The sequence below is a fragment of the Phyllostomus hastatus genome, unplaced genomic scaffold (assembly GCF_019186645.2).
Source record: "Phyllostomus hastatus isolate PE091 unplaced genomic scaffold, TTU_PhHast_1.1 phas_contig_64, whole genome shotgun sequence".
In the NCBI taxonomy this organism is placed as follows: Eukaryota; Metazoa; Chordata; class Mammalia; order Chiroptera; family Phyllostomidae; genus Phyllostomus; species Phyllostomus hastatus.
This window is the reverse complement of record NW_025333928.1, coordinates 4,788,500-5,365,215: the sequence shown is the minus strand read 5'-3', so window position 1 is coordinate 5,365,215 and position 576,716 is coordinate 4,788,500. Positions and strand designations below refer to the sequence as shown.

At 41.9% G+C, this 576,716-nt stretch overlaps 3 protein-coding genes and 1 pseudogene across 5 annotated transcripts; 2 read left to right on the top strand and 2 right to left on the bottom strand.

Annotated features, from left to right (window-relative positions):
* Nucleotides 1-36,913: 36,913 nt before the first annotated feature.
* Nucleotides 36,914-117,799, bottom strand: CACNG3 (calcium voltage-gated channel auxiliary subunit gamma 3). The gene is made up of 4 exons (XM_045849130.1): nt 117,143-117,799; nt 45,483-45,566; nt 42,299-42,439; nt 36,914-37,938 (listed from the first exon to the last, which is right to left on the bottom strand). Exons 1-4 carry the CDS (start codon nt 117,351-117,353, stop codon nt 37,427-37,429), a joined length of 948 nt encoding a protein of 315 aa, XP_045705086.1. The 5' UTR covers nt 117,354-117,799; the 3' UTR covers nt 36,914-37,426.
* A 42,755-nt stretch (nt 117,800-160,554) lies between these two features.
* PRKCB (protein kinase C beta) lies at nt 160,555-500,668 on the bottom strand. Of its 3 annotated transcripts, none has more exons than XM_045848918.1 (17): nt 500,250-500,668; nt 499,276-499,307; nt 344,124-344,206; nt 313,607-313,718; nt 311,193-311,321; nt 254,208-254,364; nt 252,895-253,029; nt 247,118-247,214; nt 237,873-238,019; nt 216,629-216,802; nt 202,083-202,174; nt 199,959-200,021; nt 198,016-198,154; nt 192,434-192,514; nt 192,041-192,148; nt 187,375-187,515; nt 160,555-161,200 (listed from the first exon to the last, which is right to left on the bottom strand). In XM_045848918.1, the coding sequence occupies exons 1-17, from the start codon at nt 500,417-500,419 to the stop codon at nt 161,048-161,050; spliced, it is 2,013 nt and encodes a 670-aa protein (XP_045704874.1). In that variant the 5' UTR covers nt 500,420-500,668; the 3' UTR covers nt 160,555-161,047. The 3 variants fall into 3 exon arrangements, with proteins under 3 accessions (XP_045704874.1, XP_045704873.1, XP_045704875.1); XM_045848917.1 differs by lacking the exon at nt 160,555-161,200 and adding an exon at nt 165,611-166,691 and having other exon boundaries at nt 500,250-500,666; XM_045848919.1 differs by lacking the exons at nt 160,555-161,200; nt 344,124-344,206; nt 499,276-499,307; nt 500,250-500,668 and adding exons at nt 165,611-166,691; nt 313,842-313,969.
* Nucleotides 500,669-565,559: 64,891 nt separating this feature from the next.
* On the top strand, nt 565,560-566,333 carry LOC123825433 (annotated as a pseudogene).
* Nucleotides 566,334-571,339: 5,006 nt separating this feature from the next.
* Nucleotides 571,340-574,608, top strand: CHP2 (calcineurin like EF-hand protein 2). Its single transcript, XM_045849110.1, has 7 exons — nt 571,340-571,519; nt 571,902-571,974; nt 572,084-572,164; nt 572,296-572,423; nt 572,599-572,660; nt 573,385-573,507; nt 573,699-574,608. Exons 1-7 carry the CDS (start codon nt 571,453-571,455, stop codon nt 573,750-573,752), a joined length of 588 nt encoding a protein of 195 aa, XP_045705066.1. The 5' UTR covers nt 571,340-571,452; the 3' UTR covers nt 573,753-574,608.
* The last annotated feature ends 2,108 nt before the right edge of the window (nt 574,609-576,716 follow it).

Below are 576,716 nucleotides of genomic sequence, written 5' to 3'. Positions count from 1 at the left end.
ATTCAAAAGAAGCTAAATATACATTTTTTTCAAATGTACATGGAACATTTTCAAAGATTGACCGCATGATAGGACACAAAACAAGCCTCAAGAATTTCAAGAAAACTGAAATCATACCAAGCGTTTTCTCAGATCACAAGGGACTGAAGCTAGAAACCAACCCCAAGGAAAAAAACCCAAAACACTCAAACTCATGGAGATTAAGTAGCATGCTATTAAATAATGAATGGGTCAAGAATGATATTAGGGAAGAAATCAAAAGGTTTCTGGAAACAAATGAAAACGAACTCACAACAACCCAAAACTTATGGGACACAGCCAAGGCAGTCCTCAGAGGAAAGTTCATAGTGATACAGGCCCACCTAAAAAGGTTAGAAACATTCCAAACAAACAACCTAACCCTACGTCTATAAGAACTCGAGGAACAACAACAAAGACAGGCCAGACCAAGCAGAAGGAAGGAAATAACCAAGATCAGAGCAAAATTAAATGACATCGAGACAAAAGCACAATTCTAAGGATCAATGAATCCAAGAGCTGGTTCTTTGAAAAGATAAACAAAATTGACAAGCCTTTAAGCAGACTCACCAAGAAAAAAAGAGAGAAGACCCAAATAAACACAATCAGAAATGAAAGAGGAGAGATTACAACAGATACCAGAGAAATACAAAGGATTGTAAGAAATTACTACAAAGAACTGTATGCCAAGAAATTTGAAAACCTAGGTGAAATGGACAAATTTCAAGAAAAATATAATCTTCCAAAACTCAATGAAAAAAGAAGCAGAAAGCCTGAACAGACCAATAACAACAAAAGAAATTGAAGCAGTAATGAAAAAACTCCCAACACACAAAAGCCCTGGACCAGATGGTTTCACAGAAGAATTCTACCAAGCATTTAAGGAGAGCTAACCCCTATCCTTCACAGACTATTCCAAAAAATCCAAAAAGATGGGAGACTCCCAAACTCTTTTTATGAGGCCAACATCATCCTAGTTCCAAAACCAGATAAAGACACAACAAAGAAAGAAAACTTCAGGCCAATATCACTGATGAACATTGACGCTAAAATCCTCAACAAAATGATGGCAAACCATCCTTTTGGATGTCAAACCTCATCCAACAATACATTAAAAAGATCATGCACCATGACCAAGTGGGATTCATTCCAGGGATGCAAGGATGGTACAATATTCACAAATCAGTAAATGGAATACATTACATAAACAAAACAAAGACAAAAACCACATGATTATATCAATAGATGCAGAAAAAGCATTTGATAAGGTACAGTACCCATTCATGATAAAAGCACTCAGCAACGTGGGAATAGAGGGAGCATTCCTCAACATAATAAAGGCCACATATGAGAGACCTACAGCCAACATCATACTCAATGGGCAAAAATTAAAATCTTTTCCACTAAGATCAGGAACAAGACAAGGCTGTCCACTTTCACCACTTCTATTCAATATAGTACTGGAAGTTTTAGCCACAGCAATCAGACAAGAAAAAGAAATAAAAGGCATCCAAATCAGAAAGGAGGAAACAAAACTGTCACTGTTTGCAGATGACATGATAGTGTACATAGAAAATCCTATAGACTCCACCAAAGAACTGCTTGACTTAATCAATGAATCTGACAAAAGAGCAGGATACAGAGTCAATATCCAGAAATCAAAGGCATTTCTGTACACCAACAATGAAACAGCAGAAGCAGAGATCAAGGAAAAAATCCCATTTGAAATAGCAAAAAGAAAAATAAAATATCTAGGAATAAACCTAACCAAAGAGGTAAAAGACCTGTATTTAGAAAACTACATAACACTCAGGAAAGAAATCAAGGAAGACACAAACAAATGGAAACATATTCCGTGTTCATGGATTGGAAGAATTAATATCATCAAAATGTCCATACTACCCAAAGCAATGTACACATTCAATGCAATTCCTATTAAAGTACCAATGGCATATTTCACAGACATAGAACAAACACTTCAGAAATGTATATGGAAGCATAAATGACCCCGAATAGCTGCTGCAATTTTGAGAAAGAAGAGTAAAGTAGGAGGGATCACAATACCTGACACTAAACTATACTACAAGGCCACTGTAATCAAAACAGCCTGGTACTGGCATAAAAACAGGCACATGGACCAATGGAACAGAACAGAGAGCCCAGAAATAAACCCAAGTCTCTATGGTCAATTAATATTTGACAAAGGAGGCAGCAACATAAAATGGAGTAAAAATAGCCTCTTCAACAAATGGTGTTGGGAGAACTGGACAGCCACATGCAAAAAAAAAAAATGAAACTTGAGCACCAACTTACACCTTATACAAAAATAAATTCAAGGTGGATAAAAGACTTAAATATAAACCGTGACAGCATTAAAGTCCTAGAGGAGAACGTAGGTAGGAAAATCTCAGATATTTCATGCAGAAACTTTTTTACTGACTTGTCCCCTAGAGCAAGGGACATAAAGGAATGAATAAACAAATGGGACCTCATCAAAATTAAAAGCTTCTGCACAGCTAAAGAAAACAGTATCAAAATTAAAAGAGAACCAACTGTATGGGAAAACATATTTGCCAATGATACCTCAGACAAGGGTTTAATCTCCAAAATATATAAAGAACTTACATGACTGCACTCTAAGAAGACAAGGAACCCAATTAAAAAAATGGGCAAAGGACTTGAACAGACACTTTCCAAGGAGGACATACAGAAAATCCAAAGACACATGCAACGATGTTCAATATTGCTAGCTATCAGAGAGATGCAAATTAAAACCACAATGAGATACCACTTCACACCAGTCAGAATGGCCATCATAAACAAAGCAACAAACAACGAGTGCTGGAGAGGTTGTGGAGAATAGGGGACCCTAGTGCACTGTTGGTGGGACTGCAGACTGGTACAAGCACTATGGAAAGCAGTATGGAACTTCATCAGAAAACTGAAAATGGATCTGCCTTTTGACCCTGCGATTCCACTGCTGGGACTCTATCCTAAGAATACTAAAACACCAATCTAAAAGAACCTGTGCATCCCAATGTTCATAGCAGCACAATTTACAATAGCTACATGCTGAAAGCAACCAAGATGCCCATCAGTAAATGGATGGATCAAAAAACTATGGTACATTTACACAATGGAATACCAAGCAACAGAAAGAAAGGAGCTCCTACCCTTCGCAACAGCTTGGATGGAGATGGAAAGCATTATGCTAAGCGAAACAAGCCAGGCAGTGAAAGACAAATACCATATGATCTCACCTTTAACAGGAACCTAAACAACAAAACAAAGAAACAAGCAAAATATAGCCAAAGACACTGAAATAGAGGACAGGCTGACAGTGACCACAGGGGAAAGAAGAGGGAATTTCAGGGGACATTGGGACGGGTTCACGGGAACAAACTTAAAGGACACATGGACCAAAACTAGGGGGAGGGTGGTAATGGGAGGGAAGTGGGGAGGGTTTGGGGGGCTGGATTGGGAGTAAAAGAGAGAAAACTGTACTTGAACAATGATTAAAATAAAAAAAGAAAATAAAAAAAGAAGACATAAATATTGTAAATATATATGCATGCAACATAGGAGCACCCAAATATATAAGGATAATCATGGAAGACTTCAAGAAAGATATAGACAGCAACACAATTATAGTAGGGGATTTGAATACTCCATTGTAAAACCTTGATAGATCTTCAATCAAAATATCAACAAATATATTGCAGCATTGAACAATGTCCTAGATCAAATGGACTTAACTGATATATAGAACCTTTCATCCCATAGAAGCAAACTACACATTCTTTGGAAATGCACATGAAATATTTTTTAAAAATAGACCACATGATAGGATACAAAACAATCCACAACAAATTCAAGAGTATTGAATTCATATCAAGCATTTTTTTGAATCACAATGGCTTGAAACTAGACACCAACCTCAAGGAAAAATTTCAAAAATATTCAAACTCATCGAGAGTGAATAGCATGCTATTAAACAGCGAATAGGTTAACAATAAGATCAAGGAAGAAATAAAAAAACTTTCTGGAAGCAAATGAGAATGAACTCACAGCAATCTTAAACCTATGGGACACAGAGAAGGCAGCCTTAAGAGGGAAGTCATAGCAATACAGGCCTACCTAAAAAAGACAGAAGCATTTCAAATAAACAACCTAATCCTACATCTACAAGAACTAGAGGAACAAGAACAAACAAAGCCCAGAGCCAGCAGAATTAAGGAAATAATCAAGATCAGAGCAGAATTAAACAACATAGTGACTAAAAGAACAATTCAAGGGATTAATAAACCCAGGACCTGGTTCTTAGAAAAGAGAAACAAAATTGACAAGACTTTAACCAGATTCATAAAGAAAAAAGGGAGAGGACCCATATAAATAAAATCAGAAATGAAAGAGGAGAAATTACAGATGATACCACAGGAATATAAAGGATTGTAAGAAATTAGTGCAAACATCTATATGCCAAGAAATTTGAAAACTTGGGTGAAATGGACAAATTTTTAGAAAAATATAAGCTTGCAAAACTGAATCAAGAAGCAGCAGGAAGCCTGAAGAGACCAGACCAATAAACCTGGTGAAATTGAAGCAGTAATAAAAAAATTCCCATCACTCAAAAGCTCTGGACCAGACAGTTTCACAAGAGAATTTTACAAAAACTTTTAAGCAACAACTAACCCCTGTCCTTCTCAGACTATTCCAAAATATCCAAGAAGATGGAGGACTTCCAAACTCTTTTGATGAGCCCAGCATCATCCTAATCCCAAACCCACACAAAGACACAACAAAGAAAGAAAACCACAGGCCAATATTGCTGATGAACATAGATGCTAAAACCCTCAACAAAATATTGGCAAACCACATCAAGCAAATACATTAAAAAGATCTTATACCATGATCAAGTGGAATTCATCCCAGGGATTCAAGGATGGTACAATGTTCACAAATCAACAAAGGTAATACATCACATAAATAAAAGGAAAGATAAAAATCACATGATCATATGAACAGATGCAGAAAAAGCATTTGATAAGGTACAGCACCCATTTATGATAAAAACACTCAGCAAAGTGGGAATAGAGGGAGCATGCCTCAACATAATGAAGCTTATATATGAAAAATGTACAGCCAACATCATACTCAATGGGCAAAAACTAAAAGCTTTCCCACTAAGATCAGGAACAAGACAAGGATGTTCACTTTCACCACTTCTATTCAACATAGTATTGGAAGTCCTAGCCACAGTGATCAGACAAGAAAAAGAAATAAAAGGCATCCAAGTTGGAAAAAAGGAAGTAAATTTGTTGCTATTTGCAGATGACTTGATAGTGTACATAGAAAACTCTATAGACTGCACCAAAAAACTACTCAATGTAATAAGTTAATTTGGCAAAGCAGTGGGATACAAAATCAATATTCAGAAATTGAAGGCATTTCTGTACACCAACAACATAATATCAGAAACAGAAATCAAGAAAAAAATCTCTTGCTATAGTAACAAGAAAAATAAAGTACCTAGGAATAAACCTAACCAAGGAGGTAAAATATGTATACCCAGAAAACTACACAATTCTGAAGAAAGAAACTAAGGAAGACACAAATAAATGGAAGTATATACCATGTTCATGAACTGGAAGAATTAACATCATCAAAATGTCCATACTACCCAAAGCAATTTAGAGACTCACTCAATCTCTACTAAAATATCAATGGCATGTTTTACAGACATAGAACAAACATTTAAAAAATTTATATGGAACCATAAATGATCCCAAATAGCTGCAGCAATCTTGAGAAAGAAGAACAAAGTAGGAGGGATCACCATACCTGGCATCAAACTATAGTACAAGTCCGTGGTAATCAAAAGAGTTTGGTACTGGCATAAGAACAGATACATAGATTAATGGAACAGAATAGAGTCCAGTAATAAGCCCAAGTCTCTATAGTCTATTAATATTTGACAACAGGGGCAGAAGCATAAAATCAACTAAAAATAGCCTCTTCAGCAAATGCTGTTGGGAGATCTGGACAGCTACATGCAAAAAAATGAAACTCGACCATGAACTTACACAAAAATAAACTCAAAATGGATACAACTTAAATGTAAGTTGTGATATCATAAACGTCCTAGAGGAGAACATAGGAAGGAAAATCTCAGATATTCTACACAGCAATATTTTCACCAATATGTCCCCTAGAGCAAGGAACATAAAGGAAAGAATAAACAATTGGGACTTCATCAAAATAAGATGTTTCTGCATGGCTATAGAAAACATCAGCAAAATGAAAAGGGAACCAACTGTATGGGAAAATACTTTAGTCAATGATATTTCAGACAAGGTTTTAATCCTCAAAATTTATAAAGAACTCACACAACTCCACTCCAGGAGGACAAACAATCCAATTAAAAAATGGGCAAATCACCTGAACAGACACTTCTCCAAGTAGGACATATAGAGGGCCCAGACACATGTGAAAAGATGCTCAGCATCACTACCCTTCAGAGAGATGCAAATTAAAACCACAATGAGATACCACTTCACACCAGTCAGAATGGCCATCATAAACACATCAACAAACAATAAGTGCTGGCGAGGTTGTGGAGAAAAGGGAACCCTAGTACATTGTTGGTGGGAATGCAGACCGGTGCAGCCACTGTGGAAAACAGTATGGAATTTCCTCAAAAAATTAAAGATGGCAGTGCCTTTTGATCCAGTGATCCCACCTCTGGGACTACCTTAAGAACCCTGAAACACTAATTCAAAAGAGCCTATGCACCTCAATGTTCATAGTAGCACAATTTATAGTAGCCAAGTGCTGGAATCAAGCTAGGTGCCCATCAGTGGTTGAGCAGATCCAAAAACTGTGGTACATTTACACATGGAAAACTATGCAGCAAAATGAAAGAAGGAGCTCCCACTCTTCATGACAGCATGGATAGAACTGGACAGCATTATGTTAAGTAAAGTAAGCCAGATGGTGAAAGACAAATACCATATGATCTCATCTATGAGTGGAACCCAATCAAAACAAACAAACAAGCAAAATATAACCAGAAACATTGAAATAAAGAACAAACTGGCAGTAACCAGAAGGGAGGTGGGAGGAGGATAACAGAGGAAAGAAGGGAAAGGTTGGTCAAGAAAACTGTGTAAAGTCCCCATGGAGAAAGACAAAATGGGGAAGGATTGAGGGTGGGGGAAAATGGTGCTGGGAAAATGGAGACAACTGTCTTTGAACAATAATAAGAAATAGAAATTAAAAAATTAAAATAAGGAAAAGAAAAGAAAAAACTGAAAAATACACAAAGGCATGGAACCTAAATAACATGTTACTAACCAATAAATGAGTTTTCAATGAGATCACGGAAGAAGTTAAAAGATACCTTGAAAACAAATGAAAAAGAACACACAACAACCCCAAATATATAAGAACAGCAAAAGTAGTCCTAAGAGGGAAATATGTAGCATTACAGGCCTATCTCAAGAAACAAGAAAAATGTCAAATAAGCAATCTAACTTTGAACTAGAGAAAGAACAACAAAGTCCAAAGTAAGCAGAAGAAAGGAAATAATAAAGATTACAGCAAAAACAAACAAAATAGAGTCTAGGAAAACAATACAATGAAACCAAGAGCTGCTTCTTTGAAAAGATAAACAAGATTGACAAACCTTTACCCAGACTCATAAAAAAAAGAGAGAGGACCCAAACAAACAAAATGAGATATGAAAAAGGAGAAGGAACAACTGACATCAAAGAAATTCAAATGATTTTAAGAAAATATTAGCAACTGGAAAGCATTATGCTAAGTGAAATATAAGCCAGGCGGTGAAAGACAAATATCATATTATCTCACTTTTAACAGCAACCTAAACAACAAAACAAACAACCAAGCAAAATATAAACAAAGACACTGAAATAGAGAACAGGCTGACAGTGACCAAAGGGGAGAGGGGAGGGAATTTCAGGGGAAAATGGTAAGGGTTTACAGGAACAAGTATAAAGGACACATGGACAAAAACTAGGGGGGATGGAAATGGGAGGGAGGTGGGGAGGACTGGGGGGGAGGGCTGGAATGGGAGTAAAAGACAGAAAACTGTACTTGAACAACAAGTTAAACAAACAAACAAATAAAATTATGAACAAATATATGCCAATAAATTAGACAATCAGGATGAAATGGATAAATTCCTAGAAACGTACAATCTTCCAAAACTGACTCAGTAAGAATTAGAATATCTAACACCTATCCTTCTCAAATTATTCCGAAAATTTCAAGAGGAGGGAAGACTCCCAAGCTCATTTTACAAGGCCAGCATTATCCTAATTCCAAAACCAGATAAAGACCCTACAAAGAAAAATAATATATAGGCCAATATCCCTGATAAACATAGATGTTAAAATCCTCAACAAAATACTAGCAAATTAGATTGAGCAATACATTAAAAAGATTACATACCATAATTAAGTGGGATTTATTTAGGGGATGCAAGTTTGGTACAATATTCACAAATCAATAAACATGATACATCACATAAACAAAATAAAAATAAACCACATGAATATATCAATAGATGCAGAAAAAGCATCTGATAAAATCCAGTACTCATTTATGATAAAAACTCTCAGCAAAGTGGGAATACAGGTAATATAACTCAATGTAATAAAGGCCATATATGACAAAGCTACAGCCAACATCACTCAATGGCAAAAATTAAAAGTGTTTCCCTTAAGATCAGAAACCAGATAGGGGTGTCTGCTTTCATCTCTCTTATTTAACATAGTACTGAACATCTTACACAGAGCAATTAGACAAGAAATAAAAAAAAATCAAAATTGGAAAGGAAGGAGTAAAACTGTCATTATTTGCAGACAACATAATACTGTATATGGAGAATGCAAAAGATTACAACAAAAACCCTACTAGAACTGATAAATGAATTTAGTAAAGTGGCAGAAAACAAAATAAATACCCAGAAATCAGTTGCATTTTTATTTTCTAATAATTAAAGGGAAACTAAGAAAACAATCCCAATTACAGTTGCATCCAAAAATACCTGGGAGTAAATTTAACCAAGGATGTAAAAGACCTGTAGTCAGAAAATTTATGACACTGAAGAAGGAAATTGAAGAGGATACAATTAAGTGGGAGCATATACCATGTTCATGGATGGGAAGAATTAACATCATTAAAATATCTATACTGGCAAATGCAATCTATAGATTCAATGCAAGTTCTATCAAGACACCAATGGCACATTTCATAGAACCAGAATAATCCAAAAATTTATATGGAACCACAAAAGACCCTGAATACCCACAACAATCTTGAGAAAGAAGAACAAAGTTGGAGGAATCATGCTACCAGATATCAAAACTATACTACAAGCCCATAGTAATCAAAACAGCATGCTATTGATGTAAAAACAGACATACGGCTCAATGTAACAGAATAGAGAGACCAGAATGAACCCACACTTTTATGATCAATTAAGATTTGATAAAAGAGGCAAGAACATACAATGGGGTAAAGATAGTCTATTCAATAAATGGCGTTAGGAAAATTGGACAGATAAGTGCAAAAAAAATGAACTGAGACTATCTTCTTATACAATACACAAGAATAAACTCAAAATGGATTAAAGACTTAATTTTTAAACTTGAAAACATAAAAATCCTAGAAGAAAACATAGGCAGTTAAATCTTGGACATGTCTTGTAGAAATATTTTTTCTGATATCTCCTTGAGCAAGAGAAAAATGAACAAATGAAACTACCTCAAACAAAAAGCCTTTGCACAGCAAAGGAAACCATAAACAAAATTAAAAGGCAACCCACAAAATAGAAGAACATGTTCACTAGTAATACACCTGATAAGAAGTTAATATCCAAAATTTACAAAATACTTATACAAGTCAACACCAAAAAAGCAATCCAATTAAAAAATGGGCAAAGGGACTTCCTGTCAAGATGGAGGTGTAGGTAAATATGTTTCACCTCCTTGCACAACTATAGCAAAATTTAAAACTAGACTACAAAATAAATATCACCCAGATTTGTCAGAAATTGAGCTGTATGGAAGTCCAACAAGCAAGGATTTAAAAAAGCTACATTCATGGAGGCAGGTTGGAGGAGTAGAGATGCAGAACTGCACAGAGAGGCATGGATAGGTGGAGAGGCTCAGAGAGGTGTGGAGAGGGGCCCCACATTGACATGTGGTGGATAAAAATTGAGAGGGAATACCCCAGGAGCAAGGGATCCCAGCCCCAGACCAGACCACCCAGTCCAGGTTTCCAGCACCAGGATGATAAGTCCCCATAATTTCTGGCTATAAAAACTAGTGGGTGTTGGGGCAGCAGAAGAAACTGCAGAATTCTCTCAAGACTCCTCTTAAAGGGCCCACACTTTGAGGACTTACCCAGACCCACTTCCTCTGGAATTCAGCACCAAGACAACAGCTGGAAGGGCACCAGTGGCATATGGGGAGAAAGTGAAGTGACTGGAAACAGGGCAAGTGCTGGGAGACAGCCTTCTCCAGAGGCCAGGAAGTGATACTGTGCCCTCTCTGAGCCCTCTCCCATACAGCCGTAGAATGGGTGACACAGGCTGCCCTGCCCTAGTGATTACCTAAGGTTCTTCCTCATACAAATTACAAGCGCGCTTTTCTACAATAGACCATGCTATGCAGAGTTCAAAACACTTATTATCAGGATGCTCAAGGAACTCATTGGGTACTGCAACAGCATTAGAAAAAATAAGCAAGAGCAGAAATGAAGGTCACATTAAGTTAAACAAAGAAAAATCAACAGGAAACTAGCAGTGAAGGGGATGAAGCCAAGAATTAAATCAACAATTTGGATCATAAGGAAGAAAAAAGCATTCAATCAGAACAGCAAAAAGAAAAAATAATTAAAAAAATGAAGATAAACTAAGGAGCCTCTTGGACATTTCCAAATGCACCAACATCCAAATCATAGAGGTGCCAGAGTGAGAAGAGGAAGAGCAAGAAATTGAAAACTTATTTGAAAAAAATAATGAAAGAAAATTTCTCTAATTTGGTGAAGGAAACAGACATACAAGTCCAGGAAGTACCCAGTCCCAAACAAGTTAGACCCAAAGAGGACCACACCAAGACATATAATTAAAATGCCAAAGTTAAAGATAAAGAGAGAATCTTAAAAGCAGCAAGAGAAAGCAAAGAGTTACCTACAAAGGAGTTCCCATAAGACTGTCAGCTGATTTCTTAAACGATACCTCACAGGCTTTAAGGGACTAGCACTAAGAAATATTCAAAACAATGAAAAACAAGGACCTACCACCAAGATTACTTTATACAGCAAAGCTATCATTTAGAATTGAAGGGCAGATAAAGTGTCTCCCAGACAAGGTAAAACTAAAGGAGTTCATCATCACCAAGCCATTATTTTATAAAATTTTGAAGAGAACTATATAACAAAAAGATCAAAACTATGAACATTCAAATGGCAACAAATGCACAATTAACAACCAAATCTAAAAAACAACCTAAGCAAACAAGTAAAACAGGAACAGAATCATAGATATGAAGATCACTTGGAGGGTTATCAGCTGGGAATGGGGAGAGGGAGAATGGGGAAAAGGTGCAGCAATTAAAAAGTACAAATCGGTAGGTACAAAATAGATAGGGGGATGTTAAGAACAGTATAGGAAATGGAGTAGCCAAAGAACTCATACGCATGACCCTTGGACATGAACTAAGTGGAGGGATTGCTGGAGGTAACAGGGGTACAGGGCAAAAAGGGGGAAAAATTGGGACAACTGTAATAGCATAATCAATAAAATATATTTTTAAAATGGGCAAAGGAATTGAATAGACACTTCTCCAAATAGGACATACCGATGGCCAATAGACATATGAAAAGATGCTCAACATCACTAATTATCAGAAAATGCAAAGTAAAACCACAATGAGATATCACCTGATACCTGTCAGAATGGCTATCACCAGTAAGTCAACAAACAACAAGTACTGGTGATGATGTGGAGAAAAGGGAACTCTCACACATGTTAGTGGAAATGCAGACTGGTGCAGCCACTGTGGAAAACAGTATGGAGTTTTTCATAGTGGCTGCATATCTCACAGAATTAAAAATGAAACTGCCTTGTGACACAATGATTCCACTTCTGGGAATTTATCCAAGGAAACCTGAAACATTTTTTTGAAAGAATATATGTACCTCTATGTTCATTGCAGTGTTATTTATAGTAGCAAAGATTTGGAAGCAGCCCAAGTACCCATCAGTAGATGAGTAGATAAAAAAGCTGTGGTACATTTACACAGTGGAATACTACATGGGAGAGAAAAAAAGAAGGGAATCTTACCCTTTGTGACAGCGTGGATGGAACTGTAGAGTATTATGCTAAGAGGGATAAGCCAGTCAGAGAAAGACAAGTATCATATGATTTCACTTACATGTGGAATGTAATGAACAAGATAAACTTAACAAAAAAGTAGAAACAGATTCTTAGATATAGAGAATAGGCTGACAGTTGTCAGTGAGGAAAAAGTTTGGAGGCTAGTTTAAAAAGATGAAGGAATTAATAAAAAAACTCATAGACAAAGACAACAGTATAGTGCTTACCAGAGGGAAAGAGGGAAGCGGGGAGGTAGAAGAGGTTAAAGGGAGGATATATGATGATAGGAGACTTGACATGAGGTGGTGAACACACAATACAATATAAAAATGATGCATTATAGAATTGTATACCTGATATCTATATAATTTTATTAACCAATGTCACCCAATAAATTCACTAAATAAATTTTTAAAAATAAAGTGATTACTGATGAGGCGGAAAAAATCAAATGACAGTAAGCATTGGCAAGGATGTGGAGAAACTGCAACCCTTGTACCCTGTTGGTGGGAATATAAATCATTCTGCTTCTATGGAAAACAGTATGGCCTTTCTTCCATAAATTAAAAAATAGAGTTACCACATGATTCAGCAATCCTATTTCTGGTATTTATCCCAAAGAATTGAAATCAGGATCTTGAAGATATATCTACATTCTCATGTTCACTGAAGTACTAGTCACAAAAGCCAAGGTGTGGAAACAACCTAAGTGCCCATCAGTGGATGATTGGATAAAGAACAGGTGGTATGTAACACAATGGAATATTATTCAACCATAAAGGGAAATAAGTTTGGATATACAAGACAACATGGATGAAGCTGGAGGGCATTATGATAAGCAAATTAAGCCAGTCACAGGACAAATACTGCATGATTCCACTTACATGAAATATTCAAAATGGTTAAAATCATGGGGACAAAGAATAGAACTGCGGTTGCCAGGGACTAGGGGAAGGGGATATGGGGAGTTCTTAATCAATAGACATCAAGTTTCAGTTATGCAAGGTAAGTTCTAGAGATCTGCTGTGGAACATTGTGCTCCTAGATAGCAGTGCTGTATTGCATACTTTAAAAAATCTGTTAAGAGAATACATCTCATAATGTTTTTAACCACAATAAAAATTTTAAAAAGAATTAATTGACTATGTTTAATTTATAATGAAGAGTATTTTATATTTTATTATTATTTGCACATAGTGTAAGACACATTTTTATATCAGTAAAATCTATAATAAACTTAGGTTTATATATACATACATGCATTTTTCCTCTTAGAGCAGATTATTAAACATTTTCCGGCACTCCTGACCCTGGCCTTCTGAGCAGCACTTTGGTGAAAATGAGTGTTGTGCAGTATCAGCTCAGTCCCTGCCAAGCTCAGGTTCCCACTTCTTGAAGGCCCTGTCCCATGTAGGAACTGGGCTTCTTCCACCTGGGACTTTGCCCAGAAGTGCAGTTGGGCTCTCACAGGGATGTATCTTCCAAGGAGCTGGCCACCCACATCCCTGCCTGCTGCATACTCTCTCTTCTCTCTGCCAAATCACCAGATGTGAGATGTGTCTCAGCACAGGAAAGAAACAAGTGAAGATGGCCAGGATCCTGAGTCCTCAGCTGCCTGCTATCTACCCAGATGTCAAGACAGTTGTATCCAGTCAAAACCAACATTTTTTTCTATAGGAAATGTTTCTTCATGTGTGGCTTCTAATGATTTCCTTTAGAACCACCTGGTATACATGTACATTCCTCGCTCCTACCCAGGCCTGCTGGGTTATAATCTGGGGATAGAGTGCAATTTTAACCTCTTCTTTCATTCATTCATCTATTGGGTTCCTGCTGCTTGCCAGGCACTGTTCTAGGTTCTGGAAATGCCAGAGAACAAAATAGCCCAAATCCCTGTGTAGGGTGGTTATAGCTAATGGAGAAATACCGAATAATTAGATAATTAAGTAAAATATATAGTACACTAGCTACTTATAAATGCTAAAGAAAAATAATGCCAGAAAGGGGAGTAGGCAGTATGAAGGTGGCATTTGAGTAAAGACCCGAAGAAGGCTAGTAGCCATGTGAATATCTGAGGGTGAGGAGGGGTAGTCCAGGCAAAGGGAATAGCAAATACAATAGCCCCAAGAGTGACTTAGGAATAGGAGGAGGTCCATATGGAAGAAGAATCCCCTGAAGATTTTTCTGCATGTTAAAATGGACAACTCCTTGCGTTAGCAAATGCCATTAACCTTTTTATGTAAAATCTGTCATCATTTGCATGCTGATGCTTCCAGACTCTTCCTCCAGTTGATTCATCTTTTTCAACAAGTGTTTATGGAGCATTTACTATGTGCCAATGATGTGACCAGGCTGAAAGTCCTTCTACTAGTACCCATTTTCCTGCTTCTTTGCCAGTCAACCCAACAATTTCTGACCCTAACTGGATTTCATTCTTCAGTTCCTTGAACCTCGAGTGATGAGCCTGCACCATCCCCAAACTCTTGTCAGTTATGTTTTATACTTTGTATATGGTCACACGATAACATTCAGTCCCCAAACCTGGGTCCAGCTCCCAGCAAAATGCCAGCTTCCTCACTGACCTGCAAAGATTGTTTGGAGATTGAGTTTAGTCTTGAACATACTGAGTTTGACACACCTGCAACATGCATAGGAGGCCATGTGCATCAGATTAATTCTGGGTCTATGGCCCAGAATAGAGGGCAGGGATAGAAATACTAATTGAAGCCATAAGCACTTGTTGAGATGCTTTCTATGTGCTAGGCTGGTGATTCTCAACCCTAGCTACCCATTAAAAGTATCTGGAGAGCTTTTGGAAAAGATAAGATACAAGGGTCCTTCTCCAGATCAATTAACAGAGAATCTCTGCAGGCCAGGCCCAGGCAGCTATGCATTTTTAAAGCTCCTCAGGTTATTCTAATATGCAGCCAGGGTTGTGAACCAATGTGGATAGTCCTGAGCTATTTCAGTGATTCTCAACTTTGGCGGCACACTGAAATAATCTAGGAAGCTTTAAAAATTATTGCTGCCTGGGTCCCATCCACAGAGATACTGTGCGTATTGGTCAGGGTACAGCTGGGCATGGGATTTCAAAAAGCCTCATAGGTGGTGTAGTCAAAGTTGAGAACCATTGAACTAGGTACTGAACACCTAGGAAGAGAGGATTGCAAAGATGAGCCAAAAATCTCTCCTACCTTTAAGAATCTTACTATGTCAATCTTACTTATCACCTGCATATTAGAATTACCTGGGGATCTTTAAAAATATACAGATGCCTGGGTCTTACCACCAGAGATTCTTTGTTAATTGATCTGGAGAAGGACACTTGTATCTTATCTTTTTAAAAAGCTCTCCATATACTTTTAATGGGTAGCTAGGATTGAAAATCACCAGCCTAGTCAAAGAAGGCACCATGAACCAAAGTTCACCACAGTATTGGGAAAACTCCAGTCACCCTTCTCTCTTGCCTCCTCTCTTTCTCTCTTTCAGATCTTTATTCTAGATCTGAAAACTCAAACTCCAATGACATATTTAGATGCCATCCCCCATCCTGTCAACTCTTCTACTCAGTCAATCCCAATACACTTGCTGTTTGACCTGTTTGCCCTTCTCATCATTTAGTCCTTTTCAAGGGACTTCCCTTCTTACCTGGGTCCCATAGTCAATCACCCAGTGATACTCACCTATCCTCAAATCTTCTGTTTCCTGGGCTTTCTGTCACTGTAATCCAAACTCTCCTCATTCATTCATGAGGTTCTACTGAATTCCTCTCCTAAATATTGCTCAGATAGGTCTGCCTCTCTTCATTCCCATTGCCACTATCCAATCTTGGGCCACCATCATGAGCTTGGATGCCTGCTGCAGTCTCCCAGATGGCTTCGAGTCTAGCCATGTCCCTCTCCAGTCCATTCCCTGAAGCTGGAGTGACCAGTCCAATATGCAATCACTACTATTTTACTTTAAAAAATTACATACAGCAGCATTTTCTCTAAGGTCTAAGAGTTTTGACAAGTGCATGTATTCATGAAACCATCCCCAAAATTAGAATATAGAACAGTTCCATTGTCCCTGAAATTCCATCATGCTGCCACATTTAACCCCTAGAAATTATTGATATGTTTTCTATCCCCATTGGTTTGTCTTTTCCAGATTGCCATATAAATGGAACCATACAGTATGCAGACTTTTGAGTCTAGCTTATTGCATTGAGCATACTGCATTTGACATTTATTGTGTGTATCAGTATTTTATTAATTTTTATTGCTGATTAGTATTCTATAGTGTGGATGGATTTATCACAGTTGGTTTAGCCATTCACCAGTTGAAGGACATTTGGATTATTGCCAGTTTGGGTTATCACAAACAGATCTGCTATAAACACTAATGTACAGGTTTGTAAGTAAATGTATGTTTTCATTCTCTTGGGTAAATATATAGGAGCAGGATTTCTGGGTCTGTGGTAAGTGTACACTTAACTTTATAAGAACCTGCCACATTTATTTTCCAAAGTGGCTCTACCATTTTGCATTTCTACCAGCAATGTATGAGAATTCCAGTTGCTCCATATCCTTGCCAACATGTACAATTATCTGTGATTTTAATTTTAAGTGTTACAATAGATATGCAGTGGTATCTCATTTGCATAAATTATAACTTTGAGCATGCTCCTTCCCTGTTCAAAACTGCCTGCACCTTCCCATTGCTTTGGATAAAGCCCTAACTCTTTAGCATGGCTTGGAAGAGTGGTTTCCAGGGTCCCAGCTTTTCTCTGAGTCCAGCTGTTGTCATCCTGGCTCTCTTTGAATTTCATGCTGTAACCACATTGAACTACTTTTAGCAGTCTTGATACACTGCATTTTCCCCACTTTTTATTTCTTTGCATGTAATTATCTCTGCTTAGAATGCCCCCCCGCACCCCTTCACTAACCTGGTCAATCCCGATTCACTTTCCTATCCTTAGCTTAAGGGTAATTACTCCAGATGTTGCTGACCATCTTGTTCCACTCCTAGTCTTAGTCTTAACTCCCATGGGTATTCTGTTTTCCTCTTCCTACGCAGTTTCCCTACCTCCAACCTGACACATTCTAGCTATTTGTAACTGTGGCAGATTCCAAAATCAGCCACCATAATTTGCAGCTCTTCACATCAAGTGAGTTTTTCTCAGCTTCTTTGGATACCTACCTATGTAAGGTAAGTATTATGTCTATATAACAGACAAGAAAACTGAGCCCAAGATTATATGGTTTGTATGTGATATACCTGCATTCAAACTCAGGAGTTCTGGTGCCAGGTCCTAAGTTCTTCCCACCAACCTGTGGGAATCTGGCTACTGTGACATGCCCATCTGTAGCTTTGCTTGCCCTGAACTCCTCTCTCACTGGGAAGATTACCTTCCTTCTTTAGGGGGCCTCCTCCTGCTCCCTTCCAACATGGTTTAGTGGGGGTTGGTAATCACAACATGCCCTCCTCCTTTGGCTATAGGGCATCAAGACCTGGCCAAGAAAACCAGAACTCTCCTTACAATTTTCTAAATTAAAATATCTTGACTTCCGGTCAAGTTGGTGTCATAGGTAAATGCAGCATATGATTCCTCTCACAACCACATCAAAATTGCAACTAAGTTACAAATCAACCATCATTCAGAAATTCCTGAAATTGAACTGAATGGAATTCAGGGGTTTAAAAAATAGGGATTTAAAAAAGCCATATTGAGACAGGTAGGAGGGGTGGAGATGTGGAAGAGACTGGTCCCACACCCATATGTGGCCATTTAAAATTGAGAGGGATCTCAACTGTGGAGATCTTCCCTGAGGAGTGAGGGGTCCCAGCCCCACTCCAGGCATCCTAACCCAGGTTTCCAGAGCCAGGAAGAGAAGCCCCATAACTTCTGGCTGTAGAAACCAGGTTGTGGCTGAGTGAGACGGAGGGTCTCTTCATGACACAGGTGAGGGTGAGCATGCATCAGTGAATGCTCTCAACCAAAAGTTCAACTCTACTGCACTGGTATTTAAGACTGAGGGGAGAAATGAAAATGTATTCTTCTACATCAGAAGGAATAAAAAGTGTCTAACAGGTTGTGAATAATTCGGATTTAACTACTGGGAAAATGCCTTCCTTTTCTTTTTTCTATTTATTTCTTCCCCTGCCTGACACTTAGACAGCAGGTTTAGTAGATATTTTTGTTCCAGAAATTCTACTTGTGAAATAGGGAGTCAAGTCCTCAGCTTTCTTCTTGTTGGGTGTGAAAGCTGGGTGTTTTAGATGTGGGCAGGAAGGAGCAGCAGGTGTTCCCCAGACCTTTCTGTTGAATGCTGCTAGGCATGGTGCCCACTGTGGAGGTCTTCTGCTAGTGCCTGGGGCCTCTGAGCTTATGGCTTATAAACTAGAAATTACAGGTGTGAAATGCTGCCAACCATGCAGGTGGGTTCCACAGTAATTTTGTGGTACTGCATCTCAAACAGGACCTCATCTCTGCTCAGCAATCCTACAACATACCTACAGACAACAATTTCTTTTTTAAGATTTTATTTATTTATTTTTAGGGAGGGAAGGGAGGGAGATAGAGAGAGAGAGAAAAACATCAATGTGCGGTTGCTGGGGGTTATGGCCTGCAACCCAGGCATGTACCCTGGCTGGGAATCAAATCTGGGACACTTTGGTTCCCAGCCCGCACTCAATCCACTGAGCTACGCCAGCCAGGGCTACTGACAACAATTTCAAACCCCATTACTCCCTTTGAGCTCTCAGTGCTCACTTTCCCATCCACATTCTCTCATCTTCTGTCAAAGATGAATTTTTACATAACAGCTTTATTCATATACCATAAAATTCACCATTTTAAAATATAAAATTCAACAATTTTTAGTATATTCAGAGTTGTACAACCATCACTAGTATCTAATTTTAGAAGATTTTCATCACTCCCAAAAGAACCCCCTTTGCATTAACAATTGTTCCCCATTTCCCTCCTCCTCACTATTCCTGGCAACCCACTAATCTACCTTCTCTACTGTCTCAATAGGACTTGCCTATTCTGGACATTTCATATAAATGGAATCATACAATGTGTTCTCTGAGTCTGGCTTCTTTCACTAACATGATGCTCTCAAGGTTCATTTATATTGTAGCATATGTCAGTCCTGCATTCCCTTTTTATGGCTGAATACTATTCCCTTGTATGGTTATGAATTTGGTTTTTCCATTCATCAGCTGGTAAACATTTGTGTTGTTTCCAATTTGGGGCTATTATGAATAATGGTACTATGCACATTTGTGTACAAGTTTTTGTGTGAACATATTTCCAATTCTTTTGGGTAAATCTCTAAGAGTGGAACTGTAAATCATACGGTAACTCAAATGGTAACTTTTTGAGCTAACGTTGAGAAACTGCTAGACCATTTTCCAGAGTGGCTGCACCATTTTATGACCCCACCAGCAATGGACAAGTGTTCCAGTTTCTACACATCCTTGTTCACATCTAGGGTTGCCAGTCTTTTTTATTTTGACCTATTAGAATTAATTTTAAAATGATATGTCATTGTGGTCTTATTTGCCATTGACGTGATGACTAATGGTGATGAAAACATTCCATGTGTTTATTGGTCATCTCTATATCTTCCTTTGTAAACTTTGTTCATGACCTTCACTCATTTAAAAATTGAGTTGTTTGATTTTTCTTGACAGTGTATAGGGTTCTTTACACATTTTGGATACTATGTGCTATGTTTTTCCCCAGTCTGTGTGAGTATGGTTGTGTTGAGATTATAAGCCAGGGACAGAGGCTTCCAGGACATGCTCTCCTCCATTCTCTGCCCATCCACCCTGAAACTGAGCTGTAGCTCCACTCATTCTTAAGGTTTTCTCCCCTGGTGTGGAGGAAGGGAAGAGTCCTCAATCTAATCCCTCCGTGGAGATCTTGCCATGTCAATGAGTCCCTCCTAGATTTTTGAGTTACCATATGAATTATAATTGTACTCTTTGTCCTCTACTCACATATATTCAAAATCTAAAGTTTCTTTCAGTAAAAATAAAAACAGGAGGGAGGAAAATAAGGGGCAGTGGTATTAAGTAGCTTTTTTCTTCTATTTTAAAATTTTTCTCTTTCTTCTTGATGTTAACAATTTTTACCATATAGCTGAGTGTGAGACTTCTTTTTTTAATTTTTAAAACATTTTCATTGTTATTCAAGTACAGTTTTCTGCCTTTTACCCCCATCCCAGCCCACCCCCCAGCACTCCCCACCTCCCTCCCGTTTCCACCCTACACACCCTATTATTGTCCATGTGTCCTTTATACTTGTTCCTGCAAACCCTAACCCCTTTTCCCCTGAAATTCCCTCCCTTCTCCCCTCTGGTCACTTCTTAAATTCATCTCCCTTCTCAGTGTTCTCACCCAGTCAGCTTCTCATTGTTTACCACAAGGCTGGCACAGTTGTTCTATACCCCCAGTTAATCACCTTGACAAGTACTCCTATGCCCCACCCTCTTCCTTCCTGTATCTGTTGACTTTGAGCTTTGAGCCCCTTTCCCCACATTCTTTCCTTCTCTGGAGATTCTCCTGAAGGCTTTGAGGTGATGGCTCTTCATTTGTTTGTTTTTAATCTGTAGTTCATATGCTGTTTGCTTTTGCACTGTCAGCTCTAACTTAAAATTTTTGAACAGCTGATGACACTTTCTTGTTTTTCCCATGCTGCTATGGATTTGTCTCCTGGGTTTGGGGTAATATAATATGAGCACTTACACCCAGTTTGTAATGTGGGCCCATCTCCAAGGGAACTTTCTAACATGTTACTTATATATTGAGTACAGAACATGGTGTTGGTTCATTGTTGGCACCCAGGAAGCTATTTTCAGAATAAATCAAGGGACTGCTGAGTGGTAGAGAAACTTCTAGACACTCTGAAGCTCCTAAACTCCCACTCCTGACTGCCATACTCTAGCATTCAGGAGTATGAGCTGTAGAAGTAGACTAGATAGGGGATACTGTATAAGTTACTCTACCTCTTTGGGCTTCACTTTGCTTATTCATAAAATGGTTATGATAATAATTCTCACCTTGTGGTTTGCCATGAGGATAAGTGCAATGAGGCACATAAAGTTCTTAGTATGGGACTTGGTTCATATTGATCAATAAAGGTTGCATTTGTTTTAAATCAACAAAATATGTCAGATCCTAAAACATTTCTTAGCAATGTGATTTATGCTACATGTACATCAGCAGCTGCCCTCTCTCCCCTGGGTCTGTTTCCTCATTTACCTGGAGCTTCCTCCACTTTGCACCTCATCCTACGCCCTCAGCACTTATGTGCATAGTCTCTCTTTTCCAAGCAATCCACAAACTTGCCACAGAGTCTTTCCTTTAATGTGTATTAATAAAAACTCTTAATCATGCCTGTCCTCACTGTCACTAGGAGATGTCTAAGCCATTAGCGTTCTGTACTTAATGTACTAGTATTTCTTTTGGGGTTCCAGTACCAATTAGGAGGTGGAAATGAAGTTTTGATCTTGTTTCCTAACGGATGTAGTATACTGTGCAGTGAAAATGCCTTCTCTTTGAAGGACCATGCAGGTGAATTTAAGAACACCTTTATCTAGAGTGACACTGGACCAGTGACATAGAGGTCATCTTAGAAGTCTGGCTTTAGAACTCCAAATGTGTCTTGTATTGTAAGAGTGGCCATATGGACCTGTCTGGGTCAGATTGGAAGGCATGAAGATATAATTCTACAGAAAGTGATTAATAAAAAAAAACATGGAGAATGCATTTCTGATAAGTAAGAAAGCATCATGTACCAAGAGATACCTAGGAATGTAGAGGATGTATTTCTGGTTGGAAAACAGAAAGCTTATTTTCATTTGGAAATAAATTATTACCACATTATTTATGATTTATTTATTGACCACATACTATGTGCTAGTCACTCTTGTAAGTGCAAGGTGACGGTAGGAACTAAAACAGTCCCAAAGCTCCTCCCTCATGTTGTTTACATTCCACTTTAGGGGTAGTGGGGGCCAATGGGCCACAGGAAAGGGTAAGTTCGGTTGGCAGTTGAGGACATTTGGAGATGAACAATGAATCTGACTAGGATTCTTCAACGTAGAATTGCAGGGATGTATGGACCCTGGACCCCCTGATCTCAGCTGGGAAGGAAAGTGGAGAAATTCAAAGAGGTCATTCTCAGGGAGCTTGCAGGGAGGGGCTGAGAGATTCTTCCCAGGTCCTGAGCCAGGGCTGGGGAGGCCTGAGAGTGAGCAAGAGGCCTGATTATCTAGTTCAGCAACTGGAAGTAGGCTCTCAAAGGAGGGGATAGTGTGGACCCATAAGCAAGCTTGGCCTTGCTGGGATGCCTGTGACTAGAGGAATCCTGAGCTTTGGGGCTAAAGAATACAAAAATAATGCATTGTTTATAGCCATGCACTTTGAATTCAGGCAGACCTGGTTTTAAGCTGTGGTCTGCCACCTGCTATGTGTGTGAGACCTTGAGGAAGACCTCATCTCTTTCATCTTTAAAAGGCAACAGTGCTATAGTTGTCATATGAATTTAGCAGGCCAGTGTGTATATGTGTGTATATATGTAATATCACTTTATACTCAAAACTTGTATACTTTACCATTCATATGTTGTATATCAATAGCAATAACATTTTTATTCACATGCAGTATCTATCTATCTATCTATCTATATATATAGATAGATAGATAGATACCACTATTATGTGCTTGCCATTATTATTACCTTTTCACAGAATTATCTCTCCATGAGCTGTTTCACAACCATAGCTTGAGGGGGACAGGGAGGAAACTTGCCTCTTCTTTTTTAGACCATCATGGCCACTGTCCTTGGGGATGAGCAGCTCAGACATCCAGGGTTGCTCAGGGTCCACTCCGGCTAGGCAGGGGTTCCTGGCTGCCTTTTTGTGTCCTTGCACTTTGAGGCCTCTTTTCACTTTGTTTTTAAATATTTCCCAAGGCTCTAATTGCTATTCTTCCTCCAATGTTTTTAATACAGGCAATCAGTGAGTACTGCAATTAGGAGGGCCTAATTACCACCGGCATTCTCTTCCTTCTCTCGGAAACCACCACTGGAACAGTCACAAATAAACCTTAATGAAGACCAAAGATATTTCTCCCATGTAAAGCTGTTTGTAATCATGATTGGTTATTGTCAGAGCTGGCAGGCACAGGAGTCCTTGGAAAGACTGTTACTTATTCAGCAGCCATAGCAGCTGAAGGAGTGAGCAGGTGGGTGTGGAGCTGAGGGTCTGTGGTCCATGCAGGTGCCTGAGAAGGTCTGTACTCAATCTATTGTTGTGTTTTAATTAATCAATTTGGCTGATAAAGTCTCTCAAGTCACTTCTTGAAAAATGTTATTGACATGCAGCATATGAAGGGTAAAGTGTGTAAGTCTTGAGTATCAGACCTGATGAATTTTAAAGATATATACAGACCCCATATAACTACAACCCTTATCTGCAGAGGATACATTCCAAGACCCTCAGTGGATGCCTGAAACTGTGGCTAGTATGGAACCCTATATGCACTGTGATTTTCCTATACATACATACCTGTGATAAAGTTTAATATATAAATTAGGCACAGTAAGAGATTAAGAACAACTAATAATAAAATAGAACAATTATAATAATATACTATAGTAAAAGTGAAATGAATGTAGCATTATTATGTAAAATGATAACCTAGGTCTTATTTTATGTAATAATGATAACCTAGAAGGCTAGAATGGGAAGCATCTTTAGCTTGGAAACACTGGACAGAGGGATGATTCACATCCAGGGCAGGAGGGAATGAGATGAGGCTAGTTTTCATCCCACTGCTCAGGAAGATGTGCAGTTTAAAACTTACTTCTGGAAATTTCCATTTAATATTTTCAGACCACAGTTGACTGCAAGTAACTAAAACCACAGAAAGGAAATCCACAGATAAGGGGGGACTACTGTATAGGGCATTTCAAACATGTTGGAAGGCTCCTTTTGCCCCTCTGTGATGTGGAGTATTTAAGAGCACAAAGGAGATGAACAAATTTTGGGTGTATCTCTGGGGTGGATAAAAGAGACAAACCTTCTTGGATTCCTGATATCTGGGGAGGACAGTGGTGGTCCTGAATGGGAGACTGAGTAGTTGCTCCACTCAGGTGAGGCAGGAGCTCCCTTAGAACTGTTGTCCCTTGAAGGGCTGCTCCAACCTCTGTACTGGGACAACTGAGGTCACTTGAAGGCTATTCTACACCAGACAAATAGCAATGTGTCATCAAGGAGGGTTGTTGACAATGGGTGGATAGAACACCAGGGCACAGAAGCTGCCCCCTAATCCTTTCCTTGTTTTCCTCCCCACTCTGAAGCCTGCCAGCATTCCCAAACATTGTTTCCTCAAAAATCTGTCACTCTCCCACAAATAATAAAGCCCCAGGCACCCAAGCTACCAAAACTCTGCCATCTCAGGTGTTTACTCCTTTATGATGGGGGAAGGGATAAATTCTGATCTCCATTTCTCCTGGTTTCTCAAGGAGGGAGTCCTGGTCCCATAAATAGGTGTACAAATATAAAAGGGACATTTCTCCATTTAGCCATGGCTTGTGTCCTAAAGTAACTGAAATCAGACATTACTTGCTTCCCCGAAGATTGACTTTCTGTCCAAGACCACTCATACCTCCCCATCCCCCTCATTCAGTAGACTTCAAAATGCTTTTATAAAGAGGAAACTTGCAAAAATAAAGTAGATAGGTGTAAGTGGGCTCAAATCAGTTTTGAGTTATTTTGGAGAAAGATAAGATTTATTGTTGTACAGACTCCTGCCCATATTGTGAAATATTTAAAATTGAATATGGTTAATGCTAACATAATCATTAAGGAATATGAAAGCATGAATGTTTCAGAGGCCTGATGCTATGCAGGCCTAATATTAATCATGAGGAAATTCAATATTCACATAGGATTAGAGTAAACCAGCTTGCTTTAAATGCCTTCCTTGGTGTTCAGAGAGGACACTATCTTCTCAAGGGTGGAATGGCTTCCATTTGCATTATGTCTTTCCTTTCATTCCTTCTGTTGTCTCAACTAATTACTTTAGAATACTGGACCTCTGCTATTTTCCCTATGTTTCTTGCCGATAATGATTTGTGGCCTTTTTCCCTCTTAAACTATAAAATTGTAGGTAAACTGAGAGACTTCAAAGCACAAGACTGCTTATGAATCCCCTCAGATGGTATGGTGATATTGGTATATTGACCCCAGGTGCCAGAGAGTGGGTTAGGGTAGGGAGAGGGAAGCCAGCTCCCTCTGGCTCCCTGATAAATGGAAGTGGCTCATTAGCTGATAGAAAGTGGGCTTGAAGAAAAGATTGCAAGATTTGGGTTTTAGAACTTCCCCTTCCTGAGATGGACCTAGAGTGGGGATTGACTCAGGTGTTTTGCTATCTCTAAATTGTCCTGGGACCTTAAAGAGATTGTGCTGGTGCTGAGGGTGGGGGTGGATAGGACTAGTATTGGTAACTATCTGACAAATTTTCATTTATTAAACACTGGCTAAGAACTGGTCATGTGCTAAGTGTGTTGACATAAGAACATCCAATCCTGAAGAGAATTTTTATGAATTTATTTGAGCCAAACTCACCACAGTCCTAGGAAGCAGCTCTCAAATGCTCCGTAGAGTGATGGTTTGCAGTTTCTTTTATACCGTTGGAATTAAGGAGAGAACAGTAAGGATGACCACACAAAGGTAGGAGAAAGTAAGGTACAGGACAGTTAACATGGTTACGTGCCCCCTTGAAGGGGGTTAACCTCTGAGGGGTCTGAAAAGGAGGATGACCCTGGCCTTTCACAGGTGCACCTGATGCACAAGAACAATGGACAGGGCTTGCTTAAGGCAAAGATAAACCTTTCACAGAAGAAGTTATAGGCCTGGGGAGTGACCACTCACCATGATCTTCCCAGCTAAGAATTTATGATCGGATTACCCTGTGAGGTTACTTTTGGTTGCTGACTTGTACATACCTGCTTTTTGTCCATAAGTGCCACACAAGCATTGTCTTGTTTGATTCTCACTGCATTCAGAGAGGTGGGTTCTATTGTCATCCCCATTTTGCAGTATAGGAGAAGAATGACTTTTTCCTCTGTTCTCTGAAGTTCAGTTACCCATACACATTTTATTTGATGTTAATATTTTAATTTCTTACACATATACATTATTGCTCAGAAAAGGAAGTGGAAACGCAAAGAAGTGTTCGGCCTGACAGCTTATGTAACATTTTAACAAACAGCAATAAATTTGTGGCAAAATGATAAGACAAAGGAAAATGTTTGGGCTTCTAGGACAGTAAACTAGGGGGAAGTAAAAGTGTGGAGAAAACTAATGAAAGACAAGGGTTATTTCAATGGTGCTTGTTTATGTAGATTCAAGTTGGTGCCATCTGCAGGGATAAGAATCATTTTATTTTACTAGTGCATGAATGGACAGGGGATACCTTCACTGAGGGAAATTTAAGCCATGCCTGTTGGGAACTGCCCTTCCTGGTTTCAGAAGCTATAACTCCCCATGTCAAAGGCTGAGTAAACGACCTTGGGACCATAAGCCACTAAGGAGACAAATCTTATCATTCTGGCAGGGGCACTGCCTCTGCCCGCTTTACTTCACCCTGCTTGGCCCTGGGTGGATGACTGGTTAGCCAATGATGGGTAAAGTTCCTCAAGGGAAGGATGACCTAAGACAGGCACAGTCATGATGGGGCCCTCAGGGAAGGACTTGGGGGACTATAGAAAGAGGGGATGATGGACCCTCAGCCCTAGGCTTTGACATAGCCTGAGTCTTCATTCTGTTTATAAGAGTCTCCTAATCTCTTGGCTATCTTACTTCTCCCGCCCAATTTAAGGCTGAGACAATGCTGCAGGGAGCAGTGCAGCCCTGGGCAGGAATGGGCAGTTCCCCAGGCAATCAGGCCTAAGAAAGAATGCATAGAATCCCGAGAAACCTGCTTTGCTGAGGGTACCCTTAGTTTTCTGATGGGGGGTCCAGGCACAGAGTGAGTTTGTTTCCCAGGGTTTTGTGACCCGTTAGCTATCTGACCCTGGCTTGGAGTGGGGCCTTGTAGTTCTTTGAATGTTGTTTATTGTTTGATCATTGCTGCCTGACAGTGATTGATGAGCTTTGCCTGTGTTCCTGTGCAGATTGGACCCAGTGGAAACCCATTGAGAAATGGTCTTGGGACCCTTCTAATCTGAGAGATTGGCCACCTTTTCTCCTCAAGCACATCATGTCTTGGTAGATTCATTCTTATCTAGGGGGCTCTGCCGGACAAAGTTCCCCCATGCCTGCGTTTAGGCAGAAAGAGGGAGGGTAGAGAGCTTTTCCTTGACCTGCTGTTTCTTGATTGCCTTGAACTCAAAATAATCCTTAGGTACAAAGTGGCAGATTTTGAGGTGGCATATCCTGATCTCCTCCAACAGGTGAGTAAATGGAAACATAGAAAGGAACTTACATAAAGTAAGTTCAGAACAGGCACTTGAACTGGGTTCGTTTTAAAGACAGGAAAGGTGGGCCAGGACAGCAGGATCAGAGCTTCATGTGGCAAGGAGGTCAAGTTAATGTAGCTCAAGATTTCTGCTCTCCCAAGCACTTTAGCTCTTCAAGCACCCCAAACAGGGGAAGAAACTACGCTACCTCTAAGAAGGTGAGGAGTAGCATGTGAGAGGAAGAACCAGGAGGATGAGGACCAAACTAGGAAACTTCCACCTGGGAGGCTGGGAGTTAGAATAAAAAGGTCAGAAACCAGAGATGAGCCAACACAGATGGGGAATAAAATGTAGGATTTATGCCTTTTAGAAAGGTAGCAGGGAGAAGGCAGGGGATAGGGAGGAAAGGATATTAAAGGTTAAAGCTGTAAAGATATTTATCGTAAGGAATTGACTTACGTGATTGTGGGGCTGGCTGAATCCACAGGGCAGGTTTTGAGGAAGGGTAAGCTGGCAGCTCTTGGGCAGGAGCTGATGCTGCTATCCATGGGCAGAACTTCTGCATCTTTAAGGGAAACTTCCATTCTGCTCTTAAGCACTTCAACTCATTATACCAGGCTGACCCAGGTTATTGAGAATAATGTCCTTTACTTAAAGTTACTTGGTTGTAGATGTTAATCACAGCCATCAAACTCCTTCACAACAATACTTGGATCAGTGTTTAATGGAATAACTAAACCCTAGCTGGTGTGGCTCAATGGATTAATGGAATAATTGGGTTATTCACATAAAACTAGCTATCTGAGTGCTTAATAAACACTTGCTGAATTAATAATAAGCTAGTATTTATTGAACAATTAATAGATGCTACACACTGTTCTAAAAAGTTTGTATATATTAATTAATTATTTACCATTTCCAACCAGTTTATAAAGTCAGTATTATTATTACTTGTATCCAATTCAGTGCTCTTTTTCAACAAGTATTTTCTTTTTTCTCTAGACATGTAGCAGGTTTCACTTTGCTGTCCTCTTCAAGTCCACTATAGCCACATGATTATTATTTTTTAATTCTCACTCAATAATGTGATTTTATTGATTCCAGAGAGAGAGGAAGAGAGAGAGAAAGTATGAGGAGCAGAGAGGGAGAGAAACACTGATGTGAAAGAGAAACATCGATTGATTGCCTCCTATATATGCCCTGATTGGGATCAAACCCACAACCTAGGTATGTGCCCTGACTGGGAATTGAATCCACAACCTTTTGGTATACAAGATGATGCCCAAACTGAGCCATGCAGATGAGCAGGGATGACGTAGGTCACTTCCAGATAGAAATGTTTAAGAGTCAGTTTATCACCTTTCTTTCTTTTTTCCTTGTCATTTTGACCAGCAGTGTCCAGACAGTGGCATCTCTACTGGCTTAGGTCTCCTGTGTTGAGCAATGTGAGCAGAGCCCCAGCTGACCACATTGGACATATAGCATGATTTTTAAGCTTGGAAGTTGTTTGTTCCACTGTATAACCCAACTTATCTTGATTATCCAATTTTGTAGATGAGGACAGTGCCATACAAAGAGGTTAAGTAACTTGTCCAAAGTCACACAACTGCTAAATGGTGAGCCATCTACTAATCCTTGCTGTTTAGAACCTTAGAAAGACTTTGGTTGCCATCTTTTCTAAGTCTCAGTTCTTCAGCTTCCCTATCCTTATACTAGTTCTCAATGGGGAGTGACTCCTCCCATCCAAGACATTTGACAATGTCTGGAGACATTTCTGGTTGTCTCAACAAGGTGGTAAAGGAGGGGGAGTTGTGCTACTGGCATCTGGTGGGCAGAGGCCAGAGATGATGCTAAACATGCACAGTACTCCCACCCCAAAAGAGTTATCCAGCTCCAAATGTCAGAAGTACCGCTGTTGAGAAGTCCTGACTTCCATGAAATTCCTCTGCTGCTGTGGTTAGCCATAGTTGGCTTCCTTTGTTTGCACAGGGAGACTTGATTGGGTTGTTATGAGTTAGTTAATTAATTAATTAAAAACAGTGGGGCATCAGTGCTGGGACCGGTCTTGTATTTGACATTTGCCTAACTAATTTGGAGGAGCATGTGGTGAGAGTTCCACTGTCACTGATGACACTTAGCTGTGCCAGGGAGTGAAATGCCAAGCCTCTAGTGACAAGCTGCAGGAAGAGCTCACCAGGCTGTGCGAGTGGGCAGGGCAGTTGCCAAGGATGAGATTTAGTGTGGGCAAATGCAAGGTGCTGTGTATGGCAAAAAATAATCTGAGCTATACTTAGAGGTTGGAAGAGGATGGATCAGGAGAGAAGCAAATGAATAAAAATTGAAAGAACTTCAGTGAGTGATTTGCAAGCTTGATTTTGAGACTCACCTGAGCTCTAGCTAACAATACCAGGCCCTTCTTGGATGATGCCCTTGATCACAGGTCTGGGTGCTGTTACTCAAGCCAGATTTTTATTTTCTGCAGAAATATAAACCTAGTCTGCCAAGATTTTATGATTTCCCAGAGAAGTCAAAGATCCTGGCTCTTATGTGTAAGTTCCCATTTTTCTTTTTTTTTTCTTGGAGTTGGGGGGGGGGCTTTTTATTTTGACATGCAATCAAGCCTATAGAAAAAATTGCAAGAACAGTATAAAGAGCTCCTATACACTTTACTCAGATTCACTGGTTGCTAACATTTTGCCCCATTTGCTTTATTATTGTAAGTTCTCGATTTTTATAAATATCTTATGGATCGAGTTAAACAAGAATGTGAATAGACTTTGGTCCTTGAACTATCAGTTGTTGACTTTTGAAGCTCAGGCTCACTTTGTAAGTGAGAATCTCTGCATTGGAGCCTGGACATTAGCATTTTTAAAGTTTCTTCAAAATGATGCCAACATGCAGCTAGGGCTGAGAACCAATAGTCTTGGTCCCTTATGGTCATTTCATTCCCCTTATTGGTGACTATAGGATGGGTGCACACATTACCCAACCCTGGCCACAGAGAATATGGAGAGAGTCTAGTGGAGTGCTTCTAAGAAAGGTTTCTTCTCTCTGAAGACACACAGGAAAGAGGGAACTCATTTACTGGTTGTTGTTTCTGGATGTGACAGATACTGGCCTAAAGGTGGAAAAGCAGAAAGATTAAAAGACTTTGGGTCTTTAAATGTATCTCTGAGCTACTGAATTAATTAATCTTTAAGACCGTCTATCTTGATATTTTTTTATGGAGGATACATTTTTCTTAAGCAGTGTGACAGAGATGACTAGTCACTTACCAAAGATTTGTGCATGTCTTAGTTTACATAGAATTATTACTTGGAATCAATTGTCCAGCCATGGATGGCATTTTTGGTATTTCTCCTCCTGGAATCTAGGTGGTACCATGTGACTCATTCTCATTAATGAAATGTGACTTGAAGTGGGTTATTTGTGGGTCAAGGTGATTAAGTTTTGGTGCATGATCCTTTACCTTCTCATCACCAGCTCCCTCTTTTTCCTCCAATCCAGGTAGATGAAATGATGAAAAGGCCCTGAAGCCACATGATGGCAGGACTATAAGACAGAAATAGCTTGGTTTCCTGAGTTACTTCCTGGGGCAGAGCAATCTGGAAGTGCTGCTTAGCCATTGGTCTTTGTGTGAGTGGGAAATAAATGTTTTTATTGGGTTAAGCCCCTGAGATTTGGGGGTTTGTTTGTTATGACAGCCTGATAAATACAAGCTAGTTAAGTTAGATTTGGGTGTTACTTGAGGCCAAAAGATTCTCACTTAAAGCATCAGAGAAGGACCCATGAAGTTCAGACCACCATCTCAAAATTGGCTTTTGTTTGGTTTTGTTTTTATTTACAAAGAGACAATCAGCATTCCACAACTTTAAGCTAACATCCAGGAGTTGCTTGCTTTCAGCCTGGTGGCTTGCCTTTGCCATTGCCTTCTGGTGGCTTTGATTTTAGGCTATGATTTACTAGCCCTCAGACACCACCTTCCTCCCTTCCTTCCTCCCTCCCTTCCTTCCTTCTTCCTTCCTTCCAATATTGGAGCACCAGATGAGTAGCTCTGTACTTGGCACAGAAGACAATAGTGGAGAACAAGACAGTCAGGTACGCCGTTTCCACAGAATGTATGGTTTACTGCACTTGATCTTAAAAAAAGGGCTGAGAAGCAATAGAATGTATATTTTAGTAAGTAAAAGAAGACATAAAAATAAAATATTACAGACTTTGAGCTATTAAGGAAATAATTATGAATTATATTAAAGAATAATAGGAGATCTACTTTTGAGCATTGGTGAAGGAAAACCTTTCTGTAGAGGTGACGTGTTAGCTCAGATCTAAAAGATGAGAAGGGGCCAGCCATACAAAGAGATGGAAGAGATTTCAAGCAGCAGGAACAGTGGGTGCAAAGGCCCTGAGGAAGAAATGTGTTTGGCTGGATCAAGGAATTGAGAAGGGAGGACACAAGACTAGAGTGTAGGCAGCATGATGCAAGGTGGCACGGAAAAAGTTTGGATAGGTTAGCATGGTCTTGATAATGCAAGATCTTGAAGACCATGTCAAAATTTTGGATTTTGTTTAAGTACAATAGGAAACCTTTACAAGGGTGTCCTCTCTTCACCAAACAGTTTTATAAAAAATAGCTTCAGCTTGAATTTGGCCTATTGTTGCTGCCCTAGCCCCAGTGTCCTTATATCTTTTCTGTTCTGCTTCCCCCAGCCAACTAGTAACTGCTTTCTGTATCTTAGTTATAATATTCAGTGGAGATTACCTGATTTACTCAGTTTACCTTTTTATGTCCAGTCACAAATCCTAGGCCTCTGGCCATCCTATAAATGAATTGTCTGGCCTTATATCAGGTACAATATGTGATTCAATCAACTGTGGCTGGGTACAAGGCTGTGTCCAATCCATGGTCACGTCCACCTACTAGGGACTATAGGGTCTCAGAGCCTTTGCACACGTTGTATCCCCCCCCTCCCCATTCTCCTCTTTTTACTTGGATAACATTAACTCTTCCTTTATGTCTGCTTGTGAATGCCATCTCCTCTTCTCTGACCCTCCATCAAAATCAGAGACCCCTGTTTATATTCCTTTGTACTTTGTGAACTATATTTTTCCCTGAGGACCCAGATCACAATTTCAAATGATGATGATTTGTGTATTCACTTATTTAGTGCTTGATTCCCCCACTAGACTGAGAGGTCCATGAGGGAAATGGTCATATCTATTGAGATTATTGCTATTTCTGGCACATAGTAGGCACTGGATAATAAGTGCTAGTTGAATGGATGAGTGAGTGAGTAAATGAATGAATGAATGAATGAATGAATTATTCCCACAAGCAAGAGATTATGTAGCCTAGGAGTCACTTAAGACTTTATGGAAGGGACAAGGCTTGATCTTGGCCTTAAAGAATGGACAGGATTTAGAAAGAACAAGGGAAGACATTTCAGGCAGAAATAACATTCATAAACAAAGTCAAGGAGTTGGGAATAATATGGTATAGCCAGGGAACACTGTGGATACTTGCCTAATTGGAGCAAAGTTGTGTGTTGACATGATGTGGAAAGTAAGATTGACAAGGTAGAAAAAGGCCTATGCAGGAAAAATATAAATGCGAGAACAGTATAAATGTATTATGTTAAGTACTGTTTTGTGTCCATTTTACAGATGGAAAAGTTGAGATATGGGGAAATTATCTTGTTGAAGTTCTCGTGGCTGATAAATGCAGAGCTGGGATTAAACTCTGAACAGACATAGCTGCAGAGTTTGTGAGTATGAATGCTATGTCAAGCTACCTTTCCCCTCCAGAAAGGTAGAGACATAACTTGGCAAAAGGTCAGCTCTGGATGCAGCAGAGCAGAGAAGCAGGAAAGGGAACCACAAGGGTTCTGGTCTTGAGGTTGGTAGTAGAATGCTGCTGGTCCAGAAATTACTGGGCTAGGGGAGGGAGCAGCATCGCATCTAGCCAATGGGGTCAACAGTAGCTCCCGCCTCTAAGGCTGGGATTAAATGAGACAAAAGAAGAGGGGTTCATGACACATCGCTTGGCACACACATGGGGACCTTGGAGGACCAAAATTGCCAGGATCCTGGATGTGAACCAGGAACAGTAGTACTAATATTTATCTGATGCCACCAGCTGGGTCCAGAGTGCTCTTCAAGCAAAGGCACTCTGAGGCCCATGTGCCAAAGCCTTGCAAAGATGAGAGCCAGAGGCTGTGCTTGAGGTCCTTTCAGGGTTCAGAGTCTACATCTCTCCTCCAGCTCTATGGCCTTTGTACCTTGGTCTCCAGAGCAGGCATTCAGCTAGTTTAGCCCCTGAGACCTTTCTCTCCATCTCTGATCAACTTCCCAGACGCCTTGGTTTTGACAAACTCCTAGTTCCCAGGGCTGCAAGTCACTGCCTTTCCTACCTCACAGTATTTATCAGCTACTCCATCCATCTCTAAGATCCTTCCCTCTTCACAGTGCCAAGAACCACTTTTCCCAATGCTCAGAATGCAATTGTAGGATATGACCCATGGCTAGGTATGAGAGAGCATCCAACCCCGTAGACAGAAAGTGATCCCCTTTCCAGGTCTCTCTGATTAAGAGAAGTATCTTCTCTGGTGTGAGAACACCTTTAACATCTTTCTAACATTTGGGTTATATCCTTTCCATAAAGAGCAGGCAATTGGTCCTTAGCTCAGAATAGGCAGCAGCTAGAATATGGAGTGATTGTGTTGTTTTTATTGTGTTTCTTTTCCCAGTTACCATTTACATATGTCAAGTCATTCCAGTATCCTTTTGATAGTAGTGCTATAAACTTCAGTTTCAAGATATATTTATTGAAGTAGAAACTGAGTCAATTGACAGAGAAGCATTAGGTAAAGGATCATTGATGTGGTATGCAGATATGAAACTTCACAAGGGTTATCCTCCAATAACAGGTTCGGAGGAAATCAGTCCAGTTAGAAAGCAGAGGCTTGGCTTTAAATGCTGGCCCTGATCATTAGCTCCTAAGACACTTACTCTCCTCAAACCTCTATTTCCTCACCTGCCAAAATGCAGATGATAATTCCTACCATGCATTGGAGTGTTTTCAGAATCCAATGAGATAATCTGATTTATGTGAGTGGAGTTTGAATGCAATGACACAAGTGTTAAAATAAATTGTTATTGGTTTGTGCTCAATAATCAAGTTCACCATGTGAGTGTGGACAAGTGATTAGTTTCCTAGGCAAGTCATGTCACCTGTCTTGCTTCAGGTTCCTCCTCGGTAAGTGAGGATATTACTGGGAGGATGAAATGATGCAATATGTGTGCAGTGCTAGAACACAGCTGGGTACACAGCAGTGTTAGGTAAATGTGAGCTCTTGTGACCATAACTCTTCTCCTTAGGGTCAGGAGAGCTTAAAATGGGAAACCTCTTTGAAGCTCGAAGTGCTTGGGGGTGTGTCTCACAGCTCTAGAAAGTCAGTGTTGGTAGAGGTAACATCAATCTCTTGTGCTGATACCAAATATTCAAAATATTCAAAAATCCTTCCACTTTTGTCCCCAACAACCTCTGAGCTTGTGCAAAGCACACCCCTCCCCCTCAATATAGAACAGCTCCATTGGCTTTTATATTCCTACAATACTGCTTGCTATGGACTGATTTGTTTCTCCCAAATTTATACATTTAGCCCTAACTCCCCATGTGATGACATTTGGAGATGTTTTTTGGGGGAGGTAATTAGGGTCAGATGAGTTATGAGAATATGGCCCTTTTGATGGGATTACTGGCTTTGTAAGAAGAGGGAGAGAGAGAGACAGAGAGAGAACATATTCACTTTCTCTTTGCCATCTCTGGGCAAAGAGAGAAGGTGGCCATCTACAAGCCAGGAGAAGGGCTCTCATCTTATTCAGAGCCCAGCTGGCCTGCACCCTAATCTTGGACTTATAGCCTCCAGAGCTGTGAGAAAGAATTATCTGTTGTTAAAGCCACACAGTCTATGGGACTCAGTTATAGCAGCCTGAGAAAACTAATGCTATGCTCATTCTATCTAGAATCCACCCCATATGAGTATGTGGAGGAATATATATGAGTATACATAAATTTGGGGGAGGTCCAAAAATCCCTGAATTATCTTCTGGAGGGTGGGTTCCTTTTAGTACAGGCTTTCCACACTAAGTGAGTGTTCTAGGAACCCATCTGTATCAGTGTAGCAGCTGGCATTGTTGTGAGAGTCTGGCTTTGGCTTCTTTGAATTTTTTTAAGGCTTTTTCAACACATTCGCCCATTTCATGATGGGTGATTTACGAGTGCACCTACTCACACCACTGAGTGTTCAGGTTTTTACCAAAAACGGCATAACCCTTGTGCCCACCCACACTGTAGATGAAAAAAAGTCCTCAAAGGGAAAGGTTTTGCCAGTGTGGAAGAGGTGAAACAAAATGGTAGAAGCACAAAAAGGCATCAAAACTGATGAGTTAAAAAACTGTTTTGAGCAGTGAAAAAATGTCTCCATAGATGCATTGTGTCAAATGGAAAGCACTTTGAAGGTGACTGAAGTTTAAATGTGTAAGAACAAATACATAATTTTTTATAAATAAATTCCAGATTTTGGGGGTGCCTCTTGTATATTTACACATAGATATAATTTACAATGTGGTAATTGTTCTACATGTGTTGTTTTCTTTACACCTCACAAGTCTATGGAGGACAGCACTATACCATGTTCTATTTTTAAGATGAGAAGACTGAGCCTTGAAGGTTAGGTGGATGTAGCCAAGATCCTAGAGCTAATAGGTGCAAGAACCAGGTTTTTGAACATGTGCTGGCCTCCAACTATCCCAGGGATTCAGGTGAGGGACATCCCAACTCTGACACTGGTGGGAGCACCTTTCTGTCCTCAAGAGGTGAAGGGGTATCCTATCTATTGGCCAGAGTATGGATGAATAAAGCTCAGCTTCCAGTTCAACCACAGGGCAGTGAGTTTGTGCAGGAAATAACCAGAAGCAACAAAACACTTTGGCTCAGTTGGTTACAAGGCAAAACGTTTAATTACACGAGTGCTTAATACATTAGCTGCTTCAGGGCTCTGACAGCTTTGATTTCTGGTCCTGTTTTTCTAACACGGAAAGGTGAATGCCTCCCTCAGGGCCAGCTGGGCAGTTGGTGTCCTGAGGATTTGTGAGTGGACAATAGAGACAACTGTGCAGATGCCTGGGTATTTGGGGATCCTCACCCCAAGCCACCACCTGTGACTTTGAGTGAAATCCTCTTCCATGGAGGGAAGAATATGGAGGTCCTTCCAGTAAAGAAGGAAGAAGGGAAAACATCTGGCACAGATACACAGAGAAGAATGGTGTCATAGGATTGGCTTGAAGGCGGGGAGGAACTGAGGACTTAGTTAGGACCTGAAGGGTGAGGGACAGAATGTGGGAGAGGGCTGAATCCATTTGGTTTCATTCTTTGTAAAAAATAATACCATCACGAGGACCGTGTCATGCAACCTCAGAGACACCTCTGTGCATCTCCCAGGGCTGTGCTGGGAGGAGGGCAGATAGCAGAGGGCAGTTCAAACAGGTGTGGTGCGCCTGTTGGCCAGATCATTATGCAGCGACTCCTTGAACTCTTTGGGTGTGGAGTTGTGGAATTGTAGAAAAGTGTGATCCCGGTCGGAGTTGAGTAGGGTCCCCATGGTGATCTTTGAGGGGTCCCGGGAGAGGGTGAACATTGAGATGTCGGTGGAAGGGATGGTGTGGAAGCCTTTGCTTATGGGGGACAGGTCTCGGGACCTAGGCTCTGTGGAGCGAGAACTTGACCGCCGCCGGAATCTGTACCTGTAGGGTGGCAGGCGGGCAAAAGTTGATTTCTTCAGGAGCTCTGAGTGGGATTTGGCACGTAACTGCTGATGTTTCTCTATGTAGATATGCACGGCAACAACCCCCACAATTTCTGCGATGATGAAAGAGAAGGCTCCGAAGTAGAAGGACCAGCCATACGAGTAGCTCTTTTTAGAGTCACGCTGCCCAGGGTCCCCAGCATTGGCCGATATATAAACTATGATGCCGATGATGTTGCTTAACCCTAAGAGAAGGTAAAAGAAAAATTCATTTTTAAATAAACCTCAGAGGTAATTGTCACTTGCAGTCTTGAAATATTTATAGAGAATGTGGAGGTAACAGGGAGAGAGGAGAATGGATTTGTGGCTAAGAAATCCAATCCTGCTGAGCTCTTCTGCATGGCCTGTCTCTTGGGAAATGAAGAATTCAGTCCCAGATGGTGAGCCTTCAGCTAAAGAAGATACCTGACTCCCACAGCAAGTGCAGTAGAACTTGGAACACATGTCTTTTCCCTTAGAAACAATTCACTCTATCAAAACATAATCTTCAGCAGGAAGTCATGAGGATGGTGTAGTGAATGAGATACAAGTCCCTGCCCTGAGTTCCTCACCATTACTAGGAGAGATTGACATGTAAATGCAATTAGAGCAACAGACAAGAAGGGTGCTATCAGAGACATAGACAAAATGATTTAGGAGCCAAGGGAGAGAGATGACTAAGGCTCTTCCCTGTGAAGAAAAGGTGATATTTGAGCCAGATCCTGAACATTGAAGAGGGGTGAGCCAGGAAATGAAAGGCTTTTGACTATGGAGTGTAAGAGGAAGAATGACTTACTAAGGTTCTAGCTTGGGTCATGAGGACATTGGTGGCTTCTTGAGCTAAAATAAGTAATGGCAGAGAGAATAGATTTAGAGAAGGGAAGAGATTTGGAAACACTGAGTTGGAAGTGCTTATCAGAAATCCAGCTGCAGCTGTCCAATAGACGTGTGTGGGGCCCAAACTGCAGTCTGGAGAACTAATCAGCCTGTGGGGAAAGTGCAGCAGCTCCTAAGTCTCCTTATCTGCACAGGATAAGATACTGCTTTAGATTAGCTGTTGTTAGAGCATCAGGATTTAGAAAACACAAATGTGATGTTCCTAGCAGACAAGGTCTGCCAACTTAGTGTTCCCAAGTGCCAACAGGATAGCACAAGAATAGCTGCCGAGGCAACCAGAGAGGAATTTATTCTCTAGGGAGTAGTAAAAAACAACAGAATCTGGGGTTTGAGGGCTCTGCTCATGTCTTACCACCTTTCTCACATTATTGCTCTGAGGTGGAATGTCTTTTTTTTTGTCCCTTTGTTCCAAGGGCCACATCCAGGCCTTGATACCAACAATGACTCAGAGAGGTTGGTTCATCAGCTGGCATCTTTTTGCCTTCAAATTCAGACCACCTGCAGGGTTCTGCTGAATGGAGGCTGTCCCTCATTACAGTTCCTAGTACCAATTGGTAAATAATAATTTTCAGTGGCCTCCTGAGTCTTTCCTCCATTCCATGAGCACCCCATACTCTTCCTAGAGATCCCCAAGATCTCCCCATGGTCCAGAAACCAAAAGGTTAAAGCTTGGCAGGGCAGGAGCCACTGGACTGTGCTCTACTTCTACAATTCTGACTGGGTGGAAAACATGCATTAAGGGGAATTCATATTTTAAACATGATCTTTAGCCACACTCCATCTAGGATTTATCCCTTGAGGGCAGGGCCAGGGTCTCCCTCTAGCCAGGGTCCTCCTGGCATTACTCTGCACAGGCATTCAGCAGGTAGACATCGAGTTCTAGTCACTGAGCTGTTCTTAATCTGGGGTGACACAGACAGCCCTATGTCAGGCTGCAGCAAACCACAGGATGAAAAGCAGCTTCTCTTCCTGCAGTGTCAGTTTCACTTGAAGATTAGTAGGGCAGGCACATTCTTTTATATTAAAATGAACATAAATATAGTGAGAAGGAGAGAGCAGAATTCACATGAATTTTTAAGTGTTGATCGGAGACAGACTTTAAAGACATTTCAGCTCACTGAAGGCGGCTTCTTGCAATGTCTCCTGACTCCCTCTGCCAGCAGGAAAATTTAGGTTAAGTTTGGGAAGCTCCAAATGGAAGTCTTGTTGAGAAATAAAAAAGTTCCAAGAGAAGCTCAGATGTCAGATCAGGTTAAAGAAGGCAGGAAACTGAGTGAGTTGTCATTTATTTACAGGGCACTTACTATTTGTTAGGCACTGTGCAAAGTCTTTGCATGCACTATCTCAATTAAGCATTACAACAAGCCCACTTTAAAAAAAATTACTACTCTTTTACAGATGAGGAAACTGAGAGACAGAGAACATAAGTAACTTCCCAAGTCAACACAGCTAGGAAATGGTGGAAGTGGGATTTGAACTGAGGATGGTCCCTTAGCCATGGGTAGATTCAATTTTCAGCAACACAATATAGGAAGAGCTGATGGTATGTGGGCAGCCACTTGCTCCTTGCTCCCAGGCTGTAGTAGGGTCATTTTGTTTGGTGCCAAGGAGGCATCTCCCAGCTCAGAGCCTGACCCACGGCAAGAGTGCTGCATATTTGTGGAACAAGTGCATGAGTTGAGATGGCATCAAAATTAAATGGAACAATGTACAGAATAGCAGCTACTGTGTATTGAGAAGTTACAGTGTGCTAGGCAGTTCTAGGCACTTTATACCAAGGCATCTAATCCTCTTAAAAGCTTTTAGAGGTAGAACCATTATTATCACTGCTTTTCAGATGAGGAAACTGAGGCACAGAAAGGTTAGAGGACTTGCCTGAAGTTACACAGCTGGGAAGTAGTAGAGTCAATATTTGCACAGGGGAGCCTGGTTCAGAGCCCATGCTCTTCAGCATTTTGCACAGTGCCTGGTACATAGTAGATGCTTAATAAAGAGTTGTTGATTGCTTGCCTGAGACCATAGATCTTTAGAACAGCTAAGCAAAAAAGAGCCTTAGAGATTGCTGAATCCTTCCAAACTTTCCTTCTACAGCTGGAGAAAACAAGGTTCTTTGGGTTCCTTGGGGAGGTCAGTGGAGGAGGGAGGTCCAGGACTTGATCCCACACTTCTGGCTGCTTCTCAGGGCTTTCGCCACTGCCCTCAGATTTCCCAGTTTCCTGGTGTCTAATCAGCTTGACATCTCTCACAGTACCTCTTGTGAGAAGAAAGTTGCTGGTGACACAATCTTCCCTAACAATCCCCTCAGGGGACGAAATAATGATCTTCTCCTGTCAAGGAAATCCTCATGTCCACACAATACATCATCCTCTTGGTCAGTTGGGGCTCAGGAGCTCTTGTTGGTAACACAAGTCTCTGACTTTGCCAGTTTGACCATCTGTCTGCACAGAATGTGGCCAGGGCAACAGCCACCTTTGTGTGACCACATCTCTGGGGCAAGATGGCAGCCTTCTTTAAGTTCTATTGCTGCAGCCAGTACCTAAAGATTTAGAGCAGGACTCAGTCTAACTTCCTCACTTCACAGGAGGTGAAACAGTGGGGAAGGAATTAGAGAAGGGTTTAGAGGGACTAAGACTATGTCATTGCTGCTTTTCCAATACTAGAAAGTAATATTGTTCTTTTTATGTTCAGCCCATTTCCAACAATCCTATGAAGTAAACAGTATTATTATCATTTTACAGTGGAGGAAACCAAGTTACAGGGAGTTGGTAACATGCCTAAGGCCCCACAGGTAGAGCCAGAATTCAAATGCAGGAGGGTAGGCGTCTCTTACCCCCCCACTTTATGCAATTCTCCAATATTCCCATTTCAATAAATATTCTGCCATTATTGGGCAAAGCTTGAAGGTCATCACCAAAGAGGGAAGCCCCCTTCTACCAGCCCTCTACTTTGTTCTTTGCTTTCCCGAAGCATTTCATTCAGATGGCATTGATTGAAGGGTGGGGTGGGAGAAGATGGTGAGGAGATGGAAGGAAACCCAGAGGAAAGAGAGGTAGATGAGGAGCATGGAGGAGGATGGAGATGAAGGGCAGAGAGAGAAAGCAGAGAGTAGGACCCCTTCCCTAAGGTTATCTCTCATCCTCCTAGACACTCTGGGCTGTCTTCTGGTCAGGGCTGCCATTGACTACAACATCTGCCCTGGCATTTCTGGGGTTTCCCTTGTTCCTAGAGCTGAGTTATAAAGATTCAAGCACTTGAAGAGCTGTGAACAATAGTAAACAGACAAACACATACCTGAAAAGGCCAAAGATAGTGTATGAAGAGGCCCCAGTGAACAAAACATTGGACCCCTTTCAAGCACACTGGCTCAGTCTTTCAGGTCACAAACTATACACACCACACATGCCCCCTGCCCACTGTGTGCAAGCATAGACATACACTCTCTTATTAGTCAGTCTTGCCTTCTCTGGGTTGACCTTGCCACCTGTCTTCTGTCCTTCCTTCATGCCACCCTTAGCTAGAGTGTCAGCATCTCTGGTTCTGATTAAAGCTCATGGGCCCTCATTCTTAACATAACAAGTTGAGCATTTTCTTGCTTTTCCTTGTCCCCATGGCCATGGCAGCAAAGGTTCCATGTCTGTGCAGATCTCAGGGTTGGGGCCAAGTGCTCACCTGCAGAGACGAAAAAGATGCCTGCGCTAAGGATGACATTGTGTCTGCTGCGGTGGAACTCGCTGGCTGCCACACAGAGCCCGCCGAAGAAGAGCAATGTGACGCTGAGGATGGGGAAGATGCTGGAGGCCCTCACAGCCCCTGCAAAGAGAAGGAGAGAGGGCTCTGCCTGGTCCCTAGCCAGCCCCAGGCCCGGGCATGGGATGCCTATAGGGACAGTGTGAGAGCTGGGGACAGAGCCTATGTCTAACACGAGCATGAGGGTTGTGCAGCCACCAGGCCCTGTGCTTGGGCACCTTTGCAGTCAATATTCTGAATTTATTAATCATTTTAATTTTGAATCTGTGTTTTGTAAGGAAGTCTGATGGACCATCACAGCATACACTGGGGGCTTGGAACCTTGACTCACGTAGAATCCCACCACCCACCACATCACCAACTCCCCTTCTCCTTGGGATGGGTCCTCAGCTGCCACTTCTCTATCCAAAGAATGACCACTGCTACTCTCCACTCCTGGTGGGGGTTGGACATGGACATAAAGAGAATCAGGGTTGGGTGCAAGCCCCAGGCACCTTTGAGTGTCCCCATGCAGAAAGGTATGTGATATTAAATAGCAAATATAAGACATTCTGCTGGGCTAAAAGAGAGAGATTGCAAAAGAAAGGAAAATTTTGTTTTTGCCTACATATTATACCAGGAGCCCAGGATTTTCATTTTGCACTGGGCCCTATAAATATATAGCCAACCCAGGTCCTGGGAATCCCATGAGATTAATCTATAGTTACCAAAATGCAGGCTTTTCCCCAGCACATACCTACATTTGCACAGCATTGGGTTGGTGTGTATACTTGAAATGTGTGGTTATGAGATGTATAAGCATGGCTGTGTTCCATGTGGTACAGGAACCATTTGGTGATTCGTTGGTGGCCAACCCCATTGTACCCGGCAAATGTGGTATGGCAAAGCCTGAGAACCCTGGATACACTTGTCTGCCTCCAACCAGATGGCTGCCACTGCTATTTCTTCCTAAGCTGGTTGGTTCCTATTCAGGATTTGCTTTAGCCCAGTGGACATGTGGTGGCTTCAGAACAAATAGATTTTACTGTCTTCCTTCCTTGTTTCTTCTTTCTAAACTACCTGCAGTTGTTGGGGTCTTTGGGGCAGGGAAGGGAAGCTTATTCCAGTGTAGTTCCACCATCAGTGTCTGAGCAGGGGTTGGCCAAGTCCAGTGTTCTATTATGGGGCATCTCTGGTCCCCAGGACCTGTGGGCAAATAAACCTTCTGCTGTAAATTTAAGCTGCCTCTTACTAAACAGTATGCAGGAAGGAGGAAACAGCAGAAAAATCAGGGTGCAGAATCCCATCCCACTACAGTGTAGTCACACCAGGAACTGGCATCACAAACACTGGGGACCAGGGGCCACTGCAGGAACATGCCCTGGCCCTATGTAGTTGGGTCAATGGTTCCCATATTCTCAGCAGGAAATTTGTGTGCTGGTTAAGGTCCCTCCTTAATCTCAGTCTGGTTCTGTGGCTAATGGTGGAGCATAAGTGGACCATGGTGTGGTTCCCCATCTTTCCAGAGGAAGAAACATATTTTGTCAGAAAAAAAAATGGACTGCTCTGGAGGACTTAAAATCAGTTTTGCAAATTGTGAAATAGAAGTCACAGTTCTGTTTAGTCTTCAGCAGGGCAAACATCACAATGTTTCATCAATTAGGAAAGAAAAACAAAGAAGAACTATGAGCACTCTGGTGAAACCCCACTGGGTATGACTTTAAAGTCCTCTTTTGAGGGGCCCAAGTAATCTCTGTCATCCCCAAACTTTGGTTAAGCCATGTCTCTAAATATGGCCTTTATTCCTCACAGCAAATCTGTTTGGGCTGTTGGTATAAAGACATCCTAGTAAGCATTTGGGTAAGTCCTCATAAATGGGTAAGGACTGAAAGGAGATAAATGGTATGTTCATGTTGTAAAAATTACAACATAATTTTCAAATTGACCCCATACCACTTACACTGTTAAGTGATTAAAGGCTCATACACAGGCCCACAGCCCATCTGCAGACTAGCAGCCATGAATAGAGCTAAAAATGATTTTAATTGTAAAAACACTTCTTGAGTGATGAGTTACATGCATAATCTGAATGGGCCAACTTCTTGGAGTTTTTATTTTAAAAGCAGTTTAAAAAGAAACAAAAACACTCCCTAATAAAATTCATCAATGTCTTAGAATTCTCCTTTCAAGTGAACTGTATACACATGCTCATTAAAGAAGTTACAAATAAATAACATTAAATCCCAAGTTCTCCCTGCACCTTGGTCAATGTGAGGCCTATGTCTGCAGCTGGACTTCTCCATCACTCATCTCATGTAACAAAAAGAGCTAATGCATATAGCTCCATGATGACATGTTGATCCTGGAGCTAAGTGTAACGTACATTACTTTATTTAATTTTTATGACTCCATCAGATGGATGACATTATAATCTCATTCCTGACTAGATAGAGAAAGCTAAGAGATGGAGAGATAAAGCAGCTTGGCTTTAAAGTGCAGCTTGGAGATAAAGTCCAACCCAGCTGGTAGGGAATCAAACCAAGTAAAAGTCCATGTTGACCAGCCTCCAGAGTCCTTGCTCTAAGCCACCACACTCTTTGGCCAACCCATGTGCAGTATTTGACAGCCCCGTGTAATTTCTGGGGTATGACCTTGGGACAATCCTACAAAGACACTAGCCCTGTCCTAGTAGGATTGAAATGGAAGGGAAGTCAAAGAGGTGAATTTTGCTTGCACTTATTCCCCCAGGTCTTGCCCCTTAAGATCTCACCCATTAGCACCTCACCCATTAGCACTTTTCCCATTAGCACCTCAAATCAGCCCTCTGGGGAAGGTGAAACCTTGGATTCCAGTTAAAGAAAATTCTTTAAATTTCCTCCCATGCAGACTACAAAGAATCTTCAGTTTTGACTTGCCTACATTTTTCCCCTTCTATTTCTATTAATTGAAATTAGAGATATCAGATCCACTTGAAAGTCTCTGTCTAGTAGCAAAGGTCCCCTGAAGGGTCCTATGCATGTATTCATTCCTAGGAATGGCTATGAGCAGCCTCAAACTCCAGGGCAGCTGAGTGACCACAGGGCACCCTTCCCTCCCCCCAGGGAGATCCAAGAAGTGGAGAACTTACGAAGGAGATACTCCGCTGTGTCCTGTTCATAGTCAGCATCCTCCGGAAAGTGATCTATTTTCTTGCACACCCCTCGGAAAGCCCCTGTGGAAACAAACATGGTCCTGAGCTGGGGGGAAAGACAGAACCCCTGGGCCCAGCTGGGTCCTTGCCCAGCATTGTGAAGACCTGTTCCTGGTCTTTGCAGGATGTGCATATGTTGGCCCATCAGCATCTTTCTTAGGGCACAGAAAGAAGGCTAGTAGAGGGGGAAAAAAGTCTGAAATTTTCTGTTTCCTAGGTTTGGCATGATCTTGGGATCCATTTAGAAGTGCAAAGAACTATGAAGCCTAAGCATTCATTATGAGGACTGTCTTCTCTTTTCCCTTTTTTCCCAAGTTGTGAGGGAAAACGGGAAAAGGAAGTAGAATTTCCATATACAATTTACCTTCCCATTTTACAGACAATGAAATTGTGCATAGAAATTTTGCTTGTGCTCACACGAGGAAAGAGAAGCATTAGGATTCCAGTTGAGATCTGCTGGCTCCTGAGTGGAGATTCCAGGCATCTCGGGAGTAGTCTGCTGTCTCTGGTAATGCTCATACCTGGCACAGGTCCTTCCCAGCCCCCTGCCCTGGCCCGGACCAGAGTTTGCTGAGCTCTGCTGTGTGGCTCACCACTTTGGGAGGCACAGAACTGCACAGCTGCATCTTGGGAAAACTGACTGTCAGCATTTCACTTCCTTTTCTTTCTTAAGCATCAGCTTGACTTAACTTGTTGTGGGTGTTTGATAATCATTGTGGGTGTTTGTTAACTATCCAATTAACCAATCTCTGGGGGCAGCTTAATGGTTCTTCCATTTCTTATGCATGACAAACAATTTCAGAACTTCTTACCACAAACAGCATGGGGTTATGCATTATTGTTCTGGTCCCTACCAGCAGAGGTAGCGGGAGAAGTGGTGTCATGGACAGTGGACAAGGTTTAGAATCACATGGGCTGGGCTTTTACTGTGAGAATGAAATAAGGTGATATATGAAGATGAGTTAATTGTTTTCGCAAAGATCTAGGTGTGTCAGAATAATGGCCACCACTTAAAGTGCTTCCAATGGGCCAGGAGAAGAGCAGAAACCTTACATTTTTTCTTCCATTCACATGTGTCCACCACCCCAGGAGGCAGGGGCTATTCATATTGACATTTGACAATGAGGCTACTCAGGTAGTAGGGGTACAGAGGGACTCCAGGTGTCACAGTTAAAAGTGGGTAATTGGTGTTTGAATCCAGCCTTCAGAGCCTGTGGTTTTCCCCATTACACTATGAATGGTAGCCATGATTATTATTTGTATTATTATCTTATAATAATAATAGTGTATATTTAACCCCAACTATAAGGAGACTTCAAGCCAGAGGCATTTTACAATAAGTATGATGAAATATGAATTCATCCTCTTGGTTCTGCTTCTTTGCTCACCAGGTAAATGATGGACTCAGAAACAAGAAGGGGTGTCCTGGAGAGGAGCCTGAAAGACTCAAGGAATTTCTTGGGAGAAAGAGAAATTCATAACTTCTTTCCTGATATTGAAAAAGGCCTTTTGTTGTTTTTCCTTTTTTTTGTTTAGATGTTTGAGGTTTATCCACATGTCCCTGTTTATTTTTAAGCTCCCTTTTCCTTTCCAACTGGCTGAATATAAGTTAGAATAAGTTACTCACACTGAGCACACACCATATACCACATACCATTCTGTGCACTTGACCTGTTTTATCTTCTTTAGCTCTCAAAACAGTCATACGAGGCACCTAGTATTATGATCCTTAATGGTTCTGCCATTTCAGAAGGAAACTGAGGCTTAGTGAAGTAAGCGATTTCCTCCAGGACACAGCTCTAAGCATCTCCCTCTAAGGGCAAGTCTGCCTGATTCCAAAGTTCCTAACCATCTTCTCTCTTCAACACGTATTAGAGTTGGAAACAAAGTCCTTTGCTAGGTGGCTTTATGATAATTTTGTAGGCCTTCCACTGTTATCGAACTAGACCAGTGGCTTTTTCATCGACCATGTTTTCCCCATGGTATATGTCAGGATCCACTGAGCAGGGCACGGGCAGTGATTGTGGGACCACCCATTGTTAGCTGTCTTACATCCTCCAACAAAGATTTCATGGGAAGAGAAGGTTCAGCTTAAGATGAAATGCAAACTCTACTGAAACAGATCAGTCAGAACCATGTGGTAATAAGGACCTACCCAAATGCATCTGCGTGTGACATGGGCCTTACCCAAGGTGGCCTAAGGCAGCTTGAAATGAGTGAGGACTTAGATCTGGCTAAGACTTAGTTTCCAGAGAAATATCTCCGATTTTTGATGATCTTTAGCAGCCCACCACCTGTTTTGTTTTGTTTTGTTTCCACAGCCTATGAGCTAAAAGTGGTTTCTGCATATTTAGATGGTTGAAAAAAATCAAAAGAAGAATTTTTTTATGACATAAAACATATACATGAAATTCAAATTTTAGTTTTGATAAATAAAATTGTATGGAAATACAACCATTCCCATTTGTTTATAGCTTCCACTCTATAATGGAAATGCTGAGTATTTATTTGTGGCAGAGATGGCAGAGTTGAAAATAGTTGCTATCTGACTATGAAAAATTTTACTGACCCCTAGTCTAAAGATTTCTGTGCTGTGAGGTAGCACAAAGTCTGTGAGAGCAAAAGAGAGCAAAGAAGAGTCTGAGTCTCCTTGAGAGCAGAGGACATAATCCAGGTGACACTTCTAAAGCAGATAGTGGCAGGTGTCAAGAATTGCAAAGTGGCTTGTGTTTTATTGTTTTGTTTTATGTGCAGTATTTTAGTGTATAGGACATGCTTATTGATTTTAAAGAGAGGCAGAGAGGGAGGGAGAAAAACATCAATAGACTTCCTCTCATACTTGCCCTGACCAGGAATCGAACCCACAACCTTTCAGTTTACAGGTGACACTCCAGCCAACTGAGCCACAACAATCAGGGCTTGTTGCATTTTTTAGAAAATTACATGTGTTTCTGCAATTTAAAATTTAGGATTTGGCACATGAAAGCCTGATTTACAGCTTCTCTTTAAAAACAAGGATCTCTGTTCTATGTGTCCATGTGGCAGCAATCCCTTGCAGATAGACATCCACAGCCCCCTTCCAATGGGGCATGAGAGTTCCAGTTAGCTAGAGTTTCCACCTGGGTCTTCAGCACTTGAGGTACCTATGGCAAATTACCTCCCTAAACTCAGATTCTCCTTCTACAGAGTGAAGACAATAATAGTAACTTCAGAGAATTCTCGTGAGAATTAACTGAGGCAGTGATAGAAGTTTCAGTGCCAGTTCCTGTTCTCAGCACTTGACTCATAACTCTTAACCAGGCAATAATGCAATGCTCTTACTACAGTTCCTGGCACATGGTAAGAGCTCAATGAATTATAACTATTACTACCATTGACTTCGGTAGGTATTTTAGGACTAGAAGAGATACACTAGTGCTGCCGTGAGATTTTAAATAGCATTATAAAAAGAAGGAGAAGCAGGAATTTCCCTGAGGATGACTCCACACTGAGAATGAACCTGCTGGCACCTCAAGTCATACACTCATCAAAAAGTGAGCTTGGCCATTTATATAAGTAGCATGTTGCTGGCTCCCAGAAATAATCTCCAATTAGCATTCCCATGTATTTTCTTTCAGGCTTTTTCTCCCCCTGTGCTTTCACATACAAATGGTTTTATAAAATTGGGATCATGCTGTTCTTTTCAATTACATATTCTCATGAGTATTTCCCTATATCAGTAGATTTAAGAAAATAGGATGGGGGTGCACTTGCTCATGAACTGCAGAGGATGAAACCAAGAGAGATGTTGACAACACACGCACTACAAAGATGGAGTTGGATGCAGAGATAAGCACTGTCCTCACAATTTCAGCTAAAGCACTGGGGCAGAGAGAAGCAGAAGCCAGGAATGTGAAATCAGGAAGAGGTGCAGTGGTGGCTGGTCTGGGAGAGAGATGCAATAGTTATAGGTGATAGGTGATGGGAACCCAGGGTAGGTCAAGGTCAAGAGTGAGGCTGTGAGAACCCACTGACCCCAGGTCCCTGGGGAAGATGTTTGGCATGGAAGATAAAGCCAGAAGGATTTCCTGAAGTGTTGAAGTACAAATGCAAAGATTGGTTTTGTTATGACAACAACCTCATCCTGGGTAGAGATGATTGTGCTGATGGTTCATCTCTGGCTCAGACAATGGAAGAATACTTTTTTCATATGAGGAAGGGCATCTCCTTCTTAAAGGTTAATCTTAGAAATATTCCATTAGAATCAAGAATGAGATATGAATGCCCACTACCGCCTCTATTATACTATGATTCTGTAAGGTCTAGGGCAAGAAGAAATAAAACAGAACGAATAGTTATAAGCAATAGACAAAACAGGATGAAATTATCATTTTTCCAGATGATAGAATAGTCTACTTGGGAAGCTGAAGGCTATTTGCTAGAAAAAAATTTAGAGTGAATGAAAGAGCTCAGTGTGGGGACTTCTTATAAGATACTAAACTACACAATAAAGCTGTAATAAGTAAATCACTATGGTCCTGACATTTAAAAGTAACATTTATTAGGATATTTTTTCCAATGCAGAGGAATATTATAAAAAATAGGAGAAGCAGTCCATTATTCTATATTATGATAATCCATTTAAAATTAAATGTATATATGTGTATAGAAAATTCAAACAGTATACATAGAAAGGCTTAAGATTAAAACTAAAAGCATTTTCCTCATCACCAAGAATTCTTTCACTTAATAACTTAGTAGAGTGATTTTTGTTAACTGAATGTTGAGTGAAATCATGTCTAAGCTGGGATCCACAGGTTAATTAAAAGTTAATTAAAAGTAAGAGACAGGGCATGTTGCTTCAGGCAACATGTGTGATGAAGAGAGAGAGAGAAAAACTCTTTTGGGAACTAGAGCAGTTAAGGTGTTCAGAAACTCAAAGGTGGTTGGTCAGAGGAACAGATCCAATGGTGACAGGTGATGAGGTGATGTGAACCTGGGAGGGCAGGTCTGAGAACTGGGTTGTGACCATTGGTTGATTCAATCTTTGTCCTCTCTCCTTCCTTCCTTCTTTCTTTCCCTCCTTTCTTCCAAATTTAATGGGCATCCATGGTGTACTAGAGCTATTTTAAGTCCTAAGAATTTGCTAGTGGCCAAGACAGAAGATTCTGGTCCTCAGAACTTACATTCTTATTGGGTAGAGTGTCTATAGACTACTGAGTAAACGAACAGGACAACTGTGCTTTGAAGGAAACACCATAGGGTGTTGTGGTGTCCACTACTCATTGGGTGAGGGCAAGTGGTGGGCCATTTTGGGTAGGCAGGCCTGGAAGGACACTTGAGCTCAGACCTGAATAAAGGGATATGCAGACCCAGGGAAAGGACTTTCCAGGCCGAGGAGCTGCCAGTACAGAGGCTCTCCAAGGTGGGAGTGGCTTGGCTAATTTGAGGAACAAAAGGAAGGTCCACAGGGCAAAAGTGGGCCTATGGCAGTGGTTCACCAGGCCCAACAGTGGCCCTCCTAGTGGTCCCTTCAGCACTGGGGTCTCTGGAATATCTGGTAGGAGGTTGGGTTCCACAAGGACCAAGTTCAATGTCATCTCTTCCTTGGGGTTGGGGTGACCGAAAGGACTGACATGGTCCTGAGTAGCTTCCAAACAACAGAGGTGGCAAGGGTGGGGAAAGAGTCTGGAGAACAGGACATTCATGTTTTTAACTCTTAGAGCTGTTGTCACAAATGTCCAGGAAAAAGTAGTGCTTTCAAGTTCCATGGTTCAGCCCCCAATCTAAGTATTTTCCTTTTTATCCCAGTAGTGTGGGACCTAGCCTCATCCTAGAACACAGCCAGCAAAAGTCATGAAGAGGGATAAGGCTGCTCGGCTGTGAATTTTTACAAGTCAGAGTCTCTTCAGCAGGTATGTATTTGACCTCTAGAGGGGTCATGTCATGCAGTGGTCACAGCATAAACTTTGGGGCCCTCAGGCTTGAGTTTGAATCTTTGTTTCACTACTTACTAATTTACTCGGGTGATTTTGACTGAGTTAATTATTTCCCTGAGCCTTGATCTTCTTATTTCTAAAATATCGATAATCTGCAGAATGTTAGAAGTTTTTGAAGAAATAATTATTTGGTCAGTTGTTTGTTCAGGGCTTCCTGGGTCTTCCTTACAACCCAGTGAAGCAGGCACCACCATTGAGCATAAGGTGGCATGAGGAGCATGGGTTCTGGGGCCAGACTACCCAGGTTTGAATGCTGACTGTGCCACATATTAGCTACATGTTATTTAACTCACATGTGTCTCATTTCCACATTTGTAAACTGAGAGTAACAACAGTATCTAGCTCATGAGGTTTTTATGATGATAAGAAGAAGTAATATTTGTCCGGTGCTTTAGAGTGATGCTTACTTAGCACATGGTAAGTATTGTGTAAGTGTATGTTAATTTAATAAATACACTTATAGATGGGGAAACTGAATCATAAACCAAGGTCTTTCTAACCCCAGGGCCTGAGTGCTTATAAAAACCCTCTGAATAGTACTAACACATCAGTGGGTAGCAAGAAAAGGGTTAACAAGAAACAACTATTAATGCTATTTGCATTTCTTTTTGGGCATAGGGGTAGGAGGACACCAGTCCTTTCTTCACCCTCACGTAGACACATATATACATAGGTGCAGATCTATGTGTGTGGGTGCTTGTGTGTGGGTGTACACACGTAGGATAATGCAGGCAAGGAGCCTGAGGAGGCATCACACTCCAGCAGGAGTAGGCTTAGCCCACCTGCTATGCCAAGTTTGGGTGAGGGCCAGACAGAGCTTTTCTGGATCATGTAAAGACAGCTTTGCATTTAGAGTTTTCATCTTTAACTCAGGAAATACTGGACTCAGGGCAGAGAGGTCTGGAGAAGTGCAAATGTCATCCAAGGCTCCACTTTCACAAGTTTGCAGTCCTGAAGGAAGACCTTGAATGGGGGTGTGGCACAGCTGTGTCCTGGACATCCTTTCTCCAGTGGGAGGAAAGAACATTAGCAGAGCCTCTCAATGGTCTTCCAAGAGGGACCCTCCTGTGAGCAGCTCACATGGATGGTCCTGAGGAAGGATTTGGTGGCTGTGGCACCAGCCAACCCAGCAAAGGGACACTACTTCTGAGCAGTCTCTGGATAGTTACCATGTGCTCAGAGTGAGGTAGACTCCCTCTAACCAGCCTACCCAGCCTAGCAACAGTGCCAGAACCTGGTTCGGCCCAGAACTACAGCCAACACAGGGCCCAGAGCTTGATGCCCATCTCAGCGACAAGTCCCACTCAAATTTTAGGCTTGAAAGTCCAGCTCAGAGCCCCAAACCAAAGCTTATCAGAGACTAGGGCCCTGGGCCCAGCAATATAGGCCTTTGTTAGGTTCCCATTGTGATGAATTTGCCTTGAGAAACCAGGAAAGAGGAAAAAAGATCAAGTTTGCCCATGCCCCTGGGTACTTGGGTTAAGAAAGCAAAAATAACTCCCTGACTATACAAATGTTCAGTTTCCTGGTGTTAGAACAGATTTTTATTATCTTTGGATAAAGATACCTTAAAACATATTTCCAATGAAAGCTGCACATGGGGAGGTGAGTCAGAAAATACTGATGGGCAGTTCTACCCCCAGAGATTCTTACTCAGTCAGGCCATCTGGGTTTTTCAGAGCTCCCCAGGAAGGCTGAACTGTCCAGCTAATATTGAAAAACACAGCCCTCAGGTAAATTCACTTAAAATTAGGGGTCATTATTTCACAATAAATAATGAACTTCAAAGATGTGCTTCCAAGTTTCTCTTGAAAATAAAATGATTGTTTATGAAAACATGTTTATTTTGTCTTATCTTTTCTAACCATGCACCAGGGTGAACAAAGAAGGAAGCCATGTTGCTTTTTGGTGGAAGGGCTAATAATTTTTTTTAATAAAATTGCATGATGGTCCAATATGAAATCCTTCACTTTCTGAGATGAATTGTAAAGCTTGACTTTCACAGCAGGATCATAAAGTGGGTCATTTTTGCAAAACATATTTGAGCATGTCACCAGGTTTCTCAAGGGCTTCTCTTAATCCTTTGGTATTCAAGGCATCATATATGCCTATCATATCATTCTTATTGACTATCTCTTCTTCCACTGTTACCCGGTGTCCCTCTGCCAGGCTCTCACTGTCCGTGTTTGGCATGTCACATCACTCCAGGAGACCTCTAATGTCCCTCACGTTCATTTCATGATGTCCTGTGTGTTTTGCTAGATATGCAGCCTCCCTTTTTAATTGCTTGCCTCCTGTTTGCATTGTACTGTCATATGGTGACAAGAATTGTCAATCAGAATAGTTTCAAACACAGACTGTGAAGTGCAGAACAGTAAGTGGGGCAGGGTGTGGGGTGGGGGTGCATCTGAGTAGAGACTGGTTTCTTAAGTGGTCAGGCCATTAACGCACATGTTCATATTAAGATTTAGTTTGCTTACTTGTCCATTCAGCCTCACATGTGCAAGGGTTTGGATAATGAACTCACCATAGTGAGGACCCTGAACTAAACTTGGTTTCTGAGCAAAATGAAGGACTTAGGTGTAGCAGTTATGGCTACAGCTTCTAATAAGAGAACTATAGGAGTGAGTGAGTTAGGGAGAAATAACCCCCCTCTTCTGATGTTACTGAACTGCTGTCAGTGCACAATGCTGATTAATTCTTTTGTTTGACAGATGTCTACTGAGGTAACTACTTCACATTAAGCAGCATTTCGGGCACATGGAGTTTGTTAGTGAACTAAACAGTCTAAGTTCCAGATATCAAGGCTGTTATATTCTAGTAGGGAGAGACCTACAGCGAGTGAGTAAATTTATTCATTATCATTTTATTTTTTATATTATTAAATATATCACATTCAATTATAAATATATTAATTATTATTTATTACAAATCTATTTAAATCTAATTATTCATTATAAATACATTTAAGTATAACTATATTTATTATAAATATACTTAAATACAATCAACATTTACTGTAAATATACTGAAATATAATTATAAATATATTCATTATTATTTATTCATTAAACAAATGTTTCTGTAAAATGAAAAAGGTAATTTCAGATAGCGGTAAGTGCCAGAAAAATAATAAACCTTATTTTTTATTTGCATATTTTACTTTATTTATTTATTTTGGGGGTTATATTAGTTTTTATTTCTTTTTTAAAAAATTATTTTATTGTTGTTCAGTTAGAGTTATCTGCATTTTCCTCTAACCACTCCCCCTGACCCCAGCCAAACCCACCTCCCTCCCTTGCTTCCACCCTCCCCCTTGGTTTTGTCCATGTGTCCTTTATAGGAAAATGGGGGGGAAATGGGGGTTCCTGAAAGCCCTTCCCCCATTGTCCCCTCCCCCCTGGCTATTGTTAGATTGTTCTTAATTTCAATGTCTCAGTTTATATTTTGTTTGCTTTTTTCTTTTGTTGATTATGTTCTAGTTAAAGGTGAGATCATATGGTATTTGTCTCACCACCTGGCTTATTTCTCTTAGAATAATGCTCTCCAGTTCCATTTATGCTGTCACAAAGGGTAGGAGCTCCTTCTTTCTCTCTGCTGTGTAGTATTCCATTGTGTAATTGTACAATAATTTTTTTATCCACTCATTTACTCATGGGCACTTAGGTTGCTTCCAGCACTTGGCTATTGTAAATTGTGCTGCTATGGATATTGGGGTGCATAGGTTCTTTTGGACTGGTGCTTCAGGGCTATTAGGATATAATCCCAGCAGTGGACTTGCTGGGTCAAAAGGGCAGATCCATTTTTAATTTTCTAAGAAAATTCCATACTGTTTTCCACAGTGGCTGCACCAGTCTGCATTCTCACTAACAGTGCACTAGGGTTCCCTTTTCTCCACATCTTCTCCAACACTTGTTTGTTGATTTGTTTAAGATGGCCATTGTGACCGGTGTGAAGTGGTATCTCATTGTGGTTTTAATTTGCATCTCTCTGATAGCTAGTGATTCTGAGCATCTTTTCATATGTCACTAGGCCCTTTGTATGTCCTCCTTGGAGAAGTGTCTGTTCAAGCCTTTTGCCCATTTTTTAATTGAGTTTTTTGTCTTTCTGGAGTGGAGTCATGTGAGTTCTTTATATATTTTGGAGATCAAACCCTTGTCTGAGGTATCATTGGCAAATATGTTTTCCCATATAGTTGGTTCTCTTTTTGTTTTAATGTTGTTTTCTTTAGTCATGCAGAAGCTTTTTAATTTGATGAGATCCCATTTATTTATTCTTTCCTTTATGTCCCTTGCTTTAGGGGACATATCAGTGAAGATGTTGTTGTTTGCACTGTCTGAGACTTTCCTGCCTATGTTCTCCTCTAGGACTTTTACAGTGTCACGACTTATATTTAAGTCCTTTATCCACCGTGAATTTATTTTTATGTATGGTGTAAGCTGGTGATCAAGTTTCATTTTTTTTTTTTTTTGCATGTAGCTGTCCAGATCTCCCAACACCATTTGTTGAAGAGGCTAATTTTACTCCATTTTATGCTTCTTCCCCCTTTGTCAAATATTAATTGACCATAGAGACTTGGGTTTATTTCTGGCCTCTCTGTTCTGTTCCATTGGTCTATGTGTTTGTTCTTATGCCAGCACCAGGCTGTTTTGATTACAGTAATATAGTTTGATATCAGGTATTGTGACCCCTCCTACTTTGTTCTTCTTTTTCCAAATTGCTGCAGCTATTTGGGGTCATTTGTAGTTCCATATAAATGTCTGAAATTAAACCTTATTCTACTAAGGAGAGAGAGTGACTCAGGGAGGACAGGAGGAACAATCATGAGTTTGGGTGGATAGAGAAAACCTCTTGGAGAAGGGAGCTTGAATGGCAAGATGAAGCCACCCATGGGAAGATCTGAGAGATGAACTGTCTAGGAAAAGGGCACAGCAAGTGCAAAGGCCTAGGGAAGGGTAGGCCTTAGTGTGTTTCTGGAATCAAGACAATCACAGGCAGAGTGAGTGAGGAGAAGTGAAATGAGACTAGATCCATGAACAAGCCAGATGATGGAGCGCCTTACAGGTCAGGTCAGAGGTTGGGAAGGTTTACACATTTGGAGGGCATTAAACATGTGACAAGCATAATCTGATTTTTAGTTTTAAAATGTCTCTTGGATGCCAGGGGCTTGCAGGGGAGCAGGGATGGAAGTGTATTTTTGGAGGCATCACTGAAAGCCATCATGACCCTCTGAAGATGTGATTGGTGATGAGGACAGAACAGCAGTCCAGCCAGTGTCCTGCCCCATCCACTCAGAGAGAGATGCTCAGTAGAGAAAGTGTCCTGCCTTGGGACCAAGTACAGGAAATCTAATAGAAAGAAAGGACTGTAGGTATTTACTGTCCCATTCTGTACCCAGGTTAACAGGTCTGCTTTATTTCCAAAAAGCCTGATGTTGGGAGACTTGCTTGATCAGCCCACTGGGTGGGTTTGGGGTAAAATGACTTCTCTGGTCCTAATTATTTAGTTAATTCAGGTCCAACTGGAACACTGACCTAGCCTCAAAGCTAGGTCTCAGCCAGTCTTGGAGCATGGAGCCCAGGGCCCAGCACAGAACCCTGCCCATACTGGCTAAGACCGCAGTTCTAGTCTAGTTGTCTCTTCTAGATCTCCTTGCCACCTGTCACCCAATACAGCCCCTGGGGTAGGATTAGCCAGTCAGGCAGCTTTGTGTTTTGGAGTACCAGCTAAGCAGGAGTGCAGGGAGAGAGAGAGAAAATGAGAATTGGAAATCATTTGGTATTTGACTTTTACAAAAGATCATTTAAATATCATGGAAAAAAATAGAAGTATGTTGACTTTATTTATTTAATGGCTTACTATTATTATTTTAATGTTGAATTATCTCTGGCGGGGGTGGTCACCATAATCATTTTAGTGCTTCTAAAATCCTTCTTAATCCTGCTTTGGGAGGCAGTAACAGTGAAGAACTCATCCATTTTCCGGACCACCTTGATGGCTGTGGCTATGCCAGGGATTCAGGGGAGAGGGCTGTGGCCTCTTCATCTCTGCTGCTTTTAGGTGGGCTCTTGTTAGGAAGAAAAGCACAATCCTGGGGCCATTATATGATGCACTGACTCAGATGGAGTTTGAAAACCTGTACTTTTTAGAGCAGGCACCTGTAGGATTCTAATGCCATGTTCTGTAGCCAGGTGGACACTGGGCCAATCACATACACAAAGGACTTGGCCTCTGTGGGTATTTGAGACCTTGGCTGAAACACAGGCCAGCTAGGTTTGGGGGTTTGGAAGGTTTGTAGAGAGTGATTCTCTCTTATGAAATCTGAGGTTGAGACCATATGTTAGAGTTTCCTCAACAAAAGAGCATTACATAGCCCTTGTACTTGGCCTTTGATTTCACAGGTGCCAGCAGACTTCGGTGTCACTCCAAAATGCATCTCTGCTGTGGGTGTTCACAGGAACACACTGATATTCACTGGGCAACTCTGATCCTATTCCTTATCACCAAATCCTCCATTTGTGCTCTAACTCCTGTAAGTAGCATGTAAATGGCACAATTACAGTATCATGTGCGGATGCGTGGGGTTCAAAAGATTATCCTTTCTTTAAAAAACTTTTTAGAGGATTTTTCTTTATTTCACTTAGTGTAATCTTCATTTCTTCCTGGATCTTTTTTTCTAAAGCTTTTATTTATTCACTTTTAGAGAGAGGGGAAGCGGGGGAGAAAGAGAGGGAGGGAAACATCAATGTGTGGTTACCTCTCCTACACCATCAACTGGGGACCTGGCTGGCAACCCAGGCATGTACTCTGACTGGGAATCAAACCAGCGACCCTTTGGTTCACAAGCTGGCCAGTCTACAGAGTCACATCAGCCAAGGCAAATATTATTCTTTCTTAATAGATTTTTAAATTATATTTTATTGATTATGCTATTACAGTTGTCCCATTTTCCCCTCTTAACTCCCCTCCACTCTGCACACCCTCTCCCACCAACATTTCCTACCTTTAGTTCATGTCCATGTGTCATACTTATAAGTTCTTGGCTTCTACATTTCCCACACGGTTCTTACCCTCCCCCTGTCTATTTTCTACCTACCATTTTTGCTACTTATTCTCTGTATCTTTTCCCCCTCTCTCCTCCCACTCCTCTGTTGATAACCCTCCATGTGATCTTCATTTCTGTGGTTCTGTTCCAGTTCTAGTTGTTCACTTAGTTTGTTTTTGTTTTCAGTGTGGTTGTTAATTATTGTGAGTTCACTGTCATTTAACTGGAGATGTTTTCTATCTTTTTTTTCTTAGATAAGTCCCTTTAACATTTCATATAATAAGGGCTTGGTGATGATGAACTCCTTTAACTTGACCTTATCTGAGAAGCACTTTATCTGCCCTTCCATTCTAAATGAAAGCTTTGCTGGATAGAGCAATCTTGGATGTAGGTCCTTGCCTTTCATGACTTGGAATACTTCTTTCCAGCCCCTTCTTGCCTGTAAGGTTTCTTTTGAGAAATCAGCTGGCAGTCTGATAGGAACTCCTTTGTAGGTAACTCTCTCCTTTTGTCTTGCTGTTTTTAAGATTTTCTCCTTATCTTTAATCCTGGCTAATGTACTGATGATGTGCTTTGGTGTGTTCCTCCTTGGGTCCAACTTCTTTGGGACACTCTGAGCTTCCTGGACTTCCTGGAAGTCTATTTCCTTAGACCAAATGGGGAAGTTCTCCTTTATTATTTGTTCAAATAACTTTTAAACTTGTTGCTCTTCCTCTTCTCCTTCTGGTACCCCTATAATTCAGATGTTGGAACATTTAAAGATGTCCTGGAGGTTCCTAAGCCTCTCCTCATTTTTCTGAATTCTTGTTTCTTCATTCTTTTCTGGTTGGATGTTTCTTTCTTCCTTCTGGTCCACACCATTGATTTGAGTCCCAGTTTCCTTCCCATCACTGTTGGTTCCCTGTACATTTCCCTTCATTTCACTTAGTGTAGCCTTCATTTTTTTCATCTAATTTGCAACCAAATTCAACCAGTTCTGTGAGCATCCTGATTACCAGTGTTTTGAACTGTGCTAGGCTGGCTATCTCTTGGTCACTTAGTTGTATTTTTTCTGGAGCTTTGATCTGTTCTTTCATTGGGGCCATTTTCTTTGTCTTGGCATGCCTGTTACGTATGAGGGGCGGAGACTTAGGTGTTCACCCGGGTGAAGCAACCCAGTTGCTGGGTTGTGATGCTGTATGTGGGGGAGGGGTCCGAGAGGGAACAATGGTGCTTGCTCTGCTCTCTGCCAGATTTCAGTCACTTCCCCCACTTCCCACAAGCAAATTGGGCCCTTCTGGTGCTGATTCCCATGTGGGTGGGTTTGTGTACCTTCTAGGACCCTGTGGGTCTCTCCAACCAACTCTCCTGTGAGGCTGGGAGTTTCTCCTGGCACCTCAGCCCCCACAGGTGTTTTCAATTGGTGTTTGGAGGCTTTATTTCCCCATGCTGGGGCCCTGGGTTGCGTGGTCTGTCTAGCTCCCCAGTTTCCCCTGGTTTATCTGCACATGAATGTGGGACTGGATGTGCTGCCTCCCTCTAGAATCCACCGCTTCACTGGGTCCACAAGCTGTTGCTTTGCATGCCCAGGGTCTGCCTGCTGCCACCTTGTGCACCTGAGTCTGCCACCTGCCCTGCCTCAGCCCTCTCTGTCACAGCTCCCCAACTCCGCCCCTCCTACCGGTCTGGATGAATGTGTCTACTTTAACTCCTTGGTTGTCGGACTTCCATACAGTTCAATTTTTTATCAGTACTTGTTGTTTTTTGTTTTTAAATTGTTGTCGTCCTTATTTTGGTTGTGTGAGGAAGCACAGTGTGTCTAACTACACCTCCATCTTGGCCAAAAGTCTCTAGATTTTCTTTTTTAAAGCAGTTTTAGGTTCACTGTAAACTGAGAAGAAGGTGTAGAGATTTCCCATACACCCCTGGCCCCCACACAGGCACAACCTCCCCCATTATAAACATCCCCCACCTGATGGTGCATTTGTGACAATAGGCAAACTTACATTGACACATCCTTATAATGGAAAATCAACAGTTGACATTAGGGTTCACTCTTGATGTTATTCATTCTATGGATTTAGATAAATGTATAATGACATGTATCCACCATTTAAGTATCATACAGACTAGTTTCATAGCCCTAAACATTCTCTGTGCTCTGTCTCTCCACTCCTCTGTCTTTTCTAATACCTGTCAAAATTAATGTTTTTATTGTCTCTATAGTTGCCTTTTTTTCCCAGAGTATCATATAATTGGAATTATACAGTATGTAGCCTTTTCAGAATTCCTTCTTTTTACTTAGTCAGATGCATTTCATGTTCGTCTATGTCTTTTCACAGCTTGATAACTCATTTACTTTATCACTAAATAATATTCCATTGTCTGGATGGACCACAGTTTATTTATCCATCACCCACTGAAGGACATCTTGGTTGCCTCCAGGTTTTTGTAATTATGAGTAAAGCTGCTATAAACATCTGTGTGCAGGTTGTTGTGTGAACATAAATACCTAGGAGTATTTGGCTAATTTCCAGGGTGTGTGATTGCTGGATTATATGGTAAGAGTGTGTTTAATTTTGTAATTTTGAAATTGTCAAACTGTCTTCCTGCCCCATTTTGCATTCTCACCAACAGTGAATGAAAGTTCCTGTTGCTTCAAATCTTTGTCAGCATTTGGTGTCAGTGTTATGGATTTTGGCCATTCTAACAGGTATGTAGTGGTATCTTGATGTTTTAGTTTGCATTTTCCTGATGATGTGTGATGTGGAACATCTTTATGTGCTTTCTTGCCATATCAGTATCTTCTCTGGCCCATTTATTAGTCAGGTTGTTTTCTTATTGTTGAATTTTAAAGAGTTCTTTGTTTATTTTGGATAACAGTCCTTTATTAGATATATCTTCTGCAAATATTTTTCTCCCAGTTGGCTTATCTTCTCATTTTCTTGACATTGTCTTTCCAATAGTTATTTTTAAACTCTAATTTGGCACTTACTTTATTAAAAATTAACCCAAAGGAGTTTTTTTAAAAGTAGCATCTCAGTTTATGAGTGATCTGGACTCAGATTTCTGCCCCCTGTAAACATGTTGCAGAATCAAACCTACAAAACTGGAACATATGTTTAAACTGTTTCTACAGAAGGCCACACTTTTTGACCTTTTGTGCCATTCTGACTCTGCTTACCTGAGAAAGGAGAGAGAGAGTCCTCTGGACCCATTCCAGCTACCTTGGGCTCCTCACTTCAGCCTTGGCCAGTCAGCTCTGCTGGGTGCTAACAGATTTGCTTCTGAGCAAATTCATCCTAGGCCCTGACATTTATCCAGCATCTTTTACTCTTATGTTCATTAAGCATGGGTGGCTGCCATGGCAACCATTAACTGCACCTGACATTCAGGAATAGTTCTGACGTTTGGACTAACTACCACACTGGGACTCAGTTCTGCAAGGTAAAGAGCTTGGTTGCCTTCTTCTAGCCTCTGTGTCATGGTTTCTCCCTTGCCTCTGATAATTTGGGACTTTATGTGAATGACAGGCCCAGGAGTAAAGCAGTATGCCACCTGCACAACTGTACATAGGCTATTTTGCAGATCTCAGACTAAATAGGTAGGTGTTGATTTAGATATAGAATAGTCATGTATATAGATCTGGACATAAATATGTCTCAATAAGTATAGGAAAAGATTGAGAAAGTTACTTTCAACAGTGATTGCCTCTGTATGTTGGAGAGAGGATGGACTTTGAGTGACAGAATAGGGGATAACTTTTGCCTTTTATTCTTTGTTTTTAAAGTAGATTTTGAACCAGTTTTACCATTTTGGCTCTATTTCCCTATATTTTTCATATTTAAAAACATAGATAATATATAAGAAAATATTTAACTGATCACTGCCTGGCATGGGTTTGTGTTTTCAATAAAAACAGCCACTAAAGGAGAAAACAAGGCAATCAAGAGTATGTCTGACGGGGAGGGACAGGTTACAAAGCTAAAAGAAACTAGCCATGGAGTTCATAGCTTGTCTTGGCAGTTTCTGGTGTGTACCAAGGGTGACCCAGGGTGAGGTGCTAATGAGACCTTAGAGCTGTCACAGGTGCTGTCTGGGCTGTGTTTCTCTGGGGCATCTGGAGATAGAGTTTCCTGCTTCTCACCTAACTGAGGAGTGGTGCTGATGTGAGAATTTCAATCCTAGTAGGAGAGTAGGAGTCATCAGCAGGGAATGGAGTTGTGATGGGAGTGACTATATCTGAGATCCCAGACATTCTTCTCGCATTCGTTCACGAAAGGGTCTGTGGAGTACCTGCTGCATGCTAATCACCTGCCTGGCTCCAGGGATGCAGAGAACCAGAAGATGAACAAAATCTCACCATTGGGGTGGGAGAGAGAAGGAGCAAGCTTATTACTGTGTGGGGAGGGGAGGATGCTATGAAGGAAATCAACAAAGTACCATGATGGCCAGTCAGTCACGGGGGAGCTGAGCTAAGCCTCTAGAAGAGGTGTCTAAGCTGACGCCAGACACTGAACCCTAAGGACAAGGGGGAGACGTCCTGGTGGGGTAACTGAAAAGCACAGGGGCCCAGAGGTTGGAATTCCTGAGTCCCATGAGCCCTCCATCTAGGCAGTGCTTCTCAAACTTCAGGGGATGCAGAATCTCTTGGGGTGGGGCTACTTAAAATACAAATTGTGCAGAGATTCTGATTTAGTAGGTCTGGGGTGGGGCCCAAGGATCTGCCTTCTAACCAGCTCCCAGTAGACACTGATGCTGCTAGCTTAGGGCACCCACCCCACTTATAATGCTCCCTGAGGGAAGCTTCCCACCTTTTTCCAGCCATTGGTGCCATCTACAAATACAGACATCCCCACCCGGGGTGGTGGGGGTGTGCCTTCTCCCTGAGCTTCCAAACCTGCAAACACTGTAGATGCCAAAATCAGACTGCAGTCTCTCCAGGCCTCAGTCTCCTGTAGCCACCTCACAGCCTGAGTAGAAACAAGGAGACCCATTATGTCCTGTGCTGTGGCTCTGGGTTCCAAGGTAGCCCTGCCTGAGCCTAGTCATACCTGTTCCTTGTGGACTGTGGCTCCTCCATGTTCTGCCTGTGGTGGCTGGAGCAGGCTAAGGAGCAAACTCCACCTCCCATCATCTGATTCATGTAGTCTAAGAGCCTCAGGGAGAGCCAGCCTGGGGGGATCACACTCAGGTTCAGAGCTCAGGCCCAAGAATCAGTCAACCCCAAGTTCAAACCTGCCTCTGCCTCTTCTTGCCTCTGCAAACTTGTTCAAATTTCTCAGCATCTCTAAACTTCAGTTTCCTCAACCAGAAAGCTGGAATGGCCAATTAATGAAATCATATAAATAAAGCACTTAGCATGTCCCCAGGACATAGGCAATGTGGGCAAAATTATGCAGCCTGGTGGGTCACTTGTGGGACCTCTTCATTCACATTCATTCATTTATTCACTCATTTAATCCCTAGTTCCAGTCTGGGATGCTGGCGCTACTTGTCAAGATGTCTTTTTCACAGTACCATATGAGGCATTTCCCGTTACGTTATCCACATATGTCATATGTGCATTTTTATCCATATCTCATTGGTGAGGACACTACAGATCAGGGAAGTGGAAGAACTGATTTAAGGGTGACCCAGTTAAGTAGCTGAGCTGAAATTTGAACCCAGGTCTGTTTGTTCTCACTCTCCATGGCACCACCATATCAGGACCATGGAGGATGCCACACAAGTGGGCAGAACTAGAGCTCACTTCTAGGATACAACAAAGCACAGCCTGGATCAGGTTGGGGGGATGCTAAGGGTGCAGCAAAGTCTAAGGGTAACTCAGCTGGGTTGCTGGGAGAAAGCCTGGGAAGGTATCCAGAGCAGAATGAAGCCATAGATGTATCAGTCAGTTGTTGCCCAGGGAGCAAGCACCATGGCTGCCTGAGCCATGCTGGCTGTGTGGGAGACACAGGGAAGCAGGCCAGGACTTTACATGGGAGCTTTGTCTCACTGGGGAGAGAGCACAGACTCACAACAGTCAATCCATTCAGAACAGACAGGGAGTGCTTAGTGTTCAGAGGGGCTCCCAGAGTGCTAGGTGTTTGGGCTTGGGGCTGGGAGGGGCCAAGCCTGGGCCTTGGCCAGGACACTGATGGGGGAAGGCATAGGACAGGTTTTAGGGGCTGGCATAGCCCAGACCAATGGGGAAGGCTCTTGACAGGGATTGGGAAGGAAGGTTGTGCCAACTCTAGATGCCCTGTAGGATGGATAAGGACCAAAGGGCTCCTGAGATCCTCCAAGTGGAGAAGACCTCAGTTTTTATCCAGCCTGGCTCCCAGACTGTGTGGCCTTGGACCAGTTACTTACTCTCTCTGAATCTCAGTTTCCTCCTCTGTGAAATGGAAAAAATAAAAGTATAACACCCCAGGTATGTTGTAGGATTTGAGGAGACAATATCTGTGGAGCACAGTTTGCTGTCTGGTACATAGTACATGCTCAATAATGTTACTAAATAAATGATGTGGATAGTGAGGGTAGCTATCAGAATAGGAAGAAGTGAAGGGACAGGTGTGTTCTGACAGCTGAGGAAGTACACTGAGAAGCCCAAGCTTCCCTTCCTTGTCTTTGCAGATGACCTTTCTCCCAGAATGTGAGATGGAGGTGGATAAACTTTGGCCAAAGACACAAAACAAGTCAGCAGCATGTCAATGTGTCCTGGTCCTGGGGAAACACTCAGTGAGTACTTGTTGAATTAATAGCATTCCAAAAATAGTTCTTTAGGGGTTAAGGAGTGGTTGGGATGCTTACTCAGGAAACTGCTAGTGCGAACCAGAGAGGTAAGTTCCCTGCTGGAACCATTGCCTTTGGACCTAAAGGGGCATGAGGTCACTCCTGTTCTAGGCACCTGGGTGAATTTGCAGCCTCCTTGTGGGGCTGAGGGGCTCTCAGCCTTGGCTGCTCCATCACCATAGTGCTCAGAGCTTGGAGCTGCTTTTTTTTTTTTTTTAATCCTCATCTGAAGACATATTTACAGGAGAAGGGAGGGAGAGAGAGAGGAAGAGAAACATTGATGTGAGAGAGAAACATCCATTGGTTGCTTCTGGTATGAACCCTGACTGGGGACCAAACATGCAACCTAGGCATGTGCCCTGCCTGGGAATCAAATTCTCGACCTCTTTCCAGGCAACTGAGGCTAAGTCCCCATTGCTCCATTTTCTGCTCTCTATCACCTATCTGGATTTCCTAATGGTGGAGGTGCTCCTGAATGGCATGCAAATAAAGGAGGGTGGGAGGATGTGGAGGAGGATGAGGAAGAAGAGGTGGCAGCAGCAGTGAGTTCCTGATGAACTTTCTCAGTTTCAGAATGAAGCTGCCACATGGCTGCTGGGGAGTAGTGGGAATACAGGGACATATATATCTATACTGTGAGGGCTGTGGCAGCCCACACATGCAGAATACCGTGATAGCTAATAAATCCTGGGGAGGAAAACTGGGCTTTGGCTTCAACTGAGAAAGAGCCCGTTAGATTCATCCATGAGGGTGGGGCTTTCTATCTTCTAAACGTCAAGGTGCACTGGTGCAAAGGTCGAGGCCATTCAGGCAACAGGTCTGGGGTCAGCCACCTCTGCTTGGCTGCCCTGAGGGTCCAGAGGATCCACACCTCTATGACAGGGCCAACTTTATGGCATAAGACTGGCACAGTTCTATAGGGTCCCATGCTTAGAAGAGTCCTGTGCCTGGATTAACATACTGAGCTCTTCACTGCCCCAGTCCTCTGCCTGGAATATATGTCCTCCATATTCTTTTATGAGGGGCTTTATCTTCCAGTTCAGGTCTCAGCTCAAATGTTACCTCCTCAGAGAAGCCCTGCCTGCCATCCCATGGTGGGACATTACCTACTTTGCTTTCTAAGATCATTATTACTGCTTTGTGGAGAAAGCATGTTACACAGTGTGTCCTTACACTGCTTTTACTAAGCCCAACCAGGAACCAGGCACCCCTTTGTGAAACGATGGGAATAGTAATTCACCAGCTCACTCAACAGGCATTGTATTAGGAAACGTGTGCAAATCCAAGACAAACAAGTAATATGCAGGCCCACCAGGTGGTCATAGCCCAAGCTAGAAGCTTACCTGGTGGTTCTCATGCTGAAAATATTTCATGGCCCAAAGCCTTCTATAGAGACCAAAGTTTGAATTCTGGCTCTGCCACTTGCTGTGATGACTTTGGGCAGGTAGTTAACCTCTCTGAGCCTTCCCTATCTCATAGTACTAATGTTTGTAGAAAAAGACATCAAGTGTGGGAAAGTACCTAGCACTAAATATCATTTTTTCACTGCCTTCTTTTTCTACCCTACCTATGCTTTAGTAGTTTTTGCTTTGTTCAAATGTCGTATCTTTGTGCACATTGGAGAGCTATAGAGTGGTGGTTAAGCACTTACACTCAGGACATGACTTCACTGCTTTATTAGCTGTGTGACTTCAAGCAGGTTGTTTGACATCTCTGTGCCTTAGTTTCCAAGAATAACAACTCATAGAGCTGTTGTGAGTGAATTCAGGAAACATAGTTAAGCCAGTGGCATTTAATAAATGCTTAAAAGCTGTCAACTTTTACCACTGATGATATTAATCAATTAAGTGCTTATGTAGGACTACAGACAGCCCAGGTGAAAGGCTTGCAGAGATGATGGGTGTCAATGAAGCCACAGTCAGCACAGCTATATCACCTGTGTAGATCCTCAAGTGCAGAGAGGAGTGTGGATATGCTGGCCCTGCCTTGGCAGCTGCAGGCACCAGACAAGCAGATAGCTTTAGAAATAGTCACACCCAGGCATGAAGCAATGAGGAGTGGGTCTCCACCTTCCCCCAAGGGCATGGACTACTATCATCAATGCTATGCCAAGTGCACTGGGGGTCATTCACCATCTAACCCAGCACGTGCGGTCATTTCACATTTACTAGCTTTCCTCTTGAGTCCCTGGCTCATTTGTTCATTCAAGCAATGTTTCCTGAGTGTCCACAAGATGAAAGGCCATGTCTTCTGCCCAGGAGTTTCAGATGCAAATAAGTGTGGTCCCTCATATGAAGAGTTCAGAGAGGAAGGAGGAGGCAGATGCAGTAGCAAGCCCATTGCTCTCAGATGTAGGTGAGTGAACACAGGTCTTGCACCACTCAACCAACAAAGGGAAGTCATTCTATCACAGACCCGGGACTGCTGGAGAGATCATGGTCTCCCCAACCTACCATCTGTGTTGGGAGGTGCCACAGACCCAAAGAAGTAGAGCCATGAGTCCAAAATGCAGAGAATGCAATGAAGTTTTAGGGAAATGAGAGCTCTTGCCCTTCCCATAGCAGGCAGGATGTCTTTCCTGGCCACATGTTCCCTACAAGTGTTTTGTTATATGTGTCAACCTCTTGTTCTTCTAAGAGGTACATGGAGAGATGGAGGGGCTGGGGGTCTCTGCTTCTTCTCTGTTTGCTGGGGACTGTGATGGAGAAGACTGAGTGTACAGTTCACAGCAGAACCCAGGAGTTTGGAGTGTGACTTGGGTGTTGTCTTAGTTTGTGTTTCCCAGGACACAGACTCCCAGAGATTTGCATGCCAGAGGTTTGTTGGGGTGGGTTCTTGAAAACAATCCCCATGTGATGGCAAGAGTGAGGGAAGCAGGACTAAATAAAGGGACAATAGAACTGTGGTGTGGTTGTTATGTGAACTCAGCCTGTTCCAAGGGACTTTGGAGCTGAGATGGCACTCCGGAGATGTTCTGAATGAACCTCAACTTGACCAGCCAATGGATGCAGATGCCTCTGGGAAGGGCATGTGATGTTGGCTAGGGAAGCTTCCCTGTTCTGAGGGCAGTTCCCAATAGGGAGCTCAGCTGTGAATAGGCTGCATCAGCTGGGAGGAGGAGGGTTGAAGAGGAGGTTTTGCTGGTATACATCAGTATCTGCTGCCCATGTTAAACAGACTGGGCTGCCAGTCTTGGTTCTGCTACTTACTTGCTGAGAGATCTTGGGTACATCAACATCTGGGACCCTCACTTTCCTCAGGAGGGGCTTCATAGGGTTGGGAGAGGGCTGAATGAAGGGCGAGTTCTACCACAGGCTTGGCTGTGTTATGAAGGTCGTTATTAGGGTTATGCCAGTGATAGTACTGAGTATCACACCTAGTGCAAACTGTGCAATATAGGGGGGTGTTTCTTTGGGGAGGGCTGGGCAGGAGTTAGAGTTGGAGAGGAAAGTATCCAGAAAAGCTCCTCATATATGGGGAAAGTTGAATTCTGAAGGAACTGTCAGAATTCAACTGTCCCCATCTATACCAAGTGCACTGGGGGTCACTCACCATCTAACCCAGCACATGTAGTCATTTCACCTTTACTGGCCTTCCTGTAATTAGACAATTTAGGCAAATGTGAGGGGTGAGGGAGGTATAAGAAAGAGTTAATAGCCCAGTGATGAGGGAGCCCACAGACTATCAGATGGTCCATGCCTTTTGGGGTCAATGCCAGCACCACTGGTATTCCTCACTTTGTTCCCCACTCCTGCTGCACAGAAAACTGTGATTGATAACTTTCTGCTTCTGCAACTGCCTTTCAGCTCTTTTTACTTTGCTCATCACAGCTGCTTCATCAACCAGAAGGGAAGAAATGCAAAGGCCAGAAGGAAGAATAGGAATCTGAGCTTCCATGGGGCTAAATCTAAGCCCAAATCAAATGCAAAGAAGCCCAAGGCAGTGACCAGAGTGAAACTAAGAAAAGTCCAGTGGCATAATAAGTCCCACCATTGTTGCAAAGTGGTGACACAGCAGGATGAATGACATCAGAGGCAGGCACCAGACAAATTCCCCTTGGTGCCATCAAAAGGCTCCTACCCACGGGACCTGGTAAATGCTCCATTGATTGCCTGATATCTGATAGCCAACTGAGGCCAGTTCTGAGCCTGTCACTTTTTTTATTCTTCAAATTAGACAGTTTGTCCTCTGAGAGCCGTACTGTCAGGATTTTCCAGAAAGGGTGTGCATGGAGATGATGGGAGGAAAGGAATTAATCAATTAACCAATGAGTTCATTGAACAAACACTGATGAATCATCCTGTGTTTGTCAGGCACTGCTCTAGTTGCAAGGCCACAGAGGTGACAATGTTGGCTTAAAACATTTCAAAACCCAGTCTATGCTGTTAGAAGTCATGGTTGGATGTGACCAGAGGATCATGAGACAGGCTGACCAGTAGCCATTTCATGATTTGAGTGCTGCTTAAACAGTGTGTTCAGTTTGTGAAATTTCATTGAAATGTATGCTTAGGATGCATTTCTCTGTAAGCATGCCAGTTTAATTTTTTAAAAGTTAAAAAAATTTAAAAACTCCAAGTATTAAAAAGATGATGGTACACTTTCTCCTGTGTAATTTTTTAAAAAATCTATCCTTAAAATGTGCATAAGGAAATACAACAAATTCCATTTTTTCTATGTCAGCAGGGCTGACAACAGCTTTGGTCAGTTTTTAAAGTATCAAATTTCATTTTTAAAAGGCCTTACTCTCTCTCCATTACCCCCACCTCTTCTTGCCCAAAGCACGTACTTAGTTTGCTATGAACCCATCTCTGGTGGTAAGTAAAAGCCACAAGGCCCCTGTCTTCCTGAAACTTAAAATATAATGAAAGAAATAGCCATTCCACAGGCAAACAAATGCAGAAACAAGGTACGTGTAGATAGCAATCAACACTAAAAGAAAACTAAACAGGGCAATGGGATCCAGGTAGGGTTGCAGGGAAGTCAGAAAGGTGCCCTGAGAAGATGCCATTTAAGGGGAGTCCCAAATGATAAGAGCTTTCTAGGCAGTGAGAATACAAGGGTTAAGAGGTGAAGAATGCCATAGAATGAAAAGAAGTTTGGTGTGGTTGGAATAGAGGAAAAAGGCAGAAGTGATGCAGAAGAGGAAGCAAGGGACAGAACAGGTAAAGTGGGTTTTTAAGCCCTACTTTCATCTTACATCCACCTGGGAGCTTTTAAAAGAAATAACAGTACCTGGAACCACCTGTGGCAGGATGGAGGCCCAGGGCTGCCTGTGTTTAAACTCCACAGGTAATTTGGTGTGCAGCCAGGGTGAGAACCACTGATGTGGAGCCCAGATGCCTAGTGTTTCTTAAAGTTTTATATGCATCTCATGGCAGATCATCTTGTTGAAATGCAGATTTTGATGAGTAGGTTGGGTTCAGTAGATGCTGTGATAAGGACATTTATTTTGAAAGATGGACACAGTTGGAGGTCATTAAGCAAGATAGCATGACCTTATGGGTGTCTTCAAATGATTACTCAGGCTACAGTACAGAAAATGAACTGGAGGGAACAGAAGATATGTGATAAAGAATAAAAAGGGGAGGCTGAGTGACTTCTCTTGCTTTCTTTGTTGTCTGAGGTCCTAGGGACCCAGCATTGGGATAGCCAGAGAAAGATCAGAAACTTAGTCTTGAATCCCTATCTATGTCATCTCACTAGATACTCAGATACTCTCACAAGGAATGACTCTCCTCAGTAATAACTTTTTAACCCAGATCTGTGCCCCAACCACAGGGACCTCAGAGAGCAGAAAGGAGGAATAGATATAGGGAAGTAAAGAAGACCAGAAGAATATATGGTTGTTTCAATCTATCTGAAAATGATCATTAATGTCTCAACTCATTTGTTGTCAACTAATCCTGTTCTCTTGAGGGAAGGCACACAGGCTACATATCAAACTGAATGAAGTATGTTTTCCATTTGTAGGCCAAATCCTGCTGGGTGGGTAATAATTCCCCAGCCCCTGTCCCTGCCTAGGGTGAAGCCTTTGAACCAATCCCCACAGCCCTAAAGTAAGGAGCCACAAGCCAGAAAAACAAAGGGCACAGTGAAGACCTCAGAGGATAGGGTTACACCTTCACAAGCTGGGCAGAAGTTCTTCCAGGCCCACATGTTCTCTGTGATTGTGCTGGGCTGGGGACACCACACTTCTCCCAACACTGTGCAGAGAGGTTGACTGACTTGGGTTGTTCTGCATCAAATGGTCTGCTACATCCTAGTGACAATCCCTTCACCTTCAGAGAATCCCAATTACAGCTTCTCTGGAAACTCATCAGCTCAGGGAAGAATGAAAAGTGAATGTTTTTTGTGAGACAAAAAACCACAAAATTCCACAAAATTTTTAGTATATGGGACCCCTTTAATATAAAAAGATAGTCATGGATCCTTACATCATTGAATTGTTATGCTTTTTCTATCAACAAGACAGTACAAATGCTGAGGTCCCAAACTGGGATTCTAAAGGTCATATTCTGCCAGAGGACATATTTTGGTAGGTTCTTATAGAAGTCTGGAAAGATCGACAATCATATCCAAGATTAAAAAACTGCAGGGGTCACCCCAAAATCTACATCTCTGACTTCTTACAAAATAAATCAGAAGACCTGCCAGCAATGGACTCATCTTTCTATAACAGACCATGTTATTTCCAGTTTGCCATCACCTTGCCGCCATCCCTTCCCTTGTGCATAACTCACCTGGCTCTGTAGGCACCTAAGTTTGTGACCTTTGTCCTACAGATTCAAGAGCCCATTGTTTGCCCCATGAAGTCCTAGATCCACAAGCTGGAAAAATAATAACAAAAAAAAAACTCTTTATCTGGGACTTAAAAGGACTTTGGAAGCCATTCAGATCAAAAGCTCTTAGTCATTGCTCAAAAGAGAATTCTACAAAGTGAGAAAAAAATGTAGAAACAACCACAGCTTTCCACCTGGAGCTCTTCTTTGATGTAAATGGTCCCTGGTTCTCTGAGTGGGTGAATTGCACACACAGTACTTTCAGATTTTTATCTTTTCAAGCAAAAAGAATTCAGAGTCCCTTGGAAAGCCGAGAAATGGTGTCCTAGGATGTGCCATTCTACCCTGTGTATGAGCAACCAACTTCACTGAAGCCTGATAGGCAGCAAATCGGTTGAGGGCATACTTCTCCTTTTCTTGTTCTACCCTCTCCCCCACACAAAAAGTTCGTGGAAAGCACTATAGCAATATAAATCAAAAGTCTCTAAAATATAGCTCTCTTCAAGGACAGAGGCTAGAACAAACCATGTCAAAGTAGATTAGAGTTAGAGACATAAGTATGAACTAGTGTTTAGCTTAATATAAATACAAATAAATACTATAGAAAGAATTATAGACATGTCTAATACACATGGGTTAGTAGACATATATCCATCTCCAAGCTTTGTCTGCTGAGAAGGCCAAGAAGCAACAGCACCCTGGTAGCAATGAGCATAACCAGCACCCAGACTTTGGTTTCTAATCACATTCTCCAGTAAAAGAAACCAGGAATACTTGGCAAAATGATTTCTTCTAGGGTGGGGTGATAAATGTAGAAGATGAGCCCAGAGTATATTTAGGCCAGAAAATAAGGAAGTGTTCAATATAAAAACCAGTGGGGATGTGTCAAAAGGAAACAGGAGCCAACTGAAAGAGCTCCTAATGGCCAAAGCTGGAACAACTTGAGCAACAAAATAAGTAATGGAATAATGGATTATAATCCAAAGTATAAAATAAATATCTATGAGACTATACTGATATAAATAAATGAATAAATAAGTAAATGGAGAAGAACAGACAAATTTCTATACACAAGAATTCCTAACAATTTATGTATATACTGCCTCCTCAAGGAGGGAAGCATAACTCCCTGCTCCTTAGGTGTGGGCTGTGCTGAATAACTTCTTTCCAGCTAGCACAGTTTGGAAGGGTTAGGGGGAGTGACTCTACAGTGGAGAAGAATGACAAACATGACCTCAGCCAGGTGATCAAGGTCAGCATTGACAGTGATGGCATATGGCTAGCATGTGTCCCTTGAGATGATGTGATGAGAATGGTACTTTTGTGGTCTTCTCCTCAAATTCCATAACCTCTGATGTAATCATGAGAAGAATATCTGACAAAGCCAAATTGAGGCACTTTTGGGGCTAACAGTGTGGGAGGGTAATGCGGACTCCTAGCTGGAAGTCACTCAGGGTGGGAGGAGACAGAACTGGTAGTGAGGTCATTGAGAGGGAAAGACAGCCATGGATTGATGGACACGGGGAGCACTCCATACCTTGCCACCCTGAGGGCAGACTTAAACCTGAATTAGATATCTGTGCATTTTATCATGGTTTATTGAACCTTATGCAAAACCCTCCTCCTCAACAACTCTTCCAATAGAGCTCAGTAATGTGAGGCCATGGCTCTGGTTCCAATCCTGACTCTATCCATTATTGCTCTGACCAGGAGGGTTACTTAACCTCTGTAAGCTTCTATTTTCTCCCCTGTAAAGTGGGGACAATTTTAACATTTACCTCTTAGAGTTGTCAGGATTTAATGAGTTATTGCCTGAAATGGGCTCAGAACACCACCCAATCCATAAATTGCTAAATCATGCAATGAATGTCAGCTGTTTTTATTACTCACACTTTACAGGACTTCAGCTGCTTGGATAGAAATTGCATGATCTCTGGAGACTGAGCTTTAGCTGCCATCAGTACCTGGAGGAGCAGGTTGAAGATCTATGAGGGACTTTCCCAACACAGGAGGCAGGTCAGGTGGTTTGGCTAAGTTGGAGGTATACTATGAAGATAACATCTCAGAGGGCAGTTGTGACACACCATAGTCTCCAGGGAGCACAACTGGACTCCGGTTTAGGCTGTAAGACTGGAGAAGGCTGGACTGACCATTCAGATCCCAAGAAGCAACCTGGAGACTTAGGAAGAGACTCAGGGAAAGAAACTGGACTTCCAGCTGAACTGTCAGGTGGAGGTCTAAGACTTGGCCTCTGGAGGGCACTCCTGAGGAAGCATTCCTGGGTGCAGGCTGCATTGACACACCTGTCTTCCCCTACATGCACCTGAGGGCAGTTAACCACCTTGTATGACTGTGCCCAGTGCCTGGCATCTAGGGAACACAGTATCTATAAGTTGAATAAATGAGTGCATGCATGCATAAATGAGGAAGTGCTATATATTTCTTAAAATCCTTTTATACCTGGTATCTCATTTAATGCTCATCATAGCCCTATGAAGTATGCAGGGCAAGAATCATTCCCCCCCCCCAACTTTACAGATAAACTCACAGAGGACTCATACCTGAGAAGATTCCAGCTCTCATATCCCTTGTTGTTCCTTTTACCCTAGCACAGTGCTTCTATAGCGTCTTTCATTTGTTTGTTTTGCCAGGAGTTAAAGACAATATGGTTTTGTCACCATCCACCTAGACATTTTTGGAGTACATAAAGTCATTTGACCTCCTTGCCAAGCATCCTCTGGCTATGAAGGCAATTATCTCCTCCAGTGCCCTGGAACCTGGACCTTGTGCCCATCAGGGCAGACAGACTTCTCCCAGCCTGCAGGCAGCTTTAATGAACAGTGCTGGAAACCCACAGCTTTAGCACAGGTGGCTCTGCTGCCTGCAGGGGTGGTGTTGTGTCCCCTCATGCTGGCAATTCAGGGGGTTTCTCATTACTAAGCCCAGGGACTATGGGCGCACCCACCAGGAGGGGGACATTCTAGTATCTTCTTCTAACATCCTCTCCAAGCTAAGAGTATGCAAATGAGTTAAAGGAAGCAATTTTACTACCAAGATTTGCCTTCCTGCTCCTGTACCTATGATCTGGTGCACAGCACTAGGTTTGTAAGAAAAATACATCTTTTCAGAAGCAGTAAATTTTCTCAGAAGTGAGATAAGCCAAGAGCAATTTTCTATGAAAACACATTTCTGCAGCTGAGGAAGAGGCTGGCAATCAGATGGATTAGATAAGAGTCAAGAAGATTAGAGATATCTTGGTTCAAGGGGGGTTTTGTTTTTTTTTCCCACCCATAATGGTTCCTGTATGAGCCCCAGAGCTAGAGGCAGGGTCTAGGAATGAGCGAGAACTCCCCTTTCTAGAGATCCCTTTCAACAGGAACTCAGAAACATCTGTTTTCAGTCAAGGGTTATCACAATAATCTTATTACCAATAATAGTGTAAGTTCTGAAATGTTCATGGGATGTACTTTTTATTTTCATGATAAAATTAGGGCAGGTTCTATTATCTTTTTTTCTTTCCTTTTAAAAAATTTGTATTGTATTTTTTCCACTACCATTTAACCACTTTATACCTTTATACCTTTATACCTCTGCAATTACCACACTGTTGTCCATGTCCATGAGTCCTTTTTCCTTTTTGCTCAATCCCTCCACCCCCTAACCTCCCTCCCTCATATACTAGCTGTCATCCTGCTCTCTATCTATGAGTCTGTCTCTATTTTGCTTGTTAGTTCAGTTTGTTCATTAGATTCCACATATTCTATTCTCACTCAGTTGCATTCTGATATACTTTCTTGAGTGGGGTAGGTAAAATGGTGGTGGGGGGTGAAGAACTCTATTATTATCCACTCTACAGATGAGAAAACTGAGGACCCTGAGAGGTCAAAGCAACTTGTTGAGAATTCACAGCTTTCTGTATAGAGGCAAGATTCAAATGGTGGCAGTGCAGCTCCAAAGTCTATGCTCTTAACTGGTTGTCAGGTGGTATGACAAGGATAAAGGGAACCAGAGACTGAAGTTTAGAGCTGGAGGAGCCTGGAGGTCATCTAGTCTAATTCTTTCATGTTTACAGAAGGAAACAGGGGACTCCCAAAAAGTGTGGTTTATTCCAGGTCACAGGGTAAGTAAGGGGCTGAGCTGACACTAGAACTAAGATTCTGGTGTTTCCAACAGAGAAGACCTCAATAATTTGACAGACCCAAAACCTTGAAATCCAAGGGACAAGGACTTCTTGACTTGGGAGGGAACCCAGATTTAGAATGGCCAGGGTATGAAAGGCCAGGTCTGCACAGCAATCATCCAAACCTTTCTAAGAGCCAGATGTTCAGTACAGAATAGACTTGACTTCCAAATGGTTGGATAAATGTTTCACTTTCTTGCTGCTGGCTTTCAGATCTAACGAAACCAAACCTTGGCTTGGTTTCCTTTCCAAACCACAGTCTTCACATCCCCTCTGTTCTTCCCAGTTCCTCATTCTATCTGGGGAGTTTAGGCTCTTTACCCTAATCCATTTTATTTTTCAGGGTTTTTATTTGGTTCATTCTGGCTTAGATTGTACCGAAATTTTTTAAGACTGACTCAAAGTAAAGAGCATTTTGTTAAAATAGCTGCATTGCTTTTAAACAATTTGTCCTCCTACTCACTTTTTTCTTTTTGGGAGACAAACCAAATACAGATTTGTGGGAGAGAGATACAGAGGGAACCAGAGAAGGGGGATAGACAGGTAGAAGGGGAGAGGAGAGAGAGGCTTGGAGAGAGGAGGAGGACAGGAAGAACCGAGCTCCAAGGAGCTACCAGGAAATCAGCCAGGATGTGTCCCCATTGCTGATTGTGTACAAGCTATGACCCAAGACCAGGCCTTGCTTTCATCAAAAAGGAACTGGTGCTAGCTCCCTGTCCCCAAACTCACAGGTCCCTAAACACATAGTTTCATTTAACAAAGAGAACGAAGGCCCCTCTCTGGCCCCCTAAATGCATTCAGCTGGTGTCCTGAACCCAGGAGAATCAGGCACAGACTGCATTCAAGGTGGGGATTCCTGCTGACTCTGTTTACCCATTCATGACTCCCCACGAAGAACAGATGGGAGGACAGTCCATGCTTATTCAAATCCTTCCCTTCCAGTGCTAAACCTACTTAGCTGCCATCTTGCTCATCCTGCATGCCTTCTACCTCTGCACCTGTGTTATCCGCTCCACCCATGTCTAGGAATCTGTCTAGTCTGTTGCCCCCTGCCTCCACCCCCATGTCCTTTACTTCCACAATAATTGCCCCTCATTTACCTGAGTCTTTCTCTCCCCACTGGCTCATCTAAATCTCCAACCTGCATCCCTTCAAAAGAACATCCCTCTTAACCCTTCCCTCCAGCCCCATGCTACCTGTCTCTCCCCCTCCATTTACTCCAGGTAACAATAGCTAACACTTAGGTTGGCTTTGCTGGATGCCTATGTTTGGTGCATCTTACATACACCAATTCACTTAATCCTTATCACAACCATGTGAGGTTGGCACTATTATTGTCTCTCCTCTTTTGTTTAACAGACAAAGAAACTGAGGCACAGAGAGGTTAAGTAGGTTATCCTGGGTCACACATCCAGTAAATGGTGGAAACAGGCTTTGAACTCAGAAAAGGCTGACTCCCTATGCTGTGTTCTTAACCATTAAGCCAAATAATAACTCAGCCCTACACACCTGACATTTACCTACATAATTTTTTCTATGGGTGAAACTGAAATGGCCTTTCAGCCAGGTCCCCATCCTTATAAGGTCCTTTGTCTCTTCTCCTAAGTACAATGTGCCATGGCTCTTGAGATTTGCCATCAGCCCATGTTGAGGGTACCATATTTTATGTGAAACATCATCCTTTTAGGAAGAGAGACATTCCTATCTGATCTTGGTACCAAGGACAGCAGTATATATAATAAATTCTAAAATTTATTTATTTGAGCTATTTATTGAACACACTAAGTGGCTGATACTATGATAAACACTTAACATATATTATTTTATATAACCCCAAAACAACCCCATGGCTACAACTATTATCCCTATTACAGGTGAAGAAAACGAAACTCGGAGAGATCGTCATTTGTGCAGTGATAAGCCAGGGAACCTGTTGGTGAGCCAAGGTCAGCTGACTGCAGGTCTGCTCAGCCACAGGATTTTCCTGCATGTGAGTATCAGTTGCACAATCAGCCAGGTGTCTCTAGTCAAAGGGCATTGAGGAAGCTTGGTTTATAGGCATCCTTACGAACCCCCTTTAACACTCAGGTAGTTTATCATAAAATGCATGTTTAGACTCATTCTTGGCTTTATTCTGTCCCATCTTTTCTTTCTTAGTCCTATTAAAAAATGGACCTATTTTGTCTTATTTTTAGTACCTACAAACCACATTAAACCCTTTCTGGAACAAAGGTGGGTTGCATCAACATATTAAATATTAATTTTGAATTGCAGTAAGGCTTCTGACACACAGTAGGTCTTCATTATATCTGTGATGACATTTGTTCTAACTTCACCCCTGACTTGCTATATTCTAAGCTTCTCCAATCCCCCAGGACTGGGCTTCCCACTGCTTTTAGCTATTGCCCCAAATCTTTCTCTGCTAACAAATAATGGCCAATGTTACTATTTCCTATGTTCTTGGTACTGTCCTAAGGCACTTTCAAGACTTAACTCAGCCCCACAGCAATCCCCTTAAATAGGATCCCCATTTTAAAGATGAGGGAACTGAGGCAGAGAGAAATCAAGGAACTTGAGTAAGGTCCTACAGTTATAGGTAGTAGAATTAGGACTGCAAACCCAGGTGGTCTGGCTCCACAGCCTAATACCTGCAGTACTATGCTATGAAGAGCAATGGGACAGACTTTGTGGACCAAGCTGACAGTGAGTTCTGCAGGTGGTGGAATGGAGACAAGGACCCAGACACAATGGGGATGTGGGTGGCCACACTATGCTGATAGCTTAGGCTCACAGGCTCATCAAAACCCTCTGAAATGCAAGGCTCCCACTCTTGTCAAACTGAACCTACTTTGCAGATTTCAGTTTTGATCCTGCCAACTTGAAAGTTTTAGCATTTCAGCTGCTTCAGAATTATAAAAGCCTATAAATGCTAAGGTGCTTTTTTTAGAGTTAAAAAAAATGTCTTTCCCCCACCATTCCATAGCATTCTGAAGGGATTTTTTTTTACAGATTGTTGCCAAATGTATATTTTTAAAGATTGCATTTGGCCAAAGACCAGAAATGGGAAATTGGAGAGGAACATGGAGGAAGTTCCAAGGCACATCCATAGAGGGGAGAGGGAAAGCTCTGTCATCTCTGCAGAGCCAAGGGTCTGCTGGGGAGCATGCTGTTTATTTCAGCTTTCTTTCTACCTTGAATGACTGAGTGTTTCCTTAGGACAGAGTGTTTCCTTAGGACACTGGCACTTTAGCTGGATGGGTGGCCCAGAGGACATCTGGACTGAAGCCTGGCCAGGGAAGACCACCATCACTGCATGGAATGCTCCTGGCTCCACAACTGTCACCGAGAGCCAGATGGCCCCTCAGTGGACAAAGTTACTGCACCCACTGGATCAGGTGCCAGCTCAATTCTTACTAATTAAGTGTCTGTTATGTGTCTGTGTGTATGTGTCACAGGCACTCCCCTAGTGTGAATCAGCTCAATCATCATTTTGCAGTATTTCAATTTCAGATTGCAAACATCTACCAACAAATAGGAGCCTTGCTTTCTAACGAGCTGGAGATGTGTGGAAAATAGAACCACTCACAGTAGTAGTGAGCCACAGATGTTCCATGGAGATGGTGGGCTGTGCCAAGTGCAAATGGTACATGTGGCCAAGAGAGAGGATATAGAATCTTGCCATAAAAGTGTCACCCATGGTCCAGAGGACAAAAGCATGAAGACAGGCAGATGGAATTCGGTTTCTTCTTCTAAAGGCCTGGCCTTCTGGACACAATTTGGGAGTGGTCCAAGAAGCTGAATATTTAAATTTGAACAACTGCTACTAAGGCCTTCACTCCCAAAGCAAGGGGGGAAAGATGCCTCTGAAGAATCAAAGATCTGGATTCAAATTCTGACCCCAAACCTTGCTAATCAAATGCCCTTGACAAGTCACTTAACTTTTGGGGATCTTGGTTTTCTCATCTGTACAAGGGGATAATAATAGGACTTACCTATTGTGTTGTTGTGAGAATTAAATGAGATAATGCAAACAGAACTCTTAGCATAGTGTTTACCCAATAAACAATAGCTATCATCCTCCTCTTCCTCATCATTGTTGTCATCACCATCACCATCATTTCTAGCTCTAGCCAAGTGATCCTGACTTTGCTAAATTTCATTTTTCTTCTCTGTACAATGGGAATAATGATGCCTACTTTACAGAGTTCAGTTCATGTTTATTAATTTCTAGAATAGTGTCCAACACATGGGCCCTTAGCAAATGTGAATTCATTTTCTTTCTCCCTCAATTACCCCCTCAACTTACTGGAAAACATTATTGAATGTTGTTATTGAGAATCAACATTTTCCCATAGGACCTGCAAGCCAACAGGCATGGGCACTGGCCTGTCCCCAAGGTGAATCTCGCATAGGTAAGAGAAGACACTAAGCAGGATGGAGATGCTGTCTGGGAGACCAGAGGCTTAGAGAATCTCAGGAAATTTGCTCAGGGATCAGAAAATGACTTCCAACCCAGGTCATTCTGACTCTAGAGTCTATACTTTTAACCATGACTGTCTGCTGCCCATCAAAAAAATGAGGAGAAGGCAAATCAAGGATTCAGCTTTCTCTTATTGGCTTCATTTCTATGTCTGAAGAAGGAAAGAGAAAGTGAGCAGTAGAGAATAGAGAGCCAAGAGTGAGAGCAAGAGAGAGAGAAAGGAGAAAGCTGCCTTCTGAGTTGTGTGGAAACACATCAACCTAGTGTCCTGGAGAGCCCACAAGGTTACTCAATTCCCTCTGAATACATAGGGGTGGTTCTACCTAGAGGTCAGGTTCACCTCAAGCACCTTACAGAGGAGCATCCCCTCCTTCACTGCAAGAGGCAGGGTTTGAACCATTCAGGGTGAATATCAGAGTTCACGTCACCTTGGAGTTCTGATAGCATAGTCTCAACCATGCCATCCTTGGAAGAAATCCCACACAGTGGTTAAGAGCATAGGTCTTGGAGCCAGGCAGAGCTGGAATCAAACCCCAGCAACACCACTGCCTACATGTGGAATCTTGAGCAAGTGACTTAAACTTCCTAGGCCTCAGTTTCCATTTCTGGTAGTGAATAGTATCTATCTCTTACATGGAAGTCAGAATAAAAGGAAGACAGGTCTAGCTTATTACATGGGAAGTGCTCAATAAATGGCTTTTGTTTTTATTGTTTCAGAGCAGTGCCTTCTGGGGGCCAGCTTGGAGGTGGCAATAAAGGGTGTGACTAAAAGTTAGGGGTCATATTTGTGCTTACAACTCATTCTAGGAAGTGTCCTTTTATGGCAAAAGTCTTTGAATTTGTGTGTTTGTAGTGTGTGAGGACTTTTATTTTAATAATTAAGACATTTTCCAGATAACCATCTCCCCCCTTGCTATGAACTTTCAGGATAACACTCTGTCAACATCTGTTGAGATAACCCCATAACCCTATTCATCCCACAGTCTCACTTTTGGTAATCTAGCCTGTAAGTGTAAAAGCACCAGTACTTAGGGACACATATAGGAATGGTCAAAACCAAAACAAGACAGAACTGGAAACAGGAATGACACCCACTGATGGGGAAATGGTCGACTACACAGAAGTGATTCCATTCTGTGGAATATTATGTAGCTATTAAAATGATAGAGTCAGATCTGTGTCTATAAGCTGGGAAAGACATCTGCGATATTCAGGGAGGAAAGCCAGGCAGACTACTATTGCCAGGGTGACTGAATTTTTAAAATTGAACACACCCCTGCCCAGTCCATGTGTATGTATGCATGTGTTCTGAGAGTGGAGAGGGCTATGCGGGAAACACACTTAACTGTTAACACCAGTTACTTTTGTAAGATAGGGTAGGGTGGGGCAGGATAGGACTTGAGTAGGGTATATAATTACTTCTTTTTCTATTTTTGGATGATTTCACTGGTTATAGCAAACCCACGTTACTCTTACAATTTTTGAAGAGAAAACTTAATCTTTATTTAAAGATGTTAGAAAAAATGATGGTGTGAAGTAACCCTATGATACAGGAGATCACATCACTAAGAAAGAATTTTCTTCCTACTTCAAGCCCCTGAGGGCAGGGCCACAGCTTTTACTGTTGTGTATCTAAGGCCAGCACAGGGTCTTCTGCACCAAGAGAAAGTACTGAGTGAGTGTGGAATAAATACATGAGTGAACAATGCTGACTCAGCCAGTGTATGGGATCTGGCTTTCCAAGGAACTCATTGAACTTGAAGTGAGCGTACATTCAGATGAGTCTTCTGACAGTAATTGTGCTTAGCTAATTATTTACCACAGAGCTACATTCTTGGACTTTTCCTTTCCAGTGATTTTTATCAACAACTTGGTGAGAATTGAAGTGCCAAGCTAGTCAGTCACATTGATAGATGAAACTTAGCTGGGAGCCCTAGTGGCTGCTGGAAGGCAGTTGGGATCACCAAAAAGGACCTCTCCACATGAAAACATGCCAACCTGAACAAGAGGAAAGGTTAAATCTGGGTTAAAAAAAATCAGGAACAAAAACTTGTTGCTCAAAATGGCATTAGGTAAGCGGCTTTCAAACAGCTTTTCCCAGCTTCTTAAGAAATACATTAATCCAGGAAGCACAGAGAGTCCCAAACAAGATGGATGCAAAGAAGCCCACTCCAAGACACATAATGAAAATGTCAAAAGTTAAAGATAAATAGAGAATCTTAAAACCAGCAAGAGAAAAGCAGTTAGTTAACTACAGGGGCATCCCCATAAGACTTTCAGCTGATTTCTCAAAACAAACTTTGCAGGCCAGAAGGGATTGTCAAGAAATATTCAAAGTCATGAAAAGCAGGGACCTACAGCCAAGAATGCTCTACCCAGAAAAGATATCATTTAGAATCATGGGGCAGATAAAGAGCTTCCCCAAAAAGAAAAAACTAAAGGAGTTCATCATCACCAAATCATTGGTATATGAAATATTAAAGGGACTTATTTAAGAAAAATAAGATCAAAATTGTGAACAATAAAATGGCAATAAGTATGTATTTATCAACAATTGAATCTAAAAAATAAACTAAGCAAACAAAAAGAACAGATACAGTGATTTTTGGAAGCATGGATATGGAGAGGGTTTTGATGGTTGCCAGATGGGAAGGGCATGTGGAGGAATGGGTGAAGAGGTGAGAGGATTAAGACATACAAATAGTTAGGTACAGAATAGCCATGGGGATGTAAAGTACAGCTTAGGAAATGGAGTAGCCAAAGAACTTATACACATGACCCATGGACATGAACAATGGTAGGGGGATTGCCTGTGGGAGTGAGGGGTACTGGGTGGAGGGAGCAAAGGGGGAAAAATTGGAATGACTGTAATAGTATAATCAATAACATATAATTAGGAAAACAGAAACACATTAAAAACAGAAAGCTGAAAATGCCAAACTTAAAAACTGAAGACTGAAAGATAACTGAAGGGCATAATTTTCAAAGAAAAAAACAATAAATGTATTTGGAGACAAAATGAGAAAATAGAGAAAAAAGATAGGCTAAAAAAAAACCTATAAATAATCACACTGTTTAACTCTGTCCTAAAACATTTATATATTTCTATGAAGTGATTGACTTACTACGAAACAAAAATGACTCCAGAAAAAGGCCTAATGTAAACAAATATAACATGAGAGAAGTTGTCAAAGAACCACTTTCATTAAGGTCCCAGGCCTACTGGTTTTTTTTGGTGAAAGTGTCTGTGTTGTGTAATCTATTGCAGAGCATAGAAAACCATTTTATCAAGCTACCTCAACTCTGGTATCAAAACTGGACAAAAATAACATACAAAAGGCAAACTACAGACAACTGGCATTCAAAAACATAGAGAAAATCCTAAATTACATATAGCATTTCTCTTTCAGCATTCTATTATCGAAAATAAAATATGCCCCCAAAAGGACTTACTACAAGGATGAATGATAGTTTGCTAATGTGAAAGGCATTAACATAACTTATCCTATTAAGAAACCAAAGGAGAAAAAGTTTGCAATCTCAATAGATATCCAAAATACTAAATTTCCATACTCAATTAAAATTGTTGGTTAACTAGACATTGATAGAAATCATAGTATAAAAATAAACCCCTTTGAAACCCATAGTAAACACCATGCTTTTTGGTGAAACTCTGGAGCAGCAGTTCACTTTAGGGGAAGCAGAAGTCACCCCAGGACTTTTGCTAAAACACAGATGACTAGTTTTGCATAAATCCTGGGCTTTATTCCTGTATCTGTATCCATACTCTGAGAAACATGGTCTGCCAGCATTACAATTCTGGTTAGGAGCAAGACAAGGTGGTCTTTAAACAAGTCCATCATTCAACACTATTCTCTAAGTTTCAAACAAAAGAGAGTAGAAAAAAATGTAAGTGCTATCTGTTATTTGCAGGTGACATGATTGTTTATCTATAAAACCAAATAAAATTAATTACAGTACAATTGGCAACAATAAGAAAGTTCGAGCAGGCTGCAGATAATTACAGCTTGAGAACTTTCTCACAATACCAGTAATACTAACCACTTAGAAAATGTCCTGAAAAAACCACCCACTAATATTAGCGATTGAAAATATAAAAGTTATGCACAGGCTTGAATGAAGAAAATGGTGCAACTTCTGTAAAAAACACAGAAGAAAGTATCAATAAATTAGAGATATATTATGTTTTAAATAAGGAGGACTTCATGTTCTAAAGATGTCAATTGTGCTCAAATAATGCTATTAAATTTTATTACTATTCTTGTTTTTCTGGCAACTTGACAGAATGGTCAGAAAATTCACTGGGAAAAATCAAAATGTAAAAACTAAGAAGATGTATTAAGAGTCTTACAAAACTGTCTTAATTCAAGCAGTATTATAAAAGAACCTCAGATGTAGAATTATAGATGAAAAGAATATGAAGTCCAGAAAACATATACAGATCTATTATATGCATACATCGATTTAATAAAAGATAAACAATGTAGATGAATAATTTCATAGTTCACAAATAGCTTACTTTGCACTGTAAACATTTAACACAATGTAGTGTGCAAGTTCTTGGGATGTGCCTATCCACCCACAGCAAATACAGGAGGGAAATAGCATGGAGGCAACAGACAGGCAGAGCACTCAGGATTAGTCTTCTGTGAGTCCAGTATGAGTCTCCAGGCCTGTGTGACTTCCTTATCATTTAGTAGACTCTAGGCTACATCACAGAAAAGACAGGCATGGGATCCTAGTCTCCATTCCACTCTTTACTTGATGCTTGACCAAGAGTAAGTTACTCAATAGATCTGAACCTCAACTCCCTCAACAGATTATGGGGAAATTGCTCCCAGGTCCTGCCTCACTCATAAAGTTGTGAGGAAAAATGAAGTCACACATGAAAGCCCTCTATAATAATAAAGTGCTGAGTAACAGTAGATATCTGGTAACCATACCCCAATTTAGGGCTTAGAGCCCAGGCTGTGGCAAAAGACTAATCTGACTTTGTACTATGGCTCCATCATTTACCATCTGTGGGTCTTGAGAAAGGTTACTTACCCTCTCTGTACCTTGGTTTTGTCATTTACCAATTGTAGGTCCTTGGGCAAGCTACTTAACCACACTTCATTCTGGTTTCCCTTACTATTAAAAGGGAGATGACACCTCAAATGTTGTTACAAGGAGCAAATGAAGAAAAATACACACATACTGCTTTGAATAGTGCCTGACATATAAATACAGTAACTGGTAGGCAATGCTTGTTGTTTATCATCATCATTAACCCTGGGGATCTATGCCTCTCCCACTCTAAGACTGGAGCACAGAACTCAGGCCTAATCAATCAGCCCTTTGGGGCCCCTAGTCTGTAGTGATGGGTTCAATAATGGACATGTGATCTATTCAGAGCCAATGAACTACAGTGAGACTTTTGCTTGCTGGGAAAGAACCTCATAATCTTAGGCTGGATTCAAACAAAGAATATGTCCTGAGAACTGGTGTTACCATCTTGTATCCCTAGTTCTCTCATTGTTGAAGGAGCCCACTGAGGGTCAGCTGTTGGTCACATCTTCTCAATGATCTCCTACAACAATGAGAGATTCAGAGTTAACCCTTGAGCTGGACCTGGCAATTGGAGAGTTCTTACCCCCTCCTCCCGAATGTGTGTTCTGCCCATTGGTCCTACCGTAGGATCATTTTCAAGGCTGCTGAGAAAGTAAGGCAATGTTGAGACCATCTGGACTGAATACTTTACTGAACTCAGTTAAGGCCTCTGTATAAACTTTTAAAGTTCTAGTAGGCAGGTAGAGAGATCTATTTGGCTTGCAACTAACCATGACAAACCTTGTATATAAACTCCCTTGTTTAAAAAACCTGCCACCTACCAGTCTGGGATAGTCTGTCTCTTTCTTCAGTCTCTGTTTGCTCTCCATATATAGGGGCCAGTTTATAAGCCAACAATTAACTATTATTTTGATGTGGAGTCAAGAGAGAGGAAGCAGAGAAAAGAATGGTATAGGAAATAGTGTACTTGTGAATTTGATTCCTATATCAAGCCACATCTTTACTGCCTGGGTATGTGCCAATAGAGTTTCTCTCCACTCACCCCCTCTACTTCTCCCTTAAGTTGATTAAATTTGGATTATCTGTCACTTGCAACTGAATGAATTCTAGATGACACAACAATATTATTATATTATTATGACATCAGACAAAAGGCTCCTAAAGTCTGCACAATAGTTTGGGTCTTGCTATTAAAAGAAACTCTGCACTTAGTACATTTTTCGTTCTCAGTGTGTAATTGCACAATTATAAATGGCGATCTTTCTTCTGGATGATGGGCATTTTAAGGATGAAAACAACACTGCCCTTTCACAAATTCTGGTTGAGAGCACAGGGCTAAAGAGAAGTCAAGAGCTTCAAGTTCATGACCTTCAAGAAAGTCACAGCCCCAGGGCTGAAATGAAAATTAGTCAAAACCATCATTGCAAATTTCAAAGGGTCACCATTTATGAAAAAATTATTTAATTTTCACCCCAAACCAGATAAGCCAGAAGTGAAAGAAAAAAATGGAAGAAGGGGCTGAAACAATGGTTATGAACAACTTGCTTTCAATGACCCAGTAAACTCTGTCTGTGCCCAATTAGATTGGCCATGACCTTCTGATGTTGCATTGAGACTTTCAACATCAGTTAATCAGTCACATGGAACTTCAGCTAATGACCATTCACTGGTTGTCTCTAATAGAATTAGCAGAGATAAGAATATACATGTTTGATTGTTTCCTGATCACAAATTATAGATATGTATATGTGAATAATTAGCAAAACATCCCTTAGGAGTTCTGGATCAGTGTATCCAGTGGTCTTCTTAATGCCCCCATGGAAGCTGCAAGTTAACATGTACCCCACTACAAACTTTCCATAAATAGAAGGCACCACTGTTCATCCCAAGGTTAAAGCCAGAAATTTGAGAGTTACCTGACCTCACCATTGACATACAATGAACAGAAAATTCTGTTGATTCGAACTTTTTTTTTCATCCTCACCCAAAGACATGCTTATTGACTTTAGAGAGAAGGAAGGGGAGGGAAAAACATTGATATGAGAAACATTGATTGGCTGTCTCTCATATTCACTCCAACCAGGGACCGAACCCACAACCTAGGCATGTGCCCTGACCAGGTATTGAACCTGTGACCAGTTTACAGGATGATGCTCCAACCAACCAAGCCACACTGGCCAGAGCTTATTTTAACTTGTAAACATCTCCTAAAGTGATGGCTAAGTTGACCATCACTATGGCCACCTCCTTAATGGGGAAATCTATCATTGCTCCTGCATTTTTTCATTGAGGCCTTTTAATTGGCATTCAAATAGAGTGCTCTTGCATCCCCCATTCCACCATCCACACTCCAGATAGAATGAACCTCAGAAATGAAAATATTATCATTTCAGACTTTTAAACTCCCATTTTAAATTTTCAAAAGGATCCCTGTTGTTCCCAGCATTAAGTCTAACTTAACACTCTTTCTATGGGTCTGTATGACATGGCACCTGCCATTTTCTGCATTCACCCCACCTGCAGATTCACACATTTCCCAAGCTGTGATTGGATTTCCTATTATCATTTTGGTTTCTGTATTAAGTCATGCTCTCTATAGCTTCCAAACCTCTGTACATGCTATTCCCTCTTTATGGAACACCACTCATCCCTTCACCCCTCTAGCCTTTTTTCATCTTTCAGCTCTTTTAAAAGTAACTTTTTTGTGTGTAAGATTCTTCTCAGTCCAGAGAAGTAGCTTGGTGGTTAAGGGAAAAGGCCATGGAGTCATATCAATTGAATGAAAATTCTGTCTCAGGTAACAGCTAGGTGTGTGATCTTGAGCCAATGACTTAACCTCTCTGTTTTTTTATCTGTAAAAAAGAATGACAAGCAGTGCTAAACAGGTCAAATGTGATCACATAAATGACTTGGTATCATAGCTGACACATCAGCTCTCAAACAATGTTAGATATTATTATCATTATTTAACTGGTTATGCATGGATTCTCCTAAAGTCTATGTTCTTGGTTATATTCTCTTATTTTTAATAACCTATTGGAGGCTCTTATTCATACCCAAGGCTCCACCTTTACCACCTGTGATCTCCAAATATATATTTCCAGATCAGGCCTCACTCCGAATTCCTAGTCTCTTACTGGGGTTATTGTAATAGCCCCTTGGTTTACCTCCCTGATTCTTACATGTCTAAAATCTGTTTTCACCTCGCACCTAACTAGGTTTTTTAAAAATATCAACTCATTTGGGGAGGGGGGACATTTGTCCCACTTTCCTGCAAACGTGACTGGTGCCTCCCTTTCATGGGAGGTTTGCTAGCCCCATTCTACAGGCTCCTGCCAACCCCACATTCCTAACTCCTAGTGGCTCCACCCTGCCATGGTCTGGGCAAAATCTATGACAGACTGAGTTGTGTGTCTCTGGGACGGGGCCACTCCCTCCACCTTCCCCCATGCCTGACCAGTACCTCCCCTTCACAGGAGATCTACTAGCCCCCTCCTCCTGAATCCCGGTGGCCCTACTCTGCTGAGATCAGGCTCTGGACAAAATCTGGGACAGACTGAATAGTGTAGCTCTAGGAGAGGGGCAATTTTCCCATTGTATACCCAACTGGTGCAGAGGCCTCCCTTCATATGGCCAAATCTTTGTATTTGGGCCTGATGAACTCTGTTGGCCTCACCCTGACAACTCCCTGAGGCCCTGGCCCACCACAAAGGTGTGCAAGTACCCACTGTATGTGGGTACTTGCTAGATGTGGTATACCCTGGGACATTTGCTGAGTGGCCTCAAATTGAGCACTGAGTTTGAACTTATGTCAATCTGGTGAATACCACTTTTCCTTATCTGGTGACTCACTGAGAACCTACCTCATGTGACTTGAGGCTCTTTCAGTGACTGAGCCAAACAGGCAGCTGGCAGGTGGAGGCAGGCAGAGACCAATTTGGGGGTGACCTTGGACTTTTGCTGACCTGCCCCCAGGCCCAGCACTGGTAAAAAGCAAGCCTTATTATGTGGCTTGGTCCTTCCTGCACACACCCAAGCCCAACAAAGGCAGCCACAAACTGTGAATCATTTTGTAGCTCTAAACAGGTTACCCATGGCCAGTCACAGGCAGCATCTGACATTGGTCTGCATCAGAGTCCCTCCTAAGAAGCCCGGAATAAACACACCCAGTGGCCAGCTTCAGACATCAGAATAGAATTCAATTAGCATTACAAGTGGTATATCCAAAGGGAGATCTTGGCAGGCCCCAGACCCTGCTGAAGCAAATTCAGCTTCATGTGGTCAGCATCTGCACAAGAGCTCATACATTGTGATCAAGGTTGATCCTCACAGCCAACAAGCCTGAGTGTCACTCCTATGCACAAATGGGCCAATAACATGCAAGGCTCAAAAATAACAAGAGAGCCAGGAATGTTCTTGGAGCACCCAGCTCAGGTGATCAAGGAGACTGCATCACTGGGTTCCACAGGACACGTACTACATAAGACCACCCTACCAAGACTAGGAGTCATAGCAGATCTACCTAATACACAGAAACAGACACAAAGAGGTAACCAAAATGGGTGACAAAGAAACATGCCTCAAATGAAAGAACAGAAGAAATCTCCAGAAAAAGAGCTAAATGAAATGGAGGCAAGAAATTTATCAGACATATAGTTCAAAAAAATGGTTATAAAGATGTTTAAGTAACTTAGTGAGAACTACAAAAGCATGAAAAAGGACAGAAACCATAAAAAAGAACCAGTCACAAATGAAAAATACACTAGAAGAAATAAACAGTAGGTTGAATAAGCAGAGGGTCAAATAAGCAATTCAGAAGACAAGGTAGCAGAAAACACCCAATTAAAGCAACACAAAGAAAAAAAATTTAAATGAGGATAGTTTAAGGGACATTTGGGACAACATGAAATGAAACAACATCCACATGATAAGGGTACCAGAAAGAAAAAAGAGAGAGCAAGGGATTGAGAACATATTTCAAGAACTAATGACTGAAAACTTCCCTGACCTAGTAGAACAAAAAGACACACATGTCCAGGAAGCACAGTCCCAAATAAGATGAACCCAAAGAGGCCCACACCAAGACACATAATTAAAATAGTTTAAAGATAAAGAGAGACTCTTAAGAGCAGCAAGAGAAAGACACTTAATTAACTACAAGGAAGCTCTCCAAAGACTGGCAGCTGATTTCTTAACAGAACCATTTCAGGCCAGAAAGCATTGAAATGAAATACTAAAAGACTAGCATTTAAAACAGAAGGAGAAATAAAGAGCTTCCCAGATAAGAAAATACTAAAGGAGTTTGTTAACAACAAACCAGTATTACAGGCAATGTTAAAGACCCTTCTTTAAGAAGAAAAAGAAACAGAAAAACATAGTCAAAAGGATAAAATGGCAATAAATACACACCTATCAATAACCATTTTAAATATAAATGGCTTAAATGCTCCAGTCAAAACAGAGGGTAACTGAATGAATAAGAAGACCAATATATAAGTGGTCTTCAAGAGACCCACCTGAGTATAAAAGATACACACAGACTAAAAGTAAAAGGATGAAAAAATATATTTCATGTAAATGGAAAAAAAAAGCTGCAATAGCAATATTCACATCTCACAATATAGACTTTAAAACCAAGGCTATAGAAAGAGACAAAGAAGGACACTACATAATAATAAAGGGAACAACCCAACAAGAAGATATAACCCTTGTAAACATTTATGCACCTAACACAGGACCACCTAAATATGTAAACCAAATCTTGATGTCCATTAAAGGAGAGGTTGATATTAATACAGTCATTGTAGGGGATTTTAACATTCCATTGAAATAAATGGATAGATCTTCTAGACAAAAAATTAACAAGGAAATAGCAGCCTTAAATGACACACTAGATCAAATGGATTTAATCAATATCTGCAGAGCATTTCACCCCAAAGCAGTAGTATATACGTTCTTTTCAAGTGCACTTGGAATATTTTCTAGGACAGACTACATGTTAGGACATAAAACAAGTCTCAATAAATTTAAGGAGATTGAAATCATATCAAGCATCTTTTCTGACCATAATACTATAAACTAGAAATCAATCACAAGAAGAAAAGTGAAAAACACATAAACACATGGAGGCTAAATAACATATTGTTAAACAATAAATGGGTTAATAATGAGATCAAGGAAGAAATCAAAATGTACCTTGACACCAATGAAAAAGAACAAAACAACCCAAAATCTATGGGACATAGGAAAAATGATCCTAGAAAGGAAATTCATAGCATTACAGGCCTACCTCAGGAAACAAGAAAAACTCAAATAAACAATCTAACTTTACACTTAAAGGAACTTGAATTTAAAAAAAGCATCAATGAACAAAGCCCAAAGTAAATAGAAAAAAGGCTATAATAAAGATCAGAGCAGAAATAAATGAAATAGTCTTAAAAAATACAAAAGATCGATGAAACCAAGAGCTCATTCTTTGAAAAGATAAAAACAATTGACAAATCTTTATTATTTTTTAATATATTTTATTGATTATACTATTACAGTTGTCCCATTTTCCCCCTTCACTCAAAAAAAACCAGACCCCAAATGAAAGAACAAGTGAATTCTCCAGAAGATCTAGAAGAAATGCAGACAAGCAATTTATCAGATAGAAAGTTTAGAGTAATGATTATAAGGATACTCAACAGCATAAAAAATAACATAGAAACCATAAGAAAGGACCAGCCAGAAATACAGAATGCAATATCTGAAATAAATAACACATTGGAGGTAATAAACAGTAGGTTAGATTAAGCGGAACATACAATCAGTGTTTTGGAAGACAAGGTAGAAAAAAACACCCAAGTAGAACAACAAAAGGAAAAACAAATTTTAAAAAATGAGGAGAGCTTAAGAAACATTTTGGACAACATGAAACTAACCCATATCTGCATCATGGAAATACCAGAAAAAGAAGAGAACAAGCAAGGAATCAAGAATCTATTTGAAGGAATAACGACTGAAAACTTCCCTAATCTGGTGAATGAAAAAGTCACACAAGTCCAGGAAGCTCAGAGAGTCCCAAACAAGTTGGACTCAAAGAGGCTAACACTGAGACACATCATAATTAAAATGACAAGGCTTAAAGACAAGGAGAGAATCCTAAAAGCTGCAAGAGGAAAGCAGGTAGTTACCTACAAGGGAGCACCAATGAGACTGGCATCAGATTACTCAACAGAAATATTTCAGGCCAAGAGGCAGTAGAGCAAAGTATTCAAGGTGATGAAAAACAAGGACCTATCACTTAGGCTACTTTACCCAGCAAGGCTATCACTTAAAATTGTAGGAGAAATAAGGAGCTCCCCAGACAAGAAAAAGCTAAAGACGTTTGTTTACATGAAACCTGTACTGCAACAAAGGATAAAGGGCTTGCCTGAAGAAGGAAGAGGAGGAGAAGAAAAAGGGAAAGAAAAAAAAACAGAGGAAATCAGTCTAATAATAAAATGTCACTACAAACATATTTATCAATAATCACCTTAAATGTAAATGGCTTCAATGCTCCAATCAAAAGACAGAGGGTAGCTAAATGGATAAGAAAACAAAACCCATATATATGTTGCCTCCAGGAGACCCACCTCAAGTCAAAAGATACACACAAAGTAAAAGTAAAGGGTTGGAAAAAGATATTTCATGCAAATGGAAAAGAAAAGCTGGGGTAGCAGTACTTCTATCAAACAAAATAGATTTTAAAACTAAAGCTATAGTAAGAGACAAAGAAGGACACTAAATAATGATAAAGGCAACAATCCAACAACAGGATATAACCCCAGTAAATATTTACTCAACCAACATAGGACCACCTAAATATGTAAAGGAAATCATGATGGACATAAAGGGAGAGATCAACAGAAATACAGTCGTAGTTGGGGATTTTAACACCCCACTGACTTCAATGGATAGATCTACCAGGCAGAAAATCAACACAGAGATAGGGGCCTCAAACAACACACTAGATCAAATGGACTTAATTGATATCTTTAGAGCCTTTCACTCCCAGGCAACAGAATATATATACTTTTCAAGTGCACATGAAACATTTTTTAGGATAGACCACATGTTAGGACATAAAACAAATCTCAATAAATTTAAGAAGATTGAAATTATATCAAGCATCTTCTCTGACAACAATGCTATGAAACTAGAAAGGAATCACAAAAACACTGAAAAACACACAAAGACATGGAAGCTAAGTAACATATTATTAAACAACAAATGAGTCAACCAAGAGATCAAGGAAGAAATCAAAAGATACCTTGAAACAAATGAAAATGAGGACACAACAATCTAAAATCTGTGGGACCCTGGGAAAGCAATCCTAAGAGGGAAATTCATAACAACAAGGCCTGTCTCAAAAAAAGAAACAAACAAACAAACAAAAACCAGGAAAAGTTCAAATAAGCTATCTAACTTCACACTTAAAGGAATTTGAAAAAGAACAACAAACAAAGTCCAAAGTGAGTAGAAGGAAGGAAATAACTAAGATTAGAGAAAAAATAAATGAAATAGAGTCTTAAAAATGATACAAAAAACCCTGGCTCGCATAGCTCAGTGGATTGAGCATGGGCTGCGAACCAAAGTGTCACAGGTTCGATTCCCAGTCAGGGCACATGCCTGGGTTGTAGGCCATGACCCCCAGCAACTGCACATTGATGTTTCTCTCTCTCTCCCCCTCCCTTCCCTTTCTAAAAAAAATAAATAAAAATAAAATCTTTTAAAAAATGATACAAAAGATCAATGAATCCACAAACTATTTCTTTGAAAAGATAAACAAGGTTGAAAAAACTTTAATGAGGTTCACCAAGAAAAAAAAGAGAAATGACCCAAATAAATAAAATCATAAATGAAAGAGGAGAAAGAACTTACAGCAAAGAACTAAAAAAGGATTGTAAGAAAATATTATGAACAATTACATGCCAACAAACAGGACAACCTGGGTGAAATGGATAAATTCTAAGAAAAATACAGTCTTCAAAAAATAAATCAGGATGAATCAGAGAATCTGAATAGATAGATTATAACTAATGAAATTGAAACAGTTATCAAAAAAACTCCCAACAAACAAAACCCCTGCACCAGATGGCTTCACAGATGAATTTTACCAAACATTCAGAGAAGACTTAACAACTCTCTTTCTCAACCTATTTTATAAAATTCAAAGGGAAATAAGGCCCCCAAACTCATTCTGTGAGACCAGCATTATCTTAATTCCAAAACCAGATAAAGACATTACAAAGAAAGAAAATTATAGCCCAGTATCCTTAATGAACATATATGCTAAAATCTTCAATGGAATATTGGCAAACCAAATACAGCAATGCAAATCAAAAAGATCATACACCACGATCAAGTGGGATTTATTCCAGAAGTACAAGATTGGTACAACATTCACAAATCAGTAAATGTAATTGATCACATAATCAAAATAAAGGAACAAAACCACATGATCATATCAATTGATGCAGGGAAAGCTTTTGTTATAACCTAGCACCTTTTTATAATCAAAACTCTCAGCAAATTGGGAATAGAAGAAACACATCTAAATATAATAAAAGGCATATATGACAGACCCACTGCCAGCACCATACTCAATGTGCAAGAACTATAAGCCTTCCCCTTAAGATCAGGAACAAGACAGGATGTCCATTTTCACCTCTCTTATTCAACATAGTACTAGAAGTTGAGGCAACAGCAATCAGACAAGAAGAAGACATTAAAGGCATCCAAATTGGGAAGGAAGAAGTAAAACTGTCTTTATTTTCAGATGGCATGATACTGTACATAAAGAACCAGAAAGATTCCACCAAGAAACTACTAAAACTGATAAATGAATTCACCAAAGTAGCAGGATACAAAATTAATATCTAGAAATCAGTTGCATTTTATATGCCAATGATGAACTAACAGAAAGGGAAATTAAACAAAAATCCCATTCACAATTGCTTCAAAAAGAATAAAATATCTAGGAATAAACCTAATCAAGGATGCAAAGGATCTGTACTTGGAAAATTATAAGACACTGAAAAGAAATAGAAGATACAAATAAGTGGAAACACATGCTGTGTTCAATAGGAATAATTAACATCATTAAAATGCCCATACTATCCAAAGCAATCTATAGATTCAATGCAATTCCTATCAATATTCCAATGACATATTTCCCAGAACTAGAACAAATATTTCAAAATTGTATATGGAACCACAAAAGGCCCCACATAGCAACAACAATTCTGAGAAACAAGAGAGCGAAGTTGGAGGAATCATGCTACCTAATATCAAACTATAGTACAAGGGCATAGTACTCAAAACAGCATTGTACTAGCATAAAAAAATACACATAGATTAATGGAACAGAATAGAGAACCCAGAAATAAACCCACTTTTATAGTCAATTAATATTTGACAGAAGAAGCAAGCACATAAATGGGCTAAGGATAGTTTATTCGATAAATGGTGTTGGGAAAATTGGACAGATCCATGCAGAAAAATGGAACTAGACCACCTTCTTACACCATACACAACAAATAAGTTCAAAATGGATCAAAGAATTAAATGTTAGACCCCATACCATAAAAATCCTAAAAGTAGACACAGGCAGCAAAATATCAGACAGTGCCTGTAGAATTTTTATCAGATATATCTCCCCAGGTAAGGGAAACAAAAGAAAAAATAAATAAATGAGACTATATCAAACTAAAAAGTTTTTGCGCAACAAAGGGAATCGTCAACAAAATAAAAAGACAACTCACAGAATTAGAGAACATATTTGCCAACACATCTGATAAAGGGTTAATACCTAAAATTTATAAACAACTTAACAAAATTCAACACCAAAAAAAACAAACAACCCAATTAAAAAATGGGCAAAGGACCTCAATAGACACTTTTCCAAAAAGGGCATACAAATGACCGATAGACATATAAAAAGATGCTCAACATCACTAATCATCACAGAAATGCAAATTAAAACCGCAATGTGATACTATCTCGCACCTGTCAGAATGGCTATCATCAACACATCAACAAACAACAAATGCTGGAGAGGATGTGGAGAAAGTGGAACCCTTTTGCACTGGTGGGGGGAATGCAGACTGGGGTAGCCACTGTGAAAGCAGTGTGGTCAGGGGAGGTGGGAGGAGATAGTGGGGGGAAAAGGGAGAAGGGATTTCAGGAACATCTACAAGGGACACATGGACAAAACCAAGGATGGGTGGGGTCAAGGGTGGGAGGTGGGGATCACTGGGGTGGAGGGAGTGGTGGGGGGAAATGAAGACAACTGTACTTGAACAACAACAAAAAATAAAAATAAATAAGACATCTATATGAATAAAAATACAATAAATAAATAAATAAAAATGGATCTGCTTTTTGAACCAGTGATCCCACTTCTAGGAATACATCTGAAGGAATCCAAAACACTAATTCAAAAGAACATAAGTACCCTGTGTTCATTGCAGCATTATCTACAATTGCCAAGATATGGAAGCAACTCGTGTGTCCATCAATAGATGAATGGATAAAACAACTATCGCACATTTATGTGGAACCACAAAAAACACCGAATAGCCACAACAATCTTGAAAAAGAAGAACAAAGTTGGAGTAATTGTGCTACCTGATATCAAACTATACTACACCATAGTAATCATAACAGAATGGCACTGGCATAAAAACAGACATATAGATCTATGGAACAGAATAGAGAGCCCAGAATAAACATATTCAAATATGGCCAATTAATATTTAACAAAGGTGGCAAGAACATACAATGGGGTAAAGATAGTCTATTCAATAAATGGCATTTAGACAATGGACAGTTATATGCAAAAAAGTAAAACTAGACCACCTTCTTACACTGTACATATACAAAAAATAAACTCAAAATATATTAAAGACTTAAATGTTAGTCTTGAAACCATAAATCTCCTAGAAGAAAACATAGGCAGTAAAACCTTAGACATTTTTTGTAGCAATATTTTTCAGAAATATTTTATCTCTTTGGGCCAAGGCAACAAAAGAAAAAATAAACAAATGGGGCTATATCAAATGAAAAGGTTTTGCACAGCAAGGAAACCATCAACAAAGTGAAAAGACAACCCACTAAATGGGAGAACGTATTTGCCATCTGATAAGGGGTTAATATCCAAAGTTTACTGAGAACTTACACAACTCAACACACAAAAAAACAGAGTTCAGTTTTTTAAAAAATGAGCAAAGGCCCTTGTCTAGTGGCTCACTTGGTTGGAGCATCATCTTATACACCAAAACATTGTACATGGGTTCAATCGCTAATCAGGCGCACACCTAGGTTGTGGGTCCAGTCCCTAGTCAGGACACATATGGGAGGCAACCAGTCTATATTTCTCTCTCTCTCTCTCTCTCTCTCTCTCTCTCTCTCTCTCTCTCTCTCTCTCTCTCTATCTATCTATCTATCTCTATCTCCATCTCTATCTCTATCTCTATCTCTGTCTCTGTCATCTCTCTCCCCTCCCTCCTTCCCTCCCCCTCTCTCTCTAATATCAATAAACATATCCTTGGGTGAGGATTTTTTAAAAATGGGCAAAAGACCTGAATGGACGCTTCTCCAAACAGGGCATTCAGATGGCCAAAAGACATATGAAAAGATGCTAGATGTCACTAATTATCAGAGAAATGCAAATTAAAACCCCAATGAAGGATCACCTCATACCTGGCAGAATGGCTATCATCAACAAACAAGTACTGGTGAGGATGTGGAGTAAAAAGAACATTTTTATACTGTTGGTGGAAATACAGATTGGTGCAGCTACAATGGAAAACAGTATGGAGGGTCCTCAAAAAAATAAAAATTGAACTGCATTATGACCCAGTGATTCTGAAGAAACCAGAAACACTAATTCAAAAGAGTATATTAGGGAAGACCCACCAAAACTCAGAAATATAATTATAAAAACTGTGAATTTATTCTTACATGTTTAAAATTCAGTCACCTTCAAAGTGCTCTCCATTTGATGCAATGCACCTATTGAGACTTTTTTCCACTGCTCAAAACAGTTTTTGAACTTGTCAGTTTTGATGCTGCTTAGTGCTTCTATCATTTTTTGTTTCACCTCTTGCACATCAGCAAAATGTTTCCCTTTGAGGACTTTTTTCATCTGGATTAATAGGAATAGTGGGACATAGGGATCATGTTGTTTTTGATCAAAAACTGCTGAACACTTAGTGCAGTGTGAGCAGGCACACTCATAAATCACCCATCGTGAAATGGGCAAACGCACCGAGTCTTCAAAAGAAATTCACTGAAGTTGAATGCAGCCTCTTACAACAATGCCAGGTGGTACACTGATAGAGATGGGTTCCTAGAACACTTACCTAGCAGGGGAAGCCTATACTACAAGGGGCCCACCATCCAGAACATAATTCTGGCTTTTTTTGGGTCCTGTGTCACATGCACTCCTTTGTTCATTGCAGCATTATTTACATAGCCAAGATTGAGAAGCAGCCTTAGTACCCATCAGTAGATGAGTGAATAAAAAAGCTTTGGTACATTTATACAGTGGAATACTACTACACAGTAGGAATAAAGAAGAAATTAATAATATTTGCCAAAGCATGGATGAATCTGGAGAGTATCATGCTAAGTGAAGTAAGCCAGTCAGAGAAAGAAAAGTGCCATATGATTTCACTTATAGGTGGAATCTAATGAACAAAATAAACTAACAAACAAAATAGAAACAGACTCATAGAGACAGAATACAGACTTGCAGCTGTCAGAGGTGGGAGTTTGGGGGGCTGGGTGAAAAAGGTGAAGGGATTAAGCAAAAAAAAAAGTCATAAACACAGGCAACAGTGTGGTGATTACCAGAAGGAAAGGAGGGCATGGCGGGAGGTAGCAGAGGGTAAAGGGGGATAAATGGTGATGGAAGGAGACTTGACTTGAGGTGGTAAACACAATTCAATATATAGATGATATATTCTAGAGCTGTACACCTGAAGCCTATATAATTTTATAAATCAATGTCACCCCAATAAATTCAATAAAAATAATAAAAAATAAAATGTCAGTTCAGATCACATCACTCCTCTGTTTTAAACCTTTGGTGGTTTCCCATTATCTTTTGATCAGGGCTCTCAATTCTGGCCCTATTGACATTTGGGGCTGGATAAATCCTTGTCCTAGGACTTATTCTGTGCATGGCAGAATGTTTAACGACCTCCCTAGTCTCACCTACTAGATATCAGTACACTCCCCCATACCCTGACCCAAATCATGACTACCAATAATGTCACCAAACATTGCCTAATGTACCCTGGCGGGGCGGGGTGGGGGTGTGTGCAAAAACATCCACCTTAGTGTGTGGAACTTTGGTGAGTTACAGTAATCTTCAAGATCATTCCTGGGTCACATGCTCATCCAGAGAGCCAGGCTGGAGTGAGTTCCACCTAGAATGGAGCAAGATTCTTGAGATTTCATTTCATCACACTACTCAGAAAGGCACACTTGAAAACGTAAGAATTGTTTATGTCTGGAATTTTTCATTTAATATTTTTGATCTGTGGTTGATGACAGGTAAATGAAGACATGTAAAGTGAAATCCCAGATAACAGAGAACTACTGTACTGTCACCAAAAGAAGAGAAATGGATGTGGAACTAACAAAACAATAAACAGACAGGAAAGGAAATTCTTGATAGCATCCCCAAACCTCCCATCTATTTCCCATTTCTCTGCTTCCCAGTGCCTAGCACTGGGACTGGCCAGGAGAAGCCTTTATTCTGTGACTCTCCAATAGTCTCTTCCATTCCCCAAACTCTCCATCAGCACAGTCTGTTATGATACAGGTAGAAGACAGACAATTTACAAATTTAAAACTCCACCCACCAAAATTATAGCTCAGTTTTCATACACTCTGCTTTGTCTCACATGTAAGGAATCCTGCCACAGACACCTTTTTATGGAGTCATGGTAAAGCTTTGTTGGTGTTTGTGAACAAAGACACAAGACACCATGAATTGGTCCTCCAGGCTCAGTCAAACTTTACAGCAGCAGGGTTGCATTTTAATCAAAGGCACATCTTTCAGTGCCCACTAAAATCTCCCCTTACCTCTTGCATCCCAGTGATCAGGGAACAATGACTTAGCTCAGCTGCAACTAAACAGAACTCAAAAAGTGACTGACCAGGACCCACCATTCATCTCTTAATGGAGAAAAAAGGGCAGAATTAGAAGTAAATCTGACAAAAGTATAAAAATGTGTCCTTCAGTTTCCTCTCCTCAAATGTAAGGTTTGTGGACAGAATTAGAATAGAGCTGAAGCACCAATTCTCAAAGGTTTTGGTCTCAGAATGCCTTTACATGTATGCAAATTATTGAGGTGTTATTCATGTTGGTTATGTCTATCAATATTTCCTATATCAGAAAATAAAACTGAAAAGTTTTTAAAATGTTCATATTAAATTTATTTGAAAATAATGATAGGACTGATGGCATATTAACATAAATAACATATTTATATTAAAATAACTACTAAAACCAGAAAAGTGAGAGAATAGCATTTCTTTTTACATTTTTGCAAAGCTCTTTAGTATCTGGCTTCACAGAAGGTGGATAGATTCTCATGTCTGCTTCTGCATTTGATCTGCTGACAAATGCTTTGGTTGAAGTATCAGAGGAAATTATAGCTCAGAAATACATGTGGGTAGCAGAGAAAAGTGTTTGAATAGCCTCTGAAAATAACTGTGGCTAGTCTTTTTTGATAGTACACCAAAACTCAACAAGCAGTAGTGTCCTAAAGACTAGTTGCCATGTGGAATCTGAAACCAATGTAACTAACTTTTCATGCTCTAGTGCATTAAAATCAATTGTTCTCATCTGCCTAAAATGACTCTTTACCCATGGATAATTTTGTAGTATCATGCAATAGTCATGGAAAATATTGGTTCACTGAGTTATACAGGTCTTTCAAATTTAGCATATTTCATTACCCAATATTTTTTAAAAATCACACTTGCTCACAGGAGCAGATAAAGGAAAATTTGTAATTTTCACTTGAAACTTTGAATTGTATCTTTGGCAACAAATACTGCCAGTTGCTTTCTTGAAGAGACAGGCTCACTTAGCTCATTTTTTGAGAAAATGTCTGCCAGATCCCCAACCCTGAAGGACCATAATTTGCCTGTCAATTGTTTGTTTAAGTAAATATGGTGTTCCATGGGAGAAAAGCAGCTAGTTCAATGCACAGCTCAGTCACACAAGTGCCTTTCCTGGAGACCAACATTGCACTTTGACATAAAGCCCAAGCACTTTACACGTACTTACCACTTTGTTATATACAATGTTTGAGATTTATTAAAATATAATAATAAAATTTATGCTTTTTTACTGCTTCATCAAGGACTTTTCCAAATAAAACTAACATTTTCTTGAACAGGAGTAAGTGGTGGTGATGAATACTTTGGTGCTATTACCTTGGTCCATGCTCAGCCTCCAGTAGTCACTCAGAGTTGTTTTTGTCTTAGTGCAAAATGTCAAAGCAGTAAAAAAGGGCAAATACATCTTATTGTTGCTATGAAATACTTTTGATGTTTCAGACCCCCATGACATGGTCTTGGGTGGGGGCTCCTCTTACCCACCCCCAGAGGTTAACAACACACTTTGAGAATGCTGGGCTATGATATTAGCATTAAGGACATTAGCTTTTATATTTAAAAGGCCTGGGCTTGAATCCTACCTCTACCCCTCACTAGCTTTGAAAATTTGGGACAGTTGCTTCTCTGAGTTCCATTTGCTCATCAGTAAAATGGGTATAATATCCACCCCACTGGCCTCTTGAAAAGACTAATGCATGTAAGCACTCAGTATACACTCACTATTGTTGTTTAGTAAGTGCTAGTGTTTCCAAATGTGACTCACACAGATTTCCTAAGCAGGGCTGTCCAAATTTTTGGCATCTCTGGGCCACACTGGAAGAAGAAGAGTTGTCTTGTCTGGGTCACACATTAAATACACAAGCACTAATGAAAACTGATGAGCAAAAAAGGGTTTTAAGTGAATTTATGATTTTGTGTTGGGCCACATTCCTAGATGTCCTGGGCCACATATGGCCCGTGGGCCACAGGTATGACACTCCTGCAAGGTTTTCACCACCTCATCAACTTTTAGCTTCACTTAGCTAAATCCTCACCTATTATGGCAGAAAGTCAATAGATCATAAATTAAGAAATAGAGGGTGAACCTATTATGTAAAGGTTTGGATGGAACCATGAGAAAAACCAAGTCAGAAATGGTGAAAAAAAAGGAAAAGCTTACTATGAAGAGCAGGACTCAGGGTGAGGAGGCACAAGCACTCCTGAGGTAAATGCTTGTCATTAAAAACACTTCTAAGTGATTTGATATTTTAAATTGTGTGCATTGTTGGGAACTGCCCTGCCTGGTTTCAGAAGCTGTAACCCTCTCATGGCTAAGGCTGAGTGAGAGACCTTGGGACCATAAGCCACTAAGAAGACAATGCTTATCTCCCTGGCAGGGGCATTGCCTCTGCTTCTTTTACTTCACCCTGCCTGGACCCCATGCTTGATCAACTGAATAGCTAATGATGGGTAAGATTCCTCAAGGGAGGGACGATCTAAGACAGGCATGATCATGGGGGACCCCAGGGAAAGACTTGGGCACTATAGAAAAAGGGGATGATGGACCCTTGCCCTTCAGCTTTGACATAGCCTGAGTCTTCATTCTATCTGCAAGAAGTCTTCTAATCTCTTGGATGTCCTACTTCCCCTGCCTGACTTAAGCCTGAAACAATGCTGGAGGTGGGTGCTGCCCTGTGCCGGAAAGGGTGGGTTTCCCTAGGGCAATCAGGCCTGAGAAAGAATGCATAAAATCCTATGAAACCTATTTGCTAATACCCTCAATTTAAATAATAAGGGACCAAGCAAGAGGTGAGTTTGTTCCCCAAAATTTTATGGTGCTTTAAGTATCTGACCCTGACTCAAAATAGGCCCTCAGAGTTCTTTGAATGTTATCTATTGTTTAATCATTTCTGCTTGACAATGATTGATGAGCTTTATTCCTGTGCAAAGTGAACCCAATAAAAGCTTGTCAAGGCAAGGGTCAGGGTGCTCTCCCCTTGAGAGAATTGCCGTGCCACCCCTTTTCCTCCACAGAACTCGGAATTCTGGGTGAATTTGTCTTGTTATCTCATCCATAATGCCACAGACACTGCAGGCTGGTGTCCGCATCAGTGCATAACTAAATGTCTTAATAAATTGTAAGATAATGTTTAAAAGCTTTTGAGTAAAGTATGAAGAGTTTGAATGTGAAGAGAAAAATATAACATTTCTAATCTCTTCGACTTACTGAGCAGAAAAATAGGAAAATGATATTCATTAGATATTTACTAAATGGGAAGTAGCAATCATTTAGGGGTGAGGGAATGAGATTGTAGTAAAAGTAGAGGGGAAACTTTGTCTTGTCTATTTCTGTTTTAAAAATTTATATTGAAAATATGTTTTTGTGTTACTTTTATGTTAAAAGTATTTTAATTAAGAAATATAGTAGAAAAATATACTACTCAAAGAATAGGACAAAAGTTAAATATCCAGGATTTTTTGTTAAACAAGAGAAATGTTTAGTCATTCAATTTGTCTCCATGGATTTCTAGGGGTAATCATCCTGTTCTCTTCCCCCTCTCCTAAGAATTAGAAACCAGGAGGCTGAATTCATTTCCACTCCAGCCCCTAGCAGTTAGAAGTCAGTTCTCTGTGGACCCTACACAAGCTTTTACTGCATTTGGCAGGTGGGTGTTGAGCATGTATGGTAGGCCAGGCACAAGCCCTAAGACAACATTTCTGTGACAAGGCCCTTCCCATGACTAATCCAAGACCCCTACTCCAAGCTCCATGAGCATCCTGCACTGTTCATCTGGGTGCATTTCTCACCCACTTTCCTACACATTTATGAACTTACCAAAGACAGGAACTTATCTACTTTATTTTCTGCTGAATCTTCAGCACTTAATGCAGTGTCTAGCACATAGTAGGTGCTCAATAAGGACTTATAGGGCAGGTGACACAGGCTGGAAGTACCCCCAAATGCAAACCACTCATGTCACACCTCCTAAGGATCTCCAAGTTAGGAAGGGGGACCTGAATGGGAGAAGATACCAGCTGGAGTGGAGAAGGGTGGGGATTCTGTAAGTTAGGGAGGGTCTGTCTGCCTGATAGGAAAATGACTCTAAGATTCAGTAATCATTTGAAACCTCCATATTCTTGTCATTTTTTTACCCCAGTACCTCACAATGAGAAATATAATACTGAAAATGATATGACCTTATCTTCAGGAGAAGAACAACAATGATGAAGAGATGCTATTCCATTGTGTCCAGTCTTAGAGAAGAGCAAGGCAGAGATGAGGCAAAAGCTTTAAACACTAGAGCTGACAGTCTTGCTGTAGGGAGCAAGGGAGATCACAAGACAAATTGTTCCTTCTGTCAAGCAGCAAATTATGCAGTTAAGGAGAAGACTCAGATATGGCAAACTCAAGAACATGTTATTCCTGCACTCAAAGTCAAAGTCCTTACAACTTCCTTTAAGATCCTGAACTACCTGGCCTCCAATACCCCTGGCTGATCTTCTATGCTTCTCCTCCTCATTCCTCCTCTTCAACCACACTGGTTTCCTTGCTCCTGAACAGCCTAGGAACATCCACACCTCTGGGCCTTTGCATTCACTGTTCCTTCTGTCTGGAGTACTTTCCTCCTAAGAGCCACCTGGCTTGGCTCCCCATCTCCTTCATATTTTAGATTAAATGTCACCTTCTCAGGAACCCTACCTTGACCACACTATTTAGCATTTCATCCTTCTTCCCACCCAGCCCATCCTCCTGCTTTAGAATAGTTTGGAGGAAGTCCAGGGTTCAGGGCCAAGACTCTCCATTTTCTCAGCCAGTGGGAAGCCACTGCAGCTAGGCCCCAGGGACTCTAACTAGGTAATTGTTTTGGGGAGAGGCCCAAACTGAATTTTCCTGGGTTCAGACCTTAATATTGCTTGGAACCCAACCCCTGCCATCTCCTCACTGCTTGGAAGCTAAGCCATCACTCACCAGACTGAAAGAGCAGAAAGGAACAATTGCTATGCTGTGCTGCAGAGCTTGGACTCAGATTCACACTGTTGCCTCTTGATTTGGTCTTTTTATTTTTCTCTATACACTTAAAAGGTCCTTTGATTGTGAGCCAGATTCAAATTTTCTGAGAAGTAATATTTTGAAAAACCAGGACTTATTTGATAGTATATATTTTAAGACATTTTAAGCTGATAAAAAATTAACTGGTTCTGCTGTCCTGGAATCAGTGAAGGGTGAAAATGATTTGCTGTAAACATGCATCTATATTAACTGCTCTATGCCAAAAACAATTTCTACAGGTGACAGTAGAATTTTATAATAGATGAGAAGGTGGAAGACACCCATGAGTTTTTTAATCACTTTAATTTTACAGGTAGGTGTTATTGCATTTCAAGGCAGCTATATGTGATGCTGAACAGCATATGTTGCAGAATACAAAATGGTAAAAATTCCTTTTCTTAAGCATGCAGGTAACTAAGTATATATAGAATCTTTTGCCCAAAGAATAGAAACCATGTCTGCTGGATGTGTGCACAATATGTTCACAGAACATGTGCTTTCTTTTTTCTTCCCCAAGTTTGCCCCAGAGTATTGAGGGAATTGTTTAATGAGACTATGGAACTACTCTAGATAATATTCAAGGAAAATATGAAAAATAAGGGATGGAGAAATAATGTTGTCTAGTCAGACTGCCTCAAACTATAGGAGTCTGCCTTACTAACACTTGTTGCAGGGATTATAGGATATTATTTAAAAGGTAATTTGTAAGCACATAAGAGCAGAAGAGTGATTACTAGAGATTAGTATGGTTTTCTAGGAGAAGCTCAAGGTGACTGAATTACCTCAAGCAACGAATTAAATGTATATCCATTGAGCATCTAGTATAAGCCAGGCTCTGGTTCTAGGCTGGCATTTCAGGGAAATATAGTAGATAAAGAATATTTTGACAATAATAAAGTACTTGATAATGCTTCTCTACAACATGCAGATTAAAAGGTGGACAGATGATGTTAGGTCTTGCCTGCCCCAAGCTCATCTTTGTTGCCCAATTTTAGATTATGCAGGCACAAGGTCACTGAGGACCAATATACATTGGTCTATTGCAGATCTGGTGAGTATTCAGTGGTCTTCAGAAATGGCTTTGGCCCTCTGAGTGCACTGCATGAGAATCGGGTGGGCTGCAGATCCCTAAGTCACAGTTATCCAGCCAGAAATCTTGACTCTTGCCTGACACAGAGTCTAAAACTCAAAGAAATCAAATAAATGATGTGGCCAAGTTTAGTCCTCAGGAAGTGGGACAGCTGCAAACTTAACAGCAGCCCTGAGTTTGCAAACTCCAAATCTTCAGTGTAGAAGTTGTCAGAATCTGCTGGTGGTTTGTTCACCTGCCCCAGTCAGACTCATGAAGAGTCTGAAGATCCATATTGGAATCTTACCTGCTTACTGATCCCAGGAGGAAGGGCACACCTACCCTGGAAGTGAGTTCCTCATGCAAACTCAGGAAGCAGCCCTGAGGTGAGTTTCTTGACTTGCTGAGAGCTCTCTTAGACAGAAGAGCTCCTAGTCTAGACTTTACTATTTATCGGCATCACTTGGGAGCAAGCCTTGAGAGATCTTCAAAATGCTAGCTAAATCTTGAATTCTCCTTCTCCTACTTCATTTCTGCTTTTTCTCAGTTTTAATCAGCTCCCCTGCTCCTTGTCCCATAAGTGTCAATACTTCTTCGGGTTCTGTCATTTTCCCTCCTTATGTTCACTGGGTTTTCTCTGGCACTTCTTCTGTACTTTTGTGTCTTCACTTACCACCTATGTTTAGATAATTCTAAGTATCATTTTAGGTTTCACCTTCATCCTAAGCAATATATTAGTTATTCTTAAAATTTTTGGAGTATGAGACTCTCCATAGAAGTGCATATTCACACATTTTACTTGAAGCTTCATGATCATACCAAATCTTATCCATGGAGCTACATGGAAGGGGGTACCTCTATAAAAAGTCCCAATACCAACTGCCTTTTGTGGTCCTCAAACACTTCACCCCCACCCACCCAAAATCTCTGTCTGATTGGGACTACCACTAGTGTCACTTCTTTTTATGGCCATCAGAATATTGATTCACAAAGCTTTCTTCTCTTGCCAGCCCCCAAAATATTTACTGTGCACTTGGTCAGGGGCTGCCTTTTCCTGGACAGCATTAGAGAAAAGAGGATCTCATTGACTTTCTGTCAGCCTCTCCATGTCTCAGAAAGAAGCCAAGGCATATGTGAGCAAAGGACTAAGTGAGAATTGTCCAGGAAATAAGAGATGACCCAACAGAATATCTGATCAGATGAACAGTCTATGATAAAGGCAAATAGTGAAAGAAAAAGAAAAGCAATTCAATACTCCTGGAAAAACAAAGGATACTTACTTCCAGAAATAAAATGTTATCATAGATTTCTATACATTCATTCAGTGAGATATAGCAGAGGTCAGCAACATTTGCTTTTTCTGTAAAGGGCAACACAGTAAATATTTTAGGTTTTGCAGGCTGGGCAGCAAAATTGAGGATACTATGTAGGTGTATATGTAACAAGAGAGAAAAAAACTTTCCACAAATTTTTATCAGCAACATTAAAAATTATAGATGTGTAAATATGAATTTCTTATTTTTATGTGTTGTGAAATATTATTGGATATTATTTATTTTTCAAACATTTAGAAATGTACAAAATATTATCAATTTATGAGTTATACAAAAATAGGCAATGAGATGATTTGGGCCCATGGGTTGTAGTTTGCCAACTCCTGAGATATATGTCTCACATTCTATACAATGTTGAGTCTTAAACTTTTAGAATTTTAGAGACAAAGCATAATGATGTTTACCATGTTTATTTTATGAGTCTCAAATCAGTGGAGTATAACTGTGTAACTGTTTTATTTTTCAACTGTGTTATATCCAATCCTTCATTTCCTTAATGATATTTTGGGCAGATCTCATAACTTTTCAGTAACTTTTGGTTGTTGAAATTTCCAATTGTATATCTGATTGTAAAGTTATATCCCTGATCCTAGCACCTTCAGTATGTTGTGGCAGGGAGCAGAAAGAAAAAAAAAAGGCCCAAATACCACTTGGTTGGGTGAAGGTGCAAACCTCTATTGTTCTTCATTACTGCTTCTCCAGTGCTGTGCTAGCTAGCACTGGAGAAGGAGTAATGAAGGCCTCTGCATGTCAGGGTGCTTTCTGTTGACTGTCTTGTAGAAACACATGTATTGGTTTTCAGAGGGCCCTGGGTGGCTTTCCACTGCCACTTCCTTCTCTGATGTGGGCTATCTGAGTCTGGTCCAGCCTGAAAAGGCTTCCACCCTGCATTAGCTTTCAGCACTGACAACTCATGGCCCCATGCTGCTGAGCTTGAGGTACTTTGTGAACATTTTTAAAAGGCCCTCCTCCCTTTAGTTCTGAACTAAACTCAGTTCTGAACCAAGATGCATGGTTTGGGAAGTGAAGCATGGGATGACTTCTTGACCCCTGCTTGACTCCTAAGCCACGCCCTGCTGGTCAGGGTAACATCTTCTTAAATGTCATGCAACACTGGCTATGACTTCTTGCTTAACAGGCTGCTCTGTTGGGTGGGATGCTGACAAAATGGCTCAATCACAGGTATCCACTATTGGATCTACTAAACTCACAGGATCTCCCCATTCCTAACAGGCTTCCTCGTTGCCAGTCTCTCTCTCAGCCCTGGAGTTTAACTCAACTTTCTTGCTGAAGTAGACGCAAGAGCAGATGAGCAGTTGGGCTAACTAACAAGTATCCAACCCAGGAATGATACGTCAGTCTCTTTTTTCCAGACACTCTCAATTTTGATGAACAATGCTTCTTGAAACCATTGAGGAACTAAAAGTATTGGGAGGAAAGATAGTGGTATAAGGAAGTTAGTATCATTTTTCTTAGCAAAGAAATATTGTCTAAAATGGATGAATCAAGGACTACTGGTCAACATATTACTTAGAGGTATGAAGGAATGAAGGAACCACAAGAAGAACTGAGGCAGAAACAGTGGAAAGAAATTGCTACTTTTGTTTTCTTATCTTAACAGGTGAAGAAACTTTTGCTCAGAGGTTAACCAACTTCCAAGATAAAAATGCATGTCTACCTGACCTCAAAACCCCTGTTGTCTGATATTCTCTTTTGTCTCTCATAAATTATTAAAGGCCCATTTACTCCTACACTGAAAAAGTGGGCTCTGGCAGGGTTGTGGGAATGGGGAAAAAGAACAACAGCACTGGAGATTTATATAGGCTTCTCTTTAACCTCAGAAACATTGGTTCATTTGTGGTACTTCTACATGTAAGAGTATAATTTTCAAATTGTTAGTAACACAGTTTCATTCTTTTAAAATACACAGGGAATTCATGTCAAGTTATTCACCAGTGAGGGAACCAGCTGAATGACAAAGCTGGTTCAAAAGAGGGTGTTATATTTTTTTCAGTGAAAGTATTTTGAAATAAGATTGTTAAGTTAGATATAAAACTGATTAATGTCCTACAGGGTAGGCAATAAATCCACAATATTTGTGTTGATCTCCTCTAATGAACAGAAATCACTTGCATCTCTACCGAACAAAAACTTTACATACATCTTCTGAAGCTTTCTACAAGCCCAGCTATGCAGCTGGGCTTGAATTCATAATGAAAGCTAAGTCAGACAAAATTACATTCCCCAACAGAATCAGAGGGCCCCTTAGGTAAGCTAATTAGACACCGCTCTATGAGATCATTAAAAGGACAGAGTCTTCTTTTTGCCCAATTCCTTGTTTTATTTTTTCCTGACGCTGGTAACCCACACTGGCCACTCAACTATGGAATGCAAATCACTTGCCTTTATTTTAATCCAGAAGATAAAATTTCAAATATGAACCAAGCAGAAGTATTTTCAAGGCATATCTGAAGTATTTTCTACTTCCTCAGATGGGTAGAATCTTAGAGTCAGAAGGTAGAGGGGCTGGATTTGAGGTAGAAAGAAGAGTATAGCCTTTCCACCCATGATGACACATCTAGGAGTAGGATTCAAAATACTTAAACACTAGTAGGACCCAAGACCTGCCAATCAGAATAGATGCTTTCTTAGGGCTGGAGTAGGATCATGATGGTCTTGCTGGGTCAGGTCTTAATCCTTTATCTGACAGATCTAACAGATGTCTGGGAGGTTCTAGGAAGGGCTAGGGTGGCTGTATTGATGGTGGGGGTTTGGTGGGGGGTGGGTTCTGGGGACTTGGGCCAGGAGCTGTTTACCAACAGGTAAGGAAATATTTTAACATTTTAATAACTTGTGTGGCTATACAGACAAGTTCTGGCTGAATGTTAGTCAGGCTCACATCCTTATTAATACTGCCACTACCCCAGTCCTGACCCACCTCCCAAACACAGTTATGGTCACTCTTCCTCACCCTGCCTGAACACTCCAGCCCATGTCTTTCTTGGGCTTTAGGGACAAGGAGGAACAGTGCAGGAAAAGGAATAGGGAGACATTCAGGAGTAAGAAAGAGAGTAAGACAGTTCTGATATATTTCACACTCATATCTAAAGGAAGGCACAACATTAGATCTAGAATAGGAGGCACAGAAATGGCTACTTGATACTGTTTGTAAGCTCTAGGGATATGGCAGTGCCACCAACAGGCAAGAATCTCTGTCTTTATCAAGTTTCTATTCTACTGGGAGATAGGAAAAGTATGAGTTCATGTGTGTGAAGGCACCTGGAACTGGGCTTGGTACACAGGAAATACTTAACCACTGTTGCATCCTTGTCTCAACCCATCCTCAACCACGTCTTTCCTGCTTCCCTGAAGGCTTCTGAACACATAAATAAAGCTGGAACCCCATCTGGCTGAAAAGTCAACCATCTGGAGATTTGGAAATATGGGAGAACTTCTAATGACTGGCTAATTTTTAAAAAAAAAATTCAGCCACATGTTTGATGTCATCCAGGCCCATCTGTAGCAGAAATAGCAGTTTATTGAAACTCTTCTCCATAATTTTAATTTCCATGCCCTAAAGTCCTAAATGGGCTTCCTTTTCTTAGTAGGCATTTTAAAAATGAATTTAAAGAGTGATTATTGACTAATGAAGAGCAATTCAGGATTCAAATTTGAAAATATAATAAATTTGAATTAAAAAGGCCTTTTAGGTAACTTCTAGGGCTCAAAACTGGCAGCCCATAGGTCAAATTCAGCTATAAAGCAAGTTTGCTTTAGCTGACAACATATTTTTATTTTTTAAGAACATTTTTATTTTTAAAAAGATTGTATTAATTTATTTGTAGAGAGAGAGGAAAGGAGGGAGAAAGAGAGGGAGAAAAACATTAACGTGTGGTTGTCTCTCTTATGCCCCTGACTGGGGACCCGGCCCACAATCCAGGCATGTGCCCTGACCAGGAATTGAACCTGTGACCCTTTGGTTCGCAGGCTGACACTCAATCCACTGAGCCACACCAGCCAGGGCTGACAATATCTTTCTAAAAAGTTGAATTAGTTGCCTGTATTTTAAAGATCAAGACATTTTATGTCTGGAATTTTAAAACTTGAAATATTGGGCCAAATTGGTACATATTTCCCCAAGGTAAAAATCAACTTAAGCTAAGTAGTAATTGTCCCTTAGAATGGGCTTGAGCTCTCTAATTTGCCACAGCCCCCACCACTCTCTATTGCCCTCACATTAAGACAAAGTTTCAGTTACATCTTCCTAAATGCACTCTTACCCCTTCCTGATCCCCATAGAATTGAGTGAAGAATACTGTGAAATGCTTTTTTCACACTTTATATTACCTGCCTAGTCCACATGAAAATTTGGATTGGCACTCCCTAATATTACCTGAAGCTCTCATTTTAAAGATGTATTTATTTGTTTGTTCATTTATTTTAGAGATAGGGTAAGGGAGGGAGAAAGAGAGGAAAGAAACATCGATGTGAAAGAGAAACATCAATTGGTTGCCTCCCGTAAGTGCCCCACCTGGGGACGAAACCTGCAACTCAGTCATGTGCCCTGACTGGAATGGAACTGGCAACCTTTTGTTTTGCAGAACAATGCCCATCAAACTGAGCCACACCAGTCAAGGCTGAGGCTCTCATTTTAGATTTGGATAAATGGAGATCCAAATGAGGAAAATAACATGCACAATTCATGTAAATATTAGTGACAGAAATGTGAATAGCTGCCAGGGTTCCTTGCTCTTAGGCCAGTGCAGTGGTCTTTCCACTGTCTAAATACATCATTTTGATTGTATCTAGGACTTCAAGAAAGAGGTTTTCCCAATGAAAGCATCATATGTCAAGCATGTTTTCATTCAAATTCACACGTTGCTATTGAAAACCTACAGCAGGTTGGGGCACTACTCCATGAATGCTTTGCATACTTTCTAGATAATGAGTCAGGCATTTGTTCTGGTTTCTCAGTGTGGGTATCTCTACATAGGTCGATTGTTTTTATATTCCAAGCATGTCCTTGCTGCCTCTGAGTCTGCACCTGTCTGGTGGCTCCTGTGCCCCCGCAGACACTGCACAGGCATGCTGAGTGTTCTGGGAGGTGGGGCATCCGAATGGAAAGAGCCATGTGTCTGGGCATTTTCACAAGCTAATGTCTGTACATTATAGTAGCAATCTATATCCACCTGTGCATTAGTTAATGTTCTCTAGCAAGTGCTCTGAGAAACAACATGGCTTAGGTGAAGTAAGTGACTGCTGACTTGAAGTATGTGACCTTGGCAAAGTTATATAACTTATCCAGCCTCGGTTTCCCCATCTATAAAGTGAAGGCAGTAACACCTGTATCACTGAGCTCCTTTGAAGGAGAAAATTAATTTTTCAAAATTCTTAGAACAGTCCTAGCTCCTACTAAATGCTAATATAAATGACATTATGGTGAGTTATAGAAATGAAAACTGGAAACATTCCTTCTCTTGCTTCAGCAATGTGATCCTTCCTAACACATGTAGTCATCCCTAGGCCCATTGTAAATATTCAGTACACATTGGCTTTAACATCATAATAGCTTGTAGGACTTTTAGAAAATTTAGACTCCAGTGATCCACTGCAGACCTATGGAAATAAAGAATCTAGTTGTGGGATCTGATAATCTACTTTTTAAGCTCCTTATGTGATTCTGATAACTAGCCAAGTTTGAAAGCATTTGATGTACTTGAATACCTTTCTTATACTTGAATATCTCCAGTGGTAGGGAACTCATCACCTCTTAAAGCTTCCTATTCTACACTGAATACATTTTTATACTGAGGCAAAACCTGTTTACCTCTAGCTCCCACTTCTACCCCCTTGAAGCCACATGAAGCATTTCAAATCTCTTTTTCCTGACAGCTCTTCAGATATTTGCAGACAGTTGTCATGTTCCTGCTGAGCATTCTCTTCTTCTGGGCAAAATGGCTTCATTATCTCATGGTTCTTAAAAAAGTGTGGATGAACTGGCTCTTCTAATTTGATATCTTAAAAAAATGAGCTACAAAACCCCTACTTCTACCCTGTAATTATCCTTTGACACTTAAAGGGTCAGAAAAAATGAAGATGTTGAGGCTCTGGGAGATACCAAACAGGAAATGGTTGTGCTCTTTCATCCCATCAGAGCATAGGCTCCTCTACTGCATGTGTCTGCCCATGCAGAAAGCAGAGGCTCCCGTAAATTCCTTGAACACTTAGTGTAGTCACTACATGAAGAAAAATCTTTTTTAATAGCAGTTGTAGCATTTGTTTGTTTGTTTATTCTTTTTCTTTATTGAATTTATCAGGGTGGCACTAGTTAACAAAATTACACAGGTTTCAGGTGCCCAATTCCACAGCACATCATCTGTACACTGTATTGTGTGTTCACTACTCCAAGTCAACTCTCTTTCTATCACCATTTATCCTTCCTATACCCTCTTCCATCTCTCCTCACCCTCCAAGAAAAATCTTGGCTTCAGTTTCAGCTGGGCCCTTCTAGGCATTTGTTATATGGGTGTACATATAGCTAAAATTTTATTGTGATTCATTAAAGTTTATGCCTCTTACTGTATCTAGTACTTCAAAAATGTAAACAAAAATGTAGCTGAATCAAATTGCATGGAGACTGCAACAAATTTTCTCAAAAGAATTCATCTGACCAAGAACATATCTTAGATCCAACCAATTCCTATTTAATTCAAATTCTCACTTTCCACAGAATGCCTGGGTGGGGCTCAAATTCCTTGTGCAGATTGTGGGTATAAAACAGGATGTTGGAGAAAAGAGAAAACTTCAGTCAGGAAATGCTAAAGGTTCAGGAATCATAGGTCCTATAGGGGGAAGCTAGAACTGGTGTTGAATTGTGCATTCTGAGGTTTAGTTCCAAGAGGCAAAAGAATCAGAAATAACTAAAACATGGTCTACATGTGTAGATATTGGTAGGAGTCTCAGATCATTTCTTATGCCACCCCTAGAACCATGCAGGCATCAAAACATCCACAAAATTACAGCTTTACAAAAGATCATTCAATTCCTTATAGTCAATATAAGAAAGTAAATTATAGAATTTCCTAAGGTAAATGACTTCACCATCCCCAACAACAAATGATCACAAATATTAGCTTTTTATTTCCTAAACAATTATTCTTTAATTTCTATCAGTACACCGGATAAAATAAGAGGTTTGGATAGGGCTAATTTAAGACCACCTATTCCAAATCAATCATTTTCCAGATTAATAAACTGAATAGCACAAATGTTTTAGCCAAGGCTGTGCAGATAGTTTGCAGCATTACCCAAGTATTCTGACTTCATGTACAGTGATTCTTTTTTGCATTTAAAATAGTCTTTTCCCACCTGGACTTCCCACCAGCTACAAATTTGCATTGGAAGCAGATTCAATTGTAGTAAGTCTTACAGTCAGAGAGCAGTTGTTCAGAGTGTCAGAACATGGGAAGAAGGCCAGGGAATGAAGCAATATTACACTAGCAAGTGATGTCATAGCATGATTTCCTAAATGATTGACATAAATGCAAGTTCTCAAGAAGCCCTGATGAGTGCCAGCCAGTGAGAATGCAGGCATGGAGAACCAATGATGAACAGGGGAAGAGAGCGTATAGAAAACCCAGCTTTTCTTACCCATGATTGTGACAACCTTCACAGATTCTTTAGAAGCCCATGTAAACTCCCTTCTAACCCTTTAAACCAGGGCCTTCCCTCAGGCACATAGGCTCCAAAAGCTTTGATTTTCTTCTCTTTCTGTTTTCTATCACTGACATCCAGCCATTGTCTAGTGATGCTTAGAGTGACTCCTGGTGTAGTGAAGGCAAGTTTAAACCCAAGAGCTTGACATTCTAACATTGATCTGTCCTCTTCATTATAATTGAGAGCTAATTTTCAATTTTTAAAATTAGAAACAATAAGCTACCATTCTTGGAGAATCAGTCTTATGCAAATATAATGGAAACGTATTTTTGGGGTGTTGGGATGATTTAGGAAAGAAGACATGTGGATACCAAATACCAAGATTTCAGTTTTGTTTTTATCCCAAAATAATAAAATGTGTATTAAAAAGGAAATATGCTTAAAATGTGTGTACGTGTGTGTGTGCAGGAGTTCACATATGTTAGTGTGGAACTGGTTGGCAATGGAAGTTCATGAAAATATCTAGTTAGACCAAACTCAGAAGAAATTGATAAGACTATGTTGATAAATAAGGAATAGCTTAGAGTGTATCAGACTAGGTCAAGGAGTTGTGCTGTGTGTGTGTGTGTGTGTGTGTGTGTGTGTGTGTGTGTGTCTTCCCCTCTCCCTCTTCCTACCTCCCCTCTCCCACTGAAATATAATTTAAACAGAAACAAAGACCCCATGTCAAGCCAGAGATCAAAGCAGTTCACTATATGTTTAAGGATTTTTGTATTTGAGAACGTTTCTCAATTGCAGAAGCTACCTAGAGTGCTATAAAACCTCATATCATGAAGCTTATACTAAAAACAATCAGTAAGATCCAACCCCTTCATCCTACACAACACAGCATTGGTCTTGCTGGGAACAGTCTGGATGTCTGCACCTTCTCAGCAATAATTTGAACCATTATTTTTTCCTTCCATTCACTGCTTTGACCTCCCCCAACCCTCCAGTGGAGTATCAGAATATCAGAAACTGGATTATTAGGGGCCACTGAAAGGAATTTGTAAATACCTTCCAGGCAGCAGGTCCTCCAGAGCCCCGAGTGGGTCATTACTTCTTCATTCTTCCTGCTGGTTTCATTATCACTTGTAGATTTAGTCCTGCACACACCTCTGGAATATAACCAGTAGTCCGTGCCCACTGCAATGGTCATTAAACTAAAAGCTGCGAAAGCTCCCACAGTGGTGATCAGCATCTGGATACCTCTGTCACACATCCTCATAATTCTTCATGGTATTCTGAATGGCTGGGGGTTGAAGGGGAAGTTCAATGCCAGAGAAAAAAATCACTCTGCAGCTGGGTAACCTAGGACAAGCTCTTCCAAAAATTCCTATCTCCTTTTGTCAGCATCCACAGGGACTTTGGGAAAGCTGGAATTTCCTGTCTGGAGCTCTCTCCAGTTCCCTGGTCTTCCTATGGCCCTCGGAAGGGTGCAGGCTCCAGGGGGTTGGTCCACATCACTGCTGTCTTCTGAGGGTCCCTGGGTTCCTTTCATTCCTCAGGAGCTTGGTAAAGATGAGAGTCCGTGCAGCGCATGGCTCCGGAACCTGGAGCTGTCAGCTCGGTTTGAGATGCGCCTGGCTCCTCACAGCCCCGGGAGACTCAAAGCAAAGAAATCTAGAGAGGTCTCTGTGTGTATGTGTGTGCGCGCGCGCGCTCGCGCGCGCGTGCGTGTATGCGTGTGTGTGTGAGTGTGTGTGTGTGTGTGTGTGTGTGCGCGCTTGTGGGTGCGCGAACGCGTGTGCTGGGGGTGAGGGCGGATGGCAAAAAATAGCACTGCTGGGAGGCGGGTCGCTGAGAAGAGTGTTCACTGCTTCCCAGCCTCCGAAGAAAGCTTTCCTCCTGCTCCCGACACCCCCGCTCAAACTGGAGAAAAGACAGTCTTGGGTCTGGGGCTGGCAGTTTCAGTGGAGGAAAAAGGGGTCCGTGGTGCTGAACGGACAGCTCCCTTTCCGTTGCCCCGCCTCCGCTTTCCAAACGCCGGGCCTTCCATTCAGGTCCGTGGAGCTGAACCTGCAGCTATCAGTCTGTCACTACCATTGCTCCATCCTAGCCTTTCTAGTGACTGGGCTAAAGACCTCGGCTGCACAAGGGTCCTCCTTCCCAACGCCCTGTAGTCATGGGCTGTCCAGTCAAGCCTACGCTCCGCTCAAAGTTTGGGGAGCTCAGGACAGTCCGAGTCCCGGCTCCTTGCACTGCACCACAACCCTGTTCCTCCGCTCCGCAAGGGTTAAGGAAAGAGGAAGGGGAGAGAAGACCGCAGCGCACAGTGGTGCTCTCACAGCTTTCACCCAACGTGGCGTCCACCTCCTCCCCCCCGCCCCTCACACTCCCCATCCCAGTTCCCATCACCCATGAGCCAGGCAAGTTTGCCTTTGCTGCGGGCGCTGCTGGAGCCCATTGGGAAAGATCGTGTCTTCTTAAAGGGGCTGCCACTCTGGACGTCGGTTCTATGGCTCACTTGGGAGGGCAAAAAGTGTTGTCACAGGCACATCTGTGTATAGTTTGTTTCACTCTTGTTTGTTTCACTCCCCACAAAACAAGCCAGTATGTCTACTCTCTTTTCTGTGGTTTACACCAGAGACAAGGTGCTCAGATCAGACCTGGAACTGGTTATTACATACAATCATGTACTTCTAAAAGACAGAAGGAGCTAATTCTATACAGACTATGTTGTACACATATCATGGACTTGGGGAAAGGAGTGTGAAATATTGGTCTATGAATATACATCCTATATTTTAACATTCCTACATTGGGTGTGTGTGTGATGGATTCAAGAGGGGAAAGTCACTGAAAATGTCAGATTCTTTCCAAAGGTCCCTGGGATATTAATTTGTTAACATCCTTTCTAATTCAGAACAGGAGACAGGTAAAGTTAAGTCTTATGTTCTTGTTAGTCCAAAGTGCAGATGCCACCACACACCCAAAAGTAAGTGAGACTCTCCCTAAGTAATAGCCAGTGTCGCAAAAGACCAGCATTTAACCATCTTTTTATTACTATGTATTCTAGCATGTACTTGAGCACTAACTGAGTTAACTTAAAACAGTCCACGGAATGCCTTAATTTTTTTCCCCTGTGGCCCGATAGGATGGATACCCAGAGGCCAGTGTTTGGAATTGAGGTGCTTGGGATATTTCTGCCATTCTTGAGTTGTATCCATAAGCAACTGACATGTTTGAATGTTACTTGTCTGGACAAAAATATAATGGGAGGTAATCATAGACACATATTTTCTCCTGGTACTACCTCTGGCTGTCTGAGAGATTCCATATAGATGACTGAGTAGCAGCAATGTATTGAAGAGTTCTAAATGCAGCACACAACTTATTGGTGACTTTGCTACTTTTTCTTTTGTGCTAAGGTTACTTAAAAGACTTGGTTCTTGATGTTAGATATACATGCATGTGCATGCATAGGTCCAGATATATAATCAAGCACATTTGTGTTTGAATGCTTACCTGTGCTGTGTTTAATTTAATTATGAGTTCTGAGTTTGTTGTAGAGTAAAGCAGGCATGTAAATATGAGTCTGTGCCTGCATGCAATGTTATGGGCCATGTGAATGTGTTTGCTGTAAGTGCATAGCTATTTGCAAGTGTGGGTATACTTTGTAAGTGTGGGTGACTTTGCAAGCCTGGGTATAGGTATACGGTGGGTTTGTGCATATGCATGTATTGTGGTTTACAAACATGATTTGTGAAGAGAAAATAGTACTGAAAATTTGCCACACAACCAAAATGAATGACAGGAGATGGGGAGATGCACAGGGCCTTCTCTAGAGGTTTCTTTTCCCAGAAAGAAAACGTGCCTCTCAACTTAAAAAGGCCACATGTAACATGGAGGTGAAACAAACAACATGAAATAATTAATAATGACCAAAAGCAGCCATTCCAGGAGCTGTCTGTTTCTTTCCTCACTTCAACAGGGATGAGAAAGATCTTTTCTCAAAGCAGGACCATGTAGATGAAAGGTCAGTGGACTTTGAGCTTAAGGAGAGTGTGAACCAATCACTCCACTCACCAGAACCACAGTAAAACAAGAGCATCTCTGTCTCCACCTCCTCAGCTCTGTCAAACTCAGACAAAGTGTGCCCAGAAAGTTCAGCAGAAGGAATCAGGTATCCAGGTAGGACAGTGTTGGGTTGGGGGGAAAGGGTCAGGAGCTCAGGTATATGAAGATAACAATCATGGGTGAGGATGTGAACAATTCTTCTGGAGAGAAAGGGACACGTAAAAAGAATGGAGTTTTGTACTGAGCCTTTGATCACAGAGTGTGGGAAGTCCTGAACCTGCATTTGCAGCAAGTCAGAACACCTGACTGGAGTGGGAGTGAGGAGGCAGGGATGCCGTCAGTTAGTTCCCGATGATGCCTCCCCACTTACTAGGGGATGACCTCATCCTTTCATTCAGTTGACATGTAGGTGTGTGTACAAGGGTGCTTACAGTCTGCTTCTAAGCCTAGATATAATTGCTATTTCACCACTAGAGGGCTTTTTCACCAGAACAATCAGCCACCCAGGAGATTCAAAGCACTATCTCTCCTTATAGTGATGGAGTCAGGCTCTTTCTCTGTGTTTGTGATGACCTTCTTTGATCCTACTTACGTGGCAGGAGACTTGGAGGTGTTTAGACAGCTCGCAGCTGACATTTGATTTTCTTATTAAGGCTTCTTCCCCCACCCCCTTCCATTGGACTCTTAGCTAGGAGAGCAGCTGGCACAGGATCTCTGTCTTTTTTTCCACTTGTCCTCTCAGAGTTACCCTCATCTCAAGAGGGGTCAGTGCCCCCTGAAAGTGGTTTAGGGAGGAGTACTGACAGCTGATTCAATTCAGTAAATGTTTCTTCTATGCCTACTCTGTACAGGGCATTCTGCTTAACACTTTGTAGAATACAAAGACAAGTTTCCTACCTCCCAAGGAGCCCAGTCTATAGCAGGGGTATTTTGTTAGTTCATTTTGGCTGTAAATAGCAGAAACTCATTGCAGCTTTTTTAAGTAACTGGTGTGGGGTGGGGTGGGGGGCATTGTAAGGATGTGGCAGTGTTTTAAGAATCATTGGGGCAAAGCCACAATCAGGCCTTAGCAAGGAGCTGAAGCCAGGAAGTCAAAGCCAATGGGAATCTTGACAGTCACTCCCTTTTTCATCTCTGCCTGTTTTTAGTTGACAAAAATTATTTTGCTTTCTCTACTCTTCAGTGCTCAAGATGTAAGCTTGGTTTTGAGATTTTATGATATCTCTATTTGGAAACCCACACAGACTAAACTGGGCAGCTTTAGTCCCAATTAAAAATTTGCAGGACAGAAGAACTGACTGACCTAGCTCGTGTCATGTGCCACTTCCTGGCCCAACCAGCTGCGTTCCCAGAGCTATCAGGAACAGCTATCAGAACCAGCCCTGTGAGTGGGGGAAGGAAAGACGTTCTCAAATTAGGAGAAGTTTCCATGAGACCTCCACTTGGATGGTGCCCATGGGCTTAACAGTACAACATGATCGTACATGAGAAGACAATGTGGAAGGATTTAGGAGCACAGAAGTCTTTGGAAACCTCTGCTAGAAGAGGAACTGGGCTGGGTGTTGGTGGTACCAAACCAGCCTTGACTTTGTCTGTGCCCTTCTTCCAGGGGGCATGGGTTAAAAGAGAAAAACTCTTCTAAGGCATCCACATGGGTGTAAATTAAGGAGATGGTAGAAATCACCCAAGTATCTGCAAGTTTTGTTTCTGCTGCCTAGAGCAGACAGAAGCTGGACAGTGGGAAGAGGGGAGGAATGGGAAGGATGCAACATCCTGATATTACAAAGAGAACAGCCAAGATATACTGTGTACAGTTGATGAAAGAGTGAAAGATTGAAGTATGTTCTTTAAAGTTCTAGGATAACCAATAGATGAACTAAAAATTACTCCAACTATATTTGGGGTGAAGTGAGCTAAATGAAGACAGAAATGGGTAACTGTGGTTACCTTTGGGAAGAGGGACTGGAGTGGGACCAGGGTGGCTGCTTTTCCTTATAGTCTATTTGATCCTACTTGATTTTTTTTAAAGCTTGTGCATGTACACTCTGATAAATGTTTAAAGTTCTTTAAAAATAAGTGAAAACAGTAGGCAGCATGCCCCTGTCCATCTCTCCCAGCCACCTCCTTCTTTATCAGTGAAGAAATGCCAGGTGATTCTTGAGATTTATCCATCTATCCTTGTGCCTGGAATGCTCTTTTCTGAGATACTCTTCTCCAAAAAAAGCACACTTATTTTGAAACAATTGTGAATTTACATAAAAGTTGCTGCCATGGTTGTCACAATTCAATCCCTCACTTCATTCACACCTCAGCTCAAATGTCATTTTCTTAGAGAATCCTTCTTTAACTGCCCTATCTAGAATAAAACCCTCCACATCTCTGTCCTCTCACTTATAGAAGTTATCAATATCTGACATTATCCTAGGTACATGTGCAAATATGTACATAGGTTTACACACATATTTGTGTGTTTATTCTCATCTTTCCAACAAGAGCAAAAAAGTTTCATGAGGATAGGTGGTTCGTGTTATTCACATCTAAATTACAAGACTACAAGACCCTGGAACAGTGCCCAGGATATAGAAGGCACTCAATCAGCATATGTTTAACCAATTAATTGCATAAATAATTATTATTTCACATACTGTGATAGGCACTGGCAAATCAATAAGCAAGAAATACCTTGTTTTTAATCACCCAGAACTCAGTCTATTGGTAGAGGACAGAGATAATTAGCAAATAAGAACAATTGTGGTGGATGATGCTGGTACACCACAGATGCCCAGGTCTCCTTTACTGTGTTGGTACATTGCAGCCCTAACCCTGACCTTCCCACTCACTTTGCCTGCCCTCAATTGTCTCCTTCTTGGGAGAATTGTTCTTGACTGAAAGAAACTGCCTCACCAGTCTGCAGTCAATGAGTGGCTGATACAGGGGTGCTGCCCTCTCACCAGAGGCAGGGACAACTCTGTGCCATAATTTATGCTCTAGAGTCCTCCATGGATCAGGCCAAGGCTAGACTTTACCTGGGAGCACATTGTTGCTTGACTTTATCCCCATTTCCTGTGGTTCTTATACATTAGTGTATATTTGGATCACTTAAAAATCTGCTTAAACAACAGATCATTGGTTCCATCCACAGAGTCTCTAGGATGGTTCTTAACATTTTTGTTTCTAGCAAATTCCCAGGTGATACTAATGCTGCTCCTCTGAGAAATCACACTACTCTTCCTTGTGTTGTTTCCCATACTCCCTTATGGGTTTTTCCTGAAGATATGCATTACGTGCATCTGAATCCCTGCCTCAAGCCCTGCTTTGAGGGAACTCTACCTAAGACCACAGGGTGGGCTGGTAAGCGCTCTGCTCAAGAAGTACAGGTCAAGGACAACCACCATCATTGAGGGTCATGAAAGAAGGCTTCACAGAGGAAGTTCCACTTTAAACGGAATATTTAAAGATGAATAGCCAGTGAAGAGTAGGGAACTGTGTTCCAGCTAGTTGGACCAGCATATCAAAAGCCCTGGTTCATGATGAGTTCAAGAAAATGAAAGAAGCTTAGTCTGGCAGACTCTTCATGCTTGAATATTATGTGCAGATAAGATGTTTTGCCATGAATACCCTTCTAGAAAATATTGGGAGCCTTTTAGCTTCCGAAGAACTATATTGCCAAATAATTCCCAACCTTAATATGTAGCAACCTGTGACTATTAAACCCCTAATAGAAACTTGAGCCCAACAGGAAGCTTTCTATATCTGTGTCTATGTTTTCTATATCTACCTCAGATGAGTCCAGGGAGAGAGTTGGACAAAGGAGAGCCTTCCAGAGGCCAGATGAAAGAGTGATGGTTAGCAATAGGTAAGGGAGTTCATCCTTGCTAGCAGGAAACTACTTCCATTCTCAGGAAAGAGAAATTTCATTATTCCTGCTCAGATTGATTTGACAGTTTATGTGAACCCATAAATGCTGTGTGTGCCTCAGTCTGTGTTTTTTAAAGGGCCTCTGGTTATCTGGTTTCATCTGTGCTATTGAATGATGGGTGTGCTGGCAGCAGGTAAGTTGTCTTTTTGTTTAGAACAAAAGAAGACACACCCAGGTCTGTTGAAGAGGCCTGCACATTGAAGGTGGTTGTCTCCTTTAAGAAAAGGCAAATGTGTTCTATGTATGGGAAGACATTTGCTGGCAAAAGGTTGGACTGCTACCAAGACTTCTAGCTGCTTACCTAATTGCCTTCATTTCTTTATAGCTAATAAAGTGGTTGGGAGTCCACTTTGTCTACTTGAAAGAAAATCACATTTTTCAGTGTTCCTTGAAGATAAGTGTGCCCTGTGATAAAATCCTGACCAATAAAGTATAATTAAAAGTTGTTTTGTGAACAATAATAACCAAAAGGTGGAAACAACTCAGCAGGTGAGGAATGGATAAACATACATGTTATATAAATACAGAGGAATATTATTCAGCCACAATTTAAAAAGTGAAATTTGGGCACATGCTACAACATAGATGAAGATACTGTGTTAACTGAAGTACAGTAACTGTGTTAACTGAAGCTAAGTACAAAAGGAGAAATATTGTATGATTCCATTCATAGATACCTAGAATGAGCAAATTCATAGAGACAGAAGGTAGATTAAAGATTTCCAGGGGCTAACAGGAGGTAGGAATGGAGAGTTATTGCTTAATAGTTAAGGAATTATTCCATGTGATGAAAAGTTTTAAAAATAGATAGAGGTATTTGTTGCATAACATTCTGAATGTAATTAATACCACCAAATCACACACTTAAAATCACTAAAATGGCAAAATTTGTGTCCCATATAGTGTTATAGTGAAAATAGGGGAGAAAATGTTATTCTGTGGTCTGTAAAATCTCCTTCAAGGGGGCTGGTGGTCAGACTTTGCTAGCACACGTGTGCTGCCTTGTCCTCCCTCTATTTGTCTGAACTGGAACCCAGAGCTGGAGGTCCATTAATCACCTTGTTACCATAAGGTGATGAGTACATGTTTAGGTGGCTGAAAATAAAATGAAATTAAAGAAACCTGAGTCCCTAACACTATTATAGAGCCACCATCTCAGGTCAGGATGGCTTATCTCCAAAATGATTACATGACAAAAGGACCCCTTAATTTACTTCACCCCTTTTCAAGTTTAGCAACTGAACATAATCACCAATTTATATAGATGAAGAGAGGTGAAATTAGAGCTTCATAAATAACTCTTGGTCATGAAGCTTCTAGTCACAGTTGCCAGAAACCCAAGTCAAAGTGTCTAAAATAAACAAAAGCAATCCAGTGCATGTGACTTTCCTGAGTGACTGGGCCTGGAATTTGCCCCTCATCTCAGGCTTGTCTCCCTCTGCCCTGGATGCATGCTCAGCCTGGCTCGCAAGCACTGGGAACTCCTGGCTTGTGTCCTACCAACTCTAGGAGAAAGAAGACAATTGTTCATCAATAGGCACAGTAAATGTCTTGGGGCTGGTTTCTCATTGACCCATTTGGTTCATACCCACCTGAATCAATTGTGGTGGCCAGGAAGTTAGATTCACTGATTTTTCAGGTGTGGGCTATATTTCTGTCCCCAGACACACAAGGAGGAAGATCAGTCTCACATTAATCCGTGTGAAAAGAAAGTGGGTAAAGGGCTAATTTTTTTACAAGCATTCAAGGGTGCTCTTACCAGAAAGATGAATCGATGGTAGGAAGTAAAAATAACAGTTGTTCACAGTGCACTACAAATATGTAGCTGTCAGAGCATGCAGGGCCTTTAGCCATTAGATCATTCCACAAATACTTATCAGACTGATGTGTTTACTGGACTCTGCTGTATGTACTGAAGACACAGTGGAGAGTAACACATATCTCTGCCTCTCAGGAACTTACATTCCAGATGAGGGAGACAGGCAGTGAACATGCAACCAAATGAAAAATGCTGGTAGTGATAAACATTGTGAAGAAAATAAAATCAGGTAAGGTAATAGGATATGATGAGCAGTGTTGTGGCACAAAAGCTGATGATGTAGGTAGCATGTGACAAAGGTCATTCTGAGGAGACGACTTTGAGCTGAAAAAAGTCAGTGGTGGAGGACTTAGCCCTAAAGGACCCAAAGAAGTGTTCTCAGCAGAAGGGCCATCGGGCACAGAAGCCCTGCCATGAGAATGAACATGTCTTTCTGAAGGACAGAAAAACTAATGCAGTGGGAATCTTATGAACAAGAGGAACAATCAGTCAGTGAGGTTGTGGGGTGAGCTGGGGTCAGGTTATGTGGACTTCTTGGGCCAGGGAAAACAAAGTTTGTTTATTTTATTCTTTAACATTGTAAAGCCATTGCACAATTTTAAGCAGGGAATAATGTGATTTGATCTATACTTTGGAAATTTCACTGTAGCCACTAAGTGAATAATGGACTCTACAGGGGCAAGAGTGAAGACCAAGAGGCAGATTAGGAGGCTGTCGTGTTAACTGGGTGAGACATACTGGACTCTTGGACCAGGGTTGTTAAGGAATGTGACCTTTTCCTGAGGGTAGCAGGAACATTGAGAAGTTTCATCTGGGAGAGATGTGATCATGTTTGTATTCTTTTTTTCTTTATTTTTAGTGGTACTTCAGAGCCTCAGTTATACTCCATGGAATAGAAATTGTAGCAGAGACCAAGAAGGTGGCAAGGACATCAAAGTTTTTTGGCCCGAGCTTTGCCGGAGCACCTGCTCTCCTTCCCAACTTCTAAGTGGAAGGATGTGGGTGGGGGCACTGGCCTTTCTCCAATACCTGACTAAGGAGATCAGGATCAGGGTAGAGACCCCCAAACAATGGACAGACTTCCCCAGAAGGACCAGGAGAAAGAGTCTTCAATCTTCTTGAATCTAGAACAGGTTTGGGGACAGAAGCTTATATCTATGGAAGCACCAAACACTGCACTTGGTGCATGGCAGAAAGTATTGGTAGAGAGGATGGGTTTAGAGTGAGCGAAACCTGGAAACCAGTTCTAATTGCATCACTTACTGTGTAACCTTGAAAGAATTACTTAACACTTCTTTGCCACTCTTTTCTCATAAATAAAATAAGGATATCATAACACGACCTACATCTTTGGTCAGTGGGGTCTTCTTATTGACTAATGAAGAATACATATGATAATACACATAACTGCTTAACACAGTGCCTGGCACATATACAGAGCTCAATAAATGTAAACTTCAGCTATAAATAAAACATTGATAGCAAAGATGCTGGCTATCTTAGTGAGATTTGTTTTAATCTTCCACCTTTAGAATAACAAATGGCTGACTATAATGTGGTTAATCATTTTTATGAGACTTGTCCACTAGGAAAACAGAATGACCCAACAGGCAGTTAGAAATTCAAAGGGTGCCTTTATTGAGAGATGAGATAAACACCTCAATAAACAACTAAGAGGCTTAAAACCACTTTGGAAACCTTCCTAAAATCAGCAAAACAGGATGTAGTTTAGGACTTTTCCTGTTGTCTTAAAATGTTGGCTGCAGTTCCAAGAATGATTACAATAAGCATGAAATATTTCCACATCCAGAGCCAAAATGCTGCCAGGTGACTCCCTGGGGGCCACGAAGAGATAGCTAGACAAGTCCTGCAGTGCCCTCCCCTCCCCGCCCGTTGAGGTCCATCTGGGTTATATGGAATGAAGACTGGAATTCAGTGAGGTGTGGGACACACCAAGTCTTGAGCTTGGGGTGGAAAAGTGCTTTGGCTCTTTTTGTCCCATCCCCATGGTGAAGGAGGGGGCGACTCTTCCCCACCAAGCCAAGTGAGAAGAGGTCCAATGAACTCAGTGGAGGTACTAGGGACCTGCAAGAGAGGGGATGTCCCTCGCTGGCTGGTGCTCATTGAGCTGTGGCACCTGGAACAGGGAAGAGGCCAGAGCAGAGCACCAGCACGGAGCACTTGAGGGAAACTGACAAGTGCCATCTGGGGTTTGGCACACAGATGGATACCTGGATGTAGAGAAGAGTGCCCAATTTCTCCTGGAGAACAATGAAGGGAAGAAGTTGGCTGGCTCTGCTCTCCATCACAAAGCAAGGACAAAGGGCATCAAGAAGCCAACCCTGACTTCGAGGACCATGTGGATACTGAGGAAATAACTAAGCTCCAACTCTCTTCATGGGACCATGCTCACAAGGGAATGGCATTTGAATTCCAGCAATGCAGAGAGAGAGGGCATTGTAGCCCAAGAGAACCACCAGTGGTACCATCTAAGCAAGAAGATTTTCACCACTTACCCTCTCCCATCACCCCCAACCTCCTCCATCAGCCCCAGAGGAGCCAGCAGAGGTCATCCCAGCTTTCTCATGTCCCACTTGGAGGCCCTCCACTGGTGTTCAGGCTGGGGCTGGAGGGAGGGAAAGACTGAATTGAATATGAGGTTGAATTTCGATTTCAATTGAAGTGTACTTAAACTTTTTATTATGAAGAAATTTGAAACATCAAAGTGGGGAGGAAATTTTAGTGAATGAATGCCCCATAACACCCATTGCTGGCTACCACAGTTATTGACACATGACCTATCTCGTTTCATCTCTATGTTCCATAATTGTCCATCCCTACTGGATTATTCTAAAACAAGTCCCAGATATTACATTGTTTGGGGTTTGGGCGTTAATAGCTACAAGTGAGTCTTAATTACAGAATTAAAGTGTTTAATGTTGAAGTTGACCAGAGGATCCTGGGTTCTGCTCATTGTTTATTTTTACAATCTCTAGAACATAAAGTTCCATTAAAACAGTAATTTTTCTATTGTATTCACTGCTCTACCCCCATATTTAAAATAGCACACAACACATAGTTGGTGCTTGATAAATATTTGTTGAGTAAGTAATTTTCAAAAATAGTTCAGTTTTCCTTTACCATAACCTCTCAGGTGCTCCAATTGAAGTAGAAAATGAAATCTTATGTTATCTTCATCAATGACTTGACTCAGTGCTGCAAGTTTTTCAGCAAGATATCCCATCTGGGAAGACTGTCTAGGACAACTGTCTCTTCCGAGAAATAGTTTTCAAAGTAATTCCAAGCAATAGCATGAAGGTGTATTACTTTAAATCCTGTATATTTTTAGCATCTCCAGGAGAACATGCAAAATGGTTGGTCATGTGTTCTTTCCAGTCTGCTAGTGTTTTGCTGTGCCCACTGGTTTTAAAATTTGCACTGCAGTCACTTGAGTGTTGCCCCCCCTACCTGCCAGCAACTTGTTGGTGGAGAGTAGCATTTGCCCCCTTCAATGATGTGTGCCTGATTCATTTTACCATAGTCCCCAGCCTGCCTGCCTCACTTCTAAGTCTTCTGAATGGTTCCAGGGGGACCCTAGTTCAGACCAAAACAGAGACATGAAAGTATAGATCCTACCAATTCCCATCAGTTTGTCCAAACCTGTGATCTCATCCATGAAACCAGCTGGGCCCACAGCCATTCTTTGACTAATTTTTTTAGTTTTTCCCATGATTTTGTATCTTACTCAGATCTTTTCATTATTCTTTAGAAATCAACTTTTTGCCCATATATGTTTTCCTATAATATAGCCCATTACACCAACATTTTCATTTATCAGTATGAAGTCATGCACAATATTTTCTGCACTTTAAATGTATTTTCCTTAACTAGAATTCTTTTTTAAATTATATTTTATTATTTATGCTATGACAGTTGTCCCAATTTTCCCCCTTCCCCCAGCCTCCCCACTCCCTGAGACAATCTCTACATCATTGTCTATATCCATGGGTCATGCATATATGTTCTTTTGATACTCTACTCCATATATTGTACTTTACATCCCCATGACTATTCTGCAACTACTGATTAGTATTTCTTAGTTCCTTCACTGTTTTCACTCTTCCCCACAACTGCCCTCTCATTTGGTAATCATCAAAATTTTCTTTGTATCTGTGATTCTGTTTCTGTTATGTCTCTTTGTTTATTCTGTTCTGTTAGATTCAAATGTTGATAGATACCTATTTATTGCCATTTTATTGTTCCTATTTTTATTTTCTTCTCCCTCTTCTTAAAGAAGGCCCTTTAACATTTCATATAATACTGATTTGTTGGCCATGAACTCCTTTAGTTTTTTCTTGCCTGAGAAGCTGTTTATCTGTTCTTTATTTCTAAATGACAGCTTTTTGGGGTAGAGTAAACTTGGTTGTAGGTCCTTGCTTATGATGACTTTGAATATTTCTTGCCAATCCCTTCTAGACTGCAATGTTTCCTTTGAAAAATCAGCTGACAGTCTTATGGGAGCTCCCGGTAGGTAGCTAACTGCTTTTCTCGTGTGGCTTTTAAGATTCTTTCTTTGTATTTAATTTAAATTTTGTCATTTTAATTATGATGTGTCTTGGTTGGGGCTCTTTTGGTTCCCCTTGTTTGACACTTTCTGCACTTCCTGGTCTTGTATGTCTATTTCCTTCACCAAGTTAGGGAAATTTTCTGTCATTATTTTTTTTTCAAATAAATTTTCAATTTCTTGCTCTTTACCTTCTTCTGGAACCCCCATGATATGAATGTTAGTATGCTTGAAGTTGTCCCAGAGTCTACTTACACTATCCTTGGGTTTTTGTTTTTTTTGGTGTGTTTTTTTTTGGAGGGGGGTGGGGGGCAGGGATTCTTTTTTTTCTTCCTGCTAGTCTGATTGGGTATTTTTTGCTTCCTTATCACTGTTCCAAATTGCTGGTTTTATTCTTGGCCTCACCTGTTCTTTGTTGATTCCCTGTAAATTGTTTTTTATTCAATTAGTGTACCTTTCATTTCTCACTGGATCTTTTTTATGCTGTTGAGGTCCTCACCAAGTTTCTTGAGCATCCTTATAACCAGTGTTGTGAACTCTGCGTCTAGTGGATTGCTTGCTTCCATTTTGCTTAGTACTTTTTCTGGAACTTTCTTCTGTTCTTTCATTTGAGCCATGTTTCTTTTTGTTTCCTCATTTTGGCAGCCTCCCTGTGTTTGTTTCTATGTATTAGGTAGAGGTGCTACATCTATCAGGCTTGATAGAGTAACCTAATATAGTAGGTGTCCTGCAAGGTCCAGTTGCACAGCCTCCCCTTATTACCCAAGCTGGATACTCAAGGTGCACCCACTATGTGGGCTGTGTATACCCTCCCGTTGTAGTTGAGCCTTGATTGCAGTTGGCATGTCCAAGGTCAGCCACCAACTGTGTTCTGCCTGGGGTCACACAGTATAACATACAAAGTGATCTGCAGATGGCTGCTATGTGCATTGGGCTTACAGGTTCCTAGGAGAGGCCAAGCTGTGCAGCAAGATTGGGTGCTACTAGTGCTGGGCTTGGGGCAACTTAATGAGATGTATGGAGCTTGCTGAAGCCAGGTGCTGCTTGTTTGAGAAAATTTAAGAAAATCTGAAGCATGGGCCAAGAAAAGCTATTTGCATGGAAAAACCACTGGGAACAGCACTGATCGGCCTAAAAATTGGATAGAGCAGTGTGACATGAATCCTGGCTCCTGGGGTCTGCAGCGTTATGGACAAGACGAGACAAATTCACACAGACTACTGAGTCCTGTGGAGGAAAGGACAATGCGGCTTCTCCCTCAAGGGGAGAGCACCTCGGAGTGCCTCCACTACTCTCTCAAGAGGAGAGCACTTCAACCTTGCCTTGACAATCTTTTATTGGGTTCAATTTGCACAGGAATACAGGGTGTATACATAAAGCTCATCAATCATTGTCAGGCAGAAATGACTAAACAATAGATAACATTCAAAGAACTCTGAAGGCTTATTCTGAGTCAGGGTCAGATAGTTAAAGGGCCATAAAACTTTGGAGAACAAACTCACTTCCTGCTTGGACCCTTACCATTTAAATTGAGGGTATTAGCAAAGTAGGTTTCATAGGATTTTATGCATTCTTTCTCAGGCCTGATTGCCCTAGGGAAACCCACCCTTTCCAGCACAGGGCAGCACCTACCTCCAGCATTGTTTCAGGCTTAAGGCATTGTTTCAGGCTTAAGTCAGGCAGGGGAAGTAAGACATCCAAGAGATTAGGAGACTTCTTGCAGACAGAATGAGGACTCAAGCTATGTCAAAGCCAAGGGTTGAGAGTCCATCACCCCCTTTTTCTATAGCCCCCCAAGTCTTTCCTTGGGGGTCCCCCCCCATGATCATGCTTGTCTTAGGTCATCCCTCTTTTGTGGAATCTTACCAGTCATTGGATAACCAGTCATCTGCCTGGAACCAAGAAGGGTGAAGAGAAAGTGGGTGAGGTGGTGACCTTACAAGGAAGATAAGCTTTGTCTCCTAAGTGGCTTATGGTCCCAAGGTCCTTTACTCAGCCTTAGCCACAGGGGATTACAGCTTCTGAAACCAGGCAGGGCAGTTCCCAACATCAGTGTCTCAGGGAATCATCAGGGTGGGGAAAATAGTGTGGGTTAAGTTGATGGAGTCTCAGATATGGCACCTATCCACTGTCTCTATAGTGGGAGGAGGCTCAGAAAGGAACAATGGACTCTGCCAGCACTTTTGGGGGAGATTTTCTTTTCTTTCCTTTTTTCTAATTAAGTAACTATTTTTTTATTGTTGTTCAAGTATAGTTGTCTCCATTTTCCCTCCACCACTCTCCCTTCCCTGACTCACCACCACCACCAACCCTCAATCCTTCACCCCTTTGGCTTTGTCCATGAGTCCTTCATACATGTTCCTTGATGAACCTTCCCCTTCTTTCCCCAGTTTTCTTCATCCACCCTCCCTTCTGGTTACAGTCAGATTGTTCTTTATTTCAATATGTCTGGTTATATTTTGCTTGCTTGCTTGTTTTGTTGATTAGGTTCCACTTATAGGTGAGATTATATGGTATTTGTCTTTCACCACCTGGCTTACTTCACTTAGCATAATGCTATACAGCTCTATCCATGCTGTCATGAAAAGTGGGAGCTCCTTCTTTCTTTTTGCTGCATAGTATTCCATTATGTAAATGTAACACAATTTTTTGATCTGCTCATTTACTGATGGGCACCTAGGTTTATTCCAGCACTTGGCTATAATAAATTGTGCTACTATGAACATTGGGGTTCATAGGTTCTTTTGGATTGGTGTTTCTGGATTCTTAGGGTATAATCCCAGCAGTGGGATTGCTGGGACAAAAGGCAGTTCCATTTTTAGTTTTTTGAGGATATTTCATACTGTTTTCCACAGTGGCTGCACCAGTCTGCATTCCCACTAACAATGTACTACTGTTCCCTTTTCTCCATAACCTCACCAGCACTCTTTTTTTTGTTGTTGATTTGGTTGTGAAGGCCATTCTGACTTGAGTGAAGTCACATCTCACTGTGGTTTTAATTTGTATGTTTTTGATGCTAGTGATGCTGAGCATCCTTTCATATGTCTCTGGGCCCTCTATATGTCCTCCTTGCAGAATTGTCTGTTGTGGTCCTTGGCCCATTTTTTAATTGGATTTTTAAAAATATATTTTATTGATTATGATATTACAGTTGTTCCATTATCCTCCGTTTATTCCCCTCTACCTTGCATACCCCCTCCCACCCACCTTACTCCCCCTTTAGTTCATGTCCATGGGTCATACATATAAGTTCTTTGGCTTCTATATTTCCTATACTATTCTTAACCTCCCCTGTCTATTTTCTACCTACCATTTATGCTACTTATTCTCTGCACCTTTTCCGCCTCTTTTCCCCTCTGACTCCCCTGTTGATAACCCTCCATGTGATCTCCATTTCTGTGGTTCTGTTCCTGTTCTAGTTGTTCACTTACTTTGTTTTTATTTTAGGTGTGGTTGTTAATTATTGTGAGTTCACTGTCATTTAATTGTACCTGTTTTTTATCTTCTTTTTCTTAGATAAGTCCCTTTAACATTTCATATAATAAGGGCTTGGTGATGAGGAACTCCTTTAACAAGACCTTATCTGGAAAGCACTTTATCTGCCCTTCCATTCTAAATGAAAGCTTTGCTGGATAGAGAAATCTTGGATGTGGGTCCTTGCCTTTCATGACTTGGAATACTTCTTTCCAGCCCCTTCTTGCCTGTAAGGTTTCTTTTGAGAAATCAGCTGGAAGTCTTATGGGAAGTTCTTTGTAGGTAACTGTCTCCTTTTCTCTTGCTGCTTCTAAAATTCTCTCCTTATTTTTAATCTTGGGTATTGTAATTATGATGTGCCTTGGTGTGTTCCTCCTTGGGTCCAACTTCTTTGGGACTCTCTGAGCTTTCTGGACTTCCTGGAAGTCTATTTTTTTTTTTTTGCCAGATTGGGGAAGTTCTTCTTCATTATCTTTTCAAAAAAGTTTCCAATTTGTTGCTCTTTCTCTTCTCTTTCTGGTGCCCCTATAATTCGGATGTTGGAATGTTTAAAGATGTCCTGGAGGTTTCTAAGCCTTTCCTCATTTTTTTTTTGAATTCTTGTTCTTCATTCTTTTCTGGTTGAATGTTTCTTTCTTCCTTCTGGTACACACCATTGATTTGAGTCCCAGTTTCCTTCCCATCACTACTGGTTCCCTATACACTTTCCTGTATTTTGCTTAGCATAGCCTTCATTTTTTCCTCTAATTTGCAACCAAATTTAACCAATTCTATGAGCATCCTGATTACCAGTGTTTTGAACTGTGCATCTAATAGATTGGCTATGTCTTACCCATATTGCAAATATATTTTCCCATACAATTGGCTTAGTTGCTTTTTCTGGAACTTTGATCTGTTCTTTCATTTGGGCCATTTTTTTTTGTCTCGGCACCCCTGTTATGTAGTAAGGGGTGAGGGCTTAGGTGTCACCAGGGCGGGGTAACCCACATTGCTGCGTTGTGGCACTGTATGGGAGAAAGGGGTCTGAAAGGAAGCAGTGGTGCTTTCTCCACTCTCTGCCACATTTCAGTCGCTTCCCCCATTACCCACAAGAAAAGTGGGCCCTTCTGGTGCTGATTCCCATGTGGGTGGGCTTGTGTACATTCTCACACCCTGTGGGTTTCTCCAACAAACTCTGCTGTGAGGCTGGGAGTTTCTCCCACTGCCACCTCAACCCCCACAGGTGCTTTCAATCGGTGGTTTGAGGTTTTATTTCCCAGTGCTGGAGCCCTGAGTTGTGCAGTCTGTTTCACTCCCCAGTTGTTCCTCCTGGTTAATCTGCACGCTAACTTGGGACCACCCACTCCACCATCCACTGACTTGCCGGGTCTGGCAGCTGCTGCCTTGTCGTCCAGCTGCTGCCTTGACAGCCAGCTTCTGCCTTGCCAAGAGTCTTCTCCGCCTGGCTGCCCATCTCTGCCCCTCCTATCAGTCTGGATGAATGTGTCTTCTTTAACTCCTTGGTTGTCAGACTTCCATACAGTTCAATTTTCTGTCAGTTCTGTTGTTTTTTGTTTTTAAATTATTGTTGTCCTTCTTTTGGTTGTGCAAGGAGGCACAGTGTATCTACCTACACCTCCATTCTGGCAGGAAGTCTCTAATTGGACTTTTTGTCTTCCTGGAGTGGAGTCATGTGAGTTCTTTCTATATTTTGGAAATCAAACCCTTGTCTGAGGTGTCATTTGCAAATATATTTTCCCATACAATTGGTTCCCTTTTCGTTTTGCTGTTTTCTTTAGCTGTGCAGAAGGTTTTTATCTTGATGAAGTCCCATTTGTTTATTCTTTTCTTTATGTTCCTTGCTCTAGGGAACATATTGCTGTGTGGAATATCTGAAATTTTCCTGCCTACATTCTTCTCCAGGACTTTTATGGTATAATGACTTATATTTAAGTCTTTTATCCATCTTGAGTTTATTTTTGTGTATGGTGTAAGTTGGTGGTCCAATTTCATTTTTTTGCATGTAACTGTCCGGGTCTCCCAATACCATTTGTTGAAGTGGCTATTTTTACTCCATTTTATGCTTCTGCCCCCTTTGTTGGATATTAATGGACTATAGACTTATGGGTTTATTTCTGGGCTCTAAATTCTGTTCCATTGATCTATGTGTCTGTTCTTATGCCAGTACCAGACTGTTTTGATTACTATGACCTTAAGTTTGATGTCAGGTGTGGTGATCCCTCTTTATTCCTCTTTCTCAAGATAGCTGTAGCTATCTGGGGTCACTTAAGATTCTATGTAAATTTTTGAAATGTTGGTTCTATATCTGTGAAATATGTCATTAATATTTTAATAGGGTTTGAGTTGGATCTCTAAATTGCTTAGGGTATTATGTCCATATTACCCATATTTTGATGATACTGATTTTCCAATCCATGAGCACAGTATATGCATCCATTTATTTGTGTCTTCCTTAATTTCTTTCTTCAGTGTTGTGTAGTTTTCTGAGTACAAGTTTTTTACTTCCTTGGTTAGGTTTATTCCTAGGTACTTTATTTTTCTTATTGCTATAGCAAATGGAATTTTTTCCTGATTTTGGATTCTGATCTTTCATTGTTGGTGTGCAAAAATGCCTTTGATTTCCAAAATAGACTTTAAACCCTACTGTTTTGCCAAATTTGCTTATTAAGGTCAAGTAATTTTTTGGTGGAGCCTATAGGGTTTTCTATGTACACTATCATATCATCTGCAAACAGTGACAGTTTTACTTTCTCCTTTCCAACTTGGATGCCTTTTATTTCTCTTTCTTGTCTGATTACTGTGGCTAGGACTTCTAATTCTATATTGAATAGAAGTGGTGAAAGTGGACATCCTTGTCTTGTTCCTGATCTTAGTGAGAAAGCTTTTAGTTTTTGCCTATTGAGTATGATGTTGGCTGTATGTCTCTCATATATGGCCTTTATTATGTTGAAGTATGCTGCATCTACTACAACTTTGTGGGGTGCTTTTATCATAAATGGGTGATGTATCTTATCAAATGCTTTTTCCACATCTATTGTTATGATCATGTGATTTTTGTCTTTCTTTTTGTTTATGCTATGTATTATGTTTATCGATTTGTGAATGTTGTACCATCCTTGCATCCCTGGGATTAATCCCACTTGAGCATGGAGTGTGATCTTTTTAATGTATTGCTGGATGCAGTTTGCCAGTATGTTGTTAAGGATTTTAGCATCTATGTTTATCAGTGATATTGGCTTGTAGTTTTCTTTCTTTGTTGCGTCTTTGTGTGGGTTTGGGATTAGGATGGTGCTGGCCTCATAAAAAGAGTTTGGGAGTCTTCCTTCTTCTTGGATTTTTTTTTTAATAGTCTGAGAAGGATAGGGGTTAGCTCTTCCTTAAATGTTTTGTAAAATTCTCCTGTGAAACCATTGGGTCCAGAGCTTTTTTGAGTTGGGAGATTTTGGATTACTGCTTCAATTTCACCACCTGTTATTGATCCATTCAGTCTTTCTGCTTCTTCTTCATTGAGTTTTGGAAGATTATATGTTTTTAGAAATTTGTCCATTTCACCCAGCTTTTCAAATTTCTTGGCATATAGTTATTTGTAGTAATTTCTTGCAATCCTTTATATTTTTGTGATATCAGCTATAATTTCTCCTCTTTCATTTCTGATTTTATTTATATGGGTCCTCTTCCTTTTTTTCTTCATAAATTTGGTTAAAAGCTTATTGATTGTGTTTATCTTTATAAGGACCCAGCTCCTGAATTGATTGATTTTTTTTGAATTCTTCTTTCAATCTATATGTCAATCTATATGTCTTCTTTCAATCTATATTGTCGTTTAATTCTGCTCTGATCTTGATTATTTCCTTCTTTCTCCTCACTCTGTGTTTTGTTTGCTGTTGTTCCTCCAGTTCTTGTAGATGCAGGGTGAGCTTGTTTATTTGAAATATTTCTATCTTTTTTAGTTATCACTATGTATCACCAGTATCACTATGAGCTTCCCTCTCAAGATGGCCTTCACTGTGTCCCATAGGTTTTGGACTGTTGTATGCTCATTTTCATTTATTTTGAGAAACTTTTTGATGATCTCATTATTAACCCATTCATTGTTTAATGGCATGCTAGTCAGTACCCATGAGTTTGAATATTTTTAAAAATTTTTCTTGAGCTTGGATTCTAGTTTCATTCCTTTGTGGTCCAAGAAAATGCTGGATATGATTTCAATTTTCTTGAATTTGTTGAGGCTTGTTTTGTGTCCTATCATTGAGGTCTATCTTTGAAAATGTTCTATGTGCATTTGAAAAGAATGTGTATTTTGTGTCTATGGGAACAAATGTTCTACATATATCAGTTAAGTCCATATGATCTAGGACATTGTTCAATGCTGCAATATCTTTGTTGATATTTTGTTTGAAAATCTATCAGTGTTTGACAATGGGTCTTAAAATCACCTACTATAATTGTGTTGCTGTCTATATCTTTCTTGAAGTCTTCCAAGATTTTCCTTATATATTTGGGTGCATATATATTTACACTATTTATGTCTTCTTGATGGATCCTTCCCTTAAGTATTGTGAAGTGTCCTTCTATGTCTGTTTATATGGCCTTTGTTTTGAAGTCTATTCTGTCTGGTATAAGTATTGCTACTCTGGTGTTTTTTCCTGTCCATTTGCTTGGGATATTTTTTCCAACCTTTCACTTTCAGTCTGTATAGGTCTTTTGTTCTGAGGTGGGTCTCTTGTAGGTACCATACGTGCAGGTCAGGTTTTCTTATCAATTCAGCTACCCTATGTCTTTTGATTGGAGCATAAAATGTATTTACATGTAAGGTTATTATTGATAGGTACTTATTCATTGCCATTTTACTTCCTTTGTACCTGTGTTCCTCTCTCTCTCACTCTTTTTCTTCCTCTTCTTAAAGCAGTACTTTTAGCATATCTTTCAGTGCTGTATTCTTTCAGCTTTCTTTTTGTCCAGGAAACTCCTTATTTCACCTTCCATTTTAATTGAGAGCATCGGTGGGTAAAGTAGTCTTGGTTGCAGTCCTTTGCTTTTCATTACTTGGAATATTTCTTGCCTTTCCCTTCTGGCTTGCAATATTTCTTCTAAGAAATCAGTTGCTACCCTTATTGGGAATCCCTTTTATGTTATTTCCTGTTTCTCACTTGTTGCCTTTAAGATTCTCTCTTTGAATTTTGCCACTTTAATTTTGATGTGTCTTACAGTGAACCTCTTTGGGTTCCTCTTGATTGGGACCCTCAGTGTTTCCTGGGCTTGTGTGATTTTTGTCTCATCAGATTACAGAAGTTTTCAGTCATTACTTTTCCAAACAGGTTTTCTATACTTTGATCCTCTTCTTCTCCCTCTGGTATCCCTATTATACTCTTATCATTACCTTTCATATTGTCCTACAGTTCCCTTAGCCCATCTTCATTCTTTTTAAATCTTTTTTCCTTTTCTTGCTCTTTCTGGTAGTATTTTTCTACCTTGTCCTCCAGCTCACTGATTTGATCCTCTGCTTCATGGACACTGTTTTTTATTCTTTCTAATGTGTTCTTCAATTCATAAATTGTATTCTTCATTTTGTTTTGGCCCTTGTTGATTATTTCTATGTCCTTTTTTATGCTGATATAGATTGCAGTAAGTTCCTTGTAGTTTCCCTGTAGTTTTTGGTAATTTGCATTGAGCTCATTGAGCTTCCTCATAACCATTGTTTTGAACTCAGTATCTGATCATTTACTTTCCTCTATTCATTGAGGACTCTTTTTGAGGATTCCTCCTTTCCTTTTCACTGGGTGTTTTTTTTCTTTTTCTTCCCATTATTTCTGAGACTGTTCTTGTTTGCTTCTGCTTATTAAAGTGATCTGTTTTGACTTCCTGACTTTGTTGTGTGAACTTCTATGGTAGGAGACCTATGAGATTCAGTGGTGCAGTCTCCTTGGTCCTGAACTTGATACTCTTGGGATGCTCTTTGTGCCATTTATGTTGGTCCTCTGGATGTGATTGGTTTTTGGTTGTTGTTGGGTTTTTCTTTGGGGTGTCCTTCCCTCCAGCTGGTTGACTGAAGGTCACTCTGCCCACCACATCTTGTGTGCTGTCATGCAGGCGCTGCCAGAAGAAAACCACAAAGCCCAGGGAACAAACACAAACCCACAAGAATAACTCAACCCCACCCACAATCCCACTATTGCCAGCAAATGAACCAGTATTAATAAAGGTATAATGAGATTAAGACTAATATAAGAAATGAGAGAGAATATGAGATGACCTACTGAAAGGAATAAGATTTTGAGAAGAGCACTAATAAGAGTTAGGAGTCATAGAAATGCAAAGAAAGCAATATTTACATCATGAATAAAAAAAAGGAATGAAGAATGTGGAATGGAGCATGAGAAGGGAAGCATACAGTGTCTGGTTTAATCAGAAGTTAATATAAAATAAAATAAAGTGAGAGAGAGAAAGAAAAAGGAAGGAAAAGGTAAATAAATAATAAAAAATATAGGAGCCAAATTGGTAAGCAAGGTCCACCACAGCACTGTCAACAGCAAATGAGCTAAAATTAATTCAGGTAGTATGAGAATAAGAGGGAAAAAAGAAACAAAGAAAAGCTTAAGAGATGTTTAGAGGAAGGGCAAGTGATTTTGCTACAATAAAGGGAGAGGGTATAATAAGGGTGAGGAACAAAAACCAGGCTGAGACAGGGAAAACTTAAAATTTGAGATGAAAAGAAAAAGAGAAAAGAAAAAAGAAGTGAAAAGAAAAATAAAAGGGGAGGATAAAAGAAAAATAAAAAGAAGAAAAAAGGATAAAACAGGCTAAGAAGGCAAAATTAACAGTCTGAGATAAAGAAAAGATTAGGAGAAGAAACCAGTGAAGTTTGATATTTGAAATGCAAAATTAGTGAAGGTCTAGCAATAAAATTGAAAAAAAAATGCAACAACATCTACCCTATTCACAACCACCCAGCAAAGATTGCTGAAGTTGGAGAGAGAACACAGGTATTGTAAGAGCAGGGAAAAAGGATGTGAGATGATCATTGAGAAGAAAATTGGTTTTAAGTGTATGGTATGGGAAGAAATAGTAAGAGTACAGAATGGAAACAAATTGTAGCAAGAGAGAAAACAAAATTTGAAATGAAAATAATGCAAGTAAAGAGGAAGGTAAAATGGGATAAGAGAAGGCAAGGGCAAAACATGTGAATTTAAATAAACTATAGTATAAAATCTAGTGACTTAATATGTTCAAACTTCCTGGACAAGAAATGAATGTTAAAGAGCTATGCAGGAAAGAAAATATCACTAATCATGGAGAAGACCACAGTGGATTTCATCTGGGTAGCATATAGTATTTACTACTGTTTTTTTCTTTCTGGATCTGCCTCTGGTGATATCAAATGTTGACCTCGTCTAGCCTTAGGCAGCCAGTCTGAGACTTCTGACAGTAGACAGGGATCTACTGTCTGTGGCTGTCTCCTTCAGTTGGTAATCTAGTCACTCTCCACTTAAGAGTCAGGTTTAAGCACCACAGCACAGGGCTGAATCCCTCCTGGTGCCATGGCTATTGTTTCCCCTCAGGCTTTTGCTGCTTAGAGAGGAGTTGTCTGCTTGAGCAGAATGTCTGCTGCCATCTGGGGGATGACTCAACACCAGGATACCAGTGTCTACTCTTTCAGTTCTCTCCCCAAAGCCTCCATCCCCAGTCTCTCCTCAAGCATCTGGAGTCCACTCTGCCCCTGCACTTTGCCAGGGACTTATAGTCTGTGGCTATCTTCTTTGGTTGTGAATCTAGTCAATCTGCACTCAGCAGTCAAACTTAAGTACCACAGGGTCTAGGCAGAGACGCTCCTGGGGTTGGTGCTATTGTTTCCCCTCAAGCTGCTGCCACTCAGGGGAGTGGTCTGCCTGAGCACATTGGCTGTTACTGTATGGGGGATGATTCAGCACCAGGATCCCAGCATCTACTCTCTCAGTTCTCTCCCCAAAGCTTCCACCCCCAGTCTCTCCTCAGGTGTCTCCAGCCCACTCTGCACCTCGCCTTTGCCAGAGCCCAGGGTAAGTGGCTGCAAAAGAAAATTTGTATGTTGGTCCCTTAAATGGCTCTTTGCATCTCCTACCATCTCTCTGGCAGAGAGCAAACCTGCTGTTTTTCATTGTTGTTGTTATCTGTGTACTTTTGGGGCTCTGGTGCTCTAGGCTGGGAATCCTAGCTTAGGGTTTATACTCCACACTTCTCAGGGTGATCCAACTGACTCCTTAATTATCCCTCCAGCGCTGCCACCTGTGGGTGCCCAGCCAGTCCTCTCAAGTCTCTCCTGCACTCCTTACCAGATAGGTTGTGCTGAAGCTGATTCTTCTGTCTGTCCAAGGTTATAAGGCTTCTCCCTCACTACTGTTCAGTTGTTTGTTCTGGGTGATTTATCCACAATTTAGCTCTAATTCCAGGTTTGTCCTGGAAGGAGATTAGTGTGACTTCCATTCACTTCTCTACCATCTTCCTAAAATACCTCTACCAGCACTTCTGTCTGGGAGAAGCTGCCCTCCAGCTCTCGCCCTGATGCCAGACACTTCAGTTTCTCCCTTTATGTCTATTACACATTTCAATCTGCTGGCCCCATGATAGAGCTCAGAGGGAGTCAGTCCAAGGAAGTCTGTGTGTGGGCCCTGTGAGAGGAACTGCCTGGGATTCCAGCAGTTTCTGTTTTCCACAGCCTCAATTCCTGCTGATTTTCACAGCCAGAAGTTATGGAGACTTATTTATCTTCCTGGCACTGGAACCTTGGTTTGGGGGGCCTATTATGAGGAGAGAACTCCTCATTCCTGAGATATCCCTTCTGATTTTTAGCTGCCACATGTGGGTGTGGGATCAGGCTTTTCCACCCCTTCTACCAGTCACAATGTGGTTTCTTCTTTAATTGCATGGTTGTAGTACTTCCATTCAGTTCAATTTATGATGGTTCTGAGTGATGGTTGTTCTATAATTTAGTTGTAAATTTGATGTGGTTGTGGAAGGAAGGCGGCCATGTTTATCTAGAGCACCATCTTGGCTGGAAGTCTTAACTATAATTTTAATTTCTTTTGTTCTTAATGGTGCCTTGTCTCTCTCCCTTTACTTGATAAGATTAACTAAAGATTTATTTCTTTTTACCCGCCCCCAATGCTACCAAAGACCCACTTTTAAATTTTGTCCCATCCATATCATATTGAGTATGAACATTTTAAAACTTCAAATTACACAAGTGGCAATGCTCTATTGTTGCCAGTACAAATACCACTTTACTTCTAGTTTTTAAAATATTTATGCAAGTATATATATGTGTGTGTGTGTATACATTGTGTATGTGTGCATATATATGTGCATACATATACAGGGATGGGCAAAAATAGGTTTACATTTGTTTGTATGAAAAAAAAACATGCAGGTATGGTTATTACTATAGCATTATTAACTCAAAAGAATGTCACAATGCAACTGTAAACCTACTTTTTCCCATCCCTGTGTATATTTTTACAGTGAAACAAGGGAGAAAGGAGGACCAGACATATTAGATGCCTATGACCAAGTGATCAAGTTGCCTTCTTCCCCAGAACTTTGTTTAGATTATTTATTAGTTTTAATTAACTTTTAAATTACTTTACAATATTTAATCAATCTGGAATTTACATTGATGTACAGAGTAAGATGAGGATCTAATTTTGCTTTATTTATCCCCCCAAAAGTTAATCAATTGTCCCAGTGTCACTTATTGAATATTTCTTTGCCACTTTTATTATCTAATAAAGTCAGGCCACATGAAAAACTGTCTCAGACCTGTCTTCTCTATTGATCTATGTTTCAATACTTATGTACTGTGCTATTTTAATCTTTGAAACTTTATTGCCCATTTCAAAATCTGTATTCAGCATGTCCTATAATTATTCTTCACTTTCAAGCTGTTCTTGGCTATTTTGCCTATTCACACTTCCCATAGAATTTTAGAGTCACTGTCAAATTCTTCCCCTTTCCACCAAAAGAAAGCAAATAAAACAAATTAAAGAAAGTAAATAAATTAATTAATTGTAAGGAGATATTCACTAGAATTGTATCAAACACATATTTTTTAGGAAGAAATGACATTATTAAATAATCATTCTTTAATTCTACCCATCTGATTTTGTCTTAAAACTCCATTAATGAAATTTTTTCATTTCTTCATATATATTCTGTACTATCCGTGGTTTGAAAGTGAAGAAATTGAGTGTTGCCCATAGCTAGTAAGCAGTGGAGAGACTGCATTTGAATCCATACCAACGTGACAGTGAAGTTGACTTTTGATCATTATGGTACTTTATTTAAGATTATGTTATACTTTGAAAGAATTTTAGTAATTATTTTCCAGAAGAGCATAAATTTCATCAAGATTAGTCTGTTTGCAAGCATAGAACTGTACTTTGGACTTTCATTTCCTTTTCTAATTTCTTAAATCGATGCTTACTTCATTTCATTCCTTCTTCCTTTTTTTAAACTAATGGAAACCATTATGGCAGCCTCTCCTTTCCATGCCCCCTGCCCATTCTCTTTTCCTGAATTCAAAACCTTGTCACCTGGGATCCTTTGTGCACTGTCTTGTCATCTTCCTGCTGCTAGAATAGAGAGATTGTCACTCTGGATAGATGCGCTCAGGCTAGGTCAAGTGGTTCAAATTCTGGATCCCAGCAGTCTGAGGTTCAACTCAGTCCAGGGTTCTATAGTTCAGCTCACATGCCCCAGTCAACACTGTGGAGCCACCCAGTTCACTGCCTCCTTGTGGTTGGGTCTGTGGAACAGCCAGAAATCACACATTTTAAAAGCTGACCAGATCATATCACTACCCTATATTTTAAAAAACTTTCAAATTTTCCATTTTTCTTAAAATAGACCCATACTCTCTCTACTTTGGCCAGTAAGGCCTGTGTGGTCTGGCCTCATCTCCCTCTTTGCCCTCATTTCATACCTTGTTTTTTCTTGTTCACTTCAGGGTTGGTCTCCTTTTTTCCTTATTTCTTGAACATGCCAAGTTTTTCCTCTAATAACCCTGACCTTCCTCTCAGTGTTTCCACAGCCTGATGCTTTCTCTCCAAGGGTCACACATCATATATGCCACATCATATTCCTCAAAGACTACTTACTGCCTTGGAGGGGATTGAAGTCAGCTCCCTAATTACTACCAGCTTCATTACTATTTTCCTCACAGCAATTATCACAATCAGCAAGGCTGTTATTTATTTACCTGTGGGCTTGTTTTCCTATCACCTGGTGGCCATACTGGAGTCTGGTGCAAGAACCTCAACTGTCTTTTTCTCCAGGGCCTCACACAGTATGTGCTACACCATGGGAACTCAATAAACAGATGTGGAATCAGCCCTGGTCAGGAACCTCAGTTTGATTAGAGAGTCATCCCGATATGCCAAGGCTTTGGGTTCAGTCCCTGGTCAGGGTACATACAAGAAGCAACCAATGATTGCATAAATAAGTAGAACAAATTGATGTTTCTCTCTATCTCAAATCAATAAATTAAAAATTTTTAAAGTAGTGACTCAGTGAAAACCCAGCCATGCTGCAGGTTAGCTGTGTGCCTCTGTACAATTGAACTCCTTGAGTTCAATTCCAAACCTGAAAAAAAATGACAATACCATGGGGGTATTTTCAGCAAAACAAAGGTAGGTAAACTCCTTATCTCTACATGGTAACTATACAGCTGTCAGGAAGCACTACCATGAATTTAAAAGTACTCTTACAGAGGCAGGTGTCGAGTTGCCAAGATAAAATTTTGTAGGGTTGAAGTCTATTCAATTTGGAGTCAAATCAGACAAATCAAGCAGCTGATTTTAATTTTTTAATTTTATTTATTTTTTTGCCAGTATCCAGGACTGTTTTTTTGGTTTGTTTGTTTGTTTGTTTGTCGTTTGTTTTTAACAGGACTTAATTCACCCTAACTATTCCTAGGAGCATCATTTGTTACTGTCTCTCATTGTTCTGGGGATTGACTGGAATTTGTTATGTGGTTTTTGTCCAGGGTGCATCCTGGTTGCAGTTGGATAGTGGCTGGGGTGGGAGTCATCTCAAAGGCTTCTTCACTTACACATCATTTGTGTTTCATACTGGCTGTGGGCTGGGACCTCCACAGAGCCATTCAGAGGGGGCACCTACATATGACCTCTATGTGACCTGGGATTGCTCACAGCATGGCAGCTGGCCCCACAAGTGACCAAGTATCAGGACATGGGGCCAGGAGAAAGCCCTCTGGATTTTTCTAACTTAGCATGGGAATCACAAGGCCTTACTTCCACCACAGTCTGTTCATTAGAAGCTAGCCCATATTCAAGTGGAGGTGAATTCATTTCTGCCTCTTGATGGTGTAACTGAGCAAAGCAGGACTTGTGTATGTGGAGCCTTGATGCATGACACAACAATTAGTGTTGGAAGAAACAGGTTTTTATTACAAGGGTGAAACCTTAGGGGCACTGAGAGCACTTCTGCTCATACCCCTGTTCTCCCATGAGACCCAGCACTTCCATTGCTCCCCACCAGGCTATAAGACCAAACCAAGCCCAATAGTTCCTCACATCCTTATCTGTTCTTGATCCAGCTGCAAAAACAGTTCTCCATCACCTCTGGAAAGTACATTTGTGGGTTTCAAAGTCACCATCTTCTTACAGCAGCTCTCTCCTTCAGGGTCTGGGGTACGTCATCCTCAGCTTCCATGTTGTAGTCCAGGACAACCTGTGCTGTATTGCACTGGATCACAGTGAAGTCTGGGAAAGCACAAGTCCCAGGAGAGTGGCCTCTCCATATGTCCCTTACAGAAGTAGAAGTCTACAGTCTCTGGTCACAGCTCAGCATTCCGGGAACCTCCCGGCAAGCCATGCTTGGTTAGGCAGATTCCTGGACAGCTTCATCAGCTTTGCTGGACCCCCACACAGTTCCATCCTCTCTCCTTACACCCTTTTTCTCCTGCAAGGCTGCTATTCCATTACAGATTGCATGACTGCTTCCTTCCTACACCAAGCCACATTGTCCAATCCTCAGAGAAGCAAATGTAGCTCCTCCCTCACTACAGGCAGCATGGCAGAATCTCTCCTGGCTCACAGCTCCTTCCTCATGGCTACATCCCCCTTCTCTCTCCTCACAGCCGAACTCTGTGTTTGTCTCCTGCTACTGCCCACATGGTTCCTATCTCACTACAGACCTCATGGCTGGCCAAATCCCCTTCTTTTTCAGACCACCCTAATTTTAAATGCTGGCCCAGAACTTTCTATGTGACCTCATATCTGGCCCCTCTTACAATGGGCTACTATTGCCAGTTGCTTCGTATCCTTGCCTTCATTCATCTGCCATCTTTAGTCAGGACAAGAGTGACTAAGTGATGCAGGATCCTCCACCTCCCCTGCCTATGTCATGAGTCAGGACACATTCTGAAAGTCACACGTACACCTTTTGCCCAGGGTGGTAGCACAGCTTATTATCTCTCCTTTTGTTATGCAAAATATATTAAACGCTGTATCATCTCCTTTCTCCATCCTTCAACCATGGGCTGAGAAGAATTTGGGGACTCCTTGCTCTGTATCATGTTTGTTTTAATGGGATAGACGTTAAAACATTTGTGGACATATTTAAGACCACCAAACTAATCACATTGAGAGAAGATTAATGATTCTTTAATAATTAGCAAAAATGATACAGTTGTCCAATGGTTCAGAACATTCATGTCAGCTCATTAATGCTTTCTTTTTCTCTCTTGCTAGGCACTACAGTATGGTGATTAAATTAAAGTCCTGGGCTTATAGACATCAGGCTCAAATTCACGCTCTTGTCTCCTATTAGCATTGTGACTCTAGGCAAATTTGCTAACCTTTCTTGGTCCCTTCTCTGTAAAGTGGGTGTGGTGAAAGTATAATCCTTGGCGAGTGGGACATGGGAGGAGTCACTATATGGTAATGACTACTGTAAGCCTCAGGTGCTCCTCACAAATCCTTTACTGTTACAGACACTCCAACAAGACATGAGAAATGCTCCTTTCCTAAGAGAGCAAGTGTGGGGGACACCTTGCCCTCACCTGAGTCACCTTCAGAACTTGAGTTCCACTCTCCTCATAGTTCATACAGCTCTGAAGCGAGTCCCTCTAAAGGCTGAATTTCAGGCTGTTGGGGTGGGTGGGTATGGCAACAACTCCATTGCAGCTGGCAAGTGACCAGGGAGTAGGATCTGTCAGTGTGGGTGCAAACATTCTCCCCAGAAAAGCTGCTTGAAGGCATAAACTCGGGAAGGGGAAGGTTAAAAATAAAGAGTGGTCATGTGTGGCTTAAAAATGATGGAAGGCCTGGATTCAAAGGCCTTTTGATTCTCTTGCTTTGGAAGGGGCAATGTGTTGAGGCTGGGGTATCAGGGAGCTTGCTGGCCCTGGAACCCTAATTCATGGGAGCACCCAGAATTGGGCAACTGCATCTCCTGCCTCACAGCTGTAATCTCATCATCTGAAGCATTTATGTTTCAATTGTTTGCCAGAGTTTGTGAACCAGCAGGCCTTGTCCTTGTTTTCTTTGCACCCCCCACCCCACAGAGATTTTAAATTTTAAACTTTGAATGTTTTTGAATTGGGCACTTGCTTTTCAGTTATCCCCAAGGTGCCCTATTATGTGTGACCAGCCAGCTCATTTACATAAAATATTTTCTTACTGCTCCAACAGACATTCTAGGTTGGTTTTTATCCACTGACTTTGGCTTTTCCTGCTCTCCCAATGTCAGTAAAACCTACATGTATGATGCACCACATGGTGTTCCTAGAACTGTGCTCAGTGTTAATCAACTACAACCTCAATTACTATCCTGGAAAGGTGGCAAAGGAGATAACTCCACTCCATAGAGAAAGCAACTAAGGATCAGAGAGGTTAGCCAATTTACCCAAAATGACATGGTTTGTTAAAATGACAGAGCTGATATTTGAATTCAGGCAGTAGCAGTTAGGTGGTTTTTAGTTGCAAGTGATAGGAAATCCACTTTAAATTGTTTTAACCCAAGAAAACAAAAAGATAGTGATTGAATGGCTCCAATAGGGTATGTCTGGGTCCAGGAGCTCAAACTCTATCTCTCAGCCTCTGGTTTCCTCTGTATTTTCAGACCAGCTCTATCCTTGTGGTGACAAGATGGCTTCTAGCACCTCCTAGCTAACAACATACCCTCTCACCAATCCCAGTGAAAAAGAGTGAGCTTTTATTTTCCAATAGATTTTTTAATGCCCAGGACATGATGACTTTGGTGAGAATGAAATCACATGACTGTCTCAGAACCAATCATATGACTAGAGGTATTAGCTGATGGCTCATGCTGGGGCAGTTCCACTAGAAGGGGAAATGTCCACTGTACATGCTAGCAGAGAAATTTACTGCCTTTCTCATTGGTTTTAGCAGTCTTGAGCTCCTTCATTAAGAGTGAATAGAGAAACAGATTAAGGTCTAGATGAATCTGTCCTTGTAATATTAGCATCCAGAAGAAAGTGACTCTACAGTCTGACCTTTTAGAAAACATTGGTTGTTATTGTCCCAGAATCCATTCCTTTTTCATCTTTTTAAAATCACACCTTTGTTTTCCTTTCACCCATCACAATGTTGTTCAAGGGGACTGTCTCTTATCTCCACACTACTCCAGGGGTGACCATATAACCCAGGCTTGGTAAATCTGATATTGATTTTCATGGCTAAGTTAATTTAGAGATAGATATTTAGGCCAAACCAGTAAACTTTAGTTCCATAACTTTTATTGGAACTACTGGAAAAAGTACATTCTCCTTTCACTGGTATTACTGAGCTCTGGGGATAGTGGTTTGTGCTTCTGAGGCCACCAAGACAATGAAGCCATAGAGAAAATTAGATGGAGGTAGAGAGGGACAGCTTTCTGATATTGTACCAATTTCTGGATATACTTATACCTGAAGCCAGATAACCCAAGACCCTTTTAGTTACTGAAACAACTAGATAATTCTTCTTTTTCTCTTAATTACTCCAGTTTTAGGTGGGTTTTGCCACTTGTAAACTTGAGAGGGTCCAACATCCACCTTTAGTACCCAAGCAGGTGTTGAGTTTCAGAAGGGAACACAGCAGAAGGCTACTCTTCACACTTATCCAAAGGGAAGAGGAGGGCACATGTTCTCATGTTTCAGGGAGCAGGGTGCCTGAGGTGGGGCCTGTGGAGTGTCAGAGGGACAGCACTAGCGAGGCTTCATCCTAAACCTTGACCTTTCAGGCACTGCCTGGGCATGTAGACTTCTCTTTGAAGCTCCCTGACAGTTATTCCACAGCCAATTAGCAATTAGTCCCTGTTCCCATTTATTCCACCTCCCTAGCAGAAGCCATTGTGTAAGAAACAAGCTCCTAAACCTTTTAATATGGGTCTTAAACATGCAGGCTATAGGGTCCAATTAGATCTTCATTCAAGCCCTTACTTGACTGCTTACCAGCTGTGTGACCTTATTCAAGTTACTTGACATCTCTGAAACTCAGTTTTCTCATCTGTAAAATGGGTTTAATAATAATACCCAGCTCCTACAGCTTATATGAGACTAGCATGAACTTAAAACTGATGGGAACCTATTCTTAACTCAGTAAAAACTACCTATTGTCATTATAAAGCAGACTGCATTTTCTCCAAACTGTTCAGTTTTGTCTGCAATTGAATGTGCAGTCTCTCCCTTTGCCATATTCTTTCTTGCTCATGAGCATTTTACAATGCTATTTGACATTATCAGTCAGTTTATAAGTGAAGTGTAGTAGTTAGGAGCATAGACTTGGAAACTGGACTGTCTGGGTTAAAATCCTTTCTCAGTTCATGCCTACGTAGACTTGAACCAATGGCTCCATCTTCCTATGACTCAGTGTCCACATAAAAATGGAGACAAAAAAATAGTATCCATGTCATTAAGATTAAGTAAGTTAATATTTATAGAGTGTTTAGAATAGTGATTGGCACACAGTAAGTGCTCTGTAAGGGTTTGCTATCATCTATGTGTTTAAGGCATGTCAATTACAAATATGTACCAGTGGCCAAGGACTGACCTCTGTTGGATACAAGCAACTCTGTGTATGTGACAAGGCTTTGCTAAGTTCTTAGTGCTTGGATCTTCTCGTGGTCCTGCTAATCCCCACATCACTCAGCAATGCACACTCTTATAAATATGCATTTTGGTGACAGCTCTGACCATGCCAACATTTTATGTGGGTTTTTAAAAATTTTTATATGACTCATAAAAAATTTGTAAAGGCAGTCTACATTAAAACCTGGCTCCAACACCTGCTGTTTTGTCTTGGGCAAGTTATTTAACCTCTAAGCTTCACTTTCCTCCACTATAAAAAGGCATAAGTAATAGTGCCTATCTTATAGGGTTGTTGTGAGGATTGAGTTATTGTTGTAAAGCCCTAGGATAGGGCTTAATGAATTGTAAGTACTAATTTAATATATTAGAAATAGTAATGTCCAGTTAATAAGTTCTAAAAATGGAAAGCTTCCTAAATACCCTTAGAATTCTCTTGAAAGAGCTGAAAATGTGTGCACATTGATCATGTACATTAGTGTTTTCAGCTTGTGGCCTGCCTAACATACATATCAAATGGATATATTTTATTTGCATGCCTAGAGTTTCAAAAAAATTAGAATTAGTGGCCCGTATTTTTAAATCAGGACATTTCATATAAAAGTTTAGATTTCCAGCCTTTCTTGGGTAATGGAAAATATGGCATTGCTGGGCTGCATTCTTGCAGGTTGTCTCTTGGAGAGGATGTCACAGTGACTACTCCACTTTAGCAAGGTACTCTCTGGGTCAAGAACTCTTGACTTATAACACTTTGTTTTTTCACTCCTAGAATGCTTTATGCATTTGCCTTACCTGCCTGGCTCTGCTAATAATGAAAATAGCATCCAATACATATACAAAACATACTATATTCCAGATACTGTCTCATTCAATATCCATAACACTCCTAAGGGAGAAGTGTTATTATTGCCCCCTCCTATCTTAAAGATGAGAAGACATAGCTAAGTAACTTTCCAAAGTTGTGCAGCTGGTATGAGGGAGAGCTGGGATGTGAAAATTCTGGATCCAGAATCTGTGTTCTCACTACTCTGCCATACTCTTAAGTAACCCCTTTATTCTAACATAGGTAAAGTTTCCTGCAACTGTATCAATGAAATGGGAACATGTTCCAGGGTGTCAGTACTCAGTTCTATTGGTCATGTTGGCCAAGAGATCTTAGTTATACATACCTATGCTCATGATTTAAGTAATTAGGTGCCTTATTTCCCCATCGTCCTCAGCATCACTAGACTAATCTCTGATACTCAAGGACAGTCCTACTTAGAATATAAGCTCCTGTTGGGAGGCATTGAACTTGGAGTAAGAAGTTCCTCCTACCCTCATGCCTCCCAACTCAGCCCCCTGAGTTGCAGGGCATGGAGGGTAAAACCTATCCCCAGAAGTTGGTACATTCTGCTTACCCTGTGCAACCACAAACACAGCCCTCCCTAAATAGCTGTATTCACTTTCCAAACATGCTGAGAATGAAATCAAGATGTCATATCCCTATACTGGTGTGGTGCACCTTTTTTACTTTTTTAATTTGTGTCTCTTTTTGATAAACACAAAAATCTCGAGATGCCCAGGAAGTTTCTTTTTTTCTTCTTTTTTTTAAGATTTTATTTATTTATTTTTAGAGAGGGAAGGGAGGGAGGGAGGGAAGAGAGAGAAAGAGAGAGAGAGAGAGAGAGAGGGAGAGAAACATCAGTGTGCGTGTGCGGTTGCTGGGGGTTATGGCCTGCAACCCAGGAATGTACCCTGGCTGGGAATCGAACCTGGGACACTTTGGTTCCCAGCCCGCACTCAATCCACTGAGCTACGCCAGCCAGGGCAGGAAGTTTCAATAAGCCTCCATCTCAGAGCCTGTGATTAATGATTTGAAATTCCTCTGTTTTCTACACAGCCCTTCTAGCAAGATTTGGTCCAGCTTTCCTTCTTGAAGTCTGTCATAAAAACAAAACATTATATTTCCCTTTTTAAATAAAGTTTTCTGATAATATTTAAGATGTTGTTTCAAAATACAAGTTGCCTTTTACTCCAAATCTGAAAGAATCACTAATCTGTGAATGATGCTTATGGAATTTTATAGGAATGTCTGTACCCAAATGGTGGCTTTTGAGATAATGCCTGACAACTGTTACCAAATGATTAACAATTTGAAAATAAATTCACAAAACACAGATGAACAGATGTCTCTGGATTTTGTCCATTCTCTGTAGATTTCCACCACTCTGCAGCATCAGACAGGCATTCAAGCCAACCCTAGGTGGATGTATTGTGAGGCGGAGACTATCTGTCCCCAAGCTTGAACCACACAAAGCAACAGCTGTCCTCAGGGACCCCACAGGAAGGCTGTACCCACAAAGGAGGTCTTTTCTCCTAATTCCAACTGGGGGGAACAACACCACTAGATGAAGGGCTTAAAGGCTCCAGAATTCCTAGCTGTCAGAGTGGCCTTAATTTCTTCTTATCTTGTTTTCTGGGATGATTGGGAAACAGATTCCATCCCTGACTACACTTGCTTGATGGCACCCCCTCAACAAGAGTTTTGCTTCCAGAATTAAACTTTGGTCAACTTATGCATAGTTGGGTCAGGCTCTAAGCTATGATCTGGTCCATACCAGGTTTGTCAGTTTCTTGGTGATGCTATAACAAATGACCACAAACTATATGGCTTAAATGACAGAAGTTTATTCCCTCAGTTCTCAAGGCCAGATGGCAAAAATCAAGGTGTCAGCAGGGCCAGGATCCCTTTGGAAGCCCTAGTGGAGAGTTCATTATTTACCTCTTCTAGTTCCTGGCAGCTGTCAGTATTCCTTGGCTTGTGGCCACATCCCCCAGTGCTTACCATTCTCTTCACACCACCTTCTCCTCTGTGTGTGTGTTACTTCTCTCTGTCTCTCTTATAAGGATACTTGTGATGGCATTTAGGCCCCACCCTGGTACTCCAGGGTCATTTCTTTATCTCAAGATCCTTAATTTAATTACATATGCAAAGATACTTTCCCCAAATGAGGTGACTTTTACAAATTCCAGGGTTAAGACTTGATGTCTGGGGTGGCCATTCTTCCACTCACCAAGTTTTCCTTACCACTGCTGAAGCCCTCATCCTATCCTACCTCTACTCACTTTTAGTCCAGGTCTCTTCCCTTCAGAAAAGGCACACAGACACAGGTCTCTAAAAAAACTGATGGTGGGACAGTTTTTCAAACCAGTCACCTTCCTTTTCTACAACTCTCCTCTCATCTCTATGAAGATGAAGGTGGTCAAGGCAAATTGCACCCATTTTCCTTTTGCACTGTTGCAATGGCCTCCATTAATCTTTGTGTTCTTTCCCTTCCTCTTACAAACTGTATTGTCTAAGGTTAACCAGAGCATATCAACCCTTAATGTCTAAAGTCTCTATAGAGAGACACACTAAAGGCTCTCCAAAGATGTCCACATCCTAATCACTGAAACCCATGGATATGAGTTACCTTTCATGGCAAAGTGGGACTCTGCAATATGTTAAGGATAATGAGCTAGGGAGACTTTCCTGGATTATCTAGGTGGACCCAGTATAATCACAAGGGAGGCAGGAGAGTCATAGATAGAAAAGATGTTACTACATAAGCAGAGGTCAGAGTGATATGCTTTGAAGATGATGTGGTAAGCAGGCTATAAGCCAAGGAATGTAGCCCCTGTAGAAGCTGGAAAAGGCAAGGAGGCTCCCCTAGAGCCTCCAGAAGCAACTGGTTCTGCAGACTCTAGTCTGATGAAACTGATTTTGGATTTCTGGCCACCAGAACTATAAGAGAATAAATTTGTGTGTGTGTGTGTGTTTTTTAAGCCATACAGCGTGTGGTCATTTGTTACAGCAGCAATAGGAAACTAATAGTATCCAATGGATTTTTATTGAATTTAAGACAGAGTCAAACTTTGTACCAAGGTCTAGAAGTGCTTTCAAGATTTGGCTTTGACTTACTCCCTGGTCTCTCATTCACCACTTTGCCCAGTGCTTAACATTCTCTGGTGACATGGGCTCTCTTTTGACCTGCAGGCCAGGCCTCATGCTCTGGCCATTGATGTCCCATCTGGAACACTTTACTCTGGCTCCTTGTCACTGAGTTCAAACTATCACCTTCTCAAAGAGGCCTTCCTTGAACATTTGGGATAGATATCAGACAACCAAACCATCTTTATGCCTGCCAGTTTCTATCCCACTACCTGCTTTGTTTTCTTCATGGCACAATTGCCATTTATTATACAATCATGTTATTTACTATATTTAATATGGTTCCCTCTAGAATATCAGCTGCATGAGAACAGTGACCAGGTTTTATTCCCCACCTGGAACCATTATTGGTCCTAAAGAGAGATCTGTTGAATGAACTAATGAAATATATTCATGTCTAATGATTTCCTTCTGCAGTCATGAGCTGCCAGACATAGTTTCTGCCTTTGTAATGCAATAACAAGAAAATTACCCTCAAGTCCAGGTTTGAGCTAGGAAATGATAGAGGATGGGTTCTGCTTGCAGCTTTCTCTTTCTCCCTGGACTCTGTCCACTTACAACTACTAGAATTTCGTGAGGATGATCTTGGAGCCAAGTACTCTCAGGGGCTCCTCAGCTAAAGTTGCTGCAGGTCCTTTGGGCTTTTTTTCTATTTCACTAGGGAAGAGATGGGAATCTGATGCTGCTCACATTTTAGGAGCTCAGGGAAACTCCTCTGTTTTGAGACTATGGACTCTTAAATCTTATGGGCTTAATAAGTGATGATTTTTGTTCTGTTCATGAAGCACCTGAGTCTTTTGATCCAAGAAAAAAGTCACCTTTCATTTGAATAAATGGCATCAGTCTGACCACCCACACCAGCTCAGAAAGTCTGGGTCATAGAAGAAGTGATAGTAGTGTCTCCTCCCCACCCCACTTCACTTGATCTGGTAGGTCAACATTGGCCACATTCATTGAACACAGTGGTAAGACCCACTTTCCTCTCCCATCCCCCATCCCATATCATGTCTTGGAGAATGCCCTCCACACCCGTGTAGTAGACAGCTTCCAACAGGGCTCCCAATAGTCTCTGACTTGCTCACTTATGTTCTTGTGTAATTCCTTCTCTTTAAGTGTGGGATAGATCTAGTGACTTGTTTGTAGTAGACAGAATACAGTGAAAATGATATAATGTCACTTCTGTGTTTTGTTTACAAAAGAATGGAACTTCTACCTTACTGGTATTCTCACTGTTTTGCTGTCCTAGCATGTGCACTTTGATGAAGTGAGCCACCATTTTGGAAAGGTCCACATGGCAAGAAGCTGAGGGCAGCCTCCAGCCATTGCTGGTGAGGAACTGAGTGAAGCTCTGAGTGGCATGGTTCACAAGGGATGGAGTCCTGCCAACAACCACATGAGTGAACTTAGAAGTGACGTATTCCCTAGGTGCACCTTCCGATGGGATCACAACCCTAGCCAACACATCAACTGCAGCTTATGAGGGACCCTGGAGCAGAGGACCCAGCTAAACTACACCTGGATTCCCAACCTAAAGAAACTGTGAGTTAATAAATGTGTCTTCTTTGGGGGTAATCTGTTAAGAAATCAATAACCAATACAACTCACACAATATCTAAGAATTCTGCGTGCAATCCAACCCACTTTAGGGAGATGCAGTCAAATATTCAAATAGTAACCAACTCTTCATTTGCTAGGCATTGTCCTCTATGCATTTATTTCTCTCTTGGATCTTGTGAGAAAGGGTGACTGGTTGAAAACAGAATTGAATGTTCTTGCATCTCTTGTCCAAATATCATTTTAATCTCACCCTGAATCTGGCCTAATTTGGGCAGGCCACACATCAGGGAGAAGGGCATTTACGGGACAAAATCCATAGCAGAGAGTGTGGTTCAGTCACTGAGCCAGGACTCTAGTGTTCAAACTTCTAATGTTTTGGGAAATTAGAATTCACTTTGGTAGCTAGCATCACTTATCTAGGAAGTGACGAGCACTAGAATCCCACGTGGGTCAAAGCAATTTAACCTCAAAACCAGTAAAGGATCTGAGATATTTGACTTTAAGCTTTTAGATTTGGTTCCCATTTATCTTGCTTTACAATCCTCCTTGATTTCTCCAGCATCTCAATTATGTGAGATTAGAAAAAGAATCAGGGCAGGAACAACACCTGAAGATTCAAGAATCTTGTTTTCATTGGTTTGAAAATGTTTCAAGTTGACTCTGGTTATCCAACTGACAAGCCTGAACTCAGGCACTGAGTCTTTGTGTGTTGCAATTGAAGAGACAAGGAAGAAGCTTAACTTCTGGTGATTCATGTGGCCTGACCATGGGGAAGCTCAGGAAGTTCCTGGCAATTTCTTTACCACCTGTCTCATTTCTTTGATGTCCCCTAAGTTCATGAACAGTTCCATTGATGGACTGTGCTGTAGACACAAAATTGGCCACACATTTTTTTGTGGCCAATTTTGTGGCCTGTGCCCTTTCGCCTTTGCAATGTGTATCTACAGTGCTTCCCATCCCAAAGTGAAATCTATCCACCCCCTGAATTTGGCTTATGGGAAAGCAGCAAACATGGCATAAGCAGAAGCTTGAAAAGTGCTTGTGCACTGGGGTTTTGCTTCCCATTACTACTCTTTGGACTCCTTAAAACCACCATATAGAGAAGTCTATGTTCTAGCTGGAACACACAAGAGTATTCTGGGGAAAAACAAGTCCTCCTAACTGAACTTTCCCTAGACCACTCAGTATGTCAAATACCACACATGTGAACAAGGCCATCATAGACCATTGAGTCACCAGCTGACCTTCTAGCTAACAGAGAATACATAGCAAGTCCATCAGAGAGAAGCTGGGATGTCCAGACCAGCAAAACCACCATGGTGACTTAAATAAATGATTATTTTTTTAAATAAATCATTATTTTTAAAAGATGCTAAGTGTTGGGGTGTTTTGTCACTCAGTATTAGATAATTTGATGTAGACTTGTATCATGTGTATGTTTCTACCAACTCATCTTGGTGAATTTTAGGTCCCTGAAGGCAGGGGACTATAACTCATCAGTTCAAATTTAGGCCCTTGCTATTTGGTGGTGAGCTTGGCAATGAAACAATGGGGACCTCTGTGGACCAAGTGCAATGCCAAGTGAGTCAGTCATTTAAGTGATTCTCAGCATTGGTCTGTCTCTCTACATCACTAAGGAATCTTTGGGGCAGCCCAAAATTCCCATATGCACAGTCCACCATTGTGTTTTGCTTCCTAAGCATATGTCCCCCTTGTTCCAAGAACAGTTTCCAATTTTTATTCGGAGAGCTCTCTGTTGCCCATTCTCCACTCATGTGGTTTAGGTGGCACTCTATCCAGTTGTCCAGAGGTGCAGCTCAAGCTATCTGTGGAAGACAGTCTCTAAACTGATAACCAGAGCTCTGTTCTTCTCTCCCACTGGAATTCTCACCTTGTGGAATACCCTCCCCTTCAGTATCAGCTGGATTGCTTAACTTGCTTCTAAAGAACAGAAAACAGCAACAGGATGGGGTATCACTTCTAAGGTTGGGTTACTTCTGAGATTATTGGCCTCTGGATTAGGTCCTCTCTCTTGAACTGTTCACACCCAGGGGAGCCAGTGGCCATGGCCAGAAGCATCCTATGGAGATGCCTATTTATCAAGGAACTGAGGCTATCAAAGTCTGTGGAAGCAAACTTTGATGTAAATCCTAACTCCCCTGCATTGACCATTCATTTGTGACTGCAACCCTGGCCAACAGCTTGACTGCACCCTCATAACAGGCTTTAAACCAGCTAAACCACATCCAGTTTCCTGCCCATACACTGAGAGGTATTAAATATGTTTCAAAACGTTGGAGCAATTTGTAACACTGCACTAGATATCTAACACAACTTAGGTCTCGCCAGTCAAGGCCCCTCCCCAACCAGGCTGAGCCAATCAGAGTAAAGTGCAGAACTTTTATAGGATGTAATCCCAGGAAGATGAGAGGCTGGGAATCCTGTAGTCTTTTGTCCCAGTGAATGTAAAGCCTGGTACTGTCTTGTTGTCTCTATCTCCCCAGCATCCACAGCTATGTCTGGCTCAGAGCAGGTGCTCAATATTTATGAAATGAAACACAGGTTTATACTCAGAGAGGAAGAAAATATGAGGGACTGGCATGAAATGGGGAGCAACCAGAAGCAGCTCAGCAACCTCTTCTGTAATATTATCTCAAATGGAACATGTCAGCAAACATCGATAGAAATCCATGTATTTTTCTTTTCTAAATGTGATGCATACAACACAGTTTCTTCTTTAAGTTGCTTTATTCAATTTTAATTGGCAGAGTTTCTAAAATTCTGCAAAGCACACAAGGATCAATAGATCAATTGTCTCACCAATGCCCATTTACAGGGCGTCTTCCAAGGAGATAAATAAACTATGTGGAGTCATAACATACTTGGCATGTCAGGTTTGTTCTTTTCTGCTACCCACCAGCATTGGCAGCTCCAAAAGCATGTGCCATAAGTTGGATTGCTATAAGCATGATTTCATTCAGAGAAGAAGATACCAGGCTGATACCCAGTGATGCAGTAACATGCCACTCTGATCTCAGGGATCCTTATCATGTCAATAGCATTTAGAAGAGACCTCCCTTATTTTTTGCCCTTCTCTTCTAGCCTTCTTGGACAAAAAGAAGAGGACATATGCCCCCCCTTTTTGCAGATACTGAATTAGGAGAAAATAGTAAATGGTAAGTAGTTTTACAAACAATGACATCCTAATAGACCACAGAAAAGTGATGTTTCTGTACTGACATCAGCCTCCTTGCTGAGTTTTGTCATGGCAGCAATGAAATTTTTGTTATCTACTTCGTGTTTGAGGGTTTAATACCCACAAACCATACTGACTGGATGACTGAGCAGATATTCTGATTATGGGCACAGGAAAAGGTCGTGAAGCTTGTTACTTGGAAATGTCTCAACCTCAGATGGCTACAGCATCCAAATAAGTGGAATAAAAGTGCGTACAATAAGGCATGGTGGAGACTGTGGTAAAATGAGAGCACGCATTGCTCTTTTTTTTTAATTCTCGCTGGAGGATATGTTTATTGATTTTAGAGCGAAAGGGTTGGTGTGTGTGTGTGTGTGTGGAGAGAGAGAGAGAGAGAGAGAGAGAGAGAGAGAGAGAGAGAGAAACATCGATGTGAAAGAGAAACATTGATTGGTTTCCTCTCGTATGAGCCCCAACCAGGGGTCCACTTGGGATCGATCAGGGATTGAACCACAACCTAGGTATGTTCCCTGACCTGGGATTGAACCTGCAACCTTTTTGTTATATGTTCCAACCAACAGTGCCACCCAGCCAGGGCAAGCACACGTGCCCTGAAAGGAGATAGCCATGACTCAATTCTGTCAAGTCACCTTCTGATTTTTTTCAAGTAAATCTAAGAGCCCAGAATGTTGACAATGACTTCAATTAAATAAAATTTTGTGCATGTGAAACCAAGCTCATCTTCTGACCACATCTGCCTATGGCTCTCCAGTTTGTAACTTCTGTAGCAGAGTATATTAAAAGCAGACATGTTAACAAAAGAGTGCATATATTTACTCAGTTTAATCATATCAATTCTTAAGCAAAAAATTTCTTCTGAGAGACAACAGGTCACAGTAACTGCAAAGCTTACTCACAATGTTTAAAAATACCAGTCATGCTTAGCATTCAAAGATACTGTAGAATAACTGTAAAAACTTTTACTAGGAACATCAGCTTCTGACTTTAAAAATTACAAATACTGAAGCATTTTGGGATCAGACAGTAGTTTTGATAGCATCTGTTCATTCAATGAGTTTCTGGAAGTTCAGGAAATTGTTCGTCTATACTTGGATAAAGCGCTTACTCTAAACTAAACATTTTTCAAATGTAGAAAACAAACTAGCAAGCTACACATACAAAGAAAAGCCCTCTAGGACAAGCTCTTTACATGTGGAATGCCAGCATGTGCACCATGAATCCTGGAAGACTAGAATCGATACATACACTTGGCCTGAAGTCTTACCCTCCAGGCTCAGCAAAGGAGTGTGCATTTACCTACACGTTAATGACAAACTCTGGGTTAGTATAGGAGAAGCCAGCAAATTCATTTTGGTCCAAGTTCATGATGAAGAGTTTGTCAGTAGGCGTGAGTTCCACAGGCTGTCTGGTGAACTCTTTGTCGAAGTTGGAGGTGTCTCGCTTGTCTCTCTGCCAAATGGAAAGCAAACATTAATACAGCGTAAGAAGAAGGAAGCAGGACTGAGACATACCAGTCATCGGAAAGCTGACGAACTCTCACAGGCAGAGTCAGCAGTAGCCTCACGCTGACAGTTAGAGCAGCTGCATTGCACATGCTACCCACCCCCGCAGCTTTCACTTCATATCCTATGTTGGCTTCAGGAGAGAAAACTTGGTGGAAATTTCCTAAGAAAGGAAATCGGACATTGAACTTCTCTAAGGACTATCATAAAGAGGGGTGTGTGTTTTGTTTTGTTTAGCTTTGAGATGAAATGAGTTGGACACTACTTTTCACAATGTGTAATGTCATAGAGTTAGTCACTGGGTAGAGTATCCCAGAGAAAAACCACCCAAAAGTGATGCCTGTGGCTAGGACAATTCTTTCTTTAACAAGGGGAATAGGGTAAGCTACTCAACTCCCCCCAAACCAGAGTGGCATGTGGGAATATAGGATTACTGCTTACTGAAAGGAGCTGACCACTGTCCCCCTACATTCCCTGGTGCAATCTAGGCTTTCATGGGGTGCTCAGAAATGCACCCACAGACTAGATGGTGGGTCTTCATCAGCCCAAGGGTCTCTCCAAAGGATGTCTATAGCACATATCTAATCAACAAACTATAAGGAATAAAACCCAAAGCTTAAAGTCAGATCTGTAAGGGCAGCCTTACAAACAGACAAAAATTCTATTCTCCTAGTTATTCTGGCATTCTCCCAGGTCTCCTCTGGTAACATGGACCCCATGTGCTCTTCCCTGCCTTTGGACTTGCAGCAGAGGCTCCTTTCCCACCAGCACCAGTTTGGAAAGCCCTTTCCATTTGTCATGCTGCTGATGACTCAGGTTTCAAAGAGCCACATGGTCTAAATAGGACTTGTCATTGTGAACTTTGTTCTGTGGGTAGATCCTCATAGAAAATACCCCTGAATTTCACCCTAGAAATTGGGGAAGAATGGGCCTCTCTGTGGGGACAATTCCTTTCTGAGTTGATAGTATCTGGAGCCACACGAGAACAACAGCACTCATCCAAAGAGAGTTATTAGTTCTACTGACCTCCTATTAATTTTCCAAGGAGGTCATTGTGATCAGGGTGCTATTGTTAGAAGAGGAGCAGGTTGATAACAAGTCTAAGAAATGAAAAGAGGTCTTGCATTCTAGTAGACAATTAGCCATGGCTAACATGAACTATGTTTAGGGATTTTTACTTTTCTTACTTAAGTTTTTTATTCTCCCCTAGTTTTAATTCTTTTGGAAAAATCACAGGCTGTCTCATCTAGAAGCACCAGATGGTGTCGAGCCAGGGGCAGTGTGCTGGAAGGAAAGTATTTCCCTGAGGGCCAGAAAGGGATCTGAGTGATACCTCCAAGAGATGAGACTCAGGACTTGGAACTAAACTGTAAAACCAGGCCCCTCTCTTCATACCCGTATCTGTTTCTGCTCAAGCCTTGGTGATTCTGTGTTTTGTTTGGGCATGGGGACAGTGCCTTTGGTCTTCTGGAAGGAAACCCACCCCAGCAACCGTCCTGCCTCTCCTTCCCAGAAATCAGTGTCAACGGGACACTGCTATGCCTTCTCCTTCAGCTCACACTGTGACGTACAGAGAAAGTGGAACCCTGAACATCTTGGAGGACTTTTTCTTTCTTACAAGAAGCCTTCCCTGACTAACCCAGAGACTAACTAGGTCTAAATCACACCAGACTCTCAATGACTTATTTAATACCTGCCCTCCTGGATTGTATCTTTATGGCTCCTCATATGCCCCTGGCTCCCAGCATAGGTCTGGCACATAGTTGGTATTCAATAAGTGATGGCTGGGTGAATGAATGGAGGGTAGAATACATGCATAATGGCAAAAATAAATTAAAATCTTTCTTCCTGAACAAATTTGCAAAGTATTCCACCCTGCCTGGTGTGACTCAGTGGATTGAGTGCCAGACTGCAAACCAAAGGGTTGTGGGTTCTATTCCAAGTCAGGGCACATGCCTGGGTTGCAGGCCAGGTCCCTAGTAGGGGGTGTGTGAGAGGCAACCACAAATTGATATTACTCTTCCTCTGCTTCTCCTTCCCTTCCCGTCTCTCTAAAACTAAATAAATAAAATCTTTTAAAAAGCCCACAAATTTGCAAAGTATTCTGCAGAAATTACTTATGTTGAAAGCTCTATTTCTCCATTTCCTCTGCACTTGAAACATTGATAGAAAAAGAAACTGCAGGAATTCTGACTAATGACCCCTTACTGGAAGGCTTCCCTGCCCAACCTCAGTAAGGTGTGTTAGGGCAACAGCAACTTTGGCTTCAGTTCTCTTTCTGAAAAGTATCAAACTTTTGGAAAATAATGGCAACAATTTGGAAAATGCAGAGCACAGTGTGAGGTCTGTCCAGAAAAAGTCCAGCCATTATTACTATAACAAGAACGGTTTGTGCGACATTGATGTAACCTGGCAGCTGTGAGTGGACTGGACTGCACATGTGTAAACAATGACAACTTCACTATACTAGTCAGTGGGGGTGGTAGATACTGTTGAGTGACAATGTGTACTATGTGGTCATCCCATTCAAAATGACTGAGCAAGTGAGCAATGAATCTACACCAAATTTTGCATTAAGCTTGCACATTCCTCTGCGAAAACAATTTAGATAATCAGAAGGCTGCAGCTACAGGCAACTGGTGATTGGCAGCTTCATCACAACAACACACCCACTCATGCATCACACCTTGTGCAAAGTTTTTTGGCAAAACAACAAATCACTCAGGTGACTCAGCCTGCTACAGCCTTGTTTGGCGCCCTGAAACTTCTGGCCTTTCCCAAAACTGAAATCACCTTTGAAAGGGAAGAGATTTCAGAGCATAAGTGAGATTCAGGAAAATATGATGGAGCAGCTGATGGTGATTGGGAGAACTGTGTGAGGTCCCAAGGTGTCTATTCTGAAGGGGACTGAGGCATCATTGTCCTATGTACAATGTTTCTTGTCTCTTGTATGTTCTTCAATAAATGTCTCTATTTTTCATAGTACATGGCTCAATACCTTCTGGACAGACCTCATATAAACAGTATAGTCTTCCTATCTATCATCTATCTATCTACCTACCTACCTACCTACCTACCTACCTACCTACCTACCTAACTACATTGGCCTCTAAAGTCATCTCAGGTCATTTGTCAATTACCCAATATTTCTTCATAGTGTTTACCTTCCTGAGAGAATATCTGAGGAAAGGCCTGGTAACCTAACAGCCAGTTGAAGGACCTCAACTAACATGCCTGTTGGTGGGCATGGCCCAGAGATGCCAGTGATAGAGCAGAGAGAGTCTTGCACTAAGTGTCAGGAAACTGGGGTTTGCATCCCAGTTGCTAACCTTGGGCAGGTCATTTCCTCTCTCCAGGTGCCAGTTTCTCCAGCAGTTAAGTGAGGAGGTTCTGCCCCAATGCCCCTCCTTCTCTAACTGCCTAAGCTTGTCATCTGGGAATTCAAGTTTGCTTTACCTAAGATCTGGATGGCTACCACAAGGGCTATTCTAGGTGGTCCCAAAGCCTGCAGTAGGAAGAAGCAAGAGGGCAGAAAGGATTGAATGACAAGAAACCCAAATTGTGGTTTTCTTAAAGATGAGAAGTTTTACTTCAAGGACACTTGTCAAGTTCTTAAAGTTCCCTTAATAATCCCTTAGAAACCTTGGAGCTTATAGAAATCACTCAACTTGTGATAAGAATTCTCTTTAGGCCTGTGAATAGCAGGAGGCTACAGACAAGGATGGGGAACCACTTGCTGTCTTTATCTGTTTAGATAGCTCATAAAGATGCTTGCTAGAAAGAATATTTAGTCCAAGCTGGAGGAGTAGTGATTTTGATAAGAAAATCAAGAGCCCTGGCCATGCTCCCACCTGGATATGGGCTGTGGGCTCTGATATCATTGGCAGCTCCTGGTTAGCCCCCCCACCCCCCATTACAGGCCACTAGGAGTCCTTGAATGGTCCACAGCCTCTGCCCCTCTGACTGGCTGAACACTGGGGCTAAGATTAAGCTCTGGGTATAGTCCTTTCTGTCTCAAAGCCTGAAGAGGCCCCATTTTGTAGTCTGGGTTGACATTTTTCAAAGAGAGCCATTTTCCTTGAAGTAGCATTTCTTCTTCTTCTGTTTTTAATATGGTATCTTGATGCTAAAAGAAAAATGGCACATAACACATATCCAGATACAAATGAACATTTCCACAAACATCTTGCAAAACCACATCAAAGAGTATAACTGTCTGTTTCCAGAAATGGTGTCTTTCTCATAGCACTTAATTAGCTTTCCAAAGCCAACAACAAACTTAGACTAGCCCCATCCACTCAGGCATGGGACCGCTAGACTCCAGAGCACTCTTCTTTGTAAATCAGTTGGTCAATTGTGATTAGTAACATTTGGACATTTATTTCAGAGCATGTGTTAACAAAGTGAATATTTTCTTTTGCATATGAACAACAGAAATAAAACCCCAAAGCAAATAAAGTTTGAAATGTAATGTAAAATTATAGTCCTTTGGGACCTTGCTAGAGTGACCATGTCCTTTCAGGAAGTGGTGCCAAATGCCTTCCCAAGTAGTTTGGGGATGAAGGTGATCAGGGACATACAGGATCAGAAATGAAAGCATTGAGGCAGCACCCAAGCTGGTTGCCTTCTGACCTTTTGAGGTGCTTTAATTTGAAACTATCTAAAAGCATAGTTTTGGAATTTTAAAAGGGCTTAGATAATCTTTTGAACTTTGAGTTAAAAAGATAACAAACAAAATTTTATTTTTAGCACATTCTTTTCAAAGCTTATGGTGCCTCCAAACCAGGCAGAATGGAGGAATTCCCTCTAAGTCAAAGCAACCATATGCTTGGAGAGCAGCCAAGCTCCAGGTCCAGAAGTGGAAGAACACTGCTAGCATCTGATGATCCACTCATTGGGTGGGAAGAATCTAGATTGGATGGTTGGAGTTGGAGAATGTATAAAAATGGCAATGCAGAAACAAAGGAAAAGAAAGCAGGCATTTTCCATCCCTGCTGGCTCTACTTAGCTGACATGCCAGAGAAACTAATTGTAAGAGGACTTGGATAACGTGTTAATTATGCAGCAGCATTTTCAGCATGACATCTGCATAATTCCATCTCATAGAGATGCTCCAAACTACCTGAGGACATTTGGGTTCTGGAAGTTCTGGAACATGGTCACTCTAGTCTCATCAGCAAATAAACATGGATGCAATTTCGCAACGAAAAAAAAAATGTCACCACAGTAACCGTTGAGCTTGAATGACAGAAATGAAGGACGGAGATCTACACATCTACTTAGCTCTTGACTTCAGGTTTTAAAAATTCAGAGTTAACAAAGGAAAATCCTTCGAATTCTGATTGGTCAATATTCCTGATGACTTCCTGGTCAGGAGGTGTTAGGACTGGTGGATGACGGGTGAAAAATCGGTCGAAGTTTTCAGCATTTCGCCCACACTATGAGAGGGGAAGAAAAGAACTTGTGGTGGGTGGAAACAAAACACAACAGAACCAAACAAAATTGGGTGTGGCTTTCTCCATCCCTTCCCTTTCACTACCTCAGAGAGGTTGTTTCAATCACCAGACATGAGAGCAACATAAAATGCAAAATTTTCGTGACCTTTGGTACATGACCTTGGGCTCCCGACCTTCAGTTTCTGTAGCTCCTGAGCTGCCCTGGTGTCCACTGGGCAGTCAGGAGCTGTATGGCAAAAGCATGAAATGGTGGGGCTGGTGGTGTGTGCCAGGTTTCCCTCCTAGCCCCACCCCCAGGAGTCAGCCAAGCTTGTCTGTTGAAAGAGATGGAATTAAGGTGCCTTAAGATGTTTTATGTGGCAAAGATGCAAAGTAATGACCTTTATACATAACCTGGGAGATCTCAATATATAGGAGGAGGCCTTGCAAAGTGCTGTCTGCTGGCTCTCAATCAGGAACAACTGACATTTTCTAGCTCAGCAGATACAGGAGTTCACAAACTCCAGTCAACAAAGAAAGATCCCTGGACCTGGATTTGGTACCTGTGATGCCTGTGCACCAATGGGGCCCTGGGCAGCTAGATAAGTTACTGGTCTTTAATTATAAGGTGCCAGAAGGTGAGTGGCCATTCTCTCTGCAAGCAGGAAGGAGGGGAATGTGATGAAATACAAAGCAGAGCTTGTTCAGCCAGTCAGGCTCCAGAAGGAAAACCACTGCCATTTCTCATCCATCCTGTGGTCCTGCTATAGGAAAGGTCCCGCTCTAAGGCAGAGTTATAACATATGTGTGTGCATGTGTACACACATGCACTTGCTAGTTCCCACCTAATTAGAAGGGACAAATCACAAATTTGATGTTCTTTGTTCTTCAGCAAAAAAGCCCATTTGCTTTCTAAGTGTTTCAAACAGTGCCTACAGGAAGCAACCACAACCTAGTAATACAGTAGTAGGAGTGTAATTATAACAGCTAACATTTATTATGCATTTGCTAAATGCTAGGGACCCTAGAATTCTCTTTACATGAAGTATCTTTTTTAATCTTCCCAATGACCCTAAGAAGTGGGTTTTACTATCATCCTATGGGATAGATGAAGAAACTGAGGCCAGGAAGATTGCATCATCTGTTCAAGGTCACACAGCTAATGAGCAGCAGAGCTGCACTGTGGGCCGGGTCAGATTACCATCAAAGCCCAAATGTCTGGCTCCACTGTACAAGAATGATTGACAGGTTGGTAAGTTATTGAATAATGGGGTGGGCACACCTGGGAGGGGAGGGAGGAGAAATCAGAGATGAGGATGATGAGGTCTCTGGTTTGAGTGAGACAAAGAAAGTGGGAGAATTCAGAAAGATGACTATTTCCGTTTGGACATGATGACTCTGAGGGGCCACTGAGATTCTAGGAGATAACTTGAAGGAGTTAGAAGTACAGGTTCTGGACCTCAGGAGAGAGGTCTTAAAATTTTTTTTTGAAAGACAGAATATGAAAGGTGCAAAAGAGATAATAATAATAGGGTATTGTTACTGCCAAAAAATCTCCAAGAGTTCAAGCAGGGAAGTCACTGAAAATTCATCATTGCATTTGGCAACTGGGAGGAGATGGATGAGGAAATGCCAGGCTGTGCCCACTTCATGGGGAATGGGAAGGTAAGTTCAGAAAGTCAAGGAATACAAGCTCCTCTTTTAAGTCCTCCAGTCACAGGGAGCAGAGAGGTATTGGGTATATGTGCGCAGGGGACTTAGCTCTCAGATAGCCTCAGCCTCTGGCTCCATCTGGGTTTGGAAAGAAGGAAGCTCTGCAGACATGGGTTCAAATCCAGACATCAGTGCCCACTAGCTGTGCAACTCTAGGCACTTTCTTTAAAGTCTCTTTTGTGAACCAGGAGAGTTCTCATTGTTCTCACTGAGAGTTGTGATGACAAAACACAAGACAATGCATGTGACTAGTACAGTGCCCAATCCCTAGTAAGTAAGTGCTCAACACACCCACGCCATAAGCGTCACCTAGTTCTTGTTTCCTTGTATCCACTAAAAATCTCTCCAGACAGCATATGCGTCCTACAATGGTTCTTCAGAGTGTTTTAAGTTGTAAATACTGAGGAAACAGCCTTGCATCTTTTCTATTCTTTTTGTTTTCAGTTTAATTTTTTCCCTTTCTGTTGAATTTATTGGGGTGACACTGGTTAACAAAATTTTACAGGTTTCAGGGGCCCAATTCTATAATACATTATCTGTATTGTGTGTTCAACATCCCAAGTCAAGTCTCCATCCATTGGTTTTCAGGATATTTAAGTTGTAAATACTGAGGAAACAGTCTTGCATTTTTAAAAGGGTTGTGTCAGACTTAGAGATATACATTTGTTATTCCAAAAGAAATTGTTTCTGCTTTTTGATATCTTGGCTTTCAGGTCTCAGAAAATGAGAAGTGACCCCTGCCCCCAGCCATACAATCTAAGACTTGGAGTCTAACAGATGGTCTGCTGGCCCGTGGAGGAAAACATGCACAAAACAATGGACCCTTGGTGTCAATGCAATATAGTTGGGACTACTGTCCAGGTTCTTTCTTTATTTATTCATTTTCTCAGCAAAGACATATTTATTGAGTATGTACTGTGTGCTGATCATAAATTATAAAAATCCATGCCTTGTGGATCTTATACTGGGGAAAAAGGGAACAAACAATGAATAAAAATATAACTATAAATGTAAAGACATATTTTAATGCTGGAGATAGGTAAACGATATTAAGAAAAATAAAATCAGGTCAGAGATAAAGAGTGAAGAGAATGCCATTTCTGACAAGGCGGTAAGCTCTGTGGAAATGACCTGTGCACATGGTGTAGTCAGCAGGCAGCCATGAGGCCAGTGTGGCCTGAGCAGTGACCCAGGGAGGGAGGGTCAGAGAGGGCACCAGGAGCCAGGTCATGGGCCTCACCAGTCATGTGAGGAGGGAGGCTTTTCATGCCACTGGGGAATTCTTTTTTTCTTTTTTTAAGATTAAAAGAAATAAATATATGTATGTGTGTATGTATGTATGTAGGCATGTATTTATATTGATGACACTATTAATAGATGTCTCCACTGAGCTCCACATGGTCCGCACTGAGTTGTGTTTCAGCATGATCATGGGTGCTGCTCACAGGATAGACAGATGGGCCAGGGGCAATGGTGGAAACAGTGAAGCCAGTTAGGAGGCTGCTGCAAGATGCAGGCAAGAGATGAGGGTGGCTGGGAGGAAGGTAACATTGAGGGACATGGGAAGATGCACTTGGTTTGGGGATGTACTTTAAATTTGAAGTTCATGAGACATGCTGATGGGTAGGATGTGGGTTATGTGAGAGAGGACTGGCCGATGACTCCAAGACTTCTGGCCTGAGCTACATGGTGAGTGGAGCACATGAGGGGTAGAGCATGTTTGTGGGGGAAACTGAGCATCAGTTTCATTTATGGTAAGTTTGAGTGTCCAGTGGAGATGTGACAGATCAAGTAGGAGCTTCCCGGCTGCTGTGTGGGGACTGCAGAGGAGCAGCAGCTGACTGATGGCAGAGACACTGGGGTGGGCAGAAGACAGCTGCAATCACCCCCAGGAGAGAGATGGTGGGGAGAGTGGTGGAGAAGAGGGTGAGCAGAGGAGACAGAGATGCTCATGGCAGGGATGCAGGGGCCAGGTGGCAAGTTACAAGGCAGACCTGCAGGCATTTTTCTTTGGTCTGGGTGTTGGGACCCAAACCAGCCAGTCTAGAAAGCATGTAAACTGAGATACAGAGAGACTTCAGGGGCCATTTTTCTTTAAAACCCATCAATTTCCCATCCATGGCAAAAGGCTGTTGCTTTACTGAGGCCCCCCCAGAGGCTGTTATGGGAAGCAGAAAAAGAGTTTCTTTGAGCTGGGCAGCCTCCTCTCCATCATGCCCCTCACTGTCTTGGTGAACAGTCAAATCTTTTAAGTGAGATGGCAAGGAAGAGATGCAAGGACAAGGGTTAAGCAAAGGGGCACAATACAGGGGCAGTTTGATGTTCCTGCTAATATGCAACTTACGGGGCTGGCAGATCACAGCCTCCCTAAGTATTGCCGTATTTTTCAAATGGAGCTGTCACCACCTGTTAGCTTCAGGAGAGCTCACCCAATGGAGACGTCAGCCCTCGGGAGGCGCAGCCCATCAGTTCTGTACCTGCTGCATCCTTGGAGAATGGGCAGCTCAGTGGCTGGTATCTAATGGCAAGTGCAGTGCAGACCACACCTGCTTCTCTGGCAGTCTTGGGCAGACACTCCATCCTCACTTAGCTTGGGATCCCTTAGCTACTCAAAGAAAACCAAGCCTCCTTGTCATCCAGATACACCACTGGGGCTCCTGGAACAGGGACAGGGGGCCAAGCCAACTAGGTTATTTAAAGAGGATGGTACCTCCTCCAGGGCTGGAGAGGGAAGTAAGGATTGTGACTTGTCATTCCACGGTACCCCTGAATTTAAAAACCTGGAGAATTTGAAACATTTGTGAGCTGTTGTTATGTGTAAGCTATTTTTTCCTTCTTCTTCTCTTCTTTCTAATTTCTGTTTCATTGTCAATAACAGCTCTGAGTCTAGTTGTCAAATGTAGAGTTGGCCCAGACACAGCAGCCACAGGAATCTTTCAGAGACTCCAATTTAGATATGCCACTTCTCTGCTCTTATCAGCAATGGTTCCCCACTGCCCCAAGCCTATGCTCTTTAGTGTGGCTGACAGGACTGTTTAGGACTTAGCCCTGGACATCTGCTAACTAGCCCTCCCCATGCCTACAACTCCCAGCCCAACTTTCCCCACCCCAGCACACCCTTCAGATATAATGGCCTCCCAGGTCCTAGGACACTGTCTGTCCTCCAAGCTTTTCTTTGCATAGGCTCTCCTCTGCCAGAAACACTTGCCTCCCACCCCTTCTCCTCCACCTGGGTATCTGCTATGAAGCTTCCCAGTCTCCAACAGAAGTCATTTCCTCCAGGAGGCTTTTCCTGGACCCCTCTTCTCTACCCCTGGGTTTATCCCATCAGGACACAGAATGTTCAAAGAATTGTTAGAAGAGAAAAAAAATGAAATTAACTATCAACCAATAGGGAAACATTAAATAAATAATATGTCTATTTGATGTATTCCTATGCAAAACACTTTTAAACATTAAAAGAAGATGAGGAAGAATATTAAATTATATCATTCCATATAATTACTAACAGTGTATATAATATGTTCTAATTCTATAAATTATGTACACAAATTTGTGATACATGTATACATGTATGTGATATCTGTACATATATTATATACAAGCTCAGAGACTGGGAGACTTCAGATTGTTTCATTTTCTCCTTTATCTTTTATGCTAGATTGTGTTTTTATAATTTAAGTAACAATCAGTTGGGAGTTTTTTGTGATAAGAAAATAGCTATTTTAAATGAAGGAGCTACTGCCCTGGAAGACAGAGGAAAAATAGAAATTAAAAAGAATGGGGATATTTAGCCAAATTGTGAAGGTCTGCCTGATGCTGTTTAATGGGTTTTGTCTTAGTTAAAAACACTAAGAACTCCCAAGTGGCTGTCCTGTTGTGTATTTTGGGGCCAAGGGGATGATGTTGAAGGCTAATATTGGGGTCCTGGACATATTATGCCCAGCAGTGTGCCAGACACCAGAAATGCAATGATGCATAAGAGGGTCCCTGTTCTTGTCATCCTGGAGCTTACAGGCTAGCAGCCAAGGCAAATGCACACTGAGGCCACTGCACGGTACCATGTGACAGTGTTGCCATTAAGCAATGAGGAAGGGACATAAGGAGGGCCTGGGAGTCTTGCTGGAGGTGACATCTAAGCTGAGTGGGACCAGAAGGACACTGCTTCTTTGAAGGAGAGAAGGAAAGAGCCCAGGGAAGAAATGGAGGTGAAAACAGGGCAAGATCGGGCCAAGACGCTGAGGAGGAGAATAAAGGCCCATCCCATGCTGTTCACTGCTCACCTGGAGTTGGTAACATGGCTATGGCCTAGGAGAGCTTCCTGCCTGGCCTCCCTCAAGACTGAACTGAACTAGTTTCAGGAACTGAAACTAGAAGGTTTCATGAAAAGACAACCATGCCATAGGGCCTGGGTAAAAATACAAGCCACTCTTTTTCAAATGTGCACATTCAGTGAAATCCAGGGTCCTCCACATGCTATGAAACAGTTCTCCACAGCAGGAAAATGAAGGAGGAGCTCACCCAGGGAGGAGCAGCCAGCAGAGCACAGTGCCGCACTCACACTTTATTATTATCAAGTCATTTATGGGCCAAGGTTTTTCAACTGAGCACAGTCAGACAACATTCAGCATGGTCTGGCCTTTGGCAAAGAAAAGAAAGATGAAAGCTCCCTTGTCTGTAAATAATGAAGGTCCCGTACAATTGCGGGTATTTGACCTCTTGTGTCTAGAGGAAGTGGTGAGACAGGGGTCTTTTGTGCTTGATAGCACATTTCATTTATTTTTTAAAATTTTCATTTAAAAACAACATACAATGTTTTGTTTGCCTCCAGCCCTCAGTTTAAATGCCACCTTCTCAGAGAGGCTGTTCTAATCACCTCCAAGTGTAGTAGGTCCCTCTGTCTCTCCTTCTGTTATTCTCCATCAGAGCATCCTGTCCATTTCTTTTACATGAAATTAAATATTCAAATATGCCAACCTATAATTACATGTTGATTTATTTGCTTATCTGTTTCTTGTCTATAATCCCATATAAACTGTAAACTCCATGAGAGCTGCTTTGCCCACCACTGCATTCCTGGGACCTAGGACAGGCTTTGGCACTCAGTAGGCACTCAGTATTGTCAAATGGATGAAGAGCAGTGTACATTAAGTGCTGATTATTAGCCAGACACTGTGTAACTGCTTTACAAGCTTATCTCACTCAACCACCCAGGAGTCTTAGGATGACTCTGCTACATGAGGACTAACAGGATTTATAAAGCTTAAGTACCTGACTACGATTCGACCCCAGATCTGACGACTGATCCAGGCGCTTCCATCAGTCTTCTGCATTTATTGCCAGAACTTAAAGCACCAAGAAAAATAAACAGCGCACCCCTTTGTAATTCCATTAGCCCCATATCTTCATCACATTAACATTTTGGTCTGTGTCCAGGATGGCTAGATGGATAGGTGGATGGATGTTGTTCACTCTTAGAACCCATGTAGACTCATCAGTTTATTATTTAGCCTGCTTTTAAAAATCCAGATGAAACACATTCTAACCATTTCTCATGTCAACCAAGTATCATATTTTTCTTATCTATTCTTCACCATTCACCTGAAACCCAAAATGCTGGCTTCAAATAAACTAGCTCACAAATAGTAATTATCCTTTTATTTGCCTATGTTTTTATAGCTTTGATTCTCACAGGTCTGTGAGATAGGAAGTACAAAAATTATCTGCACCTAACAGACAATCTGAAAACTTAATAATTTAGTCAGGGTCATACAGGGGAAGAACCATGAATCAGAGTCTCAGCTGTTTGATTCCAAAGGCCACATCTTGCTGCCTTATAAATTACACCACTCATGTGGCATGGACTTACAGTTATGTTAACCTGGGCACCAATCTTGGTGCCATCACTCCCCAACTATACCACCTTTAATCAAGTTAGCCAAGTTTTTTGTTATGGCAAATGTAGCTACTTTGTAGTGTGTGGTGAGGATAACTCGATAACATACGCATAAAATATTTCACAAGACAGCTGTTAGCTACTGTTGAGTACTGACTGACTGATGAGCTGTTGAGTACTGAGTACCCAGTCCTGCCCAGTGAGCTGGCTATGGTCTGGTAATAGAGGGGCCCTGCCATACCCTAACCTATCCTAGGATATGACTGCTATAGTTACAGGCACTTAAGACACAAAACAAAATCTTTCTTACCAAGGCTGGTGGGACATGTAAGGGACCTGCAAGGTGAAGCCAGGGCCTGAAGCTACCCATTAGAGGAAGTGAGGGAAAGATGTGTGTCCAGGGACAAAAGGGACACATTGCCACTCCTATCCAAGCCTCACTCTTAGAAATGACATTTCAAGCAGACTCACATACCACTTGTGAATTGCCATTTTTCATACCCTAGTTGGGATGTTTTATGATTGTTTTAAAAAAACTGCACTTGTAAATAAACAAGAACTAAGCTCATTTTCTCTCCTTATCTAGGTCATGGGCATATTTCTCCCTCCTGACAATTAGAATTAAATTCTCCTGACATTAGAAGTCTCCATGGAGTACTATTTCTACTGGGAGTGGTTGTGGAGGCAGAAGGAAACTCAGTGAGCCCAGTGCCATAAAAACAAAGGAGAAGAATGAAGGAGCCTGAATTTATGTCCTACAGATACACTTACACATACAAGAAACGAGGAAACTATTAAAAGGATGAAGAACATTTTAATGTGCTAATAAAAGCAATCTCCAAGGCATAGGTAGATACACTGTGCATCCTTGCACAACCAAAAGAAGGACAATAACAAATTTAAAAACAAAAAGCAACCAGAACTGCCAGAAAATTGAACTGTATGGAAGTCCAACAACCAAGGAGTTAAAGAAGAAACATTCATCCAGACCAGTAGGAGGGGTAGAGATGGGAAGCTGGGGTGGAGAGGACTGGCAGAAGGCAGCAGCTGGAGGACTGGGGCAGGCAACATGGTAGTTTGTGGACCAGCCAAGGTGGTGGCTGGTGGACTTGGCAGTCTCACATTTGCATGCAGATAAACTGGGAGGAACAACTGGGGAGTGAGACAGACCACGCAACCCAGGTTTCCAGTGCAGGGAAATAAAGCCTCAAAACCTCTCACTGAAAAAACCCGTGGGGGTTGCAGCAGCAGAAGAAACTCCCAGCCTCACAGGAGAGTTTGTTGGAGAGGCCCACAGGGTCCCAGATTGTATGCATAGCCACCCACCTGGGAATCAGCACCAGAAGGGCCCAATTTGCTTGTGGGTACCAGGGGAAGTGACTGGAAGCACCCTGAGAGCTGAGCAAACAGCATTGTTCCCTCTGTGACCCCTCCCCAACATACAGTGCTACAACAGCAGCAATGGAGGTTGCTCTGCCCTGGTGAATGTAACAGGCCCTGCCCCTTACAATGTAACAGCTGTGAGGAGACAAAGAAATATGGCCCAAATGAAAGAACAGATCAAAGCTCCAGAAAAAAAAACAACTAAGCAACAAAGAGATAGCTGACCTATCAGATGCACTGTTCAACACACTGGTAATCAGGATGCTCACAGCAATGATTGAATATGGTCACAAAAGAGGAAAAAGTGAAGGCTATGAAAAGTGAATTAAAGGAAAATGCACAGGGACAACAGTGATGGGAAGGAAACTGGGACTCAAATCAACGGTTTGGAGCAGAAGGAAGAAATAAACATCCAACCGAAACAGAATGAAGAAACAAGAATTCAAAAAAGTGAGGAGAGGCTTAGTAACCTCTGGGACAACTTTAAACGTTCCAACATCCAAATCATAGGAGTGTTGGAAGGACAAGAGGAAGAGCAAGAAATTAAAAATTTATTTGAGAAAATAGTGAAGAAGAACTTCCCCAATCTGGCAAAGGAAATAGACTTCCAGGAAGTTCAGGAAGCTCAGAGAGTCCCAAAGAAGTTGGACCCAAGGAAGCACACACCAAGTCACATCATAATTACATTAGCCAAGACTAAACTGAAGGAAAGAATCCTAGAAGCAGAAAGAGAAAAGGAGACAATTACCTACAAAGGAGTACCCATAAGACTGTCAGCTGATTTCTCAAAAGAATCCTTACAGGCAAGAAAGGGCTGGAAAGAAGTATTCCAAGTATGAAAGGCAAGGATCCACATCCAAGGTTACTCTATGCAGCAAAGCTATAATTTAGAATGGAAGGGCAGATAAAGTGCTTCCCAGATAAGGTCAAGTTAAAGGAGTTCATCATCACCAAGCCCTTATTGTATGAAATATTAAAGGGACTTATCTAAGGAAAAGAAGAAGATAAAAAACTATGAACAGTAAAATGACAACAAAGTCACAACCATCAACAACCAAACCTAAAAAAACAAAAACCAAGCTAAGCAAACAACTAGAACAGGAACAGAATCACAGAAATTGAGATCACATGGAGAGTTATCAGTGGGAAGGTGGAGTGGGGAGAATGGGGGAAAAGATACAGGAAATAAGAAGCATAAATGGCAGGTACAAAATAGACACAGGGAGGTTAAGAATAGTATAGGAAATGTAGAAGCCAAAGAATTTATATGTACAACCCATGCACATGAACTAAGGGCAGGGGAAGGCAGGTGGGAGGGGGGTGATGGATGGAGGGGAATAAAGGGGGAAAAATGGAACAATTGTAAGAGCATAATCAATAAAATATATTTAAAAAAACAATCTTTAAGATGGATGGGAGTGGAGCAAAGCATGGAATCAAACATGGCATTCTAACAGTAAGGTGTGTGATGTGGAGTCTCTGTGCTGAACCTGTGCTGAACCTTGACCTCCAGAAGTCACACCAGAGCCTGGCCACAGTGGGCAGCTCTGGGAAAGTGAACCAAGGTGCCTAGCTAGGGGTTGGGTGGGAGGTACTTAATTATACTGCATAGCTTTTGATGCTGCTTGAATATTTTACTTTTTTTCAGAGTTTTTAATGGGAGGAAGATCAAAGTATCAAATAAAATAGTGAGATCAAGAAACATAAGACAAGCCTATGAGAGAAGGACACTTTGAGGTCATTGCTGACTGAGTATGAGAAATTTCAATAGAGTAGTGGGGAAAGAAGCCAGATTGCACCAAATTGAGGAAAGAATGGATTATAATTAAGTGGAGAGAGAAAGAACTGGCAACTCTTTCAAAAGTGTATATGACAAGATAGGGCAGTAGCCCTAATAGTAGAAAGGAGGAACCCCACACCTGAGGGAAGGGGTGTTTAAGATGAGAATGATGTAGCATGTGTGTGTGTGATGAGGAGGAAGAGCCTGGAAAAAATCAGAGTGGACATCTGCTGGTTTGGCCCACTCAGCAGGCATTCCTTCCTTTTCCAGCAAGAGGACCCACTCTTTCTCCTCTCTCAACATGTCTGGTCTAGATAGGGGTAGAGTCAGTCCCTTGGCAGGTGACCCAGGCCTAACCAATCAGTCCATTCTACACCCTACCCCCCAGCTCAGTGAGTGCTTTCGAGATGGCCAACTGTCCCAATATCTTCCAGGAACATTGAGTTCCAGGATGCTGGGAATTTTAGGAAAAGAAAGCTTTCCCCCCCCCCCCAGAAGTTGCTCAGATAATGGGATGTAAGTTTGGAGCAGCTACATATCCTAGAAAGCCTTCTGAGAATGAAGAATAAAGTCCACACAGAGGAAAGCAACCCAAGGGATATGAGAAATGGATTCCTTTTGACATTATTGAATCTGGCCATAACTGAATACTTAAAAAAATTATTGTTTAAATGTCAGTTTGAACCAGGTTCCTATTTGCAACCACAGGAGCTTTGAGTATTATAGAGAGAAGCTGTAGGCACAGGCTAGACAGAGGATATGTGCAAAGCAGATGGAAGGAGCGGGGTTGAGAGCAGGAAAGGCAGGAAAGTCTTACATGAGTGTGTTCACCAGAGGGAAGGAGGTCAAAGAGGGCAAGATGACTATGCAGGTGCAGGAAACTGGGAGCCACCACCCACAGGTACACACTGGCCTTAATTTCTCCCCTGACTTAGAAGGTGCGGCTACCAGCTGAGGCCAAGGGGACTGAACCTGTGTCTGGAGAGCCTGCATTTGTGGAGGCTCAGAGGGGTTGAGTTACCTGCCCATCTTTTTACTCAGCTGCTGAACGGCAAAGCTGATATTTGAATCCTGGGTTCATTTGACTCTCAATCCATATTCTGCTTGACCTAGTCTCTCTGGATCCATCTGCTTATTTCCTCAAGTTCTCTCACCATTTGGCCAATAGCTTTCTTGGACATTGTGATAAGAATTGCAACCAGGGCAGGGCAGAGGACAGAATCCAAGAAGCTGACTCCATGAATATTCACTGAACAGAGCCCATCACCCAATATAAAGTACTTAAACTTAGAGTTGGACCAAGAACAGTTCGAATCCCATGTCTGTGCAGGTGAGTTTGGCAGATGTGAGAAGAAACATTGTAAAGGCCAATAAGGGCTTTGGAAGTAAAGAAACAGGAGTTTAAATTACATTGGCACTCAGTCTTAACTAGCTGTGTAACCATGGTCGGGTTACTTCACCTCTCCAAGCCTGTTTCCTTAAGAGTACAGAGGAGATAATAATAACATCTATTTTATGGGGTTGTAATGAGATTTGTAAAATAGAGTGCTCTGCTCTCTAGTAAAATTTAATAGAACATGCATGATCCACTTTATTATTACTATAAATGGTGTTACTAATAAAGCCCTGTATCTATTAAATAGAATGTCAGTTTACTTGCTCTGATTCTGCTTTATTCCCTGTGCAGGCAGGTAGGCAAATCTCTGGGATTCCACTTCTCATCCATAGAATGGAGGAGTTGAATTCCAGTTAGCAGGCATCTTTTAATTTTTGACTTCTACTATACTCCAGTAGTTATTGCCAGACATATCCTAAGATATGTTTCATGCTCCCCCTAGCAATGTGACCTTCCTGTCTACCCGTTCAATTCAAACTGTTGGCTTCTTTGCCAGGGGACAGCTTAAAGTCATGCCCCTGGCAAGTGATTTAGGAACTTCAGTGGCCCAGAATCTGCCATTTCCAACCATCCCAAGGGATTCTAGTTTGATCTGAAGTTTCTATAGGGGCTCCATGGTTGAGTGGGTGGGTGGGTGGGTGGGGAGGAGAGATAAGCAGGTAGATGCCAGGCTTTGTGTCCTAAATGACTATTGGCTATTTGTTAGTGTGCTAATGTAGCCTAATGCTTTAATTAAGGTCTCTGCCAACCCCACACTCTGGATCACCAAAGGAACAAATAGCACCGAGTGCCGAAATCCCCCCCTTGATGAGCCTGTCTTGAGTGCCTCATTTTGGATGCTGCCATGCCCTGCTTCCAGAGGTTAGTCAAAGTCTGCTATCTTTTGTCAGCCTCAAAATCAAAGCCTTAAGGAACTAGTGAGATCTGCATCTTTTAAAAGCCTGCCAGTGAATTATAAAAGGTGTGAATATGCTACTTATTTGTGGCAATACTTTAAAACAAATTTAAAATCATTTGAATTGTACAAATACTTAGTCCTTTTTCTATTATGTAACAGAAACCATTAGATAGTGTTATTCTAACTTTCTTGCATTAGTGCAATCAAAACCTTAAGAGGAGCTCCTAGTGCCCCATAATAATCTTCCCAGGGATGTTCGGCAGAGTGGAGTCCATGGTGCAAGTCCTGGCTCTGCCACCTGCTGCCCCTGAACCTTGAGCAAAAGACGTAGCCTTTCTAAGCTGTATGCCCTTACACCCACACCCACAGTGTGGTGAGAACGACACCTATCTCATAGAGTTGTTTGAGAATTGGATGAGGTAATGACTGGAAGGCACTTAAAGAGAGTGCCTGGCACAGACAAGAACTCAGCATTGCTTCTAATGTATTTGAATAGCACAAATTTTATGAGAATTATTTTAAATTCCTGTTTCCCAAAGGTATTGTACTTTTGAGCACTTGGTACTTTGAGGGAGCTTTAACTCTTTTCTTATATCAATCAGATGAAGTAAAAGTGATATTCCTTTCTGAGGTCTTGAATTTGGAGTATTAGTAGCAAACATACAAAGGTGTACATGCTGTAGTTTCAATTCAGAAATGTCAGTGCCTCAAACACACATTCAGACACACACACACACAGAAACACTCATACAGTGAGAAGGGCAATTGGGTTTAGAGGAGAATGTCAATGGACAGAAGTGCAGCTCAGAAAAGCAGTACTCGATGCTTTTGACCTCAGCAGCATAAACAATGTTTTTGGATGACAGAATAACCCAGAAGTCAAGTCTGGTGAGCATGCTTTAGTTTCTGAAGCAGCGCAGCATTTACACTCCCAGAGTGTGGGGGTGCTGAGCAACCAGAGAGCATATGCAGTGTGTTGGAAAGATATTAGGTGAAAGGCTGGAATACAGTAAGGTGGGGACAGAGGCTCTGCTTTCTTGCTTTGTAAGATTCTGAGGCTTTTCTGATGTGCAGATGCCTCAAAATTCTCCAGGGCTTTACGTGAAGTAAAGATGAGAATGACCTACAAGAGCAGGGATGATGGAATCAGTCTGTAGTACTGCAGTTTGCAGGGTGAGGCCCGACAGCTAGGCTGGAATGGAAGGAAAGTGGGAGGGAGTGTGCTGATCATGTTAACATGGTACTGACGCTGCCCATGGTGACAAGGTAGAGGGACAAGGAATCTCCTTAATGCCTGCTTCTCCTCTGGCTGTACTCCTCAGGCCCTGCTCAGAGTTAAAGGATGATCACACTGATCATTCTTCAGAACAATATTGAGCCATGTTTCCATGGGGGGAGGTGGCTAACACACTCTAGTGTCTAAGGCTCCATGGACTGTAATGGTGCAGGGTGTTCTTGTCGCCTACTTACTTCTCTCTCATTTTTAAACTTGCTGAATCTCTGCCACCCACTGGGAGTCAGCTAGAACCTTGAGCCCAAGGTATGTGGTCCTATCTCATTTTCACAGTGAGCCCTGCAATAGGTGTTATGGACACTACTGGACTTCACTAAGGCAAATAATAACAGTATATGAATGCCATCAAAATCGCAGTCAGGTTTCAATTTAAACATACTATGTATGATAACATACATTGTACTGTGAGATCATACAATGCCACGTACTGCACATTCTCCAATAAAACATGCTCACCCAGTGTGGCCTCAATGCATCCTGGATTATGGCACAGCCAAAGTCCAGGAATGCCTCGGTTACAGCCCTCAGCACCCAGAGCCTTCCATACTGCCATGTCATTTACACTGACAGGAGGAAGTATTACCCATCGCCCAGCCATGCCCTGCCCTACACCCTCCCTGCAAGCCAGCACTCCCATTCCAAAGCTTTCCCAATAACTTATTTCATTAGTTCATTCTGCTTTCCACCAGTGCCCAGACTTAGAGAGACCACACATTACGCTCGAAGCGCATTTATACAGACATCCTTTGTGCCCCATGGAGGAGGTACTGGGCACCTAAAAGGTGTCAGGGACAGGAACTGGGCGGGGCTGCAGATGCCAAGATGAACATACCCAGAGGCTCTAAAATAGCTCTGGGTCATTGCAAGAGCCTCATAGCCCATCTCCTGTTTCACCCTTGCATCTGCAGAAGTCAGAGTGATCCTTTAAAACCCAAAGTTAGATCAAGCTCTTTCTCTGCTCATAGACCCCAAAGGCCACTCATCTCATCTGGTGTAGAAGTCAAAGATCCTACAGTGGCCACTCTGATCTCATCTCCTTTGTCTCTTTGTCAGCCACTCAGCTCTGCCACCTTGCCTTTGCTGTTCCTGAATGCACCAGGTAAGCTTCTGCCTCCAGGTCTTTGCATTTGTTGCTACCACCTGAGCCACGCCCCCACCCCCAGATATATATTTGATCCACCCATCCTCTCCCCTTCTCCCCATTTTTGATGAAATGTCCCTTTCTCACTGACGCCTTCCATCACCCTGTTTAAAACTGACGTCTCCCTGATCCAGCTCTCCCAGGCCCCATCCCTCCACAATGCTTAGTGACTTCTAACATACTCACTGATTTCTGTGTCATTTGCCTGCTCCCTCTAAAATATAAGTTCCATGAGGGCAGAGATTTTTACTGTCTTTATTGCTATGAATAGTAAAAGTCCCTGCCTTTACCTAAAACAGTACCTATCCTCAATAAACACCTTCTGAATGAATGACTCAGAGCACATGACAATGTCACCACAGAGGACAGAACCAGGACATACACCTCTCAGCCCATCACTTCAGAATGTACTCGGCCACATACTCTGCCCTTCAGCACACAGACTAGCACCTCGTACCTACCACACTGACCCAAGACAGCCTGCTACACATTTGATCCACATTCACCAGCACTAATGTCTGTACTAAAGCTTATTACCCCTTCAGTACAGCCCTCACCATGCAACATGGTGTGCCAGTGGCAACAGGATCTGCCAACCAACTCACCAGCTGGCACCACCTCATAGAACCATGTTCCAGCCCCTGTCACACAAAACATAGCCCATGGCCAGCAGCATTTTGTCACCTGGGAGTATGTGGGCAATTCTCAATCTCAGGCTGGACCCCAGACCCACTGAATCAGAATCCACATTTTAATCAGATACCCAGGTGACATGTGTGTGTACATTATGTTTAAGAGGCTCTGCTAGGCTACATCAGATGGTACCTGTGGCACTTGCATGGGCAATGACAGATGGCAGGAGTCATAGCCCTCTCCACGCAGAGTGCAAGCAGCCATACATCAGACCCTTCACCAGCACCCAATGGGTGCACACTGCACAGTGATGTGGCGCCATGGCAGATATAAGTCAGCAGCCATGTGACAGCCCTGCATGAAAAGGTCCCCACAGAATCCCTTACATTCCTTAGCAGAATACATTGTAGTATCTTATTATAGAGCCATGTGTTTATTCATTTGTTTACTCAATAAAAATTATTAAGTATCTGTTATATGCTAAGCCTTTTTGATGAGACTAAAGGGCAACTGTCATGATCATTTAGTCTCGTCAGAAAGACATACAAGATATTGAACAAGAAATTACAACAGAGTGTGTGATGAGTTTGTTGATAGGACACTAGCACAGGATTACCACTCAGGACCAACAAGAGCCTCCCTGAGAGGGTGACATTCTGCTCTTTAATGAGGGAAAGGAGCAAGATGCCAGGAGGGAAGGGTGGTGGGAAGGGCTGGGTGGCAGGAAAGGCTTGGGGCATCCAGGAGAAGGTTCCACATGGACAAAGCCAGAAAGGGAAGATGGGTGCTGCAAGAAGTTCAGAAATGCTGGTTCTCACCGTCAGCTCAGGCTGGGGAGGAGCAGAGGATGGACCTGGGAAGTTGCCAAAAGCCATATATGTTAAGGAACAAAAGACAGTATTTGGGGACCAGCAGAGAGCCATTGGTGGGGGTAGGGCTTGAAGCAAGAGAGTGATACAATTGGATGCACATTTAAAAGATTACTCCATGTCCTGAAACAATACACCAAAGCTAGTATGTTCTAGTAGTTTTGAACAACACTCTGTGAACAACCCCTTGCCACTATAAAAGATGGCAATGAGAACAACTTTAAAAACCCATTTAAAATTATTTTAATGACCTACAATAATAAAGACCTCTACTGATGTTTGGATATACTCCTTTGTTATTGGCCATGTTTTTTTTCTTGCCTCATTCTATTTAATGGCATGTGTCAATCAGTAACACCAACATATTCATGCATGCATTTTAATATCTCACAAGGCACATGGGACTCCACAAGCACTGGCCCTCAGCCCTTCAGAAGGTGTGGGGGAGGGGAAGTGTGAAATCCTTAGATGGGGGTGTGTGTGACATGAAAGGTATATGCTCAATTTGCCTCAAATGAGTGGGTGGTATATTCATTATCATTATTTCTAATTCAGTCTGAGGACATCAAGGGCAGTGCCTGCTTCCCCTTCGAGTCAGGGTAGACCATCTTGAACTATATAAGCCCCATCCAGTCACTGCTTTGAAAGTCATTGTTTAAACATATGCCACAGAATTCATGACACTGACCAGTTGAAAGCCATATCAAAAGCACAACAGCTGAAGGATCCTGTTGACCATTACTAATTACTGTAATCTTTTTTATTCTTCATAAGAACAGCTACCTTTCCCAAGGACCTTTGGTGAGCCAGACACTGGGCTGGACCTTTTATAGCCATTACTGCTTATCAGGAATAGTCAAAATATTTGACCAGTCAGAACAGACTCTGGTTGTAAATAGCCAGAACTAATGGGAACTGGCTGAACATCAACCTGAAGTTGAATAATCACCACCCCAGAAGTTACAAACTGATAGCCCACGGCCACACACGGCTCATGTATGTGTTTTATTTGCCCTGAATTGTGTCTAATTTTTAAAGATTTGTCGCCAATATATCAAAAAGTAGATTTCACATAAAAGTCTTGATAAGAATGGAGTGCGGAATGCCTGCCTCCCTGCCCAGCAAAGCCGGCCAGCCCAGGTGCTGGCTTCCAGAGGGTGCTCAGGAAAAAACAGCCATTATTCTCCTGGATGATGTAGAAAGATTACAATGGTCATAATGGGCAAGAGAGTCTTCCAGCTGTCCAGCTGGAAATAAAGACCCTCTGTCAGCCTGTCAGTTCTCCAGGTGGCCTCTGTCCTCACCACTCCCTCCTCCCTCATTTTCATTACCTGCCTTGCCTTTTAGACACCTGAGTCTGTGACCTATTCTTGGAAGCCACAACCCCTCACCCAGACTGGTGAGAAACAGGGTCTTCCTCTTAAAGAGATTTTCCTCAGGTCCACACTCCTCTGGCCTCTGCTCACCTCTCCTGCCTCAGATTTCACAGTGAACTCCACAGTTGTGACAGCCTGGAGCGTGTGTCAGACTCCATGGAGGGCCTCACCCTCAGAGCTTCTGGTGTCTCCAGGGATGCTGACATTGCTGGGCAGGAGACCAAACTATGAAAACCACTGCCTATCACTAAAGCTGGACCCCAGTATCACAAGGTTCAAAGCTGGTAGCGATGAGAGCATTTGCATCTTTCCTCTGGCCAAATGAAGGGCCCACCTCTGAGTTTCCTGAATGGACAACCCATTCTTCTCTCCAGATTGCCTTTTGCTCTTTTTCCAAATGGGTTAATAAAAGTGATAATATTGCCCTTGACTTGCAGGCCCTCTCCAACCCCCAGTGCACACAGAAACATTCTCTTAAGGAAAAGCATCAGCAGGACCGACACTGTGACCTTGAAGACACTGCACATGAGACCTTGATAAATGTGTGACACCACTAACAAATCATTGCCAATTCTCCTGTACTAGGCACATGCTGAGTGTTTTATGTGTAGATGGTCCTCTCATGGAGAAACTATTACTATCACCATATTACAGATGATGAAATAGGAGCAGAGAGGGAAACTGACTCATCCAAGTTCACCATCTCTAGAATAACCAACAGACTGTTGGACCCACTGTATTCACTGAAAGTCAGACACTATTGGGGATATTGAGCTCAATCCTATTCCTGTATTTTACATGGGTGTTGATTAGCTGGAGGGCAATAGAGACATGGAGGTGAAGTCATATGGGACATGCTTGCAGGTATGTGCGTGTGGGAGGTGGGGAGGTATTGAGTCTGGAAATCACAAGAATCAGGAGCATAAGACCAGCATTTGCAAGCTCCCATTCTACAGAGAAAGAGGCTCTGGGTGACCAAACAGGACCCAAAGATGTCAGTTCTGGGAGGCTGATATGATATCAGTGTACAAGTATGCAACAATTGGAAGGACCACACATTGGAACTGGCTGCCTAAGAGACCTGTTTCCTAACACCAGGAAGTGTCCAGAGAGAAACAGGACTCACAGAGCTGCTGTCTCCTAATCATTTGAGATGTGCAGGACTGGGAAGATAAGAGAATCACCTGGGAGGCTTTCTTAAACTACCTGTCCTTTTCCCCAGGCATTCCTGCATGCCTCTGATGGGGTCCAACTGTCTGAATCCTGGCTCCTTTACACACTGGCTGAGTGAATTGGGACTGAACACTCAAGTTCTCCAAGCCTCCCTTTCCTCTTCCATTATAAACAGGTTGTGGTGAGGACTTAATTAGATGCTACATGCGAATTGCTTAATACAATGTGTGGCCCATAGAAAGTGGCCAAGGAATTAATAATAGTAATAACTAATAATAAAAATTTGTACGGTTATCATGATCATTTTCTTCACATCCGAGACTCTTACAACTTCAGGTTTCTACGACAATATTTATGTTTACTTTTCAGCCTCGGTGGGCAGTTTTACAACCCATAATAAAGTCACCAGGTTTCTGTTCTGCTTATCTAACAAAGAAATATTCTCCCAGCAGATTCACTGATCTGATGAATTCAAATGCCGACAAGTACTCTCTCCCGAGTTTTGGGGAACAGAACACCTTCATGTGTGGGCAGCGGTGGGAATATGAGATATCCCTTCTTATGTTATAACAGTTACCTCAGCATCATAGCTACATGCAGAGCCTCCAGCAGGCCCGTGAGCAGTTTGGCTTCTGTTTCATCTTCTTTCCCTTTAGTAGGGAGCCGCTTATTTACTGACTAAGATATAGTGTGTATTTCAGAATTAAATTTAAATACTGTTGAAATAAAAAAATGACTTTTTCAATGTTAGTATGAAGAGAAAATGACACCATTGAACCAAGGAAAAACTAACACAAAATTAGATTCTTTACCATACATAGTCTGAATGTGGATCTGAGTGCTGCTCACCAAAGAACCACTCCTGGAAAGCCACCAGCAAAGACAGTTACAGTAACTGAATTGATGAGATAAACTCAATATTCATCATCTTTCCCACATGAGTAGAGGCTAGACTGCATAAATGGAAATCTCCATTTTTACCAGTGACTTTGCACAGATATGTGGGCAATGCAAGTGGCCACGTCCACACCTGCCCCTCCGAGAGCAGGGTGTGCACTCACTGGGACAGGGAACCAGCGTGTGTGTGTTGGGGGGGGCGGGGTGTGCCCAGCAGTCAGGGCACGGCCTACTTACAGATTTTGGCTTATACGGAGGCTGGATCTCTTTGCGTTCAAGTTTCTCCCAATCAATGTACCTGAAGAATGCATGCTCTTTGATGTCACGTTCACCTTCGGGTCCACAACCCAGACGTTTGCCTGGGTGTTTGGTCATCAGCTTTGAGAGAAAGAGAAACATTCAATTTCAGAAGGGGACACTTGAGAGACTGAAGTGATTCCTCTAATGAATTAGGGAAGAAAGCATATTAAAAAGTCCCCAGTAAAACTAACACAGAATAATATTAAATGTAAGCTACAATTGAAAAAAAACTCTGAGAAAAAAAAGAACCCCAACTAATTTTATTTTTTGCTTTTCATCCCAGCCATAATTTCCCGGCCAGGGCTTTCTAATAGGCATACCCGACAATAGCACCAATAGCTACTCATCCCAGAGCAAGATCCCTGCGGTTAATCAAGCTCTGAACTTCAAGTTAGAAATGTCACATGATGAATTTTGGTTTAAGAATTTGTTTCATGCAATTACTGCTACACTTCATGAGAACAGTTTCAATATCTTCAAATTCCCCTCCCACCACAAGAAAACTGGAGTTGAACCAAGGCAAAAGACACATTCATTCAGATAATATTTGTACTTCTCAGTAAAGCCCTTGTGAAAATGACAAAACAGAAAAAAACTATTAGTCAAATGGACTGACCCAAGTTTCAAGTAATTACAAAATGGAAACTCATTAAGTTGTCAAAACCTAGTCCAGCTCATTCCCCTTGCATCACACATTATACTAGATTCTTTGAGGTTTCTTTGGTGTTTCATTTAAATTACTTAATTATCAAAACCTTCCATCTTTGGGTCTCAGAGCCAATGTAAATAACAAAATGAATAGATGCTCCAAGATGAAACCAGACAGGCTTCCTATTGTAAATGAATCCAAAGCAGCTTACAACTTCAGCCAATGTACAACGTGAAAATGGAAGAGGGATGATTTGAAAAAAGTACCAACGAAAGGGCATCAAAAGTCAAAACAAAAATGATTAGAACATATAAGTCCAAAAAGTTTCCCAGAATTGAGCAGACGCCCAGCAGCACGTGATGTCAGAACCCGCAGATTTTGCCCAGGATTTGCTGGTTACAGGGAAGGGAGGAACCCAGCAAGTCACACCTGCTCTGTTGGACAATCAGCTTCACTGAGTCCTGCTTACAAAACAATTTTCCATCAGAAACTACTTCCTCCTGACCCCCATATGCACATACTTGCCATATGTGCTTTATCTTTCAAAGGAAAAATAACTGGGCACTTAACATTTTAAGCTAACTGTTTATTTTCACGCATGATCTTACCTGATTCTGACAATAACCCTGTGAGTTGTATATATCCTTTTTCCATTTAAATGACAAGACAGTTGACACAGAGGTTGAGCAACTAGCAAGGACTCAGAGATAATAAGTTTGAGTTCCAAACTCAAGTGCAGATAGTAAATGGCAGGGATTGGATCCCACCATTGCCTAACTCCAAAACTTGAGCTTTTAAAGAAAAATGGAAGAATTCTTCATGTGTGGTTTCCCCTGAGATATTTGTGGCTTGGCTTGGTCAGGAAGGAAGGGCCTATGGAGGGTGAGCAAATTGAGCCAAGCTTTGATATTTGTTAGGATTAGGATGGAGGAAAGAAAGGGCTTTGAAATTGTGGCTACTAGTACTAGTACTAACAATAGTATCAGTAAGGGTTCCATGCACTGAGAAGGCTCCGTGCCAAAGGCTTCCCAGCCCCACCCATTATACTTTTGCCTTTGTAACAACACTTTGAGCTCTTAGCAGCTATTATCCTCATCTTCCAGACAAAAAAAAATGGGTCCAGTTAAGTAGTAATTTGTCTACATCACACAGATAAGTCACACAGCTGTGACCTGAACAGATCTGCCTGATCCAATGCTTTGCAGCTCTGTCCTACATGGTCTCTGCTTGTTTTCGTGTAGATGTGTAGCCAATTTGGGCTTCTGTCTTCTCAAAGTTTGTTCAAAGTGGGAGTGGCAATCTGAGCAAATATATACTGATTTTTTTTATAGAAAATAGAGTGGGTACAGAAAGAGCGTATTCATTTGAATTGAGACTGCATCCAAAAGCCTTGCTTAATTTTCATCTAAGTAGGAGGATGTCAAGCACAGAAAAGCCACTGCAGAAATGACCCACGCTAACAGGAGGCTCTGTCCAGTTCCTGCACTCTGGCCATGTGCCTGAAGCTATGCAGACGGCTGGATTTAATCAGTGGGTCCCATCTCTGATAGCCTCCCAGACGAATACCCTGGGACCTACTGATCAGCAGGAAGCATTTGGCTGTTCACTTGAGCATCACCTCTTCTTTGGCAGCTCAGCCTTGAAGGAAGAACTCACACTGGACTCAGCCCATTCAACTCAGAAAGGTCCCCAAACCCAGTAGTTGGAAAGTCACCCCAGTTAACCCTGAAGGTTATGGGTCCTGAGTTAATAGAAATCTGCTCTACTAGGGAAACTGCTAATTGGAGCTGAAGCTGAATGCAGCTGACCTGGAAAAGTCTCTCTCCTTCCATGACCCACTTAGAATTCTCAGCTGTCCAGGCCAGGCAGAGTTGTGATGGGGAAAGGTCCTGAGTGTGTATTGAGCACCTACTATATGCCAACACCACTCAAGAAGCTTTCTCTTATGTTACATCATTTAACACTCTCAAAAACTCTGTTCAATGAATACCAAGAAATAAAATCCCAGCAATACAAAGTTAACTTGATCAAGACCATGTACCTAGAAAGCTGAAGGTTGAGATTTGTAAAGGGGCTCTTGATCTCCAAAATCCCCCACTTAAAAAATTCCTATCATCGGAGAACAAACTCAAGCGCCAAGAGGAGTCTGGCATGTAACACAGTAGTGCCAGAATTAGTAACAGTAACAATAAAGCTCAAGGTTTTGGAGGCAGAGCACCTGGCTCTATTCTAAGTGATTCACACACACTAACTCCTTTAATCACTGAGAACCCTATGTGTAGTCCTATCATTGGCCTTGATCTACAGATGAGGTCAAACCATTTCCTTGTGTCAAAGGGCTTATAATGCTGGGATCAGGATTTGAAGCCAGATGAAATTGGGTCACCTGGGGATTTTTACAAATTGGAGAGAACACGTTCCATCTAAAGGGGGTACTGGCTCCCAATCCAGCTGATGTGCTTTGCAGGAATGCCAGGCTCACCATGGCAACATTGCATTTTTTAAGACACTGGAAAGCTGAATGTTTACAGGACATCCCTGATTTTTAAATGTTGGCAATCACTAAACAAACTAAAATTTCAGTGGGTGGCGTCCTCCCTGTCCCTCCCTACCATAAAATCTATAGGGGTCTGCACTGGCCTCATTCTGTGCCCTCTTTTTTCTACAAGCCTCACTTTAGCTTCTAACGAACCTATAGGTCTCAATTCTCTGTCCCTGTCTCATAACTTCACAGAAAATATTTTTAACCAATTCACTCTAAGATGTTAGAAATTGAGACTGATCCCCAGGGATAACCTAGGCAGCTTAAACACCAAGCTTAGGTGATTCACTAAGAGTGGGAATTGCGCAGGTGTGACAAGGTGCACCTAGACTTATCAAGGTGGTGAGAGGCTGGCCCAAACCACCGAAGTGTTCCAGCATTCCGTCACCCAGGGCAGCTCACATGGCACCTGACCACTCAGGAAGAGCAGGGCTGGAGCGGGCAATGGAGAATCTGCAAACACTCCAGGATCTAGGACTGGCAGGTCTGCTTTATTCAGACACACAAGTGGGAACCCACTAGAAGGCACAGCCACGCTCTAACCTTGAGATCATGCCTTGAAAACAGCAGCATTTCTGGGCTTTATTCTCCAAGGCCTCATCGTGTTGCTTTCACACTTGTCACAGGTGGAAAGTTACCACATTTGGATAATGTGTCTAAAGGCATATAGTTTTCAAGCCACACAGAGCCCTTTGCAAAATACAAAAGCATGTCAGGTCAGTCCAATGGCACTGAAGGTGGGGCCCATTCATGTCCAGGGACTCACCTGGGTCACTGTGAGCACGTGCTGGCCTAGCACCAGATGCACAACAAGCAATCTCTTCCTGAAAACAGGTGTCCTGCCTCCTTCACAAGTGTGATTTATACAAGCTGAATGTGTACAAGTGCACATGCTCTCTGCTGTTTGGGTGTTGAGTAGGGGGCAGGTGGAGAGTTAGGGTGACTGAATTTGGGTCAGCTTATTTAGAGAATCCTTCAAAAGTATATTTTCTTCAAACAAAACCCACATGCTCTTAGAATTAACCACACACACGCAGCAGTCCCAGGCATGGCTGTGGATTCATGCTGCAGACCACTCTCATCTTCCCACGTGATCCAACTCTTCTGCTGGATCTCTGCTTCCTGGCTCATTCATTCCAGTCAGGGTTCCTTGTGCTGGGCCAGAGGCTGGAGCCCAGCCAGCATCAAGATGAGGTTACAGGTGGGCCTCTACAGCACTGTTATGCAAATGAAAAAAAGTGCTGTTTCCTCTGGGAGGCAGCAGGTCTGAGACTGGACTTGGGGTTGCCAAGTGGGATGGGAGGTGGAGCTCGGTCTCAGTCCCTCCTCCCAGGTGGGGCATCCTAGTGCAGGGAACAACCTGCACCCTGGATGTGGAGGTCCTGGCCCAAAGCTCTCAGGAGCTCACTCACCCCTTTGCAGATGGCCACTGCTTCCTTGGACATGGACTTAGGATAAGCCACATTGTGTTCCATGATGGACTGGAAGAGTTCATCCTCATCCTCCCCTTCAAAGGGTGCCTGTGGGACAGAAGACGGGGTATGAAGAGGATTCCTACCTGAACCTCCCCAACTGTCTCAAACCAGCAGACTCTCCTCCCTGGGGCCCCCAGGGAGGCTGCACTCCAGGGCTGTCAGCAAGAAGATAAGGAAAAACAGCCAACAGGCTAGGGTCGATGCAAGGCTGTGGAAGTCAGAGAGGTTCAGATTTATGGGTGGGTATCAAGTTGACACTTTCTTCTAAAGAAAACACACAGATGGGGTGGAGGGAGGACTTTTCCTACAAATCAGTTAAAATTCAATTACCTGACCAGCCAGCATTTCATACAGCAGGACTCCAAATGCCCACCAGTCCACTGACTTCCCGTATGGCTGATAAGCAATTATCTGGAAGACAGAAGGCAGTCCATCAGGGAAGCGTGCAGGTTTCCTTCACAGCTGGAGACTGAACATGCCCCTCCACAGTGAGAGTGATCATTGCTGGGGGCGGGGTGGAGGGAGAGGTCTTCCTCTGCCTGTCACCTGCCTATTGTGAAAAATTAAATTCACTGTCACTGTCCCAGATGCAGGCCACTGTCTAAAACAGAGGACAAGGAACCTGGCATCCACCCAAGCTGTTTCTTCACCCTTGGAAAGATGGATATTCCTTTCAGAGGCACCTGCAGGTAGGGAAAACATCTGTGTCTTTTGGAGTCACTTAGTATGGTGTGTTATTTTAAATTTTAATACAGTGAGTGTGACATTTTAAGAAGAAAAACTGTCTTTGTTTTTCATTATAAAAGTAATAACATTTATAAAACAATGTGAATATACTTATTACTACATAACTGTATATTTAGAAATGGTTAAGATGGTAAGTTGTATGTTTTTATTCACCCAAATTTTAAAAATTAAGTTAAAAATGGAATAGCATTTATTAATATTTTACTATTTATTTAAAAATATAGATAAGAGAATACAATTAAAATCACCCATAATCCTTAATCAAGAGAAAAGTTATGATTGATATTTAATCTATTTTCTTCCAGGTTCTTTACTATTAACACATATTAAGCTCTGTGTGTATGTATATGTTTTACATAAACATAAACACTTTAATGTGTAGAATAAATTTATTTACTTAAAATTTCCATGTTAATATTTGTATGTCAACACAATCAGGTTTACCTTAATATAGCATTCCACTGAATGACTACCCAAAATCTATCTTATCAAATCCCAATTGATTAGGTTTCTCTGATGCTACATATAGATGCTTGTATAGACGTTTCGACATTTGACTAATTATTTTCTGAAGATCAATTCCTAAGCTGGAAGACAGTGTGGAAGGCAACACCCTTCCTTTTCCCTGACAGTCCTTCCTGTTTCACAGTACTGTATTATAAGTTTCTATGTGCAACTTTTTAAGTGTACAAATAAAGTGACATATTTTTTTTCCTAAAAAAAATAAACAAATAAATAAATACCTAGAAGTAGAATTGGGGAATCAACTGATATACACAGTTTTCAGGTTTTCTTTATTTTTTCCCAGTATATTTTATCGATTATGCAATTACATTTGTCCCATTTCCCCCCCTTTAGTCCCCTCTGCCCTTCCCACCCCCTCCCAACCAGCATTCCCCATCCTTCGTTCATGTCCATGGGTCATACATATAAGTTCTTTGGCTTCTCCATTTCCTATACTATTCTTAACCTTCCTTTGTCTATTTTGTACCTACCATTTATGCTACTTATTCCCTGTACCTTTTCCTCCATTCTCCCCCTCCCCTTCCCCAATGACAACCTTCCACGAGATTTCCATTGCTGTGATTCTGTTCCTGTTCTAGTTGTTTGCTTAGCTTGGTTTTTGTTTTTGTTTTTTAGGTTCAGTTGTTGATAGTCGTGAATTTGTTGTCATTTCACTATTCATACATAATGTTGATCATCTTATTTTTCTTAGATAAGTCCCTTTAACATTTCATATAATAAGGGCTTGGTGATGATGAACTCCTTTAACTTGACCTTATCTGGGAAGCACTTTATCTGCCCTTCCATTCTAAATTATAACTTTGCTGGATACAGCAATCTTGGATGTGGGTCCTTGCCTTTCATACTTGGAATACTTCTTTCCAGCCCCTTCTTGCCTGCAAGGTTTCTTTTGAGAAATCAGCTGACAGTCTTGTGGGCACCCCTTTGTAGGTAATTGTCTCCTTTTCTCTTGCTGCTTTTAAGATTCTCTCCTTATCTTTAATCTTGGCTAATGTAATTATGATGTGTCTTGGTGTACACTTCCTTGGGTCCAACTTCTTTGGGACTCTCTGAACTTCCTGGACTTCCTGGGAGTCTATTTCCTTTGTCAGGTTAGGGAAGTCCTCTTTCATTATTTTCTCAAATAAGTTCCCAATTTTTTGCTCTTCCTCTTCTTCTTCTTCTGGCACCTCTATGATTTGGATATCAGAATGTTTAATGTTATCCTGGAGGTTTCTAAGCCTCTCCTTATTTTTTTGAATTCTTGTTTCTTCATTCTGTTTCGGTTGAATGTTCATGTCTTCCTTGTGTTACAAATCGTTGATTTGAGTCCTGGTTTCCTTTCTATCACTGTTGTTCCCTGTATTTTCCTTTTTTTCACTTGCACAGCCTTCACTTTTTCCTCTCTTTTGTGACCATATTCAACCATTTCTGTGAGCATCCTGATTACCAGTGTGTTGAACAGTGCATCTGATAGGTCAGCTATCTCTTTGTTGCTTAGTTGTTTTTTTTTTCTGGAGCTTTGATCTGTTCTTTCATTTGGGCCATATTTCTTTGTCTCCTCACAGCTGTTACATTGTAAGGGGCAGGGCCTGTTACATTCACCAGGGCAGAGCAACCTCCATTGCTGCTGTTGTAGCACTGTATGTTGGGGAGGGGTCACAGAGGGAACAATGCTGTTTGCTCAGCTCTCAGGGTGCTTCCAGTCACTTCCCCTGGTACCCACAAGCAAATTGGGCCCTTCTGGTGCTGATTCCCAGGTGGGTGGCTATGCATACAATCTGGGACCCTGTGGGCCTCTCCAACAAACTCTCCTGTGAGGCTGGGAGTTTTTTCTGCTGCTGCCACGCCCACAGGTTTTTTCAGTGAGAGGTTTTGAGGCCTTATTTCCCTGCACTGGAAACCTGGGTTGCGTGGTCTGTCTCACTCCCCAGTTGTTCTTCCCAGTTAATGTGGGACTGACTGGTCTGCCAGCCACAGCTTTGTCCACCCTAGTCTGTCAGCTGCCAATTCACCCACCAGGTGCTCCAGCTGCTGCCTTGCTGAGCACCCTGGCTGACCATCTCTACCCCTCCTACTAGTATGAATGAATGTTTCTTCTTCAACTCCTTGGTTATTGGTCCATACAGTTCGATTTTCTGGCAGTTATGGTTGTTTTTTGTTTTTAAATTTGGTGTTTTCCTTCTTTTGGTTGTGGGAGGAGGCAAAATGTATCTACCTACACCTCCATCTTGGCTGGAAGTCAATTTTCAGATTTTTGATACTTATTACCAAATTGCTAGGGCATGTCAAAATCTAGAATAGTTGTGACCATCCATATGTCAGTATGTAGGGTATAAAACTATGTATCAAAGGGGTTCAGAGGTGATAGAGCAAAGGTGAAAGATCAAGGTCTGAGGTAACTATGTATCAAAGGGGTTCAGAGGTGATAGAGCAAAGGTGAAAGGTCAAAGTCCCAACTTGGGATCCTGACTGCTACTGCACAGCTGTGCAACCTTGGAAGAAGAAACATAACTTCTTTAAATTTCAGTTTCTTCATCTACCAAAGTTCACAATGATATCTATGATGTCATAGGGTTTGTGAGGATGGAAGAAAAATATATGCCTCATATATTACATCCTCAAAATGTTTGCTATTACTGGAACGTTCTCTAATTCAGTGATTGCTTATTTTATTAAGTAAATGTGTCTCCACAAATTTGGTCCATTTATAAAATGGCACGTCCCACCTGAGGTTCTGCTCAGATCAGAAACGTTCTCCAAGGAGAATGAACCACCAGGGGGAAGGCTTTCTGTGAGGACACTTCTCACTGTATCAGTATCTTCACTTCACTTCATATTGATCTTCCTGAGAACCTAACAACTTAATCTTGTTACAAAGGAGAAGAGAGACTGGGGATGTGAAAGAAGGTGCAAGAGGTGATGGTTAGCTGATGGTGAAGTTGGGGGAAGCTGAACCTGCCCCTTACTCCATCAGTGGGCTGGAGAGGGGGCCCCTTGGGCATATTGGCATCACAACCCCCAGGCAACTGTTGAAAACCACGGACATTGGGCCCCACCCTGCAGAGAGTCTGATTCCATCCATCCAGGAGGATGCCTACATTTTAAAAGCTCCTCGGGTGACTGTCAAATGCAGCAAGAGAGCCAGAGATTATGGAACTCAAGGCAGTTCAGGAAGAACTGCCTGACAAGAACATGTCTGACAGTAAACCATGGTAGGCCACATAAGGAAAACTCCATGGGGTCCTAAAAAGGATTAATTCTTTTAAAGGGTGTTTTTTAAATGATTCCAGTATTACAATAAAAAAATACATTTGCATTGTGAAAATTTTAAACTATACAGATTGAGCTAGATTTCTCTTTACCATGCCTTTAACCCCAAAGGTAGCCAATGTTATAAAACCTGTAATCTTCTATATTTTCCATGCTCTTACACACTCACATACATACTCAGAAGAAACATATAGCAGTGTTCTGTGTATTGTTTAATTTTCCACAATGGGTATCATGTTGCATTCATCAGTCTGACCTTGATTTTTTTTCTCTTAACAATAGTCTTAAAGATCTTTCCATATCTACATATATATCTAACTCACACTTTTGAATCAATGTCAGCAGTATTTTATACTATAAATAGTTCAGTCTACTGCCCATTCCCTGACTGATAGCTATTGTTCAAGTTAGTATATACGGATGTACTCTGCACTTCATAAAGGCTGCATATTATTTCCTAGTAGAAATGTTGAATATTGGAGCTTACCATTCCTTTACTGATAGTCATTGAGGTTGTCTGCCAAAAATAGTGCTTTGGTGAAGAAAGGGTTTTGAATACATATCCTTCTACCTGTGTGTGTTTCCAGGAACTAGATTCCTGGAAGAGGACCTGCTTTGGTACAAGAGAATGCAGGTTTTAAATTTTGTGCTGAGTTATTTAATTGCATGGGGTTTCCTGTCACCATTGTTACATATCAAGTGATAGACAATCAAGGAAAGAGGAATTCCAGAATGTCCATTTCTGAGAGTCTGTGCCACACCCTTGGTTCCATTTCTTAAAAAAGCCTAGTAACAGACTGCACAGAAAGAAACCTATCTGGGCATCAATTCAGAGAAAAAGGAAAACTATCCTCTGGCACAAATTTTTGACCCATGATGTGCTAGGGAAACTCATTCGGCAACTGATCATCTCCTTTAGGAAGGGAGGGGGTACTAGAATTAAATCTTCACTCTTTCATTTGTATCTTCATGACCAGAAGAAAAATTCTGAGTCCACCAGGGTTCAGTACAACTACTGCATACCTGTTAAGACACACCCTGTATCATATGTCAGCCCAGGGGACCTCTCTCTCTCATTTCCCTCCTCTTAACAAACACTGCAATGTCACAATTAGGAGGTATCATCTGGCTATGAGCCACAGCAGCTTGATGAAAAATTTTATTGATATGTGATGGATGGTTCTTTTGAGTTTCATTTAAATTTCTCCCAAACCTTGATGTATTTTGGTCCTGAGCTTTTGGATGTGTGCTGAGTTAATCTGCATGCACAATCTCAAAGGGATGACCTGGAGTATGGGAGGAGGACAGTCTGAGGTTTGCTCTACTGCAGCCACGTAGGGAACAGGGGTCATCGGTGCAATGGGCACTGGGGTCCCATTGGCTCTCACCTCAGGGGCGATGTAGTCTGGAGTGCCGCAGAACGTCTTGGTGGTCACCCCATCCCAGATGTTCTCCTTACACATGCCAAAATCAGCGATCTTGATATGGCCCTCAGAATCCAGCATCACGTTGTCAAGTTTTAGGTCACTGTTGCAAACACAAGAATTTAGGGACTTAATAAATGTTATATATTTTAGATTAACCACTCATTTTGTGCAAAACATTGTGCTGGTGTTGTGGGGGAACAGAAGTGAAAATAAGGCAGCCCTTCCCCTCCAATAGCTTACAACTTGGCAGGAAGATCAAGAAGGGTGCACGAACCTTTGTGTTTTTCTTTTTCTACAAAGCAATTGTGCCAAATTTCTCACGAGGACATAGTGAGACATCAGATCTGAGAGGAGAGGCCCATAGAATACTAAATGAAGGGCAGAGTGTCTGCAGAGCACTGTATCCAGTAGCACTTCACAAACTGATGTGTGTAAGCCCCCTTATCTTTTGTAAGAAGAGATATTTTTCACAGAATTATTTTTTTTTATATTAAGGAGAATAATGGAGGAGAAAAACTAGTTGAGAGAACCCAAGTGCTCCAAGCTCTCCCAGGCCAGTTTCTAGGACATGTGCCAGGTAAAACCACTCCTCCTTCTGACATTTACGCTTCATTATCAGAAGTAAAGGGTGAGTGGGGCCTCTGCGTTCAGGATGAGAGATCATCCCACCCCAACCAGACTTCCTATCACCACTCCAAGGAGTAAAAAAAGCCCCAGGACTCTGCAGGCTTCTGGCAAGGACCCCATCTTCCAACCCTCTATCCCACCAACACCCACAGACTTACTATTTTACCTGCCTTGAGACCATCAGGGCTGGTCCCTTTATGCCTTGTAGTCCCACATCCTTTAGTTGCTTTAAAAGGTCCAGGACTCTGAGGCCACCCTAACTCTTCAGACCCTAATCCCATGTTGCCTGCAGAATGATGGGCAACCCAGCACCACCCAGCACACATCGGCCCTCCCCACTGCTTGATGTTTCTCTATAGCTCTTATCACTACTTGACAGATTACATCTTAATTTATGTGTCTGTCTCCCACCACTACAAGTTCTACAAAGGCAGGCAGCTTTGCCTATTTTTCTCACAGGTACCCCCACCACCTGAAACAGTGCTTACTTAGTACATAGTAGGCTTTTGATAAATGTTTGTCAAATGAATGAATGAAATGAACTTCTGTGGTTCATCAGGGTCTCTTAAACAAATCCTCGCCTGTGCCAAGTGCCCTTTGGAAGCCCCATGCCCTTGCCAGTTTCTCTCATACAGCAAAGCAGCCCAGGCTGGCACTGTCTATGCTATTTGCATCCATGTGGTATAAGGAGAATTGCACACCCTGGACTTGCTGACAAATAGCAGCCTCAGGCTCAATAGTCTGCTTTGCATGAAACATAAAATGGTATGAGTCATACAGCTATGATCATATACTTGCTCCTCCAAAAACGGGCAAATGCCAAGTCCCAAACTTAATCCTGTCTTTCAGGGCAAGCTACTAGGAAATCCATTTCTAATTGTGGTTACACAGTAAAACAACACAATTTGTTTCATAATACTATGATCTATCATATTCTGACAGCCAAGATTCTTTGCTTGCTCCCAAAACAGGGGGTCCATGGGCAAGAGAAAGAAGTACTGGGCCCTACTGGTGAGGCTCTTCCTATTACAGCAAATGGTCTCCAGTTTGAGGCTCCAAACCATCCCTGATGGCAGAGTCCATGGGGATCATTATCACCACACACAGCCGCTGAACTCTGCCAGGGCAGTGGGCGATGCTGCCTGGTAGAACACATGCCCAAGTTAGCACTGGAGGATTCCTCCCCCACCACAGAGTCTAATTTTAAAAGCAGTTGAAGAAAGAGGCAGGGAAGGGAGGAGCAAAGGCAGATGAGGAGATAGAAAGTGCTCACGTACCGGTAAATGATGCCCTTGCTCTGTAAGAAGAACAAACCGATGGCAATTTCTGCAGCATAAAATCTGAAATTAAAAAAAAAAGCCATGGAGAAATGCAAGGACATCATATGCTTGGCAACCCTTGGAATTCAATATAATATTGAACTGGCATAGGGCATCAATATCCCACCATGGATGGTCAGCCACCCACCTCATAAAACAAACTATGGGAGTGCGGATAGATAAGCAGAATTTAGAGAGCTATGAGGCTGCCTTAAGAACAAATTGGGGTCATCAGACGTTCAGCAATTACTTAGTGGAAAGGAGGCCATGGGATATGATGGACTAGACAGAGAATGATTGTTTCAGATTATACAAGGTTAAAATATCTTAATAAAAACAGCTACCATCTGTTGAAGGCTGGCCACATATCTAACATCTTTTTAAGTTATTATCTGATTTAATTCTAATAACAATCCTATGAGGTGGGTTCTACTATTACTTCTCTGCTCCTTAAATGAGGAAACTGAGGCTTAGTGACATGAAATAACTTGGCCAAGTTATACAACTAATAAATGACCCAGCCAGGATGTGAAATCTCTTACTGAAGGCCCAGGAGGCAAGAGGCTTGGAGAGAACCAGAAAGCCACAAGGGCTGGGCAGGGCTTTAGGCACTGTGTTATGTGCCCTGATAATATACGTCATGTGTGCATGTGTGTGCACGTGTGAGCATACATGCATGTGTATGCCTGTGTGTGCATGTAGGAAAATGCAAACCCTATCAGAATTCAGGGACAGGTGGGAGGATGGGGCAAGGCTGCACTGAATGGAAACTTCTGGAATGACAGGATAGGGCTCTAGGTGAGTCCTAGGGACTTGCTGACAGATAATAAGATCTTAGCAAATGCCCTAAGTGAGGCTATCATCACTCACCCTAGGACTTGCAATATTGCTGTTCACCAACAGTGGGGGAGAAACATGATGACATTGTGTTCTGCTGCTGGGAGTATACCCTAAGAATCCTGAATCATCAATTCAAAAGAACCTATGCACACCTTTGTTCATAGCAGCGCTATTTACAATAGCCAAGTGCTAGAAACAGCCTAAATGCCCATCAGTAAAAGAGTGGATCAAAAAACTGGAACATTTACACAAAGGAATACTACTCAGCAGAAAGAAAGAAGGAACTCCTATCTTTTGTGACAGCGTGGATGGAACTGGAGAATATTATGCTCAGTGAAATAAGCCAGTCAGTGAAAGGCAAATACCATATGATCTCACCTATAATAGGAATCTAATGAACCAATAAACTAATAAACAAAATAGAACCACAGTCATGGAAACATGGAACAGACTGAAAGTGACCAGCAGGGAGGGAGGAGCGGGATAATGGTGGCAAGAAGAGTAAGGAAGAGTGAGGGACTAGACAAAGAACATGTACGAATGGCCCACAGACATGGACGAGAGTATGGAATTGACTAGGGGAGTGGCGGGGGATGGGGAGAGGAAGGTAAAGAGAGGAAAAATGGGACAACTGTAACAGAATAACAATGAAAATGATTTACTTAAAAAAAGAAGAGATGGGTCTTTGTAGACTGAAGGGGACAGAATGGACTCCCATCAGTCTCCCCACTCAGAAGCAACAGAGCACAGCCACAATGCAACTTGGTCCTCATCCCCTAATGTGGGGGCATGTAAAGGGACCATGGTGTAGGACAGAGAACATGAGCAAAGATTTGGGTCAGAATTCTGGATCTGCCTCACACTAGCTCTGTGATCTTGATCAAGTTTCAGAAAAACTGCTTGGGCTGGGCACATAGTGATCTCTCAATAAATACTGACAAATGAGTGAACAAAACTTACAATGACATTCTCCAAGGAAGCTAAAGGCCTTTCCTTGGGAGTCAGGAGCAAGAATTAGAGATGAAGAAACAGCTATGGTTTTCAAATGTCAAGTTCTTAGCTGATGTCAGGAAGAAAGAAGCATGCTACATCAAGCAAAGTGCCTTTCTTCCTAGCCACACCTTTCTTATGAAGAAGAATCTTCAAATATTTCAACTCCCTATTCAGCTACAAATCCAAAGAAACTAACAACCTGCCCACATATCCCAAGGGAAATAAATGCACAGCAAAGTTCTCACTTACACAGCGTGAGGCTCCTTAAACCGGCCAACCTGCTGGATGTGGTACATGAGGTCACCACCATTCACGTATTCCATCACAAAGTACAGGCGGTCCTGGAGTAACACAACATAACAACATCAACACCTGTCGTTTCTCAGGTTCCAAACGGAGAGCAGGGAATAGCTGGGACTTATGGCCTAAAACTACCAGGACTCTACAACAGGCCTCTAGCTACTGGGCCCATTGTTACCCCATATGCCGCCTTTGTGCCACTGGAAGTATGCAGGTGAGCACCAGTGGTACATGAATCTTCTTCTTAATTAATAACTCTAAGTTTATATTCATTTGTACTGAAAAATATAATTAGCATATGAGTCTTGGGACTTATTTAGTGTAAAGCTAATTTTAGCAAAAAGTGAAAAATATTAAGTAAATCCTATTATGGTTTATAGGTGGGCCTACTGATACCCTCATGATGCCCCCTCATGTTTTTCACCTCTTGGTATTCACATCCTTGTGCAGTCCCTTCCCACAAGGAACAGAAGTGACTTAGTAACCAATAGGATACAGTAAAAATGACAATACATGACTTCCAAGATGGGGTCATAAAAGACATGGCAGTTTCCATCTTGCTGTCTTAAATAACTTGCTCTGGAGGAAGGCGGGGCCATGCTGTGGGGACACTTGGGCAGCACTGTGGAATGGTACATGTGGCAGAGAACAAAGGCCTCCTGCCAAACAGCCAGCACTAACACCCAGCCACGTGAGTGACCCAACTTGGAAACATCCACCAGCCCCAGCCACACCTTCAGATGACTGACACCCCAGCTGGCAACTGGACTACAATGTTTTAATTAAATTTACTGAAGTGACATTGGTTAACAACATTACATAAGTTGCAGTGTACAACTCTATAATATGTCATCTGTACATCGCATTGCGTGCTCACCACCCACAGTCTAGTCTCCTTCCATCATCATGTATTTGACCCCCTTTACATTCTTTATTCTCCCTCCACCCTCTTCCCCTCTGGTAACCACCATACTGTGTCTGTGAGTTTGTTTTGTTTTTGCATTTGTTGCTTCCTTTTTTATAACCTATATGACTGAAATCATTCAGTTTTTGTCTGTTCTTGTCTACTTACCATATTTTTGGGGTTATAAGATGTGCCCTGCCCCCACCCCCGCCCCAAATTTAGGAGGAATAATGGTTGTTAATGCTGCTGCTGAGATCTGCTTACATTTACATTGGTGAAATATTATGTTATTTATGTTATTAAATATTTTACCACATTTTTTGCTTCAAAACTTTTTTCTTATTTTCCTCCTCTAAAACCTAGGTGGGTCTTATGGTCCAAAAATATGGTATTTCACTTAGTACAATAAAGACCTAACTATAAGACTTAAAAATAAAATATATGGAAAAACACATAGGTAATAAATTTACAGACCTTGGTCTCAGAGAGGATTTTTTTAATTTGACTTAAAAGCAAAAAATAAGTGAATGGGACTACATTAAACTACAAAGCTTCTGCACATCAAAAGATATCATCAACACAACAAAAAGACAACCAACCAAATGGGAGAAGATATTTGCAAACAATACCTCATATAAGGAGCTAATATCCAAAATATATGAAAAACCCATACAATTCAACAACAACAAAAACAAACAGTTCACTTTAAAAATGGTCAGAGGACCTGAAAAGACACTGCTCTCACGAAGACATACAACTTTCATTTGAGACCCCAAAGCCAGGACCACACAGGAAAGCCACTCCTGGGCTCCTAGCCCACAGAAGCTGACAATAAATGGTTAAGGCACTTTTTCAGATGCTCAGTAATAAATAACACAGTGACTATGGGGAAAAAAGAATGATTAACATTTGAAAAATAGTGGCTTTAGGAGGGCATATCCAGAAGTATAAGAATTGGGGCCAGGAAAAGAAATCTATACCCTATACAGGGAAAATTTTCAACACATCTTTCAAAGGAGATGTGAAGTCCTTCAAGCCCCTCTGTCCGGCTCAGCTGTGTAAGCCCTGTTCCTGGGCCATGGGCAGCACATAGTAGTAGTAGCAGCAAATAGAGAGTAATGCAAGAAAGACTTCATTTGGAACCCAGCTCTGCTCCCTGGGAGCTGAGTGTATCTGCAGAAGTTATCAAACACCTGGGTCTACTTATCTGGGAAACAGATAATAACTGAGCCCCAGTGTTGTTGCTGGATCCAATGAGACAGAGGTGTGTGAGGGTCCTTGGGCAGCACCTGTGAGATCTGCCTTCTCATCTTCCATCTCAGGGTGTTTGCTAAGTGAAGGAATGGCTCCACCTCTTCTTAGAGACTTCCACATGGGTCAAATCACTGCTTTTTTCCCCACTAGATGATCGACTTAATAAAAAGTGAAAGAAATGAGTGTAAATGATCAGAGTGTCATACAGAGTACACTAGGTGTTATTTTGTGAAATGTATGTTTAGGTTATATTTATATGTCAGTATGGCTGGGTTGCAATGTAAAAGGTTTGCTGTCAAAAGTTGCAAAGCTATTGTGGGGGCTATAAGACCAGGAGCGGGGATGGTGGAGAAGTAAAGCACAGCACAGTTTCTGCTTTTGAAATCAATGTAGGATTTGAAGTCTTCTTCCTATATACTTGACTGGCTGTATAACACAGAGCAGTCACTTAATCTCTCAAATCCCCAGCTGCCTCTTCACCTGCAAGTGAACATTATTTACCTGCCCCATAGAGTACTAAGATGACATATGGAAAGTGTCTAGCATGATACTGGCCATATTCAAATGCTTAACCCACCATTTTAAGAAGTCCCCTTACAATGCATCATCATATATATGTCATATGAGCATTTGTCAAATGAGTATTGAGTGTCTAATAATTAGAATGACAGTAATCATGAAATAAACCTACCATCATGTTAGCACTTACTATATGACTTAGCTAAGTGCTTTATATATTTGGTCTCACTTATCTTTCTAAACAACTCAACAGAAACAGGATTGCCATTCTCCCCCTTTTAAAGACATGAATGTTGAAACTCAGAAGGGATAAGTAACCTGTAAATGGTCACTCAGTAGTTAAGTTGCAGATTCAGAATTTGAACCCAGGCAGATTGGATCCAGAGTCTATACTTGCAACCTCTTAGTAGCTGCCTCCTGTGTGAGCTTCTGGCTAGAAACGGTATGGATGTGTAGTATGTCCTTCCCTCGGAGGGTGACCAGTCCAGTGGGGAGAGAAGGCACATGGAGAAGCTGGCAAGTTAATCAATTATTTTTGAAATGTTGTAGGACTTTCTCAGACGAATACTACTTCACCCTCTCAACATCTTTAATGAGAGGCAGAGAGGGAGGCAGAATTATCATTTCTGTTCCCAGCATCGAATGCATATGACATCTGCAAAATGGTCACATACAACTTAGTGGCAGAGTGGAGACATCAGCCAGAACTGCTGACACCTAGATCCTCATTCTTTGGGGGAGGGGGTTGATAGAAAATAAGCCTCAAAATAGCATCTGTCTTTGCTGCATGTTGAAAAGAACTAAAACACTTGCTTTTAAAAATTATTTTTAAAACTAGCAGATGGCATCGGCCACAGAGAAACAAGTGAGGGAGAGATTTCACTTGCTTGCTTTCTGCTTGGAAGAGCTCAACTTGCCCCCTAAACTCATTAGTCAGAATCCCAGTGTTGGGGGCAGAGCTCCACTGTGGGGAATGCCATGTTCTGTGGTCTTTTCCCACCACTGAGTGTCTGCAGGGAAAGCCTGAAACCCATCATCTTTGAACTTCACTGAGTCTGGCTCTAGCACACCAGGGCTCCAGCTATTACAGCTGGCATCTCTGTCTTTTCATTTTCTGAACAAATGCTTAATGATGCCCACTCTATGCCAGGCGGTATTCCACTGCCAGGATGCTGCTGTGAATAACTGGGTACCCAATGGGAGGGATTCCCCAGACAAGTGCGGAGACCAGACACATTTCCCAGCAGCAACGTTTCCCCATATGGGATAGGAAATGACTTTAGTTAAACTACAGATGTACATGCCATTATCTTGATAGTTTTGTATTTATTTTAATGTATATTGTGAAAAATAAAACAAGCACTTGAAGTCCCTAGTTTTGTGGTTATTGATACGGAGAGGGAGAGTAAGATGCATGGGGTTACAAAAGAGGAGAAGGGCAGGGTGAGACCAGATGACAATACTGGGTAAGGCCATCCACCCAAACTTCCCTGGGCCCCATACTGGATTCAAGGTCTTTATCATGTTTATCTGCCTCATCCACAAACATTTACTTAATATAGAAATATTTTTATTAACTTGATTTTTTAAACATAAGCACAATTATTTAAAAGCTTTAAAACTTCATATGAAATTCATAAATGGAAATTTGTTGTTTCTGTACAAAATAAACACATGTGTGGAGCCTCTCAACTCTTTGTGCCATCCAGTCTGGCTTTGTTTGGTCCATCAATACCCAAAATGACTTATTTTTACAACAAATGCAATTTGTCTGTGTCCTTCCAAGTTTACCTCCCACTCAAAAGTAAGGAACACACTACAGAGGCCACCTACAGCTGGTATGGACCAGAGAAGGGAGTTTTAGAACTTCTATTGAGCAGTTGTTTTTTCAAGTCATGCATTAGCTGTCCAAAGGGCAAAAATGATGCATAAAATAAAAGTTTGCCCTCAAAATTTTGGTTAAAACAAATATACAGCGAACTCAAGCCACCATCTAAAATAAAATGTGATAAAAGGCCCTATGTGAGAGGCACAAAGAGAGAGCTCTGGTGGCTCTGGCCACTGTAACTGCCTCCTACTCCTTATGAACTTTACAGTGCCCTCCACAGTGCCCTGAAATGTGACTCATCCCCTATTCTTTCTACCAAGTTACTCTAAGGTCTCAAAAGATCTTTCTCATAGTCACATGCAGTAGTTTTTGATTAGGACTTATTTTTTTTGTACCACATAAAATCAAAAAGTATTTCTTGAATATCAACTGAAGGCTCAGCTTGGCTCTCTTCTACTTGCTCAATTTTCCAAAGAGGACTTGTCACAGTCCAAAACTTCAACTTTCATCCTCTGGGCTGATGAATCTTGACTTATGTGTCTATCCTTTCCCTTTCTTCTGAGCTCCAGTCTGCTCCAGCTAACTATAAGACATGGGTGTTCCACTGTCAACTACAGTTAAGCACTTGACTTCAGAAAGTCAAGCTCGCCGTCTTTCTTTTCAAACTAGCCAGTCTGCTAAGCTGTGTTTCTTTCAAACTGTTGTTGTTATTCTTGTTTTTCTTCAGTACACATTACCCTAGTCTCCTAAGCATGAAATAACTTTGGTTAAATTTAAATTTCCTTTCTCCTTCATTTCTCTCATTCAATCAGTAAGTAAATAATATTAAATGTCTGTCACTGCATTATGCAAAAGTGTTAGATAGAATTTCCCAAATTTAGAATGTGGGTATAAGGACAGTCTGATTTAAAACAATGACTGAATGGCAGCATTCACCTGGGAGGCCCAGGACAGGGCAGAGAATTCAGAGATCATTGTTCTTCTTCTAAGATAGCTGCAAGTGGGATGTTATATCATGCCCATGTGATTGCCAGGGGAACACCTGCCATTTTTAATAAGATACCACAGACAGATAAAATCAATAATGTGGGCACGTCTAAAGAGCAGGTCCCATGCTCTCAGGTGGGTTGCAGTAAGTATTTACCTATTTAACAATCTTGAATCATTTCCCATGCTGGTCAGTGAATTATTCCTGTATAAAAGCTGTTCCTCTTATCACTCAGATCCATCTGTTTCTCTTGAAAACCTGTGCAGTGCCGTGGTTAATGAAAGCTAGTCCTGGGTTCAAGTCCAGTTATACTGCTTATTCACTCTGGGAACTTGCATCAGATACTTCCCCTGCCTTCCTGAAGGGAGGTAGTACTATCTTTTCCTTTATAGGGGTGTTGCAAAGATATATCATCTGATGCACATCAAATCCATACAAACTCAGAGCCTCACTAGGATGTGGGTTGCACACAACTTTTCTTTCCTCTGTATTCTACAGCCCTAAGATCACTGCCAGAATCAAGTAGCTGACGCTCCTCTAACTTTTTTCAACTTTCAAAGCCTTGCCCTTCCACATAGGGAGCAAAGTTCTCAAGGGCTATGACCATCTCTCTTCTTTGGAATTCTATGGACCTTTGATTATTGAATGCAGATGCAAAGCCACCAATAAGAAGGCAGAGAGAACCAGGTTGTGTTTATTCCTACTCACCCCAGATTTATATGCCTTGGTTGCATTCTTGGGTCCTTTCTTGAACCCAAGGTCCGCAAATGGCTGTAGCTGCCCTACAGCCCTGACACAGTAAAGCCCTCAGCTTCCTCTCTCCCCTGCCATTGCTCACTGCATGCCGTGTTGGCACTGCCACAGTGTGTTATGCCCTGCTCCAGCTCAGTTAGTTTCCTTGGACTCAACATGATGTCTCCCACCTGATATGAGAACCAATTATTCCTTCTTAAACTTTCCTACCAAGTTAGTAGTAGCCAATTACCAGCTGATTGTGCTAGGAATAAGACATCTGGCCTGCCCTAAACCAATCAGGCTCTCTTTCCTGTGAGGATGGACTGGAACCCAGGGAATCTGATCGATAAGCAAATTGCAAGGGGCCAGGAAAGCCATGTTACCATATCCAGGGAGAAACACAGACAAGGAGAAAGAAACAGATCTCTTCCAGGAAGCTCTGAAGTTACAATTTCTTATTCTTTGTGAGGGTCAGGTATAAATTTTCCTTTGGTTAGTTCTTTCCGATAAAATCCTTTTAAAAAAACCTTGAGAAAGTTTTGAGGAGGGGTTGTTTTGTTTCTTGCAACCCAACCATCACTGACTGAGTTTACTGCCAGACCTTCCTACAGCAACACCCTTACGTCAGACCATATCCTTGGAAACTGCTGCCAGGGCACAGCTGACTCTGACTTACCAGGACTTCCTGGGCACTCTTGGTGCTTAACAGACATGCTATCAGGGCCACCTCAACAAGTCCAATCATCCTCACTCCCCTCCCTGTCCCCTGCTGCATTCCGGTTGATGTTCCTCCCAGCATGCCTTGCAGCTGAGTTCTTGCTGGGCCCCCACAGCAAATTTGGGAAGTAACTTCTGTCCTTCAATGACTCATAAGTCTAATTCAATTTTTTTTAAAAAAAGAAGTGCATATGTTCAATTGAAAAGAAAACATTTAAAATAGATGTTTTGCTAAGGAGACTTAACTGTCTGTACCCACTGGCAATTGGGAAATTGCATGAATGTGCCAGGCTGACAACTGCCCCTTGGAAAAACACAATCCTTCTGTGCCTATGCAGCAAAGTGCCCTTTTGCCCAGCTCTGATCATTCAGATAGGCAGCGCCTCCCTTTAGTGTTTCCCATGCACTTTGTACATCAACTCTTTTAACCTATCCACTTTAAAGATGATGAAACTGATATTCAGAGCTATTAGGTGACTTCCTGGAGGTCACACAGCTGGTAATCACAGGCCCAGTTATTGAACTGAGGTGCTCAGGCATATCCCTCTGTGCTTCTGGAGCAATTCCCCTAAGCCCCATTCACCTACAGCCAGCTCATTTACTGAGCAATTCTCTAAAAATTCAAACGTCTTCCAATGGCTGTTGCATCTGTTTGGGTACGAACATTTGCTGTCTTGTGGCACACTGACCACTCTGTAAACTGTTTTGCTATAGACACTTTTCAAAACCAAGACATTTACCCATGGTCCCCTCCCTAAATCGAATCAATATTTTGATTGGTCTATGTCTGTCTCTTTCTGACTTTTTTTCATGTGCACAGTCAATTTTAACACATTTAAAATAATATCTTAGATAGAATTTAATATCCTACATTTTCTGTCAAAATCGTGCCGTGCATACTTTTCAAAGTTTTTTAAAATCCAATTGTTAAGAATACATCTGATGTAATTATGCTTTTCTAACAAGTTTTTAGAAATTAAACTTGCATCATTTTAAGAATGATAAAAGTTGTTTTGTATATTAGTAGGTTCTTTTTTCCCTTTTATCTATTTTGACCACCTGATTTTTTTTATCCTGTTAAGGATCTTTCAACTTTAAAATTCTAAATCTCTGGCAAGACAAATATAACAAATTTGCAGCATGCTATACCAGATTTGTCATTTTTAAAGGTACCTAATTCATAAAGAAATTCTGGGTCACAAAATACAAAATGACAATCCACTCAGGCTATGCAGTGGCATCCTCACTGCTCCTCACACACGACTGAGTATGTTCCCACTGGGGCTCCTGCACTCCATCTCCCTGATGTCGAGAACACTTTCCCCCAGATACTCATATGCTTCACTCCCTCACTTGCTCTGGTCTCTGCTCAAATGCATCTTTATCAGAAAGACCTTCCCTGGTCATCCTATGAAAGATAGCATCTCTTTATCCCGATCCATCCACCTCTATCTGTTTTATTTTTTGTTGCCATTGTTATTATCTGTCTCCCCTGTTAGAACAGGGACTTTCTCTCTTTTGTTCACTGAGGGACCCCTCACAATGATGCAGCTGGGTCCTGATACATTTATGTGAACAAATAAATATTTGTTGACAGAATCAATAAGCATTAGTAACCTCTGTATACTCGCAGTAATGATCTGACTTTTAGGGACACTGGCGTATAGACACTGCCTACTTTTAGCCCAGGCTCCCTCCTCCTGGGCCTCAATCTGGGGCTCAGAGAATATGCAATTCTAGAAGGTGAGTGTGAGCCAGATGACCAGCTTTGCAGGCCTTCCCTGAAAAGGGGTGTCACCTTCTTGTTTGTGTGAGCCACACTAACAATGGTTCGCTCATATATATGCAGTACTCCCCACATTTTAAAATCACTCCCACATGATCTTTCCAACATTGCAATGTCCTTGTGGGGTCAGTAGGTGGGTGACTCCTTCATAGTGGAAGGAATACCTGAAGGGGCATCAGGACACCTGCCACTTAGCAACTGTGGAACCTAACCCCTTCCGTCTCTCTGAGGGCCCATGTCCTTGGTGCAAAAATGTGAACAGCAGTAGTTGCTTATAGTCTTCTTGTAAAAATTAGATGTGATCATGAAAGTAAAAGTAATTTATAAACTAGAAAAAGGAATCTGGAGTGAAGGCAGAGGCAGGGTGGCAAGGTATTTGGGTTTGGGGTCCCAGAGTCTTGCAGAACCAATCCCAGTGCCAACTGTGTGACGTTGCAGGAGTTACTGAACTTCTCTGAATACCAGTGTCCTCACCCATAAACTGGGGATAGTAACAGTGTCCCCCCAAAAGAGGTGTCAGGAAGATAACATGAGAGACGACCTATAAAGAGCTGAGCACATGCCTGATGCGTGCTGAAGCATTTGCAGTACTAACTCATGCTTTTGTCTTTTTTTTTATCATCACTGTTAAGGCTATGTTGGTGCAACTCAACAAAATGTACTGGCAAAAGTCTGGGCTCTGAGTTCAGTCATGTGTTATTTTAGGGAAAACTACCCGACATCCCAGATCTCCATTCCTTCTACCTGCAAAGTGGGATGACAGACAGGTAGCCTCCTCTGTTGCAGTATTTTGGGGAGCCTAGAAAGAAACAAAGGTTTTGAAGGCACACAGGATGGCAGACACTCAGATGGAAAGTGAGTTCCACTCAAAGTTGGGAAAGCTGAGGGACAGAGCAGCACATGCCTGCACTGAGCAGGTGGAAGATGAGCAAGACTCTTAGAGCCAAGGCCCTGCTGAGCCTGGAGTTAGGCTGGCACCAGGGATCCCACCCCAGTGGTGTCAGGGAGTGGAAACCAGGAGATCCATACTCAACATACTTAAAAGGCCTCATAGTAGAGGTTAATGTAAAGCCCTTTGGAGCCTGGCTGCCTGAGTTCAAATCCTAGCCATAAAATACTAACTGTGTGGCCTCAGTCCCCTCGTCTGTAAAATGGGAATGATGGCAAGATCCATCCAAGGGTTGTCATGTGGCTTATGATCATTAGCCCTGAGCCTCACAAACTGTAGGCATTATGATGTCTTTGAAGTCAATTTAATTTATGTAAAACTAAAATATATGTGCTTAGCTGAAAAAAACCCCAAATAAATGAAAAAATTTTAATGGGTGCTTTTCACTCAAAGAACCTGTGCCACTGAGTGAAGGCAACATGGGTGGAGGACTGGCCCCTCCCCCAGTGGCCTTGCCCTCACGGGAAGTGCATCTCCTGAGTCAAGTGCAACTCTAATATTTAAAGTCACATCTCTCCCCTCACACAATATAGTTTCTAGAGACGTGGTGACTGTTTAATCTGATCCTCCCAATGGGAACGCAATCTGTTCACTCCTGGACTCGCTGCACCTGGAGACTGTGTCAGCCTCCAGCAAGTGTGGCAACTCCATGGAGGATGAGCACCACACACACACATGCTCTGGGCTCTCTCTGGACCTTTCACCTTTTCCCTGGTGTGTGGCAGCTCCTTGGGGGGGGGGGGGACCCAGCACACTGCAACTTTCATGAGCACCCAGGCCCTCCTCCCTCCTTCCAAAAAGCATACTGAAACATGAGTGAGTGAGGCAGCTCAGTAGTTAAGGAATAATTTCAAACTTAATTTATCATGTTTAAAACAGTAAATTACAAATAAAAATATTAACTTCAACAAATCACAGATGACTAATTTCTTCCAATCTCAACACATCCAACTGAAATGGAAAACCCTGCTCCTCTGACCCTGGCCTCTACCTCGAGTACAAGATCTCCTTCCCAGTCTATTTACTAGACTGAGACTGTCCTTCATCTGCTGAATTCAGTGAGCCAATTTGGGAACCAACATTGGAAACAAGAGAAGACAGAGAAAGAGGAAACCTAGAGGTTTGAGAGTCTAGTGTAGCCCCATCTCAGCCCCCACTTGAATACCTTGAGGCCTTAACTCCCCAGACTTGAACTGGAAAGAAGCACTCCCTCTTTATCTTTGCCAAGTCCCCAGATGACACGAATTATTGCTAATATCACATTTTTCTTTGCATTGGCTCTCTTCCTCAAAAATCTTATTTTAAAAGCAAACTTTAGCTTTTGTTAGCTGAATAACCCCTCCTCATGTTTCATTGTTTCTGAGTCACTGAGGGAGATTTTTCTGCCATGTTTGTTCTGCTCTCCATCAATTTCCTGTAAATCACCCATTCTCACTTCTGAAATCTAATAGTCCTCTTCCTACTTTCTCCTTTGCTCAAAAATGTCTTGTATACCCAATGTAGTCTCATTGTCTTTGGAATTTTCACAGAATGTTCATGCTTATGTGACCTCCTCATGGACATGTATTAAACTTTGATTTTCTCCTGTTAAAAAAAAGCAAACTTTAGCCACCTTTGGAGCATAATAACCAATTCATGGAAATTGACAAATAATGGGAATCAAGCATTTAAGCCTGCCTTTCCTGTATGAACTGTACCCCTGGGGCACCAGGCACTAGATGAGGGAATCTTGTGCTCTTTTATTAAATGAGAAGGGAATGTTAGAATTAAGGTATTGAATTCTTACAATCCTTAATGAATTATTGGACCTAGGCTGCAAAGCATAAGTGGTTGCCAACATCACAAAAAGAGAGGAAGCTGGATATTATTTGCCTTCAGAAAAAAGAACATCCACCACCTATGATTTTGCTGAGGGGATCAAACCTGAGTCTGACCAAGCCCAGGTCCAGTCAACAGTCTTCAGGAAACATGGAGGACAAAGGAAACATGTGGAGATGCCCCACTACTGTGCAATTGGCAAAATCCAGACTGTGAACCCTCTATGGGGCCAACAGAGATCATCAGCAGATAAAAGGACAGAGCAAAGGAAAGAATGGAGCAGAAAATCACTGTATTAAAAGACCTACAAAACATATCCAATTTCTAAAATTGGGAATATTAAGCCACAGAGATAAAATGATAAAGACATGCAAGGAAACCCTGACTGGTATGGCTCAGTGGGTTGGGAGTCATCCCATGAACTGAAAGGTTGCCTATTTAATTCTCGGTCTGGGCCCATCCCTGGGTTGCAGCCCAGTCCCTGGTTGTGGGCCTACAAGAGGCAACTGAGATGTTTCTTTTGCACACTGGTGTGTCTCTCCCTCTGTCTTTCCCTTCCCCTCTCTCTAAAAAATAAATCAAATCTTCAAAAAAAATAAATAAAAGACATGCAAGGAAGTCATGCTACCACTGGGGGACATTAAATTAGAATGCAGAGAAACTTCTAGAGTGCCTGCAAAGTTCTCTTTCTTGACCTGGGTAGTGGCAGAGAACTTAACCTGGTAATAACTAATTACTAAATGTCTGTTTTGTGTGTTTTTCTGTATTTTTTCCAATATTTCAAAATTAAAAGACTTTATAGTGCTGTCATAAATAGAAGAAATCTGTGAAAAAAAATATAACAAAAACAAAACAATGACCTAGAAACTGCTGTTTGCCAAAGCTAGAACCTAAGGCCTGGTAACCTCTCTGTTAAAAAGCCAAGTATCAGGAAGATGCTGTGGGCAGAGTAACACCAAACAGAAACTTTCTTCTTGAGGTTCTTGGAAAAACTTCAAGTGAACTGAAAAGGGGAGTATAGTTGAAAGTCTACCCAAATCCCCTTCATACTGTCCAAGGCCATTTTGCATACAAGTGGCTGCTCTATAATGTGCCAAATACAATTCCACCTCTTAGTCCTGCTTGTGGCAGAGCAAAGGGTGTTCTTGTAGCCTCTTGTCACCCAGCAGACCTCAATGAGAGGCTGGTGGACTAAAGCCCCCACAGGGAATACTATACACATTTGCATAAAATGTGTCCTCCCATGACCCCTGTGGTAGGGAGGCTTTCCAAGATTTGGAGGACCTGGCACCAGAAGAAAATCATCTCATCACCTAAAAAGCAAACACTACATGGCAATCGGGCAACAATCTGCAGACCCATCCACCTTTCTAGGTCTTGTTATCACAGCCCCTATTGCATTATCTTTAACTATTGCTCTAAGACCATAAACTTCTCAAAAACAGGACCTAGCTTACTCAGCTCTATACAACAGGATTTAGTCAAGGTCAAGGCCAACATTTATGAAATAAATAATATCTACTGAGCATTTTCCAGGTACCAAGTGCTATGTTACGTGTTGTGCATGTGTAATCTCATTTCCTTCTCACAATAACCTTGGATATATACCTACTATTATCTCATCCTTTTTACAGATTAAAAAAAATTATAGCCCAAAGAGGTTATATAATTTGCCCGAGGTCACTCAGTCAGTAAGCAACAGAGCCAGGTTTGAACTCAGGTCTCTCTGACTTCAAAATGTATTAAAAGACCATTTAGAACATAAAAGGAGCTAGGCCCTTTTACACAGGGCAGTCCTGTGCCTGGTGTGTGGTCTGCACTGAGAAAACCCCCCCAAATCCAGTTCTGGGTCTTTAGAGGCTGGATGTGTTCAACCTAATTTAGCAGCACATAGGAGTTGGTGATGTTGGAGAAGAGAGGAAGTCCCAATATTTATATTATATGTAATATCTCACATAGGGGTAGGGCTCTAAAATTAGCATGTAGGGTAAGAGCTGGATGGAGTCAAAATCATCTTGAAAATGTCCTGAAAGCACCTTTAAGGCACAAGACCACTGGCCCTTAGAAGCCCCAAAGGCAAGAATTAACTTTGTCCCTATTTGCAATAGGGGCTCAGGTCTCCCCCTCCTTAGGTATGGAAACCATAGTCTAATTTAAAAAGGGACAAGGCAAAGATGTTTTTAAAGGGATGTCTCTTGCTTTCACAGAGTTGGAGTCACACCTGATCAGTAGCAGATAGTACACAAATGTCCCCTCCTCGGGAGCCCCAGCTCTGAGCTCACTAGCCCCTGCCTAGGGTACTGTGCCCCACAACCTAGGAGCCCTCCAAGGACTGTGTTCTCAGGCAGCCACTCCTCCAAGGAGGTCCATACAACTTGCAGAAGGGACTGGAGCACTTAGCCAAAGGGTCTGGAGGGCTGCCTATAACCATCTAGAGCATAGGTGGCAAACACAAGGCTTTTGGGCCGAATCCGGCTGTCCATCTTGTTTTATCTGGCCTGGTACCTTGTTTCTACCTGACAGCACTGCTGAGCTCCTTGCCCCTAGTTAAAGAGTAGTTACATTTATACAGTCCTAAAATTACATTTGGCCCTTTCAAGGCAACCGAGAGGCTGATGTGGCCCCCAGTAAAAATGAGTTTGACACCCCTGAAATGTGTGGACCTTTGCCATCATTCCCACCTGCTATTACATCTCATATTGTGAAACCTAAAGTCCTGAGTTCCTGTCCCCAAGTCACCTCTTGCTGTCAGAGAAAAGCCCTGCTCTGTTGGTTATAAAACCAATTGCCTATGTTCCTTTATCTCTGTTGAAACAGCACCTGCCTCAAGGGGTGAGCACTTCTCAGCAGCCACCTCGGAAATTCTCAGCAGCCTCCTCTGGGCCCCACATTTTCCTGTGTTATAATGAGGAGGACACAGGTATCTCTTTGGGACATCTTTGGCCAAAGCCCAGTGAAACCCTGGAGGGGAAGCACTAGGGCCCCCAGACACATTACCATAGTCTGGAAGCAGGAGTGCAGCTGGGTCAGGAACGGCGGCTTCCCAGGCAGGGCCAGCACACGCTTCTCCACCATGGTACATTCCACATCATCGTCTTGGATGACAACATCTTTTTTCAGGATCTTCACGGCATAGAGCTCATCTGTGCCTTTGCGCTCTGAGAGCATGACCTGGGAAAGAGAACAAGTAGGTCAGGGTGGTTGGAAGTGGTCCCAGGGGAAAGCCAAGGTAGCTAATGTTCATTCAAATCTTCGTCCACATGCTTTCCATTGACACTAAAACAACAGATGAAGTTTTCCACAGACCTCACACTTGCAATAGCTGAACCCAATCATTAAGGACAGTTCCAAGAGCAATGACCAAGTATTGATCCCTTTGGGATACAGATCAATGCCCAGCAAAATGGCTAGAATATAAACCCCATGAGGGCAAGTATCTTTGCCTGTTTTGTTCACTGGTGTAAACCAAGGCCACAGAATTGTACCTGGCACATAGTAGATATTCAATAAATATTTGTTGAAGGAGGAAATTCCTGATAAAACTGAATATGGATCTCTTGTTCCCTTATTCATTCAACCATTTAATATTCATTAAGAGCCTGGTAAGCACTGGGGATACAGCAATAAACAAGCAGGAACATTCTCTGACTTTATACTCCAGAGAGGAAGAAAGACTTCTGACATAATTATAAGGATGATTAATATAATATTTGAACATACTCCCCTATTGTCCTGGGGCCTCCTTCCATATAGCTGTGGTCACAATCAGGGCATGTTAATTGATGTGGTTCACAACACATCACTTTTTTCACTGGTCATGACTGTGCCAGAGGGAACAGTGACCAGCAGGTACCATTTCCAAGGAGCCACTTAGGAAGAACCTCCTGATTGGGCAGTAGACCCACTTGGCCACAGCTGACTGGTAGATAACTGACCTAAGCTGAGCCAGTCAGATTCTCTTCCTAAGAATTTGCTATTAGTATACTCCAAATAGTCAGTCCTGGGGCCCTGCACTGGGAAAACACACGGATCTGTCTATAAAGGTTTGTTTTTACCACATGCAGGCCAAGAAGAATTAAATGGATGTGTGAGGAGAAAAACATCATAGAATGAGCAGAGAGCTTGCTTTCCAGCTCCAGGTTCCAGTCTCTCTCAAGGCTTGGTTGTTTCCCATTAAAACCCCCCATATCCCTCCAATAAAATTATCACTGTGATTTAAATTAAATTAGTTTGAGTAGATTTATGCCTCTTAGAGATCCTATGAGACAAAATTATTGCTTGAGTAGCTCAAATCTTAATGAAAATAAAAATTTCAGGAAGCCAAATATCATCGGGTGACTTAAAACAAGGCAAATTCATTCTTTATAAAAGCACAGTGCCTATTGCCTGTATCAAAATCCCTGGGAAAACTTGTTTACAGTACAGATTCCAAGCACCACCTCTCACTTAGAAGCAGCTCTGGGCTGTGGCCAGGAAGTCTGTATTTTAACAATTGCCTCCCTTCCTCTTGAATCTAATCACTCAATGTGTTTTGAGGAACATTTGAGGTGCTATCAAAACTGATTCATTTAATATGGTGGTTAGGAGGTGTCCATAAGCAAAACAATCCTTTCATCTTGATTTTCCTCACAATTTCTCAGCAGTAACTCATGGGGGTAAGAAGGGAACTTTTCTTTGCTCCTTAATATTCTAATGAAGTTTTCCTTTTCTTTTTTTAAAATTAAATTACAGCTAACATACAGTACTATTTTAGTTTCAGGTATACAATTTAGTGATTCAATATTTATATGCCTTATGATACAATGCCCAGTAAGTCTAGTACCTACTGGTCAGCATACAAAGTCATTAAGATATTATTGAGATATCCCCTACACTGTACTTAATGTTCCTGTGATTTATTTATTTTTTAACTGGAAGTTAGTACTTCTTATTCCCCTTCAATTTTTCAAAGAAGTCCACACACACACACACACACACACACACACACACACACACACAAACACATGGGAGTATTACTCAGCAATAAAAAGAGTGGAATTTTGTCATTTGTGGCAACATGGATAGACCTAGAGAGTGTTGTGCTGAATGAAAGAAGTCATAGAGAAAGCTTTCCTTTTCAATAGATATCTCCCTGCCTCTTCTCAGAGAGCTTTCTGAGAGCTTTCCCCAATGTTATAAAGGAACTGATATTCTGTGGTAATTTTAAAACTTGTCTGTAAATATTTGACACTTCTCTATCAAGAAGCAGAGTCTATGACTTTGACCTCTCCCCTTGAACCTGGGTAGGACTTTGTAGTGGCCTCAATGAACAGAATACTGTGCAAGTGATCCTACATGACTTCTAAGTCAATAGCTTCTGTCAGTTTCTCTTGGGACACCAGCCTTTGCAGCCTGAGGCCACCATGCTAGTGAGGCCACAGAATAAGGCTGCATGGACAGACCCTGAGACTGCATGAAGAGCCTAGTGCTCAGATGGCTCTAGGTGCTCCAGGTGCTCCAGAACCAGCTCCTGCTACTGCAAGGACCCCAAATCACAATCCCTGAGTAAGCATCCCAATTTCCTCATTCCCAGGGACGGTGAGAAATGATAAACTGTTATTGGTTTAAACCTCTGAGTTTGGGGGGTGATTTGTTAATGCAGCAATAAACATCTAATTTCATACCTGCACTAATGCCACCCAGCATTGTCAGATGTGGCTCCCGTCACCTGAGTTTGTTAATTCTTGGGTTTGGGTTTGCACACTATTTTCAATCAATTTTTTTTGAAAAGCTTCAATTGAGTGAAGGCACCAGAGATGGAATTCACTTGGCCCTCTAAACATGTCACTTTTCCTGGTCTTTTCAGGATCTGGAAGGTTGGCCAGTTAGCCCCTTCATTCAGTCAGCATGAACAAGTGTCTAGGATGTGCCAGGCACTGAGAGGCAGTGGGGATCTGGAATGATAAGGTCCCTGTCCTCACGAGGTTCACACTCAGGCCCAAATAATGGCCTACTTCAATTGTGATTAAACCCCTGAAGAACTGTGTGGCGTTCTGTGAGTGTTTAAATGGAGGACTTACCCTGACTCAATAAAAGATGCTTTGGGGATGTAGTGGTTAAGTAGAGACCCAGGACCAGCAAGGCAGAGATGGGGAAGGCACATTCTAGACAAAGGGAAGAGAACCATGCTATCTTAGGATTCAGCTACCTGGATCTGTAAATCTTGGCCTGGATGCACTGTAGGAAGAGAGCACTCAAGCTCTAGAACTCAGATTCCTGATTGCTACCCCCAGCTCTCTGAGATCCAGCAAGTCTCCAGCAGAATCCAAGACATCCAGCAGACAGAGTAGCACTGGCACCAAGTGGGGAGACTGGACAAGGAACAGGTGCTGTGCAAAGGGAACGACTGCATTTGTGCCAGGAACAGCAAATGCCATGTTGGGAGGACTGGCATGTGAGGGAAGGGGACTAGTCTGGGACTGAAAAAGATAATCACACCCATGTCTTACTCACCCTGTGTATTATCTCATTTAATTTCCACACAAATGTGTAGTGTAGGTACCACTCTTATCCCACTTTTACAGATGAGAATTTGGTTACTTGTCCAAAGTCACTCCACTAGGAAGTGGTACTTCCTACGTCACCTGTCTTTTAAATTCATGCTCTTATCCACACCTCATCTGATTCTCCAAAGCCTAAGTACCAAGTGTTGTATTGTGAAACTGCTGTCTTCAAGTTATTGTTGGGATGTTTCAGATTTGGCTCCAGATCCTGGCCCTTTTCCTTCTTTTCCTACTCACCCTCCTACTAAGACTTGGGACACTGTGAACTAATTCATGGCCACAGACAGAATAAGTCACTGACTTTCTCCATTTCTTATACAACCACTAACATACCATTTACTTCTTCCAACAAGCGTGGTCTGAGCTTGTGCTGCAGTCACTACTATTTCATCCATCTGGTCCACACATTCACTGAGAATTTTGTGTCCAGCATTATGTTAGGCTCTGGTGACATGCCCATGAACAGGACAGATATGTCTCTGACTCCAAGCATTAAATGGCTTGCAAAGATCTTCACTCCTCCTCCTGGGCCCTGAAGAGTTAGTATGGGAAAGGATGGCAGAAAAATAGCTGTAGCACTGACAACAGTGATGGCCGTGCTCTAAAATGTTCCTTTAAGTGGAAATGACCTTTTATAATTGTCTCACACAGTTTCAGGAGTCTCCACTTCAGTCAATACCAACCTAGAGGGGGTGGGCTGTTTGTTCAGCTGTCCCTCCAGTGGGAGGATTCAAAGCAGATGGAAAGGATGTGTTGAAGTTCTTATCAAATTCCAAGCCACATCTGCTACCCACACATCTTCTGGGAGAGACGTGATAGACAGCAGAGCTCCAGTGACAGCAGATAGAATGGAGGGAGGAAGCACAGAGATTTCCATCTGGGAAGTTTGTTGGTGAATGCAGATGGCAAAGTGTGCCTGGAATCTTGGCTTCTGACCATAGGTCAGTGTTTGTGATGATTAGGGCAAACTCTATGCTGAGAAGACCTGGTACATATCCAAGTTCTACCGCATCCTAGTGCTTGACCTTAGGAAGTTCATTTAACTTTCCCAAACCTTAATTTCCTCATCCGTAAAAAAGGGATACCCACAATACTTAGCTTTTGGTGATACTGAGGGGATTTTGTGGTACAAGGTGTGTACCATGCTGGGAAAGGTGATGAGTGCTTAATACCCGTTGGTTGTACTAGTTTCCCACTGGAACAAAGAACCAGAAACTGAGTAGCCTGAAGCAAAGGTAATTTATTCTCTCTCAGTTCTGGAGACCAGAAGTCTGAAATCAAGGTGCTGGCTGAGATTTTAGGGGCTCTGAGGGAGAGTCTGCTCCATGCCTCCCCCCAAGCTCTGGTGGGGGCCAGCAAGCAATCCTTGGTGTTCCTTGCCTAGTAGATGTATCACTCCAATCCCTGCCCCTGTCTTTACAGAGTGCCCTTCCCTGTGTCTTTGTGTCCGTGTCCAAATGGCCTCTCTATAAAAACACTAGTCACTGAATTAGGGCCCACCCTAATCCACTATGACCTCATCTTAACTTGATTATACTTGCCAAGACCCTATGTCCAAATAAGGTCACATGCACAGGTACTGGCAGTTAGGGCCTGAGCATATCTCTTGTGGGGGAGACCATTCTACCCACTACAGTAGTTATCATGAACTTCATCCTTTCAGAGAGCAACCAAGGGGGCTGCTTGTGATCCTTGCTTACCAGCACCATTTTTCAGTTCTCAGCTGGCTAAGGAGAGTCTCCCTGAGGGAACTGTATGTCCATTTGCATACTAATGTAAGAGGGTAGAGATAGTTAGGGATCAAAAACCCTGCCACCAACTCCCCCAATGTCAACAGACACCTGCCAAATGTCCAAAGCCCAATTCAGCCTCCCTCAGTTCTTCTCTTACATATTTTATATAATCTATCAGCAAGTATTGTCAGCTCTCCATTCAAAATACATGCCACATCCAACCTCCTTCCTGATCTAAGCCTCCACAATCTCTAAACTGCTCTCCTGCAGTTGCTTCTGACTCGTTCTCTGCTCCCACTCTGCTTGCCCCCAACCTCCGCACACACTCTGCTTTCCTGCCTACAGGATTCCACCCCCAGATATATTCAGGAGTTTGCTCCCTCACCTTGTTCAGAGTGACCTCCTTGAAGACATCCTCCCTGACCACCTTCTCTAGTTGCAGCCCCCTCTGTTGCTCCCCATCCCCTTCCTCTAATTTGTTTTTTACAGCACTCACCACACCTGGAACTATATTAATCTCTATTTATTTTCTTCCCTCCCTAGAATGTAAGCTCCATGAAGGCAGCTATTTTGTTTGACTTGTTTACTGTTGTACCCCAATATCTAGCACATAGTAGACAATAAATATTTGTTGAATGAACAAATAAATGAATGAATGAATGAAAATATTTGAGTGGGAGAAGTAGTTTTTAAAAAATCCCAGATGTAGGTCACTCAAGATCTTTAGTTACTTAGGATTCAACATTGTTTAATATATATGGCTGTATCCAAAACATATTTCACAAAGAATTAAAGGTAGCTCAATGTTATATAACATAAACAAATGGATTTTATGGTATATAAGTTAAACCCTGATAAAGCTGGTTAAAATGATTGCATAGCATATACTGTGCATATGTTTGTATATGCATGTATGCAGCCTCACCCTGTATATACAGGGGTAGGCAAAGCAGGCTTACAGTTGTGAGTACACAAAAGTTTATTCTTGTGTTCTTAATTATTGTATTATTTATTATCATTATTTACCTACTTCTGCCTACCCCTGCATAAATAATGTGTGTGTGTGTGTGTGTGTGTGTACTCTCGGCCTCCTAGAAGTCAGAGCAACCAGAGATACATGAAACATAACAAAAATTCGTATTTTCTATAAGGAAATCACTTTTTGAGGAGAAAATAAGCTTTCCCTAGAACTTAGGTCCTCATGAAATATCTTCATGATTTCGAATCTGTGGTTCTACAGTGGATGATGTTCTCAATCACATTCCTATAACAGGTTGGAAAAGGAGGAGGAGGAGAGGAGACCAGCAGACTAAATTACCCAGCATTGCAGGGCCAGCAAACTCTACTAACACAGGGCTTGAGAAAGGATTCTAACTTGATAAACTCAGATAATGCATCTAAGAGAGAGAGAAACAGACAGACAGACAGACATTTGGGGATCATTAGGTCCCCAAACACGAATTTTGGAGAAGAGGATAAGTGAGGGGCCATGAGCTGAGGGTGGCATGGGAGAGAGATAGAGAAGCAAGCTAAAGTCAGGCATGTCCACTGTGGGCCTGTAGGACTACCCTCCTCTTCCACACCCACCACACTAGGGAGCAGCTTGTGGACAAGACCAGGCACAGGACTTGGTGCTGATCCACTGGCAAGAGTGTATCCCCCTCTATTTCTGGCTTCCAGCTCTTTGAGGGTCCACTGTTCTCAGAGGCTGTCTCCTGCATTTGTTCCATCTAGTCCCTCCAAAGACCTGACCAGGGTAATATAGGTCAGCTCAATACTATATTTCAGGGAAAATGTGGTGTCCTCCCCTCCCCATCATCTCCCAGGGGCTGGCCATGCCTGCTCACATTGAGCACCTGTTCCTCCAGGCTGCACAGTAGAATCCCTGAGAAGGTTTGAGGAGCTGGTGCTTGGCCCACACTCCAGACCAATCAAATCAGAATCTTCTAAATGCATGGGGCCTCCTGTGCCAGGCCTGGCTGCCCAGGGAAAGGCTGGCAGGGAGGTGGCAAGAGGCCATGAGAATGGCATTGTAATCAGGGAGAAGGGTACTGGGCACACACCATCCACCTGTTCTTCCCAGGACATTCACCCACGCAGGGATGGGGTTTTGAGAGAACTTTGGGTACAGCTACATTACAAAAGGAAGAGTAGCTTCAGTAACTTCATCTTCACAACATGACAGGTATCCTGACAAGCTCTTCAATAAAAGAATAAGATTATGACATGGACTGAGTCTAACAAGCTGGAAGTTTATATCTAATCAGAATCGTAAAATTATAGTAGATATAAGTTCAGGTCTGGAATCCTGAGTTCGAATCCTAAATCTAGCATGTGCTTGCTGTGTGACCTTGGGCAAGTTACTCAACCTCTCTGAGTTCCCTAGTCTTTACAAGGGGTATGACAATAGTTCATCTCTAGTATGAAAACAAGTGGCATAAGGCAGGTACAGCTCCATGCCTGGCACACAGCAAGCCCTGCTGTTAAAGGGAAAGCATAATTATGGAGATTAAGAGGGATGTCCAACTCCTGTGGGTGTGATAGTTCTCTCTCACATTCTACAGATGAGAAAGAGAGAAAGAGGATGAGAAAAAGAGGAAGAGAGCACAGACCAAAATCTCTGGGAAATCTGTCTTAGGAGATTCCTATGCAGAGGCCAGAATGAAAGGCAAGGCCATACTTCCTGTGCTCAGAGGCAGGGCTGGGCAGGAGAGCTCCTAGAGAGGTGAAGATGACTTCCACAGAGAACTGCATGCCCAGTAGAGACCAGACTTCCCTGTGGAATCAGCAAACCATCTGTCAACTTCTAAAATTCCAAATGAGGAAGGGACTATATGGTTTCCAGGCCTTCCAGACTCGTCTTTTCTGGCATGGAGATTTGCCAAAGCCCTCCTTCCGACTGGGCCAGCGATGAAGAGTTGACTTACACCACCCAACCCTTGAGAAACAGAAAACTGGAATGAGGAGCAGGAGACCTTGTAGCATGTTGGATGTAGCAATAATATGTAGACAGGAGTCCATTAGCTCATAGGGCCATAATGATGATTCAATGATATAAGGCATATTGAGAGATTAACACAGAGAAAGAATTCGGTACACTGTGTTCATCACAGTTGATGAACTCTTCACCTTTTGAGGTTCTCCAACTTTTAACTTTCACCCATCACGAAGATGCCCTGACATGTTCTAGGTCATCTTTTATTTTTTCCAACTTTGTGAAGTAATTTTTTATTTAAGTTATCTTGAAGACCCTAATTTTGATTCTCCAAAGTGTGCTGTTATCACTCAAACTCTGGGTCACATTTTCTAAGCTTATATATCCACACATATATGCATTTTATTTTACATTTTATTTTTTTCATGGCAGTCACACTAATTGAATGTAGTCATATGGTTTGGGGGACCAAATGCACTTGCCTCTATGACCCAACAAATTAACAGCCTAGAAATGATTTCTGGCTTCTAATCACTCGTTTTGGAGAAGGAACTGGGTAGACTGGCTAACTGAAGAAGTACTTCAGGAAAAACTGAAAAGTGGTAGAGTGGGGAAAAGATGCTAATTGGGAATTAATAGTGTGGATCTGGGGAGGATTGAATCATTGTGTGGATACAACCTTCAAGTTGGCCAGACAAAAATAAGAGCACCATGCAGTGATACTCAGGGCATACAACTTGATTAGTTCATGATTTGTTATATAAGGTTTCCATACTTAAAGTAAAAACCCTTCACATGCTTACATACTGTATAATCTCAACTATATGGCATTCTGGAAAAGGCAAAACCATGGACACAGTAAAAAGACCAGTGGTTGCCAGAGGGGAGGGGACATGGAAGAATGCAGAGGATTTTTGGGGTAGTGAAAATACACTGTGTGACACTATAATGATGGATACAAGTCACTACATATTTGTCCAAACCCACAGAACGTACATCAACAGTGAACCTGAATGTAAACTGTGGACTTTGGGTGATAATGACATGTCAGTGTAGGCTCATGGATCATAGTGGATGTATCACTCTGGTGGGGGATGTTGATAGTGGGGCGGCATGGATCTATGTGATAGATAAACTGAGTTTTCAGATCAGAGGTCAGGTTGACAGGTATTACTAAGATTTAGATCTTTTTAAATAATGCCATGTCACACCTTAATCAAGTTGAATTTTCGCCCAGTAGCAGAGAAAGCCCATGGAAGTGTGAAATGGTTTCCAATGGAGGTACTTTCAGCCTAGTGAACCCTAGCTCTTGCAGACTTGCTATTGTTAAGCAAATGTCACTACACCCTGGCAAGGAATGACTCACAGTAACTGTTGGGATGGGGCAAGAGGAAGGGAAAGGAGTTTTGAGCCAGGAATGCCTAGCCCCTGTGTTTCAAATGAAGATATTCAGTAGAATTTAATAATGTTTCATTGTTTGTTTGGGAAATGCAAAAGGACTACTATTTAAAAACTCTGGGCTGTATCACTTCTAACTTTTGATATCATGGAATTAATATGATAGAATTGGTAGCTATCAATTCCAGTATTGAAGTGTTCTTTTGAGCTAAATTCAATATTGTTGAAATTTGTGCTTAGTGAATTTCCTTTTAAACATGTGTCATAGTACACAAAACTGGATAGTAGAAATAAAAGCAGATTTAATTTGACTGATTTTTAGACAGTTCCCAGGAAAACAGACTGATAATTGATGCCTTTTACCAAAAGAAAATATGATGAAACACTTAAGGGTCCGTCATTCATTTCAACAATTAGGCTGCACAAAGCAAGCCTGTTTCTCTTTGATCTGATCATCCTGGAGCACACAAGCCTCCCCTTGTGGTTGGTGCTGTTACAAACTTTGAGAGGAGTGGAGGCTTTGTGGATTAGTGGTTATACATTCAGGAGCCAGACTGCCGGGGTTTGAACCTGCATCCACTGCTGTAGGACTCTGCCTCTCACCTATCTGATCTTTCAACTCCTCATCTGTAAAGTGGAGACAATAACAGCACCCACTTCGTAAGATCATTGTGAAGATTAAATGAACAATGCATATAAAACACTTAAGAAAAGCCCTCAGTGCTCAAAATGTATTGCCATCCCTGCAGTGGTTTCCAATTCATGATGAGAAACTGGACAGGGTGAGGGAGAACTGAAATAAAAACTAAGGCACATTTAATCATACTAACCACCTATATTTGTACATCCAAAATATCTACCCTGGGTGTTGGATAATTATAACCTACAGGTTTCTGCTATCAAGTTTGTATTTGATTATGGGTTATGCTGTTGGTAACCAGGAATTCATCTTAACAGAGCTGTGACTTTCTGAAATAACACAGAAAGATGTAGTTGAGTTGGATACGGAAGGTGGCAGGAACCATGACAGCCCAGTCATTGGACCAGTGGCCATGAATTATCACCTGAGACAGTCTCCATGTTAATAAGCACTAGATGGCCCTTCAATAAGAAGACTGGATTTACCTTTGTATTATTTTTCCCAAAGAGTCAGGCAACATTTTAAAGAATATACAGACTTAAATTCCCACTTTGGCCCATGTATCAAAACAGACCAGTGTTTTCTTCCTTTTCTCAAGGAAACTGTGTATTCCACATTAGCTTTTCAGAGTCTGTCCTGTCATGCTATCAGATGGCTGAATGGGAAAGTGGCCCCGCCCCCTGGCCACAGCCAACTAAGTCACATGGGTGGCTGAGCCATACTGACCCATCAACTTCTCTTTCTTGGGATTAAAAAATTCTAGGATGTTTTTGATCTGTGAATTAGACATTGAGAATTGGAGAGTGACATGCAGCTGAGGAAGGTGGTGTGATGCACATCCAGGAAGCAGGATGACACAGGTTGGAGGCCCCAGGATGGAGACAATGGTTGTTGGGCTTCTGAAAGCTTTTGCATTCCTGCTGCATTTCTTGCCTTTGGGTGCTGGGAGATGCACAGAAACATGCCAGATCTTTCCAGCAAATGCCCCTTTACTCACTCTGACTTGATAGTCTACTTCCTACAGGGCAGAGTATTGTAAACCTTGAGTTCCAGGTAGTTCATTTTCCTTAATATAATTATTTTTGTTGGGGAAAATGGACCCTTATAATTTCTTGTTCTGTCATTTACTATCTTCTGAGGAGTGAATGTAGGGACCACAGTGACAGAGTCACTCACTTTACTGAGAAGAGACCTGGAAGAATTCAGAAAGTAAGAGAGCCTCATAAGGATTTGGGAAGATGAGCTAGCAAAAATACCCAGCAATCAGAATTGCATATGAAAGACTGGAGGCTGGGAGGAAGGAGCAGTAATTGGGGTGGAACCAAAGAGAAGGCAGGAAACCAAGATCAGACAGCAAATGTCACAAAGTTCTCCGGGAAGAGGATTAAGGGGGCAGGTAGCAAAGACTGAGCTATCTGTGAACCATGAGATAGAGGAGCTCACCATATGGTGCAGGAAGATAGCATAGCAGGTTGAAGTAAAAGGAAGTGTTTTTGTCTGCAGGATTATGTAACCACATCTAGTGTATGTACGGGTATGTGTGCATGTGCATCCACACCACTGAAATTAAAATTAGGATAGACTCCCACCACAGGAGTGCCAAGCCGTTAGAAAAGGTCTTTGTTAGGGGTTTGAACTAAACTGACTTTGATCTCTTCAGAAGTTTCTTCCTGTCCAAATTCAGAGTTGTGCTTGATTCCAGCAGAAGGTGCTGTCCTCTGGGGCTGGACCTCTGGACGGCTTTTTGTGCCCAAACCCAAAGTTCACATTACTAACCAGGTGACTTTCAGGAGACAAGCTCAGCGGCTGCTAAGGGGCTTTCTGTTGGGGTGCTGGTGCCAGCCAGCTTCACCAAACACACTCAGTGCAGTGTGAAAAGGGAGGGATACAGCCGTTTTAGGAGCTCACGAGGTATTTTAATTTTTTTTAAAATCACAAGAAATATTTACACTGAAGAAAATGCTTTAACATACAACACTAATATATTCATCCTTATAACGATGCAATTACAAGATACAATTTTAAACCTTTTTTTCAAAGAGGGAGGAGTTACCCATAGATGTCACTATGCAGCTCTGTAGCAGTTTTGAAACTGCTATTTTAAAAAAAGACTAGCAGTTTGATGGAGATGGGGGCAGTTTGGCCCCCAAAGTAGAGAAGAGTGCTGTCAGTGATGGAAAGAGGCAACTAGAATCACTAAACTTAGTTTCAAGTCCTAGTCCTGCCTCTTCCCAGCTATGTGGTTTTGGGGAGGTCACTCAACCTCTCTGACTTACAATTTCCATAGAGATATAATAGGATCAATATCAGTAGCTATCTTGCAGGGCTGTGGTGAGAATTAATATGATATAATACATGTGAATCCACAGCATGGTCCCTGGTAATTAGTAGGAGCTCAGTAAAATTAGAGGCAATGTGGGTGGGGAGAACAAAATGGAAGATAGAGTTGGTGAGGGTTAGAAAAAAATGGAGGTTAAGGTTTGAAAAGAAATCAGCTGAGAAGTCACTGTACACACTAGTGATGCCTCCGAGACTTGGAGGATCCCCTTTGCTGAAGCCTGCAAGAAGAGTCTAGAAGAGCAGAGGTTAGATGAGTGATGTCCATTCTAGTGGGCCCTCCCAGGAATCCCTTCTGATGGCTCACAGTTCCAATGAGTGTTTGCACATAGATGGGTAATGGACAGGCACAGAGTGATGAGTGAGGAACAGAAAATCTAGAGCTGTATCACTATGAGCAACACAGTATGTCTAAAGGCAGAGGCTCAGAGAAAAACCAAGGCATGAAAACTCTGCCTAGTACTTAGGAAGGAAAATGAGAAACTAAGAGGGTAAGATGGTTAACCCCCCAAAATATTTTCATGGTATAGAGAGGGGATCACTGTGTAGACTGGGGATGTAAGTGTTAAGTGTCTGCAATCAAGAACCCCAGATCACACATATTTAAATCAAACCTGTTCAATTAAATGCTGCTAAAGAGCTGTGTGACTTTGGCAAGTTATTTCCACTTTCTGCATCTCATTTCTTCATCTGTAAAATGGGGATAACAGTAGCTACATTACACTGTAAGTATGAGGCAATACATATAGAGCACTTACAACAGAGCCTGACACACAGTAAGGACTCGAAATGTCAGGTGGTATCATCATCATTACTGCCACCACAACCACCACTGCTACAATATATTTGTCATGAGGACAGATGTTTCTGTCTGTTTTGTTCACAGCCATGTCCTCTGCACCTAGAAGAGTGCCTGGCACATAGTAGATGCTCAATAAATACTTCTTAAATGAGCAAATCCTTAATTATGCCTCTCAGAAAGCAGTTATTATAAAAGTGATAACTTCTCCTTGGAATAGGATAAAGGGTCCAGTTTTAGTCCCAGTTCCTTTCTCTCATGTCTGTCCTCTGCTGTCGTAAGCAGCCACCACACCTGTACTTGCATCTGGTTAGGAGGTAGGTGACTACTCATAACCAAGGAGACAGGTGTTTCAGAAATTGCTGAGGATGGAAGTCATAGTGCAAAAGTATAAGGCATGGGTGCATGGGGAGAGAGTGGAGGCAGCCAATCTCAAAATAGCAGTCTGATTCTCTGGCTATATTCAATGAATAAAGAACAGAGAAGGAAGGGTAAAGATCACAAGAAAAAATTTAAGGATACAGGACATATCAAGTGTGCTCCTCATCTAAAGGAATAGGCATGGGGGACAGGAAAGATCAGAGACTTTCAGTGCCTTTCAGATATGAACAAAAAATGTAGCAAAAACACTTCATGTTCTTAGAAATACAATAGTAATTGAAGTACCAAAATGTCATTGTGAGTATAAGATCTTCAGACAGTTCTTCACAAGATGTGGTACCTGTACCATCAGCAGTACAAACACAGAATTACTTTTCTACTAATAAATTATCCTAAAAACACATTAAAATAAATATATAACAGGCAGATCAAGCCCATGGTTTCACATATATTATTGCTTCAGGCAATGGTAAGAAAAAGAAAAGGAAGTCATCTAAATCAACTAAAGAAAAATATTTAAGATAGTATAAAGTAGATATATACATGACCAAGATAAACAGGTTCATGAGTAACTAATATTTAGGAAACTTGGCCAAGGTTGTACTCCACCCTATTGCAGTTTGAAGTCTGAGCTAAAGGAGCTGGCATCAGAACCTTGGAGAGCAGCACACAAGTGCTAAGTATCTAGTGGGGCCTTAGTGGACCAAGCCACAGCCTAATCCTCAGTGGCCTCCTTAGTGACACTCAGGCCATCAAGCACTAGAAGGAAATATCACTAATAGGAAGAATTTGGACTCTTCTGTTTGTGGGGCATGTAAATTGAGAGTTATAAGGGGGAAAGTCAGAAGGTCTTTCGTGTCCCTAAGAAAAACTCCAACAGCAGCTGAAAAGTAGAGTGTGGCTGAGACCACTAGCTTTCCACCAGAATTGTTCTCTCAGCCTCCCTTGCACTGAGGTGTGGTCATATGACTGAATTCTCTCTAGCAGTGAGCAAGCAGAAGTGATGGGTGCCACTTCTAAACTAAAACTTTTAAGAAGTAACTTGTGCCTCCAACATACTCTCTTTCTCCCTCCACCCACCAAATGTATACAAAAACAAGGCCATAGAAATTAATGGAGCCACATAAGATGAAAGGAACCCAGGTCCCTCAACTACCACATGGAGAACGTGGGTGAGGCCAGGAACACCCACCTCGTACTGTTACATGAGTGAAAATGAAGCTTCTGCAGTGTCTGAGCCAGTATACATTTGGGGTGTGTGTTACAGAAATTGAATGCACACAAGCTAACAAAGCAGCTTAGGTGCACTGGCCACCACACAGATCAACCATTCCCAGCTTGGGTGTGATCAGAAGGAGGAGACCGTCTAAGACCTTCATTTACTCCCTCCCTTCTTTGCGTAGTCAGTCACCTTGTCCTTTAGGTATGGCTCAAGAGTCACTTTGTTACGGAAGCCTTCACTGCCTTCAATGAGGGCCTCTCTGACTCTCATAGTACCCATCAAACTCAGTGGCACTTACATCTGTGTGCTTTTTGACTAATGTGTACACCCCCACAGGGTTTCAAAGTACGCATTTTTCAAAATTCATAGGTTGATACATTTATTTCTGCCCTTCACTGAAGAATTTAAGGGTAGAGTGTAGCAAAGTCTGCAACTTGCTTTGAAATGCACTAAGAATGGGTTAACCTGGGGACAAACAGATAGATAGATCTGTATGTGATAAAGCACACACAGTACATTACCATGTTAACTGTAGAATCTAGGCAATGGGTATTATGGATGTTCATTATATAATCCTTCCAACTTTTCTGAACTAAAAATCTTTTACAATAAAATTTTTGAAGAGAGGTTCAATGAGATTAGGAACCATGCGTATATTATGTCATCAACCTAGATAGTACATATCTGCCCAATTACAGATTTGGAGCACAATTTGAGCTCCAGGAATCACTAGACAACCAGTGAGGTTAAATTCCTGGGAAGTGTCATGGTTGGCAAAGCTGGAGACAAAGAAGTCATAAAAAACAGAGAATGAAGAATAACACTATTTTATTTTTCATTGTTTATTCTAATGCAGTTGTCCCAATTTCTTTTTTTCCCTTTTGCCCACCTTCACCCAGCCCACCCCTCTCTCCCACAGTCAATTCTCTTTCCATTGTCCAGGTTCAGGGTTCATTCGTAAATGTTGACTACTCTCTTTCCCCTCCTTCCACCATCCCCCCTCCTCCCTTCCTATAGCTATCAGTCTGTTTCATGTTTCCATGTCTCTGTTTCTACTTGTCTCATTAGTTTATTTTGTTCATTAGATTCCAGTTATAAGTGGCATAATATGGTATTTGTCTTTTACTGACCAGTTTACTTCACTTAGCATAATAGTCTCCAGTTCCATCCATGCTGTCACAAAAGGTAGGACTTCTTTCCTTCTGCTGTGTAGTATTTGATTGTGTAAATGTGTCACAGTTTTTAAAAAATTTTATTTCTTTATTTTTACAGAGAGGGGAAGGGAAGGAGAAAGAGAGGGAGAGAAACATCAATGTGTGATTGCCTCTCAAGCACCGTGTCCTGGGCACCTGGCCTGCAATACAGGCATATACTCTGAGAATAGAACCGGGGATCCTCTGGTTTGCAGGCCTGGGCTAAATCCACTGAGCTACACCAGCCAGGGCATACCACAGTTTCTTAATCCACTCATCTACTGATGGGCACTTGGGCTATTTCTAACACTGAGCTATTTTTGTAAATAGCATTGCTATAAACTTTGGGTACATAAGTTCTTTTGAATGGGTGTTTTGGGATTCTTAACGTATAGCCCCAACAGTGGAATTGATGGGTCACAAGGCTGTTCCATTTTTAATTTTTTGAAGAAATTCCATACTGTTTTCTACAGTGGCTGCACCAATCTGCATTCCCACCAATGGTGCACTAGGGTTCCCTTTTCTCCACATCTTCACCAGCACTTGTTGTTTATTGATTTATTAATGATACCCATGCCAACGGGTATGAAGTGATAGCTCTTTCTGGTTTTAATTTGAATCTCTCTGATGGCTAGTGATGTTGAGCATCTTTTCATATGCCTATGGGCCCTCTGTATGTCCTCCTTGGAGAAATGTCTGTTCAAGTCCTTTGCCCATTTTTAATTGGATTGTTTGTCTTCCTGATATGGAGTCATATGAGTTCTTTATATATTTTTGAGATTAAACTCTTGTCCGATGTATCATTGGCAAATATGGTCTCCCATATGGTTGGTTCCCCTTTCATTTTGAGGATGATTTCTTTAAATGTGCAGAAACTTTTTAATTTGATATAGTCCCATTTGTTTATTTTTTCCTTTATTTCCCTTACCCAAGAAATAAATCAGCAAAAATATTGCCATGTAGGATATCTGAAATTTTACTGCCTATATTTTTCACTAGAACTTTTACAGTATCACAATGTATATTTAAGTCCTTTATCTATTTTAAGTTTATCCTTCTGTATGGTGTAAGTTGGTGGTTTAGTTTCATTTTTTTTGCATTTCCAGTCCATTATACCAACACCGTTTATTGAAGAGGGATGTTTACTGAAGATGGAATATTTATTGAAGAGGAAGTTGGGATGTTATCCCAACACCCATTGTATGCTCATGCCCCCTTTGTCAAATATTAATTGACCATAGAGACATGGATTTATTTCTGGGCTCTCTATTCTGTTCCATTTTTTCTGTGTGTCTGTTCTTATGCCAGTATCAGACTGTTTTGATTACAGTGGTCTTGTAGTATAGTTTGACATCAGGTATTGTGCTCCCTCCAACTTTATTCTTCTTTCACAGGATCACAGAGGCTATTCAGGTTTGTTTGTTTGTTTGTTTGTTTCCTGAATAAGTTTTTGGAATATTTATTCTAGATCTGTGCAATATGCTATTGGTATTTTAATAGGAATTGCATTGAATCTATAGATTGCTTTGGGTAGTACACACATTTTAATGATCTTAATTCTCCCAATCAATGAAGATGGTATATGCTTCCATTTATTTGTATCTTCCACAATCTCTTCTTCAGTGTTCTATAGCTTTCCAAGTACAGGTCTTTTACTTCCTTGGTTAAATTTATTCCTAGGTCCTTTATTTTTCTTGTTGCTATAGTATGAAAATTGGTTTTTCTCAGTTTCTCTTTCTGATACTTCATTGTTGGTGTATAAGAATGCCATCAATTTCTAAATATTAAATAATAAGTGAATAATACATCTGACCACTCTGTAACAACAGTTCTAGAAGGCATGTATCTCCAAGTAAGCTAGACATGCCAAGAGGCCCTGCTCTAGTAAGATGATCCCTCCAGGTAATCCTCTCAGGAAAGAAAACTCTCTAAAGCTTCCTTTTACAAAAGTTTTGAAACAGAGCTTTCTCGTTTGGCTCTCAATGGCTTTCACAATTGCTTTCTCCTTTTCATTTCCACAGGTTTTAGCAAAATGCTTATGTCACTCCCTAATCAGTTCACCAATTATCATGGTGCTCCAGAGCATGTTTTTCTGGGCCAGATCTGACACAGTGGACCTGGGGGAGGGGAGGTGTGAACAGATTGGCCCACAGGTCATCCACCTTACCTTTGGGAGGGGGACAGTAACCACCCTGCTGCGTTCTTCCCTTTAAGGGGATTGATCTATCTGCCTAACTAGACCACAAAACGTTAACAATGAGCATGTAAATATAAACCGCATTAACATGAAACCACAATTGGCAAAACTAGAGTGGCAAAGGATTACTACATTTTAAAGTATCACAGAGGTTTTTATTATTTTAGTTGCTTTTATGGCATATATCATCTGTGATTTATTGGATGCCACATCCCCAGTCTGAAACAGAACTGTCAATTATTATAATACTTTCCATGGAAACATATCATCTATTCTTTCTCATTCCCTTACTGTTCCCCAATGACCCACTCTCCCACCTCTCCACCCACCCCCCCAACCACAACCTTCTCCATGAGGCCTTCTGGAGCTTCCATTCCTCAATCAAAAACTCTCCAACCCACCTTGTTAACTTTTGAGGTAACAAGGCCAAGAATAAAAATGCACATTTATACTTGTTAAATTAATGTACAGACATTGGAAAGATGCAAATTAAATAAACAAAAGTGTTAATGTATGAGGGCAGTAGCAGTGAGGGAGCATGAAAAGAGTGAACCTGGGTGGGAGCAAGACTCCTCAATATTTACCATTTAAATATAATTTTAATTATGAACCATGAATATATTGCTTACTTAAAAAGTATGATTCTTTAAAACTTACCAACAGCCTCAGCTTATTAAAACCTTTTAATTTAGGCTACTTTTCCCCTTGTCATCATGGAAACCACCCATCTTTGGGGTTTAAATGCCTCTCTGTTCTTCTTAGTGTTTTAAATCCCTCAACCTCATCAATTTGTTTTTCATACCCAGGCCTCCAGACTCCTTCTTTCCCACCTAGATTACAACCCTCTTCCTGCTTTGACTTCCTTCCAATCCAGTCTAGACACTATTTGTATTCTTCTATTCATTCCACTTTTACTGAGAACCTGCTAGAAGCAGGCTCCATTGGATCAGCACTGGGCATCCCTCATCCTAGAATCCTTACCTCCCTTATAAACTTTATTAATGTAATCTCCTGGTTCACTGATTCTCTAAGCTCTGCCCTTAGCTCAATCTACCCTCCACATCTCCATTTCCACATACAGGCTATTCAAAGCTGCTGGCAAAAAGCACGCAGAGGTGTGGATCATTACTATTCTCAACTGCTTATTTAGTACTTGGGGCTGCTCAGCAACCTTACCGCACATTCCTGCTCTCAACTCCCATTTTATGGGAGGCTCTTCCAAACATGGGCCAGATCCCTGACTCTATGTCAGCAGATGACCTGTGACTGAAAAAGATCTGTGCTTTCAGCCTAGGCCCTGAATTAACTCAATCCATAGGCACTGGAAGTACAGTGATAACATGACAGAGAAGGTCCCTGTTCTTGTGGCAGTCAGATCTTAGGAGGATAAAAAAAGACAAACCAATAAACAAATAAGAAAAGTATTATCTGGTGATGGCATGCTACAAGAGTTGAATATAATGAAGAATGAGTGAATGACTCTCTGAGAAGGTGGCCTGGGAAGGATTCTCAAAAGAGGTGACATCTAAATTCAGATGGGAATTACAAGGAGCCAGCCATGCATCACAAATGTTCTAAAGCAGGAAGGAGCTTTACATGTTTCAAAATCCCAAGAACCCTATTGTGGCCCAAGCACACTGGGTAACAGGAGAAGAAAAAAAGTCATCAGGCAGAAATTATATCAAGGGTCATCATAAAGAGTGATGTCAGCCAAGGACATAGTATAGAGTTTACTCTAATTGTGACCAGATGTCATTGGAATGTTTTAAGTAGAGACATGTCTTGACCTAATGCAGTATTTTAAAAAATGATTATGGCTGCAAAGTGAAAGGTATATTAACTATAGGTCACAAATGTGGAAGCAGGGAAACCACGTAGGAGCTTCTGCAGCATCCAGATGGTATATATGGTTTAGCTTAGGGTCTCATTAGAGAAGACACAGAGAAGTCAGTTCATAACATACTTTGGAGAAGCAGGTGTCAGGACTCACCAACTGATTGTACATGCTGGGGTATGTGCCGTTTGGGAAGAACTTAAGGATAACTGTCAGACTTCTACCTAAGCTACAGAGGTGGGAAAGAAATTCATATTTTTACACACCTGAGTTGATGGTATGAGATTTATACTAGACATTTGTGGCACAGAAAGGGATTAAAAGTCTCAAAACAACACTAAACAAGTCAGAAATACTCACAACACCATCTCAATTTTAGTAAAACAGCATCTCCCAGTATCTATAAAAGCATACAGAATGGCTCTATGAGTCCCAGGGCTGTCCTTCAACTGTGCTACTATGTGAAAGGAACTGTTTCCATTCTTAGCTGTAAGAGTGATTTTTTCCAAAAGGCAAATCTGATTGTGGCATTTCTCTGCTTAAAAACTTCCAGTGCCTCCCCATTGCACTGTGAATAAAATCCAAACTCCCCATCAGAGCTCATGGGCTGTGTGTGCATGATCAGGCCCTGCCCATCTCTGCAATCTCACATGCTACTACCTCTCTTACTCATGGCATTTTGGACCCACACCTTCTGATGGTGCCTAGAATGTGTCAAGCTCTCTCCACTCCAGGACCTTTGCACATGTTGGTCTCTCCCAGCTCTTTGAATGCATGGCTGGTTCATTCTCATCCTCAAGTCTCAGTTTGTATGTCACCTCCTTAGGCAATCGGAGTGGGTCCTCTCTTGATCTGTCTGTGACACAGCACTCTACTCATTTCCTTCAGTGTCTACTACAAACTGTAGTGTAGACCTGTTTACTTTTTACTCTCTCCCTCACTAGAATGCAAACCCCACATAAGCAGCAAATGTGTTTGCCCTGTTAGTCATTTCTTCTGGAGCAGGTATCACCACCCAGCCACACTATACCTTGCCAAAGCTGCCTTTCCCAAGCACCATCAGGAAGTTAAAATCACTCAGCTTCATCCGGTCCCTGTTCCCATTGTTGTCAAATTTGGCTATGGTGTTGGTCGTCTTTTCTTCCGGAGCCTTGGTTCCCTGGCCGATCTTGGCTCTCTGAAGTGGGAAGCACACAGACACATCATTAAGGTTTGAGGATGCCTTTGTGGGAAAACACATGTAGACACTGCACACTGGTTCCTGTCACTCATGCCCCATCTCCATTCCTGTGAAAAGCATGGCCCACATCTGTTCTGCAAGGCCTAAACCTGGAGACCATCCTTGGCACCTCTAATTCTCTTGTAGCCCTCATGTCCACACCAGGAACAGTCACTTCTTCCTCCTACCTGCCTCCAGAATTCATCTTCTTTCTGTGTCTACCAACATCATCTACCATCTCCTCTCACCTGGACAACCTACCTCAGTTCCCTCCACACTGGGGTTCCCATGCAGCCAGAGTGAGCTTCCACTTCCTCACACCCAACCAAGTCACCACCTGCTTAAAATGCTTCAGTGGTGACCCATTCCTTTTAGAATAAAGTCTTCAGACTTTTGCTGGTCGATATGGGACAGGATGATAGGGCCCTCCCTAGCTCTCCAATCTCATCACTTCTTAGATCCTTCTTCCCTGCAACTCAGCTTCATTCTTTCACCTCCCACCTCAGGGCCTTTGCAAGTGCTCTTGCTGCCATGTGGATAGCTATTCTCTCACCTTCCTTCTCTAACTTAATTACCCCCAGTTTCACTTCCTCAGGGAAGCCCTCCTTGATTCCTCATGTCTGAACCAGTTGTCCCTACTTGCTCTTCATCCGTTTCACTTCCCATTTACATTAGATGGTAACTGCCTGTTCACTTGTTTCCCTCAGTGCACTGAAAACTCCGAGGGCATGGACAATATCTCATTCTCCACAATTTCCCTAGTATATTTCAACTGATATAGTTTCTGGCTCCATGGGTAAATGAATGGGCAAGTGAGGCCTATGTGTGTCCTCAGTGCATTGGGGGACGGACCTGCTTATGGGAGCAGCAGAACAGTGACTCAGATGGCAGCAAATGCTCCCAAAGAAGCAGAGAATGGGAGACCAGCAGTCACCAGAACTTTGTTACTGATTTGCTTCTAGGAGTGAGAAACTTGTGGCATTAAAAGCTCAGTTTACAATCCCGACTCTGGGGTTATGATCCTGAGTTAACAATGCTCCTTCGTCCAACATCCCAGACTTTTCTGTCTCTCTCAGAGAAACAGCCAAAGGCCACAGATAACCTGGCCCTCCCGCATTCTCTGATTTCAGCCCCTTCTCCTTGCTGCCACCACACTGGCCTCACTGCTGTTCTCTGAAAGCACCAACCACACTCTTGCCCTAGGACCTTTGCGCTTGCTGTCTTCTGTGCCTAGAGCTCTTCCCAGAGAACTCCCTCACCAGAAAAGAGCCTTTCACCAAGTGCCCAACATGAAATAGCTCTCAGATATCTCTCTCTGCTTATTCACTTTATTTTCTCCATCTCTTGTCACCACCTTATAAACCAGATATTTACTTGTTTCTTAATTTATAGTCTTTCTCCTCACACTAGAAGACAAACTCCATGAGAGCTGCCCAGTGCAGAGAGGCACTTACTTGCATTTGGTGAATGAACTTTTCTAAATTTCAGTCGCCTTTTCAAGGAAATGAGTTAATGACATGAGATAATACATTACAAAGTTCTCAGCACCATGCCTGTCCCTTAGAAGATGCTCAGTGAATGGTAGGTATTACTATTATTGTATTGTTCACTTTTATTTTGAAGACAAAGAGGCAAAAAAAAAACCTTTCCATGGTTTTTAATATCATGGAACATTCATTCATTCAAGAAGTACTTATTGAGTGCCTGCTACATACCAGGGATTACCTTATATTTGGAGGATGTATCAGGGAGGAAAGCAGATAGCCATGCTCAAAGAATTTGCATTCCAGCAGGAACTGGGTCTTCTACCCTATGTCCAAAATGTATTTTGGAGTTACCCAGGAAAAGAATTTGGAGTCACAGCAGAAACAGTCTTTAGAGACCAAAGAACAAGACACATTCAAAGAACTAAAACGCTATTCCACCTGGCTAGAGCATAGAGTGCGAGGCAGACACAGCCTGGGATGCAGCCAGAAGGACCTTACAAGCCCCATCAGGAAGATTCAGCTGATTCTGAGCACACAAGGTTTTCACAAGGCTGTGGTGTGACCCTATCACATGGAGGAGAGCGCCCTGGGCTTAGCGAAGAAAGCCATTTAGAGGACATGAATTTGGAAACCATTATGAAGTGACTGCAGTCATCAAGGTGGAAGTGGCAGGGCCTGAACTTGGTGTCTGCAGTGTGGATGGAATGAGGTAGGCCATCTGGGAGACAGACCGGACGTGGATTGGGTGATGGAGGTCAGGAGTGAAAGACAACTCTGCTGTTTGGAGCATCTGGGAGGACAGTGGTGCTTTCTGCTGAGATGAAAGGTGGAGGAGGGGCAAGTGTGGGCCAAACGGTGAGAAGTGACTAGTCTGATTTCAGAGTCATTGAGAGTCCCCCTTACCTATATATAGTGGCTTAAAACTGCAAGGTTTATATCTTCCCCATTGGTGAGGTTCCATTTGTCATGCTGACGAAGCATCCACCATTGTTTTCTTTTTGTAACTAATGTTGAAAGGTTGAAGTGGATACAGGGAAATGAAATCTTAGGTGTACCACTCTGTGAATTTTGACAAATGTATACGCACAAGTAGCCCAAACCCTAATCAAGATATAACACATTTCCATCACCCTCAGGAGGTTCCCTCGGGCCTGTTCCCAGTCCATCCTCCTCCCACACGGGGAATCTGCTCTGACTTCGACCCTCAAATGCTGGTTTTGTTTGTTCTTGAACTACACCTAAATGGAGTGATAGAATGTGACACAATAAGAAATATATTTGGTTTCTGTCCCTCGTGTTGCTGACACAGAACTCCTGAAACCCTTGGAATTTCCTCAGTGACAGGGGTGCTGGGAACATCTTTTATTCTACTATTTGGCCTTTGTTCTCAGTTCCTAGCATAGAGCTCCTAAACCCCTTGGAATTTCCTGTATTACAGCAGCATCTTTTTTCTAGAAGGGGACTCTTGGTGGGCTCTGGAATGTCTCCTGGATGGAGGCTGGTCCAGGAGGACCAGACCATGACTGGAAACTTGGAGCTTTCAGCCCCTATCTTCTAGAACTGGAGATCAAGTAAATAATTGATCATGCTGACATGATGAAGTCTCATAAAATTCCATAAACTATGTGGTTTGCAGAGCTGCTGGGCTGGTGGACGCATCCACAAGCAGGGAGGGTAGTGCACCCCAACTCCACAGGAACAGAACTTGCACTTGGGACCCCTCTGGACCTTGCCCTGTATAGCTGTTCATCTGTATTCTTATCAGATAAACCAGTATAACAAAAGTGTTTCCTTTAGTCCTGTGAACAAATTACTAAACCTGAGGGGGGGGGGGGGCCTGGGAAGCCCTGATTAGTAGCCAAGCCAAACAGAGTACAGGTAACCTTGAGTTCCACTATTTGTGATTGGAGTCTCAAGTGGGGGCAGTCTTGTGGGATTGAGCCCTTAACCTGTGGGATCTGCGCTAACTCCAGGTAGTGAGTAACAGAATTGAATTAAACTGTAGGACACCTGGCTGGTATCTGCAGAGAATGGGAGGATTGCATGGTGTGAAAAACCTACAACTTTAGTGAAGTATCAGAGGAAGCAGTCTTGCATTTGGCTTCTTTTGTGTGTGGTAACATTGTTGAAATGTACCCCTCTTGTTGCATGAAATCAGTAGTTTGTTCCTTGTATTGCTGTGTCGTGTTCATTGTTTGTATTAATCCCCTTTTGGGCTACTAACAAAGTTGCCGTGAACATATGTGAACATACTCAGTCAAGTTATTTTATAGTAAGATATGTTGGGATTTAAGTGTCTCTGTGACAACCCAGTGTGCATACCCAGTAAGAAGTTGTCTATGTGGACTGGAGGTTAAGAAACAATACATAAACCGGAGACAGGGATTTGGGGATTACTGGCATGGAGGGGGTAGTTGAAACCACGGGATCATCAGGGAGAACGCAAATAAGAGAAGAGCCTAAAACAGAAGTTGCATTGCCTTTTTTGAGCCATGTCCTCCCGTCATCCCAAAGTTTTACTTTCCAGCCCCCAGAATTTTGCTGTCCAAGCTGTCTTGACCCAAACACATTCTTCCCTTCCCACCCTGCCATCTCTTTGATTTATTACTACGTCCTCAACCTTCTCTGAATCCTGATTCAGGATGCATCCAATTCACACACTCCATTCTTCAACCTGTGAAGATTCTCCCACTCCTGACTGTCCCTGGTTCCCAGGCCCCATTCCAGCCCTGAGATTTTCATGCCCACCACCTGTAGATCCCAAAATACCCTGCAAGTGAAACATGACTGCAGAGCAAAATCTTCCCCATTTCTCCAACTGACTTTGCTTGAAGGAAATTTTTTTTCTGTCCTTCAGGGAGCAGTGAGTGGCCAAAAGCTTCATCCCTTAGTCCTCCAAGTGACCTTCTTTGCTCTGAATTTGAGGCCAATAGTCCTCTGTCCATATTTCATCCCAAATTGCTTTTGAGTCTTTTCTCATAGATATGTGTTGGAATCTTAGCTCCTAGTGTGATGGTATTTGGAGGTGGGATGTGGGACTCCCATTCATGAGGGTTGAGCCCCCTCTGCACTAGTTTTTCCTCCTTCTTACTATCTGCCTGAAAAAAATTTGAGTTTGTTACTCCTATATAGTGAGATTTGGAGGACAAGAACTCTGTCCTGTGTTCCTCTGAAAGTCCCATAATTCCAGAGTGACCCTAAGGGGAAAAAAAGACACCAACTAAAAAGGGCTCCTGGGGGCTAACTGGGCTCAAAAAGCAGAAGCCTAGCAGCCATTTCTGCACAAGGGCTTTTCACATAAACTGCACTTTGCAAAGGAACCTTTGCAATAAACTGCCTGCCTCCACAATGGAACTGCCTGTTTGCACTGTGTTCCTGCCATCTGAGCCAGCCCTCATAAAGGAGGTCATTCCCCATCCAATCAGAGCTATGCAGCTCTGACCAATCACAGCAGCTCTATTCTGACCAATCAGTACAGTGCCTTTGGAGCAATCAAACTATGAGGATTTGGAGTCTTAATTTGCATAAGATGGACCAATCAGGGACCAGGGGTGGGGATTTCTGTATATAGGCTGGCTCCCCTTTGGCTCAGAGAAGAGGCCTTCTACCAAAGACTAAAGACTGTGTTTCCCAAGCTAGAGCTGAAACACAGAGCAGACCACTGTGGAGCAAAGCAGACTGTACCACTGTTGAGCTATCTGCACCAAATAAAGTCTCCTTCTTCACTGCACCCTAAATTGGATATTCCTGTTGGCAATGAATTGGTGCCAACAACCATTAGCCTCAACAACCAGTGACCCCATGCCTAGAAGGTTCTCCATCAAATCAAACATTTTAAAATTGAGGCCCAAATTAAAACTATCCTCTGTCTTCCTGGGTTGGATATGTCTTGAGAAACAGGAACACATTAATGGTTACCTTTTCATGTCTGTGATTTAGAGGCCTAGAACCCAGTGTTCAAAGAGACAACAAATAGACTGCACTTCTGAGCAGAGAGCTCTGCCTGTTTCCAGACTCTGCTGGGTAGAGTGAAGGCACCTCAGCAGCCAGCCTCCATGGCTTCATTTCAGATGACTAATGCCTGTCCTGGCTTAAGCTATACTCCTTTGCCATCCCCACCTCTCCAAGGAGCTCCCACAGCCCTTCCCACCCCTGCCGGTACACAGCCACAGGGTCTAGGACTCCCTGGCCCACAAGCAGCCTTTCCCAAGCCCAGGAGTATGCCCTGAGCTTTATTTATTTCAAGGGGGAGCTGATAATGATAATGACAACCTGATATTTGAATGTTCTGACATGCCAGATGCTGTTCTTTTTTTAAAAAAAGATTTTATTTATTTATTTTAGAGAGGGAAGGGAGGGAGGGAGGGAGAGAGAGAGAGAGAGAGAGAAACATTAATGTGTGGTTGCTGGGGGTCATGGCCTGCAACCCAGGCATGTACCCTGACTGGGAATCGAACCTGAGACACTTTGGTTCAATCCACTGAGCTACGCCAGCCAGGGCTCAGATGCTGTTCTAAGTGCATTTGTCATTCAATCCTTACAAAACCTTATGAGGTAAGAAGCACTGAGTCCCCCATTTTACAGAAGGAGAATTAAAGGTTCAGATACTGAGTAACTTGTCTATAGCACTCAGCAAAGAAGGGGCAGAGCTGGGATTCAAAGCCAAGCAGCTTGGGTCTGAAACCACTGGTACAGAATAGGCTACACTGCACAGATGCAGGCCCAGGTGTCCTACCAAGACCCTGTGGGACACTTCTCTCTACACCTGGGCTGCTTGTCTAGAACACCCATGATCCTGCCTGTGGGCTCATGTCCTGGTTGTATGAGAAGCACAGCCCACGAGCAGGGCAACTTGGAAGTGCTGGCAAGTTAATTCTCCCAGAAGCAGCACTTAGCCACAAGTGAAGGGAGCAGGTAGATGCTTCAGTTTCCTGTCCCTAGACTGGGAAACCCTGTAGCACTCAACTCCCAGCTGGATGAAACCCCAGTTACCCACAGTGGTAACTTACTTGGCAACACATGCTCTTCCGGCTCCCTTCCTTTCCCTGTACCACTTCCCCACTACTCTGTGCTGCCTCCGGGGATCTCCTCCAAAGAAACCATCTACACTCGAATCCTTATAGTCCGCTCAAAGCAGAACAATGACCAGCTGTGGGATGTAAGAAAGTGGCCTAACCTGTCTGGGCCTCAGTTCCCTCACTGGTAAAAGAAAAACTGGGATGTTAATAGCATTTACCATTCAGACCTGTCATAAGGATTGAATTGAATGAGTTAATATGTCTAGAGTACTTAAAATAATAAAGAGCACATAGACAGCATTTTATTAAATTTAAAAATTCTAAGAAAATTTTAAGAAAAATGTCAGAAAACCCATTCTGAACCATCTAAAATGGTGCCTTCCTTTCGCTGGCCCATCAGCAAGCCACAGTCAGAAAAAAAAAACAAAAAACAACAGAGCCCACACGGAACTTCTTCTAAAACAAATCACACATAATAATCGCACCCTACTCACCCTACTGTGAAATTCTCTTACCCCAATCCCAGCAGCTCAATTTTACCATCACTCAGAATTTCTCTACATGAGAGACTTGCAAGTAATTTCTGAGTCATTCTGGGTGCTAATTGGTTATTGCACAGAGATTACATTTCTCATGTTCAAGGTCAAGTGAAACTCCACTATATGTCCAAGAACAATTTCATTCTGTTGGAAACTTTTTTAAGCAACAACTATGGTTGGAGCAATTATAATCCAGGTATTAACAAGTGTCTGCAGGCTCGTGCTAGAATTAAAGGGGGCACATTTTATACATGCAGACAAAATAGTCCTTTACTTCAAGTCAGTAACTGGCCCAGATAAATGCTCTGTTCATGTAGGAAATATGTTCCTTGGTGTTCTGAAATGCCACTCCAGCTGCCCTAGGACAGAAGAAATCATTTTGCACAATTGAGACTTCATTCTGTACAAGCAAATACTGGCCTTTTTTTTTTCACCCACAGTAATACATTTTAACACAGCAGTGAATGGATACATCATCAGGAAGGTGAGGGAAAGAGATGGAAAAATGTTTTCTGGAAGGCCTTGTTTTTTATCAAACAGTGTCCAGTTCTCAGTTCTACTGGATGGGAAGTCCTTCTATTAACTCTTTGGGTCTTGAGCCAGGTATACAGTAATGACCCTCAGCCACCAAGTTCAGTGGAGAATGACTCACACATAGGCTCAAGGCCAGCATGCTTATTCCACTCATTTCCAGAAAGGGATATCCCACTTGGTCAGAACCATCGCCACAGTACAGGTTTTATGGGGGGCATAGGCTCAAGACAAGGGTCAGCACTCAAGTGCCATTCCTGTCAAGTTCAGGGGGAAACTAACATGGCTATTGAAATAAATGGCAAAATCCTTGCCAAGGCTAACACAGCCCTTCTACTTGGACCTCCTCCTCCCTCCCCAGCCTTACCTCAACTCACCTTTGGCTCTCCCTACACTGCCCTTCTGTCAGCCTCACATAGCTGCTATATCTCCCCACCACAGGGCATTTGCACATGCTGTCTTTTCTGACTGGAATGCTTTCTGCTCCTCTTGACTAGGTTAACTTTCCCTGTTGTTTTCTCAATAACATCATCCCTGTGTTCTCAAAGTTATACTTCCCTCTTATGTTCTCAAAGTGCCATGGACTTCTCTTCCACAGAACTTACCTGGTCATATTTTTTTTATATTTGCTTGTGTGATTATTTGATGAATGACAATGATGGTAATCTATTTTGTTTTTAGGTGTTGTGTACATTTTTTTCAGAGTCAGCAGGCCATCACTGCTTATCTAGAATTGGTAATTTTCCCATCAGACTCAGTATATCAAGTTTACATGAACAAAATCATGTTTTCCCTCGTGAAACAACTATAAAATCACTCAGTACACAAATAATGAAAGAACTAAAACCCATCTCCACAAAACACTCGCTTTGTAAAAGCAGGGTGTGTCCTACATACCAGTTAACTCTCAAAAAGATGGCAACAGGGTTTATTGGGCCCCACAGAAGAGAAGCAGTTTGTATGAGGCAAAAGCAGAGCCAGCACTAGAGCCAAAGGTCATAGCCAAGGTCAGGGCTCCTATTCTTTGAAATATACACTCATGGTTATTTCATGAAGTCACCAGCACTGTGAATTCCATTTTTCAACAGTATGGCACCATTCTGCCAACATATCCAAATCCAAATTCTATCCCTCAGCAAAGCTAATTGACTTGGCCTCCAAAATACATCACTATTCTGTCCACTTTTATTTACCATCACTACCATCCCAGTCCAAGCCACCACCAAAGTGACCTGGGCAGAGTGAGCACTTTTAAGAAAAGGTCCAAATCTGAATGAAGACAGGGAGGTGGGAATGCCTTCACAAGGCAGGGAACACTTAACTGAAGTCTTGAAGGATAAATAGGAGTTTTCTGAGAGACAGAACATTGCAAAGGCACAAAGTCATGAAAGGCCTTGGAATGAACCACACCGTATATGGGAAAAACAGCACAGAGGTAGACTCAACCAGTTCCCGTTGATGCAAAAAGAAAGACGTCTCACCTCAAATTTCTGCCGCAGTTCCTCATTGCCTTCACCTCCTTCCGGTGGCACGGGCACATTAAAATACTCGCCCTCCTCCTGGCTCAGCAGCTTAAACCTAAAGAGAGACAAGGGGCCAGGACAAATTCCATTACTCTACTTGATAGTATTTTGTTGGTAGAACAAAAGAAAAAGCCTTGGAAAAGCTCTATTTAAAATAACATGTGGAAGGTTTGTGGGTTTGTGTGTGTGTGTGTGCGTGTGTGTGTGTGTGTAGCCAGTATGCTATATATTTTTATTTTTGTAACTATTCCATGGATATCAGAAAAATGTATATTCTGTATTTATAGGATGCAGCTCTCCCCCTGACATACCCACAGCACTACTGTCTTAGTTGTATCACTCAAAACTGCACATTTTCACCTTTTTTTTTTGCCCATTAAGTGTTCTTTCATTCTGAAAGAACTCTATGAAGACCTCTGCTGCCTGTGTGTTCCTATCACACTCCCCAACATTGTGACTATATTTTATTTCTCGCATACTCCAAGCATGTTATCCTAGCACTTGGGCATTTGGATGACTGTGAACCCCACGATGCTGTTTTTCTCTGTAGAAGCCTTCCAGAAGTTCTTGACCTCATGAGACACGGACTCCCTTCATGACACACTCATGAGTCCTAGGGTCAAATCATGTCTGGGTTCAAATATCACCTCCACATTTGCCTCCTAGGATTCTCTCAGAGAAGTTGGTTAGGCCCCCTGAGTCTTGATTTTTCTCATCTTTAACTGGAATAAAAGCCTCTGTTTCAAAAGATCATTGTGAGGCTGAGATGTGATGATGTATGTAAAATAATAAGCACGGTGCCTGGCACTTAGTAAGTGTTCCATAAAAGACACCATCATCACTGATATTAATATTATTATAAGAAACATTATGGCTTCAGTTGTTTTCTCACCACCAAGATGTTTCAGCCTAGTCAACAAGATGAGACTGAGGAAGCAAAAGGAACGTTCCACAGATACTCAAGTCAATGGGTGGGGGGAATATCCCAAAACTCCTCACTCCCAAAAGAGTCTTCCTAACCAGAATTTACAATTTTCATCACAATTTTTTTCTCCATTCACAAATCATCCAGGCAGCTTCTAAAAATAGGGAATCAGTGATTCAAAGCAGAGATGACAATCCGAGCCTCCCATTTAATATTCAATTCTGCCCTTCTGAATCCCCACTGGAATTACAAAAAGATATACAAAAATAAGAGAACATTTGTATGTCTGCTAGAAATCAGGAAAGGTGCTTTCCACACAGCATAGACCTCTGGAAATTTCCCCAAATTAAAGTCATACTAAGAGGACATGGAGCAATATTTGGCAAACATTATTCACCTTTGTGGATTTTGCTAAGTCTGGTTATTATGGACTAATACTTTCATTACATTGTCTCTTTTTTTAATAATAAATTCACTTTGAAGGGACACTTGATAGCTCTTGTAAAGAAGGCCAACGTCACTTGTCACAAGAAGAAAGTAACTATAAAAATATTAACATATACAACTCAATGCTACCCAAGTCCAAGTTGATGGTGTAACTTACAAAACCTTCCTTGTTAGAACAGTAAGTCATCAAGCAGGCTGGAATGGGACTCATCTCTTCCTCAGGCATTTGGATGACTGTGAACCCCACGATGCTGTTTTTCTCTGTAGAAGCCTTCCAGAAGTTCTTGACCTCATGAGACACGGACTCCCTCATGACACGCTCATGAGTCCTGGGGTCAAATCATGTCTGGGTCCAAATATCACCTCCACATTTGCCTCCTAGGATCCTCTCAGAGAAGTTGGTTAGGCCCCCTGAGTCTTGATTTTTCTCATCTTTAACTGGAATAAAAGCCTCTTTTTCAAAAGATCATTGTGAGGCTGAGATGTGATGATGTATGTAAAATGATAAGCACAGTGCCTGGCACTTAGTAAGTGTTCCATAAAAGACACCATCATCACTGATATTAATATTATTATAAGAAATTATTATAGTGTCCACACTATAAAACACTGTCTTGGTTATCAGATCAACTGTCCCAGTATCACATGCTTAAATTCAAGTCACTCTTATTTTACTTAAGAATGGCCCTACAGCACAAGGACAGTGAAGCTGGCAATTTGGATAAGCCACAGAGCTGTACTGCGCTTCCTTTAAGTGAAAAGGTGTGTGTGTAGGAAAAACATAGCATGCACAGGGTTTGGTCCTGCCTGGGGTTCTGGGTTTCCACTGGGGGTCTATCTATGAACAAGAGGGGCTACTGTGAAGGCACACTAATTACAAAAGAACTGCAATTACAGAAAGGAAATTACAAATAGAACAGCAGACCTTGAGTAAGCAACCAAAGCTAGAACATAACTTCAAAACTTGGAGGAAATATTTATTTCCTCAATGCTTGCTCATTATTTTTAAAGAGCAAAGGATGTTAAGAGAGGAAAAACAAATTAGCAAAATATTCAACTGAAATTCAAAGAAAACCACAAAACAAACCTACAGGAAATGAGGGAAAAAAGAAACAAAACTGATATACAAATCCTGTAGCCAATTCTCCAGAGGAAAAGTACCAAAAACAACAATAAAACAGGCAAACCTCTGGAAAACAAGGGGAAAGAAAGGAGACAACATAAATAAAATTAGAAACAAAGAAGAGAATCTGATAACAGACACAGAGCTAGTGGCAAAGCAACAGATGAGGGGCCTGAGGCAGATGCTCCACATCTGGGAGCTTTCACAGCTGCTTTTGCTGCCTCAGCCACATGGCCTCACATCACAGCACACAGAATAGCTGGGAGGGCTTATGCAGATGGGGAAAATGAGTCTTGGACAGGACATGTGACTTACTGTGGGTCACACAGTGTTAAAAAAAATTCCTGGGACAAGAATCCTAATTCCTAGAATTTGATACATTTAGAGTTAGGACAGCATCATTTTGGCCCTAAATCTGAAGAGTACTTTTATCTACAAAATCTGAAGAGGGCTTTTATTTTGTAAAAGTTCCCTTCCAACTCTAATTTTATCATCCTCACAACTATCCTAGAAGGTGGATTTGGGGGGAAGGGTGTGCTGTAATCCTTGGTGATCCTTGGGGAATGGAATCACATCTGCAGATATGGCCATTGTATGGAGAGGTGATGTGATTTACCAAAGGTCACAAAGCATCTGTCCACGTAAGAGAGGCAAGGTCAAAACCTTCTCATCTGCCCTCCAGGCCTCTGCCATATTATCAGGAGGCAGAATGCGATGTCTGTGTACAGACTCTGACATTGCAAGGACCTAGACCCAAACTCCAGCTCTGTCACTCATGAGCTGTGTGTCCCTCACACGTTGCTTGACTACTCTGATCCCAAGAACAATACTCCACTCAAAACTGTTGAGAAAATTAAAGGATGACCTAAGTGTAAATGCAGTAATACTTGGGATCAAGTATTGGGAATAAGTATTACTCCTGATGTGCCGTCCCCTATCATTAAGCCACTTTGTCCTCCCTGCACTCTGCTGTCTGCTTCAAGGGAGTAGAAAGCCAGGCATTGAGCCAGGAAGAGGGATGTGGCATCTGTGGAGATAGCCCTGCCCCTTGGGGCCTGGAGAACCATAGGCAGGAGGAAGGGAGAGGACAGGGTGAAAGCAGAGGGGCTTCGCCTCCCTCCTCATGGGGCCCTGGGCAGAGACCTACGTAGAGGCCAGAGTGTCAGCAATAGCAGCTGCAGGTTGGAAAGAGGGAGGACTCTGAGACCATGCTCCTGTCTCTCCATTTGGGAGCCTCAGACATGACAGGTCATGGAAGTGCTGAGTGGGTGGAACCTGGCAGTGGCCTGGGGGTGGGACAAAGAGGACATGGTGTGGAGGAACCTCCCAACCAGAGGCCATAGGCCAGGGACAGGACTCCAGCCTGAATTCAAAGAGGTGTCACAACTCCAGTTGGGACCAGGTGAGATGAGCCACTGCAGCAGTGATGGCCAGAAGGCACCACACACAGTGCCAGTTCCCTTGTCCTTGGCCAACAAGATGTCACAAAACTGTACAAGGTCTATTACAGAATGTAAAGAAGCTATGTTTTTTCCACACATCTAACTAGTGCTGTATCAGTGTGACTCCCAAAACCTGGAAAGTTGTCAGCCTCGTGCCAGCCCTCTAGTACGAGTCAATAAGTGGTAGCTATTGCTATTATAATTATTATTATTATATTCTCTCCTGTATCACTTATATTCTGCAGGGATGGTACATTCTTCCTGTTAACTTCTTTATGCCTGACTTAAAGGGGAACACAAAATCTGTGAGTGGTGATGGGGGAGCATGCAAAGTTAAATAATCCATATGCTAAAAATATTATCCAAAACTCGGGGAAAATGCAAAAAGATGATGGTGTGACCTTTTAATACCATGCTAGAGCATTTCCTAATTAGTCCTCACCTTCTTCAGAGTACTCTGACTTATTCACAACCCAGTAGGGTGCAGACAGTCTCCCAACTTTGCAAAGCTGGATGATCATGGTTAGAAGACAGAGGTGAGATTTTGCTCCTCTAGTCCACCAGATCAGATAACCTCCAAGGCTGTGATCTCTTTGCTCTGTCCAAACTACTATGGTTTTATCTCCAACTTCACACAGTTATTTCAGCATTCCATTCTCTACTGACATACAAACCTTTGGAACCAGCCACTTCTCTTCTTGGTTTCCTCACTTGTGAGCTAAGGAAAACTTTGACAAATTCTTATCTTATGAGAATTACATTTTTAACCATTTTTTAACTGTGCTTTAAGACACTTTAGTAGTAGTAGTAGTAGTAGTAGTAGTAGTAGTAGTAGTACTCTGGGCTTCTGTTCTCTTCACATGTCTGATGATGTCATTGATTAGTTATCTGTGTAATTTCCCCTTCAAGGTTTATCTTCCTCCTCTGGAAGCTCAGCTCCATGAGAGCATGTCTGTCTCATACTTGACACATCTCTAGTGACAAGAATGGAGCAGACACTCAGTACATATTTGAGTAAAAGCCCCTGATACATACAGAGGAGAGATAAAGCATTTGGAAGGTGAACAATGTGAGGTCCCGGTGATCTGTTCTTTCTTGCTAAACCAGTTTGATTTTAATTGAGTTTCACTTGTAACTGAAAAGGCCCTCAATGAGAGCATTCAGAAATGAGAGAATTTCTCCTAAACAGATCAGAGAGAGCAGCCACTAACCCTCACTCTGTCAAACCAACAGTTCCAGGATGGCTGTCTATTCTGACTCCTTTACTCAAACAACTGGAAAACAAATGGTTGCCAAGGAGGCTTACCCAGCCTCTTAGTTGGGAATACAGGGCACGGACTTTTTGGCAAAAGCTCCAGAACAAAGGAGAGACAGTGTGCTGACCCTGCCAGCCAGCCCCAACACTTAGCAGCCAGGCTTGGGAGCAGTCCCAACGACAGAGAATCTTCCTAAAGAGTCAAAATCTGGCAGTGACAAATACAAAACCCTGTCCAAGGGGGCATCAACTCTTCAACTATTCTCATTTGATTGTGTGCTCAGACTTTTCTAGCTTTTCAAGACAGAAGTTCAGTTTTTATGGGAAATCACTCGATTTTTTTAAATATTGGCAATTAATTTTTTTCTTTCAGTACAATGACCAAATAAAACATATTTGTGAGGCCAAGCCAATCTATCAGCCATCACTTTGTGACTCTGCTTCAGTATTGCACTTTTAGGAGGAAAAGGAAGACAGCCTCGATCCCATGTTGGATGGACCCAGCTGTCTGTATTGCAGCTTCCAAAGGGAAATCTTCCTTACCAGCCATCAACACCAGCTTTCTGCAGTTCAGAAATCCCAAATGACAGAGATCCCATGAAGTCATTCCGGCTGGTCAGATCCCAATCCCAAATCTCCACAGACAGCCTCCTGTCTTTGTCCGATTCTTTCAGCTGGCTGTGGGAGGGAACAAAGGGGATGTCAGGGGTTACAGTGATTTCTCAATCAGATAAAATGTACAAAAGGACAAGACCCAAAGGTAGGAATTTTTAAAGATTACAAGCTGTTGCAAAAATACACATTCTGTTTCCATTCCAGGCAAGCTCCCCAGGGAAGAAGAGCTTTTTCTGTTTGAAAGCCTGTGGCTTAAAAAGGCAGAGGGCCCAGGCCAGCTCTGAGGGGGGGCAGTTCTAGCTACTTCTGTTGCCTTCCTTATGTCTTAATAGGGCTTGTGGCGTTCTGGAAACTCTCACTATAAGAAATATGGGTGTTGATTATGTGACTGTGTGGGTGTTCGCACACACAGGTTAAATGAGGCTGGGGAAATGGATAAAGGAAAGAGTCTCGCTGGTGCTGGTCTGGGGGAAATTGTATGTTCTGAGGCATCTTCTTGGTTCTGGCTGAAATGGGCTCTCATTTTCCTTGAGAGAGGAAAGAGGGGATGAGGCTACCCTCAAGGAATCATGCTTTTGGCCTGTGGCCTCGCGAGTCAGACTGTCCAAGGCTGACTCTCACTCTACCCTGTATTTGCTGTGGGACTTTGGGCGTGTTCTCTAAGCCCCATGGGTAAAATGGGGTGATGTGACCAATGGAGCTAGATCACTTGATACAGTGCTTGTTACACATAGTATATGCTCAATAAACGTCAGCCGCTATCATTAACACTTGTTGGTCCAGCTGCATCAAAAAGCGAACCCCAGGTTTTTGGAGCACCAGCCAGGCAAGATCTGCATGGAAGCTGGCAGGAATCTTCCGTGCAGAGTCTTGAAATAAGACATCAGGCTGCAGGCCCAGCACTTTCCACAAACTCAGCCTAGAGAAGTGATCACTACACCCTATGGGTTTGCAGAGACCCTGAGCTTCCCACAACTTGCCTTCACCTAGCAACACATCATACTATTTTCTATGCCACCCACTCCCCCACACCACAGACATTCTCGACTCTATTTAAAAAAACAGGCTCCAATGTTTATTTGGCTTGCAATACAAAAATGCAGATGGAAGGGGGGGGAAGAAGGAAGAAAAGATTGGGGGAGGAAAGGAGGGAGGGAGGGAAGGAAACAAAGGCTGGGAGAGGAGCTCCCAGATCTCAGGTGGTCTACCCCTCATGCTAGGCTGCAATAATTTCAACTTACAATCTGAATGTCTCGTTCCACTCGGGGTTGAGGGAGCACTTGATTGTTTTGGTCTTCTGTTTGCTCTCACTTTTGGGGTCAGGAATGAGTTTCAGTTTCACGTAGGGATCTGATAATCCGTTGGGGTCCATAGGTACAAGGTTTTTAGCATCTCTTACTGAAAAAAGAAAAAGCAGTTTCAGCATCAATAGTGTCCCAAATGTTTCAGCACCAACCAGCAATGGCTACAGAGCCTATAGAAGGGTTCTTGAAGGCATCACACTTAATGAGAATTTTAATTAACATCAATAGCTAAAAAGCATCCAAAGTGAGAGAAACTGATAAGATATGGTTTAAAATTGATTTAAATTGGTTTAAAATTTATTTCTGACTTTCTTAATGGTCCTCCTACTCTACCCCCAAGATGAACTTCAAGTCCTCTAAGCTCATTTTCCACAAAGGCTACAAGGAAGATTAGCTTCTTTCATTTAGCATACTGTTTTAAAGGTTCATCCACATTGTAGCATGTATCAGTGCTTCCCTGAATAACATTCCATTATATGGATATAACAAATTTTGTTTACCCATTCATCAGCTGATTAACATTAGAGTTGTTTCCACCTTTTGGCTATTGTGAATAATACTTCTGTGAACATTTGTGTAGCCTGACACAAAAGGTCACATATTATATAATTCCACTGATATGAGACATGCAGAACAGGTAAATCTCATGAACAGAAAGCAGACTAGCAGTTGCCAGAGGCTGGGGACCGGGAGAGGATGAAGACTGACTACTTAATAGGTATGTGGTCTCCTTTACAGGTGACAAAAATTTCTCAGATCTAGACAGAGAGGATGATTGTGTGCACAACACTGTGATTGTACTAAATGCTACTGAACTATGAATTCTTATAAATGGTTAATTTTATATGATGTGAATTTTACTTCAATTCAAAAGGGAAAAGCTAAGAGAAAGAAAGATCTGTCCACTAAACCAAGGTATACCCATCATCCAGGTAGCACCCACACCGAGTGTCCAAACAGCCTATAGAGAGAAAGAAGGCTGGAAAAATATTGGTTCCACCTTCCATCAAGAACACTGTTTAAAAGAAGCTATAAGACCAGCTTAGAGAAGGAAAGAAAGCAGAGGCTCGGCAGTGTAGATGTTGGCCATCTTAAGGTGGAATAAGACATCAGGCTGGACAAACAGGAAGAAGTTAATTAAGAATTGATTCAAAAACCAGTAACATAAGTAGCCAGGGGAAGGAGATGAGAAAATGGGAGTTGTACAGATCTTAAGGATACTGTGCCAACCATCACACTTATGATAGAAAAGTCCAAAGTATATAGCATTAGCAGATTGAATCAAACTATCTGCCAGAAGACTAATATCTAAGATACCTGGCAGGAATGAGAAGGTGGTTCAACCTTAGTATGTCTACTATTAAAATAGTCATCATATTTATACGTCAAAGGGGAAAACCTCAAGATCATTACAATTAGTTAGAAATAGCTAATTTCATTCACAGGATAAAGGCTATCTGAAATAGCACCACAGTTAACAATAAATGCAATCCTATTGAATTTAGGAATAAGACATATCCATGACCACTGCCATTATGGAACATCATTTCTAACTGTTCCATAAATGCAATAAAACAACAGAAACAGAATATTGCATAGTAGGGAGTAGAGCATCCCCTTACTTCCTGCATCCTTTGCTTCTACCTCATTCATCACCTCCTACCTGGAGCTTATTATCCCCAAAATGACATCACTTTCTCAATTCAATTTTATGTATCCCAAGATCTTACACCACTTCCTGTTTTCTCAGTTAATTAAATCTAGTACCCCACAGCAATAAGTCTTTTACCACAAATCAGTCTATTGATCCCCATAAATTTCCTCTGTCTCCCATTCCTTCTTGCCTCTACTCCATTCAGCTCAGATTAGATTTTATGGTGCATTATAATCACTCCCTTGAAAACACCCTCAAAGTGAGGGCCCCCAGCCAACATGACCACCCTGGGACAGGAAAGGCGCCAACACCCCTGGCCCGGTTGGGGTGCAGACCGGTGGAAAACAAAGAGCTGGGAAGGACTCCACTCGCGCCCCATCGGGAGGCCTGACACGCGCTGTGAACCTGGAAGGGTCTCGCGCTCTATTGGGGAGCCTGTCTCACTCACTGTGAACTCGGAATAGTCGAGGTGTGGCACTTAGGGCGATCCTAGAGCCCGAATCTCAAAAGTTTGGTGGAGGGGCACACACTTTTACGATTCCCAGGGAGGGCGCAGTGAATCCCAAAATGTCTCGGGTGCCTTCTGAGATCATAGAGCTGGAACCCTGCAGGGCCCCGGAGTCTGGAAGAACAAGGCAGTGAGCTCTAGAGAGCGAGTTTGCTTGGGAGCGCCCAGGGTACCTGAGAGACTTGCTGAGATCTGACCGGGAAGAGAGAGAAGCATTTCAAAGGTCCCTCAGCCAGCTGAAGCCAGCAAGATCAGAAAAACTGGTCTGGCCAGTTAGAAACCAACAAGAGGTTTTTCTTATTTTGTTTGGTTTGGTTTTGTTTTTGTGGCTGTTGTTGGTTGATTGATTTTATCTTGTGTTTTATGTGACATTTTATTTTTCAATTCTTATTATTTTTATCTCGCAATCCCTTATGTTTCTCTTCCATTCATCCTAATATTATTCTTTCCACTCCAAATTTATCTCTCCTGCACTCCATCTTCTGCTTTTCTTTCCTTTCTTTTTTTGAATCTTGCAAGTTATTGTAAATTTGTATTATCTTTTTCTCACTTTTCCAACATTTTTTATTTTAATAGTATTTTGGTATTCTTTTTCTTTCTGTATAATCTTCTTTGCTTGGCTGGTTATACTGTCACTTGATAGGTTCCCCCTGGTATCTCAGTCACAATGTGTTGATAATTTACTATTCTTCATCTGTGTTCCATTAATACACCTCTCAAGGTTCTATACTCTTTATTCTTGTTATCTAGATCTCATCAATTCTGCCACAAGACTGTCACTTTACTATTACTGTTAATAAGGCGTAGTTCATACAATTGTAAATACTACTCAATACCCCTACCTGATCTCAGCCCACCTTGCAATTTTCTGAACTATACTATTGTGGGGGTTGTCTCTATTCTTTTACACACTACTCCTATATACTAATCTTTAATCCAATCATACCTTAGAATCTGACCTCCCACAGCCTCACAGCTTTCTAGATACAACTAACAATCCTCTCATCCCCAATAAGAGTCTTACTCTCTTTCCATCCTTTCTAAAACGTGAATAGTGGGGTGGAGGATCACGGTTAACACTATAAGGAGCAAAAGGATAACCCATCTCTTCTCTACTGGCTGCTAATGTAAATATCATAGTAGATTGTATTGCTGTCTTAAACCATTTCGCTTTACTCCTCCAACTGTTCACAAAAAAAGAGTAGGGGAAAGCTGTGAACACCAGGATACACAAAGGAGACTGCACCGCTGAATCTCACAAATATTCTACCACAGAAGTTCACACCATAATTACAGGGAATCAGAACAGATCAATTTAAGAAACAAGAAGAAAAAAGAAACCCACAAACAATGAGAAAACAAAGAAACAACCCCCAATTGAAGGGAAACGAGGAAGCCTCAGGAAAAATGCTAAATGAAATAGAGGCAACTCAACTATCTGATAGTGAGTTCAAAACTCACTAGTGATTACCAGGAAGTTCAATGAACTCACAATGAGCTATCAGAAATTAGAGGGAAACTACATCAACCTCCTGCAAACTATATAAACATGAAAAAGAAAATAGAAACTCTCAACAAAGGTCAAGAGGAAATGAAGAATACAATTTCTGAACTGAAGAACACAGTAGAAGGAATGAAAAGCAGGATCGATGAAGCAGAAGATCGGATTAGCGAGCTGGAGGACAAAGTAGAAAACAACATCCAGAAAGAGCAAGAAAAGGAAAAGAGGCTCGGAAAGAATGAAGAGGGATTAAGAGAAATGCAAAACAATATGAAATGTAATAATATCCGTATAATAGGGATACAAGAAGAGGAAGAGGAAGAAGAAGAAGAAGAAGAAGAAGAAGAAGAAGAAGAAGAAGAGGAGCAAGGGATCAAAAACCTAGTTGAAAAAGTAATGAAGGAGAACTTCCCTAATTTGATGAGAGAAAAAGTCATACAAATCCAGGAAACACAGAGAGTCCCAATCAAGAGGAACCCAAAGAGGCCCACCTCAAGACACATCATAATTAAAATGGCAAAATTCCAAAACAAAGAGAGAATCTTAAAGGCAGCAAGGGAGAAAAAGGAAGTAACATACAAGGGAGCCCCAATAAAGCTAACAGCTGACTTCTCAATGGAAACACTTCAAGCCAGAAGAGAATGGCAAGAAATACTCCAGGTAATGAGAACCAGAGGTCTGCAACCAAGGCTACTATATCCAGCAAGGCTCTCAATCAAGATAGAAGGCCAAATAAGAAGCTTCCCACACAACAGCGGTCTAAAAGAATACACCTCCACCAAACCAGCTCTGCAAGAGATCCTAAAGGGACTGCTTTAAGGAAGGGAAGAAAAAGGGGGGGGGGGGAGAGGACACACGTACATAAAAGACAATGAATAAGTACCTATCAATAATAACCTTAAACATAAATGGATTAAATGCTCCAATCAAAAGACATAGAATAGCTGAATGGATAAGAAAAAATGACCCACATATCTGCTGTCTACAAGAGACCCACCTCAGGATAAAAGACCTACACAGGCTGAAAGTGAAAAGCTGGAAACAAATCTTCCAAGCAAATGGACAGGAAAAAAAAAGCCAGGGTAGCAATACTCACATCAGACAAAATAGACTTCCAAAAAAGGTCCATAAAGAGAGACCCATAAGGTCACTTCATAATACTCAAGGGAAGAATCCATCAAAAAGATATAAATATTGTAAATATATATGCACCCAACATAGGAGCACCCAAATACATAAAGAAAATCTTAGAGGACTTCAAGAAAGATATGGATAGCAACACAATTATAGTGGGAGATTTTAACATCCCACTATCAAAAATGGACAGATCTTCTAAACAAAATATCAACAAAGATATTGTGGTATTGAACAATACCCTTGATGAAATGGACTTTACTGATATATACAAAGCCCTCCATCCAAAAGAACATTAAATATACATTCTTTTCAAATGTACACGGAACATTCTCAAAGATAGACCACATGATAGGACACAAAACAAGCCTCAAGAATTTCAAGAAAATTGAAATCATACCAAGCATTTTCTCAGACCACAAGGGACTGAAGCTAGAAACGAACCCCAAGGAAAAAAACCCAAAACACTCAAAATCATGGAGATTAAATAACATGCTATTAAACAATGAATGAGTCAAGAATGATATTAGGGAAGAAATCAAAAGGTTTCTGGAAACAAATGAAAACGAACTCACAACAACCCAAAACTTATGGGACACAGCCAAGGCAGTCCTCAGAGGGAAGTTCACAGTGAAACAGGCCCACCTAAAAAGGTTAGAAACATTCCAAACAAACAACCTAACCCTATGTCTACAAGAAGTCGAGGAACAACAAAGGCAGCCCAGAGCAAGCAGAAGGAAGGAAATAACCAAGATCAGAGCAGAATTAAATGACATAGAGACTAAAAGCACAATTCTAAGGATCAATGAATCCAAGAGTTGGTTCTTTGAAAAGATAAACAAAATCGACAAGCCTTTAAGCAGACTCCTCAAGAAAAAAAGAGAGAAGACCCAAATAAACACAATCAGAAATGAAAGATGAGAGATTACAACAGATACCACAGAGATACAAAGGATTGTAAGAAATTACTACAAAGAACTGTATGCCAAGAAATTTGAAAACCTAGGTGAAATGGACAAATTTCTACAAAAATATAATCTTCCAAAACTCAATGAAAAAGAAGCAGAAAGCCTGAACAGACCAATAACAACAAAAGAAACTGAAGCAGTAATGAAAAAACTCCCAACACACAAAAGCCCTGGACCAGATGGTTTCACAGGAGAATTCTACAAAGCATTTAAGGAAGAGCTAACCCCTATCCTTCACAGACTATTCCAAAAAATCCAAAAAGATGGGAGTCTCCCAAACTCTTTTTATGAGGCCAACATCATCCTAATTCCAAAACCAGATAAAGACACAACAAAGAAAACTTCAGGCCAATATCACTGATGAACATTGACGCTAAAATCCTCAACAAAATACTGGCAAACCGCATCCAACAATACATTTAAAAGATCATGCACCATGACCAAGTGGGATTCATTCCAGGGATGCAAGGATGGTTCAATATTCACAAGTCAGTAAATGTAATACATCACATAAACAAAAGCAAAGACAAAAACCACATGATTATATCAATTGATGCAGAAAAAGCATTTGATAAGGTACAGCACCCATTCATGATAAAAACACTCGGCAACGTGGGAATAGAGGTAGCATTCCTCAACATAATAAAGGCCATATATGAGAGACCTACAGCCAACATCATACTCAATGGGCAAAAATTAAAATCTTTTCCTCTAAGATCGGGAACAAGACAAGGCTGTCCACTTTCACCACTTCTATTCAATACAGTACTGGAAGTTTTAGCCACAGCAATCAGACAAGAAAAAGAAATAAAAGGCATCCAAATCGGAAAGGAGGAAACAAAGCTGTCACTGTTTGCAGAGGACATGATAGTACACATAGAAAATCCTATAGACTCCACCAAAAAACCACTTGACCTAATAAATGAATTTGGAAAAACAGCAGGATACAACGTCAATATCCAGAAATCAAAGGCATTTCTGTACACCAACAATGAAACAGCAGAAGCAGAGATCAAGGAAAAAAATCCCATTTGAAATAGCAAAAAGAAAAATAAAATATCTAGGAATAAACCTAACCAAAGAGGTAAAAGACCTGTATTCAGAAAACTATATAACACTCACGAAAGAAATGAAGGAAGACACAAACAAATGGAAACATATACCGTGTTCATGGATTGGAAGAATTAGTATCATCAAAATGTCCATACTACCCAAAGCAATTTACACATTCAATGCAATTCCCACTAAAGTACCAATGGCATATTTCACAGACATAGAACAAACACTTCAAAAATTTATATGGAATTATAAATGACCCCAAATAGCTGCTGCAATTTTGAGAAAGAAGAGTAAAGTAGGAGGGATCACAATACCCAACACTAAACTATACTACAAGGCCACTGTAATCAAAACAGCCTCGTACTGGCATAAAAACAGGCACACAGACCAATGGAACAGAACAGAGAGCCCAGAAATAAACCCAAGTCTCTATGGTCAATTAATATTTGACAAAGGAGGCAGCAACATAAAATGGAGTAATAATAGCCTCTTCAACAAATGATGTTGGGAGAACTGGACAGCCACGTGCAAAAAAATGAAACTTGAGCACCAACTTACACCATATACAAAAATAAATTCAAGGTGGATAAAAGACTTAAATATAAAACATGACAGCATTGAAGTCCTAGAGGAGAATGTAGGTAGGAAAATCTCAGATATTTCACGCAGAAACTTTTTTACTGACTTGTCCCCTAGAGCAAGGGACATAAAGGAAAGAATAAACAAATGGGACCTCATCAAAATTAAAAACTTGTGCACAGCTAAAGAAAACAGTATCAAAATTAAAAGAGAACCAACTGTATGGGAAAACATATTTGCCAATGACACCTCAGACAAGGGTTTAATCTCCAAAATATATGAAGAACTTACAAGACTGCACTCTAAGAAGACAAGGAACTCAATTAAAAAGTGGGCAAAGGACTTGAACAGACACTTCTCCAAGGAGGACATACAGAAAATCCAAAGACACATGAAATGATGTTCAATATTGCTAGCTATTAGAGAGATGCAAATTAAAACCACAATGAGATACCACTTCACACCAGAAAGAATGGCCATCACAAACAAAGCAACAAACAACAAGTGTTGGAGAGGTTGTGGAGAAAACGGATCCCTAGTGCACCCTGGTGGGACTGCAGACTGGTACAACCACTATGGAAAGCAGTATGGAACTTCCTCAGAAAACTAAAAATGGATCTGCCTTTTGACCCTGCGATTCCACTGCTGGGACTCTATCCTAAGGATACTAAAACACCAATTCAAAAGAACCTATGCATCCCTATGTTCATAGCAGCACAATTTACAATAGCTAGGTGCTGGAAGCAACCAAGATGTCCATCAGTGAATGAATGGATCAAAAAACTATGGTACATTTACACAATGGAATTCTATGCAGCAGAAAGAAAGAAGGAGCTCCTACCCTTTGCAACGGCTTGGATGGAGCTGGAAAACATTATGCTAAGCGAAACAAGCCAGGCAGTGAAAGACAAATACCATATGATCTCACCTTTAACAGAAACCTAAACAACAAAACAAAGAAACAAGCAAAATATAACCAAAGACACTGAAATAGAGGACAGGCTGACAGTGCCCACAGAAGAGAGTAGAGGGAATTTCAGGGGATAGTGGGAAGGGTTCACGGGAACAAACTTAAAGGACACATGGTCAAAAACTAAGGGGAGGGTGGTAATGGGAGGGAAGTGGGCAGGTTCGGAGGGGGGCTGGATTGGGAGTAAAAAGGAGAAAACTGTAATTGAACAATGATTAAAATAAAATATAAAAAAAAGTTGAAAATCGTTATAGTGTTTAACATATAAAAAAATAGAAAACACCCTCAACTCCCTTGTTCATCTTTCTTTCCATTTTATTTATCTGACAAAACCCTAACCCTAGTTAAATTCAAATATCTTCTCTTTTATTTTCCTACACTCAAACAGCTGACCATGGCTGGAGGGGAAAAAAAACCCCACCTGACTTGCCTATGATCGTATTGCTAGTAAGGGGTTGGGACTAAATAAATGAGGTGAGAAAGGACTGGGTGGCCGTCAATTGAGTGGTGAGCTGTCAATTGAGTTACTGTGCACTGACATTTCTCTGCATTCTAGCATAATGTCACTTTCTTCCATTTATCCACAGGGAGAATTCATGCTCCATTTCCACTTGCAGGTTGCATCTCATTCTTGTACCAGAAGCAAGCACGTTTCCTTTGATTAAGTTCAATAAGCAGAGGTCTCTACTATGTGTTAGACATTTTGATAGGCACTGGGCACACAGAGGACAACATAAGATGTTGTTCCTGTCCCCAAGGAAGATATAAAACCAATTTAGTCAAAGTGTAGTTGATTTCTAGACACAATAGCCAGACTGTACAGTGTTGTAGATGCAGGGATACAAGATGCTGGAGTCTGCATCTTGTCTATCATTACTTTATATTTTTGCACCTCAGTTTCTTGACTGATAGAATGGAGATAATATATAACTTACTGATTGGATTGTATAAGAATACAATCAGATAGAGAATATATATGTTTGGCACAGGACCTGAGACCTAGGGAATAGTCAATAAATGCAATATTATTTGCACAATATTATTACTCACTGCCCTCTTTTACTACATTTGCCGATTTGTATTATGAAGACTTAACCATTTCCAAATGGATTGATATCAAACAGAACCTCTTGTGATCTCTCTTCTTGAGAATAATGCATCTGACCTTTGCCTTTGAACCCTTCCAGGAATGCCTTTCAAACCCTAGCATGCAGAAGAGTCACCCACAGGGCTGTGAGTTAGACTCCTGGGACCCACTCCCACCGATTCTAGTTCAGTAAGTCAGAGCTAGACCTGTTTTTCTAACAAGTTCCCAGGTGATGCTCGTAGAGCACATTTTAAGTAAACCTTTTCTACATGATATAATTTCTTAGGATGTCCATGCATTTTCCCAAAAACCCCACAATTTTTCAACCAGTGTGCTGGGGCAGGCACACAGGTGTGCTGCAAATTTTTAAAACATGGACCTGAGTGGTGTGGCTCAGTGGGTTGGTCATCATCCCTCAAACCAAGAGGTCACTAGTTCAATTCCTGATCAGGGCACATGCCTGGGTTGAGGGCCAGATCCCCAGCTGGGGGAGGACAAGAGTCAACCAATAGATGTTTCTCTCTCACATCAATGTTTCTCTCCTTTTTCTCCCTCCCTTTCCCTCTCTCTAAAAATAAATAAATAAGGTCTTTTTAAAAAGGAATTTTTAAAACATGCAAGAGTCAGTGACTTCTTTTTCCCTTAGATTGTCAAATAAAAAATGACAACAGCCAACACAACAATAGCTGTCCAGTGTGAAGGAATCAAAATTATGCCTATTTTTTGTTAGATCAGTAAAAAACATGATTTTGGGAGGGGTGTATAGAATTTTAGTAATTAGTTTATGTGTGCCATGAAAAGAAAAAGGTTAAAAATGACTGTCATAGAAAACCACTTCATTTTTTGAGCCTTCCAAGAAAACTACCATATGTCAGTTTCTAGGCTGGGATCTTAGAATGACACATCTAACGCATAGTAGGCTACATAAACGCACAACTGAGACACTCTTAAGTGCCGGAAACTTGTCTGGTTGATCGGCAACACATATGTAAATGGAAACAGCTCATCTTTCTTTTCGCTGCTAAGGCCACATCTCTTCCCCATTTAGAGACTGATAGCACAGGACAGTCATGGGAGAACATGCTTCTTTTGTGAGTTTAAGACTTCACAGCTCTTCCACAGTGTTCTTTGCACAATAAGAGTGGGTTGCATGCTTGAGCCAATCTCACAACTATGACTGGAGTTTATAATGACCTCTCCTTGGGCAGCTTCTTCCCCTGAACCAGACATCCCTAAATTGATGCATGATACCATGTCTCTCCCAACCCTTATGGATCCTTTCTTATACTTCTGTCCTTTTTAGGTCTATCCTCTACCAGGGCCAAAAATTCCTTGGAAAGGAATGGAGTGGAACTGGTTCTGGGACTGGTGGTGTTCACATCTCAAGAGCTGTGGCTACTATGACTGCTACATTATGAGCAGCTGACAGTAGCTACAGACTAAGATCCAAAGGCCTGTCCCTCCTAAAGCTTTTCAAAGTCCTGTTTCCCAGCAGCAAGACAGCCACAAATGCATCAAGGAAGCATCTCTCTAGACCACACTTGGCAAGACTGACTTTGATTTTTCTTGATAGATGTTTCTTTACTATCTTGGTTGAAATTCAGCCAGCCCAGATGGTACAAAATGCTTCACACAAAGCAGAAATAGTAACCTTCTCCCCGCCCCTCTCCTGCTACTGGTGGAAGTTTACAAAAGGTACAAGAGAAAAGTGTCCCGATCCAGAGAACACTGCTTGCCTCAGATGTGAAGCTGGGTGGAAAGGAGGTGAGGTCTGGCTGTTTCTATCAGAGTCTTTACAGCAAACGAGGTCTCTGCATTCTGGTCAAAGTTATCCTAAGTCAGTGCTGAATCCATGAAAAGATAGCTCTAATGTTAACTATTTTCCTAAGAATTGTTCTTCACCAAGAAATTTCCTAATCCACCCCTCACACACACACCCCAAAATTTCAACTACAGGGAAAAGTCTGAATAACTATGCTGCTTTAATATCTTTATCTCACATTGTGTGAACCAGGACCTTCTCTTTATTAATTCCTTTTAAAGATATATCAGGAGTCTTTATTTGTCCTCACTATATATCTTCAGAATGGTTACTCAAAGCAACACCCACTAACATTCAGGTATGTTTGAGGATGTTTGCAATGGTAAGAAATAAGACATACCCTGAATGCCCATTAACAGGGGATGGGAACAAAACCCACAGCACATGCACACTATCAAGTACCATACATGTGTTAATAAGTTTGGGCTACCCATATGCACTAACATGTTGAAGAAAGTAGCAAGACAAAGACAGATGATTTACAACATAATGCCTCCTTGTTTAAGAAAAAGGTCTGAGGACATCAGTGGTTCAGTTGATGAATCTGGGTCTGGACTAGATGCTAGCATGGGTGGATGCTACATTTCCTGATTTGCATATGTGTCCTCTGCAGCATATGTAAGAGAACATCCTTGTTCTTGGGAAAGACACACTGAAGCGTTTAGGAATAAATGGGAACCATTATTTTAACTCAAATTGCTCAGAAAAAATATATACACATATATAACATATTTAATGAAGAGAATGATAAATCAGATCAGGCAAAATATAAACAGCTGGTAAATTAGGTAAAGAGTATATAGATGTTCATTGTACTACTCCTACAACTTTTTTCTAAATTTGAGGTTATGTCAAAATAAAAAGTTTTGAAAAATATGTCCTCCAAAATCTTCAAAAGAAAGATACAATAAAAATTTTTCTACAAGGTCATATATGGATGTAAATATATAGAAAAGAATATGGAAGGTTATATCCAAAATTGATTTAAAGTAATGGTTACATATGGGGAAGAGGTAAAGGACGCTGGTTTGAGGGTTGTAGGCAAAAGAGACTTTATAGCTTGATCTCTCACATTCTGAATTACAAAAAGAATGTATCCTTGTATTAACTGTATATTAATTTTTTAAAAATTCAATTGTGCACCTATGGCCTTCAAGAATCCATTGTTCTAGCCTTCAGGGACCCCATCCTGCTTCCCAAAGACTACAGAGCAATAATTGGGTGTGCAGAGTGATGATTTAAAACTTATAGTCCACATCAAGAACCCTTGATGATCCTATGCCTCTGGTTCTCTCTTGCTCAGTTTATTTGGTTCCTAAGGGGACTGAGTATGAAAGTGGGGCCGGGCTGGGTGGAGGGAGATGAAGGGGGACAATTGTAATAGCATAAACAATAAAATATTTTTTAAAAATAAAGAAATGAGACCACTGGAAATAAATAAATAGAACTAAAAGATGAAGAGAGAAGGAAAAAAAAAAAACCTTAGTGAACAACACAGACCCAAACTGAGATCAGTTGGACACCATCAGCACATATCCCAGGATCAAGCAGGGTTGGAGGGAGAGAGATTACTGGGTGAAAAATTTTACAGCCAGTCATCTATTTTTGCTGCCCTGCCTAGCCCCTCTCCTTCTATTCCAGTGACTTCCTTGTAGCTGAGAGTTTAACCATCCTTTGGTTAACCCTAAATCCCTCCGCACTGTCCTACCATGCCTTCTCAAGTTGGAAGGTTCTTTGGCTCTCCACTCTACAACCTATTTCTCCATCTGTGTCCCCTTGATTCCTCATTACTCATTACTTCTGCTAACTCCAAGGTTCTCTGATGCTGTGGCTGTTGTGAGCACTGAATCCAACAGAATCTTCTTCCCAGCCCCACTAACCTTCTGTCCCCTATGACCTCATCTGATAGTCTCTGATGACACAGTAAGCCCACTTGCAGCATCGAAGTAATCCAGAGCACATTGAGGTCAAAGGCTCCTAGAACAGCTGGCTCCCCATCATTGCTAGCAGTGGCACAGCTATCATGCATCTAATTATCTGTGCTGAGACAAACTTCCAGCTGGGGAAGTCACAGCATCTGTCCTGGAAGACAGCCTGTGAGCAAATGAAGATCGTGAAGACCTGGTACCAATGAATTTGGAACTGAATTAGCAACAGTTGGACTTTGGAGTCAGAGAGACCTGGGTTTGAATTTTGCCTCGGTCATGACTCTCACTAACTGGCTGATCTTAGTCAAAAGATACCTCTGAGCCTCAGATCCCCTGTCTCCGAAAGGCTGATAAAATCACACACAACTCAAAGGGCTTCTTGATGACCATGCAGCCAGTTTGCTCAGGACAACAGCTGCAGTCTGTATATGTTGTCCTTTTATTCTCCCAAGTCCCATAATGTGGACAATAAATTATACGGTTACCCTAATTACAGAGGGTAATAATGTTAAAATAGAATGTAAAGCACATGGCAGAGGCTTAAAAATGTGGATTTCCTTTCTCCTTTGAGATACTTTAGATCAAATTATGTAATTATCAAAATAAATTTCAGGGCTAAAAGAGTGCCCCTCCAATGTGATATTCATATAAATGGATTTGGGAGAAGAGGTATAAGAATGACAGGCAACCTGAAGGCAAATGTGATAAATCATCCCTTCTCATTCTAGCCCGCCTCCATGTGAGGCCAGCCACCTGGAGCATCACCTGCAACAGCACTTCCTCCGAACAACCCAATAATCCTTTATTTTTCAATTACAGTTGACATTCAATATTATTTTATATTCATTTCAGGTGTACAGCATAGTGGTTAGACGATCATTTAAAGTGATCCCTCTGATATTTGAAATACCCATCTGACACCATACATAGTGCAATATTATGTAATATTAATATTTATTAATAATAATAAACAACAAATTATTTGTAACCTATTATTTCTAACATTAATATCATTAATAATTATCCTATTATTAATGATATTAATGCAATATTATTGGCTATACTCCCTATGCTGTATTTTACATGCTGTGACTATTTTGTAACTGCCAACTTGTATTTCTTTTTTGGTGTTTTTAAAATATATTTTATTATGTTATTACAGTTGTCCCATTTCCCCCTCCTTTATTCCCCTCCACCCTGCAGCCCCCCTCCCACCCACATTTCTTCACCTTAGCTCATGTCCATGGGTCATACATATAAGTTCCTTGGCTTCGGCATTTCCTATACTCTTCTTAACCTCCCCCGTCTATTTTGTACCGACCAATTATGCTTCTTATTCCTGGTACCTTTTCCTCCATTTTCCCCCAACCCTTCCCCACTGACAACCCTCCATGAGATCTCCATTTCTGTGATTTTGTTCCTGTTCTAGCTGTTTTCTTAGTTTGTTTTTGTTTTTATTTTTAGGTTCAGTTGTTGAGAGTTGTGAGTTTGTTGTCCTTTTACTGTTCATATTTTTGATCTTCTTCATTTTCTTAGATGAGTCCCTTTAACATGTCATAGAATAAGGGCTTGGTGATGATGAACTTCTTTAACTTGACCTTATCTGAGAAGCACTTTATCTGCCCTTCCATTCTAAATGATAGCTTTGCTGGATAAAGTAATCTTGGATGTGGGTCCTTGTCTTTCATTACTTGGAATACTTCTTTCCAGCCCCTTCTTGCCTGCAAGGTCTCTTTTGAAAAAATCAGCAGTCTTATGGACACTCCTTTGTAGGTAACGCTCCTTTTTTCTTGCTGCTTTCAAGATTCTCTCCTTATCCTTAATTTACAATGTGCCTTAGTGTATGCTTCTTTGGGTCCAACCTCTTTGAGACTGTCTAGGTTTCCTGGACTTCCTAGAAGTCTATTTCCTTTGCCAGGTTGGAAGTTCTCCATTATTTTTTCCAATAAGTTTTCAATTTCTTGCTCTTCCTCTTCTCCATCTGGCACCCCTATGATTCGGATGTTGGAACATTTAATGTTATCCTGGAGGTTCCTAAGCCTCTCCTCATTTTTTTTGAGTTCTTATTTCTTCATTCTGTTCTGGTTGAATGTTTCTTTCTTCGTTCTGCTCCAAACCATTGATTTGAGTCCCATCCCTGTTGGTTCCCTGTACATTTTCCTTTTTCTCACTTTGCATAGCCTTCACTTTTTCCTCTCTTTTGAAACCATACTCAACCATTTCTGTGAGTAACCTGAATACCAGCGTTTTGAATTCTGCATCTGATAGGTTAGCTATCTCTTTATTGCTCAGTTGCATTTTTTTGGAGCTTTAGTCTGTTCTTTCATTTGGGCCATATTTTTTTGTCTTGGTGCACCTGTTACATAGTAAGGGGTGGAACATTAGGTATTTGACAGGGCAGGGCAACCCACATCACTGCACTGTGGCACTGTTTGTGGGAAGGGGTCCAAGGGGACAATGCTGCTTACTAAGTTCTCAGCTAGCTTTTAGTCACTTCCTCTGCTACCCAGAAGCCAATTAGGCCCTTCTGGTGCTGATTCCAGAGTGGGTGGTTTTGTGTACATTCTAGGACCCTGTGGGTCTCTCCAACAAACTCTCCAGTGAGGCTGGGGGTCTCTCCCACTGCCTCAACCCCCACAGGTTTTTTCAGTCAGAGGTTTTGAGGTTTTATTTCCCTGCACTGGAACCCTGGGTTGTTTATCTGTCTTGCTCCCCAGTTGTTCCTCCCAGTTTATCTTCTTGCAAATGTGAGACCATCCAGTCTGACAGCTGCAGCCACCCACCCTAGTCCTCCAGCTGCTGCCTTGCCATAAGTCCTCTCTGCCCTGGCTGCCTGTCTTCACCCTTCCTACCCATCTGGATGAATGTTTCTCCTTTAACTCCTTAGTTGTTGGACTTTCACACAGTTCAGTTTTCTGGCAGCTCTGGGTGTTTTTTTGTTTTTAAATTTGTTGTTGTCCTTCTTTTGGTTGTACAAGGAGGCACAGTGTATCTACCTATGTCTCCATCTTGGCCATAAGTCCAATTTGTACTTCTTTATCCTTTCACCTTTTTCATCCAACCTCTCAACTACCCTCCCATCTGGCAACCATCAATTTGTTCTCTGTATCTGTGAGTTTGTTTCTGTTGTGTTTGTTCCTTTTTTTCAGGTTCAGCACACATGATATCATATGGTATTTGTCTTTCTGTGTCAGACTTATTTTACTTAATATAATATCCTCTAAGTCCATCCATGCTTTCGCAAATTGCAAACTTTCATTCTTTTTTTCTACAGCTGAGTAATATTCCATTGTGTAAATGTACATCTTCTTTAACCATTCATCTTTCAATGGACACTTAGGTTGCTCCCATATCCTGGCTATTGTAAATAAATCTGCCATTAACATAGAAATTCATATACCCTTTCAAATTAGTGTTTGGGATTTCTTTGGATAAATACCTGGAAGTGAAATTTCTGAGTCATATGGTAGTTCTATTTTTAATTTACTGAGGAACCTCCATACTGTTTTTTATTGTGGCTGCACCAATCTGCAATCTCACCAACAGTGCACAAAGATTCCATTTTCTCCACATCCTCACCAACACTTGCTAAACAACCCAGTGATCTTTTATCCTTTTATTTCCTTGCTCCATTTTTACCAACTTTTTAACTTCATCAAATCGCCAAACCTAAACTCTTTCCCTTCCTCTGGTCCATCAGTGCACTGCTGTGGTATCACTCCTTTCCTAATCTTGCCCATATGGAAAAGCCCTCCAATCTCTTCTGGCCAGAGGCTTAAATGTCTTTACCCTCTTGTCTTTTCAATAACACCCTCTCTGCATACCTCTGGTCCTCAGTGATACTGTACATGACCTGGAAAAAAGAGTCACACATGGCAGCTTGATGCCATTACTCACTGATGGCCTCCAACCATAGTGAGGCCCTTCTCCCTGTCTGTCAACTTTTGTGGTGTCCCTAGTTAATCGCCCCTGCTATTCACTAAGAAGCAATTTCAAGAGCTCATCATTTTTAAGCTCTCACCTGATTCCTACTCCATCCCATTCATATTACATGTTTTGTGACATGAAGTTCTACTCCTATAATGTTTTCATCAGAAAATATGGGCAGAAAAACTTCTGGGGCATTGGGGAAGAATTTAATGAGGTTTTTCTTGCAAGCTAATAGATATATCACCAGTTTTGTGGATACTGGAAAAGAAAGTGATTCTCTTGTTGAAGGGTTCAAGCTTCAAGATAGAGGTAGTTGGTATCACTTTAATTATATTATTTAACTTATCTATATCCACATTTTCAGCCATCTTATTAGTCAAAGATCAACAAAGGATATTTTAAAACCCTTAGTTATGGTATTTCCATAAATTTATTTCATTTCTAGTGGTATTTACTTTGTGTGTTTTGACCCTATGTTACTTGAGGTTTATGACTACATTTTAGTCTTAGATTTTTACCTTCCATAATTAAAAGGTTTTTTTAATACAGTGTATTATTTGTCTTGAACTCTTCTTTGCATATAGGTGCTTTTCCATTTGCCCTGGTATTTTTTTAATCCTCACCTGACGATATATATGTTTACTGATTTTAGAAATAAAACATGGGGGAGAGAGTGAGAGAAACATCAATGTGAGAGAGAAACATTGATTCGTTGCCTTCCATAAAAGCCCCAACTGGGGACTGAACCCACAACATTTTAGTGTACAGGATAATGCTCCAACCAACTGAGCCACCCAGCCAGATCTTCCCTGATCTTTTCTCCATGAACATCTGTGGATAAATGCTGTTAGTCTTCTACATCTATCAGTTTCTTCATGACTGTATTCATTTCTTTATTCCCTTTCCCCTGCTCTTACTTCTTAAGCTTGTTTCCATATAACTGGTTACATTGTCTGCAGTAATCATTCCTCTATTGACTGTTTCTATGCCTTTTAATTTATTTTATCATTTTAAATTACTTCCTAGTATCATAATATATCCTTCTTGCTTAAGCCTTCCTATTGCCCAGCTCCTTTTTCATCTCAGTCTATGCCTTATCTTCCTGCCCCATCTCTCTCAATCTCTCTGTCTCTGTCCCCCCCTCCTTCCCTCTTTACTTCTCACTGTTTTTATGTTTATTTTCTGCCTATATCATTTAATTTTCAAGTTAGCATATGGTAAAATTGATTTTTTATTTTAGTGTATAGTTCTTTGAATTTTAACCCATGTGTAGATTCCTGTAACCACTGCCCTACCAGGGTACAGAACAGTTTTATCACTCCAGAAGAATCACCTATGCTGCCTCTCTGTAGTCACAAACTCCACCCACTCCCAGCCCCCCGCAACCACTCACAGTTTTATCTTTTTAAGAATGTTCTATAAATGGGCTCATATGGCATAAAATCTTTTGAGATTGGTTTCTCTTACTCAGCATAATGCCTTTGTTCTGTGTAGGAACAGTTCATTTCTTTTTATTGATGAGTAGTATTCCACTATATCGATGCACCAGTTTGTTTATCCATTCACCAGTTGAAGGGCATTTTAGTGGACTCCAGTTTTTGGTGATTATGAATACAGCTGCTATAAAATTTCATTTCTCTAAATTCCTAGGAGTGGGATCATCAAGTTATATGCCAAGTGTATGTTTAACTTCATAAGAAACCACCAAACTTGTTTCCAGAGCGGCTGTACCCTTTTGCATTCCCACTGCAATGACTGAGAGGCCCTCTTGCTCTGCACCCTTGGCAGCACACAGCTTTAACAGTGTTCCTCACCATCATTAATGTAGCCATTCTAATAGGTGTGTAGTGGCATCTCATCACAGCTTTAATTTGCTTTTCCCTAATTTCTAATATTATTGAAGATCTTTCCATGTATACATTTGCCAACCTTATATTGCTCATGGTGATATGTTTGTTTAAGTTTTTGGCCCATGTTTTTGGTGGGGTTGTTTTCATACTAATGAGTCTGAGAGTTCTTTACTCTGGATACAAGTCCTCTGTCAAATATGTGATTTGCAAATATTTTCCTCTAGTTTGTATGTAGCTTGACTTTTCATTTTATAACAGTACCCTTTGTAAAGCAAAAGTCTTTTTATTTTAATGAAGTCCAGTTCACTGGGGTTTTTTTTTCCTTTTACGAGTCATGGTTTTAGTGTCATACCTAAGAGTTTTTTGTCTTATTGCAGGTCATAAAAATGTTCTCCTATGTTTTCTAAAGTTGTATACCTTTACATTTAGATCTATGATCCATTCTGAGTTAATTCTTATATAAGGAATCAGGTGGAGGATGAGGGTTATTTAGTTGGATGTCCGATCACTCTCATATCATTTGTGAAAAGACTTTCCTTTATTAATTCATTGTTTTTAACATCTTTTAAAAATTAATCAGCCTCATTTGTGTGATTATATATTTGGATTCTCTACTATATTTCATTCATTTTTGTATCTATCCCTTTGCCAAAATCACACTGATTTATTATTGAAGCTTTAGACAGTAAGTCTTGATTCTGTGATAACTTCAAATTTATTCTTCATCTTAAAAAATGTTTTGGCCCTTCTAGTTTCTTTGTCTTTCCATATACATTTTAGATTCACTTTGTCCATAACAACAAAAAATTTTGCTGAGATTTTGACTAGAATTTCATTAAGTCTATAGATCAATCTGTAGGAATCAGCATCTTTACTATGCTGAGTCTTTCATTCCATGAATATGATGTATTTTTTCACTATTTAGGTATTTTTCAGTATCTTTCAGTGTTTTGTAATTTTTCAGCATACAAATCCTAGACATATTTTGTTAGATTTACATCTAAGTATTTCACATTTTTGGACTTAATGTAAATGGTCACTTTTAAAATTTTGGTTTCTAACTGTTAATATATAGAAATAAAATTAATTGTTGTATATTGACTTTATATCCTGCAGTCTATCTAAAGTCACTCACTAGTAGGAGTGGGGTTCTTTTGGTACATTCCTGTGAATTTTCTACATAGACAATCATGTTTCCTGTGTATAGGGAGAGTATTATTTTCTTATCTCACTTGTATTTCCAATCTTTTATTTCTTTTTTTAAAGAATTTTATTTATTTTTAGAGAGAGGGAAAGGGAGGGAGAAAGAGAAGGAGAGAAACATCAATGTGTGGTTGCCTCTCACAGGGCCCCAACTGGGGACCTGGCCTGTAACCCAGGCATGTGCCCTGACTGGGAATCGAACTAGTGACCCTTTATTTATTTGGATTAGCTGAGCACAGCCTGTGCTCAATCCACTGAGCTACAACAGCCAGGGCCTTTTATTTCTTTTTGTTGTCTTATTACACTGACTAGATAATCCTATATGATGTTGAATAGAGTATTGAATAGAGTATTGGAGCAAGACAAGACATCCTTGTCTTGCTCCATAGCTTAGAAGGAAAGCATGCAGTCTTTCATTACTAAGTATGTTGTAGGGTTTTTGTTTGTTTGTTTGTTTTTAGGTTTTGGAGCTTTTTTGTAGATGTCCTTTATCAGGATGAAGAAATTCTCTTCTCTTTTTAGTCTGCTGAGAACATTCATCATAAATAGATATTAAATTTCGTCAAATACCTTTTCTGCATCAATTCATATGTTCCTGTGGTTTCACTTTCTTTAAGTTATTAACATGGTGATTATACTGATTGATTTTTTATTATTGAACCAGCTTTGCATTCTCAGGATAAAACTCATTTGTGTGCAGTATATTATTCTTTCTACATCTTTCTGGATTTGATTTGCTAATATTTTGTTGCAGATTTTTACACTTACTTTCATGAGGAACATTTCTCTATAGTTCTCCTCTATAGTTTTTATCTGGCTTTGATATGAGGGTAGTACTAGACTCATCAAATAAGCTTAGAAAGTGTTCCTTCCTCTTTGTTATTTGAAGAATCAGTGAGTGTTATTTATTCTTTTTTTATTTTTTATTTATTTTTTTTGTCCCAACCAGAGGACATTTCTTCATTGCTTCCAGAGAGAAAAACAGCACTGTGAGAAAGAAACACCAATTGGTTGCCTCCCACACACACTCAGACCAGGAATTGAACCCACAACCTGTTGGTTATGGGACAATGCTCTCACCAACTGAGCAACCTGGCCAGGGCAGTGTTATTTCTTCTTTAAACATTTAGTAGAATTACACAATATAAACTTCATTTCAAGCACTTCTTTGTTTGGATTCCACAAATTTTGATGTGCTTTATGAGGCCTGTCCAGAAGGTATCCAGCCATGCAATATGAAAAATAGAGACATTTATTGAAGAAGATACAAGATACAAGAAACATTGTACATAGGATATTGATGCCTCAGTCCCCTTCAAAGTTGGCACCTTGGAACCTCATATAGTTCTCCCAATCATAATCAGTTGCCCCATTGTACTTTTCTGACTTTTATCAACAGTCTAAAATCTCTTCCCTTTCAAAAGTGATTTTAGTTTTGGGAAAAGCCAGAAGTTGCAGAGTGTCAAATCTGGGCTGTAATGGGGCTGAGTCACCTGAGTGATTTTATGTTTTGCAAAAAAAGTCTTCATGAGAGGTGATGCATGAACAGGTGTGTTGTCATGATGAAACTGCCAATCACCAGTTCCCATGCTCTGATCTTCTAAATCACCTAAATAGTTTCCATAGAGAAATGTTCTGGCTTAACACAACATTTGATGCAGATTCATTGCTCTACTCAGTCATTTTGAATCTGATGGCCACACAGTACACATGCTCACTCAACAGCAACTACTGCCCCCACTCACTAGTACAGTGAAATTGTCATTGTTTGCCCACATGCATTACAGTCCACTCTCTTTAGTTGCCAGGTTCTACTGATGTCACTCAAACTGTTCTTGTTATATTAACAGTGGCTGGAATTTTTCTGGACCAACCTTGTATTTTCATTTTCTTTCATTGGTTCAAAAATAATATCTAATTTCCTTGAGACTTCCTCTTTGAACCATGGATTGTTTTTAATTTTCACATTCTCCAAAGGGCTCTGCTTCCATGATTTTAGCTTCTACCTAAGTCCCCTTTACTGAGCTTTAGAAAATTACATACAGCTCTTCACCAAACTGCTTAATAGGTCTGATAGGTCTGATAGGTCTGATTGCATCCTCTCTAAACAAAACCATTCTTAGTTTTAGGAAACTTATTAATATTATTCACTATAAAACTAGGGAGAAAAGCCATATAAATATCTAAAAAAATTACAAAAAGGCAAGTGACAAAATTTAATAATCATTCTTTAAACTCTTAGGTCATCACAGCACAATTTACAATAGCCAAGTACTGGAAGCAACCTAAGTGCCCATCAGTAAATGAATGGATCAAATAACTATGGTACATTTACACTATGGAATTCTATGCAACAGAGGGAAAGAAGGAGCTCCTACCCTTTGCAACAGCATGGATGGTACTGAGAGCATTATGCTAAGTGAAATAAGCCAGGGGTGAGAAACAAATACCATATGATCTCACCTTTAAGTGGAACCTAATCAACAAAACAAACAGGCAAGCAAAACATAACCAGAGATATTGAAATTAAGAACAATCTGATAGTAACCAGAGGGGAGGTGGGAGGGGAAAACAGGGAGAAGGGGGAAGGGTTTTCAGGAACTATTATAAAGGACACATGGACAAAACAAAGGGGGTGGGGGTGGAAGCAGGGGAAAGAGGGAAGGATGGCTGGGTTAGGGGGTTGGGGGAGGTAAACACAGACAGACAACTATAATTGAACAACAATAAAATAATTCAAAAAAACAGAAATAGGTGGAGGCTTTTCATAGATTAATAAATATAACAAAGGCCTTCATCATGCCTACTGGTAAAACTAGAGGCATTTCTAGTTCTATTAAGACCACAATCAGGCCCTGGCTGGCGTAGCTCAGTGGATTGAGCGCGGGCTGCAAACCAAAGTGTCGCAGGTTCGATTCTCAGTCAGGGTACATGCCTAGGTTGCAGGCCCTGACCCCCAGCAACCGCACATTGATGTTTCTCTCTATCTCCCTCCCTTCCCTCTCTATAAAAAATAAATAAATAAATAAATAACATTTTAAAAAGAAAAGAAAAAAAAAAGACCACAATCAAATTAAGAATGCCACCATCACCCTGGCTGTGTGGCTCAGTTGGTTGGATTGTCATCCCCGTATACCAAAAAGTTATGGGTTCAATCCCCAGTCTGGGTGTGTACAGGAGGCAACCAATCAGATCGATGTTTCTCTTTCACATTGTTTCACAATGTTTCTCTCTCCCCCTTACTCTCTCTCTAGAATCAATAAACATGTCCTCGGGTAAAGATTTTAAAAAGAAAAAGAAAAGAATGCCACCATTACCACTATAATTTAAGATCATTAGGAAACAACAACCAATGCAATTACATAGAGAAAAGTATTAAGATGTTTAGACATTGGAAAAGAGGAGACAAAATTAGCTAGTATTGTGTGATCTGTATCCTAAAAAAAGTCCTCAATGGTCCTGGCAGGTGATTGACATTCTCCTTCCAGTTTGCGGCCCTAATAAATTTTGCCCATTTTTAACTCTTAGTCATACAATGGAAATTTAGAAGAAGGAGAAGTTAAATATATAGGCTCAGTTGAGCATGAATTACTTTTTTAATTAGAAAAAGTGTTCCTCTAAATCTGAGAGAAAAGATCCATTGGTTATTGGGATCTTGTACACATTATTCCAAACAAACCTGGATTGAATGCAACTTGCATGCCCCCAAGACCTGATTTGCAAGATCTGAGTCTGTGAGGCATAGAAAACAACATGCAAATTTAGTGCTCTGTAACTGGGTTCTCCTTGGAGCCATAAACCTAGAAAGTTGGTCGTTCTATAATCCACTAAACCCAGCTTAGTGTCATCCATTCTCTACAGGTTTCCCTGGTCACTCGGGGTCTTGCAAACACTTATTGTGACTCTGTACAACTCAGCCCTGGAAGTCCAGAGACTGCTCAGGTCCACTGGGAAGATCTAAGTTAATCTCTCTTTGACATCTCACAAGCCAAGTCTCCTAACACTACTTTAGAGTGTGGGCAATGTGCCTGCTGGGTTTCCATCTACCTAGGAGGCTGCAAGGCACAGTGTACAGGGCTTGATGCAGAAAGAGAAAGCACTCTTCAGACCAACTTGGAAAACAAACATAAACCTGCCTATGAACATTTGTTTCCCAGGGCTGTCCCTGGGGGGGTCTCTCCTTATGCCTAGGACAGATGATTTGTGAGTGGGGCACCCAGCATGCTGGTTTTATTCTTGTTTGAAGACCCTCTCATGCCTCAAGTTGAAGGAAAACAAAGAGGAGGCTCATGGCTTCTTTGCCCACATCCTCAGGACAGGAACCATGACAGTATGGCTGCATCCCCCATCCACACCTTGTACTGAATGAATGCAGCAGAGGCACTAAGTGGGTGGCATTCAAACCCTCAGCTGCAGTGGCTGCTGCTGAGGCTTTGGGTGCTGCTTCACGATGTGATTATTTTTAAAGATGAGACATAAATACTAACATGGGGCCCTGGAGCTGCAGAATTGCTACTTGGCAGCTTAATATGGACATTCAATCAAAGCTGTCAGTCGGCGCTCCACACAGCCTAAGCAGCAAGGGCCAAAGTACCCCCAATCTGCTTTGTAAGTGATAGGTTTAATTTCCAGAGGCTTGGGACAAAAGTCTTCCCAGCCCTGAGCAACGTGGCTTACCTTCCTTCTCTAGAGAAGCAGTACATATTTTCTCATTTCTTCAATGGGCTCCCTGCTTTGACCACATCGCTAAATCATGGAATGCTATGGATTTTTTAAAAAACCTGACAACCACATTCTCATGCCACATCCCCTAGGCAGTCAGAGGATAGGTCCTCCAGGCAGTCAGAGAAAAGGGCTGTCATTTGAAGATAAGCTTTCTGTTTCTTCTACTGTCATTCAGGGGCAATGAAGGAAGAAAACATCTGTTAAAAGGAGTCCCAACAGAGGAATATTCTTCCTTATGTACTGTCAGTCAGTCTCAATGGCATGGGAGCATGAGAACAGGGAGAGGTTCCCTGCGAGATCCATTTATCCTAAACAGATAGACAGAAGGAAAAGAGGGAGAGAGTAGGACAGAGGGAGGGAGGGAGAGAGGGAGGGAGAGAGGGAGGGAGGGAGGGAGGCAGGGAGGCAGGGGGGGAAGGAGGGGGATATGTAGCTGGGTGGGTAGGTGGCTGAATGAATGTATGGATGGATGGGTGGATGGGTGGAGGGACAGATAGGTGATTAAAGCCATGAGTTTAATTAAGCCTGAAGGAAACTGTCATCCTTCCCACTTTTTAAATTACAATTTTATCAAACTATTCATATGTCAAGGCAACTGTAACACCTACTGGACTCTCCATATTTCCCCACTCTTCACCACTTTATACATGAGTGCGCGTGCGCACACACACACACACACACACACACACTATATTCAATATATTTCCAAATGGCAATACCCAGGTACCAGCTAACCAGCACTGATGGCATCCTCAGCACTGAAACACAGTCTTGGAGGCCCCTTGGTATGCTTAGCTGTTAACTCAGTTGCTGGGCTGTGGAAAGGTCCAGAGAAGATCCCAGGGAAGCAGCAGGGACAGTGGAGATAGCCGTCTTAGGAGGGTCACAGCTATTTTATAGCTGGTACAGAATGTTGCTGTTGTGTTCTAGGAAATGTCCTAACTGCACTCAGACACTCATGCAAATCCATGACTATCTTTGAGTGGGATACACAGCTGGGATGCTGGGTTTTATGACTCTGGCCTATCACAGCTCCACCAGAAAGCCCAAACTCAACTCGGGTGAACATTCTAGGGACCCTGCCCATCAGGGATGCTGTACCCAGCTCACTGAGAACAATCCCCATTATGTTCCTTCCTGCACTTCAAACCACTAGCTTGAGGCACACTGTGGCTGGTAAAGAGATGATTTGTCCCTGTTTGCACACCACTGAATTATCACTTATACCCTGAAGCCTTGCCCCCTTCCCCCACTGGTATAGCTAGCCATGAGTCACTCATGCCTCAGGGGAAAGCTGTCAAAGAATGACCAAGGGACAGAGGCAGCAAATTCTTGGCTTGTCAATTCTGAAAGCTTCTGTCTCCAGGCAGCAGCAAGAGCAAAGGCAGCAGGGGCTACCCCTCCTTCAGTACCTGATTTGTCCCACTGTTCTGCAGAAGGAATTAGCTCCACCTTTCTCCTTCCTCAACCAGAAAAGTCACAGCTCCTATGCATATCCCCTCATGAAATATACTCCCTGGGGTGTCCCCTGCTTGCCAGTCCCAGAGAGAGACTGAAAGCAACTCCCAAATTGGCTTAAGCTGGGGCATATAAATAAGACATTCAAGGTGTGTCTGGAAAAAGTCCAACCATTGTTAATAGAACAAGAATGGTTTGTGCAGCATCGATGTAACCTTGCAGCCAAGGAGGGTGGACTGGAATGCACATGTATGAACAATGATGACTTCACTGTACTAGTCAGTGGGCATGGTAGCATTGAGTGAGCATGTGTACTGTGTGACACTTGCATTCAAAATGACTGAGTGAGTACAGCAACAAATCTGCATCAAATGTATTAAGCTTGAACATTCCTCTGCGGAAACTATTTGAATGATTCAGAAGGCCAAAGCTATGGGCAACTGGTGATGCACAGTTTCATCACAACGATGTGCCTACTCATACATCACCTCTCGTGAAGAGTTTTCTTGCAAACATCAAATCACCCAGGTGACTCAGCCTGCCTACAGCCCAGATTTGAGAGCCTGTGACTTCTGGCTTTTTCCCAAAACTAAAATCACCTTTGAAAGGGAATAGTCTTCAAACCATCAATGAGATCCAGGAAAATACAATGGGCCAGCTGATGGCAATTGGGAGAAATATGTGAGGTCTCAAGGTGCCAACTTTGAAGGGGACTGAGGCATCACTGTTCTATGTAGAGTGTTTCTTGTGTCTTGTATTTTCTTCAACAAATGTCTCTGTTTTCTGTATTAAATGGCTGGACACTTTCTGTACAAACCCCATACATGTTTTTCAACAACTTTCCTCCCCCTCACACCTGAACTGAGTAGTGCCATTCCAGAGAGGTGGTTCTCAAAGGGGGTCTAAATCAGAAGCATCAGTACTTCCTGGGAACTTGTCAGAAATGTTCATTCCCAGACCTCACCCCAGGCCTCCTGAAAAAGAAACTCTGTGGATGGATCCAGCAGTCTATGTTTAACATACCTTCTAGGTTATTCTGATGCACACTCAGGTATGAGAGCCACCACTCTCAACCAGGGCTGCTCAGTAGAACTTCCTGGCTAATGAAAATGCTTGCTGTCCATACAGAAGCCACTAGCCACATGTAGTTACAGAGTATTAGAAAGATGGCCATTGTGTCTGAAGAATTGTTATTCATTTTATTAATTTTCATTAGTTTGGGTTTGAATAGCCATGTGTGGCTAGAAGCTGCCACATTGCACAGAGCAGCTGGGACCATTGTGTCAGCCTCTGGTGGATCCCACTACCTTCACCCTCTTCTCCTTCCAAGTCTGCCTGTGAGCTGCAGACAAATTAATCTTCTTACAGAACAGATCTTATCATGTCAGTAGTCCTACTCTCAAAAAATCCTCAGTGACTCACCACTTCCTACTGAATTTAAGTCCATGTTCTTTTTGTTCTTTTCTAGGAAGCCAAAAGTGATTTATTCCAAAATATGATGGAAATAAAGACTAAATAATAATAGCTAGGGGCAAAGGTGCTCTTACCATGAGCCACACACTATTCTAAGTTTTATACATGTTATTATCTCATGTTATCCTTACAAAAGTCTTATGATGTAAATACGACTGTTTCCCCCCATTTTACTGGTGTGGAAACTGAGAGCTGAGGAGGTTAAGTGACTTGTCAAAGGTCACATGGCTGGTAACAGCAAAGCAAGGATATGAATTCATATTCTCTGGCTCTAAAGGTGGCATCCTTTAGTGTGACATCACACAGCCTCTGAAGACCCATGTGGGTCAGGCTTTTCCCCTCTGAGAGTGCCTCTTGTTTAATCTATAATTACAGTCAAATGTCCTGTGGCAACGGCGTGTCTTAAACCCATTAAACCTGTTCTCCTATAATGAGCAAAAGCCACCTTCAGATGTCTGAGGTTCCTGAAGGGAATGATCAACATATTTCTCCCCACAGTAGCATCCTTCCATCTCAAAAGGTATATTTGGCACATATTATTTATCAGAAGATAAAAAAGCATGATGGGGAAATATTGAACTTTAGACTTAGACATTTAAAAAATGGTAAAACTGTTTAAGGCAGTGGGGTGCAAATGGATGAGCAATGGGAAGCAGTATTTGGATTAGCAAAGGCTCTTATATCTAGAAGGACTAATCCTAGCCACCACGGCAGGGCTGATAGTCAAAATATTTTGCATGCAGAGTTGTCAATCGGAATGGGCACGGCGGAAGCCCTGGAGTGGATCTAAAGGCTCCTGCTGGACAAGACATTAATCTTTCATTGCTGCATTACAACTGGGGGATCCTGGAGAAGGGGCTGTGGAGGCAGGGGGCACTTGGGGCATTAATTATTTGCAACCTGGTATTTTCAACCTTTTCCCTTGCTGAGATAATCACCTGGAAACACATGGATTGGGAGAGTTATTCTACACAATTGGAATCAACCACACATGTGGCTCGGCAAAGTGCTTTTCCTGCCTAACAGTGCACTCTGTCTATTTCTCCATGTCAGTCCATTTGGAACTAACTCTTCTTTTTAAACTGCCTATTATATCACCACATGAACAGAGCACAAACTACTTTTGACCCTTGGACAATGGGGGATTAGAGGCACTGACATCCTGAGCAGTCAAAAATCCACGTATAATTTTTGACTCCCCTAAAATGTAACTGCAGTTGTCCCTCGACACAGATGAGTACTTATGGATAAAAGATGAGCATAATTCCATGGCTGAGTGAGTGTCCAACCATGCTGACAGTCCCCACAGGGAGCTGTCCTGGATGCCAGAATGGCAAAGGGAATGATGGAGGAAAGATAGACTATGGCAGCACACGCTGAGCTCATTCACCCACAATGGGCTAGTTACACGGTGGTTCTTGGCTTGCTGTGTGACTTCAAGCCAGTTGCTCAACCTCTCTGATCTCAGCTTATTAGCTATAAAATCAGACTACCTACCTACTCCTCTTTATGGTTGAGAAAGTGAAATGCCACTGAAAGAATGAAAGTCTATTTCTCTATTCTCTGAATGTGTGCTTGGTCATGTGACGTTTGAGCCACTGGCACAGCCAATGTGATACAAACAGAGTCCTAAAAAGTGCTTGTGAAGATGCATCCAGTGCAGACAACCACTCACACAGCAGCTCAACCTGTGGTCCAGGATTACCCAGTTTAAAATTCAATCTTCTTGAGGAGCTCACAGTCTTTTAAGCATCCACCACTAACAACACAGGAGTTCAGAAGTTGAATCCAGAAGTTGAGTTTCTGAGAAATATTGCTAAGAATGGATTTAGACCTCAGAACTTCATTTCTGTTGGAACCATGCAGGGATGACTGTGGGTTAGAAAACAGGGACATTAAACCCAACCAAAAACCTACTCTCCAAAAAGCAGAGGGAGGTCTCTGGGTTCCAGAAAACTCAGCTCTGCTTATTTCAAGTCAGCAATAACTCGTGTCCAAGACAGGAACTGCAAAGACTCTATAAGTTATTTCACTAATGGCTGCAGCCAGAAAAGCACAGCAAGGATGAAATGATTTTTGAGTGGTCCTGGAACAGTTTACGATCAATAGGCACTGTGGTGACAGGTCCATGTTGAAAGAGAACTGGGAATCAAGTGGCAGAAACCTGGAGACATTCATGGAACACCTGAGTGATGGTTGCATGAAGCTCCCAGGGTAGGTCCACATCCACATGCAGGGACAGAAAGCCCTCTTTTCTGAGAATATTCCCTTAAGAGAAGTGTTCACCCAGCAAAACAGTTGTCAATACCATCCCCAACAGAAGCAAATGTGGGGACACCCTATTGGACTCCCCAGGACACTTCACTGCAAACAGGACAAGGAAATGAAGAAAATGGTGGCAATACATCTTTGAAAACTTCTCAAGTAAATGACAGTATTACTAGTTAAGGCAATCAAACCCCTCCCCTACTAGTTATGCAGGGAGAAAACTCTAGGGGCCAGAAAGGAAGGTGTTCCTTTGGAGAATCTGCTCAGCTAGAGAAGAGCAAGTCTATGCACCTCTAGATCCCAGGAAGGGTCTCTGAAAGGACCCTCTTCTCAAGATGTCCTCATGGAGGTGGGACCAGCATTTTCTCCCAGGCCAGTCCAGGCCACCTCTGAGCCTGTTCCTATGAGGGAAAACTCCACATGTGAGAGACAACAAGAAAGATGCCATAGAGCCCAAAAGTCATACTGGCGTGAGAAGTGTCCCAAGATCTTTAAGTATTTCTCTCAGTTAAAAGTCTATCACAGAAGACATAATAATGAGAGGAAGTTTATTTGTGCCACATGTGACAAAGGCTTCTTCCAGACCTCAGCAGATTCATGCAAGAGAGAAGCTCTTTTCAGGTGCAGCACGTGTGCCAAGTTCTTTGACCACAGAACCAACACTTTGACTCATGAAAGAATCCACATGGGAGAGAAACACTACATGTGTTCTGTGTGCCAGATATGCTACTGCCACCTGAGGACACATCTGAGGACTGCCTTCAGATGTGTTTCCTCCACACCAGAAGCTGCAGCACTGATGAAATGCATATAAATACATATGAAAATATGTATATTTCGGAGACTTCCAGCCAAGATGGAGGCATAGACAGACACATTGTGCCTCCTCGTACAACCAAAAAAAGGACAACAAAAATTTAGAAACAAAACAACAACCAGTACTGACAGAAAATTGAACTGTATGGAAGTCCGACAACCAAGGAGTTAAAGTAGACATATTCATCCAGACCAGTAGGAGGGTTGGAGTCAGGTGGCCAGGTGGAGAGGGGTCATGGCAAAAACAGTGGTGGCTAACAGACCCCAGGTGCTAAGTAGCAGCAGGTGGACCCAGCGAGGTGGTGGATTGTGGAGGGTCGAGGCACACAAGGCGCCTGGCAGACCAAGTGATCCCACATTCGTGCAAAGATAAACCAGGCGAACTGGAGAGTGAGACAGACCACACAACTCAGGGTTCCAGCTCAGGGAAATAAAGCCTAAAAACATCAATTTAAAACAACTGTTGAGGGGCAAGGACAGACTCCCAGTCTCACAGAAGAGTTTGTTGGAGAGACCCACAGGGTCCTAGAACATACACAAACCCATCCACCCAGGAATCAGCACCAGAAGTGCCCAGTTTGCTTGTGGGAAGCAGGGGAAGTGACTGAAATCCAACAGAGAGAAGAGCAAGTGCCACTGTTCCCTCTTGGACCCCTCCCCCACATACAGCATCACAATCCAGCAACTGGGTTGACCCACCTGGGTGAACACCTAAGGCTTCACCCCTTACTACATAACAGGAGTGCTGAGACCAAAAAAATGGCCCAAATGAAAGAACATATCAAAGCTCCAGAATGAATACAACTAAACAACCAAGAGATAGCCAACCTATCAGATGCACAGTTCAAAGCAGTGGTGATCAGGATGCTCACAGAATTGGTTGAATTTGGTTGCAAATTAGATGAAAAAATGAAGGCTATGCTAAGTGAAATAAAGGGAAATGTATAGGGAACCAATAGTGATGGGAAGGAAACTGGGACTCAAAACTATATAGTAGCCAGAAGGAAGAAAGAAACAACCAAACAGAAAAGAAGGAAGAAACAAGAATTCAAAAAAATGAAGAGAGGCTTAGGAACCTCCAGGACATCTTTAAAGGTTCCAACACCTGAATTATAGGAGTACCAGAAGGAGAAGAGGAAGAGCAACAAATTGGAAAGTTATCTGAACAAATAATGAAGGAGAACTTCCCCAATCTGGCAAAGGAAATAGACTTCCAGGAAGTCCAGGAAGCTCAGAGCTCCAAAGAAGTTGGACCCAAGAAGGAACACACCAAGGCACATCATAATTACATTAGACAAGACTAAAATGAAGGAAAGAATCCTAGAAGCAGCAAGAGAAAAGGAGACAGTTACCTGCAAAGGAGTACCTGTAAATTATCAGTTGATTTCTCAAAAGAGACCTTGCAGGCAAGAAGGGGCTGGAAAGAAGTATTCCAGATCATGAAAGGCAAAGACCTACCTCCAAGATTGCTCTACCCAGCAAAGCTTTCATTTAGAATGGAAGGGCAGATAAAGTGCTTCTCAAATAAGGTCAAGTTAAAGGAGTTCATCATCACCAAGCCCTTATTTTATGAAATATTAAAGGGACTTATCTAAGAAAAAGAAGATAAAAAACATGCCCAGTAAAATGACAGCAAACTCACAATTATTAACAACCATACCTAAAACAAAAACAAAAATAAACTAAGCAAACAAGTAGAACAGGAACAGAACCACAGAAATGGAGATCCCATGGAGGGTTAGCAACAGGGGAGTGGGAGGAGGAGAGAGTGGGGAAAGGTACAGAGAATAAGTAGCATAGATGGTAGGTAGAAAATAGACAGGGGGAGGGCAAGAATAGAATGGGAAATGTAGAAGCTAAAGAACTTATGACACATGGACATGAACTAAAGTGGGGGAATGTGGGTGGGAGAGGTTGTGCAGGGTGGAGGGGAGTGAAGGGAAAATGGGACAACTGTAATAGCATAATCAATAAAATATATTTTAAAAATAAAATAAAATCAACCAATTAAAAAAAAAGAAAATGTGTATATTTCCATAGTACTTGTCTATTTAGAACCTACTTTATAATCTCCTGGTTGTATTTTCCATTTATTGTCTCCCTCACTAAAATGTAGGTTTAAGAAAGACAGGGAATTTGGCTATTGTAAATTGTGCTGCTATAAACATTGGGGGGTATAGGTTTTTTTAATTGGTCTTTCAGGGTTCTTAGGATACAGTCCCAGCAGTGTAACTACCAGGTCAAAAGGCAGTTCCATTTGTAGTTTTCTGAGGAAATTCCATACCGTCTTCCACAGTGGCTACACCAGTCTGCAATCCCACCAACAGTGTACTAGGGTTCCCTTTTCTCCACAGCCTCTCCAACACTTGTTTGTTGATTTGTTTATGATGGCCATTCTGACTGGTGTGAATGGGTATCTCACTGTCATTTTAATTTGTACGTCTCTGATGCTAGTGATGCTGAGCATCTTTTCATATGTCTCTGGGCCCTCTGTATGCATCCTAATGTTCATAGCAGCACAATTTACAATAGCCAAGTGCTAGAAGGAACCTAAGTGCCCATCAGTAAATAAATGGATCAAAACACTATGGTACATTTACACGATGGAATACTATGCAGCAGAAAGAAAAAAAAGGAGCTCCTACCCCTTTGTGACAGCATGGATGGAACTGGAGAGCATTATGCTAAGTGAAATAAGCCAGGTGGTAAAAGACAAATGCCATATAATCTCACCTATAAGTGGAATCTCATCAAGAAAAACAAATAAGCATGCAAAATGTAACCAGAGACATTGAAATTAAGAATAAACTAACAGTATCCAGAGGGGAGGTGCGAGGGGATAATGGGGGGGGGAAATGGGGAGGGGTTTTCAGGAACATCTATAAAGGACACATGGATAGACACGTGGACAAAACCAAAGGGGTGTAGAATCAAGGGTGGGAAGTGGGGATGGCTGGGGTGGGGGGAAGTGGTGGTGGGGAAATGGAGACAACTGTACTTGAACAACAATTTTAAAAAAAGGAACCACAAGAAAAGGAACTTCTGTTTTGTTCACCAAAGTATCTCAGGTACATAGAAAGTGGCTGACACGTTTAAAATGACCAGTAAGTACCTGCTGAATAAATAAGTGCTTGTAAATTGAGGCTTGGACTGAACTGCTCTCACTTACTGCTCTTGAGACTCCCATGCACACAACCACATGAACAAGCTGAGTTCTCCTGTTGGACACTGGGAAATGTATGGCTAGGTCATCCCTATCACTCACCTTACAGTTGCACCAAACACAAGACTGAGGCCATCCCAGCCCATTCAGCCTCAAGGAAGCCAGCCCAGGTCGGAAAACTTTCCAGCAGACCCACAAAACAGAAAGGAATTTTGTTTGTTGTTTTACCCCTACTGCATTTGAAGTACTTTGTTGTGCAGCAAAAACTGACTGATACAATTGCTAATGAGATACTAGCAATGCCTCTTCTCACTAATTGTGGCACAGGTGCCTGTTGTGGGACAATGATCCAGAGGACACTCCAGTCACCTGTCCCATGAAGTTGTCCCAAGCCAGCCTTCTCAGCAGCATGGGTGTTTTCACAGTCCAGTAAGCTCAAGTTAAAAAGAAAATGAAGAGGGAGAAAAGGAGAGAGAGAGAGATACAATCTAAATGTTTACATTGATTTGCCCTTCAGGATTTCTTTCTTTTCTTTTTTAACAAATTGTCCAATACAGAGAGTTCTTTTCTTTTTTCCCTCCCGGGAAGTTATTTATTTTTATGGGCTCTTTTTGAGAAATAAAAATCAATTTTAGAATGCAAGTGATACATTTTATTCTCCCAATAATGAGAACTAGAAAATTAAAGGCCCCAAGGAACAAGCCCTCTGTACTAAAATGATGTAGAATACAGCCCAAATGTTCTTATGTGAACATTTTACAAATTGTGACTGCTGTTTACTGACTGTGACCTGGAAATTGCTCATGGAAGACATACAGCCACTGCTAGGAATGGATGGCTTCGTACTAGGTGGGCTCGGCAGACTTGCAGGCCCACAGAAAGGTACTTTTAGACAACCTGTCCCGTAATTCACAATGCTGGAAATTTGTATATGTCAGGGCACTCATGTGTGTGTCTCAGTTATGTTTGTTCACTGCTTCAACAAACAATTAATGAGGATTTATTATGTGCCTAAACCTGGTGATGTGACAATAAACATGCCAGATATAGCTGGTGACTTCAAACAGCTTATCACACAGGGAAAAGTTACAGACTTTAAACAAGGTGTCTTAAATCAGGTTCTCTGAAGTGTGTGCAGGGGGCTCTTGGAGAAAACCCTTGGGAACGAGCCTTATGAAGAATGAAAGAAACAGGATAAAACAGAGGTGTTAAACAGCAAAGTGGTTCCAACAAAAGCCTCACCCAATCTAGTAGAGAGTTCTGTGTTTGGGATGGCCCTTCAGACTTGTCTCCAACTGAGGCAGGGGCTGGGCTTTTGTCCCCAGCCCACACTAGTAACCAATCAATCCCTGGGTATGGGCTGCCCCTGGAAGGATGTATAACCTTGGACAATGCAACTCTTCAGGGTAATCCTAGAGAAAGACTAAGCTGTGAGTGATTGGCTTGGAGCAGGCCCGAAAGGGTGTCTTGGTGGCACAACACAGTGTCCACTTTACAAGGAACCATGATAAATGTGATATGTGCTGCAAAGTGTGGAAGTTCAGGGCTTAGGGCAGGGACTTAACTTGCACTAACGGTTAGTGTGTGTCACTGTGGTCTTTTCTAAACGGTGTGTATGAAGGAGCTTGGTAAGAGTTCACTAACTCAAAACCAAAACTCACTGGACACTAGGCCCTGATACTCATTCCCCCTTCAGCCTTGTCATGACCCTGTGAGGTGTGTGTTCTCTCCATTAGCCAGGTGAGGAAGCTGAGACTCACAGGGGTTGGCTCACTTGCCCAGAGTCCCACAGCTTTTATATGGCAGAGCCAGGATTTGAACACCTAACTATGTGACCACAAGGCCTACAACCCCTTCTATTCACTGCCTGTCCCTTTTCCTGTGCATCTTGAGCCCTCCCCCCACCTTGACTTCTTCCATCCACACTGTAGACCTGGCTCCTCTCATGAATGGCTTTTTCTCAAGCTGCCTCCCCTGGCCACTTCCTTTCATAGCCCACATTCTCTTAAGCATTGTCTACACTTCCCTTTCCACTTCCGAACTTCCTTAATACCCAGCATCCTGGCTCTTTCTCTCACCTTGCCATTGACCAAGCACAGTCCAAATCCCTAAGTTAAATGATCAAACCTAATGACTGTCTCAATTATTAGCCTGTTTTCCCTACCATTACCAGTTGGTAGCATCCAGTGGCTGGCCATGCCTACTTTCTTGAACTCTCTCTTTCTTTGGTTCCTGTGACCCTCAACTGCTGTGGTTTCCCTTCTTCCTCTACATACACCATTTTTTAGTTCTCCTCTACTGGCTTCTCTATCTCTACTAACCCCAAAGTGGCTCCATTTCTTGAGGTGCCAACCATGCTGCTCCTCCACCTCTCCACTCTCTTGTATTTGACACGTCCAATGGCTGCAGCTTCTACTCTTAGGCTGCTAGTGTCTGAATCTACAGTCTTAGCTCTGTTTCCAGAACTGGATCTCCATCCACCTACTGGATATAAGTTGCCCCTGTAACCCCAAAATATCTCAGACTCAACCTTACACAAAACCTTCCAAGCAACCTGCTTTGACTTCTAACCATGATTATTCGTCATACCCACTACCCATACATCTTCCTGAGCCACAAATCTGGCTTAATCCCTGGTTCCTCCATCCTCTCCCTGATTCTCCACATCAATTTATTCTCAGATGAGAATAAATCCACTTTGATGGTTACTTTCTTAATTCAAATGTGCATTATCTCATCCACCCTACTGACATCCTTCCTTTTTGTTGTCACCAATGCTGTCTAGATCCAATTATGACTGCTCCCAGAGTTTCTTTCACCTACCTCTGAATAATGTCCAAAATCCCCAGAATGCATGAGCAAGATCTTCTGTGACCTGGCCTTGATCAGTCCTCACAGATACACTCTGTAGTCTCAACACACACTAAAACCACTGTCCCTTTATGCCCGTGGGCCTTCCCTCTTGTGGTTCCGTCAGCCTGACAGTCCATCTATTGAACGTACTTTTCCAGCTATTTAACCATTCATTCAGCAAACATTTGTCATATACCTGCACATGTCACTAGGTACTAGGTACTAGCATACAATGGTATGAAAAATAAGGTAGGTTTTCGCCTTCACCCAGTGTAGGGAAACAGGTAAGAAGCAAATAAACAAACAACATGACAAATACATGTCACACACGAAGACAATATGAGACAGGGGAAAGGGATAGAGAGAGACAGGGAAAGGTTTCCCTGGGTAAGGTTCAGGAGTGGCCCTTCTGAGAAGGTGACACTGAGGTGGACAGCTAAAGGCATAACCAGGACATGTAGAACTCAAGGGAAAACAATGAGGACTGAAGGAAGAACAAAAGCAAGAAGGAAGATAAGTCATTTGAGAGAGCAGAAACAAAGACATCATGATAAGAGGAAAAAGAGAAATGAAGCTGGAGAGAGAGTCTAGGAGAGGACCTGACCCTGCAGGGTCTCAGAGCAGGAATGAGGGTTCTGATTTCAACTGAAATCTCTGAGAAGCCTTTTAGCTCAAGCCTTCCAGTAGTTTAAGAGGGGAGTGACATGGTCCAATTTGCATTTTTCAATGATTCCTGCCTCTGGCTGGGTGTGAAGAATGGATTTCAGAGGGCAAAAGCCCATGAAAGCTTCTATTCATCTTTCAAAGTATAAAACAGACAAAGTACCTAGCTGAGTCCTAGCAGGGGGGTGAGTTTTCCTCCAGCATCCAGAACTAACTCCTTGCCCCTGACTCTGTGAAGCTTTTCCTCGCCCCATGGTTTAGAATTCATTTGTGATCTTTGGGCACCTCCCACAGCACTTCCCTTCACACTAGGTTATCACTTCACCCACGCCCCTTTTACAGTAGGTTCTCTCCTCCTCTCCCTCTCCTAGTGGGTTGTGGTACAGTCCATGTATAAAGGGTCATATTCATTCACAGAGCCTCACAGTATCTGGCAAATGGCCTAGCTTATGGGAGACACTCAAAGAACAATGGCAAGAATGAATGAAAGAAGGATTGAATGGAGTCTGAAAGGGAGTATGTTTGTATTTCCCAGGAATGCTGTGCATTAAGGGCTTAGGTTTATGATCAGTCATATCTAGATTTAATTCAAGCCCCATCACTCACTAGCTGTGGGACTTGCAGCAAATAAATTCACCTCTCTGAGCTGCATTTTATTCTCTGTAAAATCAGAATGATAGTGGGTATGGAATAGGCATTATCTCACAGGGTTGTCATGCAGATCTAATGAGACCACAAAGCACCCGTGTCCCTTTCCCTTCCCCAAACTGTCCCTGCTGGGGAAGGGCAGGGGTGGCACAATCCAAAACACGGACCCACAGCTGAATGACATTTGATGACAAGGTTCTGTCTTCTTGTTAGATTTTTGCTTTTCAAAGACATTTGTTGAACACTGAGCATCAAAACCATTATAACCACCACCTCCATTTTTTCTACTATAAACACATGCAGACAAACACATTGAAGGTGCTTGTGGCTGAGAACTGAGTCTAGTCCCTACCAATGTGCTATGCATGGTCTCATGACACACAGATGGCAAGCCCAGGGACATAGGCCTTTCACATTAACTTTCAGACCCCAAGCCCCAGTAAACAGCCCCCTCCCTAGAGATCCAGGGGGCAGTAGTGCCCCTACAGAAGTCTGGAGACATTTTGTTACAGGGTGCAGCCAAGAGGGGGGACCCCAAATAGGCATTTGAAATGGGGTCCAGAACTCAAGGTGTCCAGGAGATTTGAAGATGTCTTCACCCCTTCCCCCACAGGTGTGAGTTGGGGGGAAGGGGCACACAGAGCAAGAACATGCAGGGCAGCTTTGCAGCTAATCCATGGCGTGGTCATTTAACATACCTATAGCCTTTGGCTGGTTGCTTAAATATGCTAAATAGCTATGGCCAGGCTCAAGGCCAGGGGGATGGAAAGGGATCTCCCCACCAAGATGGGACTGGGGGCAGGTCCCCTGAGTTACAGCGCCTGCATGGGAGCTGGGAGAAGACTGGCTCCAGGACATGGGGTCACACCTGCCCAGACCCATGATGGCGACCAGAAAAGCTGGAGAAGACAGCAGATTGAGGGCAAATGTGCCCAAGTGTAGGAGGAGTCAGAAATGGGGCTGCAGAAGAAGATTGGCGCAGGGATTTAAACCCAGACACGGCAGCCATTGAGGGAGAACCACATGGCCTTGATAGAGTGGGGACTCTCCCTTCCCACAGCCCTGAGAGAGGACCACGTGCCTTTGCCAGAGTGGGGACCCCCGCAGCTTTAGAAGGGGGAACCACTGCCTGATTTTAGCAGAGATCCCGGCCACTCAGCTGAGGGTGCCGGGAACCCAGGGAGGTCTCCCAGTCGAGATGTAGTACTAACTGGGAAGAACCAGAGGGCTGCCTGAGCCATGGACTTCTATTTCCTTTCCTCAGATATGGTACTCTGGGCTGGGCAAAGGGGGAAGGAAGGAAGGACTGTGTCTGTTTGTGGGTGTTTTTAGAGACTTTAGGATTTTTGATAAAGACATTAGGTCACTACTTAAAGTTTGTATAGCATTAAATAAACATTTCCTTTCCTTTTCACAAATCTCTGGCATTGAGAGACGTCTTTCCTCTGGCGGCGGACATAACGGACCTGGAGCCTTCTTTCAATAATAGTATATCGTCCCAGGCCCCCCTTGTTTGTTCTGTAACAATTTCAAGCCCAGGATCTGCCTATCCATCACCCCCCGCACCGCCCCCCCCACCTCTAGAGGATCCTGTAGCCAGCCCACAAACCCTGGGACCTGTCTCTGAAGCTAATGACAGGCAGAGACAGTGATGAGCTCAAGCCAGCCGAAGGCCATGAAGCCTTCACAAGGACGCTGGGGAAATCACAGCCTGGCCCAGGGAGGACCACACTCAGGGGAGGAAGGGAGCTGTGCTTCTGCTACAAGACTGAACGGAAGCATGCTCATCCTCAGTTAAGCTGCCATTTCAATCCCTAAATCCTCAATTTGCCACAATGGCTAAGTACTCAAATAACCTGGGATCAAACTTCAATTCTGCTACTTACTAGCCAAACAACCTCAGGCAAGTTAGTTAAGCTCCCTGAGCCTCAGTTTCCCACCTGCACATGGAGATAAAATGTATTAATACAGTGAAAGAGCTCAACACTGCCTAACATTTGGACATCCTTGTTTGTATGCATTTTATGCTAATATTTAGAGAGAGATTATAACGGTTTTGTCAAGGGAGTTGTACTGTGCACATCCCCACAAAACAAGGATAAGCAGAAAATGCCACATGAGTGTCCTCTGCATCCACTGCTCTCTGGGAATATGTCCCCATGTAGTTCTCCACTAACCGTTCCATAATTTCCTCCCATTTGGGTCACTTTTCTCAATTTAAAATCCACTTGAACTGGGATTTTTCAAGCTACAAGTGAAGACAGTAGGTTAGATTAGAAGACATAAAATCAAAGGATCATCGATTCTCTTCTTGGAGGGAGGAGGTGGAGACAGGCTGTCAGCTCTTACTGCAGAGATCCATTTTCTGAGCTGAAGCTGGCACCCAGGGAGGGCCGCAAGGCCCCTGGAGCCTCAACCCAGCTATCCGTGGCTGCCTTTCCAGGGGAAGGAACAGACAATAGTGGGCAGGAACCCGCCACCTCCCTTCCTTCCCAGCACTTCTCAGAGCCCAGCAGGCAGCTGATGATAACTCAGTGGCATGTGACAGCCCATGGAAAGCTAGCTCTCTCTCCAGCCTCCAATCACCAGGTATCTGAAAAGGATGTAGGAGCAGTCAGACTCTGCTCTCATTAAGAGTCCTTTGGTAGAGAGAAATGATTCTTAAAGGAACTGTCAGGTTTAGCAGCCTCTTCATGAAGAGGGGGACAAAAGGCCCCAGAGCTCTGACCTCCAGGCCCATGACAATGCAGGCCCTCATTTGCATCTCATTTGCATCGCATACTTAACAGGACTCCAGCTCTGTTACCCTGTTTGGAGGTGGGGGCTATCCGAGGGGGAGAAGGAGTATCTGCATGGCAGGCTCACACAGCAGCCTGCGCCCTCCAGGGAAACAAGACCAATTAGACCAGAGTGATGTACATAGATGGAGACCACACTATTCCAGAATGGACAGCCAACTAAATAAAGCTAGGCTTACATCATAGACAAGGCCAGACAGAGAGAAAATTCCAAATATTTCCAAGAGACTGCACTAGAATGATTTAGACTAATTGCATGCAGGTCTTGTGCTAAGAGTGTCCAACTGTATCAGCAGCACAGGAATGAGCTGTCAGCATGTGGTCAGAGTGCCTACAGAAAAGAACCTTCCCCCTCTCTCAGAATAGTTCCTCTTTGCATTGACTGATACACCCACACCACTCCTTGGCCAAGGTTTTATATTCTGTTGTTCAAAAGCCACAGGTTTTTCTCAGTATCCTTGAAGGTTTACAGCACTGTCTTTCAGTATAATGTGGGCACCAAGATCTGTCTCTATATATGAAGGCAGACCAGGGGTCAAATCCCAGCTCTGGCATTTGCTAGCTGTGTGACCTTACCCAAGTCACTTCGCCTTTCTGAGCTTCAGTTTCCTTCCTGTATAGGCTGGGGTAATATCAGTATCTATCTCAGACAAACTAAATTATATAATGCATGGAAAAGTGCCTGGTACAATACCTAGTACCTCTTACAAAATAGAAAGTCAGGAGATGCTGCCTATAGTTGAGAAACAAGAAATGCAGTTGTGCATTTATAACTTAGAGATACTATTAAAATGACTTGAGGCATGACAAATGTCTCAGCAGCTGCCTCTGTATCACCTCTGACCTCCTCTCACACTCCCCTCCCCCTGGCTCACTCCACACAGATGCCCAAGCCTCCCTGCTGCTTCCTCAAGCATGTTGAGCACGCTTCTGCCACAGGGCCTTTGCACTGGTTGCTCCTCTGCCTGAAATGCTCTTCTACCAGGCAGTGCCCTGGCTTCCTCCTTCATCTCCTGCAAGAGTCTTCACACAAATGTCCCCATCTCAGTGACTTTTTCCTTGCTGCCATATCTAAATTTATTCCTGCTTCCTCCCCCGTACTTACTATCCTCCTTTTCTGCTTTACTTTCTGCTTCACACTCACCATCCAATCTACTGTATGTCCCAGTTAGTTACCTACTTCACTGTCTCACACTACAGCAGAGGCAGCCAGAGGGCCAGGTCCAGCTCACCCTTGCTTTTGTCAATAAAGTTGCGTGGGAACACAGCCACACCCATTCATTTACATACATCTCTGGCACTTTCTTGTTACAGTCACAGACTTGAGTAGTTGTGACAGTAACCACAGGGCTCCATAGTCTATCTGGTTAACAGGAAAATCTTGTGGAGTCCTGAACATGAGGGCAGGACTCTGTCTTGTCCTCTGACAAGTCCCAGTGACTAGGGTCAGTACCTGACTCCTACAAGATGCTCAAGGGTGATCCTGTTTGCCCAATGAGTGAACCCCACCTGGGCTATAGCTATGTGGGGGAGGGGAGACAGGGGCTGGTGTCAGAGGGCTCAGTCCTGCTCAGGAAGTCAGAGCCATGGAGTGGTGAACTGAAACAGTGATGGAGCCTATCATTAAAATGCAGACTTGAAGTACCAGAAAAAGAGCATAGTCCCCTGGAACTTGCTAGAAACCCACATTCCCAGAACTGTCCAGACAACCCTGAGGCCTGCTCGGGTTGGAGAAGGACTACTCCAATGACCAGAACTCAGATGGGGCAGGGGTCACTGCTTTTCATCCTGAGCTCTGCAATGCACACTGAGATTTTTTTAACCTCTATACATGTACTAGTTTGATAATAGCATTAAATAAAAGTAGTTTAAATGTCTTAGTTACAGCTTTTTAATTATTTGTATTTCTGATACTTAGACATCTGGGGCCTTCCTTGCTAATCCCAGAAAGCCTGCCCTGCCCAGGCCAGTCAAATCCTAGAGACAACAGAAGACTCAGCTGGAGGTCCATCTTTCACATACAAACCAACCACCCCAACTCCCTGCTTTATGGCACTCTTGCACTCAGGGTCACTATTTCCTGCAGTGAGTGCCCCAGAACCAGGCACCAGGCACCAGGCAACTAGACATGCCCCTGCACTCCAGAGCCCACTGAAATTATTCTGGGTAGCCAGCCTTAAGCTTATGCACACCACCTCACCCATTCCTCCCATGAAACCAAAACAAAGACTTGTGCCCACGTTTCCCTCCCACTCCCTCTGCCTCCTGACCACCCCCATGAGGCCCTGCATGGTATGGGTTGCTCCTCCTCTTGGGAACCACAAGGAGTAAACTACCCTTTCAGTGGCCATAGTCTCCTGATCGTTGGTCTCCCCATCTTGAATTGTAAGGTCTATACTTTACAATAAACCAAATAAAATAGACAGAAAGATGGGGAGAGGTAGGGAAAGGGCACAGACCTAATACAAGTGACATCCGGAAGACACTGGCCAAGACTGGGTGGACACAAGAGTTCATAGCATGGCCCTAGAGCAAAGGGCCACACCCAACAAGATGGAACGCATCTGGCTCATCCCTAAGTCTGACAAACCCTCTAAAATGTTGTGCAAGGATGTGGGAAATGTAGACTAGCAGCACCTGGTGGTGTAGGCATGAGGTTTGACTGTACACCCAAAGTAAACCAACAGTGTGATGTGGCTGGCCTTACCTCAAGTCCCCCAAAAAGAATAAAGTCATCTCAAGATGCAGAAATAGAACTACGTTGTCTAGGATGGTGTTGTTCAAATGGTGTGTTTTGACACATTAATCAATGGTCAATGACATCAACTGAGAGAGTCCAGATGGTTTTTCTCAAAGGACTTCTTAAAGGAAAGAGAACAGAACAGGATAGGAGGCTGCAGAAGGGAAGGTTGAGAGCCACTGATCTAGAATCAGGGAGGCACCAACCCTTTCCTCCTCTGCCAACTTGGAAGCTTCCCTAACAACTGGGGCATCATGCCTGATAAGAAAGCTGCTCCAACTGGAGGGTTATCCAGGAGGAGATTGGGAAGGGACACTGTCGCTATGTCTCATGGTGCTGGAAGCTGTGGGTTGTGGGTCACATATTAGATGGCATATGGCTGAAGGAGTTGGGGCAGCTTCACCTAGGAATGAAGATTCTGGGGTGCCTAAGAACTGTCATCAGATCAATAAAAGGCTGTCAGCACACCTGTACTGCATGACCCATGGGAAGAAACTAGTAGAAGTTTCACAAAGTTAATCAATATCGACTTCAGCAGCTTGATGTGTCTGGCTTATTGGATTCCCCACCAACTCCAACCTGTCTGCTTAGACCATTGCTTTTCCTCTGACCTTTTGACTTGTCCTTTCAGACCTTCCTGTGCCTAGCTTCTCCAAGCCTGTGTAATGTCTAACTATTCCAGTAAACTATTGTTCCATGGTCCTCAGAGTGGTTCAGATTCCCTACAGACAGGGGCCTCCAGAGGCCCAGCATCCAGAGGCCCGGGGATAAGCTGGTCTCCCATGAAGACCTGCCCCTCCACCATGCTCAAACCATTCAGTATGCTGACACTTCCCAGTATAACCTGAACACCCAGTGAGCACCTTTTTATTTGTGAGAATGCTTTCTCAAAAGAACTGCTGTGAACTTTCTTTTGTCTCTCTCCCCTTCACCTGCTGAATGCCCTCAATCCTACCAGCTTGCTTGTGCTATGGCTGCCCCAGAGTACTCAAGGAGGCAGGACAGGGTAGTTGTTACAGGCACAGGCCCTGGAAGCAGACAGCCCAGCCTTTGAAATCCCAGGGTTTATAACAGTGCAACTTTAAATGAATTACTCAGCCTCTCCCCACTGCAGCTTCTCCTGAAAAAAAGAAATGGGGGTAAAACTTCAAAGGCTCAAGGTGACGATTACATAAGATGGTCCCCTTACAGCACCTGGCGTGTAGTAAGTGCTTAGTAAATGTTGGCTGCAGATATCATTGCAAGTGTCTGTAAGCAACCAGCTTAGAAACCAGGTCCCCTGAATACTCTAACTGGGCAGATACCCTCTCTCAGGCCACACTAGGCAGAGCCATGTAGCCCCAGTGAGCAGCCCCAAATGCCTCACTGCCTTATAAAAGATAATGTCTTAAGTGTTGTAAGATCTCCAGGATACACCATGGCCAAGGAGAATGCCCCTGGCGACAGCTCCCTGTGCCTGCCCAGCATTGGCAGGGTGTCTGGGAAGCTGGACTTCTCTCTCAGGAAACCACATGTTCACATGGCCACTTTGGGAGGAAATAAGAAGGCCACCAACAGGAAACCTCACATTTGGCAAAACAGCCAAAAATCAGCCAAGAAATTCATAAGGGCTGGGCAAACCAATCTGACTAGAAGAGTAAACACATGGCATCCGCTGTAGCAGGCAGTGTTCTAAAGCCTTGACATAGACCTGCTGTGGAATCCTCTCCATGACTGTAAAGTGGGTACAACCCTCATTTTACCTTCCCAAGCTAACCAGGCATTCCTTACTTTCTAAGCAGGCAGGGTGGCCTGTGTCCAATAACCCAGCCCCTGGCCCTACCACAGCAATGTTTAGAGAAAAGACCTTCTTCATCTATCTACTGCTCACATGCTGGAAAATCAGCAAGCATCTTTTGGCCAATGAAGTCTGCCTTTCTGCAAAAGACAGGCCAATGTGGTGACATGGCATCATCGCCAGCTTCACAGGCCAGCAAACACTGTCTCTCTCACACCCAAAGGAGGAGAGTGGGCAAGCGGGAGTGTCGGGAAAATGGAGCTCTATGAGAAAATCTCTGTCAGCACACGGCATCAGCTCTGCACTTTCGTTTCCTCTTCTGCAGCATGAAAAGAGCTGCCCTAACAGCTGAGGCTGTGAGGAGGATTCTATCAGGGATGCTTATGGCTGATATCCACCATCACCAGCCCACCACTGAGGGATGAAGGCAGAATCAAGGGTGTCCCAGAGCATGGTGCTCTGGGATCAATACTTGGGTTCAAGTCCCAGCTCTTCCTTTTCCTAGCTGTGTGACTTGGGCAAGTTATTGAACCTCTCTTTCTGCCTCCGTTTCTTTGTCTGTAATATGGAGATAATACTAGTTACTATCTATAGGGTTGTTGACAGCATTACATGAGATGACTGGGAAAGTCTTCTGAATGCCCTCAATTCCACCAGCTCTAGTTAGAGCCTGACCCTCATTATCATAAGTGTTCTTGTCGTTCTTGCTCTTGTCTGCAGTATAGTAATAAGAGCTCATCCTTCTATCTTGTACCCATATTGCCTCCTCCCGGGAGCAACCTGGGGTACCTTCAGCCCATAGTGCTCCTTCACTGGGCCTACCTGGCCTCCTGTCTACCCACCAGCCTCATGCCCCAGCCCCCCATCACAGGGCTCCAGCCACTCCACTTTCTGTCGGTTTCTCAACTGCGCAGGCCCACCTCTCTTCCCACAGGGCTTTTGCCTGTGCTGTTCCCTCTGCCTGGTGTGCTGTTTTCTCAGCAAGCTGGCTCCCTCTTGCTCATCATTCAGGTATCAACCCAAGGCCATCATCTCTGCCAATGACCCACAGACATCTCTCAATCACATGACTATTTTCTTTTACTTTCTTTAGGGCCTTTCTCACTATCTAAAGGTACTTTGTTTATTGTTCATTTCTGTCATTAGAAAAAATGCAGGACCCATGACAGCAGGTGCCTGGATGGTTTGCCCACAAGGGTAAGCGGGAGCCAGGATTCAAACCTAGGCCTGACTCCAAAGCCCACACTCAGGCCCTGTGATCACAGCCTGTACTGGCCTATAGCCTATAGTTAGTATATGCCTACAGCCAGTCAATGAGAAAAGCAGGCTTGGGCTACTGACTGGAAGGTAATGCCTTCTCCTCCGGGTGGTAGGAGACACCAGGGAAGCAGGGGAGGGAGGCTTGGGGTCATTTTACAAGAATGGCTTGAAACAGGGGATCCAGCTGCATGAGTCTTATCCTGGGGCATATGAATAGGTTCAGGCCACCACAGAGGAAATCCACAGGGATTCTGGCTGCTGAAATACTGACACCAAGGCTCTATGGTTTCTAAAGTGCCATTGCCAAAGTGAGGCTGGATGGCTCATGCCACCCCAGGCACATCCACCTGTAGTGCCCCTCCCCCCTTGCAGCAGCAGAGCAAGGGAAAGCCTGCCACCTGGTAGAGAGACACATCATCCTGTCCCATTGCCTTGGCTGCAGCAAGGAACTTTATGGCATTTTAAAGCACATGCGAATTACCTGGGGATTCTGACTGAGCTGGCCCAGACGGAACGGGAGACCCTGCATTTCTAACCAGCTCCCAGGTGACGCTGATGCCTCTGTTCCGCAGACTGCAAGGAGGGTAGCCGAGGCTGGCCAGTTTTGGAGTGTGAGCCTCTCCAAAAGAAACTCTGAGGCCTGGGTTGGCCACACAGCGGGGAAGAGCACTGGAGTATTTGAGTTTTGTGAGTCAAAGAATTTAGAGTCAGGACAGGGTGAGGGCATTAGTATAGGCAGCCAAGCAAGGAACAGAGTAGACACACTTCCTGGGGCATCAGTGAGGGTGACGCTAGTGACAAGGGCTGCAAAAAGCCATCAAAAGGCCAACATTATGATGTCAGAGAGCAGGCCCAGCTCATGGGATGGATGCTACACACGACACATGCCTGTGACAGTGAAAACCCAAAACCCCAGGCAGAGCCCAGGCTCAGCTCTGCCCAAGCTGGAGGTGCCCCAGCACTCCTCCAAGTCACAGACACCCCCCGCCCCTGGTGTCACCCATTTGATTTTCACAGCTATGGTTGCTGGGAACATGTACTTAAAACAGCTTTTCCTGCTTAGAATTTTCCTGGGTCTTTTTCCAAAAAATGACAAAAGTGATGTGTTTATTACAACCAGAGAAACAATTCCTAAAACTGGTAGAGAAACATGGCATCAACCCCTTCCCCAACCAGCCTCTCTCCATCCCTACTTCCCCACTTGCTCTGCAATCCCAGTGTTTACAGCCTCGTCTGGAGCCTTCCACACCTTGCTAACCACCCTTACAAAAACACACAAACATAACTTAACACATAGGAAGTGTCTGTTGTGGCTGTTTATTTCTTTGAAATGAGACCAAACTAAGTATCTTTTTGTGCAACCTAACCCTCTCACTTAATAATGCATCAGAGATGGTGCTCCAGGTCGTGGGTGGGCAAGTGCTTTCGGTAAGGGCCAAAGAGTAAATATTTTAGGCTTTGCAAGCCATACAGGCTCTGCCACAGCCACTCAGTAAACTCACCATTGTATCACCAAAGCAGCCAGAGACAATATGGAAGTGAATGGGTGTAGCTGTGCACCAACAAAACTTTATTTACAAAAACAAGCAGCAGGCCATATCTGGCCCATAGGCCATAGTTTGCCAACCCCTGCCCCAGGCCATTAGCTATAGTTCTGACCTTTTAGTGTCTCATTTTGGTTTTCAATTATTTAGAATTTTTATTATTTAAGTTTTTAAATAATAAAAGTATCATATGAAGTATCCTACACATATAAAAAGTGTACAAATCATAATGATATAGTCAGATACTTTTTCACTGAATACATCTGTGTAACCAGTTCCCTATCAAAAAACAGAGCATGACCAGCTCCACAGAAGTCCCACACATCCATTTTAATTCACTGTTCTCAAAGACTGTGTAACAATATCCCATAAAATGGATACACCCTAATTAGGCAATTCCAATTCTTTGCCACTGCAAACCAAACATCAACAAACATGCTTGTTCTAGACCTTTATTTCTTTGCTTGCTGTGCTTCATTTCAATAAGATAAATTCCCCAAAGCGTAATGTGAGAGTCTAAGTGTGCACACGCATACATCTTGTAATCAGTGTTGCTAGGCCACTTCCCCTAAAGCTGGTGACAAGCCACAGGCCTGCAGATCCTGGCAATGCCCCATCGATGCAATTCACCAGGAATTTTAAGGAACAGCATGTATTCCCAGCACATGCCAATGTCTGGGGTCCTTGGATAGTGGTCTGGACCTGATTATTCTTATGAGACTTCAACATTCAGGGAAGAAGAGAAGGAACATTGAGTGGAAAGACCTCAGCTCCCTCCGTCTCCTCGAATCAGCTCCATCTCCTTCAGTGTCCATGACACTGACCTACCTCTTCACAAGCCAAAGGCTTCAAAGGAAGAGTGGGCAGGGGGTCCTGGCCTGGGTCCCAGGGGGTGTGCAAACAAGTATCTACAGTGCACTGAGAGAGACAGTTAGCATGCCCTAGATGGAGATATGATTTAACTCGGCTTCTTCATTACAAACACACTGAAGAGAAAAGCAAAACCACATGGGTGTCTCACTGAGTTTGTTTACGGGAATTTTCTCTCCAATGAGAACACAACAAAGTGTTTTCAAAAACCAATTTTACTACACTGAAATTTCTTTTAAAAAATCTGACTACTCGTAAGTATGATGTAGTCTGAAGACCCTTGGGTACCATGGTCCCCCAATTTCCAGAGCTTATGGGGGTGTGGGGGTGCATGCATGTCTACACGCACAGGGCAATTTGCTCTTAGGATGGTGTTCCCAGCTTTCCCCAGAGCCCCAGTGGCATCTGTTGCAGCAAAAAAAGAGGATTGATTTGACCAGGATTGAGGCTGCCCAGTAGCACACCTCTGACAACACTTAGCCACTGGAACCTTAAGATGTGTACACTTTACTGTGTATATATTTCATCTCAAAAGCAAAACCAAAGCTGCAAACAAGTTTTGAGTTCTAGTTGATGCTGAAGTATTGAGGGGAGACTTAATGTCCTTAACTTACTTTGGAATGCATCAAAAATAAGGTGATGGATAGACGGAGACTTAGATGCATGGATACTGATTAAGCAAGTACAGTAAAGGTAATGGCAAAATCTAGAGGTGGCTGTACCAGTAAGAATCTTCCTTACTGTGTATGAAGGAAAAGTGTACATTGGACACTGTTTATAATAAAAGGTTGGGGTAGGAGGAGAATCCGGAAGAAATGGGTCCTGTCCCCACTCTATGATGTGTGGCCTTGAAAAGTTATTTCCTCTCCCTGGACTTCAGTGAACAGCTGAGCTGTCCTCTGCAATGCCTTCCATTGTGGACAATGATGGCGATGTGGTTTTGCTCCTTTGCACAAGGCCTAAGCAACTCCTCAAAGGGAGCCTTTGGGGAGGAATGGCTTTAAAGGCAGAGACTGCCCCCTGGTGGCCCCCAGCAACCTAAATTATGAACATTTTCTATCCCTGCCATAGATACATGGCTGAGTAATACTCTTGAGATAGTAAAACATCTGAAGTTTTCTTCATTACATTTCCATTTTCCTCCCCGCTTCTCTTTCCCTTTAAAGCAGAGAGCCAGCTCAGGGCAAGTGTGTGGAAGGGCAAATAGCCAAAACAGCCTCCAGGTCATTCTGGCTTCGTGTTTCAAATTCCCAAAACTCAGAGGCGTCTAACAAGAAACCACACTGAAGGAGAGGATTGTAAAAGAAACTCAAAAGGCAGTGAATTTTAACCTGAAAGAAGGAGATTTTCCATGGCTGAAAAAGGAAGAAAGTCAAGAAAAGATCCCAAGGATCCCAGGGAATTAGCAAGACGCCAGGTTGTGACGTGTGTCCAAGCAGAGATTTGCCTTGTCCCCTGATGTACCCCAAGAGTCTCGACTGTCCTCAGCAAGCACTGGAGACTCAATTAATAGTGTTGAATGAATGAGTGGATGACTGGGAGAGTGAGAGAGTAGATTCAGAAGGAGCTTATATCCAGAGAAAAGCAAGCCACATTCAAGGCTAACAGTCTCCCATGTCTCCAGCCATTTCTGGGTTCCACGTGCTGGGTCACGCACTCCCTCTGCCTGGAGCACAGCCCCACGGTGAGACTGTGGGCTGTGGAGCCAGACTTCCTGGGCTGCACCTGAGACCCTCTCGGGCCCTGTGCCTCCATCTCCTCACATGTAAAATGGGGTAATATTAATACCTGTGACAGAGGACTGTTCAGATGACTAATGTGTTGATCTATGTAAAGCACCTGGCATGCAATAAGTACTCAATAAACATAGCTAGCATTATTTTTCATATTTACCCTGACACAGTTTGCCCCATGCAGGTAACTCCCATATCTCCTACAGACTCATCTCAGCCATGGCTTCCTTCTGAAAGCTTCAGGTGTCCCTCCAAGACTTCCCGTGGCACTATCACAATACCTGCCACACTGCAATCTATGTAGTCATCTACGTCTATCTGCCCCTAGCCTGTGAGCTCCCCAAGTGCGGGAACCAGGTCTCACTGTCACTGGGTCTGAATGAATGAATGGATGGATAAAAACTTGTGCTTACTGAGCCCATCCTACCCTGCTACCTGTGATGTGCCACCCTTCTCATGCTGTAAACGCCTAATCACTCCAAACCACCCCACCTCCCACCCAACCCCCAGACGCCCTCTGCTAGTTTGGTCTTGCCCAGCCATATTGGTTTTAGAAGGAAGGTACCCATGTTGGTATCAAGGGGAGGGGCCCTCAAAGGTTTTCTTGTACTCTTTTGCCCTTGTTAGAGTTCCCATGATCTCAAAACCTTCTCTACCTTGAAACAGTTCCTTAAATAGCAAGAGGGTCTTCTGTGAGCCTTCAGCACCTGTTTCCTTTCTCCTAACAGTGCTTTTAAAACCTCTTTTAGAATCTAAAGTATTGGCAGATGTGGTCCTCAACTTCCCCCAATAGCCTGTCATAAATTATGTCTCTATGGTGCTTTCTTCTTCTGATGTGTGAATGTCAGACCTTGATATGGATTTAAATACCACAATATTGCTAAATCTTGTAGCAATGTAGGAGTAGCTACATCTTTCTGGGAGCTGCTTCAGTCTAAGTTTTTATATAGTGCAATAAAAGGGTAAGAAAACTGAATGGAAGTCCCAAAGAGAAACCTCAAAAATATTGCTCCTTCAACTTTTTGAAAGAATAGCCCCAGCTTCTGTAAGATAGAATGATGGGTCTGAGTACAGATGTGGTTAAGGAGCTGTGTCTGGCTGTAATGTGGGCAGGAATGGGAATGATGGGATGCCAGCTGCTATGTCAATAGGAGACACTGGATTGCAAGGGGGTTACATGTGTGGGGCCATGGGCTCATCAACTTTGCAGCTTTGAGCTGAGCTCTGACACTGCATGGCCTGCTCCTGCAATTCCATGGGGCGTCACAATGTCCATATGGCTTCCTGTGGCTCTAGAGGCCCCACTGCTCTGTGTCTTTTCCACGTCATCCAGGGAGCAGGGGTAGTCACGGCTCCAAAGGCTAGTCAGGACTAGTTCCTAGTCCTACTATCATTTGATGTTTACCTTGGACCTGTCCTTAAGATTTTCTGCATGGTCTCCTTCCTATAAGAATAATGATGTGAAACAGATTATCTGCTGAACTTCAGCCCCTCACTTGAGAAGGCAGTGATCTGGGCATCGTCTATGGAGTCCTGGTACCTGTCAGTATCTCAAGTGGTATTTCCTTCTTACACACTTATCACCCACATCTAGTGATGCCCATCCGATGAGGTGCTGGGAAAGCATGATGAGCAAAGCAGACACAGAACTGCTCTCTTGGAGCTTAAAGCCTAGTGGGGGATGCAGACACTAACCAACCCCCACACAACCACAGCTGACACTGACACAGCTGAAGTTCAGGACACTACGAGTGCTGACAATAAGGGAGGGCTGGAGGAAGCGCCCCTGGTGGTGACGATGAGTTGAGACCTAAGAGACAGAGTTGACTGCTGGAAGGAAACAAGAGGCAGAGATGAACATCTGCAGTGAGGCAGTAGGATAGGCAATGTCCTAATAGTAGGGGCAGAGGATAAAGGACTAGAAGAAAAGGGAAGAGACAGAGACTAGACCACAGGTGGCAAACACAAGGCCCGCAGGTCAAATCCAGCCCTCCACCTTGTTTTATTTGGCCCAACACCTTGTTTCTACCCGGCGGCAGCACCGAGCTCTCTCTTAACAGCTGAGGAGTAGTTACATTTATACAGTCCTAAAATTACATTCGGCCCTTTGAAGGCAACCACAAGGCTGATGTGGCCCCTGGTGAAAATGAGTTTGACACCCCTGGACTAGATCATGAGACCACCACAGCAGACCAACTGCCCTAGGGGCAGTGAGAACCAGTCATGAGTTTTTAAAAGGAGAGCTGATCAGATTTCCACTCTGATCTTGACCTGCAAGACCCCTGACAGCAGATATAAAGCCTGGATTTCAGTAGCCAGAGGATATCTGAGGAAATCGTCAGATATTTCAGAAGCACCTGCAGCCTGGTGTGGCCTCCAGATGGGATGGAATTTCCAAAGTGGTGTGTGGAATTCGGAGCAAACGGCTGAGTGTCCTGGGCTGCCGAGTGGAAAGTCTCAACACTGAATGTGCCTCCACAATCTGGATGAAGGAAGGTGATCCAACAAACACCACAGGCCACTTCTGGCCTGGCACTGCTGGGAAGGGTCCCACCCAGTCTTGAGCCCTCTGATCTATCTGGCTGAGGTCAAAGAGGAAGGACCTGAAGTCCCAACCATGGAACCAGAAGGATGCTTGGGAGATCAAAGGGCTAGCCAGGTACCCTACACCCTGCCCAGCTCCCTCCACACCAGCTGACGAACGCATCCCCTGGCTTCTCTGGGTGCTGGCTGTTAATGGCTCACAGTTGCTCCCAGGTCCAGATAATCACCCTCAGCCACATGGAAGCCACCTGGCCTAGGAGGTAACATCTCTAGCCCCAGCATCCTACAGCAGAGACTGACTGTTTTAGTCACCTAGGGCTCCTATAACAAAATACCATGGACTGGAAGACTTAAACAATGGACTTTTGTTTCTCAAAATTCTGGAGGCTAAAAGGCTAAGATCAAGGTGAAGGCCCTGGCCAGATAGCTCAGTTGGTTAGAGTGTCATCCCCATACACCAAGGTTGCAGGTTCAGTCCCTGGAAAGGACACAGATAAGAATCAACCAGTGAATGCACACATAAGCAGAACAACAAATGTATGCTTCTCTCTCTTTCTCTCTCTCATCTAAAATCAATAAATAAAAAGTAAAAATAAGAAATAAGATCAAGGTGCAGGCTAACTTGGTTCCTAGTGAGAACCCACTTCCTGGCTCTTGCTGTGCCCTCACGTGTCAGAGAGAGAGAGAGACATCTCCTTCTCTTCCTTTTCTTACAAAGCTGCTCACTAAATCCCACCATGGGAGCCTTCATCCAGCCCTAATTACTTCCCAAAGGCCCATCTCCAAATACTATTTCACTGGGGGCGGAGCTTCAACATATGACTTTGGGGAGACAGAATTCCGTGCACCACAGCTCTGACTGATCCTCACAGAACGGCCCTCTGGCCTTAAAGGGGGGTGGGGGGGGAAGGGGGCTCTGTGCTGGACGCTGGGTCCAGACATCCATGGCACCAGGCTAAGGCTAGTCTTCAGCAGAGATCACACTCTCACTTCGCCTCCCCCTGCCCTGTCTTCACTCTTCTTCTCCCAGGAGCAGCCCCAATAAATCACTTGGACAAAAATGTCCATCTTGGCTCTATTTTTAGAGAACAGCAGTCGAATCATGAGGTTCTTTCCTCATCAATCAACCAACAAGCCTGTGCCAAGTCCAGACTGTGCCCAGCATGGTGAAGGAGCAGTAGCAGGGCACAGCGACCTGCAGTCAGGAGGCCCAGGTGCTGCATGTGACACCAGGCAAGTCGTTCAGCCTCACTGAGCCTTAGTTTCCCCTTCCATGGGAGGGCAACACACCACCTCTACTGGATGTTCCAACATCAAAGCACTTAGAAAACTACAAAGTGGGTTTGCAATGCTCACAGCTATCAATCAGTGCTATCAGAACTTCAAAGGAGCTTCAGGTTTCCTTCCCTTTCCCCTTGCTGTGGTTTCAATCATATCCCCTCAAAAAATATATTCAAGTAACCCCAGTACCTGTAAACATGGCCTTATTTGGAAACTGGGCCTTTGCAGATGTAATCAAGTGGGTCCCTAATCCAATGACTGGTGTCCTTATAAGAGGGAATTTGGACACAGAGACATGCAAGAAAGATTATCGCAATGACGATGCAGGCAGAGGGAAGAACAGCAAAGACTAATGGCAACCACCAGAAACTAAGAGAGGGGCAAGGACCAGATTCTTCCTCGGAGCCCTCCAAAAGGAACCAGACTTGCCGACACTTTGATTTCAGACTTCTAGCCTCAGAACACTTAGAGAATAGATACCTGTTCTTTTAAACCATCCAGTTTGTATTCTCCAGTAGGGCAGTGGCAGAAAATGAATATTCAGAGGCATCTACTAGGACTGCCTAAGAACCATTAGCCAGAGCATATGTGTGATGAAGAGGGAAGACTTTTACGATTATTTGGAGTAAGCTCCTGGAAGCATAACCTCTCTGAGCCTCAAAAGCTTCATAAAATGAGCACAGTAGATCTTTCACAAGGTTGCTGTGGGTAATGAAAGAGACAACATGTAAGCTTTTTAAAATTGAGATATAATTGACATATAACACTATGTACATTTAAGGTATACAATGTATGGATTTGATATATTTATAGATTATAATATGATTGCTATCATCCATCACGTCCCATAATTATCATTTCTTTTTTGGAGTGGGAACAATGGATGAACCTTGAGGACGTCATGATAAGAGGGGTTTGGAGCACTGTTCATTCAGTGAGTCCACCGGCGTAGACACTGCCTCAACAAATGATGGCCTGCAGAAAAGTTCCCGTAACACATTTGAGCCTGTGTAGTTCCTAGGATTTGACAGTAGAGGGCAGCAGGGTCTCATTTTTTTGCCCCTTCAGCACCAGGATGCTTGCTTAGTCCACGGAGAAAACCAGCTACTTTTGAACAAGTGACTGAAGGATTCTCTCCCAGAACCCCCAAGTATCCCCGTGGGAAGAAGTCAGCCACGTGCCTTCCTTTTAGAGGGAAAGGCAATTCAATGAATGCTCACTGTCAAGAACTTCAATTTAAAACGAATTATATTTTACGGGGATATTTTTCAACTTTTGTATGTTGCAGTTAAGGCCCCTCCCAGCCCAGGGCTCAGCACATCAGAGCTACTGAACCACTCTGGGACCTCAGAAACAGCCCACTTTTTGCAAAACCCATCCCTGTCACGACCAGTTTTCTAAGTTACCAAGTCATAAAACCTTAATTGTGTTACTTAGCTATAATATCCCATTCTCAGCCAGTTCAGTGTACAGTTTGACCTCAGCTTTACAGTGGCACAGTTACCAGTGCACTGCAGCCGGGCCTGCACTTTGCCTGAGCTCCTAGGTCAGAGCCAGGAACTTTTGAAACGGCCCACTACATGAGTGGCAGACGCCACGCTGCCCTCCACTGCCCAGTCTCACTGCACCTCTCCAGCAGGCTGTAGCACCCCCAATAAGTTTGGTACTTATTTCACAAGTACCAAAAGTACAGAGAATAGTACACCAGTGTAGGCACCGTCAGGTGCAAGAAAGAAATATTTTAAATACATGAGAAGTTCCCAGGGGCACACACTGCGTCCTCCTCCTCCCCAAGGTGCAACACTCTCCCAAATTAGGTGTTTCTCATCAAGATTCTATTCTTCCCACTGGAAATGTTTGGGAAAGTGCCCAGAGCATGACCTCTCTGCTATCTTAATAAAGGAACTAGAACTGCACACTCCAAAGATTCTGAAAGAAAGAGGGAAAGGGAGGGGAAGAGAGGGGAGTGGGGAGTCTCTGAGCCCAGCCACCCTGAGGTGTCCAGAGAGTGCTGGGTGCCTGCAGCAAGGAAAGGCTACATGCAGGAGCAGGAGGCAGCCTCACACAGCCCCATCCCGCCACCAGCCTGCCCTCGCCTGCCTTGGGGGCACCTACCAACCACGATGAGGATGTCCCTCTCGATGTGTGCCTGGATGTAGATCCGGCCTCGGCGCTCCGTGTGGTCTGTACCGCACAGGCTGGGGACATTCATCACGCAGCGTTTGTGGACGTTCATCATGCAGGCTGCAGGGCAGACGGGGAGACTCGGGTTGGCAGGGCTGGTGCTGTGGGCCTCTGTCCCCACCCAGGCTGGTTGGGCCCCTCCCATCTCCTCCTTCCCTTCCAGGCAGCTGAGACCCCCAAGCTTGGCCAAAATAAGCCTGCTCACCCAGGTCACATCCGAAAAGCTTCTCCAACTATCCTCCCCCCCCAGGCCTTCATGGGCACAGGAGGTGGAAATGGTCTGTCCTCCCAAAGGTTAATGGTGCACCCCGCACATCCCCAAGGGCTCTAAAGCAAGAATCACCACCTTCGATGCCAGGTTGCAGGTGACACCAGTGAGGGAAGAGAGGTGTGTGTGGTTGGACTTGGCTGACGGGACAACCCAGCCACCCACTCTGGCTTAGCAGTGGGAGGTGTGTGCCCTGGGCAGCCAAGGTTTCCCGCTTGTTAAGGTGAATAGCAACTCTGATCCGCATGTTACATCTCTCGATTTCTACATATTTACAGCTAATACGTTGAGCTCCCTGGGAAGAGTCTGAGAAGGTGAGCTTCGACGAGGTTTATGGCGGGTACCTCCAGAGAGAGGAGCTGAGGGTGCCCCAAAGCTGACAGTAAGGGGGCCAGGGCTCAGATGGTCCTTCAGAGTTGTCCCCAGTTGACAGCTGGGGCCTTCGCATGACAACGTCAGCCAGCTTTGGCCGTGGGCCACCCTCTGGGAGGGGCACCATCTTGGGAGAGACCCCTGGGCAATTCCCCACAAGGGCTGCAGCTGTGAACCCACAGCAGAAGGGTGGTGGGGAGATGGAGGAGAATGGGCCTGAACAGGGTCTGAGAGGATCCCCCAGAGTATTCATATACCTGGTTACAGGAACAGATTCCGATGTGGGCAAGAGGAATAAAATTAGTCTTTAAACTAAGTCTGACCAGCTCTGTCACATGTGTTATATGATTCAAGGATCCTGCCTCTGTCTGTGGTCTCTTCCCATCTCTATGACCCTGCATGAGCCTGTGTGAGTGCATGAACCCCAATAGTTGGCGTGGCACACTCACATTGGTCTGCCTATCCCTCCTCTTGCTTGAGTGAGTCTCTCTCTCACTGAGTCCTCCGTAGCTTTCGCCCCATCTCTCCCCGCACCTCAGCACACAGTGTGTCATCCATTGCCTGCCCCTGTCTGTACATGCCAGAGTGTTTCCATGTCTCCCTACATCTGAGCACATGTGTGTGTCATCCATGGCCTGCCCGTCTGTGTATGCCAGTGTGTGTTTCCATCTCTCCCTACATCTGAGCACATGTGTGTGTCATCCATGGCCCACCCGACTGTGCATGATGTAGTGTGTTTTCATGTCTCCCCACACCTCAGCACATGTGTGTTGTCCATGGCCTGCCCCTTGTCTGTGTGTGTGTATGTTTCCGTCTCTCACCCTCTGCCTGCCCACCCATGTTCACACTCTTCCCCATCACTCTGCCCCTGTGAATGTCTCCTGTTGTCGGCATCTCAGGGCCCCTGTGACAGCTCAGCCCGCTGGGGGCCGACAGGCCTTCAGGATCCTTCAGCCCCCTTAGTCCCTGTCCCCATGCAGCCAGTGCTCTCAAAGTCTGCTCGCTCCCCAGTGCCAGCCATTCAGTCCTTCGCTTCACAAAGAGAAGCCCTGCCATCACCTGCCTTCCCCCACTTCAGCCTGGCCAGAGCATCATCCTCTTCCCTCTTCTAGCATGAACCGTGGGTGTCACTGGGAGGCAGGTCTCCTCCGTGCAGAGAGGGCACGCAGCCTGCACGTCACGATGGAAACAGCTGCAAGGGCCCCGACGTGTCCACCCTCCCTGAGTCCACACTCGAGGACTCTCCCTTCCTGCACTGACTGTGAACCTTGCCCTATGATCTGCTTCAATCCATGGGACTTGTTCCCTTTAAGCCCGTGTGACCTTGCAAACTCCATGTGAGCACGCCCAGGCTAGCCTACTCAGAAGGTAAGATATGTGGCTCCACCATCCCCGTCTCCCAAATGACAGCCAGCCTTCTGGACAGACAGGTGAAGCCATCCAGGCCAAGACAGCCCTCAGCCAACTTGCTAACCGAGGACACATGCATGAGTACGCCCAGCCCAGACCCAAAGACTGCCTTGCAGAATCATGGGCTAAATAAATAGCAACGGTTTTAAGCCCCTACATTTTGGGGTGAGAGGATCATTACTCAGCAACATACCATCAGCCTAATAGCCTACCCAGGACTTGACAGAATGTTCTTTGGACCTGGACCCCAAACCAGCAGGAAGCAGCCCAGCTGCCCAAGAGCAAATGTACTTACTGTCACATTTCATGCCCTGGTGGATGAGTCCGTACAGCAGCGACCCACAGTGGTCGCAGAACGTGGGGCTGGAGTAAGTGTGGATCTTAAACTTGTGCTTGCTCCGGGGGTCCTAAGGCCAAGAAAAGCAGACAAAAGAGGCCAGCGTCAGTGTGGTGTGCCAGCATTTACCCTGCACTGAGTGTCACTGGAGAACGCACCCAGAACTGAACTTGGCCCCCAGCACTCATCCCACCTGGTAGAACCGTCACTGGAGCCCTGTGTCCGGACATGGCAGCTGATAAATCATGGCTGAGTGGGCGAATGAGTAAGAAGTGGGTGGCCCCGTTCCAGCCCCAGCACCCTCACTGTGCCTGCAAGGCCTCCATCTGAGAACCCAGCCTACTGGTCCCTGTCTGCAGCAAGGACTCCAGAGACAGTAAAACAAAGTGACAGACAGACCCAGCAGTTAAACAAGTCCACTGGCCCTATTCTTCCCCCTTTTATGCTCTGAGGAAGCTTCTGGAGTGATCTAAAACCCAAGTCTGGGCAAGAGGTCATTTGCTAGCACCTCAGCTCCAGGGAACAGAGTTCCAAGTCCAAGAGATAGCCCATAGGTTGTGGCAGAGACTGCTAGATTTGCACCAATATCCATTCTTCCCTTCAATAAGAAAATCCTTGAGTTTTAGTAGAGAGCATGGCTGCCCAGTTAGAGACCACAGTTCCTGGTTTCCCTTGCAGCTGATGTGCCTGAGTAACTGAGTTCTGGCCAATGGAGTATGTGTGTGGCAGGGTCAATTCCTTGAAAAGAATGTATAAACACCCCCAGTCCCTTTCTCCTTCACACTGGCTGGAAGATGGTGAGAACTGGAAGTGACCACTTTGGACCAAAAGTTGGAGCTGGGTGTGGAAAGGATGAAACCATCCTGACTAGCCTTGGACAGACATTTCAGAGGAAAGCCTACCTTCTGTCTTGTTTAAGTCACTGTATCTAAGGGCTATTTGTTACCGCGTCTTACACATCCCCTAACTGAAAAACACTACAGGCATCACAAGGGAATTTTGCTCAGCATCATATCCCAGGGCATATACTGTATTTGGCACATAGGAGGAGCTCAATAAATATTTAGTGAGCAAATGTTAACATTTATTGGGCACTGAGTCATGCCAGGAGCTATTTCAGGGCTGGCACCTGGGAACAAGCAGACTGTGAGGGGCTATTTCACTGGTCATTAACTTATTTAATCTTTTAACATCCCCATGAAGTACATTCCACTTACTGCCCCCACTTTACAGACAAGGAAACTGAGAGACTGGAGGTGCAGGGACTGGCCCAGGGCTCCCAGCCTTGGCAAGCACAGCACTGCCCACAGTGACCAGCAGGAAGAAGAGGTCAGTGAGTTGAGATGGGGATGTGTGTGGAGGGGGTGCTGCAATCACACTGCTAACCACTGACAGCCCCTGCAAATGCATGCATATTGAAGAAAATGACTGGAAGAGACCTGCACAAGACAGATTAGAGCCAGCCAGGAGAGAGGAAGACCAACCAGGCAAGTAGCAGGGGAAAGCTCTTTTTTCAATGGTTTACATAGAGGCTGCTGGAGGCCCCTCCAGCCTCACCCCCGCCTCAGCTGTCTGGAGGTCTCATACTTATAAGTACCGACCTCCTCCACCCACCGCTCCAACCCCTCCCACCACCCAGATCAAGCAGCTTGTCCCCTGATCAGTTCTGCCCCTCACTTCTTGCCACCTAGAGAGCTTGCAGTAAAGCCACACTGGGGTCCTCGTGACTCCACGATCCTCAGGGGGAATCCTCCAGGGTGCCTTTCTGTGCCTATCCTTGACCAGCGCCATCTCGGAGATGGGTGTGCTGGCACTTTCAGATGTCCACTCCCCCTGGACATAGGGGACTGGCAGAGAGGTAGATATTTGGTTCAAATGTCCCACATGTTTAGTGACTGAGCTGCAGGTGGCCAGGCATGCAGCCCCAGAGCTGAGGCGGCTATTTGCCACAGCAGGCTCCGAGGAACAGAGGAGGACAAAGACGAAGGTCACGGGACCTCAGAGACGGAGCTCCCCATCCCAGTCCCTCAGGGACCCGGCGCCCTGCCCTCCAGTTCCATCTGACTCCCATGTGCTCTAAAAATTCTTCTCCTTTGTGCTTAAGCCAATCCAGATAGGCATCTGTTATCTGCGATGAGGCTGATACTGACAACCGCTTTGGTTCAGGCACTGCCCACTGACCAGTCAGAATGGACCACGGGGCCTAGCTGTGCTGGGAGTTACCTCTTTAATTGCCAGGTTGTGGTGAGGTGCCGTGGAGAAGAGCATGGATGGGAGGTATGAGGCTCAGCAGGCCCAATGGCTATTTACCACTTGGGTTAATAGTATTTCAATATTTTCATAACTGGTACAGTAGTGTCAGCTCTGTCTTCAACCAAAATACATCCCTTTCCCAGTCTCTGAAGCTGAAGCTACTGACCCACCCTGGAATGACCTTGGGAATCCATCTATGAGGGAGGACCCCCCAAAAACAGTATTATCTTCTAGAGGGTGGGCCCCTTGTAGTACAGGCTTCCCCCACTAGGTGAGTGTTCTAGGAACCCATCTGTATCAGTGTAGCTGCTGGTGGTGTTGTGAGAGGCTGCATTCAGCTTCAGTGAACTTTTTTTAAGACTCTTTCAGTGTGTTTGCCCATTTCATAATGGGTGACTTACAAGCACACCTGCCCACACTGCACTGAGTGTTCAGCAGTCTTTGACCCAAAAAATGGCATGACCTCCAGGCCCCACCCTCCCTATTCACCTGATCTTGCCCCAAGCTATGACTTTTGTTTCCCCAGATGAAAAAAGTCCTCGAAGGGAATCATTTTGCCAATGTGGAAGAGGTGAAACAAAATACAGCAGAAGCACTAAAATGCATCAAAATCAATGAGCTCAAAAACTGTTTTAAGGAGTGGGGAAAAATCTCTATAGGCACATTGCGTCAAATGGGGAGTACTTTGAAGGTGACTGAAGTTTAAATATGTAAGAATAAATACATTTTTTATAAATAAATTTGAGTTTTGGGGGTTTCCCTCTTGTAACCTCTAAATCAGAGCTCTCCCTCCAGGTCTTGTTTTAATCCCTTCAAAGGCACAGCACCTGCCTCTGCCTCAATCCCTCCCCCTTCATCTTGTTTCACAGTCAGACCTCCCCCCACCCTAAGCCACACTGGGGGAGCCCTATGCAGCCTATCTCCATCGCTGGCCTGGGTCCTTCTTCAATGCTCAGAGGTCAAAATCTGGAGTCCTTGCTCACAAACCAATGTTGTAAATTTAAATAAGTTGATTTGAAAATATTTAAAAATCATGAAATGTCAGCTACAATGTAAATTTCTGGCTCCTTTTGAAAAATCACAAGTTGTGGCAACACTGTACCCACATTGCTATGGGCTGAGCAATGGTTGTCCTCTTCAGATAAAGGACACACTATCCAGTTCTCCACAGTCTGCACCATTCCCTATTGTATCACACCACACTGGCTCCACTCTTTCCCTTTGCACCTGGTCCCTGCAGGAGTTGGGGTTTGTGACTTCTGCCAGACACCCCTTCCTCAGTCCCTACAATTCATGGGGCTTGGATCCAACCACATGTGAGCACATTTCCTCAGGGCCAAGTGCTTTCAGAAATAGGGTTGAAACAATTGTATCCCTATCACAACATTTCCACATGATCTCTAGTCCCTGGTCCTCTCTGCCACCCCAAGAAATCAGGTTTCCATAGATCCTGATGTGATTCCTGTCCCTACTAATTCATGTGGCTCAGCACCGCCCCCCATGCTTTGTACTAGGTAAGCTTATATTTCCAAGTTTCCTTCCACTTCTGATCCTGATCCATGAGACTGATGAATAACCCCAAAATGATCATCAACTGTTGTGATTTCTACTGTCACCATGACCTAAGCACAGACTATCTGCAAAGCACTGTGCTGGATGGTCCTTAGCATGTCTTTCAAACTACATGACAGCCAATGAGGGGGTAGTTATTATTATTCTGGTTTTCCAGATGACCAACTGAAGCTTAGAAAAGTAATCTGTCCCTGGTCACAAAGGAAGAAAATGGGAGAAACCGGATTGGAATACAAGTTTGTCCAGCTCCAGAGAGAGGGGCAGCTGAGTGGGAACATCTGAGTGTCACCTGACTACCTCTCTGCTCCTAAGGCTCCCCAGAGGTCCCCCACATGACAGGGGTTATAGATGATAACAACTTTCATCTCACACAAATGTGGCACCAGCCAGGGACAGGACATCTGGGGTCCCCTACACCTACCCCCAAACCAGAGTCTTCACTGTGAGCACCCAACCCCCAGGACCAACAGACAGATCCCACCTGAGCACCTTCAGCTCAATGCCTGACTCTGGGCACAAGCAGCTCAAAAGAAGGAAGCACAGATAAGAAACAGACAAAAAATCTTTACACCTCGAAGTCAAAACCTAAAATAGCCTTTGTTGGTCTGAATGGGCTATGTGGCTTTGCTCACAGGTGGGCTGAAATCTGGCTGAGCTGAGGCAAAGCTGCAGGAATAAGGAAGCTGAGTTGAAGCAGAAGGTCAAGAAAGCACACCCACCACATCAGTCAGGGAAGAATGAAAAGCAGCTTGTGAATCCAGTCTGTGTCCTCCTGACTGTTTATAGGCCACAAAAGCCCCTGAAGGTCCATTTCCCAGGAGGTAGACAAGCAAATGGAAAATGAAGACTCCAGTCAGAAATGATCTCAGAACAGAAGGAAGGTTATACACACACACTAGCTGTGGGACCTCAGGCAAGTGGCTTAACTGCTCTGAGTCTCTGCTTCCTTGTCCATAAAATGGAGATTAAAAATAGTACCCACTGCATGGATTTGTTGTGATGTGAAAGCTCCCAGCACAGTGCTCAGCACACAGGAAGAACAAGCTGTTGATTTTATTATTCCAAAGAGAAAAAATAATCATGGTGACACTTCCCAAGCTTTGGTCATGAGCCATCATAATTTTGTATGTCTGTGTACCACCTATTAGTATAATATGATTGACTGGGCATTGTGCTTGAACTCAACATGCCACTTTTACTTCAATAAACCTATTTTAAAACAAAACTCCGTAACAGTGTGAACTCGGGTGGGGGGGCAGTCAGTGTGCAAATTATGGGTTTTTTCCTACTATGTCTTTGAATAAAATAGACATCTCTTAAAATTAATGTTTAAAATGTTCATCCCAACAGTCTCTGTTGAGAAACTGTGGAGACAGATGTGCACATTCCTGGTGGGCAGGCCAACCCTGTGTGAACAACTTGGCAGCACCTATCAAAATTACAAATGGTTTTTCCCTTTGGGAGCAGTCATCCCACTTTTGGGAATTGGTGCTGGAGGTCAACCCTCCTACAAAGGAAATAATACGTGTACACAGTTGTTCCTTGAAGGAGTGGTTCTAAGAGCAAAAGGTTTCAAACAAGCCAAGTGTGATAGGGAGGGGCTGCTTAAAACAGACTGTATCACAACTACACAATGGAACTCTACTGAGATGTAAAGAACAAGAAAGCATTCTTCACTATTATGGAACAATCTCAAGGGTATATTTTTAAGTGAGACTGAAAAAGGAAAGAGAAACCTATGATGCAGAAGCGTGCAGGTCACATGTTACCATTTTTTGTGAGAAAATAAGGAGGGATACAAAGCCTATCGAGTCACTCACGGCTGCAGGAAGAAACGGGGAAAGGTGAAAGAGCACCGTACAAGAGGACCTAACAAAAGTGCCTAATACCTGTGGAGGCAGGAGGGAGCAAAGCGGGCTGGGAGTAGCACATGCTTTTGTACAGAGATGTACAGAGTCAAGTAGCACATTTTACTGTGTTTCTGGGTTCCGTGAAAACCCCCAGCAGGCACCACCACGCTGGGAAACCCAACAGTACGCCACGCCCCGAAGTCTAAACAAGATGCCCACAACTCCCAAGACACAAGGAAGCAGGAAAGCCTTAATTGGGACCATGGGGACTGCGATGCTCTGAACATGAAATATGTATGTTCAGAAGCTGTGGTTACACCGTGATTTGATGAAGATCTCTCATGTTGTTCCTGGAGAGTGAACAGAACTGCTATTGCTGGGCAAACGTGTGCCTGGTGGCTGTCTGCTCCAGCATCTGATACATCGCGCCTTCTTCCAGCCCCCACCCCTTTGGCAAATAACTAATTGTTCAATTTGAAGGACAAGTATCTGGCAGGTAAACTTCGGCAGACTCTTAAATACGATTTCCTGGATTAAGATCTACACTGGAGTTGGTACTCTTACCAGGAGTTAAATGATAGTCATGTTCAAATTTAACACCCAGCTCTGGCAGTCTTTAGCTTTTCGACTCTGGGGCTAGTCATTTAAGACTTTTAAAATTTTAGTTTCTTCATCTGAAAATGGGATGTGAAAATAACAGTCCCTAATTCCTAAGATGCTGAGACAGTTCATGAGCCCCTGCATGGACACTGCCCAGCAGTCACTAGTGGAATAAACATCTAACATCATAAATTTTCTGTCCACAGTCTTTGTCCGCATCTAAATTCAAGTTTGCTTCTTTCTAAATGATTGGTAACAGATTTCCTATATTCTCCCTTTTCCTTTGGGTCTGTTTCTGCTGCTGTATTTAGAAAGTCCTCCCCAGCATCTTCTTCATTCTCTTATACTTTCACTTTTACACTGAAATCACTATTTCCCTTGCAATCCATTTTAGCAGGAGCCCTGAGCAAAGACCTGTAATTTTTTTCCTAGTGCATAGCTGGCTGTAACCAAAAAAACCTAAACTGTATAGAATGTTCTTCTCCTTGCTGATTGGAAATGCCTCTTTTATCATATACAAATTTCTCATGTGTCCTTTGTTCATTTTTACATTTTCTCTATGCTTCACTGATCTCTTTATTTCTGCCTCAGTACCATATTCTTTTTACATATCATAGGTTTATAATATCATCTAGAAATATGTATTTTATACCCACCCACCCCTCTAGTCTGGTTTCAAAACTTCCATGGTTATTTTCACCCACATATCCTTCCAGAATATATTAGAAATGTCAACTTCTGACAACCTTACTTATTGTCACTTCTAGAAAAATCCCCACCTACAGCACCAGCTCAGTTGGCAGTATAGCATCTGACCTCATGCATCCTGCTCCTGCTGAACAGACCAAGGCCTGGTCAGTGTTGGTCAGTGACATGCAATTTATTTTTTTGTTGTTTTTATTTATTTTTAGAGAAAGAGGAAGAGCAAGAGGGAAAGAAACATCGCTGTGTGAGAGAAACATCAATCGGCTGCCTCTCACATGCCCCCAACCAGGGACCTGGCCACAACCCAAGCAAGTGCCCTGCCTGGGAATCGAACTGATGACCTTATGGCTCACAGGCCAGTGCTCTATCCACAGAGCTACACTAGCCAGGGTAACACGCAATTTATAAAGGGAGAACTAGGCCAATCAGAATTCAGAACAAGGAACTATGCTGGGCTGGATGCTGGAGTTGGGCTAAGTGGAGGATGGGAGGATGAGGGGATGTAGAGGATGGGGGATGGGATAGGGAAGGGGGAGGGGTACACTCAGAATCAGGGCTGGCAGCCCAGAAAGCAGAGAGACACAGAGAGAAGGAGACATAGAGACTGAGCGAAACAGACAGAGAGACATCACATCTGGAGCCTTCCTTTATATCATTCTAGAAAAGTTTTTTTCTCTTAAACTCTTCTTAGTTGCCATTAATGTTAAGTTAGTCTTTACCTTTCCAGGATATGTTATTTGAACCAGCATTCACAATTCATCAGCTGAGTCAGACATTCTTGACTGGCTACACCGTTCTCCCTGGCATACCAGCAATCTCTTGCAGTGATACATTTCCAGACCCCTGGGTAGGACTTACAGCAGTGGGGAGTCACAATTTTATGGGGTTGTTGTGTCCCTTGTGTTGACGGGAGAGACCTGGTTCTTCTTGCTGATACATGTAAAGAATTACATATCAGCAAATCTAGTAGTATGTAATCAGTTTATTAGTGGCCCGTTCCCATGGAAGAGAACAGGAATGGGTAGACTAGGGGGTGAAAGGCAAAGTTTCAAGGCAAAGCAAGGTGAGAAAAGTGAAAGCGGCTGAAGACCAGGGTGGCAAGCCCCTGGGCAGCCTAGGGCCAGGTGGCCAGAGGCCCTGTGACCCGAGAGCCAAGAGCACTGAGAGAGAGAGAGACAGACAGACAGACAGACAGACAGACATATTGATTAAGGGGTAAATGTGGTGCCAGCTTTCCTGGGGGAATGTGACTACCCAAACTTAGGGATGTGTGGGGGTTTGTTAGCCTGAATCCTTATCTTGCTCCAGACTCCATTTGTTCATCTTGTTGTAAAACAAATATGTGACAGGAGGCAGTTAATTAAAATTGGGGCACTTTCCAAAGTTATTTAGGAACTCTTTCTGTAAGCATCAGGGACTCCCTCATGAAACAGATAATGACCAGAGGTAGGCCATTAACCAAAGTTGTTTTATGGGCTCTTTCTGTAAGCACCGGGGACCCTCTCCCACATTCAGGCCTTGAGATGAAAGTACCGTTTCAAGGCTTTCTTTCCCAGATAGTGGAAATGCTACATAGAATTCAAGGACTTCCCTTCTTTCTTGCTAATATAGTGTTTCTTGTGATGTTGGAACACCTGGCAATATTATCAGACCAGGCTCAGGACTGCTGAGTTAGTATGTGGGACATGTCTCCTTCCTCCTTCCTGCCTCAGTTTACTATTCATTCTACATAATTGGTAAAAGGTGTTTCCTGGCAACCAGGGTGCTAAATGCTGGCCAGTAGCAGTATTGCAGTCTCAGAGTTCTTCCTATGCTGTCTCCTGCCTCACTTGAATTATACAGAAACCTGGCGAAGGGCTCAGAGCTGTCAACATGGAACCAGCTCTCCTGAAGGCAGCCCTTGGCTGGAGCTGAGTCCTGGCCATGCCCTTTAGGTGGGGCTTATATTCTACCAGTCTCCACGGTCCCCAGCCCGCCCGCTGGACACTGCCTGGCCCCTGCAGGCACCTGAGTTTGTAAGCCCCACACTAGCATATAGCCAAGGGAGACTGGAGTCAACAGCAGTTGCTTCCATTCAAGGAGCCAGGGAATGAAGACCCAGCCTCCGGTAGAAGGGGGAGTCCTCATTCTCACAGCAAACAGGAGTTTTCTTCTGGAAGGCTGCACATACCAGCCAGCCCACCTCTAAGTGGCGCCAAGGCATTAAGCATTGGACCTGCAGATTCAGCCCCAATTTGGTACCTGGGTCATCAGGGTACAAGAAGCTACATCCTTTCCAGGTGGTGAGGCCTGGACTAGTCAAGTGACCCTCAACCTAATATAGGATTCAGTGCACTGTGAAGAGGTGGTCAGTTGGGCGTTTAAATGGTGAGGCTCCCGGTCAGGTTATCTGGATTCAAGCCCCAGCGCTTCCTAGCCCCATCCCTCGGCTGCATGCCTGAGCACTCCACACTTCAGCTTCCTCTTCTGTTAACCAGAGACAGCAATGATGTCGACTCCCTGGGGCTGTTACGGTGACTGGATCACTTAGAACCTTTAAAACAGTTGCCTGCCACAGAGCTGGCACTCAGCTATTGTTATTAATTATGAGTTATTACCAATCAGGGCATCCTAGGTCCACAGCATAACTTTTCCCAGTAAACCCCATATGTGTTCTTGCTTCTTGAACTTCAGTCTGGATTTCCTATGCCAATTTCCTCCACTGAAGCAATGAGTCATTCATTTGTTTATCCATTTATTCACCAAATATTTGTCAAGCACCTTGCATGTGTCAGGTGCCGGATGAGTGAAATCAGATACACGGTCTTCCTGGGCTCCCACCCAGCTGGAAGGAGACAGCAAAAATGGGTAAATAAATATTTGCTTTCAAGAATTGGAAAGGGGAAGCTCAAGGAGCTTAGCAGTTTATAGCAAGGGATTCAGCTGGACAGAGAGGTCTGGGAGCCCTGCCTGTGGACTTGCTTTGAGCTACAATCTGAGGACAGGTAGCTTGGGGTGAAGCCACCTGGCTGGGGCTCTGTGCAGTGCAGCTGCACCGTGTCCTGCTGCAACCTGGGTGGACCTGCCTCACACCACCCCTACTCCAGATGCCTAGCTCCCAGCTTTGCCTCGGGACCCCAGGCCCTGTCCCCAGCTCAGACCCCTTGGCCACAAGATCCCCACAGGAAAGTATTTAGTAGAGGAATAATGAGTCAGACTCTAAAGCCAGACCATTCAAATTCAATCCTAGTTCTGTTGCTTCCCAGTCATGCAGCCTTGAGCAAGTTATTTAAGTCAAATGAGCCTTGAGTTTCTCACCTTTAAAATGGAGATAAGAACTGTCACGTGACAAGACACTACAGAAGAGTAACCTGTACTGCAAGGCCAGGCTGCCTGGGATTGAATCTCAATTCAATGATTTCCTAGCTGTGTGATTTAGGGCTGGTTACCTAACCTCTCTGTGCTTCAGTTTCCTCATCTTTAAAGCAAAAACAATAATAGCACCGAATCCTCATAGGATTATGAGAATTTAATGAGTTAAGATTTTTAAAAGGCTTAGCACTCTGCCTGGCACTTAGTAAAACACTATACAAGTGTTTGTTGAATATAATAAATGTTTCTGCTTTCTTGATTTGCAAAGATTAATGAAATCAATCTTGATTGATCTCATAATTCATAATGAAATCATGATTATTACATTGTTCTTACTACCACAGCAGTAGGCATGTAGTATGCACCTGATAAATGTTAACTGAAGAGAAAAACTACATCTGTGATCTTGGGCAAGTCACTTTCATGCTCTGGTCTCAGTTCCCCCTTCAGAAAACAAAGGGGTTAAGCTGGGCATTCCCCAGGGGCCTTTTAAGTTCTGACAACCTGGGTGGTCCAGGCTGTTCACAGTGTGGCCCCACCTTTTCCTGTGGAGGTCACAAGGTGAATTTGCTGCTCAGTGTACAGCAGTGGGTTCAAGAAGCAGTCACACTGCAACAGGTCACACCCCCGAGTTATAAATGAATCCTCCCATCACCCACAAAACAAGCTCCATCCCCATCCCCTTCCCCGGCCACCCCGCCTTTCCCCACAGCACCATCAGTCAGCTCAGGGACCAGGGACATGGTCTGAGCCTCTCTCTCCCTGCTGAGTAGGGGTTGCCCAAATGCAAGACCAGGGCCCAGGGTTACTCAATGTGCACAGACGCTGCCATCTCGATTTCTGGATGCAGCCAGCGACTAGTTTCCTGACAGCTCCCTCTGTCCTGGGTTGCCCTGGCACACCCAAACTCCATTTCAGAAGAGCAGAAAGAACTTTCATGTAGAAGGACACAAAGGAAGCTGCAGGGTCACCTTCAGCACCTGGGACTCTGGACACCACCAGCCCATACAGGTTCTGACCCTAACAATCCTAAACACTATACACAAGATCCACAAAGACAAGAAGCCTAACTGAGGAGGACAAGGTCTGGCACACGACCCAGCACCCTTTACCAAGGACATCACAGGGACACGGCCGTGCTCAGCAGAGTAGCTGAAGAGTTACCCTGTGCCGTGCACCAACCACACTGTGGGTGTGAAGGGGTCGAAGAGCAGACACCAACCCACCTTTAGGCATCTATAATGCCAACGATGCGTAATAATAGTGGTGATCGTTATTACAGTAGCAGCTATTTCAGGCCAGGCACTACTCTAAGAAGTTTACATTTAATTAACTGACTTGACCCTCATTGAATAAGGTTTGTTATTATCCTCATTTCACAGGAGAAAACTGGGGCACAGAGAAGTTAAATAAGTGCCCAAGGTCACACAGTCATTTGAATCCAGAATCTGGACTCTTTGTCACCATGTCACACCCCTGTGATGTGTGACAGCACAAAGAGATATGTGGTGCTCTAGGAGTGCAAAATAGCAGGACTGACCTGGTCAGGGAGGTCAGAGAGGGTTTCCCCAGGGAGAAGATGCTGAGCTGCAGCCCAGAGGGTGAGGGGGGTCAACAGGGGTCTTAATCCAGGGTGCACAGTGAAATCAACAGGGAGGCTGGGGTCAGCCAGAGGCTTTGATTTGTCTACCTTGGGCTCAGGTACCAGTGTTTGTTTATAATTTTCATAAATGATTCAGATATGCAACCAGGACCAAGATTCACCAAACTGAAGGGGACGCAGGAGAGAGGAGTTGCCCACAGTGGGTCAGCACATGCAAATGTCTAGTGGTGGGTGGGCTACTAGGGCACAGGAGAGTGAAAGAGGAAAGCTCAGAGGGTGGGGAGGGGAGTGGTCCAAAAGAGCATGGAGGGAGGAAAGGGCCCACTGCATGCAGGGGCCTGATGTGTGAGGTGGCCCTCTAATCCATCTGCCAAAGCGGACTCTTAAGAATGACACCCAGTGTGAGTGCTTTGGGGCTCCGATGCGATGGAACAGCCAGTTCTGTTCATGGACAAGCTTGGCAAAGGGGCACATATGATGATCCTGCTCATAAGCCATGCCAAGGAGCATTTCTTTAATACGTTATTTAATGTGTTTTAATAGGAAACTTACAGGAACTGTGCAGAAGACGGACAGCACGAAAAACATGGACTTGCACATGGGACAACTCAGCTAGAAAAGCACACTAAGGGTGGAGTCCACTGTGTGGTAAAAATGCTACGAACTCCATTTAGTTGCCATCAACAAGAAATTTACCTTTAAAAAACCCAAATGCTGGCATTGTATACAAAAATTTAACAGGTTTATTTATATTGTCCTAAAGTTGAGCTGCCAAACCATATCCACTGAGACATTGTGACGTGCACCGATCCTTTATGTCTCCATGTTCATAGTAAAACGGTTCACACACAGATGGAGATGGAAAAACTGCCAATGCCTGTTTCCTGCCCCTATTTTCAACTTGCGGTCATGTACTTAGGTACCTTTTGAACCCATGGGAAAAAATATCTAACATTCAGAACTACCAATAATAGGAAGATAGTATGTTTTCCTTTTTTAAGGACTGAAATATTGGGCCCTGGCCAGGTGGTTTGGTTGGTTGGAGCTTCATCCTGTACACCAAAATGTTGCAGGTCCAATTCCTGGTCAGGGCACAGACCTGGGTTGCAGGTTCGATCCCTGGTCAGGATGCATATGGGAAGCTACAGATCAGTGTTTCTCTCTTACATTGATGTCTGTCTGTCTGTCTGTCTCTCCCTCTCTCTCCCCCTCCTTTTCTCCCTTCCTCCCTTTCACCTCTCTCCCTGCCTCCCTCTCTTTCTATCAAAAATCAATAAACATATCCCTGGGTGAAGATTTTTTTTAAAAAGAATGAAATGTTTCCTATCACGATTGATTCTTAAGCACAATCTCCACATATGCGGCATGCTAGCTGTATGTCTTTTGTCATAACTGTTACACATTTGGCATGGACAGCACAGTTTGGTGTCTTCAAAAAGGCCAACCAGACAGGATTCACTTGCCTCCTGCAAAGCACCAGTAGCTGTGCTCTGTACATGCAGATCTATCTTGAAGTCTTGAGCAATTTCTCACACCAGACACTGGAAGGAAAGTTTGCTAATCCGAAGTTCAGTGGACTTCTGATGATGTCTAAGTTCACAAGGAGCCACAATGCCAGGCTAGTAATGATGAGGTTTCTTCAAACTTCCAGTAGAGGGCGCGCTCTGGTAAGCCACTTGCTTCCTCAGTGCTTTACTACTGGTGGGTTTGCTGGCAGTCTGCTCTGTCTGAGCTATGGTTAAAGACCCTTTTCCTTACCTGCCCCCCCTTCTCCTTAGGCTGGAGCTGGGCTAGCCAGAGGCAGCACTGCACTCCAGCAAGTATTGACTTTGTCCCAAGAGCAATGGGAAACCACTGACAGGTTTTCAGCCAGAACAATGACATACTCACTTCTGGTTTTCAGAAAGATGACTCCACAGTAGTGTGGAAATGCCAGGCTGGTGAGGCAGAGAGGAGCCAGGGAACAGGACAGGAGGCTACTGGTCCTAGTTCTAGACCAAGGTTCTCTCCGTAAGGATGAAAAAGTGGATAGCAGCATATCGTTGTGGTTAACAGCAAACTCTAGAGCCAGGTCAAGTTCAAATCCAGACTCTGCTTATTAGTCATGTGACTTAGCAAGCTAGATAACTTCTCTGCTGCAGCTTTCTCCCCTATAAAATGGGCATAAGAGACCATCTTTCTCATAGGGTGAGGATGCCATGAGTTAGTGTATATAAGTCACTTAGAACAACAGCTGACTTATGGTAGGCACATAAGTGTTAGCTATCATTATGTTGGAGGTACAATAGGATTTGGCAATGGAGAGATACGCAAGTAGGGAACAAATGGGAGCATAGAGGAAGAGGCCCCAAGAATTCTCCATTGCTCAGTGGGACTTTGCAGATCTACAGTTACAGGGTGAAGAGGATCAAAGACAGAAAATTGCACGAGGAAGGGCTATGATGCAGCATTAAGAAACAGAATCAAGACCTGAAGGTCAAGATTGAAGGCAGAAACAGGTTCACGATTCCAGGTCAAGCAAATGTTTACATAATATGCCAGGCACTATGTAAGCTCTTTGCATACATTAACATATTTAATACTCCCAGCATCCCTATGAAGCAGTATATTATCATCTTCATCTTGAAAATGAAGAAACAGGGACACAGAGAAGTTAAGTGACTTATCCAAAGTCACACAGCTAGTAAGTAGCAGAGCTGAGATCTGAACCCAGGTGTCATGCTTTTATTCAATGCAAGACCACTGACCTGAGCCTGCACATTTCAATCGGTCCTCACCCCCAAACAACCACTGAAAGTACCTATTTGTGTAAAAATAGGAGTATATATCTCAGCCCAAAAACCAGGACAGGTTCCAAGTGAATGCCAGAAATGCTTCAAATATTTTTCAATGTATAGAAAAGGTGAGGCTTGGATTGAGGGAAGGGCAACCCAGTCTGATCCTCCCAATTTAAAAGAATTAAAGTGGCAACGTCTGAGTGGCGTGGGTGACTGACCAAAGGCAGGAAGCCAAGGTGAATCTTCACAGGTGTCTCTGCAGTTCATGTCAGCAGCAGGCGCTTTAATACATTATGCAGAATGGTAAATGCCCTCCTCTCCAAGACTTTAGGAGAAGCCAACTAACCTGCAGATCTCAAGGACATGGATGGTGCTAAATCCAGCAGGGGGCGCTACAGCCTACAGTTCCTAACCAGGGCTGAGCCCAAGGTTAGAAAAATGGGTGTGGGCCCAGCCAAGGTCAAGCTCATCCACACTGCCTTGGAAAAGGGACCTCTTCGTGCTTTTACACCTCCCCATTTTGGACTGTTGCTCCCTTTCTACTCCCCAAAGAAGGCAGATTAGACTAAATCTACATTTTCCCTTCTTTCTTCATGAGGGGTACAGAGTCCTGCCACCAGTTCCAACCTACTAATGCAGAGGTTGAAAACTGGTGGTGCACAGAATGAATTTAACCCATAAATGTGCTTCAAATACACCACAGTTGTAATTCTCAAATTATTTGTCAACATCTAAAATTAGGAGATTCAGACTTGTCTTGAAAAAATTGGAAAATCCGGACCTTGGCCCTTTATTTTTTTAAACCCTCACCCAAAAATATATTTATGGATTTTAGAGAGAAAGAGTGGTGGAGAGGGAGAGAGGGAGAGAGAGAGAAAGAGAAACATCAATCAGTTGCCTCCTCTGGAGACCCAAACAGAGATTCAGCCTGCAACATTGTTGGTGCACGGGATGATGTTCCAACCAACGGAGTCACCCATCCAGGGCTGGGCCTTGGTCCTTTAAATAGCAGGAATAAAAAAAAATTGGAGCTGAGTAGGTGGCTGCCCATTTTGGACAGGGGCACACACAGTAGAAGAACACTCCTTGTTAGCACACACTTGAGTAATTTCTTTAACCTGCCTGGCTTTGGAGTTAGACAGCCAAAAAAATGGGATGCTGTGCATCATTTCAAAGTCATGTGGCCACAAACAATACGGAGGAAAGCAGCCAAGCCAAGAGAGGGTCAACAATATAATTCAATTTGCACAGAGTTCAAAAGCAGGCACACTGTTTTCCACAGTGGCTGCACCATTCTGCTTCCCACCGAAAGTGTGCAAGTGTTCCAATTCCTCCACAAGCAGGCCAACACCAGTTCTTTGGGCTCGTCTTTTGACTAGTCTTTTGATTAGTTATTCTGATAAGTGTGAGGTGATATCTCACTGGGGATTTAATTCACATTCCCTGATAACTAGTGACATTGAGCATTTTTTCATATACCTGTTGGCGATTTGCATGTCTTCTCTAGAGAAATGTCTATTCGAGACCCTAGCCCATTTGGAGGTTTCTCAAAAAGTAAAAAATGTAACTACCCTATAATCCATCAATCTCACTTCTGGGCATTTATCCAAAAGAGCTGAAATCAGGTGAACATGGGAGATTTCAGTACTCTCGTGTTCACCACAGCAGCATTACTCACAATACCCATGGCGTGGGAACAACCCAAATGTCCACTGGCAGATAAATGGATAAAGAAAATGGGGTGTATATGTACAACAGAATATCATTCCAGTTTTAAAACGAAGGAAATTCTGCAATATGGGCAAACATGAATGGACTTGGAGGACATTGCACTACGTGAAATAAGCCAGTCACAGAAAGACTATGATTCCCCTTACACCAGGTATCTAAAATAGTCAAACCCATGGAATCAAAGAGTGGAACTGTGGGTGCCAGGAGTTGCGATGAGAGAGAGAAAGGTGGTTACTACTCAATGGGCATAAAGTCTCCATTAAGCAAGACGAATTAAATCCTAGAGCTCTGCTGTGCATCACTGCACCTGCAGTCAGCCACACTGTGCTGTGCACTTAAACATGTGTTGAAGGGGTAGATCTCAAGTTACATGTTCCTTCCAAAATAAAATAAAAAATAAATAGTTCAATGGGGTGAAAAAGCAAAAGCAGGGAAACTACTGCTGATCTCGAAGGACAGGATTAGAGGTGCAGGAACTAGAAGGGAGCACAGAAGGGCTTCTGGGTTCTGGTTACAGAGAAATGTTCGCTGTATGAGAATCCATCAAGATGGGCACTTTTCATGTATAAAAAATGTGTTTCAAAAGCTATGTGACTGGAACCAGAATCTTTATATCCAAATTCTAAATTCCTAGAAGATGGAGTCCGATCATTCAAGCTTGGGGCAGATGTCTACACGCATTGACCCAATGGGGCTTCCAGGAGTGTGTATCTGGAGAGGCAGTTCTCAGGGGAAATGGTTGTGTACTTCAGTTAGGTTTGCACAAGTGGACAGGGATGAGGTTATGAGGCAGCTCAGGGTGCAGAGTAAGAACATGCACTGGAGGACCAGGCTGCTTAGTTTGACTCCTGGCTCTATCACTCACTGGTCATGTGGTCTTGGGCAAGTCCCTTAGTCTCCGAGTACCGCAGTTTCCTTATTTACCAATTGGGGATGGTAACAATGGTATTTACCTCACAGAGTAAAATGAAGAATAAAATTATTACAAATAAAGTGCTTAAAACAGAATTATATCTATAAATGCTCGTTCTTAGGTGTTACTGTTTTAAAAAAACAACTTGAAAATCCTAGAATCCCAAACCAGTAGAGGTAGAGGGAATGAACAGGTCAAAGACAAAAGGAAGACAGAGTGACGGCTTGTGAATCCTGGACCAGTGCCTTTCACATCTTTCCAGGCTTCCTCTCCAGGATCATCTGCCTTTTAAGTCTCTCTTCTTCCACATCTGCAGGAACCACAGGCTAAGGTCTTCTGGGAAATTGCTCTTTTCAGGCTCTGAGGCTGCTCCCACCCCCAGTGAGGAGAAGCCTAAAGAATTCATAAGACAGGATATCTTTCCTCCACCTCTTTCAAGCCCCAGCAGCTCTCTTCTTTCTGCTCAGTAGAAACTGTTGGTATCATGCTGCACATCATGGATTTACTTCTTCTGCCACAGCATGAAGCTCTATATCTTTGTGACAGTGAGGAACAAAGGGCTGGTGAAAAGCAACCCATGCTGGCCTGTGTGTGCTGGTCTGCAGTGCACAAGCCATTGTTGGCACATGGTAAATGAGCACAGATCACATGGAATTCACTTCACAGTCAAAGAATCGCATTTTATCAGCTTACCATCATTTTATTAGACTTTTCCCCCAACCAGCCCATAGGGAGGTGACTCTGTTTTTCCATTCTGTGACAAGCAAGATGGATGCATGCTGTGCCAAAGATAAGGCTGGATTTTGGAAACTCACACTCTAAGATTTGAAATGACCATTGGTAGCAATAATATGAGTCAGCACATACTATGTGCCAGGCAAAGCACAAAGCCTTCACAGTGGATTAATTCATTTAATCCTCACCTGACCCCACTGAGGAGGGTGCTATTTTATCCTATTTTGTCAGATGAGGAAACTTAGGTGGAAAGAGTAGGTAACTAGCCCAAGATTATTTAGCTAGTTAGTGGCAAACCTGGAATTCAAACCCAACCATTCTGGTTTAAGAGCCACTGCACAGTTTTGCCTTATGCTGGTTTCCAAACTCAGCTACCCATCAGAATTACCTGAAGGGCTTTAAAATATAGATACACAGGCCCCAGTCTGTATCTCTTCACGTGAGGTCTGTTTTTAGCAGACTACCCAAATAATCCTTAAGCATTCAACCTGTCTGCATGCTGAAAAGTAGTGTTTAAAAATTGCAGTGGACATGTGCTGTTTTGATCTGTTCAACCTCTCTGCTTCCTTTTTGATAAGACTGCCCCAATTCCCTTTCAAAGATCCAACACTACCCCCACCCCATCCTCCCATAGTGTTTAGTCTAGGAGGAAACACCATAAAAACCCAACCAAGGATTGGTTAGGACCCGAGGTCAGCCAAAGCATCTCTCTCTGTCTGGAATTTGAATTTTGGACCAAAGCAACATAAGCACCCAAATCAGATACAGCTGGTGTGGTGATTTAGTTTATCCTCCAGTTCTCTGGAGTTCATCATACCCTTTCCAATAAATTCCTTCCTAATTTAACTTAAGCAAAGGTGGTTTCTGGTGCATGCAACCAAGCAATGCTAATTAGCAGAAGAACCGCCACTGTGGTAGAGCAATTTTATGAGTTTTGAAAAACGTGTGCACCTGTATAGACACCATCTCAGTCAAGATCTAGACATTTCCACCACCCCAGACACTGACATTTTAATCACTGCACAGCATCCCATTAGATGGATACATTTTACTTACATAAGCCCTGATTGGCAGCATTCAGGTTGTTTCCAAATTTTTATTAGTATGAATCCTGATACAATCAATACCACTTTAGCTAAATAAATGCACATGCAATTAAATAGTTCCTCAGCAAATATTCCTAAATTGTAATTCTTAGGTCAAAAAAAGGATTAGGTTTAGTAATTCTTTGGTCAAAAAGGTCATTAAGGCTTTTGATACATATTGGTAATTTTGTCTTCAAAAAGATTATACTAATTTGCACACTCACTAGTAGTATTTTAGAGTACATTTTTCTTCCCCTTCTTCCTTTGTATACTTTTGGTTTGAGTCCCATTTCTTCTCATATTATTACCAAGACCATGTTTTATATTGATGTGTGTTTTGTGGTATATCTTTGTCCCCTTTATTTTTAACCTATGTTCTAAGTTTCTCTTTAACTTTGCCTAGAACTATACATTGTTTATCCAATCTGGTAGTCTTTGCCTCTCTTAGTAGAGAATTTCAACTCATTTATATCTGTTCGGCAACAGACACTCACCTATCACTTCTACCATCTTAATTTATACTTTCCAGGTTTCATAGTTCCTAGCTGGCTTATTTTTATCTTCATTCCTATATTTTGTTGCATTGATCAAAATTTTATTTGCTTCTTTTATCTTTGAGCTGTTTCCTTCACCTTAAAAAATGAAGTCTATTTAAACCAAATGTCTGTGCCAATAATTAAATAGTATTAAATATTTTATTTAGGAATTTTTCATCTAGACCAGCGATTTTCAACTGGTATGCTGCAAGAATCTTTAAAACATGCACTGCCTGACTACTTAGACAAAGGGCACTGACTTCTTTTCCCTTAGACTGTCAAATTTTTTTTAATGACAAAAATAAGTGACAACAGCCACCACAATAGCCATCTGGTATGAATGAATCAAAATTATACCTATATTTTTGTCACAGCAGTGAAAAATCTACTATGGTTTTTGGTGTGCCACAGAATTTTAGTAACTTGTTTATGTATGCAATGAGATGGAAAAAGATGAAAATCGCTGAACTACATGCATAGTTTACTATAGTTTACTTTTTTATGCCAACTTTATTAGGTTATGCTGATTTCTGTGGTCAAGTTAGCTTATAATAAACTGTGGTAGCTATTGATCTTATCAGCTCATCAAAGTTTCCTATCCTTTTAATATAGTTTATTGATTATGCTATTACAGATGTCCCATTCACCCCCTTTATTCCCCTCTGCCCTACACCCCCCTCCCACCTGCCTTCCCCTGCCCTTAGTTCATGTGCATGGGTTGCACATATAAGTTCTTTGGCTTGTACATTTCCTATACTATTCTTAATCTCCCCTGTCTATTTTGTACCTACCATTTATGCTTCTTATTCCCTGTACCTTTTCCCCCTTTCCCCTCCTCCCCCTCCCCCCGCTGATAACCCTCCATGTGATCTCCATTTCTGCGATGCTGTTCTTGTTCTAGTTGTTTCCTTAGTTTGTTTTTGTTTTTTTTAGGCTCAGCTGTTGCTAGTTGTGAGTTTGCTGTCATTTCACTGTTCATATTTTTATCTTCTTTTTGTTAGATAAGTAAGTCTCTTTAACTTTTCATGTAATAAGGGCTTGGTGATGATGAACTCCTTTAACTTGACCTTATCTGGGAAGCACTTTATCTGCCTTTCCATTCTAAATGAGAGCTTTGCTGGATAGAGTGATCTTGGGTGTAGGTCCTTGCCTTTCATGACTTGGAATACTTCTTTCCAGCCCCTTCTTGCCTGCAAGGTCTCTTTTGAGAAATCAGCTGACAGTCTTATGGGAACTTCTTTGTTGGTAACTATCTCCTTTTCTCTTGCTGCTTTTAAGATTCTCTCCTTATCTTTAATCTTGTCTAATGTAATTATGATGTGCCTTGGTGTGTGCTTCCTTGGGTCCAACTTCTTTGGGACTCTCTGAGTTTCCTGGACTTCTGGAAGTCTATTTCCTTTGCCAGATTGGGGAAGTTCTCCTTCATTATTTGTTCAAATAAGTTTTCAATTTTTTTGTTCTTCCTCTTCTTCTTCTGGCACCCCTATAATTCGGATGTTGGAACATTTAAAGATGTCCTAGAAGTTCCTAAGCCTCTCCTCTTTTTTTTTGAATTCTTGTTTCTTCATTATGTTCTGGTTAAACGTTTATTTCTTCCTTCTGCTCCAAACCATTGATTTGAGTCCCATCACTGTTGGTTCCCTGAACATTTTCCTTTATTTCATTTTTCATAGCCTTCACCTTTTCCTCTATTTTTGTAACCGTACTGAACCATTTCTGTGAACATCCTGATTACCAGTGTTTTAAACTGTGCATCTGATAGTCTGTCAGTACCAAATAGGCTGGTTATCTTTTCATTGCTTAGTTGTACTTTTTCTGGAGCTTTGATGTGTTCTTTCATTTGGGCCATTTTTGTCTCTGTATGCCTGTTAAGTAGTAAGAAGCAGAGCCTTAAGTATTGGCCAGGGCCGGGGAACCCATATCCCTGCTTTGTGGCAGCTTGTAGGGGAGGGGTCTGAGAGGGAACAACGCTGCTTGCTTGGCTCTCAGCTGGCTTTCAGTCACTTCCTCCACTACCACAAGCTAACTGGACCCTTCTGGTGCTGATTCCCAGGTAGGTGGGATTATATACATTCTAAGACCCTGTGGGTCTCTCCAACAAACTCTCCTGTGAGGCTGGGAGTTTCTCCCACTGCCTCAACCCTTACAGATTTTTTTCAGAGGTTTTGAGGCTTTATTTTCCCTCCCTGGGTTGCACAGTCTGTCTTGAGCCCCAGTTGTTCCTCCTGGTTTATCTGCACATAAATGTTGGGCTGCCTGCTCCACCAGCTGCCATCTTGCCATAAGTCCTCTCCACCCAGCTGCCTGTCTCTGCCCCTCCCACCAATCTGGATGAATGTTTCTTCTTTAACTCCTTGGTTGTAGGAATTCCATACAGTTCAGTTTTCTAGCAGCTCTGGTTGTTTTTTGTTTTTAAATTTGTTGTCCTTCTTTTGGTTGTGCAAGGAGCTACTGTGTGTCTACCTACACCTCCATCTCAGCCAGAAGACTCCCATCCTTCTTCATATAACATGCACTGCTCTTTGAGATAAGAATGCCATGTGGTCCTAGCCTGACAAACAATAAAGTTTCAGTCTCCTGACATCAGAGGACCAACCAACCAGTGAGTAAGAATGGAGTAACAAGCCCACTTCTACCATGAGGGTTTTTATCTTTCCCTAAGAGGTTGACATTAACCACATTGATAGAAATATTTGCAGACATGTCCTGTCTACAGCAGAAGCAAATGAGGCAAGGACAAATCAGAGTCCCAGCAGGAAAGAGAAAGCACACACAAACTAAGAGAATTTAAGAAAGTTTTCATGGGCTATAGAGGTATGGACATGGTACAGAGAAACCAGTAACTAGGGATAGAAGAGCAAAAGGTCAAGGGAAGAAAATGGTTTGTGGGACCCAAAGGGAGAGAACTATGTAGAGATGCCTGACTTTAGAGGAACAGCAACCTTTAGTCAGAGGGTGGAGCCAGGACAACCCCATGATATATTTCCTGGGTAACCTCTTCTCACCCTCCAATCTCCTATTAGCCTCTACCCTGGAGCCCAACCAGAAGTCAAGCTACCCCAGTTGATGTAGTCCTTACAGGCTAGTCTCTTAGGTGAAAAGCAGAGTGGCCCTGGAAGGGCTAACAGGACAGCTAGCACAGTGGATGAGGGCCAGTGTGGGAGATGAGACATTCCTCCTATTCCTGTGCGCACCTCTGCAATGTGACTTTGTAGCTCCTCCCATCCAGGGGTGGGGTCTATTTCTCTACCTGGGAGTCTGGTCTTGGCCATAACCAGTGACACACAAATAAAGGCTTAAAAGACACCTGGGCTTTGGGGATTTCACTCTCTTGTTGTACATGGAACCCTGAGACCAATATATTGATGAGCTTCAACTAGCCTACTGGAGGAAAAGAGGCCATTAGGAGAACTGAAGTGCCAGAAGCCTGCCAAATGTCAGTCATGTAGGGACGCTATTCTAGGAGACTGTGATACTGTTGTTAATAATAAGAAATAGGTGTTTGGTCCTCCTCCCATTTCTGGCACAGAGCTAAAACCCTTGGGATCTCCTGTGGTGAAAGTGATAAAGGTGTCTTTGGTTAGGTTAATGAGGTGATTTTAGAAAATATACTTGGATGGGGCTGGTTGTCAGAGGAACCAACCATGTGATTACAGGGTTGGAAGTTTCAGTCCCAGCCCTGCCTTCTGTGGAAGGGAAAGGGCCTAAAGATTGAGTTCAATCACCAATAGCCAATAATTTAAATTGTGCTGATGTGATGAAAAACCACCATAAAAACCCAAAAGGAAGTGGTTTGGAGAACTTCTGGGCTGGCAAACACGTGGAGGTGTGGAGACAATGGTGCTTGGAGAGAACATGGAGCTCTGTGCCCCTTCCCATAGACCTTGCCTTAGACATCTATCCTATCTGGCTGTTCCAAGGTATGTTCTTTCCTAATAAACTGGTAACCTCATGAATGAATGGGTTTCCTGCATACTGTGGGCTGCTCTAGCTAATTAATTAAACCCAAGGGCAAGGTCATGGGAACCTCTGATTTATAGCCAGTCTGTCAGAAGTTCAGGTGACACCCTGGATTTGGAATTGATATCTTGAGTTGGAGGGGGTGGTTGGGACCTTTCATTTATAGCTGGCCAATCAAAAGCACAGGTAACAATCTGGGCTTGCAATGGGCATCTGACGGGGTGAAGGGACTGAACCCTTAACCAGTGGGATCTGATGTTATCTGCAAGGTAGACAGTGTCAAATTGAATTGAATTACAGGACACCCAATGCTGTCCAAGAATTGCTTGGTGCCATGAGGACACCCTCACTCCTCCACTAGAATTGGTACCAGATCTCAGCACCAGCCAAGTCACTAGCTGACCAAGACACATGATGGAGCCCAGCAGAGATCGGCCAAACAGACCCAGGTCAGAAGAATCACCCAAGCAGCACACAGAACCATGAGAAATCATAAATCATTGCTCCTTTAAGCTAGTAAATGTTGGGATGGTTTGTTACACAGCAATGCCAGCTGATACAACACAGTGAGAAAGCACCTTGCTAGTATTACAGCCTCAGTTCCAGTGTCTGAGGCCCTTGTTCTTGAAGCTCATATTCAATCCCCCATGTCCTTTCCATGAGCCACTCTCTTTTCCTTTTGCTAATCTGACTTAGATTTCTCTCACTTTCAATTTAAAAAATCATCAAGCTTTACTTTTTCTCTAGAATCCAATACCATTTAAAACAAACAAAAATCTTTCATTCCTCTAAAGCTCAAAAAAATTTCCCCATGAAGCTTATTCAACTGGGGCTTTGGGAGAAGAAATATTTCTTGGGCAATGTTCTCATTTCTCTCAGTTACTCCCCTTTTCTGATTTCAATTTCTTCTTTAGAGAAAATTGGCAATTCAACATTTCCTAGGAAATCATCGATTTCTATCAGATTTTCAAACAAATTAGCATTTATCTACATATTTTAATATATAAATGTAACATTCTTCCTAAATCTCCTTTTATTTTCCCCTCTATTAAATCTTCAAAATTTAACATATAATATATCACTTTTAAATACTCTTCATTAAGTACAACTTGATTGAGAAATGCAAAAAGCACACTCAGCATGAGTGCCTATTACCACCAACTGACCTGACTCAGTGATGGAATCAAGAGGGCACAGGGTGTTCATTAACAGTGGATTTTACTCAGTGCTTTGATTGTAAATTATAAGAAATTATTTGAAAGACCACATTTTGAAGAAAGTATTTTTACACACCCTGCTAAAGAATCCTCTTAACCATCTTGTACAGAGACCCCACTCCACAAATATTACTCTGTCTATATATACACATATATATATATCTCCTCATATATGTAACTCCTCATATATGTATCTCCTCATATATATATATACCCTCATATACATACACACACACACACACACACACACACACATATATATATATATTTTTTTTTTAATCCTCACCTAAGAATATATTTATTGACTTTTAGAGAGAGGAAAAAAACATCATTGTGAGAGAGAAACATTGATTGGTTACCTGCTGTACCAGCCCTGACCAGGGATTGAACCTGCAACCTAGGCATGTGCCTTGACTGTCAATCAAACCCTCAACCAGGCCAGGGCAATAAATACTATTATTAGTTATTATTCTTTGGCAGGTCAGAGGGTAACCCCTAGCCCTGCTGGAAGCTAGTAGAGAATCCTCCAGGTATTAATAATAATTTATAACCATTTATTGAGTGATTTCTTTGTGCCAGCCACTATTCTCAATGTAGCTCAATCAGTCTCCCATGGAATACTCACCAAAAAAAGTATGATTTAGGTATTATTTCCCCCACTTTCAAGATATGAACTCAGTGTCACAAAACTAATTATTTTCCCAAAATCCCTGGAGCAGTAAATGGCAATGCTGGAATCTGATGGCAGATTCTCTGGTCCCAAAGTCCAGGTTCTTATCTTAGCATTGCATCACAGAATTTGAGGTTTGGGGTAAGTGATTACCTTGTACAAGCATTCTAGGTAGGGTAAGTAGAGATTTATCAGTACATTCATTTTTAGGGAGTTATGTGAAGCAACTGAAATGCACTTAGCTACTCGCATCAAGGGTTTACTATGTGACAGGCACTGCACTAAGCACTTTCATTCAATGGGTTTTTAATCCTTTTTCTGTTGATTCTTTCTCTTTTTTTGTTAACCCTTTTTCATTTTAAGAATTAGAAAATTATTACAATGAACTTATGTGGTTGGTACTAACAGTCCAATTTATAGATAAGAAAACTGAGCCACAGAGAGGAAGGTGGTGTGCCCAAGGCCCCCAAGTGAACAACTGGCAGAGTCAGCCCTGGACCTGAGTCTGACTCCAGAGTAGTCCATACTCTTCAACCCACCATTGTCTTTGAGCATGACTAATAAATTGCCTAATTTCCCGTTTGTAGCTGGAAGGGGCTAGGTCAGCTAGGGACCTGGGGCAGGAGATAAATGAGGTGTGCTCTCTTGTATGGCCTTGTGAATGACACCGAGACCTGTGGGTCCTTTATAAAGTCCAGTGTTATGGTCTCCAGAGATCCTACTGTCAGTGGCCTTTTAAGTCAACAAGATCTGCATCAGACTCACTGGAGAATTTTCTCCTTCCATGAAGAGCAAAGTCTGGTTCTCTGCCATCTGAGCTTGGCCAAGAGACTACTTTATCCAGTGGGACATCATCAAACACAATATACAGGCTGAAAAAGCACATATGCATTGGGACATGCTTTCTTGCTCTTCTTGGAACACTGAAATGACTATGTGAACAAACCAGAGCTAGCCAGCTGGCTGGTGAAGGCCACATGGAGAAGCAAGGCTCCTAAGCCAACCACATGCTTACTGCCAGTCATGTGAGTAGGGCCATCCTAGATCATCCAGCCACAGATATCCACAGACACAGGTGAGAACTCTTTAAATTTTGTGCCCAGGTTAAGTTCCTCATTTTATTCACCCTAGCCACAGCTCTCAGAGACAGTTCCTCTCTTTCCTCTTCTGAGAAGCTCTCAGGAGGCTGCGTATGTGTTCAGCATTATAAGTGATGGGTAACTATAATGGCTATATATAATGCTTGAAATGGTTCAATACAGCAGAATTGAGAGTTCCCAACCAGGGGCAAGACTAAAAACTAGAAGGATACCTGCAGGTAACCAGAAGTACCCGCCAGAAATTCTGCCATTGGAGGTCATCCCATGGTGGGTGCCCATATATATCTATTCCCATTGGCAGTGAATAATTGGGTCAGTAGTTGGGGGTTCACTGGGAGAGTGCCCAGTTCATAAAGTTCCTGGAGTGGACTAACAACCTATAGAAGACAGAGTTTTAATATCCAGCACATTTCCAAGTTCAGACTGGGCATGGACTAGCAGAGGGTAGAGAACAGAGCTGAGCATGTTCCTTTTTCACAGATGGAAGCTGCTTTACTGCCCCATGAGCCTGCCCACAGCTCCTTCAAGGCCACACAGGAGGAGGGCACTCTCCAAACCTGCATGAGCCTTAGAGGTAGCCAAAAAAGAGCCCAGCCAGGTTGGTGAGCAGCTGTGGACAGATCTTTAATCATGACTCTGACCATTGGCAGATGAACTGAGAAACCAATTCAGTTGCCTGCACTAATTCATCATCCTTGGTGTCAACAAACCTGGAACTGTGTCAAGAGACAGGATCATCCCAGGTAGGCTGCTAAATATCCCATGCATGCTAGCTGCAGGGGCTGCTTCCTGCTCTCCTCATGCCCAAGGCAAAGGATGGCTGCACAGCTCCATTCATACAAAAAAAAGGGTCTCCTACCATTTACAGAGCCTACAACTGCTAGGAAGGCCTGCCAGGTGGCAGGCAGAGAACCTGCTCATTCTTCAGACTTACTGAACAGACATCTGTCCTTACTACCTGTTCAATATGTAGTCATTGTTATTCATTGTCATTATCATAATCTTCACATATACAGCTCCTGCTAGGTACCAGACACTGTCCTGGGTGCTTTTATAGATATTTATACATTGAATACTCATAACAATGTTATGAGAGAGGAGCTGTTACTTTATACATTTTCAGCTGAGGAATCTAAGGTACAAAGAGATTCAAGTAATTTGCCAAAGGTCACACATATTTGAGCCTGAGAATGTTGGCTCCATGGTCTGTAATTTAATATTTTTCCTTAGTTTCCTTCTTAGGGACCATTTCTCCCCCACTCTCAAATTATGGGGTAGGTACGTGGGTCTTCCTTTGCAGGAGCAGATACATGGCCAGGTCTGGCCAATCACGTAACTATCCTTCGGGCCACATGTGACCCAGAGTCCAGTGGGACATTAGCTCTTCTCACTGGAGCTGCAGCCGTGATACCACATAAGACTAATTGTGCTGCAGCCATCATGCTCCATGGCAGAATCATCTTCCTGAAACTGGAACCAAGACTGAGCCAAGACATGGAGAAAGATTCCTGAGGACCCCACTTCTGCACCCTGATTTGGAGATCTGATCCTTTTCAGTTTCAGGGACCAGAATTTCCTTTTTCACATAAGCCAGCTAAAGCTGAGTTTTTCTCTTAGGCAACAGAAAAAGTCAACAAATATAGGGTGAGGCAAAGTAGGTTTACAATTGCTTATATGGAAAATCATATAATAATTAGTAAATAATAATACAAGAATGAACTGTTTCATGTACTCACAACAGTAAGCCTACTTTTGCCCACTCTGTACAGACAGGGTGTGGGAAACGCCATCCTCTTAGCTGCTCCTGAGGATCCAGCCTCCGTCTGCAAGGACATGCAGAGCCAGGTTGTCCCCCAAACTTCCCCACCTGTTTTCCTAGGGATGAGAGGAAGAATTGCACTAAAAGGGCCAGGGGAGTGTGACCTTGGGGGTCATGATAAACAGTCCTGTCTTCACCTCTGCAGATAGTCCAGTAAGGACTCTGCTGGTTCTGTGTGGCTTAGAGTGCTTAATCCCAAGTACCAGTTTCCAAGCACAGTAACTGTGGCATGAGCTCTAGGGTGTTCATGTTGCTGTGGCAACAGATATGCCCCTGACTTAGAGGGACATGGCAAATGACCATTTGTAAAAGGTCAGCAAGAGTCAAACTAATTCAATGACACAAGGTAGTCACCACTCTGAGGGCAGCTGTCAAGTCCAAGTGAGTAAGAATGGGGCCAATAATACTGGCCAAAATCCATGTAGAACATTCCAGGAAGATGAACCCAAACAGAAACAAAATATGAACTAGGGTGACAGCTGCACATAGGGTCCCTGAACATAGCTCATTACTGGGCAGTGGAAGAGGGTACATGGTGGAACGTCCTCTTAGGAAACTTTCAGCTGCATGGAAAAGAATACCCAAATAGTGACACCTGAAAAAGCCCTCTTCCCCCCTTCTCATCTCACACATTCTGGCACAACAGAACTTAAAGTAGGCTCAGCAGCTTCTTGGTGTCAACAGTGACTCAAGGTCTCTCAACTCTTCCACTCTGCCATGCTCAACATGTCTCCCTCACTGGCCCAAAAGGGCTGTTACAAGCACAAGCAGGACAAAGAAAGAGATGTATTATCAGAAAGGAAAGCCTTTCCTAAAAGCCGTACCCAAGCTTCTGCTCACATCTCACTGAGCAGAACTGGATCACATGCTCACTCACAGGCTATAAAGGAGCATGGGAAAGTAAGTTACCAGGCATTTTTAGCTTCTAGCTGAAAGAGAGCCTCTGCCAGAAAGAAGAGACTGAGGGCCAGGACTGGCTGTTGTGTAGATGATCAACAATGTTCCTCAAACTTCAGACAAAGTCATCCCAAGAGTTTTGCCATAACCTTGTAGTATCCATACCAGCATTCGCATAACAGTTTCCTTAAATATATGTATTTTTGGTTTACCTTAATTCTCTAAATACATTTACTTAGGTAGGAAATTTTATATCCTTACTATAAATGCAAAACCACTAGTAGACACATTTTTCCAATCCATGTTAAAATAAATTCATTATGACTATAATGAAAATTACCTCTCTGTTTTACCTAGAAGCTTCCCTTCTCCCATCCACAGTAGTCATACTGGGAGATGCAGAGTAACAGGACAAACTAATTTCTTCCTAACACTTGGGCCCTGGTATCAAGAATTCCCTACAGCCCTGGCTGGTGTGGCTCAATGGATTGAGTGCTGGCTTGCAAACCAAAGGGTCACCAGTTCGATTCCCAGTCAGGGCACATGCCTGAGTTGCAGGCCAGGTCCCCAGTGAGAGGCAACCACACATAGATATTTCTCTCCTCCTTTTTTCCTTCCCTTCTCTTCTCTCTAAAAATAAATAAATAAAATCACTAAAAAGAAAAAGAATTCCCTAACAAAGAGCTATAAAGTGCATGCATGGTAAGGCACTATTCTAACAACCTCTTCACAGTAGTGATAACAATTTAGCCTCTGACCATCACTCTCCATGTCTCAGCTTCAAGATGAGAAGACATTTATGGAACTTATATAATCTTATTAACCAATGTCACCCCAATAAATTTAATAAAAAATTTTTAAGACATTTAACAAAATCATAGTAGGAGAACCAGCTGGTTTCCCATACAATCACAGCTCCCCCCCAAATGTTTTGTTTTTTGGTTTTTCCATTAAAATGAAAAATGTCTCAGAGACTACAAGGACCACCATATGCCTTGGAATGGGACCACCCAAACTTCTTCATCTCAGGACCCTCACTCACATTTACCCAAAAGGATACATTGATTGTGGACAGAGGGATGACCAGTGTTCATTACTTACATCAGAGGCTGGACCCTTGTCAGCGCCTGGGCAGGAGAAAGTGACAAATTCATGGCAACGCTTGTGTACAACAAAACAGCAGACTGCAAAAGACAAAATAAAAGTAGGAGGAAGGGGAGAAGGAAAGTGTAGGGGAGGAAGAGAGAAAAGGGGAGAAAGAGATGATTAGAATCTGGACTTCACAACAAATAAAGGCTTTATACCAAAATAAACAATGCCTTCAGCTTCTACATGTGTCCTTTGTTAAAGTCAAATTCATGAGTATACAGTGTTATATCCTGCAAACTAGTTAAGTTTCTGAAGTAACTAGGGTTCAAAAGATCACATATATTCAAAATTACAGTCCCTTGAAGATCATTTAAGTTGCCCCGTTTTGGAACAGAATGTTGTTTCTTAGACTGGGCACCAGGTGAAGTAGTTGGCTTGTGATTAGGTTCAGAATGCATAAGAAATATGTTTATTCAAACACTAGAATCACAGTTTGAAAGATGTAGATAAAATTAAAGGCATGTAGAAACAGAATGAGCAGGAAAGACAGACCCATGCCCTCACCTTACACAAGAGCAATGTCCAGTAAGTGGAAGAATAAGCTACAGTTTTTATACGGTTACATTAGTAGTTTGAAACCAAATACATTCATACTTATACTGTATTTGAATTTGTTTGAGTTAAATGTATCTATGTATGGCTATACAGTTTGGGGATTGTTTCACTTGGGTAAAGGGACAGTCAGAGAATGTATACCAAAAAAAACCTGGGGTTTTTTTTTGTTCAAATCTTCTGTTATTGTTTTGTTGTCCAAATCACCTTAAACAAACTCTACAGTATGTGTTCCTGGAGAACAGGTGCCACACAGCAAAAACAGCATCTTTCTTTTCTTTTCATTTTATTTTTCAATAAGAGCTTACATTCAATATTATTTTGTATTTGTTTCAGGTGTATTGATGGTTGCCAGACAGGAGGGAGACTGGGGAACTAAGTGAAAATGGTGAAAAAATTAAGAAGTACAAATTGGTAGTTACAAAACAGTCATTGGGATGTAAAGTACAGCGTAGGAAATATAGTCAACAATATTGTAATAACTATATGTGGTGCCAGATAGGTACTAGAATTCTCAGGGAAACACTTTGTAAAGTATATGGCTGTCTAACCACTATACTGTAAACCTGAAACAGCATCTTTCTAAAGGCCACAGTAAAAGAAAACACTACAGGAACCCTTAAAGGGACCCCCCAGTGATATAACGGGTCTGGGCGGTAATCCTCAGTGGCTGTGGACATCACAAAAAAAGATACTACCTGCCTACTGGTGATAGTACTGTGAAGGACTCTACCACCTATCTAGTACTGTTGCCAAAATAATCAAACCTGGACCAAGTCAAGCACCTTGACCCAACTTCCAATTTACAGAAAGTGTAAATAACAGAAGCACATATTACATGATATAACAGTGAGGTGGTGGGGAAAAAATGCACAAGAACGTGGAAAACTACAAGATAACCAAATAGTTTCTTCAACAAATAAACTACAAGAGGACAGGAGAGATTTTTAGGGAATACATTTATAAAATGTACAAGACAAAGACTGAATCCTTGACATAAAGAATAGTTTTTAGTTAATAATAATGCCTCAATATTGACTGCCATGGGAATGGGGTTAAGAGAGTAATATTGGAACTCTATACTTTCTAATCATATTTTCTGCAAACCTAAAATTGCTCAAAAAAGAAAACAACAAAAAATAAAACAAAAATACTGCGGCTTCCAGTAAGATGGTAGTGTAGGTAAATGCAGTACTCACTTCCTCTCACAACCACATCAAAATTACAACTAAACTACAGAACAATCATAATTCAGAACTGCCTAAAATCTAGCTGTATATAAGTCCTACAATTAAGGATATAAAGAAGATGTGGCTGAGCTGGTTGGAGCATCATCCCATACATTAAAAGGCTACAGGTTCAACTCCCAGTCAGGGCACATACCTAGGCTGTGAGTTCAATCCCTGGTCAGGGTACATATAAAAGGCAACAGATCGATGTTTCTCTTACCTTAATATCTCTCCCTCTCTCTCTCTCTCTCTCTCTCTCTCTCTCTCTCTCTCTCTCTCTCTCTCTCTCTCCCCCCTCTTCCCTTCCTTCCCTCTAAAATCAATAGAAACATATCCTCAGGCAAGGAATACATATACATACATACATACATACATACATAATAAAATAAATAAAGCACATTAAGACTGGTAGGAAGGGTAGAGATTCTATATGGGCTAGTCCTATATCCACCTGTGGTAGATAAAAATTGAAAGGGATATCTTGGCTGCTGCAGAGGTCCCCCTGAGGAGCAAGGGGTCCCAGCCCGACACCAGACCCCCCAGCCAAGGGTTCCAGTGCAAGGAGGAGAAGTCCCCATAACCTCTGGCTATAAAGACCAGCAGGAATTGTGGCTGAGTGAGACTGAGGCTTCTGCAGTCCCTGGCATTCCTCTTAAAGAGCCCACACACAGACTTGCTCAGACTCACTGGTTCTGAGCTCCAGTGCTGGGGCAGCAGCTCAAAAGGCACCAGGGACAGACAGGGAGGAACTGAATTATCTGGCATTAGGGCAAAAGCTGCAGGGGCAGCTTCTCCCAGACAGAAGTGCTGGCAGAAGCCAATGATCTTTTGATGGGCCCTCCTCCAACACACTTCACATGCGGGCACCATATCTGAGACTCCAGCAACCTGGCTATCACTGCCCACCCAGCCCTAGTGATTCCCTGAGACCCTGCCCCACCCAACTTGTGGGCCCACCCAAAGTGTTTCCAGTGGCTTTTATAGAGGAACTCAAGAGTTAAAGATTTTAGCTGTAGTTATAGTTGGTAGACTTAAGCGATGGGTACATGTGGAAAGCCGTTTTTCCAGGAACTGGAATGTATAACCTACATGACTCCAGGAGGAGGACAAGCATCTCAACTTTTGTGCCCCAGGGAGTCTGCAAACAATCAAGATGGCATCTGAGTCACTGGCTTCCAGGGAGGGAGTGTCCAAGATGCAGATAAAGAATTGTTGATCAGCAGATAAAGAAATACTAAGAATATCACCCTTGAACTGTAACTCTTATCCAACTAACTTTTTTTTCCAAACCCCTTACCTATCCTTTTCTTCTCTTCTCTATAGAAAAAGGTCAGCTTGAAATGGAATGTTAAGATGGTTTTTAGGGTACATAACCCACCATCTTCTCAGATCCCTGGCATTTGAATAAAGCATCCATAAAGACATAATCCTTGTCTCTACTTATTGGTTCTTGTAGCGACAGACAGCATGAATGCTGACTTCTCTGGTGTCAGCTTTTCCACACAATGTCCTCTCTTGGTTCATGCTTTAGACTTGCCTAAAATTTCTTAAACAAGTAGCATCTGGCCTCACTGTGCCCTGTACTTCTCACTAAGTGGCCCCAGGCCTGACACTAGCAGCAGAAGACTTTAGTTCACAATTTGGCTTCTCCTGGCTACCTCCAAGCTCAGCACAAGTAGCAACCACCTGCAGGTTCCTTTGTATCTCTTTCCAGGTAGCCCTGGGAAGGGCACAGGTAGCCACTGACCTCGTACTGCACCTCCCAGGAGGTGCCAGAGCAAGCACACCTAGTGGACAGCTTCAAACTATACTGAAGTACCACCCAACCCCTTCACAAGCAACACATTCAAGGGGTAGATTCGGCATACACCAGAATCCTGCTAAAGTAAGTCCTGCTCCATGGGGTGGGCCCTGCACACCTGATCCTCCACAGTGGTCACAGACAGTCCTTGCAGTCAATTGACCTGGGGGTAAATCCCTCCCACTGACATGCCCACAGCAATCAAGGCTCAACTACAACAGGAAAATGTACACAGCCCACACAATGAAGGCACACCTGGAATGACCAGCTCAGGTGAACAGGAAGGCTGTGCTACTGAACCCTACAGGACACTTACTAGATTAAGTTACTTGACCAAGCTCAGGGGATATAGCAGCTCTACCCAATACATAGTAACAAACACAGGAAGGCTGCCAAAATGAGGAGACAAAGAAGCATGTCTCAAATGAAAGAACAGGATGAAACCTCTAAACAAAATGGAGACAAGCAATCTACTAGATGCAGAGTTCAAAATACTAGTGGTAAGGATGCTCAATGAACTTAAGAGAAGAGTAGATGAACTTAGTGAGAACTTCAACAAAGATATAGGAAACTGAAGTAGAAAACATAAAAAAGAACTACTCAGAAATGAAGGATACAGTAACTGAAATGAAGAAGAAGTTACAGGGAATCAACAGTGGAAAAGATGAAGCAGAGAATCAAATTAGAGATTTGGAAGTTAAGGAAACAGAAAACAACCAATCAGAACAGCAAAAAAAAATGAGGATAGTATAAGGAGCCTCTGGGACAACTTCAAACATACCAACATTCACATCATGAGGGTGCCAGAAGGAGAAGAGAGAGAGAGCAAGGAACTGAAAACTTATGTGAAAAAAATATTGATGGAAAACTTCCCTAACCCAGTAAAGGAAATAAACATACAGGTCTAGGAAGTGCACAGTCCCAAACAAGATGAACCCAAAGAGGCCACACCAAGACACATCATAATTAAAATGCCAAAGGTTAAAGAAAAAAAGAAAATCTTAGAAGCAGCTATTTCTCAACAGAAACTTGGAAAGTCAGGAGGAGCTGGCTGGCAAAATATTCAAGGTGGTAAAACACAAGGACCTACAGTCCTAGGTGGTGGCTCAGTTGGTTGAAGCATCACCTCATATACCAAATAGCTTGCAGGTTCAATTCCAAGTCAGGATACACTCCTAGGTTGCAAGTTTGGTCCATGGTTGGGGCACACACAAGAGGCAATCAATTGATGTTTCTCTCTCACATCAATGTCTCTCTCTCCCCACCCCCCTTTTTTTCTCCCCCTGCTCTCTCCCTCTCTCCTTTTCTCTTCCTCAGTCTCTTCCTCCTTTCCTCTCTCTCAAAAATCAATAAACATATCCTCAGGTGAGAATTAAAAAATAAAAGAGAAGAAAAGAAAGCACCTAAAATGAAGATTACTCTACCCAGCAAAGCTATCATGTAGAATTGAAGGACATATAAAGAGCTTCCCCAACAGGAAAAAGCTAAAGGAGTTCATCACCATCAAACCAGTATTGCATGAAATGTTAAAGGGTCTTCTTTAAGAAGAAGGAAAAAAAAGATAAAAAACATGAATAATCAAATGGCAACAAATACATATCTATCAATAATTGAATCTAAACAACAAATACACACACAAGTAGTACAGAAACAGATTCATAGATTCAGAGAACGTTTTAACAGTTGCCAGATGGGAGGAGGATTGGAGGGGATGGGTGAAAAAGATGAGGAGATGAAGAAGTACAAATTGATAGCTATAGAATAGTCATGGGAATGTAAAGTACAGCATAGGGAATACAGTCAATAATATCCTAATAACTATGTATGGTGTCAAATGGGTACAAGATTTATCAGGATGATCACTTAGTAAATACTATAAATGTATAATCATTAGGTTGTACACCTGAATCTAATATAATATTGTATGTCAATTGTAATTGAAAGATAAAAAATTATTTAGAGTGAAAAATAAAAAAAGAAGAGCTATAAAATTCAAAAACTGCCAAAAAAAGCAGGGTCAGAGGAGAAACTTGTATATTCAAAGAGATTTAAGAAACAAATTAACTAAATGCAATTATGTGGACTTTGTTTGGATCCTAATTAAAATCAACAGCTGGTTCAAAAATTGTGAGACAATGTCAGGGAAATAGTTATAACTCACTCAGATGATATGAAAGGATTATTATTACTGATACTAGGGAATTATAATTTGGGGTATGATAATGGCATTGTGGTTATTTTTATTAAAGAATCCTTATCTTTGAAGATGTGCCTGAAGTCTTTATGAATAATATAATTTACAAAAAGGGGACATAAAGGGGAAGATTACAGATAGAAAAAAGTAAGTCATGACTGATCATTATGGAACCTGGACAGCAGACGCATAAAGACTCATGATATTAATCTGTGTACTCTTCAGTATGTTTGAAATTTTCCATAATATAAAAATTTAAAAACCTTCATAGTTAGGAACCAAGAATTGTTTCAAAGTGGCTAATTTCTCTTTTACTTTATCCCTTTTATACTTTAACATCTGTATTTTATAGGTAATATATGCTTTGTATAAAGATGTTAGTAACAAATAGTATGGGGTGTGTGTGTGTGTGTGTGTGTGTGTGTGTGTCCCCCTCTGTGAATGCTGAGGGAATATATGAGCAGTGGTCAACTAAAGCCAGTGAATATTAGCTCTAGGCAGTGGAATTGCAGATTATTTTTACTTTCAAACTTTCATTTTTTTACAGTGTGAAATCTTTACAATGAGTATATGTGTTATAATCAGGAAAATAAGCCTAATTTCAATAAGCCTACTTTGAAACAATACAAAGAAAAACAGATCAGGGAATGAAAATAATGATTGCTAGAATTGGAAACTTAATAGTGGGGCTGATAACAGAATGAACACATCTAAAGAGGAACTTAGCAATTTCAGTGTCTTTGGTTATATTTTGCTTGTTTGTTTGTTTTGTTAATTAGGTTCCACTTAAAGGTGAGATCATATGATATTTGTCTTTCACCAACTGGCTTATTTCACTTAGCATAATGCTTTCCAGTTCCATCCATGCTATTGTAAAGGGTAGGAGCTCCTTCTTTCTGCTGCATAGAATTCCATTGTGTAAATGTACCATAGTTTTCTGATCCATTCATTTACTGATGGGCACCTAGGTTGCTTCTAGCACTTGGCTATTGTAAATTGTGCTGCTATGAACACTGGGGTACTGACAGTGACCAGAGGGGAGAGGGGAGGGAATTTCAGGGGAAAGGGGGAAGGATTTGCAAGAACAAGTATAAAGGACACATGGACAAAAACAAAGGGGGGGTGGAAACAGAAGGGAGGTGGGGAGAGCTGGGGAGGTGGGCTAAGATGGGGGTAAAAGGATGTTGTTGAAAGCCTTATTACTATTTTCAGATCCCTTCAATAAATATGCTTGTTTGAAAAAAAACAGAGGAACTTAGCAAACTGGAAATCTAAATTGAGGGATTTTCCCAAAATTCTGCAAAAAGTGCCAGAAAAAATAGAGTTCCAGCCAAGATGGATACGTAGGTAGAAACCCCTTGCTTCCTGGAACAACCAAAAGGAGGAAAACAACCAATCTAAAATCAATAAACAACCAGAAGTGTCAGAAAATAAAACTGCATGGAACTCCAACAACCAAGGAATTAAAGAAACAGCCAACCAGACCGCCCAGACCAGTAAGACGGGCTGACAGAAACAACTCGCAGAGAGGCAGTGGACAGCCCAGGTGGAGCTGGCTGAATAGGAAACTGAGACTCTAGGCTGACTGTGAACTACATTAGGGGTTGCCCTGGTGGGAGAAACTCCCAGGCTCACATGAGGATTCATTGGAAAGTGGGGCTAGAGCCAAGCAGGCGAGCTGCATTGTTCCCTCTGGCCCCTCCCCCACAGACAGCACCGCAGCACAGCAAGGAGGGGTGCCCTGCCCTGGTGAATATCTTAGGCCCCTCCCCCTTACCACTTAACAGGTCAGCTGAGAAAAAGAAATAGGGCCAAATGAAAGAACAGAGCAAAACTCCAGAAAGACAGCTAAGAGATGAGGAGATAGCCAACCTATCTGATGGAGAGTTCAAAGCCCTGGTAATCAGGATGCTCACAGAAATAACTGAGTTTGGTCGCAAAATGAAAGAACAAATGAAGGATACCCAAAGTGAAATAAAGCAAAATATTCAGGGAACCAACACTAACAGGAAGGAAAACAAGAATCAAAGCAATGACTTGGAACAAAAGGAAGAAATAATCATCCAAGTAGAGCAGAATGAAGAAATCAGAATTCAAAAAAATGGAGAGTCTTAGGAACCTCTGTCACAACTTTAAATGTTCCAATATCTGAATTATAGTGGTGCCAGAAGGGGAAGAACAAGAGCAAGAAATTGAAAAACTATTTGAACAAATAATGAAGGAGAAATTCCCCAATCTGGCAAAGGAAATAGACTTCCAGAAAGTCCAGGAAGTTCAGAGAGTCCCAAAGAAGTTGGACCCAAAGAGGAACACACCAACGTACATCATCATTAAGTTGCCCAAGATTAAAGATAAAGAGAGAATCCTAAAAGCAGCAAGAGAAAAGGAGAGAGCTACTTACAAAGGAGTTCCCATAAGACTATCAGATGATTTCTCAAAAGAGACCTTATAGGCAAGAAGGGGCTGGAAAGACATATTCAAAGTCATGAAAGGCAAGGACATACATCCAAGATTACTCTATCCAGCAACACTATCATTTAGAATGGAAGGACAGATAAAGTGCTTCCCAGATAAGGTCAAGTTAAAGAAACTCATCATTACCAAACCCTTATTGTATGAAATGTTAAAGGGACTTATCTAAGAAATTGAAGAAGATCAAAAACTAGGAACTATAAAATGACAACAAACACAACTATCAACAAATGAACCTAAAAAAAGAAAAATAACAAAACAAAAACTAAGCAAACAACTAGAACAGGAACAGAATCAGAAAAATGGAGATCACATGGAGGGTTTTCAGTGGGGAGGAGGAGGGGAGGAATGGAGGGAAAGGGTACAGGGAATAAGAAGCATAATTGGTAGGCATAAAATAAATAGGGAGAGGTCAAAAATAGTATAGGAAAGAGAGAATTCAAAGAACTTATATGTACAACCCATGGACATTAACTAAGTGAGGGTAATGTTGGAGAGTTGGGGGTGTAGGGCAGAGGTGGGATAAAGGGTAGGAAATTGGAAAAACTATAATAGCATAATCAATAAAATATACTTTTAAAAAGCACAAGAAAAGATAAAGAAAATGATATGAAAGATTAGGAAAGATCCAGAAATTCTAATATCCATCTAAAAGGATGTTCAAGAAAAAGCAGAGAGAATGGTAAGGAGGGTATAATCAAATGAAACAGAAGAAAATTCCCTAAGGATTAAGAAGAATTTGAGTCATTAAATGAAAGAAACTATGAAGTGTCAATAGGTGTGAATGTAAAAGAGGCACATGGTAAGAACACTAAGGCTCAGACATCACTCTAAAATGTCTATCAGGAACAGGAAGATGGAAGGGGAAAGGTTACCAACAAGGGGAAAAATAATTTTAACATATTTTTTCTCCTCAGCAATTTTGAATTCTAGGATAGGATAGAACAGTATCTTCAAAGGTTTAGAAAAATTCATTTTGACCCTAAAACCTCATACAAAGCCCAGCAAGTAAAAATATAAAATAAAGACATTTCCAGAATACAAGAACTTAGATATTTTACTTCCCACAAAGGAAGCATTAGAGTATATAGACCCTGTGAAAAATCAAAAAGTGAATAAAAGAAGTGTAAGAAATAGTGGTAGGAGAAGAAAAAGATACAGGGAGGGGGTAAACTCAGTTGTAAGAAATGAGGGTGGGAGAGGGCTATAAAACTGAAATATGCTGAGTCCTGTCTTATTCCCCAAGAGATTACAGATATTAAGAAAATGTACATAGGACACTATAAGTCTGAATATATGTTAACAATTAAGAATAGAAAGATTATGTATAATTTACAGACCACTAAAAGATAAAACTGGACAAAGAAAACTTAATCCAACTGCAATTCAAAAGAGCCCCTGTGTGCCCTAATTTCATATATATATATTATTCTTGTGGGGTTTTTTTTAACTTTTATATGGCATTACTTACATTTTAAACTCTTTAATCCTCTGTGATTTCTTAAAATCTGATGTGGAATAGAAGTCTAATTTGCCATTTTTTCCAAATAGGTAATCAGCTGTTCCAGCATCTTTCATTGAATAATTCATTCCTTCCCCACTGACTTCAAATGCCAATTTTATTATATGCTAAATAATCATACACACTAGAGTCTGTCTCTGTGCCTTCTGTTCCACTGATTTTTCTTATAATACAACAATGTAAGTTTTAATTATAGCAGCTTTATAATATATTAGTCTTGGCAGGGCAAGTCCCCCCTCCCAGCCCCCATTATCCTTATTTTCAGCATTTTCTTGGCGATTGCTGCATGGTTATTGTTCCAAGTGAACTTTGGAATCAGTTGATTAAAGTTTTAAAAATATCAATGTAATTTTTACTGAAAATATATTTTACCCCACCCAAAAAATTATTGGAACTTTGAAAGAAATTGTCTTAAATTTAAAAATTAAATTCAAGATAACTGACACTTTTAAAATAAGTCTTTCTTTTTAAAAAGATTTTTTTATTTATTTTTAGAGAGAGGGGAAGGGAAGGAAAAAGAAAGGGAGAAAAACATCAATGTGTAGTTGCCTCTCATACCCCCCACTGGGGAACCCAGGCATGTGCCCTGACCAGGAATCAAACTGATGACCCCTTGGTTTGCAGGCTGGGGCTCAATCCACTGAGCCACACCAGCCAGGGCTCAACAAGCCTTTCTATCAGGAATAGGACGTCTCCTTGTTAAAATCTTATTTTATGTCTCCTAATAAAGTCTTAAATTTGCTCAATAGGTGCTATACATTTCTCACTTAATATTATCTGAGGGATCCTCCTTTTTATGATATTGTGATCTTAACATTTTTTCCACTTTGTTTTCCAAGTGATTATTGTTTACAAACAAAAAAGCAATGAGTTTGCAATACTGTATACTTATTTTGTAAGTATTTTTTAAACTCATAATAGTTTTTGTGAGTTTTCAGTTTACCTTGAGTTTTCCAGGTAGAGTATCATATTATTCCCAATAATAATATTTTTCTTTTTTTCATTCTGATAAGTATGCCTCTTTTTTCTCCTTATCATATTTTTACACCTAGAACTTTCTGAACAATGTAGGTTGAAAAAGACTATAGCAAATAGTCTAGTCCAGTTCTGAGCTTTCACCAGCTCCACTTGTTCCTCACGATCTTCTTAAAGTAAATTTTAGAATTTATATTTTTCCTTGGAAATCATCTATAGTGTCCTCTTTGTATTGTTAGTCTCTTCCAGAGGTTTGTCTTCTTTGTTGTCTACTTTATTATCCCATCATTTTAAAGAAGCAAATCATTGTGTGCATATACATATATTTATATTTACATATATCATATATATATATGAATGAGACTGGAATGTGCATGCATGAACAATGACAACTTCACTGTACTAGTCAGCAGGGGTGGTAGACATTGTTGAGTGAGCATGTGTACTGTGTGGCCATTGCATTCAAAATGAGCGAATAGAGCAATGATGAATCTGCATCAAATTTTGTGTTAAACTTGAATATTCCTCCATGGAAACTATTAGAATAATTCAGAAGGCTGCAGCTATGGGCAACTGGTGGTTGGCAGCTTCATCATGATCACATGCCTGTTTGTGCATTAAGTCTCATGCAGAGTTTTTTGGTGAAACATCAAATCACCCAGGTGATTCAGCCCCCTTACAGCCCAGAGTTGGTGCAGTGCAACTTCTGACTTTTCCCAAAACTAATACCACCTTTGAAAGGGAAGAGATTTCAGACCACTGATGAGATTCAGGAAAATAAGATGGGGCAGCTGATGCAATTCCAACAAAGGATTTTGAAGTGTTTTGAACAGAAGAGATGCTGAGAGAACTGTGTGAGGTCTCAAGGTGCCTAGTTTGAGGTGCCTAGTTTGAGGGGTACTGAGGGGTCATTGTATTTTGTATAATGTTTCTTGTATCTTGTATCTTCTTTAATAAATGTCTCTATTTTTCATAGTACATGGCTGGACACCTTCTGGACAGACCAAAATATATACATAACCACACATAAATACATACTTATATATCAATGTTACTGTTTTTTTCCTACTTTATTAATTGATATTTTACTTTTATTTCTCCTCCTAATTTATTTGTCCTCCTTCTTTTTCAAAATATTTTATTGTTATTCTATTACAGTTGTCCCAGTATTTCCCCATTTGCCCTCCTTCACCTGTCCTCCTTTTATTTGTATTACTTGTATTACTTACTGGTTAGGGTGTGAATTCTTGCTTTAAGTTTCTAAGTGGTCTATTATGGTTTTAAGTTCTTCATCAGTGCAGAACTATTTAGGAAGGTTGTCTTTCACCATCTGACTCTATCCCCATTCATAAGTAGTTGCTTTAGTCTAAAAGCCTTTCTTCACAATATCAGTTATGCTCTTATTCCCCCTTACTCACTTTGAGGGAGGGAAGGGGGCTCATCTCTAGTTACCTCGTGTTTACCATAACTCTTGGTACATAACTGATATGCTGTAAGTAGATGTTTGGTGAATGAATGAACAAAAAAATGAATATCATCAGCCAAAGAAAAGGAAGAAAGCCCAACCAACTATGTGGGACAGATTGTCCCCTAGGACCTCCAAGAGGAATGCAGCCCTGCTGACCCCTTGATTTTAACCCTGTAAGACCCATTTTCACATTCTGACCTCCACAACTGTAAGACCATTCATCTGTGTCATTTGAAGCCATGCAGTCTGTGGTCATCTGTTAGAGCAACCATAGGAAACTAACATATCAGCCAAGGATCATAAATACCTGGTTGACCCCAGAAGCAGAAATCTAGAGTCACAAGTTCAGGGAATCTCTCTGGAGTACCTGCCTCCAAAAGACTGGAACCTCAACTCTGCTTCACAGTGCACCACACCCCCAAATTCCCAACCAGTGACTATATGTATCTATGGCATTCCAAAGAGGACTAAGTCAAGTCAACAAAATACTTTTGTTGTTGTTTTTGGAGTTGACCCACCTCTTCTACCCTATTCTCCCTGGGGTGTTAGTGGAAAACTGACATCTTTGGGGAACAATCTTTGCCCCTAACCCAAACCTGAGACAATTTCCAGTGCTAGTTCCAGGTATCTGTGGTGGGAGGGCAAAGAGAAGGGCCCTCAGCACTTTCCTCAGCTCTTGTCACTCTCAGGAGGCCCCAAGACAGACAGTTCTCAAGAAAAAAGTCTGTCATCTGCAAGAGTTACAGGCCATGACTTTGAGATCAGATGGACTTCTGTCTGAACCCTCATTTTACCACCTCTAACCTGAAGGACATTAGCCCAATTACTATGCCTCTTTGACTCTGTTTTTTTTCTCCAAAGTGAGAATAACAGTGGTACCTACCCTTAAAAGGTTATTGTGGACAGCCTGGTACTGGCATAAGAACAGACACATAGACCACTGGAACAGAATAGAGAGCCAAGAAATACACCCAAGCCTCTATGGTCAATTAATATTTGACAAAGGGGGAAGAAGCATAAAATGGAGCAAAAATAGCCTCTTCAACAAATGGTGTTGGGACATCTGGACAGCTACATGCGAAAAACTGAAACTCGATCACCAAATTACACCACACAAAAAAATAAATTCAAGGTGGATAAAAGACTTAAATATAAGCCGTGACACCATTAAAGTCCTAAAGGAACACATAGGCAGGAAAATTTCAGACATTCCACTCAGTAATATTTTCCCTAGATATGTCCCCTAGAGCAAGGGATAAAAAGGAAAGAATAAACAAATGGGACCTCATCAAATTAAAGAGCTTCTGTATGGCTAAAGAAAACAGCATTGAAATGAAAAGAGAACCAACTTTATGGGAAACCGTATTTGCCAATGATAACCTCAGACAAGGGTTTGATCTCCAAAATATATAAAGAACTCACACGACTCCACTCCAGAAACACAAACAACCCAATAAAAAATGGGCAAAAGACTTAAACAGACACTTCTCCAAGGAGGACATACAGAGGGCCCAGTGACATATGAAAAGATGCTCAGCATCACTAGCTATCAGAGAGATGCAAATTAAAACCACAATTAGATATCACTTCACACCAGTCAGAATGGCCATCATAAACAAATCAACAAACAAGTGTTGGAGAGGTTGTGGAGAAAAGGGAACCCTAGTCCACTGTTGGTGAGAATGCAGACTAGTACAGCCACTGTGGAAAACAGTATGGAATTTCCTCAGAAAACTAAAAATAAAACTGCCTTTGGACCCGGAATTTCACTGCTACGATTATATCCTAAGAACCCTGAAACACCAATGCAAAAGAACCTATGCACCCCAATGTTCATAGCAGCACAATTTATAATAGCCAAGTGCTGGAAGAAACCTTGGAAACAACCCAAGTGCCCATCAGTAAATGAATGGATCAAAAAACTACAGTACATTTACACAATGGAATTCTACGTAGCAGAAAGAAAGAAGGAGCTCCTACCCTTTGCAACAGCATGGATGGAACTGCAGAACATTATGCTAAGTGAAATAAGCCAGGCAGTGAGGGACAAATACCATATGATCTCACCTTTAAGTGGAACCTAATCAACAAAACAAGCAAGAAAGCAAAATATAACCAGAGACATTGAAATTAAGAACAATCTGACGGTAACCAGAGGGGAGGTGGGAGGAGATAGTGGGGGGAATGGGGGGAGGGTTTTCAGGGCCAACTATAAAGAACACATGGACAAAACCAAGGGGGGGGTGGAAGCAGGGAGGGTAGGTGGGGATGCCTGGGGTGGGGGGAATGGTGGGGGGTAAATGCAGACAACTGACTTGAACAACAATAAAATAATTTTTAAAAATGGTTGTTGTGAAGCTCAAATGAGACATCACATGCAAAGTGCTTGACAGCAGGAACATTTGAGTTGGAGCCACCAGGGTGCAATTCTGCTTTGCAATATCTGGGGAGAATTCCTTTTCTCTCCCAGGTCAAAGCTGACTACTGGCATGAAGTTCTGCCTGGTGTCCAAGATGAGGTAATGCTTCCTCAAATGCTTTGCTGACCCATCTCCTCGATCAAAGGCACCATTTCCACCCAACACTTGGCCTGACTGGCATTCAGACTGACTCACATGGCCATGCTACTTGCGTCTGCAAAGGACTTTCACATCCATTTCACCTGCGCCACAGCACGGCCATGGGAGGAAGGTGATAGGATCCTCACTGTATTGACAGGGATGCTGATGTTCACAGAGAAGAGATTTGCCCAAAGGCATCCACCAGCTACTCAGCGACAACTTTCATATTGGAAACCAGATTTGTCTTCCCCTAGAGCTCTCAACTTTCACAATGTAGTTGCATTTATGTTTGTCATTCAGCTCACTGTTCCAGAAGAAATCCTCCCCCGCCTTCCTCACCCCCACCATCCAGTCAGTTGCTAAAATCTCACTGATTCATCCTCTGCAACATCTTTCTTGCCATCTCCTCTTGTGCCTTCCCCACTGAATCCACCCCGACTGCCCTCAGCAACTCAGACGTGGAATTTTGCAATAAAGCCTAACTGTCCTCCCTAGAAAGTGATGTGTTTGTCTTGCTTGACAGCTCATCTCCATGAACCAAAGTTTCCATAACCACAAGGAATATAAGTCCACCAATGTCCCATGCTTGTTATGAAAGCTATGTCATGTATGAACACACAGCAGCAGGCAAAGTCAGCTCTCAGTGAGGCTCAGGTACTTCCATCCAGAATGGAGGGGTTCACAGCACAAGCTCTGCAGTCCTGCTGCCTGGATTCCACACAGGCACCACTATTTATTGACTCTGTGACCTTGAATAAGTCCACTGACCTTGTTGTGTCTATATTTCCTAGCTTGTGAAATAAAAATAATAGCAGGACTCTTTTCACAGAGTTGTTATGAGGACTAAATGGGCTAATCTTAGCACAGTATATGGACACAGCAAGTGCCTAATGGATGCTAAGTTTTGTCCATATTATTTCTACCTCCTTCTCTCCACCCCATGCAGCCTACACACTCCTGGAAAGTTCATCCTCTGGAAACTCAGCTTTGATATTGCTTCCAACACAATCACTGGCTACCCACTGCCTAAAGCTGCACTTTCCAATGTGGTAGCCACTAGCCACATGGGGCTATGTCAATTCAAGTTAAATAAAATTTAGTTCCTCATTAACACATTACATTGCAAGTGTTTAATAGCCACATGCAGCTAGAAACTACCATTTTGAACATTCATCATAGGAAGGCTACTGGGCAGCTCTGGCCTAAAGAACATATAGGGTAAGGCCCGCTGGAGTGTGGTTGGCAGGGCAATAATATAGGTGTAATAATTTATAGTTTTAATTTGAACATTTCACCTGAAGTGTCATATGGTGTGCTTGATTGTGATATAATTATATTACAGAATCACATGCTTATGACTGTGTAATAAAAGATTTTGTAATGGAAAAAGGGGCGTTATTTGTGCTACACCCCATAGTTCAAACTTTGTGGCCGGCATTGAACCACAGCATGACCACCATCTCACTAGTCTCATCTCTCGCTCCACAGCCCCACACTCCTGCCAGGCTGGGCAACTGTCCCTTTCTATACTCTGTTTTACTCATTCCCTAGTGTGTGAATTTGCTCACAAACATATCAAGGCCAACAGCCTATCACACACAGACCACAAAGGAAATTTAAGGCAGAGGAGTTTAGTTATCCAATGAGCAGAATGAAAGCCAGACTGGAATAGAAATAGCACATTCCACAGGCTAATCCAACTCAGTAACCCATAAGACAGGTAATGGTTGACTCATCCTACCTACCTTAATACAGGGGTTACAAACTCAAATGCCTACAGAGGCCATGACTTGTGATTAAGTGACACAAGCCTGGTGTGATACAGCCAGGAAGGGTGGCAGCTGGGCTGACCTAGAGCACATGCCTGTCCCAGGGACACTCAGTTCCATCCAGTGGTAACCCTGTGATCACTGGTCCATTGTTGCCAGACAGGACTTTTTTTTAAAGTTCTGTGCAGGCCATCCAAAGACATCTGAGTCCCACCAGTTTAGCTAGTTTTAGCTGGACATCCTGAACTCACATACTGTCACCTTGATTACATATAATCTCTGAGCTAAAATATCCCCAACCACAGAATGGGGATAGTGCCACCTATTTCACATATGGTTGTGAGGACGAGACCAGATTGATGTGCCTAGTGTGTGCCTGACTCATATTTAATTCTTGATAAAAATATGAATGAATGAATGAATGAATGAATGACTAAACTGTTTTGTCATCCAACACTCAGAAATCACTCACCATGGCAGAGTTGAGAGAAAGGTCAAGCTGTGTGAACTCAAAAGGTCCTATCACAGCCCTGAGTGGCTGGCTTTGGGTGTGCAGTGAGAATTTCTTTTTAAAACAGTGAACCATGCTTGTGATTTAAAATTTGAACATCAAAAATGAGTATGCAGTTGATTATCACTGCTCTGCTTCATTATTGGAGGAAACTATTCTCTCCAGTTTCTTGTAGATCCTTCTAAAGATAGTCTCTACATGTATGTGAGCACGTGTGTGAATCTATACTTATGTGCACAAAGGGGAACGTTCTCTTTTTTTCTTTTTGATTTTTATCTATGTCCCACATGATACAATTCAACACCACTGGTTCTCAGCCCTGGCTGCACACTTAGTCACCTTGAGTTTTTTAAACAAATGAGTGCTTGGATCTCACCTTCACAGTCTCTGATTCATTTGGGTGAGGGGAAAGCTGAGGTCAGGTGCTTTTAAAAGCTCTCCAGGTGATCAAATGTTAAAGAGTATTGTTAATCTGCACGCCCCACCCATGCTTTTCCCCAGACAAACACATCTGGAGGCCCGTTTCATCTCACATATAGAGAACAAACCCCTGTTTCCAAGACTTCATCTCATTTTGCTGTATGAGCAGGCTACCTTCTCATCACCCAGAACCTACATAAAGTTCTGAGGATGCTCATTTCCTCCTGTAGGGAAGAAGGGAGACAGCAAACTTCACTCATTTATCAACAGCCAAGCTCTATGGAGGGAACTCAAAGCAAAAGCAGTAAACTTGAGCGGTCAGCAACCACAGGAAAGGAATGTGTTTTTTGTTTGTTTGTTTATAATGTCCCCAAATTTATTTAATTAAGCAAGATAAAGCAGTGGAGCCGACAAGAGGTGAAGAAGTCCTGAGACGTAAATAAATCCCTGAGAAGAAAGCCACCACCCACCACCACCTTCTGCTACACCAACCCTGGGGAGATAGCCCTGGGCAGGGCAGCTGCTGGGAATATCCAGCTCATTGGGATAGCACAGGGACACTGTTCTTGACCCTGTGACCTCCTCCTTTTAATCAGGCCCTGAAGGTGGGAGCAGCAGGACATAATGACACAGCATAAGAGGGAACACCAATATCGCCTCATTCACCAGCCATATCCAGCCATTTCCAGACCCAGAGCACTTGGACCACAAGAAGACCTGATACCAAGTGTCATGAATACCCCTTGATTCTGCCTGACCAGCATCCATCCTTTGTGCTTCTCCTTTGGGGATCTCCCTCTCTAAGCCCCAGTTCCTGTGAACCAGCTAAGACTGCCCTTGCCCTATGGCTCCCCTGACATAGGACGCAGGCCACCGTGTGAATTCATGGATGGCCACGTGATTCAAGCCTCCCCAGGAGAATCAGCTCCAGGACTTCTGCTAAAATTATCAGGAAAGAGGCCTTACTTCTCAGTGGTATTGCTAGGCTGGTATGGACATGAGTCTGTGTCTGCCATCTCTATTAACACAAAGGAAAAGCTCTGAGAATGAAGCTAACAAAGAGAAAAGTGGAGTCAAGAGATGTCTGATGATCACCTATGAGCTCCTGGACCCAACTAGGCCCCCTCAACTTTTCTACACACATCAACAAATCCGTTTAAGTAAACCAACTTGAATGGAGTTTTTGTTTCTTGAGACCAAAAGACTTCTGACTAATAAGCCAAAGGTGAGAAGTTGGAGATTGGGTGGTGAGAGTCCCTATTTTCTCCTGTTTCATGTATTCCTATAAGTAAATAAACTTCTTTCTTTTTTTAAATAGGGCTTTGGTTAAAAAACAAAAGCACTCAATTCAATCTGAGGAAAGTTTGGATACAGTGATTCACACTTCCTTAATTCCTCTAGCTATCACAGACCTCGATGAAGACTTTTGCACCTAAGAGTCTGCTCAGGTAAGAGAAAGTGCCAGGAGATAGAAGGTCTGACAGGTCTCCTTGATCCACAGGCACCTTTTCCTTGGGCTTCTGTTCAGTAAGATGGGCACATCTACTTTGCTTTTGCAAGTTGAGAGTTGTTTACACTATCTAGTCCTCCCAGCTGCTACTCCTTCTCATGAAAGCAGAGCCACATAACCATAAGGCCAAGTCCTTTCTTGACATGACAATGAGTTATGTCTACCAACTTGTTCCTCTGAAGCTAGGTGTCTTGAAGCCTAGAGATACATTCATGTCAATCTCAGCCCCCCAACTTATTCTAAAAAGCAAATAGAGAAAGCTTAGTCCTGTGGCATTCTTACAACTGTGCAAGGAGGGGCAGTCTGCTATGTGAATATTACAAAGATCACCTAATCAAAGACAGGGCCATGAAGATTAAAGAGGCTTCTGTTGGCCTTGCCTGCCCAGCATCCACTCTCCCTTCTTCTGGTGACTGGCATGTTGATTCTCCTTTGGGAGACCAGCCTTCCTCCATCATATGCAGTCTTGGTAGGGCTGTCAGTCAAGGTGTACAGCTCTCCCCTGGCCAAGAGGTGGGCATACAATCCAAGACACCCTGTGAATTTGATTCTTGAATCAATGGTGTCACCATGTGAAGGTGGCCCATTAGTTCTTGCCATCTCAATCTAAGGTCTACTCTAGATGCTGTATTTTCAAAGGCATGAAAAGTACCCCATACACTTCCAATTGATTTTTTAAGACAACTATACTCAATTTCTGTTACTTACAAAGAATCAAACAACCCTAACCAATTTAAAAATTCTCTCACCCTATACTGATGCAAGCATCCTTTCTACCACTTTCCTGAGAGTCACCGAGCTTCTCACTGCCCACGTCAGGTCAAGGAGCTCTCCACCTCTTAAGAACAACCTAACATTAGAAAAGTTCTTTAGTCTGCACATAAGTCGATCTCCCTGTAATGCCCTGATCTTCCCTCTGTGGAACCTTTCCCTGGCTCCCTGGCTCCTCCTCCTATTCCCTCCACCCCTCATCTATTGGATTCCTCAAGGCTCTGTCCCAGGTACTGATCTCTACCCTGCAGACACTCTCCCAGGCCATCTTGTCAATCCACTTCAAACTCTCTCTATTCATACTGAGGACTCCCACATTTGTATCTTTCCCCTGAGCCCCGCACCCATCAAGCCAGCTAGTACCTTAGCAGCCACATTTGGACATCAAACTGAACCAAGTCCTCATTCTTCTGTTTCACTTATGATGTTTTCTCTCAGCATGTGCCTGCATCACTGTCCCTGGGAGAGCCACCCCTCCTGACTCCTCCCTCACCACCACTGTCACTTCTAATCACCAATACTGTCAAAGCCAACCCCAAATTATCACTTAAAACCAGCTGACTGTCCTCAGTTAAAAAAAAGCCACTCCTTGTGTTCTCCGAGGCTGGCATCTTCTTTTCCAAACACTTGTCCTCCCTCAGATCTCAAATTAAATGTCATTTCCTCAGAAAGTCTTCACTGACCCAATAGTCCAGGTAGACTAGGTACATTCCCATTTTCATTAACCTCTCATTAACCTTGCATTAATAAGCTGGCATTAGCCACTTTATTTTTTTTTTCAATAATAAAACGTGGATGAAAAAAGTTCCCAATTAAGCAACCAAGGTGTCCATCAATAGATGAATAAATAAAGAAGATTTGAAGCCATATATACATATATACAATGGTGCATATATACAATGGAATATTATGCAGCAATAAAAGGAACAAAACCTTGCCATTTGCAACAACATAGATGGAACTGGAGAACATTATGCTGAGTGAAATAAGTCAGGCAGAGAAAGACAAATGCCATATGATTTCATGTATATGTGGAATCTAAGAGCAAAACAAAACAAAAACAGACTCACAGAAACAGAGACTCAAGGGATGGTTTCCAGAGGAAGAGGTGAGGGGATGGGTAAAAAGGAGAAGGGGATATAGTTTATGATATTGTAATAAGTTTGCATGGTGACAGGTGATTACTAGAATTAGTGGCAATCATATTGTAAGGCATAAAAGTGTCAAATCACTATACTGTAACCTGAAACTAACACAACCAATTTTAAGATCATATACCAACTATACTTAAATTTAAAAAATAAATTTAAAAAAGATTTTCTCCTCATACAATTGCTGGGGGGTTAAATGCAACAATGTATTTAAAATGTCAACAGGAAAAATAACACTAACAACACTAACTGGCACAAAATAGGTTCATCATAAATATTAACTATTGTTTTTGCTACTGTTATTACTACTAATAATAATAGCTTTCATTCCCATGCTGTTTATTCCATTTAAGGAGCAGAACTGTATGTTCTGTTCACTCCCATATCCCTAATGCTTGCACATAACAGGGCCTCAGTATTTAACTGACTGATTGGTTGGTGCAGATTTGAAGCCAACAACCATGCCCTCCCACCCGTTTCTCCAGTATCTCCCTTTCACCACACCAAACATTTTCATGTCCTCCCAATATATTTGGGTATACAGGACAAAGCCTTCTCAATATCATCCTAGGTGCCCTGAGGCACAGTAAAGTCATAGCAAAAATGTCCTCATGATGGAGACTTTCCACTTGCTTTCTTTTTTATTTGAATAAGACAGTTGAGGATGGAAAATTTAAGTACAAAAAAAAAACTGAAAGGAAATACATGAAATGTTGAAAGTGGTGATGGTTATCTCTGGTTACAAGAACTTGAGGGTTTTGTTCTTCTTTTTATAATTCTGTATTTCCTTAATATTTTAAAATAATAAAGTGAACAAACTTTCATCAATTCATGAGGTATAATTTACTACAAGAAAACATATCATTTTTAGAGGTACAGTTCGGTGAGTTTTGACACGTGTATCACACCTGTGTAATTACTGCCACCACCAAGACAGGGACTCTCTGTGGCACCCCAGGATTATTTCATGGCCTTTTACAATTAACCCCCTTGCCTCCACCCACCCTTGGCAACTACTGATCTGCTCTCTCTTACTATAGATTAACACAACCATGCTATGTATATTTTGTGCTTGCCTTCTTTCACTCAGAATAATGTTTCAATTATTGATTGCAGTTGCCAGCATCAGTAATTAGTTTGTTTTTATTGCTGAGTAGTATTTCAACATATGGTTATCCGAAAGTTTGTTTATCCATTCATATGTTGGTCAATATTTGTTTTTTTCCAGGGTTTTTTGCTATTAAAATAAAACTGCTATGAACATTTATTTATATGTCTTTGTGTGGGCATGTAATTTAACTCATGTTTGTAAATACCTAGAAGTAAAATAGCTGTGTCATATGTTAACTCTGTATTTAATTTTAAAAGAAACTGCCATTGTTTTTCCAAAGTGGTTGCACCACTTTATTTTTTAGAATGAAAATAATACAATATATTATTTTTAATACATGTATTTGTCTGTTAGAGTCTCAGCAGGAAATGGAATTCACCCTGGATGTTCAGTTGAAAATACTAACAACTGTGGAAAACTGTTACCACATCTAGGACTACTACAGATATAATTTGTGAAATAATGGCACAAGAGCCCAGAGAGAACTGGAGCCAAGGAAGATGGTGCACCTGCCAGGAGCTGCCATTGCAGAGGGGCCAGAGATGCAGGGAGGGAGTTGAGGGTGGAGTACTCCGAGACCTCTCTCCTCCTGCCCTCTGGTCTCTGGCTGCTCATGGGCCCAACGCAAACTCACACCAGCCGTAAGGGTACCCAGGCAGTGCAGTGCACAGGGATCTACCTCCACAGCACAGGGCAGGGGTAAGAAGGTGGAGAATGGTGATCCTAGTAGACAAGGCATCAGAGAGAAAATAGATGCCATCCATTCTCAGAGGAGGGGAGAAAAACAACAAAGAGAAGATCTGCAATGTTCCCAAAGTCAACACCCAGAGCAACATGAGTCTTGGGTGATGGTACCACATGATTACTATTACTGCTACTACTACAAGTACAACAAAACAACCACTACTACTGCTTCCACTACTAATACTATTGAATTCACAGCAGCAGCAGCAGCAGCAAATACTTTACTGACTGCTTGCTACAGGAGTCTCTTTAGCCACAGGGGATACGTTCCAAGACCCACAGTAGATATCTAAAACCACAGATAATACCAAACCCTATACAGGTATCCCTTGCTTTCCAAAAGTTCACATGATACCACTTTGCTTTTATGAAAAACCTGTATTAGTATGGTAATGACTTTGGAGATAAAAGCAAAAATCCTCTTTAGATTTTTTCAGCAATGTCAACTTTAGAAAGCACAGTATATTCTTCACTTTATGACATTTTGTCTTTTAAAAAGTTTCATAGGAACGCTCTACTTTTGCAGAGTGAGGGAACCTGTGTATATTATGCTTTTTTCCTACACATACACTTTTCACTTAAAGTAAGCAATGTGGGGCATCTCTTTGGCATATCCAAATTGCCAGCTTCACTATTCTTGAGCTTTGGGGCCATTACTAAGTAAAATAAGGGTGACTTGAACACAAGAACTGTGACACCATGACTGTCAATCTGACAACTGAGGCAGCTATTAAGTGAGTAAAGGGTGGGAGAGTCTACAGTGTGGGCACACTGGACAAAGGTATGATTCACATCCTGGGTGAGACAGACAGGACTCATGAGACTTCATCAAGCTACTCAGAATGGTGCACAAGTTAAGCTTATGAATTGTTTATTTCTATAATTTTCCATTTAATATTTTCAGACCACAGTGGACTGCAGGTAAGTAAAACTGTGGAAAGTGAAATCATGGATAAAGGGGGACTATAGTGTATCCCAAGCACAGGTTAAACATGTATAGAATTATCTCATGTAATCTCCACAACAACCATAAGAAGGAAGTCTATTGTTATTCCCCATTCTATGTCTAAGAAAAGCTGAAAGTGCCCAAGTGACTCCAGAGGTTGGTCAAGCCCTGACCGCTCCTCCACACTGCTCCATCAGAGGACTCAGGCTTCAGAGCTCGGCCCTGTGTCTCGAGGACAACCCATCTGTGCCTCAGTTTCCTCATTGCTAAAATAATGTTACCTGTTTGTCTTCCCCTTGGGACTATTCCTAGAATTTAACACAATAGGTCAGAAAACATTTCTTTTGAGCCCCAGGAGTCTTGTTCTCTAACCTTGTAAGGGCTGCAACACTGCCTTTCAAATAAGGAACTGGTGGCTCAGAAAGACTCACCAAATCTTAAAATACTTGCTAAAGATTAAGAGCTAGTAAGAGGCAGGGAGAGATTTGGACTCAGGTCTACCTATCCCCAAAGTCATACTCTGCCTTTCAGGGGAAAATCAGGAAGGGTAAATAAACGTACAAAACGTGGTTTGGCACCCTCACTCTTAGGTCCACATCTTTGCACACATGCAGATTGGCCCTGTGTGTGGCTTCAGGTCAGCAGCAAAGCCACAAAGCTCCCAGGCAGCCAGCACTGATGATGCTCTCTCCATCACCAAACACTTCCACCTGCAGAACCCTGCACCCCAGAGCCCAGCTGTTGCCCTGGGGAAACCAACCAGCCAACTCTCAGCACCCTTCACTGACCTCCTAGAGTGTAAGTATGTGGGGGTACCAAGAGGGGTCTCTACTCTCTGGTGCCTTCTCACAGCCAACATTAGCCTTTGGCACCTCCACTGATTTCCCAAGAAATCCAACAAGGTCTAAATACAAACATACAAGCAGCCTCCAGTCTCAAAACTCAGCATTCATGTCACGTCTTAATACTCTGTCATTTGAGCAACACTCATCCTTAATGCAGTTTGAAATCTCCTTTGCTTTGCACTCTGCCAAAAGGTTCCAATTTTTCTGTACTGGCATTGACATGATGTAGAAAGGAACATGTGAGCCGTGAGGGCTTTAAAAATAGCCTGGAATTTTTCAAGGAAGGGGCCTGTAGTGGGATGACAAGCAAGCTATTTTGCATAGCAAAGCACTGTGTCCCCAGAGTCAGGCACAAGCCCACCCTTCACCACACACACACACACACACACACACACACACACACATCAATCACTCCTGAAATATCCTGTCTGTGGGAGGACAAGAAGATAATGGTACAATCAATGAAACTCCTGAGAGGACTGGTGGGGTTTTTCTATTGACAACAGGTTAACCCACTGAGGTAATAAATGACGAAGGAGGAGGAAGAAGAGAAGTTGGCAACAACAATAATTAATATCCATTGATGGGAGGAGCAACAAGTGCTAACAATATTTATATATTGCCTGCTACATGCCAGGCACTATTCTAAGCTTTCCACATAGATCAACTCATTTAATCCTCACAACCATATGAGGTAGAAATTACTAATAACTATATGAGGTAGAAATTACTAATATCCCCATTTCACAGATGAGAAAAATGAGGCATGTGAAGTTAAGTCACTGGACAGCAAGTGACAGGCTGGAAGCAGGCTAGAAGGCTCCAGAGTTTTTGCCCCTAACTGCTACACCTCCACCTCATACTCCCCCCAAAAGAGCACTCATCCTAGGCCCCTGCTGCAGGGGACGGAGGGCAATCTCTCTTGACCCTACAACTGTCTAGGGAGACAATGCACAGAACTTTTTCATCTGGACCCCTAGGAGTGACTTGAGACCTACAAAGTCTCAGCATTTATGGACCACCTACTGAGTGAGCAGTGTTACCGGCCAATAACCTATTGAGGTAGGCTGGCATATTATCCTCTACTTTCAAGAAAAAGAAACTAAGTATCAGTGTGCTGGTTGTCCCTTGTCTCCCCACCTCAGGCCCATTCTTCACCTGACTGCTGTGATCTGAGCCCCAGGAGCTATCCCCTGCAGAATTAATCACCCAGTCTTCACTGCCTCCTGGTTTCCAACTGGGCTCAGCCAACTGGAAGGAGAAAGGCTCGGGTATTTCTTCCCCTTTCTTCTTGCCTGGATGTTGCCACTAGGGAAGCAGCTGCAACTCTCCAGGACCACGGTTCTGCCAGCAGCTCCCTACCCTATGTCCTCGACTTGCTCTTCCTCCCTGGAGGTGTTAAATAATGCCTTTATTAAGCTTTCTTCACTGAAGCCACCTGAGGGATTTCTGATTCCTGCTGGGATCCTGACAGGTGCAATCACATTTTCCCAGGAATCTTACCACTCACTCTCCAAAAAACTCCTGCTGCTAGGAATTGTTCCTGTGAGTGTCCTAAACGTCTTTTCCCTTCAATTCTATTCCCAATCCTTCCCACACAGGCTTTTAGATCAGTTCTCCACTTTTAAAAGACGCAGGCAACAAAGATAATTAATTCTCTTCTTCAGAGGCTGCTTCCCCAACCCACTCCATTTTCTTCCCGTCACCACCACCACCCTATTCCCCCCAATGACTATAAGGAAGCTACATCCATCCTCTTGGGGGCTGGGAACCCAGCTGCAGCTGTTGTCCAAAGAGAGGGTGAGAGAAGGAACACTCGAACTCACTGCCTGCAGTCTGAGGGGGAGTCTGCGGCAGTGTCATCAGTGCCGTGGGCAGCAAATGCCACCAGAACCTCCATGCAGGAGAAAGAGGAGACACCCTCTGTATATACAACCTTGAAACTGGACCAGCTGCCAGTTTACAGGGCAGAGACAACCCTTCTCCCAGAGCTATTCGAGGAGCATCTGAAAGCAGAGGCTGTAAACTGGTAGCCCATGGGCTCCTGAGATCAACCCGCATTGTGCTCCATAAAGCAATATGAAACCATTGCCAATATTTAAGGTAGGGGAGTTCATGGTTTTTAAAAGTCCAAATTTCTGGCTTTTCTCTCCCAAAATCTGAAGTTATAGCAATATTGGGTCCATACTGACACATGGTAACAGCGCAATTGGCCCTGCATTCACTACTAAAATGTCAACTCCAAGAGGGCAGGGAGTTTCATTTTCATTCACCACTGTATCCTATGCCTAGAACAGTGCTCAGCACATAGAAGGTTCTCAATAAATACATGTTGAATGAATGAGCCATAGCTTCCCCATACAGGTGAGCTTGCATTCTCCATTTCACAGCAATCCCCACCTGGCCCAACTCACTCACTCAAGTTCCCTTCCAGGCCCTTGTGGATGGTTGAGTTTGAGGACCCCCCAACTTAAAAGGCAGGCAAGACATGGCCCATGCTCCTTAGAAATAAAAGATTAGACAAGATAATAACAACAGCCATAATCACTTGTAGAGCAGGTACCATGTGCCAAGCACTGTTCTAAAAGTTTTCCATATACTGACTCCTTTGGTCCTCACCACAGCCATGTGGGAGGTCCTATTATAATTCTTTCTGTACAGAAGAGGAAGGTGAGGCACAGGGAGAGCAAGCAACTTGTCCAAGACTGCACAGCATCAAGGGGAAAGGCAGGAGTCAAAAGCAGGCAGTCTAGCCCCAGAGCACATAAAAAATAACCACTGTGATGCAGGAGGGAAACACCAAACAATGAAAGCCCTTGGGCTCTAGTCCTCAGAGCCCTAAAGAAGCCATTCCCAGGGCCAGACATGGAATTCTGTGACTTCGCAGCTGGAGGCAGTGATGGACTGGACTCCTTTAATGCACCTTTGACTACTTCAATGGGAAGCCACTTTGAAGAGATGCCCATGAGCAGCCATCTGAGAAGGTGCTTCAAGAGCAGCCTCACTTAGCCTCCAGCTTACTGGACAAAGACTGGACAAGGACCAAGGCCTTCTTGGTTTTGCTGAAACACATGTGTCAAATCAAAGATGGTCTCCAGTCAAACTACATGGGCTGTAGTGGCTGAGGAAGAGACGGCTCAAACTCAGCTGACCTACTTGGACCAAGTGCCTCAGCAGCAGAGCTCTGTGGTGCCATAGGAAAAAAGCATCAAATCCAAGAGTGCTGCAGAGGGAGTGCTAGACAAAGGGGGACCCATGAGCTAAACAAATCTCTGGCTGCAGTGGGGGGAAGGAGAGGCACCGCTCAATGTTCTGGCAGCTTCTGGAAGTGGAGGAACAGACAAGTGGTGGAGAGGAAGGTCAGGAAACACACAGGGTGCTTCGGCTGGAGTCCCCGCTCCACGGTCCCACCTTCCACAGTTCAGACGGCTACACGCTGCCTTCTGAAGAAGCAATTCCTTTCCAAAGGGCCTCTGTTCCCTCATCTGTACAAGGGAGCTGATCAAACTTTTATATTTGTTCCCAAAGTCATTTGTCCATTTGTCCATTTCTTGCTCACCAAATATGCTGAATGTGTTTTCTGTGCAGGCACTGCCCCAGATGTAACAGTAAGTGGTGAATGAGACTGGAGGTCTCTGCCCTCCTAGAAGTTATTTGATAGAACCTAGTCCCAGTTTTCTCATCTCTAGAGTGGAGATAGTGATACTGACTTTGAAGGTTACTGAAAAACTACAGTTTTGTTATTTTCATATGAGTAGAAATTAGTAAGCATGTACTGAACTTATCCAGTGTCAGGCCCAGAAGTGGACTCCAGACCAGAAGTGGATGACTTTTCCTTAAAAATAAGAGAGTAAATACTTCAGGCTCTGCAGGCCACAGTGTCTCTGTCACAACTACTGGATTCTATTTTTGTGGCACAAAAGCACCCACAGAGCACACGCAAACCAGCAATTACGGCCATGTTCCCATGCAATTCTGTTCACATACTCAGTCAGCAGAGCCATAAGCCCTAGCAGACCGACTCCTGACCTAGACCAGACCTGTCCAGGAAGATTTTCTGAGATGGCAAAAACTTTCTATAGCTGCACCATTCACTTGAACTGTGGCTGATAGAACTGAGAAACAGAATTTTTTCATTTCATTTGACATTAATTACTTAAAATTTAAATTAAAGTAGCCTTGTGTGATTTGTGGCTACCATATCACATAGTTCTGACATGGAATCTTATAACTCATTCCCCTCTCACAGCAGCCCTAGAGTCACAAAATGCCAGCACCCAGTAGATGCTGTTATTGTCTACAGTGACGGTGATGGGGATGATGGCAATGCTCAAGCCAAGAGGGACACCCAAGGATGACCTATATCCACAGCTAGCAATAGGGAGAAACATCATGTAGAGATCAACAATATCTAATTGAGACAAAATGAGGAAGAGGGGGCCGCCTCAGGTAGCAGCCCCAGGCAGCCTTTAGAACTGCTCAGAAACAGACCTTTCACTAACCTTAATGAAGCTCTTCCCCAGGTGGAGCAAGGCCACCCTCCTTAGATCAAGCAGGCAAACAAGTGCCAGCGGCACTCCACCTACCTGGGCACCCCAGGGACATCAGAAAAAGCCACTCGGCACCACAAAGGGCATGGCCTTTAGCCCCCACCTGAAACTGCCCCTAATCCTCAAGGGGAGCGATGGGCTCACTACTCCTAGCAAAGGAAGCAGCAAAGGCTCTTTTCATTTTTAATTTTCAAAGTGAAAGTTTCAATTATCCAATGAGCCTAAGTTTCAGATTCTGTTCTGGGCTAATTATAAGAGTATAATCTACTGAAAGTTTACTGTGTGCTGGACACTGGCTAAAGTAAACTAGTATTAATAGCAAGCAGACATAATCATTGTTTGTACTGATTCAGTGCTTACCGTGTGCCAGGCACCATGCTGAGCCCTCTCCATGACAGAATACCACTAACTCCTCAGAGCAGCTCAGCGAGCAAGGGACTGTAATTGCTCCCATTTTGGAAGTGAGAAAACTGAGGCTTGGAGGGGTAAAGGGACTTGCTCACATTCACACAGCTCAGGAGACGTGCAGCCTGGATCCAAACTCTGAGTTCTCACACACTAGCCCACACTCATAAATGTTAAGTCTGGGCTGCTGAAGACATAATGATGAACAGCACAGAGGTGGCCCTGCCCTGATGGGGAAGACAGAGAGTGGAATGGGACGTTAGAGTCTGAGTTAAAAGCGCAGTGGTAGAAGAGATAAAAGCCCAGTGGAACACAGTATGGAAATCTAACCTGGACTTGGCAAAGAGGAGTGATCAGGGTAGAGGTCCCAGAAAAGGTGACTTCTGAGCTGACGTCCAAATGGTGGGTAGTAGTCCACCAACCAAAGGGTATGCCAAAGAGAGTTCCAGGTGAGAAAAAGGACATTGAAGGTCCAGAGAGAGTGTGTGGCACATTCAAGGAACAAAAAGAAGCACAATGTAGCTAGAAACCAGGCTGGGGGAAGGGAGGAGGAAAGGATGAGAACCTGTCACCAAGGATAAGAACAGGGACAGTGGGAAGAAGAACTAGGTGAGATGTGGCCAGGGTTAAGGCATGAAAAGTTTCAAGTTTGGGTGGCACAACCAATTAGAAATTCCTAACTCTGGAGACTAGGGAAATTGATGTTAGAGCTCAAGAGTGAATTCAAGACTGGTGATGGGAGTTTTTAGTCCTGCCTAGGCAGGCTTTAAACGCAGAAGTAAAGAGACAGAGAGAGAGTAGAGCAGAGTGCTGAGCCCAAAGAACTTGGTGTATGGACATCTGTTGTTTCTGTCCACCCAGCATCCATTCCAACATGTAACAGTGCTTTGGTTTTTCTTTGAAAAACCAATTCTACCCACTCATAGTCCTAATCTTGGCTCCAAGGATGACAATATGGCTCAGCCTGGCCAACAAAAATACTATATCCCCCTGGCCGCTGGGGTTGGTTTAGGGATGTATATATGGCCAAGACAGAACAATGAGAATAATGCTGAACACTTTTCCTGGGATTCTCAGGGAAGAGGCACTCCCACTCCACTGATGAAGCTAAACTGGTAGAGGATAAACTTGGACCCACCAGTTGCCATGGTCTCATCAGAGAAAAACCCGTCAGAGAATCCAGAGAATGAAGCAATGCAGAGGAAAGCAGAGTCATGATGTGCACCAAGTCAGATGGCCAATCACCATCTGAATACCTGGATCACACCTTACCTGAAGCCAGTGCACTGCAAACTTCCCAAGTATGTGATCCAATAACTTATTTTTTATTGAAACTAGTTTGAGTTGGGTTTTCTGTCATTTGCAAGTGAAACACTGAGACATTGGGGATGCCTAAAATGGGACAACCAAAGCAAGGAGCAGAACCAGTGAACAAGAAAGAAAAGGAGCCATCAGAAATAGAGAATCACACCAGGTGTCACAGAAGCCCAAAAGAGAAAGAGTTCTAAGACCAGACAGCCATTGGTAGTGTCAAATGCCACAAGGAGGATGAAGATATAAAAGGCTATTGAATTTAGTTAGACCCTTGGGCAATTGCCCTGTTTAGGATACCCCAGAAGCAGATCCTAAGAGTATGATTGAAGTATAAGGTGATTCCAGGGAATACCAGTGGGGAAGTAAGACAAGGAAGGGAAGAGAGCCTATAAGGGATGCATTTTCAAGCATGATATCACTTTGGGCAATTGGATCTTAGTCCTGCTGGGGACACTAGGAAACACAAGCCCCAGAAATATTTATCCTCCAACTCCCATCAGTTACCAGCTGAGGGCTGCTCCCGGGGCCGCAGACATTAAATTCCCTACTCCCCACATTTTCAGCCTAACATGCATGTGGACAGAGTGAGCCAATGGCCAGAACAAGTTGTGGGCAAACAGACACAGGTGCTGCCAGGTGGGAGTCAGGCAGTGAGCAGACCACCAATAGCATTAGCTACAGAATGCTGTTTCATTGCTCTGCACCTTGGTGGCCCCATCTGTGAAATTGGGGAAAACACCTAGAATGGCTGTGAAGATTAAGCGATGATAAATCCATATCAATCCTCAGCCCAGCACCTGCAGATAGTGCTAATAAACACATGCCAATATTTTTACTTTTGGTGGCCTTTGGGGGAGCAATGTCTATACAGGGTTATGAAAAGCAGAACTAGTGAGCGAGTGGCAGCAGAAAATGCAGACCATTAATTTGAAGGAGCACCAAACCCAGGAAACTTTAGGCTGGATAAATGATAATCACTGATAGTCTATTTAAACAGCAAGCAAGCTTGTGTCTATTTGTATGCAAGAGTCCTAGATTTAGCAAGAAGGCTTTCCGGCTAGGCACTGCGTTTCCACCCATCCCTTTGTAAAAACATCAGTCACGCCCACTATTGGAAACAAAACAGCAACAGTATATTCACTTCATTTCTTTGGTCCATCTCCAAAGTTGCATCAGTGAAAAATTTAGGAAGGCAGAAAAACTCAGAAATCGTCCCCATGGTGTCAGTTTCTTGACCCTCAGAGCTCCTCCTTAAATATGGGCCAGGGTTGATTCTAAAAGGAAAATGACCCTGACCAGTGTGGCTCAGTAGCAGCACCCTCCTGTAAACCAAAATGTCATGGGTTTGATTCCTGTTTGGGGTACATATCTAGGTTCCAGGTTCAGTCCCTGATCGGGGCACATATCTAGTTTGTGGGTTCGGTCTCCAATCGGGGTACATACAAGCAAGAGGTAACTGATAGATGTTTCTTTCTCATCGGTGTTTCTCTCCTTCTCTCCTTCTCTCCCTTCCCTTCTCTCTAAAATCAACAAGTATGTCCCTGGGTGAGGATGAAAAAATAAAAATAAATAAAAGGAAAATGGACTATGGCTAGGCAAACAATGAATCACCATAATACTTTTCATATGCACACAGCACACCAGGGTTTTCAGAATATTGTTTCCTTCATCTCACAATCCTTGTTTCCTTTGTCTCACAATCCACAGGGAGTAAGTGATGTGTCTAAATGAGACTGTTTATTTTGTGACTATTTTAGCAAACATTTTATATAGCACTTACAATGAGCCAGGCACTCTTTATCTGCTTTATAAACATTAACTTACCTCTTATAATAACCATGTAAGGTAGGTTCCATTATTATCCTCATTTTACAAATGAAGAAAATAAAACACAGAGATGTTAAGAAAGTCACCCACGGTACACACAGTAGTAAGTGGCAAAGCCTGGGTTTGAATGAGTCAGATTCAGTCCTGTGTTTGGCTCTGAACCACCACTCTGCTACCCCTAAGGCAATGAATGAGTGAATTTGAGTGCTCCTAAACCCTGAGTGATCCTAAACCCCACAGTGTATTTCTGTGGGCATTGGTAAGGCAATACTTAAAATAGCCAAAAAGGAGGAGGAGGGAGAAGAGAAGGAGAGGGGTGGAGGAAGGAGGAAGTAAAGAGGAAGGAGAAATAGCATTAGCCAATAATAGCTAACATTTACTGAGTATTTCCTAAATGCCAAGTGCTATGCTAGGTAATCATAATAGTAACAACAATCAGAGCAATGCTAGGAAATAGTGCCATTTTACAGATGAAGAAGTTGAGGTGTCAAATTTGTGTGACAATATTAAGCTAGAAAGTGGGAAAGCAAGTATTCAAAGCCATGTCTGCCTGACTCCAGAGCCTCTACTACTAAACTTAGGAGCAAAGTGACCCTGCAGGCACAGAGCAATGGAGCTTTGAGTTTAGGGTGGGGCTCTGCACCTGGTTTCACTGGCCACAGTTCTCTGGTGATGGCTAGATGAAGGGAAAGTACAAAGGGGTGATCCAGAGGTTGGTATAAATCCTGAAGTGAATGGTGGGGAGAAGGGCTTTGTTCAAACCCCCGGGAACAGCCTGGGAGACTCAGGCTTTTGAGAGAGGGCCAGAGAGCGGTGCTTCCTCCAGGAGGAGGTGTGAGGTAATAAGCACCGTGCTGTGCCCAGAACTAGAACTTGTGGCCGAAGATTTTTGTTTTGATAGTGTGTTTTTCGTCCCATCTCTCCTGGGACACCTGAGGCTTTGGGTGGGTACTCAACTTTCTCAAAACAATAAAAAATAAGAAACAGAAAACAACATTTCCTTCCCTTTTCTCTATTCGCCCAGAGATTACTAGGTTTAGAGGCCACCCATTTACTAGTTCATCGTTGAACTCTACTTAGAATAAAAGGTGCAGAATCTCAGTCCCTAACCAGAGTCTCCTGACACATGTACATCTGAACTTCTTTCTTTATTGATTTCCATTTTATTGATGTAAACCATTGTACATTTTCTACTGGGTGTATTTTTAACAGCATTTCTTAATTAAATAACCAACCCATGGATACGTTTGTTCTCCTTTCAAAAGGTTAAACTGTTTTCACATAACCAAAAAAAAGGATCTAATCTGTTCCTTTATAGCTTCTGGGTTTTCCTCCCTCAAGGCATGTAAAACTATGTTCCTAACATTTCCTCTAATAGCCTTCATTATTTTCACTTTTAAACCTTTACTCTGTAATTTACCCATTTGTGATTTATTTTTGTCTAAGATGTGAGTTAGGAATCAAACATGCCATCCATCACATGGCCATTCAGTTATACCAGCACCATTTATTAAATAAACCATTCTTTTCCCATTGGTCCAAAATGTCACCTTTTAATTCCATAAGTTCTCACACTTCCCAAGACCCATTCAGTTCCCTTTGGGACTCCAGCTTCTTACGCCACAGCTGGAAGAGTTTCAGCAATTATTTGAAATGTGTTTCACAGCTTAACAACAGGTATTTTATCTTTTAAAAGACATTTGTAAGAGGTACTTTCATGCACTGTTAGTGGGAGCATAAACTGGCCCAGCCTTCTGGAAAGCAATTTAGCAATACATACTACAATTGAAAATGTTTACTTCCTTGGCCCTAAAAATCCTACTTCTAAGAATTACTCCACAGAAATCCTCACTGAAGTGCTCAAGAATGTTCATTGCTGGATTGTTCATGATTTAAAAGGGAAAAAAAGGGAAATAATCCAAATTCCCATTAATAGAAAATTGGTTAAATAATAAGTATAAATATAATACATATATATAACATGGTGGCTACCACATTATGGAATACATTTAAAAATAAGGTAGATCTAAATAAGATATTAACATAGAAAAAAGTCCAAGATTTAACAAGTTAAAAAAAGTATGTTATAAAAAATGTATATAGGATCTGATTTCATTTTTGTTAATTGCTTACATATGCTTATATGTCCAATTTAAAAAACTCACAGGATAATACACCTAAATGTTAAATCTGTAGTCTCTATAAGGTACAAACTTTCTACATTACATAGTTACCTGTATATACTGTTACATTCTTTTATAATGTGTTTCTTTGATAGCAAATAAATATATATAAATATATATATATACACATATATATATTTGGTGATTAAAGAATACAAAACTAACTACTGGTCCTGATGGAGGTGTAGGTAAACATGCTTTGCCTCCTCACACAACTACAAAATTACAACTAGACCTCAAAACAAATAACACCCAGAACTGTCAGAAAATCGAGCTGTATGGAAGTCCAGCAACCAAGGATTTAAAGAAGGCACATTCATCCAGATAGGTGCCTTTTCTACAATAGGCCACACTACTAAGACAGGTAGTCAAAGCAGCTCTACCTAATACATAGAAACAAACACAGAGAGGCTGCCAAATTGAGAAAACAAAGAAATAAGGCCCAAATGAAAGAACAGAACAAAACTGAAGAGAAAGAACTAAACGAAACAGAGATGACCAACCTAACAGACGCAGAGTTCAAAACACTGGTGATCATGATGCTCAAAGAACTCACTGAGTAGGGCAACAACATGAAAAAGACCCAGGAAGACCCTGGCTGGTGTGCCTGACCTAAGAACCAAAGGGTTACCAGTTTGATGCCCAGTCAGGGCACATGCCTGAGTTGCAGGCCAGGTCCTCAGTATGGGGTGCATGACAGGCAACTATACACTGTTATTTTTCTCCCTCTCTTTCTCCCTCTCTTCCACACTCTCTAAAAATAAATAAATAAAATCTTTAAAAAAAAAAGACTCGGGAAAAAATGGAGGTTACACTAAGTGAAATAAAGGAAAATCCACAGGAAACCAACAGTGAAGGGAAGGAAGCCAGAAATCAAATCAACAATTTTGAACATAAGGAAGAAACAAACACTCAACCAGAACAGAATGAAGAAAGAAGAAGTCAAAAAAAAAAGAGAGAGAGAGAGAATAAGAAGACTCTGGGACATCTCCAAAAGTGCCAACATCCAAACCATTGGGATGCCAGAAGAAGAAGAGGAAGAGCAAGAAGTTGAAAACTTATTTGAAAAAATAATCAAGGACAGCTTCCCCAATCTGGAGAAGGAACTAGACATGCAAGTTCAGGAAACTCAGAGTGTCCCAAACAATTTGGATGCAAAGAGGACCACACCAAGACACAACAATTAAAATGCCAAAGGTAAAGATAAAGAGAGAATCTTAAAAGCAGCAAGAGAAAAGCAGAGTTACCTACAAAGGAGTTTCCATAAGACTATTAGCTGATTTCTCAAAAGGAACTTTGCAGGCAAGAAGGGGCTGGCAAGAAGCATTCGAAGTGATGAAAAGCAACGACCTACATCCAAGATTACTCTATCCAGCAAAGCTATCATTTAGAAAGGAAGGGCAGATAAAAATACTTCCCAGACAAGGTAAAGCTAAAGGAGTTCATCACCAACAAGCCATTACTACATGAAATGTTAAAGGGACTTATTTAAGACAGAATCAAAACTATGAACATTAAAATGGCAACAAATTCACAACTATCAACAACTGAATCTAAAAAAAAACAAACTAAGCAAACAACAAGAACAGGAACAGAATCATAGGTATGGAGATCATTTGGAGGGTTATCAGCTGGGAGGCAGAAGGGGGAGAATGGGGAAAAGATGCAGGGATTAAGAAGCATAATTGGTAGGTACAAAATAGACAGGGGGATGTTAAGAATAATATATGGAATGGAGAGGCCAAAGAACTCATATGCATGGCCCTGGCTGGTATGGCTGAGTGAATTGAGCACCAGCCTGCAAACCAAAGGGTCACCGGTTTGATTCCCAGTCTGGGGCACATTCCTGGGTTGTGGGCAGGGTCCCTGGCTAGGAGCACATAAGAGGCAACCACACACAGATGTTTCTCTCCCTCTCTTTTCCCTCCCTTCCCCCTTATCTAAAAATTAATAAATAAAATCCTTTAAAAATTATTGGGAAAAAATGAACTTGTATGCATGACCCATGGACATGAACTGAAGGGGGAAATGCTGGAGGAAATGGGTGTTGGACAGAGGAGAACAAAGAGGGGTAAACTGGAACAACTGAAATAGCATAATCAATAAAATGTATTTTAAAAAATACAAAACTAGAAATGCAGAAAACAGCCTATGAATCAAGGTGAGATTCTCATATTCTCATTTAATGAATGAAGAGCTCATGGCATAAGAAGTCAATGTAGGAACAAAGGTCAAATTAGAAAGCAAATGCTTTGCTGTCCTGTAGTGCAGCGACCACCTTGGCCCTCTCTGAAGCAGAAATCAAACCCACCTCTGTCCTGGCCCAGCTATTTTGTTCTGGCCATCCCATATCTACCATGCTCTTTCCAGGAGGAGCCCCAGGTCACTTATGGGCAGTTCAGGGCAGAGACGACAAAGAGAGAGGTGAGATGACACCTCCAAGGCCTTGCCCATGGTGAGAGAGATGAATGCCTCATTGGGTCCTTGTGAGAGCCATCAGCAGCATGCAGTGCAGGAGAGCAGACAAGCTGACCTCGGAACTTCTTCCCCAATGTTGGAGAGCCAGGGGCCTGCACCTTATCTCTCCATTTGCTTATGTGATGTTATAGGCAAATTGAATCATTAGGGCTGTAACTCCACATAGCATACCTCCACCCACCCTAACAAACATATTCTCAGATACAGAACATTGGGCCAGGCTAAGACACTGCTCTCTGTTGCAGATGGGGACAAGAATGGGTCCCCAGAGCCACTAAAGAACCTGCCTGGAATCAGCAATAAATTGAAGCAGTCTGATAGGGGAGGCTGGATACCATAAATATGGCATGGAGGGGCACAGCTGTAGTCCATCAAGAAAGAGTTGTCAGAAAATTGAGCCACGACTGACTGATCACATATAATAATCACACTAATGGCTAGCATTTATTAAGAACACCTGTGTCCTGTGCCTGGCATTGTCCTAAGTCCCTTATATCAACTCATCAAATCTTCACAACAACCCTAAAATACAGGTATTTCATTCCCAATTTACAGATAAGGAAACTGAGACATGAAACCAGCCCAGAATCACACAGTAGACAGTGCAGGCTAAGTTGAACCCATGCTAGATTGTCTACTCAAAATGCTCATCACTGACAACTCCCCTAACTCCTTCATTCTTCCTTCCACTCCCACATCTATACTGACTCTCATAAATGAAGCTAGTAAGTTCACACCCACAGGAGAAAATGTCTAGCCATGGGTCTTGATGTAAGACACCTCCACTGGTAACCAGGAAGTGCACAGCACCCATAGAGTCCACTGCCCCTTCTGAGGAATTTCTGCTGCAAGAGACACTGAGGCTCCTGACATGTGAAGCTAACAGAATTCTCATGGTCACAAAAATTAGACTGGGAGGCCCCCTAACATCTCCTTTTGCCTACCCACCTATGTTTCATTTAGTGAATCTTAAGATTTATGTGTTCCTTAGTCCTTTTTGGCATTCACGACCACCTTTACTATCTGACTGGCCTCTTAACTGTATACTCCTCGAGAACAGTGACTATATCTATCTTACTCATTGCTGTAATCCCAGAATATAGTACAGAGTTTGACATAAAAGTAGGTGCTCAGTTAACATCTGTTATGAAATTAGATGGACGGATTGATTATTGAATGGATGGATGGATGGACAGATGGATCAATAATGCAGCTTGGCATAAATTTCCCATATTGGATAATGTAAAATCAAACCAACTGGGGCCTCTTTTGGGTGGGGAGATAAGAAACACAAGCAGATAGCATTGGTAAGCTGGAATATATACATGGATAGATGACCACAGTCCCAGCTCTCATGAGGGCTGATGCAGCACCCTGTCTTGTAGTATCCCTGTGGCTGATGAAACTATTTCCCCTCCTTCCCACATCACATACACACCTGAAATTAAGCCTCATTCCATTTAAGGTATTCTGGGCAAGCTTTCTTTTGCAACCTGAAGAATTCAGCTGGCATTCAGTGATATTTCACTGCATTCTAATGTCAAACCAAGTTTAAGGCCAACAGAATCTCTCTAAGAAGCAGAATTCCAAGCAAAGAGGAGCCAAGGCAAAAATCCTTCCTAAAGGTCCTCAAACCACACCAGGAGAAACATGACCTACAAGCCAAACAGAGGAAAGTTGACCTTGCCCTGACTGGTGTGACTCAGTCGATTGGAGTATTGTACTGCAAATCAAAAGGTCACTGGTTCAATTCCCAATTAGGGCACATACCTAGGTTGCAGGTTCCATCCCTAGTTGAGGTGCATGTGAGAGCAAGTGATCAACATTTTCTATCACATTGATGTTCCACTCCCTCTCTTTCTCTTTCCCTTTCCCTCTCTCTAAAAATAAATTTTTAAAAACTGAGAAAAAAAAGCAGGCCTTGGCTCTGAAAGGATCTCTGCAGCCCCTTAATGCTGCCCCAGAGTCACTTCTACTGTACCCCATAGTGCTATTTCCCCAACAACCCTGTGCCCTGCAGAGCTTGCTACAGGACATATTCTAAATGCTCTGAACTTACTTATAGATTCACTCAGCTACCAGTAACTAACCCCTCCAGCCCCAAGTCTTGCAGTACTTCCAAATACACACACACACACACACACACACACACACACACACACACACACACAGTGTTCCACCCATACTGAACTCTCAGGCACTTCCCACATGTACCCTGCTCTCCCCTCCCAGCCTCTGCACATGCAAGTCCTCAACCTGAAACAGTGTTCCCCCAATTACTTTTTGCCTTGCTAACTGTATTCACTTGTCCTTGAGTCTCAATAGGTATCACCTTTTCCTGGAAGGCCTTCCTGACCTATCCCCATGATCTGAAAGAGGTCCTCTTATATACTCTTGGAATTACCTAGGTGTACCCCAACTGTGGCATCTCCACTTTGCTTGGTAATGCTTGTCTACATCTGTCTCCTTATTATGTCACCTTGTTATGGTGTCATGATACCAAGTTATGTCATGATCTCCTTGAAGACTAAATATCATTCATTGTTGTAACTCCAGTACCTAATGTTCAATGAATATGTCGAACAAGTGAACAAACAAAAAAATGAATGAATGAGTGCACTAACAGTACCTTTCCTGCTGCAACCTTCCCTGCCTGCTATGAAGATCTTTACCCAACCATCCACAAATTCTTTAGACCACAGGAAGAATATCAAATAACCTCAAAAGCACTAATCAGCAAGTGAAAACAACAGCTAAAATTAATGTAATTTCTAACAGGATGAAGAGCTCTCAGTAGACAATTCTCAATTAATTCAAAATAGGCCCTGAGTGTGATGCCCAGTGCTTTCTCAGAATGACAGCTGGGGACTGGAGAGCTAGCATCCCAGATAATCAAGGAAGTGGCTGAGGAGCAGCCACCAAGAAAGGCAGGCCTCACCCAGTCAAAGCCAGATCATCTACATTTTCCAAAGAAGCTGGAAATTGTCTGTGGTCTTTAAATATCAGCCACAAATTTGACTGGTTAGCTTTCTCTGGAGTAAATCATGGTGAGAGAAATGTCTGAGTGGTGAACACTCAGGCTCTGCAGAGCCAGTCACAGGGCTCTACCATTCACTGCCTGAGCACCTTTGATCAAGTTATTCAAAACCTGCGCCTCAGTGAATCAGGAGGATAATGGCATTTCACAGGGTTGGCATGATGATAAATGCAATAACACACAGAGAGTGCTTGGTACAGAACTGTGCATGCAGTAAGCAATAACTAAATGCTCTCTTGGTGCAGGCTGCCTGGGGACCCAGGTTTACAGCCTCACTGGATTGCCCTGGGATTCCAAACCAATGGCACTCACTCCTAAACCTGCCAACTCAGGCAGCACCACGGCCCAGCACTTCATTGCTCCTGCACCAGCTTCCTCCACCACACAGATTCGTGTACACAGCATTTCCATGGCAATAACCTGCTCCACAAAAGGGACTGTCAATATTTACTATTTTTCACACATTTCAGATTATTTGGGTCTAATAATCTAACTGGCACTCTCACTGCTTTCGAAAATGAAAATGGAGAAGCCAAGCCTGTGGGAACTAAGCAGAAGTGCCTCCAGCAGCAGGGACATGCAACAGTTTCACATGGCCACAGATCAAGAGACTCCAGGAAGCTCAGCTCAGAAGGATGCCCCCTCCCAGTGCTCAACCCCCTCCAGCACCCCATCCTCCCCTTAGCAATGCAACATATTGCAAAGATTCTTAAAACCCTTCATCCCTCTCTCTCTACTCAGCCCCCAACACCCACACATACACAGGTCCTCTCTGGGATTTTTAATGCCTTGTTCACACATACATAGAACATGATGCCACTGAGAATTTTAAGAAATAAAGCCCCTACACGCACACACACATGCACATGTGCACACACAGTTTGATAACCAGCACAGCCTCACTGTGCCTGCTCAGGAAGGGGGAGGTTCCCTGGAACAAGGAAGGCTTCTCTAGGAGCTTCCGAAATGTCACCTAAGCCAGGGAAGAGCGTGTGATTCACGCCCTGACTCACTCCCATCTCTGCAGCAGACCCCATCTATGCATGCAGGGCTGTACACAGCTTTTTCATTCACTCCCTCATTCAGGCACAAAACCCTGTGCCCAGCCTTGCACTAGTCCCAGAAGAGCCACAGGAGGATAAAATGCAGTGCCTGCCCTTAAGTTTCTCCCTGAGACAGTGACCACAAATCAATGTGATAAGTGCTACCAGAGGGAAAATGAATCCAGAAGCCATTTAGAGGACTAAAACACGTAACTGTAAAAAGTGTGAACTGTCTGCAAGACAAGAGAATTCATTTAAAATAAAAAAAGGAAAGACACGGGACAGACCAGATGGTTTATTTTCAACATATGTCACAAATAAGGGGTTAGTATCCACCATATATAAAGACAGTAACTATCATTTAATAAGAAAAAGCCCAGAAGAAAAATGGACAAAGAAATATGAAGAAGTAATTCCCAGAGAAAGAAATAAAAAATGGACTACAGGTATATGAAATTATGTTCATCTTTGTGACTATCAGGTAAGTACAAATTAAGACAACATATTTTTCTCACCCATTAGACTGGCAAAAATTTAAAAAGTTGATAATTCCCAGTGTTGGCAACCATGTGGGATGGGTGAATGATGAATGAATGAATGAATGAAAGAAAGTATAGGAAACCACCTCCTAAGCAAGGGAATGATCATTCTTCTACTTATGGGATCCATCACTCTCCTCCAGTGTGCTTTGCACGTGATAGACACTACTCAGCAACCTTCCCTAGAATCAAGTTAAACAGGGGAGGTACTGCTACATATCTGAGCATAGGACTTTTATTATTCCAACAGCCTTCCCTATGGTTCTGGGATATGAGGCAGGGGAAGGGGCAGGGGAGGCTGATTGCAAGTAGGCTAATGGGTCTGGGAGCAGGAACTGGAGACAGAGATTGCTACTCAGGGACCAAAGCGCTCCTTTGGTGGTGGCCATTGCTGTCCTTACCAGATGCAAACCAGGGGTGCACAGGCATTTCTCTCCCTCACAGACACAAATAGGGATCAGAGAAAAGGGAGGTTTGTATGTGATTGTTCAACAGAGAACAGGGAGGAAACAAATCCAGAGACAAGAGGTGACATGTAGAGCAAGCAGAGCCTTTGCGCAAATGAAACTGCAGGAAAGCGCAGCCCTGGAAAGCAGGGTCAAGCCTTAGAAAAGGGGCACCAGGCCTGAGGGGCCCACAGACTCTGGGAGGCTCTTTCTGTTCTACCCAATAATGGAAATAGCCAGCACATTGCTTCTTGTGTGCCAGGTACTGAGCTAAGACCTTGGGGGCCTTATCTCTATAGCCCTCTGACTAGTACTCTCTTGCCTGTTTTACAAAGGAATTCAGAGAGGTTAATCAGCTTACTTGCAGCTACGCAGCACTGGGATTTGAACCTAGGTGTATCTGACTCCAGAACCCCCCACTTGGTTTAGCTGGCCCAATACCAGGAAGTCAGCTCTCAAGGAGGAAGTCCTGCCCAACAGTGGGTTGGGACAGGAAGTTTATCCCCTCCCCCCTCAAACCTCCTCCAGCGCATGCGTGAGCGCGTGACTCCCCCCCACCACCACCACCACCACCACCCCACAAAAAAGCAGGAGCACAGCTGGGGGAGTCAGTGGGCCAGGTGTTCCAGACCAGAGCCACTATTACCATTCAGGGCACAAAGACGCTGGAACCTGGGTTACTTCCAAGCTTAGGTGAATGTGGGTGTGCTCCACCATCCTCCCACCCACATCTGTTTCCCCTAGAGGGATCAACATGAAAAAAAAAAACAACTTCTAATCAGACAGCCTGAAGCTGTTGGTGGTGCAGCAGCAAGGAAGTGGGCAGCCTGGGAGGCCACATCCGCCCTGCAGCCAGGCTCCATGGGCACATGGGTGGTGGCAATACTGGGGCTGGTCCCTGGGCCCAGGTGAGAAAGGAAGGAGAGGCTCTAGGTTCCATCCCAGGATGAGTCACAGTCCAGACTCTGGTTTAGCTGGACCCATTTGGCTCTGACTCAACTTTTAGACTTCACAGAGCTCTGGTCTAACCATGAGACCTCAGGCAGTTGACACAAACTCTGTGGCCTCAGTTTCCTCATCTGTTAAATGGGGGTAGAATGATATATTCTTAGGGAATGGGGTTGGGACAAGGGTGGAGATGCCACCACTTAAATCAACCTTGAACCACTGGGCTACACCTCTGCCACTAAGTCGTCTGCCTGCTTCACTGCTGTATCGCCAGCACTTACAACAACCATGTGTGGTGCACGGTACACATTCAGCAACTACTGGTTGAATCATCGAATAGCACATGCTTAAAGATACTTGTTGAAGAAAAAGAGAGGTGAGGTAAGAAGAAATGAAAGAAGGTAAAGGAAGAGTGGAAGGGAGAAAGTTGGACCCCCAGAGAGTTTTCCAGCCCATGAGAAGCAGCTGTGGTAGAAGAGTTAGCCAATCTGCCTCCCATGGAGCCTTGTCCAACAGAACACTGGCTACTTTGTCCCGGTTAACAGGATTGAGTGCTGTGATCAATAGGTGGTGGCCATCTCACTTTCTGACTGGTCTCTGGGTTTGAGTCAAAGCTTCTTTTACTTCCTTTACTAAGGTCAGTTTTTCTTTCTTTTCTGAGTTTCAATCTCACTCCCTTTCCTCCATCACCCACCTATAGACTCCAAGAAAATGCAAACATTCTAGTGCTCATCTGTGGTCTCATATGGTTCACCCTTGGGGTCAAAGCTAAGTGTTTATGCCTAAATCAATGTCACTAGAGCATTTGCCTCTGTTATCATTCCTCAGGAAAAATGTGTGTTATCAGTAAAAACTGAGAGCAGGCCTACCCAGACCTAGATCTAATGAAGCCCACACCACTGATGAGCAAAATATGCAAGGACCATTCCATGCCCACCCTCTCTCACACAAGATATGTGGTACTTAAAATATGTGCTTTAGGGCCAAATGATCTGGACTCAAATCCTGGCTGCTCCACTTACCAGCTGTGTAACCTTGAAGAAGTTAGTGTCTCCAGTTGCAAGATGATAATAACACCTACCTCAGTGGGTTACTGTGAGGATGAAATGAGATGATGCACATAAAGTGTTGTAAGCAGTCCAGATTCTGACTTATAAATGACAGAAACCCACTCTAACCAACTTAAGTAGGAAAGGCATTCAATCTCTGGGAGGCCTAGAGAATCTGGCTAGGAGGCCACACAGCTAGGAGGAACATCAAAACCACAGCACAGAACCTGTCCAAGAGAGGAAACACTACCACCACTCTTGGGTCCAGACAAGGCAGTCTGCACCACAGACTCACATGGGACAAACACTGCCTCTCCACAGCCAACTCTGTCACTTGCATATATCTACCGCCTCCCCCTCCAGAATGGATCACAGTGTCCACTCCTTTCTTCACTAGCAGCCAATTCAAAATCGTGCACAGATGCATCTGATTGGCAGATCCAAGGTCACACGTCTGTGCTCTAGCTGCAAGGAGGCTGGGCAAGTGAGTTTCTGAATTCTACATTAAGGAGGCAGGGGTTGATAAGATGGAAAATTCCCAAACATAAAAATGGTATTTGAGAGTATGAGGTCAGGACGTGCTCAATAAGCATTTACTGCTTCCAAATTCCTCTTCACCTTTCTGGGCTCATCTATTATCTTTCCAAAAAGTTGGATTAAATCCTCCCCATTAGTCTTCTTCTGTCTGACTCCATTCCTCCACGTGCCTTCAGAGACTCCACCGGAAACTAGCACCCAGCAATAGAGTCAAGTACTCCTTACGACCTGGGGGAGAATGTGCCAACCAGCTGAAATCACAGGTTCATAGAACTTCAGAATGCCCCTAAGGGAAGACCATTCTGTCCTGCTGTCTTATTTTGCTAATTTAGAAACTGATTCCTAAAGAGAGGAAAGGATTTGGCAAAGGTTGCACAGCACAGTCCTGGCAGAACCAACACTAAGATCAAGAAAAATGAAAGGGAGAAGAAATCTGTGTCCAGACTCCCCACCAAGCTAGTGTGCCCTGCAGCCAGATGCTCTTAGCAGGGCTGAGCCAGGGGCTGCTCCAGACAGAAAAGACACTGTCTTGTAAACAGCAGTCTTGGTGGTCATGGGGAGAAGCAGTGGAGTTTCAGCAGCAGGCACCACAGTGCTCTGTCAGGGTATCCTAGCTCCTGCTATTCAAGATGTGGTTGGTGGACCAGCAGCATCAACATCACCTGGGAAGTTAGAATGCAAAACTTTAGGCTCCACTGAGACCTGCTGAATCACAGATCCTGAGGTGATTTCCAAGCACATTAAAGTTTAACAAATGCTGCCCTAGTCAGTCCCAGGAAAAAGAACTCAAGAGGAAAAGGCTGCTGAGAGTCAGCATTGATGTCACTCTATTATGTGTCACACTATGCCTAGTGCTTTATGTACTTACATAATTGAATTCTCTTAATAATCTTTTGAAGTAGATTTTCAGGGCCCCATTATACAGATGAGGAAACTGAGGATGAGACAAGAGATGTAACTTACCCTTCACCACTGGGTCCACCTGGTAACATACCTCTACTCATTCTTTGGGTGGCCTTTTACATAACCTCTTTGGCAAAGCTTCCCCTGAATAATGGGCCTCTCTAATGCAGTCCTGGTAGCATTAACCAGCCCTGTTATTCTTTGGTGTCTTATGAAACTCATCCCTTGACCTTAGACAGCCCAGTAAGGTGAGTAGAAAGGGCATGAGCCTTCAAATCCATACTGCTGCTGATTACAATAACAAATGCATCATTTAACCCCTCTGAGTCTCAGCTACCTGATCGATAAGAGGGGAAAATGGATTCCAGAGTCCATGAGAGGATGCACATCACATACATGGAGTCAGGCTGGGGACAGAGCAGGTTGAGTTTTATTGCCACTCACCTCTGCTCCGCACATACTCCCTCCTCAAGTGGTGAGCTAGAATCAGCAGGAGCCACTGACCATGGTGAGAAATTTACGCCATGGAAATCAGCAATCAGCAAGCATTTCCTGCTAGGGTTGTACTTCTGCTCTTTTATAGAGAACCAATTATTAAATATTTACCAACAGGACACTTTCTCCATCCCTCCCTGATTCACAGATCAGTAGGACTTCCCACACTAAAATCGTATGGCTTCTATGACTTCTAGAAAGCCAAGAGATCACTCTGTAACTGCCCTACCCCAAAGAAAATCCAGAGTAGACTCCTCACTCATTCAACCACTACCTACTGGACACCTATTATGTGCATGTACAGCCTACCGTCCTCCATGAGAATAGCAGATGCCTTGCCATCTGTCATCCATCATATCAGAAAGAGAGTTTTCAGAACTGTGATAAGTAAAGGAAGAAAATTAATAAGTCCCAAAGGTGGCAGGGGAAGGATCACATACATCATTTCTGTATCATCCCTGATCAATGGTAAATTACCTCCTGGCAACAGGATAACCTTCCCCCACAGTCACCCACACTAACCACATGCAGCAGGAATGGCATGAAATAAAAACCCAGTCTTTCATGTTCTCACTGCCAGAACTGTCAGAGTGCCCCTGGGGTGCCTGCACAGTAAAAATCCTTGGAGATATGTTCACTGTTATGATGGAACTGCTGCCCCATGCCCCTCAGAACCCCACTCTCTGCCCCCACAGCCCCACCAAGCTACTTGGTCTACCCCCAGTCCCTTCATCCCATTTAGTCACCTCCTCTCTGCCCTTCGGTCCCTCCTCATCAGCACTCCCTCACTGACCCCTCAGTCTCCTCCTCTCTCTCAGTCCCTCATTCTCTCCTCTCACTGCTTCCCAGCCTCCTGCAACAGGGAGTAGGGATGGAGACAAATCAGACATTCCTTAAGATGCTGATATGCAACTAGTCAACTCACATTAATTTCAGTGAATTGGCTATTAGAAGATTGACCTACAGCTGACCATGAAGTAGAACCCCACGAGAGTTCATAAGTGGTAATGGAGGAAAACAGCTCAGCTTCCAGAATCTGGTCCAACAAGACCTGTCTCTGACCCCTGAACACCATCATCCTTTGTGGCCCTCCCACCAGTCATTCAATACAGGGGCCAGCAAGAAGGGAGCCTGGCTTGGGTAAGGAATGCACACTGGAGCCCACCTGCACCCCCACAGCTCTGCCAAGATGAAATGTTAGCAAAACAGAACCATGTGAGACCATGGAGGCCTTGGGTCCCCAGAACGGCCAGACCGCCCTAACATTTGACTTTAATGACTCAAGCATTTGTCACTCCAACTCCCCCACACACGGTGAATTTAAAAATCTAAAGATTTAACTTTTTAAAAAGTTTAACAAGTTAATTTTCTAAATTTAAAATGTTTCAGAAAGAAACAACCTACAGAAGGATAATTTTAAGCTATATTAAAGCTCAAAGATGACATCATGGAGTTCTAATTATATAGACTTTGAGGCAATAGAAGTTTCAGGCAACCTTTCTGGATACACTTAGGAATTTTTCACAATATGTTGATACTATGTTGGTATCCCATCTTCTGGATGTACTAAAAATCCCTCTCAAAGATTATTTGGAAAAATGAAAGTAAGTAGAGACCTCAGGCAAGATTAGGGCTCTTCAGTTTCAGTGTTCACTCCTAATTTTTCTCCTACAATAAGATTATTTCATGAGAATATCGGGAGACAAGAGGTGAGACCAAACTAAACCCAACATGAGCTTATAGATCCATATGGAACAAAGCTGTCATCTCAAAAAGTGTCAGAAGTGATCTGGGGCAAAATCTTAGAATCTACTGCCTCCTCCAAGTGATTCCTTCCCTCCACGTTGTGAAGAAAAAGTGAATTCATTCATTAACAAGGTCTTAGAACAGTACCTTACATGTAGCAAGCCCAGAATGAGGGTTGGGTTTGATGGTATTCATGATGAAGATGTAAAGACAATAAAATGCAGCAGGGTTGTGGGGAGCAAGAACTGTACTCCTAAGCTGCCTGGTGTTTGTGCCTATCACTATTTCATGCAAGTGCTGTGGGGCTGGGTGGAAAATGTTTAAATCACTCCATTCAAAAAACTTTTCCTATAAAAATACATTCTCTGTTTCTGAGATGTCTTATGCATCTCAGAAAACTTTATATTTTTAAAGGCACGTAATCTGTATATAGCACAAGCTATTGATATACAGGATTTGTATGTACATATTTAAATAAAACACATTCACACATTATACTCTTTCCAACAATGCCCTAAGGTAGATATTATTTTTCTCATTTTACAGCTTTAGAGTGGTTAACAGTTTCCCATGCAACCAAGCTGGTAGATAGTAGAGCAAGGCTTTGAAAGGCCACACTCATGACATCCAAGTCTCTGATCTTTCCTCCTTTCCACAACCTCTCTAGTTTCTGTCCCTCTTTGCCTGTTTTCATCTCTATATTCCTATTCCCAGAATTGCCCTGGCTGTTCCAGAGGAAACAAGAAGGTGGAAGAGATAGTCAGTACCCCCAAGATATGATCATTGTGAATAATTTTTCTCCTTTCCTGAAAAGATGAGAGCAAAGCTCAGAAGCAGACAGCAGTTGAGCCAGAGGAGGAACAGAAGTTAAGATTCCTGAAATTCTAGAATCTATGCTTGGTTTCCAAAAAACGAGGTAAAAGCCAGGCTTCCTGGTATCTTTAAAGGGACAAGGTAATTAGCCAATCCCAGGGAGGCAGCAGAAAGGGAATTAACTTTTAATGAGCAGTTGTTCAGGTGCTATCTTTGACCAAAAAAAAGTAGGTAGTGCTACAATAACCTGGGTGTGAGGTTTGCTTATCCTCATTATGCAACAAAGGCTCAAAGAAGCTGAGTTACCAGTTGAAGAATACAAAATTAGGCAAGAAGGCAAAAGTGAAATTTTAATGTAGTTGCCATCCATATTCTTTCCAGTAGCTCCAGGGTCACACATGTCTATGAAAGAAACACACCAACGGGTGAGAACCTAACGCTACACAATTGCCAACTACTGCTCAGATGACATCTGAGATGTGGTGGGCTGAGTGTGACTTTTTTGTAATAACCACTTTCCTGCAGACACACGGCAGAGGTGGCTCTGCCAGCCTGTCGTAAATACTCAAGTTTCCCACATTTCCTCTACCACAGAGGACTGCAGCACTCTTCTCTGCCTTTCTGCCAAGAGCGCAGAGGAAGAAAAGTTGCTGGTGGGCAGGGAGGTGGCAACTAGAAACCAAAAGGAATAATTTTTCCATTATGTCATCCAACTAGTTAGGGCTGTTCTCAGAGATAGTTATAGATTTTGGTAGATATGTTTTATAACCATCCCCCTGACCTAACTTGCCCATTAGTACTAACAGTTTTCCAGTTGATTCCTAAAATAAATAATAATGCAACCTGAAAACAATGCTAATTTGGCAATCTTTTCTCCAACATGTAATTACTACTTATATCTGTTTCTTTTCTTGTTTCATTCACTAGAACATCCAAAACAATCGCAAATAACAGTGTTGCTAGCAGCCATCTTCATTCATTCTTGACTTTAATGCTCTAAGTATCACAAAATTAAGCATATTTTTGGCTACTGGTTGGCCATAGACAGTCTTATTATGCTGAGAAAGTATATTTTTATTCTTAGTTCTTTCTCTAAGAGTTTTCACTGAAAGTGAATATTGAAATTTTAATAAATGCTTGTTTGACATCTGTGAAGATGATCCTTTTCTTCTTTAACATTTTGATGAGGTTTATTAATAGACTTCCTAATAATAAGCCATAATGTCTTTCTAGAATGAACCTTTCTTGATTATGATGCATTGTTCTTTTAACATGCAACTGATTCAGTTTGTCAAGGTTTTATTTAGGATTATTTTCTCTGTGTTTATGAGAAAGATCAGACTATGACTATTTTTTGTGTGTTATATTTGTCAGACTTTGCATCTGTATGGTGCTAGGTCAGAGGATAGACTTGAGATAGTTTTCTTCTTTTTCTAGGGTTTAGAAAAGTTTTTTAAAAATCAAAAGGATCACTTGTCCTGGAGGTTTTGCTAATGGGTTTGAAAACTTTCATCATTTCCTTCTTTGCTCTTGGTCTAGATAGGGGCCCAATAAACCACAGCCTGCAGACCTGCCACCTGTTTTGACAAGCAGGGTTACTGGCACACAGCCATGCACACTTCTTGAGAAATCTCTCTGGCTGCTTTCACACTGCGATGGCAGAGCTGTGCCATTGCTACAGAACACTCCACAAACCTAAAACAGTTACTAACTGCCCTTAAGAAGAAAAGGAACTTTTCTGACCCCTGACTTCTTTTATGGTAGACAATTCTGGAACTTCTGTTCTCCTACACTTTCAAATTTAATACCAAAAATTAACAATATCTACCATCTAAGTTCTACACAGGGCCCAGCCATGGGATGAACTTTTTCCATGGATTATTTCACTGAATCCACACAATCACTGTATTATGGTTCCCATTTTACAGTGGAAGAGCTTGAAGCTGAGAGAGATTAAATAACCTGCCCGGAGTCAGGAGGTAGTAGGGGGGGCACCTATAGCATGAACCCACATGTACCTGCTTTGAACACCGCTGCAGCATCACATCTTGTTATCTGGTCATTGTCTGGATCCCCATACTTATGTCCTTTCTAATTCCTAATTTGCATTATATAGTTATTTTACAGATATTATAAACTGTGTTATATATTCATTTTATAAATATTATATGTTCATTTTTATATGTGATTAGTCAAAAGTAGGTCTATTTTATTGGCTTTTGTTTGTTTTGCTTTGTCCTGTTTTCTAGGACTCGGTCTTAGAGTCATCAACACAATGCTTTTTATATATTCTCATCCTATTATATATTGCATTAGAATACAAAATATTACATATTATAATGCTATAGTTAATTCCACATTCTTACTCCTGCTTTCTATAGGTTTGTCTTGCAGAGGTTTTCTCCCATTGCCTAGTGAGTAGAATGCTTATTCAATTTATAGCCTTTCTTTGTTGGTTAATACTTTTAAAAGTACTTAAGGCTATGAATTTAGGATATTGATTAGGTACTATCTCACAAGTTGTGATCAGTAGTTTACCAACAACTATAGTAAATAGTTCAAAACCTAAAATAATATTTTTGGTTTTTTATTAAACTTTTTATTTTGAGATCATTGTAGATTTTCATGCAGTTATGAAAAAATAATATAGATATCCCACATATCCTTTACCCAGTTTCTCCCAAAGGTAACATCTTGCAAAACTATTAGCACAATATTCCAGCCAGGATATTGACTTTGATACAGTTATGACACAGAACATTTCACAAGGATCCTTCACGTGGCCTTTTATAGTCACACCCACTTCTCTCTGCCCCCGCCCTCTCTTCACTCCCTGCAATCACTAACTGTTTTCCATTTCTATAATTCTGACATTTCTAAAATGATATATAATTGTAATCATAATCATACAGTATATAACCTTTATAGGTTGGCTTTTTTTCACTTGGTATAATTGTCTGGTGATTCATTCAGGTTGCTGCATGTATCAGTAGTTTGTTTCTTTTTATTACTGACTAGTACCCTGTGATGTGGACAGAACACAATATATTTAGCCATTTACCTACTGAAGGACATTTGGGTTGTTTCCAGCTTGTGGCTATTATTAATAAAGCTGCTGTGAATACTTTCAGGAAAATTTTGTATAAATATTACTTTTCATTTCTTGGGGATAAATACTCAAGAGAATGACCCAATTCCTGGGCCATATGTTTAGTTTTTTAAGAAACTGCTGAACTATTCTCCAGAGTGGCTCTCCCAGTGTATGTTTCCACCAGAAGTATCTAAAAGGGGTCCAGTTGTTCCACATCCTCACTAGCACTTTGTATTGTCATTTTTTATTTTAGCCATTCTATTAAGCGTGTAATAATATCTCATGGTGGATTGTGTGTGCTTGTGTGACTTTGCTGTCTTTTTATGTGCTGTATCACCTCTTCAGTGAAATGTCTATCTATATCTTTTGCCTATTTTCTAATTGAGTTGTTTGTTTAGTCAAATTATGAGAGTTCTTTATGTATTCTAGATAATAATCCTTTGCAGATGTGTGGTTTACAAATATTTGGTCCCATCTGTGATTTATCTTTTCATTCCTTTAACAGGGTCTTTTACAGACCAATAGTTTTCTAGTTGGATGTGGTCCAATTAATCAGTTTTTCCTTTTATGGTTCATGCTTTTGGTGTCAAGTCTAAAAACAACTGGACCTAGATTCTAATGATTTTTCTCAAATGTTTTCTTCTAAAGCTTTTATAGCTTTATGTTTTACATTAAAGTCCATCATCTATTTTGAGTTAATTTTTGCATTAGGTGTGAAACTTAGGCCAAGGTTTATTTTTTTGTCTGTAGGTGTACAATTGCCCCAGCACTACTGGGTAAAAATTCATTTCCTCAATTGAATTGTTTCTGTGTCATGTCAAAAATCAATTGGGGGCCTGGCCAGTATGGCTCAGTTGGTTGGAGCATTGTCCCATCAGAGTACATGCCTGGGTTGCAGGTTCGGTCCCCAGTCTAGGCACATATAACAGGCAACTAATCAATGTTTCTCTTCACATTGATGTTTCTCTCCACCCCCTTCTCCTTCTCTCTAAAATCAATGGGCATCAAGAAGTCGGCATAGGTAACCACGGTTCACCTCCTCACACAACCACATCAAAATTACAACTAAATTATAGAACAACCATCACTCAGAGCCACCAGAAATTGAGTTGAATGGAAGTCTGACAACTATGGAATTAAAGAAACCACATCCAGTCAGGCTGGTAGGAAGGGCGGAGACATAGAATGGGCTGGTCCCACATACATGTGTGGTGGATAAAAATTCGGGAGGGATATCTTGGGAGTGAGGAGTCCCAGCCCCACACCAAGCCCCCCAGACCAGGGAACCAGTGTCAGGAAAATAAGTCCCCATAACTTCTGGCTGCAAAAACCAGCAGGGATTGAACTGATGGAAGAAACTTCTAGTGTTCCCAGCATTTCTTAAAGAATTCACACACAAACTTAGTCAGACTCACTCCCTCTGAGCTCCAGCAACAGGGAAGCAGCTTGAAAGGTACCAGTGGCATACAGGGAGGAGCTGAAGTGACTAGGATCAAGGCCGGGGCTGGGGGACAGCTTTTTCCCAGAGGGAAAGGCAGGCAGAATCACAGAGCTGGCAGGCAGTACCATATCTGAGACTCCACCAACCTGGCTAATACAGTTTACCCTGCCCTGGAGATCCCTGAGGCTCCATCCCACCCAACTTACATCTGTTTACAGTAGCTTTTCCATGTGAATGGCTAGTCTTGGCTAACCTTCACAACTTCCTAAATCCACTCAAACAAGCAACAGCTGGCCTCAGTGAGGTCCTAGTCCCCATACCTCTTACTAAGGGCCCCAGGCTGGCACTAGCAGCAGCCAGCCTAGATTCATAGCTTGGCTTCACCTGGGAGTCTCCAAACTCAGCACAAGCAGCAGTCATCTCACATTGGCCTATAGCAGCAGTCCCCAAATTTCTGGCACCAGGGACTGGTTTCATGGAAGACAATTTTTTTCCCACAGACAGGAGACAAGAGGAAGAGCCCAGGAGAGCTTCGCTTGTGGCCTGGTTCTGGTCCACATTCTGGGTACTGGGAACCCCTGCTCTATAGCTCAGGCAGGATGTCCCAGGAAAAACACAAGTGACCTTGGCCTGAACCACCCAGGAAACCTCAGAGCCTGCTCACCCAGTGGACAGCTACAGTTCATGCTGGAGCACCACCACCTTGCCACTGCATAGGTGATCCTCCACAGAGGGCAACGGCTGGTGTTCAGTGGTCACAGCCAGCTCTTGCAGCTTACTGGCCTGCATAAATCCCTCCCATTGACTTACCAATGGCAACCAAGGCTCAACTACAAGAGGAAGGTGTACTCAGCCCACACAAAGGGTGCACCTCAAGTTCCCAGCTTGGGTGATAGGGCAGGCTGTGCCACTGGACCCTGCAGGACACCTACTACATTAGACCACACTACCAAGAGACTGAGTCAAAGGAGCTCTATCTATTATATAAAAATAAACACAGGGAGGCTGCCAAAATGAGAAGACAAAAAAAAACATGGCCCAAATGAAAGAACAGATCAAAACTCCAGAAAAAGAACTAAACAAAGTGGAGATAATCTATCAGATGCAGAGTTCAAAACACTGGTTATAAGGATGTTCAAGGAACTTAGTGAGGATCTCAACATCATAAAAAAGATCCAGTCAGAAATGAAGGAACTAATTGAAATAAAGAACAATTTACAGGGAAACAACAGTAGAGTGAGTGAAACTGAGGATCAAACCAATGATTTGGAATATAAGGAAGCAAAAAAAAAAAAAAACAACAACAACAAAACACCAAACAGATCAACAAGAAGAAAAGGGAGCAAGGGGATGAAGATAATATAACAAGCCTATGGGACAACATCAAGAGGTCCAACATTTACATCATAGGGGTGCCAGAAGGAGAAGAGAAAGAAGAAGAAATTGAAAATCTATTTGAAAACATAATGAAAGAAAACTTTCCTAATTTGGTGACGGAAATAGACATGCAAGTCCAGGAAGTACAGAGAGTCTCAAACAAGATGGATGCAAAGAGCACCACTCCAAGACACATCATAATTAAAATGCCAAAGGTTAAAGATAAAGACAGAATCTTAAAAGCAGCAAAAGAAAAGCAGTCAGTTACCTACAGGGGAGTTCCCATAAGACTGTCAGCTGATTTCTCAAAAGGAACTTTGCAGGTTAGATGGCAATGGCAAGAAATATTCAAAGTCATGAAAAGCAGGGACCTACACCCAAGATTGCTCTACCCAACAAAGACGTCATTTAGAATCGAATGGAAAATAAAGAACTTCCCAGACAAGAAAAAACTAGAGGAGTTTATTTATCATCGCCAAACCATTACTATATGAAATGTTAAAGGGATTTATTTAAGAAAAAGAAGATCAAAACTATGAACAATAAAATAGCAATAAATACATACCTGTCAACAACTGAATCTAAAAAACAAACTAAGCAAGCAAAAAGTAAAAGACAGAATCATGGATACAGAGTGTTTTGATAGTTGCCAGATAGGAAGGGGTCGTATGGGAATGGATGAAAAGATGAGGGGATTAAGAAGCACAAACAGATAGTTACAGAATAGTCACAGGGATGTAAACTACAATATAGTAAATGGAGTAGCCAAAGAACTTATACAAATGACCCATGAACATGAACAGTGGTGTGGGACTGCCTGAGGGAGTAGGGTGTGCTGGGCTGGGGTGGGGGTGGCTAAGGGAAAAAAATAGGGATAACTGTAATAGCATAACCAATAAATATAATTTAAAATATAAAATAAAACTAATGGGTGTGTCCTTGGGTGAAAATAAAAAAATCAATTGGGTGCCATCATGTGGGTATCTTAATGGGTTCTCTATTCTTTTCAATTAGTTTGTGTCCCTCCACCAACACCACACAGTCTTGATCACTATAGATACATTAAAGACTGATTTCTCCCATTTTAGTCTTTTTCAAAACTGCTTTAGCTAGTCTAGATCCTTTGCCTTTTTATATAAATTACAAAATACTTTTATTGGGAATTTGATAGGAATTTTGTATATCAAGTTGCGGAGAACTGACATCTCTACTATGTTGGGTCTTTCATGTTCATTGCTAGTATATAGAAGAACAATTTATTTTTGTATTTTTAGAAGAGTTTTTTTAAAATTGTAGATTTCTTGAAATTTTCTGTATAGACAATCATGTCACCTGCAAATAAGGGCAGTTTTAGTTCTTCCTTTCTTATCCATATGCCTTTTATTTCCTTTTCTTGCCTTATTACAATGCTTAGAACTAGCTAAAACATCCAGCAGTAGTTTGAATATGTACCAGGGTTACTAAGTAAAGTATTTTATTTTTACGTCCTTCAGTTTTACAACCTTTGTTATTAATTTCTAGTTTTATACCATTTTAATCAAGGAAAGTCAGTGGCATATTTTATAATTAAGTCTTTCATGTAAAAAACAGTAAGTTAAATGTTCCTTTGCGTCAGTCACCTACTCTCTACTTTCCAGTCTCCATTAACATAAGCTAGTATTTTAGACTCAGATTAAAGTTATTTTTATATCATATTACCTTTCATTCACAAATAATCTATTTTACTTTATTATTAAGACTTGCTTTTATCCTGGCATGGAAATTCTCTCCAGAGGGTGCCAAGACTTTATTTTTAGAGTGGCTTAAAGTTCACAGCAAAACTGAGGGGAAGGTACAGGCATTTCCCATATACCCTCTGCCCTCACATATACACAGCTTCCCTTATTATCAACATCTCCTACTAGAGTGGGACATTTGTTACAACTGATGGACCTTTTGTCATCTATTTTAACATGAGACTTACAGAAATTACTTGAACTCAATGTTATGTTTAATTGCTCAACACGTATATCCCATTTCCTCTATGCCATCACTTCTCCATGTTTAAATCTCTAATATTAGATATTCTCTTAGACAGAGGACATCTTCAAATAACTCTTTCATTGGTAGATTTCCAGAGTTGTTTTATATCTGAAAACTTTTTTTCTGTGGCCTTCACACATGAATGACAGCTTGACTGAGAATTAAATATGTAGATTATAACACTCCCGTCAAAACTCTATAGATGAAGCTGCATTATCTGAAGTACTACAATACTCATTGCAAATAGATAGCCAGGCCCTGTCTTTGCTGAAAGATAGATTGTGTAGATTATCCTTGGCCCTGCTCTTTCTGCTTTGGTGATAGCCAAGTCCCCTTTCTCAAGCCAGGTGTGAGGGGAGGATAATGTGCACAGCTTCAGACTCCCAGCAGCTCTACTGACCTAAAACAGACTCCTCTCTCCTCCACTATCCATTCTTGGATCCTGGGAACTCCCACCATAGCCCTGTTGGTCTTTCTTACATACCTTACCTGTACAAGCCTTGCAGTTCCCTACACAAACAAGTGCAAAGGTAAACTGTCTCCCTCGCCTTCCTCTCTTAATGTGGTAAGGAGATTGGGAGTGGTAGGAAACCTCTGGTCATTTCCAAAAGTGATTCTGGAGCAGAAGAGGGCTGACTTTTTACTTGGTACAAACTTGGGTCTCTTAGTTTAGGAATAGGGCAGTGGGAGAGAGACAAAAGCTCTTTCTACTGTTTCCAGTTGGTTTTTGTTTCAAAAGTGATGCTTGCGGTGAGTGGACCCAATTTAGTCCCATCTGTCTCATAGTTAATGAAGATTTCACTGAGATGCCAACAACTATTTCCAGTGTTCTCAATAGTATTCTTCCTATTTTTTGTTATCTTAAGTATTTGAGGGCAAAGTTGGAAATGTTGCCTTAGGGACTGATAACAAAATGTAATTGTCAACTTATGCCAAGACTAAGTCTTTACTTGGAGTCACAGAGCCTTTGATATTGATGGCAGTCACAGATCCTGACATGCATGAGCCAGTGTGGCCTAAGGCATTGCTCTACAACAAATCCCCTACAACACCAATTCTCAAAGTTCAGTGTGCCTTTAGTAAGCATCAGCTGGGGAACTTATTGAAAACTGATAAGGCTCCACCCCTAAGATTTTGATGGAGTCCAGGCTCTGAATTTTTATCAAACACCAGGGATGCATGCAGGTGCTCCAACAACCACCCCTGGAGAACTGCAGCACAAGAAGCATCTCCTCTAAAACCAACAGACATAAACCCGGTTGTTGGTTTCTAACACAGACATAAAGCTGGTTTCCTCAAAGTCACACATAGAAAGAAGCAAATATAATTCTACACCTACCACAATTGCTGGAGGAGAGCTGCCTGGTGCAGCAACTGTGCATAACATGACACCTTCTCAAAATTTCTCGTGGCTAGTTAGACTCCAACAAATGCCATTTCACCAGGAAATAGCACTTATGGAAATTTTACAGGAGGATTTCTCCCCATTTGAAATTATACATTTATATTTACCACAGTATCCTTAATGACACCGTTTGAAATGGCCCCAAATTGGAAAGAATCTACAGTCCATCACCAGAGGACTGGTTTAATAAATTATGAATTGTCCATACAACGAAAAACTTTGCATCTGGTTTTAAGCATTAGGAAGCTCTCTTTATACTGATACAGAAAGATCTTCGAGATGCAGAGTGAGGGAGTAGGAGAGAGTAATTCAAATATGTGAACTTTGGTAAAACATGAACTCCTGCCAATCAGTCAAAATACCCAACAAATGAGAACAAATATCAGCCATTACACCACACTAGAGCCTACTAACCAAACATTATGAGAAAAACAAAGTGTAGAATACAGGTTGTAGTATGCTACCTTTTCCCAAGAAAACAATGAAAGATAGAGGGAAAACAAACTTCTGGAAAGATACCCAAAGCAAGGGTGGGAAGTGGGTGGATGGAGGACAGAATTACATGAGACTTTAAAACGATATACTTCCTTGTATTTTTGTTAACCATGTGACTATATTACAAAAAATTACATTTTAAAACACTAATGATTTTTAAAGAGATTTTCAATGTGGAGGAGGGATATGTATGCCAAGGGTGGTGTAATTTCATTTGTTTATTTATTTTTAAATTTCATTTTTATTTATTTTTAGAGAGAGGAGAGGGACGAAGAAAGAGAGGGAGAGAAACATCAATGTGCAAGAGAAATATTGATAGGCTGCCTTCTTGCACACCTCCAACTGAGGACCTGACCCACAACCCAGGCATGTGCTCTGACAAGGAATCAAACCAGTGACCTTTTGGCTCACAGGCCAACACTCAATCCACTGGGCCACACTAGCCAGGGCTTAATTTGAATCTTATATTTCTTCTGGGTCCCTGTAGTTGGTATATCTCAAATGTGCCCATTAGTAAGCAGTTTGCTGCAGTAAGGAAGGTGGGTGAGCCTGCCTTGCCTATATCAGTGATGTTTAGAAGACTGCCTGGTCATAGAAAGTACTGATTACTGGATTGAGCGCGGGCTGCGAACCAAAGCATCGCAGGTCCGATTCCCAGTCAGGGCACATGGTTGGGTTGCAGGCCACAGCCCCCAGCAACCGCACATTGATGTTTCTCTTTCTCCCTCCCTTCCCTCTCTAAAAATAAATAAAATCTTTTAAAAATGTCATTTAAAATAAATAAAATATCATTTTAAAAAAAGAAATACATATATATAAAAAGAAAGTACTGATTACTTACCTCCACAGTGGTTCTCAAACCTGGCTGTTCATTGTTATCACCTGAGGAGCCTTTAACAAGGGCTGCTACTCGGGTCCCACTCCCAGCTCTTTTGATTTCACCGGTTTGAGGTAGGGCCAGGGCACAGGGACTTTTCAAAGCTCCCGGGGTCAACCTAACATTTGGCCACAAGTGCCAACCTCTTGATCTAGCAGCTCTACAGTGAGGTTTCCAAAACCAATGTAAAAACACATCCTGCAGGTGGCTGTTCAGCCAGGTTTGTGACCAGCAGTTCCAAAATAAACATCTCCTCTTCCCAGCCATCACCATACTCTGGCAGGGACTCAAGCACTTGCAAAGGCCAGATACAGAAAAAAGAAGCCAACTTTGCTCAGGAAATAAGACCTCCATTTTCTAAATGCAGTCAGTTATTCCTGAGAGTGTGGCTCACACTCCTACCACCCCAGGTTCTTCCTCCTCCTCTTTCCTCCCCACACACAACCCCGAGGGCCTCAGTCAGGGGTCATACTGCCACTTCTCCTGTGGGAGCCACAGGACAGACAGGAGTGTGGCCTTTGCCTCTCTACTACATGGCGGGTCTTATCCACTGATATTAGTGTACTCTGAGAAGGGGAATCATCTGGCAACAATGTCACTTTGCCTGCTATATTCAAGGCTCCCATTCAACCACATATCATGAACTTTGTTCACACCAACTTGCACAAAAACAGCAGAGTCCTGTACTGTCAGTGAATTGGCACAAGACAGTGCTGAGTCTTAGGGTACTACTGGCAGAGCTGTGGCTCAAATTCTCCGAGTTCAAGGTGGTGGGACTCATCATTCTAACCAAGGTGCTTTTGGAAATATATGTCACAGGGGCTGCATATTTGAACCAACAAAAGCCTAGTGCTGTTGGCATCACAGAGTGGGCACAACACAGAGGTGATATACCATCTGTTCTGCCCCAGCTACCTCGGCCATACCAGCACTGGTCATATCTAAAGGTCATCGTACGGAGGAAGTTCCTGAACTTCCTTTGGTGCAGGGGTCTCCAACCTTTTGGTGTCTCTGGACCACAGTAGAAGAAGAAGAGTTGTCTTGGGCCATGAATTAAATACTTGCAACATGTAATCACAAAAATATCTCATAATGCTTTAAGTAAGTTTATAATTTTATGTTGGGCAGCATTTATAGCCATCCTGAGCTGCAAGCAGCCCACGGGCCACAGGTGGACCTGCTTTGGTGGCTGAAGATAAAGTTGAAGGCTACAAGAAAACCAAGGAGGCTGTTTCACTTCTGAAGAAACTTAAGCCCTGCAATGATATCAAAAAGGTCTATGCCTCTCAGCAAATGAGAGCTGGCAAGGGAAAAATAAGAAACTGTTGTCGTATCCACCGCAGGGGACCTTGCATCATCTTTAATGAGAATGATACCATCAAAGCCTTCAGAAACAGCCCTGGAATTAACTCTGCTTAATGAAAGCAATCTGGACATTTTAAAACTTGCTGCTCCTGGTAGGCCATTTCTGCATTTGGACTGGAAGTGCTTTCCACAGGTTATACGACTTATACAGCACTTGGCAAAATGCTGCCTCCCTCAGGAGTAACTACAACCTTCCCATGCACAAGATACTTAGTACAGACGTTAGCAGAATCTTGAAAAGCCCAGAGATCCAAAAAGCCCTCCAAGCACCACACAAGAAGATCCATCACAGAGTACTGAAGAAGAATCTGCTGACAAACCTGAGAGTCATGTTGAAGCTAAACCCATATGCAAAGACCATAAGTCAGAACACTATTCTTCACCAGGCCAGAACCACAAACTCTGGGTGGGCAGAGCAGTAGCAGCACTAGAAGCCAAATCAGATGAGAAAGGGGCTCAAGGCAAGAAGCCTGGCATGGAGAAAGAAGAGAAGAAGGCACTGACCTTACAAAGCAGAATAAGCCCTGGGTACAAAAAAAAAAAAAGCCTGCAGCTACTGAGAACCCAGCAGCTGAGAAGAAGCCCGCAGAAAAGAAACCTACCACAGAAAGGAAGAAGCCTGTGCTATAAACTTAAATTTGTTTATTCTATAAAGGTCAAATCACTGTGGACAGCCAATTTTGACTAAAAACCTGCTCAAAGGCAGTGAGGAAATGAAGAAAGAAATCACAGTGACGTGTCACCAGTGCATAACCTCCACTACCCACACCACCACTACAGTAACAAAGACCAAGAGAGAGAAGATACACATGCAAATACATCCTATTTCTAACCTGAAAAGGATAGAGCCCAAGATGGGTAAAAATTTTATAAACTGGAAATATTTTCTAGACTTGACTATTGTAACAAAGATCAGCATTCACATGAGAAAGCACAATTTCTAAAAATCAAAAAATAAAGATTCCACTTAAAGATTACCTTCCTCTTAAAATTGCCATTAAAATAGCACTTATTCCCTGATGGGGGTGCTCTTGAGGCAAATCCCTGGGATATATCTGCAGACATAACCTTGTCCTTTCTGGCCAGCAAAGCCATGCCTGAAACTGATAGTGCTTGAGTAAGTTTGAAGAAGCTCCAGGGAATAAAATAAGAGGGAGCAGGAGCTTTTAATGTCCTAAAAACTGAAGAAACACTTTTTCCCCAATGTCTAAAAATCAACAGTCCTTTTAAAAATGCCAGACACCTGGAAGGCAAGGTGTCCCTAGAGAGATGCTGCGGCAGAATCACACCCCTCTATGACCACCTAATCCTATTTCTCTACACAAGACCTGACTAGAAAAAGAAAAGTGTTTCTACAAAAACAATAATAGTCAGAATCAAGCAAGGCCAGGAAGAAGACTCTCCATTGCTCAAGGGCAAATTTCCATAAAAAGAAAGTCAAATGGAAGGAGGGACAGAGGTATGAACAAATGATGGATGGATTGATAGACGAATGGATGGACAGATGATGAATGCATGGATGGATGGGTAGATGATTGATGGATGCATGAGTGGATGGATATAAGAGTATATCAATTCATACAACTTTCAAAGTCAGAGCTCTAATATACCTGGTTTATGTAGAAAAGTATAAATTTTCTGCTTAAAAAGATTTTATCCTCAACTATACATGCCCTTTCACCTTGTTGTCTTCCCAAATCTCCAAATTACGAACTCTAACTGAATCAATTAAGATGTTTTTGGCTCCAGTTAACCAGCAGGCTTTGCTGGCTGGAAAGGACCAGGGTATGTCTGCAGAGAATATCCAACTAAATGCCGCTTAAACAAAAGGGGCATATCAATAAACCTTACACACAAAAAAAGTTTGAAGCAATAGGTTCCTGGGGCTATATCAGTGACTCGAGAATGTTGGCCCACCAGGTTGGTGTCACTGCAATTCTTGGCATCTGTTTAGTCTAAAGGTAGTCTGATTTTCACATGCGAGACCTCTTTGGAAAGGGTTGGGATGAAAAACAAATTTTCCTCTTTCACATTGGCTAAAACTGGGTCCCATCCCCACTATCAGACCAATCACTAAGAAGAGCAATAGAATTATCATGGATCACTCGTATTTTGTCCCTTGGGTACATTGGTATCTTTAAACAAAACTAAAAACAAAAAAAGAAAGGCTGTTGGATGAGCCAACATCATCTTCTGTTCCCATTTCTAAATCCCCAGATAGCTACAAGGCTGGGCCCTCCAAACAGAACTGCACCTAATAATTCCCATAATGTACCCTCCAGAAAGATTCCAATAACCTCGTTCCCTTTGTAAACAAGTTTTCCACTTTCATCTCCTTAGCCTCTTACTCAGGGCACTTAGGATTGCACATGACAGAACCCTACTAAAACTAGCTCAAGTAAAGAAAGAAATTTGTTGTAAGAAAACAAGCTATCTTGCAGAAACCAGGGGCAGTAACTATAGTTTGCCTTCTATGCAGGATCACCAGGAAGCAAGGCAGCCACTTCCATCTCTGGTCCATGTGACCTCTGAGCCTGCCCTACTCCTCTTGCCTCTCCACAGTTCATCTTTCTCTGCTATGTGATGCACATCATAGAGTCCCTGAGATGCTACATACTTCTAGTCTGGTGTTGATGGAAGCTAGCTGGCATCTCAATGCTAAGTCCAAGTTCCCAGAGAAAGAATCAGGAGCTATAATCAATCCACCAGCCACAGAGGGGAGGAATGCCAGGTTACATAGTTCAGTTGCAGAAGCTAGAAACCACTCCTCAGGGTCTATTTGCCAAAATGTAAGGAATGCAAAGGCCTTGAAGTCCTAACAAGGTTGTACAGCTTTCTTTAAAGGAACTTCTTGGACATCATCCTCCAACACCTAGAAGGCCAGAAGGATGGGGAAGAAAAAACAGCAGTCATCCCAGAATGACCACCTGAGCCTTCTTATCTCTCAGCAGGTAGCACAGCTGGCAGAGCAGAGCTGGAGAGGAGGGCAGAAGCCATACTGACACACATAACATCTTGCCTAGCAGCTACTCTCTTCCCTCCTCCCTGCTCTGCCTCAGATCGGCTCCTGCCCAGGCCCCTTCTCACACCCTTACTCCCACCTAACTACACTCATCACTGCACATTCCATGCTCCACTCTGGGCTCCTCTTTGCCAAGATGCTTTCCCACAAAGGGGTCCCTGTCTTCCAGCTCACTTTCCACACAACCGTCTACCTCAGAAGTAAGCTTGGTCTATTTTAAACTCCTGTAGTTGTCTGCCATCTGTCTCGTCTGGAGGCCTCATGGTCTACTGAAAGGAGAATAGAACCAAATGTAGAAATACAGAAACTGATGTCTGGTTAAGGACCCACCATTAGCTCAGAACCTTGGGACAATCAAGGCATCCTTCCCATAGGTGATAGAGAAAACTCCCCTTCAGTTAGTTCTTGGGAATGTTGGGAGCACAAAAGGATGTAAAAGATAAAAGTTTTAGACAGTGAGATAACAGTGATAGTAGGTCCGTGACGGCATCTTTGCTGATCCTAACTCTTGTGGGGAATCATATAAAATTTATAAAGAACTTATAAAACTGAACATCGAAAAAACAAACAATCCAATTTAAAAAAACGGGCAAGGAACCTGAATAGACACTGCTCCAAAAAGGACATGCAAAGGACCCATAGACATATGAAAAGATGCTCAACATCACCAATCATCAGAGAGATGCAAATGAAAACCACAATGTGTATCACCTTACACCTGTCAGAATGGCTATCATCAATAAATCAACAAGTCATAAGTGTTAATGAGGATGTGGAAAGGGAACCCTCGTGGCGCTATTAGTGGGTATGCAGATTGGTGCAGCCACTGTGGAAAACCGTATGGAGTTTCCTCAAAAATTTAAAGAGGGAATTGCCTTATAACTCAGCAATTCCACTTATGGGGATATATATAAAGAAGCCTGAAACACTGATTCAAAAGAACATATGTACCTCTGTGTTCATTGCAGCATTATTTACAATAACCAAGATTTGGAAGCAGCCCAAGTGCCCATCAGTAAATGAATGTGTAAAAAGGCAGTACTACATTTACACAATGGAATACTACTCAGCCATAAAAAATAAGGAAATCTTACCTTAAGCACCAGCATGGATGGACCTGGAGAGTATTAAACTAAGTGAAATAAGCCAGTCAGAGAAGGACAAATACCATAGGATTTCACTTATATGTGAAAACTAATAAACAAAATAAACTAACAACAGAAACAGACTCATAGATATATACAGACAATGGAGACATGTCAGAGGGAAAGGGGGGTGGACCTGGGTGAAAAACATAAAGATATTAAGCAAAGAAAAAACTCAGACAGACAAAAGCATGGTGATTACAAGACAGAAGGGGAGTTCGGGGGAGGTAGAAGAGGGTATATGGATGATAAATGGTGATGGAATGAGACTTCACTTAGGATGGTGAACAAACACTAAAATATATGGATGATGTATTATAGAATTGTACACCTGAAATCTATTTAATTTTATTAACCAATGTCACCAAAAAAAATTTGATAGAAATTATAAAAGAAAGAATTAGCTGTGGCTGGTGTGGCTCAGTGGATTGAGTGCCAGCCTGCAAACCAAAGGATCACTGGTTCGATTCCCAATCAAGGCACATACCTGGGTTGTGACCCAGGTCCCCAGTGGGAGGCATGTGAGAGGCAACCACACATTGATGTTTCTCTCCCTCTCCTTCTCCCTCTCTTCCCGTCTCTCTAAAAATCAATAAATAAAATCTTTAAAAAAGAATTGATGGCTTCATTTTTTTCACTTTCTTATTTTATTTTTGTTTAATATATTTTAATGATTATGCTATTAGTTGTACCATTCCCCCCCCTTTATTCCTCTCCACCCTGCAGTCCCCTCCCACCTACACCCCCTCCCCCTTAGTTCATGTCCATGGGCCATACAAATAAGTTCCTTGGCTTCTACAGTTCTTATACTATTCTTAACTTCCTCCTGTCTATTTTGTACCTACCATTTAGGCTACTATTCCCTGTACCTTTTCCCCCTTTCTCCTCCTTCCCCTCAATGCTGATAACCTCCATGTGATCTCCATTTCTATGATTCTGTTCCTGTTCTAGTTGTTAGCTTAGTTTGTCTTTGTTTTTGTTTTTTTAGGTTTGGTTGTAGATAGTTGTGAGTTTGTTGCATTTTACTGTTCATATTTTTTATCTTCTTCTTCTTAGATAAGTCCCTTTAACTTTTCATATAATAAGGGCTTGGTGATGATGAACTCCTTTAACTTGGCCTTATCTGGGAAGCACTTTATCTGCCCTTCCATTCTAAATGAGAGCTTTGCTCAATAGAGTAACCTTGGATGTGGATCCTTGCCTTTCATACTTGGAATACTTCTTTCCAGCCCTTTCTTGCCTGTAAGGATTCTTTTGAGAAATCAGCTGACAGTCTTATGGGTACTCCTTTGTAGGTAATTGTCTCCTTTTCTCTTTCTGCTTCTAGGATTCTTTCCTTCATTTTAGTCTTGGCTAATGTAATTATGATGTAACTTGGTGTGTGCTTCCTTGGGTCCAACTTCTTTGGGACTCTCTGAGTTTCCTGGACTTCCTGGAAATCTATTTCCCTTGCCAGATTAGGGAAGTTCTCCTTTGTTATTTTTTTCAGATAAATTTTCAATTTCTTGCTCTTCCTCTTCTCCTTCTGGCACCCCTATGATTCAGACATTGGAATGTTTAAAGTTGTCTTGGAAGTTCCTAAGCCTCTCCTCATTTTTTTGAGTTCTTGTTTCTTCATTCTGTCCTAGTTGAAAGTTTATTTCTTCCTCTGCTCCAAACCATTGATTTGAGTCCCATCACTGTTAGTTCCCTGAACATTTTCCTTTATTTCATTTTTCATAGCCTTCACCTTTCCTCTATGTTGAGACCATACCGAACCATTTCTGTGTACATCCTGATTACCAGTGTTTTGAACTGTGCATCTGATAGTCTGTGAGTACCAAACAGGCTAGCTATCTCTTCATTGCTTAGTTGTATTTTTTCAGGAGTGTAGATGTGTTCTTTCATTTGGGCCATTTTTGTCTCTGCGTGCCTGTTAAGTAGTAAGGAGCAGAGCCTTAAGTATTGGCCAGGGCCGGGGAACCCATATCCCTGCTTTGTGGCAGCTTGTAGGGGAGGGGTCTGAGAGGGAACAATGCCACTTGCTCAGCTGGTTTTCAGTCACTTCCTCCACTACCACAAGCTAACTGGACCCTTCTGGTGCTGATTCCCAGGTGGGTGGGCTTGTGTACATTCTAGGACCCTGTGGGTCTCTCCAACAAACTCTCCTGTGAGGCTGGGAGTTTCTCCCACTGCCTCAACACCCACAGGTTTTTTTCAGTCAGAGGTTTTGAGACTTTATTTCCCCACACTGGAACCCTGGATTGCACAGTCTATCTCGCTCCCCAGTTTTTTCTTCCAGTTTATCTGTATGCAAATATGGGACCACCCACTCCACCAGCCACCACCTCACCCACCCCTGTCAGCTACCACCATGCTGTGCATCCTCTCTACCCTTCCTACCAGTCTGGATGAATATTTCTTCTTTATCTCCTTGGTTGTCAGACTTCCATATAGTTTGATTTTTTGTCAAACTATATGGTTGTTTTTTTGTTTTCAAATTTGTTGTTGTCCTTCTTTGGTTGTGGCAGGACACAAAGTATATCTACCTACGCCTCCATCTTAGCCAGAAGTCCCTTGTCCCTGATGGCTTCCTTTACTTTTCTGAGAAGACACTCCCAGTGTCATGAGGGAACAGCCAATAACAGACCAGAATCCTCAAGTCCATCTTTAGGCACTGATGCTTGGAAATGGTTTCCAGGACAATCAGCTCTGCCCCTTTGCTTTCTGAATGATCCTGAGAAAGTCATCCACTCTGTGAGCTTCAGATTCCTTCAGATGTGACTAGGCATCTGCTATTGTTACAAAGTAGGACTATAATATTGTTAAGATGTATCTTTAATATTTACATGGTAATAGTACCTACCACACAATGTTGTGAGAATTAAATGGACTTGGTGCTAACCAATAACAACAGTAAATGTTTCATATGTATTGGGTGCTGCATAAGAACTTTGCATGCATTCACTCATAACAACCCTATGAGGCCCATAATAAGCACTAAATGTTTTTTTACAGACATAACAACAAGTTAGAAAACAAATCTTTAAAAACAGACAATGAAAACCAACTTTAACTTTTTTCCTAGAATCTGCAGACAAGTCATCGAAATACCCTTCAAAAGAGTTACTCCATAATTTCAAGTGGGAAGAAAGCATCCACCTTGAACATTTGCTCATCTACACACAATACAGCTGGCTTGGACGTTAGAAAGACTGGACCCACCCATCTCCCCCCACACACACTTCCTTCCATCTTTCCTCAAGCTGTTATCTTCCTCCAGATGAAAGCTTCCCACATCCAAAAGATACCAGCTGGCTCAGAGAGAGCTGCCTTCCCATGGAAGAGAGTTACTGGGAGGTCTGACAATCATATGAATCTACAAATCCCACTTCAACCACAGCAGATGGTAGAGGGAAGCATTACTGATGCAAAATGTCACAGAAGGTTTCAGGGGGTCCCATAGGAGGCATCACATGTCACAGAACACTATCCTCTACCACCACATCAGTTTTTTCCCTCCTCACTGACTCTTCTGGATGGCCTCAGGAACCCACAAACCCTCTCCTACTTTGCAGAATAATCAGCCACTCCTTTCTGAAAACATAGGCATCTGAAGAAAAGGAACTTCACCTTCTCCCGAAGTTTTAGTCAGAATATCAAAGTGTTTTTCCCTTTGGAAAAAAAAATAGGTGTTTCACAAAACAGAAAAAAGAAACTGGTGTAATCCAATTTTTAGCCAAGAAAAATTTACTGATCATCTACTATATGCCAGGCACTGTTCTAGACTCTGAGGCTACACAAGGGAACAGGTTGTTAAGATGATACAACAGTCTTCGTGTGTTTGCAGGTCTGATTATGTATAAAATCATTATGTTAACATGTATTAGAGAATATTCCAGACACTGCTGAGTGCTTTCTATACATTATCTTACTTCATTCCTCACAACCCCCAGTGAGGTATTTCATTCCTATCTGACAGAAGAGAAAACTAAGGCTCAGAGAGGTAAATAATCTGGCCAAGACCACACAGCTAGGAAGCAGCATAGTTCAAATCAAACCCCAGGTCTGCCTGCTTAAAAAGTTCACACTTTTAGCCAGTAGTTCTGGAGGCCACATCAGTCTCTAGCTTCTAATTGCTCAATAAGTCCCCAGTGCCTCTGCAGCATGGCATTTAAACTCTCCCTACTTTTTCTATTAGGATTTCCCACAAATGCCTTTAAGCCACCTTGATTCCTGCCATGGTGCAGGGCCAGCTTTTCCTTTCCCCTTGGGCCATCATTTATGCAGCATGTTCTCACCCATCTGTCCTCCCTCATTCTCCTCCATTCTGAAACTCCAGCCCCATGTGACAACAAAAGATCTCCTTAAATACTCAATGCAAAAGTCACCTTCTTAGTTTTGCTTATGAGAAAAGATCAACTACTATATAACTGACACCCAATGCCAGGCCAGAGTACCAAATTAAAGTCATGTATCAAAGTTATTATTCTAGGTTTAAAAAAAAAAAAGCCACCTTCTCCAGGAAGCCTTCTCAGTCCCCCTAACACAAGTCTGTTTTCCAGCCTACCTTGTTCCAGCCCTTAGCATCATGTCTTTTACATGATGGGTATCCATAGACAGTATCTCTGCCCCTAACACAATGCTCGAGTTCCAGGCATCTGAGGGTACCCCATATTCCACACCACCTTGAACAAGCTCTTGCTCAATAAATGTTTGCTGAAATAACTCTATCTGTGCTTTCATCTCTACACATTTCAACAATATTTCCAAAGCCAATGTCCCCAGCCTGTGGCTCACATCTGTTGGCACCAGAGTCTACAGGAGCTCTTGCAGAAAAGCTCATCAACTTCCATCATTGTAATCACTATCGATATTCAACCAAGTCCCAAATTTCTGTCCTGAGCCCAGATCCATGCCCTAAGTCCCAGGTCTGAATATCTACGTGCCAATCAGTCTGTGCCATTTGGACATCCAAGGGGAAACTCATGATTTTCTCAAAACACAGTCCTCTTCCCATGGTCCCCATCTCTGGGAATGGTACCACCAACCCACCTAATCCCCAAGCCTGGGAACCAACCCTGACTCCTCCCTCTCCCACATTCCACCCATACCAAATCAGTCACCAAGATCTCTCAAATAACACTCCCTAAACAGCTCTCTCATCCTCCAGCCACCTTTCCCACCTCACTGCAATCCAGGCGATGTCAAATTCTGCCTAGATTCCTACAACTCTTCTCAACTCAAGTCCCCTCCTCCAATCTTGCCACCTAGAAATTCATTTTTCAACTGCAGCCAGAGTGGTTTCTAAAAGACAAATTTAATCACGTAATCCTTTATTTTTTTTATCTGTACCATAAGGGAAAAAAATCTACTCTTTAACTGAACATGTGAGCCCTTTACGATAGGGTTCCTACCCTCCTTTTCCCTAACCATATTCTCCACCCTGTAAATATATAAAGAGACACTCTGTGCCAGTAAGGCAAACAAATTTTGGTTCCTGAATCCTCCTGTGCCTTTGTATATGCTACTCCCTCTGCCTGGAACTCCCTTCTTCTTTCCACACCCTCCTTTAATTAGTTGAACCCATCATCTTTGAGGCTGGTCTTCAAAATCATTTAGTCCTCCTGGAAGCCTTCCTGAAGCCTTCAATTAGGTGCCCCAACTTGGCTCACCCTGGGACACCACAGAGCAATCATGGCACATAGACACTGAATCAGTGTCTACCTACTTATTTGTTTGTATTCTTTACTAGGTAAGGCTTTTGTAATGGCAGGAACTGTGCCAATCATGTTCACTGTTGGATACCCCTACCACCACCTGGCACAGCAGGTATTCAATAAATGTATACATCAGGGCTTTTGAGAATATACACAGCTAGCCAATTAGAGTACTGCTTTCTCCCTGAGCCTGGTAGCCAGTTCAGACCCAGTGAGATTTAACCAATAGAGAAGGAGAGTGCTCTTCCTTGCATGAATTTGAATGTAGAGGAAATAAATATGGGTAGAGCTTCCACAGACATCTTGCCATTGGGAGGGGAGGCTCCTGTATCTGAGAATGGAGCCAATGAAGAGGAAGGAGAGAAGGAGTGGGAGAAACTGTCCTGGTAACATAATGAGCTCCTGAATCAAACTATACCTGAAGGCATATAACTCTTAAACTTTTTGGTTACATGCAGCAAAAAAGACACCCTTCTGAATTCAGCCAGTTTGAGTTTTCTGTCACCTATATTCCTGCCTCATACAAAGGGTAGGTGGCATGAACGAATTTTAAGATTCCATCCCACCCTGAGATTTAAGATTCAAATGTCAGCATTAGATACATACTCTCAGCATTAACAGGCATAGGTAGCTAGAAGGAAAAAAACACATTATTCTAAGTAGCAGGCAAATACTATAAGATTAGTCAGGTGTGTGCAAATATAAACCATGCCTGTGTACAGGACCACCTAACAAAAACAGCTGCCCTCTGGAGGTTAGCCAGTGGAGGCAGCTCATGGAGACATCCACCGCCATTCCAGCCACAAAGCCATAACTGTAAATCCAAACACATCCCCCATCTGTCATGTGGTGCAGCTTTGGGTTATGGAGGTAGAAGGAGGGGGAAGCTAAAACACAGTGAGAAGGGGGGTTTGCTGTTCTTTTTGAAATGTGTTGTCAAAGCAAGTATGTCCTTTAGAGATGGTACTGTAATGACCACAGTCAGTGTGTATCTTGCAATTTGGACTCATTCCGAAGGTGTCACCACCCTTTCACAGGCTTGTACCACACAAAGATCTAACTAAGTAGATCTACTAAATAAAGTTTGTATTATTCTTTTAAAAATTCTAATAGAGTATAGATGAGGGATTTCAGGGTGGTGGTCTACAGACATCTTTTGTTTGGCCCACAACATGTCTTTTCTCAAAAACTAAAAGTTTACTTAAATTCCAGGTTCCCGGCTTCTCTTGAAAAGCTAGAAGAGCTGGCAGCCCTGGGCTCAGAGTCCAACAAAGCAGAGCTTACTCTTAGATGCCCCTTTTACCAACGCAACCACCCTCCAGTTCAACACAGCACCGTCAATGTTTTACATCCAACCCATGTCACTTGTTTAGGTCTCCTGCCTGGATTCTTCAGAATTTGGATTTTCAACCTTTTCATATATATATATATATATATATATCTCCACAGATAACTATGGAAAATGTCATTTTAATCAGCCAATGTCATTTTTAGACATTGGATTTCAATGTTTCTATGATCTTCCAATAGTGTTCCATGTACCACAACACCAAACATCTCAGTTGGTAATTAACCGCAAACTGTCAGGCCCCCAAACCTTTGTTCACACTGTTCCACTGCCTGCTCTCCCCAGTCCCTACACCTTTGCTGACTGGAACCCAACCAAGTCTACAAGAGTCCACTCAAATGCCTTCTTGGGAAACCACCCTTGATGTCAGCCTAAGAATCCTGGTTCAGAACAAATGCTTCATTTCCAACCATTCTCATGAAACAAGAGCATAGTACATCTTAACCCTTTTTCTTCCAACTTTGTATTGCAGTTTTGCAGGGACCAGGCTATCTCCTCATAAGACCAACAGCTCTCCAGGACAAAGACTCTAGCGCCTTAACAATCAATCACTCACTAGATGCCAGCCTTTTTCCTGCCTTTCTTATTTAAACCCCACCACCACCCTATGAAGTGGGTCCTATCAATGTCTCCATTTGAGCCCTGACTGGTGTGGCTCAGTGGAGTGCTGGCCTGTAAACCAAAGGGTCACAGGTTCAATTCCCAGTCAGGGCACATGCCTGGGTTGTGAGCCAGGTCCCCCAGTAGGGGGCACGTGACAAGCAACCACACATGTTTCTCTCCTCTCTCCCTCCCTTCCCCTCTCTCTAAAAATAAATAAATAAATTCTTTTAAAAAATAATGTCCCATTGAAAGATAAGAAAACTGGGTCTTAAAGAGTTTCTATGTCCAAGAAGTGGTTTTCTTAACTACTATGCTACCCTGCCTCTGCTACCCTGTACTTAGAAGCAATAGAATCTATAGGGTGGAACAGGACACTTCCAATTTCTTCAGGACTCTTGAAGGGCTGCCTATCCCTTCCTTGATCCTCCTCCCCTGATCTCTGCCCCAAGCCCTGAGGGGCCTCCCATGGGCTGTCTCACCCACTCCTGTCCCCAAGAGCCAGAGCCACAGAGAAGCCCACTCTTTGCTCCCACGCGCTGCCAGACAGTGAAGCTGGATAACCTTCCCTCATCACGTGAGCCTTTCCAGCAGCTCTGCTTCCCTCGGAAATTATATTAAATTGTTCCATTAGTGTCAAAAAAGGAAGATGCATGGTACTTTATGAATTTCCTTTTTGAAAAAAAATATCTTCATAACTGTGCTCATGCTGACTGCTTCCAGAAAGTGAGAGGTTATTTGGGGGCAGAATTTATTCGCAGAAAACCGCAAAATCAGTCTAAATGCCAGTTTTTTCCAGTTGGCTTGCCTGAATCAATACAGATGTGATAATGCAAAATCATGCAATTCAACTTTAACAGACATTTCTTCGAAGATAATACACAAAGGGCCAATAAGCACATAAAAAGATTCTCAACATTACTCACCAATATGGAAATGCAAATCAAGGCCACAATGAGACCCCCACCTCACACCCATTAAGATGACTACTATCAAAAGCAAAACAAAACAGAAAATACCAAGTATTGATGACAATGTAGAGAAATCTGACCCCTTAGAGACTGTTCGCTGGAATGCCAAATGGTACAGCCACTATGCAAAACTATGTGAAGATTCCTCAAAAACTTAAAAGTAGAGCTGCCATATAATCCAGCAATTCCACTTCTGGGTATGCATTTGAAATCATTAAAAGCAGACTTGAAGAGGTATCTGTACACCCATGTTCATGGCAGCATTACTCAACAGCCAAAAGGTTTCAGAAGCAACCCAAGTATTCATCAATAGATGAATGGAGAGCACTGGGTGGAAAATTAGACAACTATAATAGAACGACAATAAAAAATAGATGAATGGAGAAAGAAAACATGATTATACATATAATAGAATATTACGCAATCTTAAAAAGGAGGGAAATGCTGACACATGCTACAACATCGATGAGCCTTACGGACATTATGCTCAGTGAAATAAGACAATCACAAAAATACAAATACTTATATGAGGCATGCAGAGTAGTCAAAATCACAGACACAGAGAGTAGAGTAGTGTTTGCCAGAGGGTGGAAGGGAGGAGGGGGGAATGAAGAGTTCTTGTTTAATGAGTACAGTTTCAGTTTTGCAATATAAAAAGAGTTCTGAAGGTGGGTTGCGCAACCATGTAAATGTAGTTAACACTCCTGAGTGGACGCTTAGAAAGGGTTAAGATGGTAAACTTTATGTTATGTGTACCATCACAATTTTTAAAAATCATGGAAGTCAGTAAGTATCCTTTCTTTATGATAAAATGGCACAACCCAGAAAGGACCTCAGCAGAGCTTCAGCAAAGCCCTGTGGAGGGAGAGGGGTTTGGGCTATTGTTGAGGAAGGGTTGGAGACCAGGTATTGGGAACCAACTGCTAATCCCAATGAACTTCTGATTAAGGGTCAGAAATCTCATGGTAATACCTTCAGCTGCCTGCTTCTTCCCCCATCCTCCCCACCGCCACGCTGCACATGGTAGAAGAGGAATGCTGATTGCTGCAGAAGTACGGCCAAGAAACATCACACCTGGCTGGCTGTTCCAGTGGCTTTGAACTTCTAGGGCAAAGAGGGAGGGATGGCTTAAGGGAGGCTGATGAAGGAGAGCCAGAAGATAAGGCTGTTCCCCTTCATCTGAACTAAATCCCCTACCACTTCTGGGAATCTAAACTGCCAAAGCTAATTTTTAGAGATCTCAAATTTTCTTTCTCCTTTAGTGAGAAACTGAAAATGATAAAAAGAGAAATGCCCAAATTCTGGCAAAACCCATCTCAATGGTCAATATTAGACAAACACAGACCATCTCTGCAAGGAACAGGAAACAGGAAAATCCCTTTGTACATACACTCACTCAACAGTATTTATTACTCCAATTACAAATAAGTCATGATCCCTGTCTGATGGATAAAACAGACAAAAATTAGTAAATTTTATCTGGTAAAAATTAATAATTATTAAACTACAATGTGCAAAAAATGCTATGAAGGAAACCAATTTGTCACATTGATGAAGAGTAAGAGCGGAGTCGTTCTGTGGTATAAGTTGTACACCCAAAGACCATCCCTCCGTCTCCCTTCTTACAAAGGAAAAAAAAAACATGATATTGTTCAATGTTGCCTGAAAAAATATTCTAACTCCCAGCCTCACTTTCATTCCAAGCCAATAGACATAGGTGGATTATCTGGGAAGAGTATCACTATCCTTTGTCAAGTGGAAAAGACAAAGCCTCACAAGGAAGAGTTTTGGCCATTCCCTATTCTTCATGCCTAGAATACAGAGGAAATGCTTAAAGGTTCTGCAGCCATTCTGTGACCATGAGGAGAAAAAAAAATCTGCTAAGACTGGTAGAACAGGAAGAACAAAGGACCCTAAGTCCTTAATGACATTATTTATCTTCTCTACAAGTTCTGGTTCACCTATACTCTCACTTGCCTTTTCTTTTTCTTTTTGCTTGATCCAGTTTTTTTTTTATTTCTGCAATGATATATGTTGCTTTTATGTAAAAAGAAAAACTAATAAACTATACTTCATTTCTAAATATATAGATGTCTAGTTACATAGCAGAGATCATGAAAATATATTCAGGAACTCTATCCAATATTTTTGTCAGATCCCAAGAAACTTTAAAGATTACTTTTTCCAAATTCTTCCATGACTGTGTTCTAACAGGAACCTCAACATTCAAAACACCTTCACATAGTATCTTCTCAGATGTGTTTCATAAGTAATATTATTCAGTGTGGTTTGGGATGCATTTTAGGAAACATTCTCAAAGTAACAGAGCTACAGTTTCAGAAACAACTTTCCTTGTGTATCCTCAACAATTTATAGCCCTTACATCACACTGTGATTGAGGCTTAAAAACATACTTGACAGATAATATAGTTACATGATATCATAAACATGCACATGTGATTATAAACAACAAAATGAATGTTTCACCTTCAAAATATTCACCTTAGAAAGTTTAGTAAAGAAAACTGAGGCTGAGTGGAACTCCTAAAGAGGTATACTGAAAACATTTTCAAGCCATGACTGGTTAATTTACTTAATAATCTGTTTTCCTTCATTTTAGCCTCTCTGCAATTGTGGTTTTGAGTCCTATTTGATGTAATAATACAATTTTTAATTGCTTAATGTTAAGTGGTTGGATATATGTTTCATTCCATACCTCACAAAATAGGTAACATAATAAAGAATGAATCTTTATTCCTGACCTGAGTGTACTCAATAATGGAAACTTGGTTCTGTGGAATTGTCTAAATTTTAGAGGAAAGTATAAAGTAAGTGTCTTCTAGGGGACCCAGAAGCTATTTCCTGGGTTCTCCACAGAAACTGTCACAGCTTCTCCATCAGCACCATCCCATTTTCCTTTATATCCCCTAGGCTATCTTCCAGCCCTCCAAGTGTGGGAAATCCCCCACCTCAAAGCCAAATCATCCCTCTTGTTTAGAGAGTCACAAAGCTCATTTACAATACTTATCCAACTCATCCAAATCAATCCCTCATGCTCCAGGAGGTCTTTCACAGTCTTTGCTGACAATCCCCATTTGTTAAGAGCCTGTACCTTCCTCTCATTATACTAATTTGGAAGTGTTTTCTTAACCTATTAGAAACATTCTGGGCCAGTAATTCAAGCCACCAGGAAACACAAAGAAGTCAAATGTGAAATGCTTTCATTAGACCATCACAAGCCTTCAGGTTAGAGGCAGGTGTGATGGACTGGAATTCAAGGCAGACAGAGAATTTTTCTTGCTTTGAACTGGCTTTAAGAGATCACTTCCCATCTGATACCCCTCAACCTCTTGCCAGAAAGTATAAGAAATACCTGATCCTATCACTGAGCCTCTGAAACACTTTCTAAACCAAGCGTAAGTGAAGGTCAGTGCTTCTGTTTTAGATGACCATCTGGACGACTGCAAATAAGTCACAAATGGTCTTTTGCCAGTGATCACCACCTGGCAAGTGGCTCACCAGCTCTGCTCTTTGTCTCTGTCATTCAAATCTGTGCAGGCCAATCCCATTCATAATCTGGACCTGCAGTCCCTCCTAATCCCTGAATGTGCAGCCTTTCTTTAGCTGCTCCTGGACAGGCCATATGGACAGAGAGCTTGAACAAAGCCACAGAAAAGGTTGCTCTAGAGTCAGAATGTTACAGAACAAATAAGGGGGGGTCTGGGACAATATACTATTATTGAAAGAAGCCCCCAGGTCCATTATGTCCACTGCCAGAGGAAAGACGTCTCTCAATGCCAGAGATTCATGAAAAGGAAAGGAAATGTTTATTTAATGCTATACAGACTTAAAGTAGTGACTTAATGTCTTTACCAAAATCCCAAAGTCCCTTAAAAGACCCACAAACAGACACAGTCCTTCCTTCCTTCCCCCTTTGCCCAGTCCAGAGTACCATATCTCAGGAATGGAAATAGAAGTCCATGGCTCAGGCAGTCCTCTGGTTCTTCCCAGTTAGTACTCCATCTCGACTGGGAGACCTCCCTGGGTTCCCGGCACCCTCAGCTGAGTCACCGGGATCTCTGCTAAAACCAGGTGGTGGTTCCCCCTTCTTAAGCTGTGGGGGTACCCACTCTGGCAAAGGCACGTGGTCCTCTCTCCCCGGGGCCTCGGGAGTCCCCACTCTGCCAGAGCCTCATGGTTCTCCCTCTCAGGGCTGCAGGAGTCTCCACTCTGTCAAGGCCACATGGTTCTCTCCCTCAGGGCCGCGGGAGTCTTCACTCTGCTAAAGCTGTGTGGTTCTCTCTCTCAGGGCTGTGATCCTCTCTGCACTTCCACAACTGCATGGTTCTCCCTCTCTCAGGGCTGCCGCATCTGGGTTTAAATCCCCGCGCCAGTCTTCCTCTGCAGCCCCATTTCCGACTCCTCCCACACTCGGCTTCACATGCCAGAACTCATATCCTTCCAGCTTTGCTGGGCTGCCATCATGAGTCTGGGCAGGTGTGGCCCCATGTCATGGAACCAATCATCTCCAAGTTCCCATGCAGGTGCTGTACCTCGGGGGACCTGCCCCCCAGTCACACCTTGGTGGAGTGGTTACTTCCATTCCCTTGGCCCTGAACATGGCCACAGCTATTTAACATATCTAAGCAACCAGCCAAAGGCTATAGATACGTTAAATGACCACACCAGAGGTTAGCTGAAAGGCTGTTGCTATGCAAAACAGCTCTCAATGGCCCTGCTCCATTTGTCCCTTCCCCAAACCCACACCCTGGGGGGTGGGGGTGAAGACATCTTAAAATCTCCTGGACACCTTAACTTCTGGACCCCATTTCAAATGTCCATTTGGGGTCCACCCTCTTGGCTGCACCCTGTAACAATAATGTCCCAATTTTAAAAACACACCAGAAATGGCCATATCATAGGTCGAGATGCAGTTGTAAAATAAAACAAATCCCACAGTATACTGTTAAGTAAAAAAGGCAAGGCGAACTGACATTTGAATGTGTGTGTTTGGGGCAGGGAGAGAAAAGCAGTGTGCATGCAGCATGCACATGACGGTCCGCCTCCAGAAGCACACACAGAGACTGCTCACAGTGGCAGTCTAAGGGCGGATAGACAGAGTCAAGGCTAGGAGAGACTTCTCAAGGTAAACCTCCTTCATTCTGAACAGCACACGTATACGACTATTGGAAATTCAATGAAGAGAGCTCAGAGTAGAGCCATGGAACAGGACACAATGGTCTTGATAAAATGTCCCTCGCCTGTATTTCCTGACTTGAAAGATATTCGCCATTCATTAATGATCAGCAGATTTCAGAATAGTGCATTTTAATTTTAGTTTCTAATTTTAACTTAAAATACTATCAAGGTTGATTAAAATCTACAAGAGTATAAACCAGAATGTTAATGATTGGCTCCTTCCTAAGTAGTGGAATTGTGGGTGGATTTTATTTTCTACTCTTCATTTATCTTCATTTTCTAATGGTTCTACAATAGGCAAGCATTTGGAAATTTTTTAATATTTTTTTCACTGTTTTAAAATTTATTTTTCAATTACAGTTGACACACAATATCATAACATATTCAGGTATACAACATAGTGATTAGACACTTAAATACCTTACAAAGTGGTCACCCAGACAAATCCAGTACCCACCTGGCACCACAGTTACTACAAAGTTACTGACTATATTCCCTGTGCTGTTCTTTACACCCTTGTGGCATTCTGTAACTGCCAATTTGTACTTAAAGATATTTTCTAATTACAAATATGAAGACTCCATCTTAGGCTTCAGTCCCTACACTACACTCCCCCCAGGCCTGGTCAGAGGCACAGAACCTCGCAGTGAGGACCTTATTTGGAAAGAAGGCAGAATGACATCCGGGAAACATCCCATGTCCAGAAGCAGAGTGAGGGAGGCAGGATTTTAAAAGGCAGAGCCATAAACCTCTGCATAAAATAAGCAGACAGGCTCCCATTTCAGCCCTGTAAACAGTGCTGCATATTCATTAAAAGCGCATTAGTCCAAGAAGCCCCCAGAGATTGGGGCTGGGAGGGTGGGGGGCACAGAAGAAGAGGAACGGGGAAAAAGGCCAGAACCTGCTGTTTTCTGACACAATGAAAACACTCTAGAAATATGTCACCGCCAGAGAGGGGCCACCCAGAGGGGCTTCATGGCTCTCATTACCCATGTTAGAAGTAAACAGAAATTAAGACAAGGGAAGCAGCCAGGACCTCTAATATCTGACTTGCCTCACCCCAACCTGTCCTGCTAAATGGTTCTGAAGGAACGTGAGTGCCCCAAGGTTTAGGCCTAGTGGGCATCACTAGCAGGGTCCACTGCAGAGATGGGCTGAACCACAAAGCAGACATCACAGGCAGGCTCCTCCCCTTGCCCTAGAGGCCAGGCACAAACTAACCAAGTGAACCCCACCGAGTAGAAGGGTTGTAGCCAGCATGTACTAGAGGCCTCCTGTACTAAGGGCTATACATGTCTTAACTCATTTAAATCTGGGTCCTACTACCATCCCCATTTCTAGGTGAAGAAAATCAGACATATTCATGAGGATGTAAAGTGTAGCATAGAGAATATAGCTAATAATATAATAATAACTATGTATGGTGCCAGGTGGGTACTAGAAATATCAGGAGATCACTTTGTAAAGTATATGATTGTCTAACCACCATGCTGTACACCTGAAACTGATACAAAATAATATTGAATATAATAAATGTATACTTTTGATTAAATACAAAAAGAAAAGAGAAAATGAGGCATAGAGAAATAATTTACCCAAGGTCACCCAGCAAAGGGGGAGCATCCAGACTCAGAAGCAAGTCTCACTCCAGAGCTTACAATCTTGTTCACAACACCCTTCCACTTCTCCTAAATTTTGCCAAGCATCCAATTCAAACTAGACCTTTAAGTCAGTGACCCATGACCCTGTGCCAAGGGTCTTCCAGGTAACCACAAGTGTCAAATCCACAAGTGTAGGTGGTGGGCTACATTTGTCCCATTGTACAGATTAAGTAACTGAGGCTTAAAGGCCTGAAAATATTTCCACATACTGGGGAGCATTCTCACCCCCAAGACAAGAATGAAAACTGGGCCATCCTCTGCCCCCAGGCAGGTGACACAAAGGGGATATAATTTGAACTAAGGAAACCCAGAGGAGTGGCAATAGCCTCCAGGAGCAGGGAACCAGTGTCCTTTTCTTTTCACAGTGTCCAAAGCCAAAATCACCAGACCAGAAATCATGAGATGAAGGACAAAGAGAAGGGACCAGGAGATTCTAAAATACTCAAAACCTGCCTACACTGAGCCAGGAAAGTGAATAGCTTCCTTCCCCAGAAGTGGGAGCAGATGCTTACTCTCCCTCTCCTAAGCTGTCCTTAAAGAGCTTTCAAGGTCAGCAAGTCTGATGGTAACTGTTTTTGTCACATCATGCTCTTCTCCCACTCACACATGACTTCCCTGAAGCCTCAGGAAGGAGACACTGGGATTTGTGGCTTCAGATCTGCCTTGTTACCCAATTAACAGGCACCAGTATGCCTGAGGAGGACATCAGCAACCATAGATCCCCGCCTTGACTGCCTCCCTCACCTACACTACTATGATCTCACCCCTCACTGCAGGTCATTGGCTACCAGATCTAAGCTGAGACAATAAGATTCTTTCACAGCCTTTGGAATGGAAGCTGAGATGCAGAGGGCAGGCACTAGCAGGTATGGGACATCATCTTCCATCTCATATCTAGAGTTAGAAATGCATACACAGCAGGCGAGCTTGGTCGAGTAACACATGGCCCATCAGCAAAGTACAACAGCTTGCACCAGAAAGACCTGTCACAAGGGATATCTACTGACACAGAAAGTGGATCATGAACTATGAAGTGCAAAGGACAAGGGACATAAGGTTTGTAGTCTGGATTAATTCATACCTCAAATAGAAAGAGTGCCCACTGTGTGTCAGACACTGCTCTGGACTCTGTGCACAAAATAAAACAAACTCCTGCCTTCTGATGGCATATATTCTAGTGGGTATGAGGTGGGCATGCTGACAATGGGCAGGAGGAATGGAAGGGGCTTACAGAAGTAGTCACCCAGTGGGTGACATTATGCTGTTCTTCACTGTCTTCCTGCTACCCTCTGTTCTGATATGTTTTTTTCTCTATATTGGGTAGGTGACAGGTGTTGTGAAATAAAGGGAAAGTGTAAACCCCTTGACATGGCATGGAGGCACTTCTGAGTTCTGGCTCCCAGCCTCTTTTCATGAGCCATTTCCTGTGTTGGAGCCACACCTGGTGAGGACTCTTGGTGGTCCAACACGCTCCACAAAAGCTGTTCTGCCAGAGAAGTCAGTCCTCCGCACATTCTCTGCCCAGCATATCAAGACATCTTTCCATGGGACCCACTTCTTCAAATCACTCCTACCCACCTCCATGCCACTCAGCAACAATGGCCTCTCCTGGGCAGCACCTCGTCCAGAGTAACCCTAGCCTGGCTGCAACCATTTCATCTCCAGTCATTGTTCAGCTCTCAGTCAGGTCCCTGCTGCTTCTTCCTTCTCCCAGGCCCCAGAGATTCTAGTCACTTCTCTTTCTTCAGTTTCACCCTCATACTTTTTCTGTATGGGATTTCTCTCCCCACCTGCCACCCCCAATCTCCTAAACACATGTGTTTCTGTGCTGCCCCTTTACTCCTAAAGGAAAGGAGACACTAAACGGACAAACTGTTAAGTCACAAAATTTCTGCCACCTCCAGTCTGAATCACTGCTCCTAGGTCTAGAGCCCGGTGAGGCCCGTTGACCTGGAGGTGAGGTCGGCAGGAGAAATGCCTGAGGCTATGACTGAGGGAGTTTTCAAAGATTCTCTGTAGGGCCTGGTGGGAACCCCTCTCCTTTTATTGGTTCCCACCTGTCCAGACATACTCCACACTCACAAATCTAGGATCTCTGGTCTCAGATAGAAAGGCACCTCACTTCCTGGCTCCTGCACGTCTGCAACCTGTGACGTTGTGAATGACAGAATCTCAAAACAACAAAGGGCCTCCCATGCATGTAATCAAGAGTCTGCTCAACTCTTAATAAGTAGTGATAAGTAGTGACAAGTGGCCTGATAAGTAGTGGTTCTCCACAGAATCTGAGACCCCTGGGATGTTCCCTCAATGCCTGGAGAGGTTGTTGGTTCTCACAATGTGGAATGTGCATTGATACTGGGGTCTGGTGGATGAGGGCCAAGAAAGTTGGTAAATACCCTACAATACACAGGATAGTCCCCAAGGAAGACTTATCCCACCCAAAATATCAGTACAGTAGTGCCAAGGTTGAGAAGCCTCGCTCTAACTAAACCCCTCCCAGCACTGGGAACTCACTTCCTCTCCCCACAGCCCGTTCCCCACCCAGGCAGCCTACTGCTCCTGCATATAGTATTTCTGGCTAGATGAATAATGGCGGGGCATGGTTCCCTGTCGTCCTTGAGGTCAAGGCCTCTTCTTCTACTTGGCTGAACCCCACAAAATCCTTGATGCCTAGCTGGCTCTGGGGGCTCTCAGAAAATGAGTGCAGAATCCCTCCTCCATGATTTAATATGTGATAAAGGCAGCATTTCAATTCTGAGGGAAGCAATGGATTATTCAATAAATGGTATTGGGACAACTGGCTGGCCATCTGGTAGAAAATAAAGCTAGATCCTCACCTCCCTCCGAAAACCAAAATAAGTTCCAGATGGATTAAAGATTTAAGTGCAGGAAAAAAAGTTAAACTAGTGAAAGAAAATATGGGAAAATTGCTCCATAATCTCATGGCAGGGGGATGGTGCTTTTTTTAGCAAGACATGAAATGTAGGATACATGAAAGGAAAGGTTTGTAAATCTGACTAAGAATATTTAAATAGCCCTGGCTGGTGTAGCTCAGTGGATTGTGCGCCGGCCTGAGAACCAAAGGGCCACGGGGTTCGATTCCAAGTCAGGGCACATGCCTGGGCTGCAGGCCAGGCCCTCGGTGGGGGCGTGCAAGAGGCAACCACACATTGACGTTTCTCTCTCTCTTTCTCCCTCACTCCCTGTCTAAAAATAAATAAATAAATCTTTTTTTAAAAAGCTAACTGTATAAGAAAGAATATTTAAATATCAACAGAGTAAAAAATTGTATAATAAAGCATTCTTTTCAATGTTAAAAACCTATTTTATATATTATTTTATTTTATATATAAAACACATGCTGGCTAACAGACATGTTCTTTAGTAAATAAAAGCCTGTTAAAATCAATAAGGAAGTAGAAAAATATAAGCAAAATGGTGGGGGAATTCAAGAGCTGGAAAATATTTAGTTTTAACTTATAGATAACAAGCTTAGTAATTAATATATATAAAAAGCTAATGTTTCAGGAACTGAAGGTCTGGCCCACTGTGACTCCAAGAGACCACAAGAAATTTGACCTTTGTGCCCCAGAAGGACTAGGAAAAGTCAAGATGGTATCTGAGCCATTGTGCCCCAGGGAGAGACTCCCTACTGCCCAGGACACAGATAAAGAATCACTGCTCAACAGATGCAAGGATCCTAGGAAAACTGCTGGGCTGCAGCTTTTATCTGATTAACCTTTTCCCTGAATTCCAAACCCCTTACCTACACTTTTTTTCTCCTTATAAAGAACGTCCGTCAGCTTGAAATAAAATGTAAGATGGTCTTTACAGAACATAACTCTCTACCTCCTGGGATTGCAGGCCATCTGAATAAAGAGCCCATAAAGATTCAATCCTGGTCTCTACTTGTTCGTTCTGGTTGTGATAGGTCCAGCATGAACACCAACTTTTCTGGTATCAAAAAGATAAGAGACAGTTTACAGAAAGAGAAATACAAAGAGTTCTCAAACATAGAAAGGTTCTCATAAACAAAGAAAGGCAAATTAAGATGAGATACCCCAGTGAGAGACCAATTTTCTCCGATGAGGCTGGCAAAATAAAAATGTTTGATAATATTCTGTGCTGGCAATGATATGGCAACAAGCTGTCTGAAGGAAATGCAAACAGGCCACCTATGGAAAGCAATTCACCATCACCAATTCACATGTTAAAGCACACAGTCTTTGCCCAACTGACCCCAACACTGCCACCCTTCTTGCTCATGTAGCCAAATCCACACAGGTAAATTCAATACCGTATTGTTCATTACCATATTGTTTGTAGTAGCAGAAGACTCAACAATGCCAGTGCCCATCTTCTGAAGAATAGTTAAACACATTACCATGCATACATAAGAAGGAAAACTCTGAAACTCTTAAAAAATAAATGAAGCACCTGGAATTGTAGGACCAGCTTCTGGCTATAATGTAGGAGGGCAGCAGATTTCCAAATGCAGCATTACAGCTTTTGATTAGGTGGACTTATCGCCAGATCCCACAGAGAAGCTGCTGTCCACTGGGCTTCCAGTCACCATAAACACATACTTGTTTAAAAAAATTAAAAATAAAAAAAAGAAATAAGGCAGATTTATGGATTGATCCCCATGAGACATTATTAAAAGGAAAAGTGATGGAAAAAAATAGGATTACATAATACATTTCCAATTGTGTAAAGAAAAAATGGGTTGGGTTGCACTTTCAGTTCTTCTGTCCACCAATATTTACTAAGCACCACAATGTGCTAGGCACTGTTCTGGGTGCCAAGATTCCCCTAGGAGTGAGTCTGTTCCAATATGTGTCAGCTGCCCAAGGCTGGAAACACAGGGAACTCGTCACAGGGGAGGTTCCGGGTTATCAAATTAGGCAAATAAAAATATAGGGTACCTCATTATATCTCAGTTTACTATAGACAGGAGATAATTTTGTAGGATAAGTTTGTCCTATGCAGTACTGAGGACATACTTGGGCTAACTTCAGATTTAACTAGGCATCCTGTTGACTGGGTGCCCCTCTTTGGAGGAACAGGAAAGAGGGATGAAGCATCTAGGATGGAGAGAGATTTCTTTTTCATGCTACTGTATGTTGCATAATATTGCCCTGTTTGGAATTATCATCAGGTGTCTGTATTGCTTTTATTAGTATTTTTAAAACTGACACGAATGAATAAGAAGAAATTCCATGGACCTAAGGCCACAGAGCCAGCGGGCAGCCCAGTACATCCCAGGGCCACTGCTTCTCTAAATGGAAATGCTCTGTCCCCCACCCCAGCAGCAAGAGGAGGAGCTCTGCTATTTTTTAAAATGGGACCAGTGCAAAGAAAGAAACGTAGAAAGCAGTGGAGCAAGCAACACAGGGCATGCTAGAAATTCACCTTCTCCAAGAGAACAGAGAGAAATAAAATGTCACGTTTCCTGAAGAGCCTGGTTTTAAGGATCTCTTGGGCTTCTCAGATCAGTTCCATCTGCCCTTACTGCTTTCTTAGAGGAGACTTTACCACTCCAAGAGGGAAAGTGCATTTTACGTAGAGACCCTCCAACCTTTATGTCCCAAATGTTTTTGAGCACTACCAATAACTAATATTTATGAAACACTTTACTATGTTCCAGGCCCTCTTCTAAGCATTTTAATCAATATTAACTCACTTAATTATCTCAACAACCCCATGAGATAGATGCTATTAGTATCCCTTTTATACATATGTGGAAACTGAGGCACAGAGAGGCTCAGTAACTAATGAAGATCGCACACCTGATAATTAGAAGACCTAGGATTTGAACCCAGATAATCTGACCCCAGAGCCCCACACCCTTCACCACTAGCCAGGCACTAGATGATGAACAAGGCAGACATACTCTGTCCTCATGGAGCTCAGGGTTCCTGAGGGCATGATCCCTTCCACAAGGACATAAGCCAGCAAATAGGGCTAAGTTCTATAAGATACAAAAAGCACTGGAAATAGACCACTCATTCATTTATTCACAAACATTTAATAAGGGCCTAGTATGCACCTGGCACTGTTCTAGGCACTAGAGGATGAGGCTGCGAACAGGACAAACAGATCCTAAACCTCATGAAGCTCACAGTCTACTAAACATCCAGGAAGAATTTTAGACAGGATGTCAGCAAAGGCCTGAGGAGGTGACATTTAAGCTCTGACCAAGAGCAAGAGCTCAGCATCTGAAAAGTATTTCAGGTAGAGGGACCAAAACTGCAAAGACTCTGTGAAAATGAACTCAAGTTTATCCCCAAACCCAGGAACACTTCCACGGCTGCCCTGGCCCAGTGTTCTCCAGTCCAAAAGCTGGGCTTCAAACTTTGGTTCTCTGCTGAGCTCCCCTCCCAGCTAGCTGCCTGCAAGATTCAAGGCAGAAACAGCTTCACCTCTTCTAGTCCCGAGTCACATGCTTGCTGATTAGCTTAATTGTTACCGCTTTTTAACTCTCAAAACTAAGGCACTCTGACTGTTTCTCTCCTGACCAAGCTTTGAGAAAGCAATGCTGTGGCAATCCCAATGCCCTGCTACACAGAGCAGACCTGTCCAAACAAAAATGGAAAATACCATAATCTGAACAAAACCCAGCAGAATCACTATCTCTCTCCCATTCCATCTCTCTCTCTCTCTCTCTCTCTCTCTCATACACACACACACTAAGGTTCTCACCTTCCCCCACTCACAACATCTAGGGGCCACATATTTTTACCCTAAGTGTACCAACATCAGTTCTCTTCACCACAACCCTCTAAGTGAGAGGAAGGGTTTAGAAATACGAGTAATGCATGAGAAACTGAGTCCAGGTCCTGAGTACATCATCATCAGGAGATGACTGCTCTTCTTGTTCCTATGCAAAAAATACCTGTGAAGAGTGAGAATTAAGCCAGATGACTTAGATTTCAAGCACTGGCTAGAGGTTAGCTGTGTGACCTCTCTGCTCAAACTGTCTGCCTCAGCTTCTCCATCTGTTAAATGGGTACTGTTATGACAGTGCCTATACCACACAGGACACTAATTGGGCCAAATGAGTTACTACAGCAGGGAAAAGGCTTAGAATAGTGCTTGGACAGAGCAAGTACTGTTGTAATTGCTAACCTCTGCTACTCCCAGTATTATTATTATCATTTCATTGTTATTATTAAGATCCAAATCGAAGGTGAATTCTCGAAGGGTTTCTGATTATCCTACTAACCAGTAGAAGCAAATTGGAACAGTCACATGATATTGGCATCAGGGTACATTGTGTAAGGGGCATACAACAACTCTCTGTATTAACTCTGTAACTTTTCTGAAAATCTAAAAGTTATCCAAAACTTTTAAATGTTTTTTTAAAGAGAGAGGCAAATATTTTCTCACTGCCTCTTCAGGTCTTCTTCCTCATCAGCAGAGAAATCCAGGCTTCAGAAAGGACACACCATTGTCCACACAGACAAGAGCCCCACTTCACACACAACCCTCCCTCCGCTCTGTGAAGCTGAATATTGACTGGCTGCGAGTTAAAATCAAGACTCTCCCCAGGGGTAAAAACCCCAACAGGCTCAGACCTCTACCCACCATCAAGTTTTGTCTTTTTTCAAGAAACATTTATTGAGTGCCTACTGTATTCCAGGTACCCTCCGCACACGTGGCCACCTACAGTGACATGGAGAATGTATTTTCCAGGCCAGAGTTCTTTCGTGGCCTCCAAAGGTGGGAAGAGTTTCTTCCTGGTAGCACCACTTGAATCTTGGGGACCTCAGAGAAGGTGCTGGTGCCAGCCAATTCCTGCAAGAGAGACTCAGGGGCACCCTCGCAAGCTCAGACCACAGCCAGCAACCCCAGGAACCCAACAGGCTGGTTCCTGAGCAGGTTTGGCAGAAGCAACCCAACTTCCCACTTAATTCTTACTTGGCATTCTAAAGTGAGTGGCAGGAGAAACCTGCCATGTCTGTCTTTAAAAGAAGACAGTTCTCCCAAGTCTTCCTCCTTTTCAAATTCCCTCATCTACCCATCTATGCTCACTGCCCTTCCACTCTGAGCTGTTTCCTGCAGATAAAAACACCCGACAACTTCCAGTCTTCATAGAGAGATTGCAGACAGCAGTCTCTAAATGCCCAGGAGCTCTAAATCCAGCAGCAGGTCCCCCTGTTGCTTGCAGGAGCTAAGGGGATTTTTGGGTTTTTTAAGCAAGAGAACCTATGCCTTCTCCTTACCCTGAGGAGAAATCCCATCGGGAAGGGGTAGTAGCATCAATCATAAAGGACTGGCTGCAGAGAGAGAGGCTCATGCTGTGCAGTAAGAACCATGAGCAGTTTGGAAAAATCATACCCAAAATCATCATATGCTCAAAGCCTCTGAATGACAGACATAATTTATATTCCCACACCACCCTTAGGAATTGCATTTTGATTAGGAAAAAAATGTCAGTCTGGTAGATTAGAGAAATCTGTTCCCACTGAGGAGAAAGTGGAGGTGCCTCTCTCAGCTCAGGAACACACAGGAGAGAGGAAGGTCATGGAGGACTAGAAACAAGCACATGAACGCATGGCGTACAGATCAGATACCACTGTCAAGCTTGAAACATACAGGCCTTTTACCCAGCAAGACCACTTGTGGGATTTGAAGTTACAGACGTGCTCCCAAGCGTGGATGTGCAGTTAGACACAAGGATATTCACTGCAGCATTGTTTGATGCTGCAAAAGCCAGGAAATAGCCAATCACCGGGAGACTGGATGGCACCTCCGTGGAAGGGCATGCTGTGCAGCTGTTAAAATGAACAAGGCAGCTCTGGATGTGCTCTGAGATCTTAGCTATAAGCTGAAATATGTGCTAATGGTGTTACTAAGGGTATCAGAAAGATTCAGACATGAACTATCTCTTTCCTAATCATGCAAAACTAGTAATAGTGGTGTCTATCAGAGAAGGAACTTGAGGGCCTGACAACAGGACTGAAGGAATGCTTTGCTGCTACCATATAACTTGTTTCTGTATATCTTGTTGCTACTGTATACCTTGTATACTTTGTTATACCTGTAGGATTTCAAACTGTATTACATATTCAAAACAAACCATTTTAAAGAAAAATAGAAAAGTAATAATAAATAAAAGTCCCTGGGAAAGACAAGATTGAATCCATTACAATCAACACATGCATACACACAAATAATTCCTTATAAAGAACAGCAGTTTACATGTCCCAACTGGCTTCACAACACTGATGGTTTAGTGAGTGAGACAGGTTTCTCAACATGGTACACATACATTCTGGACTGGACAGTTTGTTTAAAGCTGTCCAGTGCACAGAAGGATGTTTAGCAGCACCCTTGGCCTCTGTTCACTAGCAGCAACCACCCCCCTCCAGCTTTGACAAAGATGTCTCCAGACACGGCCAATGATCCCCTGAGAGCAAGCCACCCAAATGACATCATGGGGTCCTAACGAGGAATAGCTGTGCCTCTTTTTTCTCTCCTCATATTAAATACAATACAAATGAATAAATAATTACAAATGAACAAAAGTAATTTACAAGGCTTGTTTCAAATATTTACATACACACATGACTGGACACTGGCATTGTCTGAATGCTGAGAAGGCACACCCATCATTCCGTTTATACAAGTTAAGTTGATATTTGATATTTTTAACCAAGAAATGTCTCTGGTTCTCAGCAGAGAGATTTGAAGAAAATGTCTTCCCAACAGTGAAAGAACAGGGGATGTATTTATTGGTGTTACCAATAGATAAAGTATGGAATGTACTGTCTGTTCTTTGGTAATTATTACCGCTAATCTTTCATGCCCTCTGCAATGCCAATGTTGCAAATACCAGCAGCCAACCCCAAATATGCCTGCTGCCTGAAGGCTACCCACAGCTGACATCACTACCACTCCTCCTCTTCCCAGGGAGCAGATGGAGAAGCAGTTGCTTCACAGGCTTGGCAGTGCTGAGTGACAGATTTCTACTTCTGCAGAAACTCCAAGAGGAACCCCCTACAAAGAAACTGGCAACAGGACCAAGGACAAGCCCTGGACCCCAAAGAGAGCCCTCTCTCACCCATCACCATTCATAATAAGAATAGTAACAACTACTATCTTTTGAACACTTACGATGGTCCAGGCATAGTGCTAAGGACATCAAAGACATTTCTTCATTGGATTTAAGTAATAGTTACTATTGTTACTTGTATTATTATCTTATTAAGAATTTTTATCTTCCTTCATCTTGTCAGGACCTTTGCACAGGCTGTGCCCTCTGCCAGGAATCCTTTTCAGGCAATATTCACCTCATTTTTGTTTAAATTTCACCTTGTAAAGAAAGACTTCTCTGACCCCAGAATAACACAGGTCACCTTGATAGACATTCTCCCCCAACCTATTCTCATTTATAGCACTTATATGAATTATATATTTTCAATATAATATACAAATATATTATATAAATATGTATTATCATAATTATAATATATTACCATACTAATTATTTGCTTATCTGTATCCCCTTTTAAGTGGTAAGCACCATGAGGTAGGGACTATGTCTGATTTGCTCACGGCTGGGTGAGCACCTAGCACAGTGCCTGGCACACCGCAGGCACACAATGAAATACTGGATGGATCCATAGATGGAAGGATGAAAGGAGAGGAGAGGAGGAAGTAAGGGAAGGTGGAAAGGAAGGAGGGTAGGTGAATAAACAATGACTGAACTTTAAAGATAGGCAGGGTCTTTAAGAGATCAAGTAACCCAATCCCCTCCTCATTTTACAATTGAAGACCGTAAGGTTCATGGAGGTTAGAGTCAAGTCAGACAAAATCCAGTATCAGAACTAGTTCAGTTGCAAAATCAGCCAGTTTTGAGAAGTGGAGAACATGAGCTCACAGGTGACAGCTGATGAACCAACACAGGTGCCTAGGAGAACCCCCAACAGGTGATACCTGCATTTGATTAGAACTCCCGTCAATATGATGTTGAATTTAAATTCACTCCAAGTACCTTTTCCCAGACCTATAAAATTGGTCTGATTATCCTTTCACAAAGACTGAAAAAGAAAAAAAAGAAAAAAAAAACACCGTATTTCATACATCAACGAGCTATAGTCTTTAGATTCAAAATGTCCTTGCAAACCCACAGGAAACACTGTTCTTGGGTATCATATCGCAGCATGAAGTGCCCACTTCCTTCAGGGGCAGGGGTGGTGGTGGAGAGAAGCCATCTGGCAGGAGTGCTCTCAGCTCTTTCCTGCCACCCCCCTTCCTGCTCAGGGCTCCGTAGAGCTCATTACATGTGTATCCCCCCATCCTCTGGTCCATCCCACTCCCACAGACACTCCAAACTTTATCTCCTATGAGCCCTCCAGCCTTTTTACACAACTAAGCTGTACACTCCAGCAGAGCTTATATTATGTACATGGTTAACACATGGCACACAGAAGGCACTCCAAATACATTTATTAGATGAATGGATGGATGAAGAGCATTCCATCTGGCCCTTAGGTGTCCTATCCAACCCTTCATTTGGTAGCCTGCAAGAGATTGCCTATGCTTACATGCATTCCTTTCATTGAAAAGTTAGTTCTTGAATACTAAAAAAGTAATTTCATGGAAGCAAAATTAGAATAAGGCTGTTTGCTCTCTCAGGGCCTTTGTACATGCTAGTCCTTCTGCCTGGAATGTCCTTACTCCTCTCTTCACATAAATAAATCCACTTCTTCCTTAAGATGTCAGCATAGCCCTGGCCAGTGTGGCTCAGTTAGTTGAACAGTTTTGTCTTGCAAACAAAAAGGTTGCTGGTTCAATTCCCTGTGAGAACACATGACTGGGCTGTGCGTTTGGTACCCAATCAGGGTGCCCATGAAAGACAACCAATTGTCTCTCTCACATCAGTTTCTTTCCCTCTCTTTCTCCCACCCTTTCCCTCTCTCCAAAAACAATTTTTTTTAAATTAATAAATAAAATTATCTATCAAGTCTTTAAAAAACAATGCCAGCATAAATGTCACCAGCACAAAGGTCCCTCATTTAAACTTATTAAATAGCACACATTCTCACTACTCTCTTCTCAAGCCTCTTAACTATTTCTGTTATATTTGTTTTAATTCGCAATCTATTTTTCTGTTTACTTCTTTTTTGTCTCTCTCATCCTCTAAATGTAGGTTTGATACAGACACAGACTAGCTCTACATTGCATACTTTACCCCCAGCATGTAGCAGAGTGCTTGCAAATACCATATGTTCTATTAATATCAGTTGATTGAATTACTGGATCAATCAATTAACTTAAACATGGCAATGGGTCTACAAAATGAATGGTGAATAATGAAACAAGTAAGTGTTAGGAGTCACATCTCACAAAGTATTCGTGAATCCTATGAGGTAATGCAAATAGCAACAACAATTTGTATGAAATCAAATGTATTTAAGTTTTTTAATAAAATTCTGGCTCTAAACTCTTTAAAGGCAGGAGAGTAGTTTGGGAAAGGGAAGAAATAGAAGCTTGAAAAATGCTTTGTCTTGTGTGAATGAGCTGAATGTGAATGGGTTGAATTATCCCCACATAAAAGACATATATCAAAGATAAAGATTCATCATTTAGAGAAAAAAATCAAAATTCAAATACATGTGGTTCACAGGACACTTGCAAGAATAAAATGACACAAAATCAAAATGAAAAATTGAGAAAGCTCTCATAAGTCAAAATATTAATATTGGACAAATAAAATTTAGGGCATGAAAATCTTACACAGGACAAAGTTAGGTGTTTATAGTCATAAACAGAATGTCAATAAAAACAAAACCAGCAGTGATGTGCATTTCATGTGCCTGGCATTATGTTAAGCACTTTACATTGATTATATCACATAATTTAAGCATCCAAAAAAGAGTTATGCTGGCATTATCACCAAGCTTTTAGGAAAATATAAAACTGGCCCTTCATCTGCTCAGAGCAGCCAAGAAGGATTTGAGCTCAGATCTCTCTGACCTCACAGTGAAGACTGGAGAATTGTGAAACTCTGCCTCCTATAACATAAAAATACTGTCAAGATACATAAAGCAAAATTTGTTTTAAAAAAATATAAAGATGTGTTGAAAAATCACTATCATAGTGGGAAACTAGCACACTATCTGTGCTTCGATAAATCAGCAAATACAACCCTGGTTGTTGTGGCTCAGTAGATTGAGTGCCAGCCTGAAAACCAAAAAGTTGCCAGCTCAATTCCCAGTTACAGTATATGCCTGGGTTGCCAACCAGGTCCCCAGTGGGGGGCACACAAGAAATAACCAGACACATTGATGTTTCTCCCCCTCTCTTTTTCCTTCCCTTCTCCTCTCTCTAAAAATAAAATAAATAAATAATGTTTTTAAGTCACCAGATGAGTTCTGGCCAAGATGGAGGTGTGGGTAGAAATGCTTTGTTTCCTTCCACAATCAAAAGAAAGATAACAACCAATTTAAAAACAATAAACAAGCAGAACTGCCAGAATATCAAACTGCATGGAACTGTGATAACCAAGGAGTTAAAGAAACATTCATCCAGACCCGTATGAGGGGTGGAAATGGGTAACTGGGTGGGCAGAGAGGACCTGCAGCAAGGCTGCAGGCCACTGGGGCAAGGAGGGGCTGGCTGAGCTGGAAACTAAAGACTCAAAACCTCTAGCTATAAAATACTGTGGGGTTTGGGCAGGCAGGAGAAACTCCCAGTCTCACAGGAGAGTTCATGGGAAAGTGGGCCTAGTATGGAGCAAACAAGCAGCATTATTCCCTCTCTGGCCCTCCCCCACAGACAGCACAGAAACTCAGCAAAGAGGGTTGCCCATTCCAGTGAATACCCAAGGCTCCACCCCTTACAACATAACAGGTGTGCCAAGACAAAGAAATATGGCCCAAATGAAAGAACAGATCAAAACTACACAAAAAGAGCTAAGCAACAAGGAGATAGCTAACTATCTGATGCAGAGTTCAAAACACTGGTAATTAGAATGCTCACAGAATTGATTGAGCTCACTCACAAAATGAAGGAAGAAATAAAGGCTATACAAAGTGAAATAAAGCAAAATATACAAGGAACCAACAGTGAAGGGAAGAAAAGTGGGACTCAAATCACCAATTTGGAACAAAAGGAAGAAATAAACATCCAACCAGAATATAATGAAGAAACAAGACTTCAAAAAATGAGGAGAGGCTTAAGAACCTCCAGGACATCTTTAAATGCTCCAACATCTGAATAATAGCGCTGCCAGAAGGAGAAGAGGAAGAACAAGAAATTGAACACTTACTGGAAAAAATAATGAAGGAAAACTTCCCCAATCTGGCAGATGAAAATAGACTTCCATGAAGTCCAGGAAGCCTAGAGAATCCCAAAGAAATTGGACCCAAGGAAGCACACACTAAGGCACATCATAATTAAGTTACCTAAGATTAAAGATAAGGAGAGAATCCTAAAAGCAGCAAGAGAAAAGGAGACAGTTACCTATAAAAGAGTTCCCATAAGACTATCAGATGATTTCTCAAAAGAAACCTTATAGGCAAAAAGGGGCTGGAAAAAGTATTTGAAGTCATGAAAGGCAAGGACCTACATCCGAGATTACTCCATCCGGCAAACCTCTCATTTAGAATGGAAGGGGAGATAAAGTGCTTCTCAGATAATGTCAAGTTAAAGGAGTTCATCATCACCAAGCCCTTATTATATGAAAAGTTAAAGGGACTTATCTAAGAAATAGAAGAAAATAAAAAACTTTGAACAGTAAAATGACAACTCATAACTATCAACAACTGAACCTAAAAAACAAAAACTAAGCAACCAACTAGAACAGGAACAGAATCACAGAAATGGAGATCACATGGAGGATTTTCAGTGGGGAAGGGGAGAATGGTGGGGAAGGTGCAAGGAATAAGAAGCATAATTGGTAGGCATAAAATAGACAGGGGGAGGTTAAGAATAGTATAGGAAATGGAGAAGCCAAAGAACATATGTGTACAACGCATGGACCTGAACTAAAGTAGGGGAAGAGGGGTGCTGGAGGGGGATACTGGATGGAGGAGGGATAAAGGGGAGAAAAAAATTGGGAAAACTATAATAGCATAATCAATAAAATATACTTCAAATCAACAGATAATTAAAATTGTATAAAAGCATTTCACTTCATGTCTTTAGGAAGAAATCACAAAACTAACTGAAAAAAGAATGAAGGGTAAAACAGGAATTCATATATCAGGAAACAGAACTGAAGGATAAATTTAAAAGGTGATTATTTTGGGGGAAAAATAAAACTAATTCTAGCAAAGCTCATGAGGAAAAATTTCAAAAAACAAAAATAGGAACTTATAAAAATAAGAAAAGAGAACTGCAGATGGCAAGGAGAATTTTTCAAACCAATACAGAATAATATTGACATACAGAATAATTATTAACATACAATACTATGTTAATAAATTAAGAATTCAATTAAATGATAATTCTTGAGAAAACATAATGTAATATATTTGAAAGTGTACCAATATTAATCATGAAATAAATTCAAAAAAATGTGAAATAACAAATCCTAGAAAAGCCACTAGGCCAAAAAAGTTGACTTATTTGGGGATATGGCAAATTCACTCAAACCTTTAGAGAACGTTGTAAGTCCTTTGCCACTTAAACACTTCCAAAGTTAAGAAGGAGGAGAAAAAACAGCTTTCCCAGATGTTTTTAAGAAAATAGCAAAAACCTGTAGAAGATAGCAGACTAAAAAAAGTAAACTGCAGACCAATTTCACTCATGATCATAGGCTCAAAATATCCTAAATATAATGTAAATAAATGTACAGTAACATAGTAAAATAGTGCCAGAATGAATTTGTAACAATAAATATCATAAAGATCATACATTGTTTTGGTTTTTTACAATGAGTATGTATTTTTCAATCTCAATAAAATTACTTTGGGGGAGAAAATTAAACAGTGATTATTACATCCAGTGACCAAGAGATTTTGACAATGCATGTATTCTAGGTGAGTGTATGAATTCGTTACAAACTCTCTGGAGAGCATTCTGGCAACAAAAGCCTTTACAACGGTCATACTCTTTGACTCAGAAATTCCAATTTTGGGAAATGTAATAGGTTGACTACAATAACAATCTTAATTTTTTATGCCTCCTGCAGCCATGCCCTTTGATGATATTCTCTGAAACTAGCTCTGGGCTTGGCCATTCCACATGCTTTGGCCTATGGGACAGAAGCAAACCTGACACAAATACAAAGTTGAAAAAACTGTGTATACACGAGGGACCTTCTTGCAGCTCTGTGCCTGCTGTGTAAACAAGGCTGGTCAGTTGGCTGGAAGATGAGACACCATAATCATCCCAATAAGTCCACCAGCTGATTGCAATGTTTAAGTGAGCCTTACTTCTATCTTCTGATTCCAGCCCAAACCAAAAACTGCCTGGCCAAAGTGCAAACCTGCAGAGCTAAATAAATAGTTGTTGTCTATACCACTAAGTGGTGGGATGATGTGTTACACAGTGAAAGCTAACTAATATATGGACTTAGGCTGAGGAAATATTCAGAAGTAGCCACCCATAAACATAAATATACAAAGATGTTATTTATAACAGTGGTTAAATAAGGCTAAATTTTAGGAGCTGCTCAAGTAAATTTTGGTATTTCCAATCAATGAAAATGTATACAACTATTAAAAATCCCTTATAGAAAACAATTTGATGTGGCAAAACATTTACAATATATCACTTAGTGCGAAAAAAGAAGTCAATGAAACACATGGTATGAAACTATTTTTGTTTTTACAAATACATGAAAAATTGGAATGATGTAAAAATGTTACAAGTGTCAGTCATTGAATGTGATGGTTTTTACCTTTGACTTTTTCTACACTTTTCATATTTATGCATTGTTCATATGTCAAGGCTTGTAAACAGTGGCAGAAAGCTGAGGGAGCTGAACCTGAGCCCACAATAGGCCACTGCTGAAAAATCAGCTAAGAGGTAATCCAGGCATGGATGTTAGCAAATTCTTCTAGATTAATCACTGTTAAACCAGCCTAAGCATTGTGCTTGCCAGCACAGCTGGGAAAATAAGAGAAAAAACAAGCTGGAACAGTCCGCCATATTCCTGGTAAAGGCCTTCCCACCATGGCCAAGTTATTGACTCCAAGTCCAGCCAGGTTTCCTGGCTTCTCCCTTCTAAACCTCCAGTCTCATTCTCCCCTCCAGCCTCTCCCTCGCATGTTCCCTTCTTACCCTTCCTTCTATTTACTTTCCACATAGATTTTCTCAGAGAACCTTTAAGGGAAAGAGAAGGGGTTTATGTCGGGGACTGAGGGGAGATACCAAGATGAAGCACACTCAAGGTCTTGGCATGGCTTCCCTTACACACCATCAGAACATCCTTGTAGTTCAAGAATAAGCACAAGACACCATGCCAAGCTCATCCAATAGACTGAGTGACCTAGGGAGGTAGATTTCCAACTCTGCTACAAGGATAATGACTGGTCCTTCACTATGTTAATAAGGTGGTTTCACTCAAGGAACTAGGACCTGAGTCAGATGGCAGACTGAGATCAGAAGACTTGGCTATCAGTCTAGTTTTGATGCTAAGTTGATATGGAATCTACAAATTCACTCTCCATGACATTTTTTCTTCCTCTGCAAAATGGGTCCAATACATCCTCTTTAGACTGTTAAGCTCCCATAAGAACTAATATATGTCTCATATGTTCAGTGCCATATACCTGTAGGCACTCAATACATATATGTTGAACAAAATAAAACTACCTAACTACTCTCAGAGAGATTTGTGCAAAGAACAGATAAAGAGGAATGCAAGTGCTTTGAGTGTATAAATCACATTACAAAGATGACATATATTTTCATGTTTTTTACTAATATGAAACAGAATCACATTGTCTTAGAAATAACATGCTCATCCCTTGAGAAGAAAGCTCTGGGACTTTGCAAAACAAGGTTTGAGAATCACTGAAGTAAGAACTAAAGCTCATGACCTTAAATCAATTTAATTTACCCAATCAGCCAACACCGCATCCTGAAGCAACGGAGCTGTTTTCATCAACCATGTCATCAATCTTTAGAAGTCAGGCTGTAAGGCACAGAAGGGCAAAAAGGGTGCTATTTCACAATATTCTTACTTTGAAATGGATTGAAAAAAAATGAGCTTTCCCAACACATCTGCCTACCACCAATTAAAATGTTGTGTTGAGGTGCCTTCCAAAGACCTCTCTGGGGCTCCCTATAACTGGTACATCTTTATCACTGAGACCAAGGGAATCATGCCACTTATTAACAGGCACTGCTTCGGCAAATGTCATAGGGAGATGTGGGATCCAGCCATCTCCCAATTTGCACACACTTGAAAGCTGTTGGTGACATAGCTCTGGGAGGGCGTGGGCAGGGGGCCTATGATTTTTCACACATTACACTGAAAAGCATTCTAACTGCACAAGAAGGTAGGTTGTGGGATGCCAGCCAAGCTAAACACTGACAAATTCCCTTCTGGTCAGAGACTGCAACATTTCTATGTTGTTCTGGTGAGAGTCCTTTCCAGGGTCAATGTGCTGGGCAGACACATAGCCCCTTCTTTCACAAATGCCTTCATGAAGATGTTCAATCGAACTACCAGGTCATTCAGAGCAACACAACCCCTTACAACTGGGTATTGGGTCTAGAGCTAAAATCACAACTAAATGGTTCCATTAATTAAAAACTCATGCCTTCCCCTGACCAATGTGGCTCCATTGGCTGTAGCATCATCCCATAAGCAAGTTCAATTCCTAGTCAGGGCACATACCTAGGTTGTGGATCCAGTCCTCAGTTGGGGCACATGCAAGAAGCAACTAATTGATGTTTCTTTCCCTCTCTCTCCTGCCCTTCCCCTCTCTCTAAAATCAATAACCATGTCCTTGGATGAGGATAAAAAGAAAATTTTAAAAACACATGCCTCATCTTTCTTTGTTAAAGTGGGGATTCTAGGAAAAAATAATAATAACCCCTAACAAACTCTTGTACTTCCTGGACATATGTCCAACATAGGAAATTGGGCAACATACCTTAAAAAATGCTCCAAGAGACAGAGGACCTAAAAGGATACTTCCCCAAAAAGGACACACAGAGCAATAGATATATGAAAAGATGTTCAACATCACTAATCATCACAGAAGTACAAATTAAAACAATGAGGTCTTACTTAACACCTGTCAGAATGGCTATCATCAATAAATCAACAACCAAAGGTTGGCAAGGATTTGGAGAAAGGGAACCCTCATACACTACTGGTGGGAATGTAGATTGTTGCAGCCACTATGAAAAAGTAGAGGTTCCTCAAAAATAAAAAATGGAATTGCCTTATGGCCCAGTAATTCCACTTCTGGGTATATAAATCTGAAGAAACCCGAAACACTAATTCAAAAGAATATTTCCACCTCTATACTCATTGCAGCATTATTTACAATGGCCAAGATACGGAAGCAACCCAAATGCTCATGAATAGTCACATGGATTTAAAAAGCTGTGGTGCCCTGACAAGTTTGGCTCAGTTGGTTGGACATCATCCTACAAAGTGAAAGGTCACCAGTTCAATTCCCAGTCAGGCTACATGCCTAGGCTGTGGGTTCAGCTCCCAGCCAGAGCATGTATGAGAAGCAACCAATCAATGTTTCTCTCTTGCACCAATGTTTCTCTCCCTCTCTTTCTCCCTCCCTTTCCCTCTCTCTAAAAGGAAATAAACAAATTTTTTATTATTTTATTGTTCAATCACAGTTGTCTGCATTTTCCCCCCATCCCTCCCCCACACCCCAGGCAAACCCACCTCCCTCCCTTGCTTTCATCCCCCCTCTTGGTTTTGTCCATCTGTCCTTTATAGTCGTTCCTGAAAACACTTCCTCCCATTATTCCCCCTCCCCTCTGGTTACTGTCAGATTGTTCTTAATTTCAATGTCTCTGGTTCTATTTAAACAAAATCTTTAAAAAAAAAAAAAGCTTTGGTATATACATACAATGGGATATTTACTCAGCCATTGGAAAAAAAAATCTTACCATTTATGACAGCATGGATGTAACTAGAGGATATTGTGCTAAGTGAAATAAGTCAGAAAAAGAAAGACAAATACCACATAATTGCACTTATCTGTGCAATAAAAAGAACAAAATAAAAAAAATTAAAAAATAGAAACAGACTCATAGATACAGACAACAGACTAATGGTTGAAAGAGGGTATGGGATTTGGGGACTGAGTGTAAAAAGTGAGATTAAGGAGTACAAATTGGCAGTTACAAAATAGTCACAGGGATGTGAAGTACATATAGTCAATAGTATTATAATAACTATATGTGGTGCCAGGCAAGTACTGGAAATATCAGGGGGAACACATTGTAAAGTGTATGATTGTCTCACCAGTATGCTGTACCCCTGAAACTAATATAAGAAAAATTGAGCCCTAGCCAGTGTGGCTCAGGTGGTTGGAGGGTCATCCCGTAGCCAAAGGGTTTCAGGTTTGATCCCCAGTCTGAGTGTGTAAGGCAGGCAGCCAATCAATGTTTCTGTCTCTCCCTCCCTCTCTCTCTAAAAGCAATAAAAAATGTCCTCAGGTGAGGATAAAAAATATATTTAAATAACATATTAAATGTAAAATGTAAATAAATCATTTTTTAAAATTTTAAATAGCTTTGTTGCACATATTAAGAAAAAAATGAAACGCCCCAAGAGCACCTGCCCTTTGGTTATAATTTTTATTATTTTCCAAAATAATATTTATTAGCACATGCTCAAAAGGAAGAAACTGGAGAACATAGATGCATGCACCTGCAACCATATACACATATATTCACACATATAAACACATACAACAGCACTCATAACTTTACCACTCAATGATAAGCACATATAAAAACATATAAGAACATCTTATATTCCTTTAATTTTTTTCTTAGACATATATATACACATAATGATAAGCATCATATTCCATAACCTGATTTTTTTCCTGCCTAGTCATGTACCATGACCATTTCTCAAAAATGGCAACAAGTATTTTTATAACAATATAATAATCTATCACACGTTTTAACATTATTTACCTGTTGGATAGTTTGAATATTTACAATTATTTTCTGGCATAAATAGCAGCAAGATGGCTTTCCAAGTACATATTTTTAGTGCATCTCTGTTTCCTAAAGGGACTCTGACAATGAAGATAACTTAAGTAAAAAAACTACAAAAAATACAAGGTTAGGTTGCTGGAAGGTATGCCTTGTAGATGTTGAAATATGCCTTTAGGATATTGTCCTAAAATTATAGTAGACACTGGTGTGAAAAGAAAGATTATAAAACAGGACCTAATGTCTTCAATAAATAGAAGCAGTGACTGGTTGTCTTCAGATATAAGTGGGGAAGAAGCAAGAGGGCAGAACAGTCTTTTACTGTGAGCCTAGAAGGTGAGCTCTTTAACAAGAGTGGGATTCCCCCCCCTTCCCAGGGAACAACAATAAACAACAAGAAGAATGTAAACTCCTGACTCCAGAAGGGCTGTTTTTCCTGAGTAGAATGATGTTCCTGAAACAAAGTCAGGTTCCTCTTCAGGAAGAAGAAAGAGAAACTGCTCAAAAGAAGCAAGGCTGGAGGGTATTGCGGAAAGAATCAAGAAGGAGATCAAGAAAGTAAGGAGCCAGGTATGAAGCAGATGATGGCACTGGAACTGAAGCCTGCCTCTCAGCCCATAACTGAGAATGACAAACATGGAAGCATGGTTGGAAGAGACCAGTCTCCTGTCTTCAATGGGGCACAGATCATTTTGCTTCCAGAAATAGATAAGGGACCTGGGGAGTGCCTCTCTTAGTTTCAAAAACTGGCAAAAGATATTCTAGGCTTACAAACACATTCTGGTCTGGTGATAGCTATAACAGACAGGGCAAAAGCCCCTATAAGATTCAGAACAAGAGAACAGAGCCTTGATCTGGGCAAGGACTATCTCACGGGGTTCATCAAAGCAGCTTTTACAATAGACTATGGGTGTCAGGAGGTTTACAAAGAGACAATGAGGTCCAGCTCAAGGAATTTTTTCTTGATTCAGGCAATAAAATAGGAGAATGAAAGGTCAATATGTTCCTTCTCAAAAATCAGCTACCTCCATATAGATTTTCAGGGGAGCTGTAGAATGCAGAATTCATAAGAACTTCCTAAAAGTTAAATACATCCATTCATTCACTGATTTATTCATGTAAAGAATATGTATTGGCCCTGGCTGTCGTAGCTCAGTGGATTGAGCGCAGGCTGCGAACCAAGTGTCGCAGGTTCGATTCCCAGTCAGGGAACAGGCCTGGGTTGCAGGCCATGACCCCCAGCAACCGCACATTGCTGTTTCTCTCTCTCTCTCTATCTCCCTCCCTTACTTCTCTAAAAATAAAAATAAATAAAATCTTTAAAAAATATATTTTTAAAAAGGAATAAGTTATAAAAAAAGAGTATGTATTGAGTATTGAGTGTCTACTATGCACAAAGCACCATTCGAAATACTAGAACTACAGACGTGAACAAACAAATCATATATAATAAAACATCAGCTAGTAATAGATGCTATAAAGCAAACTTTAAAAAAAGAAGTAAAATAAGACTGAGGTGCTATTGTAAATGGATAGATGATGCATAAGAAATAATTAGTCAGGATAGCTGGGTTATATTGCAGTAATAAACCACACCCAAATAGGCAAAGACTTCTTTTTCTCTCATATTACATGTTCAGGCCACATCAACTGAGGGCTCTGTTCTGTGTCTCCAGGATCAGATTGTTAGGGAGGACTTAACTCAAAGATTGCTCTGGAAAGTCTAAAATCAATATTGCAATGCTCCAGCATAAAAGTGACACACATCACTTTGGATTGCAACTCATTGACCAGAATACCCATATGGCCCAGCTCACCCACAAGGGAGCCTGGAAGTGTAATCTTCCCATTGGTCTGCAAGGCCAAAACCCAGAAATATTTGGTGAAGATCATTAGTGATTATAAAAGATGATAGCTAAATAGATGGGCAGATATAACAGTAATAGCACCTTACACACACTGACTTAACATAACCCTCATAACAATGCCATGAGGTAGGTACTATTGTTATTTTCAACATCAATATCATTTTATATGTAAGGAGGCTGAGACTAGGAGAGGCTAAAAAACCTAACTAAGATCACATACTTGGTGAGTAACAAAGTTGGGATTCCAGCCTAGGCAGGATTACTCCAAGGTCTACATACTTAACTATTACACTATGTTGAATACAGATGGATGGATGGATGGCCAGTCATATTGACTGGCAATTACAGCATTTACTAAGAAAATAAAAGAGCTTGATTCATAGTCCACCAGGTCTCATATCCGTCCACCTGTCTTGATCATCCAGCTATATCAACACTTACATTCTCAGGACTATCTCAGGACCAGCTCCAGCTGTGGAAATACTGTCATAGGGTTCTAGGCAGAAGACCAGAGGCTAACATAGAAATAGCATGTGTTTTCCAGTGACACCCTTCCAGCTACCCAGTCCCCACACAGAAGCCCATACTTGGCAGATAGAAAGTAGTGACTTCTTACAGAAAAAGACAGGCAAATCCATGCCAACCCATGGATAGCCAGACAGGCTGTGGTTGTGAAAAAGCAGACATGACTAGGGTGGTGAGGGAGGGAGGCCAAACTGGTGGTTATGGCAAAACCAATGGCACCTGAGTCAGAACCAGTGGGTTTTGAGGATTTCCCCTTCTCTGGCACCAGCACACACTTAAAATGGAAAATAGTTACCATGCAGCATTTTGCTTGCTAACAGCATTCAGCTTCTGGGATGAAGAGGATACAGAGAGGTAGCAATGAAGATAGCCTTGAATATTCCACTCCAGGAATGTGGGTCCTGCTACAGCCCATGAGGAACCATCATCTCCCAGAGGAGGACTTGTCTGCCAACTTATGAGGCCACCGACCCCACCCAAAGAGCTTTTATGGCTCTTCCTTTAACTGAGCCAAGCTGTGTTTTCCACTGCTCAACCCAGTGTCTCTCCAACAACCTAAAAAGTCACTCCGATTCAGCATCTGTCCAAGGAGGCAGGATGATACAAGAGAAAGGATAAGTTTATTGATGAGGTCACAGTAGTCAATCGAGGAGAAAGGATTTGCTAAAGTTCTCCTCTAGTTAGGCCTTGCCAGCACTACGCTGGGAAAATGGAGAAAAGAAGTGGGAAGCTGATGCCCAAAAGCAGGGATATCAAACTCTTTTTCACCAGGGGCCACATCAGCATAGAGGTTGCCTTCAAAGAGCCTAATATAATTTTAGGCCTGTATAAATGTAACTACTCCTTAACAGTTAAGAGGGAGCTCAGCGCTGCCACCAGGTAGAAACAAGGCACAGTGCCAGATTCAGCTCACAGACCTTGTGTTTGCCACCTGTTCCATAAAGAAAAAAGGGAGAAAGTGAAGTAAAACAAGTCAGATTTGTGGAGTTAGCTGTAGGATCCACGTGCACTCAAGAAAAAAAAAAAAGGACCTGGGAAGATGTCTGAGACTCAGCTGAGGAGAAAGGGGCCAAAGCCACACAACAGCCATATGGATACCACCACCTGCCAGCCACTGAGAAAGCCTATGCGGTGCTCTGGAATTTGGAGGTTAGACCCAGGGCCATATTTGGGAAGGGAATGGACAGGAGGACATTTACCGCTCTATTGGCCCTGGCTGAAAATAGAACTTCCTTTCCTAAAGTCCAGCACGACAAGTGGAGAACTGAGGTTGAAGTGTAGGTGTGTGAAAAGGAGAAGCATGCACCAAAAGAAAGGAGATCATCTTTAGGGAGTGCTATAGGCATAGAAGAAAGGGAAAATGGAACGTGAGGCACAGAAGGAGAAAATGGTAGCAATAATAGTGATAACCCTTCATTGGACACCTATTGAGGCCAAGAACACTGTTCACCCTAAACATACTATTCCAACCCTCACAATGACTCTAAGCAGTAAGTTCAGGTTGATTGCCTTGTGCAAAGTCTCACAGGCTGGGATTTAAACCTTAGTGTGTCACATTTCAGAGCTGACTTTCCTACAGTAACAAAAAAAAAAGGAAGAGAACCAGGCAAGAGAAGCCTTGGTCCATCAATAAGTCAAGGTGAACCCCCTTAGCAGAGTTAGTCAAATGCCAAACAACAGCAAAGATGGGGGTTAGGAACACTTTTAGGTAAAAGGCTTAAGTGAAAATCCCAGCTCAGTGATGCTAGGCAAATCTGTCATCCTATTAGGACCTCAGTTTCTATACTTTTAATACAGAAATAATATCATAATTGTCTCAAAGGGTTGCTTTGCAGATTAAAAGAGAAAATAGATGCAATATTGTTAGCACAGTGCCACACGCAACAATCAATCAATGACAGTTAGCTGGGGTTAACATTGTTAATGTGCTCTTCAGACCTGCTGGTACCCCATAGAATCAAAAAGAAATACACTGAGACCAGGGCCATGGTATTACAAGCTCAATGTGGTGAAAACTCAGAGGAGTTTAAGGGTTCTAGAAAGCCATCCAAAAAATATTTTTCTTACCAGCTTCCTGTTGTCTGAAATATGTATTTCCCAGCACAGGCAGCTTTCGTTTTCATTTTTTTAAAAAAAAGCCACCTGAAAGAATTTAATACTCCATTGATTTCAATAGACAGATCTTCCAAACAGAAAGTCAACAAGGAAAGAGTAGCCTTAAATGACTCATTAGACCAGAAAAATTTAATTGATATTTTTAAAGCATTTCACCCTGAAGTAGCAGAATATAAATTCTTTTCAAGTGTGCATGGAACAATTTTCAGAATAGACATGGGAGGCCACAAAACTAAATAAATTTAAAAAATTAAAGTCATATCAAATGCAATGGCTGGTGTGGCTCAACGGCCAGTCTTTAAATAGCACTCTTTTGAATGCCAGCCTGCGAACCAAAGAGTCGTGGGTTCGATTCCTACTCAGGGCACATGCCTGGGTTGTGGGCCAGGTCCTCAGTAGAGGGCATGCAAGATGTAACCACACATTGATGTTTCTCTCCCTCTTTCTCCCTCCTTTCCTCTCTCTAAAAATAAATAAATAAGTAAAATATTTAAAGTAAAGTAAAATATAAAATATAAAATTTAAAGTAAAGTAAAATATAAAATAAATCTAAGTTGTAGATACCTGATATGATTTTACAATTTAATCTAAAACTTAGATACTTGATATGATTTTAATTTTTAAATTTATGCTGAATGAAGTAAGCCAGGCGGTGAAAGACAAATACCATATGACCTCACCTATAGGTGGAACCTAATCAACAAAACAAACAATCAAGCAAAATAGAGCCAGAGACATTGAAATAAAGAACAAACTGACAGTAACCAGAGGGGAAGGGGGAGGGAGATAACAGCAGAAAAAAAGGTGAAAGGTAGTCAAGGAACATGTATAAAGTACCCATGGACAAAGTCAAAGCAGGGTAGGATTGAGGGTGGGAGGTGGTGGGAGTTGGGGCGGGGGAAAGTGGTGGTAGGAAAATGGAGACAAGTGTATTCAAAAAACAATAAAAATGATAAATACAAAAAAAATCATATCAAGTATCATCTCTGACCACAATGGTATGAAACTAAAAGTCAATCACAAGAGGACAACTGAAAAGCAAACACATGGAGGCTAAATAACATGCTAAATAACAAATAAGTCAGCAATGAGATCAAGAAAGAAATCAGCCCTGGCCAGTGTGGCTTAGTTGGTTGGAGCATTGTCCCTTACACTGAAAGGCTGCAGGTTCAATTCTCAGTCAGCACACATGCCTAGGTTGCAGGTTTGATCCCCAGTCAGAAAACCTGTGAGAGGCAACCAATCAATGTTTCTGTTACATCGATGTTTCTCTCTCTGTCCCCACCTCCCCTTTCTCTCTCTTTAAAAGCAATGAAAAAATGTCCTCAGGTGAAGAAAAGAAGAAGGAAGGAAGGAAGGAAGGAAATCAAGAGACACCTTAAGACAAATCAAAGTGAAAACACAATAACCCAAAATCTATAGGAGAGACAGAGCAAGAGCAATCCTAAGAGGGAAATTCATAGGACTACGGGCCTACCTCAAAAAACAGGAAAAATCTCAAATAAAAAAATCTAACCTTATACCTAAGGGAACTAGAAAAAGAACAACACGCAAAACCCAAAGTGAGTAGAAGGAAAGATAAGTATCAGATTGGAAATAAACAAAATAGTCAACATACAAAAATAAATCAATGAAACCAAGAACTAGTTCTTTGAAAAAAAATAAAATTGATAGAACATTCACCTGACTCATTAAGAAAAGGAGGACCCAAATAAATAAAATCAGAAATAAAAAAAATGACAACTGACACCATAGAAATGCAAAATAGTGTAGAAAATAATACTGACAACTATATGTCAACAAATTGAACAATCGGGAAGAAACGGATAAATTCCTAGAAACATACAATCTTTCAAAACTGAATCAAGAAGAAACAGAAAACTTAAGCAGACAATTACAACTAGCAATATCAAACCAGTAATGGAAAAACACTCAACAAACAAAAGTCCTGGACCAATGGCTTCACAGGGAAATTTTACCAATCATTCAGATAAAAACCAACACCTACACTTCTCTAACTATTCAAAAAAATTGAAGAGGAGGAAAGACTCCCAAGCTCATTTTACAAGGCCAGCATTACTCTGATTCCAAAACCAAACAAAAACATTGCACAGAAAACAAAATTATAGGCCAAAATCCCTGATGAACATAGATAAAAAAAAATCCTCAACAAAATATTAGCAAACCAAATTCAGAAATACATTTAAAAGATCTTAAACCACAATCAAGTGGGATTTATTCCTGGGATGCAAGTTTGGCTAAATATCCACAAATCAATTAATGTGATACACCATGTAAACAAAATGAAGGATAAATCATAGGATCATATCAATAAATGAAGAAAATCATTTGACAAAATCCAGCATCCATTTATGATAAAAACTCTCAACAAAGTGGGAATAATAATAATAACATAATAAAGACCATTTATGACAAACCTACAGCTAACATCATATTCAATGAGCAAAAGCTAAAAGCATTTCCTTAAGATCAGGAATAAGACAAGGATATCTATCCACTTTCACCACTTTTATTCAACATAGTACTAAAAGTCCTAGCCACAGCTACTGGACAAGAAGAAGAAATAAAAAGCATCCAAATTAGAAAGGAAAAAGTAAAACTGTCACTATTTGCAGATGACATAATATTATACAGCTTACTCTAAAGATTCTACCAGGTCCTAAGATGGCAGCTTTGTTGGAGGGAGGGTAATCCCCTTCCTCTGTGCAGGGGAGAGAAACTCGCGGATTGGTGGAGGAACAGAGTGAGGGGCATAGGTTATCGCAACATTTATGAAAACAGGACATCAAAAATTATAGCGGACACTGAAAAACAAGAAGGTAAGGAGACTGTTTTAGGACAATAGGGACCCAGGGATCAGCACCGGGACCAGGGAGGTTGCATCCCCCAGGCCCGGTGCTCCCGGGTCTGCTCCAGGGCACCGTGGAGAGCGGAGTCACCACTCCCTCCCCGGACAACAGGGGTTGAGCAGCACTGGGGGAGGCATTGTTGCTTGAAGGCACAGGGAGGGGAGTTGGACTGGGAGACAGTCTAGCAGGGGCTGCAGGCACCCAGGCATAGCCCTGGGAGGGGTGAGTGGCCCCAGCCTGTGTGACCAGGGGTGGCCTGGACGTGTGCCCGCACCCCCAACCGGGTGGGAGTGTGGTTCTGTGGAAGACCCAGACCTCACAGCCCTGAACAAGGAAAGGGCATGGGTGTTCGTGGGTTTCTGGAGCCTGCAGTGGTGAACTTGGGGGAGCATGCGCCCCTCCATGATTTCCAACTCTCACGCTGTGAACCTGGAAGGGTCTCAGCGCTTCGGGGGGTTCCTGGAGCCCACAACAGGGAAATGTGTGGAAGTGCGCGCCCCTTCGTGATCCCAGAGCTTACACGGATGACGGTGCTTCCCAAGAACATAGAGCCCGCCGCAGTGAAATCTGGGGGAAGGGTGCATCTCCTTGTGATGCTCGGAGCTTGCACCATGAACCTGGAAAAGGCTCAGGAGCTCTGCCGGGCCCCAGAGCCCAGGAGACTGCGTCAGTGAGCTTCAAGAGCATGCTTGGGAGCGCCCATACCCACATCCAGGGTCCTGCAGAGGGTTGGCTCTGGGGAGGTTGCCCTGCTGGCCCTGGGGACAGTACCTGAGAGACTGACTGAGTTCTCACTGGGAAGAGTGAAAAGCAGTCCAAAACCACCCCTCAGCCTGCTAAAGCCAGCAAGACCAGAAAAACTGGTTTGGCCAGTTATAAACCAACAAGAGGTTTTTTGTTTTGTTTTGTTTTGTTTTGGGGGGGTGGTGTTTTTTTGTTTTTTTTGGCTGTTGTTTGATTGTTTGATTTTATCTTGTTTTTGAAGTGACTTTTTATTTTTTACTTCTTATTATTTTATATCTCTCAAGTCCTTATGTTTCTCTTCCTTGCATCCTAGTATTATTCCTTCCACTCCAAATTTATCTCTCCTGCATTCCATCTTCTGCTTTTTTTTCCTTTTTTTTTTTTTGAGCCTGCAAGTTACTGCTAATTTGTATTATCTTTTTCTCATTTTTCTGACATTTTTTATTTTAATAGTATTTTGGTATTCTTTTTCTTTCTGTATAATCTTCTTTCCTTCGCTGGTTATACTGTCATGTGATAGGTTCCCCCTGTAATCTCAATCACAGTGTGTTGATAATTTACTGTCCTTCATTTGTGTCCCATTAGTACACCTTTCAAGGTTCTATACTCCTTATTCTTGTTATCTAGATCTCATAGATTCTGCCACATGATTGTTGCTTTAATATTACTGTGAATAAGACCTAGTTCATACAATTGTAAATACTGCTCAACACCCCTCCCTGATCGCAGCCCACTTCACAATTTCCGGAACTCTATTATTGTGGGGGTTGTCTCTATTCTTTTACATACTACTCCTATTTACTAATCTTTATTCTCACCCTACCTCAGAATCTGACCTCCTACAGCCTCACAGCTTTCTAGATCCAACGAACAATCCTTTTGTCCCCAATAAGAGTCTTATCTTCTTTCTATCCTTTCTATAACATGGCTAGTGGGGTGGAAGATCACGGTTAACACTATACATAGCCAAAGGATTTCCCATCTCTTCTCCACTGGCTGCTACTGTAAATATCATAGAATACTGTCTTGCTGTCTTAAACCATTTTGCCTTGCTCCTCCAACTGATCACAAAAGAGTAGGGGGAAGCTGTGAACACCAGGATACATGAAGGAGACTGCACCACTGAATCTCACAGGTATTCTACCACAGAAGTTCACACCATAATCACAGGGAAACAGAACAGATCAATTTAAGAAACAGAGGCTAACAAGAAGAGTCTCATGAACAATCAGTAGACACAGAAACAATACCCAAATGAAGGGAAATGAGGAAGCCTCAGAGAGAATGCTAAATGAAATAGAGGCAACTCAACTATCAGATATTGACTTCAAACCAATGATTATCAGGAAGCTCAATGAACTCACAATGAGCTACCAGAAACTACAGGGAAGCTACAATGATCTCACTGCAAATGAAATCAGCATGCAAAAGGAAATAGAAACTATCAACAAGGGCCAAGAGGAAATAAAGAATACAATTTCTGAACTGAAGAACACAGTAGAAGGAATGAAAAGCAGGATCGATGAAGCAGAAGACCACATTAGCAAATTGAAGGACAAAGTAGAAGAAAAACACCCAGAAAGAGCAAGAAAAGGAAAAGAGGCTTAGAAAAAATGAAGAGGGATTAAGAGATATGCAAGACAATATGAAACGTAATAATATCCATATAATAGGGATACCAGAAGGAGACAGAGAAGAGCAAGGGATAGGAAACCTATTTGAAAAAGTAATGATGGAAAACTTCCCTAATTTGATGAAAGAAAAAGTCACACAAATCCAGGAAACACAGAGAGTCCCAATCAAGAGGAACCCAAAGAGGCCCACCTCAAGACACATCATAATTAAAATGGCAAAATTTCAAAACAAAGAGAGAATATTAAAGGCAGCAAGGGAAAAACAGGAAGTAACATACAAGGGAGCCCCAATAAGGCTAACAGCTGACCTCTCAATGGAAACACTCCAAGCCAGAAGAGAATGGCAAGAAATATTCCAAGTAATGATAACCAGAGGTCTGCAACCGAGGCTACTTTACCCAGCTAGGCTCTCAATCAAGATAGAAAGCCAAATAAGAAGCTTCCCAGACAAAGGAAGTCTAAAAGAATACACCTCCACCAAACAAGCTCTGCAGGAGATGCTAAAAGTATTGCTTTAAGGAAAGGAAGAAGAGAGAGAGAGAGGAACACACATACATAAGTGGCAATGAATAAGTACCTATCAATAATAACCTTAAACGTAAATGGATTAAATGTTCCAATCAAAAGACATAGAATAGCTGAATGGATAAGAAAATATGACCCACGCATATGCTGCCTACAAGAGACCCACCTCAGGACAAAAGACCTGCACAGGCTGAAAGTGAAGGGCTCAAAACAAATTTTCCAAGCAAATGGACAGGAAAAAAAAGCCGGGGTAGCAATACTCATATCAGACAAAATAGGCTTACAAAAAAGGGCCATAAAGAGAGACCCAGAAGGTCACTTCATAATACTCAAGGGAAGAATCCACCAAGAAGACATAAATATTGTAAATATATATGCACCCAGCATTGGAGCACCCAAATACATAAAGAAAATCTTAGAGGACGTCAAGAAAGATATTGACAGCAACACAATTATAGTGGGGGATTTTAACGCCCCACTATCAAAAATGGACAGATCTTCTAAACAAAATATCAACAAAGATATTGTGGCATTAAACAATACTCTAGATGAAATGGATTTAACTGATATATACAGAATCTTCCATCCCAAAGAAGCTAAATACACATTCTTTTCAAATGTACTTGGAACATTTTCAAAGATAGACCACATGATAGGACACAAAACAAGTCTCAACAATTTCAAGAAAACTGAAATCACACCAAGCATTTTCTCAGATCACAAGGGACAGAAGCTAGAAACCAACCCCAAGGAAAAAAAACCAAAACACTCACAATCATGGAGATTAAATAGCATGCTATTAAACAATGAATGGGTCAAGAATGAAATTAGGGAAGAAATCAAAAGGTTTCTGGAAAGAAATGAAAATGAACTCATAACAACCTAAAACTTATGGGGCACAGCCAAGGCAGTACTGAGAGGGAAGTTCACAGCGATACAGGCCTACCTAAAAAAGACAGAAATTTTTCAAACAAACAACCTAACCCTATGTCTACAAGAACTTGAACAACAATAAAGACAGCCCACAGCAAGCAGAAGGAAGGAAATAACCAAGATCAGAGCAGAATTAAATGACATAGAGACTAAAAGCACAATTCTAAGGTTCTTTGAAAAGATAAACAAAATCAACAAGCCTTTAAGCAGACTCATAAAGAAAAAAAGAGAGAAGACCCAAATAAACACAATCGGAAATGAAAGAGGAGAGATTACAACAGATACCATAGAGATACAAAGGATTGTAAGAAATTACTACAAAGAGCTGTATGCCAAGAAATTTGAAAACCTAGGTGAAATGGACAAATTTCTAGAAAAATATAATCTTCCAAAACTCAATGAAAAAGAAGCAGAAAGCCTGAACAAACCAATAACAGCAAAAGAAATTGAAGCAGTAATTTAAAAACTCCCAACACACAAAACCCCTGGACCAGATGGTTTCACAGAAGAATTCTACAAAACATTTAAGGAAGAGCTAACCCCTATCCTTCTCAAACAAGTCCAAAAAATCCAAAAAGATGGAAGACTCCCAAACTCTTTTTATGAGGCCAACATCATCCTAATTCCAAAATCAGATAAAGACACAACAAAGAAAGAAAACTTCAAGCCAATACCACTGATGAACACTGACGCTAAAATCCTCAACAAAATACTGGCAAACCGCATCCAACAATACATTAAAAAGATCATACACCATGACCAAGTGGGATTCATTCCAGGGATGCAAGGATGGTACAATATCCGCAAATCGGTAAATGTAATATATCACATAAACAAAAGCCAAGACAAAAACCACATGATCATATTAATAGATGGAGAAGAAGCATTTGATAAGGTACAGCACCCACTTATGATAAAAACACTCAGCAAAGTGGGAATAGAGGGAGCATTCCTCAACATAATAAAGGCCATATATTAGAGACCTATGGCCAACATCATACTCAATGGGCAAAAATTAAAATCTTTTCCACTAAGATCAGGAACAAGACAAGGCTGTCCACTTTCACCACTTCTATTCAGTATAGTACTGGAAGTTTTAGCCACAGCGATCAGACAAGAAAAAGAAATAAAAGGCATCCAAATCGGAAAGGAGGAAACACAACTGTCACTGTTTGCAGATGACATGATAGTGTACATAGAAAATCCTATAGACTCCACCAAAAAACTTCTTGACCTAATAAATGAATTTAGCAAAAGAGTGGGATACAAAGTCAATATCCAGAAATCAAAGGCTTTTCTGTACACCAGCAATGAAACAGCAGAAGCAGAAATCAAGAAAAAAAATCCCATTTGAAATAGCTAAAAGAAAAATAAAATACCTAGGAATAAACCTAACCAAAGAGGTAAAAGACCTGTATTCAGAAAACTACATAACACTCAGGAAAGAAATCAAGGAAGACACAAACAAATGGAAACATATACTGTGTTCATGGATTGGAAGAATTAGTATCATCAAAATGTCCATACTACCCAAAGCAGTTTACACATTCAATGCAATACCCATTAAAGTACCAATGGCTTATTTCACAGACAGAGAACAAACACTTCAAAAATTTATATGGAACCATAAATGACCCTGAATAGCTGCTGCAATTTTGAGAAAGAAGAGTAAAGTAGGAGGGATCACAATACCTGACACTAAATTATACTACAGAGCCACTATAATCAAAACAACCTATACTGGCATAAAAACAGACACATGGACCAATGGAACAGAACAGACAGCCCAGATATAAACCCAAGTCTCTATGGTCAACTACTATTTGACAAAGGAGGCAGCAACATAAAATGGAGTAAAAATAGCCTCTTCAACAAATGGTGTTGGGAGAACTGGACAGCTACGTGCAAAAAAATGAAATTAGAGCACCAACTTACACCTTACACAAAAATAAATTCAAGGTGGATAAAGGACTTAAATATAAACTGTGACACCTTAAAGTCCTAGAGGAGAATGCAGGTAGGAAAATCTCAGATATTTCATGCAGAAACTTTTTTACTGACATGTCCCCTAGAGCAAGGGACATAAAGGAAAGAATAAACAAATGAGACCTCATCAAAATAAAAGGCTTCTGCACAGCTAACGAAAATAGTATCAAAATAAAAAGAGAACCAACTGTGTGGGAAAACATATTTGCCATGATACCTCAGACAAGGATTTAATCTCCAAAATATACAAAGAACTTACACAACTCCACTCTAAGAAGACAAGCAACCCAATTAAAAAATGGGCAAAGGACTTGAACAGACACTTCTCCAAGGAGGACATACAGAGGATCCAAAGACACATGAAACAATGTTCAATATTGCTAGTTATCAGACAGATGCAAATTAAAACCACAATGAGATACCACTTCACACCAGTCAGAATGGCCATCATAAACAAAGCAACAAACAACAAGTGTTGGTGAGGTTGTGGAGAAAAGGGGACCCTAGTGCACTGTTGATGAGACTGCAGACTGGTACAATCACTATGGAAAGCAGTATGGAATTCCCTCAGAAAACTAAAAATGGATCTGATTTTTGACCCAGCAATTCCACTGCTGGGACTATATCCTAAGAACACTAAAACACCAATACAAAAGAACCTTTGCACCCCGATATTCATAGCAGCACAATTTACAATAGCTAAGTGCTGGAAACAACCTAGATGCCCATCAGTAAATGAATGGATCAAAAATGTATGGTACATTTACACAATGGAACTCTATGCAACAGAAAGAAAGAAGGAGCTCCTACCCTTTGCAACAGCTTGAATGGAGCTGAAAAGCATTATGCTAAGTGAAATAAGCCAGGCAGTGAAAGACAAATACCATATGATCTCACCTTTAACAGGAACCTAATCAAGAAAACAAAGAAACAAGCAAAATATAACCAAAGACACTGAAATAGAGGACAGTCTAACGGTGACCAGAGGGCAGAGAAGAGGGAATTTCAGGGGAGAATGGGAAGGGTTTACAGGAACAAATTTAAAGGACACATGGACAAAACCTGAGGGGAGGGTGGTAATGGTAGGGAAGTGGGGAGGGCTGGAAGGGGGGGCTGTATTGGGAGTAAAAGGGAGAAAACTGTACTGGAACAATGATTAAAATTAAAAAAATTGGAAAAGAAAAGATTCTACCAAAAAAACTACTAAAACTGATCAATGAATTCAGTCAAGTAGCAGGAAACCAAATAAGTATTCAGAAATCAGTTGCACTTTTATACACCAATAACAACTATCAAAAAGAGACATTAAGAAAATAATCCCATTTACAATTGCATCAAACAAATATCTAGAAATAAATTTAACCAAGGAGGTAAAAGACCTGTACTCAGAAAATTACAAGACACTGAAAACAGAAACTGAAGAAGATACAAATCAATGAAAGCATATACTGTGCTCATGGGTAGAGAGAATTAACATTGTTAAAATGTCCATATTCCCCAAAATAATCCACAGATTCACTACAGTTGCTATCAAAATACCAATGGCATTTTTCACATAACTATAACAAATAATCCTGAAATTTATATGGAACCACAAAAGACCCTAGATAGCTACAGCCATCTTTAGAAAGAACAAAGTTGCAGATATCAAACTTTACTACAAGACTACAGTAATCAAAACAGCATGGTACTGGCATAAAAAAAGCCACATAGACCAATGGAACAGAACAGAGAGCCCAGAAATAAACCCACACCTATATGGTCAATTAATATATGACAAAGGAGGCAAGAACATAAAATGGAGTAAATAACAGTCTATTCAATAAATGGTATTGGGAAAGTTAGATCCATGCAAATAAGTGAAATTAAACTACCTTCTTTCACTATACACAAAAATAAACTCAAAATGGATTAAAAATTTAAATGTAAGACCCAAAACCATAAAACTTCTAGAAGAAAACATAAGCAGTAAACTCTCTAACATTGTTGTTAGTAATTTTTTTTTCTGATACATTTCCTCAAGCAAAGGAAACAAAAGAAAAAATAAACAAATGTGACTACGTCAAACTAAAAGTTTTTGCACAACAAAGAAAACCATCAACAAGAACTTCTGGCCAAGATGGAGGCGTAGGTAGACACACTGTGTCCCCTCAAACAACCAATAGAAAGACAACAGAAATTTAAAAAAAAAAAAACAGAACTGACAGAAAATCGAACTGTATGGAACTCCAATAACCAATGAGTGAAAGACACATTCATCCAGACTAGTAGGAGGGGCGGAGTCAGGGAGCCAGGGCAGAGAGGGCTCATGCAAAGCAGTGGCTGGTTGACCTAGCGAGGCAGTGGATTGTGGAGTGGACCCAGCGAGGCAGGGGATTGTAGAGCAGGGTGTGAAGTGCAAGGTGGCTGATGTACCAAGCTGTCCCACATTCACTCGCAGATAAACCAGGCAAAACTGGGGAGTGAAACAGACCCCACAACCCAGGGCCCCAGCGCAGGGAAATAAAGCCTCAAACCACTGATTGAAAACACCTGTGGGGGTTGAGGTGCTGGGAGAAAACTCCCAGCCTCAAAGGAAGAGTTCATTGGAGAGACCCACAGGGTCCTAGAATGTACAAAAACACACCCAGATGTGAATCAGCACCAGAAGGGCCCAGTTTGCTTGGGGGAGGTGGCAGAGGGACTGAAACCCAGCAGAGAGCAGAGCAAGCGCCATTGTTCCCTCTTGGACCCCTCCCCCACATACAGTGTCACAACACAGGGACCTGGGTTGCCCCACCCCAGTGAATACCTAAGGCTCTGCCCCTCCCTACAGAACAAGCGCGTCAAGACAAAAAAAAATGCCCCAAATGAAAGAACAGATCAAAGCTCCAGAAAAAATACAACTAAGCAACAAAGAGGTAGCCAACCTATCCAATGCACAGTTCAAAACACTGGTGATCAGGATGCTCACAGAATTGGTTGAATTTGGTTGCAAATTAGATGAACAAATGAAGTGAAATAAAGGAAAATGTACAGGAAACCAATAGTGATGGGAAGGAAACTGGGACTCAAATCAATGGAGTGGACCCAAAGGAAGAAGAAACCACCGAACAGAAAAGAATGAAGAAACAAGAATTCAAAAAAATGAGGAGGGAGTTAGGAACCTCCAGGACATCTTTAAACATTCCAACATCTGAATTATAGGGATAACAGAAGGAGAAGAGGAAGAGCAACAAGTGGAAAAGTTATTGGAATAAATAATGAAGGAGAACTTCCCCAATCTGGCAAAGGAAATAGACTTCCAGGAAGTCCAGGAAGCTCAGAGAGTCCCAAAGAAGTTAAACCAAAGGAAGCATACACCAAGGCACATTATAATTACATTACCCAAGATTAAAATGAAGAAGAGAATCCTAGAAGCAGCAACAGACAAGGAGACATTACCTACAAAGGAGTGCCCATAAGACTGTCAGCTGACTTCTCAAAAGAGACCTTGCAGGCAAGAAGGGGCTGGAAAGAAGTATTCCAAGTCATGAAAGGCAAGGACCTACATCCAAGATTCCTCTATCCAGCAAAGCTTTCTTTTAGAATGAAAGGGCAGATAAAGTGCTTCTCAGATAAGGTCAAGTTAAAGAGTTCATCATCACCAAGTCCTTATTATACAAAATGTTAAAGGGACTTATCTAAGAAAAAAGATAAAAAACATGTCCAGTAAAATGAGAGCAAACTTACAATTATCAACAACCACACCAAAAACAAAAACAAAAAGAAACTAAGCAAACAACTAGAACAGAAACATAACCACAGAAGTGGAGATCACATGGGGGGGTACGAAGAGGGGAGTGGGAGGGGGAGAGAGAGGTACAGAGAATAAGTAGCATAGATGGTAGGCAGAAAATAGACAGGATGAGGTTAACAATAGTATTGGAAATGTAGAAGCCAAAGAACTTATAAGTATGACACATGGACATGAACTAAAGGAAGGGAATGTGAGTGGGAGGGGCTGTGCAGGGTGGAGGGGAGTGAAGGGGGGAAAATGGGACAACTGTAATAGCATAATCAATAAAATATATTTTTAAAATTTTTTTAAAAATTTAAAGAATAAACAAACATAAACTAAAAAGAAAAAAGAAAACATCAACAAAACAAAAGACAACCTACTGAATGGAAGAAGATATTTGCTAATGATATAGCCAATAAGGGGTTAATATCCAAAATTTTTGAAGAACTTATACAACTTAAAACCACAAAAACAAACAATCCAACTTAAAAATAAGCAGAGGGTCTGAATAGACACTTCTCCAAAGTGGACCTACAGATGGCCAATAGACATATGACAAGATACTCAACTTCACTAATTATCAGAGAAATGCAAATTAAAACCACAATGACCTGGCTGGCGTAGCTCAGTGGATTGAGCATGGGCTGCGAACCAAAGTGTCACAGGTTTGATTCCCAGCCAGGGTACATGCCTGGGCTGCAGGCCATAACCCCCAGCAACTGCACATTGATGTTTCTCTCTCTCTCTCTATCTCCCTCCCTTCTCTCTCTAAAAATAAATAAATAAAATATTTTTTAAAAAACCACATTCTTAAAAAAAAATGAAATATCAATTCACACCTGTCAGAATGACCATCATCAATAAACCAACAATTAGCAAGTGCTGGTGAGGAGATGGAAAAAAGGGATCCCTCATACACTGTTAGTGGGAATGCAAATTGGTGCAGTCACTATGGAAAACAATATGGAAGTTCATCAAAAACTTAAAAATAGAACTACCTTATAACTCAGCAATTCCACTTCTGGGAATATATCTGAAGAAATCCAAAACACTGATTCAAAAGATAGGTGTACCCCTATATTTACTGTAGTATTATTTACAATAGTCAAGATGTGGAAGCAACCCAAGTGCCTATCAGTAGGCAATTAGATAAAAAAAAAGACGTGGTTCATGTATACAATGGAATATCACTTGGCTATAAAAAAGAATGGAATCTTACATTTGTGACAACATGGATGGACCTGGAGGGTATTATGCTAAGTGAAATACGTAAAACAAAGAAAGACAAATACCGTATGGTTTTACTTGTATGTGGAATCTAGAGAACAAAATAAACAAACAAAACAGAAACAGACTCAAAAATAGAGTGAACAAACTAAGGGCTGCCAGATAGGAGGGAGTGGGAGAATGGATGAAAAAGGTGAAGGGAGTTAGAAGTTACAAAATAGTCAACAGGGGTATAAAGTACAGCATAAAGAATATAGTCCTAATATTGTAACAACTATATAAGGTGCCAGGCAGGTACTAAACTCATCAAGGGGATCACTTTGTAAATTATATAATTGTCTAACCACTATGCTATACACCTAAAACAAATAACAAAAAAATTTTAAGGTCAAATCCACAAAAATAAAGTTATGAAGAGACAGCCAAAGTAGAATAAATTGGCATGTGAGATCTAATTGGTGTGATAAAAATATTTAAATGGGTTTATGGTGATGACTGCACAACTTGGCAAATTTGCTAGAAATCAATGAGTCGTACACTTGAAATGGGAGAATTATATGATATGTAAAATATCCCTCAATAGTTTTTTTTAAAGAGCATCTGGCTGATATTCAGGAGACTCTGGAATACAGTACTTTCTCTGTCATTAGATAAATAGCTGTGTAACCTAAAAATATTAAAAAAATGAAAACAAACCTCATGCAGACATAAATTCACAGTAGAGGGAGAAGTGGGTAGCATGGGCAGCAGAGCTGAGAGCCAACCAGGAGTGCAAAAAAAATTTTTTTTTTTAAAGGAACAGAGGATAAGCCTCAGCATCTCCTATCTGCCTAAGAAACACAGGAATGATCCGGTTAATTTGAAAAAGCAGATAAATTTCACTCCTAAAGAAATAATGAAAGTAAAAAGAGGGAAGGTTAACACCATTGGGATAGTCCCTGGTAAATAGCAGGCTCCAATAAACAATATTGATAATAATAATAATAATTATTATTATTGATGTTACTATTATTGTGATTGTTAATTCATTTACACACATCATCTCACATAATCTTCACAGTAATCCCTAAAAGACAGGTATTATTATTATCTTTAGTTTGCTAATGAGGAAGCTGGAATCTAGAGAAATTAAATAACTTGCCCAAGATCATCCATCTGTTGAACCTGAGACTCAAATCCAGGTTTGTCTGATTCCAGAGCCCCTGCACCTAATCTCTACCCTACTATCAATATTCACTGAATGAAGGAATGACCCTGTGGACAAAAGGGCTGCTAGAACTTGAACATTTCCCCCATAAAGGAGATGTTCAAGTTCCCAGGGCCCTCAGGATGTATGGTCAAACAGAAAGCCAAAAGGGGAAGACAAAGAAAATTTTGACACTTTTCACATGAAGTAATGTTTGCAAAGAAAAGCTTGGGTAAAGGGAAGGAACTTGAGGTTGATTTGCTTTGGAAAGGAAAGGGTAAATACATGACAAATGCTAGTTCCTGGATCCACATGTATATGATATAGAGGAAGTCAATGGAACTTCTTATGAAATTTGCTTCCTTAGAGGACTTAGGCCCCTGCAGGTGGACACAAAGCCACAAGCACAGCATTGGTGCCAGAGTCAAGGTGGGGTTCAATCCCAAGTCTGTAACCTTGAGTATAAGGAACTTATACTCTCTGAGCCTCTGTTTCCTCACTTGTAACTGCTGCCTGTATGGTAGCCACTAGCCACATACAGCTTTTCAGTACTTGAAATGTGGTTAGTTCAAGTTGAGACATGTTGTAAGTGTAAAATGCATACCAAATTTTGAAGAGTTGGTATGAAAAAAGTAAAATATTTCATTAATAACTTTATATTGATTACATGTTGACATGATAATATTTGTGATATACGGGATTAAAGAAAACATGGCCAAAATTAACTCCCCCTGTTTCTTTTGACTTTTAAAATGGGGTTACTTAGACAATTTTAAATTGCATATGTGGCCCATGTGATATTTATATTTATGGCTCATGCTATATTTCCTCTGGACAGCACTGATCTATAAAATGTTGTTGGGAGGTTGATATTCAGTTCAAAGAAGACATCATATGTAGAGAGTACCAGGTGACCAGTTTCATTTCCCTACCCCACCCTACATAGGATCCACCAGTGAGTCCTTTCACCTCTTAAATTTGCTCTTGTCTCTCCAAAGGCATCATGTCTCTCTCATCATCTCTCACTTGCTTGGATGTCTGCAGTTGTGTCTTGATTCATCTTTCTACTTACACTCCAGCCACCTGACAATCTATTATCCACTCAACAGCCAATGGGAGTTGTTTTAAATACAAATCTGATCCCTCCCATCCCTACATAAAACCCTCCAATGGCCTCCCACTGCATTCAGCACAGAAGTTTATCTGGCTTAGAGTCCCTCTGTGATGTGGCCCTGCCCACCTCTTCTCCATCCCATGCCCACTACGGCCTTGCTACATGACCATGTCATGCTGGTTTCCTCCTCACAGCCTTCATATCATTCATTCCAGGGCCCAGAACATTATCTCCCAATTCTGCATGGATGGCTCCTTCTTATCTTGTAGTCTCAAGTCACAGGTCACTTTGTTAGGATGGTCTTCCATATCTAAGGTAGCAATTCACCATAGCACTGTGTTGCCTTCTTCTGATTCAGTCTCTTCATGACATTTATCACAAATTGAACTCCTGTTTTTTTTTTCAGTTTGCTTATTTGGGTACCATCTGTCTTGCTCCATGAGGGCAGGGACCTGTCTTAGACCTTCTATCTCCACAACCTCGCTTGGTGACTGGTACATGGACGGTGCCCAACAAAAGTCAAGTAAGCAAATGGATCTGTCAGCTGGAGTTGAGAAGGATTAGAGGCTGGGTCTCCAGAACAGTCTGCCCAAGATATTTCTACTCCAGCCATTCTACTTCTACGTCTATATCCACAAGAACTTAAAGCAGGGTCTCCAAGAGATATCTGTTCACCCATGTTCACAGCAGCATAATTCACAATAGCCACAAGCAGAAGCAACTCAAGTGTCTACCAGCAGAACAGATGAATGAGTATAGAAAATGTGGTATATAACTAAAATGGGACATCAGTCAACCTTAAAAAGGAAGGAAATGCTGACACATGCTACAATATGGATGAACCTTGAGGACATTATGCTCAGTGAAATAGGTCAGTCACAAAAAAGCAAATACTATATGATTCCACTTACATGGGTTATCTAAAGCAGTCAAAGTCATACAGACAGAAAGTAGAGTGGTGGTTGCCAGCACCTGGGGGAGGGGAATGGGGAGTTGTTTCCAAAAGGTACAAAGTTTCAGATTTGCAAGACACAAAAGCTCTGGAGCTCTGTTACACAACATGAATGTATTTAACACAACTATACTGTACACTTAAAATGGTTATGATGGTAAATTTTATGTTTTTACCATAACTTTTTAAATTTTTTAAACATGTTTTAAAACAATAAAATGTCCACCTATCCCAGGGTACAGAGTAGAAAGCTGTAGCCAAATCAGCTAAAGGAAGGGGAAAAAAACAACTTGAATTGTGGGAAGAACCAGGAGAAGAGGAGTTAACATAGGGCCCCATTAGCTGCCCTGTCCATTCGCTGGCCTGCACCTTGGGAAATGGACACAGAGACTCACAGGTCTGGAGCCCCATGAGTATCAGGAGGAGTCAAGAGGCGAGGCAAACACTTCTTTTAGCATTACTACTGAAGACTTCTAGAAATCTTCTCTGAGAACCTAATTAGGAATGCAAGCAGGCACAGGATGCTCATTGGAGTGCTCTTGATAACAATGTGGCTATCCTCAGGGCACCTGTTAGTAAAGGGTGGTCAAGCCATATGAGGAAGACTACAAAATCATATGAAAAAACAATGGTGAAATCTGAATTGCAAAAGGATAATCTCATCTGTCATCATGATTCCATGATATGAGAGAGAGACAAAGAAGGAGGTATTAATGGGGTAGGGGGGCTGAAATTATTTGTTTTCCCTTTATTTTGTAATGTTCTGTAACCAACATGTACTGTTTAAGCAATGAGAAAGAATAATTTTAAAGAAGAAAAGACAGCAGAAAAAAATTTATAAGGAAACACTAGAGGATCCCCCCAAAATTCTAGTACCCTAATAGTCAAAAGAATTACAGCACAGAAAGAACCCCCAGTGAGGAACAGAAAACATAAAACCTTACAGTTATGTAATTCAGGAAGGCCTTCAGAGGCTGCCAGACACCCAGAGAGACCCAAACAGGCCTTTTGGAACTCAAACCAGGACAGAGAAACACACAAAAGTAATAAGACCCCTCCAGAGATGAAAGGTTGACATGCAGAATCACAGAGACAAGGTGAGTTGTAAGAAAGAGGAGGCAAGAAACAGTGTTCCAATGTCCTTCAGGTACCTGTGATGGCTTTGTGTCAGGGTAGAGGAGCGGTGAAGGGGGAATCTCTAAGCACACTCCCCACAACCCTTTCTAGGGACTCACTATAATTAAGCTAATACTGAGAGGAAAAAGTCCTTCTATTCAGCTGTCATCTGTGAGAGCTGAAGAGCTGAGTCAGGCAGCCCCTCCAGCAGAATGGAAAGACCCAGTGGACCCAGCTTCCACCATGATTGCTGCACTGGGGGTGGGGATACATAACACACAAGTTTGTCTAGCCATGTCACTCTCAGAGCTGGCGACAAATAATAACAGCACTCTTCTAAATGCTATATAGATACACTCTAATTTTCTCAACAACTCTATGAGAGAGTTATTATTATTATCCCCATTTTACAGATGAGAAAACTGAAGCTCACAGAGGTTATAAGTAACTTGCCCAAGCTCACAGAGCCAGCCTACAGCAGAGCCAAGATTCAAGCTCAGGGGGCTGGGGCTCCAGAGTCTATGTTCTGAACCACTATGTAATTCTCTCTTGGAAATCCAGAAAACCACAACCAAGTATTTTCCCCAGATTACTCTGACATTACTCTGTTTGTAGGGAACTCATCTCTAGGAGAAGTTACACAGAAAACCTCAGTGTCTAACATCACTGCATTTCATCACAGGCTATGAAAACAGCCTAAGCTCACTGGGGGAAAACTACTTTCCCACCTGCTCCACCAAACTACTTTGGTGCCTGGCCCTCGGAATTCTCTATGTCCTGAGCACCCACAAAACAGGGCTCTCAGCAGGGCCACACTGCACTACACCACCACGCTACACTGCCTCTTAAGAACAGAATCTGCAGCAGAGTGACAAGCCAACCTTCCTCTATGCTTCCCATATGCATAACCTGCAGAAAGCTAGCTAATGTCTCTCTACACCTCCATCCCCTGGATGGAAAAGAGAGAGAACAGTATTAAAGTCTCATTACTCACAGATTTTGTTTTTGCAAATGTGCTGACTTGCTAAAATTCACTTAACTCCCTAAATCAATACTCACGGTACTTTGTGATTGTTGGACACATGAGGAGCAACAAAAATTTGAGTCAGCCAACACACATATTCCCAGCTGAGGTTGGACAAGGCAATGATCTGTCCTGTTGTCCATTTTGATATTTTAAATGAGTATTCTTTTTGCAGTATGTTTAGCACCACAATTTGTTGGTTTTGTTTTTGTGTTTTTGTGCTTTTTGTTGGAAATGTGCCTGTTTAAAAGGCCCCCTGCCAGGAGGTGGGGGTGGGTAGGGCAGGGGAAAGTGGTGGTGGTAAAATGGAGACAACTGTATTCGAACATCAAAAAAATTTTACTATAAAAAAATAAAAGGCCCCCTGCCCCACTCAAGGTGCATTCCTCAGAGCAAGAAAGCTGTGAGGTGTCTGAACTATGTGTGTTAGTCAAGCTTCACTCAGGCATGCATTGTTGTGCTGCTGGTGGCCATGAGTTCAACGTCGATAAGTCAATAAAAGATATCAAATAAAGTGTCTTTAAACAGAAACACACATATCTGTTGACAAAAATGTCATGGCCAGAGGCTCGAAGGCTCCTAACCCCGTAGTTGCCCTGGGAGCAAAGGCTGAGCATTCACTAATCCAGTATTTGTGGTGACTTTACAGAACTACTGCAAATAACAGAACTAACTCTACTCTGCAGTACTATCAGTCTTCAATGAGCTAATACCACTAAGGCACATAGCATAGTGCTTTGACAATACTAAGTGCTATGTAGGCATTGTCTATTACCATTTGTATAAATGTTTAGTTTAAAGACTGAGATGAAATATACGTATGACCCATGGACATGAACAATGGTGGAGGGATTGCCTGAGGGAGTAGGGAGTGCTGGGTGGAGGGGGGCAAAAGGGGAAAAATTAGGACAACTCTAATAGCATAATCAATAAAATATATGTTGTTTTTATAAAGACAGAGAGAAAGAGAACTACAACCAGATGAATAAACATTTCACACAAAACAACTAGCATTCTTAACTTGACCTGAATTGAATGGGACAACTGAGTGGCCCAAATAAATACTTAGAAAAGGGGCTTTGATGGTATGGCACATTATTGCTGATGAGAGCCGAGTCAATAACTTGCTTTAGGATGAGGAAAGAAGACTCCAGGGACTACCCATGCAGTTCACATGCCTAGGATCCACACCCCTTGGTTTTCCTTGGGGAACATTACAGGAGGTCTTGGTAGAATCAGTAAGTCAGAGGTGGTCATGTTGAAACAGGACAGTGAGAAGCTAGGAAAATTCCTTGGCAAGTGGAATAGAGAAACTGAGACAGACAGCTGAACACAATGGCTGAGCAATTTACAGCCACATATAGAAGGCTACCTGCCTAGAAATAAAGTCTAGGCCTCAATTGTATTTCAGCTCCAGACTCAGAAAAGCAGCAAAACCAGATGGGCCATGCCAGGACCAACTGCAATGACTAATGAACTCCTGTTCTATCACTGACCAATCAGTGGAGACCATGACTTTGAAAGGGCACACCTGGAGAATTGATGAATATTCTACTGAAACCCTCCCCTGAGACCTCCCCTAAGTTTCCTGCCTACAAGAGAGAGAGGTAAAAGTCTCAAGACAAAAGACCCAGCACGTGGGGAGTAGCTAACATCATACCCTTTCCCCTCTTCTTCCTTCAATTCTTCCCCCACAAGCATGTATCTTCTAAACTCGAAGGGTCCTCACAAGACTTGCAACCAGGGGAGTAAACGGCAATGGCAGCTTGTCCCAAGCTAATCACCTAAACCTGTCCCCAAGCCTCCCTTTTCTCTGACTTTTCAGTGAGCTAAGGCAGCTGAACCTTGGCTCTCCTATTGCTTCCTCTATGTTAAGTAATTCCTTGTTTTACTGTCCCCAGCTTTAATAAATGTATCCTCAAAGTCACCTACACTCATGTTGTGAAACTGTTCCTACACAAAGTCAAGAATGCTCACACTCTCAGCTGGCCCTGGGCAGACCCGCTCAGGGCAAGGCTCCTGTTTGGTAACAATATGACTAAAGGTAGACCAATCAGAAGCTCTCCCCCTGAACTTTGCATCTACAATGAACCATTAGGCCCTGCTTCCTAGATCCCTGGAATTTCTCTGGTTCTAGAACTTTCTAAAGCCTAATTCTTCACCTTTTCCTTCACATGTCTGATTTCTCCCATATCTTTTTAATAAATTCATTGTTGCTTAAGTTAATGAGTCCATTTTTCATTCCTCATAACCAAATATGGGACAGGAATGTTCAAGGAATAACCTTTCTCCATCTACCCTTCCCTGTGATATAGAGCCTCAGAATAAAGGAAACTCCAGAGCTAACCACTCTCCCCAGCTGAACACTTTGCTCTGAGTGGTAGTATTTGCAGGGGTGAGAGCAGAGCAAATATGTCTATAATCACCCAGATACCCTTAACTAAGCTCAGTTCTTCAGCCCAGATAAATTTCATACCAGGATTCCAAGAGATTTCACACATTAAATCACCAAACCACTGCTAGGAACCCAGAAGAATCCTGGAGAACCAGGAAAACACTAAGGGGTCCACAAACATTATACTGTTTTTTTAAAAAAGGGAAAGAAACAATGGATTCTGCAGACAAGAGAACCAATGTAAGGGGTGAGCCTTATCAGACTCACATCATTTCCTTTTTGTCTGAGTTTTGCTTTGTTTTGTGTTTAGACAGTTGCTAATCTGGTGGACAAGGGAAGTGTGATGTGGACTATGTCTCTGGACATTAGCAAGCCTTTCCTCACTGTGCTCATGAGAGGCTTTTGAGAGAGTCAGAAAGATATGTTCAGTCTTCTCTGATGCAACTGGGTACAAATGGTATCATAATATGATTTGCCTTTGTGGCACTTGTAAATATAAAATTATTTATATGATGGTTTCATGTCAACCTTCCCCATAGACTGTGTAGTCCACAAGTAAAGGAATAGGATCTGTCCTGGGCACCATGATACCTCCTGTACCTAACATTGTGTCTGGCACACTAATAGGTTTTCAAAACACTATTGCATGCATGAATGGATAAATCAATGAATTTATGTCACCCTGGTGAGAGACCTACACAAGAATTACAAGTATAAGTGTCTACAGAGCCAGGCTGGTCATGAATAGTGAGACAAATGGAGAGAGTGAAGAAGTTATATCCACCCAAGGAGTCAGCTACCATCAGTTCTGGCCCTGGAACCTGATCAAATGCAGAACCTGGGCTGCCAGTCACCATGATATTTCAAAAGGTACCTAAAAAGTATACTATGGTGAAATCCAATTCTTAAATATAAGTTATTAGGGTTTTTTTAACATTCTAACTCTTTCAGTTGAAGCAAAAGTGAGATTCACTCTTTAGATACCACAATGAGCTTTGCTACAGAGAGGCCCTGGCTCTTCATCCCCAGTCCTGTCTCACTTAGCACTTTCATCATAAGACTTGGAGAAAGGATCACACGAGTCAAGTTCAAAAACATCACAGAGCTGAGAAAGCTAGTGGCCATGCTGGAAGTAGGATCTTATAAATAACAAAAAAGATTTAATATGAGCAAATATAAAGTCCAGAAACCTAATTTAGAAGTCCAGGGACACAACATGGATTAAGAGGTTTTTGGAATAAGCAGTTATGAATCACTTAAGGATTTCATTAGACAAAAAGCTCAGTGAGTCAGCAGTGTGAGAGGGATGCCAAAAAATAGTTAATGATTTTAGACTAATTAAAATATATTCTCTACATCAGTGATTGCAAATTGACGGCTCACATATTGTTTGGCCTGCAAGCTGTTTTTTAGTTTTAAAAAATAAATTACCAATACTCCAAAATTAGAAAATTTCTTATAAATACTCTGATTTTCCTATCTATCTTCTAATAAGAAAAAATGAAGACTCTAGCAAGGCTAGGCCTGTGTTTCCACACAGGCAACAACTGGCTTGAGCAGAGTAGCATCATCCCTTTGAGGCGGGACATAGTCCTACTCATTTTTCGACAGGAACCACCACTCCCTGGGTTCCTCATCACCAACACTGTCAGTTGCCAACACTCATCACACTTGGACTGTTAATTTCCTTACAGTACACTTAAAAGAAAACATATATTCTTCCATATTCATATCTCTACAAAAAGAAGGAAAAATAAAAGCCACAATGAAAAAAATTATATACTTCTCCATATAAGTGAAGAAAATTTTTATAGTTTAATACCAATATTTCTTCTATCTAGGCTGCTTCAATCATTTAAGATACTGCCCTGGCTCTTACAGGAATCTGAATCTGTGGTTTCCAATCTAGAGCATGAGATATGATGCTTTATCTCTATTCAGTGAGAGGGAGAGTCTAGCTGAAGTGTTACAAGGATTTTCAGGTCCACTATTTATAAAGTACATGGACAAGCTAGAAAATTGAGGACAGGGTCATGCATACCATGGAATTTTATGCTGACAATTTTTTTAATGTCTCTGTGTTCTAACAAGGAAAGATATATCTTGTTGGTGACATCAGAAAGTTACAGAACTGAATGCTTAACCTAATACTATTTTGGTAAATATATGAGTATGTGGGTGTAGGTGTATATTTGTTATGAGCATAGAAGAGCAGTTTTTCTGTACAACCTAGAAATTTAGAGATTCTGGGAAGTTTCCACAGTCATAACAGTGAAATAGAAGATGAAGAAATGACCAAGTGGTTTTCAGAGGCAGACAGCAAGACTCTAGTATAATTAGAGATAAGTGTGTTGGGGAATATTTGAAACTAGAAATTTGGGTGAGATTGAGTGGGAGTAGAGGTTTGAGAGCCTCAAAAAGCAGGCAGAGGGGCAACCTTGCAGCAGATACACTGAGAGCAGCTGCCTCTAGCTAATATTCCTGGGGGCTCTGGCCATGTCCGGCAAACTTCTCTGAAACCTTCAAGGGTAGGACCCCAGCTATAGTGTCTTCCATGTTCATACCTCCCACCACTGCTGAATGGTCAGGGTGGGCACGATACCCAGAGAGGGACAAACAGATTATCCCAGAAACTTGGAATTAGACCTAAGAGAAGCTGTCTGTTCCAGTGGGAAAAGTATGAATGTGGCCAAAAAGATCATGGTTGATCCAGTACAAACACAGGCCAGGAAAGACAGAGAAAGGAAAATACGCAGCCATGTAGGAACAAAGGAACCCATAGCCCAGAGACAAAGAGAAACAGGACAGCCTCACTGCCTCTGCTCCCAATGGTTTTCCAATTATATGCAGTCGTTCAGAATACCCGTAAATACACACGAGAGCCTCCAACGACACTAAAGGCAGCAGTTCACACTCAGAGACCCTCCCATCTGCACAACAGTAAGTGCTTTACACACAGGAAGTCATTTAACTTTCCTGAAAACCCTACGAGGCAGCTAAAATTATTCTCCCCTCCTTTATTTGTAGGTGAGGAAACTGAGGCAGAGATGTTCAAGTTAAGATCACTAAGGTTGCCCAGGTAGGAAGTGGCAGAGCCAAAATCTGAATCCCAATAGTATGGTTCCAGAGGCCTTGCATTTAACCATTAAATAATCTATCTCTTGGCCTATGTTTGCTTGAGTGAATTTCTATCACTTGTGACCCAAAAGACCCTGCCTGAGACACAGAGAAGCCACATGGACTTGCAGAAAAGCAGCCACCTAGAAGGTACTGTCATGGGAACCCTGCCAGTTCTTCTTGCTAAGTTGGCCAGCAAAGCACTATTTCCTACAACTAGGGTGGCTGCTGGCCCCGGGGAAGAGCCATGGGGAAACTATTCAGATGTTTGACAGATATGTCTTGAGCACCCACTATGTGCCCACTATGTTCTAGGTGCCAGAAAATTAGCAGAGCACAAGACAGACAAGAGCTCTCCTCTCCCAAAGCTTACTTTCTAGAAGAGGAAGACATACTAATCATTTTAAATACAGTAGTCCCCCTTAACCATGGGGGATACGTTCCAAGTGAATGCCTGTAACCACAGACAGTAGTGTATGGACCCTACATACACTGCTTTTTCCTATTTTTGTATATCTATGATCAAGTTTAATTTATAAAATTAGGCACAGTAAGAAATTAACAACTAATAACAAAATAGAATAATTGTGACAATGTACTATAATTAAAGTTATGTGAATGTGGTCTCCCTCTCTCTCAAAATGTCTTATTGCCCTGCATTCACCCTTCTCGTGATGACTGGGCTGACACAATGCCTGCATAATGAGATGGCGTGAGTAAATGACATAGGGATTGGGACCTAGCATTAAGCTACTACAAGGGTGAACACAAGCACTGTGCTACAACTACAGTGGATCTGGTAACCAAGGTGGTTACTAAAGAGGCTAACAGGCAGGCAGTATACACAGTGTGGACATGCTAGACAAAGGGATGGTTCATGTCCCAGGTGAGACAGAGTAGGACAGCGCAAGATTTCATCACACTGCTGAGAATGATGCACAACTTAAAATTTATGAATTTTTACTTCTGAAATTTTCCATTTAACATTTTCAGACAATGGTTAACCACAGGTACCTGAAACTGTGGAAAGTGAAGGCATAGATAAGGGGACGGACTACTGTACTTGTAGAAGCCATGAAAGCAAAGCAAAGTTGATGTGATAAGAGTGTTGAAAGGGATTCTTTAGACAAGGCAGTTGAAGAAGGGTTCTCTCAGAGATGACAACTGAGCTGAAACAAAAATGATGAGAAAAAGCCACGATCCTAATGTGTAGTCAAAGAGAGGCACTGAGGTGGGAAGACACTTGGCAAACTCAGGGAACAGAAAGAAGGCATGTGGTTGGAAGGCATATTCACTCCATGATATCTACTTGAGCAACTCTGTGTGCCAGACATGTGGAAAGAAAGGCATCCACACTTCAGTCCTCAGCCTCCTATACAACTCAGAAGCTAACAAAAAAGTCAGTGTGGCAGGTTTCAAAAATGGCCAATTCTTCATTCCTGTGTCCACTCTACAACATGACCTTACAGCTTCTCTTCTCCAGAGGTAGGTGCTATTCCCCCACTTCTTGAATCTGAGATGGACTGTGACTTGTTTTTGGCTAGTAGAATTCAACAGAAGTGACAGTGTTCCAATTCTGTGGCTTTGCTCCTGTGTCTTTCATGTCCCAAAATATAAGCCAAGGAAAGAGCTCTCATTTGGTCTTTCAGCAGAGGGGGAAAGAGCAATGGCTAAACTATAGCTCTTAAAGTCTCTGCTTAGATACATTTAAATGTAGAGTGTATCATGTCTGCTCTAATTCCACTGGCCAATGTGTGTCACATGGCCAACCTCCAGATCAATAACCGGGAAAGTACACCCCTCCTCTAAGTAGATACTATAAGTCACATAGCACTTGTTGGGAGCCACCCTGCCTGGTTTCAGGAGCTGTAACCCCACCATGGCTAAGGCTGAGTGAGAGCCCTCAGACCATAAGCCACTAAGGAGACAAAGCTTATCTCCCTGGCAGGGATGTAGCTTCTGATCCTTTTTCCATAACTGGCCCCCAATGCTTGATCAGTCAGTCAATGACGGGTAAGATTCCCCAAGCAGGGAACGACCTAAGACAGTCATGGTCACATGGAGGCCCCAGGGAAGGACCTGGGGGGCTACAGCAAAAGGGAGTGATGGAAGCTCACCCCTCAGCTTTGACAAAGCCTGAGCCCTCATTCTGCCTGCAAGAAGTCTCCTAATCTCTTGGCTGCCTTGCTTCCTGTGTCTGACTTAAGCCTGAAACAATGACAGAGGGCGGTGCAGCCCTGTGCTGGAAAGGGCGGGTTTCCCGGGTGATCAGGCCTGAGAAAGAATACATAAACTCCTGTGAAACCTGCTTTGCTGAGAATGCTCTTAATTAGATGATAAAGGCCCAGGCAGGAAATTAGTTTGGTCTCTTAAGTTTTGTAGCCTTTTAGGTGACAGACCCTGACTCAGAATAAGCCCTCGTAGTTCTTTGTATGCTATCTATTGCTTGATCCTTACTGCCTGACAATGATTAATGAACTTTACCTGTATTCCTGAGCAAACGAACCCAATAAAAACCTATCAAGGCAAGGATCGGGGCGCTCTCCCCTAGAGAGAGTGGCCAGGCTGCTCCAAGGCGCTCTCCCCTTGAGAAGGTAGCCATGCCGTCCCTTTTCCTCCACAGGACTCGGTAGTCCATGTGAATATATCTCATGTCTCATCCATAACACCACGGACACTGCAAGCCGGTGTCTGCATCAAGCACTGAACAGGGATATATAATCAATCCTCTTACAGGGAGGAAGCAAATAATTGATTCAATAATATAATCCACCACAGTGACCTTGGGCAAGTCATCTCACTTCTATTTCTCCATCTGTGAAATAAGAATACCTGCTTCTTCTCCATCTGTGAAATGAGAATACCTGCTTCAGACTCAAACTCAATAAATATGAGTTCCCTTCCCCTTTCCTGTCTTCTGAGATTCATTCAGGGCAGCTCAAGCCAAATTTAGAAAGACCCTGGTAGACCAGTTGTAGTTAAACATTTGGTCCAAGATCTGTAACCAGCCAAAAGCAAACCCAAGTGGATTGGATTCTTTGTGTGAGATGAGTGCACTCTCCTCAAAGTCAGCCACAGTCCCCTCTAAGCCACTCATGTCACCACATTATGGAAATCTTGTTAGGAAAATACCAGTTCTGGAACTGAAGAAAAAACGGAAGGGAATGTGGTTCAATTAATTGCCATGATAACATTAATGTGATTAAGAGCATACATTTTAGAATTTTAATTTGGCTCTGCAACTTATTTGCTGTATGTCCTTAAACAAAGTAAATACTTGAGCCTCAGGTCATCAATAAAATGGGAACAATAAACTAAGTCAGGAGTTACTGTGAAAATTAAATGAGATAATCAACATGTATGACTTATTACTGTGCTTGATCCAAAGAAATGTTCAATAAATAGAAACTCTTATTAATGCTGGTACATGCCCCATAATATAGATGTTCAAGTATTAATATTTCAAACCGGCCTTTTCCATCCAGTTTAGAGAAATCCTTGCTTATACCAGTAATATAAGCCTGAGTTCAATTTTTGTTTCCTATTCCATAATAGGAGACAGTGCACTGTTCCTAGGGAATCCTGCAGTGATGCCCTGATCTTGCCTCTATCTATAAAGGACTTTCAATTCTTTTTAAAGAAGCTAAAGAAATAAGAGTTGCAGAAGTCATTTCTGAAAGTGATGAATGGATATGGACCACGACATCGGTTTCCCCAACCTTCTAATTCAAATAGCATGTCAGCAAAAGGGTGCTGCCAATATAGAAAAAGACCCTAAAATAACAGGACCTCCTCCCCCAGGAAAGGATCTCCATTTCCTATTCTTTGGAACTGGATTACCTGTTTTATGTGTGGTGGATGTTTTTAGCAACAAAGCTCATTCCATCTCCTAGCTAGAGGACATGTCACCAATTACTTAAGAAAGAGATGAATAATTAAACAAACTTCTCTTTTGAGATACCAAATGTAAGTGTCTCAGTAATAGTGAAGGGTTACAGACAAAGCCTCCCTGTGGCTCACAGCAGTTTGGTCTATTTCTGAGTCTGATCAAGCTTGCAAAATTTACCCAAAATGGAACAATCTGTGACCCTGAGTTAATCACTGAATCTCTCTAAGTCTCAGTTTTCTCATCTTTAAAGTAGGAACAATGGATTGCCTTGAAATGCTTTGTTAGGGTTCAAGAGCTAAACCAATCTAAGGAAGCCCATCATTCCAGACACTAGTGACATGGGACTCAGGGCTTGATGAAAACAGGCCAAAACAAACACAAGCATAAATAACTAGTGAAGGACTAGTGTGCAGTAAATTGAAATAAAAATTCCAACGAAATAAGAAAATGTAAAAAAGGGAGGGGTAGGGTTCATAGAAGATGAGCTACAGCCATCCAATAAATATGTAAAAAGATGTTCAGCCTCACTAGTAATCAAGGAAATGCCTATTAAAATTAAATAGGCATTTTTCTCCCAACAAATTGGAAAAAGAAAGCTTGACAATATCACGATATAGGGAGGATGCAGTGAAAGGAAACACACTGCTGGTGAGAGTGTACACTGGTCCAGCCATGTTGCAGAACACTGGGCGATATCTATTAAAATGTGAATCATATATGCCCCATGACCAAGCCATTCTACTTCTCAGCAACCAGAGAAATACTCGCATGTGTGTGAGATGTGTAGGATGCTTGTTGAAGTACTGTTTGCAAAAACCCCTGAATAGAAAAATCTAAATGCTCCTCAACAGCAAAATGGCCACTGGACAGGATCAAAACAAGTCTCCCTGGAATGGAGAACAAGTCCACCCTGGCATGTGGATTATTTTGAGCTAAAGACAAGTAGCTCAAAAGACTCAGGAAGAGCTTTATACCATCTCTTTAACAACCTAAAAGAACTTAGATGGAGGGCCTGGTCCAGGAAGGGTACTGTCATCAAATAGCTACAAAGAACATAGGACAGGTATGGTAACAAGAACTAGGAAAGGCTTGGAGACCAAAGTCCTCTCTATGACCCATTGTCTCTCTATGGCATGGCAAACATTTGTTTTTCCATCTACATGGAAATTGCCTCCTCACCTTTGAAGTCCCAGACTCCTACCCCTTCTTAGTTTCCACGTGGCATACAACCCACATGGCTGCTCATGGGTCTCCATTATTCTTAAGGAGCTCCCGTATGTATGAAATCAGATTTGTCCTCTTGTTAATGTGTCTTATGTTAATTTGATTATTAGATCAGCCAAAGAATGTAAAAGGATAAAAGGAAAATTCTTTCTCCATAACCACAATATGGGAGAGAAAGTTCATTCTGTGAATACTACACAATAGCTGAAAACTAACACCAAAGACTGCTCTTCAAGACACTGTCAAGTGAAAACCAAGTTGCAGGATGATGTGTGCTGTGTGATACCATTGCACAAAACACACAAACACAAACTCCACCATGTAACCTATACAGGTACAAATATGAACATAGGAGAAGTTCTAAACAGAGACACCAATGGTGACCTCTGGGGAAAGGAGAGGCGATCTGGATTAAGGTGTCAAAAGAGCCCTGACCAGTGTAGCTCAGTTGGTTGTGCATTGTCCTGCAAAGCAAAAGGTTGCCATTTAATTCCCAGCCAGGGTATGCCTGGGTTGTAGGTTGGTCCCTGGTTGGGGCAAGTACAAGGGGCAGCCGATCCATATTTCTCATCCTCTCTTTCTCTCTCCCTTCCCCTCTCTCTCTAAAAATAAATAAATAAAATCTTTTTTAAAAAGTCAAAAGAACAAACTGACAGTAACCAGAGGGGCCAGGAAGAGAAATAACAGAGGGAAAGAAGGAAAAGGATAGGAGGGAAAGAAGGGAAAGGGTGGTCAAAGAACATCTATAAAGTCCCAGGGACAAAGCCAAAAGGGGATATGATTGAGGGTAGGAGATAGGGGTGGGTGGGGTGGTGGAAAGTGGTGGCAGGAAAATGGAGTCGACTGTATTCGAACATTAATTTTAAAAATGATTTAAAAATTTAAAAAATTTTTGAAAAGTCAAAAGAACCATAAAGGTCTTTCACCTTATCTATCATATTTAATTTACTTCCTGAGCTTGTACTTATGCCATTCCTATGGACTTCATTTTTTGTAACACAGCAGGTCACCCTCACTGCATCATCCATGGTGGGTCATTAAATCTGGCCAACTCCAGAATCAACAGAAGACACAATTGTGGGGATAAATATGGCCATAATTTTTACCACATGACTGAGACTTCTGTCTCCCCCTGAAACTTTCTCTTTACTCTGAGAAACAGGAAGCCCGGCACACCTGGCTTTTTGCAATTCTAATACCCTAAGACCTACGGGTTTAATCCTTCCCCAGGGTGATAACTAACATATTCAATGCAGACACTTTACAATCAATCAAGTTAACAACTGAAGCTCTTTTGCACTTATACTTAGGTACGAAAAGAAAGGAAATAATTGAGAGTTGAGGAAAGAGCAAGCAAGGGATTGAATTTAATAGGAATCCACTGAAACTGGGAGCAATTTGGTCAGGAAGGGGTTCTGAACTCAGAAAGAATTGTTGGATGGAATGTGAATATAAAGTCTAAAAAGCAGATTTTTCACCTACAACCAGTCTTTCATAATCTAGGTGTAAATCACCTCTCCAGAACCTTTACTCAGCTCCATCTAGCCAAAGGAGCAGAATCTGTGCCAAGTGTTAAAGGTAAGACCTATGACAATGGAGAGAAGTAAATGACCAAATGAAACACAGTGACCAGCCCAAAAAGAACCCATTCCAATCCACCCCATTTCTTGCATTAAAAGACCTCAGAAGCCCTAGTCATAAAAAAAATAACCTATCCCAACTAAGAGTGGAGGAATGGAGATGTCATTGCCTTATATTTTATCACAACACCCCTGGAAAATAGGTTTCTGTTTTAACAACTCTGTATATTCTTTCTCATTTCCAGCACTTATCATACAGTATAAAGATCTCTCTTTTTTCTTCTTTGTTTACTTGTTTTGTCTGCCTTCAACTAGAATATATGTTACACAAGGAGTATTGGGACTCCAGGGCAGGCAGCCTCAAAGAGGGTATGTTGATTACTTTGAATTAGTTATTTGACAAGTAGTGGGTAGTTGATCCTCCCAGGTCTCCTTGAATGCAGGAAATAAATCTCCCTTGTGAAAGATGCCCTCCTTGCTCCACAGGCCTAAGAGAGACACCCTGATCACTCAGGGAAAGAATCCAGGGTCAAAAAGCTTGTTTTATCCAGGATAAACAAACCTTGTTACTGCTTTCTAATTTACTATCCACACCCAAAATTTGCTTAGGTTCCTCACTAAATGAACCCCAAACCTAAGTTTATTGGTCCTGCCAATTCTTCCCAAATTTGTTTCTTTGGCTGGTTTATCATTTCTCTGAGCATCATTCATGATCTCCTATGCACACATATTAAATTGGTTTTTCTCCTGTTAATTTGGTCTTGTGTCAATTTTCTTACTAGTCCACTCACAAGAATTCAAGAAAGGTAGGATGGTAATTTTCCCTTAGCACCAACCGACAGAAGCAAAGAATTTCCCTGTTTGTTCACTACTGTATCCCTAGTATATCACATATATAGTAGTAACTCATAAGTATTTCCAACTGAAGGTGCGGATACTTCCAGAAATTCAGCCAGAACCTTAAAACCTGGTACTTATGGGATAAAATAGATCACTGAGCAGAAAGAGGAGTTGGGAAAAAGAACTGGTGATGACTCTGTTTTGGAGGGGACCACTTCTGTTCCTAATACAAAAGACATAACATAGATTTTATAAGGATTCTTCTCTGTGGCTCTGTGGGCTGTTTAAACATTAGAAATTTCACAGAGGTGGCCATATAGAGGAGAAAGGGAGACCCTCATTACAAACTTTCAAAGTCTGACCCCTCAGCTTAACTAAAATTTTACCCCATATCCATTAGTGACAAGGCTGGTACAAAAATAAAAGCAGTCACTTCCGCTTTTATTAAAAAAAAAAAAAACAGACAGAGGAAAAATACTTACTGAACTCTGAACTTCCTCTCTTTTAACCACAACTTACTACTGACTTACTTTGGTAAAATGATTGGCAAATACATAATAACCAGGCATTTCATTGGTGTCGACAGTTTCTCTCCAAAACCCTGCCTGGAGCATTGCCTTGGCCAGCCTTTCAAGGGAGCCAATCCAGGAATCCTGATGGGAAAGGACAAAGTTGACCTGAGGCTGCCACAAAACTGCCCGGCTTAGCTTTGCGGCCACCACAGCCCCACTCACAGGATAGGCACTTTCCATGCCAAAATGAAACTGAGCCCAAGCAGACAGACTATTCAGAGGCACAAGTCCACAGCCAGATTTCCTGAATGGAGCTGAACACTGGGTGCAGCAACCTGAGTGTGGGTCCAGGCCCTGCCACCTAGTTAGCTCTGTGATGCAGAGGAAGTGGCTTCACCTCTCTGGGCAACAGTTTTCCCGTATGTTAGAAAGAAGGAAGGCTTTTGTTTCTGGTCCAGTCAAGCAAACTCCAACTGGACCCAACCTTTCTGCAGTTAACAAAACTTTGGACAATTTTTTTTTTACTTTTGTTTTGTTTTACTGAAAGCACAGGCAAGTAAACAAAATAAGCAGATTCTGAAGGCGGCACAGGCTGGAACTTGAAAGAAACAGGAGGCCATTGCACAACTTTGACCCAGACAGCAGTTAGCACTGAGCGGCAGCTAAAACTCCAATACAAAAAGTCAGTCTGCTTGCAGAGCCAGGAGACGGATTCCAAGTCAACCACAGCTGCTGGGAACTGAGAAGGGAATCCAAGAACAGAGAAAGCCAAGCCGCAAATCTTGTATAAACTCTACCCAAGTGTCTAGCTGGCTCTTGAACCCCACATGCATGAGGCAGTCTCAAAGAAAAAATAATCAGAATTGACATCTGACCTGATGATGCCCAAGACACAATTTACTGTTTAACCAAGCCAATCACTTAGCAAGACTAAAATATCAACACTCTTCAGACACACAACAGAATCCAGAGTCCCTACAACATAACACTCAAGATTGTCCTGAGATTACTCAACATATGAAAGAAAAACCAGGAAAATGTGACGCAATCTCAAGAGAAAGTCTAATCAACCAAGGAAAAGAAGGAGGAATAATTCCCACTAGGTTGGAGCAATAACCTGAAATTGTATGAGATGCAATGCATTCAGCTGCACATAATAGAAACCCCATCTTGAAATGGTTTAAGCAGTAAGAGAATTTATTACCTAACAAAGCAAAATTCCCAGAGACAGAGCTATATCAAGGTTATCTACTCATTGACTCAATGGCTTCATGAAAGACACAGTTCCTCTCCATCTTTCCACACTGCCATTCACAGCACAGCAGCCTTGCCCCTCATGGTCAAAATATGGCTGCCACAGTTCCAACATATGACATGAGGTGCTTGAAGACAAATGTTTTGTCCTGAGTCCCCTTCTCTCCTGCTTGGTATGTTGACCTGTGATAATGTGACTCTTGGAGCTTGCCACAGCCTTCTTGGCAAAGACAATGACACTTGGAGGATGGCAGAGAACAAATTGCAAAGATCCCAAGTCTTTCATGACCCTGTTAGGCCTCTGATTACACTAACCCTAGAACTACCTAAGATAGGGTATGTGGCAAACTGGCTATAACCAATAAAGGATACAAGAACTGTCATGGAGCTACTTAGACCAACTCCCAACAGATTTATGGCTTAGAACCAGTAGAGACCAGCTCAATCCAACATGACGACTAATTTCACCTTAGTGGTAACCCCCATTATACGCTCATTGTAAAACATTAGCATACTAAACCACACACCCAGAGCTGCCATGGACACGAAATGGCTAACGGAGGTCTTCTGAGAAGTCTCCATCCTGTTACTGGAAAAATTCTGATTATTCCTCCCCCTTACTGATTGCTCTACCTCTCGATTAAATAAGCCTCAATAAAAGAAGTAACTCCCACTAGGGAGGGACTGCTGTGCCGGTGGAGTAGCTCCCTCTCTGCCTCAATGCTTCACTAAAAATTCACTTCACTTTAAACTCTATACTGGCTCTAAGAATTTTTTGCTGTGCAAAGCCAAGAACCCACAGTGTATCATGGACCTTCCAGTCCCTGGGTCCTGGGAATGCCTCTATCATACCTACCTCCACACAGCTTGTTACGTTGTTCTGTTACTAACAAATAATGCACACTATCTCAAACAACCACCAGAACTGGAAAGCTAGTAACATTTGCTCTAAATAAAAGGCAACCATAAAAAAACACAATGAAAATTAAAATTATTATATTCTGGCAGCCACATGGCCTGATGTTCTTTTATTCTTTTTCTTTGAAAGGGAAATTAGCATGCTTTAGAAAGATATTTAAGATGTAATAGCATGGCACTGAGACAGTCTCCTTAGCCAGAAAAATTAAAAGACAATTGAAGAAAAATGAAACTATGTAATTCCATGCTGTTTAATGTCATATACCATTAAAATCTTTGAGTACCAACAGTAATATGCTTTAGATATTTTGAAAAATACAGCCCATACATATTAATAACTCCCAAGTCTTTACCAACATCCCTGCCCTCTCATTATTCCCAGTTGACTTTAGGACACCTACACCTCGATATACCACAGTATCTCAAACTTAACACAGCCAATGCAGAATTCACAATCTTCACCCCGCAAACTGTTTCCTCTTCCAGAATTTTCTACTGCTCATTATAATACCCTTATTCATTAAGGTACCCAAATAAGACCTGCTGCAATAGCCAACAATGTTCATACTACTTTTTTTTTTGTACCAGTGCCAGGTAGAATGATGCTATGCCCCACACAAACACTATCATATTCAGTTTTCACAACTTTATGAAGAAGGTACTGTCCTTATCATTTACTCCTTTTTTAAAATGAGGAAGCTAAGGATAAGAAGTTTGCTTGGGGCCACAGGATCTGAACCCAGATCTGTCTAATTTCTCTTTTATCCTACTGCACAAAGCAGAGACCATCAGACAAAAATTCCTCAACTGGCCTCTAAACTTATTTTAATTCCCACCCATTTTCCCTTCTTTTCTTTTCCACCACCCTCTCCCCTTCCACCTCCCCTGAATATGTCATCTTGGTCCTTGCCTTATCGACCACATGCTCACTTTTGAATCCTGCAGATCTTTCTTTCCTACTCTCAAAGTTCTCCTGCCTTCTCTCTGCCCCCTCCAAATTTCTTCTCCAGGCTTACCATTCCAGGGCCTCATTTACTTCCTCGAAACAGGTGTCCCTTCTCTCTCTCTTGCTACTCCCACCTCACTGACACTCTTTGTTGCTCTTTTCCTGCTTCTGCTTCCTCAAAACTCAACTCGGAACTTGGGCTCCAGTGCAATCTCCCCAGGACCCTGGGAAGCGAGCTGCTCCTGGTGTCCTCACTTGCACCACCATCATAGCACATTATCACGCTGTGTTATAAATGTTTGATTTATGGGTCTTTCCTATGAGACTGAGGAATGCTGGAGGGCAGAAACAGGCCTTATTTCCCAACACTTCCCCCTGTACATGAGGAGGTAGCCACATATGTTATTTGGACCACACTGTGCTATTTCTTCTTTTATATTACTCCCCACTAAGTGGATTTTGAAAATGATACATAAGATGTAAACCACACCTTGACATACCACCTTCGTGCCCTAGGCAAAGGGGATGAAAATTATCATCATTGTCATCATCACTATCAGGTCTAATTAGGTCTCCTGGCAGAGTGCTTGAACCATGAGCTTCAGAATCACATGGCCTGGGTTTGTCTCCCTCTTCCAATACTTCTTAGCTTCAAGACCTAGAACCAATTCCTTAACATCCTTGCGTTAGTTCCTTCATGAAGTTAAAATGAGACTTTCCTCCTAGGGGTGCTACAGATATTAAATGCAATCATGTGTGAAATGCCCAGCTTGGTGCCTCAATAAATTAGAATGGCATGGTATTATCATGCCATGGACATGCCTGCTATATGTGACCCCTTCCTCCCAAAGGTTGCAAGAACTTTCATAGTTCTCACCCTGCCCTCCCAGCCCAGCAGATCGAATCAAAGAAATCAGCTGACTGGGTTCACATGACACTGAAAGACTTGAAACCAGAAGCCATTTTTTGAATTCCTTACTCAGGGTTATGAATAAAAATCTACAGATCTGCAAAATCCCTCACTAAATAAAAAGTATTTAATGGAAATATTTTCTCCTACTAGGAATTTCTACAGTCAGTCAAATTATCCAATTTCTTCCACTTCTGTGGCAAGCATGCTCTCCTGTCCCCAGGTGGCATCATGCACCCCAGAGCCTGTCTGGCTGCTGTCCTGCCTCCCTCTGCCAGGCCATCCCCACCATTAGTGCTCTCTCTCCCAAGCCCTTCAGAGTCTCATACAGTCAGACCTGATTCAATCCAGCCTCTGCAAGTCTCAAGCAAATGCTTCATCGTCACTAAGCTTATTTCCTTTTTGATGAGTGGGAATAATAATAACAGAAGATCTTAGTGGAGGGTGAAGGTCAAAGGGATGAAGTCTGGAAAATGCCCAGCTCATTGCAAGCCCCAAATATTAGCTGTCTTTATCATCATCAAAATTATCATCATCGTCATCATCACTATCAGCATCATCAATCAGTTTCAAAGATATGCATGCCTTTTACACAATCCTGACCTCAGATCTATGCTTGAATCCTACCTCTAAGTAACTCTGGGAAAATGTCTTAACTCTTTGTACCTCATTTTCTGAGCATGAAATGGGAATACTAATAGTAGCAATCTCACAGGTTGGGAGTAAGTTGATGCATGTAAAGCACTTAGGAAATGCCAGGCACATAATAAAAACTCAACCAAACTCAGCTTATCGGAGTCAGAGACATTTAAAAGGCTTCTCTGAAGATGTCCAAGAAATGAAAAATTCCCTGGCCTGAACTCCCAGTTAGTAGAGATCCTCTCGGGGACTAGAGAAGAACATACACATATAGTCAAGCAGGGATACACATAGCTCCGATTTCATTTTTTTCTTGAACTGGACTTTTTTGTCCCATCTGAAGATCCCTGGATGCACTATGGCCCTTAGGCCCCAAATCAGGGAAGGCCAAAAGAAACACAATGAGGCCAGCTGCCACCTGGGTCCCCACCTACTGGGGAAACCAGAGAATATAAACACACACAAATGCAGCCCTTAGAAGTCCCAGCAGGAAACTGCCTCAGCAGAGTGCAACCAAGGGGACAAAACTCCCCTCCCTGCTGTTCCCACCTCTCCCAGTGGCTCTGTGCAGACCCTCAACACCTCCTCCTCCTCCCTCCCTCTGTGCTGATTCTGTTCATAAAACACTTCTTTCTCAGCCCACATTATGACCCAAGATAACCAGCTCATTCTCTCTGCAGGAGTGAGACAGCTCTCTCCTGCCACTTGACACAGCACTTGACACTTACCCAAGTGACAGGTCAGTCCACCAAAGCTAACAATCCCATTTAAGCACTCTTATCCCACACTTAGAATTCTATTTGGAAAAATAACTTGTTACCTGTTCTGGTAAAGATCAAAAAGTACAGGCAAAATAATCTTGGGATGTTGTGATGGAGTAAGAATAAAACAACTAACTATAAGGAATTCAAAACAATGCATTTATATCATTTCTAAAAACAAATGAAGCCTCGACAGTCTGCAGGCCAATTTCATGAGCCTCCAGTGCCTCTTGTCCATACTTTCCACAATGATTTTCAAATTGTGCTGACTATGACCCACAGTGAAAAACACATTTTACATGTAACCCAGTTCACACATGCCTAGGCATCCATACAGGAAAGTAAGTTTTATGCAACAATATTTACACTTCCTGAGTCTGATGCATTCCTAGTATCTCCTGTTCTGTTTTTTCCATGATGGTCATCACCTACTAAATGATTTCATGACCCTTTAATGAATGATGATCCACAGTTTAAAAAACACATGTAGAGGAATTCAAGAAAATCCATCCCAGAGTGGAGCTGCAATAAGTTGTAAGGATTAAGGGTAACAAAGGCATTAAAATCACAGAGTCCAGGTTTAGAATACAGGTTGGAATCTCCTGTGACTCAGAAGAGTATGGTCTAAGGGAAGTAAGGTGGTATGATCTCCCTCCTGGTAGCTGGATGACCTTAGACAACCCATTCCCATGTCCTTAGACCTACTTGGATTAAGGATTTCTATGAACGGTATTCTAGTTCTGGCAAGATACAGTTTATGAATATAGATGGCATCTAAATCCGCTCTGTGAAGGAACCAATGCAGCTCTGCAGGCTTACTAATGGTCAAGGAGGCATAGTTTGGAATGTACCCCTAAGAGAGACCTGGAGGCAAGCAATGGACTTCATGGTGCTTCCCCAAGACCCTCCTCATACCTGTGGGGTCAGGATATTCACCCTCAGCATCTGGGAGCATTGAAATCCAACATCTCACAGCTGCATCCTCGCTGGCAGCCCACCCTTGAAGAAGGAAGTGCCTTACCCAAGGTAATGCCACCTTTCCAAGAGCAGCCCACTTGGTGTAGGTTCCTACTATACCAATTCCAAAGGCCATGACAGATCCAGCCACAGGATTGGCTGTGGTCTCTACTACAATGATTGCACCACAATTCAACCTCTCCCTCTCCCTGCTAATGTCAATCCCTTACAGGTATTGTTCTGAAGAGCTACTCCCCCAATAAGCCACCTGTGTGCAAATCTTCATCTTTTAAAGACAAAGTAGCAATGACACTGGTCAGAAATACGGGCAGAGAACTAAGCAAGAATGGTGCCTTTAGGATGTTTTTTGAGGATAATTTGGAGAATTTATTTTCTCATAACTAACATTTAGTGATCAATCACATGTTCTTTGCCTGCCCCATCTCATTCAGTCCACATGGCACCCAAGGAGGTAGGTTCTATGTGATTACCTCCATCCCACAAAGGAGGAAACTGAAGGTTAAAGAAGTTAAGAAAGGTCCCCAACATCTCATGTATGATCATTGCAGGAGATGAGGTCATGCCCTTGACCTCATCCTACTCCACCACAGCTCTATGATCATACATTTGCCACAGTGGATTACACAGATTTACCCACATGTCTGTCTCTTCCTCAGATGCCTCCCTCCCCAAGGGCAGAAGTCTTGTGCTCTGAACCTCAAGTTCTCAGTAGAGTTCCCAGTGCATAGCAAAACCCAATGGTAGTAATGGTAATAATGCTTGTAGTGTTCAGTAGCAGTGGTGGGAATGTTGGTGAAAGTGTTCAGTGATAACGGTGGAAGTGTTTTAGGTGAACTAAGCCCCTTGCTGTGCCCTTTATACAGCATCTCAATATACCCTGCCACTTCCCTAGGAGGCAGGTCCTCCTATTAGGCTTAAGTGGTGAGCACAGACTTAGGAGCTGCCATAGATTCAAGGGCAGTTTCACAGTGGCACACTCTACTTCAGCATGTTTTAAAGAGCTGAGCAGTCAGGAGGGCCTCACTGAAATTGGCCTGGTCAGTTCCCTAAAATGCCACACACAATTTGCAGCTTCTCCCATCCCAGGGAAAGAGTGTGTTCCCCTTTGTTTTTTCATTTCTGGGAAGGCTTGTGGTCTACTCTCACTACGAGAATATGGCAGAAGTGACACTGTGCAAGTCCTAAGCCCCAGCTCCAAGAGGCCCTACAGCCTCTGCTCGTGCACTGGGGAATAGATTCACCACCATGAGGCCAATCTCAAGCTAGCCTGCTATAAGGTGAGCTGCCACCTGGGGAAAGGCCCCAGTTGTTCCAGGCACCCCACTGAGCCTCCAGATATGTGAGCCTGGCCAAGAATAGCCAACTGCTGCCTACACCAGAAGGACCACTGCTGAGTCCATCCCAAATTACTGACCCACAAAACTGGGGCTAAATAAAATGGTGGTTATTTTAAGCCACCAAGATTTGAGGGGGTTTGTTATACAACAATAGATAACTGGGCTGTTAGGTGTCCAGTCAAATATCCAAAAGTAGAATCATGAAAGGATTCTTCTATCGGAGAGATGACAAATGAGCATAAGGAAAGAACTAACTAGGTGATCCTATTCCTGACTCAAAAAGAAGTGTTTGCGATGTGCACCAGCAAGCAGAAGAGATGAGAATTCTGACTGGTTGGAAACTAGAAATTCTGACAAGAACCAGATTGTTCTCATAGCAAAAGCAAGAAGAGAGCCTCTTTATTTCTTTCTTACTAATACAAACAGACTGTCCTCTCTCTGAAACATACCCTCATATGTTTGATAAGATAAAGGGGTCTAGAGTTTCACATCTCAGTTCTCTTGAAGTCAAGTGAAAGATAAAATTGAATACAACACCCCAAAGGAAGTAAAAGAAAACCATGGCTTTGGGGACTGGAGCAAGGTTTACTGGGTTCACTAATACCTGTTTTCTTTTCCTCCTGGACACAGGGCTGGTAGACATATCCCAGGACCTCTTGCTGTTGACAGGGCTCTGTGCCTCAGTTATTGCCAAAGAACATGAGCTGAATATACATTTCTCCAGGCTGTAATGGCTGTGAGATAAATGTGCTTCTTCATGTTCGCTTCCCACCCCCCACCCCAGCAGCCTGATGGAGAAGAACCTGGATACCTGCATGGAAGACCTACCTGACCAGGGTCATCTGCAGGGGTCTGTGCCATGAGGGAGAAATAAATCCCTTTCTGCCAAGCCACAGAGTTTTCAGGACTTATCTGTTACAACAGCTTTCATGGACTCTTCCTAATACCTTAACTAATACAGAACCTTTAAGATGCAAGCCCTTTAAACATAGCTTATGAGCTGAAATTTTCCAGGTATTAACAGATCTTAATTATTGGGTGGGGGAACTGTCACAATGCCCTGGCTTTCTTGTTCTACAGTTTCCAACTGATGGGCAAAACTTGAATAGGAAGCAGATGTCCCCCAAGAAAGCACACGGCATTATCCCTCAATGGGTGACTCCAGATGGATTTCACTTCTGTGTGCAAAATGAAAATCCCAATTGACATTCCTCAGATTCAGCCTTAGTGATTTAAAACTCTGTGCTTTTAAAATATTTTCAGTTAAGTGTAATATACATAACAGAAATGTGGGCATAAGTATAAAGCTCAGTGAACTTTTATAGTCTGACTACACCATGGAACCAGCACCCCGGTCAAGAAAAAGAACATGGCCACCACCCAGGAGCCCCTCTTAGTCCCCACCATCCCCCTGAGGCTTATCACTGTCCTAAACACTATCACCTATATGACTTTCACCAGTTCCTGAACTTCAAGTGCATGCAATCATACAGAAGGTACTTTTCTGTGTCTGCCATTTTTAGCTCACACTGTTCGGGAGTCATCTAAGCTACGTACCTCGTTCATTTTCATTGCTGTGCACCCACTACTCCACTGCTGGTGGGTGCTTACATAGCTTCCAATTTATATGATGTTAAAGAAAATTCTTTTCACTCCAGTCCACCAGGGTCCATGATGAATGAAGGCAGGGACTTCAGGGGAGAAACTGTTGATCTTCACAGAGAAATTGAACAAATCCTGAGGTTCTGTCCAAAGTTAAGACTGCAATGTTCGTGTCCTTCTGAAAATCACTTCCCAATAGGCTCTCATGAGGGCAAATATTTTTGATTTAAACAAAAAATGATCAGAGCTTATAAACTAGAAAGTGATACTCTTTATAAAAATCACAGATAAAGCTATCACAAAACTAGTACCAAAACCCAAATCAAATTACTCCCTCTGTTGAGTCATTTCTCCCCTATACTTTCATTAATATATAACTATTCAAAAGCACATACTGGCCCTGGCTGGCATAGCTCAGTGGATTGAGCACGAGCTGCGAACCAAAGTGTCGCAGGTTCAATTCCCACTCAGGGTGCACACCTAGGTTGCAGGCCATGACCCCCAGCAACTGCACATTGGTGCTTCTCTCTCTCTCTTTCTCCCTCCCTTCCCTCTCTAAAAATAAATAAATAAAATCTTTTTTTAAAAAAGCACATACTATAAATCAAGTGTAGAGCTAGGTACTCTAAAAACAATGAGAAATTAGAAAGATGTAGTCCCTCCTCTCATGAAACTTACACTTTGGTGGAGAAGACAGATACTAAACACTCAAACAATTATACAATTAGAAAATGTAAAAATAACATGGGGTTATGAGATTGTACAAAGGGGGAACATGATTTGGCAGATCAGGGAAGGTGTCTTTGAAGAAGTGTCATCTGAGTTAAGTTCTGAAGGGTAAGTAGGAGGTGAGCAGGGGAGGAGGACAAGGAGTGATTCAAGCTGAAGACAGAGCATATGCAGAGCTCTGCAGTGGGCAGAGGTGCATTATGATTGAGGAAGACCAGTTGGTCTTTAAGTAAAAGATTAAAAGTGAGTAGAAGGGTGGTATAAGGGGAGGCACATGAGAGCCCAGATCAGGCAAAGACTTATAACTCGTGTTAATGATTCTGGATTTAATCTTGTGAAGAACAGAAAGCCCCACCTGGATATCTACTTGAAACAGGAGGTGCCTCACCACTCCATGTGCTAATCCTGCTTCTCTAAGTGCAATCTCTGGCCCAGAGAGAATTATCAATACCTCCAAGCATACATTTTGTCACAAACAAAATAATCCTCCAGGTAACTATCAAAATTTTATAGTTTGCCTATACTATAAAAATGATCCCCATCTTCAGGGAGAGAATGAAGGCCTTCAATTAGAGGGCTTTCCTACCATCACAGTAAGACAAGAGATGCCCTGCCAACCTCCACCTTCACCCAAAGTACTACTTGTCAGCTTCTTCTTCAATCTAAAAGAACCCATAAACATTCCTTCCAAAGAGTGAAGAATTTAAAATTTTAAATTTAAAAGATGAAATGGTCAGAAACCTATTTAAGATGAAATGTCATCAACGTCTTTTCAAAATGAGGAAGCAGATAGGGCAGTCACAGATTTCAATTCAGCTTTCTGATGTTTCTCACACATTAAAGCATCAAACGCCAGGAAACAATTGCATGGAAAGCACTGCGCTTTTCCATGTTCAAATCACCGGTCAACCCCTAGACAGGCACTCCTCCCTCAGAGCCACAATAAGGTGCATCCAACACTCCTGACCACAATATGTAAGCACACTCATTCTTGCATCATCTCCTTGATTCACAAACATTCCTCTTGCTTCCTCAACAAGATTATCAACTCAGTAAGAATAAGGCAGTGCCCAGCCCTAGAAGTAATGGAAATAGAAGCTGTTTATCAAGTACTCCCTCTATGTCAGGTGCTAAGGAAACACTTGATCTGTGCCCTATAAAGGAAATACTTTATTGTTACCACTTATCTCTGAAGACACAAAGCTCAGAGAGTTTAAGTAACATGATTGAGGTCCCATAACAAGAAGTCAAAATTTAAACCGATGCCTCCCTCCAAAGCAAAAACCCTTCCCCAGGATTGCAGCACATGCTCAAAACCATGGGCTGGATCCATGACAGCAGCAGAGAGGGAGCAAAGGAGGGGAGGATGCTTTCAGAAGAAAAAGAAGTCCTGTGGTCCTCTGCATCTAAGGATACAGTGAAAAGAGATACCTTTATTGTCAGAACCATAAAAATGACCCAGTAACCACCTCCCAAAATAGAACCATCAACAATATGACTGACAGGAAAATCCAAATATCTCTTTAGCGTATGAAAATATAGCTTTTTAATATATTAAAAAGTCAAACCATCCAACACAAAGTCCAAAAGCCTGTCTTTTATCCACATAGAACCCACAGGACACATTCAGAATAAGCCAAAAGGTGAGCAGAGTTTCACTCACAGGCCTCTGGGATCTGCTTCTAGAAGGGAGAGAAGTAGAATTATTAAAGCAAGCGCCAGTAACACACAACATGATGTGGTGGCTGCATGTATGCACACACACATGCACACATGCCCTCTTTATGATTTTACTGAGAAAATTCAACCTGGCTTGCAGCATATCATATAAGTCCATACAAAATACCAAAAAGAAAATTAACTTTTGATTAATCTTTAATGGATGTTTTTTAAAAAGTGTATATTCTAATCTGCTTGTGTTAACTACAGACAAAAATTACTTGGATTCTATAGGTCAGATGTTATAAACAGCAATGGTTGGGTTCATGCAACACTTGGAGGTTTTTAAGAATAATTTCTATTAGAAGACTTAAAAACATCTTTTCTAGTCCACACAGAAAAGGGAAGAGCTGCTTTACTCATTGTAATCATCAATGTCTTCATAGTCATAAAATTAGTGCACTGGGTTTTTCTATAGAGTCCATGGGAAGTTTAGATCTTTCTCACAAGGCCCAGGGTGAGAAAAGATATACTTAACAAGCCTGGCTGTCTGGGCCCAGGCACTGAGCTGTGTACTCCCTGGTGTTACCCAAAGCCTATGAAGAAACATACCTGAGAAGAAAACCCATCTACATACACAAAAGAGGCACAGTCATCTAATGAGTTCCAGAATTAACTTTGTCCCATGGTTTCCTGCAGCTAATTAAGTAATAATGATCATCTCACTTGGACTCATTGCCACTTAGGGTGAATACTTCTCTTGCATCACCTCAGTACTCCTCACCATAACCCTATAAGGTAGGTATTACTAGACTCATGTTACAGATGAGAAAATTGAGGCCCCTACAGGCAGATGACTTGCCCAAGGCCACACAATGAGTAGGTAGCACAGCAGAGATTCAACCCAGTTTGATCTCACTCCAACTCCATGCTACCAATGCTGAATCTTGAATCTCTATATTTTATTGCCCCCCTATTTCTACTGAAGTGACTGCTTTTTTAGATTTGTTTGTTTGTTTATACTCACCCGAGGACATTTCTTTTTCATTGTTTTGAGAGACAGAAAAAGAGAAACATCTATGTGAGAGAGGAGCATTGATTGGCTGCTTTCTCATATGCACCCTGATCAGGGATACAACCCACAGCCTTTTGGATTATGGGACAAAACTCTACCTAACTGAGCCACACCAGCCAGGGCTGAAGTGACTTCCTTTAAAAACAAATTTCCTCTTCTTGAAAGTGCAAGAATTTATTGGAGTAAGAGTCTAATTCCACCCAAAGGTTCATCTTAATTACAATTAAAGTACAACTGTAGCTAAAGAATGTCCTAGAGAGAACTCTGCTTTGTTTATCTGAGGGGTCTCACTTCTACTCCAGAAATTAAGCAGATTCATAATAAGGATGCTGAGCCCCAGTCCCTTGTCACCAGAGACATCCTTAAACTGCCTCTTAAACTAAAAAACAAAGGGAGAAATTATGTGGCAGTCTATCCAGAGTTTTTTCCTCTCATGGTACAAAAGCAAGAAAATCTATTCTTAAGCTCTCCTGAGCATGCAGAAATCCATAACTTTCATTGGTTAATGGATGTGGCATCCGTCCTCTTGCCCCATCCCAGCATTCCCAGTTTCCATGAAAGCACAATGGAGCAAAGAGGCTTTAGTAGTTTCCTTGCCTTATGATTTTCCTATACACCTCCCAGCCAAGAACTACAGAGATTGTATCCTCTCTCCCCTTCTGCTTTTGAAATGGAACACCCCACTCACATACACACCCTTGCTTTTAGCAGGGAACATGGCTACTTACTCCTCTGCAGCATGGTGTGGGTATGTCATTAAGTTCTAGCTAAAAGCACAGAGGTAGAAGTATCTTATGGCAACTTCCATAGTGACCATGCCTTTCTTTAGCCTTTCCTTCCAGCTGACTAAAATTGGATGTGATGACTGGATAGCCTAGCATCTATCTTATACCATAAGATCATTGTCAGTCCTGGGATGGTGTAGTGGAAAACTGAAAGGAACCTAGGGCCCTGGGCTCTGGACTCCTGACTTCAGAGTGAGAATAAAATCATATGTATTTTCTATAAATTGTTGATCCCATTTTAATTAGATTGACTTTGAGAGGAAATATGTGATACCAAAAAATACTCCGATAGGGAACTCCTCTATGGTTTGCAAATTAGTCCCAGGTAACTCTGAGCATATCTGAGAATAATCTTCCTCCTTCCTGGATGTCCCCATCCTAAGCATCTCAATTTCAGGGGCTGCCAATTGTCCCTAGCCCCTCTCTGGCTTCTTCTGTCTCCAGCCCAAATGGAATACACTGCCAAAATAGTGACACAGAGTGACCAGATGCTCACACCTACATTCTAATGCTCACCTGACATGCTGGTCCCATAACAAAGCAACCCCTGCAGAGCCAGTCTTCTCTCACACCAGCTGCCCCACCATTGGGGTCATTTGGGAACAACCATAAAAGCTGACATTTTCCGAGTGCTTACTATGTCTAAGCTCTGCTCCACGCGTCTTATATATTGTAACTATTTTGAGCCTCTCAGTAACTTTTTAAGGTAGATACTGTTATTGGACTCATCTTGTAGATGAAGAACCCAAGGTACAAACAGGCTAAATAACATGATTGGGATTCAAACTCACAGTGACCTGCCTGACAGCCTGTGCACATGCCCATTACCCTATGTTGCTTCTCAGGGAGAGGACAAAAAAAAGGCAATGAAAATAAAAAATAGGCACTCCTACTCAAAAACAGCCATATTTCATTAGAAACTTTAATATTCCTTCACTCTCACCACACCAGAAACTTCCATTTTATCCTACTTCAGATATGTCATCACCTGTACATTCTAAAGTGACCTTCCCAATGATTAATAACCACAGAGCAGGCAGGACAGGACAATAGCAGTAAAAATGTTCCAAAGTCATCCATGACCTCAGCATGAGACAAAGACAGAAACCAACTAATGGAAATGAACAGTAGCCCCAAAGATCTTCTACGCATTCTGGCACCAAGACATCATAGGTATTTTGCTTGAGGGATCAAAGTTCTAGGAAACAACCCAACTGTTTGCACCAGTACCTCAGTGTTGGGATTCAGGAAGTCCTCAAGTACAGTGCATGAAACTGGAGGTTTCAGTCTTGTCAGAGAGGCTTGGTGGGTCTACAAGGGTCAGGGGCTGAGCTGGCCATGCCCCAGATCCCAGGTGAGAGGACACAGGGGTCTCAGAAGACAGCATTCTGTGTACCTGTCAATGCCACTTACTTTATTTTTTCCTGGAGGGGGAGGTGCTACAACCAAACTGTCAATCAGGGCTAAGTCGAATCTCTGGCTCTTAAATGCTTTCTTCTCCTGATGTAAAACCAGCTCACCAAGGCAGTGAATGTGCCCCTAAAACACACCTCAGAAATGTGACATTCCTCACCAAATTCAACCACACCTAGCCTAAAATTTAGAAGAGGGTGGTTGTCCTTCCAGATCAGAAGTTACCAACTCAAATGCCTGCAGAGGCCAACAATGGCTGAAGCCTGCATGGTTGATGGAGACAAAGTGGTGAGTGTATAACCTTCTGTGCAAACAGCCACTATCAACTCCAAATGATTATTCTAACTAGAAAGTAGGGCCAATTCTCAGCCCACTTGAAGGTGGAAATTCAGACATGTATGTGAAATCTCCCAGCTCCAAAATGTTCACATTAAATTCAAAATATGTGAGGTGAGAGCAGCAGGGGGGCATAGCAGGGCTAAATGGAAATGAAAAAATACAATAAAAATTTTTAAATAAAAAATAAATTCCAAAACATGTTTGACACTCTAAGGGCTCAACACATCAACAGGTGATTTGGCCCTGGAGAGCAAACTTGCAGCCAGAGACCACTGAGGCCACCTCGTACATGATTAAAAGACACTTGTCAGGTTGGGCCTCCTTGGCTTGGGTCAAGGATCTCATACCAGATGCAAGGACCCACTTGGAGCCCTTCCATATCTAGTCAGAAGATAGAAAAGGCAATTTAAACCAAGATCTGAGAGGTATCCCATCTGGAACCACCTCTTTCAGGAGGCCCAGAGGACAATTGCCATCACCATTCTATGGGACTACACCATCTGCAGAGGTGACAGCGACCTGTAGACACTTCTGTGAGGGAGGAAAAAAGGTAGAACCTCACTCTGTCAGATGAGGAAGGGCAAGTGGGCCACAATTAGGGAGGAGGGGTCCTCCAGAAGCAGGACTGACCAGGCAGGGTAGGTTCAAGAAACTCATTTTAAATCTTCTGGTACTGGGAAGGGAGAAGTGGGGAGGGGATACACTCCTTGGCAGGTGAGGCCTCCCAGCACCACTGGCCTTTCCTGGATGGAACATCACCTGCTATATATAAATACACCGATTAAAAGGACCCTTCCGTGGTGATGAGTCCTGGCTTGGGAAGTCATTCTGACAAACGTGATTCCTTCACTCTCTGCCTAACTCAGTCATTTCTAGGAAGTCGTTTTCACCATTTCTTCCTAAAAAAGGCATACCCAGAGCCCCACAGCCTACCTTGGCACTGGAATCCTTGCTTCCCGAAGCCCCTGCAAAGGCAGAAGGAGGCAAGTCAGGCAGCTGGAGGAGCCCAGCCACCAAAGTCACCCCCCTTTCCCCTGCCCCTCTACCCCAGGTGCAACCTCCCAACCACAGACCAGTGCCCAAGAGTCTTCCGCCTTTGAAGGAGACAGGGAGGGGGGAGGGGGAGCTCGGTGGCATCCCCCACCTCCCCTCAGAAGACAGAAGACAGGCGGCTGCGACCACCAGGTGGCGTTTCCATGGTGGGGGGGCGGGGGGGGGAAGCGGAGGGTAGGCGGGAGATCTGCTGAGATAGCCGAGTACCCTCGGGGAAAGAGAAGAGATAAAGGCGTGAGGAGCACGAAGATGAGAGAGTCCCCCCCGCGGTGGCGGCTTCCCAGGGGGCCTGGGAAGGGAAAATGGGCTCTCCATGCCTAAAAGGGCAGGGGGGAAAAAGAGGTCCACAGGGATGTGAGGGGGAGGTCTAGGAAGTGGAAAGGGGAACCCAGGCCCTTAGGGACACGCAATGCAACGAGAGAGAGCACAGGGAGCAGCCCCAGGCTGGAGACACAGAGAAGGAAAGGAAGCCCCATGCCCGCAGGGAGATAGAGGTTACCCAGGGCTCTGCCCCCGGAAAGGAGGGGTGGAGATGCGGGTGCCGGCAGCCCTGAATGAGGCAACGGGATAGGGAACCCAGGGCAGAGGGCAATCCCAAGGAGAAACAGACTCCTAGGTCTGAGCGGCCCCAGGGCGCTCCGGAGGCAGCAGGGAAGGAGAGGGCAGTAGGCGCCTGGCAGCGGGCCGTCTGGAGCCCAGGCAGAGGCTGGCCACCGGGAAGTCCGGGCCAGAGAGTGGAAGTGGGATAACCGGAACACGGGATTAGCTGGGCTGCTTGTCCCTCTGGGGCGCGGAGGGTTCCCACGCGCGGTGCTGCCCTGGGGACGGGGAAGGCGCCCCGCGCGCGCCCTCACCAGATGAAGTCGGTACAGTGGCTGCAGAAGGTAGGCTGCTTGAAGAAGCGGGCGGTGAATTTGTGGTTCTTCACCTCGTGCACGTTCTTCTGCCGAAGGGCGCCTTTGCGGGCAAAGCGCACGGTGCTCTCTTCGCCCTCGGCTGGCGGCCCCGCAGCCGGGTCAGCCATCTTGCGCGCGGGGCAAGGGAGCCCGTGATGGGGATGGGTGGCCGGGGGCGTGGGGCACCGGCTGCGGCCGGGAGGCGCGGGGAAGGTGGCCGCTTCTGCTGCGGGGCCAGGGCGCGTCCCTGCGCCGCTCTGGCTGCCTAGCGCGCCTAGCCGCGGCTGTCACTCGCCCAGCTGCCACCGTTCGTCCAGCTGCACTTGGCACCGCTGGCCCCAGCTGCGGGGGTGGGAGGCGGAGCCCAGGGATGGCACGCCCCCTCATTTGCATTGCGCTCAGGCCCCACCCCGCTAGCTGCTTTACATATTGGCACCCAGCGTCTGCGGGCCTCTGGGGAAAGCTTTCGAGATGCAGGTCTGCGGTCTTCAGATTCGAGCCTCGCCCCTAACTCATACTAGGTCCCAGGTGGAATTAAGGAGATGAGCACCTTGGGCGCTACCAAGGAAGAGAAGGCGCGGAAGGACCAAAGGCGGCTGGGAATGCGGGTGGGTAGGGGGCATGCGACGGATTCCACCCCAATCTCTTGAGAGATAGGTACTCATCCACCCACACTCCCCATCCATCCCATTGGTCATTCTGTACACTTCTCCCAGAGGGATAGGTTCTCGCTGTCACTTATTTCTAGAAGGCCTGTGGCTCCACACACACACATACATGTACTGCAGAGTTAGGGGAGGGGCAATCTTTAGAGGAAAAAAAATATATATATATATATATATCTTCACCACAAAGAGAATTATTGGCTTTGCCTGGCAAATTGGAAGAAAACTCCCTACCTTCTGTACATCCCCTCCACAAAGAGACTCAGTTTCCTCAACAGTAAAATGGGCTAATGGGGAAGGGAGATCTAGTCAGCCAGTATTTCCTCAATATCATTTATTCCTGACCCATCTTCATAAATGCTGGTCATATTTGTGCACTATCTGAAAAAAAATCTATCTAGTTTCTGAGTTTGAATAGCAAGGGCGGGGGAGAGAGAGAGAGAGAGAGAGAAACATCGGATGGTCTGTTGCTTCCCTCATGCACCCTGACTGGGGATGGAACATGCAACATAGGTACATGTCCAGATGGAAAAACAAACCCACAACCCTTGGGTGAACAGGATGATGCTCCAACCCACTAAGCATCCCATCCTAAGCAGTCCCCAACTTTTGTGTAGAAATATCTTAATTTCTCCCTTATAATTTCTTTTTTAATTATTTTATTATATTTTATTGATTATGCTATTACAGTTGTCCCAAGTTTTCCTCCTTGGCCCCCCTCCACCCAGCACCTCCACTCCCTCAGGCAATCCCCACACAATGGGTGGTACATACTTCTTTGGCTACTCCATTTCCTATAATGTAATTTACATCTCCATGGCTATTCTGTAACTACTTACTTGTACTTCTTAATACCCTCACCTCTTTACCTATTCCCCCACAAACACTCTCATCTGGCAACCATCAAAATGTCCTCTGCATCCATAATTTGGTCTCTGTTCTTCTTCTTTGCTTAATATGATTTTTAGAGTCAATTGTTGACAGGTATGTATTTATTGCCACTTTATTGTTCATAGTTTTGATCTTTTTCTTAAATAAGTCCCTTTAACATCTCTTTTTTAAGTATATTTTATTTATTATGCTATTACAGTTGTCCCAAATTTTTCTCCCCTTTATCCTCCTCCTCCCTGTACCCACCCACCCTCCAGCATCCTTCCCCCCAACATAGTTCATGTCCATGGGTTGTACATATAAGTTCTTTGGCTTCCCCATTTCCTATACTATTCTTAATCTCCCCCTGTCTATTTCATGCCTACCAATTATGCATCTTATTCCCTGTACCTTCCCTCCCCTGAATTCCTCCTCCCTCTTCCCACTGAAAACCCTCCATGTGATCTCCATTTCTGTGATTCTGTTCCTGTTCTACTTGTTTGCTTAGTTTTTGTTTTTTAGGTTCAGTTGTTGATAGTTTGAGTTTGCTGTCATTTTATTATTCATAGTTTTTGATCTTCTATTTCTTAGTTAAGTCCCTTTAACATTTCCTATGATAATGGCTTGGTGATGATGAACTCCTTTAACTTGACCTTATCTGGGAAGCACTTTATCTGCCCTTCCATTCTAAATGATAGCTTTGCTGGAGAGAGTAATCTTGGATGTAGGTCCTTGCTTTTCATGACTTCAAATACTTTTTCCAGCCCCTTTTTGCCTACAAGGTTTTTTGGGGTTGTTTGGTTTGAGAAATCAGCTGATAGTCTCATGGGAACTCCTTTGTAGGTAACTGTCTCCTTTGTTCTTACTGCTTTTAAGATTCTCTCCTTATCTTTAATCTTGGGTAACTTAATCATGATGTGCCTTGGTGTGCTCCTCCTTGGGTTCAAACTTCTTTGGGACTCTCTGGATTTTTTTTTAACTTCCTGGAAGTCTATTTCCTTTGCCAGATTGGGAAGTTTTCCTTTATTATTTGTTCAAATAAGTTTTCAACTCCTCGCTCTTCCTCTTCTCCTTCTGGTACTCCTACTATTCTGATGTTGGAACATTTAAAGTTGTCCCAGAGGTTCCTAAGCCTCTCCACATTTTTTTTAATTCCTATTTCTTCATTCTGTTCTGATTAGATGTTTATTTCTTTTATTTTTTGTTCCAAATTGTTTATTTGAGTCCTGGTTTCATTTCCTTCACTGTTGGTTCCCTGTATATTTTCCTTTATTTCACTATGTATAGCCTTCATTTCTTCCTTCATTTCGCAACTGAGCTCAATCAATTCTGTGAGCATCCTGATTATCAGTATTTTGAACTCTGCATCAGATAGGCTGTCTATCTCCTCGTCACTTAGCTCTTTTTCTGGAGTTTTGATCTGTCCTTTCATTTGGGCCACATTTCTTTGTCTCAAGGCTAAGCAACCCTCTTTGCTGTGTTGTGGTGCTCCCTGTGGTGGGGGAGGGGGGGGTCAGAGAGGAAGCAATGTTGCTTGCTTGCTCGGCTCTAGCCCCACTTTCCAATGAACTCTCCTGTGAGACTGTGAGTTTCTCCTGCCTTTGCAACCACCATAGTATTTTATAGCTAAAGGTTTTGAGTCTTTAGTTTTCTAGTCAACTACCCCCACCTTGCCCATGCAGTCCACTGCCTTATAGCAGGACTTCTCCACCTGGCTGCACACCTCTGCCCCTCCTACCATTCTGGATGATTGTTTCTTTAAATCCTTGGTTGTTGGAGATCCATGCAGTATGCTTTTCTGGCAGTTCTGGTTGTTTATTGTTTTTAAATTGGTTGTTATCCTTCTTTTGGTTGTGCAAGGAAGTAAAGTGTTTCTACCTATGCCTGGATCTTGGCCAGAACTCTCCTTATCTTTAATATTGGGTAACTTAATTATGGTGTGTCTTGGTGTGTTTCTCCTTGGATCCAACTTCTTTGGGACTCTCTCAGCTTCCTGGACTTGCATGACTGTTTCCTTCTCCAGTTTGGGGAAGTTTTCCTTCATTATTTTTTCAAATAAATTTTTAATCTCTTGCTGTTCCTTTTCTCCTTCTGGCATCCCTATGATTTGGATGTTGGCACTTCTGGAGATGTCCCAGAGTCGTCTTCTTCTCTCCTCACTTTTTGGAATTCTTGTTTGTTCACTGTTCTGGTTAACTCTTTACTTCTTCCTCCTGTTCCAAATCATTGATTTCAACCCTGCGTTCCTTCCCTTCACTGTTTGTTCCCTGTGGATTTGTCTTTAATTCACTTAGTGTAGCCTTCATTTCTTCCCTTATTCTTTTGCTATACTCAGTGAGTTCTCTGAGCATCTGTATCACCAGTGTTTTGAACTCTGTATCTGGTAGGCTAGCTATCTCCATTTTGTTTAGTTTTTTTTTTCTGGTGTTTTGTTCTGTTCTTTCATTTGAGTCACATTTCTTTGTCTCCTCAATTTGGCAGCCTCCCTGTGTTTGTTTCTGTGTATTAGGTAGAGCTGCTTTTACTTCTTGTCTTGGTGTACTTGTTAAGTTGTATGGGGCAGAACCTTAGATATTTGCCAAGGCAGGAAAACCCACTTCACTTTTTTGTGGCTTTGTATGTGGGAGAGGGATTGAAGAGGAAACAATGCCACTATGTGGCTGCTGAAGACTTGCTCCTCACTTGCCCCATTTCCAGTCACTTCAACCACTTCCCATATGCAACTGGCACCCTTCTAGCTGTTGCCCTTGTGGTGGTTCCCAAAGTGGGTGGGTTTGCATATGTTCTAGGACCATGTGGGCCCTTTAAAGGGACTCTTCTGAGAGACCAGCAGTTTCCTCTGCCACCTCAGCCCCCACTGGTTTTTACAGCCAGAAGATACAAGACTTTATTTTCCCAGCACTAGAACCCTGGGCTGCACAGTCTGGCCTGGGACAGGGGTCACTCACACCCCAAGTATCCCTCCCAATTTCTATGCACCACACGTGAATATGGGACTGCCCATTCCACCGGCTGTTGCTGCTGCTGCTGCTGCTGCTGCTGCCACCTCGCCACAGCCACCTCGCCACAGCCACACTGCATCCTCTCTGCCCAGCTCCTCAGCTCTGCCCCTCCAACCCATCTGAATGAATATGGCTTCTTTAAATCCTTGGTTGTTGAACTTCCATATAGTTCAATTTTCTGGCAGTTCTGGGTGTTTTTTATTTTGAGGTTAGTTGTGATCCTTGTTATGGTTGTGCAAGGAGGTAAAGCGTATCTATCTATACCACCATCCATAATGGGGATCAGAAGTCCCCATTAGTTTATATTTTTGAACACATAATGTATAAAGATATCATTTTGTAACATCCATTACTGAAAGAGGTGGGGACAGAACTGTATAGGAGAAGTTTAGTATGTTGTACATACAGGTTAAGCTAGTACAAATTCAAATTAGAATGTTTAAACTTTAGGGTATTAAATGTAATGCCCATGGTAACCACAAAGAAAATACAGACTATGTACAAACAGAAATTAGATAATTAAAGTGTTTCTCAAAAAAAAATCAGCTAAACACAAAAGAAGACAGTAATGCAGGAAATTAGAAATAAAAAAACCAGATGGCATAAAGAAAGTAAAAGGGGGGAGATAGAAAAAGGAAAGGAGGGATAAAGAGAGGGAGATGTACAAGAGAAATATCAATCAGTTGCCTCTCACATGTTCCCTTCTGGGGACCCATCCCACAGCCCAATTCATTGAGCCACACCAGCCAGGGCTCAGTAATTACTTTAAATGTAAACTCTCCAATCAAAGACAGAAATTGACAGAATGGACTCTTAAAACTATGATCCAACTATGTGCTGTCTACAAGAGAATCTGTTTAGATCCAAAGACATAAATAGGTTAAAAATGAAAGGATGATGAAAGCAGGATCTTGAAGAGATATCTGTATACCAATGTCATAGCAGCATAATTCAGAGTGGTTAAAATGTAGAAGCAGCCCAAGTGCCTAACAACAGATGAATGTATAAGCAAAAGGTGGTATATGTATATAATCCTTAAAAGGAAGGAAATTCTTACATATGCTACAACATGGATGAACTCTGAGAACATTATGCTAAGTGAAATTAGCCAGTTATAAAAAGATAAAACTTTTATGATTCCACTTATATGAGGTATCTAGAATATTCAAGTTCATAGAGACAGAAAGTAGAACAGTATTTGAGAACAGTATTGTTTAAGGGATGCTGAGTTTCAGTTTTGCAAAATGAAGAGAGGTCTGGAGATGGAGAGTGGTGATAGTTACACAACAGTGTGAATACATTTTATGACACTGAACTGTACAGGTTAAAATGGGGGTCATCAAGATGGTAAGTTTCATGTTTTATGTACTTTATGTTGATAAAAATAGTAGTTTTGAAGAAACACTACTATTGATTGGACATGAACATTGGACCAGACCCTGTGCTAACCCCTTTCTATACATTGATGTCTCTACTGTATGATTCCCATGTCATACATAGGTGAGGAAATTAAGTTACAATGAAGGTAAGTAACTTTTTCAAGTTTTCATGTTAGAAGCTGGCAGCACTATGACTTGAACCCAGGTCTTCTGAATCCGAGCTCACTGTAGCTTTTTTATGGTGCTCCCTGGGCAACATATTCTCATAAGGTTTGGACACTTCTACCTAGAAGAAAACTCAACCAGAAAGGGTAACCAACTACCTTTCACTTTTTGTTGTTGCAATGTGACATATATACAATAAGACATTAATTTTAAGCTTACAGTAGAATGTTTTTATATATGTTTACATCTATGTAACCTTCACCAGATCAAAATGTAGAAAAGTTCTAGCTCCCTCTTGTACCCTTTCTCAGAAAATAGTCCCTCCATAGGAAAACACTGTCTAACTTCTATCATTATAGGTAAGGTTTATTTATTTTTTAATTAAATGGTGGCAATATATATAAAACATAAAATTTACACCAACTGTTACATAATATGTCACTTATGTGTATACATGTAATAATAGGTGTGACACAATTTTTTAAAATTGTGGCATGGTATTTGTAACAAAATATGTAATAAAATATATGTAACAATATATGTAACAAAATTTCCCATCTTAAGCAGTTTTACTGGGACATAATTGACTAAAACATTGTATAACTTTAAGATGTGCAATGTAATTATTTGATATGTGCATATATTGCAAAATTATTACTACAATAAGTTTAGTTAATATTACCTCACAGGGTTGCAATTTTTTTCTTTTGATGAGAACTTTTAAGACCTACTCTCTTAGCAACTTTCAAACACTCAATATAGTATTGTCAACCATAGTATATACATTACATCCCCAGAACTGATTTATCTTATAACTGGAAGTTTGCACCTTTGATCACCTTCATCCATTTCACTCAGCAAACACACCCCAATCCTCCCCGCCTCTGGTAACCATGAATCTATTCTCTGTTTCTACAAGTTTGGCTTTTATAGATTCCACGTATAAGTGAGATCATACAGTATTTGTTGACTTATTTCACTCAACATAATACCCTCAAGGTCCATTCATGTTATCACAAATGGCAGGATTTCATTCTTTTTATGGCTGAATAATATGCCATTTTACACATGTACCACATTTTATTTATCCCTTCACCCATTGGTGGACACTTAGGTTCCTTCCATATCTTGGCTATCGTAAATAATGCTGCAGTGAACACAGGGGTACAGATATCTCTTCCAGATAATGATTTCATTTCCTTCATATATGTTCCCAGAAGTGGGATTCCTGGATCATAAGGTAGTTCTATTTTTAATTTATTTAAGAACTTCCATGCTGTTTTCATAGTGGCTGAACTAATTTATATTCCCTTCAACAGTGCACAAGGGTTCCCTCTTCTCTACACCCTCATCAATGCTTTTTAGCTCTTGTGTTTTTGATGACAGCCATTCTAACAGGTGTGAGGTAACATCTCATTATGGTTAAATACTGTTCTGTTAAGTATGCTCGCATTGTTGTGCAACCCATATCCAGAATTCTTTTCATCTTGCAAAACTGAAACTCTACCCATTAAGCAACACCCCATTTTCTGCTGCCCCTAGTCTTTGGCAACCACCTTTCCACTTGTCTCTATGAATTTGACTACTCTAGGTAATTCATGTGAGTTAAATCATACAGGATTTAATTTTTGTGTGTGATTGGTGGTCTTAGTGAGTTCAGGCTGCTGGAACAACTTACCACAGACTGAGACTTAAACAACAAACATTTGTCTTTCATGGTCTTGAGGCCAGAACTCTAAGATCAGGATGCCAATATGGTCAGGTTCTTGATGAGATCCTTCTTTCTGGTCACATCCTCACAGGGCCTTACTTTGGAAAAAGAGACAGAGAAGACCTGCTGTCTCTTTGGTGTTCTTATTTTTAAATAAGGACATCAATCTCATCATAGGGGCTCCACCCTCATGACCTCATCTGAACCTAATTATTTCCTAAAGGTCCAGCCTTCATAATACCCTCATCAACACACTGGGGAAGGGCAGTTCAACAGATGAATGGGGGATGAACTTATTTCACTTCAAATAATGCTATCAAGTTTCACTCATGTTGCAGCATGTGTATTTCCTTTCTGTTTCTAAAACTAAGATCCTAGATTGGTCTTGCCTATTCTTGAAGTTCATATAAATGTGGATCATACAGTTTCTGAATTTTTTTACTCTGCATGTCTGCAAGATTCGTCCATTTTTTTTTTGTGTACGTTAGTATTCATTCTTATTTTTATTGCTCTGCATGAATATACCACATTTGGTTATTCAGCCAAAGTCATTGACCATTTGAGTTATATCTAATTTGGGACTAGTTTAGAAAACTCCACTATAAACACTCTCATATATGTCTCTTGTGAACGGATGGATTTCTCTTGGATAAATACCCACAAGTGAAATTTCTACAACCAGCTAGCTACTTTAAGTCCTTTAGCCTAACTCCAAGCAGCCGGGGCTAGTTGTCGCCCTGATGCCTTGTGGTCATGTATCTGCTCCTCTCTCTTTGCTGAAGCCTCCTTCAGGGACTAGGCTGTGTCTCCAGCTTCTCCTTCGCTCGTCCAAGGGCCTCCAGTACGTAGGTGGGTTCTCTGAGCACAGCAACAAACAGGAAGTCATTGTGGGTAAAATGCTGTGTAATAATGAACACAGCACAATTAAACCCAATATTCAGGTCAGGGTAAGTTGTTGGTTTTTTTTTTTAATTTACTGAATTCTAGAAAAGAAAATTGAAAAAATGAAGTGGTGAGGGCACTAATGGAAAGATCAAGCATCTACACTGGGGCTGTGTTCCCATTATGGTCCCCTGATCCTCCCAGCAGTAACAGAAAAGTGAGTGTGGTTCGGACCCAAGGGCAGACTTGCTACTGTGGGGTTCCAGGCCCACTACCCTTTCACTGCAGGGGCTATAGTGGCCCACTAATTCTCTGTTAGCAAGTGTCGGAGGGGTGTTGAAAGCCCACTAGCACCCATCTGAGACTTTCTCCTAGATGTTTTCAGAGTAATTGAAAGCAAGTTCAATGAGGAATGACTCTCCTTGTGAGATTCAGTGAGGTTTCATGCCATGCTAAAGCAACACCAGAAGTCACTTCAGGGCCCCTGTTCTTGGTATCAGGAGGCTAAGGGGAACTGAGTAGAGAATATTTTCTCTTTCTCTTTCCCCCCATGATGCTCTGTGGAAGGAGAAACTGGGAATGCTTTTGGTATAGAAAGCCTGAATTGGGTGGGACGGGCAGCTCTAACTTAAGCCTTTTTCACTTGACATTCCTCAATATGGCCAGAATGAGGGGGAGTAGAGTGAGGCACTCAACTTGAACCTCCAAATTAAAGGGCAACAAGAAATCAGTAAGCAAGGTAAATACTAGTTTAATGTAATATATTTAAAAATCAAAACTAACAAAAATTATAATGAAAAAATCAACTTTTATACAAAGGTAGGATCTGATGGCCAGGATTAGGGTAAGTGAGACTAAATCATGTAAGTAGAGGATTAATCCACAAAGAAGTAGCTAGGATTAAATGAACTAGTGCATGTAATGTGCTTGGGACAAGCTGTTGATAGGGAACCTTCATACACTGTTGGTAGAAAAGTGAATTGGTGCAGCCAGTATGAAACCAGTAAGGAGTTTCCTCAAAAATTGAAAGATAGCCCTGGCCGGATGGCTCAGTTAGTTGGAACATTATCCTATATACCAAAAATATTGAGGGTTCTATCCCAGGTCAGGGCACTTACAAGACTGTGGGTTTAGTCCTGGTCAGGATGGATACAGGAAGCAACCAATTGATGTTTCTCTCTCACATTGATGCTTCCCTCTCCTTCTCTTCCCCCCTCTTTATCCCCCTCCCTCCCTCCCTGTCTCTCTAAAATCCAAAAAACATAGCCTCAGGTTAAGATTTTTTAAAAAGAGAAAGATAGAACATACCATCCAACAACCCCACTTCTGAATATTTATCTGAAGAAATACAACACATTAATTTGAAAAGACATATGCACCCCTATGTTTGTTGCAGCATTATTTATAATAGCCATGATATGAAAGTAACCTAAGTGTCCATTAACAGAAATAGATAAGAAATTTGTGGCTCATATCTACAATGAAATATTACTCAGCCATAAAAAAGAATGAAATCTTATATTTGTGACAACAAATGGACCTAGAGGGTATTATGCTAAGTGAAATACAATACATCAGATAGAAAAAGACAAATACTACATGATTTCACTTATATGTGGAATCTAAGAGAACAAAGGATAAACAAAGGAACAAAATAGAAACAAATTCACAGATATAGAAAACAGCCTGGCTGGCGTAGCTCAGTGGATTGAGCGCGGGCTGCGAACCAAAGTGTCGCAGGTTTGATTCCCAGTCAGGGTACATGCCCGGGTTGCAGGCCATGACCCCCAGCAACCACACATTGATGTTTCTCTCTCTCCATCTCCCTCCCTTCCCTCTCTAAAAATAAATAAATAAAATCTTAAAAAACAAAAGAAACAAAAAAAAAAAAGAAAGAAAGAAAACAATATAATAGTTGCCAGAGGGGGTAGGGTTTGAAGGATTGGGTGAAAAGGTAAAGGTATTAAGAAGTACAAATTAGTAGTTACAAAATATTATGGAGAGCCTTTTGGCTCTCTGAGCAGCACCATGTTTTGGGGCAAGAATAAGCATCAAAAGAGGCAAAAAAGCACCAAAAAGAAAGTGTTTGACTGATTTTGTAGGGAAGATTGGTGTGATGTGAAAGTATCAGTTATGTTCAATGTAATAAATGTTGGGAAACACTAGTCAAGAGAACTCAAAGAACAAAAATTGCACCTGAAGGCCTCAAGGGTTTTGTTTTTGAAGCCTCGCTGATCTGCAGAACAAGGAAGGTGCATTTGGAAAATGCAAGCTAGATGGATTCAAGATGGTGGAGGAAAGAATGGAAGTTACACTAATATCCTCCCAAGACCAGTATGGAATCACAACTAAATTATAGAGAAATTACTTGGAACAAACAACTGAGCAATAGAGAGAGAGAAGCCTTATAACCTCAGACAGAAAGAAAAATTAGCTTAAGCACAACATGACTGGTAGAGAGTGTGGTGGAGACACAAGAGGCCTGGCTGGGCACCCACAGGCAGCAGCTATAGTGCTGGGTGGGGGGGGGGGGGGGTATTTAAGCTGCCGGTTGGATCCCCTTGAGAAATGTGGGGTCTACACACTAAAGTGGGATCCCCAGCCCAGAGCACCAGAGCCCAAAAAGTACACAGATAACATCCAGCTACAAAAAGAAAAGTGGCAGGGTTGCTCTCTGCCAAAGACAGGTGGCTAGGGACCCAAAGAGCCATTTAAAGAGGCAATGCATAAATTTTCATTTGCAGCTACTTACCTGGGGCTCTGGCAAATGTGGGGGGTGGTCAGAGTGGGCTAGAGATGCCTGAGGTGAGACTGGGGACCCAGGGTTTAGGGAGTGAATAGAGAGAATACCCACAGGGATCCCAGTGCTGAGTCAACCCCATACAGCAGCAGCCATCCTGCTCAGGCAGAACACTCCCCTCTGAGCAGCAGCAGCTTGAGGGGAAAATAATAGTTCCAATCCCAGAAGGAATTCTGCCCCACACTGTGGTGCTTAAGCCTGACTGCTCAGTGCAGAGTGACTAGATTAACAACTGAAGGACACAGCCAGGGACAGTAGATCCCTGGTAATCTCAAACAGGCTATCTAAGGCGAGATGGGGTCACCATCTGGCATCACCAGAGGCAGGTACAGAGAGAAAAAACAATGATAAATTGTAGATGCTACAGAGACAAAATCCACCAGGGTCTTCTCCATGATTTGCAATATTATCTTTCCTGCAGAGTCTTTTTTTTTTACATTCATTTCTCATCCTTCAAGTTTGTACATATTAAGTCACTAGATTTTATGCCATACTTTACTTCAATTCACATATTTTGCCCTTCCCTTCTCTTACCCCATTTTACCTTCTTCTTTCCTCTTATTATTTCCATTTTAAATTTTGTTTTCTCTCCTGCTACAAATTGTTTCCATTCCTCACTCTTTCTATTTCTCCCCTTCCAGCCTCTCAAAACCAATTTTTTTGTCAATGGTCATCTCATATTCCTTTTTCTGCTTTTAAAATACCCATTTTCTTAGCCCTGGCTGGTGTAGCTCAGTGAATTGAACACAGGCTGCAAACCAAAGCATCGCAGGTTTGATTCCCAATCAGGGCACATGCCTGGGTTGTAGGCCACAGCCCCCAGCAACTGCACAATGATGTTTCTATGTCTCTCTTTCTCCCTCCCTTCCCTCTCTAAAAATAAATAAATAAAATATTTTAAATGTTCTTTCTCTACCTTTAGCAATCTTTGCTTGTTGGTTGTAGATAAGGTAGTTGTTGCTGCACTTTATCAATTTTATCTCTAGATCTTCACTAATTTTGTATTTCAAATCTTAAATTTTACCATTCTCCTGTCCTACTCTTTTTTGTCACAAGTTTTAATTTTGCCCTGTCTTAGCTGGCTGGGTTTTTTTTATCCTGCCCTTTTTTTTCTCTTTTATTTCTTTGTTCTTTTTCTCTTAGTCTCAAATTTTAATTTTTCCCTGTCTTAACCAGACTTTTGTTCCTCACTCTTAGTATTCCATCTTCCTTTATCATTTCAAAATCACTTCTCATTCCTCTAGGCATCTCTTAAGCTTTTCTTTCTTTTGTCCCTCTTATTTCCATCCTACCTATATTAATTTTAGCTCATTTGTTATTGATAGTGCTGTGGTAGATCTTTCTCTCAAATTTGTTTCCTATTTTTTATTAATTTACTTGTTTTCCTGTTTCTTTTTCTCTTTCACTTTACTTCATTTTCTGTTTAACCTAATACTATACACTTCCCTTCTCTTACTCCACTCCACATTCTTCATTTCCTTTTCTATTCATGATGTAAATTTTACTTTCTCTCTTCACACTGCTCCAATTCCATACTCTTATTAGTGCCCCTCCCTCTTCCCTCTCAAAATCATTTTTCTTCAGTAGGTCATCTCATACTTTTTCTTTTTTCTTATAATAGTCTTAATCTCTTTACACCCTTATTAATACTGATTCATTATTGTTGATGGTAGAATTGAAGGTGGGAGTTATTTTTGTGGGTGTGGATTTGTTTCTTGGCCTATGTGGTTTTATTCTGGCAGCACATGCGCAAAAGCACAAGAGGTGATGGGTGGAGTAGCCCTCAGTCAACCAGCTGGAAAGAGGGACCCACCAAAGAATGACCCACCAACAATCAAAACCCAATTACATCCAGAGTGCCAACATAAACAGCATAAGGGGCATCCCAAGAGCATCAGGTTCAGGAGATCAAGGAAGCTGTACCACTGAATCTCACAGGAATCCTACTATAGAAGTTCACACCAAAAAAGACAGTGAGTCAAAACAGATCAATTTAAGAAGCAGAAGCAAACAAGAATAGTCTCCCCCCAAAAAATGGGAAGACAAAGAAATAACCCCTAATTGAAAGGAAAGGAAGAATCTACAGAAAGAGTGCTAAATGAAATAGAGGCAAGTAAACTATCAGATATTGAGTTGAAAACAATGGTTATAAGGAAGCTGAATGATCTCAGTGAAAATTACAAAAAAACTACAGGTAAACTACAAGGAACTTACTGCAAAATACATCAGCATGTAAATGTACATAGAAACTATCAATAAAAGCCTGAAGGAAATGAACAATACAATTTCTGAATTGAAGAACACAGTAAAAAGAATCAAATGCAAGCTAGATGAAGCAAAGGATCAAATCAGCAAGGCAGAGGACAAGGTAGAAAAAAATTCCCAGAAAAGGGAAAAAGACTCAAAAAGAAAGTTCCTCTTTTTGAGTCTGAAGTTAAGGGAACTGCAGGACAACATGAAACATAATACCATCCATATTATAGGGGAAGGGGAAGAAGAGGAGCAAGGGATAGAAAACCTGTTTGAAAAAGTAATGATAGAAAACTTCCCTAATTTGATGAGAGAAAAAGTCACACAAATCCCGGAAACACAGAAGATCCCAATCCAGAAGAACCCAGGGAGGCCTACTCCAAGACATCATGATTAACATGGCAAAATTCAAAGACAAAGAAAGAATCTTAAAGACAGAAAGGGAGAAACAGAAAGTAACGTACAAGGGAGCCCCAGAAGGCTAGCAACTGACATCTCAATGGAAATGCTACAAGCCAGAAGGGAATGGCAAGAAATATGCCAAGTAATGAAAAGCAAAGGTCTACCCAGGAAAGCTTCATTTAAAATGGAAGGTGACAAAAAAAAAAAAAAAAGGAAGGTGAAATAAGGAGTTTCCCAGACAAAAGTAGGCTAAAAGAATAAAAGAATCCACCAAACCAGGATTGCAAGATATGCTAAAGAGACTGCTTTAAGAAGATGAAGAAAAGGAATGTGAGAGAGAGGAACACAGGTACAAAGGGGGAAAATGGCAATGAATAAGTACCTATCAATAATAAACTTAAATGTAAATGGATTAAATGCTCCAATCAAAGACATAGGGTAGCTGAATGGATAAGAAAACATGACATGCCCTGGATGATGCAGCTCAGGGGATTTAGTGCCAGACTGCAAACCAAAGGGTCACTAGTTCGATTTCCAGTCAGGGCACATGCCTGGGTTGTGGGCTGGGTCCCCGGTTGGGGGGGTGGAGGGTGAGAGGCAATCACACACTGATGTTTCTCTCTCTCTCCTTCTCCCTCCCTTCCCCTCTCTCCAGAAATAAATGAATAAATCCTTTTTCAATATTAGTCTTTTTAAAAATATTTTATCCATTTATAGAGAAAGGGGAAGGGAGGGAGAGAAACATCAATGTGTGGTTGTCTCCCTCATGACCACCACTGGAGACCTGCAACCCAGGCATGTGCCCTGGCTGGGAATCAAACTGGTGACCCTCTGGTTTGCAGTCCATGCTCAATCCACTGAGCTACACCAGCCAGGGCTAAATCTTTATTAAAAAGAAAACATGACCCCACATATGCTGCCCACAACAGACTGACCTCAGAACAAAAGACCTATATAGACTGAAAGTCTATATAGGGTTGAAAAAAAAATATTCCAAGCAAACCAACAGGGAAAAAAAGCTGAGGTAGCAATACTTATATCCAAAATAAAAAAAAAATAGACTTCAAAACAAAGGCCATAAAAAGAAACACAGCAGGACACTTGATAATACTCAATGGAAGAATCCATCAAGAAGACATAAACATTGTAAACATATATGGACCCAGTATAGGAGCACCCAAATATATAAGGAAAATCATAGAGGACTTCAAGAAAGATATAGACAGTAACACACTTATAGTAAGGGGTTTGGGCACTCCACTGACAACAATGGATAGATTGTCCAAATAAAATATCCACAAGGATATTGTGTCACTGAACAACACTCTAGTTCAAGTGGACTTAACAACATATATAGAACCTTTCATCCCAAAGAAGCAAAATACACACTCTTTTCAAATGCACATGGAATATTTTCAAAAACAGATGGCATGATAGGACACAAAATAAGCCTCAACAAATTCAAGAAAATTGAAATCTTATCAAGCATTTTCTCAGACCACAAGGGACTGAAACTAGAAACCAACCTCAAAGAAAAAACCCAAAAGCACTCAAACTCATGGAGATTTAATAGCATGCTATTAAACAATGAGTGGGTCAAGAATGAGATTAAAGAACAAATCAAAAAGTTTATGGAAACATGAAAATGAACTCACAACAATCCAAAACTTATGGGACACAGCAAAGGCAGTCCTCAGAGGGAAGTTCACAGCGATACAGGCCTACCCAAAAAAGATAGAGACATTTCAAACAAACAACCTAACCCTACGCCTACAAGAACTCAAGGAACAACAACAAAGACAGCCCAGAGCAAGTAGAAGGAAGGAAATAAGCAAGGTCAAAGAAGAATTAAATGACATAGAGACTAAAAGAATAATTCAAAGTATCAATAAATCCAGGAGGTCGTCTTTGAAAAGATAAACAAAATTGACAAACCTTTAACCAGACTCATCAAGAAAATAAGAGAGAGGACCCAAATAAATAAAATTTGAAGTGAAAGAGTAGAAATCACAACTGATACCAAAGAAATACAAAGGATTGTAAGAAATTACTATGAAGAACATTATGCCGAGAAATTTGAAAACCTGGGAGAAGTGGACAAATTTCTAGAAACATATAATCTCCCAAAACTGAATGAATAAGAAGCAGAAAGTTTGAACATATGTATAACAGCTGGTGAAATTGAAGTAGTAATAAAAAAAAATCACAGAAAAGCCCTGGACCAGACAGTTTCACAGGAGAACTTTACAAAAATTTAAGGAAGAGCTAAACTCTGTCCTTCTCAGACTAAAAATCTTACTCAGGCTCCAAAATCTTTTTATGAGGCCAGCATCATCCTAATCCCAAAACCAGATAAAGACACAAAAAAAGAAAGAAAACAACAGGCCAATATCACTGATGAACATAGACACTAAAATCCTCAACAAAATATTGGCAAGCTGCATCCAGCAATATATTAAACAGACCATACACCATTATCAAGTGGGATTCATGCCAGGGATGCAAGGATGGTAAAATGTTCACAAATCAATAAGCATAACACATCACATAAACAAAAGGCAAGACAAAAATCACATGATCATAGCAATAGATGCAGGAAAAGCTTTTGATAAGGTACAATACCCATTTATTATTAAAACACTCAGCACGGTGGGACTAGAGGGAGCATACCTCAACATAATAATGGTCATATATGAGACATAGAGCCAACATCATGCTCAATGGGCAAAAACTAAAATCTTTCCCACAAAGATCAGAAACAATACAAGAGTGTCTGCTTTCACAACCTGTACTCAGCATAGTATTGGAAGTTCTAGCCACAGTGATCACACAAGAAAAAGAAATAAAAGGCACCCAAATTGGAAAGAAGGAAGCAAAACTGTCACTGTTTGCAGATGACATGATAGTGTACATAGAAAATCCTATAGACTCCACCAAAAAACTACTCAACCTAAAAAGTGAATTTTTCAAAACAGTGGAATACAAAGTCAATATTCAGAAAGGCATTTATTTTTATACACCAACAATGAAATATCAGAAACAGAAATTGGAGGGAAATCCTATTTGCTATAGCAACAAGAAAAATCAAGTACCTAGGAAAAAACTTAACCAAGGAAGTAAAAGACCTGTACTCAGAAAACCACACAACATTGAAGAAAGAAATTAAAGAAGACACAAACAAATGGAAGCATGTACCATGTTCATGGAATGGAAGAATTAACATCATCAAAATGTCCATACTACCCACAGCAATTTATAGATTTAACACAATCCCTATTAAAATACCAATGACATATTTCACAGTTATAAAACAAATGTTTTAAAAATTTATATGAATCATAAATGACCCTGAATAGCCACAGCAATTTTGAGAAAGAAGAACAAAGTAGGAAGGATCACAACACCTGATACCAAACTGTATTACAAGGCCACTGCAATCAAAACAGCCTTGTACTGGCATAAGAATGGACATATAGACCAATGGAGGAGAATGGGGAGCCCAGAAATAAAACCAAGTCTCTATGATCAATGAATATTCGACAAAAGGGGCAGAAGCATAAAATGGAGTAAAAAGAACCCCTTCAACAAATGGTGTTGGGAGATCTGGACAGCTACATGCAAAAAAGAAATGAAACTCGACGACGAACTCACATCATACAAAAAAATAAATTCAAGGTGAATAAAAGACTTACATATAAGTCATGATACCATAAAAGTCCTAGAGGAGAACATAGGCAGGAAAATCTCAAATATTCAATGCAGCAATATTTTCACTGATATGTCCCCTAGAGCAAGGGATATAAAGGAAAGAATAAGCAAATGGGACCTCATCAAAATAAAAACCTTCTGCACAACTAAAGAAAATATCAACAAAGTGAAAAGGGGAAAAAATGTGTGGGAAAATATATTTGTCAATGATACCTTGGACAAGAGTTTGATCTCCAAAATATATAAAGGACTTACACCACTCCACACCAGGAAGACAAACAATCCAATTAAAAAATGGACAAAATACTTAAACAGACACTTCTCCAAGGAGGGCATACAAAGGCCGAGAGACATATGAAAGGATGCCCAGCATCACTAGCTATTAGAGAGGTGCAAATTAAAACCACAATGAGATACCACTTCACACCAGTCACAATGGCCATCATTAACAAATCAACAAACAACAAGTTCTGGCAAGGTTGTGAAGAAAAGGGAACTCTTGTGCACTGTTGATGGGAATGCAGACTGGTGCAGCCACCAGGGAAAACAGTATGGAATTTCTTCAAAAAAACTAAAAATGGAACTACATTTTGATCCAAATGGGGACAACTGCTCATGTTATACCCTAAGAATCCTGAAACACTAATTCGAAAAAAACCTATGCATCCCAATGTTCATAGCAGCATTATATACAATAGCTAAGTGCTGGAAGTAGCCTAAGTGCCCATCAGTAAATAAGTGGATCAAAAAAGTCGTGATACTTTTACATGATGGAATACTGTACAGCAGAAAGAAAGAAGGAACTCCTACCCTTCTAGACAGCATGGGTGTCTCTGGAGAGCATTATGCTAAGTGAAATAAGCCAGGTGGTGAAAGATAAATACCATATGATCTCACCTATTATTGTAACATAATCAGCAAAACAAACAAGTGAGCAAAATAGAAACAGAGACATGGAAATGAAGAACAAACTAACAGTGCCCAGAGTTGGGGAGAGGGATAAAAAGGAAAAGAAGGGGAAGGGTCAAGTCAAGAAACATGGATAAGGAACTCACAGACAAAGACAAAGGGAGGGGGCAGGGTTGAATGTGGGAGGGGGAAGGGCAGGGGAGAGTTATGGGGGAAAATGGGGACAACTGTAATTAAACAATAAAAATATTTTTTAAAAGAAAATAGAATTTTTCATGAAAAAAGTAAAAAAAAAATAATTACTTACAAAAAAAGGAAGAAAAAGAAAATACAAGCTAATTACTTAGGACATTCAAGTCACAAACTACCTAATTTCCAAGACAGGACCTCACCCGTGAAAAAATGTGCTCTGTAGTCAAAAATGGCAGACCATAACTGAAGCTCAAGCTGATGTCTACCAGTGGTTATTTGCTTCATCTATTCTGTATTTGTCTTACTAAAAACCATAACAATCAGATTCAGGAGAACTTTTACGCTCAGCATCAGCAGGTTCTCCAAATCCAGAAGATTATAGAAATCATGACTTGAGAGGTGCAGACTAATGCCTTAAAAGAAGCGGTCAATGAATTTATTCCAGATAGCACTGGAAAACACATAGAAAAGAATTGCCAGTCTATATATCCAATCTATAATTTTAGAAAAGTCAAAGTGCTGAAGAAGTCCTGGCTTAAATTGGGAAAACTCATGAAACTTCATGGTGAAGGCTGCAGTTTTGTGAAAGCTACTAGGGATGAAATGGGAGGTAAAGGTGATTAAGCTGATGGATATGAACCCCCGTCCAAAAAACTGTTTAAAATTCAGTTATTTAATGGTGACAAATAAAAAATACTATTTGTGATATTTTTTAAAATATTCATGGAGATATAAAGTATAACCCAGAGAATATTGTCAATATTTTAGCCCTGACCAGTGTGGCTCAGTTGTTTGGGCATCTTTCCACAAAGTAAAAGGTCTCCAGTTGATTCCTGGTCAGGACACATGCGTAAGTTGGGATCCAGTCCCTGGTAGAGGCACATGTGAGAGGCAACCAGTCAATGTTTCTCTCTCACATCAATGTTCTCTCCCTCTGTTTTTTCCTCCCTTGCTCTCTCTCTAAAAAGTAAAATAAATAAAATATTTTTTTAAATATTATAATAACTATGTATGGTGCCAGGTGATAACAGACTTATGCAGGAGATCACTTCATAAGTTACATAAATGTCTAATCACTATGATTGTACACCTAAAACAAATATAATATTGTGTGTCACCTATAATTGAAAATATTTTTAAATTTTTTAAAAAGGCATTGATAAATTTTAATTATTATCATTATTACTACTATTACAACTATTACATTTTTTGCTCCAGAAAAGAGTTGTTTCATTACTTGGTGTAGTGGGAATCTGCCTCTAAGAAGCCTTTCCTGTTTTTTGGACTTTAAATTGGTGTTCCTCACCTATGGCACTCTGACATCCTGAGTTGACCCTGTCATTGCACCCACCCCACATTATTTCATCTGTTTCCTTGTCTATCTCTCCTGGTAGCCTTGGATGTCTGTGAGGGTAGAGGGAGCAGTATCTGGCTTATCAATTTATCCTTTTGGGGGCACAGTGCCTGCTACATAATAGCTACTGGAACTACACTATCTTTTATGAGTGCAAATTAGTGTCCAGAGACTCCTTCTTGATCCTTCTTTTTTTCTTTTTTCCACATTTTTTATTGTTGTTCAAGTACAGTTGTCTCCATTTTCCCCCCACCACTCCCTGCCACCCCAGCCATCCCTACTTCCCACCCTTGATCCTGACGCCCTTTGGTTTTGTCCATGTGTCCTTTACACATGTTCCTTGATGACCCTCCCCCCTTTTCCTCCCATTGTGCCCTCCAACCTCCCCTCTTGTTACTGTCAGTTTGTTCTTTATTTCAATGTCTCTGGTTATATTTTGCTTGCTTATTTGTTTTGTTGATTAGGTTCCACTTATAGGTGAGATCATATGGTATTTGTCTTTCACCACCTGGCTTATTTCACTTAGCATAATGCTTCTTTAACGGGATTGCTCCAGATGGGTTTGGAGTCGGGGAGAAGGGCACAACAATCTTTTACATACCTGCTAAAGTTCCTGTTTAGCCCAAAGTCATGTAATAACAAAATTGTCATTACTATTTCTTTCATTTAAAAAAACTGTCATTACTATTTAATTATTATCATTATTACTACTATTACAACTATTACACTTTTTGCTCCAGAAGAGAGTTGTTTCATCACTTGGTGTAGTGGGAATCTGCCTCTAAGAAGCCTTTCCTGTTACTTGGGGACTTGATATGTACTAAGCATTGTTTAAAACTTTTCATGTATTAACTCCTTTAGTCCTCATAATAATCATATAGAGATATAATATCATTATCCCCCTTCACAGAAACTGATGCAAAGAAGTCAAGCATGTGTCCAAGATTACTCAATGAGTGGAAGAGTTAGGCTCTGCCCCCTTAGCATGGCCCCAGAGTTGCCTACTAAGCACTAAATGAGACTCAGCCCGCTAGCTACCAGATTCCTGCTGCCCACATCTGTGAGAAGATGCCAGCTCAGTACCGCTGGAGCATACTTACTCCCTCTTATAACCAGAGAGTGTCAACACTGAGAACATATGAGTAAGAAAAAATAGATTTTGTCATTTCTCTGAGAGGTCACCTGATCCCTGCAGTAAAGGAAATCTTTACTATAACAAGTCTCTTTGCCCTGAAATTCTTTTATATGCTTGGCCTATATCAGCTTAGACTTGAGTGGGCTGACCAGAATACCCATCCATAAAACTGCTTCTAGAGGCAATGCAGCCTAGGTAAGGGAGGGCTTAACAGCAACCACAGCACCAAATGGAAAGAGCACACACAGCTAACTATTTAGTCAAGGGGATATTTATTAAATACCTTCTCTGCTTTGGAAATTTTATCAGTATGTTCCAGGTTTGGGTGTTTTTAAAACTTTTTATTTAACTTATTGAAGTGACATTGGTTAACAAAATTGTATAGGCTTCAGGTGTACAATTCTATAATACATCATCCATATATTGTATTATGTGCTCACCACCCCAAGTCAAGTCTCCTTCCATCACGATTTATCCCCCCTTTATCTTCTTCTACCTTTCCCACCCCTTTTCCTTCTGGTAATCACCATACTGTTGTCTGTGTCTATCAGGTGTTTTTTTTTTTTTAGGCTTAATCTCTTAATTTTTTTGCCCAGCCCTCTAGCCCCTCTCCCCTCTGACACCTGGGTTGTTTTTTTTTAAACAAGTATCAAGGTTATCAACATAGCATGTTTTCTTCCCACTGCCCTGAATTCTTCAAACAACAAGAGAAAATAGAATGGTATACTATTTTAATTAAAAATAACTTTTATTTTTAATTAAATTTAATTTATTTTCATTTTCAGAACAGTTAATATGTTCATATTTATAAGAGTCAAGATCATATAAAAAGATGATCGCTAAGACATATACCTCTCACCCCAGCCATTTCCTCCACCCACTGGAAATAACCATGTTAATTCAGTCTTAGTTTCTTGTCTCTCTCCACACTTTCTTTATTAAATTTACCTGTCTAAATATAAGAAAATGAGAATATATATTCTTATATATTCCTATTGTCCCCCTTCCTTACACAAAAGATACAATACTGTGTACAACATCCTGTCTTTTATGTTTTACTTAACAATCTCTCTAGGATTTCCAGCCAAAATGGAGACATAGGTAGATACACTGTGCCTCCTCACACAACCAAAAGAAGAACAACAACAAACTTAAAAACAAAAAACAACAACCAGAGCTGACAGAAAGATGAACTGTATAGAAGTCCAACAGCCAAGGAGTTAAAGAAGAAACATTCATCCAGCGTGGTAGGAAAAATGGGTGAGGGGAGATTGTGGACCAGGTGGTCCCACATTCATGTGCAGATAAACCAGGAGGAACAACTCAGGAATAAGACAGACCGCACAACCCAGAGGTCCAGTGCAGGGAAGCCTCTGATTGAAAACACCTGTGAGGGTTGAGGTGGTAGGAGAAACTCCCACCCTCACAGGAGAGTTTGTTGGAGAGACCCACAGAGTCCTAGAACATACACAAGCCCGCCCACCCGAGAATCAGCACCAGAAGGGCCCAAATTGATTCTGCACAGCAGGGTAAGTGACTGAAAACTGGCAGAGAGCAGAACAAGCAGCACTGTTCCCTCTCAGACCCCTCCCTCACTGACAGTGTCACAACACAATGACGTGGGTTGTCCTGCCCTGGTGCACACCTAAGGCTCTGGCCCTTATATGTAACAGGTGCACCAAGACAAAAAAAATGGCACAAATGAAAGAATAGATCAAAGCTTCAGAAAAAATACAACTAAGTGATCAAGAGATAACCAACCTATTAGATGCACAGTTCAAAACACTGGTGATCAAGATGCTCACAGAACTGATTGAATGAAGTTACAAATTAGATGAAAAAATGAAGGCTATGCTAAGTGAAATAAAGGAATATGTACAGGGAACCAACAGTGATGGAAAGAAAACTGGGACTCAAATCAATGGTTTGTACCAGAAGGAAGAAATAAACATTCAACCAGAACAGAATGAAGAAACAAGAACTCAAAAAAAAAAAAAATGAGGAGAGGCTTAGGAACCTCCAGGACATCTTTTAAGGCTCCAACATCCAAATCATAGAGGTACCAGAAGGAGAAGAGGAAGAGCAAGAAATTGGAAACTTATTTGAACAAATAATGAAGGAGAACTTCCCCAATCTGGCAAAGGAAACAGAATTCCCGGAAGTCCAGGAAGCTCAGAGAGTCCCAAAGAAGTTGGACCCAAGGAGGAACACACCAAGACACATCACAATTACATTACCTAAGATTCAAGATAAGGAGAGAAACTTAAAAGCAGTAAGAGAAAAGGGGACACTCATCTGCAGAAGGATTCCCATAAGACCATCAGCTGATTTCTCTAGAGAAAACTTGCAGTGAAGAAGTATTCCAAGTCATGAAAGGCAAGATTGCTCTATCCAGCAAAGCTTTCATTTAGAATGGAAGGGCAGATAAAGTGCTTCCCAGATAGGGTCAAGTTAAAGGAGTTCATCACTATTAAGCCCTTATTATATGAAAAGTTAAAGGGACTTATCTAAGAAAAAGAAGATAAAAATATGAACAGTAAAATGACAACAAACTCACACTTATTAACAACTGAACCTAAAACAAAAACAAAAGCAAACAACTAGAACAGGAAGAGAATCACAGAAATGGAGATCACATGGAGGGTTATCAGCAGGGGAGTAGGTGGAGAGAGAGGGGGAAAAGGTACAGAGAATAAGTAGCATAAATGGTAGGTATAAGATAGATGAGGGAGGTTAAGAACGGTATAGAAAATGTAGAAGCCAGAGAACTTATATATATGACCCATGGACTGAACTAAAGGGGCTAATGGGGTGGGAAGGGGTATACAAAGCAGAGGGGAATAAAGGGGGGAAATGGGACAACTGTAATAGCATAATCAATAAAAATATTTTTAAAATCTCTCTGGAAGCCTTTTCATATCAGAGCACAAAGAACTCCATTAATTTTTAAAGTTTGACTGTATTCTGAGTTGGGAGGTTTCTAGACAGTTAAACCAATGCCTCATGGGTGAACACTTGGGTTGTTTCCAAACTTTTACTAAGACAAATTGTGCTACAGTAACTGATTTTGTACATGCATCATTTCTCCCCACAGTAGTGCATCTGCAGAATAAATCCCAGAACTAAGAACTGTGAGGTCAAAGGATAAGTGCATTTTCAAGGTTGATAGATGTTGCCAGCTTGCCCTCCACAAGGGGTGTGTAACCTCTTGCCCTCACACCCATCATGATGCCAGTGCCTTACCACAGCCTTACCACAGCCTTACCAAAGAAGCTGGTAGACATTTTTCTTTTGCCAGTCTGGTAAGTGATCAATAGTATCTGAGTGTAATTTTAATTTTCATTTACCTTATTATGAGTAACACTGGGCATCTTTGCATGAGAACAACGTGTTTAAAACAGTTTTCCTGTGAGTAACGGAGCTCATTAGGGCTAGCTCAAGGAAATGAAGGAAAAATTACTGTAAGAATTACAGAAGGGGCTCATGCACCAAGAGCAGCAGTATAGCCAGGTTCCAGGAGAAATTAGGGCTAGAAAACAGAAAAATGTAACTAGATTCTCTCCCTCTCCCTCTCTCTCTCTCTCTCTCTCTCTCTCTCTCTCCCCCTCCCCCATGCACACGCACACACACACACACACACTTGTAAAAAGAGCCTCCTCCATCCCCTAGGTGTACCTGATACAGTTTTCATCCCCCACAGGTGTTAGCACATCTTCTCAATTCTAAACACCCAGAAAGAGATTCTCATTGACTAGTCTTTTCCCCAGTGCATCCTAGCCTAAGCAGTCATATTGAAAGTGGGGAAGTTAAGGAAAATCAGGAAATGCAATTGTTGGGGGCCCACCTACAGTAGATGTCTGCTAGATGCCTACAGAAAACCCATTGCTCTTTTAGTCATTGTCCCTCCTCCAAGTGGGGCTCTGCCAAAAAATCAGAAGTGCTCTAGTTTTTTGGCAGAGCACTGTTTGGGAGACAGCAGTCTACTTACTCTTCTCTGCATGGCCTCAGGGCTTTTCCAAGCCAAACATGAGGAGGGGTTTAGGAATAGACATTGCTGCAGTTCTAACCAATGATGCATAAGGAAACATTTCTCAGTTAAAACAGATACAGTGTCAAGATAGCCACTCTCCCCTTTACTGTCTGTTCCTGTGTCTGTATGTGATTTTATCAATTAGCTTGTGGAATAACAAACCACCCCCACATCTAATGACTTAATACAAAATCCTCATTATTCTGAGGATTTTGTGGGTTGGCCATGTGGTTCTTCTGATACGGGCCACTCAGCTAAAGCTGGATAGTCTAATTTGACCTCATTCACATGGCTGACAATTGACAAGCTAGTTGATCTAGAGGAAGTTAGCTGGGGGGCGAGGGAGGCTTATTTCTTTTTTTAAAATATATTTTATTGATTATGCTATTACAGTTGTACCATTTCCCCCTTTCACTCCCCTCCACCCTGTACACCCTCTCCCACCCACTTCCCCCCCTTTAGTTCATGTCCATGTGTCATATTTATAAGTTCTTTAGCTTCTACATTTCTCATACTATTCTTACCCTCCCCTATCTATCTTCTACCTACAATATATGCTACTTATTCTCTGTAACTTTTCCCCCTCTCTCACCCTCCCACTCCCCTGTTGATAACCCTCCATGTGATCTCCATTTCTGTGGTTCTGTTCCTGTTCTAGTTGTTTGCTTAGTTTCTTTTGGTTTTGCTTTAGGTGTGGCTGTTAGTAATTGTGAGTTTGCTGTCCTTTTACTATACATTTTTTTCATCTTCTTTTCTTAGATAAGTCCCTTTAACATTTCATAAAATAAGGGCTCGGTGATGATAAACTCCTTTAACTTGACCTTCTCTGAGAAGCACCTTATCTACCCTTCCATTCTAAATGAAAGCTTTGCTGGATAGAGCAATCTGGGATATAGGTCCTTGTCTTTCATGACTTGGAATACTTCTTTCCAGCCCCTTCTTGCCTGTAAGGTCTCTTTGGAGAAATCAGCTGACAGTCTGATGGGAACTCCTTTGTAGGTTACTGTCCCCTTATCTCTTGCTGCTTCTAGGATTCTATCCTTCATTTTTACCTTGGCTAATGTAATTATGATGTGCTTTGGTGTGCTTCTTCTTGGGTCCAACTTCTTTGGGACTCTCTGGGCTTCCTGGACTTCCTGGAGGTCTATTTCCTTTGCCAGAATGGGGAAGTTCTCCTTTATTATTTGTTCAAATACATTTTCAATCTGTTGTTCTACCTCTTCCCCTTCTGGTACCCCTATAATTCGGATGTTGGAGCATTTAAAGATGTCCTGGAGGTTCCTAAGCTTCTCCTCATTTTTTTGAATTCTTATTTCTCCATTCTTTCCTGTTTGGTTGTTTCTTTCTTCCTTCTGGTCCACTCTATTGTTTTGAGTCCCAGTTTCCTTCCCATCACTGTTCGTTCCCTGTGCATTTTCCTTCATTTCTTTTATGGTAACCTGCATTTGTTCATCTAATTTGAGACCAAAATCAGCCAATTCTGTGAGCTTCCTGATCACCAGTGTTTTGAACTGTGCATCTGATAGGTTAGCCATCTCTTGGTTGCTCAAAAGGATGAGTTCTGGGACACTGATTTGTTCTTCTGTTTCAGCCATCTCTCTCTCTCTCTCTCTTTTTTTTTGTTTGGTCTGGTCACTCCTGTTATGATGAGGGGTGGAGCCTTAGGTGTTCACCAGGGCTGGGCACCCCAGTCGCTAGATTATGACGTTGTATGTGGGGGTGGGGTCGAGAGCAAACAATGGGGGTAGTTCTGTTCTCCGTGGAACCTCAGTCCCTTCCCTGGGATCCTAGGTTGCACATTCTGCCCTGCTCCACAATCGCCACCTCACTGGGTCTGCTAGCTGCCACTTGCATACTCAGGATCCACCCACTGCGATCTTCTGCGCCCCAGATGCCTTATGCACCCAACTCTCCCTGTTCTCCATGCAGCGACCCACGCCCGGTTGCTCATCTCCGCCCCTCCTACCCGTCTGGATGAATGTGTCTATTTCAACTTCTTGGCTGTCCGACCTCCATTCAGATAAATTTTCTGTCAGTTTTGGGTGTTATTCTACCTTTAAATTGTTGTTGTTCCAATCTTGGTTGCGCATGGAGGTACGATGCATCCACCTATGCCTCCATCTTGGCTGGAAGTCGGAGGCTTATTTCTATTCTATCAGTAAACTAGCCCAAGCTTCATTAACTAGTGCCTCAAGTTCCAAACAGCAAGGGGTGGGGGGAATTCCAATGTGCAAGCATTTTTCAAGTGTCTTCATGTATCGAATTACTATTGCCCCATTGACCAAAGGAAGCCAACACAGCTAAGCCCTGATTACCTGGAGAAATGAGTATATCTCTTGACGGGAGTAGCTTAAAATAAAAATAATGTAGCCTTCTTTGCAACCTATCACAGGGATGCCTAATACTCTAGCCATGTTGGGACCATGAAGAATGCTAGCCTAAGGATGGCAAATGAGAAGGATTCTCAATGATGACATTGACCCAGTGAATTTGCTAGCCCCAGGGAGCTACTGCCTGGGAAGTTCTTGTTCTGTGAGGTGATTAACTTTCCTTTCTGTTTAAGATAGTCAAATTGGCATTACATTACCTTTGCATATCAATTGAAGCTTTAAGAGAGGGCAGATCAGTTCTCAGACAACAAAAGATGGCTCATCCACAGCCAGACATCCCAAATTGGGTGGATATAGAAAAAAGTTTTTGTGAAGAAGTCCTGACTGATTGCATGCCTAAAACGAGCCAACTGTGAGGGTTGACTAACCAAAAATCAAATGCAGACTTAAGCATCCTTAATATATTGTAGGGTTTATTAAAGGACAAGCATTGCTCAGTTCTGGAGTCCAAAAATCCAAATACACACATGCATAGTTAAGGAAGGAGTATAAAATGCACAGTATGTGAAGAAGATGTAAGGTTTAAGCTCTGTGTAATGATATAACCTGTGTGATGGTGCCTTTCATGGGCTCTGATGTATAAAAGTCATTATCCAGTATTATAGCCCTAAAGGACACAAGAAAGAAAAAGAAGACAAAGATATCATAGGAATATTAGGAAGGGAGAATTTTACTTAATGTTATATATGGCAGAGAGGATCAGAACTGGCAGGGCTAAAAGGAGGCCATGAAATTTTGTTAGTGGTCACCTTAGCAAGAGCAGTGTCAGTGGTGTGGTAGGGTGAAGAGCAGACTGTAGTGAGCTGAAGAGTGAAATCAATAGGAGAAAGGAGGAGTAATACACATAGACTGCAATATTACCCAGGACTCTCGTGATTAGATGTTTCATGACCCCAATTTAAACCAGCTTGGTTGGGGCAAGTGGAGGTGTGGAGTTCATGGTCCTTATCATTGAAACATCAAAAGGTAATTGGCTTCAGACACACCTGCATTCAGCAGCTCACACAACAGAACTGGAACCCTTCCATCTCTCTCCGGTTCTGCTCATCTTCTCAGAAAGTCTCTCTCCACATGGAAAAGTAAACAGCATCCTTCTCTAAAGGTCTTGCAAAAGTGTCAGGAATGATGTTGATGGTCCAGCTCAGGAGAGCCAACTGTGCCTGAACCAATCTCTCTGGCCGAGGAGACAGAGCATTCTGACTGGCGATACCATTGTTAGCCTCCTTCCAACAAACCCCACAGAGTGAACAAGATTTTTCTGAAATAATGGAAGTGACGATTCTCTAGAACAAGAAAATAATGGAGGGGGTGTATGATACAGCTATTAGATATGACACCAAAAGAAAGAAAAATCTGGTAAACTGGACCTCATGAAAATTAAAAATGTGAAAGAGCTTGTTAAAAGGGTGAAACTACAAACTATAGACTGGGAGAAAATATTTGCAAACCACATAACCCATAAAGGACTAGTATCTAGAAAATATTATTTAAAAAATACTCAAAACTCAACAATGAGAAAAAACAAACAACCCAATTAGAAAATGGGCAAAAGACATCAACAAACATTTCATGAAAGAGGATGTACATATGACAAATAAGCCCATGAAAATATGTTCATTAGCCATGAGGGAAGTGCTAATTAAAACCAGAATGATGTATCACCACACATGTAACAGAATGGCTAAAATTTAAATATAATGATAACACCAAATGCTCATAAGAATGCAGAGAAACAGGATCATTCATACATTGCTGGTGGGAATATAAAATGGTACAGCCACTCTGGAAAGGGGGATAGCAGTTTTTACAAAACTAAATATGTCTGGGGCTGCATTAAACTTGAAAACTTATGTGCATTGAAGGACATAATCATTAGAATAAAAAGACAACCTATAGAGTAGGAGAAAATGTTTGCAAATCATCTACCTGGTAAAGGGTTAATATCCAGAATATATATGTATATATATATTTTAAACACAGTACAGTTTAACCATAAGTAATAAAAAAAAAACTGAATTTAAGAAGGGGAAAAGTACCTGAACAGACATTTCTCTGAAAATGACATAAATATGGCATACAAAAAGCCTGTGAAAAATGCTCAACATCACTAATCATCAGAGAAACACAAACCAAAAGTACAATGAGATATTGTCTTATACTCATTAGGATAGCCATTATTTAAAAAAAATATGTAACGAGTGTTGCTGAGGATGTGGAGAAATTGGAAGCCTTGTGCACTGTTGGTGGGAATGCAGAATGGTGCAACCACTGTGGAAAACAGCATGAAGTTTCCCTTAAAATTAAAAATAGAATTACTCTATAATCCAGAAATTATACATATAAGTATATATCCAAAAAAATTGAAAACAAGGTCTCAAAGTGATGTTTTGCACAGCCATATTCAGAAGTAGTCAAGAAGTAGGCTGAACAACAATAAAAAAAAAATTTAAAAGAAGTGGAGGCAATCTAAATACTTATCAATAGACAAATGGATAAGCAAAATGTGTTACATACAAACAGTAGAATATTATTCATATTTAAAAGGAAGGAAATCCTAACACATGCTACTACATGGATGAACCTTGAGGACAAGCGAAGTAAGCTAATCACAAAATGACAAATACTGTTTGATTCCACTAATACGAGGTGTGTGAATAATCAAGTTCACTGTCTTCCTCCATCCATATGATACAGCATCAGGCAGCCTTCCTCTCCTTTGACAATACACTCTGACATGAAAAAGGAATTCTTGTGGTCTTTGGCTGTAAGCAGTGTAAGCACTGAGACTACTTTAGAATTCCCCGCACTCCTGTTAGCAATTTACGTATTGCCTCGCTTGTGTCTTTGGTTGCTTGTCCTTCTCTTTATCTTTCAGACATGCCCTCACTGGAGAGCCCCTCATATAGTCATTGTCATTTGTTGGGTGCCTCCTCCTCTTTGTCCTTATCTGTGATTGTAAACATTTCCCAAACTTCTTGAGCTAGCTTCCTTTCCAAGCCTCGTTGTATGAAATTCTGGATAACTTTTTTCCTGAAGTGTCTGAAATTTTAGTAGTAGTTAGGACTCTTTCCATTGCAAGTGACAAAAGCTGAATTCCTGAATTTAAACTGAATTAAAGAAGTATTTTATATTTTCAGAAATTTTAGACTCATGTAACTAAAATATCCATGGCTAGATCTTGTCATCATCAGGCACAGTTTGATCCAGGTTCTCCAACAGAGTCTTTAGAAATCACTGTCTCTTTCATCTCTTGGCTCTGCTTTCCTGGGCTGGTTTCATTTGAAGCCAGGTTGTGCCCATGTAGTGGCCCTGGCAGCTCAGAGAACAGTCTGACAGGCTCAGTAAACCCCCTCAAAAGGGAGCCTTTCCTTTCTTCATGGTTTCAACAAATGTCTTAGCAGAGCTGGCCTCATATGTGTTAGTTTCCTGTGGCTGCCAGAACAGATCAGATCAACTGGCTGGCTAAAATAACAGAAATTTATTCTCTCTTAGTCCTGGAGGCCAGAAGGTTCAAGGCAGTGTGCTGGCAGAATGATACTTCCTCTGAAGCCTGTAGGCGAGAACCCATCCTTGCTTCTCCCACACTCTGGGGGCTTTTAGTATTCCTTGGCTTCACTGATTGGTAGCCACATCACTCCCATCTCTACCTCCATCTCACATTGCCTTTTCCTCTTCTGTGTCTCATCTCCCCTATTTCTCTTAGAAAGACATGTGTCCTTAGATTTCAAGTCCACCATATAATCCAGGTGGCCCCTTCACCTCTAAGATCTTTAACTTAGTTGCATCTGTAAAGATTCTCTTTCCAAATACAGTCACACTTATAGGGGTCCTGTATTAAGACGTGGACATATCTTCGGTGGAAGACAACATTCTATACTCACTACAACATGCATGCACCCTCTGCAATCTCAAAAGACTCAGCTCTCTTGGAAGGGCCCTGGACTTGGTTTAATGTTCTGCTGTTATCTTAAAATTTGTAATTGTTGAACAAAGGACCCCTCAGTTTTGTTTTGCTCTGGGCTCCACAAATTATGCAGCCAGTTCTGGTCCTATGAGAAATATAGACTTTGAGAAATGTTTGCTTGGAATTTATCCCAGGCCTCTTTCCAGACCAGCAGTCCCCTGGAATGTGTGCGGCTTTCCCATCCCTATTCCATCAGTCTTAGATAAAGACTGTGAAGGGAATAGGAGATACTATAGAGTCTCTAGCTTAGGATATCCGGGAAGGCTTCCCATTGGAGGCAACCTCTAAACTGAGATGTGAAGGATGACAAAGAGCTAGGTAAAGAAGTGAGGATGTGCTGCAGGAGAAGGGAAGAGCATATGCAGAGAAGTACAGGCAAGAGAGAGGACAGCATGTTTGGGAAATGGCTTGTTAGTCTTCCTATTGCTAGTGACAGAGCCAGGTTGTCAGGGATGCTGACCACAAGGGATGTTTCCAACTGGGCTGGATGGAGTTGGGGGTTAACCAAAGTGGTAGGAGTAGACAGGCTGTCTAGAATGACACAGCCACTTTCTACCAAGCTTCTTGTCACTTCCCCTTACCAGTTTGTTCTGCCTGGTTGGCCAGAATTGGGCCAAGGCTATGGTTCCTCTAGCTACTTCCTCTCTGTTCTGAAAGACAACATCAGCAAGTAAAATGAAGAACTGGCCAGAATCTCAGTGTTTGGTTAGCTAAGACCATCTGCTGGATTCGTATCACTGAGCCACTATATGAGATGAGAGTCATTTCAAGTAAGTGGGGAGAAGAAGGGTTTTAGGAGACCTGGGGAGCCATTCAGATGTTAAAGGTTGGGCTCCTACCTCATTCCTTATATCAATTAATTCCAGGTAGAGCAAAAATATTGAAGTAAAAAAAGAAATAAAACAAAAGCAAAACAAAAGAAATAAAACAATTATAATACTAGAAAATGGGGGAAATGTTACAATCCTGAAAAAGGGGAAGGCTTTCTAAGAGACACACAAGTCTGAGAAGTGATAAAAGATTGATAAATTTTAATAGTAAAGAAATTTAAATTTCCATAAGAGAAAAAAAGATGTAAAATCAAAAGACAAGTTGTAAATTAGAAAGAATATTCACAACATGTGTAACAAAGCATGGGGTAGTTTTCCTAATGTAAAAACACCTCTTAAATATGAATCAGAGAAAGACCAACAACCCAACAGTAAAACAAAGTTGACAAAGGACAAAAATAGGTAGTTTGCAAGAAATAAAATTCAAGTGGTTCATAAACATATAAAGAGATGCTCAACCTTGCCATTGGTTAAGGAAACACAGTGAGATATCAGTGTTCCTTCATCAGACCAATGAAGATTAAAAAGCTTGGCAAGACACTAGGTTTAAAGGAAGTATAAACACAGACACCTACATACATTATTGGTATGCATACATGTAGATACAATTTCTTTGAAAGAAAATTATGAAATAGCAACCCAAAATTTAAAATGTAAAAGAAAAAAATAAACCTTTCACCCAGGGCTTCTAGTTTCAAGAATTTGTCATGGACACAATTTCAAATCTAAAATGTTTGATCAAGAAATCTGAGATTTCTTTTTGTTACTGTTTGTAGTAGCAAAAAACAGGAAATAATTTTCCCCAGTCAATGGGAAAGGGTTTGTTGTATTACAGAGCTTCCATGTAAGAATATTACAAAGCCATTTTTAAAAATGAGGTGTTTTATGAGCTCTTATATTAAAAAATTTCCAGGAGACACTTTTGGGGGGCATAAAAGCTTGAGCGTTATACACCCACTAGTGTTAAAAAGAGTCAAGGATGAGAAAGAGAGACAGAGAGAGAGATCAGAGATAGAGAGAGACAGAGACAGATAGACAAGAGACAGATTATACACAGAACATGTCTGGAAACTTACCTAAGTGGTTGTACTGACTGCCTTTGGGGATGCAGGTAAAAAAGAAACTTTATTTTCATTATACACATACACACATATATATATATACTTTGTTACTCTTAGAATTTTACCATGTTATCATTTTTCTATAAATTTTTTAATGAAAAATTATTAAGAGAATGGAGATGTCTGAGAGGGGGAAAAGGAAGTAAAAGCCACCCATAATCTCAACTTCAAAAGAATTTTCACAAAGAAAATAACAAAATCCCCTCCCCAGCAGTATGGAGATGCCTCAAAAAATTAAAAGTGGATCTGCCTTTTGACCCAGTGAGCCCCACTTCTGAGAATTTATCTGAAGGGACCCAAAATACTAATTTGAAAGGGGCACTTAAATACCATAAGCACCCCTATGTTCACTGCAGCGTTATTTACAATCACCAAGATATGAAAGCAGCCCAAGTATCCATCAGTAAATGAGTAGATAAAACAACTATGGGATATTTGCTTGATGGAATACTCAGCCATTTAAAAAAGAAAAAGAAAATTTTATTCTTTTCAACAGCACAGATAAACCTGGAGGACATTATGTTAAATGAAATAAGCCAGTCAGAGAAAGATATACACCACATGATTTCACTCAAATGTGGAATCTACTGAACAAACTTCAATAACAAGGAAAATAGAGAAAGTCTCAGAGATGAAGAGCAGGATGACAGCTCAGTGGGGAGGGTTGGGGTGGAGGGACTGAGCAAAAAGGAAAAAAGACTCATGGACATGGACAACAGTGTGGTGATTGCCGGGGGGAGGCGATATAAAGGGACTAAATGGTAATGGAAAAAATACAATAAAACTTTTTTCAGTTAAAAAAAATTCCCTCCCCAAGTTAACCACGGACAAGTTTTGGATGCAGCTTCTTCCAGAACTGTTTCTATGTTTATACATATGTGATTAAGTTAGCTTTTTGCTTTAAGTCATGGATTTTTATACACTCTCCTTCTCCCCACTGTCTTTCCTTTGCCCAAGCAATCAGCCAACCAGCTTAGAAAGTTCTTGCCCTTGAGGAGGTTTGGGGCAAGTCTAGAAGGAAAGACTTCTTGGCTTTTGCTCCCAAAATCTAAGCCCATGGCAGAATGTAGAGGGTTTGCAGAAGATTTAGAAGGGAGAAAAAACATTTTTAGGAATTAAACGGAACTAAAAATGACAAAAATAGTTTATTTTACACAATATTTTATACTAGCACAAGGTATATTACCATCATGGACATATATGATTTTTCTTCCTAGGGCAAAGACAAAGCATGAGTGTTAGGGTTATTATTAAGAGTCATCTGAAAAGTCAAATTGGTAGAGGAGGAAGAGGGGAGCAGAGAAGCTCGAATAAAAGGAAAGGAGAACTTAAAGCAGATCTGGTTTGCTAAAAATACACTGGAGGAGGGAGCTGAGTAATAGTGTGATCAGATAAGAAAGAAAAGAACTTTCCATTAGTGGGAAGGACATGAAAAGGCAACTCACAGAAAAGACAATGCAAAAAATGATTTACAAACAGAGGAGAAAATATTCTATCTCGAATGCCAATTAAAAAAATAATGAGGGACTTCTAGCCAAGAGGGAGGCATAGGTAATCACACCGTGCCTCCTTGCACAACCAAAAGAAGGACAACAACAAACTTAAAAACAAAAAATAACCAGAACTGACAGAAAAACGAACTGTATAGAAGTCCAACAGCCAAGGAGTTAAAGAAGAAACATTCATCCAGACTGGTAGGAGGGGTAGACACAGGCAACTGGGCGGAGAGGACTTGCAGCAAGGCAGCGGCTGGAGGACCGAGGCAGGCAAGGCAGTGGTTGGCAGCTAGATGGTCCCACATTCATGTGCAGATAAACCAGGAGGAACAATTCAGGAGCAAGACAGACCACACAACCCAGAGTTCCAGCTCAGAGAAATAAAGCCTCAAAGCCTCTGATTGAAAACCCCTGTGGGGGTTGAGGTGGTGGGGAAAACTCCCAGCCTCATAGGAGAGTTTGTTGGAGAGACCCACAGAGTCCTAGAACATACACAAGCCCGCCCACCCGAGAATCAGCACCAGAAGGGCCCAAGTTGATTCTGCACAGCAGGGTAAGTGACTGAAAACTGGCAGAGAGCAGAACAAGCAGCACTGTTCCCTCTCAGACCCCTCCCTCACTGACAGTGTCACAACACAATGACGTGGGTTGCCCTGCCCTGGTGCACACCTAAGGCTCTGGCCCTTATATGTAACAGGTGCACCAAGACAAAAAAAATGGCACAAATGAAAGAATAGATCAAAGCTTCAGAAAAAAATACAACTAAGTGATCAAGAGATAACCAACCTATCAGATGCACAGTTCAAAGCACTGGTGATCAGGCTCACAGAATTGGTTGAATGAAGTTACAAATTAGATGAAAAAGTGAAGGCTATGCTAAGTGAAATAAAGGAATATGTACAGGGAACCAACAGTGATGGAAAGAAAACTGGGACTCAAATCAATGGTTTGTACCAGAAGGAAGAAATAAACATTCAACCAGAACAGAATGAAGAAACAAGAACTCAAAAAAAAAAAAATGAGGAGAGGCTTAGGAACCTCCAGGACATCTTTAAAGGCTCCAACATCCAAATCATAGAGGTACCAGAAGGAGAAGAGGAAGAGCAAGAAATTGGAAACTTACTTGAACAAATAATGAAGGAGAACTTCCCCAATCTGGCAAAGGAAATAGAATTCCAGGAAGTCCAGGAAGTTCAGAGAGTCCCAGAGAAGTTGGACCCAAGGAGGAACACACCAAGGCACATCATCAGTACATTAGCCAAGATTAAAGGTAAGGAGAGAATCTTAGAAGCAGCCACAGAAATGGAGACAGTTACCCACAAAGGAGTGCCCATAAGACCGTCAGCTAATTTCTCAAAAGAAACCTTGCAGGCAAGAAGGGACTGGAAAGAAGTATTCCAAGTCATGAAAGGCAAGGGCCTACCTACATCCAAGATTGCTCTATCCAGCAAAGCTTTCATTTAGAATGGAAGGGCAGATAAAGTGTTTCTCAGATAAGGTCAAGTTAAAGGAGTTCATCACTATTAAGCCCTTATTATATGAAAAGTTAAAGGGACTTATCTAAGAAAAAGAAGATAAAAAGTATAAACAGTAAAATGACAATAAACTTACAGTTATTAACAACTGAACCTAAAACAAAAACAAAAGCAAACTAAGCAAACAACTAGAACAGGAAGAGAATCACAGAAATGGAAATCACATGGAGGGTTATCAGCAGGGGAGCGGGTGGAGAGAGAGGGGGAAAAGGTACAGAGAATAAGTAGCATAAATGTTAGGTAGAGGATAGACAGGGGGAGGTTAAGAACAGTGTAGGAAATGTAGAAGCCAGAGAACTTATAAGTATGACCCATGGACATGAACTAAAGGGGGGGAATGGAGTTGGAAGGGGTGCACAGGTTGGAGGGAAATAAAGGGGGGGAAATGGGGCAAGTGTAATAACATAATCAATAAAATATATTTTAAAAATAAAATAAAATAAGTAGAATAAAATACATTTAAATTTAAAAAATAATAATAGTAATGAGCTCTGGCTGGTATGGCTCAGTGGATTGAGTGCCAGCCTTCAAACCAAAGGGTCACAGTTTGATTCCCAGTCAGGGCACATGCCTGGGTTGCAGGCCAGGTCTCCAGTAGGGACTGCTCAAGAGGCAAGCACACCTCTTGAAGTTTCTCTCCTCTTTCTCCCCACCTTCCCCTCTCTAAAAATAAATAAATGAAATCTTTAAAAAAATAAAAATCAAACAATAATGAGATGGCATCTTTCCCTAACATATCCACAAGCAAAGTGGTTGCTAACCTAAGGGTCTTTCTGTGCAGGTAAGACAAGGGTGCCCTCTTCTGGGCAAAGTCACCCATTGATGGGTGACTGGGGAGAATCCTGGATAACAGTACTTTTTGTCCCCAGCCTGGACCTTCTGCAAACAGGCCTGGAGCCCTAAACAAAATATAAAAATTGATCGGAATACTCAGTTTAGAAAGATCTGGAAAAACAAACCCTCTCTACTCCTCAGATAACCTTTTCTGGTTTTACCCGTGGCATTAATGCTATAATTCTAGGTAATATAATACCTCTATGTCTCGATTTATCAGCTTGAAGCTGTATTGTCTCCATTGCTATGAAAGAAGTAAAATTTAGCTCAACGTCACTTTCCCCTTTCCCATTTCCTGAATTTTGTGATATTTTTAGCTAATTCTTGCAGTCAGTCAATAAATGTTTATTAAGAAACTACACACACACGGCTCTTTTTTCTAGGTGCTCATTGTTTGTATGACTGTATTAGTTTTATCTTTTTATTGCCATTATGATTTTAAATAATAGACTTGATCCTCCATTTTTTTCTGTCCACAGAAGCCATCCTAATTCATATTTTTTAAATATATAAGTACTTTTTTTAAAGATTGTATTTATTTATTTTTTTAAAGAGGGAAGGGAGGGAGAAAGAGAGAGAGAGAGAACATCAATGTGCAGTTGCTGGGGTTCATGGCCTGCAACCCAGGCATGTACCCTGACTGGGAATCGAACCTGTGACACTTTGGTTTGCAGCCTACGCTCAATCCACTGAGCTATGCCAGCCAGGGCTTCTAATTCATATTTTTAATTCAGCTTTTTACAAGTGACAAAAACTAACTTGGACAATCTTTAACTAAATTAACAGAATGGGGAAGTATTTTCAAAAATATATTGACTGGCTATGTTTCAGAATCCAAAGACAGGCTAAGCAGCCAAGGGCCCAGCTGGGTCAGGAGCCAGGAGAGCTGTGAGACTCAGCAATAAGACCAGACTTCCTGCCAACAGTGTAGCCTTTGCAGCTTCATGACAAAACCTCAAGCTGTGCTTGGGTCAGAGGTATCGTGTCATGTGATATCGACATGGCTGCTGAGAAAATTCACGTGAAAGGGGAACTACTAGATCACCATGATATACAACTAGCATTGATAACACAAATGTTACTCTTTTCTCTTTATTAGAAGATGTTGTGTGAGAATGGGTTTGGATGAAAAACAGATGACATGTCCCCTAGGCCATGGGGGAGCTATGTAAACCAGACTACACAGGTCCCAGAGGCGTGGTTCTCTGTCCCTCGAGCATCCGGAAGTTTTTTTGCCCTGCGCTTCTTTTGATGTGGTTTTTGCTTTGGTGGGCCCAAACTATAGGTGATTTGTGCAGAGGAAACTACAAGAAAGTTGTCCTGTGACAGACTTCCTTTCTGTCCAAAGGTGCACGCCTGCCCCCTGGTGGCAGCCACTGGACAATGTCGGGAGGAAATGAACTACATTGGGCCGGAAAGGGATGCCTACTTCAGAATGGAGCCTGGCACAAGCAAAAGCAGGTGAGTGCTTTTTTTAAAATCCTGTTTAATTAAGAGCATTTGCCCCAGGGTTACACCCGCCTGAGTTCAAATTCCAGCTTTGCCACATACTAGTTCAAAAACTTTGGTATGAGTATTAGTTTCCTAGGGCTGCTATAACAAACTACCACAGACTGGGTGGCTTTATAAAAGTATAATAATAGTAACTAAATAAATAAATAATTTATTTTAAAAACCCAGAAATGTATTGTTTCACAGTTCTAGGGGCTAGAAGTCTGAAATCAAGGCATTGGCAAGACCATCCTCCCTCTGAAATTTGTAGGACCCCTTCTTTGCTTCTTCCTAGTTCCTAGAGGTTTCCCCACAATCCTTGGTGCTCCTTCACTGTAGATGTCTCTCTGCAATCCACCGACTTCACACAGTGAGCTCCCTGTGTCTTCACATCGTCTTCCCTCAGCACACGTCTGTGTCTGTGTGCACATTGCCCCTTTCGATAGATACCAGTTGTATTGGATTAGTGCCCACCCTATTCCTATATGGCCTCATCTTAACTGATTACATCTACAATGACCCTACTTTCTTTCTTTTTTAATTTAATCTTTATTGTATTTTTTCCATTACCATTTAGTCCCCTTATCCTCTTCTGTCTCCAGTAATCACCACACTGTTGTCCATGTCCACGAGTGCTTTCCCTTGTTTATTCAATCCCTCCACCCCCTAAATGTCCCTCCCCAGCTGTTATCCTGCTCTACAATGACCTTATTTTCGAATAAGATCACATTCTGAGGTCCTGGGAGGTAGGACTTCAACATTTGTGGGGGAGAGGGACATGATTCAACCAATATCAGCATGTTTTTTACCTCCTAGTCTTCAGTTCCTTCAAGTGTAAAATAAAAATAGATGTCTTAGACCCTGGCTGGTGTGGCACAGTGGATTGAGTGAGAGCCTGCTAACCAAAGGGTCACTGGTTCAATTCCCAATCAAGGAACATGCCTGGGTTGCGGGTCAGGTCCCCAGCAGGAGTGCATGAGAGGCAACCATCAGTGTTTCTCTCTCTCTCCCTCCCTTCCCCTCTGTCTAAAAATAAATAAATAGATTTTTTTTTAAAGAAAGAAAATAGATGTTTTAGAGCACAGGTAGCAAACACAAGGCCCACAGGCTGAATCTGATCCTCCACCTTGTTTTATCCAGCCCAGCACCTTGTTTCTACCCAGTGGCAGCATTTAAGTCCTTGCCCCTAGTTAAGGAGTAGTTACATTTACACAGTCCCAAAATTACATTCAGTCCTTTGAAGGCAATTGCGAGGCTGATGTGGCCCCTGGTAAAAATGAGTTTGATACTCCCATCTTAGAGATTAATATATCCTAACACAGAAAGATGTTAGAGGTAGGTTGCTCAGAGAAAAAGAAAGCTTCAGAGTAAAGTATGTGCCATGGTAAATGTGGGTGTGTACCAGAAATTTCTGGGTAGATGCACAAGCAATGTACCAGGATTATCTCTGAGGAATGGGATCATGAAATTGGAGGGCTAGGGAAGGAAGGGTGCAGCCTTTCCCAGCAGATCCCTTTAGGTCTGCTTGAATTGCTTTATTTTCTTTTTATAATTTAATAATACAAAGAAGGCAAATAAACCACAATTTCAACCCTGCCTGGTTGGGTCATTGTGAGGATCTAATACATGTGGGAGGTGAAGCACTTGGCACAGTGAATGCTCAGCAAGCAGTGACTATGGGTATTCTCACTGCAGCTTTCACCAAAGCATTAATTTTAATAGACAAAAACTGAAAACAAGCTAATTTTTTCCAACTAATAGGAAAGATTTTTCAGGAAATTATATTGTAGCTACTTGATATACCATTAAGCAGCATTAAAAATTATATTGACTGTAATAACAAGGAAAACTGTTCATAATATAGTAAAAAGGGGAAAATTGAAAGCAGGATACCAATTTCAGGTTTTGTATCATGCTTGAAATAATGTTACCTCATGTAACCAATGTAAAGAATAGCTTCACTAGTGTGGCAGAATTTGGAGTGGTTTTTGTTAGTAGTTTCTACATTGTCCTTAAAGAATGTACCCTATTTTTACAACAAGAAAAAAAATGGTCATTGGAAGAACAAGAGATGAAATGTGACATTATTATCTAGGTGAATAATGACCCTGCCCACTTTACAAAACCCTTATTTTGCAGAGACATTGTCAGCATCTCTGCTGAAAATCTAGGTTTCCCAGTTTGCAATAATGATCCCTCAAGTCACTAGATGTTTCCCAACATGTCCTCCTTCCCTCTAGTTCTATCAGTGCTAATTTAAACGCTTTCATTTCTTCTTCCAGCATGTTCCAACCTCTCCTATCTTTCTTTGACACAAGAACACTTGAACTGAATGACTACAGGGGACAGAGCCTACTTTCCCAAGCTTGGTTTTCCATCTTGAGATTCCTGATGGTCTGCCTTCCTGAGCAAACTCAGAGCTATCTACTTCTGTAATTCTTATTATTTGAGATCATATAGTGTGTCCTTACCATTGAATGGCAAGGAGAATATCCTGCTCTTCTCTTGGTAGTTTTCCTAATCCTGCTGAATTTGGGTCCTGCCTTAGCCCCATGTTATTTTTGTCCCTTTCTTGGCTGCTGCCAGGAAATGGTTCTGCCAAGGACAGTTCCCCTCAGCCCTCTCAAGTGGGAGCTTTCACTTGGGCTAATCCCCATTTTGTGTCCTTAGAGCCAGGGAGGAGGCAAATGCCTCCTTTCATTGCATTCTCTCTTTCTCCCCTGCATTCCTGGCTCACATGTGTTATTATGAAAACATATCATTTATTAAATGCTTATTATCCAAAACTCAATTTCCGGCTTCTTCTCTTCTCCTTCAAGAACCATCTTTCTTTGAAATATTTGAGCAAAATTTTAAGACCCTATTAAAAATATGAAAAGACAAACTACAGACTAAGGGAAAATAGTTGCAAACCATATATACAACAAAGGACTAGTATCCAGAATACAGAAAGAACTCTCAAAATTCAAAAGTAAAAGAAAAAATCCACAAAGAATCCAATTAACAAATGGACACGAAGAGCTACTTTACTGAAAAAATATATGCAGAAGGCAAATAAGCATGTGAAAAGATGTTTAATGTTGTTTAATATCAGAATTCATGAGGGAAATGCAAATTAAATAGTAGAAAGACATCACCTCACACCTATGAGAATGATGAAGATAAGAAATAGCCACAACACCAAATATTGGCACAGAAGCGAAGAAACACATGTCACTAGTGAGAATGTACAATGTTAAGGCCACTTTGAGAAACTATTTGGCAGTTTCTGAAACTGAATATGCAACCGCTATACAGCCCCCGCAATGGCACTCTTGGCCATCCATCCCAGAGAAGTGAAAAATTATGTTCACGTGACAATCTCTACACAAATGTTTACAGCAGCCTTATTCATAACAGCCCAAAACTGGAAACAAACCAATGTCCCTTGCTGGGTAAGTGGCTGACAAGTGGTAGACTACCCTCACCATGGGCAAAAAAAGAACGAACCACTGATATGCCCAGCACTCCTGGGCGGCTCTCCAGGGAACTGTGCTGAGTGAAAAAGCCAGTCCCCAGAGTTTACATCCTACATGATTCCATTATATAACATTCTTGAAAAGACGACATTATAGAGATGCTATGAGTCAAGGGGGAGGGTGCAGGAGGGAGGAAAGGGGTGTGGCTATTAAAAGGCGGCATGAGTGAGCCTTGTGGTGATGGAATGTTCTGTAAGGATGTTGCTATCCTGGCTGTGATACTGTGCTATAGTGCTGCAAGATATTGCTATTAGGAGAAACAGAGTAATGGTACCTGGGATCCCTCTATTTTTTTCTTACAACTGCATATAAATCTACAATTATCTCAAAGTAAATAGTTTATTCTTTTAAGATTTTTATTTATTTATTTTTAGAGAGGAAAGGGAGGGAGAAAGAGAAAGAGAAAGAGAGAGGGAAACATCAATGTGCAGTTGCTGGGGGTCATGGCCTGCAACCCAGGCATGTACCCTGACTGGGAATCGAACCTGCGACACTTTGGTTTGCAGCCCATGCTCAATCCACTGAGCTACGCCAGCCGGGGCAATAGTTTATTTTTTTACAAAGGGGGAATTACAACATATAAATGAGAAAATAAAACTTGTTGAATATTACCTACCTCATAGCTAATACTTATGTATACTTCCTATGAGCTAGGTACTGCCCATAGGTATTACCCATAGGCACTGCTTGGTACTTCACATTACTAACTAATTTAACCTCCGTAAGTCATATGAAGTAGTGCTATTTACAATCCTGTTTTACAGATAAGGAAACTGAGATTAAGTAGCTTGCCCTAGGTGGCACAGCTAGTGAGTGGTGACATGGAATTTGAACCCAGGCACTCATACCTAGAGTCCCCAATTTTAGCCACTATGTTATGCTGAAGGTCAAGCTGCTTGCAGGGGCTCTCTTTAGAAATACACTTCAGTTTCTAGCCTAGCTGTTCTGGCCTCAGTTCCTCCCGTTCCTCGGTGCCTCCCTTCTCTGGCCATGTACATATTCATCTCTCTTTTTAGGGAAAATGAGCAGCAAGAAATAGCACCTACCAATTCATCTGGCTTTAAAATTTAAGGAAATGTTATCTCACATAATAAATGAGGCACTTCATAGTTGGTTGAGTTAGCAACTCAATTATATCATGAAAGACAAGTTTATTTCTGCTTTTCCATTCTGCCATTCTTGGCGGCCACAGAATGGCTTCCCAAGCTCCAGGCAGCACATTCTCACAGCAGCAGCCACACACAGTAGAGGGGTGATGCAGCTCCCTCTCATCAGGCTCTGAGACCCTGTACCCACTTCCATCCAGTTTGGAGCCTTTCCCCCACCCCAACACCTCTTTTAAATGTAAGGTCTACTCCAAAAGAACGTTTTTGGATGACTGCAGGAAAATGGGGTGAGCAGACAGATTTGGTGTAGAAATTGAAGGACTAAAAATTTAAAAACTCACTTAAATCAAGCTGAAACTATGAGTCTCCCAAGGTTTGCCTCAAAAAAAGAAAGAAAAAAGCTGATTAGTAAGAAATGAAGACCTAGATCTACATTTGAATGTGGTGTCAATCAGTGCTTATTAGCAGGAACATAAGGCAGCACCATTAGCTGGAAGGTAACCCTCCTTTTCTCCTTTCTCTGTGAATCTCAAGGCCTTATTTCACAGCTTCTGAGACTAGGAGACTATCAACCTACTCTTAATATCCACTGTGAAAAACCAAAATTCAGCTGAGTACATTTTTAATCTTACTGGCTTTGTTTAACAATTCATGAATCAGGCAGCATCTAATCTAGCAGATAGAAGATCCGTATGAGGCAAGAAACTGTATAGGCAGAAGAGAGCAGAAACAAGGAAGTTGGACAAGTGAAAAAAAATAGATCGCTTACCTGGCTGGCGTAGCTCAGTGGATTGAGCGCGGGCTGCAAACCAAAGTGTCGCAGGTTTGATTCCCAACCAGGGCACATGCCTGGGTTGCAGGCCATAACCCCCAGCAACCGCACATTGATGTTTCTCTCTCTATCTCCCTCCCTTCCCTCTCTAAAAATAAATAAATAAAAAAATCGCTTATTAAAAAGTTAATTCCCCTAAAGGCAAATTACTTAACTAGTGCTCATCAGGCAATTTCTGACTGACCAGTTTAAGATTCCATTTCTGGGAGAGCTGAAATTGTAATTAAGTAAGTCTCAGTTTGGTGACATGAGGTTTAGCATAAGTGATTCCATTTTGGGACTCTTGTCTTTAATATGCTGTTAAAAATGTACTCAGAGAATAACTGTTCCCCTGCCTGCACTTCTTCTAAACAAACAGGATCTAACTCAGACACAGTATGTGTTCAATGATTGTCCCATTGAGCTACTACATTTTCATGTAGCATAATGGGCCATTTCTGGCCCATCTATTTTCCACCTATTCTTTCCATCTATTTCCTACAGTCTACGGAGTATGCCCTCTGAAGACTAGTCTGAGGGTACAGAATTCAGTGCAATATATGAACTATTAGATTCATGAGGATTATTTTCTTCAGAGCTGGAGAGGCTACTAAGCCCAGCTGGCTAAGTAGGCAACTGCCAGGCTCTGTGACTGAGTGGCCGGCCCCTGTGTGATGCTGGCTAAGTGAGCTCATCTCTCTTCTCTGGGGCTGGTACCCTGACACACAATGGCTCAGGTGAGAGAAAGGAAGCAATATATATATAACACAGGACTAAAAGCACAGACTTCACCACCATCTAGACCTGGATTTGAAGCTGAGCTCTGCCCAATAAACAGCAGCTGTGTGAGCTGCACCAGGCTCCTTAACTTCTCTAAGAATCAGTTTCCTCTTTAGTAAGATGGGAATGATAAGCATGCAGTGGATTTCTTATGAGAGGGCTACCATCATTCTCTTCCACCCCATATCCATACTTACTTTGATACTTAATCTAGTTTTAGCCATGTGACTTGCTTTGACCAATGAGACTGTAGCAAATGTGATACAGGCAGAGGCTGAAGACAGGCTGGCACATCAGGGCTTACTCTCTCTTGTTGCTGACACCCTTCTTCCCCACCATGTGGGCAAGCATGGCCAGATGATGAGAAATATGTTCTGTCACCCCAGCTGGCATTAGACCAGCTGCCAGACATGTGAATGAGGCTATCCTATACTATTCAGCTAGCTCTAGCCAAGCCAGCCCAAATCAGAATAAATTCCCAGAAAAAATACATAACTGTGAGAAATAATAAATACTAGTTGTTTTGAGACACTACATTTGAGAAGGTGTGTTATACAGCAAGACCTAATTGATACACATTTCCTCACTCAGGTGATGTTTGAGCCTTAAATGCATATGCATATAAAGTACCTTATTCAATCAATATTGATCACATCACTGGATACTAGGAACCTCCTTGAATTCCACTGAGGCAGAGGCAGCAAGGAAAACAACTGATTATTTTAGCCAATGCATATGCATAGGAGCTGGTTCTCTCCTATGGGTGGCTCTTAGGGACCCTGCAGGAGCAGCACCTGTCATTGCTGATCTGCCCAGATTGAGTGCCTCATTCCAATGCCAGCTTGCCAAGCCACATCAGCAGAGTCAGCCAGTGGAAAGGTTCTACTCCAATACCACCTGCAAATACCTGCCACTGCCCATCTCAGACCCAGTGAGTAACACCCCACTTTGACCAATGGGACATTAGCACTGTCTTACCCAGGTGGTCTGACGAGAGCTCCTTCCCCACTAGTCAGCAGGTCTAGAAAAAAAATCTTGGCTATAGTGGATTCTCATAAGGAACATTTACATTTATGCCCAAATTATAATGCCTCTGGGCCTCCCACCCACACCCCATTCCTACATCCTAAGAGCAACCTCACAGGCACTCAATACTGGTTTTCCACTGCAGCCTGATGACCCAAAGCTTGCCAAGTTCTTTTTCTCTCTGGCTTGAGAATGAGGTGCAGGAAGTCATTGAAAGGAAGCACTACCTGAGAGTGTCCATTGTGAAGATGTCTGTGCTGCTATGAAGGTGCCACCTACAAATGTTTGCAAAGTAACCCATTCTCAGGGTTCCCCCCAGAGAGGTGGCTTCTGTGTGGAACTGGCTTGTCCCCATCACTGCACCCCTACAACATGCTTGTTTTCCCTACAACTGCAAAGGCTCTCACCCAGACAATTCTGCAGATGGCATGTTTGTAAAAGTCAAACACTGGGACCAACCCAAATGTTCTTCAGCAGCAGAAGGGGTTAAAAGAAGAAGTAGAGTTTCGTTTATTCACGCAATGAAGTGAAATGCCACAGAACAGTGAAAATGCACAGACACTCCACACTATGACATGCATGAATTTCACAAATATAAAGTTGAGTGAAAACACAAAAGAGTATTTGAATAAATCTACATAAAGTTCAAAAACAGGCAAAACCAAATGGCATGGTTCAGGAATGCATTCTCAGATGATAAAAGTATGAAGAAATCAAGGGTGTGATTACCAAGCACTCAGGAAAGTAATTTCCCACTGGGGGTGGGGAGGAAAGGCCTTTGAAAGTACAGGAGCATCCAGGAGGGCCCTGGGAAGCTGGTAGTGTTCTCTTTCTTGACCTAGGTGGTGGTTACTTACATAGGTATTTGCTTTCCAGAAATTTTTATGCTGTCTACTTATGCATTATGCACTTATCTATATGTGTGTTATATACCCCACTTACCCACCCCCAAATTTAAATAATTCTACACTATGTACAGCAGTGATCCCAGCAGTTGTCTTCTGTGTGGGTCTTGACCCTGGTTGGAACAAGGCTAGAATTTGCTCATATGTCTGAAGTTGGACTTCCCATAACACTTGGTACCCACTCAGCTCTAGCTCAGCACATATTTCAACAGCAGGAGTGAGTTTCTAAGAAGGGTAATATGCTCTGTGCCCCATCAACTGAGAGAGAGAACAGAGACCAGAAGAACAGCAACCTTTAAGGGAGGGGCAGGTGAGGGAAGACCTCCAAGGACATGAGAAAGAGCGCCAGGAAGTGGCCACCAGCAAGCCTAGGAGGAGCCATGTTTCAAAAACTGTGGTCATGTTCAAAGGCTTCACAGTCATGTAAGAAACAGATGGAATCAGCCCAATTTCCAGAGCTGTGATTCCTTTAATCTGATGTTTTCTATCATTTATGCACATTTGTACTAAAATTCCATTAGCCTACAGTGCATTTTGAAAAATAGTTCTGGGAGAATAAAGTTCTCACAGTTGTTATCTCCGGGGACCAGGATAAGTTGAGTGAAGAAAGGACCCACCTTTTTACTTTATATGCTTCTGAATTATTATTTTTATTATTATTATTTATTTGCTTTTGAATTACTTTAATTTCTACGAAGAGCATTAATACATTTGAAAATTTAAATGAGGACAATAAATTAAAATATCTACATATTAATTAATGCTAGCATAATGGTGTTGGAAGAAGGGACCAGTAGTCCTGACAATGGAAGGGGGAAGAAAACTGGTTGGGGGCTATTGATGACAGGTGGGGATTCAGCAAGGTGAGGACTGAGAACAGACAGAGAATGTGGATAGATGTGTGGTAAGAGGTGACCATGATCCAGTGACTGCGTAAGGGGGTATGGTCGGCAGGCTGGTGGAAATACAATGGGAAGTAATGAGGAAATTGGTCCCCACCTACCCACACCCACCCACAAGGCGAGACACACATCCAAGAAAGAACCCAGAGCAGAAAACAGAGGCAGGATGAAGGGAGCAACATAGGATTAATTTAGCCTAACTGTGTTACAATTCACCTGACATCAGAAATCTACAAAGTGCCTTTTTCATCACATCCTTACAAGCAGTGATTATGCCTTTTATTTGGTTTTTCAGTCTTTAATACCTTGTTTGGCAAAAAGGACTTTATGGTGGCACAGGTAACACTGTCTAAATTGCTTGCTTCTCAGACCCTGAGGGTAAGATAGTAAGTTTCATCTTTGCATTCCAAGCATGTCATTTGACCTAGAATGAATTGGTGAAGGTGCTATCACACTGTTGTTTTATTTATATTGAAATACTGTGAAGAGTTCAGTATTTTCCCCATAGGTGCAAGCACTATGAACCTTTGTGGATATATGGCCCATGGTAATGCAAATTCAGATATAACATGAATGACAACTGGCTCCCATCAGCACAAAAGTTTCATGCAGGCTATTTCATTAATGTTGTACTTTACACAGCTGGATTGTTGGACCCACTTACAGTACTGTGAAAAGGTTACAACATAGTCAGACTTTCTAGTCTGAGATGAGTTCACTAGCGGGCATCTCTAGACACCTGAGAAGGCTCTACTGGGAAGAGGACCAAAGGGAGGGAACAGCGTCTTCTCCATCAGAGGTCAGCAACCTGTGTCCAGTGGACCAAATCAGCCTGCCACCATGCAAATAAAGTTTTACTGAAAACAGTCACGCCCATGTTTTTACCCTTTGTCTATGGTAACTTTTGGTGCAATGGCACTGCAATGGCAGAGTTGAGTAGTTGATACAGAGAACTTAAAGCCCAGAAAGCAAAAATATTTACTATCTGGTCCTTTACAGTTAAATCTTGCTGACCTCTGGTCTTGACCCTCCTCTAGAAATGGTCTGCGGCACTGACCCATCTCAGAAAGAGCTATGTCAATGGGTGTAAGGCAACAACACAACTCTGTGAGGTAGGTACTATTATTATCACTTTATAGATAAGGAAACTAAGGCACAGCAGGGTTAAACAAATTTCCCAGGGTCTGATATCCCATTAATTGTTGGGATTAAGATGTAAACCCAGGTAGACTGGTTCTAGAATCTGCACTTTTAATCACCATTACAATGTTTCTTAAAAAGTTTTCATAAAGGGACAACAAAAACAAAAAATAGCCACATAACAATATCCATACTCTTTCATATAGCAACATAGGAAGTTAAAAGGAAAAATTACACCTACTTATTAAAACAATTTTTCTAGTGAAACATTTTCAACCAAAAATTCTAGAACCTGATATCTTACAATCAAGTGTAAGGGCAGAATAAAGACATCATTAATCATGTTAGCCCTCAAAACATTTTACAGCAATGTATTCCTTCTTAGGGAGCTACTAGACAGCATGCTCTACAAAAATGAGAAATTAAACTCTAACTAGGAAAGCAGAGGTCTAGAAAAAAGGAAAGAGAATCCCTAGTATGAGGGTAGAAGGGTGCCCCAGTGTGGAGGAGATAGAGCCTGCTCAGACTGAAGCAGGAAGACAGGAAACCTCCTAGGTGGGAGCTTATATCAATTAGCTAGTTCTGTATAATAAATTACCCCAAAAGTCAGCTAATTGAAACAACAAACATTTATTATCTCACACCATTTCTAAGGGTCAAAAATCAGCGAGATGTTTCTGGGTCACAGTCTTCCATGAGGCCGCAGTCGTGAAGGCTTGGCAGGGGCAGAAGAACCTACTCATCCTCAGGACTGCAAGAGTCCTCAGTTATGTGCCATGTGGGCCTCTCTGCAGAGTTGCTCACCATATGGCACCAACTTTCCCCAGAGTGAATAATCCAACAGGGAACAGAGACCAAGACAGAAGCCTCAATGTCTCATATCATCTTAAAGGAACCAATCTTTCCTCACTTCTGCAGTATTCTATTGGTCACCAGAGACCAACCCTAATACAATGTGGGGGGAGACATTGTTCTATCTTTATAATAACACTATGATGTACGTGTTGTTGTTGTTGTTATTTTTAAACGAGGTGAAACACAGACAGATTCAACACTTTGGCTAGCAGCTCAGTTCATCCTTAAATCAAAGTGCCAGGATGTTAGGGATGGAATCCTGCCCCAACCATTTTCACAAGCTACATATCTTTGGGCAAGGTCATTAATCTGTCATGCCCCTTGGTTTCCTCATCTATGAAATAGGGATAATAATAGTTCCTCTTCCATGGGGTTGTTCTGAGGCTTAAATGAGCTACGTTTTTTTACAGTGCTCAGAATAGTGCCTGGCATACATTAAGTACTTGATAAACAAAGTAAATAAACTTTTCTAGGGACACTGAGTCAAGAAGTAGTGAAATAGGATTTGAACCCTCACTCTGGTCTCCAGAATTGTCTCTTTTAACCACTCTGAAACCCATAGTGCTTTTTAAAAATTGTTAAGGTGTAACCTAGAAAATAAAAGTCACCCCTCCCCTGACCCCATTCCCACTATTCAAAAGTAACCAATATTAACAGTTTCTTGGGTGTCTGTGTGAAAGTAGCTATACGTATGGCTTGTAATTCTCCAAATGGCTATGTTCACAGCTTCAGAAAATAATAATTCAGTGTCCAGTCCCTACCAGACTCTCTAGTATGGATGTAAGGAATATATCTAGAGGACTCAACAATGTGTCCATCTGCACTGAAGGAGCTAAGTTCTCAGCTAGGGGACAAAACTCAGTATAATTCTTGGCACCTAGAGAACCACAGTCCATCTCTTTAATGTTTTTGCCTTTAGCTAATGTCAAGGGCATGATGCTTAAAACATCAAAATTCAGGAGATCGCACAAAAATGACACATTAGCAATACCAGTGCTTGTTTTATGATGCTGACACATCTTGGTTACGGAGAGTAGGGCCAAAATCAGGTTTAGAACATATTTTTTAATGAACTGGACCTACAGACTATGAATAAACTCTTTCCAGGCAACCTTGCCAATACTCTGCTTAGAGAAGGATGGGAATCAAGGCACAAATTTTGGAAATTGTAGAGAAATAGGTTTTTTTCTAGCATTAACACAATATCAGATAGGAATTATGTTCAGCTACTAGTAGCTGAGATCCAGTTACTGTGAATTAAGCAATTTAGGGATTATTATCTGATGTAAAAGACTAGAACTGGTATGGCAGCTCCACAGAACTATTTGGGATTCAGGCTCCTTTCTCATATTCTTAACATGACTTCCAACCTCAAGGTCAAGGTTATTTGGGTTCACATTAAGACTATGGAGTTCATGTCCTAAGCAGGCCAAAGAGAAAGAGCAAGAAATACAAGGGATATCATTCACAGCTGAATTATTCCTCTTCAAAGAGTTTAAAGACCTGCTCACACCTCACTGGTTATCCTTAACTGCAAAGGAAACTAAGAAATGTTGGTATTTAGCTGGGCACTTTGCCAGTCCAAATGAAACCAGCTTTCTATCATTAAAGGAAGGGGAAAGAGGTGGGCCATAGTAAGTATCTAACAGTCTTTGCAATGGATACCTGCTCCAAGAAGAGGTCTTATTATGCTTAAGTAGGCACAAAACTCTTCATTTTTCCCCAACTTACTGCTTTCCTAGAATCTCCCAGCTTTGTAAATTGACACTATTGTCTAATCAGATGCTCAAGCTGACAACCTGTGAAACACCTTTGATTCTTCTGTTACCTCTCCCCCACACTCAAGCCATGGGCATGTTTTGTTGACTCTACCTCCAGAATATGTGTCATGTCATTCTAAATAAAACAAAACTTCCACTGTCACAAGTGTAGTCCAAGCATCCCCCTTCCTACCTGATCTTCTTTCTGCCACTGTTTTTTAAAAATTTGAATAGCAGGTCCTTGGGATTCCCCAGACCCAAGAATCTCTAGAGAAGAGACTCAGGGAGTGGCATTTTAATAGCCCTTGGGTAAAAAGCAAATTAAAAATTTTATTATTGTTTAATACAATAACAAAATTTACTGTTCTAACCACTTTTAATTCTACAATTCAATGACATCATATGCATGGACAATGTTGTGAAACCATCACCACCACCTAATTTCATAATTTTTTCATCACCCTAAATGAAATACCCATCCTCGTTAAGCATTTAAAACCCATTCTCCTGCCCCTAGCCATAAATCTTCTTTCTGTTCCTATGGATTTGCCTACTCTGGACGTCTTACACAAATGGAATTGTACAATGTGTAGCCTTTTCTGTATGCCTTCTTCCACTTGGCTTAATGTTTTCAAGGTGCATCCAGGCTGTGGCATGTATCAGTACTTCACTCCATTTTATGGCTAAATAATATTACATTTTGTGAATATAGCACATTTTGTTTATTGTGGTAGATATTTGAGTTGCTTCTACCTTTTGGCTACTGTGCATAATGCTGCTGTGAACATTCAAATACAAGGTTTTGCTTGAACACCTGTTTTCAGTTCTTTGGGATATATACGTAGGAGTGGAATTCCTGGGTCATATAGTGATTCTCTGTTTAAGTTATTAAGGAACTGTCCAACCCTGCTTCCACTCTATTCCCTTACTTATTCTCCACACAATAACCAAAGTGAATTTTTTAAAAGTTATAACAGATTATGTTGCAATCCTACTTATAACTTTCTAATGGTTTTCCATTTCTCTTACACTAAAATTCAAACTCATTATACTGACTTATATAATATGACCCCTTCTCTTTCTCCAATGTATATCTGTCTCTCTGTCTTCACTAACTGAACTGTTTCTGTTCCTGCCTCAGGACCTTTGCACTTGCTTTTCCTCTGGCTGGAGGGCTCACCTCCTGACCTTTGCATGTTTGCCTTGCTTTTCACCTGTATGCTGTACCTGAAGTAACACCTTCTTAAGGAGGCCTTCACTGACTACCTTATCCTAATAAGCCCCACCCTACCTTCAATCGCTGCCTATAAAATCATGCTGCTTTATTTTTTTACAGAACTTACCTTTCTTTTGAACTTATCTTTTTATATATTTATCTGTTGTATTGTTTGCTACCTCTCTACAATATAAGCCCCCTAACAGTGGGATTATTTGTCCTGCTAATCCCTATAACACTTGCTTTTAGCTCAGTGTCTGATATGTCAGAGAGTTAATGAATATTAATAGTTAGTTAAGTAATCATTCACTCAAAACAGTCTGAAAATATTGCTCAGAGTCAGGAAAAGCAGAGGTAGGGGTTTCCAAGAGAAGTTGGTGATCTGAGTATTAAATTAAATACCTTTTGTGAATTACTTTTGTGCCAGGGAGTGACAAGTAGACCTTTTAAATATCAAATGAGTATACACAAATATAATTATGAAAATTCATATATAAAATTGGAAGAAAGGGAGAATGTTTCACTAAGAGAAACACTAATGTGATTGGAAACCACATTTCTCAACAGACAGCATGGCCTGATGGTTTACAGAACCATGGTTCTGCCCGCTTTATAGCTGCATGACCTCGAGAATACACTGCATGTCCATACTGCAGGGTCAATAAAAATACAGAACTCATGGGTTTATTGTAAGAATTAAATGAGGTAATGTTGTGGAGGGCTGAGCTCAATAAGAAGTTGCTGTTACTGTCATGCCTCTATAGTCACAATTTAGAAGCAGACACGGAGATAGAACTAGGGGTACAGAGGTTTACAGGGAATAACACCTGGGACTAAAATGGTGAGGAAGCAGGATTGGCCAGAGAGAACCTCAGGTCACCATGCAGATCTGGCTAAGATTCAGCCAACCCAGTGGGGAGCTTTGGAACAAAGTTTCCCACTAACAGAGTGCCACAAATGAGCAGAATTCACCAGGCTCTTGCATCTTGCTCAGTTCTCAGCTAGGGAGGGCTGCCTAAGAAGAGGTGCCCTCAGGTAAAAGCTAGACTGTCAGCCCTGGCAATCCTTACAGCTTGAAGGACAGGGAGCTGCCTGACCCACACTGTGATAGTTGACTGATTCTGGTTTGGCACTTGGTTATAAATAGTACTTAAGTGAACAATCTAGCAAATCAATCTTTACATACTTCCACATTTGTTTACTTAGGATAAATTTCTAGAAATGAGAGTTCTGACTCAAAGAGCCATGTTTAAGGCTTTTACTATATAAAACCAGACTGATCCTCAGAAGAATCATGGGTTTACTTAGAATTCAAACATTTTATGTGCTTTTGGACATTTACATTTTTCTCTAAAGTTTTATTGCCCATATCTTTGCCTATATGTTTATAGGTCTTTTGCCTATATACCTATATGTCTTTTTCTAATGGATTTGAAAGAGTTATTTATATGTAAAAGATTTTATACCTTACCTGATAAACATAATTCTCTATCTGATACAAAATAATTCTCTAGTTTTCCTTTACCTTTAAATGTTTTGATGTTGCTTTAGCACCTTACAGCTTCTCAGTGGCATGTCCAAACTACCAGTATCATACTCTTGAGCTTTGGGGCCATTATTAACTAAAATAAGGGCAATTTGAACCCAAATACAGTGGCACCTTGGCAGTTGATCTGAAAATGAAGATGGCTATTGGGTGACTAACAGGCAGGGTGCAGATGCAACATAGACAAGATTCACGTGACGGGCAAGAGAGTGTAAGATTTCATCATGCTACTCAGAATGGTGTACAATGCAGAATATGTGAACTGTTTATTTCCAGGATTTTCCATTAAATATTATCAGACTGTGGTTGACTGAGAGTAACTAAACCCATGGAAAGCAAAGCTATAGGTAAGAGGGGATGATTGTATTTCATTTTATGATGTGATTTGAGGGTCTAACTAACATAAACATATATTATATAAAATGTGTATGTGTGTATATATATCTGCATATGTTATATATATCTGTACTTTCTTTTCTGTCCCATTGGTCTTTCTGTAGCAATATCCCAACTGGTTTAATTATTTTGGTTTCATGATAAATGTTAACTCTTTAACATATATGTCACACATATATCTAAACATATGACATATGTTGCCCATTTAACATAACTATGTTTTATTTATTTTGGTTTCATGATAAAAGTTAATTGATAAGGTAAGGCCCATCTTACATTCATCTTTTAAATGCCTACTTCCCTTCTCTGTAGCATGTGTGGTAAGTAAAAGATGGCCATTAATTCTTTAATGCTCCTCCCTTCCAGTAAAAGAGTTTGTATTCCTTCCTCTTAAAGGCTCTGTGACTGCTTTGTTTCAATCTGTTATAGCCTAACTGATGTTGTCCAGTTTTTAGGCCCAGTTTTTTTTTGCTTCCTATCTCTTGAGACACTGTCTCTAGGAGCCCTGTGCTGCCATGGAAGACACCCACAGCCTCCTCACTGCCATGCTGGAGAGCCCAGGCTTCAACCTATCATCATGCCACAGCTGTGAGTAAAGTCAGGTTGGACCCTCCAGACCAGCCCATCTGCCAGCTAATTACCACAGAGTGACTTCAGTCAACACCACATGCAGAAGAATTGCCCAGCTGAGCCCTGCCCAAATCTCTGATCCATAAAATCATCAGGTACTACGTAATGGTAATTATTTTAACCTACTAAGTTTTAGGGTAATTTGCTACTCAGCAACAGAACATCATGCGATAGGCAGTGACTCCCTGTGGGAGGATAGACTGCCCTGTGGACCTCAGGTTGGAATGTGACTTGTTTTGGCCAATGGTACCAAGTAGACAGGGCATATGCCAGGTCCACACAGAAACTTAGCCATTGTTCCAGCAGCTCTTTTGCTTTCGTTCTACCATGAAAATGGGTTGGCCCTCATGAGGCTGCTCCTTCAGCCTGGGTCCTGCCGCATGAAGTCACACAGATCAGAGTTGCAAGTGACCTAGAGCTAACAGCATAGATACAGTGTAAACAAGAAGTACACTCGCTGCTGTAAGCCATCGGGTTTTAGGGTTATCCATGACCACACTCACACTTAGAGTGATGCTCTACACAGCTATTATTTCTTCCCCTTTCATCTTTATTAGTATAACCCACTTCCCATGATAATGTCAATGAAAGAACATCCAAACTCATAGAAAAGTTTTATAAGAGCTTATTTGAGCCAAATTTCTAAGGACATGCCTGGAAGCAAGATCTCAACACACTAAGAAAATTCTCTGGGAAATGGCAGTTTTGCAGTTCCTTGTATGCATTAGAATCAAAGGAGACATCATAAGGAAAGTTACATGAACTCCACTGGTGGCAGATTAAGGAAGTGTGAAGAGGCTAAGTGGGGAAATCTCTAGCATTGAATAAAAAGCTACTTGGAGAAACACATACTTCTTTTATATTTCTGAGTACAATATAGTCCATTAACATTGACAGCACATGAAGATGGTATTCAGGGAACATAATAACAATGAGGAGTTCTGTGGTCTTGTTCCTTGGTGCTGATGGTTATGCCTCTAAGAGGTCTAGAAAAGAAAATTCCTCTGACATTTCAAAGGTATGCTATATTAGATGCATAAGAATAGTGGGCAGGTTCACTGAAGGTGAAGACTGATCTTTGCTAAGGAAGCTACGGGGCCTGGGATATGACAATTTGCCATGACCTGGCCAGTTAGAAATTTTTACATTCAGACCACTCTATACTGTTACTTTTGGTCACATAGGTTGTTACTCCTGCCATGCAGACCCCCTTGAGCTTGTCAGATTTCATATATGGCCCCTTTTTCATTCACAACAGAGTCTGAAAATGTCAGATATTTATTCTTCCAGTCTCCTTGATAGCTAGAATTGTTCTTGTACTTACCCATGACAAGTAAAGGATAGTATTTGAGGGAGGAATACTTCTGGGGAAGATTTTTCTCGATGATCAAAATAGAGGGCGATAAAAGGAGTTATCTTTAGACACTGTTCCTATGAAGATATGATGGCTAAAGCTACAGCACCTCTCTTGTAACTATGAGTAAAAAAAACTGAGAATGATTGTAAAAGCCAAAATATAATAAGGAGTAAAAGGTAAAAAGATCTTGGATCCTTAAAATTGCTGAACCGCTCAACAACTCTAGGACTACCTTGCACCAAAAATGTCTTATCGTGTGCAATAATTGTCCTAATTGTTTAAGCCACTGTTAGTTGGTAATTCTGCCAAAACCAAACAAACTAGTACATAGTTATCTGTTGATTTTGCCTGCCCATTATACAGCCCTCTTCTTCTGGTGACAACATTCTCATTGTCCTTTAGGGAATCAGTGCACTAAACACACACATGCACACTCACAATACATCTGTTTCAAGTGAGATTGTGGAATTACCTTCTCCAGTTCCTGGGGAGAACATGTGACCAGGCTGGCTAACCAGAGTGGTGCATCCACCTGGCCACAGTGAGTAGGCTAAGGTTTGCTTCTAGAGTTTTGCAGAACTGTTTGGAGAGAGAGGCCCTCTTTTTACTGAGACTGCTGCTTAAGAATGAAACCAACACAAAGAAAAACAGAGTTGAGATAGCAAAAGACTTCTTTCTGGTGACATCATTGAGCCTTAGGGATTCAAATTTGCCTGATTACCTTTGGACTTTTCTTTTAGTTATATAAACCAATAAATTTTTATTCTCTTATAAGACAGTTAACAACAGAAAGAATCCTGGCTATTACAGACCAGAGTCCTAGTTTATAGACAAGGTCAAGGGGCCTTGACTAAAGTAAAGCAGGGGTGGGAATGGCGGGGTTAGGGGAAGAACAAGATATAACAACTCTGCCAGACACCTGTCTCTTTCACAGATCATAGAGGCTGAGTCATTGAAGGGCAAAATGACTTGCCCAAGGTTATATGGAAAGCAATTAAAAGGGCTGAGACTCAATTTCAGGCCTAATGAAGCTCTGAAACACAAGTTACCACACCAATTCTCAGGGTAGGTCTATTGCAGATATCAAGTCTGTACATTGCCTCTTAAACATCAGGAGAGTTTTATTGGTGTTGCCTGGGTTGGGCTGAGGATGATTCAGAGTTTCCTTCTATTTGAGAGTCAAGTTCAGAATTCTGAACTATTTTCCGAATCAGTTAGAAAGAGTCAATGGTAACCATCAGTAGATCTACCTAATGTCATTACTTAGATCATTCTACTTGCTTCTCTACCCAGGGTTCCCTGCACATATTGTCTCAGGTCAGTCACCTTGACAAGGAAAGGGGCTTCATCTGAAACTCCCATCTTCTCTTCAGAATTTGTAGATGGTTTCTTGCAGAAAATGACAGATCAGCTAAAGCCCTTCCCAGGAACTCAGGTGGAACAAGCTGAGACAGCTCTGGTGCCCCTCCCACATCACTCTGGGAAGCCCCTCTCAAGTGAGGATCCAGGGCACAAGCCTAGAGTTGCCTCCAACCCCTCTCCCAGGACTCTGTGATCTTAGCCCAGCATGTGGGAAAGTTCACAGACCACCCCTCTACCCTCCCCTTGCTGCCCCCCAGGTCTCCAAACTTACAGTCTTACTAGGTCTGGACACAAACATCAGCAGAAGACAGTTGCTTTTAACATTTCCAGCTTCATAATAAAGCATCTGCCATAATGCCCTGCCACTTGTCTCTGGACCTGACCTAATGAGGGGACTTCATTGCGGTGGCCAACCTCTAAGGAACCCAGTCTGAGCAGCAGCCAGCCTGAGGATCAGGATGTCCAGCCCACTGATGGTCCTCACAGGACACAGACTTCACCCAGGACCACTTCCTCACAGCTCCCCTCAGCCAGCGGTTCCCCTTATGTACACATGATTTTTTGGTGGTAACCCCACAGCTTTCAATCACACTAAATCACACAGTGAAAAGATTGCTTCCATCTCAATTCTTTTGCCATCCTTCATGTCACCAAAGAGAAGCTCTGTTGGGGGCAACTTTGCCTTTTACAACTCTTTAATAGTAGCTAATCACCCTTTTTGACATTTTGAGGGGGCATTTTTTTATATTTGTACTTATATAGTTATTTTATTTTTGGCAGTTGGGGCTGTTTTCTAATGTGCAGGGGTAATACTTAGTTTCTTTTATAAGCTCAAATATATCAATTTAAATGTGTCCATTCATAGACAAATAATAAGTAAATAATGGCACAGATCATAGAAAATGAATGGTAACAATTATGAGGGTGGTAAACAAATCACTGAAATTTGGCAACTGCTGCTCACAGCATGGGGGCTCCCCACTGGTGTCATAGGCATAGGGCCCCCGGGGACACATCCACAGACAGTTCCTGATTTGACATCCAGAGGTTTGACATCCAGAGAGCGGTCAAACAACATATGCTTCAGTGGCTGGACTGCTGCCTCTCCCTCTGCCTGACAGTCTATAACCTCCCGAGCTTGGGTGGTGTCCAAGGCTTTCATGTAGTTTGTCCCCCCATACACCAAAACAGAGTCTTAGGGAACCTCTAGGCCTTCAGGTAACCCTTATTAGGTCAGGAGCACTAGTCATTGGCACAGAGCAATTGCAGGCAGGGGTGGATGGCAGACCTTTCCTGAGAGCCTGGGGCCTAGATACTTGTGGATATTGGAGAACCTCTTATAAACAGTTGTCACTAGAAGCCTGGCTGGAAGCTTAAAGTCAGTGTATCTAAAAGTTTGGTCTTTCAGAATCCCTCATTTAAAATGTAGATTTCCCTGAATACCTAAGGAGCTTTCAATGCAGCCAAGGGTCTGAAGTTTTTAATCATGATATTTACCATCAACAAAATTTGAGAAACACTATAATGGAAAAATACACCAGTTTTCACTCCTGGTCAAAATATCAGCATTGGTAAATATGGTTTGCCTCCTCTCACAACCACATCAAAATGACAACTGAACTATAGAACAACCATCACTCAGAACCATCAGAAATCCAGCTGAGTGTAAGTCTGACAACTACAGAATTAAAGAAACCACATCCATCCAAGACTGGTAGGAGGGGTGAAGATGTGGAAAGGGCTGGTCCCATAACATGTGTGCTGGATAAAAATTCAGGAGGGATATCTTGGGAACAAGGAGTCCCAACCCCAGACAAGGCTCCCCAGCCCAGAGTTCCAGCACCAGGAAGATTAGTCCCCATAGCTTCAGGCTGCAAAAATCAGTGGGGATTGACTTGGTGGAAGAAACTTCTGGAGCCCCAAGCAGTTCCTCTTAAAGAACTCACACATAGACTCACCTACTCAGACTCACCCCCTCTGAGCTCCAGCACCAGGGCAGCAACTTGAAAAGCACCAGTGGCATAAGGGGAGGAACTGAAGTGTCTGGCATCAAGATGCAAGTTGGAGGACAGTTTTCTCTCTCAAAAAAAGGAGGGTGGAGACCATTATCCCTTTTCTGAGCCCTCCCCGCAGAAAGCCACAGAGCCAGCAGGTGGGTGCCATATCTGAGACTCCATCAACCTGGCTAACAGTGTTTGTCCCACCTAGGAGATTCCCTGAGGCTCCACTATACCCAACTTATGGGTCCCCCTAAACTGTTAACCATGAATTTTCCGTACGTGAATGGTTGATCTTGGCTCATGCTTCACAACTTTCTAAATCCTCTCTAACAAACAACAGACAGCCTTAAAGAGCCCCCACACCCCCATACCTCTTGCTAAGTGGTCACAGGCTTGGCACTAGCAGCAGCCAGCCTAGATTCACAGCTTGGCTTCGCCTGGGAATCTCTAAGCCCAGCACAAGTAGCAGTCATCTCAGATTCCTTTATAGCTCAGGCAGGGTTGCCCCAGGCAGAACAGAGCTTGGGGCTGACCTTGGCCTGCACCATACAAGAAACCCCAGAGCCTGTGCATCCAGTGGAAAACTACATATCATGTCAGAGCACCACCCTGCCCCTGCACAACTCGTCCTCCATGGAGGGTGAAGGCTGCTGGTCAGTGGTCACACAGCCAGTCCTTGTAGCTGACTGGCCTGGGTAAATCCCTCCCATTGACCTGCCAACAGCACTCAAGTCTCAGCTACAAGAGGAGGGTATACTCAGCCCATACAAAGGGCATACCTCGAGTATCCAGCTTGGGTGACAGGGGAGGTTATGCAACTGGATCCTACAGGACACCTGCTACACCTACTATACCATGCTACCAAGACAGGGAGTCATAGCAGCTCTACCAAATACATAGAAACAAACATAGGGAGGCTGCCAAAATGAGTTGACAAAGAAACATGGCCCAAATGAAAGAACAGATCAAAACTCCAGGAAGAGAACTAAACAAAATGGAGATGAGATAATCTATCAGATGCAGAGTTCAAAACAGTGGTTATAAGGATGTTCAAGGAACTTAGTGAGGACCTCAACAGCATAAAAAAGATCCAGTCAGAAATAAAAGATACACCAGTTGAAATAAAGAACAATTTACAAGGAAACAACAGTAGAGTGGATGAAGTGGAGAATCAAATCAATTATTTGGAACACAAGGAAGCAAAAAACCAATCAGAACAACATGAAGAAGAAAAAAGAATAAAAAACAAACAAATAAAGCCGAGGATACTGTAAGGAGCCTCTGGGACAACTTCAAGCATTCCAACATTTGCATCATAGGGGAGCCAGAAGGAGAATAAGGAGAAGGGGAAGAAGAGCAAGGAATTGGAAATCTATTTGAAAACATAATGAAAGAAAACTTTCCTAATTTGGTGAAGGAAATAGACATGCAAGTCCAGGAAACAAGCAGGTCCCAAACAAGATGAATGCAAAGAGGTCCACTCCAAGATATAGCATAATTAAAATGCTAAAAGTTAAAGATAAAGAAATAATCTTAAAAGCAGCAAGAGAAAACCAGTCAGCACCTACAGAGAAGTACCCATAGAACTGTTAGCTGATTTCTCAAAAAAATCTTTGCAGGCTAGAAGTGAGTGACAAGAAATAATCAAAGTCATGAAAAGCAGGGGCATACAGCCAAGACTCTTCTACCCAGCAAAGCTATTGTTTGGAATCAAAGGGAAGATAAAGTGCTTCCCAGACAAAGAAACACTAAAGGAGTTTATCATCACCAAACCATTATTATATGACATGTTAAAGAGACTTATTTAAGAAAAAGAAGTTCAAAACTATTAACAATAAGATGGCAATACATACATATCTATAACAATTGAATCTAAAAAACAAACTAAGCAAACAAGAGGAACAGAGACAGAATCATGGGTACAAAGAGCATTTTGGTGGTTGTCAAATGAGAGGGGGGTAGGGAAGAATGGCTGAAGTGGTGAGGGGATTAAGAATGACAAATACATAGTTACAGAATAGCCACAGGTATGTAAATTACAGTATAGGAAATGGAGTAGCCAAAGAACCTATGTGCATGACCCAGGGACATGACCAGTGGTGTGAGAATTGCCTGAGGGTGTGGGGGGTGCTGGGTGGGAGGGGCAAAGGGGGAAAAATTCTCTCTTGAAATCCAAACTCCGATATCCAATTAACTATGCAATATCTTTACTAAGATGTATAACGAGCAACTGAAAAACTTTGAATTTTTCTCTCTTTGAAAGGTACTTTTTACTCTCTTTCATCATCTCAGCTTATGGCATCTTCCAGTTGTTTAGTATCAAAACCTTGGAGTTATCCTTGACACTTCTCTTTCTCTCACTTCTTCCATCCAATATATTAGCAAATCTTATGAACTCTCCTTTCTAAGCAGAGCCCAAATTTGACCCCTTTTCACAACTTTCATGCTAGCATCATGATCCACCATTATTTTTCACTTAAATCATTGCAATAGTTTCCCAGCTGCCCCTTTGCCTCAGTTAAATCTACACGTAGCAGCCACAGTGATTCTTGTGATGATGTTGAAACAAAAATTGCTTTATCTCATCCTCTAGCTTAAAACCCTACAACTGTACCCTAGAATAAAATAATAAAATAAAATAAAATAAAATAAAATAAAATAAAACTTGCATCCTAAAATACTGTACAAGACCCTACAAGATATGACTCTTGCCTACTTTACATTAAAGACCTGTTTCCTTGCCATTTTGATCCATCAAAAATAAAAATAGTCTCTTGTTTTAGCTTGTATTTATTAACTTTGTTGAAGTTGAGAATTTTTATGCTTGTTTATCACTTATATTTTACATTTTTAAAAAAGATTTTATTTATTTTCAGAGAGAATGGAAGAGATGGAGAGGAAGAGAGAGAAACATCAACGTGTGAGAGAAATATGAACTGGTTGCTTCTCACATGACTCCAACTGGGGACCTGGCCCACAACCCAGGTATGTACCCTGACTGAGAATCAAATGAGTGACCTTTCAGTTCACAGGCCGTCACTCAATCTACTGAGCCATACCAGCCAGGGCTACATTTCACATGTTATCTCATTTTTTCTAATGCGTTGTTTTTGTTTTCTGTTTTGTTGTTTTATCATTATCTTTTTGATTTTTAAGAGATATTTGTATTCTAAGGAAGTTATCTTTTATATAGATTGTAAATGTTTCCTAGTTTGTCTTTTTGGCTTTGACTATATATATTCAATTTCTGTATTTTATTATTTTTTTTCACATTTAGAAAGTCCTTCTCCAGTTCAAGAATATAACAGAGTCTATCTAAGAGTGCTAATTCTATTGTTGGAGAGTTTTATTTTGTATTTAAACTTTTATTCTATCTGGAATTAATTTTGATATAAGAAGGTGGGAGTACAGCTTTATTTTCCCCTGAAAGGCAGGTATCCTAAATGTTGTTTTTTGAGTAATCTACATTTCCCCCACTGATTTGAATTGTGACTTTTATCACATGCAAAATTCCCATATGTGTTTGGGTCTGTTTCTTACTTTCTTGTCTGTTTATTATTTGTCTGTCTATTCCTGCACTATTTCCACATATCTTATTGTACTTTTATAGTATTCAGGGTGTGGCAGAAGTAACTCTTGTTTGAGTGTGGTTGGTAAGATGATAATAGGAGCCTAATAATTTATAGTTTTAATTTGAATATTTCACTTAAAATGTCATATGGTGTGCTTGAGTGGGATTTTGTTATGTTACAGAATTACATGCTTATGATTTTGTGATAAAAGATTTTGTAATAAAAAACAGGTGTTATTTGTGCTGGACCCTGTATATTTAGATATCTGTTAGAGCTAGTTCAGCCCAATACATTTATTTTCCAGAGCATTTGTGACTATTCTTGTTTTATTTTTCAAAAATAGCTTTATATTAAAACATAATTTATGTAGCACACAACTCACCCTTTAAAGTGTACAATTCAATAGACTTAGTATATTCACAGATATGTGCAACCATCACCATAGTAAATTTTAAAACATTTTATCTTAGAAATAAACATCATACCCTTAAGCTATAACTCACTTTCCCCCTGGCTCTCCCATCCCTTAGCAACTACTAACCTACTTTCTGTCTCAATAGATTGCCTAGTCTTTACATTTAATAATAAGTAGAATCATAGAAAATAAGTGGTCTTTTATGACTAGATTATTTTACTTAACATAGTGTTTTCAAGGTTCATCCATGTTGTGGCATGTATTAGTACTTCATTTCTTTTTATGGCTGAATAATGTTCCATTGTATAGATATACCACATTTTATTTATGCATTCATCAGTGGGCATTTGGGTGCTTTCCACCTGGTAGCTATTATAAATAATGCTGCTATGAGCATTCATGTCCAGATTTTTGTTTGAACACCTGTTTTTAATTCTTTTGGGTATATATTTAGGAGTGGAATTGCTCACATAGCAATTCTGTTTAACTCACTGAGAAATGTCCAAGCTGTTCTCCACAGCAGCTGCACCATTTAAGTTACTACTAGCAAAGTATGAGGATTCCAAAAATTTCCACATCCTGGCTAGGACTTGTTATTTTCCTTTTTTTTGTTTGTTTTCATATTTAGCCATTCTAGCCATTCTAGTGCTATCTCAGCATGGTTTTATTTGTATTTCCCTGATGACTAATGATGTTCAGCACAATTTGTGTGTGTGTGTGTGTGTGTGTGTGCTTATTGGCCATCTGCATATCTTTTTTGGAAAAATATCTATCCAAGTTTTTTTTTTCTCATTTAAAAATTGGGTTCCTTCCACCTGGACATGGGTTTTTTGCTACCATATTATCTGTGGGGACAATGGCATTTTTCTCCTTTCTGCTGTCCCCCCTTCTCTGGAGTTCCAGAGGGATCCCAGATCTAGGAATTAAAGATAATTTTGCTGTGTGGCTGGATTTTCTTACTGCTTGCTCTTCTTTAATTATTTCTGTGACTACTTCATGGCTTAACTCATTTAAATAGTTCCAAGTTTATCTGAAAAAAAAAGAAAAGAATGAGAAAAGGCAAAAACTTGTGACGAATAAAATGAGAGACCCATGACGAAAAGGCCAGCAGATACACACAGAATGTTCTTAAACCTCACCAGGAAATGAAATAGAAAAAAACTGGAAAAACTCTTTTATTGGATGATGGGTAAAACCCAGAAGTCAGGCAATGGTCATGAACTTGAAGGTGATGAAGATGAGAGTCAGGCATCTTTGACACATCAGATAGAGAGGGAGCAAAGAGACGAAATTTGCCTTAGCCTTCAACCAACATGTTATCACCTGCTGAACAGACCTCTCAGGAGGTTCCTGATTTACCTGAAGAACCTCCTGGAACAACTGAAAAAAGTAGTCACTATTGCTCGCCAATGTCCAGGTGGGAGTGTTCCTAGGGAAAGGTTCTTTAGGTCATGCTGTTCATAGGTGTTATTTGACTAGGTGATGAAAGTTGGGTACCAACTTCCTGGGCAGCCTTTCTGCTTGCTTTCCTAGAGGGTGTCTGGAAGTGGAGGGAGGCTGGTCACTGCAGAACAAAGGAGTAACTGTTCATACTTCACTCAATGTGGAAGAGAAAGAACAGAGCAACTAGCTAAAAAATGAGAACTACCCATTCTACATAAAATCAGTCATGCCATGTCCTTACAGGCTAATAAAGGGTTTGCATTAAAGTCATGCAGCCCTGGCTGGTGTAGCCCAGTGGACTGAGCATGGGCTGTGAACCAAAGGGTCACTGGTTTGATTCCCAGTCAGGGCACATGCCTGGGTTGCAGGCCAGGTCCCTAGTGGGGGCCACGTGAGAGGCAACCACACATTGATGTTTTTCTCCCTTTCTTTCTCCCTCCTTTACCTCTCTCTCTAAAAATAAATAAATAAAACCTTTAAAAAATTTGTGTGAAAATGGACTTCACATTTCAAAAATAATAATAAATAAAGCAATGCCATGCCTTTATTGAGCTCAAGGCAGTAAACACTTTAATGCTGATATTCATGGAGCTATATAGATATAAAAGATTAGAAAAAACTTGCTCTCTGAATATAATAATTTTTGGAATATACCATTTTTATAACGTACCAGATGAGAAATAGGTAAAAGTGTATACCATAAGTCACTGAATAGTTTACATTTTTCCTTGCTGACATCATTTATGTTAAAAAACAAAGTCACATCACTTGGGTTTTGCCTTGTCAACACATTTTACTACACTATGAATATTTCACAATTGACTCTTGGAAGACTCAAACTCTTCCAAGTCTTATAAGGAAGAATGTTTATTTTGCTATATTTCTAGAAATTGAACTTTTAAATCTTTTTAAAGCTTTAAAGTTCTTTTTTGTAGGTTTGTATTAATGTTTGCTTAAGTAATGTATGAGATTTATTTAATTTTGCCTTGCACTGAATTGTAATATTTGCAATGTTCCAAGTGGAGTAATATTTAAAAAAACAAAACAAAACAATAAAAACATTAAAAAACCATGTTATTTGTCTTTTTGTTGTAGAGTTGTAAGAGTTCAATATTTTCCTTACTATTTTTGCATCTGCATTTTTTCCAGTTGAATCTCAGTATTGCTTCATCAAGAATGGCTAGCAAATTGGACTTCCAGCCAAGATGGAGGCATAGGTGGACACACTGTGCCTCCTTGCACAACAAAAATTTAGAAACAAAAAAACAACAAGTACTAACAGAAAATTGAACTGTATGGAAGTCTGACAACCAAGGAATTAAAATAGACACATTCATCCAGACCAGTAGGAGGGTCAGAGTTGGGCAGCTGGGCAGAGTGAGGTCGGGACAAAAAAAAAAAGCAGTGGCTGGCAGACCCCGGGCATGAGGTGGCAGCTAGCAGATCCAGCGAGGTGGTGAATTGTGGAGGGGAACGGTACGACTGGTGGACCTGGTGGTCCAACATTCACTTGCAGATAAACCAGGTGAAACTGTAGAGTGAGACAGACCACAAAACCCAGGGCTCCAGCACAGTGAAGTAAAGCCTCAAAACACCAATTGAAAACACCTGTGGGAGTTGAGGTGCTAGGAGAGACTCCCAGCCTCACAGGAGAGTTTGTTGGAGAGACCCACAGGGTCCTAGAATGTACACAAACCCACCCACATGGGAATCAGTGCCAGAAGGGCCTAGTTTGCTTGGGGGAAGCAGCAGAAGGGACTGAAATTCAGCAGAGAGCAGAGCAAGTGCCACTGTTCCCTCTCAGACCCTTCCCCCACATACAGTGTCACAACCTAGCAACTTGGGTTGCCCACTCTGGTGAATACCTAAGGCTAGGCTCCTCACTACGTAACAGCACATCAAGACAAAAAAAATAGCCCAAATGAAAGAACAGATCAAAGCTCCAGAACAAATACAACTAAGCGACTAAGAGATAGCCAACTTATCAGACACACAGTTCAAAGCACTGGTGATCAGGATGCTCACAGAATTGGTTGAATTTGGTTGCAAATTAGATGAACAAATGAAGTGAAATAAAGGAAAATGTACAGGAAACCTATAGTGATGGGAAGGAAACTGGGACTCAAATCAATGGAGTGGACCCAAAGGGAGAAAGTAACAACCAAACAGAAAAGAAGGAAGAAACAAGAATTCAAAAAAATGAGGAGAGGCTTAGGAACCTCCAGGACATCTTTAAATGTTCCAACATCCGTATTATAGGGGTACCAGAAGGAGAAGAGGAAGAACAAGTAGAAAAGTTATTGGAACAAATAATGAAGGAGAACTTCCCCGATCTGGCAAAGGAAATAGACTTCCAGGAAGTCCAGGAAGCTTAGAGAGTCCCAAATAGGTTGGACCCAAGAAGGAACACACTAAGGCACATCATAATTACAGTACCCAAGATTAAATATAAGGAGAGGAACTTAAAAGCAGTAAGAAGAAAGGAGACAGTTGCCTACAAAGGAGTTCCCATTAGAATGTCAGCTGATTTCTGAAAAGAGACCTTGCAGGCAAGAAGGGGCTGGAAAGAAGTATTCCAAGTCATGAAAGGCAAGGACCTACATCCAAGATTGCTCTATCCAGCAAAGCTTTCATTTAGAATGGAAGGGCAGATAAAGTGCTTCCCAGATAAGGTCAAGTTAGAGGAGTTCATCATCACCAAGCCCTTATTATATGAAATGTTAAAGGGACTTATCTAAGAAAAAGAAGATAAAAAACGTGTATAGTAAAATGACAGCAAACTCACAATTATTAACAACCACACCTACAATAAAAATAAACTAAGCAAACAACTAGTACTGGAAGAGAACCACAGAAATGGAGATCACATGGAGGGTTAGCAACAGGGGAGTGGGAGGAGGAGGGGGGGAAAAGGTGCAGAGAATAAGTAGCATAGATGGTACGTAGAAAATAGATAAGGGGAGGGCAAGAATAGTATGGGATATGTAGAAGCTAAAGAACTTAAGACACATGGATATGAATTAAAGGGAGGGAATGTGGGTGGGAGAGGGTGTGCAGGGTGGAGGGGAGTGAAGGGGGAAATGGGACAACTGTAATAGCATAATCAATAAAATATATTAAAAAAAGAATGGCTAGCAAATTTTATGTAGCATAAAAGCAAAAAACCAAATATTTGGCTTAAATCCAGTCCATTTGATTCTGCAGATGATATTCTCCCCAAAACATTTCCCTTTTAAGTGCCCTGAAAAAATGTGGCCACACATATTGTGAAGTTGATTTAAACTCTTCTTGTGTATATGAAGCAGGAGTGGGGTTCAGCAATGTTTTCCTGTAGGCTTGTGGTGGCTTGTGGAAGGGAGTAGTTAATTACTCTCTGGCCTGATTTACTTACAGAAGCACTGACTCAGAGACTGAGGCTGTAGAAGCTCTTTCCAAGTTCAGCATCCCACACTGGCCTGAGGTGATTATTGTAATGTCCCAGGGACCCAGATCCCACCACCGACCCCCACCCAGGTTCAGAATGTAACCCACACTGCACACACAGGCTGACTCCCAGCTACGGATTGGCATGGTGCTGGGCTCCATTAGGGAGCAGTGTGCTTTCCTAAAAGCTTTAGTCCTTGGGGAGGGATGTGTGTATGAAAGGGAACCAAGCATTTCTTATGCCAGTTGCTTAATCTCTGGGGTATCAGAAAGAGAAGCAAACTTTTCTTAGATCAATATTTTCAAGGCTTATCTGAGGCATGCACCTCTGCCTGGGGCTGGAGCATCAACTGATTCTCCAGCTTCTCTCTCCAGGGTGGGTGTGAACTCGAACACTTATAATGAATGTCTTGCATTTTTTTCCCTTGGGAGATTTATGTGTATGTGTGACTATGACAGAGAAAAAAGGGGTAATGATGAATTCACAGCTGGACATTTGGAGTGCTTGTTTCTTTACAACCAAGTTTCTAAACCCCCTTTCCCCCCATTATTGTCCCCACCTAAAGAGCATTTCCAGCTTCTTTTCCTCTAATTACCCATCTCCTATGACATTTTAATACTACTGATATACTGTGTACATGTCCATGGAATGTATGTATATCTGTGCTTGATACATAAAAATATATTTTTTGCCCCCTTGGGGGCCATATGGTCCCCACTTATGCTTTACAGTAGTTCACACCTGATTCCCTTGGCAGCCTCTACCACATAAAAGCAGGAAGAAGGCAGTTTAGTAGGTACTGTGGAGCATGTGAGCTAGTGCAATCAAGTCCTTAGCAAAGTACCTGGCACATGAAGTGTGCTTGAAAAATTAGAAGCCATGTTGTTGTTACCATTACTATTCTTTTATGGGTCACAGTGATGTTTGCACCTCTCTCTCAGGCTGTGAATTTCCATCATTCTTCAGGGCTGGTCAGAGGTCTGAATCATTCCCAGCCTGGAGCTTCAACCAGAGACCAGAGGGGCTTATAAGGTAGTGAGTTGGGCTGGGTGGGGACTGTGGCACCAGGACAGCACACCATGCTCCATTTAAACATGGCAGCTGCTCCTGAGCTACAGCCCAGTGGTGCCAGGCATGGTGCCAGGCAGCTGCTAGGACCTAGTGGTATCAGATGCATGGTTTCTCAGGAGAAGCTGGGAATCTGGATTTTTGGTTCAGTCTCCTGACTTGTAAGCATTGACTCAATTAAACAACAATAACGTTACCAAGTCCCGAAATGCAGTGCTCTTTCCACTTAACCCAGCGCCCACTCTGTGCTTCAGAACCCTCCCCACTTCACTTTTTGGGGGTAGTTCTTAACGCATCTCCCTCTGGCTCTCCTGCCTGGGGAGGAGGTTCAGGCTGGGGCCATTCTGATTGGGACCAACGAGGATAGCTCCCCTCCCCATCCATCACCCCCTTTCCAGAAGGACCTGGATTCTGTCTGCAGAGGCAGAAGGTCAGGACACCCGAGCCTTACTCGTGGGCACCGGGAGAGTCCGGCTGGGAGGGCTGAGCCCGCAGAAGGAGGCGGCTGGGCTTCTGGGCCAAGTGTGAGGACGCGGACCCAGGGAGGGCGCGCGGTGGGCGGCACCCGGCCTCGCCCAGCCTCTCCCCGCGCTGACCTCTGCACCTCGGAATGAAACAGCCCGTTGTTCGAGCCGCCCTCTGACCCCTCCATTCGGGGCGTTGCTTTCTATTCGCCCGGGTCGCGGGTAGGAGGTGAGGAACGCCCGGGTTTAGGAGGTTGGATCCACGCCAGGCCTGTGGCCTTAGCCCCGGGGCCACCAGGCGGCCGCGATCGGGCGGGAGGACGGATCGGCTGGTCCGCTGTAGCGCGGCCATGGGCTCCGGGGGCTCCAGCGCCGCGCAGATCCCGGACGCGGACAACATTCGGCGGGAGACGGGCTGTGAGCAGGGCGCCCGGGGCTCCAGTGGGGTCCTGAGGAAGGCTGGGTGGAGGGATGCGGGAGCCCAGGAAGTAGGAACAGTGATCGCGGGGCCAGGGGCACGGTACTCTTGCAGCCCGGCGTCCAGGTTTGAGGCAGAGCCGGGTTCCCGAGCTTGGGGACACTGAGGGTCCTCCAGCCCGGATGGAAGGGGTTGGCTTTGGCCCCTTGGTCTCCCGGAGGGAAGCGCTGGGGGGCGCAGAGAGCCTTCTCAGATCTGGTCACGCGCCTTCAATCTCCAGCTGGCCCCAGGTCTCAGGCGGAATGCACCCTCCGGCCAGCCTCCGACCGCCGCCACCTACCCGGCCACCCGGGAGTCACCCTTCTGCCTTTCCTCCCACAGTCTCGCAGGCCAGTTTGCTCCGTCTCTACCACCGGTTTCGGGCCCTGGACAGGAACAAGAAAGGTTACCTGAGGTGAGGGGGAGCTGATCTGTGACCTTCCCCTCTGTGTCTCTGATCCTATCCCTCCCTTTGACCCTTCATCTTCGGTCTCTGCCCTACCCGTTTTGAACTACCTTTCCAGCCGCGTGGACCTGCAGCAGATCGGGGCGCTGGCTGTGAACCCCCTGGGGGATCGCATTATAGACAGCTTCTTCCCTGATGGGTGAGCCTCGCTGGGCATGAGGAGATGGAGGGAAAATCTTGCGTGGGAGGGTTGGGGTAGTTTAGGGACAGAGGCAGAAAGAGAGCCAAAGTGACCACTTCCTCTGGTCATTCCACCTCCACCCCTCCCAGGAGTCTGCGAGTGGATTTCCCAGACTTTGTGAGAGTCCTGGCTCACTTCCGACCTGTAGATGAGGACACAGGAACCCGGGACCCCAACGAACCTGAACCCCTCAACAGCAGAATGAACAAACTTCGCTGTGAGTTGGTAGGGTCTCCCCAAGTGAGACCCTAGATTTACCACAGCAGTGAGTGGCTCCAGGCACTTCCACTCCCTTCCTGAGACTATCGATGACTCCCTACTGGCCAGGGTGACCTGCTGGAGGAGAACCAGGAAAGACCTACCTTCCCTTCCCCCCTCTACTCTCTCCCCAGTTGCATTTCAGCTGTATGATCTGGATCGAGATGGGAAGATTTCCAGGCATGAGATGCTACAGGTTGGAAGAACACAAGAACAGAGATGTAGCCTGTGATGGCTGGATGGTTGAATGGAATGATTGTGGGGCTTGGGTAGATAATTGGTGGGTTGGGGATGCAGATAATCGGAGTGTTGGTTGGGCAATGGGAATGGGTACAGTTGGAGTGTGGGTTAGTTGGGAGATGGGGGGTACCACAGTCGGGGGTGAGGTTAGCAATAGATCAGTGGTTCTCAGCTGGGGGTGATTTTTGCCCCCTGAATGATATTGCCAATATCTGGAAAGATTTTTGGTTATCACAGCAGGGGTGGGGGAAGAAACTGGCACCTTGGTGGGTGGAGGTCAGGAATGCTGCTAAACATATTATAATATGATAGCACTCCCCTATACACACAAGGAATTATTTGGCCCCAAATGTCAGTAGTGTTGAGACTGAAAAACTCTGGGTGGGATAGATGTGATGAAGTGGAATTTGAGAATGGGGTGGAGACTGCAGTTGAGTAATGAGCCTGGGCATACTGTTGAGGTGAGTGTGGGAAAGTGAGGGACAGATGGGCGTTTGCATGGTGAAGCAATAGGAGGAATTGGTGGATATGGTAGGAAGTGATTGGAATGGAGTGAACAGTGGATGAGGGATGGATTATGAAATTGTTAATAACTTTTGGGGCTATGTGGACAAGGTTGGGGGTGGTGTTAGTAGTTCCTGTGCCTCCTCTTTATGGTCATCTCTTCCTCCACCTCCCAGGTACTCCGGCTGATGGTTGGGGTACAGGTGACAGAAGAGCAGCTGGAGAGCATTGCTGACCGCACAGTGCAGGAAGCTGATGAAGATGGAGATGGGGCTGTGTCCTTCCTGGAGTTCACCAAGGTCAGAATGCCCTTGGGGCCTGAGGAGTTGAAAGCATGAGTCCCTAGGACAGATGGACATGGGAATTGAAGCTTGAAGGAGGAAGGCAAATACAGGGGTTCCCAGAAATGGTGGGGCTTTAAGGATGGAAGAGGTTGGGAGAATAGAGGACTATAATTCAAGTCCTCTTGACTACCACCCATCTTTACCAGTCCTTAGAGAAGATGAACATTGAGCAGAAGATGAGCATCCGGATCCTGAAGTGACCTTCATTGTGCATCTGGCCAGCTTGAAAAGAACAGTTCTGCCTGGGGTTCGTCCTTAGCGTCCATGGAGGGATGGGCTCCAATAAACTGTATTTTTACATCTACATTGAACCGTATTTAGGGTCAAGGAGGCAAAGCTGAATGGGTGTGTACTAAAGTCTAACTCATTTGATTCTGGATAAGCAAATCAGCCAATGATCTTGGTTGCAAGTGACTGAAATGCCAAATCAAAGGGACTTCAGTTAAAAGGGGACTTTTTGGACTCGTAAAAGTGTGGAAGTGTCTTCAGGCACAGCTGGATCCAAAAGCTCTCATGATGCTATCTGGACTCAATTATTTTCCATCTGTCAGATTTTTTTTTTTGTATGTGTTGGCTTCATTCTAGAAAGGGTCTTTCCTCATGGTGGAGTATGGCCACCACTTGCTCCAGGCTTCCTCAGTAACCCAGTGGGAACAGATTTTGTTTTGCAATAATTTCACGCAAAGAGTGTCATCAGCTCACTGGGGCCTTGTCCCTACTTCAGGGGTAGGGAATATTCTGATTGGCCTGGTGTGTGTCATGTGTTAGCTGCTATAGCCAAGAAATAGGTACTGAGGACTCAGGATGGGGTAAGGGATGTTTACTTAAACTTTAAGCCTTAAAGGACAACAAAGTGCTATTATCAGAAGAAGGGGGATGATGTTGGTTAGACAAAATAAGATATCCATTACTGTTAAGTTGACTAAATGTATGGATTCCTGAAGTCCTTAAACAGGTGTTCACTTGATCCCATGGGTGCATGCTGTTGATTTGGGTGGAGGGGGAAAGAGGTGATATTAAAATAATAAACAAGACATGCCTTCCTGTAATATGAAATAGTTCAGAGTTTTGGAGAGTAATTTCATTTTTTTAATGGTGTTGATACACCACAGAGAGTGTGAAAGTCACATAAAAGCATGAGATTCTAGGTCTGGAGCAAAGCACTTTGGCTGTACCTATGGGAGATGTGTTGGTGCCCTGCCCAAGTCCTCTCCCAGAACTGTGCTGGAGTTGTCTTGTATCAACACATGAGAGCCAACTGTGCTCATATTTTCCTAACTCTGCTTTCAGTGATGTCACACTGGCACCTTGAAATTGGCTGTTGTGGGAATATATACACTAGAGGCTCTGGCAAATGCAATAGGCAGGGCTTTTCCACACAGGAGAGGCTGTTGTCAAACCTTTATTTGTACACTGGTTGTCAGGTCTCACTATTACCATATACTCATATGCCAGTGGTTCCCGATCCCCAGCTTTAGTGAGGTATAATTGGTATGCAAAAAATATACATAATTAATATATACAATTTGATCTCTGGCTGGTGTGGCTCAGTGGGTTGAGCACAGACTGCGAACCAAAGGGTCGCTCGTTTGATTCCCAGTCAGGGCACATGCCTGAGTTATGGGCCTGGTCCCCAGTTTGTGGTGCTCAAGAGGCAACCACACATTGATGTTTCTCTCCCTCTCTTTCTCCCTCCCTTCCCCTCTCTAAAAATACATAAATAAAATCTTTTTAAAAACTGCACATAATTGATATATACAATTTGATGAGTTTGTATGTAATCAAGGCAATAAACATGTCCATCATCTCCAAAAATTTATCCCTTCATTTTTTAGTGTTTTTTTAAAGTTTTTATTTACTTATTTTAAAAGAGAGGGGACAGGAGGGAGAAAGAGAGGGAGCAAAACATTGATGCATGAGAAAAACATCGACTGGTTGCTTCTTACACATTCCTTAACTAGGGACTGGGTCCACAACCCAGTCATGTATCCTGACCTGGAATCTAACTGGTGACCTTTTGTTTTGCAGGATGACACTCAACCCACAAAGCCATACCAGTCAGAGCTAGTGGTTTTCTTTTTGCTTGTTTGTTGTTTTGTAAGTGTTTAGTAAGCACACTTAACATGAGATCTACTTGCTTAACACATTTTTAAAAATTATGTTATTGTTGTTCAATTACAGTTGTCTGAATTTTCCCCCCTTAACAAAATTTTTAAGTGCATAATACCTTATTGTTAACTCTAGGCACTATGTTGCAAGCAGAGCTCTGGAACTTAGCTTGTGTAACTATAACTTTATATCCACTGTACAGCAGTTTCCCATATCCTCCTCCCCCATCCCATGGTAACCACCATTCTATTGTCTGCTTCAGTGATTTTCAACCCTTTTCATCTCTTGGCACACATAAACTACTAAAATTCTGTGGCACACCAAAAATATATTATATTTTCACTAATCTGACAAAAAGTAGGTATAATTTTAATTCATTTATACTGGGTGGCTGTTGTTTTGTTGGCTGTTGTCATTTTTTATTTGACAATCTAAGGAAAAAGAGGTCAGTGCCCCTGACTAAATAGTTAGGTATTGCATGTCTTAAAAATACTTGCAGTGCACTAGTGTGTCTCTGCACTAGTGGTTGAATGCACAATAGTTGAAAATTGCTGATCCATTTCTATACATTTGATTATTTCAGTCTCCTCGTATAACAGGAACTGTGCTGTATTTCTTTCTGTGGGCTGTCTTATTTCACTTAGCATAATGCTTCCAGTCCCATCCATGTTGTCACAAAGGGTAGGCTTTCTTTATTATTAAAGACTGAATAATATTCCATTGTATGTATATACACATATATCTGTTGATGGACATTTGGGTTGTTTTCATATCTTAGTTATTGTGAATGATGCTGCAATGAACATGAAGGTACAGATATCTCTTTGAGATAATGGTTTTATTTCCTTTGGATATCCACCTAGATGCGGGACTGCTGGATCATATGGCAGTCCTATTTTAATTTTTTGAGGAACCTCCATGGCTCCTTCACACAAGCATGGGTGCTACTCTGCCCTGGGACTTTGCCAGACACCTGCATGTACTCAGCTTGTGTGAGGGGCAGGTGCAAGTACCAGGGTGTTCATGACCCTTGGAGCAGATCTCAACCAATGACA

What these genes read in the sequence shown, in the direction of transcription:
- CACNG3 (XM_045849130.1), bottom strand. Translation starts at nt 117,353, where the DNA reads ATGAGGATGTGTGACAGAGGTATCCAGATGCTGATCACCACTGTGGGA. An exon ending in GAGGACCTGCTGCCTGGAAG is followed by an intron (nt 45,567 to 117,142) that starts GTATTTACAAAT and finishes TTGTTTCCACAG; the next exon opens with GGGCTTTCCGAGGGGTGTGC. An exon ending in CACAGCGGAGTATCTCCTTC is followed by an intron (nt 42,440 to 45,482) that starts GTAAGTTCTCCA and finishes TTCTCTTTGCAG; the next exon opens with GGGCTGTGAGGGCCTCCAGC.
- PRKCB (XM_045848917.1), bottom strand. Translation starts at nt 500,419, where the DNA reads ATGGCTGACCCGGCTGCGGGGCCGCCAGCCGAGGGCGAAGAGAGCACC. An exon ending in GGACATCCTCATCGTGGTTG is followed by an intron (nt 254,365 to 311,192) that starts GTAGGTGCCCCC and finishes TTCTTTTTTCAG; the next exon opens with TAAGAGATGCTAAAAACCTT. An exon ending in TGGAACGAGACATTCAGATT is followed by an intron (nt 253,030 to 254,207) that starts GTAAGTTGAAAT and finishes TCCCTCCCACAG; the next exon opens with CCAGCTGAAAGAATCGGACA.
- CHP2 (XM_045849110.1), top strand. Translation starts at nt 571,453, where the DNA reads ATGGGCTCCGGGGGCTCCAGCGCCGCGCAGATCCCGGACGCGGACAAC. An exon ending in CAGAATGAACAAACTTCGCT is followed by an intron (nt 572,424 to 572,598) that starts GTGAGTTGGTAG and finishes CTCTCTCCCCAG; the next exon opens with TTGCATTTCAGCTGTATGAT. An exon ending in CCAGGCATGAGATGCTACAG is followed by an intron (nt 572,661 to 573,384) that starts GTTGGAAGAACA and finishes TCCACCTCCCAG; the next exon opens with GTACTCCGGCTGATGGTTGG.